The following is a 483,121-nucleotide window of genomic DNA, read 5'->3' as shown; positions in this document are numbered from 1 at the left end:
CTTGTCTGTTTAATTGAAAAGAATTATAAGAGTTACTGTTGCATTTTCTGGTATACTACCTTTAAAATTCCTGTTGAGTTTCTTTTATGTTTACAAGGAAAGGATTAAACTTTATCTCATCAAAACTAGCTTTTTCCACAAATAAATTATCAGGTTAAACTTGCACTAACATCTGCTCTGACTTTTTTTTGTACACTCGATGGGCAGACTTCAGATCAGTTTTTAAAATAAATATAATTCTAATATAGTCTCAGCATTCCCTTTATCTACTTGTCTTAACTTCCTACCTTTGTTTCTTACTCCTTTCCACGCATATGCACAGAATCCTTTACCTTTATAAAGGATCATAAAGATGGTTCGTGACATTAGGAACTTTTCCTTTTCTCACATATTCTGTCTTTTGCTGCAACAATGAAAAATCTTATTTTGACTATCAATGCCTATTAGTTCTTCTAATACATGGAGAAAATAGATTGAATAGCAGCAGTACTATAGACAGGAAATACAGTTCAACTGCAGAATTTCTACACCTCTGTGATTTACAGCTTGCTAATTAAAGTGCTATTATTAGTTTATTGTTTGATTTAAATAGACCTTAGAAAACAACTAACTGAGGTTTTTGGGGGGTTTTTTTTGCATGATGAGAGAATTGTGTGTAACCAGTGATATGATGATAGTTCCTGAATGTATAGACAGAAGTAAATCTGAACACTTTTTAAATTTGAAAACCTTAAATAGTTCCTGCTTTAAGGGAATATCATAATGTATACTATGACAAATGTACTTTATTCTTCTAACACAGTAAGATTTGGACTTCTTCCCTGAAATGAAGTGCAGTTCCTGTGTATCTTGGTTTAGTGATGGTTTCATTTCTAGTCAATTATTTGTATCTTAATTTTTGTTAGTACCAAAGGAATCCATTATGTGAACAGACTTAAAATTTCTGTATACTGTATGTATGAATTGGCTTTTTTTGAACAGCTTTTCTTCCACTTACAAGTTTATGGAGATATCGATATGTCAAAATAAATAAGCGGGAGAATTCTTTGCTGTTAGAAGAATGTTTTTATTAATTTGAATGTGTGTTTTTTTTAATGGAATCCAATCAGTACTTTTGAACTGCAGGTATGGTGTTCTAACTAAAACATATTAGCTAGTAATACTACTGATTTATAAACAATGTTTATCTCTACTTTCTGAATTTAGAATGTTGAGATATTCTTACCTGTTTAAACCTGTTTGGGGGTATTTTAGTTTATACATATGTGTGTACATATGTTCATGCACACAGACCTCTGTTTTTGGTTTTCTCATTTCGAGTTCTTAGAAAGTATCCACATGCTCTTTATTTGTAGAAATAGCTGCTATACAGTGAAGAAAAGGTAAGACCTTTAACAACTGATCCTTTTGGTGTTTTCTACAAACTATTTCTTGAAACTTAAATCACAGGCAAACTCGCATTTCTGGTTTCAGGAAGTAGATAGTTTCATGTCAGAGGAATAAGACATGGCAAGTAGCATGCTCAGTAGGATTTTAGGTAGTCAAATGTGACTGAGTAAAACTGTTCATTGTCATGAGTTCCTAATTGACACAGTATTGAACTTTACAAAAAAATGGACCTTCATGACTCAAGTTAGATTTTCCTTTGGAGAAAGTTATCTGTCAGTGTTCAGTTCTAGCCAAAGTAGATTTTACTTTCAATTTTTTAATCAATATCTCTACTCTGCTAACTCCTTTGATGTCATCTTTTCTTTTTATTTTTCAGTCTGAAATTCAGCAATGATGCTCTTTAAAATCTGAGACATATAATGGTATAAATGGATTGTTAAAAATAACTTTAAATTGAAGATTAAAGCAAAGTGCCATTTTTCTCTAGACTTCCGTTTTGTTTACATTTTTTCCTCTTAAATTAGTACACCGAACATATTGTAATAAAATACAGTAATATGACAGTTGATTGTGTGTGGATTTTATTTTCTTGTTACCCAGCTATCGTGTTCCATTGGCTAAATGTTCTGGATACCAGGAGAGGGTCTTGAACTACACTGTGGCAGAGTAGTTTGTTTAGTTGCCCTGCATTGTGCTAGGTGTCCAATATATAATCCTCAAAACAACCACACAGAACAGGTATCTTATCAGCACTTTGTAAATGAGGAAAATGCTCTTGGCCAAATTCTTCAGTCTCAATGTCTCATACATGCCAGTTGACAGGATTCAAATCCGGATGTAACTAAATTTCATACTCTTTATCCATGCCTTTTTAGATGTAGAAATTCCCTCATTTTTGCAGTTGTACCTTACAAGTAAACTTTATTTGGATTATTGATACACATCGTGTGTTTTAGGAGTAACATTTTTCAGGTGTTTAGTTTGAGTTTTTGTTTTTTACTTTAATCTGAAGAAATTTGGAATTTTTTTTGAGGTGTATATACCATTGAGAAAAAATCTCAAAAGTACAATCATACAGTGGCTGGAGATGTCTAAATGCATGTGATTTGGTTGCATTCCACAAGTTTGTTTCTAAACAGAATGTTTCAAACTCAAAAAATGATTTTTTTTCATAGACTCTGTGTTACAAAGTAAGTACCAAGCTAGCCTGTAAAAACTAACATATACCTAAGCCAGCATTTCCCAATGTGTTCCGTGAAACCCTCAATCCCACATGTTCCATGAAAAGGATTCCATGAGCAAATGTGCTTTTTGCACATGCTATATGCTTTATTCCCCTACCTCCCAGAGATTTACAATAATGCACATCATCATTTTAAAGAGTCTGAGACATCCTGCTTAAGGAACTGTTTAAAACTTGGTTTAACCTAGTATTTATCAAACGTTTCACACCCACTCCCAACTCCCTTTTCCCTCAAGTAGAATCCCAAATAGGAGTAGGGAAGTAGTCTGGGATCTCTAATATGAAAGTTGAACTTCCTCTTAAAAGAAGAGAACAGTTTACCATTGAAAGAGGGAAGACACAGTAGTAATAACTGCACATTACAGATTGTATATAATTTGCCAGATATAAGGCTTTAATTTTTGGTAACTTATGCAAGAAACTAAAATACACATCCGGGACAGATTAGGGTGTGGTTGATGTGTTTGGTTATAAGCTGCTGTGGTTTAGTATTGATATGACTATTGCTCAGAGACTTGCTGCTCTAAGCAAATTTCCAAAATGCCTTGTCCTCCCCATCAGCTCACATAACTGGTTGACAAGAGCACATCTGCTACTCATTGGGAAAATAAAAGAGCAGATAGCAAGTGTCTCTGGTCTGTGGCTTACACCCCCAAGCTTTGGTTAGCTGCCCCAGTGTTTTGGGGGGGATGTTGGGGGGTTTTTGGCTCCTACACTTTAAATTTGGGGGTGACTCATCTAGTCTTTTATTTGAGGAATTATTGGTGGGAGGTAATGCTGAGAGGAGGTAAGTGAGGGTGGATTTGGCAAGTGTTCAGTCATGATTTTATCTCAACTGCCCGACCTGAAATTTTTTTCGGTAAGTCTGCCAAGTGAGTGTTTAGCATTTCAGTTCTGTTACCAATGGGAATTATTGTAATTGGAAGAAAAGACACATTTTTGTTCTCCATTTAATTATTTTGGATTGTTGACTGTGTTGACTAGAAGTAGAAGAGGATTGTGCAGGCTGATCTTTGGCATCTTAATATCGTTTGACCTCACTTTTTAGGCAAAGGGATTATAAGCAGCTTTGCAGTGTGCCTTGGTCTAATAAATGATACAGCCTGAAAAAGTGTTAACCAGCAATAGACCTAACATGCATAGGAGGAAGAAAGTTTAATTATATTCTTGTTTAGTTACACTCCCTGGTATCTGCAGTATCACATAAGCAATTACTTAAAAGATAATATATATTTTTTCATCTTCATTTGTAAAAGATTCCCACGTGAAAAATAAGCACTTTATTGTAGGGCATCATGCCAAGCTAATTGGGAAATACGGACGTGAGACTCTTGTCCCGCCTTTAAATATTTTAAAAGTTACATGTACATACAGAGCAGAGAGCACACTTTGGGGGGGAACAAGGAAAGAGTAAGCTACACACAACCTTCGCTAGTCATTCTGAGGAGGGCTTTCTGGTAGGGAAGCCCGGGCTAATTATTAGCAAGACTTTGTTATTTAGCAGATTACTTATGCCACTTTCCTGAAGGTAAGATTTCTTTAGTGATCTAAGACAAAATGGTTACTAAGCAAGCTAGAAAGTTCCCACAGAAATCAAAAATGTTAAATGACCATTTTTTTAAACAAAACTTAATCCGAAATGTTGGATTTTAAAAGTTAAAGCAAATTTGTGGATTGTTGCCAGTTAACCTTCTGCTGCCATTTTTAGTTATCCCTAAGTCAGGTTATTGGGGGAAAAGGTGTAGGTTGAGAGGGTCTGGGTCAAGACCACAATTAACCACAATTATGGGAGTCCCACTGTAGTTTGAAGCTATCAGGAAATGTGCTCTGGTTCAGTGCTAACTTTGAAAAGCAGTCCCCGCTTGTCCAAGTAGGAGTATCTTGAGTTTTTTTATGGCAAATAACAAAGTTTAGAATTCAATCTAGGAATTTTAAAACCAGCCCGGGGGTGGGGGAATGGGGTGGGGAGTAGTGGGAAATTGGTCACACTGCAAAGTGAATTCGACCCAGAATAGTATTCTCTATTCTAAGCTTCAAGCACTGTTCGGAAGACGTGGACTAGAATCATCTGAAATTTTACAGTCTGGATGAGGACACACTGATAAATGTAGAGTTTAGGGGAAAAGATGTTTATTTTTGAGAAGATTATTAAATATGTATTAAGCATCAACTGTGACCCCAGGAATTTGCTGGGTAGTGTACATAAAAAGGTAAATAGAAGATGGTTCTTAGAAAAAAAGGTATGCAATTACTGTGACCAAAATCAAAAGATATAAGAACAGAGGGTTCAGATATCTATTGCTTACATAAGATGTCTCACATATATCGAACACCACATCTAAAACTGAGCTCTTTATTTTTCCTCTAATTATTCTTAGTTGCTCTATTCCCCACACAAAACATGCTCCCAAAATCAATAACTTAGCACCATATTATTTCTCAACTTTGTTTCCCTTCATTCTCTCAAATATGTGTAAACAATCCATTAGAAAACCCTTTTGATTCTACCTCCATGATATATTAAATCTCTCCCCTTCTGCAATCCCTACTGCAGTATCATAGTCAAACCACCATCATACTTTGCCTATACTCCTACCACAGCCTCCTAAGTACTTGATTTCCCCACTTCTATTCTATCCCTTACCAATCCATCTTTTATAACAGCAAGTGTTGCTGCCCTACTTAAAGCCCTTCAGTGATTTCTCTACCATCCTTAAGAATGAGTCCAGATTTCTTAGAATGGCTTAGCAAGACTGTGCGTACTGACCCCCAAATACCTCTGCAAATCTCGTGCCACTCTCCTGCTTAATTATAGTCATACTTTTTTTTTTTCATTTTCTCAAGTTTACTGAGCTTTCCCCCTTTTTTAGGCCTAGGCATTAAAGGTTACTCTTCCTGAAATGCTCTTCACTAATTTTTCATATGGCTTTTTTTTTCATTATTTAGTTTCAGACATGACCTCTCCAGAGGTGCCATTCCCTGACCATCTTATCTAAAAAAGATGTCTTTCCTGTTATTCTCAGACTCTTGTTTTCTTATCTGGTTGGTTTGCTTTGTTGTTGCCTGACTCCCTCTCTAAACAGAAAGCTCAAGGCAGGATCTCTTTTACTTACTACAGTATTCTCAGAGGTTGGTACAGGTCATCTCTATAGAAGCCTCAATAAATGTTTATTGAATGAATAAAAGGAACATAATTGTTTATAATGTGATTTAAGTTTTCCTTCCCGTTACTCTTTAGCATCTTCATATACTTAATGCTTGAATATTAGAACTGGAAAGGATTTTTAGAAATCAACTAGTCTAATGTCCTTGTTTTTCAGAGAAGTCAACCAAAGCAAAGAGAAGTCAAGATTACCCAGCTGGTTTTTGACAGAGTCTAGAATCTAGTTTCTCTATTTTCACAATAAATCTCTCCTTGCATTGAACAACTGTGGCCCTGTCTTGGCTTGCTGGTTATATTTTTTCATAGTGGAGGGAGGGAGTTAAGAATTATTAACTCATTATTCAGGATTATCTGAAAATGAGTTCTTCCCCCCAAGTAAAATTTCTCAAAACTGAGTTACCCAAACTCTGCCTTTTTTGTTGTTATAATGATACACTCAGTGATACACATCATACGTGTACAATTAACATACGATATTGTATTAGTTTCAGGTGTGCAGCATAGTGATTCAGTATTTTTATACATTATAAAGTGATCATAACAGTAAGACCAGTTCCCATCCATCACCGTACAAAGTTGTAATATTATTGACTCTATTCCCTATATATGCATTACATCCCTGTGACTTATTTATTTTATAGCTGGCAGTTTGTACCTATACGCGTTTTGGAAGTAAGTCTTGCTGAAGAATGGTGCATTGTCCAAGATTCACATACCAAGGATCCCAAAGATAATCTTTACTTACTGACTGGTTCTTATCAACATTGATTATTGTACTGTCTGAAATACAGTCTTGCCCTCAAGAGCACATTGAAGGGATTTTTCCCAAGCCTTAACATGCTGGTCTTTTAAAAAAAAGTAAGACATCTGAGGGTAGTTACCAGTTTCTGGATGTGGCCTTTGTGACTGTTTTCCTTGACGCTAAGAGGCTTGTTTCATTTCCAGCTTCCTGTCTTTGTTTCTGGCTGTAATTGCCAAAAAGCTCACATCAGGGTGAATGGGTTGTTACTGTAATGTAATAGTCCTTGAACTTCTCCCAGCCCTACCTATCTTAGGAAGGTCTTTAACACTTTTGAAAAGATATCAGTTGTCGGGCTCTGTGGTCCAGCCAGAACATGAATCAAAAAAGTTACAAATTTTGAGAACCAGACTGAATATTTAGCTTCTCTTCTGCCCAAATTCCAGAAAATTATATTACATATGTTGATGAGATTTTGCTGAAGAATTAAAATGGAAGGGTATACTTTACCTTATTCTTCTTTTAGCTATTTTTCTTGTTTAGTTATATAAATACAAGTGAGTGAAAATATGATGACTTTTCAATATTTTGAATGATGGAAAGATCATTTGCTGGATTTACATATAGTCAGAAGGTACCAAGAAAAGACAGAAGTTTGGAACATATCTTGAATATTTCAGATACTCTACTAAGTATATTAGATAAATTAACTCATTTCTTCATTTGATTTAGAGTCACCTAGATCAGGATGATCTTGGTAAGAATTGACCTCATTGGCCTTGTGAAAGTGGAAGCCACATTGCAGGGGGCTGAGGAATGAGTACAAGGCATGGAAATGGATATTCCATGTGTGGGCAGCTTGTTCAAGAACTTTAGTTGTGAAAGGGAATATGGAGATAGAACGATAGGCAAAGTGAAGCAGAGATTTGTATGTTTATAATTATATTTTAGAAAATGTTTAGACTTAGGAGATAGAGAAGGTTCATCTTTGTATATAGGTTAAAAATGCACACATGACAGGATAAAGTTAAAAAATTAATCATCAGCAGTAACATTTGAAAAGAGACCTATGAAAGTACCTAATAAATAACCCTGCCTTACTGTTCTTTGAAGTACCTACCTCCTTATCTGTACAAATTATAACGTACACATAATGTTCATTCATCATGGCATCATCTCAGCCTGTTTAATGCAATGCCTAAAGCATATCATTGTTTTCTGTGTAGGTTTATGATCTATATTAATATATTCTACAATTTTGATGTCATTTGCCTTCAAAAGATCATCTATTTTTAAACCATTAATTAGTCTCTAAACAGATGGCACAACAACTAAGAAATCTTTTTTAGAGTCAGAGGCTTTGGTATATATTAAGTTAGAACCCCAGACGTTATGCTTCTTTGTTCACACGTTTTATTAACAAAAGTTATTGCATCCAAAATTTAGTTATAATAAAAATTAAAATGCCTACTGACAGCAAGAAAAAAAAAGGCTACTGAGAAAAACATTTAAATTACCATCACCTATCTTTTGTTAAATGAAATTTTGGACAGTAAAAGTGGCAGATCTTAGAGAAAGGGGATATTCCAACGCCCCAAAACAAAACACTTGAGCACAGAGCTAGACAGCTCGGAGTTAATTTTGGAACTCAGCAGTCAAAGCAAAATTTTTCTAAAGCATATCTGAGAAAAAGCAGACTTTAAGTTTACATTCTTTTGTTTAAGCCCAATGTGTACAAAACTAAACTCATAAAATTTCCATACCAAACCATGCCATAATTGTGGAGCAGTGTCTTCCTGTCACCCATGCTATGCAAAGCCATCTTTGATGCCCTCCCTGCCCTTACCCTAACATCTTATAAATTACTAAGCTCTGTCAATATTACCTTTAAAATATCTCTTGAATCTGTCCTTTTCTAACTTCTCTGTAACTCTTCTCACTCTGATTCTTTATTATCTACCCTCCAACTAGTCTCATTCCTTCAGTCCTTCCTCTGTCACCCTTGCTAATCTACATCCATCCTATTCCTGGATGTTAATTTTCTTTTAAGACAAACCTAATCATGCATTAAAATACTCCTGGTTTGGAGGGCCCTGGCTCCCTACAGCCTACTGGATAAAATCAAAACTCAGTTCACCCTTAGGTCCTTTCTTTGTACCCTCTATATATTCCCTTGGTTTGCGTGAAGCTGGACTGCTCTTTGTTCACTAACATAGCTCGGGCTTTCTCACCTTTTTCTTTTCTCTTTCAGCCTCTGTCATTCTGATCTTTCCTGTCTTTTAGGTCAAGATTCACTTCTTTCGTTAAGCTTTTTCATATGTGGTGGTTTTTTTCCTTTGAATCCCTGTTACATTATACTTATTTCTCCCTTACGACATTCTGCTCTGTGTTATAATTATTTATGTACCTGTCTTCTATTCCCTTGGACTAAATACATCTTTCTTGTATTTCTTTTTTTTTTTAATTAATTAATTAATTAAATATTTATTTTTGGCTGTGTTGGGTCTTCGTTTCTGTGCAAGGGCTTTCTCCAGTTGCGGAGAGCGGGGGCCACTCTTAATCGCGGTGTGTGGGCCTCTCACTGTCGCAGCCTCTCCCGTTGCAGAGCACAGGCTCCAGATGCACAGGCTCAGTAGTTGTGGCTCACGGGCCTAGGCGCTCCATGGCATGTGGGATCTTCCCGGACCGGGGCACGAACCCTTGTCCCCTGCATTGGCAGGCGGATTCTTAACCACTGCGCCACCAGGGAAGCCCTCTTGTATTTCTAACACATAAGAAAGTGCATGACAAATGTTTAATTATTCTTGAGTCTTGGGGTATATTGACTAGTGAAACGTTAGATTGTGATTCCAATCTGTAATGATGGAGCCCTAGGGTCAATTAAAAGGAGATGTGGGTAGAGGGAACAAGAGGACATTTTGCATAGATTCCAGTGCCTTGGACCTGTTTCTGTATTGGATGTAAGGAAACATTACAGCTGCACTGCTCTTCCTTCCTCTCTAGATCTGGGCATCGAGCAAACTTTCTGGATTACCAAGGTATGATCTATATGCAGATCCCAACACATGGGATTTGGGGTACCACAGACACATCTATTTGATTTAGTTTGAGCTGAGTTTATTCACCCTGTGTAAGGCCTTACAATATTCAAAGGAGATATGGATTCGTGATAACAAGGCACCTCTCTCAGAGGACTGGAGTAGATTTGGCTTGAATAGCTGTCTGCTTCCAAATGCTGGTTAGCAGAAAAACGCAATGATATTTTATATTTCTCAGGGACACGTGGGTCCATGGAGATAAAAATGTTAATTTCAGCAGATGTGTCAATTTTACTCAGGGAGAAGGTGTCAGAACACTGTACCAGCACCAAAAATAGCTTATTGAAGGCATTGTGTGCCTGAATTTAGAAAGGTTAAACAAAAAACATTTTTACATACTTTTCAAATGGTGGTAAAATATGCTATGTGTTACACAAGGACTTTTTCAGTGTGCTCATTTATTATTAGGATAGTTTCTTGCATAACCTAAATGTTAAACATCTCTGCCGAGTTTTCATAAATTCCCAGGGATTTTTCATCTGCCTCTTTCCTCTCAAGTTATTTACTGATATGGGAAGGCTTGTTTAAGAGAATTTTGTTATCCACATGCATCTTAATCCAGTTTTGAAGAGAATTTGGTTTTGGCTGCTATTCAATTCCAAGAGAACATATTAAGTAGGGTGGGTGACTGAGTAGCTGGCTGGCAGCTGGGTTTTAGAATAGCTTGGTTCTTAATCTGGTTTGCTTCAATTACACATTACTCCAATTTCCTTACATTCAAACAAAAACAAGATTTTGCTAAACACTGTGAAAGTAAGGGAGAAGTTACTAAAATACGAAATAAGGTGAATTTGTGGATATGGAATCCCTTTAAACTGAAAACAGACGATGCCTTTTAAAAATATTTATTTATTTATTTATTTATTTTTGGCTGCGTTGGGTCTTTGTTGCTGTGCGTGGGCTTTCTCTGGTTATGGAGAGCAGGGGCTACTCTTCATCGTGGTGCACGGGCTTCTCGCTGTGGTGGCTTCTCTTGTTGCGGAGCACGGGCTTTAGGCGTGCAGGCTCAGTAGTTGTGGCTCGCAGGCTCTAGAGCACAGGCTCAGTAGTTGTGGCGCACGGGCTTAGATGCTCCGCGGCATGTGAGATCTTCCTGGACCCAGGGCTCAAACCTTTTTCCCCTGCATTGGCAGGCGGATTCTTAACCACTGCGCCACTAGGGAAGCCTGATGCCTTTTTATTATTACACAAAGATGGCAAAAATAGCACCACTGTGATACTACTACATGTATTAGGTTTTACTGAGGCTGAAATCACTTTCCCTGAAAAGTAACAAATACAATGAAAACTTAACATGACATTGTTCATTCCTAAGGTGACTCCAATAACTAGCATGAGGTCCACTGTAGATCTGAAAACATGGATTACCAAAAATATTGACGAAGTTTGTGCCCGCCTTGGGTTATCAGCTAACCTGACAACTGATTTCTACTTTCATCCTTACACATTGTATAACATCCGTAATGATTTTTTTTTTTTTTTGGTCAGGTTCTTGAAGCATCTTATAAAGAATGTTATATAGATGCAGACTATTGCAGATATCTTAGAAAATCAGAGAGCATCCTTCAGAGAAGGTATGTATATCAAGTCTTTAGGTGCAAAGAAACCAAATCCTTAAGCAAAATAGGAATTTATGTTTCACATAACTGTAAAGTCCAGAGGTACATAGAGCTGACTTTAGTTGTGGCTGAATTCTCAGCAGGGCTGTCTCTGCCTTTTGACTCTGTTTCTCTCTGTGCTGGCCTCATTCTCTCCACCTGGTGGTAGAGTTGGCTGCTACTTCCTGGTCTATGTCATCCTTAGAGGCTTGAGATGCCAGAAAGAGAGAGCATTCTCTGAAAAACTCCCAAAGAGGACTCTGATTTGGCCCAGTCTGAGTCTCGTGCTACTCCTTCTTCGAACAATCACTGTGTGTGTACGTTGGAGAAAGGCAGGAATGGAGAAGACAGAGTGCGGAATGGAGGACTCTGGGCAAAGCTGGATCTCATCTTCACTCCTCACCAGGACTACACAGACCAAGAAGAATCACTGCGGAAGAGGGAGGGCTGGTCCCCCAAAGGAAGGAACAACAAGCAGATAAAGCCCTTCAGTGTGCTTATTCAAACCTTTTATAAATAAGCACATTCAGAACCTTCAGGGAGGCTAATTTCATTTATTGTCTGAAAATATATATATTTTCTATTATATAGAAAAAATATGCATTTAGTTTTCCTGTTTAAAGATGTTTTTTCTTTTTTAAAAAAAGTTATTTATTTAATTTATTTATTTTTGGCTGTGTTGGGTCTCCGTTGCTGTGTGCAGGCCTCCTCTAGCTGTGGCAAGCAGGAGCCACTGCCTGCTACAGTGTGCAGGCCTCTCACTGCAGTGGCCTCTCCCATTGCAGAGCACAGGCTGCAGGCACACAGGCCTCAGCAGTTGTGGCTTGCGGGCTCCAGAGCGCAGTCTCAGCAGTTGTGGCACACAGGCCCAGCTGCTCCGCGGCATGCAGGATCCTCCCAGACCAGGGCTTGAACCTATGTCCCCCGCTTTGGCAGTCGGACTCCCAACCACTGCGCCACCGGAGAAGCCCTAAAAATGTTTTTTCTTTATATGTAAATTTTCTGTTTAAAAAATAACTTCCAGATTCTGAATTAGTGAAGTCTACCTTAGTGAACTCAATTAGTTGTACAACTTGGTAACTGATAGTAATAATGGCTAACATTTATTGAGCACTTAATTCTAGAAAGTATTCTGAGGGTTATATGCATAATATCTCATTTAATCTTCAAAACAACCCTAATATGGTAGGTACTATTACTACGCTATTTTACAAGTGAGGAAATTGAGGCACTAAGAAATTAAGTATCCTACCCAAGGCCACACACAGTAAGTGGTGCACCCAAGATTCCAACCAGGCAGCCTCTAGAGCCCATGCTCTTCTTAACAGATGTGCCATATTGCTGTCAAAGTCCATGTTACACCTCTGTTGTCTACTATTTGTGTTGCTCTTTGCATGTTTTTGCTTTCATTATCTTCGTACCACATGCACAATAAAACTCCAGCTCTCTGCCATAGCCTGCAAAGCTATGCATGACCTGGCCCCTGCCTATCTCTGTAGCATCATCTACCACTATGCCCCCGTGCTCACTCCTGGCTATTCCTCACATGTGAACCCCCAGTTCATTCTGACCTCAGGAACTTAACAAATTCTGTTCACCCTGCCTGGACTGCCCTTTCCCCAGATCACTGTCTAGCTTTCTTTCTTTATATTCAAGTCTCTGTCTGATGTTACCTCCTCCCTGATCACTCTATAACCCCTGTCCTCTTTTATTTTTCTTCAGGGTGCGTATTACTCTTGAAAATTTTGTCAATCCTCCTTTTCCACTAGAATGCAAACCCCAAGAGGGCAAGGATTTTGTCTGTCTTGTTCATGACGTGTTCCTGGTGTCTAGAGCAATGCCAGGCACACATAGCAGGTGCTCTGTATCTACTGAATGAATAAATTTAGTTTCTCCCAAGAGTCTACAGGGTAGTAAGGCAGAAAATACTATATCCTTTTTATTGTTGAGATGGTCTTAGAAAGATGAAATAAATACCTCAAGAGTATTGGCTAATGAGTGGATGGGACTAAAGTAAGACTAAAATTCCTCCCTCTTCACTCTCATGTCTGGACATTTTTTTACTGTGCCCCCATGGTCTGCCTGATGTCATCTGTTTTTCTGTTCTCTGCCTCCGGATTGGTTATAAAACATTTTTGAAATTACTGTCTGTATAAGTCATCACAGTAACCAAACCACAGCTAAGATGGACTATAGTTTGAGAACCCTTAAGTTAGTGACACTAACATTTGCTGTTTTTTTGACATGATTTTTCTACAGCTAAAACTTTGAAATATTTGTAAATCTATGTCCGTTTCTCCCTCTCCCATTTCATGTGGTTAGAATATTTAGCTAAACCCAAGTGTTTGCTTATCTTGAAAGAATTATTTTATTTCATTTATTCAATATGGATTTGTTTTATTTATTTTTAAAAATTTTTAATTTTTGGCTGCGTTGGGTCTCCATTGCTGCACGTGGGCCTTCTCCAGTTGCGGTGAGCAGGGTCTACCCTTTCGTTGCCGTGCGCGGGCTTCTCATTGCCTCATTGCGGTGGCTTCTCTTGTTGCGGAGCACGGGCTCTAGGTGCGAGGGCTTCAGCAGTTGTGGCTCGTGGGCTCTAGAGTGCAGGCTCAGCAGTTGTGTACACGGGCTTAGTAGCTCCATGGCATGTGGGATCTTCCCGGACCAGGGATCGAACCCATGTCCCCTGCATTGGCAGGCGGATTCTTAACCACGGTGCCACTAGGGAAGCCTCTCAATATGGATTTGAATTCTACCCTTGTATTCACTGGTGTATGTCATTTCATTTCTCTGGGCCTCAGTTTCCTCACTTAGTAAATGAGGATAATAATAGTACCTACCTCATAAGGCTGTTCTGATGATTAAATGAGATTATGTTAAGTGCCTGACACGTAGCAATGGCTCAATAAATAGCAGTTATGAGCTGTATCGCTGTGTTCTATGCACTCCTTGATGTGAGAATACAACAATGAACAAGCCAGATTTGAGCCCTTCTCCCTTAGAACTTTCACTCTTATCTTACAGGGAAGATAGTTAAACAAATCAACACAACATATGTCAAGTACTCTAAGGGGGTAGGTGGGGAGAGTGTCATCCTTGGAGTTATCCTTGACACCCTCCTCTCATACCCCACATCCAATCCATCAGCAAATCATGTCAGCTCTACCTGCACAAAACAACCAGAATTAGACTACATGTCACCACCTCTACTGCTGGCACTCAGGCCTTGATCAGCTCTCACCTGGATTATTCTAATAGCCTCCTACTTGGTCTCCCTGCTTCCACCCTTGTCCCCTACACTTTATTCCCCACAGAGCACTCAGGGTTATCCTGGTAAAACCTAAGTCAGATCAGGTCATTTGTTGTAGGCAGAATAATACCCTCCCCAAACATGTCCATTTTGTAATCCCTGGAACCTATGAATATACCACCTCATATGACCAAGGGACTTTGCAGATGCGATTAAGGACCTTGAGATGCAGAGATTATTCTGGATTATTCAAGTGGTCCCCACCTAATCACATGACTGCTTAAAGGTAGATAACCTTTCCTGGCTGTGGTCAGAGGGAGACATGGCTATAGAAGTACAGACACAGAACTGTACATTACTGGCTTTGAAGACAGAGGAAGAGGGCTGATACAGAGGGCTGACTATACTCTTATTTTCAGAAATTCTTACTATGTACCGAGTTAAAAATGAGTTAGATGGTTCAAAATGAAATAGCACAAGGAGTGTTTTGCTTATGTGTATGGGCCTCTTCAAATTGCAAGTTGTGACTCATTAGTGGGTCATAGACCAATTTAGTAGGTCAAAAAAGCTTTTTAAAAATAATAACAGAGGGAGCTCCCTGATGGTCCAGCAGTTACGACTCTGCACTCTCACTGCCAAGGGCCCGGATTCAATCCCTGGTTGGGGAACCAAGATCCTGCAAGTTGCATGGCGCTGCCAAAAAATAATGATAATAATAACAACAACAACAGAAAAGAAAACAGAGCATAGCATTTGGAAAGGGTAATACTGTGTCATGCCATGTCTGTTTCAATCACATGTATGTCTACATTTCACTCACTCATTGGTAATGAGGTTAAATGTATTTCTGACCATGGATCCTGGTTTCACAAGTTTGAGAAACACTGCTTCAGGAGACCTGTTTGAATTCTTGTTCTGCAAGCTGGCTGTGTCACCCTGGGTGAGTCCTTTATAGAATCCTGAAGGTTCTTATGTGTAAAATCATGACTCCTGATATAGGAGGTCCTCCCTGTTTGGTTGTGTGGCCAAATGTCTTGCTGTGACCAATAGTGAGCTAAAAGGCAAAACCCAACCACTCCTTGAGGGATGGCCCCAAGGAAGCAGTCGGCAAAGCACAAGCCAGAGCAGAGCAGCTGCGGGAGGCTGATTTCAGATCCCGAAGTACCTTGTGTTTCCAAGTTAGGGAGTGGGAGGAAGGATGGGGAAGTGTGAACTGCTTATCTCCATAGTACCACCCACCTTGGCTGCCTTCGAGTCATGTCGACAAGCTGCCGACAGCTCTGTGGCAGTGCCCTTGCCCACCCAGGCCCTTTTCAGCGGCCAATTATGGAATCAGCTGAGGAGAACAGTGAGGGCTGTTATGTCCATTGGAAGATTGGTGGTCTCTGCATGCCTGATGGCCATCTCTGTGGAACTTCTTCACCAGACGTTGCCTGGCAGGTCAGCTGTTCCATGGGTGGAGGGGAGGGTTGACGCTGGCTAATTATATGTATGTAGCAACGTAATCAATGCCAGCGGTAATACACAACCCTCTTGTCAGTGGCGGCACACCACTGGCACTAGCCCATCTATTAGTTCTGCTCTAACAAGTGTTCTGATTCTCTGAGAGAAGTAAGAAAGCTGGAGTCAGAACTGTGAGCAACTGGAGTCGTGGTGGCTGGGACAAGAGGAGTTGGACAATTTCTGTTCTTTGAATGTAGCTATGTTGTGACCAGTCATGTTGAAATCACAGTACATCGAACAGCATTACACTTGAGGCACTGAGGCCCTAGGTAGGGATGGGGCCATTAACCCCTTGTACTCCTGGACTCTGCCACTTCTCTAACAGTTTATGCCTTGTACTCGATATTTTACTCACTTGAAACATCATCCTTCCCCTTGCATTCCCAGAGCACACACATCTGGTGTCTGAATGTGTAGCTTTGGATCTATAGGATTTGGGCGAGCATTTGTGTTGGTGCAAAAGGCTATGAGTAATGTCAACATTACATTTTAAAAAAGAATACTTCCCTCGTAATGTAGATCTATACCCTGATATAGCACAGTGTGTTCAAAGGAACTAATAAATAGGTAAAATTCGTCAGCTCCTCCCCCCTCTTTTTCTTTTTTTAAGCAACAACAACAAGCCGCCTTGTCATTAGGAGAGATTAAGGAATGAGGTAGGCAGCTTCTTAGCTTTTCTAGTGAGGGACATATTTGGCTCTATTCCTACAGCTGATAAAAATTGAAAAAAAAGTTTTCAATTTCAGCCATGAAAATCAATAGCTTGGTTTTACCTAACAATACCAACTTTAGCACATGAAGGAAGACGAGGAGGAAGAAGACAAATTTTTTTCTATTGCCTTCTACTTCCCTAGCACCTCTGCCAAGAGGCAGTTAAAGGCAAAAGACAGATATTAGGAAGAAAAGCAGTAAATGTTCTGCTGAAGGTCATGGGTGGCCCTTGGTAGGTAAGGAAGGAAGCAGTGAAGCCCAAGACATGAGTGCTCCTAGCATCAACAGCAGCCGGAAGGAGACCTACTTTTCATTGCATACCCCTTTGTACATGTGCAAATGTTCAAAGTATTTAAATCATAAACAGCAGCAACAAAACTGAAGTCCCCTAGTAAAGCTTCATTTTCATATTTGGAAATACCAAACTTTCTTTAAAATAACAAAAGTAAAGAAAATAGGGTATGTGTTTTGAGGCTCACTAAAAGGAAGTACCAAAATGTCCTTGTGATAATACCACATCCTCATGAGTAAGCACTTTCAAAGCCATGAATTCAGCACTAAAGAGAGGGTTCAGTGGAAGTGCGCATTAGTTGCCTAACAGGTGATAGGAACAGAAATTAAGCTTGTATAAATTTCTCCTGGAAAATTGTTTGTCTTTCCTGAGTTAATGGTATGAATTCTTTTCTCAGTTAACTGGAACAACATAACAGTGTATTTTATTTTTAGCCTTGTCCAAAAAAAAAGAGCCTGGATTCTTAGCATAACTTTTTATTCTCTTCCCCATAGTTTTCATTTTTTTAAGAAAAACTTTCTTTTTAACTGCCTTATTATTTAATATTTTCTTAATTTAAGAGACATGCAGGATATAAGTGATTAAAATAGAGCAAATAGGTAAAATTTTAAACACTTTAGGGTCCACTTTTCTTGGAATAATAGGTCTGAAGACTTTTTTCCAATTATAAAAGTAATGTATATGTTTGCAAAGAAAGGAGGTACAACATAAAGGATTAAACCAAAACTAATAATCATTGCTCATACTGGATTTATTTTCTTCTCTCTCTCTTTTTTTTTCCCCCCAAGAATGACTTAGATTACATAGTATTCTACTGTATGGATATATTGTAATTTATTTAACCCATCTATTAGTAAAAATTTAGAATATATCTTTTTTTTTCTCCAGAAATAACACTGCAGCAAACATGTATATGTACATATCTCCTATCCTTTTCTTAAGATAAACATATTTAGCACTTTGATACACATTGCCAAATGGTCCTTCAGAAAAGTTCTGTGCTTCTCCAGTGTATGAGAACCTCTATCTACACAGTCTCACCAGTGTTTACTTAATTTTTCCTTCTTATACATGTTTCCTGTTTCCTTTTTTTTTTTTTAAGATGTTGGGGGTAGGGATTTATTTATTTATTTATTTATTTATTTATTTATTTATTTATTTATTTATTTATTTATTTTTGGCTGTGTTGGGTCTTCGTTTCTGTCTGAGGGCTTTCTCTAGTTGTGGCAAGCAGGGGCCACTCTTCATCACGGTGCGCAGGCCTCTCACTATCGCGGCCTCTCTTGTTGCGGAGCACAGGCTCCAGACGCGCAGGCTCAGTAGTTGTGGCCCATGGGCCTAGTTGCTCCGCGGCATGTAGGATCCTCCCAGACCAGGGCTCGAACCCGTGTCCCCTGCATTAGCAGGCAGATTCTCAACCACTGCACCACCATGGAAGCCCCCTGTTTCCTTTTTGAAGGTACTTTATCTTCTCATGCACCAGAGCTTTCAGAACTATGTGGTACAGCCAGTCATACTTCTTTAAAGAACAGGTATTTTCTTATGTGTTATGTGTGGCAGAGGGAAGCCTGCAGGGCTTGGATCTGACTGCCTTCCTGTGCAATAAGGAAAGCCAATCTCACACAGGTGTGCTAGTCACTTACTGAATATTAAATATTAAATTGCCCCAACTATCTGCCAGGCTCTGTGCCACATGATAGGGATACAGTGGCAAGCAAAACAGAAGTCTCTGCTCTCAGGATGTTTACACTCTAATGGGTTGTTTCCTAGGGCATTCTTTTCCATCTTTACCATCTGAGAGGGGAGGAAAAGGTATATCTTTCTAATTTGCATGTATTTGATTTCCAAATTTCATAATTTTTTGTCCATTTGTATTACTTCCATTTTTTAAGATATGAGCATTCTTGGTCTTTTCCTTCTTTTTCTTTTTGATTTGTCAGGATTAGTCACATTGATCCTTTGCCATTGTGGCCGACACCAGTGCCCTTCTGTCCTTGCTGACCAGGCCCTGACTGTGTTCAGGTGCTGGATGACCAGCACCAGTGGAGCTGGCCTTAGTTCCTGGGCTTTTAGGAGAAATAGGAAGCAGTGTGCTGAGCCTGGGCTCTGGCATGGAATCCCCATGAGGTCTGAGAAGTGCACAGATTACTCTTTGCTGCACCTCCATTTCTTCACCTATAAAGTAAAGGGACTGGACAAAACAATGTTTTTAGTTTCCTCTTCTGTCTATGACTTGAGACCAAGATTGGGGTGGCTGCTTCTCACTGGCCAAGGCTATGTCATAATCCCTCCTCCTCTGTGTGAGGAGGTCTGGGAAAGAGAATGACAGCCGTTCTGGCTTTGACCGTGGCAGGTTGACTCTGCTGAGTAAAGTGGAGGATTCCCTGGACACCCGAGGCATTCAAAGACAGAGTGACTCTGTTAGTTTGCTAGGGCTGCCATAACAAAATACCACAGGCTGGGTGGCTTAAACCACAGAAATTTATTTTCTCACAGCTCTGGAGGCTGGAAGTCCAAAATCAATGTGTTGGCAGGTATCTCCTGAGGCCTCCTTGCCTTGCAGGCAGCTGCCTTTTCTCTGTGTCCTCACTTGGCCTTCTCTCTGTGTGCCTGCATCCCTACGATCCCGTCCTCTTCTTACAAGGATATCACTCATACTATTAAATGAGGGCCCCACCATTATGACCTCACTTAACCTTAATACCTCCCTAAAGATCCCCATCTCCAAATAGAATCGCATTCTGAGGTACTGGGCACAAGGCTTCAACATATAAATTTGAGGGGAACATAGTTCAGCCTGTAACAAGCAAGGAGCCCAGTTAGGATGCTATTTAGAATAATTCTGGCAAGGGATATTGAAGGCCTTGAACCAAGGCAGTGACAATGAGGATTGGAAGGTGGGCACAAATTCAAGAGCTATTACACAAGAAAAAGTTAACAGGATCTGAGGATCAGTTAAATGTAGTGGTTATGAGAGAGGACTTCCAGGAAAGCACTCAGAGAGAGACCATAGCCAGATCAAGAAGTTACATTCTTGATTCTTTATGCTTAGAAACTTTGGTGTTTTGGATCTGTGGGGTTTGTAGTTGGGCAAAGAGTAAGTCTTCTTACTATGTAATAAAGGCAGGAAGGTGGAAAGGGAGCAGGAGGAAGGAAGAAGAGCAGCAGAGGGTACAGACTGTACTGAAGTATAGACCCAACAGGACCTATGCCAGTTACAAAGTGAACATTAGGTAGCATGTATTGAGTTTCAATGATGAAGGCTGTGCATCAGAATCATCGGTGGGACTTATGCCCTGGACCACCTCTGCAAAATCTGATTTAGTAAGTAGGGCCCACAAGTCTACATTAAAACAAACAAACACAGAACAACTCTAAAGGGGATTCTGTTATACAGCCAGGATGAAAAACTCCCAATGAATCAGGCATTGTTAGGCACTTTTATATATATCTTATTTAGTTCTCACCATCACCCTAACATATAAGTATTGTTATCTGAGCTCATAATCTGGTGGGGAAGTATATACACGTGTACAGGTAACCATGGGGATGCGAATAAGAAAAAGATCATTTGGGGAGAGAAATACATCTATTTACTCAACATTTATCAGACACTTAGTAAGTGCCAGGCACTAGGCTAGGTTCTAGAGCTAAAAAGATGAAAAGAACATAATGTCACCACCCAGCAGCTCCAGGTCTGAAGAGAACATGAGTATAAAAATCTCAAATTATAAAGCTCAACTGAACTCTGTTCTACTGGAGTTATGTGCTGACACGAAGGAGAAGTCACGTCCTGTGGGAAGCACCTGAGGAGATTCCATTGAAGCCAATTTGCAAATAATGAATTGGAGCTCACCAGGCACACAGAGGAAGGAGGCTCACTCAGGCAGAGGAAACATCATGTACCACGGTGGGGCTGAGAAAAAAGCACACCAAAGCCACTGAAAGAATCCCTTCGTGGATGGCTGAACCTGTCTGGAGTAGAGAGATTGGCAGCAAAGAAGGTAGGAAAGGTTGGCAGGTTGACGGGGCCTTATTTATGAAATTAAGGAATTTGGAGTTTATCCTACAGATCTGTGGTTTTCAAATTCTATTCGGTAGAGCTGTGAGATCTCTTTGGAGTCCACTGGTGGGTCATCTGGGAATGCGGAGTGGGCCCAGGTGGGCAGGGGTCTGGGTCTCCCACCCTTAGTTCAACCACACCAACTCTGCTTTTACCCATTTAATAGTGGGTACGGGTGAAAGACTTTTTCTTTCTTTCTTTCTTTCTTTTTTCTTTTTTTTTTTTTTTGTGGTATGCAGGCCTCTCACTGCTGTGGCCTCTCCCGTTGCGGAGCACAGGCTCCAGACGCCCAGGCTCAGTGGCCATGGCTCACGGGCCCAGCCGCTCCGCGGCATGTGGGAATCTTCCCAGACCGGGGGCACGAACCCGTGTCCCCTGCATCGGCAGGCGGATTCTCAACCACTGCGCCACCAGGGAAGCCCAAGACTTTTTCTTTTAAACAAAGGGTCCCATGATTAAGGAAAGCTTAAAAATCATAGCTTTAGGTGATGATAAACTATTGAAGAATTTTAAGCATGAGAGTGCTATGAGTTTCAGGTGAAAAGAGTTGCCAAGAGTGTCAAGTGCTGAAGAGATGTTAGGAAAAATAAGTACTGGAAAGTGTCCTTTGGCTTGGCAATCTGAAAGTGACCTTACTGAAAACAGTTGATGGGGGTGGGTAGGGAGTGGAGAACAGAATGCAGTAGATAGTGGAATGAACAGGAGGAGAAATTGTGGCGACTATGCTCTTAGGAATCTTAGGAAGCAATGGAGGGAGATTTGGCAATAGCCAAAGAGGGGTTTACTCAACTCACCTGTCTGCCTTCTTTGCTAACTGATCCCCTATCCACATGGTCACAGAGGGAGGCTTCTGAAGCTATGTTTGTATGTGGCTGTCCCCTTGATGTGGTCAATTGGCCCTTGATGGGGTACCTCATCCAAGCTGGGCTGATACTTCCCCCAAGAAATTTAGAATTTGGGTCAAGAGAGAAAACCCTTTCTTGCCGGTTGGTTGCTTAATCTCGGGAGCTGGGCCCAGACAGTCAGGTGAAGTGAGCTTCAGGTGTACAGAAGAATAAAGCAGATGTTTGGAAAGGACAGAGGGGAGGGAGCATCCAGGCTTTACAGGCCCTGGTTCCCACTACTTCTCAAGGTCCATGGAAAGCCTGTCTTCCCCATTCCAGGTGAAATCATCCTATTTTATCATGAACTCTTTATTTTTGCCTTACTCAAATAGTTTCTCTTACAACAAAAATGAACCTTATTGATACAGAGGATATATGCTTCTATTTCTTTCTCTTTTCTTCAAAGAGAAAAGAAAGGTCAGTGGAGAGAAAGGGTGAGGATACCGAGGAAGAACCTTTCTCAGAGGAGAATGGAAGGCGTGAGGTCTGGAGCACAAGGAAGAGATACACTTTCCTCTGAGATAGGTGGGTAAGAAGTGAGGAAGATGGGAATGTAGATGAGTATGTGGGGCAGGGCTGGCTAGAGTATTACTACCTAATGACTCCTGTCTTCTTTGTGAAGAGCAAAATTATCTACAGATCATGGAGGCATGGGCCACAGCTTGGCTGGCAAAGTTTGGGAATAGCCATTGTGTCAGTGTGCCAGGGATGTGGCAACAGATAAATAGTACAAAGACAGTTGAAACGCCTAAGTATGTAGTGTCCAAGTCTTGAACTGCTGAATGCAATGATACAGTCTCAGCCGTAAAAGCCTTCAACTTGCCTACCCAGCCCCCTTTAACATACAAATTGGATCACATCACACTCCTCTGCTTAAACTCTTCCAATGGCTCCCATTGCTTTAAGATACAAATTGTCTCCAGTATTGCTCAACAGCTAGAGGGGGAGGCATCATGAAGGAAATCTTTGGATTGATCCAGTGCTGGGTGTGTGACATAGCCAGGGAATGACCTAGGGAGAGGTAAGGGGGCATGGTAAAAAAAAAAAAAAAAAAAAAAAAGCTGTTGAAGTGGTGGAGGAAGACCAGACAGGTGGATACCAACAGCCTGAGAGTCCTGGGGTCGGGACTTGGGGTGTGAAGTGAATGTATGTGAGTGAGACAGCAGGGAACATTGAAGGTTGAGCTTGTGCATGGAAGGTTCTGGGTGAGACAAAGTTTAACATGAGAACATGTAAGGACTTTCTGGAGTGACATATTCTGAGCCAAAGAGGTAACCTTTCTTCTCTCTGTGTGAATGACACCACCTCCTACCAGTCACCACAACCTGTAACCTGGAGTCATCCTAGGAGTTCAGTCTTCATTGCCTCCCTCACATTCATTTGGCCATCAGAACCTTTTAACTGTATTTCCTAAACATCTCTTGACTGCAGTTGCCTTGATTGAAAACCTCGAAATTGCCCCCACCCCCTTGCCCCACTATCCTTTAAAATTCAAATCAGATCTCACTCCCAGGCTTAAATTCTCCCAGTGGCTTCCCACTGCTTTAAGATACAAATTCCTTAGTGTGGCAGACAAGGTCCTTGGTATATGGTCACCGCTTACCTCTGTGCTTTAGTCACATAGTTCTCTGTGATTAAAGGTCCTTGGAAAGACCTTCCACACCTTCTCTTGGATCTTACTTTTTCAACATCCCTCATATCTGTTGAGGTATGAGAAACCTTATTTCCTTCACTGGGAGAAATGACCATCAGAGTATGAGTAGCCCCCTGTGCATGCCCCTGGCCCAGAACTAATCACATATTTCCCCCTCTGGTCTGATAGCTGTAGATGGTAGACACTGTTTTTTTTTTTTTCTTTTTTAAAAATTAATTATTTAATTTATTTTTGGCTGCATTGGGTCTTCGTTGCTGCACGTGGGCTTTCTCTAGTTGCGGCAAGGGGGGGCTACCCTTCATTGTGGTGCACAGGTTTCTCATTACGGTGGCTTCTCCTGTTGCGAAGCATGGGCTCTAGGTGAGCGGGCTTCAGTAGCTGTGGCACGTGGGCTCAGTAGTTGTGGCTCACGGGCTCTAGAGCACAGGCTCAGTAGTTGTGGTGCACGGGCTTAGTTGCTCCGTGGCATGTGGGATCTTCCCAGACTAGGGCTTGAACCCGTGTCCCTTGCATTGGCAGGTGGATTCTTAACCACTGTGCCACCAGGGAAACCCTGGGAGACACTGTTTATTTCACCTGTAAACCTCAGAGCCTACCACAGGGTTTGGCCAGAGTACATGCTCAATGGATATTATTGAATGAAGAAGGGATGAGTGAATGTTGAAATCTCCTTAGCTGAGGGTAGGAATTGGGGTTGGAAGACTATGAGTGAGAGGCCAAAGTCTTGGATGAGAGTTTACTAGCTGTTTTATGGGACCTGGCCATCAACACCTTCTTTTAGGGAAATTGCCTTGTCTAGTAGTCAGCTGTCCTGAATCCTGCTTCCTGACACCATTCCTGTACAAATGATTAAGCTGAGTGATCCTGCCCTTCTATCGGCTCCCCAGGGACCTGTGTGACCTGTCATGAAAAGATGAGCTGGGTTAATCGGTTTTTCTCCTGGGATCTGTGAATTGGAAAACAGATTAAAATGATAAGCTCCAGGAGCATAGGTTGAAAGGATACATCAAGAATTGTCAAGAAATATTTAGCAGAATTTGCAGGGTGGTCCAGATATATTTTTATGACCTGTGCAATGTTTTATAATATTTTGAATGGGTTGCCAACGTTTGAGAATTGGAAGGTTTCACATTGAAATCTGGCTATTTGGTTTCTCTTGTAAAATTCAGAAGTCTGATATGGCAAAAACTGAAGCCAAGTAGAACACAGGGCACCTGCTTTCCCCTTCACCATGGCCTTCCCCATGCCATGTGCTCACACCTGGCCAGCTTCATTCATTTACATTATCTCCTTGGCCCCTATAGCCATCTGACAACCAACTTGTTGAAGGAACATGTAGCAATGAGGGCTTATATGCAAGCCAGGTTCACAGGGGAACAGAATCTCTAAGAGAGCAAGGAGGAAACTGGTGGGAGTTGGGGAGTAGGTGAGAAAGAGAGAGGATACAGCTGCTAAGAGAGGGAAACCAGTGCCCAGAGATGCCTGAGTTTCTGGGCTTCTCAGTTCTAGTAACTGCTCATGGTTACCTTCATCATAACTCGCTTTTCTTGAGATAATTTGCAATGCAATTAGTCAGGTTAAGGAAGGGGGCTACTAGAAAATTGGTAGATAACAGCAATGAGGCAAGTAAGACAGTGGTTTATTTAGATGATATTAGCCTCGAAGGAATTCTTACATGAAGGTGGAATATAAATTATAAGTTGATGTCAAGAGTTAGACTCTTGCTGACTATGTATCCTGGTTCAGAAGGATCAGAGAGAGGGCACTGAACAACCTCTGCTCGAGAGGATGTATAGTCAAAGGTATTCTCAGAGGAAATCAGAAGCATACTGGGAAGGGCTATGGGTATGCAGGGTTCCAGAGGGTTTGGAGGAAGGAACTAGGAAGTCTAGGGAGAAGAAATTTGGAAGAGATTTAAGTTTTGATCATTTTTATCATCTAAGAGTGTAGACTGGGCCTGGTAACTAACTTTCACTGTGTGTTGAAAAGAGAGGTCTGTATTTCAGCAAACAGAGAAGGCTTCCTGAAAGAGGTGGCATCTGAGCTGTGTTTTAAAGAGATGAAAAGGAAATGCTTCACAGGCAGACAGAGCCACAACTGTAAAGGCTGAATTCTAAAGGGAGAGTGGGCAGTTTGCAGTTAGAGTCTGGATCATGGGGCCTGAGTCACCTAGCAAGTTATTTTTGTATCTTGGGGCCTTGGTTTCCATAATAATAATAATAATAATATTGTAATTCTTCTAAGACTCAATGTTCCTACCCTATCTCACTTTTAATATTTCTCAATTTAGGATGTATCTTACAATTGACACCCCCAAATGCTTGCTTTATCACAGGGCAAAGAAAAATTGTGACAGTGTTATCACTAACTAGGTATATGTAAATTTAACCATCCACAGAAAGATGTTCATTTGATAATTAGCTTAGTTATTTACACTGATGGTGCCATGCACTTGAATTTTAATCTGAATCTCAAAGTGTCATGTTAGGTGTCTTCCAGAAGGTTACATTGTGTTGAGTCATTGAAACAATAAGATATTGTATATACAGATTAGTTGTCATGCATACGGAATACAATTAAATGTAGAAATGGCCAACTCTGTAAATGACACATAAGTTACAAATCTAGAAGAGGTTGTCTTGACTAACTGAAGTGTCTGAGGACACTGAATGTTTAACTGTCAATAGTTTCTAGTTATTAAGAGAAGCTGTGTAGATTCTAGGGATATGCAATTCAATTAAAAAAAGAAACCAAGTTTATAAACAAAGAAGAAACATATATAATGCTTGTATATTCTTTGAAATGTCTTAAAAGTATGTTGTTACTTTCTAAAGGTGATGAAGAGATCAAGATACAACCATACGTTATGAAAAACAGCATGCTATCATGCTATACTTAACCAGATGGTCAAAAGGGTTATTATATAAGACTTAGGCAGTGGAAATGAGAAGACTTAAACCTAACCTCTGCTTATGGTACTGAAGAAGAAAGTGGTACAATTATGATAATAACCAACATAAACTGAATGATTACTATGTGGCACTGTTGCCTTGAGTTCTTATCTATTCAGCCTCAGGACAACTCTATCAGATCAGTGGTGTTATCTTCATTTTGCAGTGAGAAAGCTAGCAGGCAAATCCAGGAAGTTTACCTCCAGAGCCACTATGCTGTACTAACACCCTCCCTGTGCATTTTTACGGGTATGGTTTTCAGGTTGAGTTTAGAAGTATATACTTAATTAAATACAATGTATCCATGGTACTTTTTACTTACATGCCATGAGTCCATGGCATCTAAGAGTCAGAAGTAAGGGATTGTGGGATTATTGCGGGGATCAGAAGATGAATATCTTACAGTGGCTCCTAGAAAAATCGTGTATCAGAGGGCAGGTGTTGCAAGTTGAGTAAATGAGCCTGCATTTTCAGAATCCCATCATCTTAGAACTGGCAAAGGCTACTGAGAGAAAGGCGTCAGTAAGGAGGAATGTTTTCTGTGGTTTTGAGGACGGTTCCTCCATACAAAACGCCCTGCCTCCCCTATCTGTCTAAATCCTTCTGATCTTTCCATGCCCACCCCAAATGCCAGCTCCTTCTGAAAGTAGTCTCTGGTTATATGAAAATATATATCAATACATGGGAGATACTTTCAAATTATTACGTGATGAAGCCAGTAAGTGAAAGACGGATTTTATCATCAAAGTTACCCTCGCTCCTCTCCTGGCCTCAGTTTCTCTAAACTGAAAGGAAGTGGTGGCTTAGACCATCTCTTCCTTTTATAATCTATACTCTTTTACCCTTTTCAGATTTCTGCCTTGAAAAGCAACTCTCCTTTATCAGACCTGCAGGCGGCGGCTCCTCCTTGTTGGCAGCTCAGCAGGGCGGGGCTGGAGAAGCAGGAGAAGAGGCGGGGGCTCCGGGGGAAGCGCGGCGCGCAGCCACGTGACTTCCTTCCCAAGGAGCCTCAGCTGCCGGCCTCCCAGCAACCGGTTCGTCCCGCCTAACGACGCCCGCGCATCCTGGTTGGCCCTCGGGACGCTTTTGGCAAGGAGGCTCCCACGGTCGCGCCGCTCACTGGCTTTGCTACCGTCGCTCAGGCGCGTTGCCCGAGCGCCCGCAGGCGGTGCTACCGGAAGCCCCTCCCATTGGCCGTCGTGTTTGTGGTTGGCTGACTGCGGCTGTCACTCCGGGTCGTTTCCCCGAGGTCTGTCCTCTGCTGGGGGCGGGAGGAAGAGGGGCAGGACTGGGGCCTGACGAGCCGTCGCTGCCGCCGCCGTCTTCGCGGCTGCTATGACCAGCGGGCGAGGCGCCCTCCGCAGCTCTGCGCAGCGCTAGTCGCGGCCGTGGGCCAGCCGTAGCCGTCTGGGTCCCCAGCGCAGCCGCTCCCGCGGCTCCCTCGGCTCTTCCAGCGCCGCCTGCGAGACGAGGCGGAGGCAGGATGAAGATGACGGTGGATTTCGAGGAGTGTCTGAAGGACTCGCCCCGCTTCAGGTAGCCGACGCGGCCGCCCGGCGCCGGGCCGGCTCACCCGGAGCTGCCTCCCGCGGCGGTGGGGGCGTGAAAGGCAGCCCGCGGAACGCGCGGGAGGCCCCGTAGTCCGCGCCCTCCGACGGGGCAGGCTGCCGATGTAGTCGCTCCCGATCCGGAGGGGGCACGACAGCCCCGACTAGCCCTTCGTGAGGAGCGAGGCTGGGCCAGAGGAGGATGTTGCCTCCTTATCCCCCTTCCTCGCTCTCTGCCCGGGGCGGAGCGCCCGAGAGGCGGGGCGCACCAGCTCCGGGGAACTGGGGTGCAGCCGCGTCCCCGAAGACTCGTGCCCTTTGCGGTGCGCGCTCTCGTCCCCTTCCTCTTTCCACTTGTCCTTTCCCCTTCCTTCCGCTGCTTCTTCGTTTCCACCCCCACCCCAGCCCCTTTTAGAGGGAGCTTGCAGGGCGCCCTCCTGCAGTTCACTTAGTTCCTCTTACCCCGAGGAGGGAGGAGTGGGGGGCGAACTGGGATGTCGATTTCTCCTGCTGGCGTGTTCCCTGCCGGGGGGGCTCCTCGGAAGGCGCTGACGGTTGATTTTGCACGGGAGTCAGGGGTGGGAGTGCTTTGACCAACAGCATTCTGTCCACCTTAGTCCGAGACTATATAAGCTTTTCTTTACACCTAAGCTCTTTGGAGGGGCACCGCTGTCGACATGTACCGGGCTGAGGGGTGAGGACTAGGAGAAACAGTGCATTTCTGTTTTGAGAACGGAAGTAGGATGGCCCTGAAGATGGCATTTCTGTTCCTCTTCCAGCAGCGTCGGCCCGGGAGGGCGCCGATCACCGTCGGATGCTCCCAGTGGATCTGTCACATAAACTGACGTGGTGGCACTCCGATTCACATGGGCTGGCCTCCCTGCCTTGAGAGAGGCGGCAGCCCTGAGGGTGTCCAGAGCACAGACTCTTTCGGTTTCTCGCATCGTAGGAAACTCTTGAATTGTTTTGGAGAATGGAGTTTTGCTAGGTTGTGTTTTACAGTGCATTTATAGGGCTGTCCTTAGGCCTTAAAAATAAGGCCTTTAGAACTTCCGTTAGATAGTGACATGTCTTGAAAGCCTCCCCTGATCATTGATGTGTGTGTGCCCGCTGATCTCTAGGCCAAGCCTGGGTTGTAAATTCCTGCATCCTCTGCCTGGGAACTAACTGTTCTCATCGTTATCACTGTTAATTTCATTTGCCATTTTCTTTTCAGTGAAAAGCAAAGAAAACTATTGTAAAACTAAGGAACTCCTACTTCTAAGAGAATGTCGTTTGATTTTTGTTTGTTTGTTTTTTGGTGTTAATTTTATTTGGAGCTTAGGGCTATTGCTTGTAAAAAACGTACACCTGGTTTGATTGCTGTTGCTGTTGTTGGTATTAGTTTTTAAAACGTATATTGTGCGTGATTTGATGGACCCAGGAGATACAAATGGATTGTTTAGGACAGCTTTGCAAGTTAGATTCCAGGACTGTGTGGCAAAGGAAGTAATTTTTAAAGTGTACCTTAAAAAGTTCTACTTTTTTGGTGAAATTGTTGTTAATATTACTGGGTAACGAGGTAATCACGGCACTTTTTACCTAGAGAATGTGGCTTTGTGCTCAGTTTGTTTCACAGTTTAAATTTCATTAAAAAAAAAAAAGTTGAGAGAAGTGATTTGAAAATGCTTCTAATCCCTGGTGTTGGTCAGAAACCATGTGCTGTCTTTGTTTTTAAAATAAAAGGGGCTTCCCTGGTGGCGCAGTGGTTGAGAATCCGCCTGCCGATGATAGAGGGGACACGGGTTCGTGCCCCGGTCCGGGAGGATCCCACATGCCGCGGAGCGGCTGGGCCCGTGAGCCTTGGCCGCCGAGCCTGTGCTCCGCAACGGGAGAGGCCACAACAGTGAGAGGCCCGCGTACCACAAAAAAAAAATTTTTTTAATTAAAAAAAAATAAAAGAATCATTGAATATAAAATAAGAGGAAAAGATACTGATTAAGTTGTATGGAATATTATAGTGAACGTTTGTTAGACTTGAATGTAATTTCTATTCTATATTAATTAGGATGTTAGGGATTTTCTAGAGTTGTTTCCAGTATTCCAGTTCCTGTTGGCTGCAAATTGGGAAGACAAACCAAGATTCAGAGAACTCAAATATCTTGTATACATTTGTGAGACTACATTAAATTTGTAATAGAGGCAGGAATGCCAGGAAATAAAAGTCTCATCATTCACACTCCTAATTTTTACAGTTTTCCTATAATCCCATTACTGTGTAGGTTTCTATAGCATTTGAAAATAATGTTTCAGTCTTTTTATTCACATGCCTTATGTATAAGCAAAACTTTTTAAAAGCATTGTGCACTTTATGAGTGATATATTGAAGTGTTTGTATCAAAAGAGAAGATTTGTGGCAGCTGGGCTTGTTTTTTTGATAGCAAGGAAGCTGTACTATTTATTCCTTGTAGTGTCCTGATCTACTGTGCTGCTTTAAATCTAATTCCTATTTTTATTATCCTTCACAACTGAATCTTGTGGCGCTTAAGTCTGGTATGTGGACATAACTGCCTTGAATGTTGTAGAATCAACGTAAATGGCAGCTCTTGCTGAAGAAAAATTTCATCACTGTTCAAGCTTCAGACATTAATTTTCCTATTAAATTGGTAAGGAAAACAGGAGGAAGACTGGTTGAAATAGGGAGAGAAGGATGTTGCAGTTGCAACATTGTTTTTAGTAATTTGAATAGTCTGGTTACTTTTACATTCCTGTGAACATTACGTTTTGTTTTTAGATTGTAAGGCACATTTCATTGTGTAATTTTGGATTTCCTTCTTAGTTTTTTTAAAAAACCAGCCTAGGGCTTCCCTAGTGGCACAGTGGTTGAGAGTCCGCCTGCCGATGGCAGGGGACACGGGTTCGTGCCCCGGTCTGGGAAGATCCCACATGCTGCAGAGTGGCTGGGACCGTGAGCCATGGCCGCTGAGCCTGCGCGTCCGGAGCTTGTGCTCCGCAACGGGAGAGGCCACAACAGTGAGAGGCCCGCGTACTGCAAAAAAAACCCAAAAAAGCAAAAAACCAGTCTAAAGGTCAAAATCTTGTTCATTTAAAATCTGCAGGAAAGTGAATGCATCTAAGTGTACTTTTTTACAGAGGGAATTATCCATTTTGACCAACATTTGTTGAAGAAGTTTGAACTTGTTTGGGCCCTAAACTGTAAATTTATAAACTTTTATAAAAATTATGCTTTTTCCTTTATATAAACATATCGTTCACTCAGGAAGTGAAATTTTGTTTGAAACAAAAAGTTGAATTAGTGCTTTTTTTTTTTTTTTTTTTTTTTACAGTCGAGGTCTTTTATTTTCTTTACAACCATCATGCCATGAATTCATGGGGAATGGGCTCCAACAGTTCAGGCTCCTTTCCATTAGTTCTCATGAAGTGTGCTTCTCTGGGTGGAGCAGGCTGGTGCTTCAGTTGAACCCAAGTACCTTTCTCTTTGGCTTCCTTCTTTTTCTGATTATTTTCCTTCACCCGTTTCAGGAAGCTATTTGGGCTCTTAGAGTGCTTAATATGCTCGATACTCACATTAATTCTCTTGACGAGAATCTTGCCCTTAACTTGTTTGTTTACAATGATGCCAACAACATGCCGGGTAACATTGTAGACTCTCCCAGTTTTGCCATGGTAACATTTGTGGGGCATTCCTTTTTGAACAGTGCCATTCCCTTGATATCTACAATATCACCTTTCTTGTAGATTCGGATGTATGTGGCCAAAGGAACAACTCCATGTTTTCTAAAAGGCCTAGAGCACATGTAGCGGGTGCCCCTCCTCTTTCCCTTTGTGTTGGTCATTTTGGCGAATTACTGGAAGATGGTGGTTCCAATAGTGCTTTTTTTTGTTTTTGGACGCATAAGCTCAGCGGCCATGGCTCACGGGCCTAGCCACTCCACGGCATGTGGGATCTGCCCGGACCGGGGCACGAACCCGTGTCCCCTGCATCGGCAGGCGGACTCTCAACTACTGCGCCACCAGGGAAGCCCAGTGGTTTTTTTTTTTTTTAACATCTTTATTGGAGTATAATTGCTTTACAATGGTGTGTCAGTTTCTGTCTTACAGCAAAGTGAATCAGTTATACATATACATATGTTCCCATATCTCTTCCCTCTTGCGTCTCCCTCCCTCCTACCCTCCCTATCCCACCCCTCTAGGTGGTCACAAACCACCTAGCTGATCTCCCTGTGCCATGCGGCTGCTTCCCACTAGCTATCCACCCGACGCTTGGTAGTTTATATATGTCCATGCCACTCTCTCACTTCGTCACAGCTTACCCTTCCCCCTCCCCATATCCTCAAGTCCATGCTCTAGTAGGTCTGTGTTTTATTCCCGTCCTACCCCTAGGCTCTTCATGACATTTTTTTTTCTTAGATTCCATGTATATGTGTTAGCATATGGTATTTGTTTTTCTCCTTTTGACTTACTTCACTCTGTATGACAGACTCCAGGTCCATCCACCTCACTACAAATAACTCAATTTCGTTTCTTTTTATGGCTGAGTAATATTCCATTGTATATATGTGCCACATCTTCTTTATCCATTCATCTGTCGATGGACACTTAGGTTGCTTCCATGTCCTGGCTATAGTAAATAGAGCTGCAATGAACATTTTGCTACATGACTCTTTTTGAATTATGGTTTTCTCAGGGTATGTGCCCAGTAGTGGGATTGCTGGGTCATCTGGTAGTTCTATTTGTAGTTTTTTAAGGAACCTCCAAACTGTTCTCCATAGTGGCTGTATCAATTTACATTCCCACCAGCAGTGCAAGAGGGTTCCCTTTTCTCCACACCCTCTCCAGCATTTATTGTTTGTAGATTTTTTGATGATGGCCATTCTGACTGGTGTGAGATGATATCTCATTGTAGTTTTGATTTGCATTTCTCTAATGATTAATGATGTTGAGCATTCTTTCATGTGTTTGTTGGCAATCTGTATATCTTCTTTGGAGAAATGTCTATTTAATTCTTCTGCCCATTTTTGGATTGGGTTGTTTGTTTTTTTGTTATTGAGCTGCCTGGGTTGCTTATAAATTTTGGAGATTAATCCTTTGTCAGTTACTTCATTTGCAACTATTTTCTCCCATTCTGAGGGTTGTCTTTTGGTCTTGTTTATGGTATCCTTTGCTGTGCAAAAGCTTTAAAGTTTCATAAGGTCCATTTGTTTACTTTTGTTTTTATTTCCATTTCTCTAGGAGGTGGGTCAAAAAGGATCTTGCTGTGATTGATGTCATAGAGTGTTCTGCCTATGTTTTCCTCTAAGAGTTTGATAGTGTCTGGTCTTACATGTAGGTCTTTAACCCATTTTGAGTTTATTTTTGTGTATGGTGTTAGGGAGTGTTCTAATTTCATACTTTTACATGTACCTGTCCAGTTTTCTCAGCACCACTTATTGAAGAGGCTGTCTTTTCTCCACTGTATATTCTTGCCTCCTTTATCATAGATAAGGTGAACATATGTGTGTGGGTTTTTCTCTGGGCTTGCGGCACGCGGGACCTTTTGTTGTGGCATGCAGGCTCTTCCTTGCGGTGCACGAGCTTCTGTCTAGTTGTGGCATTCAGGTTTTCTCTCTCTAGCTGTGGCACGTGGGCTCCAGGGCACGTGTGCTCTGTAGCTGTGGTGCGTGGATTCCTGAGCACGCGGGCTCTCTCGTTGAGGCACATGAGCTCAGTAGTTGGCGGGCTTAGTTGCCCCGTGGCGTGTGGGATCGAACCAGAGTTCCCTGCCTTGGAAGGCAGATTCTGTACCACGGGACCACCAGGGAAGTCCCAAGTGCTTTTTGACTTGTGGAAGATTTTTGCTCTAATTCATTCCTCAAATATAAAAATATTGAGTCTTTATCTGGTACATTTATTTTTTATCCTTAACAATGTTTATTTTGCACTGTTCTGAAGGTTTTTTGTTTGATTCTATTTCAGATATGTTCCTTGTTCAGCAACTTAGGATAAAAATCTAAAAAAGATGTTTTGGGGTGAAAGGTTTTAATGGTTGAAAGACATTGGAATAAATAAATAAATAAATGCACACATAAGTGTGTGTGTGCACGCACACATACATATAATGTTTTGCTCTTAAGCTGGTGCCAATCCTGGCTGGGTTTGCCTCTTTACCTTCCATATTTAGAACAGGTACACGCCTAACAATTGGTACTTTATATACATGGAAATACAGTGGGCAAGAGATGAAGCAAAATGTCTTTTTATTTCAGAAGTGGTAGAATGGAATTATAAAGTATCAATAGTTTCATCATGAACCAAAATACAGGAACCCAGCTACTCCTCATTGCAGCTTCTAATTCCTTATTTAATGTAGTACCAGCATAAGTTGAAATAAGGAAGAACAAGCTTTTATAACATACTAGACCTTATACTAGATGCTTTTATAGCTACCATCTCAATTAATACTAAAATATATTACAATGTAAGAGTTATTATCTTTGTTTTTAAAATGTTAAAAAAAATACCAAACTGGATATTTTGAGAAGTTAAACTGACTTCTTAATGGTGGACTTTCAAATGGTGGACTTGGAAGTGAATTCACTCTTTTACTCCATCTCTCGAGCCACAGGCTTTATTGCATTAATTAAATTTGCATTAAGTGTATGTATGGTGTCTTTTATAATACAGAAGTTTAAAAACTGGCTTTCTTGTATTCCCTAGAAAAGTGTTCCCATTCCCATTATTATAGGGTATTTTCTATTTTTAGCAATTTTAATTTCATGTAATGCAGCTGGATTTAGTTTTGAGTGTGGGAGATAATCCTATTTTATTTTCTTCCTAATGGAAACCCTTGTCCTAATACCTTTTATTTAATAATCCATCCTTTCCCATTGATTTAAAATTACACACATACGTGCATATACATATATGTATATGAACATGGGTCTTTTTCTGGATTCTAGTCTTTTCTACCAATGTAATTTTTTGTTCTCCTGCAAATATTGTTAATATATTAGTTGTAAAATTTTGTAGTCTGTTATGATATCCGGTAGGACAAATTTTCCTTTGTTACTGTTTTTTCCAAAAATGTAATGGCTCTTCTTGAATATTTTGTCTGTATAATAGCTTCTTCAATTTCAGAAGAGGTTATGTCTTTCTATGTATTTTGGCCTTATTTATTTAAAACTTTTTATTATGTAAAATTTCAATGATGATCCAAGTACATGCTGTTTATTAGAGAAATAGTTTAGATTCAAAGATACAAATAGATTGAAAGTAAAAGGATAAAAAAGATAAACAGTGCAAGCAGTACCCAAAAGAGAGCTGGAATGGCTATACTAATAACAGATAAAATAGACTTTATGACAGAAATTACTGAAGATAAAGGACGTTTTATAATGATAAAAGAATCAATCCATCAGGAAGACATATACTTATAAACATGTGTACTTAGTATAGCCTCAAAATACATGAGGCAAAAATTGACAGAATTGAAGGGAGAAATAGAAAATCCAACAGTAATAGAGACATAAATACTTTCAATAATGGGTAGAACAAGTAGCCAGATGGTCAACAAGGAAAGAGAAGATGTGAATAACACTATAAACCAAAAAAAGATTTAATAGATATCTATAGAACACTTCATGCAGCAATAGCAGAATTCATATTCTTCTCTAGTACACATGAATACATTTTCTAGCACAGACTGTATATTAAGGCATTAAACAAGCTTCAGTAAATTCAGAAGGATTGAAATCATGAAAAATATGTTCCTTGGCCACAATGGAATGAAATTAGAAGTCAGTAACAGAAGGAAATCTGAAATATTTATAAATACTTGAAAATTAAGCAACACATTCCTAAATAACAAGTGGATCAAAGAGGAAATCACAAGGAAATAAGGAAATACTTTCAGACAAATGGAAACAAAAATACAACAAACTAAACTTATGGGATGCAGCTAAAGCAGTGCACAGAGTGAAATGTATACCTACAAACACCTATATTAAAAAGAAGAAAGATCTCAAATCAGTGATCTAACCTTCCATCTTAAGAAACTACAAAAAGAATAGCAAACTAATGTCAAAGCAGGGAAAGGGAGGAAATAAAGTCTAGAGCAGAAATAAATGAAAATGGAGACTAGTACAACAACTAGAGAAAATCAGTGAAACCGTAAGTTGGTTATTCATAAGGATCAACGAAGCTGACAAGCCTTTAGCTAGACCAAGAAAAAAAAGGAGAAGACCCAAATTTGTAGATTCAGGACTGAAAGAGGGGACATCATTGCTGTCTCAACAAAAATAAGAGGGATTATGAGAGAATACTATGAAAAATTCTCAGACAATAAGTTAGTTAAGCTAGATGAAATGGATATATTCCTGGAAAGACACAAACTAATGAAAATGGCTCAAGAAGAAATAGAAAATTTGAATAGACATGAGATTGAATTAGTAATCAAAAAGCTTCCTCAAAAGAAAAGCCCAGGGACTTCCCTGGTGGCAGAGTGGTTAAGAATCTGCCTGTCAATGCACGGGACATGGTTTCGATCCCTAGTCTGGGAAGATCCCACTAAGCCCATGTGCCACAACTACTGAGCTGCGTTCTAGAGCGCACGTGCCGCAAATACTGAAGCCTGAGTGTCTAGAGCCTGTGCTCCGCAACAAGAGAAGCCACCACAGTGAGAAGCCCATGCACTGCAACCAAGAGTAGCTCCTGCTTGCCACAACTAGAGAAAGCCCACGTGCAGCAAGAAGACCCAATGCCGCCCAAAAGAAAAAAAAAGAAAACCCCAGGTCAAGATGGCTTCACTGATGAATTCTATCAAATGTTTAAAGATGGATTAACAACAGTCCTTCATAAACTCTTCCAAGAAACAGGAGGAAGGAAGTGTCGCTTCCCAACTGATTTATGAGGCCAGTATCACCCTGCTACCAAAGCCAAAGATATCACAAGAAAATTACATGCCAATATCTGTTATGAATACAGGTATTAAAATCCTCAACAAGATATTAGCGAACCAAACATAGCAATATATAGAAAGGATTGTACACCATGACCAAGTGGGATTTATCCCAGGAGTACAAAGATCAATCAATGTGTAAACCGTATTAATAGAACAAATGATGCAAACCACATAATCATCTTAGTAGATACAGAGAGAGCATTAGACTAAATCCAGCCCACTTTCATGATGAAAATACTCAGTAGTGATGAATTGGGTGATTGGGATTGACATGTATACACTGATGTGTATAAAATTGATGACTAATAAGAACCTGCTGTATAAAAAAATAAATAAAATAAAATTCAAACATTAAAAAAAAAGAAAATACTCAATAAACTAGGAATAGAAAACTTCCTCAACCTGATAAAGGACATGTATAAAACACTCAGCTAACATCATACTTAATGGTGAAAGACACAGTTTTTCTCTAAGATTAAGAGAAAGTCTGTTCTTCCCACTTCTATTTAGCAGTGTGGTGGAGGTTGAGCAATTAGGCAAGAAAGAAAAATAAAGGCATACATATAAGAAAAGAAGTAGTAAATCCATCTCTACTTTTAGATTATATACAGTTGTTTCTTGGTATCCATGGGGATTGGTTCCAGGACCCCGATGGACATCAAAATATGTGAATACTCAAGTTCCTTCCATAAAATGGTATAGTATAGTCAACCCTCTTTATCTGCAGGTTCTGCATCCAAGGATATGGAGGGCTGACTGTATTTAGTACATAGAAAATCTTAAGGAATGCACAAAAATCAGATAGAACTAATAAGTTCAACAAGGCTGCAGTATACAAGATAATTGTCAGAATATACCAGAGTTTATTTATGCATTCACCTACCAGAGGACATCTTGGTTGCTTCCAGGTTTTGGCAATTATGAATAAAGGTGCTATATACATTTGTATGCAAATTTTTGTGTGGACATAAGTTTTCCAGTCATTTGGGTAAGTACCAAGGAGCACAATTGCTGGGTTGTATGGTAAGTATTGCCAGAGTATATTTAGTTTTATAAGAAACCCCCAAAATGTCTTCCAAAGTGGCTGTGCCAGTTGCATTCTCAAGAGCAATGAATGAGAGTGCCTGTTGCTTCACCTTCTCACCAGCATTTGGTGTTGTCAGTATTTTGGAGTTTAGCCATTCTAGTAGGTGTGTGGTGGTATCTCATTGTTTTAATTTGCATTTCTCTGATCACATATGATGTGAGCTTATTTGCCATCATATGCTTATTTGCCATCTGTGTATCTTCTTTGTTAAGGTGTCTTTTAAGGTCTTTGGCCCATTTTTTAAATTGGGTTGTTTATTTTCTTATTGGGTTTTAAGAGTTCTTTGTATATTTTAAAGAACAGTCCTATATTAGACATGTATTTTGGAATTTTTTTTCCCAGTGTGTGGTTTGTCTTCATTTTCTTGATTCCCTTTATTTTTGATATGGAAATTCCATCTGTCTTTCATATATTGGGTTTATAGTTCTTGATTTTCATGTTGTTGCCTTTTCTATTTACTTATTTTTGCAGAGTGCAGTTGCCATTACCCTCCCTTGAAAAGGTGAATTTTTTTTTCTTTTTCCTTTTAGACTTTACCTGTTTGGAAATGTTTGTAGGTTTGTAGAGTGAAACCATTTTCTCTCAGAATTTGCAGGCATTGCTGTATTTTCTTCGGGTTTTCAGTGTTGTTGTTGACTTTTGGTGCTGTTTTTATTTCCTGATTCATTTTTTGTCCCTGAAGTTATTTTAGATTTTTTTCTTTACTACTGGTATTCTGAAATTTCATGATGATGTGCCTTTGTATGGGTCTTTTTAATTTATTGTCTTGGACACGTACTTTCAATCTGAAAACTCATGTGTTTTAGTTCTGGGGAATCATATTATTTCTTTGATAGTTTATTTTCCTTTTTTTTTTTTTTTTTTTTGTGGTACACGGGCCTCTCACTGTTGTGGCCTCTCCCATTGTGGAGCACAGGCTCCGGACGTACAGGCTCAGCGGCCATGGCTCACGGGCCCAGCCGCTCTGTGGTATGTGGGATCTTCCTGGACCAGGGCATGAACCCATGTCCCCAGCATCGGCAGGCGGATTCTCAACCACTGCACCATCAGGGAAGCCCTTTTCCTCTTTTTTTAACCTGTTATTTTTATATTCATATTTTGAATGAATCCTCTAATTTTCTTTTTTCTCCCCTTTTCTATATCTTTGTCTTTTTGTTCTACTTTCTGGATGATATATCCAAATTATTTACTAATCCTAGTTTTCAAGAATTCTTTCTTACTGTAAATATTCCTTTTTAATGTCAACCCATTCTTCAAGAGCTTTCCTTGTACATCTGAAGAAATTAGTCATAGTCAACAATTTTTTTTCCTCTCTGAATTACCTTTCCTCTAAGGTTTTTGTTTGTTTGTTTATTTGTTTTGGTCTCCTTTTAGAAGTTTTCCTTAATGTGTTTCTGCTGACCCTTGGGTTTCTGTTTACATCAAAGAATGAGGCATTTAAAAAGTTATTGGAGTATGGTATATTTTGGTCCAGCTTGTTGAGTTTCACTACAGGGCAGTATTTTCATTGGGATCACTCCCAAATGTCAGTATCTTTAGGTCTTTTCTTATTTATCTGTCATGTCCTTAAAGAGCCATCTTCTGCCTGGTAGATAGAGTGTAAGTGCTGAATTTCAGGGTACTGAGCTAGGGGAGGGGCTGGAGAAGGGCTGTGGGGTAGAGACTTCTTACTGGAGTTTCTCTCTCATAGGGAGTTTTTAACTGAGTTTTAATCAATACTTTTGATTTAATTATGTAAACCTTTACAGAAAATAAAGCTCCCATCTTTTGTCAGGGTCAGGGAGGGGTAGTCATATCAGGTTGGAGGAGTGGAATGAGGATCTGAAGAGTCTGGTTGCTCCTTATGAGTATAAGATTTCAACTAATCCTGTTTTCACCCTTCCACCTCCTCCCACCTCCATCCCGGTATTTTGAGACATATGACATCTTCATGCCTCTAACCATTTGGGGATTCTGTATTGTGAATCTTCTAGCTTGACATTGGCTTCACAAATGTACTTTGAAGACTTAGGTTTTGGCATTTTCTGGTCTGAGTTACTGTTCTTTTATTTGCCTCTCAGTTTCCAGAATTGTGTTGCTACTCTTATTGTTTCTGTTCTTTGTACTGTGTATTAACCCGCCTTCCTTTTCTGTCATTTTTAATAGGATTTTTTGAGAAAATGGAGATAAATGGATGTATTTGACCTGCTGTTGGTATGCAAAGCATAATTTCTACTGGAGAACACTCTTTTAGGGTAGTGAATGTGGACCAAGTATGTGGGCTCTGGAGGTTGATTACCTGTTTGACTTCTTTTTCACTTACTCCTTGTGAGACCTTGGATAGGTTTCTTACTTTAACCTAGGCTCAGTGAGAACAATACTGCATTTCTGAGAATTCAAAATGCTTTTCACCGAAGTAGGTGGGGAGTACCCACTTAATAATGCTAATTCCCCTTCTTCTTTCTCTTGTATCCTTGAAGAGAAGCTTGGATGATTTAGTTAAGGATGCAGGCATTCCCACGTGGAAATAATAAGCTATTGGTTGGAAGCATCTAGAACGCATGAAGGATTAGGCATGTTACTTGTAAATATGAAAATCATCTGTGTTGTGGATGATGAAGCAATAAAAGTAGATGGATAAACTTCACTTTGTAGGAGAGCAGTAAAGCTCTTTAAAAAGGGCCATATGTAGATTTTATGTGTACAGTATTTAAGAAGGAAGAGTGAGCAAAAGAAGAATAGAAGAAAAAACAACTGAGGACACAGTGCCTTAAGGATTTAAATCCTAAATGATGACACAGCAAAGGATAAGTGAAATGAGAGGTTGTAGAAGAAAACTACTATGAAGAAATGTACGTGTTTACTTGAGAGTACATGAAATCTGTTTCCATTGAATTGTATCTAGGATTTGGAGGTTAGACAGATGAGAGGCGATGCAAGTTAAACCTCTATAAAGATCTGGGTAAATGAGTACATGAAGAAATTCTCATAGAAGGAATTAACTTGATTGTAATCTTGTAGTAATTTGTATCTGAAATACATAAGGATTCTTTATTGAAGTATAATCAGTTTTTCTGTTTAAAGTTTTTATATTTTCTGTGATGCCACAGACATACTCAAATTTAAATATAAATTTTTTCACTGCTTAAAAAGTTATAGTTCAGTGTTGAAGTGTAAAAAAAATGGTAAAATAGTTTAACCAAAGGCAGGCAATGGAGAATGGGCATTACTGTTGCAGGAAGGGGGACCCCTTCCAGGGCACGAGAGTGGGCTCTTGTCTTACACTCGGAAATGAATTGTCCAAGGAGACACACATGCTGACAAAAAGCAAGAAACTTTATTGGGAAGGGGCACGTGGGTGGAGAGCAGGAGGGTAAGGGAACCCAGGAGGATTGCTCTGCCACGTGGCTTGCAGTCTCTGGTTTTACGGTGATGGGATTAGTTTTTGGGTTGTCTCTGGCCAATCATTCTGACTCAGGGTCCTTCCTAGTGGTGCATCCATTGCTCAGCCAAGATGGATTACAGCGAGGAGGATTCTGGGAGGCTGGTAGGACATATGGACTGGCATCGCCTTTTGACCTTTACTGAATTCTTCTGGTTGGTGGTGGCTTGTTAGTTCCATGTTCCTTACCAGGACCTCCTGTTGCAAGATAACTCATTGGTGCCTGGCCAGGGTGGGCGGTTTTAGTCAGTGGTTCCCCTAACACTAGGACAATTAATATCAAGGATTTAACTTTGTATGTATTCTAGAGTCACTTTTAGACAAAGATGTGAGCAAGTGTGTATACTTTCAAAGTTGACTCATAAAATTAAAGTTGATGGGACTAATGATTTTAATTTTTTAGTTCTAGCCAGAAATTTTTTTTTTTTTTTTTGGCTGCATCTTGGGGCTTATGGGATCTTAGTTCCCTGACCAGGGATTGAACCCAGGCCCTTGGCAGTGAAAGAGCAGAGTCCTAACCACGGAACCGCCAGGGAATTCCCCATGTTCATTTTTAAATAAACAAAACTTTTCCTTTTTTAAAAACTAGTTTTTAACTTGGAGATAATGTTGTTTTACTTTGATTTTCAATTTTCTGTTCAAAGGGAAGCTTTATAGTAAGTTAAACATCCATTTCTATGAATTTTCAAATTAAACTATTTAATATAATAATAGACTAGATTTTATTTGTTATGGTCAGGTAATAGTTTTATATGAATAAAATGAATTAAGATACTTCCTAGCACATTTATCATTTAATTTGAAAACCTCTTTTGGCATTTCTTTCAGGTTTTATGGGCTGGCTAAGAGCCATCTCTGTTTGTCTGAAAAAGCCTTTGTTTTTCTTTGATGTTTGAAGGCTATTTTCCCAAAGCATAGAATAGTAGGTTGGCTTTTTTCTTAAAGCACAATGTCATTTCATTGTCTTTTGTTTATGTTTTTTATGTTTTTATCATTTATGTTACAAGTTTGTTTGTCTTATTGTTGCTCTTTGGAGCATAATGTGTCTGTTTTCCTCTGGATGCTTTAAAATTTTTTTTCTTTGACTGGTTTTCAAGCAGTTTTACCATGATGTGTAGGTGTGGTTTGTGTCGTGTATTATCCTGTTTGGGGCTTGTAGGGTTTCTTCAATACACGGGGTTTGTAGAGACTTTTTCATCCATTTGTAAAATTCCTGGCTATTATCTCTCTAAATGTTGCCTCTGCTTCACTTCTTCTCTCCTTCTGGGACTCAGTTCCACATATGCTGGAATTTTTTTGCTGTGACTTACATGTCTCTTGTTCTATTTTGAAATATTATTCTTCATAGAGAAATAGGATATTTTTATTAATCTGTATTCCCTCATCTTCTGCTGTGTATAAACCACTGTTAAACCTGTCTGTGGAGTTTTCAGTCGTATCTTTTCACTTTTGGAAATTTCATTTGATTTTATTTTTTATAGATTCTTGTTGTTTGGTGAAAATCACTAACTTTTCATCTGTTTCTTGTAGGTTTTTCTCTAGTTTCATGAATATATTAATTATTGCCACTTTTAAGTCACTAATAAAACCAATATCTAGGTCATCTGTCGGTCTATTTTTATTTGTTTTGTGTTTTCTTGTTGTTATTTAGTTCTTTCTTCTGGTGGGCCCAGTTTTTAACTTCATGCTATACATTGTATTTGAAAAACTGTAGATGCTGTGGATGATACTATCTTTCTCCAGAGAGGGTGAATTCTTTCCTTTGTTAGGTACACAGTGTGGCAGATGATCATCCTAGTCCAGTCACTGAATAAGCTTTGTCAGTTTCCTATTGCTGCTATAACAAATTATCCCAAATTTAGTGGCTTAAAACAACACAAATTTATTATTTTACAGTTCTGAGGGTCAGAGTTTTGATACAGGTCTCATTTAGCTAAAATCAAGGTGTTGGCAGGACTGCATTTCTTTCTAGAAGGTCTAGGGAATAATCTTTATTTTATTTATTTATTTTTAAATATTTATTTATTTATTTTTGGCTGTGTTGGGTTTTCGTTGCTGCATGCGGGCTTTCTCTAGTTGCAGTGAGTGGGGGCCATTCTTCGTTGCGGTGCACTGGCTTCTCACTGTGGTGGCTTCTCTTGTTGCGGAGCATGGGCTCTAGGCGCGCGGGCTTCAATAGTTGTGGCACATGGGCTCAGTAGTTGTGGCTCGTGGCTCTAGAGCACAGGCTTAGTAGTTGTGGCTTGTGCACTTAGTTGCTCCGTGGCATGTGGGATCTTCCCGGACCAGGGCTAGAACCCGTGTCCCCTGCATTGGCAGGTGATTCTTAACCACTGTGCCACCAGGGAAGTCCCAGAATCTTTATCTTTTGACTTTTCTAGTTTCAAAGGGCTGCCCATATTTCTTGGTTCATGGCGCCCTTCTATCTTCAAAGCCAGCATTGACTGTGACACTCTCTGTCTCCCTCTTTCCCTTATAATGACTCTGTGGTAACATTGAACTTACCCAGATAATTCCAGGATAATTTCCTCATCTTAAGGTCAGATGATTATCAACCTTAATTCTATCTGCTGCTTTAATTCACCCAAACAGTGTAACCTAACATCACAGGTAACCTAACATCTTCACAGGTTCTGGGGATTAGGATGTTGGTATCATTGGGAGGCCATTATTCTGTCTACCACATTCTACCCTCTTGCTCCTAAAGTCTCACATCTGTCTCACATGCAAAGTTTACTAACCTCATTGCAACTTAAGTCTCATCTATGTTGCAATTTTGCCAGAAGTCTCATCTGTGTTAGTTAGTTTACACATTACCATCTTAAAATAACAGTGCAAAGCTTTGGTAGCTGTGCTATTTTTTATTTAGTAGTATGTTGTAAATTTTCACTGTTGCTAGGAAGGTTTTATGATTTAAAGAAAATGGTTGTATTATATGTTCTATCAAGATGTTATAGCATAACACTTATTGCTTATTCCTGTTTTCAAAGTGATGATTCCCCCACTTTTCTGGATTACAGATAATATGATAACTAATAATTTCATGTTACTTTTTTGAGGGTGGAAAATTATCTTGTACAGTTTCCCGCATTCTGAAATTATCTGGTTGTTCCCTCTGGATAGACTCAGTTTAAACAATTTTGGCAAGAATACTTGTAAGTGGTGATGTATCATTTCCATCAGGAGGCCCATGATAGTTGGTTGTTTTCCGGTTGATCTCTGGTACCATGGATTGGGAACTAGGGGGAAGAGAGGCTTGTGAATCAAAAGCCTTGAAATGGGAAGGAGCATGATCTTCAAGGAACTAAGAGAGACCAGCGTGGGCTGGAGCAAGTGAGCAAGAGGAACAATGGTAGGAGATGAGAGAGAGAGAAACAGGGATCAGATCATGTTAGGCCTTGTAAGTCATCCATAGTAAGAAGTTTGGATTTTATGATTAGTGCAATGGGAAGCCATTAGAAAGCAGTGGTGAGAGATGATAAGGATTATATTTTTAAAATATTTTGAGTACTGTTTGGAAAATGGGTTGTAGAGGGGCAAGGGTGAATGTGGAGAAAACAGTTAACTAGTTTCCTGCAATGTCTTTCTTATCAGCCTAGGCCAGGCTAGAGATGACTCGGGGAGATAGTAGAGATAATTTTTGTGGTAGAATCAAACAGAATTGTTGCTGAATTGCTTGTCAGGGACAAGAATAAAAAAATGACATTTTAACCTTTAGCCACTGGGTGAATAGAGGTATTGTTTGCTGATAAGGGGAAGGCAAGGGAAGAACAGGTTTTGGGTAAAAAATAAAGAGTTCTATTTTTGTACCTGTTAAATTTGAGATACCTAGTAGACACCCAGGTGGTGCTGTTAAGTAGGATCGGCACAGAAGTGGAGCCTTTTGTAATTTTACTTTGCAAACTGATATGATCTCATCTCATGCTCCCTTTTATATAAACTCTTTGGTACAGAGACCACCACTGTCTTCATTTCCTTTCACTCTCAGCATAATACTTTGTGCACAATAGTTAGGCTACAGACTTTTATTGCCAAAAATTACCTTCATAAGATAGTCATACATTGTCCATTTTCACATAACATACTAGTTTTATTTTAGAAATCTTTCTGTTATTGTACTATTGATGAACTTGCAAAATTATAAGTAATACATGACAGCTGCTAGGGCTTGTGTAACTTTTCCTTTGCTACATAGTAATTAAATCAAACCCAAATCTTTAGATCCTCTTGGGTAGTTGTTATAATTCTAGAGAGCCTAGTCTGTTTCTAGGCTACCAGAATATTTATACTTGGGGTTTATAAGGAAACAGTTAATTTCACAAACTGAACTATTCAGGGAATTAATGCTTATTGTAGTTGTATAGAAAAAATTTTAAATATCATACTCTTTTTTATTTTTTTCAGTTTTAAAAAAATTTTCCACTTCCCTCTTGAGAGACTTTGGGCTCTCGGCAGTGAAAGCACAGAGTCCTAACCACTGGACCACCAGCAAGTTCCCTAAAATAATGTTATTTTGTCACCTTGATAAACCCTTAATTTTTCAGTTGACTGTCTAGTTAGAATATCTATAACAGTCTTTTGGAAACTGTTGTTGCTTGACAACCTGATTCAGAATGAAGTAAATATTAAGGCTCCTTAAGTGATTATAAAATAGTTGTTCTTAAGGTGCTCTTAGTAATCATGAAATCATTGGAGTAAGTATGTTTCTTTAAGGTAACCTTTGAAGTGCATGTTGACTTGGGGATATATGATCTTAAAATTTTTATCAAACAGCAAAGGAAACCATAAACAAGACGAAAAGACAACCCTCAGAATGGGAGAAAATATTTGCAAACGAATCAACGGACAAAGGATTAATCTCCAAAATATATAAACAGCTCATGCAGGTCAATATTAAAAAAGCAAACAACCCAATACAAAAATGGGCAGAAGACCTAAGTAGACATTTCTCCAAGGAAGACATACAGATGGCCAAGAAGCACATGAAAAGCTGCTCAACATCATTAATTATTAGAGAAATGCAACTCAAAACTACAATGAGGTATCACCTCACACCAGTTAGAATGGGCATCATCAGAAAATCTACAAACAACAAATGCTGGAGAAGGTGTGGAGAAAAGGGAACCCTCTTGGTCTGTTGGTGGGAATGTAAATTGATACAGCCACTATTGAGAACAGTATGAAGGTTCCTTAAAAAACTAAAAATAGAATTACCATATGATCCAGCAGTCCCACAACTGGGCATATACCTAGAGAAAACCATAATACAGAAAGACACATGCACCCCAATGTTCACTGCAGCACTATTTACAATAGCCAGGTCATGGAAGCAACCTAAAAATCCATCGACAGACAAATGGATAAAGAAGATATGGTACATACATAGCAATGGAATATTACTCAGCCATAAAAAGGAACGAAATTGGATTATTTATAGAGATGTGGATGGATCTGGAGACTGCCATACAGGGTGAAGTAAGTCAGAAAGAGAAAAACAAATATCGTATATTAACACATATATGTGGAACCTAGAAAATTAGTACAGATGAACCAGTTTGCAGGGCAGAAAATGAGACACAGATGTAGAGAACAAATGTATGGACACCAAGCGGGGAAAGCGGCGGGTGGTGGTGGTGGTGGTGTGATGAACTGGGTGATTGGGATTGACCTGTATACACTGATGTGTATAAAATTGATAACTAATAAAAACCTGCTGTATAAAAAAAATAAAATTAAAAAATTTTTAAAAATGTTTTTACTTTAAATCATGTTCTGGTTATCTACTGCTCTGTGACAAACCAACCATGACTTAAAGCAACCATTTTATTTTGCTCATGATTTGTGGGTCAGGAGTTTGAAAAGGTCTTGGCTGGAAGGTTCATCTCTTTTTTTTTTAAAAGAAGATATTTTTAATTAATTAATTAATTAATTAATTATTTTTGGCTGTGTTGGGTTTTCGTTTCTGTGTGAGGGCTTTCTCCAGTTGCGGCAAGTGGGGGCCACTCTTCATTGCGGTGCACGGCCTCTCACTATCGTGGCCTCTCTTGTTGTGGAGCACAGGCTCCAGGCGCAGAGGCTCAGCAGTTGTGGCTCACGGGCACAGTTGCTCCGCGGCATGTGGGATCTTCCCAGACCAGGGCTCGAACCCATGTCCCCTGCATTGGCAGGCAGACTCTCAACCACTGCGCCACCAGGGAAGCCCTGGAAGGTTCATCTCTGATCCATGTTATGACAACTGGGTGGCTGAGGCTGGACCATCCACTTCCAACGTGGCTTCTTCATTCAAATGTCTGACGCCCCTGCACTTCATGGTCCTTTTGCTGTCTCTTCACATGTCATCTCATTCTTGAGGCCAATTAAGCTACCAGGCCGATTAAGGGCTAAGCCTGGAACAGGTTCAGCATCATTTCCACTGTATTCTGTTAGGGCGGTCACAAGAGTCACCCAGATCCAAGGGAGTGGAGAAATAGACTCTGCATCTTGATGGGGGAATGGCCAGGTCATGTTGCAGATGATCATGTGTGGCCATCTTTGGAAAATATAATCTGCTGCACATTGTATCCAAAAGTGCCCTTGGCAGTGATGATGAGGAAAGTTATAAAGATGCAATAAGATTGCATATTTAAAGCTAAAGTGAGCTATTTTTGTCTGTCAAATTGACAGTTTTAAGAGTTCTCATTGCTAGGAAAGGTATAGGGAAACAGTCCTCATACTGTTGGAAAGCGTGTGGTTTGGTAGAGCTTTTGTGAAGGACAAAGTAGTAAAATATCTCAGAATTTAAAAATACATATGGGGGGTTGGAGAGAAGATGGCAGAAGAGTAAGACGTGGAGATCACCTTTCTCCCCACAGATACATCAGAAATACATCTACACATGGAACTGCTCCTATAGAACACCCACTGAACGCTGGTAGAAGACCTCAGACCTTCCAAAAGGCAAGAAACACCCCACGTACCTGGGTAGGGCAAAAGAAAAAGAATAAACGGAGACAAAAGAATAGGGATGGAACCTGCACCAGTGGGAGGGAGCTGTGAAGGAGGAAAGGTTCGCACACACTAGAAGCCCCTTCACAGGCCGAGACTGTGGGTGGCAGAGGGGGGAAGCTTCAGAGCCACAGAGGAGAGCGCAGTAACAGGGTGTGGAGGGCAAAGTGGAGAGATTCCCGCAGAGGACCAGTGCCGACCAGCACTCACCAGCCTGAGAGGCTTGTCTGCTCACCCGCCGGGGTGGGCGGGGGCTGGGAGCTGAGGCTCAGGCTTCGGTTGGAAGCCCGGAGAGGACTGGGGTTGGCTGCGTGAACACAGCCTGAAAGGGTTAGTGCACCACGGCTAGCCGGGAGGGAATTCCGGGAGAAGTCTGGAGCTGCTGAAGAGGCAAGGGACCTTTTCTTTCCTCTTTGCTTCCTGGTGTGCGAGGAGAGGGGTTTAAGCGCACCGCTTAAAGGAGCTCCAGAGACGGGCGCGGAGCTGCCGAAGAGACAGGAGACTTTCTCTTGCCTCTTTGTTTCCTGGTGCGAGAGGAGAGCGGATTAAGCGCGCCGCATAAAGGAGCTCCAGAAATGGGCTCGAGCCGTGGCTGGAGAGACGGGCGTGGGACACTAGGGCTGCCGCTGCCGCCACCAAGAAGCCTGTGTGCAATCACAGGTCACTCTCCACACCTCGCCTCCGGGGAGGCTGTGCAGCCCGCCACTGCCAGGGTCCCGGCATCCAGGGACAACTTCTCCGGGAAAATGCATGGCGCGCCTCAGGCTGGTGCAACGTCATGCTGGCCTCTGCCGCCGCAGGCTCGCCCTGCATCCGTAGTCCTCCCTCCCGCCCTCCCCCGGCCTGAGTGAGCCAGAGCCCCCGAATCAGCTGCTCCTTTAACCCCGTCCTGTCTGAGCGAAGAGCAGACGCCCTCGGACGACCTACGCGCAGAGGCGGGACCAAGTCCAAAGCTGAACCCCAGGAGCTATGCGAACAAAGAGGAGAGGGGGAGGTCTCTCCCAGCAGCCTCAGAAGCAGCAGATTAAATCTCCACAATCAACTTGAAGCACCCTGCATCTGTGTAATACCTGAATAGACTGCTAATCATCCCAAGGTGAGGAGGTGGACTTCGGGAGCAAGATATATTATTATTTTCCCCTTTTTCTCTTTTTGTGAGTGTGTATGTGTGTGCTGCTGTGTGAGATTTTTTCTGTATAGCTTTGCTTTCACCATTTGTCCTAGGGTTCTGACCGAACTGTTTTTTTTTCCTTTTTAAAATTTTTCTTCCTAATATTTATTTTTTATTTTAATAACTTTATTTTATTTTCTTTGTTTCTTCCTGTCTTCCTTCCTCCCTTGCTCCCTTTCCTTTCCTTTCCTTTCTATTTTTTTCTCCCTTTTATTCTGAGCCGTGTGGATTAAAGGCTCTTGGTGCTCCAGCCAGGCATCAGGGCTGTGTCTCTGAGGTGGGAGAACCAACTTCAGGACACTGGTCCACAAGAGACCTCCCAGCTCCATGTAATATCAAATGGTGAAAATCTCCTGGAGATTTCCATCTCAACACCAAGACACAGATTCACTCAAGGACCAGCAACGAACAGTGCTGGACACCCTATGCCCAACAAATAGCAAGACAGGATTACAGCCCCATCCATTAGCAGAGAGGCTGCCTAAAATCATAATAAGGCTACCGACATCCCAAAACACACCACCAGTTGTGGACCTGCCCCCCAGAAAGACAAGATCCAGTCTCATCCACCAGAACAGAGACACTAGTCTCCCCAACCAGGAAACCTACTCAACCCACTGAACCAACCTTAGCCACTGGGGACAGACACCAAAAACAACGGGAACTATGAACCTGCAGCCTGCAAAAAGGAGACCCTAAACACAGTAAGCAAAATGAGAAGACAAAAAAACATACAGCAGATGAAGGAGCAAGGTAAAAACCCACCAGACCTAACAAATGAAGAGGAAATAGGCAGTCTACCTGAAAAAGAATTCAGAATAATGATAGTAAAGATGATCCAAAATCTTGGAAATAGAATAGACAAAATGCAAGAAACATTTAACAAGGACCTAGAAGAACTAAGGAGGAAACAAGCAATGAAGAAAAACACAATAAATGAAATTAAAAATACTCTAAAAGGGATCAATAGCAGTATAACTGAGGCAGAAGAACGGATAAGTGACCTGGAAGTTAAAATGGTGGAAATAACTACTGCAGAGCAGAATAAAGAAAAAAGAATGAAAAGAACTGAGGACAGTCTCAGAGACCTCTGGGACAACATTAAATGCACCAACATTCGAATTATAGGGGTCCCAGAAGAAGAGAAAAAGAAAGGGAATGAGAAAATATTTGAAGAGATTATAGTTGAAAACTTCCCTAATATAGGAAAGGAAATAGTCAATCAAGTCCAGGAAGCACAGAGAGTCCCATACAGGATAAGCCCAAGGAGAAACACACCAAGACACATAATAATCAAACTGTCAAAAATTAAATACAAAGAAAACATATTAAAAGCAGTAAGGGAAAAACAGCAAATAACACACAAGGGAATCCCCATAAGGTTAACAGCTGATCTTTCAGCAGAAACTCTGCAAGCCAGAAGGGAGTGGCAGGACATATTTAAAGTGATGAAGGAGAAAAACCTACAATCAAGATTACTCTACCCAGCAAGGATCTCATTCAGATTTGATGGAGCAATTAAAACCTTTACAGACAAGCAAAAGCTGAGAGAGTTCAGCACCACCAAACCAGCTTTACAACAAATGCTAAAGGAACTTCTCTAGGCAAGAAACACAAGAGAAAGAAAAGACCTACAAGAACAACCTGAAACAATTAAGTAAATGGTAATAGGAACATACATATCGATAATTACCTTAAATGTAAATGGATTAAATGCTCCCACCAAAAGACACAGACTGGCTGAATGGATACAAAAACAAGACCCATATATATGCTGTCTACAAGAGACCCACTTCAGACCTAGGGACACATACAGACTGAAAGTGAGGGGATGGAAAAAGTTATTCCATGCAAATTGAAATCAGAAGAAAGCTGGAGTAGCAATACTCATATCAGATAAAATAGACTTTAAAATAAAGACTATTACAAGAGACAAAGAAGGACACTACATAATGATCAAGGGATCAATCCATGAAGAAAATATAACAATTGTAAATATTTATGCATCCAACATAGGAGCACCTCAATATATAAGGCAAATACTAACAGCCATAAAAGGGGAAATCAACAGTAACACAGTCATAGTAGAGGACTTTAACACCCCACTTTCACTAATGGACAGATCATCCAAAATGAAAATAAATAAGGAAACACAAGCTTTAAATGATACATTACACAAGATGGACTTAATTGATATTTATAGGGCATTCCATCCAAAAACAACAGAATACAAATTTTTCTCAAGTGCCTATGGAACATTCTCCAGGATCAATCATATATTGAGTCACAAATCTAGCCTTGGCAAATTTAAGAAAATTGAAATTGTGTCAAGTATCTTTTCTGCGCACAACGCTATGAGACTAGATATTAATTACAGGAAAAGATCTGTAAAAATACAAACACATGGAGGCTAAAGAATACACTACTTAATAACGAAGTGATCACTGAAGACATCAAAGAGGAAATAAAAAAATACTTAGAAACAAATGACAATGGAGACACGACGACCCAAAACCTATGGGATGCAGCAAAAGCAGTTCTAAGAGGGAAGTTTATAGCAATACAATCCTACCTTAAGAAACAGGAAACATCTCGAATAAACAACCTAACTGCACCTAAAGCAATTAGACAAATTAGAACAAAAACCCCCCAAATTTAGCGGAAGGAAAGAAATCCAAAAGATCAGATCAGAAATAAATGAAAAAGAAATGAAGGAAACCATAGCAAAGATTAATAAAACTAAAAGCTAGTTGTTTGAGAAGATAAACAAAATTGATAAACCATTAGCCAGACTCCTCAAGAATAAAAGGGAGAAAACTCAAATCAATAGAATTAGAAATGAAAAAGGGGAAGTAACAACCGACACTGCAGAAATACAAAAGATTATGAGAGATTACTACAAGCAACTCTATGCCAATAAAATGGACAACCTGGAAGAAATGGACAAATTCTTAGAAATGCACAACCTGCCGAGACTGAACCAGGAAGAAATAGAAAATATGAAGAGACCAATCACAAGCACCGAAATTGAAACTGTGATTAAAAATGTTACAACAGGGCTTCCCTGGTGGCGCAGTGGTTGCGAGTCCGCCTGCCGATGCAGGGGACACGGGTTTGTGCCCCGTTCTAGGAAGATCCCACATGCCGCAGAGCCGCTGGGCCTGTGAGCCATGGCCGCTGAGCCTGCACGTCCAGAGCCTGTGCTCCGCAACGGAAGAGGCCACAACAGTGAGAAGCCCACGTACCGCAAAAAAGAAAAAAAAAATGTTACAACAAACAAAAGCCCAGGATCAGATGGCTTCACAGGCGAATTCTATCAAACATTTAGAGAAGAGCTAACACCCATCCTTCTCAAACTCTTCTAAAAGATATCAGAGGGAGGAACACTCCCAAACTCATTCTATGAAGCCACCATCACCCTGATACCAAAAACAGACAAAGATGCCACAAAATTGAAAACTACAGGCCAGTATCTCTGATGAACACAGATGCAAAAATTCTCAGCCAAATACTAGCAAACAGAATCCAACAGCACATTAAAAGGATCATACACCATGATCAAGTGGGATTTATCCCAGGAATGCAAGGATTCTTCAATATATGCAAATCAATCATGTGATATACCATATTAACAAACTGAAGGAAAAAAACCATACGATCATCTCAATAGATGCAGAAAATGCTTTCAACAAAATTCAACACCCATTTATGATAAAAACTCTCCAGAAAGTCGGCATAGAGGAAACTTACCTCAGCATAATAAAGGCCATATATGACAAACCCACAGCCAACAATGTGGGTTGTGAAAAAACTGAAAACTGAAAAAACTGAAACCATTTCCTCTTAGATCAGGAACAAGACAAGGTTACCCACTTTCACCACTTTCATTCAATGTAGTTTTGGAAGTTTTAACCACAGCCATCAGAGAAGAAAAAGAAATAAAAAGAGTCCAAATCAGAAAAGAAGTAAAACTGTCATTGTTTGCAGATGACAGGGTACTATACATAGAGAATCCTAAAGATGCTACCAGCAAACTACTAGAGCTAATCAATGAATTTGGTAGAGTAGCAGGATACAAAATTAATGCACAGAAATCTCTTTCATTCCTATACACTAACGATGAAAAAGCTGAAAGAGAAATTAAGGAAACACTCCCATTTACCATTACAACAAAAAGAATAAAATACCTAGGAATAAACCTACCTCAGAAGACAAAACACCTGTATGCAGAATACCATAACAGCTGATGAAAGAATTTAAAGATGATACAAACAGATGGAGAGATATACCATGTTCTTGGATTGGAAGAATCAACATTGTGAAAACGACTATACTACCCAAAGCAATCTACAGATTCAGTGCAATCCCTATCAAAATACCAATGGCATTTTTCACAGAACTAGAACAAAAAAATTCACAATTTGTATGGAAACACAAAAGACCCCAAATAGCCAAAGGTATCTTGAGAAAGAAAAATGGAGCTGGAGTAATCAGGCTCCCTGACTTCAGACTATACTACAAAGCCACAGGAATCAAGACAGTATGGTACTGGCACACAAACAGAAATATAGATCAATGGAACAGGATAGAAAGCCCAGAGATAACCATGCACACATGCTCACCTTACCTTTGATAAAGGAGGCAAGAGTATACAATGGAGGAAAGACAGCCTCTTCAATAAGTGGTGCTTGGAAAACTGGACAGGTACATGTAAAATATGAAATTAGAATACTCCTTAACACCATACACAAAAATAAACTCAAAATGGATTAAAGAGCTAAATGTAAGGCCAGACACTATCAAACTCTTAGAGGAAAACATAGGCAGAACACTCTGTGACATAAATCACAGCAAGATCCTTTTTGACCCACCTCCTAGAGAAATGGAAATAAAAACAAAAATAAACAAATGGGACCTAATGAAAGTTAAAAGCTTTTGCACAGCAAAAGATACCATAAACAAGACCAAAAGACAACCCTCAGAATGGGAGAAAATAGTTGCAAATGAAGCAACTGACAAAGGATTAATCTCCAAAATTTATAAGCAACTCATGCAGCTCAATAACAAAAAAACAAACAACCCAATCCAAAAATGGGCAGAAGAACTAAATAGACATTTCTCCAAAGAAGATATGCAGATTGCCAACAAACACATGAAAGAATGCTCAATATCATTAATCACTAGACAAATGCAAATCAAAACTACAATGAGATATCATCTCACACCAGTCAGAATGGCCATCATCAAAAAATCTACAAACAATAAATGCTGGAGAGGGTGTGGAGAAAAGGAAACACTCTTGCACTGTTGGTGGGAATGTAAATTGATACAGCCACTATGGAGAACAGTTTGGAGGTTCCTTTAAAAACTACAAATAGAACTACCATATGACCCAGGAATCCCACTACTGGGCATATACCCTGAGAAAACCATAATTCAAAAAGAGTCATGTAGCAAAATGTTCACTGTAGTTCTATTTACAATAGCCAGGACATGGAAGCAACCTAAGTGTCCATCGACAGATGAATGGATAAAGAAGATGTGGCACATATATACAATGGAATATTACTCAGCCATAAAAAGAAACGTAACTCAGTTATTTGTAATGAGGTGGATAGACCTGGAGTCTCTCATACAGAGTGAAGTAAGTCAGAAGAAGAAAAACAAATATCATATGCTAACACATATATATGGAATCTAAGAAAAAAAATGTCATGAAGAGACTAGGGATAGGATGGGAATAAAACACAGACCTACTAGAGCATGGACTTGAGGATATGGGGAGGGGGAAGAGTAAGCTGTGACGAAGTGAGAGAGTGGCATGGGCATATATAAACTACCAAGCGTCGGGTGGATAGCTAGTGGGAAGCAGCCGCATGGCACAGGGAGATCAGCTAGGTGGTTTGTGACCACCTAGAGGGGTGGGATAGGGATGGTGGGAGGGAGGGAGACACAAGAGGGAAGAGATATGGGAACATATGTATATGTATAACTGATTCACTTTGTTGTAAAGCAGAAACTGACACACCATTGTAAAGCAATTATACTCCAATAAAGATGTTACAAAAAATCAACATATGCTTTGATTTAGCATATTTCCATCTAGTAATTTCTCCTAAAGAGTAATAGGAAAAATGTGCAAAGTTATATGAACAAGGATATTTTTCAGGTAAATTTATCTCATTATTTATAAGAGAAATTGTGCAAGTAGAATATTGGTTAAGTCAAATAGTGTTTAGCTATTAAAATATAATGATAACTAACACTTAAAAAGTTCTTTATATTTACTAGGACCATTCTGTGTGCTTTATATAACTTGTGCAGTCATGTAGGCCCTCACTCTTAGAAGGTTCCTGTGCTTGGTTTAATGCTCTGTCACTATTTTGAAATTCTTCATTGTTAAATATGAGGCCTCATTTGTTTTTTTCTATTGGTCCCTGCAAATTATGTTGTCATTTCTACTTGTGAGCTATGTTTTTATATCTTTAAAAGTTGAAAAAAACCCAGAAGATAATTTTATGACACAATGAAAATTATACAAAATTTAAATTTGTGTTCATAAATAAAGTTTTATTGGAACACAGCCATGGGTATTTATTTACATATTATCAATGACATTTTTGCTACAGCAGCAGAATTGAGTAGTTGCAACAGGGACTGTATGGCTCTCAAAGCTTAATATTTACTATCTGGCTCTATATGGAAAATTTGCCAGTGCTTGCTCTATCTATCTAAACCACTGTTATATTCTGCCTTTCATAAAAGAATCAGAAATAGATCTCAATTTATGGGGATAATGTCCATGATACATTACGTGAAAGGAAAAAGTGGAATATAGAATATAATTTAGAATGTGCAACATGACACTGTGTATGTCAAAAGGGCTGTTAAAAAGTCTGGAAAAGTCTGGAAAACTATTACCGTATTTTATCTCTGGGAAATAGGAGTCTGGAAAACTATTAACATATTTTATCGCTGGGAAATAGGAGTATGCTTTCTGGCCATTATTTTTGAAGTTTTGTTTACAAAAATAAGTGAAAAAGATGCTGTGGGGAAAAGGAGGCAGTACATTCTTTCCCTTCCGCCTCTGCCCCCCACAACTTTTTATTTTAAAAATGTTCAAGCTTACTGAAATGTTGAAAGGATGTACAGTGACTACCTATCTAACCTTTATCTAGATCCTCTGGTTGTTAATATTTTGGCATATTTGCTCCCTCTGTCTTACACACACACACACACACACACACACACACACACACACACACCACACATAATACAGCATGTACATTTTTATTTATTTATTTTATTCATTTATTTTTTAATTTTTTTTTTGGCCGTGCTGCACGGCTTGTGGGATCTTAGTTCCCTGACCAGAGATTGAACCCAGGCCCTCGCAGTGAAAGCGTAGAGTCCTAACCACGGGACTGCCAGGAAATTCCCCAGCATGTACATTTTTTAAAAACCATTTGAAAGTTCAAAATGCATCATCTAAAAATAAGGACATTTTTCTTCATAACCACCTTTATAACACTAACAGTAATTACACGTTCTAATTTTCCCAATTGTGCCAGTAAGGTCTTTTGTAAGTAGTTTTTTTCCTTTGGTTCAGCATTCAATTAAGGTTCCACACCATTGTAAAGCAATTATACTCTAATAAAGATGTTTAAAAAAAAAGGTTCACGCAGTGGATTGCTTTTTCATTACCTTTAGCTGAGTGTACTTTTTTGATTCTTTTAGTCCATTATCTCTCACTGGGGCAATTTACCATTAAGAAAATACTAGATTATTATGGAGCTAGGAGAGGTCTCAGTCATACCTGAGGCCTTGATTTGGGTAAGCGCCAGAACATGCAAGACTTTGTATATCACGTTAAGGATTTTGGTGGATCGTCATAGAAACATAGTGGGAAACTCTTATAGAGCTATGACATGTTCAGATTTGGATAGTGTATAAAACATTAACTTTTGAGGCAAAATATTTTAGAGTATCACATTTGGTACAAAATGATATAGGCTTGAACAAAATTGTAAAAAATACATTTTTGAGACAATCTGGAAAGTCAAACATTAAATGGTTATTAGATACTGTTAAGAAATTACTGTTATTAGGTGTGATAATGATAAAGAGTTTCTATTAAAAATTCTTATCAATTAAAGGTTAATAAAAAAATATAACAGGGCTTCCCTGGTGGCACAGTGGTTAAGAATCTACCTGCCAATGCAGGGTGTACGGGTTCGAGCCCTGGTCCTGGAAGGTCCCACATGCCGTGGAGCAACTAAGCCTGTGCGCCACAACTACTGAGCCTGCGCTCTAGAGCCTGTGAGCCACAACTACTGAGCCTGAGTGCCACAACTACTGAAGCCCATGTGCTTAGAGCCCGTGCTCCACAACAAGAGAAGCCACCAAAATGAGAAGCCCATGCACCGAAATGAGAAGCCCACGCACCGCAATGAGAAGCCTGCGCACCGCAAGGAAGAGTAGCCCCTGCTTGCAGCAACTAGAGAATGCCCGCACACAGCAACGAAGACGCAACGCGGCTAAAAATAAATAAATAAAATTAAAAAAAAAAAAGAATATAACAGCTGGTGTTTTCTTTAAAGTACATCAGCAAAAAAGTAGGATAGGATTACATGAAACAAGAATGGCAAAGTTTTGATAATTGTTGAAACCAGGTGATGGGTATGTGTGAGTGCATCATATACTTCTGTCTATTTTTATGTGTTTGATTAATCTTATAAGAGGTAAAAAAGACATAACCACTGACACCTCATTTAAAAAAAAATTTTTTTTATTTTTTATTTTTTTGCGGTACGTGGGCCTCTCACTGCTGTGGCCTCTCCCGTTGCGGAGCACAGCCTCCAGACGTGCAGGCCCAGCGGCCATGGCTCACGGGCCCAGCCGCTCCGTGGCATGTGGGATCTTCCCGGACCAGGGCATGAACCCGTGACCCCTGCATTGGCAGGCGGACTCTCAGCCACTGCGCCACCAGGGAAGCCCCTGACACCTCATTTTTGACTTGAAAAAATGAATTAGAAGGTAAGTTGTATGTGAAAGTTGACTGGTATCTAAAACTTCTGTTACTTTCCATAGGAGTTCTTTAATAGTATCAAATAAATACACCAAAGAAACATTTTCAAACATTTGATTAGAAAAATAATTCTTAGCAAAAATAACTATATGTTTCTGAATCTCTTTAAGAGAATCCAATATTTGAAGATATTAAGAAGTAATCTTGCTCTTACAGTATTTAAAAACTGTGATCTTTTAAGTATGGCAGAAAGCTAGCTATGACAATAGAAAAAGTCTGTACAAATTACAAAACTGTTTAATTCAAACCACCACTCAGAGTTGTGGAACACTATTGTGGAGATTTCTTGCTTATCAATCAGCTCTTGTGTAAATTGTGTGTAATCTTTCCTATAATTACAGCACTAATACATTGCTAGTGCTGCTTTACTATGATTCCAAGAGATGTAAACAATGGCATCTCTTTTGATTTGAATCCAGCCAGCTGTATTCTGATCACAGGTGCTAGTTGCAGTCATTGAAGTAAAAATATGACAGTGTTGTGGAGGGAGAGTTTGATTCTAAGAAAGTTAACAGATGACTTAATGTCAAGGCCTTTGCCCTCTATATTAACAATGTGTTAGTTTTCATTTTATTTTAATGTTTGATTATTTGAGAAACCATCCATGTAGTCAAATAAGCAGTTTTAAATCAGAGGATCAGAGGTGCACATCAAAATCACCTAGGGAGCTTTATTCAAAATACCTTTGTTTGGATTCTGCTCCAGGCCTATTGAATCAGAACTTTGGGGGAGAATAGGACCGAGACATAGATACTTCGAAAATGTCTTTTAGGTGGTTCTGATGTGAACCTATATTCAAGGACTACTGTTGTAAGAGTATCGGAGTTCTTCTTTAATATATGTTAACAGATAATAAAGCACAGTGATTTCAGTCTTCTTGTCTTTTTAACCTAATGGTTCTAGGCCAGGCACAGTTACCCACTAGCTATAACTCCATTCCTTATTCTTGTTTACTTGTTCTCTAGAACAAGTAAAGCATTCAGGATTGCAGTTGATAGCCATTAAAGTGTTTTTTTAGCAGGCAAGTGATGTGATAACATTTGTATCCCAATTATTAGTAACAATTATTTTGTCACGCCTCAGACTGACCTCAGTAACTCCCCAGTGTAGAACCTGTTCCATGCCCAACCCAGCACTACCTATTATTATTGGATTGGCCAAAAAGTTCGTTCGGTTTTACCACAGCACCTTATGGGAAAACAAAACGAACTTTTTGGCCTACCCAATATTGTATTAAGTCCTAGTTAATCATTTTTACTTTTATACACAAAAATGCTCCGTGTCTTTACACTGCCTTTGAGGTAAACTCTGCTAAGGCCTTCTAATTTATACCCTCTTGTGTCTTCTAATTTTTTCTTTTGTTGCCACCTAAACATTGCTGTCGTGACCAGTTCAAACTTTTATATGCAGTGCCCTTTTCTTTGTTCTATCTTTAAAAACATTATGAAGCTTTATTTTTTCTTGTACAGGTTTTAAAAACAATTTATACAAATTGGAAAAATAATACATTTAAAGTAAATTCTAAGTGCTAACTACTTAGTGTATATGCTTTCAGACATTTTGCTCTATTTATGCTAACACAGTCATTTTTCTTGTATGAATGAGATCAGATCATCTTCTGTCTGCTTCACTTAGCTTTTTTCACTTAATATAATATTCATATTTCTTTGTCAGTACATAGAGATCTGCCTCTTTAAATGGCTGCATACTCTTTAAGTACTGTGTACTAATTAGTGAATGGTAATTTGAATAACTAGTCCCCTGATGGGTTTTTTATTTTTAGTTTATTTATTTTTCCTGTGAGTTTCCTTCTATACTCTTGGTATATTTGCCTTATTGTATCTGTAGCATAAGTACCTAAAAGGAACATAATTGGGGTAAGAGAGGATATAACACTTAAAATTTTAGAAGCTATTGCTAAATTTTGAATGAGGGAGGACTAGTCCAAGCAAATGTGCTTTCTTATCTCTCTCTCTCTCTCTGTGTGCATATCTTAAAGATGTAACTTCTTTTTTTTCTTGGATGCGCTGCGTGGCTTGTGGGATCTTAGTTCCCTGGCTGGGGACTGAACCTGGGGTGCAGAGTCCTAACCACTGGACTGCCAGGGAATTCCCAAGAAGTAACTGTTTTTGAATAAATAGGGTTATAAATCAGGAATGGGTGTTTAATTTTGTCAAATACCTTTTTGTCATCTGAGACTGTTTTAGTCAGTTTGGACTGCCATATCAGATTGCCATAGACTGAGTGGCCTAGATACCAAACATTTATTTCTCACAGTTCTGGAAGTTGGAAGTGCACGATCAGAGTGTTAGCATGGTTGAGTTCTTGATGAGGGCCTTCTTCCTGGTGTATAGAGAGAGCTCTGGTCTCTTAAACTCCTTTTAAGGGCACTAATCCCATCATCACCTTTGTGACCTAATCTAACCCTCATTACTTCCCAAAGTCCCTACCTCCAAATACCAACACATTAGAAATTAAGGTTTCAGCATATTAATTTTGGAGGGATACCAACATTCAGTCTTTTTTTTAAAATTTTTTCATTTTTTAACATCTTTATTGGAGTATAATTGTTTTACAATAGTGTGTTAGTTTTTCCGTTACAACAAACTGAATCAGTTATACATATACATATGTTCCCATATCTCTTCCCTCTTGCATCACCCTCTCTCCCACCCTCCATATCCCACCCCTCTAGGTGGTCACAAAGCACAGAGGTGATCTCCCTGTGCTATGCAGCAGCTTCCCACTAGCTATCTCATTTACATTTGATAGTGTGTATATGTCCCTGCCACTCTCTCACTTCGTCACAGCCCACCCTTCCCCCTCCCCATATCCTCAAGTCCATGCTCGAGTAAGTCTGTGTTTTATTCCCCTCCTACCACTAATCTCTTCATGACATTTTTTCCCCTTAGAGTCCATATATATGTGTTAGCATACGGTATTTGTTTTTCTCCTTCTGACTTACTTCACTCTGTATGACAGACTCCAGGTCCATCCACCTCATTATAAATAACTCAGTTTCATTTCTTTTTATGGCTGAGTAATATTCCATTGTATATATGTGCCACATCTTCTTTATCCATTCATCTGTTGATGGACACTTAGGTTGCTTCCATGTCCTGGCTATTGTAAATAGAGCTGCAATGAACATTTTGGTACATGAGTCTTTCTGAATTATGGTTTTCTCAGGGTATATGCCCAGTAGTGGGATTGCTGGGTCGTATGGTAGTTCTATTTGTAGTTTTTTTAAGGAGCCTCCATACTGTTCTCCATAGCGGCTGTATCAATTTACATTCCCACCAGCAGTGCAAGAGGGTTCCCTTTTCTCCACACCCTCTCCAGCATTTATTGTTTCTAGAGTTTTTGATGATGGCCAATCTGACTGATGTGAGATGATATCTCATTGTAGTTTTGATTTGCATTTCTCTAATGATTAATGAGGTTGAGCATTCTTTCATGTGTTTGTTAGCAATCTGTATATCTTCTTTGGAGAAATGTCTATTTAGTTCTTCTGCCCATTTTTGGATTGGGTTTTTTGTTTTTTTGTTATTGAGCTGCATGAGTTGCTTATAAATTTTGGAAATTAATCCTTTGTCAGTTGCTTCATTTGCAACTATTTTCTCCCATTCTGAGGGTTGTCTTTTGGTCTTGTTTATGGTATCCTTTGCTGTGCAAAAGCTTTTAAGTTTCATTAGGTCCCATTTGTTTATTTGTGTTTTTATTTCCATTTCTCTAGGAGATGGGTCAAAAAGGATCTTGCTGTGATTTATGTCATATAGTGCTCTGCCTATGTTTTCCTCTAAGAGTTTGATAGTGTCTGGCCTTACATTTAGGTCTTTAACCCATTTTGAGTTTATTTTTGTGTGTGGTGTTAGGGAGTGTTCTAATTTCATACTTTTACATGTAGCTGTCCAGTTTTCCCAGCACCACTTATTGAAGAGGCTGTCTTTTCTCCACTGTATATCCTTCCCTCCTTTATCAAAGATAAGGTGACCATATGTGTGTGGGTTTATCTCTGGGCTCTCTATCCTGTTCCATTGATCTATATTTCTGTTTTTGTGCCAGTACCATATTGTCTTGATTACTGTAGCCTTCTAGTAGAGTCTGAAGTCAGGGAGCCTAATTCCTCCAGCTCCATTTCTCGTTCTCAAGATTGCTTTGGCTATTCGGGGTCTTTTGTGTTTCCATACAAATTGTGAAATTTTTTGTTCTAGTTCTGTAAAAAATGCCAGTGGTAATTTGATAGGGATTGCATTGAATCGGTAGATTTCTTTGGGTAGTAGAGTCATTTTCACAATGTTGATTCTTCCAATCCAAGAACATGGTATATTTCTCCACCTATTTGTATCATCTTTAATTTCTTTCATCAGTGTCTTATAGTTTTCTGCATACAAGTCTTTTGTCTCCTTAGGTAGGTTTATTCCTAGATATTTTATTCTTTTTGTTGCAATGGTAAATGGGAGTATTTTCTTAATTTCACTCTCAGATTTTTCATCATTAGTGTATAAGAATGCCAGAGATTTCTGTGCATTAATTTTGTATCCTGCAACTTTACCAAATTCATTGATTAGCTCTAGTAGTTTTCTGGTAGCATCCTTAGGATTCTCTATGTATAGTATCATGTCATCTTCAAACAGTGACAGCTTTACTTCTTCTTTTCCTATTTGGATTCCTTTTATTTCTTTATTTTCTCTGATTGCTGTGGCTAGATCTTCCAAAACTAGGTTGAATAAGAGTGGTGAGATTGGGCAACCTTGTCTTGTTCCTGATCTTAGTGGAAATGGTTTCAGTTTTTCACCATTGAGAACGATGCTAGCTGTGGGTTTGTCATATATGGCCTTTATTATGTTGAGGAAAGTTCCCTGTATGCCTACTTTCTGCAAGGTTTTTATCATAAATGAGTGTTGAATTTTGTCAAAAGCTTTCTCTGCATCTATTGAGATGATCATATGGTTTCTCTCCTTCAGTTTGTTGATATGGTGTATCACGTTGATTGATTTGCGTATATTGAAGAATCCTTGCATTCCTGGGATAAACCCCACTTGATCATGGTGTATGATCCTTTTAATGTGCTGTTGGATTCTGTTTGCTAATATTTTGTTGAGGATTTTTGCATCTATGTTTATCAGTGATATTGGCCTGTAGTTTTCTTTCTTTGTGACGTCTTTGTCTGGTTTTGGTATCAGGGTGATGTTGGCCTCATAGAATGAGTTTGGGAGTGTTCCTCCCTCTGCTATCTGTTGGAAGAGTTTGAGAAGGATAGGTGTTAGCTCTTCTCTAAATGTTTGATAGAATTCGCCTGTGAAGCCATCTGGTCCTGGGCTTTTGTTTGCTGGAAGATTTTGAATCACAGTTTCAATTTCAGTGCTTGTGATTGGTCTGTTCAAATTTTCTATTTCTTCCTGGTTCAGTCTCGGCAGGTTGTGCATTTCTAAGAATTTGTCCATTTCTTCCAGGTTGTCCATTTTATTGGCATACAGTTGCTTGTAGTAATCTCTAATAATCTTTTGTATTTCTGCAGAGTCAGTTGTTACATCTCCTTTTTCATTTCTAATTCTATTGATTTGAGTCTTCTCCCTTTTATTCTTGATGAGTCTGGCTAATGGTTTATCAATTTTATTTATCTTCTCAAAGAACCAGCTTTTAGTTTTATTGATCTTTGCTATTGTTTCCTTCACTTCTTTTTCATTTATTTCTGATCTGATCTTTATGATTTCTTTCCTTCTGCTAAATTTGGGTTTTTTTTGTTCTTCTTTCTCTAATTGCTTTAAGTGCAAAGTTAGGTTGTTTATTCGAGATGTTTCCTGTTTCTTAAGGTATGATTGTATTGCTATAAACTTGCCTCTTAGAACTGCTTTTGCTGTATCCCATAGGTTTTGGGTCGTCGTGTCTCCATTGTCATTTGTTTCTAAGTATTTTTTGATTTCCTCTTTGATTTCTTCAGTGATCACTTCGTTATTAAGTAGTGTGTTGTTTAGCCTCCATGTGTTTGTATTTTTTACAGATCTTTTCCTATAATTGATATCTAGTCTCATAGCGTTGTGGTCGGAAAAGATACTTGATACGATTTCAATTTTCTTAAATTTGCCAAGGCTCGATTTGTGACCCAATATATGATCCATCCTGGAGAATGTTCCATGAGCACTTGAGAAAAATGTGTATTCTGTTGTTTTTGGATGGAATGTCCTATAAATATCAATTAAGTCCATCTTGTGTAATGTATCATTTAAAGCTTGTGTTTCCTTATTTATTTTCATTTTGGATGATCTGTCCATTGGTGAAAGTGGGGTGTTAAAGTCCCCCATTATAATTGTGTTACTGTCGATTTCCCCTTTTAAGGCTGTTAGTATCTGCCTTATGTGTTGAGGTGCTCCTATGTTGGGTGCATAAATATTTACAATTGTTATATCTTCTTCATGGATCGATCCCTTGATCATTATGTAGTGTCCTTCTTTGTCTCTTGTAATAGTCTTTATTTTAAAGTCTATTTTGTCTGATATGAGAATTGCTACTCCAGCTTTCTTCTGATTTCCATTTGCATGGAATATCTTTTTCCATCCCCTTACTTTCAGTCTGTTTGTGTCCCTAGGTCTGAAGTGGGTCTCTTGTAGACAGCATATATATGGGTCTTGTTTTTGTATCCATTCAGCCAGTCTGTGTCTTTTGGTGGGAGCATTTAATCCATTTACATTTAAGGTAATTATCGATATGTATGTTCCTATTACCATTTACTTAATTGTTTCGGGTTGTTCTTGTAGGTCTTTTCCTTCTCTTGTGTTTCTTGCCTAGAGAAGTTCCTTTAGGATTTGTTGTAGAGCTGGTTTGGTGGTGCTGAACTCTCTCAGCTTTTGCTTGTCTGTAAAGGTTTTAATTTCTCCATCCAATCTGAATGAGATCCTTGCTGGGTAGAGTAATCTTGGTTGTAGGTTTTTTTCCTTCATCACTTTAAATATGTCCTGCCACTCCCTTCTGGCTTGTAGAGTTTCTGCTGAAAGATCAGATGTTAATCTTATGGGGATTCCCTTGTGTGTTATTTGTTGTTTTTCCCTTGCTGCTTTTAATATGTTTTCTTTGTATTTAATTTTTGACAGTTTGATTATTATGTGTCTTGGCGTGTTTCTCTTTGGGTTTATCCTGTATGGAACTCTCTGTGCTTCCTGGACTTGATTGATTATTTCCTTTCCTATATTAGGGAAGTTTTCAACTATAATCTCTTCAAATGTTTTCTCAGTCCCTTTCTTTTTCTCTTCTTCTTCTGAGACCCCTATAATTCGAATGTTGGTGCGTTTAATGTTGTCCCAGAGGTCTCTGAGACTGTCCTCAGTTCTTTTCATTCTTTTTTCTTTATTCTGCTCTGCAGTAGTTATTTCCACTATTTTATCTTCCAGGTCACTTATCCGTCCTTCTGCCTCAGTTATTCTGCTATTGATCCCATCTAGAGTATTTTTAATTTCATTTATTGTGTTGCTCATCGTTTCTTGCTTCCTCTTTATTTCTTCTAGGTCCCTGTTAACTGTTTCTTGCAAATTGTCTATTCTATTTCCAAGATTTTGCATCATCTTCACCATCATTATTCTAAATTCTCTTTCAGGTAGATTGGCTATTACCTCTTCATCTGTTAGGTCTGGTGTGTTTTTATCTTGCTCCTTCATCTGTTGTGTGTTTTTCTGTCTTCTCATTTCGCTTATCTTACTGTGTTTGGGGTCTCCTTTTTGCACGCTGCAGGTTCGTAGTTCCCGTTGTTTTTGGTGTCTGTCCCCAGTGGCTAAGGTTGGTTCAGTGGGTTGAGTAGATTCCCTGGTGGGGGGACTAGTGCCTCTGTTCTGGTGGATGAGGCTGGATCTTGTCTTTCTGATGGGCAGGTCCTCGTCTGGTGGTGTGTTTGGGGATGTTGGTTACCTTTTTATGATTTTAGGCAGCCTCTCTACTAATGGATGGGGCTGTAGACCTGTCTTGCCCTTTGTTGGGGATAGGGTGTCCAGCACTGTTCTTTGCTGGTCCTTGATTGAAGCTGGGTCTTGGTGTTGAGATGGAGATCTCTGGGAGATTTTCGCCATCTGATATTACGTGGAGCTGGGAGGTCTCTTGTGGACTAGTGTCTTGAGGTTGGTTCTCCCACCTCAGGGACACCGCCCTGGTGCCTGGCTGGGGCGCCAAGAACCTTTAATCTACACGGCTCAAAATAAAAGGTAGAATAAATAGAAAGGAAAGAAAAGGAAGGAAGGAGGGAGGGAGGGAAGGAAGGAAGAAAGGAGGGAAGAAATGAAGGAAGTAAGCAAGAAAGGAAGGAAGGAAGGTGCAGAGGAAGAAAGGGAGGAAGGAAGAGAGGAAGGGAGGAAAGAAGGGGGGAAGGAAGGGAGAAAGGAGGGAAGGAGGGAAGAAAGGAAGGAAGAAAGGAAGAAAGAAAGGGAGAAGACAGAGTAGTATAAAGTATAGTTATTAAAATAAAAAATAATTATTAAGAAGAAAAATTTCCTTTAAAAAAAAAAAAAACAGAAAAATGGGTCGGTCTAACCCTAGGACAAATGGTGAAAGCAAAGCTATACAGACAAAATCTCACACAGCAGCACACACATACACACTCACAAAAAGAAAAAAAAAGGGAAAATAATAGTATATCTTGCTCCCAAAGTCCACCTCCTCAACTTGGGATGATTCGTTGTCTATTCAGGTTTTCAACAGATGTAGGGCACTTAAAGTTGATTGTGGAGCTTTAATCCGCCGCTTCTGAGGCTGCTGGGAGAGACCTCCCCCTCTTCTCTCTGTTCGCACAGCTCCTGGGGTTCAGCTTTGGACTTGGTCCCACCTCTGCGTGTACGTTGTCCGAGTGCGACTGCCCTTCACTCAGACAGGATGATGTTAAAGGAGCAGTTGATTCGGGGGCTCCAGCTCACTCAGGCTGGGGGGAGGGAGTGGCATGGGGGCGGGGCGAGTCCGCGGCGGCAGAGGCCGACGTGACGCCGCACAGGCCCAAGGTGCGCCGTGCGTTCTCCCAGGGAAGCTGTCCCTGGATCCCGGGACCCCGGCAGTGGCGGACTGCACGGGCTCCCGGGAGGGCCGGTGTGGAGAGTGACCTGCGCTCGCACACAGGCCTCTTGGTGGTGGCAGCAGCAACCTTAGCGTCCCACACCCGTCTCTACTGTCCGTGCCGACAGACGCGGCTCGCGCCCCTTTCTGGAGTTCCTCTACGCGGTGCTCTTAATCCCCTCACCTCACACCTGAGGAAGCAAAGAGGCAAGAAAAAGTCTCTTGTCTCTTCGGCAGCTCCGCGCCCGCTTCTGGGGCTCCTTTAAGCGGCGCACTTAATCCCCTCTCCTCGCGCCCAGGCAGCAAAGAGGGAGGAAAAGGTCTCTTGCCTCTTCGGCAGCTCCAGACTTCTCCCGAACTCCCTCCCGGCCAGCCGTGGCGCACTAGCCCCCTTCAAGCTGTCTTCACTCTGCCAACTCCAGACCTTTCCCTGGGATCCGACTGAAGCCCGAGCCTCAGCTCCCGGCCCCGCCCGCCCCGGTGGGCGAGCAGACAAGCCTCTCGGGCTGGTGAGTGCCGGTCGGCACCGATCCTCTGCGGGAATCTCTCCGCTTTGCCCTCCGCACCCCTGTGGCTGAGCTGTCCTCCGTGGCTCCGGAGCTTCCCCCTCTGCCACCCGCAGTCTCCGCCCGCGAAGGGGCCTCTAGTGTGTGGGAGTCTTTCCTCCTTCACGGCTCCCTCCCACTGGCGTAGGTCCCATCCCTATTCTTTTGTCCCTGTTTATTCTTTTTTCTTTTGCCTTACCCAGATATGTGGGGAGTTTCTTGCCTTTTTGGAGGTCTGAGGTCTTCTGCCAGCGTTCGGTGGGTGTTCTATAGGAGAAGTTCCACGTGTAGATGTATTTCTGATGTCTCTGTGAGGCGGAAGGAGATCTCCGCGTCTTACTCTTCCGCCATCTTAAAGCCGTCTCAACATTCAGTCTTTAGAGAGATAACCATGTTGCTTTTCTTCTTTGACATATTAACATAATAAATTAAATTAATGGATTTCCAAATAATATTTAAGTATTATTACAGTCCTGGAAGCTTCATTTGGTCATAATTTTAAAAAACACAGCTGGGTCTTATTACTATTTTATTTATGAATTTTTATTAGTATTCAGAAGTTATAATGAGCTGTTGTTCTATGTTTTGGTAATACAGTAGTCTCCCCTAATCAGCAGGAAATACATTCCAAGACCTCTTATGGATGCCTGAAACTGAGGATAGTACTGAATCATATATATGCCATTTTTTCCTATTCATACATACCTGTGATAAAGTTTGACTTATAAATTAGGCGTAGTAAGTGATTAACAATAATTTATAACAATAAAGTATAATAAAAATAATGTGAATATGGTCTCTCAAAGTATCTTATTGTAATATACTCACCCTCTTGTGATTATGTGAGATGATAAAATGAAGTTGGCATTGTGATGAGGCATTAGGCTACTGTTTTATTGTTTTTTCATTTTTGGCTGTGCTGCATGGCTTGTGGGATCTTAGTTCCCTGACCAAGGATTGAACCCAGGCCCCTGGCAGTGAAAGCGCTGAGTCCTAATCACTGGACCATCAGAGAATTCCCAAGGCTACTGTTGATGTTCTGATTATATGTGAGAAAGATGATCATCTACTTCAGGTAATCCTGGATCATCAAGCCAGGATGATGTCAGTGGTGGGCGGGCCAGAGCAAGGTGACACAAGATTTCATTGCACTATTCAGAATGGCATGCAATTTAAAATTTATGGGTTATTTGTGGAATTTTCCATTTAATATCTTTGGACTGTGGCTGACTGTGGGTAACTGAAGTGGGGACTACTATAGTGTTATATTGACTTTAAAAAAAATATGTAATTTATTTTTGGCTGCATTGGGTCTTCGTTGCTATGTACAGGCTTTCTCTAGTTGCAACGAGTGGGGACTGCTCTTTGTTGTGGTGAGCGGGCTTCTCATTGCGGTGGCTTCTCTTGTTGCAGAGCACAGGCTGTAGGTGTGTGGGTTTAAGTAGTTGTGACATGCGGGCTCAGTAGTTGTGGCTTGGCTGTAGAGCGCAGGCTCAGTAGTTGTGGCTCATGGGCTTAGTTGCTCCGCGGCATGTGGGATCTTCCCGGATTAGGGCTCGAACCCGTGTCCCCTGCATTGGCAGGCGGATTCTTAACCACTGCGCCACCAGGGAAGCCTTATATTGACTTTTTTAAGTGGAAAAAAAAAATCCAACCCAATAAGTACCCACTTCTACATGCTCTGGTATAATTTGCTCTTCAAATTATTTGTTCTTGAAATTGTTATATATTTCACCTAGATTGGACCTTTCTGTCACTCTTTGGCAATTTGTCTTACCCAGAAGTATCTGTTATGGGTTGAACTGTGTCCCCCAGAAGACATGTTGAAATCCTAACTCCAGTATCCCAGAATGTGACTTTATTTGGAAATAGGGTCATAGCAGATGTAATTAAGTTAAGATGAGGTCATACTGAAATAGGATGGAATCTTAATTCATTATAACTGGTATCCTTATAAGGAGACAGAAGGCAGTGTGAAGACAGACACACAGGGAGAAGACAACCGTGTAATGACAGAAGCAGAGACTGGGGTGATGCTGCTGTAAGCCAGGAATCAATGACCAGAATCTAGACAGAGGCAAGAAAGGATCCTGCTGTACAGATTTCAGAGGCAGCATGGCCCTCCTGGTGCCTTCAGACTCTAGAGCTGTGGGAGAAGAAATTTATAGTTTTAAGCTACCCAGTTTTTGGTAATTTCTTATGAGAACCCCAGAAAACTAATATGTATTTCACTTCAGGCTTCCAAATTTGTACAACATAGGGTCATGTAAAATATTGTAGATTTCTTGTCTTTTTCATTCACAATGTTTTAATTGATGCTTTCTCTTTTTATCCTGTTAATATGGTGCCCCATGATACTTATTTTTTATCCACCTCCCCATATTAGTTGTTGAGTTTGATCAACTTTCCCTTTTTTTTTTGGCCGTGCCCCGTGGCTTGTGGGCTCATAGTTCCTCAACCAGGCATCGAACCCAGGCCTCGGCAGTGAAAGCACTGAGTCCTAACCACTGGACTTCCAGGGAATTCCCAAGTTTGATCAATTCTGTTTTTTATTACTATCAGCCTTAGCCTTCATAATTCTGTTTTCTGCTTTTCTAAGAAAGAATAAAGTAAATCTGACATTTTGAGTACATTTACATTCTTTTTGTCTAATATTCAGTATAAAGTCTTCAAGAGTATAAGTTTTTCTCTGAGCTTGGCTTTTGCTGGATTTTACCAATTTTGGTGTGAAATGTTTTTATGATTATTTATCATATATTATTACTGTGTAGTATTTTTTTAAAATGAATTTATTTATTTAATTTATTTATTTTTGACTGTGTTGGATCTTTGTTGCTGTGTGCGGGGCTTTCTCTAGTTGCTGTGAGCGGGGGCTACTCTTCGTTGCGGTACGCGGGCTTCTCATTTGGTGGCTTCTCTCGTTGTGGAGCACGGGCTCTAGGAGCGCAGGCTTCAGTAGTTGCAGCACGTGGGCTCAGTAGTTGTGACTCGCGGGCTCTAGAACACAGGCTCAGTAGTTGTGGTGCACGGTCTTAGTTGCTCCGCGGCATGTGGGATCTTCCCGGACCAGGGATCAAACCCGTGTCCCCTGCATTGGCAGGCGGATTCTCAACCATTGCACCACCAGGGAGGCCCTACTGTGTAGTTTTGATTTTCTTTTTAACTCAACACTCTTTCAGAGAAAAATTGAAAATTCCTAAGATTGGGATATTTTTGTTTGTTTACTTCTGCTATTTCAATTTTCAATACTTAGTGGTTAATGAGTGTGATTAGTTTTATTTCTACTTTATGAAACTTATGAATTTTCTTTGTGGCTTAATTAATCAGTTTCTGAAAGTGGTCCATGAATGTTTAAATAGAAGATGCATACTCTGCAGAGTGTAAATCTTTGTTGATAGCTATATGTCTATGAGATTAATTGTTTTAATGATCTTACTTAGTTCCTCTGTATCGGAGATTACAAACTGACTAACATGGTCTTATTTGGCCCATAAGCATATAGTTTTCTTGCCATGCGTTGTGTTGACTTGCATAATGTTAAAAATTAACATTGATTAAAAGTGTGCCAATATTAAAAAATTTGGACATTTTATATACATATGTGGATTTCCAGTTTCCTCAGAAGGTCTTATATCAGCTCCTCAAGCAACTCATACTCCTTCCTGCCTCCTCCAGTCTTTGAACAGGCTTTGTTCCCTTTGCCTGGAAGGCTTTCTCTATTCCCTTTTACTAGCTTACTCCTATTCATCCTTTCTGTCTCAGTGTCAACATTACCACCTTCCAGAAGCCTTCTTTCACCTCTCAGGACTAGCTAAAGAAGATGTAGGATAGCAAATAAGCATTTGAAAAGATGCTCAACTTCTTCGGTCCTTAGGGTAATGCAAATTATTAATACTCTACTAAGATACCACTACATACCTAGAATAATGGCTAAAATGAAACGGATGGATCATACTGATCATGCCAAACATTTGCAGGTATGTGGAGTAACTAGAATTCTCTTACACACTGGTAGATATGTAAAATGGCAAAACTACTTTGAAAACCAGTATGGCAATTTCTTGAAAAGTTAACATACAGTTATCATACGATGCACACATTCCACTCTTAGGTATTTATCCATGAGAAAAGAAAGCAAATGGCCATAAAAAGACTTGTACCTGAATGTTTATAGAAGCTTTATTTGTAATAGCTGAAAACTGGAAACAACCCAAATGTCCATCAACAAGTGAGTGGATAAATAAACTGGTATATCCTTAAAACAGAATACTACTCAGTAACAAAAAGGAATGAACTGTTGGTACAACGTGGTTGCATCTCAAAATATGCATGCTGAGTAAAAGAACCCAGATCAAAGAGTTCATATTATATTAACCCATTTATATAAAATTCTTCAAAATTTAATCTGTGGCAACACAGAGTACCTGGAGAGGGGAGGGGCAGGAGGCAGAAGTTACAAAGGGGCATGGGGAAATTTTCGGGGTGATGGATGTGTTTATTATCTTGATTGTGGTGATGGCTTCGTGTATGTGTGTGTGTATCAAATTGTACACTTTAAATATATACACTGTCAATTGTACCTCAGTAAATCTGTTTAAAAACAAAAACAAAACCAGCCTAGAGAATGCTATTACTATTACTCCCTAATCCATCAATGTGGATCTCTAATCCATCAGTGTGGATCTCTAACTGCTTTTCTCTTATCATAGGCCAATGCTTCTTGTTAGGCTGATTGTTTACAGTATTTCTGTCCATTGGCATCTGGTGGTACAGTTCAGCCTCTGCAGAAATTTCCTTATTCCAGGATATAAAACAAGCCCAAGACAGCTCTCAAGTGGTTCATATTTTTTTACATGGGAAACACTCCTTGGCCTATTAGCAGTGACAGGGCAGCTACTTTGTAATTCTAGTCTTCTGCTCTGCTGCTGTGGATCACTGTAATCAACTGCTAGTCTTTAGATTTCTCAGGTAGAAGTCAGATAAAACCAGTCCACAGAGTCCCTAAGCTCCAAAAGACAGATACCAAATTTTCAGAGTGGTATCCATGAAGCTCTCCTTACTAGGTGAGAGGTGAGGGTAAAACACCAGTCCACTCGCATTGATTTGAAAGTGTTATTGACAACTCACTCTAAAGAAAATCTCTTCTCCCCAGTTTCCATCTTCTCTTTAGATCTCTCCAGGTCCTCCCCACCTCTACTCTTTTTAAAAATGGTTGGAGGTGGGTGATTAGCTAAGTATTGTAAAAGTGCCCTTTTTTTTGGCCACTTCCTTCGTGGTGTAGCCCTTCATTTTGGATAGTGGAAGTAAGTAGTTGGCAGGTAGTACCTTGGAGGCTCAGCTAAGAACTGACAGATGTTTATTTGGTATCATGTTATATGCTGTTAATAGGACGTTTCTGTACTTTGCTCAAGATTAGTGAAATTGTGGGAGCTCCACTTTTCATTTTGTCCTTATTTCATTGTATTGGACCTATATTCTTATCTGTGGTATGGAATTGTAGCCATTCCCTAGTTTCATAGTAGGTGGAGTTTTCTATAATAATAGTTTTCTTTTTATTAATGTTTGTAAACTTTAGGGAAGGAAAGAAACATGCTCTTACCACTCTCCCTTTTTTGACAAAACTGAAGTCAGGTCTCCTTGCTCAAAACAGTCATCTCATCATTCCCTCACTGACTTCCATCTTTTCTAAATTTCTATAGAATTTATTCTTTGTAATACTCATTCTCTATATTTATTTAGTGTTTTATTCTTTTGTATTTATTTCCTTTCAAATACTTCAGTGCAGTTGATTTGTTTACTGTATTTTTGAAATGGAACAATTAAAATGGGTTATCTTTGATAGATTCAGAGATTCAGAGATTTTAGTATTCTCAAAGCTCCTTTGGGAAAGTAGGGTAAGTGATAATATTTGGAGTTTTATAGATAACGAATAAGTCAGATTTGAAGTGATTGGCCAGTATAACATAGCAAATTAATGATGGTGAGGATTAGAACACAGTCTGTAGCAACTCCATTGTGTTGCCTGGGTACTACAGGTTTTCAGATTTTCTGCTGAGGAATGGGTACCCCCCACCCCTGCCTCCCGTAATTGGTTTATGTACTGAGCCCAGAACTGACAGATGGAATAACTGCTGCTAGAGTAATAGGTAATGTGGGAATGGGGATTACATTTATTAAAAGTCTCATTTATTAGACGTTTTTATTCTCTATGTTACGCAGTGTTATGTTATGCAGTGGGGAGTTATCAAAGTAATAGATCGATCAGAAATGACCATAGTACCAATAAATTTACTTAAACCTAATTGCTTAATTTTGTGTATGTTTTTCTCTGTTCTTTTTTTGTTTTAACTGTAATGGCTGCAAAGTCTAATTTGAATAATGAAGAAAGGAGTTTTTTGGTAAACTGCCTGTGTTAACAGGCAATCTGTCCTCATGAAAGTTCCTATTGACATAGACCTGATTCTGGAAATTAAGTGAAACATTTAAGACATACAAGAATGTTGTCAGAATAAATAGGAAGAAAAACAATAGGAAGAGATGCTGTCTTTTCGCCCTGCCTGCTTAAGTTAGCCTTTAAGTCTTAATCACAGGGAAACCATTAGTGTAGTAAGATTTATTGTGATCAACATAATTAAGAGGTCTTTTATTTTGATCCTGAGTCTCTGGAAGAGTAATCAAATGACTGAGAGAGGGAAAAGCAACATAGTCACCCTCTTCATCCCAAATTAAGTCTAATACAAAAATCTTTCAAGATGGCTCACCACTAAAAAGATTTTTATCATTTTTCTATCATAATTTACTCCAGACTTAGTGAGATTCCTCTTTTTTTAAAAAATGAATTTATTTATTTTTATTTATTTGTTTTTGGCTGCGTTGGGTCTTTGTTGCTGCACGCGGGCTTTCTCTAGTTGCAGTGAGTGGGGGCTACTCTTCATAGTGGTGCGCGGGCTTCTCATTGCGGTGGTTTCTCTTGTTGTGGAGCACAGGCTTTAGGCACGTGGGCTTCAGTAGTTGTGGCATGCGGGCTAAGTAGTTGTGGCTTGTGGGCTCTAGAGTGCAGGCTCAGAAGTTGTGGTGTACGGGCTTAGTTGCTCTGCGGCATGTGGGATCTTCCTGGACCAAGGCTCGAGCCTGTGTCCCCTGAATTAGCAGGCGGATTCTTAACCACTGCGCCACCAGGGAAGTCCCAGTGAGATTCCTCTTAAACAAGGATACATTTCTGTGGCATGACAATAAGTTTTTTTATCCCCACCCTGGGAAAACAAATATATGTTAGTTTGTGAGACACATCTAGTATTTCAAAGTTAAGTAGTAAATCACATTTTTAGATTGAAAGCCATGTCAGATGGATTCTGAGTAGAACAGGGTTCTTTTCCTTTTACTTCCATCCGTGGTCTCCCAAGTTCATGGCTGGTATAATTCTTTCTGCTGTTTATTTGGAAATGCCTCTGGTCTTCCTTGAGAAATTTAGCTTGTTGAATGTAGTCAGAATACCCCCTTGAAAAAAGTAATGTACAAAACAATGCACACTGCTCTCCTTTAAAGGAATGGATAGGTAATATACTTTATAAAACAGTCTCTGGAATCGTGTAAATGTTACTCTGAATCTCATTCATTTTCTGATCATATTCCCATAGTCCTTTTTCAGCTTATAATGTTTAGGTCTGATTAACTATAAGGCAGATAAAATGAAAATGAGTAAAACAATTCAAAAGGATTTTGAACATGTTTATACATAAAAGTTAGTAACTTTCCTGTATACCAAGTAAGCAGATAGAAATAAAGACATGTTCAGGGAAATTTCCTTTAAGTTAGTGAAAAAATACATAAAATGAATAGAAATGAAGTCAACAAAAATATGTGGGACTTTATACAAAACTAAAAACTTGATGACAAAAAGGGAAAATATGACTAAGGAATCATGTCTATTGCTTGAAGACTCACCATTGTAAAGTGTAAATTTTTCCTAAATTAATTTATAAATTTAAATCTCTAAATTTAAATGCAAGAACAAATGTGCGAGACTAGCCAAGAAAATTTTAGAAAATAAGAGCAATGATGTCCCCCATCAGATTTTAAAATGTATTATTGGAATACCAAGATTAAAATAGTGTTGTGTTGAGCTCAGATCTGACAGATGAAAGGAACAGAATTTTTAAAAGTTCTGAGACAGACTCAAATGTATATGAGTTTAGAGTATGATTAAGGTGATAGTTCAAATCAATCGAAGGTAGTTACTTCAGACTACTGGCTCACTACTTGGCAAAAAACAAGGTAGGATACTTAATACTTCTCCAGAATAAATTTTAGGTGGAGTAATGATTTGGATGTTAAAATTGAAGCCTTGAATATAGTAATGGAAAGTATAGATGAGATTATATATTAACTTGTGATCAGGACAGTCTTTCTAAGCATGACACAAAAGGCAAAAGCCTTAAAATAGATTTGACTATATAAAAATATTAACTTCCCCTCCATAGGTGGAAAAATATTTGGAATGTGTGAAAGAAGTTTCAAATCCTATATATTTAGAAAGTTCTTAGAAATGTCTTGCAGGAGCTACTGGGTTGGTGAACACGTGGAGTTTTGGCGGAGAGTGGCACACTCAGCATGGAAGCTCCGTGCCCATTCCCACATACCTTACCCTATGCATCTCTTCTATCTGGCTGTTCCTGAGTTGAGTATATTTCTATTGGATCATAGGAATGCCTCTACTGATCTGTATTCTATTTAGATAAGACTTGATACAAATGAATATCTAGATTCAAGAATGTGTTTGGTTGGAAATGCAAGAAGTCTCCATCTAAAAGTCAGAAACATAACACCTAACTTGGATATCTGAAAATGTCTATATCAACTTATCCATAAACATAGAGTCTAATGTAATAATTCTTTCCTGTCCTCTTATCAAGATCCATTTAAATAAATCCAAAGTATTGTACTGGGAAAAAATTTTTTTGCAGTTCCATTTATATGAAATGTCCAGAATAGGCCAACCTGTGGAGGTAGAAAGTAGATTAGTGGTTGCCTAGGGCTGGGAGCAGGGGAAGTGGGAATGGGAAGTGACTAGCTAATGGGCATTGGATTTCTTTTTGGTGTGATGAAAATGTTCTAAAATTAGTGGTGATGGGTGCACAACTCTGTGAATGTACTAAAAAAGATTGAATTGTATATTTTAAGTGATTATCGTATTTGAATTATATCTCAGTAAAGCTGTTTAAATATTTTTTAAAAATATATTTTATTTAATTAATCAATTTTTTTGTTTGCACCAGGTCTTATTTGCAGCCAGTGGGCTCCTTAGTTGTGGCATGCAAACTCTTAGTTGTGGCATGTGTGTGGGATCTAGTTCCCTGACCAGGGAACGAACCCGGGCCCCCTGCCTTGGGAGTGTGGAGTCTTTACCCACTGCACCACTAGGGAAGTCCCCCGGATCCTTTTTTCTGATCCATTTCTTCCAGGGTCATAAACTCCTTCAGGCTGATGCTGTATGAGGCCTATTCTTTGAGCTATCCTAATTTTTTCCTCTCAGCTGAGTTGCTCGGCGAGTCTGGCTAGGTGTTGGATGAAAGACCAAAACTGGAACTTGATCCAGATATGGCAGCAGTGGCTCCTGATCCAGCTCCATCCCCTTGCCAAAGCTAGCCCAGTCGGACTGAGATTTGTGGGGCAGGGAGATGTCATCCAAAGTGCGGGACTTAAGGCAGTTCCCCATCTTCCAGGGCTTGAGTGTGTGATCTGTGTGCTGTTAAGACAGTCTTCCAACCTCATTCTTCTTCTTCTTTTTTTTTTGATGAATTTATTTATTATTTTTATTTATTTATTTTGAATTTTAAAATTTACTTAATTTTTATACAGCAGATTCTTATTAGTTATCTATTTTATACATATTAGTATATATATGCCAATCCCAATCTCCCAACTCATCTCACCACCACCGACTCCCGCTCTGCCCTGCTTTCCCACCTTGGTGTCCATATGTTTGTTCTCTACGTCTGTGTCTCTGTTTCTGCCTTGCATACTGGTTCATCTGTACCATTTTTCTAGATGCCACATATATGCATTAATATACAATATTTATTTTTCTCTTTCTGACTTCACTCTGTATGACAGTCTCTAGGTCCATCCACGTCTCTACAAATGACCCAATTCCGTTCTTTTTTTTAATCACTGAGTAGTATTCCATTGTATATATGTACCACATCTTCCTTGTCCGTTCATCTGTCAATGGACATTTAGGTTGCTTCCATGACCTAGCTATTGTGAATAGTGCTGCAATGAACATTGGGGTGCATATGTCTTTTTGAATTATGGTTTTCTCTGGGTATATGCCCAGTAGTGGGATTGCTGGGTCGTATGGTAGTTCTATTTGTAGTTTTTTAAGGAACCTCCATACTGTTCTCCATAGTGGCTGTATCAATTTACATTCCCACCAGCAGTGCAAGAGGGTTCCCTTTTCTCCACACCCTCTCCAGCATTTATTGTTTCTAGAGTATTTGATGATGGCCAATCTGACCGGTGTGAGATGATATCTCATTGTAGTTTTGATTTGCATTTCTCTAATGATTAATGATTTTGAGCATTCTTTCATGTGTTTGTTGGCAATCTGTATATCTTCTTTGGATAAATGTCTATTTAGTTCTTCTGTCCATTTTTGGATTGGGTTGTTTGGTTTTTGGTATTGAGCTGCCTGAGTTGCTTATAAATTTTGGAGATTAATCCTTTGTCAGTTGCTTCATTTGCAACTATTTTCTCCCATTCTGAGGGTTGTCTTTTGGTCTTGTTTATGGTATCTTTTGCTGTGCAAAAGCTTTTAACGTTCATTAGGTCCCATTTGTTTATTTTTGTTTTTATTTCCATTTCTCTAGGAGGTGGGTCAAAAAGGATCTTGCTGTGATTTATGTCATAGAGTGTTCTGCCTATGTTTTCCTCTAAGAGTTTGATAGTGTCTGGTCTTACATGAAGGTCTTTAACCCATTTTGAGTTTATTTTTGTGTGTGGTGTTAGGGATTGTTCTAATTTCATACTTTTATATGTAGCTGTCCAGTTTTCCCAGCACCACTTATTGAAGAGGCTGTCTTTTCTCCACTGTATCTCCTTCCCTCCTTTATCAAAGATAAGGTGACCATATGTGTGTGGGTTTATCTCTGGGCTTTCTATCCTGTTCCATTGATCTATATTTCTGTTTTTGTGCCAGTACCATACTGTCTTGATTACTCTTGCCTTGTAGTAGAGTCTGAAGTCAGGGAGCCTGATTCCTTCAGCTCCATTTTTTGTTCTCAAGATTGCTTTGGCTATTCGGGGTCTTTTGTGTTTCCATACAAATTGTGAATTTTTTTATTCTAGTTCTGTAAAAAATGCCAGTGGTAATTTGATAGGGATAGCATTGAATCGGTAGATTGCTTTGGGTAGTAGAGTCATTTTCACAATGTTGATTCTTCCAATCCAAGAACATGGTATATTTCTCCACCTATTTGTAACATCTTTAATTTCTTTCATCAGTGTCTTATAGTTTTCTGCATACAAGTCTTTTGTCTCCTTAGGTAGGTTTATTCCTAGATATTTCATTCTTTTTGTTGCAATGGTAAATGGGAGTGTTTTCTTAATTTCACTCTCAGATTTTTCATCATTAGTGTATAAGAATGCCAGAGATTTCTGTGCATTAATTTTGTATCCTGCAACTTTACCAAATTCATTGATTAGCTCTAGTAATTTTCTGGTAGCATCCTTAGGATTCTCTATGTATAGTATCATGTCATCTGCAAACAGTGACAGCATTACTTCTTCTTTTCCTATTTGGATTCCTTTTATTTCTTTTTCTTCTCTGATTGCTGTGGCTAGAACTTCCAAAACTAGGTTGAATAAGAGTGGTGAGAGTGGGCAACCTTGTCTTGTTCCTGATCTTAGTGGAAATGGTTTCAGTTTTTCACCATTGAGAACGATGCTAGCTGTGGGTTTGTCACATATGGCCTTTATTATGTTGAGGAAAGTTCCCTGTATGCCTACTTTCTGCAGGGTTTTTATCATAAATGAGTGTTGAATTTTGTCAGAAGCTTTCTCTGCATCTATTGAGATGATAATATTGTTTTGCTCCTTCAGTTTGTTGATATGGTGTATCACGTTGATTGATTTGCGTATATTGAAGAATCCTTGCATTCCTGGAATAAACTGCACTTGATCATGGTGTATGATCCTTTTAATGTGCTGTTGGATTCTGTTTGTTAATATTTTGTTGAGGATTTTTGCATCTATGTTCATCAGTGATATTGGCCTGTAGTTTTCTTTCTTTGTGACGTCTTTGTCTGGTTTTGGTATCAGGGTGATGGTGGCCTCATAGAATGAGTTTGGGAGTGTTCCTCCCTCTGCTATCTTTTGGAAGAGTTTGAGAAGGATAGGTGTTAGCTCTTCTCTAAATGTTTGATAGAATTCGCCTGTGAAGCCATCTGGTCCTGGGCTTTTGTTTGTTGGACGATTTTGAATTACAGTTTCAATTTCACTGCTTGTGATTGGTCTGTTCATATTTTCTATTTCTTCCTGGTTCAGTCTTGGCAGGTTGTGCATTTCTAAGAATTTGTCCATTTCTTCCAGGTTGTCCATTTTATTGGCATAGAGTTGCTTGTAGTAATCTCTCATAATCTTTTGTATTTCTGCAGTGTCAGTAGTTAACATCTCCTTTTTCATTTCTAATTCTATTGATTTGAGTTTCCTCCCTTTTATTCTTGATGAGTCTGGCTAATGGTTTATCAATTTTATTTATCTTCTCAAAGAACCAGCTTTTAGTTTTATTAATCTTTGCTATTGTTTCCTTCACTCCTTTTTCATTTATTTCTGATCTGATCTTTATGATTTCTTTCCTTCTGCTAAATTTGGGTTTTTTTTGTTCTTCTTTCTCTAATTGCTTTAAGTGCAAAGTTAGGTTGTTTATTCGAGATGTTTCCTGTTTCTTAAGGTATGATTCTATTGCTATAAACTTGCCTCTTAGAACTGCTTTTGCTGTATCCCATAGGTTTTGGGTCGTCGTGTCTCTATTGTCATTTGTTTCTAAGTATTTTTTGATTTCCTCTTTGATTTCTTCAGTGATCACTTCGTTATTAAGTAGTGTATTGTTTAGCCTCCATGTGTTTGTATTTTTTACAGATCTTTTCCTGTAATTAATATCTAGTCTCATAGCGTTGTGGTCGGAAAAGATACTTGATACGATTTCAATTTTCTTAAATTTACCATGGCTTGATTTGTGACCCAATATATGATCGATCCTGGAGACTGTTCCATGAGCACTTGAGAAAAATGTGTATTCTGTTGTTTTTGGATGGAATGTCCTATAAATATCAATTAAGTCCATCTTGTTTAATGTATCATTTAAAGCTTGTGTTTCCTTATTTATTTTCATTTTGGATGATCTGTCCATTGGTGAAAGTGGGGTGTTAAAGTCCCCTACTATAATTGTGTTACTGTCGATTTCCCCTTTTAAGGCTGTTAGTATTTGCCTTCTGTATTGAGGTGCTCCTATGTTGGGTGCATAAATATTTACAATTGTTATATCTTCTTCATGGATCGATCCCTTGATCATTATGTAGTGTCCTTCTTTGTCTCTTGTAATAGTCTTTATTTTAAAGTCTATTTTATCTGATATGAGAATTGCTACTCCAGCTTTCTTCTGATTTCCATTTGCATGGAATATCTTTTTCCATCCCCTTACTTTCAGTCTGTATGTGTCCCTAGGTTTGAAGTGGGTCTCTTGTAGACAGCATATATATGGGTCTTGTTTTTCTATCCATTCAGCCAGTCTGTGTCTTTTGGTGGGAGCATTTAATCCATTTACATTTAAGGTAATTATCGATATGTATGTTCCTATTACAATTTACTTAATTGTTTCAGGTTGTTCTTGTAGGTGTTTTCTTTCTCTTGTGTTTCTTGCCTAGAGAAGTTCCTTTAGCATTTGTTGTAGAGCTGGTTTGGTGGTGCTGAACTCTCTCAGCTTTTGCTTGTCTGTAAAGGTTTTAATTTCTCCATCAAATCTGAATTAGATCCTTGCTGGGTAGAGTAATCTTGATTGTAGGTTTTTCTCCTTCATCACTTTAAATATGTCCTGCCACTGCCTTCTGGCTTGCAGAGTTTCTGCTGAAAGATCAGCTGTTAACCTTATGGGGATTCCCTTGTGTGTTATTTGTTGTTTTTCCCTTGCTGCTTTTAATATGTTTTCTTTGTATTTAATTTTTGACAGTTTGATTATTATGTGTCTTGGTGTGTTTCTCTTTGGGCTTATCCTGTATGGGGCTCTCTGTGCTACCTGGACTTGATTGACTATTTCCTTTCCTGTATTAGGGAAGTTTTCAACTATAATCTCTTCAAATATTTTCTCAGTCCCTTTCTTTTTCTCTTCTTCTTCTGAGACCCCTATAATTCGAATGTTGGTGCGTTTAATGTTGTCCCAGAGGTCTCTGAGACTGTCCTCAGTTCTTTTCATTCTTTTTTCTTTATTCTGCTCTGCAGTAGTTATTTCCACTATTTTATCTTCCAGGTCACTTATCCATCCTTCTGCCTCAGTTATTCTGCTATTGATCCCATCTAGAGTATTTTTCATTTCATTTATTGTGTTGCTCATCGTTGCTTGCTTCCTCTTTAGTTCTTCTAGGTCCTTGTTAACTGTTTCTTGCAATTTGTCTATTCTATTTCCAAGATTTTGAATCATCTTTACTGTCGTTATTCTGAATTCTTTTTCAGGTAGACTGCCTATTTCGTCTTCATTTGTTAGGTCTGGTGTGTTTTTATCTTGCTCCTTCATCTGCTGTGTGTTTTTCTGTCTTCTCATTTTGCTTATCTTACTGTGTTTGGGGTCTCCTTTTTGCACGCTGCAGGTTCGTTGTTCCCGTTGTTTTTGGTGTCTGTCCCCAGTGGCTAAGGTTGGTTCAGTGGGTTGAGTAGGTTCTCTGGTTGGGGGGACTAGTGCCTCTGTTCTGATGGATGAGGCTGGATCTTGTCTTTCTGGTGGGCAGGTCCACATCTGGTGGTGTGTTTGGGGATGTTGGTAGCCTTATTATGATTTTAGGCAGCCTCTCTGCTAATGGATGGGGCTGTAGACCTGTATGGCTCTTTGTTAGGGATAGGGTGTCCAGCACTGTTCGTTGCTGGTCCTTGATTGAAGCTGGGTCTTGGTGTTGAGATGGACATCTCTGGGAGATTTTCGCCATCTGATATTACGTGGAGCTGGGAGGTCTCTTGTGGACTAGTGTCTTGAGGTTGGTTCTCCCACCTCAGAGACACAGCCCTGGTGCCTGGCTGGGGTGCCAAGAGCCTTTAATCCACACGGCTCAAAATAAAAGCGAGAAAAAATAGAAAGGAAAGAAAAGGAAGGAAGGAGGGAGGGAGGGAAGGAAGGAAGAAAGGAAGGAAGAAATGAAGGAAGAAAGAAAGCAAGAAAGGAAGGAAGGAAGGTGCAGAGGAAGAAAGGGAGGAAGGAAGAGAGGAAGGGAGGAAGGAAGGGAGGAAAGAAGGGGGGAAAGAAGGAAGAATGGAGGGAAGGAGGGAAGAAAGGAAGAAAGAAAGGGAGAAGACAAAGTAGGATAAAGTATAGTTATTAAAATAAAAAATAATTATTAAGAAGAAAAATTTCGGGCTTCCCTGGTGGCGCAGTGGTTGAGAATCCGCCTGCCGATGCAGGGGACATGGGTTCGTGCCCTGGTCCGGGAAGATCCTACATGCCGCGGAGCAACTAAGCCCGTGAGCCATGGCTGCTAGGCCTGCGCGTCCAGAGCCTGTGCTCCGCCACGGGAGAGGCCACAGCAGTGAGAGGCCCGCATACCGCAAAAAAAAAAAAAAAAGAAGAAAGATTTCTATTAAAAAAAACCAGAAAAACGGGTCGGTCTAACCCTAGGACAAATGGTGAAAGCAAAGCTATACAGACAAAATCTCACACAGCAGCACACACAAAGACACTCACATAAAGAAAAAAAGGGGAAAATAATAGTATATCTTGCTCCCAAAGTCCACCTCCTCAACTTGGGATGATTCGTTGTCTATTCAGGCTTTCCACAGATGCAGGGCACTTAAAGTTGATTGTGGAGCTTTAATCTGCTGCTTCTGAGGCTGCTGGGAGAGACCTCCCCCTCTCCTCTCTGTTCGCACAGCTCTTGGGGTTCAGTTTTGGACTTGGTCCCGCCTCTGCTTGTAGGTCGTCCGAGGGCATCTGCCCTTCGCTCAGACAGGACAATGTTAAAGGAGCAGTTGATTCAGGGGCTCCGGCTCACTCAGGCTGGGGGGAGGGAGTGGCACGGGTGCGGGGCGAGTCTGTAGCGGCAGAGGCCGACGTGACGCTGCACAGGCCCATGGAGCGCCGCGTGCTCTCCCGGGGAAGCTGTCCCTGAATCCCGGGACCCCGGCAGTGGTAGGCTGCACGGGCTCCCGGGAGCTTCGGTGTGGAGAGTGACCTGTGCTCACACACAGGCCTCTTGGTGGTGGCAGCAGCAACCTTAGCATCCCACACCCGTCTCTACTGTCTGTGCCGACAGCCGCGGCTCGCACCCGTTTCTGGAGCTCCTCTACGCGGTGCTCTTAATCCCCTCACCGCACGCCCGAGGAAGCAAAGAGGCAAGAAAAAGTCTCTTGTCTCTTCGGCAGCTCCGCGCCCGTTTCTGGGGCTCCTTTAAGTGGCGCGCTTAATCCCCTCTCCTCGCGCCAGGAAGCAAAGAGGGAAGAAAAGGTCTCTTGCCTCTTCGGCAGCTCCAGACTTCAGCCGGACTCCCTCCTGGCCAGTCGTGGCGCACTTACTACACCTTCAGGCTGTTTTCACTCTGCCAACTCCAGACCTTTCCCTGGGATCCGTCTGAAGTCTGAGCCTCAGCTCCCGGCCCCGTCCGCCCCGGCGGGTGAGCAGACAAGCCTCTCGGGCTGGTGAGTGCCGGTTGGCACCGATCCTCTGCGGGAATCTCTCTGCTTTGCCCTCCGCACCCTGTGGCTGAGCTGTCCTCCGCGGCTCCGGAGCTTCCCCCTCTGCCACCTGCAGTCTCCGCCCGCGAAGGGGCTTCTAGTGTGTGGGAGTCTTTCCTCCTTCACGGCTCCCTCCCACTGGTGTAGGTCCCGTCCCTATTCTTTGTCTCTGTTTATTCTTTTTTCTTTTGCCCTACCCAGGTATGTGGGGAGTTTCTTGCCTTTTGGGAGGTCTGAGGTCTTCTGCCAGCGTTCAGTGGGTGTTCTATAGGAGAAGTTCCACGTGTAGATGTATTTCTGATGTCTCTGTGAGGAGGAAGGAGATCTCCGCGTCTTACTCTTCCTACATCTTTAAGCCGTCTCCATATCTTATTTTTTAAAAGAAAGTTATTTTTATCTTTTATACGTAGAGAATATATCAAATTAATGGTATTGAATAATTATACATTTGAAAATATTTTACAGTTATAAACTGATGATACAGACATATGCAAATGTATTTTTTTAATAGACTTTATTTTTTAGAGCAGTTTTAGGTTCACAGCAAACTTGAGCAGAAGGTAAAGAGAATTCCCATGTCCCTTCATCCCCACATACTTATAGCCTCCCCCCACTATCTACATCAGGCACCAGAGTACCTTTGTCACAATCAAGAAACCTACATCAACACATCATTATCACCCAAACCCTGTAGTTTACATTAGGGTTCACTCATAGTGTATATCCTGTGGGTTTTGACAAGTGAATAAAGACATGCACTCACCACTGTAGTGACATACAGAATAGTTTTACTGTCCTAAGTATCCTTTGTGCTCTGCTGATTCATCCCTCCATCCCCTTGACCCCTGTCAACCACTGATCTTAATGTCTCCATAGTTTTGCCTTTTCCAGAATGTCGTATAGTTGAAATCATACCGTATGTAGCCTTTTCATATTGGCTTCTTTCACTTAGTAATATGCATTTAAGTTTCTTCCATGTCTTTTCATGGCTTGATAGCTCATTCCTTTTTTTTAAAGTACTGAATAATATTCCACTATCTGGAGGTACTACAGGTTATTTATCCATTCACATACTGAAGGACTTCTTGGTTGCTTCCAAGTTTTGGCAGTCGTGGGTAAAGCTGCTATATAGATGTATGTGCAGGTTTTTGTGTGGGCAAAAAGGTTTCCACTCATTTGGGTAAATACCAAGGAGCACAATTGCTGGATTGTATGGTATGTATTATAAGAGTATGTTTAGTTTTATTAGAAACCCTGAAACTGTCTTCCAAAGTGGCTGTGCCATTTGCATTCCCAGGAGCAATGAATGAGAGTTCCTGTTGCTCCACCTTCTCACCAGCATTTGATGTTGTCAGTATTCTGGAGTTTGGCCATTCTAATAGGTGTGTAGTGGTATCTTGTTGTTTTTTAAAATTAATTAATAGAGGTATAATTGATTTACAACATTATATGTTTCAAGTGTACAGCATAGTGATTCACTATTTTTAAAGGTGATAGTCTATTTATAGTTATTATAAAATATTGGCTATATTCCCTGTGCTGTACAGTATATCCTTATAGCTTATTTATTTTACACATAGTAGTTTGTATCTCTTAATCCCCTACCCCCCTATTTTTTTTTAATTTGTATTTCTCTGATCACTTATGATGTGGAGCATCTTTTCATATGTTTATATGCCACCTGTATATCTTATTTAGTGAGGTGTCCAGATCTTAGTCCTATTTTTTTTAATTGGGTTGTTTGTTTGCTTATTGTTGAGTTTTAAGAGCTCTTTGTATATTTTGAATAGCAGTCTTTTATCAGATATGTATTTTGCAAATATTTTCTCCCAGCGTATGATTTGTCATTTTATTCTCTTAAGAAATATTTACTTTTAAATAAACATGAGGCACTTTTGTTTGTGGACTATAATTTTCTAATTAATTGATTAGTGTCCTAAGATAAGAAATCTTGGTTGTGATGTAGCCCACCAAATAAAATAAGGCAGAATCAATAAAATTTTAAATCAATAAATACTTCCAGCTAAAACTAGTTACAAAAAGAACAAAGCTTGAGTGCTTTAAAGTCTAAATTTATATAGAACTCCCCTCTATGGAATATAATAAAAATCACATTTATTCAACTATTTTTTTCACTACTTATATTGTTGAAACAATTTCTTTCCATTCCTTAGTATATTTCAGCCATGAATATTTTTTCTTAAATATTTAAAATTGAATCCCTTTCCATCACTCTGTATCCTCTTATCCTGCCTTTTTAAAAAGTGCTTATACTACCTGATACAATATGTGTACATATTTGTTGATAGTTTTAACCCCACTTAGATTTCTTTATTGATTGTCATAACCTGTTCCATGAGAACAGAGGTTTATTTTATTTTCTACTGTATACTAAGTCCCTTGTATAGTGTCTGGCATCCAATAAATACTAAAGAAATATTTGTTGAATGAATGAAAAACTTACTTATATTTTAATATGCAAAGCTTAAAAAAATTACTGCTGATTTCAAAGGCAGTTGTTATGGCCTTAATTTGTTACTATCCCCAAGATTGATTTTACAAAGACTTCTCACACCTCAAAAGGGCTTAAATCTCTGCTTAGTACTACTACTCAGAATTTCAAATTTCATATTCTGCGCAATAAGTTATGCTACCTTAATCGAGTATGCTAATTCTTATTTTTAAGCCAACTATAGATTTTTGAGTGGTTGGTCAGTGGGTCTGTGTAGTATGTGATGTAATCCTTTACCATCATCAAGACCCAGCTTTAAAACAAATTTTGCCATCCAATATGAGTTTAAATGCAACATAATTATGTTAATTATCTGTAAATTTCTTGATGGTTTGACCTAGAAATTTGAAATTGGTTAGTACTAGGAATATGCCAGTAATAGGCAAAAGACCACAGGTTAGAGATTATCAAGGAAAGAATTAAGTAAAATACCTATGTCTTTTGATGTGAAGAAATTCTTTTATTTTCCAATTTTTTATGGTGGTAAAATACATATAGCATAAAATGTACTATCTTAACCATTTTTAAGTGTACATGTCAGTGGTATTAAGTACATTTATATTATTGTGCGACTGTTATCACTATTCATCTCCAGAACTCTTTTCACCTCCCAAAAATGAGACTCTGTACCCATTATGTAATAACTCACCATTTCCTCCTACCCTTAGTCCCTGGAAACCACCATTTTACTGTCTGTCTCTATGATTTTGACTAAGAATTTCATGTAAGTGTAATCATATGATATTTATCTTTTTGTGACTAGCTTATTTCACTTACCATAATGTCCCCAAGTTTCATCCATGTTGTAGCATAGGTCAGAATTTCCTTCCTTTTTAAAGCTGGATAATATTCTATTGTAGGTACATACCACATTTTGCGTATCCATTCATTTGTTGATGGACACAGCAGTATTTTCTCCTAGTCTTTATCCAGATGATGGATGCTACCTTAACAATTGACGTGAAGGGAATGACTTTCTCCTTCAGGGGAGCCCTTGTCCCTTTTAGGAGTGTGGTTCTATTCCTGTAGGCTTCAATTATATATCTTCATCAGAATATAACGAAGCCACCTATCCATACAATAAATACAACTTTAGTGTTTTCCTAAGAAACACACTTTTTACTTTTCTTCAGCATTGTTGGAAACCATAATAATAGGTTTGGTGTTTTTTTTTAACATCTTTATTGGAGTATAATTGCTTTACAATGTTGTGTTAGTTTCTGCTGTAAAACAAAGTGAATCTGCTATACGTATATATATATCCCCATATCCCCTCCCTCTTGTGTCTCCCTCCCACCCTCCCTATCCCACCCCTCTAGGTGGTCACAAAGCACCAAGCTGATCTCCCTGTGCTATGTGGCTGCTTCCCACTAGCTATCTCTTTTACATTTTGTAGTGTATATATGTCCATGCCACTCCCTCACTTCATCCCAGCTTACCCTTCCCCCTCCCCATGTCCTCAGGTCCATTGTCTACATCTTCATCTTTATTCCTGTCCTGCCCCTAGGTTCTTCAGAACCTTTTTTTTTCTTTCAGATTCCATATATATGTGTTAGCATACGGTATTTGTTTTTCTCTTTCTGACTTACTTCACTCTGTATGACAGACTCTAGGTCCATCCACCTCACTACAAATAACTCAACTTCATTTCTTTTTATGGCTGAGTAATACTCCATTGTATATGTGTGCCACATCTTCTTTATCCATTCATCTGTCAGTGGACACTTAGGTTGCTTCCATGTCCTGGCTATTGTAAATAGTGCTGCAGTGAACATTGTGGTACATGAATCTTTTTGAATTATGGTTTTCTCAGGGTATATGCTCAGTAGTGGGATTGCTGGGTCATATGGTAGTTCTAATTTTAGTTTTTTAAGGACCCTCCATACTGTTCTCCATAGTGGCTGTATCAATTTACATTTCCACCAACAGAGCAAGAGTGTTCCCTTTTCTCCACACCCTCTCCAGCATTTATTGTTTGTAGATTTTTTGATGATGGCCATTCTGACCAGTGGGAGGTGATACCTTATTGTGGTTTTGATTTGCATTTCTCTAATGATTAGTGATATTGAGCATCCTTTCATGTGTTTGTTGGGAGTCTTCTTTGGGGAAACAGTAATGATAGTTTAAGGTAGTCACTAGAATGTTAAAGCCAAGGGTGATTTCTGTTCCCAATGCACTAATGTACATATGATTTCTTTTTATTTTAAAATATTATGTGTTTTACAAGAAAAAGTTTATGTGTTACAATGTATTTTTATTTTTGCCCTTGAAGGTAGTGACTTCCTGTGGCTGACTGCATCAGAGTCACCTGGGAGCTTATTAAAATTATACATACCTCAACTGTGCAGGTTAAGGTTATGTCAGAGTGAGTGGGATAGAGATCTAGGAGTCTGTATTTTGACATGCTTGTTATTTGGTCAGAGATAAGTGTGGTTCCCATTATTCCAGGAGACTTTCTTAACTGGCATCTTTATATTTCTAGCTTTTAGTGTATGTCATATACATGTGTATCCCACTCCTTATGGCATAAATGAAGACAAATTCAAAATAGACTTGTCAGCAGTTATTTTGAGACTCCAGTAGAATTCCTTTACAAGACAAGTTGTTAGACACAGATTTAGATAGGCTACAGGTCATAACCATAGAACAAGTAAGATTTATGTCAAGCCATTAAGTCTGTAAACGTTTAAGTAGTAGTTTGTATTTCTTTCCTCTTGAATTGTGTTAAACATGAAATGCAGTGAACTTTTATGGTGTCTTAGTTTATACTTACTTGGAAGTGTCACATTAGCAGTTTTATGAAAGTATGTACATTTTTAGTTCTCTGAGTTAAGTCATTTGATGTCTTAGAATGACTAGTTTCCTGTTATTTAGTTGGTAATATTAGGTATCACCAGGAATGTGCAAACAAGATGCAATAGATCAACCAAGTGTTTAATAAGCATCCATTGTATCTGTAGCCATTATAAATCAGTGGATTAGATAGAGCTAGTGGTGAACTACAGAATATGAATAAATGCTCAGCTTAAATACACATATTACCAAAACTGTACAGTCTCTTACTTAAGTTGCACCATCTCCTTTAGAGTATAGGATTGTTAAACAGGAGGATGAGGACTTGCTGATAGAAAATAAAATCTGAGGTATAAAAATTCCTGGCTCTTCAAGCAATATAGTTAATATGATTGCATTTAAGACTGCTGTTGCTAGATTATTTAAACAAAGATTACCTAGACTCCCAGTTTTGTTTGCTGCAGAAAGACAAGATTAGCAAGTTTGTGGGACAGATTTATAACCCATCCCTAAGCAGTTAATGAAATTAATTTAAAATTATTGATCTTGTGTATATGCGTTGCTTTTAATTTCGAGAATTTATTAGCAAAGGGTAACAGTAACTGTAGCTATACAAAAAGAACCGTAGAATTGGAATGCAAAATATCCCAACTTTATAGAAAGAAAGTACAGATCTTGATCCATAACTTGTCTCATGGAGAGTTAGAGCTAGGTTAGCAGTCCTTGTATTTGTAGGAGTTAGATTGTGTTTAATATTATGAGTGGCAATAGAACTTTTGCCCTGGACTTCCTGAGAAAGAATAAGAAGGTTTCTTTTTCATATAATTAATTAGCTTTAGCTTCTAGGAAGAGATTGAGGATGGAGAAGAGTAGAGGGGAACCTAGCTACTTGTCTTCCTTGTTTATCGTTAATACGCATTTTCAGAGTTTCTAGTTGGGAATTTTTTTTTCTTATTTTAATTTCAGGTGCATTATATTCCTAGAAAAATTTAAAAACGTCTGTTTTAAAATATTAAAGTAATTCCTTCCATAGGAGTACACCCTTGGTTCATCAAAATACCAGACTAGAGGTGTTTTTCAACTGTTTTGACTTGTCATAAAATTGGTGTTTATTCTCAGCCCTTATTTGATCTATTAGTGGCTTAAAAAATTTTTTTTGTGTGTGGTACGCAGGCCTCCCACTGTTGTGGCCTCTCCCGTTGCGGAGCACAGGCTCCGGACGCGCAGGCTCAGTGGCTATGGCTCACAGGCCCAGCTGCTCTGCTGCACGTGGGATCTTCCCACACCGGGGCACGAACCCACGTCCCCTGCATCAGCAGGCGGACTCTCAACCACTGCGCCACCAGGGAAGCCCCTATGTTTTTAATTTTAGTTAACTCTTTTATGAGTTGATCTGTGATGCGTGAATAGATAAGAGAATGAAGTTGTTATTATTAAAAATAAAGTGACCCTAACAAAAAGGTCCTACTGTCTAGCACAGGGAACTATATTCAGTATCCTGTGATAAACCATAATGGAAAAGAAGGAAAAAGAATATATATGTAACTGAATCACTGTGCTATACAGCAGAAATTAACACAGCATTGTATATCAACTATAGTTTAATAAAATTTTAAAAAATAAAGTGACTCTTTCCCTGAAATCTGGGCTTATTCAGTTTCTTAGGGTACAGCCAACGAGACCTGAGTCCTAAAAATTATTTTCTTGTATGTAGCTCATATATGAAAAAGCGTTTTCATCCATGTTCTTGTATTTGATATTCATAGTAAGGAGTCAGTAAACTTTTTCCATAAAGGACCAGATATTAGTAAATGTTCTAAGCTTTGTAGGCCATATAGTCTCTCTTCCAACTACTCAACTCTGCCACTAGGGCGTGCAGGCTGACATAGGCAATGTGTAAATGCATGAGCTTGACCGTGTTTCCATAAAACTTTATTTATGGACACTGGAATTTGAATTTAATATGGTTTTCATGTGTCATTAAATATTATTTTTCTTTTTTTTTTTCAACCATTTAAAAATGCAAGAACCAGTTTTAGCTCATGGGCTATGTGAAAACAGGTTACAGGTCAGATTGCCTGACAGGTTGTCATTTGCTGACCGACCCCTGCTTATAATAATCCTGTGAGACTTAGCTGACTGCTTTCTGTTTTTTTGCCCTTTATTTTACCATCTTTTAACATTTTTTTTTTTTTTTTTTTTTTTTTTTTTGTGGTACGCGGGCCTCTCACCGTTGTGGCCTCTCCCATTGCGGAGCGCCTCCGGACCGGGGCACGAACCCGTGTCCCCTGCATCGGCAGGCGGACTCTCAACCACTGCGCCACCAGGGAAGCCCTAACATTATTTTATATTATTCTTATTTTACTACTTAATCATGTGTTTTCTTTCATTGTTAATATGTGTGTAACTTTTAAAATTTAATAATTTTAATTACATTTTAAGCTATGGAGTGTAGGGTCTATAATATTGTCCTCTTTAATGCCTTGCACATTTATAAAAATTATATGCTCAATAAATATATATTTTAATAAATTTATTTATTTTATTTATTTATTTTCGGCTGCATTGGGTCTTTGTTGCTGCGCCGTGGTCTTTTCTCTAGTTGCGGTGAACGAGGGCAACTCTTCATTGCGGTGCGCAGGCTTCTCACTGGTGGAGCATGGGCTCTAGGTGTGTGGGCCTAGTTGTGGCTCACGGGCTCTAGAGCGCAGGCTCAGTAGTTGTGGCACACGGGCTTAGTTGCTCTGTGGCATGTGGGATCTTCCTGGACCAGGGCTCGAACCTGTGTCCCCTGCATTGGCAGGCAGATTCTTAACCACTGTGCCACCAGGGAAGCCCATATGCTCAATAAATATTTGAGAGAGTTGGAAAGGAATAATATCTGTCTTTCACTATTTGAAGGATTGTTGTGTAGATTGTTTTACTTATTGATTTATATATTAAAAATGTGTTCCAGAATGGTTGTCTTGCATAATGAGTAGAAGCAATAGGGAGGCAAAACTCACCTCAGAATGCAGGGACGAGAAAGAAGCTCCTATTGATTGTGTTCTTTGTGTTGTAGTACATATATACTGTGGTCAGTGACATGTACAGTCCCTCATTTAACCTTTACAACTCTTTTAAATAGGTATTTGTGTACTCAGTTTACAGATGAAAAAACTTAGATAAAATACCTTAGCCTTAGATAAGTGAGTGGTGGGACAGAATTTGAACTGAGATCATGTTCTGTCCATATACTTTTCTTTTTATACCAAGGGATATTCAACAATTAACTAGGCTGCTTTAGACACTAGCTACTTACTTATTGCTACAAGTTTTCACACACATCTTAGATGACCAAGGACAGAGTTTTTTTTAGAGAAGGTGAAATGTTGAATTGAAGAACCTCTGTGATAAACTTTCAGATTCTCAATATGTGATTACAGTGAGCTTTATTTTGAAATGATAGGCAAAACACATTTTACCTGTTATTTTATGCATAAACTCTTACCTCTCTCTTTTAAAGAAATATTTATTTATTTATTTGGCTTTGTCAGGTCTTTGTTGCGGTTCGCAGGCAGGCTCTAGAGTGTGCGGGCTCAGTAGTTGAGGCACGTGGGCTCTAGAGTGCATGGGCAGGTGCCCTACAACATGTGGGATCTTAGTTCCTCTACCAGGGATCGAACCCGCGTCCCCTGTATTGGAAGGTGGATTCTTAACCACTAAACCACCAGGGAAGTCCCTCTTACCTCTCTTTAAAGAAAGGTGTTTAAAAGTGTTTCACAAATAAATTCGTAGTATTGCACAGTGAAATAAGATTGAGGGATGTACATGAAGTTTCTATTAAACTATACGTTTAGTAGAAACCAATGATTAAGTCAAATCTCAAGCTGATCGTTTCAACTAATTTTTTTGAAGTTGAAGATTGAGTCAAGCTAAATTAAATGAAGGTTAAAAGTATAAATGGAGAGGTTTTAAATGGTTATAAATGGAGAGGGAATTCCCTCGTGGTCCGGTGGTTAGGACTGTGCGCTTCCACTGCTGGGGGCCCGGGTTCGATCCCTGGTTAGGGAACTAAGATCCCGCAAGACGTGCGGCGCGGTCAACAACAAAAAAAGTATAAATGAAGAAAGTTTCTGAAATTGTGGAATTTCTTTCTTAACTTGGCAAACATTTTGAGTCTCTATACTGCTACCAGGAGCTCGTACTAGTGAGAGAAGTGGACAGGGATAGAGCTTCTAAGAGGACCCACTTCCTAGGAAGGTGATGTTTGAACTTATTTCTTTTCCCCCTTTATTAGCTTTAAAAATTATTTAAAAACACATAGTCATTGAAAATATTAAAACAATCTAGAAGTATAAATCATAAGAAGTGTAAATCCTTATTTTCACTTTCTGCCCTCTGATCCCCATTCTTCAAAGTTATAGTTAGCAGATTGGTAAATATGCTTCCAGATTTTTTCTTATGCATATATGAATAGGCTCCCGCCCCCCAAAAAACTGGGCTCACACTATATGTAATTTTGTAACTTGCTTTTCCTCCCTTGTGATGGTCTATAATGTATACATTTCCATCTCAGTAGAGACAGATTAATCTCATTTAAAAACCTGCTGCCTCACATAATAGGATGGAGTACCATCATTTATTTACATTATTTCTCATTGCTGGACATGTAGGTTTTAAACCTATTTACAAAAAATAGATATCCTTGTACTAATATATTTGTTTTCTTTTGTGAATTAAGTTTTAAATGATGAGTAATATAGAGGCAGGTGAAGAGAATGAGGATTAATGTGAAGGGGAAATGTTTTCTAGGCTAAGGGAACAATGTGTACTTTGAAAACCCTGCTGAAGAAAATGACAAACTTTTAGTTAGGGGAGAAGCATTTCTCTTTCTATGCTGTGGAAATATAGCACCTCTTGTTTTCTTAACTGTGTGCTAGAGTATCTCATTTTATGGAATTGGCACTTCTTTACTGAATAATTTATGTTACATAATTTTCTTATTTTGGAGATTAAAATTTTTTTTCAATAAATGTTACCAGATAGAGAAGTAGAACCACAAGCTGATAAAAATGGTATTCAAGAGGTCACACAGAGGTTATGTGGGTAGTTTTGGGAATAGAGCTTATATCTTAGCTATTTTTCTCTTCTTAACAGTGTCTAACTGAGAATTCTTGCCCAGAGTTCAAAATAGCTTTTTGGGTGGCTAGTCCCCCACTGTTACCCAATTGAAACAAATTTCGGTTGATTCAAAAAACAGGTATTGCAAAGTTGCTAGTTTATCAAGTAGTTGTCTTAAAATGGATAGATAGATGGCTTAAAGTAGATGAATAACATTTTTTACTCTTAAGTATAAAATCCTTAAAAAGTTTTAGTTGCTGCTGTTTTGTTCCAAATTTCCGGTTTTGGAATGTTGTCCTATAGGGCATATCAAGTACTACTTAGTGTTAGAATTTTATCATTCTCCTGACAAGAAAGAGAATCTGCTGATTTCTTTAAAAATACGTTGGAAACAAAATGCTGTCTTAAACAAGGGTCATAACATTTTTCTGAACTATTTCTAAAAGTAAAAGCCTTTATTTTTGGTTGCCAAGGATAGTTTGCTGTTTGGTTACATGTGCTTTGTTGAATAGAAGTATGAGCTTTGTAAGGCTCAACTTTCAAAATTTCTTACTTGTTTTTAAAAACATATGCTTAATAGTTCTAATTAGTGTTATTAATTTGAATAACATGAATGCATTGAGTAAATTAGCCTAATGTGTTCTCTCATTACCTTAAACAATAATTGTATTATGTGTTATAATACATGGTTATGAAGTATTCATACTTTGTTCTAAGGGAGTTATTACTTTATGTGAAGTGTAATTTTTTTAGCATTCATATCTATTTTTTTACTTGGAATTATTTTTCAAGAGTATAGTATATGTTTAAACACAAAGTAACTATGTTTAATTTTTCTAGGGCTGCTTTGGAAGAAGTAGAAGGAGATGTGGCAGAATTGGAACTGAAACTTGATAAGGTAAATTTTACTTTAACTTTTTAAAACATTAATTCTTGTTTTGCATAATGATTTGTGCCTGTAACACTAGATGGTTCAAGTGACTTCTTTTATCTCTGTGAGGGTAAATGCTAATATTATCCCAATGTTATGAAGAAGTTGAGGCTAGAGACATTAAGTAGTTTGTTGAAAATTTAAGTGCCACAGCAAGAATTTCAACCATGTCTGACTAGACATCTTTTATATTGTTGGTCGGTTGTTTCCTTCTCCATCAAAAAGATGGCAATTTTTTTTTTTTTTTTTTTTTTTTTTTACGGTATGTGGGCCTCTCACTGTTGTGGCCTCTCCCATTGCAGAGCACAGGCTCTGGGCGCGCAGGCTCAGCGGCCATGGCTCACGGGCCCAGCCGCTCTGCGGCACGTGGGATCTTCCCGGACCGGGGCACGAACCCGTATACCCTGCATCGGCAGGCGGACTCTCAACCACTGTGCCACCAGGGAAGCCCTGCAATCATTTTTGATGCTTAATGAATATCATATGTAACCTAACCACTCTTGTTTATACATTTGGGTGTGGCCATGTTCAAATATAAAATTTCAAATACTCCTTCTATTTTTTAAAGCTAATGCCAGAAATGCTATATATGTATTTAGTAATTGATATTAAATGGTCATATTCTATGCAAGGGTAAATGTCCATTGATTCCTATCTTCTGTATTAATTATTGATAATCTTTTTTTTTTTTTTTTTGGCCTCTACCCAAGAAATGTTATCTGCTGTATAGCAGAGTGAAATATGAGAATGAGTAAGACATGGCTTCTGATCTTAAGTAACCATTGTTCATTGTTAAAATTTTTGGAGATAAATGTGTATATTTGAATACCTTTTCTGAAAATAATTTCCTATTTATGTAATTATTATAAATGGAATTGTATGTAAAGCAGTGCTTCTCAAACCTTACTGTGCATAGGAATATGTTGGGGTTCTGGTGAAATCAATACACATCTAGATTCAGTAAGTCTTGGTATCTGAGAGTCTGTGTTTCTAACCAGATTTTAGGTGATACCAATGCTGTTGTTCCATAGACTGCATTTTGAATAACAAGGATATAAGATATATTAACTAGACTGATGGTATTCAAATGTTTTGAAATCATGAAATATATGTATATAATGTAAATAGTATAGAAACTATATAAAGCAGTAGTTATTAGTTATATATGTGAAACAAAATAATTTTAGAAAATGTTTAATAATAAGTTATTTTTTTTCAGTACTCTGTAGTTTTCAAAGCACTTTGATATACAGTATGTTTTTGAATTTTTACAATAATCCTGTGAGGTTGGTAGGACAAGTGGATTATTTCCATTTTATAGATGAGGGTCCCACAGCCCAGAAAGTGAAGAGGACTTGCTTCAAATCACAGAGTTAGAAAAGGCAGAACGAGGGTTAGAATCCATCTGTTTTATTCTTAGTTCAGTGCTCTTCTTGTGCACCACTGTACTCCTGGATCCATGTTGAGGGAGCACATGCCACTTGGAAATTCTCTGAGGAACACTAGCAAGCTTCCAGGCAAGTGTTTTTAAAAACTAATGTTAGAAATTTTTGTAAGGATACTATTTTCAAGAACTTTATTTTCTATTTAAAATTATATATATGGGATCATTGCTGTTGTTATTATTATTATTTTCCCCCGAGGTATTACATTTATTTTTAAGGACTCTGTGAAACAAAGTTTTTAAACTCTTAAGGTAGGCAGCAGAAGATGTAGTTTTGATTTTCTGGTAGGTTTATGAGAGAGTAAATAGAAGGAGAAGGCTTTTTAAAGAATCACAGAGTAATACAATAAGGATATCTATTCTCTTTGGGCAGAACTGCATCTAAATCAAACAACACTTTGTGTCAGGGGGACCTCAAAATTTAAAGTACCTAAACAGAATCCTCTTACAGTATTTTTTGTTAATGATTTGCTTTTATGAGCAGCTATCTTTTTTCCCCCCTTTATATCATTTGGTTGCAGTTGAGAGACTGGTAGAATGTTAAAACCAAAAGATTCAAATCTAAACCAAGTTGTCACAGTATTGGCATTCAGTACTAAGAACTCTAAATCCTTTCTAGAGTCCATATTACCCGAAGGGCTACTCAGGGCATCATGGAAGCTTTGGCTTTTTTTTTTTTTTTTTTTTTTTGCAGTACGCGGGCCTCTCACTGTTGTGGCCTCTCCCGTTGCGGAGCACAGGCTCCGGACGCGCAGGCTCAGCGGCCATGGCTCACGGGCCCAGCCGCTCGGCGGCATGTGGGATCCTCCCGGACCGGGGCACGAACCCGCGTCCCCTGCATGGGCAGGCGGACTCGCAACCACTGCGCCACCAGGGAAGCCCTGGCATCTTTTAAAATGTCATCTTCCACCCAAATAGAATTTCCATAGTTACTTTTATATTTCTCTAGTTTAAGATCTTGATCCCTTATACAATGTCCCTTTCCAAAATTCTTAAGCTATTATTGATCATTTTTACTTTAGAATTATGAGGAGTTACAGTTAGAGAAGAGAGCCTGTGAGGAGCAAGAAATGGTTGTTATTGAAGGAGGTGGCATTGAAGGACTTGTGGAGGGGAGGGGTTGCCTAAAAGTAGTTCACTGATTTCATAACTTTGTGCAGGGCCAGTTGTACCTGTAATATTGCAAATCATGGCAGCAGCAGGTTTAACTAGCTTGATGACCTAGCTTATACTTATTTTGCTTATAATGTATGCCACCAGCAGTTAACACTCTTTCTGATGAGTAATGCTCCATGAATGGATGGCATTATTCGACTAGGTCCAATTATTTATCCATTCTGCCAGGTATTCTGGCACTGGCAATATCACAGAGCATCATAGTGGCCATCTAGATACAATTGCTTTATCTATTGCATCTTCTCACTGGAATGCTTGTTCCTTGTTTGTTAAGCAGATAACCCTTTAAATCACAGCTCAGGTAGTACCAAACTTAGGTTCTTTTTCAGGTATTGCATCATTTCTTGCATTTTCACATTTCTTACATTTTAAAATTATACTACCATTTAAATTATTATAATATTATTGTAATTTTTGGTTTGTAGCATAGTCTAGTAATAAAGAGCACAAAGCCTGGAGCAAGGCTTTACCACTTACTAAGCTGTATGGCCTTGGGCAAGTTCCTAAACCTTCCTATGTCTCAGCTTCTTCATCTCCAAAATGGGGAAAATAAGAGTATCAATATTATAGGGTTATTATGTGAATGAGATGTATTAATACATGTTAAGTGCTTTGACACATGATAAGTTCTAAATAAATGTTAATGATGGTGGTGTCTTTTCAACGAACTCTTAGAGCTCCTTGAAGACAGATTGTCTTCAGGAAGACAAACAGGGAAGAATCTCTCACTTTACTCTTAGGTAAAAATCTTCCCTCTTTGTAGGCTTATGTTATTTAGTATAGCTGTCATCACTGTCATCTAATAAGGACTTTGACAGCTGGCAAAGTATCTATCTATCTATCACCGAGTCAATCCTTCCCCCTGAATAGATGCAGTGTATATGTGCTTCAGCTATATGAGTTTCATTTTCCCTCCAATGCCTGTGATACTGACCTTTATTCTAATTCTGATACCTGTTTTCCTGGCCATATGCTGTGCCTTGTTGCTCAGAGTCATAATATCTGAAACTGTGGAATGCTCATTGATATCTTGCTTTCTGATGTGAGTCTCCAGTCTTTCCAGTTCTCATCTTGGACTCCTCCTGCTTCTGTTTTTCATGCTTATCTAAATCTCTAGTCTTTCAGTCTATCTGCTGCCAATATTTCAGATCCCTTTTTTATTCACTATATATTTTTAAAATAATTTTTTAAATTGAGATAAAATTCACCTAACATAAACCCCACCATTTTAAAGTGTACAACTCAGTGGTTTTTAGCATATTCACAATGTGAATATACTACTTAATTCCACTACCCTGATGAGAAACTCTATACCTGTTAGCAGTCACTTCCAATTTCCCTCTCCCTACATCCTCTGGCAACCACTAATTTACTTTCTGTCTCTGTGGATTTGCCTGTTCTGGACATTTCATATAAATGGAATCATACAGTATTTGACCTTTTGTGACTGGCTTCTTTCACTCAGCATAATGTTTTTAAAGGTCATCCGTCTGTGTTGTAACATAGCCAGTATTTCCTTTTTTATGGCTGAATAATATGCCGTTGTATGGATATACCATATGTTGTTTATCCATTCATCAGTTGATGGACATTTGGGTTGTTTCCACTTTTTGGCTATTATGTATAATACTGCTGTGAACCCTTCCAGTCTACTCTTAACTTATCACATCATTATTTCTCTTCTGGAGACCTTCGTTTCCTTTCCATAACACCTACTCTGCAGAATTCTGACTATATTTGTCTAACCATCTATATCCTCTGTCCCATATCTGGGCTATAAAGCCCTACAGGAGAAGTTACACAATTATTTGGTGAAACTAATTGGTGGAGCTACACATAACCTGGGATTCATGATGCAAAGCAATTTTTCTGAGACTCAATCAGGTTATCTTACTATCTTTAGCATCTTTTATATTTCACTGTTTTCTCAATATTTACCACCTTGCTCTTCATTTTTAGTAGAGGAACTTGTCTCTTACTTCCTTTTGGTGGGAACACCTTTATTTCTTGCTTTTAATCTAGAAACTTAACAGAATCTGTCCTTATTCCATTTTTTTTCCCATTTGAGTGATAAAAATATCCCTTTTCGTAAGTAATTCCAAACTCTAACTTCTCAGGACTTTGCTTTAACCATCTCTCTCCATTTCCTTCTCTACCACCTCATTATTTTAAGTAAACAAAAATGTTTGTTTCTCTTGAATCAAAACAAAACAAGAGAAAAATCTCACCTCTGACAAGGAGTTGCAAATCTTTATCAAGTAATTACCATGTGCCAGTAACAGTTTCTGCTAAGATCTTTAAGTGCATTATCTTAACTCTTATAGTAACCCTCTATGGTTTAATGCCATTGTCATTGTGTCATACAGAAGAACCTGAAGCTTCTTGAGGTTGAGGTCTCTCCGAATCACTTGGAGCATAAAGTTTGGTAGCAGAATTTGAACCTAAGCCAACTGAGCCTATAAACCTGTTTTTAACCATAATATTCTACTACCAACCTGTCTCTCTGTTTCTGTTTTTATGGAAACTTTCAATTTAATTATTTTTGAATTATTTAATTTGTTGAATAAGCAATATCACACATGTGGTACAAAATTCAAAGGTACAAAAGTGTACCTAGTGAAAAATTAGTCATCATCTAATCTGTATCCAGAGGAGTACACTGACCTAGTTTCTTGTGTGGTCTTCCAGAAATCTCTTAAGCATGTGAAAGATTATATGTATTTGTACTCTTCTCTCCCCACTCCAACAGAGATATTAGTGTTGTTCTACATTTTGCTTTCTTAAAATATATAATTTAGATTTTGTTCCTTATTATTAATTATAGAGCTGCCCCATTCTTTTTAATGGCTGATTGTATCTCATTTTATGGATATATCATAATTTATATATCCAGTTGCCTACAGTTGGATACTTAGATTGCTACCAGTGTTTTACTGAGGCTGCAATGAATGACTTTACATGTGTGTCATGTGCCTTATGTGCAAATATATCTGTATGATACATTTCTAAAAGTGAAATTACTACATTAGAGGGCATGTGTGTTTAAAATTTTTATAGCTCTTGCTAAGTTGCCTTTCATAGAAATTGTACCAGTTTACATTCCTACCAACAGTGTGCGAGAGTGCCTATTTCCCCATACCTACCTTCTCTAAAACAGCACATTGTCACATTTTTTGACCTTTGCTCTTCTATAAAAAATAGTAATTTACCTTTCTTTTATTATGAGTGAGGTTGAATTTCTTTTCATGGACATAGGTATATTTGAATTTTCTTTTCTGGGAATTACATGTACATGTCTGTCAGCCATTTTTTTTCTAGTGGCTGGTTGGATTTTCAAAAATGAGTTGTATACCCTTTCTTGTAGGGAAATTAGTCCCTTGTGATTTGTTGTTAATATTGTTTTCCAATATTGTCATTTGTCTTTTGACTAAGTTTTTTTTCCCTTATCTGAGTGTTTTATTGTTATGTATTTGAATTGATTAGTTTCTTCTATGGCTTTTGAGTTTTGCATCCTTCTCAGAAAGACTTTTCCTACCTTGAGATTATAAAAAATACCACCTCCTGTTTTCTCTTGGTTTTCTGATTTAATGTTTTATGTTTAAATATTTATTCCATCTGAAATTAATTTGGGGGTTTGGAATACAACTTAGTTTCTTTCTTTTTTTAGATGGCTATCCAGTGTCCTTGTGTCATTTATTGGATAATTTTTTACCACCCTGGCTGGAGTTGTGTATCTGCTTCTTCACTCTGTATTCTCTTCCATTAACCAATTTGTCTATTCACATCCATTACCAGACTTTTAATTACTGCATCTCTATATTTTAATATGGGGCTAATGTCCCCACCTCATTACTCTTTTTCAATTTTTTTGATGCTCTTCTTGCATGTTGGTTAGTCATATGAATTTTAGAATTAGTTTTTTTGGTTGTTAAGATACCTTTTTTTTTTTTTTTTTTTTAAATAGCAAACTATTTGAAGGACTAGTCTCTGCCAGCATTTCTCATAATGGGTTTTGTGGAACATTGGTCCTATGAGGATGCTTCCTCTAAAGAGAATTCAATGTCAGATAATTTTGAGAAATGCTACCTATTATATACTTCGTTTCTAGGATTCATAATACACATTAATATATCAAAAGCTCTTACAAATTTAGTAGTAAAGAAATCTGTTTAACTTGACAAAATGAGTTTCCCAGACTTATTTGATCACAGAATCCTTATTTTGGTATAGAATGTTCCCCTGCGATATGCTATAGAATATATATTGGCGAAGAATTGACCTCTCATTATGTCTTCTTCTTCTACAGTTTGTAACTTACTGTAATCTGGCTACAACCCCCCAGTTTCTCTTAAAACTATTCTTGGTAGGGATGCTGGTGACTATCACCAAACTCAACAAACTTTTTTAAAGTGTTTTTAAAACTTGACCTTTATGGATTTTCAACTTATTCATCATCCATCTTTTGATACTTTGTTCTTTCTTGACTTTGATGAAATTAATCTGTTGCTTTTCCTTCTACCTTTCCCTTTTCCTTTTTAGTCTCCTTTGTGGGGTCCTCACTGTACACACTGTGACCCCTGCTTTTTATCTAGGCTGTAGCATTGTAGCACTGATACTTTATTTGCTGCTGACTCCTGTGTGTGTATCTACAGTACACTTCTCTTTTTTGAGCTTTAAGTATCTATTTTCACTTGGGTTTGATAAACTTTCCACTTGGCTTATTTCACAGACCCATCTAGCTCAGGCCTACCTCACAGGCCCAATGCTGTTAAAACAAGTCTTTGCTAGACAGTATAGTGTCTTTGTGCAAATTATCATCTTGTAGCAGATATAGCCCTCAGCAAGCAGAGCTCAGGCTGGATTTCATCCCCTGTTTTTTTCCCTTTGGTAGGACATCATCTGCATAATTGTACTTTGGTGCTCAACTAATTTCTAAATTTGTCTCCTCTCTTCTCTCCCTGCTTACTGCCTTAATTCAGGCTCTCTTAGTTTTTGGTCTAATCGCCTTATCTTTATTCTTTCTACTTCCTTATCTTACTTTTTCTTCTTTTAGGTCATCATTCTAAAATGGAACTCTGGTCAACTCACTCATTTGATGTCTTTATTGTTTTCCATTTCCTTTCATATAAAATATGAACACCTTAGCTTTGCACACAAGGCTTTTCCTGATCTGGCCCTTGTATACATTTTCACACTTTGCTAAGCTACTTAGTGCCCCTGGTTTGCCCTGCCGTCTAAGCTTCAGGGCCTTAGAACATGTTTTTCCTAGAGAAGTGTCTTCTTATTACCCTTATCTGATTGGCTAATTCCTGTTGGTGTTCAGGGCTTTTCTCAAGTGTTACCTTTTCCAGGAACCCTTCCTTGATCCCCATAGCTCTCATTACACATTCCTCCTTTGTTCCCTCTTGCATGGTTTTGATGAGCATAGCAGTTGTACTTGTGCTAAATAGAATTTATCTGCTTTTTGAATGGTTAGAATTAGAACAGAGATTATGTTTTTCACTTCCGTTCCTCCAGGTCCCAGGGTAGCAGTTTAAAATTACACTCCTGAGATCCTTGAGCTGTCTTCTAAAGTTTTCCTGGGCTCTTTATCCTCTTCTTGGTGGCCCCTCTTCCCACCCTCTCATTACCCTTCCTTTATCTAGAGCAGCTCCACTTTTATCTTTTTTAATATTTGATTTTCACCCAAGATTTTGTTTGCTTAAAGAAAATGTTCTGTATCTGAGTGAACTAAAGAAAGAAACAAGGAAGGGATAGGAAAAAAAAAAGAGAAAAGGAATGAAAGGGAAAAAGAGAAAGATGAAAAAAGGGAAGAAGAAAGGAGGGGACAAGAGAAGAGAGAGAAGCTCTGTTCTAAGATTTAGCACAATGTCTAGATGGTAGGCATTAGAGAAATATGGTTGATTAAGCAATTCTGCTTTGATAGTCTGATATTAAAATGACCAGCATGACTAACCCACCATACCAGTTTACTTCCCTTTCCTCCACCATACCATAGTTGTGTTTTTTAAAATTCTTTTATCATACTGCTTGCTCTGCCTAAAGTTTCCTTTTCTTCCTTCCAAGGGGTGCTTAATACATTTTTATGGAGTTAATTTATGGGATTGAATTTAACTTGATAAAATGATTGGTTGTTGTTGTTATCAGACAGCCTCTGCATCCTGAAAGGTCAACTTTTTTGCTACAGTTCTCTTAATGAATTTACGTTTTAAGCCAAAGGAAAAAAAGAACAATTTTCATTTAGTCTATTTGGGGTTTATTGATGAACTAGAATTTGTCTTAACTAGGCTAACTCATGTGGTTAATGCTAACACTTGTCTGATTAAGTAATTTGTAAAATTATTTTCAATGATATGATGTTTTTCTTTTTCAGCTTGTGAAGCTATGTATTGCAATGATTGATACTGGAAAAGCCTTTTGTGTTGCAAATAAACAGTTCATGAATGGGATTCGAGACCTGGCACAGTATTCTAGCAATGATGCTGTAGTTGAGGTTAGTATTATTAAATTTAGTTAAAATGGTAAATGAAACAAGATGTTAGAGAATTACCTTATTAATAGTAGTAGTGGTCCTTAAAATTAGAAGTGAAAAAGCTATCACCTGTTGGTGCTATCTGATATAATCCTGTTTTCTAGGACAGTTAGAAGGTGATGGTTGATTTGCATTGTGGATATAAGTTTACTATACTTGCTGCTAGGTGAACTGAAGCATCTACAAGGGGACCTGAGCAGTGAGAGTAAGATCATGCTTATTAGTAGCTGTTTATCGGGGCAAGCAGAGAGCATTAACCCAAGACTAGTATCTAACTATACATTTTGGGGGCTGCATAGGAAAGTTCTGTTCAGCTAGCTATGCTGTGTTAGCTTAGACCCCTTGCTATACTATGTGGTATTATGACATTTCTTTTATGAAGAATAATAACTGGTACAGAAATGGTTGTAATTTGATGATTATGTGATCCATAGATGCCTAAATGGACACAGTCTTGCTATACTTAATTTTACCTTAGGTTTACATGGGCCATTTCCATTTGATAGTATAATAGTATTGATAGGGCAGGCTAATTCTTTGACTGTTCTAGGGTTTTATGTTACTACATGTAGACTTGACCTCTCTGCAAAGCATGCCTGAGAGGTAGTGAGATTGTCCTAGTGAGAAATAAATGTTACTGTTTACAGTGTAACTTGATCTTTCTGTCAGAAATGCTGAAGTAACATTTTTGTGGCCTATATTAGTAGCTCTTAAATGACTTGGTTTTCTTTTGTTTTCTTTCTCATAGACAAGTTTGACCAAATTTTCTGACAGTCTTCAAGAAATGATAAATTTTCACACAGTAAGTGTTTAGTAAATAGGTGTTATTATGACCATGTTCATGTTTTAGTACTTTCCTTTGGTGGCAGTATTTTATAAAATTACTTAAGTTGGAAAACGAATGACTTTGAGTTGTCAGCTTTGTAGTTGGGTGGATCTAAAATTATGTGTGTGTGAGAGAGAGACAGAGAGGGAGAAAGTATAGATGTGTATTATTTCCCATTCTATAATAGTGGACTTTAATTTCAGTGAAGTACGCACCCATAAAAGTTAATTTTTTTCCTTTAAGTTGTGCCTTTATAAGTTTTTAAGCAATTTCAAGAAGAAAGATGTACAAGTCATCATTCTAAAATTAGCTGTTTCTTTTAAGATACGAATATATCCCCTTTGAGGACAGATCTTCAAGAATGAGGGTTATATATTACTTTTGGAATGTCGTGAAATTCCTTTATAAGTTTTGTAAAAGTTTACTGAAAATATGTGGGATCTTTTAGCTGCAGTGTGTGGAATCTTTAGTTGCGGCATGTGGGATCTAGTTCCCTGACCAGGGATTGAACCCAGGCCCCCTGCACTGGGAGTGTGGAGTCTTAGCCACTGGACCACCAAGGAAATCCCTCATTGTGGTTTTGATTTGCAATCTAATGACCAATCTGGTTGAGCATCTTTTCATCTGCTTATTGGCCATTTGTGTATTTTCTTCTGCCATTGTTACCATTGTTGTCCACTTAAGTCCTTTGCCCATTAAAAATTTTTTTAAATTGAATTCTTTATATATTCTGGATATTACACCCTTATCAGATATATGATATATAAATAATTTTTCCCTATTCTGTAACTAGTCTTTTTATTTTCTTGATAATGTCATTTGATATGTAAAAGTTTTAATTTTTTTTATTGAAGTATAGTTAAGTTACAATGTTGTGTTTCAAGTGTACAGCAAAGTGATTCAGTTATACATATATATATTATTTTTCAGATTCCTTTCCATTATAGGTTATTACAAGATACTGAGTATAGTTTTCTGCACTATACAGTAGGTCCTTATTGTTTACTTATTTTATATATAGTGGAGTGTATTATGTTAATCACAAACTGCTATCCTCCCCCCCCACCCCCATTATCCCCTTTGGTAACCAGAAGTTTGTGTTCTGTGTCTGTGAGTCTATTTCTGTTTTGTTAATAAGTTCATTTGTATCATTTTTTTAGATTCCACATATAAGTGATATCCTATGATATTTGTCTTTTCTCTGTTTTACTTCACTTGATAATCTCTAGGTCCATCCATGTTGCTGCAAATGGCATTATTTCATTCTTTTTAGTGGCTGGGTAGTATTCTGGTGTGTGTGTGTGTGTGTGTGTGTGTGTGTGTGTGTGTGTGTGGTGTGTGTGTGCTCATACACACACACACACACACCCCACATCTTCTTTATTTATTTCTCTGTTAATGTATATTTAGGTTGCTTCCATGTCTTGGCTATTGTACATAGTGCTGCTATGAACATTGGGGTGCATGTATCTTTTCAAATCAGAGTTTTCTCCAGAAATATGCCTAGAAGGGGTATTGCTGGATCATATGGCAACTCTATTTTTAGTTTTTTAAGGAAACTCCATACTGTTCTCGATAATGACTGCGCCAATTTACATTCCCACCAACAGTGTAGGAGGGTTTCTTTTTCTCCACACCCTCTCCAGCATTTATTATTTGTAGACTTTTTGATGATGCGCATTCTGACCACAGTGAGGTGATACCTCATTTGTAGTTTTGATTTGTATTTCACAGTAATTAGCAGTGTTGAGCATCTTTTCATGTGCCTCTTGACCATCTGTATGTCTTCTTTGGAGAAATATCTACTTAGGTCTTCAGCCCATTTTTTTTTTTACTGGGTTTTTTGTTTTGTTTTTTAAAAATTATTTTATTTATTTATTTTATTTTTGGCTGCGTTGAGTCTTTGTTGCTATGCGTGGGCTTTCTCTAGTTGGCGGCGAGCTGGGGCTACTCTTCATTGCGGTGTGCTAGCTTCTCGTTGCGGTGGCTTCTCCTGTTGCAGAGCATGGGCTCTAGGCATGCAGGCTTCAGTAGCTGTGGCGCGTGGGCTTAGTTGCTCTGTGGCATGTGGAATCTTCCTGGACCAGGGCTCGAACTGTGTCCCCTGCATTGGCAAGCAGATACTCAACCACTGTGCCACCAGGGAAGCCCTCTTTGTTTTTTTGATACTGAGCTGTTTGTATATTTTGGAAATTAATCCCTTGTCAGTCACAACATTTGCAAATATTTTCTCCCATTCAGTAGGTTGTCTTTTTATTTTGCCTCCTTGGGTAGGTTTATTCCTAGGTATTTTATTCTTTTTTGATGCAATGGTAAATGGAAGTTTTCTTAATTTCTCTTTCTGATATTTGGTTGTTAGTGTATAGAAATGCAACAGATTTCTGTGTGTTAATTTTGTATCCTGCAACTTTACTGAATTCATTGATGAGCTCTATTAGTTTTCTGGTAGCATCTTTAGGATTTTCTATGTAGAAAATCAGGTCATCTGCAAACAGTGACAGTTTTACTTCTTTTACAACTTGGATTCCTTTTATTTCTTTTTCTTCTCTGATTGCTGTGGCTAGGACTTCCAAAATTATGTTGAATAAAAGTGGTGAGAGTGGGCATCCTTGTCTTGTTTGTGATCTTAGAGGAAATGCTTTCAGCTTTTCATCATTGAGTATGATGTTAGCTCTAGGTTTGTCATATATGAGCTTTATTATGTTGAGGTAGAGTTTTTATCATAAATGGATGCTGAATTTTATCAAAAGCTTTTTCTGCATCTATTGAGATGATCATATGGTTTTAATTCCTCAATTTGTTAATGTGGTGTATCACACTGATTGATTTGCAGATATTGAAAAGTTCTTTCATCCCTGGAATAAATCCCACTTGATCATGGTGTATGATCCTTTTAATGTATTGTTGGATTCAGTTTGCTGATATTTTGTTGAGGATTTTTACATTGTGTTTATCAGTGATATTGACTTATACTTTTCTTTTTTGATATCTTTGTCTGGTTTTGGTATCAGGATGACGGTGGCCTCATAGAATGAGTTTGGGAGTGTTCCTTCCTCTGCAATATTTTGGAATAGTTTCAGAAGGATAGGTGTTAACTCTTCTTTAAATGTTTGGTAGAATTTACCTGTGAAACCATTTTGTTCTGAACTTTTACTTCTTGGGAGTTTTTAAATTACTGATTCAATTTAAGTACTGGTAGTTGGTCTGTTCATATATTCTATTTCCTCCTGGTTCAGTCTTGGGAGAGTGTACCTTTCTAAGAATTTGTCCATTTCTTCTAGGTTGTCCATTTTATTGGTATATAATTGTATAGTATTCTCCCTATGATCCTTTGTGTTTCTGTGGCGTCGGTTGTAACTTCTCCTTTTTCATTTCTGATTTTATTTATTTATTTTTAAAAAGAAGATGGGGGTAAGAGTTTATTAATTAATTAATTTATTTTTGCTGTGTTGGGTCTTCGTTTCTGTGCAAGGGCTTTCTCTAGTTGTGGCAAGCAGGGGCCACTCTTCATCGCGGTGTGCGGGCCTCTCACTATCGTGACCTCTCGTTGCGGAGCACAGGTTCCAGATGTTCAGGCTCAGTAGTTGTGGCTCACAGGCCTAGTTGCTCCGCGGCATCTGGGATCCTCCCAGACCAGGGCTGAAACCCGTGTCCCCTGCATTAGCAGGCAGATTCTCAACCACTGCGCTACCAGGGAAGCCCTCTGATTTTACTGATTTGGGCCCTCCCTTTTTTTCTTGATGCTATTCCAGCTTTCTTTTGATTTCCATTTGCACGGAATACCTTTTTACATCCCCTTACTTTCAGTCTGTGTGTGTCTCCAGATCTGAAGTGAGTCTCTTGTAGGCAGCAAATACACGGGTCTTATTTTTGTATCCATTCAGCCAGTCTCTGTCTTTTGGTAGGAGCATTTAGTCCATTTACATTTAAGGTGACCATGACCAATATGTTTGTTTCTATTGCCGTTTTCTTAATTGTTTTGGATTTGTTTTTATAGGTCTTTTTTCCCCTTTCTTCTTTTGTCTTATGATTTGATGACTCTCTTCAGTGTTATGTTTGTATTCCTTTTTCTTCTTTGTGTGTATATCTATTATAGATTTTTGTTTTGCAGTTACCATGAGGTTTTTGTATAGGAGTCTATATTTATACATGCTTGTTTTAAGTTGCTGATCTCTTAATTTCAAACACATTTTAAATAAGCTTCATTTGTACCCTCCTCCCTTCATGATCACTGTTTTTGATATTATATCCTGCATCAAATTGTTTTGTGTATCCCTTAACTGCTTATTGTGTATACAAATGATTTTACTACTTTTGTCTTTTAACCTTACTACTAACTTTGTTCATGGATGATTTCCTACCTTTATTGTATGTTTGCCTTTACCAGTGAACTTTTCCGTTTTGTGATTTTCTTGTTTCTAGTTGTGGCCTTTTCTGCCTAGAGAAGTTCCTTTAGCATTTGTTGTAAAGCTGGTTTGGTGGTGCTGAATTCTTTTAGCTTTTGACCTCTCCATCAAATCTGAACGAGAGCCTTTCTGGGTAGATTATTCTTGATTGTAGGTTTTTCTCTTTCTTCACTTTAAATGTATCTTGCCACTCCCTTCTGGCCTGTAGGGCTTTTGCTGAAAAATTAGCTGATAACTTTATGAGAGTTCCCTTGTATGTTATTTGTTGCTTTTCCCTTGTTGCTTTTTTTTTTTTTGGTGGTACACGGGCCTTTCACTGTTGTGGCTTCTCCCGTTGCGGAGCACAGACTCCGGACACACAGGCTTAGTGGCCGTGGCTCATGGGCCCAGCCGCTCCATGACATGTGGGATCTTCCTGGACCGGGGCACGAACCCGTGTCCCCTGCATCAGCAGGTGAATTCTCAACCACTGTGCCACCAGGGAAGCCCTCCCTTGTTGCTTTTAATATTCTCTCTTATCTTTAATTTTTGTCATTTTGATTATAGTGTGTTGTGGTGTATGCCTCTATGGGTTAATCCTGTATGGAACTCTCTGCACTTTCTGGACTTGGGTGACTATTTCCTTCCCCAGATTAGGGAAGTTTTCAGCTATTGTCTCTTCAAATACGTTTTTAGGCCCTTCCTCTCTTCTCCTTTTGGGACCCCTATCATTGCGAATATTAGCACACTTGATGTCCCAGAGGTCTGCTAAACTGTCCTTATTTCTTGTCATTCTTTTTTCTTTTTTCTGTTCAGGGACAGTGATTTCCACTATTCTTTCTTCCAGCTCAGTGATCCATCCTTCTGCCTCAGTTAGCCTACTATTCATTCCTTCTAGTGTATTTTTCATTTCAGTTATTTTATTCTTTAATTCTGTTTGGCTGTTCTTTATATATTCTAATTCTTTGTTAAAAACTTCTAATTTCTCACTCTGTGCATCCCTTCTCCTGAGTTCTTTGATCATCTTTATGGTTGTTACTCTGAACAAGATCTTTCTTGGTTAGATTGCCTATCTTCACTTCACTTTGTTCTTCTGGAGTTATATCTGTTCCTTTGTCTGAAACATATTCCTCTGTCACCTAATTTTGTCTATATTGCTATTTGTATTTTTATGGATGTGGTAGGTTCGTTAAGTTTCTCAACTTTGGAAAAGTGGACCTCTGTAGGAGACGTCCTATGTATCCAGATCCCACGTGCCACGGAGCGGCTGGGCCCATGAGCCATGGCCGCTGAGCCTGTGCGTCCAGAGCCTGTGCTCCACAACGGGAGAGGCCACAGCAGTGAGAGGCCCGCGTACCGCAAAAAAAAAAAAAATCCTAACCAAGCCTTATATGATGAGGCTCCTGCTGATAGCTTCCTGATCTCATCTCTCTTCTCTGTCTGGTTGTAGCCTCTTGGGCTCTTTGTTGTTCTTTGAACAAGCCAAAGTAATTCTCATGTTAGGGCCTTTGTACTTGCAGTCTGTTTGGTGCGGCATGTTCTTCCTCCACGTTTATGTGTGACTGTTTCCTTACGATATTCCTTTTCTTTCTATAGGTCTCCCTCACTTTAATAGATCACTGCCTCTACGAGAAGCCTTCCTTGACCACCATATGGTTACTGTCTATCAATTTACCCTGCCTTTTGCATTCACACACCCGTACCGTGTATATGTATGTGGTCTCATTCTTAAATATATGTACTTATTTTATTGTCTGTTCTTCTCTAAGTTTTATGACTGTAGGCACTTTGTTGTATTCATCTCTGCTACTACCACCTAGAAGAGTCCTTTGTAGGAAGGAGTTACTCATGGCAGGGTTGAGGACACTGAGATTATGACAACCCTTGTAATATTTTTTTAGTCATTAAATGAATAAAGATTTGTTAAATCAGTGAAAATTCAGTGAACAAATAGACAATTAAAACTATTTAATATTCTTTAGAAATGCTTAATATGCTTTAGAAAGATAATTTGCAAACTAAGAGGAGATCACTATTTGTCTACCTGTCTGCCTAGAGGTCTAAATGCTATAGGTTGGTGAGCTTGTGCGTGTTTACATATATACTTATATATATGTATATAGGAGAGCTCTGATACTACACCCAGATGTCCAGTGCCTTTCTAATTTTATTCCCATATTCCTTTTTACAGCATCTCAGAAATTTTTCTACTAATAGCTATAGGTATGAAATTGTGAGACCTTAGTTTACTTTCTTTTAATTTTCTTTCCTTTTATAGTTGCTATGCTCTGTGCTTTACCTGGCCTTTTTGTTTCTTGTTAACAAATACTTTTCCCTTAGTTTTTTCAGTAGGAGTGACCTCTTTGTACTTGAATCAGAATACTTATATTTGTGGCAAAGGTTCTTCCCCCATCATAACACTGTATACTTCACTTCAACTAGATTAAAGATAGGGATGACACATCTCTTGTTTACTGTTATATCCTTAGTACTTGCATAATTCTTATCTTGGGGAAGTCATTTAATTTTTCTAAGCTTTGCATTCCACCTCAGTAAAATGAAGGAGCTTTTACTAGATGACTTTTAATTATAAAGTATTAATTATTATAAGATTTAATATGATCTCAGAGTCATTTGTTAAAAATGTGGGAAAGCCTAGTTGTATAAAATGCTTTATTTTAGTAGCATTCTGTTCAGTGAAATTTTAATTACATAGTATTATAGGATAAAGGAGACTTTATAGGATAAGACAAACTGCTTTCTAAAAGGTAATAAACACTGGAATGTGCTTTATATTCTATAGCAAAGCTCATAACACTTAATTCTTGGTGTATCACTTTGTATCAGGATAAAAGGCTAAATGTTACAGAGATGATATTTATGAATAACTTTGTGGGCTTAAATAACTGTTTGAAATAATATAACCATTTGGGTTTTTAGCCAAGTAAGATTAAACATAGATTGGGTTTAGATTATCCAGTCATTTAAAAAATAAATTATTTGGATTCTTTTGTGATTTATTTTCTCTGTAAAAATGGATAGTACTGTTCCTTATTCCTTATAGAATAGGAATTTCCTAGGGTTGCTCTTTAACTCATATGTTTTTTATAGGGTGCCAACTCATAACTTTTCCAGAGCAGGTCATATATGCTACATTCTACTATGTACTAGAGTTGATTTGACTACTTTGTTTTCCTGGAACTTGGAGCTCTGTTTCTATAATGTCGCTGATGACTCTTTTAGATTCTAATTTGCTGTTGGTATAAGGAACTTGGAATATTATTTTGATTATTTGCTGAATGAAGTTTTGAAGTTGAATTGCTGCATAAAATTCTACGAAAATGTATGACCCTTTTTGTTTTGTTTTTTTGTGAGTTTGGTTTTCCATATTACAGCTGTCTACTCATTCGCTCAACAAATGGTTTTAGGTACTGAGAATATAGTAGTTCAGTGCTTCCCAACTGTTCTCATCTCATGGCACAGGTAGAAACTGATGGTTGTATTTGTATGAGACAGTGGAGAAAACTTCTGGGGGAACATAAGGTGTCATGTCCTGTCTGGGTGTGGGGAAAAATGTTTAGATTTCTTTTTTATGGAATTATGTTGAATAATTAATAAATATTTAATAAATAATTTATTTTAATAGAATTATGTTAAAATAAAACAAAGTATTAGGAAAGATATTACATATTGAATGTGTATAACACTTCCATATATTTAAAAAATATTTTTTTTTTTTTTTTTTTTTTTTTTTTTTTTTTTTTTTCGGTATGCGGGCCTCTCACTGCTGCGGCCTCTCCCATTGCGGAGCACAGGCTCCGGACGCGCAGGCCCAGCGGCCATGGCTCACGGGCCCAGCCGCCCCGCGGTACGCGGGATCCCCCCGGACCAGGGCACGAACCCGTGCCCCCTGCATCGGCAGGCGGACTCCCAACCGCTGCGCCACCAGGGAAGCCCTAAAAAATATTTTAATGAGAAACTTGAACTGGCTTCCCTGAACATGACTTAAAAAACAAAAAAAAAAAGTCCTATGCATGAAATGGTTTCAAGCAATTCCTGATCAAGATTTAAAAATTGATGATCGGGCTTCCCTGGTGGCGCAGTGGTTGAGAGTCCGCCTGCCGATGCAGGGGACGAGGGTTCGTGCCCCGGTCCGGGAAGATTCCACATGCCGCGGAGCGGCTGGGCCCGTGAGCCATGGCCGCTGAGCCTGCGCGTCCGGAGCCTGTGCTCCACAACGGGAGAGGCCGCGACAGTGAGAGGCCCGCGTACCGCAAAAAAAAAATGAAATAAAAATATCAGGATTGTTTGAAATAAGATCATCAGATTTAGAACATCAGCTAACTAAGCCACCTTTTAAAGTCAATAACTAGCACTAAACAAATCAGCAAGTTGAAAGTTGTTCCTCCTAAACTTTTTGAATTCTACTTTTAAAATAAACTTAGGCAAAACTCTTCCTTTGGACAGCTAGTACACTGTTGTATGAAACAGCAGAGTGATATTCCTTTTTTAAAATTTTTTTGGCCGCGCTGTGCAGCATACAGGATCTTAGTTCCCCAAACAGGGATAGAACCCGTGCCCCCTGCATTGGAAGCGTGGAGTCTTAACCACTGGACAGCCAGGGAAGTCCCCAGAGGGTGATATACTTGTCTCATTTCTATACAAAAAGCAGAAAAAAAAAATGAAATGTTTTGAATATTTTGTTTAGATTCATGTATCATTTTCATAAAATTTAATTTGGAATTTATGTCTACATTGTAACCTTTTAAATATGAGATCCTTTGTGAAATAATGTACTACTAGATCTTCACAGCTTTCTAAATGAATTCTTAATGTAAATTTACATCTTGCTGTCTTTGTGGCTGCTCTATCAGTATGCAAAGTTACAATGTTTCCAAATTTATCCTCTTTGTTTTAAAGTTTTCTTTTGGCATTTGAGTATTTCATCCCTAGGAATTTGTTTTGGTGCTTAGGAAAACAGTCAATGTTCTTGCAAGATAAACTTCTATTCAGAAATTTTAAGTATTGCTGTTAATTTGAATACAGTTATTAACATGTAGAATCATCATGCAAATACAGTTATTAACATGTAGAATCGTTGCGCAGCAATGAAAACTTTGATACAGTTGTCTTCTGGGTTAGTAATTATTGCTGTGTTTATTTGGCATGCCATCAAACGCATCTGTTAATTCTGTTATTTGAATGCGGCACATTTTCTATTTCCTTTGCTTCTTTGGAAATTACAAAGTTCTGAAATTTTCTTTGTAGGCTGGTATATTATACAATTTTGCAATTGTATGAGGCATTCTGGCTCTAGCTGTTAATTGAGCAGTAACCTTTTAAGCAGCTTATTAATATGATATAGTTATAACTAATGTGATAAAAGAACTTTGTTTATTTTGTGTTTGTAGAAGTTTAAAGTGCAAATCTTTTTCTGTATTAAATGGATATTTTGTGTTGAAGTCTTGTATGATTTGCTTCTGCAATTGCTTTATTTAATAACTCTTTCATGTAAAAATACATTGTGGTTAAATCAGAGAATTTTGGAAATGTTGTGTTTGCCTTATGAATGTAATGCCTTTCTAGCACTGTTTGATGAAAAAGTTGTCCATTATGGTGGAAAACAACAACCGGTAAAAATCAGATCTATTTAAATATGAGATAAAATAGGATATGTTTTAAGGTTCGAAAGTTGATTATGTGTATAATTTTCTGCATTCTTAAAATGTTTTAAAATAAATTATATTGCAAGATTATAAAATTAGACATTTAGTAAAGATAGGAGATATTAATTCATTTTAGTTTATTCCACAAATGTTATGCTCATTTATGATCAAAAAGTCAAATTTTCAAAATGTTTTTGAATCTGCAAAGGTCTGCAATCCCATTTAAAATGATATAATTATGTGCATTTAATTCCATCTTCAGAAATAAATGTTTTTTAATAATTTAAAATAAAACATAATTAAATTTCATTAAGAGTCAGACTTTGGCTAATTAACATTAAAAGCCAATAATAAATAAATACCAAGAAGTAAGAGCCAAAAAATAACAAAATCAATTGCATTCTAATAGGAATACCTTATAACTAATGATGATGATGCTAAGGAAACAATCATACATACCTTGTTAGTAGGAAAAATGTGAAAAATAACAATAGGAGCAAGAATTGTAAAAAATAAGCAAAAGAAAGATGCAATATTTGACAAGGGGTACAAAACAAAGAAGTGATGACAAACAAACTGTGACTAAAATAGCTTTGGATGATTCAAATAGTAATGCCATGTAACTCTTCCCCTAAAATGTAATTATTTTAGTGTGCCATGACCCAAGCATTGAGAACCTTTAAAATAGTAAATTGGTTCCCATTCCCAGAGGTGTGATTTTTGTCATCTGGAGTGCGGCATTAGAGTTTTTAAATCTCCCCAGGTGATTCTGGCATGCAGTAAAATTTGAGGACCATTACTTTCGATCGGTGGTTCTCAAATTGTGGTCCCTGGACCAGCAGCATCAGCAGCACCTAGGGACTTGTTAGAATAGCAGCTTCTTAGAGCCCATCCAGATCTACTAAATCAGAAACTCTGAGGCTGGAAGCCAGCAATATGTGTTTGAACAAGGCTTGCAGGGGATTCTGTTGTATTCTAAAGTTTGTGAACCACTGTTCTAGAGCAGGGGTTGGCAAACTATGGCTTACAGGCCAAATCTAACCCATCGCCCCCTCTCCTTTTTTTCGTATAAATTTTTATTGGAACACAGCTATGCTCATGTGCTTCTGTATTGTCTATGGTTACTTTCGCACGATGGCAGAGATAAGTAGCTGTGACAGAGACAACATGGCCCACAAGCCTAAAATACCATCTAGCTCTTTACAGAAAAAATGTGCGGACTTCTGCTCTCAGGACTGTTTTTGCCCACTTTCAAGGACTGTATCTGTCATGACATCCACTGAAGGGAGGCCCCTTTTTGCTCTTAGTGAAGGTAATTTAGTGATTTAGATGCCTTGATGAATTCTTCTCAGTGGAGTGCTAGTGGGCTGCAACCCAGACTAGTTAAAATTAGTGTCTCTGGGAGTAAGAACCAGCAATCAGTCATTTTTAAAGCTCCACAGGTCATCCCATTGTGCAGCCCAGTTTGAGAAACAATTCATTGCCTCTTCTCCCAAACAAGCACTTGGAAATCATGGTATATGCAGATTTTGATTCTGTTAAGTCTGAGGTGGTTCTGGAGATTCTTCATTTCTAACAAGCATGCAAGTGATGTGGGTAATGTTGGTTCACATCTGGGGAACCTTAGAAATTCTGATTCTTGATACTTGCCAGTTTTTCTAATTATCTCAGCATCGGGGTATTTAAAAGTTCCCCAGTTATAACACTGTACAATTGAGAACCCCTGGTCGAGCGATTTGTCTCAATCTTGGAGTAACAGAATCACCTAGTGAACTTATTAAAAAATACAGAGGGATTCTGTCCTTCGATAAGCTTAGATCTTTGTATTTATATTTTCTGTTAGCTTTGCAGGTGACTTTGATTCACACCCAAGCCACTGAAGAACCACTGCCTTAGAGAAATGAAGAAAGGGAGAAAAAAGAAGTTAGATAAATGGATAGGTTAGGACAGGAAGGGGATGTAGAAAAATAGGAACACATAATAAATATTCATTTGCATATTGGGACCTGTTTCTGATAAAAGCAAAGAAGAGTCTTCTTGATTATTATAAGCCTGTAATAAACAGTCCTAATGAGATTAACTAAAAGATTCAATGAATCCACAGTGTCAACAGCCATAGCCCTGTGCCTATAAATTCTGGAAAGGACAGGAATGATTATGTCATGCAGAATCGTCAGAAGAGACTGCTATAGTAGCTCAGTAATATTTAAATGGATCACAAAGACTACAAAATTTTTAGTCTCGGCCAATGGGACGTAAATGGCAAGAACTGAAAATAGTTCAATGCTATCTATGGATGTGTAGCCTATTCTTCTACGAAAGTTCCTAGAGTGTCTGCCATCTGTGTAGTGTATCTCAGCTTTCATCCTTTCCTGAACACAGCTAGATAGTGTTGCTTTAACTGGATGCAGACATGAATGGGGAATAATCTGAGTGTAAGCCATTGGTTTTAAACAGCCATGATATTTATGCACTCTTACCTCTTAAAAGGTAAGATCCTTTCATAAGTAGCAGATAGGTCAAATGACATTGCTGATTATTTGTCATACATATGTTGCTAGGAATAATGCCATTCATTTCCAAAAATGGAACTGAACCTTTGCTTTTGTGCTGGTACCCCCTCCCCAGTCACCCCACCCAAGGAATCTGTCACTCTGGCTTTATTATACCATCTCAGGTTTTGTGGTATAGACATGGAAGAGAAGACCTGTATGCACTCAATTCTGAGGATGAAACAAATTTTGGTTTTGGTCTAAAGCCCAGATAAAGCTTTTGGGTAGTTGCTGAGCACTTTGGGTAAGATCTTGATCAGAAAGAAACCCCAACTAGTCAGGATAGTAGAACTCTACACAAGGAAAATAGGGAAATGAGGTAAAGGGCAAAAATTTAGGGAAGAGTCTTGCAAAATTCCTTCGTCACCTAATTTCTAGAGACATTGACAAGGCAGTTTTAAAGCTTAAGAAATGCTGCGAATTCTCTCTTAGTGGGGAATAGATTAGTGCCCTACTGAGGCAGCTCTTTGCAACAGTTCACCAGAGGAAAAGAAGAGTTAGCTGTTAGGTAGCTGGATAGCTTGAAACTGGCAAGTCGGAGACTTAGTTTTTACTCAGTTGCCTTTGCATTACAACATACTTTTCATTCTAATGGAGGTGTTAAAATAGGTAGGCTAGATTATTGACAATTGCCTGAAATATTTCTCATTCTATCCAAATGTATATAAACTTTAGGTAATGCTATATTTTGGAGAACTTAGTAATGTTTTTGTAATTTTAAAATAACAATAATAGGCAAAAACCATTCTGTTTCTTTCTCTGGAATATATTGATTTTTTTTTTTTACTGGGGAATGATTGACATAAACTGTATATTAAAGTGTACAATTTGATAAATGTTGACATATGTATACCTCCATAAAACTGTCACCTCAGTTAATTTAATGAACATAACAATTATGCCTCAAAAGTTTTCTTGTGCCGCTTTATAATTCCTTCTCCAATTTGCCACCTCCTCATTCCTAGTCAATCACTGATCTGCTGTCATTACTGATCAGTTTGCATTTTCCAGACCTATATGTAAATGGATTTTTTTTTTTTTTTGGTCTAATTTCGTTCAGTGTAATGATTTTGAGACTCAGTCATGGTGTGTGTAGCAATGGTTTAGTCCCTTTTTAAAAATTGCTTAATAGTATTGCATTGTGTAGATATATCACAATTTGTTTATCCATTCACCTGTTGATGGATGTGTTAGTTATCTATTGCTGTATAACTGATTATGCCAAAATATAGTGGCTTAAAACAACAAACATTTATTATCTCAGTTTCTGGGCCTGGAATTTTTAGAGAGACTTAGCTGGGTGGCTTTGGCTCAGTCTTTAATGAGATAGCTGATAAGATGTGGCCGGGGTTACTGTAATTTGAAGGCCTCACTGGGGTTGGAGGATCCAATTCCAAGATAGGGCCATGTATATGACTGTTTTGACTGCAGGCCTCAGTTCCTCACCAAGGAGCCTCTTTGCAGGGTTGCTTGAGTGGTTTTTACTGCATGGAATCTGGTTACTCCCCAAACAAATGATACAAGAGGGCAAAGAGAAAGATGCAATAGTATCCATGACTTAGTCTCAGAAGTTACTGTTTTTCACTTCCTCCATATTACTATTTGTTAGAAATAAGTCTCTATGATCAGCCCACTGTCAAGGGGAAAAGAATTAGGCTCCACTTTTGAAGGGAAGAATGTCAAACAATTTGTGGACGTATTTTAAAGCCAATACAATGAACATTTGAGTTGTTTCCCGGTTTGGGCTATTACAAATAAAGCTGTTTATAGAAAATATGTGTAAAAGTCTGTATAGATGTATGCTTTTATTTCTTTTGTGTAAGTAGCTAGAGGTAGAATGGGTAGTATGTTTAACTTTTTACAAAACTACTTATATAGTGAAATCTACAAAAAAATTGCTAAGAAAAATTATGGAAAGAAGAATTTCTTTTATTATTTATTAATGCCTATAATGATGTTAATATTCTTTTATACATTAAATTTCTAAAAGTTTTAAATTTCATTAAAGAAAACCTCCAAAATCTGGAAATTGTTTTCCAAATTTGATTGTATCCTTTTATACAAGTAGTGTATGAGAGTTCTAGTTGTTCCACATGATTGCCAACACTTGGTATGGATACTCTTCTTAATATTGTTATGGTTTTAATTTGCATTTCCTTAATAACTAATGATCCCAAGAATCTTTTCATGTGTTTATTTGCCACCCATGTTATTTTCTTCAATGAAATGTCAGATCTTTAGACCATCTAAAAAAGTTGGGCTGTTTATCTTATTATTTAGTTATAAGAGTTCTTTCTATATTCCAGATATGTCTTTTGTCAGATAAGTGTTTTGCAGATATGTATTTTCTCCCAGGCTTTGGCTTATCCTTGTTATTTTTATAGCAGTATCTTTCAAAGAGCAATAGTTTTAATTTATTTTTTATTTTTTTTGCGGTACCCGGGACTGTCACTGCTGTGGCCTCTCCCGTTGCGGAGCACAGGCTCCGGATGCACAGGCTCAGCGGCCGTGGCTCACGGGCCCAGCCGCTCCATGGCATGTGGGATCCTCTTGGACCAGGGCACGAACCTGTGTCCCCTGCATCGGCAGACAGACTCTCAACCACAGCGCCACCGGGGAAGCCCTAGTTTTTAATTTTGATGAAGTAAATTTATTGATCTTTTTTTCTTTTATAGTTCTCTTTTTGTGTTCTATTAAGAAATGTTTGCCTAACCCGTGTTCACTAACACTATTCTAGGTTTAGTTTAGCTCTGTAGATCCATCCCAAGTTAATTTTTGTGTATGTTGCATGGTAAGGGTCGAGTTTCATTTTTTGGTCATAAGGCTGTCCAGTAGTTTGTTCCAGCATCATTTGCTCAAAAAATTATCTTTTCCCTATTGACATCTTTCATTAAAAAAAAAGTTGACCATATGTATTGGTCATTTCTGGACTCTATTCTGTTGTATTGATCTTTTTTGCCTATCTTTAATACTACAAATGCCTTGTTTACTGTAGGTTTCATAATAAGTCTTGAAATCAAGTAGGTTAGGTATTTCAACTTTCTTCCTTCTTTTCAAAATTGGCTACTCTAGGTCCCTTACATTTCCATATATATTTTAGAATCAAGTTTTAAACTTCTACAAAATGCTTTCCTGGGATTTGGAGTGGGATTGCATCAAATCTATATAGATCAATTTGGTGAGAATTGACATCTTACTAATATTGAATCTTCTAATCCATAAACACAATATATCTCTACATTTATTTAGGTTTTCTTTAATTTCTCTTGGCAGTATTTTGTGGTGTTCATTACACAAGTCTTGCATATCTTTTGTCAAGTTTATCCCTAAGCATTTCCTATTTTTTGGTGCTATTGTAAGTGATATATTTTAAAGTTCAGTTTCTAATTGGTCATTGCTGTTGTATAGAAATACCACTGAATCTTGTATACTGACTTTATTTCTGCAGACTTGCTAAATTCACTTATTAGTTCTAGTAGGCTTTTCTGTAGTTTCTCTTTAGTTATGTTTGTTCATTTGTTTTTTTTTTAGATTCCATATATAAGTGAAATCATATAATATTTGTCTTTCTTTGTCTGACTATTTCACATAGCATAACACCCTCTAGGTCCATGCATGTTGTAGCAAATGGCAAATATTAGAAGTCCTAGCCACAGCAGTCAGACAAGAAAAATAAAAGGAATGCAGATTGGAAAGGAAGATATAAAACTGTCAATGTTTGCAGATGCCATATGGTACTACATATACAAAATCCTAAAGATGCCACCAAAAACTACTGGAACTCGTCAATGAATTCAGTGAAGTTGCAGGATACATAATTAATATGCAGAAATCTGTTACATTTCTGTACACTAACAATGAAGTAACAAACAGTCCCATTTACAGTCACATCAAAAAGAATAAAATACATGGGAATAAATCTAACTAAGGTAATAAAAGACTTATACTTGGAAAACTATAAGATACTGATCAAAGAAATTAAAGATGACACAAACAGTTGGAAATCCATGAGCACAATCCATGTGCTCATGGATTGAAAGAAATAATATTTTTAAATGACCATACTACCTCAGGCAGTCTGGGGATTCATTGTAATCCTTATCAAAATCCCAATTACATTTTTCACAGAACTGGAAAAAATAATTCTACAATATGTATGGAAACACGAAAGACCCGAAGTAGCCAAACAATCTTAAGAAAGAAGAACAAAGCTAGAGGTATCATGCACCCTCATCTCAAACTATACTACAAAGCTGCAGTAATCAAAACAGTATGGTACTGGCACAAAAACAGACACATAGATCAAGGGACAGAATAGAAAGCCCAGAAATGAACCCACATTTATATGGGCAATTAATATATGACAAAGGAGGCAAGAGTACACAGTGGGGGAAAGGCAGACTCTTCAATAAATGGTGTTAGGAAAACTGGACAGCTACATGCAAAAGAATCAGATGACTACATTCTCACACCATATACAAAAATAAACTCAAAATGGATTAAAGACTTAAATGTAAGATCTGAAACCATAAAACTTCTAGAAGGAAACATAAGCAGTATGCTCTTTGACATCTGTCTTAGCAATATTTTTTTGGCTATGTCTCCACAGTCAAGGGAAACAAGAGCAAAGATAAACAAATGGGACTACATGAAACTAAAAAAGCTTTTATACAGTGAAGGAAGCCATGAACAAAATGAAAACGTAGCCTACTGAATGGGAAAAGATGTTTGCAAATGTTGTATCCAACAAGGGGTCAATATCCCAAATATACAAGGAACTCATACAACTCAGCATCAAAAAACCCCCCAGATACCCCAATTAAAAAAAATGGGCAGAGCACCTGAATAGACATTTTTCCAAAGAAGACATACAGATGGTCAACAGGCACATGAAAAAATGCTTACCATCACTAGTCATCAGGGATATGCAAATCAAAGCCACAATGAGGTATCACCTCACATTTGTCAGAATGTTTGTTATCTAAACGTTAACAAGTAACAAGCATTGGTGAGGATGTGGAGACAGGTGAATCCTTGTGCGCTGTTGATGGGAATATAAATTGGTACAACCACTATGGAAAACAGTATGGAAATTCCTCAAAAAACTAAAAGTAAAACTACCATATGGTCCAGCAAGTTCACTCTTGGGTACTTAACCAAAGAAAACAAAAACACGAATTAGAAAAGATATATACACCCCTGTGTTCATTGCAGCATTATTCACGATAGGCAAGATATGGAAGCAATCTAAGTGCCTGTCAGTAGGTGAATGGATGAAGAAGATGTGGTATATATATTACATGTATAATATATATACAATGGAATATTATTCAACCATAAAAAAGAATGAAACCTTGCCATTTGTGACAAATGGGGTGGACCTAGAGGGTATTAAAGTTATTTTCAAATTTAAATTTATTTATTTATTTATTTTTGGTTGCATTGGGTCTTCGTTTCTGTGCAAGGGCTTTCTCCAGTTGCGGTGAGCAGGGGCCACTCTTCATCACAGTACATAGACTTCTCACTGTCGCGACCTCTCCCGTTGTGGAGCACAGGCTCCAGATGCGCAGGCTCAGTAGTTGTGGCTCACGGGCTTAGTTGCTCTGCGGCATGTGAGATCTTCCCAGACCAGGGCACGAACCCATGTCCTCTGCCTTGGCAGGCAGATTCTTAACCACTGCACCACCAGGGAAGCCCCAAATTTAAATGTAACAAAATTGATTCCTTGTGGTGTACAGTTTTATGAGTTTTGACAAATGCATACAGTTGGGTCTCCATATCTCAATCAAGATGCAGTTTCATTAACTCTAGAAATACTCTTATTAACCCATTGTTAGTCACCCTTTCCTTCCTCCCCCTACCATTGTAAATTGCTGATTTGATATCCATCCTATAGTTCTGCCTTTTCCTAAATGTCATATAACTAGACTTATTCAGTTTGTACCCTTTTGAATATGACTCATTTATCAAAATGCATTGAGATTCATTTATGTGGTTGCATGTATTAATAGTTCTTTTTTTATTGCTGAGTAGTATTCCACTGTATAGATATACTATAGTTTGTTTCTCCAAGGACATTTGGGTTGTGTCCAATTTTTGGCAATTAGAAATGAAACTGCTAAAAAACATTTGTATACAGATTTTTTTATGAACCTAAGTTTTCATTTCTCTTGGGCAAATACCTAGGATTGGGGTTGCTAGATTTTATGTAAAGTTAGCTTTAACTTTATAGGATAGGGGAGGTTTTTCACTATAGATTCTATTTCTTTAATTCTGTTTAGGTTTCTTTTTATTTTGGCCACACCATGTGGCTTGTGGGATTTCAGTTCTTCGACCAGGGGTTGAACCCAGGCCACAGCAGTAAAAGCCCGGAATCCTAACCATTAGGCCACTAGGGAACTCTGTTTCGGTTTCTGATATCTTCTTTTTTAAAAATTTTTTAATTGAAGTATAGTTGATTTACAAAGTTGTATTAGTTTCTGGTATACAGCAAAGTGATTCAGTTATGTGTGTGTGTGTATATATGTGTATATATATATATATATACATATATATGTGTGTGTGTGTGTGTGTGTGTGTGTGTGTGTGTTCTTTTCCACTGTGGTTTATTACAGAATATTCAGTATAGTTCCCTGTGCTATACAGTAGTACCTTGTTGTTATCCATCCTATATGTAATAGTTTGCATCTACTAATCCCGAACTTTCAATCCTTCTCTCCCCCACTTCCCCTCCTCCTTGGGAACCACAAGTCTATTCTCTATGTCTGTGAGTCTGTTTCTGTTTCGTAGATAAATTCATTTGTGTCATATTTTAGATTCCACATATAAGTGATATCACATAATATTTGTCTTTCTCTGGCTGACTTCACTTAGTATGATAATCTCTAAGTCCACCCATGTTGGTGCAAATGGCATTATTTCATTCCTTCTTATGGCTGAGTAATATTCCACGTATCCATTCATCTGTTGAAGGACATTTAGGTTGCTTCCATGTCTTGGCTATTGTAGATAGCGCTGCTTTGAACATTGGGGTGCATGTATCTTTTCAAATTAGAGTTTTCTCTGGAAGTATGCCCAGGAGGGGGATTGCTGGACCATATGGCAACTCTACTTTTAGCTTTTTAAGGAACCTCCATACTGTTTTCCCTAGTGGCTGCACCAGTTTATGTTCCTACCAACAATGTAGGAGGGTTCCCTTTTCTCTACACCCTCTCCAGCATTTATTATTTATAGACTTTTTAATGATGGCCATCTGACTGGTGTGAAGTTAGACCTCATTGTTGTTTTGATTTGCATTTAACTAATAATTAGAGAAGTTGAGCATCTTTTCATGTACCTATTGGCCATCTGTATCTTTTCTTTGGAGAAATGTCTATTTAGGTCTTCTGCCCATTTTTTGATTTGTTTGTTTGTTTGTTATTGAGTTATATGAGCTGTTTGTATATTTTGGAAATTAAGCCCTGATCAGTGTCAACATTTGCAAATTTTTTTCTCCCAGTCTGTAGGTTATCTTTTCATTTTGTTCATGGTTTCCTTTGCTGTTCAAAAGCTTCTAAGTTTGATTAGATCCCATTTGTTTATTTTTGCTTTAATTTCTATTGCCTTGGGAAACTGCCCTAAGAAAACATTGCTACAGTTGAGCTTTGTTAGTTTTTGTCCTTCAAAGTATTTCCCCATCTCATCTATTGAATTTATCAGCATAAAATTGTTCCACTGATTATCCTTTTTTAATATCTGTAGAATCTGTGGTGAAGTCATCTCTCTCCTTTTTATTGTATGAAATTTGTGTCTTCCTTCTTCCTGATCACTTTGGTTGTGGGTTTATCTATTTTAGATCTTCTTAAAGAACTAGCTTTAGGTTTCATTGGGTTTTGGCTATTGATTTTCTGTTTTCTATTTAGTTGCCTTCCAATCTGATCTTTATTATTTCCTTTCTTCTGCTTAATTTGGGTTTAATACTTTGGGATTAAAATAATACAAAACTGTTTTTCCTTTGGAAGTGAATTGACAGATTTTGAAACCCTGTACTCAGTCCCGGCTGTGTGTGTGTGTGTGTGTGTGTGTATTTGGCATTTAGGCAAGGACGTAAGACTTTGCTAATAGTAAGATTCCATAGAGGTTGAATTTTTTTGGTACTGCTTTTAGTTAGTTGAAGGACATAAGGTTTTCTTTCTGTTTTTTTGTTTTTTGTTTGTTTATTTGTGTTTTTTTGTGTGGTACATGGGCCTCTCACTGCTGCAGCCTCTCCCGCTGCGGAGCACAGGCTCTAGACGTGCAGGCCCAGCAGCCATGGCTCACGGGCCCAGCTGCTCCGCGGCATGTGGGATCCTACCGGACTGGGGAACGAACCCGTGTCCCCTACATCGGCAGGCAGACTCTCAACCACTGCGTCACCAGGGAAGCACTCTTTTTGTTTTTAATATTTATTTTTCTGTCTCTTCATCTGGCATGTGTTTCAAATTCTGAATGAAGTGTATCTGTAAATTATGAAAGTACTTGGAATTCCCATGCCAAGCCCTGTGAAATTTACCACACATAGAGTTAAATATGTGGCATCCGTTAAGTGGCGTAAAATATTGTCGTGAGAAATAAAATTTTATTCTTATATTTAGTTTTAGCAATAATTTAACCTGAAGGGCTATATAATATTTACTTGAATTCTGAATTTAAGACATTTAAATCCACAGGTTTTCCCAAATGAGAAACCTCTAACTAAGGTATAAGGCAGTTTTAGAGTTGTTTTCATTTGTTTTGTTTTAATATATTAGAGTAAGAAATTTCTGTGGTGGATAGAGTAGAATTTGTATTACTCTTTTAGGTTGTCTTCCAAAGCCTGAATTAGAATCAAGGAAATAAGTTGCTCTACTGATTGAACATTGTATTTAAATATTAATGCACATTTCATTCCTATGTAAATAGAAGTAATTTTATTTTTTCAACAGATGAAATTGGCTTGAAAATCAGTTTGTTTCTTTCTTATACTTATTTCTTATGCAATGTTCAGTAAGAAATGTAGGTGTTATTAGAATTGGAATATTGTTGGAAGGATGTAATATTTACAGAACTACATGAAAATTATTTTCTTTGTTTACTTTTCTAATTGTTTAATGTTCCTTCTTTTCTTTTAGATCCTATTTGACCAGACTCAGAGATCGATTAAGGCACAGCTTCAGAATTTTGTCAAAGAGTAAGTCAGTTGCAGTGAAAAGAAAAGAAAAGCAACCAGTTAATGATCGCACCTGGGAGTTGGTATCTTTTGAGAGAACTTAGAAACATGACTTAGTGAAAATATGGGGGGTTTTGTGTGTTTTTTGCTTTGTGCAATCTATATTGCATTTTTTCCTGAATTACTCTGTAAAGGAGTCAGACTTCATGCCTTTCAGTGAATCATTTATACTATGAAATTTGTGTTCAGGATACATAGTTCAAATTGTTACAGACTAAAAAAAAAATTTTAATGTAAATAAATATCCTAGTGATCTTTAAAAATCAAAACAGATCCCAAAAGTGGTTGAAATACTATCAGTTATACTAGTTGTCTCAATATGGTATTTTCTTTGTAGAGAAGATAATAGAATATATGAGAATGAGTACTGAAGGTGCATAATAAGTAATGAAAGCAAACCTTTTGTGTCATATTCATCACATTTTGTATGTGAAATAAAATGAAACTAGAAATAAAAATATTATCTGAACTTCCCAGGTAGGAACGTTTTCCTTTTCCACATTAATAATTTCACTTTATGTCTTTTAATTCCTGACTGAGAATATATTAAATTACAAATAAAATTGATTATGATATAGTATTCAGATGTTAAAAGCTATAAATAGTGGCAGATCTCATGAACATAATGCACTTCTGTTTTAGTAGGTTAGAATTTGTTGTCCTGGAGGTGATGTCTTGCAGATCATTTATAAATCACTTCAAAATAGAGTAATATTCAGAATGTCCTTATAGAGTGTATACATGAAAATTTATGGCTTCTTATTAAAGTCTTTGCTAGGTACACGTTATTATTATTGTTATTATTTTAAAGTCATTTGTCTTCAATTTACTTTGCCTAATTCCTTAGTAGAAAAAGTAAAAGGATGTTATATATTTACCTAAGATCATTAATGAATCAAGGTTTCAGATTTCAGACTACTGAAATGGATACTGTTATTCTTTACTGGTACATAATTCTTTTAGAAAGCATTATGTGTGTGTTTTAAGAATATATTCATGTCCTTTGGCCTCCTAATTTTCTTCAACAATAAATGAATGTTGTTTCTTAAAGTGTGGTCTGTAGACCACCATAACAGTGAAATCAAGGTTGTGTCTTAAGAAAATCCCTCAGATTTCTAGGGCTTATCCCGAAAACACAAAGAATTGTAATCTCTGGTAGAGGACCCTTGGAACTTGCATTTTGAACAAGTTCCCTATGGTATATACTACTGTTTAAAAATCATTTGGTCTTTCTTTTTTTTAAAATTTTTATTTATTGGGGTATAGTTGCTTTACAATGTTGTGCAAGTTTCTGCTGTATAGCGAAGTGAATCAGCTATATGTATACATATATCCCCTCTTTTTTGGATTTCCTTCCCATTTAGGTCACCACAGAGTATTAAGTAGAATTCCCTGTGCTATACAGCATGTGCTCATTAGTTACCTATTTTATACATAGTACTATATATATGTCAATCCCAGTCTCCCAATTCACCCCACACCCCCTTGTCCCCCGTTGGTGTCCATATGTTTTTTCTCTATGTCTGTGTCTCTATTTCTGCCTTGCAAACAGGTTCATCTGTACCATTTTTCTAGATTCCACATATATGTGTTAATACATGATATTTGTTTTTCTCTTTCTGACTTAGTTCACTCTGTATGACAGTCTCTAGGTCCATCCACATCACTACAAATGACCCAATTTCATTCCTTTTTACGGCTTGGTAATTTTCCATTGTATATATGTACCACATCTATCCATTCATCTGTCAGTGGACATTTAGGTTGCTTCCATGACCTGGCTATTGTAAATAGTGCTGCAGTGAACATTGGGGTGCATCTGTCTTTTTGAATTATGTTTTTCTCTGGGTATATGCCCAGTAGTGGAATTGCTGGGTCATATGCTAATTCTGTTTTTAGTTTTCTAGGAACCTTCATACTGTGCTCCATAGTGGGTGTATCAATTTACATTTCCACCAACAGTTGCAAGACAGTTTCCTTTTCTTCATGCCCTCTCCAGCATTTATTGTTCGTAGATTTTTTGATGATGGCCATTCTGACTGGTGTGAAGTGATACCTCATTGTAGTTTTGATTTGCATTTCTCTAATAATTAGTGATATTGAGCATCTTTTCATGTGCCTCTTGGCCATCTGTATGTCTTCTTTGGAGGAATGTCTATTTAGATCTTCTGCCCATTTTTTGATTGGGTTGTTTGTTTTTTTGATATTGAGGTGCATGAGCTATTTGTATTTTTTGGAGATTAATCCCTTGTCCGTTGCTTCATTTGTAAATATTTTCTCTCATTCTGTGGGTTGTCTTTTCATCTTGTTTATGGTTTCTTTTGCTGTGCAAAAGCTTTTAAGTTTCATTAGGTCCCATTTGTTTGTTTTTATTTTTATTACTGAAGGAGGTGGGTCAAAAAAGGTCTTGCTGTGATTTATGTCAAAAAGTGTTCTTCCTATGTTTTCCTCTAAGAGTTTTATAGTGTCCGGTCTTACATTTAGGTCTTTAATCCATTTTGAGTTTATTTTTGTGTATGGTGTTAGGGAGTGTTCTAATTTCATTCTTTTACATGTAGCTGTCCAGTTTTCCCAGCACCACTTATTGAAGAGACTGTCTTTTCTCCACTGTATATTCTTGCCTCCTTTGTCATAGATTAGGTAACCATAGGCACATGGGTTTATCTCTGGGCTTTCTGTCCTGTTTCATTGGTCTATATTTCTGTTTTTGTGCCAGTACCATACTCTCTCGATTACTGTAGCTTTGTAGTATGGTCTGAAGTCAGGGAGCCTGATTCCTCCAGCTTCATTTTTCTTTCTCAAGATTGCTTTGGCTATTTGGGGTCTTTTGTGTCTCCATACAAATTGTGCAATTTTTTGTTCTAGTTCTGTGAAAAATGCCATTGGTAATATGATAGGAATTGCATTGAATCTGTAGATGGCTTTGGGTAGTATAGTCATTTTCACAGTATTGATTCTTCCAATCCAAGAACATGGTATATCTACCTATCTGTTTGTGTCATCTTTGATTTCTTTCATCAGTGTCTTGTAGTTTTCTGCATACAGGTCTTTTACCTCCTTAGGTAGGTTTATCCCTAGGTATTTTATTCTTTTTGTTGCAATGGCGAATGGGATTATTTCCTTAATTTCTCTTTCTGATCTTTCGTTGTTAGTGCATAGGAATGCAAGAGATTTCTGTGCATTAATTTTGTATCCTGCAACTTTACCAAATTCATTGATTAGGTCTAGTAGTTTTCTGGTGGCATCTTTAGGATCTTCTACGTATAGTATCCTGTCATTTGAAAAGTGACAGTTTTACGTCTTCTTTTCCAATTTGTATTTCTTTTTCTTCTCTGATTGCTGTGGCTAGGACTTCCAAAACTATGTTGAATATTAGTGGTGAGAGTGGACATCCTCATCTTGTTCCTGATCTTAGAAGAAATGCTTTCAGTTTTTCACCATTGAGAATGATGTTTCCTGTGGGTTTGTCAGATATGTCCTTTATTATGTCGAGGTAGGTTCCCTCTATGCCCATTTTCTGGAGAGTTTTTATCATATATGGGTGTTGAATTTTGTCAAAAGCTTTTTCTGCATCTATTGAGATGATCATATGGTTTTTATTCTTCAGTTTGTTAATATGGTGTATCACATTTATTGGTTTGTGTATATTGAAGAATCCTTGCATCCCTGGGTTAAGTCGCACTTGATCATGGTGTATGATCCTTTTAATGCGTTGTTGGATTCTGTTTGCTAGTATTTTGTTGAGGATTTTTACATCTATATTCATCAGTGATATTGGTCTGTAATTGTCTGTTTTTGTGATATCTTTGTCTGGTTTTGGTATCAGGTTGATGGTGGCCTTGTAGAATGAGCTTGGGAATGTTCCTCTCTGCAATTTTTTGGAATAGTTTGAGAAGGATGGGTGTTAGCTGTTCTCTAAATGTTTGATAGAATTCGCCTGTGAAGCCATCTGATCCTGGACTTTTGTTTGTTGGAAACTTTAAAATCACAGTTTCAACTTCATTACATGTGATTGGTTTGTTTATATTTTCTATTTCTTCCCTGTTCAGTCTTGGAAGGTTATACCTTTTCTAAGAATTTGTCCATTTTTTCCAGGTTGTCCATTTTATTGGCATATAGTTGCTTGTCATAGTCTCTTATAATCACTTGTATTTCTTCGATGTCCATTATAACCTCTCGTTTTTCATTTCTAATTTATTAATTTGAGTCTTCTCCCTCTTTTTTTGATGAGTCTGGCTAAAAGTTTATCAATTTTGTTTATCTTCTCAAGGAACCAGCTGTTAGTTTTATTGATCTTTGCTCTTGTTTTCTTTGTTTCTGTTTCATTTATTTCTGCTCTGATCTTTATGATTTCTTTCCTTCTACTAACGTTGGTTTTTTTGGTTTTGTTTTTTGTTTTGTTTTGTTCTTCTTTCTCTAGTCCCTTTAGGTGTAAGGTTAGATTGTTTATTTGAGATTTTTCATGTTTCTTGAGGTAGGATTGTATTGCTATAAACTTCGCTCTTAGAATTGCTTTTGCTGCATACCATAGGTTTTGGTTGTTGTGCTTTTGTTGTTATTTGTCTCTAGGTATTTTTTGATTTCCTCTTGATTTCTTCAGTGATCTCTTGGTTATTTAGTAGCATATTGTTTAGCCTCCCTGTGTTTGTGTTTTTTTACAGTCTTTTTCCTGTGATTGATTTCTAGTCTCATAGCGTTGTGGTCTGAAAAGATGCTTGATACGATTTCAATTTTCTTAAATTTACTGAGGCTTGATTTGTGACCCAAAGTGTGATCTGTCCCAGAGAGTGTTCCGTGTACACTTGAGAAGAAAGTGTATTCTGCTCCTTTCGGGTGGAATGTCCTATAAATATCAATTAAGTCAATCTCGTTTAAAGCTTGTGTTTCCCTGTTAATTTTCTGTCTGGGTAATCTGTCTGTTGGTGTAAATGAAGTGTTAAAGTCCCCCACTATTATTGTGTTACCATCAATTTCCTCTTTTATGGCTGTTAACATTTGCCTTATGTATTAAGGTGCTCCTATGTTGGGTGCATGTATATTTGTAATTGTTATATCTTCTTCTTGGATTGATCCCTTTATCATTATGTAGTGTTCTTCCTTGTCTTTTGTAACATCTATATTTTAAAGTCAATCTTATCTGATATGAGTAAGTCTATCTCATCTGATAATAGTATTCCATGGAAATGGAAATCAAAATCTTTTGATTTCCATTTTCATGGAATATCTTTTTCCATCCCCTCACTTTCAGTCTGTATGTGTCCCTAGCTCTGAAGTGGGTCTCTTGTAGACAGCATATATATGGGTCTTATTTTTGTATCCATTCAGTGAGCTTGTGTCTTTTGGTTGGAGCATTTAATCCATTCACATGTAAGGTAATTATCGATATGTAAGTTCTGTTACCTTTTTCTTAGCTGTTTTGGGTTTTTTTTCTAGGTCTCTTTCTTCTCTTGTGTTTCCAGCTTAGATGAGTTCCTTTAGCATTTGTTGTAGAGTTGGTTTGGTGGTTCTGAAGTCTCTTAGCTTTTGCTTGTCAGTAAAGCTTTTGATTTCTCTGTTGAATCTAAGTGAGATCCTTGCTGCGTAGGTTAATCTTGGTTGTAGGTTTTTCCCTTTCATCACTTTAAATATTTCCTGCCACTCCATTGTGGCCTGCAGAATTTCTGTTGAAAAATCAGCTGATAACCTTTCGGGGATTCCCTTGTATGTTATTTTTTGCTTTTTCCTTGCTGCTTAATTTTTCCTTTGTATTTAATTTTTTTTAGTGTGACTAATATGTGTCTCGGTGTGTTTTTCCTTGGGTTTATACCGTATGGGACTCTCTGCACTTCCTGGACTTGATTGACTATTTCCTTTCCCATGTTAGGGATGTTTTCAAATATAGTCTCTTCTGATATTTTCTCAGACCCTTGCTTTTTCTCTTCTTCCTCTGGGACCTCTATAATTTGAATGTAGGTATATTTAATGTTGTCCCAGAGGTCTCTGAGACTGTCCTTAATTCTTTTCATTCTTTTTTCTTTATTCTGCTCTGCACAATTATTTCCACCATTCTGTCTTCCAGCTTACTTATCCATTCTTCTGCCTCAGTTATTCTGCTATTGATTCTTTCTAGAGTATTTTTAATTTCGGTTATTGTCTTGTGCATCACTGTTCTTTAGTTCTTCTAGGTCATTGTTAAATGTTTCTTGTATTTTCTCCATTCTATTTCCAATATTTTGGATTATCTTTACTATCAATACTCTGAATTCTTTTTCAAGTAGATTACCTATTTCCTCTTCATTTGTTTGGTCTTCTGGGTTTTTACCTTGCTCTTTTATCTGCAACATATTTCTCTGTCTTCTTATTTTGTTTTACTTATTGTGTTTGGGGTCTCCTTTCCACAGGCTGCGGAGTTGTAGTTCCTCTTGCTTCTGGTGTCTGCCCCCAGTGGGTGAGGTTGGTCCAGTGGCTTGTGTAGGTTTCCTGGTGTGGAGGACTGGTGCCTGTGTTCTGGTGGGTGGAGCTGTATCTTTTCCCTCTGATTGGCAGGGCTGTGTCAGGTGATGTGTTTTGGGTTGTCTGTGAGCTTCGTATGACTTTAGGCAGCCTGTCTGCTAATGGGTGGGGTTGTGTTCCTGTCTTGCTAGTTGTTTGGTGTGAGGCATCCAGCACTGGAGCTTGCTGGCCCTTGGGTGGAACCGGGTCTTGGTGTTGAGATGGAGACATCTAGAAGAGCTCTCATCTATTAATATTCCCTGGGGCTGGGAGTTCTCTGGCAGTCCAGTGTCCTGGACTTGGCTGTCCCACCTCAGGAGGTCAGGCCCGACCCCTGGCCAGAGAACCAAGACCCTGCAAGCTGCACCATGCGAAAGAAAAAAAAAAATAGAAAATGAACAAGCAAAACCCCCAAGACAAATGGTAAAACCAAACACACAAAAATACACAAAGAAACACACACACACACTCACACACACACACAAACAGGGAAAAAAAAAGAAAGGCAAGATGGACTTACCTGGTGGTCCAGAGGGTAAGACTCCATGCTTCCAATGCAGGGGGCCTGGGTTCAGTTCCTGGTTGGGGAACTAAATCCTACATGCATGCCACAACTAAGAGTTCACATGCCTCAAGTAACAGTCTGTAGGCCACAATGAAGATCCCATGTGCCATAACTGAGACTTGGCGCAGCCAAAATAAATAAATAAATATTAAAAAACAACAACAACTTTATAGACTCACAGACTCAGAGAACAAATTTATGGTTATCAGGAGGGAAGGGTGGGGGAGGGATAGTTAGGGAGTTTGGGATTGATCAAAAAAAAATTGAATATAACTATATTATACACCTGTAACATATAATATTTTACATCAACCATACATCAGTTAAAGAAAATAAAAATAAATGTAAAAAAATAAAATAAAAATTATTTGGTTAAATATTGGTACATGTCCCAGAATTTGTCTTTAGAAAAATTAACTTTGCCTTTTATGTTTCTGTAATGTTAATTTGATAATTTATTTTCACTTTAAAGTGTATAGATTTAAGTAATGAAATGCTAGCTGACTATATCAGGAATAGTGTGTACTCATAAACTAATATATATGTTAGTTGGAAGAGCTATTGAGTGTCATTTGCAAATAAATAAATAAGTAGAGGAACATAAGAATTAAATTCTAAATGTTATTTTGGTAAAGTTTTTGATCCAGATAGTTTTATGAAAGTTTCACTTTTAAAATTTTTTTAGAGATCTTAGAAAATTCAAAGATGCCAAGAAGCAGTTTGAAAAAGTTAGCGAAGAAAAAGAAAACGCATTAGTAAAAAATGCTCAAGTACAAAGAAACAAACAGCATGAAGTTGAAGAAGCCACAAACATTCTGACAGCAACAAGAAAATGTTTTCGACATATAGCCCTAGATTACGTACTTCAGGTATGTTTATTATATGTTTTCAAGAAATGTTTATTAAACGTGTTGCTACTTTTGAGTGATTGCACTCAAGGAAATAAATAGTACTATTTCTGTAGTTTAAAATTAAACCATGATCTTTTGTGAAAATTTTCCATGTGTTTGGGTGTTTGTGTATGCACTATATGTGTGTGCATGTGTATACCTTTAGTTCTGATTTCTTCCCCTGTTCACTTAACAGTATACTTCCCCCTTTCAGAATGTCATGAAAAGTGTTATTAATTGCTATATTTTATTCTATGGAGATGCTGTGTCAATTTAATTAATATCCAGTTATCAGATATAGTGTTGCCAGTTTTTGCTGGCAATAGTGGAAATATAATTTTCAATAATTGTAAATGATAATAAGATCTTTGTATACAAATCTTTTGCCACATTTCTGATAATTTGTTGAGAGTAGATTCTTAGAGGTACAAAGCTCACCATATTGCCAAATGAAGAATATTTCTGGAAATAATGTTCTCATATTTGCATTAGGTGCTGCTTTTTAAAAGTAGACATCGATATTTGGTAAGTTGCGAGGTGATCTGAGACAGGGACGTTCCCATAGATTGTTGACTTAACAGTGGTCACTGATTATTTCTTTAAAAAATACTTAAGTAAACATATTGCTAATTAGCAATTAAAAACTACTTGGGTAACTTTGCAAAAACAGTAGAAAATGACTTTAAGATTTTTTTCTATTAAGTTCCTGTTCAGTAAGTGGGAAGTTAAATTTTAAAGAATGAAGTACACTCCAGTTATTAATGAAAGGCCTCTAGCATGGAGTAGTCTGTATTTCTTATCTCCTCTTATCTACCTCACATTTATACCACTTCCTGCAGTAGTATGAGTACTGAGTCTTCCTACCTCACTCTACTGAAATAGCTCATGTTAAGGTTATTCATTAGATATATTGTACTTTTTAACCAACTTGACTATTGTGTTTCACTGAAATAGCAGACCACACTTTCTTGAAACATACTTTTGTCTTGATGTATCTTAAAACACTTGCAGGTCATCATCTTAATTTATGTTTCTTTACGGTTTCCACCTTGGGGTTTCTCTCCTTTGTCCACATTTTCAATCTCTCTTTTAGGGTTCCATCTTTGGTCTTCTTGTTTTCTGACTTTATGATAATCCCTTACAGTTTAATCATGCCCTTTGCTTGAATTATCACTATATATAGGTGACAAAATCTATTTTTCTCAGAAGTACCTCATTCCTTTTGTGTCTAAAACTAAAATCTTTCTTCTTCTCAAGTGACTTCGTATTGCCGTTACCATCCTGAGTAGTGTCACCCTCTTAATCATAGAAATCTGAATTGGAGAATCATATCAGATATTCTCCTCATTCTTAGCTACTATATATTCTCCTCATTCTTAGCTACTATATCTAACAGTCAAAATTGCCTTGAAAAGTTCTATGTACCTCTTAAACCTGTTCATTCTCACTCTGCTGCAGCCCACACTAGTTCTTACTGCTTCTTGTCTAGAATTAAGATGTTCTCATAAAAATTGATCTTTCTTGTGTTGCTTTTAACCTGCCCATTAGCAATTCATTCTCTGTTCTGTGGTCACAATTACTCAAGCTTTTCCAGGCAAAATGAATCATTCTTGTCTGTGTTTCCTTTGTGCTGCCATATTATTGTCATACACATTGCTATTAGAGCACTTATCTCATTTATTAAAATTATTTATTTATATGTCTTTCCTACTCCTAGATTATATCGCTTCCCTCTAGTCCAGTGGTTGGAAAGTAGATAGGTAATGTTGTTTGAAAGAGTGAACAGCTTAATTTTAAATTTTATTTGGGAAGGGGGGTAGTTAGCTAAAATATTCATTATTTTCAAACTTACACATTATAAGCTGTCCATTTCCTTTGATGTCCATCCAGTAGTTTTAAGTTAGGACCTCACCTCTCTTATAACTATTTGTTTGATTTTTCTAATGAGAACTGTTGTGTTATTTTATTATATGGCCAAAGTGTCTGTTTTAGAGAATAGTAAGTAAGAAATATTCAGATTTATAGAGTTTGTCATGCTTTAGTTTCTCTAAATATTTGAAGATACTTTTGTTTTTTCAAATGTGTGCTGTTTTTCATTGTCAAACAGGCATTTTTAACATTTTTCTAAGCTTTTACTTAGAGCATTTGAAAGTTAATATTTTAGTTCTCAAAACTGAATAGACCTTGAAACAGACATGCAGAAGAAACTAGTGCTTAGGTAAACAAAGTTATTAGATTTTTCTTGGTCTGTTTTTTTTTTTTTTTTTTTTTTCCTTTTTGCGGTACACGGGCCTCTCACTGTTGTGGCCTCTCTTGTTGTGGAGCACAGGCTCTGGACGCGCAAGCTCAGTGGCCATGGCTCACAGGCCCAGCCGCTCCACAGCATGTGGGATCTTCCTGGACCGGGGCATGAACCCGTGTCCCCGGAATTGGCAGGCGGACTCTCAACCACTGCACCACCAGGGAAGCCCTCTTGGTCTGTTTTTTATTTTTTTTATTATTATTTTAAAATTTATTTATTTTGTTTATTTATCCTTGGCTGCATTGGGTCTTCTTTGCTGTGCTTGGGCTTTCTCTAGTTGTGGCAAGTGGGGGCTACCCTTGGTTGTGGTGCGTGGGCTTCTCATTGCGGTGGCTTCTCTTGTTGCAGAGCACAGGCTCTAGGCACATGGGCTTCAGTAGTTGTGGCTCACGGGCTCTAGAGCACAGGCTCAGCAGTTGTGGCACATGGGCTTAGTTGCTCCGCGGTATGTGGGATCCTCCCAGACCAGGGCTCGAACCCATGTCCCCTGCATTGGCAGGCGGATTCCCAACCACTGTGCCACCAGGGAAGTCCCTCTTGGTCTGTTTTTACTTATTTATTTATTTATTTTTGGCTGCATTGGGTCTTTGTAGCAGCGTGCCGGCTTTCTCTAGTTGCGTCAAGTTGGGGTTACTCTTCATTGCGGTGCACGGGCTTCTCATTGCAGTAGCTTCTCTTGTTGCAGAGCACGGGCTCTAGGCATGTGGGCTTCAGTAGTTGTGGCATGCAGGCTTAGTAGTTGTGGCTTGTGGGCTCTAGAGCACAGGCTCAGTAGTGTGGCACACGGGCTTAGTTGCTCCGCGGCATGTGAGATCTTCCCAGAGCAGGGCTCGAACCTCTGTCCCCTGCATTGGCAGGCGGATTCTTAACCACTGCACCACCAGGGAATTCCCTCTTGGTTTGTTTTTGTTTTCTGATCAGTGCTTTAAAATTATCTTATGAAACAACAGGTGGAATATTCAGTGGGAAGGACATATTAAAAAGATATTCTGTAACCTTTTGGAAATTTTAGCAAAGAGTGAATGATTCTTGTGTAAACATTTTATTTCATTAAGCTGATATATAATAACAGACAAAAATAAAATGTTTGTTGTGAATTTCTAGAGTTGGGAGAGATACCACAGAAGGCAACTTTTATAATTACTGATCTTTCAATAGTTTAGTCTAATTAAAATATTTATTTAAGGTCCATTAATTTGTTCAACAAATATTTCTGAGTGCTTAATATATACAACTAGGAGAATACAACTCGGAATAAGGCACGACCTTGATCTCATAGAGCTTATGTTTTAGCTGGGGAAAAGAAATAAGTAAATAAAATATGAGGGAGTTATGAATACTATAAAGAAAATAAATAGGGTTGGTGTACTAAATACTGCTTAAAGGCCTACTTTAGACCTTTGTGAGGAGATACTATTTAAGCTGGGACCTGATGGATAAGAGCCTTGTGCCCATCTGAGCAGAAAATCATGACATGAGGACAGAACAAATAGTACAAAGGCATTGAGGTGAGAGTACTCTTGGGTTGTGGTTGGACCACAGAAAAGGGGAAAGTATTGTAGTAGAAAATTAGGTGGGAGAGGTAGCAGGAGCCTCTTCACAAAGGGCCTTGTAGGTTACAGTAGGGAGTTGGAAGGTTTTAATACAGACATACATGATCTTATTTATTGTTTGAAAAGATCAGTCTGGTTGCTGTGTGGAGAATGAAGTGTCAAGAGTCAAGAGTGGAAACAGAGTAGTTCAGAGACTATTGTAGCAGTAAGGAAAAGGTATGATGGTGGTTGGTGGTAGTGGTAAAAGTGATTAGAATTTGTATTAAGGATGTATGTTAAAAGAGCAATTAGGTGGACTTCCCTGGTGGTGCAGTGGTTGAGAATCCACCTGCCGATGCAGGGAACACTGGTTCGTGCCCCGGTCCGGGAAGATCCCACATGCTGCGGAGCAGCTGGGCCCGTGAGCCATGGCCGCTGAGCCTGTGCGTCTGGAGCCTGTGCTCCACAACGGGAGAGGCCACAACGGTGAGAGGCCCGTGTACCACAAAAAAAAAAAAAAAAAAAAAAGAGCAATTGGGTAAGGAGGGTGGAGAGAACACAGAATTCTAAGAAATTCAAAAGTTTATCAAGGTGATAGTTTTATCAATACAGTACAATTTTATGGTTTGAACATGACCAGTTTTTCTTTAAGTTGAAAAAATGGATGAGAGTTTCATTGGTATGTTTGTCTTAACTGTTTTTGCAAAAAGCAGGTCAAAAGGTGAGAAACTTGAACTTTGTTTTCATTTACTTTTCTGGAAAAGTATTAAACCATTAGAATAAGCAAATTTTACAATATTGCATTCTGGATTAGTTTTTAAAATATTGCATAGGTGATTAACAAAGTGCATTTTCCCTCAGATTAATGTCCTTCAATCAAAAAGGAGATCAGAAATCCTGAAATCAGTAAGATATTTATTGAAATGATGTTCTAAATATTTTAATATGAAGTTAAATGTATGTATTTAAGTGTTTAAAATAGCACCATATGTGTGTGTATATGTATATTTATTTATTGACTTGTTTATTCCAGGTTCATAATTAATCTTCTTAATTATATTTTTGTACTTCTTATATGTCACTTAGCCACTTTTTTTGGTCTCCTTTATGTTATAGTTATTTATGCGTGTCTCATCTATTATTACACTGTAATCTCCTTAAAGCAGACACTTAAATAATTTGAGATTGAGGGCATACATAGTGTTATTTTACAGAATTTTTCCCTTAGGGCTGTTGATGGTGTATCAGCTTTTTGGAGTGCAGGTAGAAAACAAACGAGATGAAATTTGAAGGATGGCATGGCAACAGTGATTTTTTATTTGCCCATTTTTCGTCTTAAAGCTAACAAGGAGGTGGGCAGATGATGATAGTCATATATACATTACACTCTTTTATATTCTGAGAACCTTAGAAATAATTTCTCCTCTCTGATTTTGTTCACTGAAGTTTTTTTGTGTTTTTTTTTCTCAAAGGATCTATAGAAATTGCTTTTGATCCTTGTCCACATGTAGGTTTTTCCTAAATTCTCTGTTAATATTTATGTTATTTCTTATCAGATGAGTACATTATATTTCCTGTTTACGTCCACCACCTTTTCCAGATTGAGAGTAATGTATGTTAATTGTAGAAAATTGGAAAATAAAATATATGAAGGAAGAATAAAAATACTTGTAAATGCTACTACCAAGAGAGAACCACTATTAATATCTTGGTGTAATCTTTGTCTTTTTTCTCTGTTTGTGTGTGTACATAAACATGTATATACACCTCTTAAAATTCCATTTAATTTTTAAAAACAAAATAGGAATCATTCCTATATACTGTTCTATAATTTTCTTTTTTCACTAATACACTCCAAAATCATCATGTGTCATTAAATATTTTTTTATTTAATGATGACTTTTGTGGCCAGGTAGAATTCTACTATATGAATACAGTAGGGGAGAGCAAACATTTTTTTTGAAGGGCCAGGTAGTAAATATATTAGGTTTCGGAGGCCGTATGGTCTGTGTTGCAGCTACCCAGCTGTGCTATTGTAATAGGAAAGCAGTCATAGACAATATGTAAATGAATGGCATGATTGTTCTAATAAAACTTTTTTTTATGAACACGGAAATTTGAATTTTATATAATTTTTACGTGTCATGAATTTCATGTCTTCATTTTCTTTAACCATTTAAAAATGCAAAAACTGTTGTTAGCCCGTAGGCCATCCAAAAACAGGTGGTAGGGCTGGATATAGTTTGTAGGTCAGTTTGCTGACCTTGAATATACCATAAATTAACTTTACCTGTTAATGGATTTTAAGTAATTTCCCTGTTTTTGACATAAAGCATAGCATTACAGTGATCATCCTAATGAATAATATTTCCTTTGGATAGATGAAGATAAGAGATTACTTAGTCAAAGGGTTTAAGCATTTATTGAAACTTTTAAGGAATATTGTCAAATTTTAAGGTTTACACAAAATTTCCACTAATAATATGTGAAAGTGAACATTTTTCCACATTTTACCAACATTGGGTATTAATTTCCCCCACTCTACCACAATTTGGTAGATTGAAAATGTCATCTCATTGTTTAATTTTGGATTTCTTTGAGGCAAATGAGTATGAATGTCCCCCCCCCCCTTTTTTTTTCTTGATCACTTATGTTCTCTATTTATGTCCTTTCCCTCTTTTTCTGTGGGGGTCTTCATGCTTTTCATATTGATTTGTAAACATCTCTTATCTATTAAGACTAGTAACCCTTTGTCAAATGTTTTTTCCTAGTTTATTACTTATTTTTTAATATGCTTATTCTGTGTTTTGATGTGCAGGCATATTTTACTTTTTATGTACTTGTAACTATTAATCTCTTTCTCTCTTTGTTTAAAAATATAGTGTTTTTTAAAATCATATTCACAAAGTTGTACAACCGGCATTATCTAATTCCAGAATCATCTTTTAGTGAGCTTCGTCCTTGTGGGGTTTTTTTGATTTTGTTTTTTCTAAGAAGATGTTGGGGGTAGGAGTTTATTAATTTTATTTATTTATTTTTGCTATGTTGGGTCTTCGTTTCTGTGTGAGGGCTTTCTCTGGTTGTGGCAAGCAGGGGCCATTCTTCATCGCAGTGCACGGGCCTCTCACTATTGCAGCCTCTCTTGTTGTGGAGCACAGGCTCCAGACGTGCAGGCTCAGTAATTGTGGGTCATGGACCTAGTTGCTCCGTGGCATGTGGGATCCTTCCAGACCAGGGCTCGAACCCGTGTCCCCTGCATTAGCAGGCAGATTCTCAACCACTGCGCCACCAGGGAAGCCCCTGTCATTGTGTTTTATTTTATTGGTTTTTCTTTTCCAAAAAAATTCCTTTTGAAGGATTCTTGAGTATTAAGGACCTTTTGACCTATTTTAGATTTTACAGAATTAAACAGATGTCTCTTTTTGCTAAAAATAACATGGATGTTTGGAGAATTCTTTCAGTATTGTGATTGAATTAATTCCTTCTCATGTAAAAATTTAACTAATAAAAATAAGAGTGTTTTTTCTCCCATGAATAGGTAAAATGTAGGAAAACTTAGAAAAAAATCTTAACACATTAATCATTTTTGAATTTTTGGAATGAATGTAACAAAGTCTCCATATTGGCAAAGTCTGTTGCCTCATTTTATTTCGCTATCTTGAGAAAAAAATGAGCATGCCCCTATTTCGTGTTGTACTTAGTGAACTACGGGTTGTAAAGTATATGTGATTGCTTTGTTTTGAGAGCTTCATATGTTCCCTCCTAATATTTTAATGTTTTATTTGTAATTTAAGGTTTTGCCAGTGAGTTTTGTTGAAAGACACATAGATATTTTATAATGTACCTGGGAATATGGTGAAGCTATTGAAAACTTGATTCTTTGAATTATTACAATATAAGTTTGAAAATATTTTTGTAATACTCTTAAGAAAAATGACTCAGTTTAATTTTAAATAGGTTTGATATTTTGGGCTCTGGTGGAATAATTTTTAAACAATAGATAGGATCAGAATTTTTTTTAAATTTCAGAATATTTATCTACGAATTGATTTTAAAATGCTAACCATTTTTTCCTCCTGTTAGATGTTATCCTTTATGTATGCCCATTTGGCCTTCTTTCATCAAGGATATGATCTATTTAGTGAACTTGGGCCCTACATGAAGGATCTTGGTGCACAGGTAATGTACTGTACTTCTTGATTCTGTGTTATGTACCAATATCTGTATTTTTAAAAATTGAGTTATAATTGACATATATATAACTGGAAGTTTTGTACCTTTTGACCCCACTCACCCATTTTCCCACCCCCAACACCCACCTCTAGCAACCTCCAGTCTGTTTTTTCTATGAGTTCTGTTTTTTGTTTTTGTCTTTTTTTTAATTCCACATATCACTGAGATCACACAGTAGTTGTCTTTCTGTGCCTGACTTATTTCACTTAGTGTAGTGCCCTCAGGATCCATCCATATTGTTGCAAAAGGCAGGATTTCCTTTTTTATGGCTGAATAATATTCCACTGTATATGTATACCACATTTTAAAATCCATCTATTGACGGACACTTAGTTAGGTTACTTCATATCTTGGCTAAATAATGCTGCAATGAACGTGGGGATGCAGGTATCTTTTTGAGTTAGTGTCTTCGATTCCTTCAGGTAAATACCCAGAAGTGGAATTGTTGTATCATATAGTAGTTCTATTTTTAATTTTTTGAGGAACCTCCATACTTTTTTTCATAGTGGCTGTGCCAATTTCATTCTCACCAACAGTGCGCAAGGGTTCCCTTTTCTCCACATCCTTGACAATCTTCTCTTGTCTTTGATGACAGCCATTCTAACAGGTGTGAGGCAATATCTCCCTGTGGTTTTGATCTACATGTCTTTAATCATTAGTGACATTGAGTACCTTTGACCCCTTATTGGCCATCTGTATGTCTTCTGTGGGAAAATGTCTGTTCAGATCCTCTGCCCATTTTTTAATTGGATTTTTTTTTTTTTGCTGTTGGGTTGTCTGAGTTCTTTATATATTTTAGATATTAACCCCTTGTCAGATATATGATTTGTAAATATTTTCTACCATTTGGTAGGTTGCCTTTTCATTTTGCTGATGGTTTCTTTTGCTGTGCAGAAACTTTTTAGTTTGATGTAGTTTGACTTGTTTATTTTTCCTTTTGTTGTCTTTGTTCTAGTATCTGTATTTTTAAAGAGATTTAGCATATTGGGAAATTTGACAGTTTATTTAATGATGAAGTTTGGTGCTATAGCAGATTTATGTATGGGTTAAATGTGTAACCAAAAATAAGATTAAAGTTAAAGAAAATGTTACAGATAGTATATGAGGGTGCCGAAAAGAAGAATTTTAAAACAAAGTGTTTGTTTTACAGTATACATAGCTGGATTTATTTTTTTGTTTCTTACATTTGAATTATTGAGTTATGTTCTAATTGGTATTTTATTTGAGTTATAGCTCTTTTTTTATTTTCAAAGAAATTGGCATTTTGCTATTTTGAATAATAAAATTTTAGAATCTTAAGATTATAGAACTCTTGGGAACTTTTTTATTTTATACACACACACACATGCACATGCATGAATTATATATAAGAATATTATATAGAAATTTTATTACGTCCAAATTATTTTTGATATCTAATCAAAACTTAATGTTAGATCTGTTCCCGGACATTCTTTTTTGTTGACTGGTGAGTTTTCTGGATTTCTGTCAATTTTCAGTTGATTTTCTTTCCCAAAATGGTTCAGGTTACTTTCTGAAGAGAGGGATTAAGGATGAAAAATAGAGTTTAGGGAAATGGGGAAAAGGTAAGAGCAGAATGAGAATTGCATTCATTGACCAAAAATAAACGTGGTGCATGCATGTATGCATGTGTGTCTGTGTGTGTGTGTTGGGACGGTGTTGGGGAAAGATGGTGTGCAGGGCATATGCTATGAATTACAGAAATGCTCTTCCCTGCCTCTACAGAACTTAATCTATTGGAAGAAAATAACAAGTCACCACACTATTAATCTCTGTGCTAAGTGCCCTGTCTGGGTATATACATGGAGATTAGATTTGTTTGCATGTGATAGAAAACCAGAAATAGTAGGAGCTTTAACAAGATAGAATTTTGTTTCTTCTATGTAAAATCAAAGGCCTAGTATGGTCTTAATCTGCAGGGACACAGGCTTATTATATCCTTGGATTCTACCTAATGGTTCAAAGTGGTTTATCAGGCTTTAGCCATCATATCCAAATTCTAGCCAACAGGAAGGAGGAAAGGGGAAAGAAAGATTCATTCCCTCTCTTTAAGGGTATTTCCTAGAAATTGTATATTCCACTTCTGTGTTATGTCCCAATGTCACACTAGCTGCAAGGAAAGCTGGGAAATTTAGTCTTAATGCATGTAACCATGTAAACCTACTAGAATTTGGGGATTCTGTTGTTAAGAAAGGAGGAGAGAATGGATGTTGGGAGGCAGCCAGCTATCCCTACCACATATTGGAGGATCAAAGTGTTACTGTAACATGTAGATAGTACATCCAACCCAGACTTGGGAAGAAGGCAAGACCTTCCTAGGCCCTAGGCACTCCCCACATCTTAATCAAACATTAGATTGTACCCATATCTTACATTAAGTATAATTTATCAAAAAAATGAATTGGGGCTTCCCTGGTGGTGCAGTGGTTGAGAGTCCGCCTGCCGATGCAGGGGACACGGGTTCGTGCCCCGGTCCGGGAAGATCCCACATGCCGTGGAGTGGCTGGCCCGTGAGCCATGGCCGCTGAGCCTGTGCGTCTGGAGCCTGTGCTCCACAACGGGAGCGGCCACAACAGTGAGAGGCCTGTGTACCGCAAAAAAAAAAAAAAAAAAAAAAAAAGCATTGGTTTGTAGTTGACTAGTTTCAATAATTGTGTATTTTGACATTTATTAATTTCAGCTTTTCAGTTTTTACCCTCCCAGGTCTCAGGTAATTTTGCAGGTCCTTGAAAAGCATCTAAAACTCTGGTGCCTGTAGTGCCTGGTGGATAATATGGCCTGGTTGGAGGTGGCCAGTTAGGATATTCTTTCAGTAATTCAGTTATGAGATTATGGCATCTGGAACTAGGGTCCTGGCAGTACGGGTGGAGATAAATAGGTAGACTGTAGGAATAGTTAAGATGTAGCCAATTTGAGGGCTTCCCTGGTGGCGCAGTGGTTGAGAGTCCGCCTGCCGATGCAGGCGGCACGGGTTCGTGCCCCGGTCTGGGAAGATCCCACATGCCGCGAAGCGGCTGGGCCCGTGAGCCATGGCCGCTGAGCCTGCGCGTCCGGAGCCTGTGCTCCACAACAGGAGAGGCCACAACAGTGAGAGGCCCGCGTACCGCAAAAAAAAAAGATGTAGCCAATTTGAGAGTGGAGGGACATGATGAGTTCAAGTTTAAATGCGTTGATTTTGAGAGTAGGACATCTAAGTGGGTATATCTGGAGTTCAAGAGAAAGAAACACTAAAGGAGTCAATAGCATATAATTGCTAACTGCAATCACAAGAGTGTGTGAATTGACTCAAGGAGAGTTAATAGGTATTTAAAAACCGTGAACCTATTTAAAAAAACATAAGTGACTGAACACCATGCCTAATAATTTTGATTTTGTAAGTTAAGATATAGGTCCACGAGTATGGAGTAAAAAGAGAATTTGGCTTGGGACAGAGCCCTAAGAATGATCTACTTTTAAGAGACGGCTAGGTAAGAGGGGCTCCGTGAGAACACTGATGGGAGAAGAGGTAGAAAACCAGAAAATCGTGGTAGCACAAGGCAAGGAAAGGGTGTCTCAGAAAGATGGGGGTGGTTGTCAGTGCAAATGCTGGAAAGAAGGTCGAGTAACCCTAGGACTGAGAACTACCTCTTGGGTTTAGCAGCAAGAAGGTTATGTGTTACTGATGTGAGAGTTGAGGGTCCAAGAGGTAAAAGCTAAATTACAGTGGGTAGATGAATATGAAATGGGCAAGTGGAGAACAGGGAAAAATTTTTTAAGAAGTTGTATTGTGAAGAAAAGAGAGCAGGTAGTAGCTAGAGGGGAGTATGAGTTGTAAGAAGGTTTTATTTAAGGTATTATTTTATTTATTAAATTTGCACAAATTTAAAAAGAAATGGGAATGGGAGAAGTTGAAAAGCAGAAAGAGAAGTGGTGAAATCTGAGGTGGTAGGAGTGTAGGAGATTCAAAACATAGGTAGAGATTTGGGGGCACCTGGTTAGATATAGGAGCCTATTAAAATACCTCATGATGTCCAACGCTAATAGAAACACGGGACACATGCTGCTGTGCTGCAAACTCTCTCTTCCTGATACAGTACCCAGCATCTAGGAGACAAGACTGCCAGCCTTCGCACCTCCCCAACTCATACGTCCTCCAGTACTCCACCATGTTGAAGGATATCTTTTTCTTTATACTTCTGCCCCAACAGAGAGAGGGGAATTTTTTCTCTTTCTGCTGCAATAGCAGTGGGGTGGGATGCAGCAGAGAAATTTACTACCAAGTTGACAATTTTACTACCATCACTGGCATTGTAGTACTGGTGTGGAAAGTACATGCATGCAAGTTTAGAAATATCAACTTGAATCTTGGGGGCTGCCTTCTGCTTACAATCTGAATGTATGAAAAACATTAACATGCCTTTCACTTAAAGGCTATAAAACAAGGATATAATGGTTATTCCACTCATTCAGTATAAGAAACTATTGAGGACAAACATTTTCCTAGTGCAGCATTACCCATTAAATCAATGCAGCATGTCACTAAGGTAAGTATGCATTAGATCTTAAAGTGGAGTAGTATAGTTGCCATCTAACTAAAATATTTTATAATAGTGATAGTTCTATTTCAGTATGTTTTCTTTTGGTTCTTTATTATTATTCAGTGATATTAAGATTCTGTGGTCAGAATTTGTCTCCTGTAGAAAAAAAACACCATTTGTGATAGTGAATAAAGGATCACACAGTCTTTTAAGAAGGCCTTTTTCAGTTTTGTTTTTAAAGGATATCAATGAGAACATTTCGACATTTAATACTTTGTCTTTCTCCGTAGTCTGTTGATATTTACAGTTTTATTTATTCATTTATCACACATTAGTCAGTTTGAGATGATGGGTGTTCAAAGATGAAATGACATACATCACAGTTTAGAAGAATAGACCCACATAATGGGGTATTTTATAACCTAATTTTTGTTATTCCAGCAAAGAGGAGTTCAAGAAGCCAGTGCTTTTGTCATAATACTGGAAGTCAGATATTTCTCTTCTGATGGAAAGGATCAAGAAAGAAATGGGATTTTATGATTTCATAAGTTTTAAAATTGTTTTTAAAAAAAGGACTTTAAAAATTGGTGATTTTATACCGTGATCTAATGAATGGTTTCTATTCTATTCTATTCTATTCTGTTCTATTCTAGTCTATCCTATTCTGTCCTCTCCTACTCTGTTCTATTCCCTCCCTCCCTCCTTTCTTGCTTTCTCTTTTATCTGTTGAATTATTTTTTCTACATTTTAGATTTTATTGTAATATTAGGAAGCCTACTTGAAAACATCATGCATCTTGAATGATTGGAAGTGTCTGTTACGTTGAACTTGTGAGGCTGGCACACACTAGTTTAGCTGCTACTTTTTGCTGTTTGGGAAGAAAAATCACCAGTATATCTTCTTTCTGTCTTTGATAGTGACTACCAGAATTGCTGAGTGCATCAGCAGACAACTTAATCTAGAGTCATTCTCCTTAATTCAAGGAGTGAACATGTTATCACTGTTGTGCCTTAGACAGGGCCACCTGTCACAATTGCTTGGAACCATGATTGCTCTTAGAAATGTTTTCCCTAGAGGAGTTAAAGACCTTCTCAAAGAGGATATGATACCAGAAAAAAAAGAATTTCCACTTTAAAGTTGTAGCCAAAATGCCTTTTTAGGTAAACCTCAATTTACTGACTGATTTGGAATATGATTTTTGAAAAATAATCATGTCTTTCTTTCTTTCTTTAACTTGTAAGTCTCTGTCATTTACTCCTTTTCTCCTTTTATAGTTGGATCGACTGGTTGTGGATGCAGCAAAGGAGAAAAGAGAAATGGAGCAAAAACATTCCACCATTCAACAAAAGGTACTTGAGGGGAGAAGTTAAAGGAGATTAATTCCCATTTTACACAATTTCTTGATTATTGGTTTCAGCAGGGTATCATTGTGTTGGAAAAAATCCTTTGAATTGCTTTAATAACTAAATTGTATAGATAAATTCCTCCTTTTTTGTAAAAAATAAAATATTTTTCTGATGTTCAGGTTTGTATTTTATTTTTCTTTTATATCAAAATATTTGAAAGCCATGCTCTTGAACTAGTTTATAAAAACATCAGTCTCTTAGGGCCATAACTGCTTTAAAAGTGGCCCTTAGAGTTTAAAACACTACTTATAGTTTCAGTTAGGATATTGCCAACCACCTGTAAAAATGTGTTTGGGGGGGTGGGGGGCGGTGGATGGGGAGTGGGTGGAGGTGGTCAGGGGTTGGAGAACACCGTAGCATCAATGTGTGTGTTTGGTACTAGGAATTTCCAGCTGCAGTCACTCTAAGGCAGCACTTACCCTCTCAAGTGATGCTGAAATTTCACTTGCATTTCTTATTAATTTGCCTAAGCCTAGCTAAACTAATGTTTGAAAAATATATATTTAAAAATGAAGATTTAAATGTGAAACCAGTTTTTGTTTCTGTGTGCTAAAAGCTTTGAATATGATATACCTGGAACTCGGTCTAGTAATATTTTATCTTATATAGTCATTGACATTTTTTTGTGTGTAGTAATCTGAAAATAAAAGGAGACAAGTGGAGGTTGAATGTATGTAAAAAGTATGAAAAAAGATGTGTTCTGTACTTACCAGGCAGGAGAGATACCATGATCACAAAGGTGGTTTTTCCAGGGTGAGGCTTATCCATCCCACACCTACAATTTCCCCAAACGTGGGAAACTTGACTGCATAATTTTTGGTAGTGGGGGACTGTGATCACACTTTCCCCTAAAAAGACAAAAAAAAAAAAGATACCTTCTAGCATTGCTTTAAGAAATCTATTCTCTTGGTATTGAGCAGTCAAATCAACTTTTGTTATGGTTTATTTAGAATTTAAAATACAAGTAAACTAGATCTGATATAGAAGATGTCAGAGGAAAAAAATGAAAGTGAAATCAGTAATAAAAGTAAGGAAAATTTTATTGGTGATGGGTTGTTAATACTCAAAGAGAAACATTATTTAAAAAGCGGAAGATTTTCTACCAGACCATGTTTAATTCATTACTTCTAGTTATAGTCAGGTAAGACTACCTCCATGTTTTATTTTGTTCAAAGTTAGAATCACTTTTGGTTGGATAACTTGTTTTAATGACGTTACTGTGGAAAGATTTTTAAGAATTGGGACTAATCATTTTTAATTAAAATGAGGTCATGAAATTTAGAAACATGTGACTATTTGTTTAAACTGAATTATTTAATGAATATTATGCATCTTTTTTAAAATAGATCTTTATTGGAGTATAATTGCTTCACAGTACTGTGTTAGTTTCTGTTGCACTATGCATCTTTTAATATCTTTCCCTATTTTATAAACAGCTCAACGTTGTACCGAATGTCCAAGAGTAGTAGATTATTAAATCTGATACATTTATTTGATTTTAAATAATTGTCAGTTATTGTTTTCCTTAAAGGGAATAATGCTGTTTTTGTTCATTATGAATACTTACCTTTTTTTTTTTTTTTGCCCTTAAATGCTGACACAAGGCTGCATTACAGGTAAAAAAAAAAAAAAAAAAAAAAAAAGGAAAAGAACAAGATCCAGTCAAACTCAAAATTAAGGAAAAGTATGTCTAATGTAATTATTTAGATTTTTTCAAGAATTGAAATTGATCAGTTGAAGAAACGATTCTATGCATATTCATGTACATGCCTTTTGGATATATGCACACTTTTCTGATGGATATATACCTAGGAATAAAACTGGGTCAGAGAGTGTGAATATATGTTCAGTGTTAGTAGATAATGCTAAATTATTTTTCAAAATGTTATACCACTCCTGGTAAGCAGCACTGTGTGAGAGTTCCCATTGCTGCTTGCCACCTCGTTGTATTGTGAAAGTTTTAAATTTTTTGCCTATTTTGGTGGTAGATATTGACATCTTGTTGTGGTTTTAATTTATGCTTTAGTCACTAATGACCTTCTCCTAAGTCTGTTGGTCATTTGGATATCCTCCTTGTTAAATGTCTGTTAGTCTTTCTCCCATTTTTCCATCATGTTGCCTAGCTAACTGTTGATCATATCTTCAGATATTCTAGATATTAGCCCCCCTTTGGGGTATATACGTTTTAAATTTTCACATAGTTTTTAAAATGTCCTTTCTGTGTGGTACTTTTTGTGTCCTTCCCAACCGAGGATCACAATGGTATATCTCCTAAGGGTTTATAGATTTGCCTAATCTTCTAAGTGTTCATAGATTTGCCTTTTGTCAATATATCTAGATTTTTAATCAATCTGTAATTGGTTTTTTGTATATAGTATGAGGTGGAGATCCAGTTTCCTTTTATTTTCACATTGGTAGCTAAATGATCTAGATTCAGTTATTAAAAATTTTGTTTCTCCCTACTACTCAGTGTTGCATACTCTGTTATACATCACATTTCCATACATGTGAGGTCTGTTTCGGACACTGTTCTGTTTTGTTGGTCTTTTTATCTTAATTATGCCAATACTATGCTATCTTAATTATTTTAGCTTTATAGCATATCTTGATATCTGACAAAGCAAAGCCTCCTACCTTGTCTTCTTCAAAAGTGAATTGCCAAAGTTCTGCATTTCCATATAAATTTCAAGAGTGGCTTTTTAGGTTACATAAAAATAGCTTTTGGGAGTTTGATTGGGATTGCATTGGATCTGTGAATCAATTTGGGGAAGAATTGATATCTTTATTTTAAATGTCTTCTAGTCCATGAGCTTGAAATATTTCTCCATTTATTTAAGTTTTCTTTAATGTCCTTCATAAAGTTTGATAATTTTCTTGTACATCTTTTGTTAAATTGTATTGCAAATGTTATTGTAAATTTTATCTTGTAAAAATTTCTTTTCTCACTGTTTACTTTTGTTATATATTAGAATAAAATTTGATTTTTATGTATTGATTTTGTAACCAGTAGTCTTTTTAAGCTCTCTTTAATACTGATTTATCGCTGGATTCTTTTGGATGTTATGTGTACAAAGTCACATCATCTGCAAATAATTGTTTCCTTTACTTTTTGTTTATCTTGCTGGCTAGGACTTTTAAAATAAGCTTAAATCAAAGAGATAATAGTGGTCCTTCTTGTCTTTCTTGCAGTTTCAAAAGAGAAAGCTTCTCTTAGAGTCCCCTCATTGGTCAGCCTTGGCCTTGCCTTCTATTCCTTGGGCCCCACACCAGAGCTTCAAGTTCTCCTGATGAGACAAATGCCCTTAAGGAGAGACTTGGCTTCCTTGCTCTGCTTACCCCTGTGGCTTCCAATTTTCACTTATTCTTTTGCCTTTGAGTATTCCTTCCTAATTTGTCAGCTCATCAGTGTATTTAAATTCTAATATTATATATTTTATTCAACATTATTGGTTGCTTTCATTATAAAATCATATCTATCACATTTTAAGTACTATAAAATATTAATTGATGTTAATAGGAATTATACTGAAGACTTAATTTATCTCAAGAAAAATAGTTGAAATTAGAAAAAGATACTTATAATGCATTGCACTTTGAAAGAAGTCTTTTTTTATGTTTTGAGTGGCTTCAGGATTATTTTTAAAAGATGCCAATGTTACAAATGAAATTTTTAGAATGTTGCCAAACTCAATTATATCTGTTGCTGACTTAATTCTGTCTACATAATTAAATAAATCATAGCTTCAAGTAAATTTTAAATGAAGGAATTAAAATTTCTCTGATTTTTTCCCCCAAAGTAAAAGCAGGAAGAAATGTAGCAATTTATTTACAGGTTATTTCATTTGATTATTTTGGATTATTATGTCTTTATGATTAAATTTTGAGACATGTCAGCAGTGTTCATTTTTAATTCTGAAGTTAGTCTGTTTCCTCTTTCCATAGTCATAGACTCTTAGATTTGGAAAGCCCTTAGGTGATTCTCACTCTGTTTCCCCTCCAGTACAGGACCCCCACATCCCAGCGTTCTGGCAGGTGGTCATCCAGCCTCTACCAAAATCTTCCGCAAGACAGAAAGTCTACTACTCTCTAATAGGATAGCATTCTAATTTTGATTATTGGTCCAGAAATAATTTTGAAAGTTTCAAGACTGATTTTTAGAGTTTTCAGTTTGGGGATCACAGCAATCTTGCAGTTTTGTTGAAATTACTTTGGAAATTCACCAGGAAATATTTTAAATATGGGAATTCTGATTTCAAAACTTGATGAATCCTTGGAGGAAAATTGAAAGTTTGAATTGCATTCAAGTGAAAACTAGAATGATTAGAATGATACAAAATGACTATGAGTGATTCTGTAGTCCTCATAAAAAAGTGAGCTCGGAATGCTCACTTCACACTGTGGTACTTCTCCTTTGCAAAACTAAATTTTATTTTAATCCTTTTTCTGAACCCCCAAATAGTGGAGTTATTGTTTCTACCAGATTTTAAAAACTGCCATAATAGTAATATATTTAGAAAATAATGGTAGATTTAAATAATCCCAATTAAATATACCCATATTCTTTAAAAAAAAATGTTAGCAGACACATCACCATAAAATATTGGGATTAAGTGAAAACATTTTAAACATAACACCTATAGAATATCGAGTTGTTCCCTTTGTCTATTTGTATACATATTGTGCTTTTTATCACAGTGTATATACAATTTATTTACCCAAGCTGTATAATTTATAAAATTTATATTGTTTTTTCTCTTTTAATGTATATTCTGTATACTCATCTATGTTATTGCATAATAGTCTACTGGATTGAAATACATCAATATGTTGAAGCATTCTTCTATTTTTGAACATTTAGGTCTCCCCTGCTTCCTTATGAATATTGTTGTTATAACTCTTAATACAAAGCTTTTTACTGTTTGAGCTGTTTCTCTAGGATAGATTTATTGTCTAGGGAAATCAGTAAAAATCATATGAACTTTTTAATGTGTTATTTTGTCTAGGATTTCTCCAGTGATGATTCTAAGCTAGAATATAATGTAGATGCTGCAAATGGCATTGTTATGGAAGGTTATCTGTTCAAACGAGCCAGCAATGCCTTCAAAACTTGGAACAGGTAATATATTTCAAATCTAGTCTTGCTCTTTCCATATTCTCAGTTCTTTGAATTTCCCTTTGGTTTGGCAACTCTTTCCTTCATAATTCTCTAAATTCACAGTCCTTAGTAACTTTCCTGAACCCAGTCCATTGAAGATAAAGATGCCCTTCTAGGAAAGGGGCCTTAAGAAGCAAGTGAAAAGTAACAGTAGTAATTCTAAATTTTAAAATTTAAGCGAAGTTTAAACCAGGAAGCAAGGAGACTTTTTATACTGCTTGGTCTGTAGTGACTAGATCATTACAGTGAATAAATTTTTAAATGTGAGCTTCCTCCCATATTTGTTACCAAATAGATCTGATTGCAAATTATATTTTGAATATAATGGATGAATATGACAAGTGAGCTTTTTTTTTTCCCTTTGGGTTCCTCCCCTATATGCTGTTATGTACATTTTTACTTAATTTTGGCTTATGAATCTTTAAGTGAGGTGATCCTGATCTTTGGATCTTTGCAATAACTTTAACCAGAAGTTTTAGGATATGGAATTGTTTTTATGTGTGAAGTGTGTATGGCAGCTGTTGCTCCTTTTTTCTAAACTTGATGCCTACCAAAAACTTAAAATTTTTTTTTCTAGACTGATTTTTGTATATATTGGTCCAGTAAATGTCTTTTGAATGAATGTGTAAAATATTTTATTATTCTTATGTATTAATAAAGTGGAATAATTTCAGACATTAAAGCAAAAAATAAAATAGATTGGATTGTCTCAGGATCATTCTTCTGAATAGCAGTGATTAGCCTTTTATTCAAGGATGCCTCCCTTCTTGCAAAAAAAAAGTAGTTAGAACAGTTTTGTAATAATTGAAAAAGAACAGTTTTGTAATAATTGAAAATAGTATTGGTTTCTGATTAATTGATATACTATTATATTATTGGTTGAATGTTTATATATTATTTGCTGCTTGAACAGATATGAGTTCACTTAATGATAGATTGTTTTCTTTTTAAAAAATGGACATTCGCAAAATAAATAGAATTTTCTTGGTAAGTTGAATTTAGTATACATTTTTGTTAATTTAACTGGAAACGATTATGCTTGGATATTCAGTACATTGAAATGGATTCCTTGTGCACTAATTTTGAGTCCTTGGTGATGAGGTTATAGAAAAAACATTTATTGATATTTTCAAATGTCAGTGGTACATTGAGTATTTCCATAGCATTCGATATTGTCAGATGTTTGAATGGTACATGGTGTGTTGTATTTGAAATAATTTTCCTTTACTTGAGAGTGAATATGAACTGGAAAGAATAATGATTATATTTGATATTAAGTCTCTTTGAGTTATGTAGAACTTTAAAAATAATACATGAATATAGATGGATCAACTAGATGGTCTGGTTAAGAAATAATGTTTTAACTATTATAAAGTAAAAATGAAAAATTAAAATTCTGTATTAAGCCAATAATCTTCTAAGCGTTTCCTGGCAAATTTCCATAGCCAGAGTAGGAAATTAAAATCGTGTGGTTGTCAAATTTTTATAATAAAGATTTTTCAACTAGTATGGTTTCGTGAGGTAATGTTAGAATTGAATTTTAACCTTCAGATTTCAAAACAACCTTCTTAAAGTTTAACACAGTGAAAATACAGTAAATCCATAGAAACTGTACCATTATGTTAAGAAGAAATGAAATGAACTTCCATGGACTACTCCAATCAGAAATGCTCTCAGACTTCAAAATGAAGCACAGTAAGTGTTAGTGGAAAATCGCATTCCCATTTAGGACAACGGAAGAACATTAATTGACTTAAGCATGGACCTTTTGGTTTTTTATTATATGTTTCATGAATTTTATTAATTGGCATAGACATTAAAACATAACTAAAATCAAGTAGGGAATAACTATTAAATTCTCAATTGTAGATGTGTTACCTATCATTTGCCAAGTAAGGAAGACAGTAACTTTGGAAATGAGGCCACTTTTTAAAGGATATGCCATTTCTGTGTGGTAGGATGACAGTTATTGATTAGAATCATAGATTGTAGTTAACACCCTAATTTTTAGTAAAGAAATGGAAGTGCAGGGAGATGGTTGCTCATTCAAGGTCACACAGCTGGTTTGTGAGAAAATTGAGGCTCAAAACCTGGCTCTTTAAAAAATTTGCTATGACAGATAGTCAAGAGACGACCAAGGTCAGAAGACAGTGGATCAACCCAGAATTAAGACTCTGTGCTTCCAGTGCAGGGGCAGGCGGGTTCAATCCCTGGTTGCGGAACTAAGATACCACATTACATGAGGCCAAAAATAAAATAAAATAAAACATAAAGGAAATATCAAAAAAAGAAATAAATAAAAAACTTGCTATGGAAATTCCAAACAGTCTGTATTTTGAAAAGACAAAATACAACTTCAATAGCAACAACAAAAAAATAGCTTTAAAAATATTTTTAAAAACCTTCCTGGGGCTTCCCTGGTGGCGCAGTGGTTGAGAGTCCGCCTGCCGATGCAGAGGATACGGGTTTGTGCCCTGGTCCGGGAAGATCCTACATGCCGCGGAGCGGCTGGGCACGTGAGCCATGGCCGCTGAGCCTGCGCGTCCGGAGCCTGTGCTCTGCTACGGGAGAGGCCACTGAGAGGCCCGCGTACCACAAAAAACAAACAAACAAACAAAACCTTCCTAATCCATTTGCATTATTAGGAATAAATTATGCATAGCAAATTAATTTCATTTTCATATACCTTTAAAGAATATTTTGATGACAACAGTAGTTAAAGGCAGACTTCTAAGGAATATAGCATATAAACATACAAATCTCTTTTCAGAAACAACAAAAGTCAAAACCTTGCAATAAAAGTCTTAAGTATTTTCTAGGTTATAGGTCAATAGCTATAAAAGGGAGAAGAAAGAAAGAGTTATCTATTAAATGTTATTTAGAATTCTCTTCTGCTTTTCAATTTTAAAAATTTGGAATGTATCTAAATTTTTTTATATGAGGTTACCAAAAATCTAATCTTAGGAAGTACGTGCAAATAATTTTCCTTTACCTATATATGACTTCCAGACTCTGCCCTACTTCTCTAGTTAGTTCTCTATCTAGCTTGATTTAATATATTCTACGAGCCTCTGAATAAAAGACTGTGTATTTGTGCCTTAACTTTAAAAATCCAGGAATTCAACTGTTCAAATGTACAGATTTTTTTTCTGCCCACTGTTTAAGTTTGTTCTTTTTTTTAAAATTGTTTGTGGATTAGTTTTAGGAAACATACTTTCTTGTAGTTACCATAAGGTGCCAATCATCTGATGACAAATTTGCCATTGTCTATAGTTTTATGGAGTAGAAGTATACAATATTTTCAAAATAAACTTTTTAAAAAGATCTTCCTGAGGGAAATGTGAATTGACTAGGAATTCCCAGGTTGTTTTAAACCTGACCCTGTGTTTCATAAAATCTTAAGTATATCTTGAAAGCATCATTCTATAATCTGAAATTTAACCAAAGAGATGGTATTTTGTGTGATATGATTGAAATAGCATAAGGAGTGAAACATTTTATGTCTTATGTGAATTGTTGAGCTTGTTTCTGGTTGGTTTCAGATTTCTGGTTTGTGGTGTCTCTTAAGATTTTTATATGTCTATAATATACATTTTTTGATGATGTGGTATCTACAAAATAGTCTTTGCATACCAGGCCATCTTCTCAGTGTGGCAGCTTTACTTCAAGCTCAAGTCAGTGCTAGATGGATTACTAATACCTGTATATCTCTTTTGCTTTTAATGATAAATTTAGAAAAGATGAAGGAACAAGGAAAATAATTAAATATTAACATTATTTAGTAGTGAGGTGTTAAAACGAATAAAGAAGTTGAATAATTACATGCTGTGCTCAGTCTTTGTTGAACTAGAAAATGTAGCTAAAAGCATAAAATGTATTATGTAGTATCTTAATCTAGTACAGATACAAATAAGAAGTGTATAGATAGATTAAAGATAAACTCTACTTATGTGTAGCCGTAGAGTCTCCACTATCATTTGACGAAAAGAGGGTGAGCAGATGGGAGGAACTTTTCCTTATGGAAAGTTCTCATTTGTTTCAGGTTTATATATATGTATAACTGTGGTGATTATTTCCTTTAAATTTTTAAGATGAGGAAAGGTACTATTTATATTTTACAGCTGTGACCATAGAGGCAGAAAATAATAGCTGAGTGTACTAAGTCCTACCAGAACCTTCTATACCATAATGCTTTGAAGAAAATTTTGAATATTTCTGAAATATAAGCATTTCAGATCCCTAAGAATTGGAATTAACTGTATAAATGCATGTATGTATAATATGTGAGCAAAATGCAACAGATACTTTTGACTCTTTTGTTAGGTTATGAGCTTAAGCTGGTTCCTTTAATTCTTGCTTTATTTTCATATCATGCTAGTCTTTTGCTTATTTTGCACATTTGCGTTTTCATTCTTTTACCACCTTTCCCTTATGTTTTAATCCTGCCCCATTTTTTCACATGACAGGAAAAAGCCCGATCATATCAGGTACCAAATGGCTTCCTTCCCCTCACCCCTACCTTACTCCAGTTTCCTCTTTGGCACGGGAAAGCTCATAATTAACCTGCATTTCAGTTGGATTACTTGCAATGGATATAAAGTCTCATGTTTTAAATTGGGAAGAAAATGTAAACATCTTACTTGAGGAATGGAATTATACCTTTTCATTGCTTATCTCCTTAATTTGTTCTAATCTGGAAAAGAACATTTGATATGTATATAGTTATCCAAAGAAGATATAGATTGAGTAATATGAATACCTTTATATATATATATATGTCTGTATTTTTTTAAGCGAAATAAGCTAGTAAATGCTTTTTAAATTTTTTTTTTTCTTTTTAAATTTTTTAAACAGTAATTAGGAATTAGCCCCTTTGGTAATCACCTTATTAATTATGTTTAAAGGAAACATTGTCAGTTCCTACCTTTTGTTTGTTTTACCATTTTGGTCTTTTTCCATGTCAAAAATTAAATCGAATTTTAGGTAAAGGAACATATACATGTTCAAGCTTTTAATTTTGTTAAATGTTCACCTTGTTGGCACCTGTGTGCCAAATGTGTGCATGAATCCATCATCTGTATAGTTTTAGTGATAAAGCTTCTACAGATTTAGAAGTCTGACTTTTACCCATGTTCTTGATTTTGAGTTCCAGAACTAGTGCTCAAAAATTGTAAAAGATACTTGATTTATTTTTTAATGTATTCCCCCCCCAAATTTTGTCATCCTATGGCTCTCATTGGTATTTAACAATTAATAATATTTGTTTATGAATATAATATTTTGGTCTAAAATCTTTATTATGTTGAGTTATCTCAGTTTGAGATAGATATAAAGTGGTGTCTTAGTTTTCTTAAAACCAAGAAATTTTCCTTTTTAAAAACTGTTTTATATTTTGGCTTTGTGGTCAGTTTGTGAATCTTGCAGAATATAGTGTAGTCGTCAGCACAATGCTTTCCAACATTTGTCTTTTTTATTATTTAATTACCTTTTAAAGAATCTTCAAATTGCAGGTAGCATGAACTTGAAATATTGAATATTTTTTCATATCTCATAGACTATGAACTGTCTCATTTTTCCTTTTATTAAAATTGTTAATAATAACTAGGATTATCCTACAGGAGCAATTTAAAATTATATTTTATTTTACTTACCTGATTAAGGTCTTCATCAATGTAAATGAGTAAAGTTAGCTCTTTTTTGTTTTTTTAATGGCAGAGGAGGGGAGATAGTATCATAAGACATACTGATCTTAGTAATTAAAATATTTTTCTACCTAGGATATTTTGTGGGTTTTTTTGTTTCCTTAGGAGATCTCAAATTAAGGTGAATTTATAGTGTCTTGAATTTATAGTGTATACAAAAACTGATGATGTGAGAAAGTTACCCAGAAGCAGATAGATGGTAGGGGAACTGAGTTTCAGAAATACAAATTATCTGTAAAGTTAATAATCAGAGGAAGTTGTCTCTAACAAAAAAAAAAAAATGTAAGTTTTTATCTAGTATTTTGTTATTTATGTTTAGAGGCTATTCTAAGATTCAGCAGGTCAAAAGAAATTTATTTTTTGAAGACCTCAGAAGCATGAAAAGTTTACATGGATGTTTTTCCATTGTGCAATAAAATTCGTTGTAGTTTTTCATCAAATTATATAATACGATTACTATATATAAAATATAAGAATTTTTATTAATATGGTTTACCCTACTTCAAATGAGTTTTTAAAAAACACTTTAATCAATATCAGAGATTGTTTCCATTGCATGTCATCCCATGTGGCAGGGCTGCACCATTTTGTTTGTTTGGAGGTATTTCCTTTAACATTTCTAACCAACCATGTGTTCCAAAGCAAAGAGACCCAGAATTTCTTCCTTTTCTAGCTCACATCTTGATGATTTGCATTTAGAGGCAACCCACTTGGTTTTATCTAGATGCTTATTTAACAGTCTCTATTTTAATGATAAAGGTGATACCTTTTTTAATAGCAAGAAAACCTAACAATCTGTCTAGCTTAAAAATAGAAAAGCATCTAATCATTTTCTCAGCTTTGGAGAATTAACTTAATTTTTTTTAATAGAAATTCTAAATATGTCTAAATACAATTTTTAGTGCTTTGTATTAGTATCAATGAAAAGGTAGAATCTCTATCTGCTAATAGATTAATAACTAATGTTTATGATAGAAATCATCTCACATGAAACTAATTTTAAAATAATGACTCAAATATTGTTTTACCTTTCATGCTTGATGAGAGTTTTTGCTTCCTTTTATGAATGGCTTTTGGCTGTGATTTTTTTTTTTTTGTAAGTCTTTAGGTCCTTTTACTGTTTTAATAAATTAGAATTAGTAAATATGCCATACGTAGCTTAGTTTTATTCTTCTAAAGAAGATTGCAAGTAAAATGTTTGCTAATTAATGCATATTAATGAGCAGAACAATAGTTGGGTGACTCATTTTTAGTCATAACTTTGATTATTCTGCTTAGAAGTATTTTACATGAAAGTAAGCCCAAGTGAATTGGCAACTATCTCCTGTGATGTCAGTTCTAAAAGGATGATACAATTTTCTGTTTTGCTTAACAAATCAAACGCTTGTTAAATTAGCTTCAGAAAGGTTGAAAACAAAGCACCATTTATTTCAGTCTTTTATTGTATACAAATGAAGTCTTATTTATAATATAATTTTATTTCTACTTTATAACAAAAGCAAATTATTTTGGGGGAAAGATTTAGTTATTTTTGAGGAAGCTCAAAAAGCTAAATTTTTATTTTAAAACAATTATTATGTGGTAATGACATAAAGGATGACAACTTTTGTTAGGATATAAATTTCTGACATAAAAATGAATCAAAATATAGTAATTTTATTTTCCTAATCTGTGGTTTTAAAATTGCCTGAAATTGTTTTTTTACTTTCAGTAGTTATCTCATTGACATCAGTTTATATAAAGCAAAACAAAACAATACACTTCTAAAAACATAATTACCATAAACTGATTTTCTAGTGCTTTCCCCAATATTTCTTTTCTAACAACAACTGAAATAAATTATGTTTGTGAAACATAATCTATTTTGTATTTATTTAGACGCTGGTTTTCAATACAGAATAATCAGTTGGTTTACCAGAAAAAGTTTAAGGTAGGTGTTTTGTTAATTAAGTGAAAACCCATTGAGTCCCCAGTTTAAGTTTTTTTAACTGTTCCTTTTGGTAAAGCATTGAAGTCCATAAATATGCATGTGTGCAAGATTACTGTTTATTAGTTTTATGTTTGGGTATGTATAAGAGGCCTCAGAAGTGGAAAGTGTCAACACTGTGTCCTGAATTGTTAGTTCCTAGCTTTGAGATGGATTTTTCTGTGTCCCAGAATTATTACTTTTATTCCTTCACATGTTTCTTTGTCCAGCTGTGAGACAGGAATTCCCTAGTACTATTTTGATGCTGAAGGAAAGGGTGCTTTTTAAGAAATATCACCTTAGGGCCAAAAGTGGTAATGGAGAAAGGTTAATAATTACATTAAAGTGTAAGCTTGAATTAATTTAAATAGAAACTTTTAAATTTGTTAATGTTGTTTTTACATATTTGTTTTCCTGAACCTGATTTTAAGAGTGAGGTATTTTTATTTAATGGAAAGGCATAATGAGATTATATGTGACTTGAGAATGTTAAAGATAATTAGAGAAAAAGAACTATTAGTTAATTGATGACTTGATTTTTATCTAGTTAGCCTTTATGAATGATATATTCAAATGTAAATTTCAAATATCCACGTTACTCTTGAGATGACACAATGTGAAATTTTACTTGCTATTCTGTGGTAGTAGGTTTATTCCATACAAGTTCTTTATTCTAACTGATTAGTTCATGGTTATTTCTACTCTGATAAGCTTGGTTTTGAGTTTATTTTTTTATTAAGCACTAAAAAATGATTAAAAATTTCTCATTTTCTTAGGTATTTTAAGAAGTACATATAGGCTTCTTATTTTTCTTTCAGTTATTTAAACTTGACTCATGAAAGGCTTCTATTTTTGGAGGAAAGTAGCTTTTATTATATGTGAGTAAGGATCAGGAGAGAAATTGATAGGAAAGAAAATAGATGCAAATGAACAGAAAACTAACATTTATTGAGCACTTGCTAATTAACTACCAAGTGTTGGAATAAGTTTATATAAACTATTTCATTTAATTCTTATACAAAAGTTTTATGAGGCAGATAAAATTATTAACAGGGAAGAATTACCTTTATTAGTTATATCTATGTTGATAACTCCTATTTCTAATCTAAAATAAGATAAAATATAAACCTTTAAAATTAGACCATTTATTCCAAGTACTGTTTTTAAGTATGTTTTATTGGTAGTTGGTATTTAAAACCTATGTTGATAAATATGGGAGTTTTGTTTCCTTATTGTAGGATAATCCCACTGTAGTGGTGGAAGATCTAAGGCTCTGCACAGTGAAACATTGTGAGGACATAGAACGACGATTCTGCTTTGAGGTGGTCTCTCCAACAAAGTGAGTGGTTCTAAAGAATTTGAGAGTTGCTTTTATGTTTCCATAGCTTGTCTTAAAGAATATTCCAGAATACAGAGAGATTTGTGTTGCAGTTGTGATTATATGAGCTAAAGAGGAAAAAAGTGCTCTAAAAGTAAATTTTAATAATTAATGATTTCACGTATTAAGTCAGATATTTATGTAACTTCTACCCAGTATCGTATTCTTTAAATTCTATAAAGATGATTGATGTGGCCATGTGAAAACTTATTAACTGTCATGGTAATGAACTGAAGTCATATATCAGATAAATTTCTTTGATAACTATCATTTCATATATCTACCCAATGGAAAAAATTAATGTTATTTTATGTGGCAAATTTAAAGTTTTTTGTTTTTTGGCTTTTTTTTTTAATATACAGGAATGGGTGATTTGTTTTCAGTAGGTAATTTATTTCATTGGTTCCTTGATTTCTTTATGAACATACCCTGTTGTAAAGATAGGTGAAATAAAACCTTTCAACAGAAATTAGTTTTTGTCAGAAAATTATTAAATAGCAAAGTGGACAAATAAGTAAACTTTCTAATTTTTTGGTTTAATTTAGTATCTGAGAAAACAATGTTATTTCCTTTTAGAAGTTGTATGCTTCAGGCAGATTCTGAAAAGCTGCGCCAGGCATGGATTAAGGCTGTTCAGACCAGTATTGCTACTGCTTATAGAGAGAAGGGTGATGAATCGGAGGTTAGTAAACAATATTGTAATACCAAGTGATACATTGACAAAGTTTCTAATTTTAGTTGCAACATTGCATGATTATTAAAACCTGCTTTTTTATGGAGGATAATTTTTTTTGTAATTGAAACGGTTTTTATTTTTTATTTTATTTTTTTTTAACATCTTTATTTGACTATAACTGTTTTACAATAGTGTGTTAGTTTCTCCTTTACAACAAAGTGAATCAGTTATACATATACATATGTTCCCATAACTCTTCCTTCTTTTGTCACCCTCCCTCCCACACTCCCTATCCCACCCCTATAGGTGGTCACAAAGCACAGAGGTGAACTCCCTGTGCTATGCTGTAGCTTCCCACTAGCTATCTAATTTACATTTGGTAGTGTGTATATGTCCCTGCCACTCTCTCACATCGTCACAGCTTACCCTTCCCCTTCCCCATATCCTCAAGTCCATGCTCTAGTAGGTCTGTGTTTTATTCCCATCCTACCACTAATCTCTTCATGACTTTTTTTTTTTTTTTTTAGATTCCATATATATGTGTTAGCATACGGTATTTGTTTTTATCCTTCTGACTTACTTCACTCTGTATGACAGATTCCAGGTCTATCCATCTCATTACAAATAACTCAGTTTCATTTCTTTTTATGGCTGAGTAATATTCCATTGTATATATGTGCCACATCTTCCTTATCCATTCATCTGTTGATGGACACTTAGGTTGCTTCCATGTCCTGGCTATCGTAAATAGAGCTGCAATAAACATTTTGGTACATGACTCTTTTTGAATTACGGTTTTCTCAGGGTATATGCCCAGTAGTGGGATTGCTGGGTCATATGGTAGTTCTATTTGTAGTTTTTTAAGGAACCTCCATACTGTTCTCCATAGTGGCTGTATCATTTTACATTCCCACCAACAGTGCAAGAGTGTTCCCTTTTCTCCACACCCTCTCCAGCATTTATTGTTTCTAGAGTTTTTGATGATGGCCAATCTGGCCGGTGTGAGATGATATCTCATTGTAGTTGATTTGCATTTCTCTACTGATTAATGATGTTGAGCATTCTTTCATGTGTTTGTTGGCAATCTGTATATCTTCTTTGGAGAAATGTCTATTTAGTTCTTCTGCCCATTTTTGGATTGGGTTGTTTGTTTTTTTGTTATTGAGCTGCCTGAGTTGCTTATAAATTTTGGATATTAATCCTTTGTCAGTTGCTTCATTTGCAACTATTTTCTCCCATTCTGAGGGTTGTCTTTTGGTCTTGTTTATGGTATCCTTTGCTGTGCAAAAGCTTTTAAGTTTCATTAGATCCCATTTGTTTATTTTTGTTTTTATTTCCATTTCTCTAGGAGGTGGGTCAAAAAGGATCTTGCTGTGATTGATGTCATAGAGTGTTCTGCCTATGTTTTCCTCTAAGAGTTTGATAGTGTCTGGCCTTACATTTAGGTCTTTAACCCATTTTGAGTTTATTTTTGTGTATGGTGTTAGGGAGTGTTCTAATTTCATACTTCTACAGGTAGCTGTCCAGTTTTCCCAGCACCACTTATTGAAGAGGCTGTCTTTTCTCCACTGTATATTCTTGCCTCCTTTATCAAAGATAAGGTGACCATATGTGTGTGGGTTTATCTCTGGGCTTTCTATCCTGTTCCATTGATCTATATTTCTGTTTTTGTGCCAGTATCATACTGTCTTGATTACTGTAGCCTTGTAGTATAGTCTGAAGTCAGGGAGCCTGATTCCTCCAGCTCCATTTTTCGTTCTCAAGATTGCTTTGGCTATTCGGGGTCTTTTGTGTTTCCATACAAATTGTGAAATTCTTTGTTCTAGTTCTGTAAAAAATGCCAGTGGTAGTTTGATAGGGATTGCATTGAATCTGTAGATTGCTTTGGGTAATACAGTCATTTTCACTATGTTGATTCTTCCAATCCAAGAACATGGTATATTTCTCCACCTATTTGTATCATCTTTAATTTCTTTCATCAGTGTCTTATAGTTTTCTGCATACAAGTCTTTTGTCTCCTTAGGTAGGTTTATTCCTAGATATTTTATTCTTTTTGTTGCAGTGGTAAATGGGAGTGTTTTCTTAATTTCACTCTCAGATTTTTCATCATTAGTGTATAAGAATGCCAGAGATTTCTGTGCATTAACTTTGTATCCTGCTACTTTACCAAATTCATTGATTAGTTCTAGTAGTTTTCTGGTAGCATCCTTAGTATTCTCTATGTATAGTATCATGTCATCTGCAAACAGTGACAGCTTTACTTCTTCTTTTCCTATTTGGATTCCTTTTATTTCTTTTTCTTCTCTGATTGCTGTGGCTAGAACTTCCAAAACTATGTTGAATAAGAGTGGTGAGAGTGGGCAACCTTGTCTTGTTCCTGATCTTAGTGGAAATGGTTTCAGTTTTTCACCATTGAGAACAATGCTGGCTGTGGGTTTGTCATATATGGCCTTTATTATGTTGAGGAAAGTTCCCTCTATGCCTACTTTCTGCAGGGTTTTTATCATAAATGGGTGTGGAATTTTGTCAAAAGCTTTCTCTGCATCTATTGAGATGATCATATGGTTTTTCTCCTTCAGTTTGTTGATATGGTGTATCACGTTGATTGATTTGCGTATATTGAAGAATCCTTGCATTCCTGGAATAAACCCCACTTGATCATGGTGTATGATCCTTTTGTGCTGTTGGATTCTGTTTGCTAGTATTTTGTTGAGGATTTTTGCATCTATGTTCATCAGGGATATTGGCCTATTGTTTTCTTTCTTTGTGATGTCTTTGTCTGGTTTTGGTATCAGGGTGCTGGTGGCCTCGTAGAATGAGTTTGGGAGTGTTCCTCCCTCTGCTATCTTTTGGAAGAGTTTGAGAAGGATAGGTGTTAGCTCTTCTCTAAATGTTTGATAGAATTCGCCTGTGAAGCCATCTGGTCCTGGGCTTTTGTTTGTTGGAAGATTTTGAATCACAGTTTCAATTTCAGTGCTTGTGATTGGTCTGTTCATATTTTCTATTTCTTCCTGGTTCAGTCTAGGCAGGTTTTGCATTTCTAAGAATTTGTCCATTTCTTCCAGGTTGTCCATTTTATTGGCATAGAGTTGCTTGTAGTAATCTCTAATAATCTTTTGTATTTCTGCAGAGTCAGTTGTTACATCTCCTTTTTCATTTCTAATTCTATTGATTTTTGAGTCTTCTCCCTTTTTTTCTTGATGAGTCTGGCTAATGGTTTATCAATTTTATTTATCTTCTCAAAGAACCAGCTTTTACTTTTATTGATCTTTGCTATTGTTTCCTTCATTTCTTTTTCATTTATTTCTGATCTGATCTTTATGATTTCTTTCCTTCTGCTAAATTTGGGGTTTTTTTTGTTCTTCCTTCTCTAATTGCTTTAGGTGCAAAGTTAGGTTGTTTATTCGAGATGCTTCCTGTTTCTTAAGGTGTGATTGTATTGCTATAAACTTCCCTCTTAGAACTGCTTTTGCTGTATCCCATAGGTTTTGGGTCGTCGTGTCTCCATGGTCATTTGTTTCTAACTACTTTTTGATTTCCTCTTTGATTTCTTCAGTGATCACTTCGTTATTGAGTAGTGTATTGTTTAGCCTCCATGTGTTTGTATTTTTTACAGATCTTTTCCTGTAATTGATATCTAGTCTCATACCGTTGTGGTCAGAAAAGATACTTGATATGATTTCAATTTTCTTAAATTTGCCAAGGCTAGATTTGTGACCCAAGATATGATCTATCCTGGAGAATGTTCCATGGGCACTTGAGAAAAATGTGTATTCTGTTGTTTTTGGATGGAATGTCCTATAAATATCAAGTAAATCCATCTTGTATAATGTATCATTTAAAGCTTGTGTTTCCTTATTTATTTTCATTTTGGATGATCTGTCCATTGGTGACAGTGGGGTATTAAAGTCCCCTACTATGATTGTGTTACTGTCGATTTCCCCTTTTATGGCTGTTAGTATTTGCCTTATGTATTGAGGTGCGCCTATGTTGGGTGCATAAATATTTACAATTGTTATATCTTCTTCATGGATCGATCCCTTGATCATTATGTAGTGTCCTTCTTTGTCTCTTGTAATAGTTTTTATTTTAAAGTCTATTTTGTCTGATATGAGAATTGCTACTCCAGCTTTCTTCTGATTTCCATTTGCATGGAATATCTTTTTCCATCCCCTCACTTTCAGCCTGTAAGTGTCCCTAGGTCTGAAGTGGGTCTCTTGTAGACAGCATATATATGGGTCCTGTTTTTGTATCCATTCAGCCAGTCTGTGTCTTTTGGTGGGAGCATTTAATCCATTTACATTTAAGGAAATTATTGATATGTGCGTTCCTATTACCATTTGCTTAATTGTTTCGGGTTGTTCTTGTAGGTCTTTTCCTTCTCTTATGTTTCTTGATTAGAGAAGTTCCTTTAGCATTTGTTGTAAAGCTGGTTTGGTGGTGCTGAACTCTTTCAGCTTTTGCTTGTCTGTAAAGGTTTTAATTTCTCCATCAAATCTGAATGAGATCCTTGTTGGGTAGAGTAATCTTGGTTGTAGGTTTTTTTCCTTCATCACTTTAAATATGTCCTGCCACTCCCTTCTGGCTTGTAGAGTTTCTGCTGAAAGATCAGATGTTAGCCTTATGGGGATTCCCTTGTGTGTTATTTGTTGTTTTTCCCTTGCTGCTTTTAATATGTTTTCTTTGTATTTAATTTTTGACAGTTTGATTATTATGTGTCTCGGCGTGTTTATCCTTGGGTTTATCCTGTATGGGACTCTCTGTGCTTCCTGGACTTCGTTGACTATTTCCTTTCCTATATTAGGGAAGTTTTCAACTATAATCTCTTCAAATATTTTCTCAGTCCCTTTCTTTTTCTCTTCTTCTTCTGGGACCCCTATGATTCGAATGTTGGTGCGTTTAATGTTGTCCCAGAGATCTCTGAGACTGTCCTCAGTTCTTTTCATTCTTTTTTCTTTCTTCTGCTCTGCAGTAGTTATTTCCACTATTTTATCTTCCAGGTCACTTATCCGTCCTTCTGCCTCAGTTATTCTGCTACTGATCCCGTCTAGAGTATTTTTCATTTCATTTATTGTGTTGCTCATCGTTCCTTGCTTCCTCTTTATTTCTTCTAGGTCCTTGTTAACTGTTTCTTGCAATTTGTCTATTCTATTTCCAAGATTTTGCATCATCTTCACCATCATTATTCTAAATTCTCTTTCAGGTAGATTGGCTATTACCTCTTCATCTGTTAGGTCTGGTGTGTTTTTATCTTGTTCTTTCATCTGCTATGTGTTTTTCTGTCTTCTCATTTTGCTTATCTTACTGTGTTTGGGGTCTCCCTTTTGCAGGCTGCAGGTTCGTATTTCTATCTATTTTTGGCGGCTGTCCCCAGTGGCTGAGGTTGGTTCAGTGGGTTGAGCAGGTTTCCTGGTTGGGGGGACCAGTGCCCCTGTTCTGGTGGATGAGGCTGGATCCCGTCTCCCTGGCGGGCAGGTTCATGTCTGGTGGCGTGTATGGGGATGTCGGTAGCCTTACTGTGATTCTAGGCAGCCTCTCTGCTAATGGATGGGGCTGTAGACCTGTCTCGCTCTTTGTTGGGTATAGGGTGTCCAGCACTGTTCGTTGCAGGTCCTTGAGTGAATCTGGGTCTTGGTGTTGAGATGGAGATCTCTGGGAGATTTTCGCCGTTTGATATTACGTGGAGCTGAGAGGTCTCTTGTGGACCAGTGTCCTGAGGTTAGTTCTCCCACCTCAGAGACACAGCCTTGACACCTGGCTGGAGTGCCAAGAGCCTTTAATCCACACGGCTCAAAACAAAAGGGAGAAAAAAATAGAAAGTCGAGAAAGGAAGGAAGAACGGAGGAAGGGAGGGAAGGAAGGAAGAAAGGAAGGGAGGGAGGAAGAAAGGAAGGGAGGGAGGAGGAAAGGAAGGGAGGAAGGAAGGAGGGAATAAGGAAAGGAAGGGAGGGAGGAAGAAAGGAAGGGAGGGAGGAAGAAAGGAAGGGAGGAAGGAGGGAATAAAGAAAGGAAGGGAGGGAGGAAGAAAGGAAGGGAGGAAGGAGGGAATAAAGAAAGGAAGGGAGGGAGGAAGAAAGGAAGGGAGGAAGGAAGGAGGGAATAAAGAAAGGAAGTGAGGGAGGAAGAAAGGAAGGGAGGAAGGAAGGAGGGAATAAAGAAAGGAAGGGAGAGAGGAAGAAAGGAAGGGAGGAAGGAAGGAGGGAATAAAGAAAGGAAGGGAGGGAGGAAGAAAGGAAGGGAGGAAGGAAGGAGGGAATAAAGAAAGGAAGGGAGGGAGGAAGAAAAGAAGGGAGGAAGGAAGGAGGGAATAAAGGAAGGAAGGGAGGAAGGAAGGAAGGAGGGAAATAGGAAAGAAAGGAGGGAAGAAAGGGGAGAAGACAAAATAAAGTAGGGTAAAATACAGTTATTAAAATAACAAAATAATTATTAAGAAGAAAAATTTCTATTAAAGAAAAAGAAAAAAAAAAAAGGTCGGTCTAACCCCAGGACAAATGGTGAAAACAAAGCTACACAAAATCTCACACAGCAGCACCCACATACACACTCACAAAAAGAAAAAAGGGGAAAATAATAGTATATCTTGCTCCCAAAGTCCACCTCCTCAACCTGGGATATTTCGCTGTCTATTCAGGTTTTCCACAGATGCAGGGCACTTCAAGCTGACTGTGGAGCTTTAACTCGCTGTTTCTGAGGCTGCTGGGAGGGGCTTCCCCCTCTCTTTGTTCGCACCGCTCCTGGGGCTCAGCCCTGGACCTGGCCCCGCCTCTGCGTGCAGGTCGTCCGAGGGCGTCTGCCCTTCGCTCAGAGAGGGCGGGGTCAAAGGAGCAGCGTTAACGGAGCAGCTGATTCGTGGTCTCTGGCTCACTCAGGCGGGGGGGGGGTGGGGCACGGATGTGGGGCGAGACCGCGGCGGCAGAGGCCGGCGTGACGCTGCACCGGCCCGAGGCGCACCGCGCGTTTTCCCGGGGAAGCAGTCCCAGGATCCCGGGACCCCGGCACTGGCGGGCTGCATAGGCTCCCGGGAGGGGCGGTGTGGAGAGTGACCTGTGCTCGCACACAGGCCTCTTGGTGGCGGCAGTAGCAACCCTAGCGTCCCACACCCAGCCGCAGCTCGCGCCCGTTTCTGGAGCTCCTTTATGTGGTGCCCTTAATTCCCTTTCCTCGCGCCCCAGGAAGCGAAGAGGCAAGAAAAAGTCTCTTGTCTCTTCGGCAGCTCCGCGCCCGTTTCTGGAGCTCCTTAAAGCGGCGCGCTTAAACCCCTCTCCTCGCGCAGCAGGAGATAAAGAGGGAAGAAAAGGTCTCTTGCCTCTTCGGCAGCTCCAGACTTCCCCCGAACTCCCTCCGGGCCAGCCGTGGTACGCTAACCCCTTCAGGCTGTTTTCACTCTGCGAACTCCAGACCTTTCCCTGGGATCCGCCCGAGGCTCAGTTCCCAGCCCCGCCCGCCGCAGCGGGTGAGCAGACAAGCCTCTCGGGCTGGTGAGTGCTGATCGGCACCGATCCTCTGCGGGAACCTCTCCGCTTTGCCCTCCGCACCCTGTTGCTGCGCTCTCCTCCGCGGCTCTGAAGCTTCCCCCTCCGCCACCCGCAGTCTCCGCCCTCGAAGGGGCTTCTAGTGTGTGGGAACCTTTCCTCCTTTACGGCTCCCTCCCACTGGTGCAGGTCCCGTCCCTATTCTTTTGTCTCTGTTTATTCTTTTTTCTTTTGCCCTACCCAGGTACGTGGGGGAGTTTCTTGCCTTTGGGGAGGTCTGAGGTCTTCTGCCAGCGTTCGGTGGGTGTTCTATAGGAGAAGTTCCACGTGTAGATGTATTTCTGATGTATCTGTGAGGAGGAAGAGTGATCCCCGCGTCTTACTCTTCCGCCATCTTCTCGCTCCCTCGGTTTTTATTTTTAAATTGTAGATTCAATTCTCTTATTTCTCTTTACTTATCATTTTATATATATGTTTAATATATATTTAATATATATATTTATGTTTAATCCAGTATTTCAATATGTGTCCCAGGTATTGTGATGTAAGTATTTTTCCCCAAATATTTCATTATTCTAATAAAACAGTGAAAGGTATTTAAAATTAAAACTGGGTGAAAAGCAAAAAAGGAAAGCTCATAAATTTAGTGGAAATCTCCCTGGAGAAGATAAGCTGAATATAGAGTCTTGGGTTGTAGTCTGGCTTTAGCTACCCAGTGAGTTTACAAACTCTTTTGAGCAAGGCCATGAGTGAGTCTTAAGAAATGGAACTCACCACTTCCTCCCACTAGCTTCCTGAAACTGTGACATTTGTGAGTCTGTACATGTCTGAAAATGCCTGTATTCTGTCCTCACATTTGTTTGATAGTTTGGTTGAGTGTGGAATTTTTAGGTGGGAAATGGTTATTCTTAAAAATTTTAATGGCAGTGTTTTTCTTGTTTCCAGAGTTGTTGTTGGAGTCTTTCTTGTTACCACTCTTTAGTATTCCTCCTCTCCAATTTCTTTGTTTTCTTTTTCTGGAATTTCTGGACTGGTCTTATGCTTTTCTTATTTTTCATGTTTTTTGTTCTGCATTCTGGGAGATTTTATCAGTCTTCCCAACCTTCTATTGAATATTTCAGTTCTGCTAGCACATATTTAATTTGCAAGAGTTCCTTTTTGTTTGCTGAATGTTTGTACATATAAACATGTTCTTTTTTCATACATGCAGTGTTAGAGTTGTGGTTCTTAATCTTGACTGCACATTATGATAACACAAGAAGCTTTAAAACATCCCAGGGCTTAGGTCCCACCCCAGAACAATTGAATGGAGTTGGGACCCAGGCATCAATATTTTTAAAACCTTTCTAAATGATTTCTGTGTATAGGCAATGTTGAGAACCATTTTATTAGGGGCTTTCCTTGGCTTTCTGGTAATCTGCTCATGGTTGCAAGTTAAGGACTAACCTCTTTGGAAGCTCTGAGAACACAGTTAGGACTTCGTTGACTGTGAGCTTCAGCAAAGTGTGGACCATTTGTTGAGGAACAACCAGAGTTAGGGTCTTTGGAGTCTTTTCAGCTAAGATTCCCCAGAGAAGACTCACCAATCTCCTTCATAGGGATAAGGGGCTGGCTTGGAGCTAATTGCTGGGGATTGCAGCACTCGGTGTGTATACATTAATTTAATCCTCTGCCTTCCACCTTTTAGGTAAACCCCATCCAGTCACTCTCTGTTTTACTTTCCCAGAGAATAAACCTCTAGTCATTTGTGTGTCTTTATAGAGAGCAGTCCACTAATGGCAGTGTTGGGGAGGGCACCTTCGATCTAACTGCTTCTTAAACAGTCAGTCCTCCTACTTTCATCCCCACTTCTAAGATAACTGGTATAAATCCTTGAGTCCTTTGAATATTGTGTGATATAAATTGATGGACTCTTAGATTTTTCTTATTATTTCCTTAGATTTTACCTTGGTCTACTCAGTTACCATTCATCCAGCCACTCTTCAGCTCCCCAAGTTTTGTTGCTCTTATTTTCTTTCCTGTTCTCCCTATTCTTGTGGATAAATGTCTTAATTTTTTTAATTAAAAAAGCTTAAGCTTTTTAAAGTAGATTACAGATATCATGTCATTCCACACTTAATAGTAATTTCTTAATATCGTCTGTAACCCAGTTTATATTCATATTCCTTCAGTTGTCCTAAAAATGTCTTTTACAACCTGTTTTACAAAGTAGGATCTCTTCTATGACTGGGCATTGCATCGGGTCATATGTTCCTTGTCTTTCCATCTAGAACAGTTCCTTTTTTTCATAACAATTACGTGCTGAAAAGGTTAGGCTGTGTGTTCCTATAGAATTCCTTCTCATAGATTGCAGCATAGATGATGTGTATACTTCATAATGCAACAGGAGACATACAATATTGTTATCCGGCCACTGTTAATGTAAAATCTTCTGTGTGAACTTGAAGCAGACACATTGGATTAGGGAGATGACAGTATGATCCCTCCATTGTCACGTTACATTTCCTTTCTTGTTCCCAGTCTACTTTGTTATTTTGTGTAACAAAATCTACTCTGTGTTACTTTGACCCTATAAGATCTATGCTCCATCAACCATTCATCTAATAGTTTTATAACTGAATTTGTAATTTCATTAGGAATTGCAAAATGATGATTTTCTAATTCTGTCATTCCTGTCTGTATTCCTGTGTGAAATACAGGTTTTCTTCATCAATGGAGCTATTTAGTTAGTTTAATAAAATGCTTTATTTTTGGCTTTTAATTACCACATTTGGTTGATTTATTAGCTACCTTAAGTGGGGACAGATATATGTTTTTTGGGATGTCATTATACACTCATGGATTTTTGGTAAATTAACTGCGATAATTACTCTTTTTTCATATTCAGATTATCACAACTTTGTCCATTAAGGGCTCTGGGTAATTGCCTTTAAAAAAAATATCTAGTTTTTAGCGGAGTTTTGAGAGGGAACAAATTTAGGTGTTTATCCAGATCATCTTGATGAAGGAGCTAGTGGTGTTGCTGAAATACCTATGTTAGCAAAATCATACACCAGAAATAGTAGGGATTACAGGAAAAATAGGGAGAGGGCCAACCTAAAAAACCATGTAAGTTTGTAACTTGAATAATTTTTTGAACTTTAAAATCTCCGTAAAAATATTGGCTTGGCCAAAAAGTTTGTTTGGTTTTAAGTAAAGATAAAAGACACATTTTTCATTTTCACGAAGAACTTTATGGAACAACTTATTCACTAACCGAATGAGCTTTTTGGTTAACCCAATATTAGCCTAGTTAAATTCCTAATAAATGAACACTATAGTATAGAATACAGATAGTACTTAACTTTAAAAATTGGTGAGGATAGCTTAAAGGAAGGGTCCAGATTGAGGCTTTGGTGACATAGGCAAAATACATAAAGATCAGAGAGAATGACACTTTCAAGTCATAGCACATGGCCAAAATGAGTCAAGAAGAATGGGGAGATGGGTGTCATTTTCAGTCCTGTGTTCCTTGAGGTGGCCAGCCCAAGTTCTGCTGTGTTACTGTACTTTGCTTTCGGCTTCTCTAATTTGGTGCAAAAGCATTAGCTAATAAAGGAAAAACTGGGACTGAACCAACATGATTTCTGCATTATGTTGACATCCTTTCTCTATATGATAATTGCTTATGAGCTAATTCACATTATCAAACATGTTTTAGTAAAGCAGATTGTATTTCTTTTTTTTAAATTTTAAAGTAATCTCAAATTTATAGAGAAGTTCCAAGTATAATACAAACAATTTTTTCCGCTGAACTATTTCAGAGTAAGCTGCTAACATATGCACCATCACCCATTATTAATTTAGTGAGTAATTCCCACAATTAGGACATTTCTCCTGTATAAGCATAGTACAGTCATCAAAATCAAGAAATGAGCATTGATGCATTACTTCCATTTAATTCTCAAATATCATTGTTTTAACAGTTGTCCCAGTAATGTTCTTTACAGCAAAAAGATGCAGTTCAGACGCACAGGTCTCTTTTAGTTGTCATGACTCTTCAGTTTCCTTCAGTCTTACTTTGACCTTCGTTGTATTGAAGATTACAGATTTCTGTAGAATGTCCCTCATTGTTGGTTTGTTTACTCACAAGGTTATGCATCTTTGGTAGGAATGTTGTATAAATGATGCTGTGTTCTTCTCCCTGCATCCTTTCAGGTGGCGCAAGATCTTGATTTTTCCCGTTATTGGTGATGTTAACTTTGATTACTTGAGTAAGGTGGTGTCTGCTAGACTTCTCTACTGTAATGTTATCTTTGTAATAGTATTTTGTGTGGGGGGGGTACTTTGAGACTATGTAGATATTCTGTTCCTCATCAGGCTTTAAATTTTAGTTATATAAATATAGGCCTCTATTTTATTCAATGTATTATAATTCATTACTATCATTATTTGTTTTGTTTCTCAAATTGACCCAAGTTTGGCCAATCCAGTAGAGCCCTGGATTCTGTATCCTTTTGACATGTTCCCAACAATCTTTGAGTTGTTCTCTACTTTCTAACACGATGAGATGTTCCAAGTTCATCTTCTTGTAGTGTCTCTGTACTAGCCTTGAAATCAGTAGTTTCTCCAAACTGCCCTAGTTCTTTTTGGTGGAGAATAGTTTGTAGAAACCAAGATAAGGGAATATACATGTGTATATACACATTTACATCTGTATTACTTTATGTATCTATTTGTATTGAAACCATTAGGGCACATGTTGGTATCTCCAGTCCTAATTTAATATAACAGGGTTTGTTCTAACTCTCTCCCTTTTTATATAAATAAGCCCTTTCTCTGCAGTGAGAAATCTGGCTCCCACTTATTTTTAGCAGGTTTAGTTACATGATCATTTCCCCTGTATGTGACCAGTATCCTTTCCCTGCTGCCATTTCCCACCTGTCAGGCTCTAACATCTCTCACTAGGTGGCACTCCCACTTCATAGTTCCTCTCTATCCTCAGGCTCTCATTTCCTTTGTTGGGCTGTCTCCCCATGCAAATGCCCTCCTTCTGCTGCTTGGGAACAACAGCCTGCACAGGGTCACTCTCATTTGAGGGTATGCTCCTCACCCAGCTCAGTCCTCTCTGGCATACTGTATCCCCACACTTTCTTTGCTTAGCCCCACCTAACAGCTATTGAATTGAGTTTTCAAGAAGGGCAAGACAAGGGCCAAATTATATTTCTGTTGATTTTATACTAAAATACTGGCTTGTTGAAATGTGTTTAAACCAGAAGACTTTTTAGGTCATATCTTTAATTGCTTAGGATCCCCAAACTACATGTTTGTATTTGGTCGTTATTGGTATAGACTTTGTCGTTCACTTAAAAAATTAGCTTTTTGCTTATCTACCACCTTTTGCTTTTCTCCTCGTTTCGCCTGAGATTTTAGACATTGTGCATTCTGTGTTGATTCACTCGTAATTATAATTATGCAGTTGATCTCCTCATTAGTAAAAGGCCATACCATTTTCAGTAATTCACTGCAGTAATTGAAACAACTTGCTTACAGTTCATTGAATACCTTGGAAAAACTTGGTATAAAATAGTATTTGTTTTATTCTTGAGTCTTAATTGTCTCACGTGTACTCTGTCTCTCATCCTGCGTGTTAATTTACTGTTCCCCTTTCTCTTTGCCATTTTATCTTGTACATACATTCATTGTGTCGGGTTATTTTTCAGTATTAATGTGTTTCTCCCCACAAGACTAGAGGCCAACTGATGGAGGAAACTATATCTTTTCATCCTTGAATCCCCGGTGCTTAGAACAGTGCCTGGCTTATTAGGCCCATAATAGGCCTTCAGTTTGTTGATTAGAAGCATTTGTTTGGAGCATGTAGTGTGTAACGTAGTATTACAATCCTTTTTTTTTTAAAAAATAATTCTTAATTCTTTTAGAAGCTGGATAAGAAATCATCTCCATCCACGGGAAGCCTGGATTCTGGAAATGAGTCAAAAGATAAATTATTGAAAGGAGAAAGTGCATTGCAGCGAGTCCAGTGTATTCCTGGCAATGCCAGCTGTTGTGACTGTGGTCTGGCAGACCCACGGTGGGCCAGCATCAACCTGGGCATCACCCTGTGTATCGAGTGTTCTGGGATTCACCGGTGGGTAGGCCTGCCCAGGGTGAGAGACATCTTTCCGTTAAACACACATTGTAAATTATTGTGTCTCATTGGTTAGAGGACCTTTCCCACTTGCCTAATTTGACTGCCTGTGTGTTTTTGTATCTTTTATGAAGTGGATAAAATTCTGGTTTGTGAAGTGCTTTTGAGGACTTTGATTCACCATTCATTATTAACTAGAAGATCTATCCCTATTTATGTATGTGTTGAGGCTTATATTAGAGACTGTGTCACGTTAAGAGAGAAAAATAACTTGCATAATGTGCAAATAGAGACTTGAAAGTTTGTTTTTTTTTTTTTTTGAAAGTTTTATATATTAATGCAGTCTTTTTTTTTTTCCCCACTTAGGAGTCTTGGAGTTCATTTTTCAAAAGTACGATCTTTAACTTTAGACACCTGGGAGCCTGAACTTTTAAAGGTAAAATGAATATTTGCTTTAAAATATTTTATATTTTCACATAAAAGTCAAGATTTTATTTTTTCGCCACACAGCTGTGCAGGATCTTAGTGCCCCTACCAGGGATTGAACCCGTGCCCCCTGCAGTGTAAAGGCAGAGTACTAACCACTGGACTGCCAGGGAATTCCCCAAAGTCAAGATTTTAGAATCTGGGTTTACAAATGTATGAGTTTCTCAGTCCTAACAGTGAATTAAATTGTATTGGAACATATCTGATGTTATTTTGGCAAATCTGGTGTTTTGTTATTGGTTTTTTAAATTGCTAAGCTTATGTAGCACTCTTAACTCCATGTCAGTTCACTTTTTAAAGAAACCAGCACCCCTGCATTTTCATGTTTTCTCACAAATTATCTTAGATTCTGTGCCTTAATTTTATAATTATATAAATTCTTGTTAAAAATATGAGATATTGCTGTAGTGAGCAGCGTGATGGATTGGTATAGCATGTCGTTATCATTGCATATTTTAGCATAGCACATTTGCAAGTTTACATTTTTAAGGGGTAGTAGTCATCAGACTAAGACATCCTTTTTCCTGTGTAAGGATTCGTATCTATGAAAATGTCATAAATGATTTTAGATCACAACTGGGTTTTTAATAAGACTTATAAAATTTATACTGGTGGGCTTCCCTGGTGGCGCAGTGGTTGAGAATCCGCCTGCCGATGCAGGAGACACGGGTTCGTGCCCTGGTCCGGGAAGATCCCACATGCCGCGGAGCAACTAAGCCCGTGAGCCATGGCCACTAGGCCTGTGCGTCCGGAGCCTGTGCTCCGCAACGGGAGAGGCCACAACAGTGAGAGGCCCGCATACCGCAAAAAAAAAAAAAAAAAAAAAGAAAAAAAAAATTTATACTGGTTAATAGTATACCCATTTTAATTCCCTCCATTTAGTTTACCATACTGTAAAAAATATATGTTTGTTTAAAGGTTGTAGTGTATTCTACATTTATTTCTGTCTGAAAATTGTGTTCTTAAAGTGCTTGTGTTTTTATTTCAATCCATAAATAAACCAATAATCCTGTCAATTAAGTAAAGTAAAAAGTTTTATTTGTGGAATCACTGTGGAAACATCTAAATGAAAGTGATTAAGTTGGCTCCTGTGGTAGAGCCCTATTTCGATAGATTCCATAAATTGTTATGAATTCAAAGGAGAAGAAAGTGGGGGGTGGGGGCTAGCAATCTAATTTCTGCATCAACTTTGCATGTAGATATGAACTCAGTGGATTCAGTTTAGAAGCTTTGGTTGAAACACAGCTGTCTGATACATTTAAAAAATATTGAGACTTTAAAAAGTATTTAGAAATACTTATAAATAAAGTGTAAGGAGAAAGTAGTTTGCTTCAGTTCTGAGTTGTTTAAACCTTACCGTGTCTGGACTTAGGCTTCTTTTTTCAGTTAACTTAGCAGATGTTGTGAATGTGTAGCCTTGTGCTAGCCACAGTAAGGGATAGAAATATGGTAGAAGATGGGTGAGGAGAAATGCTTTCTTGAGGAGCAGTAATATTCTAGGGGAGGTATTCTGGTGAAGAATGGCCAAGTGGTGATATTGCTCTCAGTCCTTGTCTCCTTTTGTTTTAACTTTAAGCATCTTTGTGAAATGAGCATTTGCAGAACATTCAGAAAGAACTAAATAGCTCTGTTTGCTTAAGGATTTATACAGTGTTTTTTAGGAACTTATTGCTTATTTTCTGTCTTTCTGCCAAACAGCTTATGTGTGAGTTGGGGAATGATGTTATAAATAGAGTTTATGAAGCTAATGTGGAAAAAATGGGAATAAAGAAACCGCAACCAGGACAAAGGTACTGTTGTGTTAATGTGTTACCTCATTCCCCCCCCCCGCCATCTTGAATCTAGCTATTATTTTATTTCACTTTAATTGATATGTATTATTGAAACAGACTGTTCAGAAGAGATCATTACTGCTTCTGTTAAAATGTGGCTGTGTCTTTCTTGGGTTTGTTAATTAGATAATTATATTTTACTGACTCAGATAATAAATTATAGTCTCCAGATGAGAGAGAATCTTAAAAATTAAGGCTCCGGGGCTTCCCTGGTGGCGCAGTGGTTAAGAATCCGCTTGCCAATGCAGGGGACATGGGTCCGAGCCCTGGCCTGGGAAGATCCCACATGCCGCAGAGCAACTAAACCCGTGGGCCACAACCACTGAGCCTGCACTCTAGAGCCTGTGAGCCACAACTACTGAGCCTGCATGCCACAACTACTGAAGCCTGCACGCCTAGAGCCCGTGCTCCATAAGAGAAGCCACCACAATGAGAAGCCCACACACCACATTGAAGAGTAGCCCCCACTTGCCACAACTAGAGAAAGCCCGTGCACAGCAACGAAGACCCAAAATAGCCAAAAATAAATAAATTCATTTTAAAAAAAAAAGCCTCCACACAGGAATATAAAAACTCTTAGTAGTTAAAGGAGACAAAGTTCTGTTAGTGACAGGCCTTTAAAAAGAGTTAATCTGTTCATTAATGTCTCCAAGGATCAAGCTTCTACTACCTACAATAAATAGTATCACATTGTTTGACTTCGTTCAGCAAATATTTGTTAATTATGTATTTCATACATGGCATTATTATATTGAAGAATTACAGATGAAAAGGGTAGCTTCTGGTAGGGGAGAGTACTTAATTGCTGTGTTTGAAATTTTACTTCCAAATCTATATATGGAGACTCTGAACGAAGTGGCCGCCTTGTAGGTAGATAATTAGTTTTGTTGTTCATGTTATTTTAAACTTTATAATTCTTTATATTAGGTATTAAAATTTTATTTGCCATAATCCTATGTTTGATTATATTTTTATGATAATTAATACTTTTAGAAAGTTATTGCCCTCTAAACCAATACCACTTAAATCAGATTCTTATTTTTTTGCTAAAGCATGTCTGTTTGAGTTATTTCAGACCTTGAGATATCCTATTTTAGCCAAAGACCTAGGCATTTTAGAAGGATGTAAGTAAGAAAAGGTATAGAGGGCTCCCCTGGTAGCACAGTGGTTGAGAATCCGCCTGCCGATGCAGGGGACACGGGTTCGTGCCCCGGTTTGGGAAGATCCCACATGCCGCGGAGCGGGCCATGGCCGCTGAGCCTGCGCGTCTGGAGCCTGTGCTCCACAATGGGAGAGGCCACAACAGTGAGAGGCCCGTGTACCGCAAAACAGAAACAAAAACAAAACAAAACAAAAAAAAGAAAAGGTATAGAACAAACTTGGTGTTTTATAGTTGTATCATAAATAAAAAATTTTAAATGTGATACCTTTTTTGGTCCCCCTTAAGTTAGAAATGCTACGTTGTTTTGAAGTAGTTGTCTTACGAAGAATTATGGTCATGACTAGTGATAGTTCAGTATGTGACATTATTTATCAGAGTAAAAATGGAATTAAAGTTAACTTCTGTAAATTTTAATATTTTCTTGGTAATGTTTTTCATTCTGTAAGAAGCAAAAGAGAATATGTATAGGAATGAATGAGCATTGAAATTAAGACAATAAGAGAGTGCCATGTTAATACTTGTGATTTTTCATTTTTTTTTCCATTTAAACATGAAATCATAGTTCATTAAATATTGGGAAGGAAAACAGGTTGTAGAATGTTGCAAATTCAGTTTTAACTAGTATGATATTTAGTGACTTTCTTTGAAAAATTCAATATGTAATGGCTTCTTTTCAGTATTAGCCATGCTAGGAGATTAAGCAGAACATCATGACATTTTTATGTATACCAACCAGACAGGAGAAAGAGGCGTATATCAGAGCAAAATATGTGGAGAGAAAATTTGTGGATAAATATTCTATATCATCATCACCTCCTGAGCAGGAAAAAAAGATTGTCTCCAAAAGTTGTGAAGAAAAGAGGCTGAGCATTTCTAAACTTGGGCCAAGTGAACAAGTTAGAGCATCTCCCCAAAGTTCAGGTATTATAGTTTACTTGTCTATATAAATATTTTCTTAAGCTGAAGTCACTTTCTTAATCTCTGACTTAGTAGCTGTTGTAGATTTTTAAAATGCTAAAAACTGTTTCCTTCTGTATATCCTACAGAAAATTGGATTTCTCTGTCTTTAAAACAGTTAAATTTAAGTAGTGTTCTGATAATTCACATTTCTAGGTACACTTGACCCTTGAACAACTCGGGGGTTGGGGCACTGACTCTCCGATCAGTTGAAAATTCTCATATAATTTGTAGTTGGCCCTCCATGTATGCGTTTCCTCCATGTCTGCTCTGCAGTTCCTCTGTATCATTGGTTCTGCATCCGTGGATGCCACCAATCCCAGATCATGTGATACTGTAGTATTTAGTATTGAAAAAAATCTGGGTATAGGTGGACCCACATAGTTTAAACCTGTGTTATTCAAGGTTCAACTGTAATGTGTATATTCTTAAGGAATAAAACTGCTTAAAATGGAAGGAGAGATGGGAATTGCAAATCTGTCATGCAAAAAACCCTAAATATCTGATTAACCACCTAATAGCCTTCCTGTTTTTTCCTCCTAAATTTTTCCCAGTAACGTTTTTTCCTGCCCTTTTCCCTTCTTATGGCCTGCTTTGTGCTTTGCTAACTTGCATGTCCCCAGTGATTGCTGTAAATAGCGACGAGGCCAGGCGGGAGTCTCTGTTCTGTCCTGATGAGCTAGATTCACTCTTCTCCTACTTTGATACTTCTTCAAAACTACGTAGTAGTAAGTACTACTCTTGTGGAGCATTCCAAGTTTGTGCCCGTGGTCATTGTGCGGTGTGGCCATTTCTCTAGATGTTACCCATTGTCTCAGAATTACACGTTACTTACAGTCATACGATAAATTAACTCTTTACTACCCCTGACACATTACGGGGTAATGAGATACGTTGCGACTCTGAAAATAAGTTTATTGCCAGGCTTCATGACTGATTCATATTTTGATAAGTGAAGTGTTCCAAAGGATTAAAATTGTCGTAAATTTATTCTACTGGTGGTGGCTGAGATTACGTTGATGTATCAGAGCTCATTTTAAAACCTCATTGATTGTGGGACTTTTTTTCTTAATGGTGCAAACTTTAATCACTAGCTGGTTTTTCTTTAAAACAGTCAAAAGTAATGACAGTGGAATCCAGCAGAGCTCTGATGATGGAAGAGAATCTTTACCTTCCACAGTGTCAGCCAATAGTTTATATGAGCCGGGTGAGTTTTGGTGAAATTCAATGTTAATTGGTATTGTTTGCTGAAGAATGCATGTGAAAAATGCAAAGTTTGATTAAATAGTTTCTGAAGGAAGTATTAGTCTTTTAGAAGGTACTAAGGGGCAGTTAATACTGCTGAATGAGAAAGCAGCTATTTTCATATTTGGAAGTTCTCTCTTAGCTGTACATTTTTCTAAGCCTCAAGATATGTGTCAATAGCTAAGCATAATTTTTAATCCACGTGAACGGCATTTCTTACTACCCGTTATCTTTTTTTTGTGGCTGTCTTTTCTTATCAGGAGAAAGAGATCAGCAAATCCTCCACATCCCCCCCCCCAAGTTAGGTTTTTTCTTCTGACCTGTGCTTTCCTCCTATATTCTCTCCTTTATGATTTCAGTGGCTATGATCTTGCAGAATACTCAGGATAGTAAGCATTCTTTAAATTATTTGAACTGCTTGTACTGTAAATTGTGATGATATTATTGGACCATTCTAGGAATAAAGTGAGGTTTGGTCTAGTAGTGAAATCCTTTAGGGATTCTTACTGCCTCTTCTGAGTCTCTAAGTCCAGGCTTATAGTCATATACCTAATTTTAATCTAATACAGAGTAATTTACCTATCCATTGGATACTGGCAAGACCATAAAGGCCTGGTGTACTAGTCGATGTATTTATAAGAGAAGAAGGTTGTGGAGAGTGATTAGTCTATAGGAAATAAGATTCCTTTGTGAACATCTCCCATTAGCTCATTTTGTTAAACTAGTGGTTTCTTATGTCACAATTTTCATACTGTGATACAGGTAAGAGTTCACTTTTTTAAAAAGCTGTGGTAAGATACACATAACGTAAAATTTACCATCTTAACAATTTTCACGTGAACAGTTCAGTGGCATGAAATCTATGCACACTGTTGTGCTGCCATCACCACCATCTATCCACAGAACTCTTTTCATCTTACAGAACTGAAATTCTGTACCTATGAAGCAATCACTCCCCATTCTTTCCCTCCCTCCCTCCTTGCCAAGAGCTCATTTTTATTGATGTATTTGTGTTTGCTTTTCAGAGGCAGAAAGGCAGGATTCTTCTGTGTTTCTTGACTCTAAACATCTTAATCCAGGACTCCAGCTTTATAGGGCTTCATATGAAAAAAATCTTCCTAAAATGGCTGAAGCTTTGGCTCATGGCGCAGATGTGAACTGGGCTAATTCTGAGGAAAACAAAGCAACACCACTTATTCAGGCTGTATTAGGGGTATGCATTTGTAAATTCAGGTCTTCAGTGGTAGTAGAGCATAAAAAAAAAATCATAATTTATTTTGAGCATAGCTTTAACATTATTGTTTGCTTTAAGAGATGGGATAGAAAATAGAAGCAGCAGCTAGTAGTAATTTCTGAATATCACTTTGTGTAAGCTCAATTTTTTTTCTTAATGAGGGAGTTCTAGTAATGAAAGTAGTGGGTTTTGCTAGATCACAAACTGTATTTTCTCTTTTGGGGAAAATACAATAGAAAGGCTATTAGAGTAAAGTAAATACTCTGTTAATAGAAATATATTGTTATTTGTTTGCTTTTTGTCCATTGTTATCTTCTTTTTTCCTCTAAGGGCTCTTTGGTGACATGCGAGTTTCTCCTTCAGAATGGTGCTAATGTGAACCAGAGAGATGTGCAAGGGCGGGGACCATTGCACCATGCCACTGTCTTAGGGCACACGGGGTAAACTAGTGCTTATGTATTTAAGTAGATTTTATTTGAAAAAATTATTTTGAAATAATGTTTTGCTCTTTCTCAGGTTAAGATTGTTAGCTAGAGCTTGTAAAGTGATACTTTCCTTGACTTATACTGTCATGCTAGAACTTAAAATTTTTAAAAATTTCATTCAGAAAAAAGATATGGTTACTTTTCAGATAAGAAATTTGCCAAGCTTACTTTGAACTTTACTAATTCTTTATATAGATCTGTTTTAATATTTAAAACTGTGGTGATTTCATCAGACAACTTGTCTGTATTTGTGTATATTTATGCATGTATATACATTATGTACATAGCACATACATTTTGGGAGAGTTTTGTAACTTTGTAAATTTTAGTTTTCCCACCAAGTAGTTAATTCTTATTTTGTGCTATTGATGTGTGGCTTCTGGAGCAATATTTAGATTCGCAGAACAATAAAGCCGTAAAAATGGGCTTTCTACTAGAGGGTACAAATAAAGTCAAAATATTGGCCTTATTTAAAGTTTGTGTCATAGGTCATTGTTTTTCAATAAAACATCTCAGGATCTCCAAGTCTTATTACTTGGACAAACAAGAAACTGTCCTTTTTTAATGTTTATTTATAGCATCTTCTATTTACATCATAGCTTGTTTTGTTTCACTCTATTAGGAAGAAGATTCAGTTCAATAACTTTATCATAAAAACTTTTCTCTACTTAAAAATGGTTGTATTTAAATCATCCTTTGTATTTTCTTCATAATCACAATTATTCCCATTTTACTTTATAGACTCCATTTATTCATTTTTTTCATTTTTGTCAGTTCTTCAAGTTATGAATATTTGTGGAATATAGCCGCAAGATTACTTCCCACTCGTTGCTGTTGTATTATCGTTAATATATTATGATGTTAACATTTCCTTGGCTTTCTTCTTTCCCAGATAATGACCTTGAGTGATTTTTGTTTTATTTATGTTTATGGTTATCTGTGTACATCTTTTTATGATATTCTTTGAGGGTAGGGACCATAATTTATACATCCCACTATGCTGTATATTATCAGGTTAAATGTGAAAATTCCTTGAGATTTATAAAATGTTGATCATGGTAGATTTTTATTATTAGAGTCAATATTCAATAAATCTTTGTAGAATGAATCAAGAATTTCCTAATGAAAATGTTATTTCTTTAAGTAGTGCTTTTTATTTCTTAAGGTGAATACTAATTTTTTTCTTATCGGCAATATCTCAAAAATGCTGTTTCCTTAAACAGGCAGGTATGTTTATTCCTAAAACGAGGTGCCAATCAACATGCCACTGATGAAGAAGGGAAGGACCCTTTGAGTATAGCTGTGGAAGCAGCCAATGCTGATATAGTGACCTTGTAAGTGTTTTCTTTTCACTTGATTATTTCCCATACACTGTATTACTTATACAGGGTTTAAACGTAGAGTTTCGTGTGTAGGCATGAAATTTAAACTTGGTTCTTTACTAGAAGCCATTTACTTTTCTAAGCACGTTAAATGTATGAAGCACTTTACGTACATGAACTTACTTGGTTCCCACCTCAACCCTGTGAGGAAGGTTTTATTATTATCAGCCTCATTTTATAAGGAAGCCAAGCCACAAATAATTTGAGAAACTAGTAAGTGGTAGAGCTGGGATTTGAAACCAAGAATTCTGGCTCTAAACTTACCATGTGCTTAGCCACTTCTGTTATACTGCCTGGCCAGTAGGAACAGAAAATCAGTAACTTTTCTGATTCTTTAACTCTCAGTACAGTACTGGGGTGGGAGTTGGATTGGTATAGTAACAGGCAATTTTTCTACTACCTCAGGAATCAGAGGATTATAAGCAGGGAAGCCAACTGCATTGATGTTAGTAACTTTTGCAGTTGCCTTTCCTTTGGGCAGTGATAATTAGGGGACCTGTTTGTGCTTATTTTTTTAAAGAATTATTCGTATGAGTACTCTATTTTGAGGTAAAAATATTTGTTTTGGAATGTTTGAATACAATTTAGCATGACCCACTAAAGAAAGAATTTTGAGGTCTTTATTTGATTTTCATCTTAGATCAGAGTTGTTCATTACACTTGGAATCTAGGAATGTGGTTGTCACCTACACTTTATTGTTATGTAGGAAGTCTCAAGCATATGTTGTATGAATCGCTTATTCATTCTATTCTGAATGAAGCCCAGGTTTGCTGATTCCCTGTTAAATAAGTAGAGAGAGTTCCATCTACACTACTGAATTTTAGTCACTTACAGATAGAAACTCCCTTGACTGTCTTGAACTCCTGAGCTCCCACTGAGAATTCTTGACTTGCCATATATCACTCCTCCCTGACCCCTGCCAGATTAAAACAAAATGAAAACACAAAAGAGCAAAACATATTTTCTCTGTACTTAGCTTCTTTTCCTCACTGGAGGGGTTATTGTTACTATGGAGATTGTTGTAGGAAAATATAGATCTATTAAATCATTATAGACTTAAAATTGGAGAAAGATAAGTTATTAAAGAAAAGATAGGAGTGATGTATAGAGAAATTAACCCTGGCTGCAGCTTCCCAGGCAATTCTTACAGTAATGGCCTTTCTTCCCCCAAAATATGGTCCCAAATTGTCTAAGTTTTCTCATTTTGCTTTGTATGAGGACGTCAGTTTCACTTACAGTTTTTTGAAACAGGCATCCACTGTGAAAAGTCCAAATACCAAAAAGGGAGACTTATCTTGCTGTTATTAATTCACACAATGGTTGGAAAGGAAATGGCAGGGAATTGTGGTACTTTGAAGATAAGAAAAGCCCATGTCAGATGCAGCAACTGCCAGAGAGAGCATGTTAGAAGAGGGTGACAGAAGTCTGGGAAGGTGATGAGGATTTGGCAGCTTGGAGGACAGGCAAGAAGTACTGAGTAGGAGAGGGGCACCACAGGTAACATCTGCCTGTTTCAAAATGTTGTTTAAAGTTAGTAAGAAAATGAGAGGAAATTCTTGTTTTCTTAATCCAGTGCTACAGGTCTTCCTGCTGCCAGTATAAATAACCCAAAAAAGAATGTATAATCAATATGGTAACCATGCAAAAATCTTGGTAACCTATGGTCACTTATTATAATATCTGTAGGTCAGAATATATCCCCAGTATTTATAGATAACACATGCTATTTATACATCTGGAACTAACGTACCTCAGGGTGAACCAGAATGAACTTGACAGGCTATTGCTTCCATTCTATAGAAGCAATAATTTCAGCAGTTGGTAGTTAAAGTTTGACAGGTTGCTTTAGGAGCCAGGAATTCTCTGTGTCTGGAGGAAGTAAGCTGCTAGAGGTGCTGCCAGTAACCTGCTTAAACAGAACTGAAATGCCCTTGTTAGAAGTCTTTTATTGTCTTCTCTCATGTGAATTGTATAAGATAAAATACAGTTATTTTTGTATCTCAGATTGCTGGGCCTGATAAACTAAAAGTACTTTTGTTTCAGTGGCAAATACTGGTAAAAGAAAAAATTACATGAATACGTCTTAGCTGCATATGTAATTCATTAGTTTATGAATATTTATATTGTATAACTTATTTAAAAAATTCTTTTATTTAATTTTAGGTTACGATTAGCAAGAATGAATGAAGAGATGCGGGAATCAGAAGGACTTTATGGACAGCCAGGTCAATATTCTACTAATAACCATACTGAAATGCAGTATAAGAAATGCATCCAGGAATTTATCAGTTTACAATTGGAAGATTCATAGTTCTTTAGCAAAGTAACTTAATGCTACAGAGTTTTTATAAATTACTTGTAAATTGTGAGTTGTTAGGTATATACTGTACTTACTGAATTCTTGGGAGTGGCTCACTCCCGAGCCCTTAAAAATCCGTAACTATTCCTATTACAGAACACATTTACTTGCTGTATCTAACTCTGGCTGCTGACTTCTTTATCTGCTATACAGATGTCTTCCATATACATTCCAGAGAGGCGAATGGAATGATAACGTGTCTTTATACACTTACAGCAGCACAGCAGTCATTTTCTTTTTGGCTGTCAAGTGAATATAACAAAATTGTTTTCTTTTTGTTATTCAGGGAATTTCTATAAATTGTGTTCAGGGAAAAAAACAAATCACTATGTGTTGACATATAAAAGTCAGTATGGAAAATGCCTAGAAGAAGTTTATTAAGATTTCCATATTTGATCTAAAAATGAGTGGAAGGTTTAGAATAAAATTTACCAGTAGGTTAAGTCCATAATGCGAATGGAGTTAGCTTAAAAGGTATAGGGAAAAGGTCAAATTTTATCTTGCACCTTTGCTCCAAGTAATTGTACAATATCTGTTGGATAAGTGGAAGTATTCAGAAGAATATTTCATGAGCTTGATGGCAAAGTAGACGTATTCTTATTAGAGAGAACTCAGGATCAGCTCAAGTCTCATTTTGAGTAATTTTTGAGTCGAGATGTCAAGAAAAGCAAGAAATGTTGCTGATCAGATGTCTTTCTTTGATGAACATATCCTGATTAGACATTCTTCACAAAGAAGAGAGTAATAATTAGATCTCCAGTTTCATGAATTTGAGTATATGAATTACTAATTTATCTGTTTTAAATTCATATACATGCTGGTTAAAAATTTTAGGAATTCATGACTAAAATAATTGAGAATGTTCAGCTTTAAGTGAGTATGTTTGATTTTTTTCAATGACTATTAATATATTATTTTAAAAGTGGCTTATGGTATCATCTATCTTTCCTGTTTAAGTATGTTTTGAAATTTCTGCACTTTATGCTAGCTTCAGCCATTTACTTTTATTTTAGCCAGATTAATATATAACTGAGATAAATATGGGGCCATTCCTTTCTCAGAGGACTGTATTTATTACTTATTTTTGGTCTAATTTAATAGGGAACAAATAAGAACTTTGAGAATAGAGGCACTTCAGCTAGATACTTCTAATCTAGGGTGTCCCACTTTAATCCTATGGATCAAACAGTACTACTGACTCATGATGTACCAAGATGTAAGAGTGCTGATTAAGGGTGAAGTCTCAGCGTTAATTCTGAATTTCACCCATTTGTTTTAAACTTGAATGTTAGACTTTAAATACATTATAATTTTGTAACAGATATACACTTAAGTGAGAGTATTACTAGGCCATTTTTGAGGCCTTTATGTTTAAGCACTTTAAAATGAAAATTATTCAAAGACTATGACCTGAATCGTGAGATAAGAGTGAACTTCAAGATTTTAAGTTAAACAGTTTTTTTTTCCCCTGATATTTTAAGTGTAAATGTTTGGTCAGTTGCTCTTTCCTTAAGGTGTTTGCCGATGAAGCTGCACCCAGCTGATTAGTCAGAAAGTCGGTGGGTCACTTTTCTCGGGACCTGGGAAGCTTGGAAGGACAGGTCTTCTTATGTTCTTGCAGCTTCTAGTTCCACCTAAACTGTTCGGGCTTCTGCCCCCATCTAGGAGCATTCAAATGTCTCTTTCACTGTCATTTTATGTATAAGTTTATGAGTATATACCTTCCGCTCAACAGTAGAAAAACAGATTTTTCCAATTTATTTGAATGAAAATTTGAAGAAAAGGCTTATTTAAAAAAGCAAGCTTTCCTACCACTCAAATTTTAGCGTAGAAAAGATTAAAAAATTAGATCAGAAGTCTGGAAATGGTATATCAGAAGAATAAAATGAGATTCTGATTTGGTAATAGATTTTAAATTCATTTGGGGGTCTCATAGTTAAAGCAGAACAACTTTATACTTATACAAGTGACATGGTATAAAATGGCTCAGCAATTGCTCTCTGGCTACTTTTCTTTTATGAGTCTTGGGAGAGCAGGTATTTTTGCTCAGGCAGCAGGTCTTTTTTCTTCTCTGCTTATCACTGTAAATTTCCCTCTCATAGATTTTGGTTGGTTGTTTTATCTAGATCCTTTTTTTGTTGCCTAGCAATAGAAGGAAAACTTCAGAATTCTGGGTAGTTTTAAAAGGCGGGTGTTTTCAATTTTTTCATTATGAAGAGCCCTACCATTAAAAGACTCAGATACAATCTTTGGGAATGATGGACCTATTTCTAGGAAACCCCACTTTTGAACTTTCTGTCTACAACTCTATGGACCTGAGACTCCCTGTTTTTTTGCAAGGCAACTTAAGAGCACACATTTCCTGAAGGGAAGATGTATCCTCCTTTGTCAGTTCCCACAACTCATAGGAGGACTGGGTGGGTGAGTGCAACATCACACCGTGCTCTCAATTGTTGGAAACCAGTTTGGTGGTTCCCACAGTCTGGCTCTGTGACTCCTCTTGATTGTTGGCAGAGTTTCTCAGCCAGTTGAAAATTACTGCTTTAGTGAACCACTACCAGTTACGTGAGTATGTTGCTGATGAAGATTGATCATTGATCTAATCAGTTACAAAAAGGAAGCTGTAATCAGCCCAGAAGGGGCAGGATCATACACTGATCACCTGGGAGTAGGGTCTCACATGCTGCCATATCTTTGAGGGGAGTACATTTTGAGAGCAAAATTAGCAAAATCTTGGATCATCACTGCTGTTGCAGTGCTTATTCTGAATACCAAAAATCAAGAACTGTTTTAAACTATCAGTGGAAATATAGCAGTCCACATTTCAAAAAACTCAGAACTGTCCAGGCACATGGAAAAGTTAACTTTCTGAAGAGAAATAAAATGTGATGAAGTAATTTAAAGAATATAACTTAGTATTACAAATATTGGGTGGTTAGTTGTTTACTGTTTATAATAGCCTGTTAAATGTACTCATATGAACTTTCCAGGGCAACATATTCTGGGTTATTGTTTATGTATTCTAGTGTAGACAAGTTATATTTGCTGTGGGAAACATTCTAAATAATTAAAATTGTATTTAAAGAATCACATTGAAGTTCAATTTGTGTTAACTATATTAAATATCTTAGTCACTATTGTTATTGTAACGTTTGCTTTCTGACAACACATTTTGAGGCCTAAGAAAGGTATTATATTGATGTCCCTTAGTGTGTGAAGGTGAGACTTCCTTTTGTATTGTATTAACTCTTTTAAAATGTATTCAGTAAGTGAAACCAATGAGTAGTGTAGCACCAACACTTTCCTTCAAGGAAGCATTTAATTCAGTGAATTTTTAAAAATCTTATAATTTGTTTCGCTTGGTACAATGGTTCTACTAAAATGTACTCGTGTAGTAGGTACTTTAAAAACAAAAACTGGGAAACCACAAAAAGAAAAAAGAACCCACAACCTGTTATACAAAATATGCATTGCTAATAGTAGAAGCCATATATTGCCATTGTACTGTTGTAATACTTAAGATTGCTCACCTGGTGCTATCTGTAAACTACTTGGCTTAGCATCTATTAGATACTTCTTCCTATTTCTTCTTGAATGTATAATGTGTGCCTTTTAAGTTATTTCTGGTGTTGAATGGTAAAATCAGTGTGGTATTTTTGTATTATAATCTGCACTTTACACTTTCTTGGAAAGTGAAACTCCAGACTCTCCAGTTTAAATAGTATTTTTAAAATATTTATAATGTTTACAATAAATATTTTAAATATTTGAATTCAACATCTAAGAATAAGAAAAAAGTTTAAATATTTTATATGGTTTGTTAAGTGATGTTTAATGTTTGTCTCTTCTCATTTATTTTATATCTTTTAGAGTGGCTAATAATGGGAATAGATTGTAGTTTGTCTTTTAATGTGGGGTAAACGTTTATGAAATGAAACATGGGTGTAATTGAATTGTCTTACCCGTTGTTCCACCATATCAACCTTTATTGTTTTAGTAACAATAATATAAGTTAGTTGTTACTCTTAGCCAACCTATTAAGATTCTCTTCTTACTGTATTTTTTCTTTTTAAAGTAGATTGATTGATTCAGGTCATGAGAAAATTTCCAGGGCTAAATGAAAAACTACGTAGAGATTTTAATAACTTGCTTTTTACATTGACTAAATATTAAAAGCATTAAAATTTTTTTATTGAAAATCTTGGGTTATGCTGTTAGACCTTTTACTAGATCTGTATCCCCCTCCCCCAGATTTTTCTAATTCTCTGGCTTTTGGTATGACATCTATTGCCTCAAAAACTCACTTTTTAAAAGCTGACAAAACTTACTGCTCTATTAACAACAACTGTAGCAATGAGTGTGTAATAAGATGGATGCAAGGTAGCTTATGGGGAATAATTATAAAACCATGTTCCAACAATAATCATCTAAAACAGTATTTGACAGTCTAAATTCTGTCTTCTAAATCAGAAAACAGAATTATGCCCAGCTTCTGCATAAAGCTATTATGTTTAACAGGAAGCATTCATGATGAATGATTCATCTTGAAAATAAGATTTCATTTTATACAAATCTTTTGTCTGAGGAGTTAGCCTGTATATGTGTTATATATTTAGTTTTTCATTGCAAGAGAAATAGTATTCAATCCACTATAATATCAGTATCTATAATCTTCTCTACAAGCATATTTGTACGTATAAACATTTGTATTACTCTAATTTAACAGATGTCTTTGATATTTATTCTCCTTTTGTCATAGCATCCTTGCTCATATGACCTACAGTAAATGAAAAACCGACTAAGTGTGAAATGATTTTAAAGTCATTTTCTAGGCTTTATTATTTTATAAGCCTAGTAAAAAGTGGATTAGGTGCATTAGTTTTAGTTAAGAATTAAAGTTTGAGTAAAGACTTACTTTTTCACATGCTATTTAAATTAAAATGCCTTTAATTAAAAGATTACATTAAAATATGAGGCTTTTTTCCCACATGGTTATTAGTTTTGTCTTGCTAATAACTTGCATCCAACAGAAACATTAGTGTTTGTTTTTGGTCTTTTCTTTTGGCCTTTATCAAGGGAAATATTTATTTAAAGAATGCCTTGTTTATTTAGAATGACGTGATTTACCTCATTTAGAATGACTTTTATTTCTCATGTGTTAATAAATGTATTTCTTTATATTGCTTTAAAACACTTGCATCTTTGCTCTTTTCTAACTCTGAACTTTCCTCTGTGGCTGCATCTGAGGTGCTTTTTTCAGGTATAGTTTTTTTGGTTTATATTCTTCCACTATATACTTTTCCAGCACTTATATTTAGTTGGTCTTTTTTCTTCCAATAATGCTCATCTGAACAAAATTTTAATGTAATGAATTATAAAATAGTTACTAGTTGTAAAAATGAATGTTGTTTATTAATACTTTCAATTGTGTAAATTTTAAAAGTCTCCTCATTTTACTTTCATGCAGGTGATGAAACTTACCAGGATATTTTTCGTGATTTCTCCCAAATGGCATCAAATAATCCAGAGAAACTAAATCGTTTCCAGCAAGATTCACAGAAATTTTGAATTTTTTTACGAAGGGGAAAATAGTAAATCTGGTGACTCCCTAATGTATACATCTGAAAACTCACAGATTTTTACCTCTTTAATTCTACTTACTTACTTTTAGTAGCTATTGAGTTGTTTGGGAAAAAGGTACCCATTCATTGATATTTTTATAAATCAAAACATAGATCTCTAGTAGTTGGGAGAGGAACCTACTTTAAGCCTTCTTTTATTAAACATTTTTTTTAAAAGCCTGTTTAAAGGGCTATTTTTTATAGATTAAAATTTAAATCTAGACTTAGGCCATCTCTAGGTTACAAGATGCTAAGAGTTTAGACAAAATAATCTTTTTTTCCCAGTGGGTGGTAGCATTGATTTTTTTTCTTTTGTGCACCGTGCCCAGGATCGTTCAATCAAGCATATCCGCATCGAGTGGGAGCCTGATGTCCTGCCTGACTTGAGAATATGTCTTTGCTTTAGCTTCCCTGATGTTGGTGATTCAGAAATAGTTTTTTTCTGTTTGTTTGTTTCTTTGTAGCCTAGCTGTCATATACACAATATGTAATTTAATTACTAGAACTAGAGAATATATGCCCCCCCATTTGCTCATAAATGCAGTTATATTCCTCAGTTATTGTCCAGTACTTTAACGTACATACAGTGGCTATACAGATTGACATAACTCAGTCCTTTAGATTTATTCCATTTTATGAAGGAAAAAAAAGCCCTTGACAATAGTTTTTTTTTAATTACCAAAAGAATCTCATAGAAGTTGTAGTTCTTCATTGTTTAGTTGATTTCCTAAAACCTTGACAAATTTATTGATGTAACAAAGCTGTGTTTCAAAGGTTTCTTGAATGTTGCAAAATTATGCTTTCATCAGATTGTAACTATCAAAGGAAAAGTTGACTTATAAAATAATGTAGAACATTTTTATATTTGAAATGTGTCCTTTTCCAGATACATTTTTGCTTTTGCTCCTAGTGAAAGGAAAAATCTCTATGTAAAAGGAGTAAAAAAGACTCGTTTTTTTATACTAAAATATACAGTAATAAATTGCTTTTCAATTCTTCTAACATCTCTCCTGTGTACTTGTTGTACACGGTATACATTCTTTTAAATTAGAGCATCTATATAGCTTTAGTATTTGGTTACATGAATCACAGACCCTTGAATTCCAAAATATTATGGGTATACTAATTTTCCAGGTATATGCTACAGATTAGTCTGATTCTATCTTTGATTGACGTGTCTTGTCAGGAGTATAAAATAAGTTATTTGCCTTATGGTTTCTTTCTAATATTGTCATAATTAAGTTTAACTTTCTTTTTCAAGTTACATGTAAGTAATATTATTGCTACTCAGTTTCTAAATGAGAGGTTTTTAAACTTGAGTTGCCAAATGAGTACAGAAATTATATTTCATTGGGTAGATAATAAATTTTCTAACATTTTCCCACCAGTAAGTAGAGTTTTCTAAGTTGACTGAACATCAAATCAGAATCTGTTTAAACAGGAATTATACTGACATAAATTCACATCACGGAAAAGGTTCCATATTTGTTTGGCCACATTGCATGCATATAATGCTTATTTAGTAATAATTGCTGTGTATTAGATAAGGATACAAATATATTTAGGGATTATTTCTAAGGAAATGCTGACTTCCAAAGCCTTGTATTTTAATTGCAACAATACCAGGAACCTTAAATCTTTCCTGTTTCACCTCAGAGTCACAGGTCACTGGGCTTTGCAAAAGTCTGATTTGTAACATTTTTATTAGTGTACTTTGAAATTAATTGTCCGAAAAGCTCAAGGAGAAGGAAATATGTTGAGAAAAGAAAGAAACAAAGAAAGGAAGAAAGAAAAAAAGGAAAGAGAATCTCACTTTTCCTTTGTAGTGCCTATTCCTGTTTTGCTCCTAGGAATTCATCTGACCTTTATCTGAGGTAGCCTAGGCAGTTTTCCTTTTGGATCCAGCCTTCAGTCTTCAGATTACCTCTGGGATCTCTGGTTGTAAAAGCATTTCTTGATCATACTCTTAACTCCTGTGGCTTCAGTCATGAGTTGTTAATGTGGCAGTAATTAGTGTCTATTTAAATTTAATTGTTAGAGATGTATTTGAAGTACACTAAAGATCATGGTTCTGAATATCTTCAGAGAAAGTGTAATCTTTAACAGTACAGGGAGGCTGTACGTACAAAAAATATACTTCTGTGGCTTGATTTCTTGAATATGCCGAGACCCAATTTGGATTAAATTTGGCAGAAATGATGCAGGAGTAACAGCAAGGTTTTAAAGTAAATTAATGGTTAAAGTAGTTACAGAGGAGGTTGGCTCTTAACCAAGGTGAATTAGCTGTGTCAACTAATAGCCTTTCTGTAGTATGTAACAAATCTTAGTTTCATTATGCTATGAATTATTCAGTATAATATGATAAATTATAGTTTAAACAATGTTAGTCATACTCTTGGGCTTCAGAAATCAATTTGACTGTCCTTTGTTTTCATTCCCTCACAGATCTCCTGGTATTAGTTTCTGATTCCTTATCATTATTCCATTAACTCATTAACTTAAAAGAGTAATCTCAAAATAAGAATAGCAGTACTATGAGGAATTCATAAAATACAGTTTCATGTTAGAACTAGACTAAAGGTAATTGCGTAGTTATTTGCAATTTTTTCATTGTAACACTTACATGTTTAAGATTTCTAAGGTTTTTAAAATTACCTTTGGTACAATCCTTAGAAATTCAGAAATTTCCAGGGATTCACTATATTACATTGTTTGCCTAATTTATACTGGTCTTTGTAGATTTTAATCCACTTTGGTGTTTACTTTGTAAAACATATGGATTTTATTTGGAATATTACTTTGGTTCTTCATGGGTGCATTTTGAAAAACCTTATACTTTCACAGTCTGGACAGCTTAAGTTTGTGATGTGTTAAGCAGTATTTTAAAAATATAATTTTACACATGTGAAGTGGGGTCGCAGTAAAAATAAACCAAATTGTATTTAAGATTAAATTTACTATCCATTTTGAATAGGACATTCCCATATCACTCTTATATTGTGGAATTACTTTTCTGTTCGATAGCACTTTCTACTGTGGACGTGAGCTGGAAAAATGCTATATTTTTATAGAATTGTCTGTTCAGAATGACTTCAGACCTGCATGATATAGTGGAAAGAGCACTGACTAGTTACTTACTACTCTTATTGGATTCAGAGCTCCTCACAAATAAAATGAGTGGGATGAAACAAGGTGAAACTGTAACAGCATCCCTTGGTGTACTGTTCCACTGCTCACGTCTGCTCACAGTGGGCTTTGCCATTACTCACAGTAGGATTTCTGAGATCTTAATCTAAGAGCACCAAGAGCACCAACAGTGTCTCTTCTTTGATCCTGAGCTGCTCCTCTTGTTTTACAGAGCAGGTCACTGGTTTGCTGGTTGGTGGCGTAGCTGACACCAGAACCCCTGTCTGACTAGTAGTCAGAGGCACTTTACTCATATCACGAAATGATTTGAAGTCATTGTAAAGCAGCAAACTTGGATAATGACTGCCAGCTTTCCTTGTGCTTTGATAACGAAGACTCCAAGTATTCTGGAGAACCTGGATGTAAAATTACTTTGAAGGAAGTAAGGGTTCGATTAGGGTTTAAAGACGTTAAATTGTAGGGAATTTTATATTTTTGCAATAACAAACATTGATGAAGGCAAAACGTTGTAAAGGTAATTTTAATTCACCATATGCTTATCAATTTCTTCATGCTTCTAAACGAAGACAACTAAAAGGGGCATGGATTCAGTTTGGCCAAATCCTGACATCTATAAATATGATTTTGGGGGCATCCTTTTCTATTTACATAAATTTATCTACTAAAATGAGATAATGGGGGGAGGGAAGTAAGATTTGATTAAGTAAACTTTTCTCTACATTGCTCTTTTCACTATCTTATGCACTAGATTTTCTTATTTTTCCTCAACACACATCCCACCTTTTGGGTGTTCATTTTAAACAGGGAAAGCTCGCTACATTATAAAGAATGTTGGCACCATTTATTTTACACAAAGGCTAAAGGTTAACTTTTGGAAGTGATGAGCTACTTTTCTATATGTGTTTACTCGTGCTTTGTGATATTTCTGGATCATTCCAGTCATAAAGACTTATTATATGTAATATTTCCTGCTACCTGTGAAAAGGTATATTTTAAAGAATGTATAACCAACAATCCATTTACTTTTTATTAGTATGTAGAGGTTTTATTTGTATCTAATTCATGAATGTAGTTTTACTGTAGGATGTCACTGTAAATGGAACAAAGTACATTATCTTTATAGTTATTCTAAAATGTATATTATGTAAGAATTGTAAATACTATACCTGATTAAACTCTTTGTATGCCAAGAAATTATGTCAAGTCAATAAAAATCTCACCTCTGAAATAGTTCTTTTATGCTCAGACTTCCACTTTATCGTGAACTACAATTGCAGACATACCTGTTAACAGCTGTCATGTTTAAGTTAAGGTCCTGTATTCCTTTCCAGCGCCGTCACACTGGTCCAGATTGATCCTATTTGCTGATTGCATCAACCATGAAATCCATTTTGATCTTTTAAATATTTTCTTCTGCCTGATCACAGAGCTGTATGGCTCCCAGTTCATTAGCTAAAAACCACAAAAGGCCTTTTTTGCTGTAGCTCTAATTTTTTTCTATTATGATTGAGATATCTGTTGAAGTTTCTAATCTAGGCAACACATTTACACTCAATCCTTTTAGTAAACAAACAAAAACATGTTTTTGCATGAAATGAGATTGAAGGAATAGAGGCTTGAAAGAACAGACCTGGAAGTGAATTGCCTGCTTTTGCCTTTCCTTTAAAAGTTAGTTGAAAGCAGACACTTAAAAGTTTTCTATGTAATTTGCTTATTCCACTTCATTTCATTTTCATAATAGTTCTTTGACAAAGAGAATCCAAACTGATAGTAAATGTTTTAAACGAAAACAGCCTACTTTTCGTTATTACAAAAGAGTGCTTTTTCATTGTAGAAAAATGTTTAAGTAATGATAAGTAAAAAGAATTCCATCCTAATTCCGTCATCTGCCTGTGATGTTCACGTGTGGCTAGTAGATGGTAGCTACTAGCTACATGTGGCTATTGAAATTTAATTGAAATTAGACAAAATTAAGAGTTCAGTTCATCTGTGGAATTGCCACATTTAAGAGATGACTAGCCATGTGCCCAGTGACTACTGTTTTGAACAGGGCAGATTATAGAGCATACTCATCCTAGGAAGTTCTATTTGACAGTTACCGAGTACAAGGCAAGCCGTTACTTCTTTGGTATATAACCTCTAGACCTTTGGGTGTGTGTATTATATTTATATACAATGGGATCATACTGTTTTGTCAACTGCTTCTTTCACTTAATAAACGAGGAACAGGTTTCTAAGTCCTTAAGTAATCTGCATCACTTTGGGAAGGATTTCTTTAAATGTTTTTATTATGGAAAATTTCAAACATACAGAAGTAGAGACAGTAACTTCAGTAGCTGTTAGCTCATGGCTAACGTTGTATCTATACTCCCACCCATTTTTCCTCTTCCCCATTTTTTTAAACCAAATGCCAGACATTTCAACAGATTTTTGAGTATGTCTCTAAATATCGTATGATAGCGCTTATTATGCAGAATCTAAAAAAAATGATACAAATGAACTTATTTACAAAACGGAAAACAGACTTAGAGAACAAACTTAGGGTTACCAGAGGGGAAGGGTGGTGGGGGTTGGTGTTAATTAGGGAGTTTGGGACTGACGTGTACATGCAGCTATATTTAAAACAGATCACCACCAGGGACCTACTGTGTTACTGCAGGGAACACTGCTCAATATTAGGTAACAACTTAAATGGGAAAAGTATCCGAAAAAGAATAGATACATGTATATGTATAGCTGAATCACTTTGCTGTACACCTGAAACTAACACAACATTGTTAATCAACTCTACTCCAATATAAAATAAAAAGTTAAAAACATAAAGGGGGAAAAAAAGGACTGTTTAAAAAAAATCATATCACCTTCCTTAAAATATGAAACTATATAGTCAATATTCAACTTTTCCCAATGTCTTAGGTGTGTTCTTTAAAAAAAGATTTTTCAAATCAGAATTCATGTAAGTTCCATTCATTGCAATTGGCTAATATATCTCTTGAGTCTCTATAGGTTCTTCTTCTATTTATCACTTTAAAAAATGTCCCTTATAGTTTGTTGAATACATCACTTTTAATGACAGCATCTTTATTCTAGTTTCACTTCGCTGATGAACATTTGATTTCAATATCTTGTCATCATAAACCTAGTTCTTCATTACCCTTATGGCTAAATATTTGAGTACATTCTTCCTTATTTCCTTAGGATGAATTCCTAGATGTGAAAATGCTGGTTCACAATGGGTGGGTATATTTTTGAGGCTCATTCAATGAGTCAGGCACTGTGTTAGGTACTGGGGATATTACGGTTAAAAAAAAAAAAAAAAAAAGACTACCTGTTCTCTTGAAGTCTTGCCTTCTTGCAGCAGAGAAAGATAGGACTGGGCAGTTCATAGGTGGCCCTCATGGGATCCCTGAGGATGGTGCCTCATCCGGACACTGGACGCGTTGGTGTTTATAGAGACCATTCCTCGAGGCAGTGACATCTAAGCCAAGGTCTGAAGCCAGAGAGGTTGGCTCGGTGAAGAGCTAGGGCAGTACTTTTCAAACTTTGGCTTGTAAAAGAATCACCGTGAAGGCCCAGGCTCATTGAAGATAATAGGGCCTGAGCCCTTGTGTTTTTACCAAGCTCCCCATTGTTTCAAATGCCAATCAAAATTTGAGACCCTTGTCTCAGGAAGAAACATTCATCTGGATAGGAGAGAGAACTGAAAGTTCTCTTAGAAAGATTTTAGTATTGCCAGAGTGCCCTCCAGGAAAGTTGTGTCAATATACACACCCCCATCTACTGTAGAGGAGTGTCTGTTTCTCTGTATCTTTGACAATATTGGGTAGTGGTCAATAAAGAAAAAAGCCCGGTAAACTATCAGATTTCTACGTTACATCACAGATGTAGAAATCATACAACAGGAAAAACCATCTCCCCTGGCTAGAAGTCAGAGAACTTGACCACAGTTAAAGTTAGAACTGAAGGGTCACTTGCCGACCAAGTTCTTGTCTATTTAGTCATATTGTTATACACCCAGATATATCTATTTTAAGCTGAGAAAATAGCGCATAACATCTGACACACTACATACTTTCTCTCTTTGTTTAAAAAGTCTTTATTTATTTATTTTTTTTTTGCGGTACGTGGGCCTCTCACTGTTGTAGCCTCTCCCGCTGCGGAGCACAGGCTCTGGATGCGCAGGCTCAGCGGCCATGGCTCACGGGCCCAGCCGCTCCACGGCATGTGGGATCTTCCCGGACCGGGGCACGAACCTGTGTCCCCTGCATCGGCAGGCGGATTCTCAACCACTGCGCCACCAGGGAAGCCCCTTTATTCATTTTTGATAAGGGAAAGGACAATCTCAATGTCAACTTGTCATCTAATCATAAATTTGAATTTACAGGATTCACTGCCCTAAAGACACTGCATCTACTGACTGACAACATAAAATGAAAATCTTTCCGTTCCCTAAGGTTGCATGTTGAGAGAATTAAACAGTCCCTTGCAATAGTCAACACTGGTACTTGGCCTAGGTGTAAGATCAAATAGCAAAACAGGAGCAAAAGAAGGCCAAAAGCGTAACTTGATTGCCCAGCAAGTACAAACATCATTGGAACAAAGAAAGTTGCAAGCACCAGATAAAAAAAGGCAGGTTCATTAGTATAAAAAAATTTACACTTGGTTGAAGGTGAGGTCAGCTATTACACACGTTAAAATGTATGCCAATCCTAATGGCTAACGTGGAACCACAGAAACAAAAACAGAGACCTTAAGTTCAGTAACTACACGATGTAAAATTCAAAACTGGAATCTACCCAGGTCATCCTCCAAAATCTATAGCTAAAACTGTTTTTCTTTTTAATGCACCAGGAAGATCTGTTGTAATGACATGAGTTGGTCACACTTAGATTTGCATTTATATAAGATTTAAGGGATACCTTTCCCCACTATTCCTTCTTATGTCTGAATATGGATATGCTTAACTACCCAGCTCATGCACTAACTGCACTAAAAATGATGAAACTTACTACCATGACTTTTTCTAAGAACTCACACTACATAACAGCTAACACCCAATATAGCTTCCTAAAAATGCCCCAACAGAAAACATTTTGTTCAGTTTGGTGCTTGCTGTGACATAATACCAACAGAATAGTATACAACTGATTTAGTTACTCAGCCACTACAAATATTTTAATCTAACTTTTGTTCAGACTTTAATAACTTCGTACCTATTTGCCAAAATCCTTGTGTTAAATGTAACTACATCTGATATTCTTAAACTGTAGCTCCTGTAACACAGTTCAAGTGTTTTTTTTCCCCTGGGTGTATCTAGACATTTTAATCAAGAAAACAAAGTTATGGTATTATGATTAGCCAAAGCTCTTTCCAGCAGACCACTGAATACAGCAAGTCATAACAAATGCCTTCCCAGAGACAAGAACAAAGCAAAATATTTTCTATTCATATAAGGAGCTACCAGCATGCTTTGTGCCATTAAAAAGCTACTTTTCAAAGTATAACCAGAAGACTTATGGTCTACTAGAAAGCTTCCACTAATTACAACACTATAACTAAGCCACAGAAACTTTCATGACAAAGGCTCCAGATATACAGAGAGAAAACATTACTTAAAGTTATGTGGAAGCTTTAGTTAATAGGGAAATGAAGCCTTAGAAGATAGACTACATCTAACAAAAAAGGGGAACAGAGTAGACACTGTAGTTGGCTATTAGTAAAGGACCACAGTTTCTCCCTAGGGATCAACACTCCCTACAAAATAAACTGTACCTTAATTATCACTTATTTAAAATTACACTTTTACAGAGCTATTTAGTACCTGATTCAGAAAAACAATCACATAAGGAAGCATTTATTTGAGGTTTAACATGAAATCATACAAATAAAATTTGTATAAACACAAATCCACATTGAGTCATAACAGATAGCAAAAGACAAAGTAAAAACAGAGAAAACAAATTGGCGGCTACATACAGTTGTGCACAGTTGTGTCTTGTACACTAGAAAGTCTTTTACAAAATAATCATCTTAGATCAACAGAAGACCAAACTTCAATGTTGTCCTTGCAAGATGGGTTGCTTTAGCAATCTCTTCCTGTCTTCTCCAACGTCCCTTTTTAATATGGCTGGTAATTATTTTGGTGATTGCCACCCCCTCGAGATGCCTTGCCATAAGTGCTCTGTTGGCCACTGTAGTCTGCATATCCGTCCATATCCATAGTTCCATTGTTACACCCAGTATAACCATAGCCGCCATATCCACTATAGTTTTGATCACCACCATAAGCACTATTGTAATTTCCATATCCTTGATCATAATAGTTATTAAGTCCTTGGTTCCAGTTTTGGCCCTGACCTTGGCCACGACCCCTAGTACCTCCTTGTCCACCAGCTGCAGCACCTCTTCCTCCTTTTTGTTGTTGCTGTTGCTGCCTATATACCTCTTTGGGTTGTGCAACTTTGATTTCACACTTCCCAGAACCAATTTGATGATATCTGCTTTCTACCAATTTATTTACTGGCTCTCTGTCTTTATATGTAATAAAACAAAATCCTCTTCTTTCATTTGTTTTTGTGTCCATGGGAAGTTCAATATTTTCAATCTCTCCAAAGGCTCCAAAATATTCTTTAATTTGTTCTTCCGAAGTATCTGGGCTCAATCCACCCACAAAAACCTTTTTGGGGGGTTCCTTCCCCAAGCTTTGGCCCTTTTAGGGTCTATCAATTTGCCATCCAGCTTGTGTTCTTTCAGTTCCAAAACCTTATCAACACTAGCAGCATCTTTGAAATGCACAAATCCAAATCCTCTTGATCTTCCAGTGACTGGATCTGTTTTAATTGTGCAGTCTACAACCTCCCCAAATTGAGACAAATATTCAGTCAGATCTTTCTTGCTTGTATCCCAGCTCAAGCCTCCAATGAACATTTTACCATTATCCTGCTGATTCACGTAACACATTAACATAACATTAATTTTTCTTTATGGTCAAAGAATTGAGGATGAAGAAGCTTGGAGAAAAGACCAGTCTCTTGAGTATTTTCCTGTGTCTACTGACTTCCTATGTAAAATTTAAATGATCTTGTTATTCATTTGTTATCCATAAATTCCAGGAGTAGTGATCTTATAAAGGTCTGAAAAAATATATTTATTGAATAAATTCCAGAATAAATGGCAGAGGAAAAATCCACCTTATTGATGGTGTAGGTGGGTGGACTAAAAGGTACAATTCCAGAACTATTTCCCCCTTACTAATGAACAATAATTAGAATGTAATAATACAATGGTAGCACACAGTGGTGGAGATTCTGTGGTACATGTAATAAAGTCTTAATGGATATTGGGGTTTAGAATTTGTCAATACTCTAGAAAAGCTATGGTTGCTAAACTGTATTTTGTACTTGTTGGATATTTAGACTTTGGTTTAGAGTTTGGTGTTTCTAGCATAGTTTATATTTATTGTTTACTAAGTGTCAGACACTATTCTAACTGCTTTTTATGTATTATCTCTCATAACCCTATGAGGCATAAGTACTAATATCATCCCCATGTTACATAGGGGTATGATTGCAGCTCAGAGAGATCAAGTACCTCCCCTGAAGTCTAACGACTCCTAGTTAGCTGTAAATCCAGCTCTCTGGTGCCTGTGGGAGCAGCTGTGCTTAAGGTCTTCCTACTCTGCCATCTTGCTCCGCCTGCCCCCCCACCACGCCCAAATCCAGCTCTCTTAACCACAATGTCATCTGCTGAAGCTTGTGTTAAAATACACACAACTCAGAGTCTGAGTTACCACTTTCAGTGCTAATCTTGGCTGGAAGTTTGGGCTCTGGAAGTGATATGGCTTGAGTGGGGATCCATTATTTACTAGCCAACTAGATTTGGGCAGTTCACTTCTCTAAATCTCAATTTCCTCAATTGTAAAGTGCAAATAAGCAAATAATACCTCTACCTCTTAGAGCTGTGTGGATTAAATGAACTAAAGTAATACCTGTTACGAAAGTGAGATAATTCTGCTATCGTTCCCCCCCCCCTCCCCCGCTCCTAAGGTGAGCTGCATGTATTGAACTTGTTGCTAAGCATTCTTTAGAGGTCCAAGGTTTTTCAGAGAAGTGTTGCTCCAACTGAAAAGAAGAGTTAAAAAGGAGATGAATTGTGGTTCTGGGGACCACACTTTGAGAAATAATGTCATGGCACAGTAAACGGGTGAGAGAATTTGTGATTGAACTTGTGCCTGCGTTTTCACCTGCACCTCTTTCAAGCATGCAGACCACTTGTACATGTTTACATAAACACTGTAGTGTGTCATTGGTCCTCAGAAGACTCAAGTTAATGGGTTTTTATGTAGTTGGCAGTGTCCAACTATATCGTCAAACCTGCCACTGTGTGACCCTGGGCAAGTGACCTCAGTTATGCCTCAGTTAAGAATTTGCAAAACTACCGGGTACATATTAAGCCTCTTTTAAAGTGTTAAAGTTAAAAATTTAAAAAAAGTATCCTTTAGATTGCCTCTGGTCCACCTCAGAGGTGCCAAGTGAGGTGAGCAGGCTATTTACACCTCGGGTGTCAATCCTACTTCACCGAGAATAGGGAGGGAGTTGCTAGTTTAAATTCTTTAGCCCCAGATAGTCTCCAAGGTGTGAAAGGAGTCGGGGAGAGGACTTAAAGCCTTCAAGAAATTAGGGTGGAAAAGGTATATAGAGAAAATTTTTCTATGTGAGTCCAGTTTAGTCTTTTTGCTACCGACGTCTTAGCTTCGGTTTCTAGCGTCTGGGGCTGGGCACTTAAGAGGGCCATTTTTCACGGACGGTACAGCCAGCTGGCCTGTATGTCTGAGTCCTCACAGGCTTCTCTGACCACTCTGGGGCGGCTCCTCCGGACCCGCGGCGCATCCCCCGATGTAATCCTTCTGAGCCTAGGACCCAGCGGCTGCCGGGCAGCCCTGGCCCCGCCTCTCGGCGCATCAGCGCCCGAGGATTGGCAGTGGGGCTCCGCCTTCGCCATGGCTGCCGCCCGCCGCCGGGGCTACTAAGTAGCTGCAGGGGTGCTGTTCTCCGCTGCAGCTCCCCGGCCGCCCTGTCCGCGGGCGGGTGGCGCATGGGTCACCTCCGAGGCGCGCCCCCGTGCGCTCGGGCCATGGCGCGTCTGGGTGCTGTGCGCTCCCACTACTGCGCGCTGCTGCTGGCCGCGGCGTTTGCCGTCTGTGCCTTCTACTACCTAGGCTCCGGCCGGGAGACCTTCTCCAGCGCCACCAAGAGGCTGAAGGAGGCCCGCGCCGGAGCCCCCGCCGCACCCTCGCCGCTGGTGCCGGAGCTGGCGCAGGGCTCCGTGGCGCCGGCCCCAGGTGCTAAGGCCAAGAGCCTGGAGGGCGGCGGGGCCGGGCCGGTGGACTACCACCTGCTGATGATGTTCACCAAGGCGGAACACAATGCCGCGCTACAGGCCAAGGCCCGCGTCGCGATCCGCTCCCTGTTGCGCCTCGCTAAGTTCGAGGCGCACGAGGTGCTTAACCTGCACTTCGTGAGCGAGGAGTCCAGCCGCGAGGTGGCCAAGGCCCTGCTGCGGGAGCTGCTACCGTCCGCCGCCGGCTTCAAGTGCAAGGTGAGCGGGGCCTCAGCCGGAGGTTCCGGGCGGGTGGCTCGGTCAGCGCGCGCGCCCGGCCAGGCTCCAGGGTTCTGGAGGGAGGTGTGTTCGTTGCGCTGCCCACTGCCGACGCCAGTAGAATCCTAACCTCTCAACCCGGTCCCCCTGGTTGAAGTGTGCATTCACAGCACGCTGGAGGCGTCGTCCGGGGGCGTGTCCGGGAGCCTCGGTGTTAACCGCGTCTCCCCCTTTAACTGCGGCCTCTTTGAGAATTGGCACTCCCCCTCTTTGCTAGCGTTACAGGATTCAGCAGTCAGTGCCTTCAGAGCCTGCCCCTGTTTTTGTTCTTCTCAGTCTTTGACTTTTAAAAAAAAAAAATTTATTTTATTTATTTTATTTTTGGCTGCGATGGGTCTTCGTTGCTGCGCGCGGGCTTTTCTCTGGTTGCGGCGAGCGGGGGCCACTCTTCGTTGTGGTGCGCAGGCTTCTCATTGTGGTGGCTTCTCTTGTTGGGAACACGGGCTCCAGGCGCGCGGGCTTCAGTAGTTGTGGCTCACGGGCTTAGTTGCTCCGCGGCATGTGGGATCTTCCCGGACCAGGGCTCGAACCTGTGTCTCCTGCATTGATTGGCAGGCGGATTCTTAACCACTGCGCTACCAGGGAAGCCCCTCAGTCTTTGACTTTTGAGGACGGAGCAGGTCATTTGAACGTACCAATATGCTTCTGGTGCAGAGTCTGCTGGACAGGGTCTTCGGCCGCTTGAATTGTTCAAGTTACAGTGACATTTCTCATAGCTCATTTCTCTAAGGTATTTCAGTCGGAACTAGTCAAACCCAAACCCAGCCAGTGTGAATCATCTCATCTCCTCTGTGTGCCCCCTTCTCCCCTACCCTTAAGGGTCCTGAACACATTTAGAGAAGCACCAGTTTCCTCCCAGGAGGTACAGATAAGATCTGGGGAGAGCAGAGCTAGTTACCTTGTCCCAGCCTGGACCCATCTGCATCTCCATCATCTCGCTTCACCTCCTGGCTCTGCTTGTCAGAGATTGGATTCCTAACTTAGAGTTAATGGTCTCAGTTAAATTGCTTGCCTCGTTTTGACCTAATAGTTGCACACAGGGGATCCAAGGTCTGATTTTGGGATAGAAATAGTAGGTGATCTTAAAGGATGGAGCCTGATGGTGGGGGGACGGGTGGTGAGGCAAGAGTAGTGTTCCATGTGTTTGTGCCCAGTGAGTGACTAAGGGGAGCGGATGCCAGGATCCTGTAGGGTTCAGGGGTCTGTTGTTTGTTGTCTTCAGAATCAAGTTCTCATTTCTTGTCTGTGTTGTGGCCCTGGCTCTCCCCTTCAGCCTACCTTCTTGTCCTTCCCCTACATGCACCTTAGATCTTAGCTGTACTGAATGTGCCTTTACATAAGCTACACTTTCCACCCAGAATGTCCTTCCTTCCTTCCTGGGCCCTTGGCTACTCTTTACGTAGTTTTCACCTTCCCCCAGGAATGTCCATAGACTTGGGGACAATCTGTGCCCAGCCCTCCACAGCTCTCCTTTCCAGCTTCCCCCCATAGCATCAAAAGTCTGTCCTCTGCCCAGAACAAATGAGCCCATCAGGAACACCCACCCACCATAGTCAGGGAGAGGTACCTGGGTCTGGATTCCATAGTACAGGAGGCCAAGAATCCAGGTCCTGGAGCTTGTGGCTGGCCAGGCCCTTGGCACCCACTGTCTGACCTGGGGTTTTTCAGCCTGGGGCCCGTCGCATTTGCCCTAATTGCAGTCTCTGGAAGTAGGGCCTGGAAACCTGTTCCAGGTGGTCCTTGGGACTTTAATGTTTGAGAAATTCTGTGCTAGTCCAAGGGAGAAAACCAAGGGCCCTTGATCATAGGGCCAGTCTGGGCAGAGCTGGGATTTGACCGGCCCTCCAGACACCACTTTGAAGACCAGCATGTCATCTCTTCACTTTCTGAGTCAGAGGTCACAACTCAGGCCCATCTCCTCCATTGCTAGGGCTCTACTATCCCCTTCTCGAGCTCCAGCCACAATATCTTGTTGCAAACTCAGTGCTTTCCAGCCTACATGCCTCTGCTTCTTTCATTCCACTGTCAGGATACCCTTTCTGTGTGTGTCGCCGATTCTTGCCCATCTTTGGATGCCATCCCCTCCTTGGAGCCGTCCAAGGAACCCCCATTCAAAAGGCATGTCTCCTCTTCCTCATGTACCTCCCTGGTGCTGTAGACTCTACGACGTCTTCTCTCCCATCCCTATGCCTGGCACATAGTGGGCACCAGAAATACTTGTCCAGGGCAGGTCCAGTCTCAGGGCCAGCTTCCCTTCTTGGAGTCTGTGTTTCATGTTTTGACTCCTTCCCTCTGCTGGGCCCAGTTCTGACAGCCATAGCCATCACCCGAGGCCTGAGGCAGCTGCAGATGACCTGAGGGAATTGACACCACCCCTACTGAGGCACGAGGAATGAGAGTCTGGGGGCTTTCAGCCAGATGGCTGTGTTCAGATAAGGGTTTATCAATTCTAGCTAAAATTGCTCCTATTCCTTTTGAATGATTTTTTGTGAATCTGTTTTCTGTTTGTGACAAAAGGTGCTCTTTTTGTTTTATTTTTTTCTTTAAATATGTAGTCCTAAAAGGTTTGCCTCATTTTAGTTGTCATTTAATTCTTCCTCAGGTTTGGAATGTGTCTTCTGGTACCACTTCACACATGCCTTTCCCTCTACCTGGAGTACCTCCCACCCCACCTCTCCTTCCTTAACTGGTACTCTGCTTTGAGGTCTCAGCATAAATGTTATTTCCTTGGTAAACCTTTCCTGAGCCCCCATTGTACATTCTCATCACACCAAGGACTTTTCCTTAGTAACATTTCTCACAGTTGTCATTACGTAATTATTGAATGAGTTATTTGTCTACCTTGCTAGACTGTAAACTCCTTAAGGGCTTGGACCTTGACCTCTCTTAAGTGTATCCCTAGCAGCGAGCATCATGTCTTAACATATGGGAGTGCATCTTATATGAGAATTATTTTTTCAGTATTAATTAGGAAGAATGACACTAGAAATTATCACCCCAGTTGCATCAGAGCTGGAAGGGATCTTCAAGAGCATATAGCAGCCCAGGTGAGGAAACTTGCCTAAGGCCACTTGGGGAGTTACTGACAAGGCTGGGGCTAGACTCAAGTCCTAGGCCAATGTTTTTCTCTTTGTACCATGTTCCCCCTTTAAGGAGCACTTCTCTCTTGTAAGATTCGTAAAAGAACAGTCCACTCCCAGGTAGAGTTGCCCTAAAGTGTGTAAGAACACTTTGGGAAGAGGAAGGCAGCTCCTGGCCCACGCGCTGTCTGGAGCCAGCCTGACAGCTCTTCCTCCCTCAGGGTGGGATCCAGGACTCCGCCAGGTGTGCAGGATGCAGGGCAGGGCTGCAGTGAGCCGGCCTAGGACTTGTGCTCACTCAGAGGTCTCTGCTCAGGCCATTTTCAAGTGACATAGAAATGGTTGAACCGAAATGGTTGCAGAAATTGATCATAGAATATTACTAGTGACTTTAGATTACATTTTGGTTAATTAAATACTAGCTAAAAAGCTCTTCACTTAACCAGAAAAATCTTGTTTCGAATTATTATTGAAAGTCTTTCAAAATCCACTGGTTTGTTATCTCCTAACGGTATGGAAATATATTATTTGTTCACTTATTTAATAAACATCCAAACCTTTTATGTTTGAGGTACCAGGGTAGGAGCTGCTTCTAGTTCCTTTAATAAGTCTATGGACTAACTGCATCAGAATCTCCTGGGCACAGTTATTCAAAATACAGACTCATGGACCCTGCCCCAGCCTGTGGGTCAGAATCTCCTGATGGGGCCTGGAAATCTGAATGTGTACGAGGCTGTGGCAGCAGACATGGAAGTCCCTGCTGTAAAAGGGATACAGGAGGGCCTGGTGCTTTCCTGCCCACCTTCAGGCCCAGCTCAGGCATCCTTGCCTCTGTGCAGCCTGCCCTGTGAGCACAATGCCTGACACACAGTAGACCTTCAGGGAGCATTTGCCTTTCATTCAGGCTACCCTGGCTCTGCTGGCTTGGGGAAGGCTCATTCATCTTGTTAAAATGGGGCTTTTATCATGCCACTCAGAACCCCCTGGCTCCCGGCTCACTGTCATCCAGGTCATTCCAACATTCTAGCCCCACAGCAGCTGGCTTCAGCTGCCTTGTCCAGCCTTTCCCCACTAAGCTGCAGGAGACGCTGTCCTTTCTCCTGGAGCTTTGCTCGCTTTGCTTCCGAGCCATCTGTTGTCTCATTCTGTCTGTCCAGTGGGATCTCACCCTTCTGAAACTTAGGTCCAGACTTGTGTTCCATAAGGCTTCCTTTTGCATTCAGTTTGATAGAATATGCCATGAGAATCCCACATAGTGGTAGCTTAAGCAAGATGGAGGTTTATTTCTCATCTAAGTGGAGTCCAGAGGTAGGAGGCGTTCCAGGCTGGCACAGGAGCTTCATGACGTCATCAGGGTCCTAGGCCCCTCCAGCTCTGTTTCACCATCCCCACAGAGTGGCCCTTGTCCTCATGGGCCAGAATGGCTGCTAGAGCTTTAGTCATCACATCTGTGTTACAGCCGCAGGATGGAGGAAGAACCAAAGCAGAGTTCCAGTTAAAAATAGTTAATAAGGGGCTTCCCTAGTGGTGCAGTGGTTGAGAATCTTCCTGCCAATGCAGGGGACATGGGTTCGAGCCCTGTTCTGGGAGGATCCCACGTGCCGCGGAGCAACTAGGCCCGTGAACCACAACTGCTGAGCCTGCGTGTCTGGAGCCTGTGCTCCGCAACAAGAGAGGCCGTGATAGTGAGAGGCCCGCGCACCGCGATGAAGAGTGGCCCCCGCTAGCCACAGCTAGAGAAAGCCCTCGCACAGAAAGGAAGACCCAACACAGCAAAATAAAATAAATAAATTAATAAACTCCTACCCCCAACATCTTAAAAAAAAAAAAAGTAGTTAATAAGGAGAGGAGGGGAAGCTTTGGGGTAGGCAACCAGTCATCTCCCTCAGGAGCCTACCGTGCATGTCGAAGCCCTATGAATGACTAAGCGCCTGTTGTGTGTTGGACCCTGAATGCACAAATACAGGGGACACAGGGGGGGACAGGCACAGCCCCCTGCCGCCCAGGTACCCGTGTTGCTCAGCATCACCTCCACGTACAGCCTGTCCTGTTGCTAAACCTGCTGGGTTGGGCACAACATGCTCCTGAGGGAAGGAGATAGCACTGAGTTTAAACCCCAGTGGCCAGTTACTAGCTGGTGACTGTGGGCAACCTCCCTCGCCTCTCAGGGCCTCCCGGGCCTCCTGTGAAATGAGGATTAAGCACCCACCCCCCACGGGGCGGTAAGGATTAAACGCAGCCTTGCTGTATTGTGCAGGGAGTCCAGTGCTGCTGCGTCCGGCCTCACAACACGGTTCTACTCTGCCAACTTCTGGGGACTCAGTCCTGATGGGACCCTGTAGCCATCTCCTCTCTCCTTTTCGGGGTGGCCAGCCCCTTGCAGAGGCCTGGGAGAGCTTACCCAGCACTGTGGGGACACCCTCAGGGGTACAGCAGGATTGCTTCTGGTGCTGTTTCTCTTGTGCCGTCACTGCGTTATCACTCAGATGGTAATGGCTCAGAAAGGCCTTTCCCGAACCCCTTTTCTAAAGCAGCAGCCACCCTAGCCCTCGTTATCTTTCCCATCACCTTGTTTGTAGCACGTACTCATGTGCTCATTCATTCAGCAGATGTTCTTGGGTGCTTCCCTGGCACCAGGCCCTGTTTCAGGTGCCTGTGCCAGTGGGAAGAGAACCAGTCCCTGCCCTCACGGAGCTTCCATTCTGGGGCTCTGGGGGTGTGTGGGAGACGACTTTAAACAAACCAACCTGTCCACGTAGAGTGAGTCAGATCGTGATCCATTGTATAGAGAAAAGTAAAGGTGGATAAGGACACAGGGAGTGTTCCTGTGTTGGGGTGCGGAGTTGTGGGCTGTTTTGTACAGCTGGTCAGGGAAGGCCCCATGGATTTGGTGACGTCTGAGCAGGGGCTGAAGGAAGTGAGAGTGAGAGCTCTTTGGCCATCAGGAAGCAAGTTTGGAAAGTCACTACCCTGTTTCCTAGTTTGCATTCTGCAGCTCCCTACTAGAGTATCATCTCCACGGTGGGCAGAGCATTACTTACCTCCTTCATCTGCTGAAGTGGACAGGCACCCCGTAAATGTCACCCCTGTTTCTGGTCTGAGTTGGGAGTGACAGACAGACACAGGCACAGGCGCCTCCCAACCCAGGGCACAGACCAGACAGACTTCTGAAAGGACAGGCAGCTCTGGACGGCCGCTGGCCACCTTGCAGGGAGGGCAGTCTCTTGGAGGCTAATTCTAGAGGAGAGGAGAGGAGGATGGGGCAGCCTGCCTCCCAAACTCACCCATCACAGCAGTTTCTCTTCCTTCCCTAAGGGAGGTGGTAGTGTGCACAGGTCGGGAAGGAGGGCTGAGGAGGGGGCAGGAGGTGGGGAGTGCTGGTCAAGTTAGGGGGGTCCTCCGTATGGATGGCATGAAACAATGGAAACAGAGGTGTTCCCTTTTCCTCCATCACCATTATATTTTTAGCACAGTTCCTGGCACTTTCTAGCCTCTCAGTAATATTTTATAGTCGACTGATTGATAGCTATATTAATTCAACCCAAGAAATCATAGAAGAGTCCTCGGGGATCTGCGCCTCGTACATCAAATTTCAGCCTCCTCAGAGCACGAGGCTGGGTTGCTTTGTCTCCAGGTGACACGTAGGAACAAGAAGGAGGCCTTGTGCTTTCCACACTTAAAAGAGACTGTTGGATTTCAGGAGGAGCATGTGCTGAGCCTGGGCTAACAAGAAAAGTGTTAAAGCTCTTTGCACACCTCTTCTGAATTTGCAGAATTTCTTTTACTGCAAGAGCAAAACTGTGAGTGGCTTTGAAAAGCCTCAGCTCATAGTTGGGGCTTGGAAGAAGCCTGAGGGTAAAGACCTCGATGCTGGCTGTCTCAATTAAGCTAATGACAAACAGGTGACATTGCTGTGCAGCTTCTTCGGCATGTCACAGTAGCAGGAACCTTGACCAGAAGGAACATTTTGACTAAGTTATGACCATCTGGGAAAGAGGTGATCAAAGAAATGTATCCTGAAGTGAGAGGCTCTTTGAAAAGATTGACTGACATTTTATACTATAGAATTTGGAGAATTTACCAAATGCAATGGAACTCTTTTAAATTATAATATGTTCATGATACAACTGTAGTAGTTCATGTACCAGTGCATGTTTCTCATGGAAAGCTTTAGTCATGGATCTGTAGGGAAGAACTTTGTATAGCATCATTGTATCATGTACACTATACTCTGGATAATTTCACAGGTATTTGTTGAAATTATAAGGCAAAGCCCATAACATAAGACCAGCGATCATCATGTAGACGAAATACACTGACACCTGGGTGATTTTGCTATGGGGCTTCAGTGCATGTATGAAGCGTTCCAGCTTTGGGTAACAGTCATTGTTTATGATTACTTGACTGTTCTCTGTTCTAGTAGGTCATTTTTTGAAAGACAGATGATTACATTTTCTCGCGGTTAAAAAAACCTGAGATGTAATTCACATCCCATGAAATTCACCCTTTAAAAATATACAGTTCAACAAAACTGGAAAAATTTGAGATTTCCCTTACTATAACATTGTCACAGATCATTGAAATGCAGTTCTTTCATGATGTCATTAGAATCAGAAATATATCTTATTATTGGCTTTGTAGACAGATTGCTTAATATCAAAAAATATATACAATTCAGTGGTTTTTAATATATTCACAAGGTTGTTCAGTTATGATCCTTATTCCAGAACATTTCATCACCCCAAAAAGAAACTCCATACGCATCAGCAGTCATTCCCATTCCCCCTTTTCTCTCAGCCCTGGCAACCACTAACCTGCTTTCTGTAAATTTGCCTCTTCTGAACATTTCATATAAATGGACCTTTTGTGTCTGGTTTCTTTCACTTAGCATAATGTTTTTAAGGTTCATGTTGCAGCATGTGTCAGTACTTCATGCCTTTATATGGTTGAATAATACTCCATTGTATGGCTATATCACATTTTGTTTATTCATTCATTAGTTGATGGATATTTGAGTTTCCACTTTTTGGCTATTGTGAATAATTTGCTGTGAACATTCATTTACAACTTTTTGTGAGGATATATGTTTTCAGATCTCTTGGGTATATATATACCTGGGCATGGAATAACTCGGTCATATAGTAAGTGTGAGGAACTGCCAGACTTCTCCAGAGTAGCTGTATTATTGTTTTACATTCTCATCAGCAATGTGAGAGGGTTCCGATTTCTCCACATCTTTGCCAGCACTTGTTGTCTGTCTTGATTCTAGCCATCCTAGTGGGTGTGAGGTAGCATCTCATTGTGTTTTTTTAAAATATAAATTTATTTATTTATTTTATTTTATTTTTGGCTGGGTAGGGTCTTTGTTGCTGCACCTGCACTTTCTCTAGTTGCGGTGTGCGGGCTTCTCATTGTGGTGGCTTCTCTTGTTGTGGAGCACGGGCTCTAGGCACACGAGCTTCAGTAGTTGTGGCATGTGGTCTCAGAAGTTGTGGCATGTGGTCTCAGTAGTTGTGGCACGCAGGCTCTAGAGCACAGGCTCAGTAGTTGTGGCACATGTGCTTAGTTGCTCCACGGTATGTGGGATCTTCCTGGACCAGGGATCAAACCCATGTCCCCTGCGTTGGCAGATGGATTCTTTTTTTTTTTTTTTTTTTAAACATCTTTATTTGAGTATAACTGTTTTACAATAGTGTGTTAGTTTCTCCTTTACAACAAAGTGAATCAGTTATACATATACATATGTTCCCATAACTCTTCCCTCTTGTGTCACCCTCCCTCCCACCCTCCTTATCCCACCCCTCTAGGTGGTCACAAAGCACAGAGGTGAACTCCCTGTGCTATGCTGCAGCTTCCCACTAGCTATCTAATTTTGGTAGTGTGTATATGTCCCTGCCACTCTCTCACTTCATCACAGCTTACCCTTCCCCCTGCCCATATCCTCAAGTCCATGCTCTAGTAGGTCTGTGTTTTATTCCCATCCTACCACTAATCTCTTCATGACATTTTTTTTTTTAGATTCCATATATATGTGTTAGCATACGGTATTTGTTTTTCTCCTTCTGACTTACTTCACTCTGTATGACAGACTCCAGGTCTATCCACCTCATTACAAATAACTCAGTTTCATTTCTTTTTATGGCTGAGTAATATTCCATTGTATATATGTGCCACATCTTCCTTATCCATTCATCTGTTGATGGACACTTAGGTTGCTTCCATGTCCTGGCTATCGTAAATAGAGCTGCAATAAACATTTTGGTACATGAGTCTTTCTGAATTATGGTTTTCTCAGGGTATATGCCCAGCAGTGGGATTGCTGGGTCGTATGGTAGTTCTATTTGTAGTTTTTTAAGGAACCTCCATACTGTTCTCCATAGCGGCTGTATCAATTTACATTCCCACCAGCAGTGCAAGAGGGTTCCCTTTTCTCCACACCCTCTCCAGCATTTATTGTTTCTAGAGTTTTTGATGATGGCCAATCTGACCGGTGTGAGATGATACCTCATTGTAGTTTTGATTTGCATTTCTCTAATGATTAATGAGGTTGAGCATTCTTTCATGTGTTTGTTGGCAATCTGTATATCTTCTTTGGAGAAATGTCTATTTAGTTCTTCTGCCCATTTTTGGATTGGGTTGTTTGTTTTTTTGTTATTGAGCTGCATGAGTTGCTTATAAATTTTGGAAATTAATCCTTTGTCAGTTGCTTCATTTGCAACTATTTTCTCCCATTCTGAGGGTTGTCTTTTGGTCTTGTTTATGGTATCCTTTGCTGTGCAAAAGCTTTTAAGTTTCATTAGGTCCCATTGGTTTATTTGTGTTTTTATTTCCATTTCTCTAGGAGATGGGTCAAAGAGGATCTTGCTGTGATTTATGTCGTATAGTGTTCTGCCTATGTTTTCCTCTAAGAGTTTGATAGTGTCTGGCCTTACATTTAGGTCTTTAACCCATTTTGAGTTTATTTTTGTGTGTGGTGTTAGGGATTGTTCTAATTTCATACTTTTACATGTAGCTGTCCAGTTTTCCCAGCACCACTTATTGAAGAGGCTGTCTTTTCTGCACTGTATATCCTTCCCTCCTTTATCAAAGATAAGGTGACCATATGTGTGTGGGTTTATCTCTGGGCTCTCTATCCTGTTCCATTGATCTATATTTCTGTTTTTGTGCCAGTACCATATTGTCTTGATTACTGTAGCCTTGTAGTAGAGTCTGAAGTCAGGGAGCCTAATTCCTCCAGCTCCATTTCTCGTTCTCAAGATTGCTTTGGCTATTCGGGGTCTTTTGTGTTTCCATACAAATTGTGAAATTTTTTGTTCTAGTTCTGTAAAAAATGCCAGTGGTAATTTGATAGGGATTGCATTGAATCGGTAGATTGCTTTGGGTAGTATAGTCATTTTCACAATGTTGATTCTTCCAATCCAAGAACATGGTATATTTCTCCACCTATTTGTATCATCTTTAATTTCTTTCATCAGTGTCTTATAGATTTCTGCATACAAGTCTTTTGTCTCCTTAGGTAGGTATATTCCTAGATATTTTATTCTTTTTGTTGCAATGGTAAATGGGAGTGTTTTCTTAATTTCACTCTCAGATTTTTCATCATTAGTGTATAAGAATGCCAGAGATTTCTGTGCATTAATTTTGTATCCTGCAACTTTACCAAATTCATTGATTAGCTCTAGTAGTTTTCTGGTAGCATCCTTAGGATTCTCTATGTATAGTGTCATGTCATCTGCAAACAGTGACAGCTTTACTTCTTCTTTTCCTATTTGGTTTCCTTTTATTTCTTTTTCTTCTCTGATTGCTGTGGCTAGAACTTCCAAAACTATGTTGAATAAGAGTGGTGAGAGTGGGCAACCTTGTCTTGTTCCTGATCTTAGTGGAAATGGTTTCAGTTTTTCACCATTGAGAATGATGCTAGCTGTGGGTTTGTCATATATGGCCTTTATTATGTTGAGGAAAGTTCCCTGTATGCCTACTTTCTGCAAGGTTTTTATCATAAATGAGTGTTGAATTTTGTCAAAAGCTTTCTCTGCATCTATTGAGATGATCATATGGTTTTTCTCCTTCAGTTTGTTGATATGGTGTATCACGTTGATTGATTTGCGTATATTGAAGAATTCTTGCATTCCTGGAATAAACCCCACTTGATTATGGTGTATGATCCTTTTAATGTGCTGTTGGATTCTGTTTGCTAATATTTTGTTGAGGATTTTTGCATCTATGTTCATCAGTGATATGGCCTGTAGTTTTCTTTCTTTGTGACGTCTTTGTCTGGTTTTGGTATCAGGGTGATGTTGGCCTCATAGAATGAGTTTGGGAGTGTTCCTCCCTCTGCTATCTTTTGGAAGAGTTTGAGAAGGATAGGTGTTAGCTCTTCTCTAAATGTTTGATAGAATTCGCCTGTGAAGCCATCTGGTCCTGGGCTTTTGTTTGCTGGAAGATTTGTAATCACAGTTTCAATTTCAGTGCTTGTGATTGGTCTGTTCATATTTTCTATTTCTTCCTGGTTCAGTCTCGGCAGGTTGTGCATTTCTAAGAATTTGTCCATTTCTTCCAGGTTGTCCATTTTATTGGCATACAGTTGCTTGTAGTAATCTCTAATAATCTTTTGTATTTCTGCAGAGTCAGTTGTTACATCTCCTTTTTCATTTCTAATTCTATTGATTTGAGTCTTCTCCCTTTTATTCTTGATGAGTCTGGCTAATGGTTTATCAATTTTATTTATCTTCTCAAAGAACCGGCTTTTACTTTTATTGATCTTTGCTATTGTTTCCTTCACTTCTTCTTTTTTTTTTTTTTTTTTTTTTTTGCGGTATGCGGGCCTCTCACTGTTGTGGCCTCTCCCATTGCGGAGCACAGGCTCCGGACGCGCAGGCCTAGCGGCCATGGCTCACGGGCTTAGTTGCTCCACGGCATGTGGGATCTTCCCGGACCAGGGCACGAACCCGCGTCTCCTGCATCTGCAGGCGGACTCTCAACCACTGCGCCACCAGGGAAGCCCTCCTTCACTTCTTTTTCATTTATTTCTGATCTGATCTTTATGATTTCGTTCCTTCTGCTAAATTTGGGGTTTTTTTGTTCTTCTTTCTCTAATTGCTTTAAGTGCAAAGTTAGGTTGTTTATTCGAGATGTTTCCTGTTTCTTAAGGTATGATTGTATTGCTATAAACTTCCCTCTTAGAACTGCTTTTGCTGTATCCCATAGGTTTTGGGTCGTTGTGTCTCCATTGTCATTTGTTTCTAAGTATTTTTTGATTTCCTCTTTGATTTCTTCAGTGAGCACTTCGTTATTAAGTAGTGTATTGTTTAGCCTCCATGTGTTTGTATTTTTTACAGATCTTTTCCTGTAATTGATATCTAGTCTCATAGCGTTGTGGTCGGAAAAGATACTTGATACGATTTCAATTTTCTTAAATTTACCAAGGCTAGATTTGTGACCCAATATATGATCAATCCTGGAGAATGTTCCATGAGCAGTTGAGAAAAATGTGTATTCTGTTGTTTTTGGATGGAATGTCCTATAAATACCAATTAAGTCCATCTTGTGTAATGTATCATTTAAAGCTTGTGTTTCCTTATTTATTTTCATTTTGGATGATCTGTCCATTGGTGAAAGTGGGGTGTTAAAGTCCCCCATTATAATTGTGTTACTGTCGATTTCCCCTTTTAAGGCTGTTAGTATTTGCCTTATGTATTGAGGTGCTCCTATGTTGGGTGCATAAATATTTACAATTGTTATATCTTCTTCATGGATCGATCCCTTGATCATTATGTAGTGTCCTTCTTTGTCTCTTGTAATAGTCTTTATTTTAAAGTCTATTTTGTCTGATATGAGAATTGCTACTCCAGCTTTCTTCTGATTTCCATTTGCATGGAATATCTTTTTCCATCCCCTTACTTTCAGTCTGTATGTGTCCCTAGGTCTGAAGTGGGTCTCTTGTAGACAGCATATATATGGGTCTTGTTTTTGTATCCATTCAGCCAGTCTGTGTCTTTTGGTGGGAGCATTTAATCCATTTACATTTAAGGTAATTATCGATATGTATGTTCCTATTACCATTTACTTAATTGTTTCGGGTTGTTCTTGTAGGTCTTTTCCTTCTCTTGTGTTTCTTGCCTAGAGAAGTTCCTTTAGGATTTGTTGTAGAGCTGGTTTGGTGGTGCTGAACTCTCTCAGCTTTTGCTTGTCTGTAAAGGTTTTAATTTCTCCATCCAATCTGAATGAGATCCTTGCTGGGTAGAGTAATCTTGGTTGTAGGTTTTTTTCCTTCATCACTTTAAATATGTCCTGCCACTCCCTTCTGGCTTGTAGAGTTTCTGCTGAAAGATCAGATGTTAATCTTATGGGGATTCCCTTGTGTGTTATTTGTTGTTTTTCCCTTGCTGCTTTTTAATATGTTTTCTTTGTATTTAATTTTTGACAGTTTGATTATTATGTGTCTTGGCGTGTTTCTCTTTGGGTTTATCCTGTATGGAACTCTCTGTGCTTCCTGGACTTGATTGACTATTTCCTTTCCTATATTAGGGAAGTTTTCAACTATAATCTCTTCAAATATTTTCTCAGTCCCTTTCTTTTTCTCTTCTTCTTCCTGGACCCCTATAATTCGAATGTTGGTGCATTTAATGTTGTCCCAGAGGTCTCTGAGACTGTCCTCAGTTCTTTTCATTCTTTTTTCTTTCTTCTGCTCTGCAGTAGTTATTTCCACTATTTTATCTTCCAGGTCACTTATCCGTCCTTCTGCCTCAGTTATTCTGCTATTGATCCCATCTAGAGTATTTTTCATTTCATTTATTGTGTTGCTCATCGTTTCTTGCTTCCTCTTTATTTCTTCTAGGTCCCTGTTAACTGTTTCTTGCAAATTGTCTATTCTATTTCCAAGATTTTGCATCATCTTCACCATCATTATTCTAAATTCTCTTTCAGGTAGATTGGCTATTACCTCTTCATCTGTTAGGTCTGGTGTGTTTTTATCTTGCTCCTTCATCTGTTGTGTGTTTTTCTGTCTTCTCATTTCGCTTATCTTACTGTGTTTGGGGTCTCCTTTTTGCACGCTGCAGGTTCGTAGTTCCTGTTGTTTTTGGTGTCTGTCCCCAGTGGCGAAGGTTGGTTCAGTGGGTTGAGTAGATTCCCTGGTTGGGGGGACTAGTGCCCCTGTTCTGGTGGATGAGGCTGGATCTTGTCTTTCTGGTGGGGAGGTCCTCGTCTGATGGTGTGTTTTGGGATGTTGGTAACCTTATTATGATTTTAGGCAGCCTCTCTGCTAATGGATGGGGCTGTAGACCTGTCTTGCTCTTTGTTGGGGATAGGGTGTCCAGCACTGTTCTTTGCTGGTCCTTGAGTGAAGCTGGGTCTTGGTGTTGAGATGGACATCTCTGGGAGATTTTCGCCGTCTGATATTACGTGGAGCTGGGAGGTCTCTTGTGGACTAGTGTCTTGAGGTTGGTTCTCCCACCTCAGGGACACCACCCTGGTGCCTGGCTGGGGCGCCAAGAACCTTTAATCCACACGGCTCAAAATAAAAGGTAGAATAAATAGAAAGGAAAGAAAAGGAAGGAAGGAGGGAGGGAGGGAAGGAAGAAAGAAAGGAAGGAAGGAAGCAAGAAAGGAAGGAAGGAAGGTGCAGAGGAAGAAAGGGAGGAAGGAAGAGAGGAAGGGAGGAAAGAAGGGGGAAGGAAAGAAGAAAGGAGGGAAGGAGGGAAGAAAGGAAGGAAGAAAGGAAGAAAGAAAGGGAGAAGACAGAGTAGTATAAAGTATAGTTATTAAAATAAAAAATAATTATTAAGAAGAAAAATTTCCTTTAAAAAAAAAAAAACAGAAAAAATGGGTCGGTCTAACCCTAGGACAAATGGTGAAAGCAAAGCTATACAGACAAAATCTCACACAGCAGCACACACATACACACTCACAAAAAGAAAAAAAAGGGGGAAATAATAGTATATCTTGCTCCCAAAGTCCACCTCCTCAACTTGGGATGATTCGTTGTCTATTCAGGTTTTCAACAGATGCAGGGCACTTAAAGTTGATTGTGGAGCTTTAATCCGCCGCTTCTGAGGCTGCTGGGAGGGACCTCCCCCTCTTCTCTCTGTTCGCACAGCTCCTGGGGTTCAGCTTTGGACTTGGTCCTGCCTCTGCGTGTAGGTTGTCCGAGGGCGACTGCCCTTCGCTCAGACAGGACGATGTTAAAGGAGCAGTTGATTCGGGGGCTCCAGCTCACTCAGGCTGGGGGGAGGGAGTGGCATGGGGGCGGGGTGAGTCCGCGGCGGCAGAGGCCGACGTGACGCTGCACAGGCCCGAGGCGCGCCGTGCGTTCTCCCGGGGAAGCTGTCCCTGGATCCCGGGTCCCCGGCAGTGGCGGACTGCACGGGCTCCCGGGAGGGCCGGTGTGGAGAGTGACCTGTGCTCACACACAGGCCTCTTGGTGGTGGCAGCAGCAACCTTAGCGTCCCACACCCGTCTCTACTGTCCGTGCCGACAGCCGCGGCTCGCGCCCGTTTCTGGAGTTCCTCTACGCGGTGCTCTTAATCCCCTCACCTCACACCCGAGGAAGCAAAGAGGCAAGAAAAAGTCTCTTGTCTCTTCGGCAGCTCCGCGCCCGCTTCTGGGGCTCCTTTAAGCGGCGCACTTAATCCCCTCTCCTCGCGCCCAGGCAGCAAAGAGGGAGGAAAAGGTCTCTTGCCTCTTCGGCAGCTCCAGACTTCTCCCGAACTCCCTCCCGGCCAGCCGTGGCGCACTAGCCCCCTTCAGGCTGTTTTCACTCTGCCAACTCCAGACCTTTCCCTGGGATCCGACTGAAGCCGGAGCCTCAGCTCCCGGCCCCGCCCGCCCCGGCGGGTGAGCAGACAAGCCTCTCGGGCTGGTGAGTGCCGATCGGCACCGATCCTCTGCGGGAATCTCTCCGCTTTGCCCTCCGCACCCCTGTGGCTGAGCTGTCCTCCGCGGCTCCGGAGCTTCCCCCTCCGGCGCCCGCAGTCTCCGCCCGCGAAGGGGCCTCTAGTGTGTGGGAGTCTTTCCTCCTTCACGGCTCCCTCCCACTGGCGTAGGTCCCGTCCCTATTCTTTTGTCCCTGTTTATTTTTTTTTCTTTTGCCCTACCCAGATATGTGGGGAGTTTCTTGCCTTTTTGGAGGTCTAAGGTCTTCTGCCGGCGTTCGGTGGGTGTTCTATAGGAGAAGTTCCACGTGTAGATGTATTTCTGATGTCTCTGTGAGGAGGAAGGAGATCTCCGCGTCTTACTCTTCCGCCATCTTTAAGCCGTCTCCCCATACTGTCTTGATTACTGTGGCCTTGTAGTATAGTCTGAAGTCAGGGAGCCTGATTCCTCCAGCTCCATTTTTTGTTCTCAAGATTGCTTTGGCTATTCGGGGTCTTTTGTGTTTCCATACAAATTGTGAAATTCTTTGTTCTAGTTCTGTTAAAAATGCCAGTGGTAATTTGATAGGGATTGCATTGAATCGGTAGATTGCTTTGGGTAATAGAGTCATTTTCACAATGTTGATTCTTCCAATCCAAGAACATGGTATATTTCTCCACCTATTTGTATCATCTTTAATTTCTTTCATCAGTGTCTTATAATTTTCTGCATACAAGTCTTTTGTCTCCTTAGGTAGGTTTATTCCTAGATATTTTATTCTTTTTGTTGCAATGGTAAATGGGAGTGTTTTCTTAATTTCACTCTCAGATTTTTCATCATTAGTGTATAAGAATGCCAGAGATTTCTGTGCATTAATTTTGTATCCTGCTACTTTACCAAATTCATTGATTAGCTCTAGTAGTTTTCTGGTAGCATCCTTAGTATTCTCTATGTATAGTATCATGTCATCTGCAAACAGTGACAGCGTTACTTCTTCTTTTCCTATTTGGTTTCCTTTTATTTCTTTTTTTTTCTCTGATTGCTGTGGCTAGAACTTCCAAAACTAGGTTGAATAAGAGTGGTGAGAGTGGGCAACCTTGTCTTGTTCCTGATCTTAGTGGAAATGGTTTCAGTTTTTCACCATTGAGAACAATGCTGGCTGTGGGTTTGTCATATATGGCCTTTATTATGTTGAGGAAAGTTCCCTCTATGCCTACTTTCTGCAGGGTTTTTATCATAAATGGGTGTTGAATTTTGTCAAAAGCTTTCTCTGCATCTATTGAGATGATCATATGGTTTTTCTCCTTCAGTTTGTTGATATGGTGTATCACGTTGATTGATTTGCGTATATTGAAGAATCCTTGCATTCCTGGAATAAACCCCACTTGATTATGGTGTATGATCCTTTTAATGTGCTGTTGGATTCTGTTTGCTAGTATTTTGTTTGAGGATTTTTGCATCTATGTTCATCAGTGATATTGGCCTATTGTTTTCTTTCTTTGTGATGTCTTTGTCTGGTTTTGGTATCAGGGTGATGGTGGCCTCGTAGAATGAGTTTGGGAGTGTTCCTACCTCTGCTATCTTTTGGAAGAGTTTGAGAAGGATAGGTGTTAGCTCTTCTCTAAATGTTTGATAGAATTCGCCTGTGAAGCCATCTGGTCCTGGGCTTTTGTTTGTTGGAAGATTTTTAATCACAGTTTCAATTTCAGTGCTAGTGATTGGTCTGTTCATATTTTCTATTTCTTCCTGGTTCAGTCTTGGCAGGTTTTGCATTTCTAAGAATTTGTCCATTTCTTCTAGGTTGTCCATTTTATTGGCATAGAGTTGCTTGTAGTAATCTCTAATAATCTTTTGTATTTCTGCAGAGTCAGTTGTTACATCTCCTTTTTCATTTCTATTTCTATTGATTTGAGTCTTCTCCCTTTTATTGTTGATGAGTCTGGCTAATGGTTTATCAATTTTATTTATCTTCTCAAAGAACCAGCTTTTACTTTTATTGATCTTTGCTATTGTTTCGTTCATTTCTTTTTCATTTATTTCTGAACTGATCTTTATGATTTCGTTCCTTCTGCTAAATTTGGGGTTTTTTTGTTCTTCCTTCTCTAATTGCTTTAGGTGCAAAGTTAGGTTGTTTATTCGAGATGCTTCCTGTTTCTTAAGGTATGATTGTATTGCTATAAACTTCCCTCTTAGAACTGCTTTTGCTGTATCCCATAGGTTTTGGGTCGTCGTGTCTCCATTGTCATTTGTTTCTAAGTACTTTTTGATTTCCTCTTTGATTTCTTCAGTGATCACTTCGTTATTAAGTAGTGTATTGTTTAGCCTCCATGTGTTTGTATTTTTTACAGATCTTTTCCTGTAATTGATATCTAGTCTCATAGCGTTGTGGTCAGAAAAGATACTTGATACGATTTCAATTTTCTTAAATTTGCCAAGGCTAGATTTGTGACCCAATATATGATCCATCCTGGAGAATGTTCCATGGGCACTTGAGAAAAATGTGTATTCTCTTGTTTTTGGATAGAATGTCCTATAAATATCAAGTAAATCCATCTTGTATAATGTATCATTTAAAGCTTGTGTTTCCTTATTTATTTTCATTTTGGATGATCTGTCCATTGGTGACAGTGGGGTGTTAAAGTCCCCTACTATGATTGTGTTACTGTCGATTTCCCCTTTTATGGCTGTTAGTATTTGCCTTATGTATTGAGGTGCGCCTATGTTGGGTGCATAAATATTTACAATTGTTATATCTTCTTCATGGATCGATCCCTTGATCATTATGTAGTGTCCTTCTTTGTCTCTTGTAGTAGATTTTATTTTAAAGTCTATTTTGTCTGATATGAGAATTGCTACTCCAGCTTTCTTCTGATTTCCATTTGCATGGAATATCTTTTTCCATCCCCTCACTTTCAGCCTGTAAGTGTCCCTAGGTCTGAAGTGGGTCTCTTGTAGACAGCATATATATGGGTCCTGTTTTTGTATCCATTCAGCCAGTCTGTGTCTTTTGGTGGGAGCATTTAATCCATTTACATTTAAGGAAATTATTGATATGTGCGTTCCTATTACCATTTGCTTAATTGTTTCAGGTTGTTCTTGTAGGTCTTTTCCTTCTCTTATGTTTCTTGATTAGAGAAGTTCCTTTAGCATTTGTTGTAAAGCTGGTTTGGTGGTGCTGAACTCTCTCAGCTTTTGCTTGTCTGTAAAGGTTTTAATTTCTCCATCCAATCTGAATGAGATCCTTGCTGGGTAGAGTAATCTTGGTTGTAGGTTTTTTTCCTTCATCACTTTAAATATGTCCTGCCACTCCCTTCTGGCTTGTAGAGTTTCTGCTGAAAGATCAGATGTTAGCCTTATGGGGATTCCCTTGTGTGTTATTTGTTGTTTTTCCCTTGCTGCTTTTAATATGTTTTCTTTGTATTTAATTTTTGACAGTTTGATTATTATGTGTCTCGGCGTGTTTATCCTTGGGTTTATCCTGTATGGGACTCTCTGTGCTTCCTGGACTTGGTTGACTATTTCCTTTCCTATATTAGGGAAGTTTTCAACTATAATCTCTTCAAATATTTTCTCAGTCCCTTTCTTTTTCTCTTCTTCTTCTGGGACCCCTATGATTCGAATGTTGGTGCGTTTAGTGTTGTCCCAGAGGTCTCTGAGACTGTCCTCAGTTCTTTTCATTCTTTTTTCTTTCTTCTGCTCTGCAGTAGTTATTTCCACTATTTTATCTTCCAGGTCACTTATCCGTCCTTCTGCCTCAGTTATTCTGCTACTGATCCCATCTAGAGTATTTTTCATTTCATTTATTGTGTTGCTCATCGTTCCTTGCTTCCTCTTTATTTCTTCTAGGTCCTTGTTAACTGTTTCTTGCAATTTGTCTATTCTATTTCCAAGATTTTGAATCATCTTCACAATCATTATTCTGAATTCTCTTTCCGGTAGACTGGCTATTACCTCTTCATTTGTTAGGTCTGGTGTGTTTTTATCTTGCTCCTTCATCTGCTGTGTGTTTTTCTGTCTTCTCATTTTGCTTATCTTACTGTGTTTGGGGTCTCCCTTTTGCAGGCTGCAGGTTCGTATTTCTATCTATTTTTGGTGGCTGTCCCCAGTGGCTGAGGTTGGTTCAGTGGGTTGAGCAGGTTTCCTGGTTGGGGGGACCAGTGCCCCTGTTCTGGTGGATGAGTCTGGATCCCGTCTCCCTGGCGGGCAGGTTCACGTCTGGTGGCGTGTATGGGGATGTCGGTAGCCTTACTATGATTCTAGGCAGCCTCTCTGCTAATGGATGGGGCTGTAGACCTGTCTCACTCTTTGTTGGGTTTAGGGTGTCCAGCACTGTTCGTTGCTGGTCCTTGAGTGAAGCTGGGTCTTGGTGTTGAGATGGAGATCTCTGGGAGATTTTCGCCGTTTGATATTACGTGGAGCTGAGAGGTCCCTTGTGGACCAGTCCTGAGGTTAGTTCTCCCACCTCAGAGACACAGCCTTGACACCTGGCTGGCGTGCCAAGAGCCTTTAATCCACACGGCTCAAAACAAAAGGGAGAAAAAAATAGGCAAGAAAGGAAGGAAGGAAGGAGGAAGGGAGGGAAGGAAGGAAGAAAGGAAGGGAGGGAGGAAGAAAGGAAGGGAGGAAGGAAGGAGGGAATAAAGAAAGGAAGGGAGGGAGGAAGAAAGGAAGGGAGGCAGGAAGGGAATAAAGAACGGAATGGAGGGAGGAAGAAAGGAAGGGAGGAAGGAAGGAGGGAAATAGGAAAGAAAGGAGGGAAGAAAGGAAGAAAGAAAGGGGAGAAGACAAAATAAAGTAGGGTAAAATACAGTTATTAAAATAAAAAAATTATTAAGAAGAAATATTTCTATTAAAGAAAAAAAAAAAGAAAAAGAACCCCCCCCCCAAAAAAAAGGGTCGGTCTAACCCCAGGACAAATGGTGAAAACAAAGCTACACAGACAAAATCTCACACAGCAGCACCCACATACACACTCACAAAAAGAAAAAAGGGGAAAATAATAGTATATCTTGCTCCCAAAGTCCACCTCCTCAACCTGGGATATTTCGCTGTCTATTCAGGTTTTCCACAGATGCAGGGCACTTCAAGCTGACTGTGGAGCTTTTAACCCGCTGTTTCTGAGGCTGCTGGGAGGGACCTCCCACTCTCTTTGTTCGCACAGCTCCTGGGGCTCAGTCCTGGACCTGGCCCCTCCTCTGCGCGCAGGACGTCCGAGGGCGTCTGCCCTTCGCTCAGACAGGGCGGGGTCAAAGGAGCAGCGTTAAAGGAGCAGCTGATTCGTGGTCTCTGGCTCACTCAGGCGGGGGCGGGGGCACTGATGTGGGGCGAGTCCGCGGCAGCAGAGGCCGGCGTGACGCTGCACCGGCCCGAGGCGCACTGCGCGTTTTCCCGGGGAAGCAGTCCCAGGATCCCGGGACTCTGGCGGTGGCGGGCTGCACAGGCTCCCGGGAGGGCCGGTGTGGAGAGTGACCTGTGCTCGCACACAGGCCTCTTGGTGGCGGCAGTAGCAACCCTAGCGTCCCACACCCGTCTCTGTTGTCCGTGCCGACAGCCGCAGCTCGCGCCCGTTTCTGGAGCTCCGTTATGTGGTGCCCTTAATTCCCTTTCCTCGCGCCCCAGGAAGCGAAGAGGCAAGAAAGTCTCTTGTCTCTTCGGCAGCTCTGCGCCCGTTTCTGGAGCTCCTTAAAGCGGCGCGCTTAAACCCCTCTCCTCGCGCAGCAGGAGATAAAGAGGGAAGAAAAGGTCTCTTGCCTCTTCGGCAGCTCCAGACTTCTCCCGAACTCCCTCCCGGCCAGCCGTGGTGCACTAACCCCTTCAGGCTGTTTTCACTCTGCCAACTCCAGACCTTTCCCTGGGATCCACCCGAGGCTCAGTTCCCAGCCCCGCCCGCCGCGGCGGGTGAGCAGACAAGCCTCTCGGGCTGGTGAGTGCTGATCGGCACCGATCCTCTGCGGGAACCTCTCCGCTTTGCCCTCTGCACCCTGTTGCTGCGCTCTCTTCCGCGGCTCTGAAGCTTCCCCCTCCGCCACCCATAGTCTCCGCCCTCGAAGGGGCTTCTAGTGTGTGGGAACCTTTCCTCCTTCACGGCTCCCTCCCACTGGTGCAGGTCCCGTCCCTATTCTTTTGTCTCTGTTTATTCTTTTTTCTTTTGCCCTACCCAGGTACGTCGGGAGTTTCTTGCCTTTTGGGAGGTCTGAGGTCTTCTGCCAGCGTTCGGTGGGTGTTCTATAGGAGAAGTTCCACGTGTAGATGTATTTCTGATGTATCTGTGAGGAGGAAGGTGATCCCCGTGTCTTACTCTTCCGCCATCTTCTCCAAATCCTCGAGGCATTGATTTGGAAGGTGGATTCTTAACCACTGCGTCACCAGGGAAGTCCTCATTGTGGTTTTGATTTGCATTTCCCTAATGAGTAAAGGTGAGATGATTAGGTACTGATAAGGACAGCCAACTAAATGTATTTGGTATATTTCTTACATATTTACCAATATACATTTTACAAGAAAAACCAGGTATCTTGACTCCCCTCCCCATCCTGAAAGATGTTGTAACATCTCTGGAAACACTTGTTTCTGAAGAACACGGTTTGGAGATTTCTGATGTGTACAATAATGTTATGCCTAAATTCAATGAGGATGTGTTATTAGTATGAAGACTGGATTAGGAGAATAGTAATAATATTTGTTCAGCACTTAGAGCTTATGAAAGTGCTTGCAGAAACGTCTCACTTGAGCATCACTGCGACCCGTGAAGGAGCCTTCAAGGCTGAGAGATCCGGTGACATACTTGAGCTCCCACACTAAGCCGTGGGGCTGGACTGTATCACATACTTTGGGGAGTAGGAGGGCAGGACAAGACAGGGAGCCATTGAGGTGTGCAATCTGTATCATCCTCCTGCCCGGATGCCCCCAATAAACATTCACTCTGAATAAAGACTGTGCTTGCTGCCAGAGCCTTGCAGAATCACCAAGCATTGGAGTGGGAAGGAAACTCTGAACCTCTGGGTGCAGCGTCCTCCCGGTGAGCTGATAGATCCTGGGCGGCAAGGCAAGTGATTTATGCAGTGCGTACAGCGCTGGGGTTAGATGCAGCCCAAGCCCTTCCCTCTTCTGTTTGTCAGTGTTTTCAGCAGCCTCTGGCCCTTTAGGGAGGGTGGATGAGAGCCAGCTCACCCTAACCCTAACCCCCACAGCATAGTGGACAGGATGCAGGGTCGCTTTCACCCATCCCAGCAGAGCCGCCTCCTGTGTCTCCAAGGATCCCTCTGGCTTGGGAGGGGGAGGGGAGACACCGCCCTGACCTCTAGCGGGCCAAGCCTCTGCTGTTCCCTCGGGGCCAGCTTTCCAGCTGTCCAGTGCCTGAGACGACCAGGGAGTTAGTATTGGGGGAGCTGTATTCCTCCGAGGGAAACCACGTGGTTTGTCCTCTGCTTGGGGCTGCGCGCTGGAGGGAGCTCCAGGGCTAGAATCCGCGCGCGGTCCTCCCAGGCTGATGGAGGAGGAGCTGCAGGAGTGCAGCCCACACTGGGCCTCCCTTCCTTGGTGGTCACCGCATCCTCGCTGACACCCAGTAGGGGGAGAGCTTGCCCTGCTGCTCCCAGGCGGGGTCACGTCCCCTGCGCATCGAGTCGTGTGCGGCGCTCCGCGCGGCCAGTGGAGGGCGCCGCTGCACCGCGTTTGCTCGGCTGGAGCCCGCTCTGCCTCTCCCTCCACGGAAGCCTTGGGGCGCAAGCAGAGCTGTTTTTGTTCATTCTCCACGAGCGTTCCCCTTTCTCACTGACCACCCCCTGCCCCGGGTTTTAGAAAGGAAGACTGAAATGAAAGGGAATCTGCCTGGCGATTATGGGCGGTCATTTCCTTCCTGCACCGTGGGGGGTAGGGTGTAAACCTGTTTTGATGAGGCCCTTAGAAAAAGGTATAGTATGGAAAACAAGCTGGGATGGTTGGATCCTGGATGGAGAAGCCTTCAGTGCTTCTCTGCAGCACAGCTGGAGAGAAGAGCGTGGATGGGGTGCAGGGTGGGTCTCTGCGCATCCGGATCCTCCTCGCCTCTCCTTGGTCCCTGCCCTATGACCCCAGCTGGACGCTGCCCACGGGCCTCGCAGCTCCCCAGGGCACATCCTTTCCTTTGGGGTCCCCATCACACCTAGCACGGGCCCTGCGGTAAAGGGAGGCATGCTTCCGCTTAACAAGGGGAACTGTGCCTCTTGGAGCAGCTTGAAGGTGGAGCCCCTCACCTATGGTGAGTTCGCCAGAGTCGCAGGGTTTGCGTTCTGTCAGCGGCCGGGGTATTCTGGCTCTTGGTGGGGACTTGGGTGAGAGGACAGCATGGTGGGGAGGGTGCTGTGACCTGGGTGCTGGGCCTGGAAGGCCCCTTGTTGCCTAACTGCCTGGAGCCTCTGAGTCCTCAGCAGTCAGATGGGCTCGGAGCCCCACCTCCAGCCATGTCCCCATGGTGAGTGGCAGCTTCCCCAGTCTGTCTCTGGCTGAGTGAGACCGCCAGCTGAGAGGAGGAGCCCAGCTGTGACTGGAGGGGCTGAAGGGAAGCCTCCCGTTCCCCCGGCAGCAGGCAGGCTCTCAGGGTGCCTGGCAGGGCAGGAGAACTCCCTGCTTCCCCTCCTCACACCCTTCCTGGTCCAGGCCACTTGCCTTTGGCCTTGGGGCTGCTCACACTGGCCTGTGGGTTGCTCAGGGCAGTCAGGATGGCTGGTCAGGATGGTCAGGCCTGGCCCCAAGAGGCAGCCCTGTGTGCTCCCATTCCTGTTTCAGGTGCCTGTTCTGAGCAGCTGAGCCAGGCCCTGTCGGCTGGCACAAAGCCTGCTGTTAACATAATGTCTTTTAAATTAAAGCCATTTGTTTTCTTTATTGGGGTAATTACTGTTAAGCAGCTGTGATTAAGTGATCCTCCTGCCGGTGGGACAGCGTGTCCGAGAGGCTGGCCTCTGTTGCCCTGTACTGGTCCCTGGCGGGCGCACACTGTTCTCCCTAGGCCTCCTCTTCTCTCCTCGATGGGGCTCACCACCCTTCCCGCACCAGAGGAGTCTGTCCTGTTCCTGCCACGGAGAGGCCCCAGGGCAGGAGTGCATAGCTTGGAGCCTGAGACCTGGGCCCAAATGCAGTCTGTGGCATTTGGGAACCGGGGAACCCTGGATGTAAGCCCTCTGAGCCCCTGACCCTTCACACAGGACCTTACCAGAGTGACTGTGAAGCAAAACTGAGGCACCACCAGGGCCCTGGAACATGGCGGGTGGCTAATTAGTGGTGACTGCTACAAATGGTACCTGAGTAGGTGTTGAGGGGAGGACCGTTTTCTCATCATTTTGGAAGGCACGACACCTTTGATTCAACTGGAGAGCAGTGGATTGAGCTCGAAAATCACTGTTATACCCAGGTTTATTTCAGGGTGTCTTAGTCTGTTCAGGTTGTTATGACAAAATGCCACAGACTGGGTGGCTTATAAACAATAGAAATTTATTTCTCACAAGTGCTGGAGGCTGCAAGCTCAAGATTGGGTGCCAGCATGGTTGGGCTCTGCCAAATGCCCTCTTCCTGTTTGCAGACTGCCAACTTCTCACTGTGTCCTCATGTGGTGGAAGGGGCTAGGATGCTCTCTGCAGCCTCATTTATAAGAGCATGAATCCCACTCATGAGGGTTCCACCCTCATGACCTAAGCACCTCCCAAAGGCCTCACCTCCTCGTACCATCCCATTGGGGGTTCGTATGTCAACATATGAATTTGGGGGGGGGGACACAAACAATCAGACCATAGCACACGGTGTTCTCATGTTCTTTCAAGTCTTCCTCAGTTCCCCAGACTACAGTGTTCTCTCCTTCTCTGACCCTCCCTCAGTCCCCCGTTTCCCTTAACAATGCACTGTTTGCCTCTCTCTGAAAGTACCCCAGGCTGTGGACTCTTTTGGTGCTCAGATGTGTCTGTGCTTTCTCTCTTCTGCTAGAAGGAAGAGAGCCTGATCACCAGCTCTCCCTTGCCCACTGTGCCTAACATGTGCCTTACTGTGGGTAGAGGCTCAGCAAATGCTAGCTTGCTTTGGCCTGTGGTCTGGAGCAGGTGCCACTGTTTCTTATCAGGATGGGGAAGCTGGACTGTGCTTTGCTGCATCTTCTTTGTGAATGTTCCTTTCTAGAAGTTCCAATTCTAGAAGTTTCTAGAAGGTTCCAGTTCAAACTTGTTTATAGCAAAGTGAGACTGTTTCCTGTTTTGCTTACCTCTTCTTTATGGTGTTTGTTTTCTCAGTCTCATTGCACACAGCAGTTGTTCATAATCTTTTTGGGAATTCAACGAAGTATAACCTGTAAGTGATTTTTAAAAGCCAGGCTGGGGCTTCCCTGGTGGCACAGTGGTTGGGAGTCCGCCTGCCGATGCAGAGAACATGGGTTCGTGCCCCGGTCCGGGAAGATCCCATGTGCCACGGAGCGGCTGGGCCCGTGAGCCATGGCCGCTGGGCCTGCGCGTCCGGAGCCTGCACTCTGCAACGGGAGAGGCCACAGCAGTGAGAGGCCTGTGTGCCGCAAAAAAAAAAATAAAATTCCCACCCATCCCTCTGAGTGGGGTCTTGGGCCTCACCCTCTGTGGCTCATACCCCACCAACTGCTGTGAGGGGGCCCGGTTCTTACAAGATCAGCATGGCAGTCCAGGACATGGGCTCCGTGAGACCTGCTCAGACGGTCGGGCTCCTTGAGTCCTGGTCACTGTAGGATTCTGGAGGGGCTTCACCAGCTCTGGCAGGTGGACAGGTGGATTAGTTGATATCAGTTTGATAACCCATACAGGATCAGGCAGAATGCAAGCTTTGCTCCGAGCGCCCCTGGCCGCCATTGTCTAGGGGGCAGGAAGACACGGGGGGGGGGGGGATTCCAGGTGGACTGGGGCTGGCTTTGTGAGCGTGGAGGAGGGACTGTAGGAGTCAGGGAGCTTTGGAGATGTGCATCCATTGTAAGTTGGGGTGGGACTCTCCCAGTCTTGCAGAGGAGGGAACGGAGGCAGCTTGGGCAACAGACCGGCTTTGTCTCCTGTACCTGGCAGGAGAGTCATGACCAGAAGATGGGGGAGGAGAGCGCGGGACGGAGGGGCCATCTGGCTGGTGGGCCGTCAGGGCTGCAGAACAAGGCGGAGGAAGCTGCAGCGCCTGTGAGGCTGGCCATCTCAGGGAGTGCCTGGCCTGTCGTGTGTCTCTGCTTACCGAGCTGCCCGTAATTGTGGGAGCCTCTCCATGCCTCTGGGACTTTGCTCAGGTGCTTCCTCTCCTGAACAGCCAGCCCTCTTTTATCTGGTTAATTCTTTTCGCCCTTCAAGATTAGGCTTTGGTGGGTGCTAATTACGTGAGGAGGCCGTCCTTGACCACCTCACCCTGCATTAGCTCTTCTCTTCTGAGTCCCGCTGTGCTGAAGTTGGCCCCTGTGCAAGCTCCTGGGGCAGGGCTGTCTTGTTTCCTTCTGTGTCTCAGGACACGGTGTGCTACAGGGCCTGGCATAGAGTCAGACCCAGCATGAGCTTGTGGAGCTGGCACAGGTGGGCTGCTGAGCACCCGGCTCCGTCAGACGTTCTGTGAGCGTGCTCTCACACCTTAGGATGTGGATGGCAACACTTGCCCTCTAGAGAGGCCTCTTGATTTAAATGAAGTCTTCCTTGCACCGCTTAATGCAGGTCCTCCAGACAGGAAGTTATCCAGTCTGAAACCAGCCGGGAAGATCCAGGTGTGTGTTTGGAGACTTATTCCTGGGTTTCAGAACTATCCCCCCCCACCCCCCGGTATTACTATGCAGAGATACTGATGGGGGTCTGGAGGAGGTAGGAGGGGCTTGGCTTTTCTCTCTCACCTTATGCAAATAGGGAGGATGGGGCTGCAGTGGCCACTGATCTGCCCAAAGCCCCCAGCTGGTGAGCAGTGCCTGGCGCTGCTTTTCAGCCTCTCCTGTAAGCAGCCCAGCCCCTGCCCATCGGCTCACTCTGAGTCCTGCCCAGGTATCGTGATCCTGGGTTCTAGGGCTCTCCCTGACCTCGGCTTCCACTGGCAAGGCTTTCAGTGTCTCTGAGCCTCAGTTTTTCATCTGTAAGATGGGCAGGGACATTCTAGCCTGAGTGATATTCCATAGCTCTCTTACTGGCATGTTGAAACTGAACTTGGCAAGGTGTAAAACACGTGTCCTTTCCAGACTTTTCCTGAGTGGGAGGGTAGGCGATTGGGGGGTCTTGAAGCCATTGTTCATCTCTTTCTGGGATAGCCTCCCAAGTCCTGCTTGCCGACTCTGCTTTGCCCCTCTGGGGGATATTGGTTCATTTTCCGGCCTCTGCCCCAAGCCAGGCTGCACCTCAGGATTAGGGGGCTGGGTGTGGAAGCACCCAGACTCTCTCAGGTGTCTCGCAGCATCAGTGTTGCTATCGCACAGTTGCCGCCATTTAAGTGGTGGGCCCCCTGCTGGATTCCACCTTTGTTCTCTTATTTAACCTCAGAGTGATCAGTCCTTTGAGGAGGGAGGGATTCTTCCCTAGGAAGAGGTTTCCCAGGTGAGGATCCTGAGCCCAAAGCAGGTTCAGAGCTTGGGCTCTGAAGTGGTGGAGCCTGGATGGGAGCCGATCTTTCGGACTCGTAAGCTCTGTGCCCTAATACCTGTGATGTCTGTTTGTTTTGGTGGTTCGTTCCAGGCCCTCCAAGCAGGGGGTGCTCTGGGAGAGCTGGGGTTCCCCCAGGAGGGCTCCCATAGTGCCCTGGTGCCTGCTGCTCCCTGGGGCCTCACACACGTGTCCTCTTTCCCTTGTCACCGGGTGGTGTGAGAAGAGCAGGGGAACTTCAGCCTGCTTAGAGTGGCTCTCTCATTTCTTCTCCAAGTTGTGCCCTGAGAACCAGCTGGGAGCCTCTGTCGAGGATGTGGGATCTTAGAGGACCGTGGTGTTTGGAGCCCCACTTCCCTCACGTGGCAGCAGGTACAAGAGGTCAGGGCAGGGGAAACTGGAAAGGCCATGTAGTCCTGTCCCCTCATGTTACCCGTGAGGAAACAGGCCCAGAGACGCCAAATGACTCGCTCAAGGCTACACAGCTAGTTAGAGGACAGGGGCCTGGGGCCAGGTCTCCTGCCCACACCGCCTCCCTGCCTGCTGTCCGTTTCGTTTGTTCTGAAGCCTGTTCTGGGCCGTGCTGGTCTCTGTGGGCTTGTTTGTCTTCTGGTTTTGTCCCGAGCCTGACACATTTTTCAGATCTCACCCACCTTTGACTGCCCTGCAGTCTCGTGTGTTTTGTGTACATCAAATGGCCTTGCTTGCTTCCTGCCCCACTGAGCAGCTGCTCCAGAATCCAGCTGATTGGGCACCTCAGGTGCAGGCCCCAGAGCCTTCTGAAAGGCTCAGCGCACGCGGGGCTGGAGGGGGGCTGAGCCTGTGTATGTGTGGGGTGGAGGTATAAGGACCCCGCTGCTGTCTCCTGCCTCCGTCTGCGCCCCATCAAACCCAGTCCTGCTGTATCACAAGGATCTCCGGGTGCCGGGGAGTGGGCTCCCCATTATGTGAGGTGACGCACATGACGCGGGAGGCTCTCTGGTACCTTTTTCTGATTTACCATCCCACTCGCCCTACCTGGAGAGTCCACTCTCTCTGGAGACCTGTTGCCTGAGTCCGTCTTCTGATGCCTCTTTTCTCCCCTGTGCTGTCTGCAGTGATGGTGAAGCTGCCAGATGGGAGGCCTTGAGGCCGGGCTCCGTGTTGGCTTTCTGTCCCTCTCGGTGTGGCCTGGCGCAGGGGTGGGCTGGAGCTTCTCTAATGAGTGTGGTGTTGGCTACAGATGGACCTGGGCAGATTCCAAGCCTACCTCATCCCTCTGAGAGGCGGTGGTTAGTTGTTTGCTTTCTCTGATCTCCTTCCTCATCTGTACAAGGGGCACAATACCATCACCCACCTCAAGATGTTGGCATGGGGATGAAATGAAGTGATGCAATGTGTCTAAAGGACCTGTTTGTGCCCAACACATATGAGGGGTCTGCTGTGGACCTGAGGTGCGGTGGCCCCATCCTCAGTGAAGGCCGTCCAGGTCTTCCTTCTGCCTCCCAGGGGCAGTACCCTGTCTGGGTCCACCCTGAGAATACCACCTCATGGCCCTGCCCTGCTGGTCTGCACCTGCTCATCCTGTGTCCCAGGTCAGATCCTGGTGCAGGTGGCCGCCCCCAGCCTGGGCTGTGCGAGCCGGCCGCTTGAATGCTCAGGTTTGTCTTATAAAAGAGCAAGTTTGGCACAGAGGTGGCCCGGTCTGCACAGTTTATTACAGTTGGTGTATGTGCTGAGTAAGAGTGAGAGGGTGACTGAGGCCTGGGGTCCGCTGAGCAGCATTACATCCTGTGATCCCCAGCTCTCTCACAGTGGGGAAGGAGCAAGCTTTCTGCTTGGGAGAACAGCTCCTGGGGAGGAGACGTCGATAGGGGAGTACCCCTGGAGGGAGATGGACCTGCGCACCTGCGGTTGGCAGGGCGAGATGCTTGCGATTTTGGCTGCTGACTGTCTGTTTTAAGGTGATTTTAACCTGTGGTCCGTGCAGGGTGAGGCTTCGGTCCTGGGTCCCCGGGGTTGGGCACTGCTGACGCCTGAGTCTTGGCCAAAGTCTCAGATCCCTGATCGCCCGCCCACTCGGGGTCTGGCCGTGCTGTGGCTCACTCAGCCAGGAGTAGGTGATGGGTGGGGCATGGGGTGCCCAGCTACATGCTGCCCAGCCTCAGGGGCACCAGTCACCTGCAGTCTCCAGTGGAAGGGCCTCCCTGGTGTGAGCTTGTCTGCGAGCCTCACTTCTTCCAGGTGTTCCCACCTAAGACCCAACCTGGCTAGTGACTTCTTTCAGCTGTGGAGAGTGGCCTGTTAGATAGCTCAGTGAGTGTGGAGAGCAGTGTTTGCAGGGGAAGTGGGGCGTTAGGGGGTCAGCTGCGGTTCCTTGTCTGTTCTTCTGGCTCCCCGAGCAGCTTTTGATCAGCTTTGATCAGAAACATGAGCAACTGAAGTTAGTCACCGGTGTGGCTCTCACAGAGCTGTAATGCTTTGAGGGCAAATGCAAACTGAAAGCATTTCTCTTTACTCAGGGGAAAGCTCTGTCTCAAGCCCCTGGCTCTGGGAGGTGAGGTAGGACCTTGCTGTCTCTGGAGCTGTTGACTTGGAGCGCTGTTCTGTGACGTGCACGGCATCTGGAATGGATTTCTGGAAATCTTTGGGGGATCTTTTAGGGCCTGGAAAAAATGCGAGGGAGTTCTTGCTGCCCCATGAGTCTTCAGCTCTGAGGAATCAGAGTCCTGGGCCTTGGGAGGGGTGTGAGGAGGAAGGGCTTAGAGAAAGATGGGCAGGCGGGAGCAGTGACAGCAGCCCCTTTGTGCCCGGCTTCTACCAAGAGTATAAATCTGTAGATCAGATGTACCGTCTTCATTTGTCCAGGTTCCCTTCGAGCCTTGTCCACTGGCTGAGTACCTTTTTTGTAGCCGGAGAAGGGGTTTTCTGCTCATTTCACTTAATACGGGCCCCACACGTGGTGGTGCATCTCGTAAACATCTTCCCATCTTTCTGTCTCATCTAGCCCTTTCTGTGTGTATGGGTATAGCGTAAGGTACTGTCCTGTTTCTTTTGTAAGCAGTTCTGTAAGTTCCTGATTTTTTCACACCATCAATAACACCACAGAGAACATCTCTGTATGTATTTTCTTTGTTTGTTGTTTTGTTTTGTTATTTTTTTGTGTGGTAGGCGGGCCTCTTACTGTTGTGGCCTCTCCCGTTGCGGAGCACAGGCTCCGGACGCGCAGGCCCAGCGGCCATGGCTCACGGGCCCAGCCCCTCCGCGGCATATGGGATCCTCCCGGACAGGGGCACGAACCCATGTCCCCTGCATCCGCAGGCAGACTCTCAACCACTGCGCCACCAGGGAAGCCCCTTTTTACTTCTTTTGAATTGTTCCCAGGAGCACTTTCTTGACTCCTTACAAGGAACACTTTACAATCTTAAGTGGTCCTGTGTCTACAAATTAATATTAGAAAGTCAGGACCCAGCAGTGATGCTGCTCAAGCTCCTTCTCTTGGCTTTTTCTATAGTAAAGGGTTTGCCACCTAATTTACATGGCACAGCCTTGCTTTCTCTCCTCTTATGTGGTATTTTATTTAAAAAATTTTTCTTAAGCAGCAAGGATTTACTGTATAACACAGGGAACTATGTTCAATATCTTGTAATAACCAACAATGGAAAATAATCTGAAAAAACATATATATAACTGAATCACTTTGCTGTCCACCTGAAACTAACACAATATTGTACATCAACTATACTTCAGTAAAATTTTTTTTTAACATTTTATCCTTATACATTAAATTATGAAGTATCAAAATATAGAAAAATTGAGAAAAAATATGATACCTATTTTCCTACTATATAAGTGAAATAAGGGCTAACAGTTTGCTCTGTTTGCTTAGATTCTTTTTTTAAAGAAATAAAATATTATAGATCTAGCTAAAGCCCACCCCTATTTCTCCCCGCTGCCTCAGCAGTGTTCACTCTCACACACAAGGAGGTGGTATGCTTTGTGGAATTTGTTTTTATACTTTTATCACATACGTATGTGTTCATGCAGACACACGTATATACACATATATTTAAAATATATATATTGCTTTGTATATCTTAAACAGTTATATAAATGCTCCCATTCTATATCCTCTTGCTATTTCTTTTTTCACTCAACATTATGGTTTTGAGATGTATTCATGTTGATACAGGCAGGTCTTGTTTGGCCATTTTAACTGCCATGTAGGATTTCATTATGGGGAGACGTCAGTTTATCCATTTTCCCTCTGGTTGCCCCTACTTTTTTGTCTTCACAATCATTGCTGCAGTGAACATCTGGGTGCACATCTGCATACACTTATGTGCTTGAGTTTCTCCAGACTCCACACCTGGAAGGGCTTTTCCTGGTCCAGGTGCATCTTTCCCAGATCCTGCCAAGCTCTTCTCCAGGGCAGCGGTCTCCCTGCCCACTCCGAGCACTTGGTATAGTCTCCCTTTTCCTGGTGTGAGTCCGGCTGCCTTTGTGACAGGAGGTGGAAACTTGAGGACAACTTTGGGAATAGGGAAGGAGGGAAGTTTTGAGGACAGACTCGAGTGTTCCTTAGCACCACTGCAAGCTCTCTGGTTGTGTGGAGACTTGACCCCGTCTTCCCCAGTGTTTCCTGAATCTCTGTAGAGGAGGGGTGCCTCCAGCTGCAGGTGGAGTACCTTTGTCTGGGAGGTGCAGGGCCTGGCTTTGGGGCTGGTTCTCCCAGTGACTGGCCATGTAACCTGGGGAGAGCCCTGCCTCCCTCACTTTCCCTCTCTGAGACATAAGGAGTCGAATCAGTGACTTGTACATATGGCCTCTTGGCTCTGCCCGTGTTGCTCACTTTGGCTTTTGCAGCTAGCAGAGGGGTCTCCACTCTCCTAGCCACAGCTGCTGGGCCTGAGCCGTGGGCAGCTGGCAGGTCAGGGTGGAGGCTGGGCGGCTGCTTTGCAGGGCAGCAGGGGCCTGGCGCTCACCAGTGACCTGGCTGTCCCCTCAGTAGAATGGTCTGTGCTCTCATACAGCTTGAGGGAAGGGCCTCAGATCCCAGGGCTGAAGGCCAAAGCAGATTAATGCTGACAGAGGGGAAGGCAGGGGTCGCTGCTGGCCCTCGGGGACCTCACGGAAGCCAGAGGCAGAGGAGTGCTGCTTTCTTTCTAAGGCCTTTGTGAGCCCCTGCAGCATTGCTGCTGTGTGAAACCTCCATGGAACCAGAATTCACTGTGTGCCTGAGAGGTGCCCACACTGTCCCAGGACACTGATACACACTGGGTGTATCAGTGAACAGAGGAATAGTCGAAATCCCTGCCCTTGTGGAGCTTACCTTCTGGCAGGAAGAGGAGTAAATGAGCCAATAATACTTTTCTGCTTTGCTGCCTGGGACGCGGTGTAGTAAGGGCTCACAAAGGGCTGGGGTTCATTTCATCTTTTTGTTGTTCCTTGAGAAGCAAATGAGTAAACTGTACCACGTCCTCCAAGGTGAGTTAGGATGTTAGCAGGATGAGGGGTGCAGGGCTGTCACGATCTTTAGTTGCATAGGCAGGGGCTCCGTCACTGAGAAGGTGGCCTTGGAGCAGAGGCCTGGAGGAGCGAGGGTGCTGGCCAGGCAGCTACTGAGGAAGAGCGTTCGGTGGGCAGGATGGGTGGCAGGTGCCTGGCATGTTTGAGGAGCAGCAGTGGGGCCGTGGGCCGCAGCCGTGGGAGTCACGAGAGGGCGTGGTAGGACAGGGGCAGGCTTAGCGGGAGGAGGGCAGGTCCAGGCCGGTCCCAGTGAGGGTTCTGGCTTTGCTGGCGTAATGGGAGTGGCCGCTTCTGGGTTTTGAGCAGAGAAGGGTCACCCTGGACAGAATGAAGTGGGGACCATTAGGAGGCCAGTGTCCTAGCCCAGGGGAGCAGGTGGAAGCTGGGGGGCTGGGGAGAGGTGGGGGGATGCTAGGCCCATCCAGGAGAAGAGTTTATTCGGACATGGGCTATGTGGCCTCGAGAGGGGTGTAAACGACGTGTACCTCTTTGGCAGAGCTGGGGTTGTAATGTGCACACTCAGCGGGGCTCTGCCCCTCGGCGAGGGCATAAAATAAGAAAAGTGGCGTGAGGGCAGGCCACGGAGGTTGTTGACATTCTGGAATCAGAAAGGCCTGGCCTCAAATCTGGGCCTCGGCCATCCACCAGGTCACCTGGGGCGAGTGGCTCCGCCTCTCCGAGGGCCATGGCTACTTTCTTCATGAAGGGGGTGGTATTGGTGAGGGTCGGAGGGGCTCCTGGCTGTCCACATTGCTGCCTGACCCTTGTTTCCTTTTGTTTCTTTGTGGCCCCTTGATGAGCAGGTGCCAGTACCTCGTGTGGCAGGGCTCAGAGTAGTGCTGGGAATGGGATGTGGCCGGGGGAGAGACAGTCTCAGCTTGAAGTTAAAGCGGGGGCTTAGTGGACAGGTTGCAGACAGGGCGTCAGGAGATCCAGTCCTGACGTCAGCATGTGTGACCTTGGGGAACGCAGGGACTCAGCCTGTGGACGCCTCCTGGCTGCCCGTGCTGCGCTCAGCATTTTAAACACATCATCTCACTCTCAAAAGGAAGCGATGGACATGAGCAGTGCCCCCAGAGTCGGGCCATTCATTGTTTCCTTCACTGTTTTTGCCAGTATCCTAGAACTGCCTGCAGCGTTAGCTGCTTAATATGTATTTTAAACTGACTCACTTTTTTATTTTCCTTAGCCTCTCCTTAGGTAATATCTGTGAAATCGTAGTTCTAAAGTGTGTTTTTAATTAATTTTTCTAGTGTTTTACATATCAAAATAAGTCTATGAGCATTAAAGTGGTTGGTCTCTTTGCCTCTTTAGAAGTCCCTTTTGTATCCCTCCAGAGGTGTGTAGCACACCTCTGGGAACATGGGACGAGGGGGTTTCAGGAAACCTAGGAGAGCAGGCAGCCTCAGAAAACGATGGACGCTGTCCTGGCTGGCTAGTCTGAGCTCAGCAGGGTGCTCTGCGGGCCACGGATCCCCTGCTTGGGCGCCCGCTGTGTCCCCATCCCAGAGAGCCAGGAAGGGAGGGGGGGTAGTGTGGACCGAGGAGGGGGTGTGGGAGGCCTGGCTGAGGCCACCTTCCCGCCTGCCCAGTGGAAGCAGGAAGCTGGCTAAGTGCATCCTTTTGGATGCCACTTGTGTACAATGGCAGTGTTCCTTGGGAGGTCATAGGTCATGGGAGATGACCACACAAAAAAGAACAAATCAAGGAATCTGGTGAAGAAGACCTGACAGCCCAACTCCTTGGTGGGTGAGTGGACTGGGACACTTACCCTAAGATTTCACAATAAAGTCCTTTTACTGCAGGGTCACTGCTCTCCTTCCATCTCTTCTCCCTTCCCTACTTTATTTCTCTTTCATACCTTTTCTTTTCTTCGGGGGTGGAAAACATTATTCTGTAGAAAACTGGCTCCAACTGTCAGGAAAATTCAGTATTAAATCTAAACAACCCAAACCTCATAATTTATAAAAGAAGTGAATTAAGGAATGTTTATACCCACTATGTACAGATTATTTGAGATCACTAAACAGATTCTTCAGTGAGTGCTGGAAACGGTTGGGGGCGACTGGGTGCATTTAAGAATGACTGCTCAGTGCTGAGAGACCGGCCCTGGGAGTGGGAGGCGAGACAGCGGGTGGTGGGGACGTCTGTTGGGGCTGTGGGAGTTGGAGCGACTGCGCTGTAGAAATTATAGATTTATGCTCATGGAACCCCACAGCTGTGTCACCAATCTCAGCAAGGGCTTGTGGCCCGTCCGATGGCACTGTTTGTCAGCTGGTCACGGACACGTGCAGACCCCAGAAAGATAGCACTCACCTTTTCTTTCTTTCTTTCTTTTTTTTTTCCCTACTTTTCCTTTGGAGTCACCTTATCATTCATTTGTAGTCAGCCCTGGAGGGGTGTCTGGGCCCATTCCTCTGTGTCTTCTACTCCTCTCGGCGCGTTTGTTTTTTCTAGGATCCTTGCTCACCCTCTGTCCCAGTGATTTGCCGTAGTTCCTGGTGGTCATCCTGGAAATCCACTGGGAAGGCCCAGGTGTTTCAAGGTCTAAGAGTGGAGCACCTGCAAGACAGACCAACCTTTTTCTTGCTTGTTTTCGTGTATATAACGTTTATACCTTGCTGTGCAAACAAGGTCTTCCTCTCTTTATCTGCTTGCCCAAGACCGTCCCACCACTGGAGGTGAGGTGGACGAGCTCTGGGTAAGGGGGAAGCAAAGTTGGTGCAGCCACCTGGACCCACAGAGGGCGCCGGGTCCAGTTCCTGAGCCTGGGGCCTCCTCTCCTCCAGACGTGATGTCCTGCTCTTCCTTGATTCCTTGTTAGGGCTCCGGAGTCAGCAGACAGTTGAGGTCTCAAAGGGGGATGGGGTTAATCGTTGCCATTTATCCTCACTCCATTACAGGCAAGAAAATGAAACATGGTGGAAACCTGAGCAGTGCTAGAGGGTGGGGCTGGAGAGAACGACTTGGCACGTGTGTGAGATTATGTAAGTCCCCCCCCCCTTCGCCCCTGGGCAGACACCACAGGTCCTTCAGCTGCTCCTCACCTTTTTGCCACCTTGGTCTTCTCCTTTGGACAGACTCTGGAGGTTGCCCAGGGCCAGGCTGCACTTGTATCCAGAGCTGAACCCATCCAGTTCCCTGAGGCAGGCCGATTGGCGCTGAGTCGAGTGGGGCCCTCTGTCACCCCCCTTCTCAAATCGTCTAGGGGCCGCCTGCAGTAGAATCACTTGGGGTGGCTTTTAAATGAGGAGTCCTGAGCCTCACCCCAGACCCTGACTCAATTTCTGGGGTCAGGACCCAGGAGTCTGCCTTTTTACCAGACTCCCCAGCGAGGGCCTGCACGCGCTGAAGATGCGGGACCTCGGGTCCAGACCACCCTCCTGGCAGTACGGCTGGAGCTCACAGGCTTGCTGGACACACCCGCCCTGCTGAGGTTGTTCTGCTATCAGTCACCCACCGTCCAGGGGGCCTTCTCTACAGGTGCCAGGCCTTCCTGTCTTATGTTCTGCTTCTTCCTCGTCCTATCCTACCTCGGTCATACCGAGATTTTGGAGAACTGGGACGCGGCCCATCTCTGCTGCAATGTTGGGAATCTTGTAGGGGTCCCAGAACATTAACTGTACACCTGGTTATCCAGACACTGCTGATGGCGCAGTAAGTGTGAGGTGGACATGGGGGTGGGGAAGGAACTGGACAAGGATGCCCTGTAGTGAGGGTAGCGGGAGGGGCGGTAGCTTTTGCGCTGTTAGTAAACTGGGTCATGAGAATGGTGTTAGAAATTACTTTGGAAATTAGGTGGGCTGGCTTCTGTTTTCCTCTTCATCTGCTTATGGTTCTGCCTGACACAATCGAATTATATCTAGGACATCTTGCAGAAGATGAACAACAGGACAGGTGGCATGGAAGGGGGGCAACCTGTGGATATACATTTTTCTTTTCTCATGAAAACTCATCAATGACAATTTTTAGTTTTTTCATTTAAAACTAACACATTTAACAGTGTTTTTCACTTATCCTGGGAGATCTTTGTTTTCAAAGGGAGCTAAAGTTATTGGAGGGGGACAACATGCAGCCACTGATAACTGATAGTGTTTTTAGGACTTGCTAGTGACTTGAAAAAAAGAAATCAGTATATCTCTCCGTTGCTCTACCCATCTTTCAGTCATCTTTCTATAGCGCCTTTGTCCAGGACGTTCATTCATTTAAGGAGATACCTTTGATATCATTTCTGATGTAAAATTTAAAGAGCTAGGGCATAGTTATTCTGAAGCAGCTTGCAGGTTGGGTACAAAATGTATTGGGCAACAGCTCTCCTTCTGACAAAGTGAGATATTGCAGCCCAGGCCTGCCTGACATTCTAACCAGCAGGCTAAAGGTGCAAAGAAGACCCATATTCCTGATGGTTTAGAGTAAGTGCCATGGGGAAGAAACTCCTCTCCTTTGGGAGAAGAGCCAGGAAGGAAGTGGGGAAGCACATGACAGGCCCGGGAGAGACCCTGGGGTTAGGAAGGGGCCTCCGAGTTCTCCAGGCCTGCAGGGCCACCGCTTTGCATCCTGGGGCAGGTTGTCATTGTCACCCCTCCTCTCTGGATGCCTTTATCTCTGCTCATCCATTTGCTCATTCCTTCCTACAACAAGCAGTTGCTCAACTTCTACCGGGCATGAAGCAATTTGCTAAGAGCTGGGTGCATAGCGATGAGCAGGAAAGACAAGGTCCCCCCTTCATGGTGCCTCATAGGCTGGTTGGGGCCTGGGGAGAGACAGCAAAAAATGACTAAATACTTAAAAATTAACGTGTCAGGTGGTGATACGTGCTCTGGAGAAAAGAAATCTGATAATATTGAATAGCCAGGACTGGTTGTGTGTTGGGAGGATGGGGGGGTGGGGAGAGTAGCTCCTTGTTTGGTCGGGGAAGCTCTCAGGGGGTGACATTTGAACCAGCACCAGAAGAGCTAGAAGGACCTAGGCATGCGATGATTCTGAGAGAGAGCATTCTGAATAGAGGGAACAGCTGGTGCAAAGGCCCTGAGGTGTAATAAATGTCTTCGGCATGTTTGTAGGATGGAAAGACTGCCAGTCTGTTAGCAGGTTTTTCTTTCCATTGTAAAAATATGCCTTCACATTCGTAGTGCACATCAATGAGAAAACAAATTTTTTTCCCCAGGAAGTCATTTTCCCTCCAGCTCTTGTTGAAATTGATTACTCAGATTACACAAATGAGGAATGTGCTTGTGGGAGCTGACCGGCCTGTGGTGGGGTCCACTCGGTAACCCCCCCCCCACCCCGACACCCCATGCCGGCGGAGTGCTGCAGAGCCAGGCAGCTCCGATTATTGCCATATTGTATCTTGGGCTGTTGATTACAGAGTGTATTCTTTAATCAAATCTAGGTATTCTTGCATGGGAAAGGCATTCTAGCTATAGTGGAAGGAAGGGGGTGATAGTGTCAATTCTCCTTTATTGAGCTCCTCCTACATTCCTCACCAAAGCCTGTGAGACCACCGCCATGTTTCTCTCGCATTTTGTAGACGAGGTAGTTTCGGTATTTTGACCAGAGTTGCTAGGTGATGAAGTGGTGGAGTTCGCATCTGAACCCAGAACTGCCCGCTCCAGCCCCGACTGGACTGCCCAGCACAGGCGTGATTCCACCCAGAACTGGTGCCCGCAGAGCAGGGTGATATCCCTGTGGGCGGTGACTTTGCCAAACCCCTGGAGGACGTTGCCGTCGGCACTTTCCTGCTGAGTCCAGATGTTGGCACCACAGCCCTCCTGCCCAGTGCCCCAGCAGCCCCTCGGGAGAAGCGGGCGCCTATTTGCTGTTCCTGCAGTGTGGACCCCCGCGATTTGAGCAGGCTTCCCAGAGCGCTGCGCTGGCACTCTGCCCTTCAGCAGCTCCTCCAGGGACAGCCGAGCGTGGGGAGGTGCTGTGGCCGCCCCGTGGCCCTGTGCCTGCCGCTGGAGGAGCTGCTGCTCTTCAGGCAGACCTTGGCGTTTCCTGGAAGCCTGGTGTGTCTCCCTTTGTGCAGGGCCGGCCCCACTGCCTCCCTCCTTGGCTCCAAGAGCTCAGTGTGTCCTGATTCCCAGTGGGCACGCCAAGTGCTACATGAGTTTTCTCCTCCATGCTCAGCTGCGGCTTGGCATGGCTTATGTCCCCAGTGGCTGTTCAGTGGAGCAGTGGTCTGGCTCTTTAGGCCTGTCTGTGCCAACGAGACCAGGGCCTAGACCTCTGCCCCTGCCTGGCACCGGGCTCTGCCATTCTGGGGGCTCTGGCCTCCCGTGTAGGAAGTGTTGAGAAGGTGCTGTGCCTGGTGGTTGTGAGGCAAGCTTCACCTCTCCGCCCATCCCCAGACTGTCCTTCGCAAGAGAGATGAGTCTTTCCAGTCTCTTATTTTACACGGCACTCTCTGAACTACATGCTTTTTTTAGAACAACAAAGTACAGCTTGAGACCACCTTAGCCTGAAGCAGCTTCAGTAATTCAATAATTGAATGCGGGCGCTTCTAGGATTTACTTGACAGCATTCATTAAAGGTAAAAGGAGGCAAAGCAACTTAACACAGATTTAGCCACTGTTTCTGGGATTTTGATCTCATAAATGTGGAATATTGATACGAGCAAGCCTTTTAAAGTGGTCACAAAAACATTTATAAGGGGCTGTATCCAAAACATCTTGAATGGATGCTGAGGATGATGTGTTCTGAAAAACTACTCTGAATGACTCAGCTTGACTCTGGGATTGATGAAGGCATTCATGTTGAGGAGGCACGTGAAGCGTTTGAAAAAAATCAGTTTGTAAGCTGGGTGGGGGGTGGAAATAATAATGCATAGGATTTTTAATTTAAAATATGTATACATTTATTAATAAAAGTTACAAGTAATGATTTGGCTTTTAAATCTACATCCCTACAAAAATATACTCAGTGGGTGTAAACCGTTGTCTTGGATCTTCTCTTTGGTCAGTTGCCTTCAATATGGGTGTCACCTTGTGGTCCTGGGTCTCTAGGTTATGTGGTTCTTCCTGCAGCCTCTGAAGTGGGGGATTTGAAAAGGAGGAGGAACAGAGGGAGGGGTGCCATGTTCTCTCCCCCCTCCCTCTTTTTTTCCTCTCTTTCCATCACTCTTGCTTTGCTTCCCCCTGCCAGGCACCAGCCCCTGGCTGGGCTGGGGGCTGCAGAGAGTGCCAGACTCCATCCCTGCCCTTAGGAGACCACAGTTTGCAAGCCTGTTTTAGACACTGGCAGGCCTGGGTGTTTTGATTCACACTTGCAGTGTCTGTGGTTTGCTTCTTGCTGCAGAAAGTGTATTCCATGGAACATTTTAATTTATCTTTAAGTATTATTATCTGAAATATTCATTGGAGTGGGCTCTACCGTACAGTGTTTGGAACAACGTACCTAGTACAGTTTGTCCTCATAAATCTATTAATGCTGATGGGATGTAATTGCCTCCTGTGAAGCTCTGGGGTGAGATGGGGGCCCAGGTAGGGGAGGAAGCTGGCCGCTTCTCTCTCTCCCTCGTAGCTTAGCTGTGGCAGGCCCTGCTCATTGTGTGTGTGTGTGTGTGTGTGTGTGTGTGTGTATACACGCGTGCATGCGTGTGTGTGTGTTTGTACGTATCCATTATTTCTCTTCCTTTTTAATGAATACAGAGACTTCCATTTCTGAAGGCCTTCTTGTCAGCTTCCAGCTTCTTGTCAAATTCCAGCTTCCAGCAGTGGTTGGAGGTGTAATGAGGCTCAGAGGGAAAAGCTGGCTCGTGAATGAAGACTGATCTGTGAACTGAGGGAATTCAGGGGACCGAGGAGGGGGTGAGGGTGGGCACAGGATGCTAACACTTAGGAATAAGTGCAGCGTGGCAAACCCTGGGCTAGGTTTTTTTTTTTTTTTTTTTAATGGTTATTTCCTTTTATTTTTTTTTAACGTCTTTGTCGGAGTATAATTGCTTTACAATGGTGTGTTAGTTTCTGCTTTATAACAAAGTGAATCAGCTATACATATACATATATCCCCATATCCCCTCCCTCTTGCGTCTCCCTCCCACCCCTCTAGGCGGTCATAAAGCACTGAGCTGATCTCCCTGTGCTATGCGGCTGCTTCCCACTAGCTATCTAGTCTCCATTTGGTAGTGTATATATGTTCATACCACTCTCTTCGTCCCAGCTTACCCTTCCACCTCCAAGTCCATCCTCTATGTCTGCGTCTTTATTGCTGTCCTGCCCCTAGGTTCTTCAGAAACTTTTTTTTTTTTTAAATTAGATTCTGTATATATGTGTTAGCATATGGTATTTATTTTTCTCTTTCTGACTTACTTCACTCTGTATGACAGACTCTAGGTCCATCCACCTCACTACAGATAACTCAAATCCGTTTCCTTTTATGGCTGAGTAATATTCCATTGTATATATGTGCCACATCTTCTTTATCCTTTCATCTGTCGATGGACACTTAGGTTGCTTCCATGTCCTGGCTATTGTAAATAGAACTACAGTGAACATTGTGGTACATGACTCTTTTTGAATTATGGTTTTCTCAGGGTATATGCCCAGTAGTGGGATTGCTGGGTTGTATGGTGGTTCTATTTTTAGTTTTTAAAGGAACCTCCATACTGTTCTCCATAGTGGCTGTATCAATTTACATTCCCACCAACAGTGCAGGAGGGTTGCCTTTTCTCCACACCTTCTCCAGCATTTATTGTTTGTAGAGTTTTTGATGATGGCCATTCTGACTGGTGTGAGGTGATACCTCATTGTAGTTTTGATTTGCATTTCTGTAATGATTAGTGATGTTGAGCATCCTTTCATGTGTTTGTTGGCTATCTGTATATCTTCTTTGGAGAAATGTCTATTTAGGTCTTCTGCCCATTTTTTGGATTGGGTTGTTTGTATTTTTGTTATTGAGCTGCATGAGCTGCTTAAGTTTCATTAGGTCCCATTTGTTTATTTTTGTTTTTATTTCCATTTCTCTAGGAGGTGGGTCAAAAGGATGTTGCTGTGATTTATGTCATAGAGTGTTCTGCCTATGTTTTCCTCTAAGAGTTTGATAGTGTCTGGCCTTACATTTAGGTCTTTAATCCATTCTGAGCTTATTTTTGTGTGTGGTGTTAGGGAGTATTCATTGATCCTTTTACATGTAGCAGTCCAGTTTTCCCAGCACCACTTTTTGAAAAGGCTCTGGGCTAGGTGTTTTATCTGCTTGTCCCACGTGGTCCTAACAGCTACCTGGGAGGGAGGTGTCATCATTACTGTGTTATCCATGAAGAAACTGAGTCTCCGAGAGGTCTAGTAACTTGTGCAAAATGCAGCTCATTTAGTTCAGCGAGCCTGTCCTGACGGCTTGGGGTTGGGCCCAGGGCAAAGAGCAGTCACAGCCCCTGGACTCCAGGAGTGCCCCATCCTGCCGATGCAGACACAGGACCTGCAGAGGAGACGGACAGGGACATGGCGCCTTCCTCCATATGACACAGGGCGTTCAGGGCAGTGTGACGAGTTGCGGGAGGCCATGGGGAGGCCGGAGTGGGTGACTGAGCAAGGCTGGAAGACTGGATGGGAGTTCACCCGGCAGATGGTGGCTGGGAGAATAAGTTCCAGACGGTGTGAAGAGCAGGTGCAAACACGTAAGGACAAAGGACACCAAGGTGTGGTGGGCAGGGTAAGGACTGCCTGGTTCAGTTCTGCTCAGTCCCCAGGGGAGGGAGAGCGAGGGGTAGCCAGAGCCACTAGTGCAGGGCCTTGCTGGGGCATTTGGACTGCAACCCAGGGCACTGAGGAGCCATATGAAGTTTTGAAGCCAAGGAGAGAGAGAAATGTATTTGTATGTTTGGAAAATTACTCAAGGGGCACAACAGAGTCTGGCTTGGAGTGGGGCAAGGCAGGAGGTGGGAAAGCTTGCAGGGTTTGTGATTCCCGTGCAGCCAGGATGTCAAGTGAGCGAAGCGTGTGGGGTGTACGAGGCCAAAGCCATAGTTTGGTACCTGTGTTGAGAAACAGCAGAGCTGGTCTGGAGTCCCCATCCCAGGCTGAAAGGTCACAAAAAAGGAAAAAGTCAAAGTAAAAGAAAAAAAGCAGTCAGTAAAAGGATAAAGGAAAATAGTGCATTAGAAGAGAAATGTCAAGAAGTTGTAAAAAGACTTTTATGAAGAGATAAAAAATTTAAAGAGTTCCAGCTAGGGAATGATAAGGACTAACAGAATATAAAAGATTTCTTTTTTAAGTTTTTTAAAACACTTTTCTAAAACACTTTTCTAAGTGTTTTAGAAATTTAAGTGGATCTGAGGATAAAAAGCAAACACTTAAGTGAGTTAAGACAAAAACAGATTTCTGGCCAAAAGCAGAACCTAAAGTAGGAAGAAGCAGACGGGGCAGCTGGCCGCTGCAAGGCCTTCAGAGGTGCTTATTCCAACCGTGTGACCACTGACGGCTCTGGAACTGTGGGCTGGGTGGGTGACACCGCGGGCTGGCCCAGGCAGAGTCGAGGGAAAGGGCAGAGGTAGGTGACAAAATGGAGCCTACCTGCTTGGGGAGTTCTCGGGCATCACCCACACCTGTCTTTTCTCCTGCGGGCAGGGCCACTGAGAGCGTAGGCTAGCCAGACGGGGCCTCGCACGGCCCCTCCTTTCACTGTCGGCGCCCTGTTCAGGCAGGTTCTTGGCCCTGGAGTCTGAGTGGTGGTGGCCCAGCAGCTCACGGCTGTTTCGCAGGCTCGTCCTGTCCTGTTAGCCACCAGGGAAGAGGGAGGTGGAAGGTCATCCGCAGATGTCTGTGAGCGTTGAAGAAGGAGGAGGAGGAGGAACACGTGGGCCGTGGCCTGGGTGCGTTTATTGAGCGCCTCTGGCGTGCAGTGGAGCGTGCTTTAACCTGGTTTCCAGGCACTGGGCACAGAGCTTCCTCCAGGGTGGCCCAGTTTGAAGTTCAGAAGCCGCTCCCCTTCCCCACCCTTGCTCCTAGTCCTCTTCTACTACACCCCACGTGCCTGCCCACATACGCTCACACTTGGCATCCCCGTCCCCGTAGCCAGCCTCTGCAGACTCCCCATCACTCCCCGTTTCGTTAGCTCTTAGAGATTCCAAGTCCTATGCTCATGGGCCCTGGAGAGGTCTGTCCCCTCCTCAGCTGGCGCGTGTGCCGGCTGCCCGGGTAGGCTACTCACTTCCGCCGTTTCCCATGCCCTCCTGCAGGTTGTCTTCCATGATGTCGGTGTGCTGACGGACAAGCTCTTCCCCGTCGTGGAGGCCATGCAGAAGCACTTCAGTGCCGGCTCTGGGACCTACTACAGCGACTCCATCTTCTTCCTTTCAGTGGCCATGCATCAGATCATGCCCAAAGGTAACCTGAGCTGCGGGGCAGTAGCCCCTGGCGTGTGATTTTGCATCAGTTTCCTGGCCCCAATACTGCTGGTGTCCCGTATCAGAGAGAAGGGCTCCACTCCAACACGAGGGAGTGGGCAAGGGGGCCCGCCAAGCCCTCTATGTGCAGAGTTTCCTGCACAGAGACTCCAGGGCAGGGCCCTGGGCTGCACAGCTCCTGGAGTCCATTCACAAGTTCACGGTGTGAGTTGTGCAGTGTGGAGTCCCTGGATCGGGGCATCTGGGCTCCAGCTCGGATTCTGCTCCTTACATGCAGCCCCCTCTGGGACTCAGTTTGCTTATCTGTAAAATGGCAGGTTGGACTAGATAACCCTCCATCCCAGTCTGTGATCCTGCGTTTTCTGGTTTGAACCTGTACTTGTCTGACTTAAAAATATCAAATCTATAGATGTTAGAGGTGCAAATTATGACTTAGTAGAACTTTTTCTGAAACCCTGATGAGCTATTAAAGTATTTTCTGGACTTTAGTCCCTCCAGGGCAGAAGAGATGTGATTGTCTGATCTGTGGTAGGTTGGCCTTGTGTGGAAGTGCTGGCAGGTTATCCTTGGACTCGAAGACTTGAAGGGGGTGGGGATCTTATTCACGGGGTGTTCCAGACTTCTGGGCTCATTTCCTCTGAATTGTCCGTGATTGATTCTGGAGTCCTAGGTATTTCCCCCAGCCCCCATTTCAGGCTGCAGTGAACCGTGAGCTGAGCATTTTAGGGGTGAGGAGGGGAGTTCTGGGGTCTTGGGGTAGCAGCTGTCCAAACTGTGACTAGTTGAGTTTTCTGCGGTTCCCAGACCAGGCGGGACCTGACAGCTGAGGGGAGAGTCCGGCTGCTTGGTGGAGGCCTGCTGCCCCAGCCCAGCAGCCCAGGGTGGGCGAGGAGTCAGGAGCACCACCGTTTGAATTCCTGGTGAAGCAGGAACTCAGGAGTCAGAGGATGAGGCCAGGCTCCTGGTGGCAGGTTGTCGTAGCACAGGAAGATCTAGCCCACCGTTTTGGCTGGGACTTTGTCTCCATAGGGCAAGTTCCTGCACCGCAGAGGCCTCTGAATGTTCTCTTAGCTGTAAGGCAAGAGCTCAGGGAACTTCAGTGAGCTCAGGTCTGAAGGAGAGAGGGGACAGACTCACCTAAAGGGCACGGGGAGGAGAGCTGGCATTTGTGATTCTGTGAGGAGACCAGGTGCAGCTCCGTCAGCTCCCCAAGCCCCGCCCCCCCGCCCCCACCATAGCCATGGAGGTTACACATGAGAGCTGACCGAGGAGTTGAGTGAGGAGCAGTTATTTCTCTCCCCTCCGGTGGGCAGGTGTGATCTCTCTGGGCAGGCCCTGTGCAGGTGTCGTGGGCATCTCAGACTGGAGGAAGGTGTGGCTCCTCCTCTCCTGGATTCCAGGGGAGAAGACAGACGTGGGTGCTGGTCCCAGCTCTCCCTCTAACCCCTGTGTGTCTTTGTTGAGGCCTCAGTTTCCCCGCCTAGAAATGAGGAGTCTGAACTAGTGAAGAGTCCAGGGTTACGGGCATGTCCCATGGGATTGTGTGGTTCTGGGGAGCAGAAGGGAGAGGGGTTCTACCCTTTCCCTGCCTCTCTCTCCCATCCCCCCTCACTCCTAGCAGTCCATCTTGATCGCTCTGTAGATCAGGCTTGGGAGCAGGGTTCTATTTGGGCAAAAGGTTTCGTGGTTAAACTTGCACTTTGAAATGTCTTGACTAGATGGGCCTTAGGGGCCTACCCCGTCCTGTTGTCTTGCATGCACGATTGGCCTTGAATGAAGCTCTGTGACAGAAGAGCTGGCAAAGGACTGGGAGATCTGGGAGGAGGCGTGCCTGACCTTCCTTTCCCTCTTTCTCCCTCCCTTCCTCATCAGCTGGTGAGTCTCTGCCCATCATGTGCTAAACTCTAGGCCAGGTTTTGCTTTGGGGCACCCAGAGGGAGAGGGTTGTCAGGACAGAGAAGATACTTCTGCCTCACAGCCCTGGCATGGACCAGGCTGTGAACTGTAAGTGCAGATGACAAAAGTTAGGGACCAAGCCATGAAGAGGCTTTGCCTGGAGCGTTGCTGTCCATGCAGTAGACCAGATCATAGGTGTCCCTCCAAGTGATCTGTGGGCTCTGAGGGGCCGATGTCAGGGGGTGGGGAAGGAGCTGTGTGAGGTGTGCCGACCCAAACACGGATTCTTTTCTTGGGTTCTTTAGGCAAATGATTCACTGCCAGAGGTTCATTTTTACATCCACTCAAAGTCCACTTCCTAAGAAGCACGTTATTAGGAGTTAACTAAAGTTTGATAATCATAAAATAAAATGCACAGTCCTGGAGTTCCCCTCGGAGTTTGGGTGTTTCCACCGAGCAGTCTGGCTACTGCACAACACTTGGCAGTGTTTCAAAGCTCCTACCAGGCAGATCTTTTGGAATTCCTGCAATTTTCGGAAGGATGCTTTGTTTTCCAGCACCATTAGTGTTGTCTTGAGTGTGTCATGGCTCTTTATTGCTGCCTTTTTTGTATTCATTGTTTTCAATGATGGAAATTGCTGTTGTTTTGTACTTTTTTTTCTAAATTAATTTGTTTTTATTTTTGGCTGTGTTGGGTCTTCGTTGCTGTGCGCGGGCTTTCTCTAGTTGTGGAGAGCAGGGACTGCTCTTTGTTGCGGTGCATGGGCTTCTCATTGCAGTGGCTGCTCTTGTTGTGGAGCATGGGCTCCAGGAGCATGGGCTTTAGCAGTTGCAGCATGCAGGCTCAGGAATTGTGGCTCGCAGGCTTAGAGCACAGGCTCAGTAGTTGTGGCTCGTGGGCTCTAGAGCACAGGCTCAGTAGTTGTGGCACATGGGCTTAATTGCCCCACGGCATGTGGGATCTTCCTGGATCAGGGCTCAAACCTGTGTCCCCTGAATTGGCAGGTGGATTCTTAACCACTGCGCCACCAGGGAAGCCCCTGTTTTGTGCTTTGTTGATCATTTTGTTCTCGTGTAATTGCTGCATTCTTGCTATTTTGGTTTATTTTGTTTCTTTCACAGTGTTCTTTTTTCTCTGGGAAAGTGAGAATGGGATGTGGGTGGATCATAAGCCCTTGGTCTTGCCCAGGAGAGCTGGGTCAGAAAAGCTTGTGTTCCCCTGAGTCATGTCTCAGGAGGTCCTGTCAGGTGTTTGCCCCCAAACTCCAGGTTGTTTCTTTCTGTGCATTGAAGTCTCTTTTCCCCTCCCATTTCTGAAGCATAAGTGTTACCCTTCTGTACTCAAACTGCCGTTACAGTACGTTTACTTATTTTTCTATTTTTAAAGTAACAGTCATTCATTAAAAAAAATCTGAAAACTACATTAAAATAGAAAAAAGTTACCCCTTTATTACTACATAAATATCATTACTGTTAATTCTCTGATTATCTTCTAATATCTTCCCAGCACATAGCTTTTTTAAAATTTAGGCGAAGTAGGAGTTATACTATATATTTAAAGCATTCTGAGTCTTTTTAATTTATCAGCCTATGAAATCGAACCTTCATTTCAGCTCAAGCTCAAAAATGCAAGAAGTAGTACAAGTAAATCTGTATTATGACTTTTTCAGTTAATGTCACTCATCACCGTTTTCTGTGTAATCACAGTGTTTGAAAATTTTTTGAATGATTCCATGGAGTAGATGAACCTTAGTTCATCTTATCATTTCTGTGTTCTCAGCTACCTAGACGCTTTCTGTTTTTTTCCTACAATCATAAATTACACTGTGATGAATATCCTCATGCATAAAGATTCTTTTCTTTACTTAGGGTTATTTCCTTAGGCTAGCTCCCCTCAGGTGGAATTCGTGGGCCAAAGGTGAGCCTTACAGAGCCAGCCTGTGTCAACTGCCCCAGCCCCACTGTCTCAGCCTGCACGTGCCAGGTTCTGTACAGTTTGTGAAGCCCATTGATGTCTGGCCTCTCAGGGGGGCCTGAGGCAGCCGTATTTGTGCTTCAGTTGCTGTCCCCACGTGACAGGAGAGGAAGCTAGGAGCTGAGGGCAGGCCACTTCTCGGAGTTCTAGGGTGAGCTGGGCCTCCCTGCAGGTTCCTGAGGCCTTGACCAACCGCGCTCGTTCTGACGGCGAGACCTGCGTGCCAGCCTCTCAGACCTGCGCAGCCCCTTGAGGCTTCCAAAGCGTGGCCTCCTCTCCTCTTCTGAGCCCCTCGCTGCAGCCCTGCGGAGGGGGCCTGGCTGGGCTGGGTGGGCGATGGTTAACCCCTTGTGTTTTGCCCCAACTGTCCCCTTCTGCTCAGACCACATCCTCAGAGACTAATGAAGGGGCCTTGCTGGTGGAACGCAGTGGCCCTGAGTTTAGTCAGACCTTGTTTTTCCTCCTATTGCTTGTTGGAGGAGCCACGTGTGGCTGGCTGGCCCTGCCGCTCACACTTGCCTGCCCATGTACCCTACACAGACACGCAGCCTCTCTCTGCTCCTCACTCACACCCACAGGGCTTTTAATCCTGTCGGTGGTGTTGGGTTTGTCGCCATTGGAAGCATTATGCAATGGAAAAGAAAATATTTTTTTTTCCCAACTGGAGCTGGAGAGTGCAAAGAGCAGCTTCCCTCTCCTTGTCACATGGCTCCAAGGAGCTGTTGGCCCCGGCTTAGAGACACGGACCATAAAAACAGCCCTTAGCCAGATTGAGCCACGATGCCTGGTCCATGGTTGAGGTGGGGATCCCCTGGGCAGGGAAGACAGGTGCCCAGACAGTCAGCAGTGGGTAGGGTTGGCCACAGGCCCCGGGAGACTTCCTTGGAAGGCTCTCCTGTCCTGTGGTCAACCCTTCACCAATAGGCATCCTTTGCCAAGGGTCTGATGTTTGCACGATGTGGTGCTGGGCACTCCGGGTGTCCCAGAGATGTTTGCTGGGTTGCTGCTTGGTGGGCTCCTGGTGGTGGGATGGGTGGCATGGTCCAACAATTAGGCAGGATGTCATGAAGACCACCAGGGAGATCCACACCGTGCTGAGCATTCAGGAGAGGATGAGTCCCAGGCATTTGGCAGGAAGTAGGAGGACTTCATAAGGGAGCTGGTACTTGAGGTAGGATTTGAAGGGTGGGTAAGATGTCATTGTGGAAACAGGTAGTGAGCAGTTCAGGCAGGTGGGAAGAGTGTGGTGAGTGTTTGGGAGACAGCACACCACCTCTTTTGACAAACACAGCAGGGCATGTGTTGGGAAGCAGTGATGGAAGAGGTGGGCGAAGGAGGTTTGTATGTGTATGGGGGCTTGGATGCCAGGCGGGGGGCTTGCTCCGAACACGGGACAGAGCCTTTGTGAGCATTCCGGCAGGGAGGAACTTGACCAGATCCATGCTTTACGATGGGTCTAAGGCTGGGAGTGGATTACCGGGGGAGCTGTTGGTGTCCAGCTGCATATCTTTACTGGATGTCCATTGGCTGGACAGGCTGTGAAAGACCCACAGGTGGACTCCCTGGCCTCAGGCAGCAGCTAATCTGGAGTGTGTGTGTATGTACATGTGCACGTATGTACCAAGCATGTCACGTCCAGAAGGTGAACTGCAGTGCCGGGTGAGACCTGACAGGCATCTCAGCTTTTGCACTGCCTCCCTTTTTCCATGAGAGGGGCTGCAGACATTGTTACACTGGCTGCTGTGGGAACAGTTACGAACTAACTTCAGCTTTTAGAAACTCTGTGGGTTAAGAACAAAAGGAAGTGAAGAGTTTATGAGAGTAGGCAGAGCAGACAGTCTTCCACTCTGAGCTCATAAACCCCTGTAAAACCAAGGCAGATATTCCTGCCATGGGACCTCTTGCCCGTCAGTCCTTTGCAAGTGCTGACTAAACTTGGTGTGAATTAGCCTCCAGTCTAATTGCTTTCCTCTGACACTGAATGGAGATAGATGACCCAAGGGAATGAGATGAATATGTTAAATAATGACAAATGAGGTTGAGGGAAAGGTGGAAGGAAGAAGGAAAAAGGATTTGGGAGCCTGGTGCACTCCTGGGGTCTTTTGGAGATAGGCTCAGGCATGTCTTGAGAAACCCCTGAGTCTAGGCAGGAGGTTGGGAGGAAGGAGGCCAACTGCCTGATTAGACCTTGATGAGGTCTCAGTCCTGGAAAGGTCGAGGAGACTCTCCTCTCCTCTTCTAGTACTTTCCTTCCTAGACCCCATGAGTCTGGCTCCTGGGCCCTGGAACCCAGGCCTGGGCCATAGAGCTCGGCTTTAGCTGTGTATCTACTTGGCTTCTGTAGGCTAGCCTGGGCACTTGACTGTTTTTACCCTGGTGTCTGTTGAGGTAGGGGTATAGAAACTTCCAAGCGAAAACTTCTGGCTTCTTGATGAGTCTTGGGCAAAACCGGCTCCGTGGGAGATTGGCGTTTATAGACCTTGGGCCCCAGTGGAGCCTGGGCAGCAGCCCGCTCTGGTTTGTGCACGTTACAGGGTCATGTTTCCAGGTGCCTTGCGTTTCTGTTGGTTTCCCAGCCTGCAGTTGAGGACTGAAGTTCTGTACAATCCCGTGTCTACGCAGAGGAGGGGTGGGTTCGAGTGTAGGCAGTCTCTCCTGACTTGGCCTGTGGTCAGGGCATTCCGAGAATTAACGAGATGATACCTCCGGTAGCCCTCAGTACTGTAGCCTGGCACATGGTGAGTGCCCAGTAATTGTGGCAGTATGAGATTTGCCTCCAAACACAGCACCGAAGGGTGTGGGGCTGGAGTTATTCTCAGACTTAGGCCACCCACTTTTGCCTTTTGGAAAGAGCCTCTGATATGGGAGAAGGAGATTTTCTGGATGATCCTGGGCAAGTCATGTGACCTCTTGTCTCCCAGGTGAGGATTGCCATCTCTGACCTGCCTTCTCCTCAGGGTTACTGTGAGCTGGAAATAGAGTAATGCAGCTTAAAATGCTTCTCCCCGCCACCTCCCAAGACCAGCTCCCAGAATCAGAGTACTTGAAATCTGTGCAATCATAGCACATTATTATTACCAACACGGTCAGCCCCATCCTGCTCATGCTTCCTAAGGAGATTTGTGAGTAAAACGATCAGGCAAATGCAAAATGTTGTAAACTCCCTGAAAATGTAGGACTTGGGCCCTGAGTGTTCTCTGCCCCAGAGTCACTTTTTTTTTTTTTTTTTTTTCTCACGGGCCTCTCACTGTTGTAGCCTCTCCCGTTGCGGAGCACAGGCTCCCGTTGCGCAGCGGCCATGACTCACGGGCCCAGCCGCTCCGCGGCATGTGGGATCTTCCCAGACCGGGGCATGAACCTGTGTCCCCTGCATCGGCAGGCGGATACTCAACCACTGCGCCACCAGGGAAGCCCAAGAGTCACATTCTTGAAGCCTCGTGTGATGTTTGCTGTTGTAGAACAGAATGAAAAGGCAACTGGTGATGAGTAGAGGGTGGCTCAGTCCTCCTCCCAGCACCCTTTCTCCTGGCATCATAGGTGCCATCACCCCTGAGCATCCTTCTTTCAGTGATCTGTCCCTGGGGCCTTGGTGTCCTGAGGCTAGAGGCAGACGATTGGACTCCTGTGAGGACATTCTTGGATCTGCTTTGGGTTGGTGGTGCTGGATGGAAAAAGCTGGTGTGAATCTCGGGTAATTCGTGCACGGGTGCATCTCAGCCCAGGTTTACAGGCCCACGTGAGAAAGAATGGAGTCAGGGCTAGGAAGCCAGCAGGCTGGAGATAAAACCAAAATGGGAAAATCCTCACGTGCAGCTGTCATTCATTCATTCCTACTTTGAAACACTGAATCAGTGTGCAGTCTTTTGCAGAACGCCTTTAAAGTTCCATCTTCTTTTTTTTTTAGGTGAAATTTGACAAATGTAGTAAAAGCTATATTCAGTGTGGACTTCTTTGTTCTGTGCTTTTGTGCTTTTACTCACTACCGTGGGGGGTCATTAATATTCTCCACTGTTGTCTCATAGCAGTTTTATAAAATAGAGAAGGCTTTTAAGGCTGGGTTTTGGAACTTTATAATTTCGCTCAGTTAGAACCCAAATCAGGAAGCTAGTCTATAACCAATGTTTAATCATCCCTCAGTGAGGCAGACACGTGTCTGGTTGGAGGGGTCCTGCAGCAGGATGTACATGCATTCTGGAACCTGGGGTGCAGTGGAGAAAGGGTGGGGATCCTGGGGGTGGCCTCTTCTCTGCCCCTACCCCATCAGGCTCAGTATCGGAAGAAAGTAGAAGCAAGGGGCCCCCTAAACTCATTGATGCTGTTTTAACTGGTTTGCCAGTTCCTGAAATCCTTAATGGGAAAGGCGGCAGCTGTACCCACAGTTAGTCCCACGGCCTCTACTAACTCCAGGGATGAAGGGACTTGAGGGGTGGTTTAGTGTGGATGTGGAACCTGCTGTGGTGAGGGGGGCTCTCCCTTCCCCGATGCCCCTCCAGAGGACAGTGATATAGACTGGCTCGAGGACCCTGTTTACTAGTGGGCACGGTCACTGCGTGAGAGGTCTCATGCATGAGTGTGGCTTCCCTTCTCTCTGGAGTTTTCTGCTGGCTCCTGAGACAAGGAGATGTGGTGGGAACAGGGCTGCCTCAGCAGGGCGGGGTGGGGAGCACCATTGCCCTCTCTCTCCTGAACCCCTCAGGCTTACCTGTGCAGGAGGAGAGTGAGGTCCTGCTGAGACTTTGGGCCTCAGCCACATTCTCCAGCCTGGTTTGCCAGGGAGTCCTGCATCGCAGCCCAGCTGATAACGAGGTGGTACTTGACTTTCCCACCCGCCATGACTGCCGGGGTGCCTAGATGTCTCAGAAGCCTCCTCAGGAGGGCTCACTGGGCTTCTCCGAGTTCTCTGGTCAAGATAACATCTCGGACTGCCTAACCCCCTCCTGACTCCTAACAGAGGCTCTGGGTGAACAGCCTCGCTTCTCCGTACCGCTGACTCTTTGTTTAGAAAACGGGGATAAATGACTGTACAGACGTCACAGGGTTGGACAGGGACTGAGATGGCATCTGCGGAGTCATAGTCCCTGGGACTAGTAACATATGGCACTAGTGCTTCTCCCCTCGGGGGGTCCGGTGCATAGCAGTACATCAAAAGCTCTGATAAGTGCTGAAGTTAAAAAAAAAAAAAAAAAGTTTAACTTAGTTTCACCCAGTATTTCTCAAATGTAACTTATCACAGAACCCCTTTCTGAGGAATCCTTATTCACATTCTGAGGCAGGGCTGTTTCACGGGACTCACTTTAAGAAATGCTGCCCTCGAACTAGAGTAGTAAACACACCACACTGGCGTAGCTCTCTCTGGGGGGTGGGCAAGCTGCGCAGGACGCCTCAGCCCGCCGAGAAAGACACTTCCTGTCAGACTTTCCTCTTCTCCCTGCAGCGCAGCCCGGTGAGCCCGCGGCTGGGCATGGCGCTTTAATTACTCGCTTCTTTGTTGCTTATACCACAACTGCTTCCTGAGCAGGTCTGAGGTAGCTTTGGGGCTGCCCAAAGTCTGCCTCAGACCTGGAAGCATGAGGAAAACTTTCTCTGGATCACGAAACGCGGTGGGGCCATGGGGAGCAGAGTCGTTTAGAAGGAGGGTGATGTATGTCTGGTGCCCCTCCGCAAGCAGGGCACCCTTTGTGGCAGTGACCAGCTGGAGTGGTTTCAGAGCAGGGTGACCCAGAGGGCGGCCGTGCCATCCCGAAACGGACCCTTGAGGGAACCGGACCTGTGCACCAGAGAAGACTTGCTGCCTTCTTTTTCTTTATTGAAGTAGAGTCGATTCACAATGCTGTGTTAGTTTCTGCTGTACAGCAAAGTGATTCACTTACACACATACATACATATTCTTTTTCATATTTTTTTTCCATTATGGTTTATCACAGGATATTGAATATAGTTCCCTGTGCTAGACAGTAGGTCCTTGTTTATCCCTTCTATGTGTAATACTCTGCTTCTGCTGACCCCAAACTCCCCCTCCATCCCTCCCCCTTGGCAACCATAAGTCTGTTCTCTAAGTCTGTGAAGACTCGAAGCCTTCTGAAGGGCCGTCCTGGGAAAGAGGAAGCCGGCCCGTTCTGTGTGGCCCTGAAGGCCACCCCAGGGACAGCTGACTGCAATTTCTAACTCTGTTGCCACCTTTCTGTGAGCCCCGTGGGCAAGGCCTTTCCCTGGCCAGGGGGCAGGTCCTCACCTACAGCCTGAGGGGTTGGATAAGATCCACAGTGTAGACTGGCCACTTACGGCTTTGGACCACAATCTGTTTGGCCATTTTAGCATCCTTGCAGGGGCTTTCAGTGGCATCGTAGCTGGAAACCAGCTGTTCTAGCCGCACCGCTCTTGGTTCCCTGTCTTTATGTTGCCTGTGACCCCTGTGGGTTGAAGTCCTGTTTAAAGGTCTGCCGGTCAGCTCCACTCCGCTCCTCTCCTCCTGAGATCTCCTTCGTTCGTTCATCCTCCTGCAGCTGCACCAGCTTCCCTGCCCCCTCTGCCTGGACCAGCCTCCCCAGGGATCCTCAGGGCTTGCTCCCTCACCTCCTTCAGATCTTTGTCCAGTTGTCACCTCCTTGGTGAGGCATCCCTGAGCCAGCACCCTGCTATGACCCCTACATGGCTTTACTTCTCTTCATAGTCCTTATCCCATCTGGCAGAGAATGTATTTTACTTTCTTCTTTGATCGTCTGTCTCCCATACCCAAATGTAGGTTCCACAAGGGCAGGGAGTCTTATGTGTTTTGTTCATTGCTCTACTCCCGGTGCCTAGAATAATACCACGCACATAGTGGGCATTCAGGAAATCTCTGTCAAGTGAATTAAATGAATACGTTTCTGTTAGCCTTGTTATCTTTTTTTAAAAAAATTAATTAATTAATTAATTAATATTTATTTTTGGCTGCGTTGGGTCTTCGTTGCTGTGCGCGGGCTTTCTCTAGTTGTGGCGAGCGAGGGCTGTTCTTTGTTGCGGTGCACAGGCTTCTTATTGTGGTGGCTTTTCTTGTGGAGCACGGGCTCTAGGTGCACAGGCTCAGTAGCTGTGGCTCACGGGCTTAGTTGCTCCACGGCATGTGGGATCTTCCCAGACCAGGGCTCGAACCCGTGTCCCCTGCACTGGCAGGCGTATTCTTAACCACTGAGCCACCAGGGAAGCCCCTAAGCGTGTATCTTGAAGTAGCCTATTTTGTGGGTCACCTTCGTATGCCAGAGCCGACTCACTGCCTCAGCACTTTTTCTTAAGCCCATTTGGAACTGCCTGGGATGAAGTCCAGCAGCTTCTGATAAATTGCAGAGAAACTGGATGTTCTTTGTGAGTTAGTCACAACCAGGAGCTTGGGTTTTCTGGACGACCACTTCTTGATGGGTCCCCCTCAAGCCTTGAGGAAGCACGGTGGGTCCTGATTTCCTGCTGCAGCGTATGATGCCCTGACTGCCAGTGTTCAGCGTGGCCTGAGAGGCAGGAGTTCTCCTGTGGAAGAAAGCAAAAGGAAAAACAGATACTCAGGAACTTGCCTGGGTGAAAACATCTGAGTAAATACTGAACAAAGGTTATAAACATGTGTCCAGTGGTTGCAGTGAAAGCCATTTTCTGGCAGCTCCTATGGAACAAATTTGAGGCATTTCAGTCTTCTTATTCTGAAAGGGGACGACTGAGCAGATTTCTCATAAAATGCTAAAAGTAATAAGGTGACACAGACCACTTTCTATTAACTTAATGCCAGGGGCTCTTTGTAAGCTGATGAAGACAGTTGCCAAATTGAACAGATACCTTGCATCTTGGTCCCCCCATTAGATTCTGTCTTTTGACTTTTCAAGATCCTCTTTTAAATTCTTGGCTACCAGTCAAAGGTATCAGCCAACATTTATTGACATCAAGAGGTTAAGCAGCGTTTGTTCTCGGCAACTTGTCACCTGTGAAGGGTCGGCTATCTCTTGCCATACACTGGGCGCCGAGTGGGTGCAGCTGCCCTCCCCTCCGGGTGCTCACCTTCTGGTTGGGAGAGAGCCCAAGCGAGTGGGTGCTTGCAGAGCCAGAGGTAGGAGGTCAGCAGCCCTGGGCCTGGTCTGGGGAGATGGTGTCAGATTATTTGCATGGAGAATGGACCAGATACCATCAGTTCTGCCAGCGTTCAGAGGGGATACTTCGTTGAGGACGATGAGGTGGGTTTCTGCCAGGCCTTGAAGGCTGCAGGGTTGAAGGTGAGGAAGGGAGAAGGGCAGGTATTCTGGGCGACGGTGGTGCTGGGCAGCCTGCCTCTCAGCCTGGGCGGAGGCCAGCATGCCCTAGGGATGCTGTCTCTTCAGGTGGCAGCAGATCCCAAATCCATCAGTCCAGCGTGTCCAGCAAGCACCTCTGGGGTTGACATTAAATACATTAACGAGCATCTTCTCCTTGTCCCTGTCTTTGTGCATCGTCCCCTGGCAGGAGAAGACTCTATTTCTCTACACAAGCCATGTGTGTAATTGCTGATGACCAGGTCCTCTTGGTTAAGCATCTTGGAATGAATCTCAGGCCTGCTCTTCCTTCTTTTTCCCCACCCACTTACTCTGGCTCCCGATGTCCTTTGGAATGTGCCTGGCCGTGCCTGGGCCTCCAGAGAGAGCGAGCGCTGCAGGGATTGAAGCCTCGCTGCCCCTGTTCGCCCCCTTACCCACACCCTTCAGCAGAGTTTCTGGCTGCTCCCCCATAGCCATGCTGTTTTCCAGCCCGAGTGTCTGCCTGAAATTGTTTGTGGTCAAACGTGCACTCGGCTTTCCTACTTCCTGGCCTTGCTCAGCTCTTCTTTTGGCACGTAATGCTTCCCCACATAACCCCCCAGTCACTGCGCTGCCTAGCAGAAGGGCTTCCAGAGGGCAGCAGGCTCTGCAAGCACGCAGGGTGTCCGCAGGGCAGCCTCTGGACCTGGACCTTTGGGGGGTGAAAACCTCTTGAGAGTCCTAAGTCAAGCGATGGGACGTGACGTGAACCTGAACTTTTTTGTAAAATCTGAAAGCCCTTGGTGGATGGGTGGGGATGATTCCCATCACATATGGATAAGAACTCAGCAGGCAAGGGATTCCACTAAGTGAATAGAATCAGCCACATGGGTGTGGAGTTCTGGTGATAAAATACTGTTTTAGAGCTGCTTGTCGCTCAGGGAGCTATCACAGGTAGCTCTAAAGGTGGCCTTAAACCTTGGCTTTGTGGCTTCTCTCCCTCACACCAGCTTCTTGCCTTAGTTCAGGACTGACTTCTTAACCAGGCTTGCTGGTTTCTGCCCTAATCTTACTCCCATCTTAGGCTCTGGGACATAACTTCTCTGAGAAGAGAAGGTGAGGGAGCGTGTGGGGTGCAGTGAGAGGTGAGTGGGTCCAGTGGGTGATGGTTTTCCCTCTGCATTGAACTGGGGTAGTCAGGTTCAACGTTGATATATTTTTTAAAAGCATCATCTATCACATAATAAGGTTTGTCCATTATAGTCATTAATCACAGAACTGTGGAATTTGGGGAACTAACAGTGTTTGGGATAGGAGTGAGCTTTTGACTGTGAGCCGATTTGGTGGCTGACCTCAAGTAAGCTCCCTCTTGCAAGCCTTCTGACAGGGTGTCGTGGCCCTCGTCTGATGGCCTTCCAGGAACCTTAGATGCTTTTCCTCCTCCTCCCTCTCTTCTTCCTCTCCTTCCTCTCTTCTAAGAAAGTGAGACTCATGCAAATTAGGGATTATTACAGGAGAGAGCTTGTAACATGAGGCAGCTCTGGGGACCCGTCTGTTCTGGTGATTCGTTCTCTTTCCCTCTCTCTAATGGTACCTCTGTTTCTGTCTATACTTCCCCATTTTCTTCTCTCTATACTGAGTTTAAAAACACGTTTTTAAAACGTGTTTTTTTCTGTTCCCACAGAACTGAAGCTTGCGTGGGGCTTTGGTTTGTTATAACTTCCCCATAACAGGCATCATCTCTTGGTACTTTCCATTTCAGAGCCTGAAAGAGAATCTTCTGGCCAGCCTGCAGGCTGTGAATTGTTGACGTTTTTTTGTCATTGATCCAGTCAGCTGGGACCAGCGCAGGTGGGCCCATGTGGTCCCAAACCCGGCTACCGGTGCCTCCCTCTTCAGCAAGAGCGTGGGAGGGGACAGGTGTGTGATTGCTGCTCTCAAGACACAGAGCAGCTCTCCGTGGTGGCCCTGGAGGGGAGGAGAAGGGAAAAGACGTGCATCAGATGTGGGTCTTGCCCTCATGACTTTTCTAGTGAAGGAATTTAAAATTCCTGTCATACAGATGCGTGGACTTTGGGGGGTGTCATAGGCAGCCTCCAAGCTGCCTCCCATCTTGTGTTCATGCCCTTCACTTGAGTGTGAGCTGGACTTACTGACTCCTAGTGTATAGAATATAGCAGAGATTCTGAGATTGTGTTACCACAGACTGTGGCCTCCATCTTGGAGATCTTTTTTCTTTCTGAGCCCTTGCCCTGGAGGAAGCCAGCTGCCAGGTGATGAGCTGCCCTGTGGAGTGGCCTGCATGATAAGGAATTGATGTCTCTGGCCAGCAGCCCAGAGGACCTGAGGCCCACCAACAGCCACATGAGTAAACTCTGAGACGGTTGCAGCCTGTGCATCTAGCTAAGCTGTGGCTAAAGTGTCTCAAGAGCTGTGGGATCATACATTTTTTTCAGCCGCAGAGTTTGGGATTAGCCTGTTACCCGGCAACAGGTAACTAACTGATCAGCCGGTATAAGCACAGAGCTGTAAGAGGATAAAGGAGGGCGCACCTTTGGCCAAGGAATTTGGGCAAGGCTTTGAGAAGAATGTGGCATTTGAGCGTGGCCTGCCTTTTCTCCCTGTACAAGTGGACTCTTGTACAGGGTGGCCATCTGTACATACAGAGGGCAAGGAGGGCCGATCTGGCCATTTTCCAAGGTGGATCGGATGAACACACGGTTTTTTCTGTTGCGTGGCCTCTGAGAACGTCTGTATCTTCTGTTGATGAAGGGCGGGATATGCTCGAGCGTCCCGCTCAGCCTGACACGTGGCATCTCTGATGAAGGTTGGGTCTCCTGGGCCCTTGGGGCCTCCATCATTGCGCTGCCGGGCTGCTTAGTGCCCGACACTGAGTAGAGAGCCACAGCTCTGAGCTCACAGCTTAGCTGGGTGCCTCTGGCATCTATTTCTCTTTCTTATTGATGGTGTGGCCCTGGGCAAGGCAGTGAGTGTCCTCTCTGGGACTTTTCCTGCACCTTTTATTATGAAAAATTCAAATATATACAAAAGTAGAATAACATAATGAACTCTCTCATACCCATCACCCAGCTTCAATAGTTATCAACTCATGGCCTATCTTATTTTATCTCTACTCCCCTACTGCCTTCTCCCTCAACCCTGGGTTATTTCAAAGCACACACCAGATATCATATTATTTTATTCTTAAATACTTTGATAAGTATCTCTGACAGATAAGTACCTTTTTTAAAACATAAACACAGTATCTTTATTACATTTAACAAAATTAACAATTCCTTATTATCGTCTAATATCCAAGCAGTGTTCACATTCTTCAATTGTCTTAGAAATGTGTGTTTATAGGTTTGTTCAAATCGGGATTCAGACAAGGGCTACATGTCTCTTAAGTCTTCCTCTCTCTCTTTTTGTAAATTAAACTTTTAAATTTGAGATATTTGTAGATGAATATGTAATTGTAAGAAAGAATATAGAGATCCTTTACCAGCTTTCACCCAGTGGTACCATCTTGCAAGACTACAGTACATGACAACTAGGATACTGACATTGATGTAGTCAAGATACAGAGCATTCCATCATCACAAGGCTCCTTCATGTTGCCCTTTTATAGCCACATCCACTCCTCACACTCCCCACCCAACCCCTGGCAACCACTAATCTGTTTTCCATTTTCTATACTTTTGTCATTTCAAGAATGCTATATAAATGGAATCATAAAGTATGTAACCTTTTAAGACTGACTTTTTTTTCACTCAACATAATTCTCTGGAGACTCTTTCAAGTTGTTGCATGTATCAAAATCCATTCCTTTTTATTGCTGAGTAGAATTCAATAGTATAGATATACCCCAGTGTGTTTCACCGTTCACACATTTAAGGACATCTGGGTTGTTTCCAGTTTGGGGTTATTATGAAAAAAGCTGCTAGGACATTTGCATACAAGTTTTTGTGTGAACATAAATTGTTATTTCTCTGGAATAAATGCCTGAAAGAACAGTAGCTTGGTCTTATAGTAGTTCCATGCTTAGTTTTATAAGAAATTGCCGGGCTTCCCTGGTGGCTCAGTGGTTGAGAGTCCGCCTGCCGATGCAGGGGACACGGGTTCATGCCCTGGTCTGGGAAGATCCCATATGCCGCGGAGCAGCTGGGCCCGTGAGCCATGGCCGCTGAGCCTGCGCGTCTGGAGTCTGTGCTCCGCAACGCAAGAGGCCACGGCAGTGAGAGGCCCGCGTACCACAAAAAAAAAAAAAAAAAAAAGATTGCCAAGCTTTTCCAGAGTGGCCGTACCATTTTACATGCCTACCAGCAATGTGTGAGTGTTGCTTGAGTCTCAAGTCTACAGGTCTTCTCTCCTTTCTCCTCTTTTCTGCCCTACCAACTTGGCATAAAAACCCATGTCCTGATTGTCTTGGATGATTTAGATGATACATATGAAACTGCTTTATAAACTCTCCCTAACTGAGATTATTGGTGTTTCTCTTTTGTGGGATATCTGAAAATGGCATCACAGCACCTTTGGGAAGTACGGTAGATGCTTCCTGACTATCTGCGCCTGTGTTTCCCAGCCTGGCTAGATTCTGCAGGGCAGCTGGATCACCAGGGTAGCCGCACATCAAGCATGTTTAGAACAGCTTGGTTTTTAAAGAACATGGGTGTGGTGGGGGTGGGAATGAGATACTCAGGTTGCCTGAGTGACCCATTAGACTAGTCCCCGCCCACCACCCTGCCTGCTAGGATGGGTCGTCCAGTCACCTTTCATCTTTCTTGCCCTGGCTGGCAGTTCTGCTGACCGGAAGGTGGAGATGCCAGCGTGTGAGTGTATATGTATGCACATGCTGCCCTTTTAGCCACAGGTTCGCACCAGATTTGCTTAAGACGATGACAGTTTTCTAGAACACTGTGTGCAGCAAATTCCAGGTTCTTTTAGAAATAAAAATGTGAGGCTTTTCAAAGCACTTTCCTTGTCTCCTCCCTTGTGCTGTGTCTGCCACACATGTAACTTCCTCAGGGTCGTAATCCTCCCCCATCACTTGCTGAGCTGTTGACCGATGTCCCTGATGTTAGTGGCAGCTTCTGTTCCAGGGGCTGACCTGACTAAATGTCCCAGGTTCCTGGGTGACTTCAGACAAGAGGCACAGCAGTTACCTGGCCTCCAGCCCCTTCAGCATCAAGAATGACAGTCCCAGCGTTCCGCAGCGGGGGGCTGTGAAGAGTCAGTAATAGATTTATGGAAAAACACTGCGCAGAGGAATTGTGTTGAAGAGACACTAATAGCAGAGAGGATGGTTTTGTCAGGCTGTTTGCACCTTACTTTAAATGCCAAGGGATTGCCAGATCTCTGTTCCTTGTGTTCTGGAAAATGAGATTTCAGTGTTGTTAGACTTGCTTCTTTGGTGGGTTTTCTCTAGTGACCGCATGCTCCCCTTTTGTATTGCTGTCTGTCCCAGGCCTGGGGTTGGAGTTGCATCTGCTGCTCTCTTGAAGGATATGTGGACCCAAAAAGGGTTTTCAGTGAGGTGCAGTGGTGGGTACAAGTCATTGAATTAACAAATAATGGTCGTGAAGGTCCGGCAGTAGAGGACCCTGGTGTGAACGTTCACATCCAAGCAGCACAGAGGTGTGAGCAGGAATTGCAGCCAGAGGGCAGTTAGAGTTTCTTTGGGGCTGCTCTGCACGGAACCTGCTGTCTGTTCCTGTCTGTTCCTGTCTCATTGTCCCTGACAGGTCGTCCCTCTTTGGGGGCAGGGGCTCTAGGAGCCAGGGTGTTGCCTTGGTGGCACTCTGCCCCTCTTCTTTGGGCCTCTTTGACTTCCAAGTGGCCTTTCTGTGGGCGATCACTCTCTGGGTAGCAAGCTTGGAGGACCTGAGGGCCCAGGGGGCACACTGTTTATCACACAGTCCCTTTCACACGCGTCTTACTTTCTATAACACTTTTGTTAACACCTGCTGTGGACTAGGTGGCCTGTGAGAAGTGCTGAGGTGCAGCCTGCATGGCTCTTGGTCCCGCAAAGCCTACAGGCTCCTTAGGGGGAGACGCCATTCCCAGTTGTTCCTTCCCAGCTGCCCTCCCTTTCTCCATATTCTTGCTGCCATCTCCTTAGGTCAGACCCTTGTTGTACAATGTTACCGTAATGATAGATGCCATGATTTAGAGAAGCCTCACCTTGTGCCAGGCATGTGCTGAGTGCCTTACTATATTGTATTATCTCCCATTAGCTCAGAGGGAGGTACAGTTCCCTACTTTACAGGTGAGAAAACTGGGCCCAGAGGGATCAGATAAATTGTCCCAAGACACCACACTGATGGGACAGCTGGACCGAATGTGGACTGCCTGACTCCAGGGGCTGCTTTTTACAACTAAAAGGGGGTTTGGATGATCCATAAACCTGACAGGACCTTAGTTGAATGTTGCCCTGGCCACCTACTTTCTCACAAATAACTTTCAAGGACGATGAACAGTGCACAGCTCAAAAGAACCAAACACAGAGAAAATAAGGTACAATGAGTGAGAACCAGCAAAAACAAGAAACAGCAGAAGTAGACCCTTTAGGACTTCAGATGTTGGAATGATCATAAAAAATGTATGCTAACCGTGTTTAAAGAAACAAAAGACAAGCCTGAAAATACCTGAAGGGAACTTTAAAAAAATGACCTAACATATTTGAAAAACAACCAAATAGAACTTTTAGAAGTAAAGAACACAGTAATCAAAACAAAAAGTTATGGGTGGTCAATTAGAAAAATCTTTAAAATGCAAATTTTTAAAGGTAACCAGGGCACGGATTCCTTGGTTCCCTTTTTCCTACCCCAATTCTACTCCTCTCCTCAAGGATGAGCACTGTAAATAGATTGTATGTTTCATTTTAAGCCTTTTTCTATGCGTTTATGAACACATATGTCAACACACAGCAAAAGAGGTTTTTGTTTTTTGTTTTTTTTTTGCAGTACGCGGGCCTCTCACTGTTGTGGCCTCTCCCGTTGCGGAGCACAGGCTCCGGACGCTCAGGCTCAGCGGCCATGGCTCACGGGCCCAGCTGCTCTGCGGCATGTGGGATCTTCCCGGACCGGGGCACGAACCCGTGTCCCCTGCATCGGCAGGCGGATTCTCAGCCACTGCGCCACCAGGGAAGCCCAAGAGGTTTTTTAAAATATAAACGAGATGTGCTTTTTTTCCCCATGTAATAATATGATAGACGTCTAGATATCGATGCGTATAGATTTACTACATTGATGAAACTCATTTTAAATTTCTGTTGTCTTATTTTCAAGCACTGCCACATGGTAGAAAGTTCAGAAAACACAAAAGGGTATACAGAGAAAATAAGTCTTCTTACCCTCATCCCTGCCACCAAGTTCTCAACTCCCTGGAAAGGTTCTGCACCTTGTTTTTTTTTCATTTAATGTCTTGTTGATATTTTCAAATCATTGTGTTTAGGGGTGCCTCATTCTTTTTATAGCTACAGAGTATTTTTAAAAATTTATTTTATTGAAGTAAAGTTGATATACAATTGTTGTTAATTTCTTCTATACGGCAAAGAGATTCAGTTATACATGTATATACATTCTTTTTCATATTTTTCCTCATTATGGTTTATCACAGGATATTGAATATAATTCCCTGTGCTATACAGTAGGACCTTGTTGTTTATCCATTCTATATATAACAGTTTGCATCTGCTAATCCCAAACTCCCAATCCATCCCTCCCCCACCCTACAGAGTATTTTATTGTATGGAATTTAATTTACTTAATTAGTTCCTTGTTGATGTACCTTTAGATCATTTCCAAACTTTATAATTAAAAACCATGCTGCAGTTACTACCTTGTTCACCAGTGATTTTACACATATGCAGGATTTTGTTAGATGAATCCTTAAAAGTGAAATTGCTGAGTCAAAGGTGTGTGCATTTAAGATTTTGATAGATGTTGCCAAATTGCCCTCCATCATGTTTATATCAATTTCTAAATCCACCGGCATAAATGACATTGTCTGTTTCCCCATACCCAGCTCAGAATGTAAGCAAACTATTTGATCTTTGCCAATTTTATAGGTGAAAAGTTGTATCTAATGGAATATTAATTTTTCTTGCTCTTATTTTGAGTGAAATTGGATCTCCTTTAATATGGTAAGAACCACTGCATTTACTTTTCTTGGAACTATTTATGTCCTTAGCCCATTTTTCTGTTGAGTTGTTGACTTTTTCTTACTGATTTCAAGGAGCTCTTTGTTTATTAAGGAAATAAGGGTTTTTTCTTTGTCCCTGATATACATTGAAAATATTTCTTTTATAGTTCATTACCTTTTGACTCTCTTTTCCCCCATGAAGTCTAAAAATAATTGTGTTCTCAGATGTGTCAGTCCTTTGTGACTTTTAGATTTTGTGTCCCACCTAAAAAAGTCTTCTTCACTTCAAGATTGTAAAAAACATTATTTCATGATTTCTGATGAAGCAGTCTGTAAATTGTAGTGTTAATAGAGAAATGAACTATTGTCATCCTTAAGAATTGTTCTGGCCTACTTTCTTCTCTGAATTCATCTAAAGCAACTCTTCTTTCGACGTGACTCAAGTGAGTGACTCTGGATACAGAAATTTAGAAGCTAGGGAGCTGATAGTCTGAGGATATCCTTCTAGCTTGGGCTTGTGGATGCCAAATTGACAGTGTTCTCAGGATTCCTAGGTTTTCATCTTTGGGAGTGCCTGTAGACATGTCAGGCTCGACATATGGGAGTGTGTATATAGAAATTTAAGGGAAGATGGATGGGATGGTGGGCAGTGAAACCATGTGCTCTAAAGCCCATGCCTGTGGTTTCCTCCTCCCAAAACAGGGCTTAGATGGGTGCTGTCACATTCGCTTCTGAGAGTCTCAGTCTTTTGACTGACAGTTTATATTTTAAGACTTATTAAGGTATTCTATCAGGTTACTGCCAATTTTCTTGGCCAGGGACCTGGTTGGTCTCCTTAAGGTTACATTGCATTCTCTGCTCTATTCCATTGTGTGTTGATTTTAGGATTAGTTCTAAACACTTACATTTATTTCTTTTGTTTTCACATTATTATGTCTGTCTATAGCCCTTTGTGCTGACAACTGGAACAGAGTGAGATTCAACACTCCAGAAACTGGTTCCAAGTATGAAATTGGCCTCATCCAATTCCTTTGTACTCTTGGCTCTTAGTCAGCACTCAGTTACCTTTGCGGATGGAGGAGAGGAGCAGAGAGGTGGCTAAGGCCCAAACTCAGAATTAAACAGAATGCCAAGGCTTTGGGTCCCTCTGGGCCTCAGGTTATGATGCCTTTATCCCTTGACCAGTCAGGTTCTGTGAGCTTTAGATGGTCCCTGGGATGTGTATGGGGCCAGCCAGGATAGGTGTTCTACCTGAGATAGCCCAAAGTTTGACAGGCCAGTGGAGTGAACCCAAGCAAGGGTCCTTGTGGAAGGGAAGCCTGAGACTCCAGTACAGATTCCGAGTCCAGAAGGGCAGAAATGGGATCATCAACAAGGAACAGCAACAAGACAAGACTTGGGATGAAGTGAGTATAGAATTGGGGAGGAGGATCTGGGATAGTGGGTGCTTACTTTTTTTGGCACATGGTTTGAGAGAGTGTTAGGATGGCTTAAAGGCAGAGGGTTGAGCTGGACTTGCAAAGATAGGTAGCTGTATGGAATGTCCCAGAAGCAGCTGGGTAAAAGTGTGTGCTGGGCTTCCCAGGATATACAGAGCACCTCTCTCTGCAGGAACTGAGAGCCCTTCCCAACAGTCCTGACCTCGTCCAGCCAATGATTTGAAAGGCAGTATGTTCGACACCTTCTTCATAGAGGAACCCAGAAGTCAGGTGGCCTTTTATAAGATGCTGGAAGGGATGCTTGTGATCATCCAGGCAAGTTTTTTGGATCGGAATCACCCAGGGAGTTTATTCAAAATACATTGCCTGGGTTCCAACACTCAGAGATTTTTTTTTTTAAATTGAGGTGATTTTTATATGCAGTGAAAATAGAAATTTTTGACTCAGTAGGTCTGGGGTTGGGTCTAAACAGGATTATTTCCAGAGAGTGCCCTGAATAAGTCTAATGTTCATCTCCAATTGAGAACCTATGTTCACTTCATCCCTAAATATTACTGATGGGGAGACTGAGGTCCAGAGAGGTGGCTAGTGGTGGAGCACAAGAGCACATTAGACCCTGGGGCTCATATTGGACCAGGGATGGGAACCCAGATTTCCTTCTTGTGGTCCAGGGCTCTTTTCACCAAGTGACTTTTATCCTTAAATGAGTGGCTAATGAAGTCAGAATAGGACAAGGTTGTTTGCCAGGAGGGGGTTCATATGAGTCAGTTGACTGTAGGTCAGTGAGCACTGCTCACCAAAGCTCTTACTTGGGAAACTTCACAGGCAAATTCTATCAAACATTTAGAGAAGAGCTAACACCTATCCTTCTCAAACTCTTCCAAAATATAACAGAGGGAGGAATACTCCCAAACTCATTCTACGAGGCCACCATCACCCTGATACCAAAACCAGACAAAGATGCCACAAAAAGAGAAAACTACAGGCCAATATCACTGATGAACATAGATGTAAAAATCCTCAACAACATACTAGCAAACAGAATCCAACAGCACATTGAAAGGATTGTATACTATGATCAAGTGGGGTTTATCCCAGGAATGCAAGGATTCTTCAATATATGCAAATCAATCAATGTGATATACCATATTAACAAACTGAAGGATAAACACCATATGATCATCTCAATAGATGCAGAAAATGCTTTCGACAAAATTCAACATCGATTTTTGATAAAAACCCTCCAGAAAGTAGGCATAGAGGGAACTTACCTCAACATAATATGACAAACCCACAGCCAACATCGTTCTCAGTGGTGAAAAACTGAAAGCATTTCCTCTAAAATCAGGAACAAGACAAGGTTGCCCACTCTCACCACTATTATTTAACATAGTTTTGGAAGTTTTAGCCACAGCAATCAGAGAAGAAAAAGAAATAAAAGGAATCTAAATAGGAAAAGAAGAAGTAAAACTGTCACTGTTTGCAGATGACAGGATACTATACCTGTACATAGAGAATCCTAAAGATGCTACCAGAAAACTACTAGAGCTAATCAATGAATTTGGTAGAGTAGCAGGATACAAAATTAATGCACAGAAATCTCTGGCATTCTTATACACTAATGATGAAAAATCTGAAAGAGAAATTAAGGAAACACCCCATTTACCATTGCAACAAAAAGAATAAAATACCTAGGAATAAACCTACCTCAGGAGACAAAACACCTGTATGCAGAAAACCATAAGATGCTGATGAAAGAATTTAAATATGATACCAACAGATGGAGAGATATACCATGTTCTTGGATTGGAAGAGTCAACATTGTGAAAATGACTATACTACCCAAAGCAATCTGCAGATTCAATCCAATCCCTATCAAACTACCAATGGCATTTTTCACAGAACTAGAACAAAAAGTTTCACAATTTGTATGGAAACACAAAAGACCCCAAATAGCCAAAGCAACCTTGAGAAAGAAAAATGGAACTGGAGGAATCAGGCTCCCTGACTTCAGACTATACTACAAAGCTACAGGAATCAAGACAGTATGATACTGGCACAAAAACAGAAATATAGATCAATGGAACAGGATAGAAAGCCCAGAGATAAACCCATGCACGTATGGTCACCTTATGTTTCATAAAGGAGGCAAGAATATACAATGGAGAAAAAACCAGCCTCCTCAATAAGTGGTGCTGGGAAAACTGGACAGCTACATGTAAAAGCATGAAATTAGAACATTTCCTAACACCATACACAAAAATAAACTCAAAATGGATTAAATATCTAAATGTAAGTCCAGACACTATAAAACTCTTAGAGGAAAACATACGAAGAACACTCATTGACATAAATCACAGCAAGATCCTTTTTGACCCACCTCCTAGTGAAATGGAAATAAAAATAAACAAATGGGACCTAATGAAACGTAAAAGCTTTTGCACAGCAAAGGAAACCATAAAGAAGACGAAAGGCCACCCTCAGAATGGGAGAAAATATTTGCAAACGAAGCAACTGATAAAGGCTTAATCTCCAAAATAGACAAGGAGCTCATGCAGCTCAGTATCAAAAAAACAAACAACCCAAACCAAAAAAGGGCAGAAGATCTAAATAGACATTTCTCCAAAGAAGATATATAGATTGCCAACAAACACATGAAAGAATGCTCAGCCTCACTAACCATTAGAGAAATACAAATCAAAGCTACAATGAGGTATCACCTCCCACTGGTCAGAATGGCCATCATCAAAAAATCTACAAACAATAAATGCTAGAGAGGGTGTGGAGAAAAGGGAACCCTCTTGCACTGTTGGTGGAAATGTAAATTGATACAACCACTATGGAGAACAGTATGGAGGTTCCTTAAAAAACTACAAATAGAACTACCATGTGACCCAGCAATCCCACTACTGGGCATATACCCTGAGAAAACCAAAATTCAAAAAGAGACATGTACCACAATGTTCATTGCAGCACTATTTACAATAGCCAGGACATGGAAGCAATCTAAGTGTCCATTGACAGATGATGGATAAAGAAGATATGGCACATATACAATGGAATATTACTCAGCCATAAAAAGAAACCAAATTGAGTTATTTGTAGTGAGGTGGATGGACCTAGAGTTTGTCATACAGAGTGAAGTAAGTCAGAAAGAGAAAAACAAATACCGTATGCTAACACATATATATGGAATCTAAAAAAAAATGGTTCTGATGAACCTGTGGGCAGGACAAGAATAAAGACACAGATGTAGAGAATCAACTTGAAGATGTGGGGAGGGGGAATGGTAAACTGGGACGAGGTGAGAGAGTAGCATTGACATATATACACTGCCAAATGTAAAACAGCTAGTGGGAAGCAGCTGCATCGCATGGGGAGATCAGCTCGGTGCTTTGTGACCACCTAGAGGGGTGGGATAGAGAGGTGGGAGGGAAAGGTGAGAGGGAGGGGTTATGGGGATATATGTATACATACAGATGATTCACTTTGTTATACAGCAGAAACTAACACAACATTGTAAAGCAATTATACTCCAATAAAGATGTTAAAAACAAAAAACCAAAAAACTTACTTGGCGGGAGCCAAGTTGTAAGGACAAAAGGCAAGTTCTGTGTCCTGGTGCACGTCTCTTGGTAAGCACTGGGAAAAGTATTTTCCAGGCTTGATTCCAAAGGAGTTAATGGAATTCCACTACCACTGTTTCCACTACTGCTTCCAGTGAACCGTGCTATGCACTTTGATGAATTATCTCACATGACCCACCCTTGGGAATGGGTCATTTATCCCATTTTACGGCTAAGGAAGCAGGTTAAGTAACATGGCCAGTGTTACCCAGCTGGCTGGGCTGGAGCTGGAGTTCAAGGCCAGGCATAATGACTCCATCCCTGGGCTGCTACCCTGGCTGCTCCATGGCCTTCCAGAGCACTGGATCTGAAAAACATCTTGTAGAGCAGCATTCCCTAAACTGCATGCTCCAGGGAAGACCGTTATAGGAAATGTGAAAAGCAGTGATGGAAAAATATGTGGAAACACAGCATTCAGTCCCTCCTTGGAGATTGATAGTGTGCTTCATTGTACTGGAGACTTGGAGAACAGCAACAAGGAAATCTATTTAACTTTGATTAAGCAGCAGTTCCCAGATTGATGCACTCATGGAACCCTTCTTTCCACATCATTCTAAATGGCTTTCAGGCTACTGTTCCTCACTAGTTTGGGAAACACCTTCATGGTCGATAAGTCCAATTCTCTCATTTTCAGTGAACATAGAAGGGCAAGGACTTATCTAACATCCAACATGAGTGTGTCACGGGGCTGGGGATGTCTGCAGCCTGAGCTTTGCCAGGATGTCCATCTTCAAGGGGACACCTGAGTCCTGATGGGAGACAGGTGGATGATAAACCCTAGAGAGGCCCTTTAGCTTGGACCTTTATGAAGGTGGCAACAAGATCTGTTGGAAATGATTAGTTCTATCCATAGGTATACAGAGACACAGAGGTTATATTTTGAGGGACTTTGGATAAAATCCCACTTCCTCTCTCCCAAGATCGTGATGGGACCCTTGAGCCAGTGGCTAAGGGAACAGACTGTGGATGTTTGATCTGGATTCCGCCTCTGTTCCCTCCAATGGGGCCACTTCGTGGGCCCTTGTTCCGCTGCCACACCAGTGCCTGGCCCCAAGGGTAGCATCCACGTATCCCAACTCTTCATTCACGTTGCAGATTAATTTCCATCCCTGGTAATGCAATTGATCAAAATTTATTTCCGGGACTTCCCTGGTGGCTCAGTGGTTAAGAATCCGCCTGCCAATGCAGGGGACACGGGTTCGAGCCCTGGTCTGGGAAGATCCCACCTGCCGCGGAGCAACTAAGCCTGTGCACCACAACTACTGAGCCTGCACTCTAGAGCCCGTGAGCCACAGCTACTGAGCCCATGTGCCACAACTACTGAAGCCTGCATGCCTAGAGCCCGTGCTCTGCAACAAAAGAAGCCACGGCAATGAGAAGCCCGTGCACTGCAATGAAGAGTAGTCCCCCCTCACTGCAACTAGAGAAAACCTGCGTGCATCAATGAAGACCCAATGCAACCATAAATAAATAAATAAACAAATCTATTTAAAAAAATTTATTTCCAAGCAGCAGCCTCTGTCAATTGATTTTTATAGAGATTTATTTTTTCCAGTGTGCTTGGCAAAATGCCTATCAATATTTACTTATTAACTCGAGAACTGGTGTTTGTGCTCCCATCTGAGGACTCTGCAGCTTTTATCTGAATTTTCTGTAGTGATCAATGTTCTCTGTGGGGAGTGGAGGGAGTGTTTTGCTCCCTGTGACAGAAGAGTCACTTCCCAAATTGGGTATCAAGAACTGTGAGTGCCCTGACCTTGCGAACACCATGGAACTTTTCTTTGATGACTGGGGTGTTTGTGTTAAAGGTTTTGTTATGTGTTACATGATGGTTAAGAGCACTGGAACAACACTGCTTGGATTTAAAGGCAGCTCTGCCACTTAGTTATGAAAATAACAGTATCTGCTTTGAAGATGATTGAGTTAATATATTTACCATGCTTGGATGATACGGGGCACACAACAAGTGTGATATGGGTGCTCACTCTTCCTGCTCTTGTTCGTATGGCTTCGGTTGGGACATCCCTACAGCCTGGCTCTCCTGACACCCAGGCCCTGGAGTCACTGTAGTTGATAACCTTTACTTACTATGGAGTAAGTAAAGGTTATCAAGGGGTCCTAGGACTCCTTCTTCAGGCATTTGGCCTGCCCCAGGATGAAACGCCTGGGCAGCTTGCTCCCGATTGGCCCTTTTCTAAAACTCTGAGGGGGGTGAGAGGAGATGTTCCACATTGCACGACTCCTCTCTAGGAGCCTATTTCCTACCTAGAGTTACTCATCCTTTATATGAATCAGCTGTGCCAATTATGACCTCCTTAGTGTGCATCCCTCCCTTGTGAAGCATACTTTGGGATGTTTTCCCCAATAATTACTCCACAGTCCGGAAATGCAACTTAGTTTTTATAATCCAAGTCAGACAGAATTGGGTGAACCTGACATACGCTTTCTATCTCCAAGCCCCAGTTGAACAGTTATTGGATTACCTGCCATTATGAATTCATCTCAGTTTGGCTAGTGTGATCTTATGGATAAGGGAGAGCTGAGGGGAAGCCTGTGATTAGCACTGGAGCCAGGTGCAGCCCAGGTTGGCTTCTGTCTCCAACTTGAATGGAAGGTAATGAGTGGGTGGGGCCAGTGTTAAGCTTCCCCCCAGTTTTGAGCTTGCAGGTCCTTGCAGGGAAGCCTCTGGGTTTGCTTTGCTATAAGCTCCTGGTCTGGGTTAGGGAAATGCGTGAGGCTAAATGAGCAGAGCATTTCTAGAGAGGGAGAGCGAGTGATCACTTGTGTCGAATACTGATGACTGGTTAGTATGATGAGGGCTGGATTTAGCAACGTGGATGTCATCTGTGACCTTGATGAGCAGTCTCACTGGATCACGGACAAGTGTGAGCCTGAGTGAAGTGGATATTTATAATCATTTCCCTTTTTATAGGACATTTAATTTATTTAGATTGTTTCCATTTTTGCCGTTTTAGATTATGATGCTTGTGAACATCTTCAGGTATATAGTTTTTCTTTTTGAATATTATTTCATAAATCATCACAGTAAGAGTACTGAACCAAAGGGTTAAAAACATTTTAATATTATACCACTAATATTTGACCTCTCAGTCTGTCTTTTCCCTAAAACAATTTGTAATAACATTCTATTTTTGCTGTAAATATCTCAGATAGAAATAGAGACTGGCTGCTATTGTTTTAAGCTAAAAACTAATTGAGCCATGAAAACTCATTGCCAGTTCAGCAGCAGGAGGTGCAGAAAATAATTGCCTCGATGCGTATTGATTTTTTTCAATCCGAGGTGGTTATGCTGTGAGATAATTGACCAACACTGGCTTTTTAAAAGGACATATCACTCGCAAAACAAAGGATTTTCTTCTGCTAGTTGCTCTGCCTGTCTTGAAACCTGCTACTTTTTAAAAAATTTGCATGAAAAGACAATTAAGGACTTGAAATTATAGTTGACTTAGTCTTATCTCATTCTAATATTATTCATTACATGGGTATTTTAGTTCCTGCAAAGCATTTTATAGTAATCTCTTTTTCCTGTCTGATGTGACTCTTAAATTTTGTTTTACATAATCTGGGCCCCAACTCTTAGTATAATAGTGAAATTATGACAAAATTCCAGGCACATTATTTATTCAGATTTCAAAAGAGAAAGCAGGGGCCTCATCCATCCTTCATGTTTGCATCACGGGTCTGACTCATTTGTGTGGTCTCTCCCTCTGTGTGTGTGTTTTTTCCCCTAAGATGTTTTGCTGAAATATTAAAGGAACAGTTCTCAGACCTCCGTGAACACACCTGTTGCCCTGGGGGAGTATCTGTATATGTCTGGGTTGCTGGTCCTGTGATAATGCTGGAAGGGATGCAGAGGAAGCCAGGGCCCGTGTGTGCTGTGGGGGAATGGGACAGAGTCAGTGGGTGAGGTTAGGGAGCACCCAAGGGGATTGCTAGGCCAGTGTTCAGTATCTAAAGCTGTGCTGCCTGAATCAGTAGCCACTGGACACATGTGGCTATTTAAATTTAAATTAATGAAAAGTAAATGAAGTTAAAAATTCATTTCCTTGTCACACTAGTCATATTTGATGTGCTTAATAGCCAAATGTGATTAGTAGGTACTGCATTGAACAGCACAGATATGGAACATTTCCATCACTGTAGAAATTTCTGTTAGACAGCACTGCTGTAGAGGGCATGGCAACCTACCGGGTGTTTTAAGAGGCCGACGTTTAGGGTACTTGTTGGCCAAGGCCCTTGTACAGGGGATGGGGTTCAGCTTTCTGAAGAAGGGAAGTTGTAGGTGATCTGGGGAAGCAGGCTGTGGCCTCGGACCGGGAGGAACAGCAGTGCTAGGCAAGGAAACTGAGACAGAATCCCAGACACACACTGGGTCACCTCCAGTGAGGAGGAAAAGGGACTGTGACTTGGAGGTCAGGGCAAGTCTCAGGTTCACTGAAGCACCCTGGATGGCTTACCGAGCAGAAAGCCCGCAGCTGCGGCTGGGATTGCTGAAATCCTGCCCCCGGAGGGGCTGGGCTTGCCAGGAGGGGCTCAGCTGGGGTGCATGGAGGGCAGGGCTAGCAGTATGGCACTGCCCTCCGCCTCAGAGCTGTTCCAGAGAGCTCTGTGAGCCGAGTTGGTGGGGTGGGCAGAAGGGGGTGCTTTAAGAGCTGAGCAAATGGGACACAAAGCCTTGTCATTCCTGAATCTTTTTCTTTTACAATACACTAGGAGTGGCCTTTCCTCAGGCATCTGAATGGTTCCAAGAACAAAGGAACAAATAAGAAACAGATGGCTTTTTTTTTTTTTTTTAAAGCTAAATGAGGCTCTATGCAATGGAAGAAATGTGGCCACTTTTCAGTGGGACTCCTTTTAGGAACAATTCTGGCTGCCCTAGAGCCTCTGGGGAAGGAGTCCACAATGGCCACCCCTGGAGGGCTCAGGATCACCTTCTCAGAGCACTTCAAGGCATGCCTGTCACATTAATAATAAGGACATTGAGGATGATAATAACAATAATAATATAATTGACCCTTGAATAATGCGGAGGTTAGGGGCGCCAACCCTCCAAGCAGTTGAAAATCTGCTATAACTTTATAGTCAGCCCGCCATATCTGTGGTTCCACTTCTGCAGATTCAACCAACCTCAGATCATGTAGTGCTGTAGTACGTATTTATTGAAAAACTGCATGTAAGTGCAATTGCACAGTTCAGACCTGTGTTGTTCAAGGGTAAACTGTAGTGAATATAGACCTAGCTTGTTTTATTGCACTTTGCTTTATTGTGCTTTGCAGATGCTGCATTTCTTTTTCTTCTTTTTTTTTTTTTTTTTTTTTTGCTGTTTTCTGTTTTTGGGGTTTTTTACAAATTGAAGGCCTGTGGCAATCCTACATCCTACAGGTCTGTTGGCACCATTTTTCCAACAGCATTTGCTCACTTCATGTCTCTGTGTCACATTTTGGTTTGGTGATCTGTGATCAGCGATCTTCCATGTTATTATTGTAGTTGTTTTGGGGCACCATGAACTGTACCTGTATAAGATGGTGAACTTGATAAATGTTGTATGCATTTTGACTGCTCCATCGACCGTTACCCTGTCTCTCTCCCTCTCCTTGGGCCTCTCTGTCCCTGAGACAGCAATATTGAATTTAGGCCAAATAATAACCCTACAGTGGCCTCTAAGTGTTCAGGTGAAAGGAAGAGTCACACATTTTACTTTCAATCAAAGCTAGAAATGATTAAATTTAGTGAAGAAGACATGGTGAAAGCCAGGATAGGATGAAAGCTAGGCCTCTTACACCAGTTAGCCAACTTGTGATTGCAAAGGAAAAGCTCTTGAAGGAAATTAAAAGTGCTGCTCCAGTGAACACAAGAATGATAAGAAAGTGAAACAGCCTTATTGCTGATATAGAGAAAGTTTTAGTAGTCTGGATAGAAGATCAAATCAGCCACATATTGTAAGCCAAAGCATAAACCAGGGCAAGGCTCGAGCTCTCTTCAGTTCTATAAAGGCTGAGAGAGGTGAGGAAGCTGCAGAAAAGAAGTTCGAAGCTAGCAGAGGTTGGTTCATTAGGTTTTTGGAAAGAAGACATCTCTGTAACATAAAAGTACAAGGTGAAACAGCAAGTGCTGAGGTAGAAGCTGCAGCAAATTATCCAGAAGATCTAGCTAAGATAACTAATGAAGGTGGCTGTACTAAACAACAGATTTTCCATATAGATGAAACAGCCTTATATTGGAAGTAGATGCCATCTAGCACTTTCATAGCTGGAGAGGAGAAATCAATGCCTGGCTTCAAAGCATCAGAAGACAGGCTGACTTCCTTGTTAGGGTCTCATGCAGCTGGTGACTTTAAATTGAAGACAATGCTTGTTTAATGTTGAAAATCCCAAGACCCTTAAGAATTATGCTAAATCTACTCTGCCTGTGTTCTAGAAATGGAACAACAAAGCCTCAGTGACAGCACATCTGTTTATAACATGGTTTACAGAACATTTAAGCACACCATTGAGACCAACTCCGCAGACAAAAGGATCCCTTTTAACATATTGCTGCTGGGCTTCCCTGGTGGCACAATGGTTGAATCTGCCTGCCAATGCAGGGGACACAGGTTCTAGCCCTGGTCCGGGAAGATCCCACATGATGCAGGGCAACTAAGCCCATGGACCACAACTACTGAGCCTGTGCTGTAGAACCCATGAGCCACAACTACTGAGCCGCATACCACAACTACTGAAGCCTGCACGCTTAGACCCCATGCTCAATAAGAAAAGCCCGCCATGAGAAGACCACACACCTCAACAAAGACCCAACACAGCCAAAAATAAATAAATCAATAAATCTATATATTAAAAAATATATATTACTGCTCCTTGAAAATGCACCTGTTCATCGAAGAACTTTGATGGAGATTTACAATGAGACTAATGTTTTCATGCCTGCTAACACAACATCTGCTCTGTAGCCCATGGGTCAGGAGTAATTTTGACCTTCAAGTCTTATTATTTAAGAAAGACTTAAGAGGTTTTGCACAGCAAAGAAACCATAAACAAGACGGAAAGACAACCCTCAGAATGGGAGAAAATATTTGCAAATCAAGCAACTAACAGAGGATTAACCTCTAAAATTTACAAGCAGCTCATGCAGCTCAATATCAAAAAAACAAACAACCCAATCAAAAAATGGGCAGAAGACCTAAATAGACATTTCTTCAAAGAAGATATACAGATTGCCAACAAACACATGAAAGAATGCTCAACACCGTTAATAATTAGATAAATACAAATCAAAACTACAATGAGATATCATCTCACACTGGTCAGAAGGCCATCATCAAAAAATCTACAAACAATAAATGCTAGAGAGGGTGTGGAGAAAAGGGAACCCTCTTGCACTGTTGGTGGAAAGGTAAATTGATACAACCACTATGGAGAACAGTATGGAGGTTCCTTAAAAAACTACAAATAGAACTACCATGTGACCCAGCAATCCCACTACTGGGCATATACCCTGAGAAAACCATAATTCAAAAAGAGTCATGTACCACAATGTTCATTGCTGCTCTATTTACAATAGCCAGGACATGGAAGCAACCTAAGTGTCCATCAACAGATGAATGGATAAAGAAGATGTGGCACATATACAATGGAATATTACTCAGCCATAAAAAGAAACCAAATTGAGTTATCTGTAGTGAGGTGGATGGACCTAGAGTCTGTCATACAGAGTGAAGTAAGTCAGAAAGAGAAAAACAAATACCGTATGCTAACACATATGTATGGAATCTAAAAAAAATGGTTCTGATGAACCTATGGGCAGGACAAGAATAAAGACACAGATGTAGAGAATTGACTTGAAGATGTGGGGAGGGGGAATGGTAAACTGGGACGAGGTGAGAGAGTAGCATTGACATATATACACTGCCAAATGTAAAACAGCTAGTGGGAAACAGCTGCATAGCACAGGGAGATCAGCTCGGTGCTTTGTGACCACCTAGAGGGGTGGGATAGGGAGGGTGGGAGGGAGGGAGATGCAAGAGGGAAGAGATATGGGGATATATGCATATGTATAATTGATTCACTTTGTTATAAAGCAGAAACTAACACACCATTGTAAATCAATTATACTCCAATAAAGTTGTTAAAAAAAAAAGACTTAAGATAGAGATTATCATACTAACTGAAGTAAGTCAGACAGAGAACAACAAGTATCATATGATATCACTTATATGTGGAATCTGAAACATGACACAAATGAACTTATCTATGAAATAGGAACAGACTCACACACATAGATAACAAACTTATGGTTACCAAAGGGTAAAGGGGGAGGGATAAATAAGGAGTTTGGGATTAACATATACACACTGCTATATATAAAATAGATAACCAACAAGGACCTATTATATAGCACAGGGAACTATATTCGATATTTTATAATAACCCATAAGGGAAAAGACTCTGAAAAAGTATATATATATGTATCACTTTGCCGTACACCTGCAACTAACACAACATTGTCAATCAACTATATTTCAATTTTTAAAAAAAGGAAAGACATTTTTTAAGGCTATAGCTGCCATAGATAGTGATTCCTTTGATGGATCAGGGAAAAGTCAACTGAAAACCTTCCGGAAAGGATTTACCATTCTAGATGTAATTAAGAACATTCATGAATCATGGAAGAGGTCAAAATATCAACATTAACAGGAGTTGGGAAGAAGTTGATTCTAACCCTCGTGGATGACTTTGAGCGCTTCAAGACTTCAGTGGAGGAAGTAACTGCACATGTGGTAGAAATAGCCAGAGAACTAGAATTAGAAGTGGAACCTAAAGATGTGAGTGAATTGCTGTAGTCTTATGATAAAACTTGAAGAGATGAGGAGTTGCTTCTTTTAGATGAGAAAGTTGTTTCTTGAGATGGAATCTACTCCTGGTAAAGAAGCTGTGAAGATTGTCGAAATAACAACAAAAGGTGTAGAATACCACATCAACTTAGTAGATGAAGCAGCAGTAGGGTTTGAGAAGATTGACTCCAATTTTGAAAGAAATACTACGGTGGGTAAAATGCTGTCAAATGGCATTGCGTGCTCCAGAGAAATTGTTCATGAAGGGAAGAGTCAGTCAGTGTGGGAAACTTCATTGTTGTCTTATTTTAAGAAATTGCCTCAGCCACCCTGATCAGTCAGCAGCTATCTAGACCCTCCACCAGCAAAAGGATTATGACTTGCAGAAGGCTCAGATTTTTTTAGCAATAAAGTATTTTTTAACTAAAGTATGTATACTTTTAAGACATAATGCTATTGCATACTTAATAGACTGTAGTATAGTGTAAACATAACTTTTATATGTGCTGGAAAACCAAAAATCGCATGTGGCTTGCTTTTCTGTGATACTTGCTGTATTGCACTGGCCTGGAACAGAACCCACAATATCGCTGAGATATGCCTGTATTTACATAATGCTTATTAAGACCCAGGCACTGTTCTAAGTGATTTATTTAAATTCATTTAATAGGACATTCATGAAACAGTAGCAAAGTTTATCACTGGAGGGCTTCCACTTGGAAAGGCCCAACACCACAACATTTAATAGCATCAGTAACTATTGTAATAGCAGCTGCTATATTTTAAGGTTAAAAAACTTTTTTAAACATACATTGTCTTTTTTCCTCCCAATTTTGTTGAGATACAATTTACATACCATAAATTTTACCCATTGTAAATGCACAGTTCAATGATTTCGGTAAATTTTTAGAGTTATGCAGCTATCACTGCAATTCAGTTTTAGAACCTATCTGTCACTCCAGAAAGTTACCCTATGCTTGTTTGTAGTTAATCCCTGCTCCCACCCTTAGCCATAGGCAATCACTGATCTTCTTTCTTTCTCTATAAATTTAACTTTAAAAAAATTTCATGTGAATGGAATCATACGATATGTTATCTTTTGCATCTGGGTTCTTTACTTTAGCATAATCTTTTTGAGGTTCATTCATGTTGTCATATGTATTGGTAGTTCATTCCTTTTAATTGTTGAGTAGTATTCCATTGTGTTGATATACTACATTTTGTTCATGTATTCACAAGTTGATAGACATTTGGATTGTTTCCATTTTGTGTTATTATGAGTAATGCTATTATGAACATTCATGTGTGTGTTTTGTGTGAACATATGTTTTCATTTTTGTTGGGTAGATTCTTAGGTGCAGTGGACTGAATATTTATGGCTGCCCACAATTCATATGTTGAAATTCTAATCCCCAAATGTGGTAGCATTTGGAGGTTGGACCTCTGGGAGGTGATAAATTATAGTAGTTTTGCTGTATGGATTCCTTGGGATTTTTAACATAAAGGATAATGGCATCTGTGAATAAAGACAGTTTTAATTGTTCCTTTCCAATCTGGATGCCTTTAATTAATTAGATGATGATGACGATTAGAATTTTTAATGTTATCTTCTTGCCTTATTGCACTAGCTAGAACCTCCTGTACAGCGTTGTATACAAGTGGCAAAAGCAGGCATCCTTGCCCTGTTCCCAATCCTAGGAGGAAAGCATTCAGTCTCTCACCATTTATGTATTATGGTTACCTATAGGTTTTCTTGTTTGTTTGTTTGTTTGTTTGTTGTGGTACGCGGGCCTCTCACTGTCGTGGCCTCTCCCGTTGCGGAGCACAGGCTCCGGATGCGCAGGCTCAGCGGCCAGGGCTCACGAGCCCAGCCGCTCCGTGGCATGTGGGATCCTCCCGGACTGGGGCACGAACCCACATCACCTGCATCGGCAGGCAGACTCTCAACCACTGCGCCACCAGGGAAGCCCTTTTTTTTTTTTTTAAACATCTTTATTGGAGTATAATTGCTTTACAATGGTGTGTCAGTTTCTGCTTTACAACAAAGTGAATCACTTGTACATATACATGTTCCCATATCTCTTCCCTCTTGCATCTCCCTCCCTCCTACCCTCCCTATACCACCCCGCTAGGTGGTCACAAAGCACCAAGCTGATCTCCCTGTGTCATGCGGCTGCTTACCACTAGCTATCCACCCTACGTTGGTAGTGTATATATGTCCATGCCACTCTCTCACTTCGTCACAGCTTACCCTTCCCCCTCCACATATCCTCAAGTCCATGGTCTAGTAGGTCTGTGTTTTATTCCCGTCCTACCCCTAGTCTATTCATGACATTTTTTTTTCTTAGATTCCATATATATGTGTTAGCATACGGTATTTGTCTTTCTCCTTCTGACTTCACTCTGTATGACAGACTCCAGGTCCATCCACCTCACTACAAATAACTCAAGTTTCGTTTCTTTTTATGGCTGAGTAATATTCCATTCTATATATGTGCCACATCTTCTTTATCCATTCATCTGTCGATGGACACTTAGGTTGCTTCAATATCCTGGCTATCGTAAACAGAGCTGCAATAAACATTTTGGTACATGACTCTTTTTGAATTATGGTTTTCTCAGGGTATATGCTCAGTAGTGGGATTGCTGGGTCGTATGGTAGTTCTATTTGTAGTTTTTTAAGGAACCTCCATACTGTTCTCCATAGTGGCTGTATCAATTTACATTCCCACCAGCAGTGCAAGAGGGTTCCCTTTTCTCCACACCCACTCCAGCATTTATTGTTTCTAGAGTTTTTGATGATGGCCAATCTGACCAGTGTGAGATGATATCTCATTGTAGTTTTGATTTGCATTTCTCTAATGATTAATGATGTTGAGCATTCTTTCATGTGTTTGTTGGCAATCTGTATATCTTCTTTGGAGAAATGTCTATTTAGGTCTTCTGCCCATTTTTGGATTGGGTTGTTTGTTTTTTTCTTATTGAGCTGCATGAGCTGCTTGTAAATTTTGGAGATTAATCCTTTGTCAGTTGCTTCATTTGCAAATATTTTCTCCCATTCTGAGGGTTGTCTTTTAGTCTTGTTTATGGTATCCTTTGCTGTGCAAAAGCTTTTAAGTTTCAGTAAGTCCCATTTGTTTATTTTTGTTTTTATTTCCATTTCTCTAGGAGATGGGTCAAAAAGGATCTTGCTGTGATTTATGTCATAGAGTGTTCTGCCTGTGTTTTCCTCGAAGAGTTTGATAGTGTCTGGCCTTACATTTAGGTCTTTAATCCATTGTGAGTTTATTTTTGTGTGTGGTGTTAGGGATTGTTCTAATTTCATACTTTTACATGTAGCTGTCCAGTTTTCCCAGCACCACTTATTGAAGAGGCTGTCTTTTCTCCACTGTATATTCTTGCCTCCTTTATCAAAGATAAGGTGACCATATTCGTGTGGGTTTATCTCTGGGCTTTCTATCCGGTTCCATTGATCTATATTTCTGTGTTTGTGCCAGTACCATACTGTCTTGATTACTGTAGCCTTGTAGTAGAGTCTGAAGTCAGGAAGCCTAATTCCTCCAGCTCCATTTTTCGTTCTCAAGATTGCTTTGGCTATTCGGGGTCTTTTGTGTTTCCATACAAATTGTGAAATTTTTTGTTCTAGTTCTGTAAAAAATGCCAATGGTAATTTGATAGGGATAGCGTTGAATCTATAGATTGCTTTGGGTAGTAGAGTCATTTTCACAATGTTGATTCTTCCAATCCAAGAACGTGGTATATTTCTCCACCTATTTGTATCATCTTTAATTTCTTTCATCAGTGTCTTATAGTTTTCTGCATACAAGTCTTTTGTCTCGTTAGGTAGGTTTATTCGTAGATATTTTATTCTTTTTGTTGCAGTGGTAAATGGGAGTGTTTTCTTAATTTCATTCTCAGATTTTTCATCATTTGTGTATAAGAATGCCAGAGATTTCTGGGCATTAATTTTGTATCCTGCTACTTTACCAAATTCATTGATTAGTTCTAGTAGTTTTCTGGTAGCATCCGTAGTATTCTCTATGTATAGTATCATGTCATCTGCAAACAGTGACAGCTTTACTTCTTCTTTTCCTATTTGATTTCCTTTCACTTCTTTATTTTCTCTGATTGCTGTGGCTAAAACTTCCTAAACTATGTTGAGTAAGAGTGGTGAGAGTGGGCAACCTTGTCTTGTTCCTGATCTTAGTGGAAATGGTTTCAGTTTTTCACCATTGAGAACAATGCTGGTGTGGGTTTGTCATATATGGCCTTTATTATGTTGAGGAAAGTTCCCTCTATGCCTACTTTCTGCAGGGTTTCTATCATAAATGGGTGTTGAATTTTGTCAAAAGCTTTCTCTGCATCTATTGAGATGATCATATGGTTTTTCTCCTTCAGTTTGTTGATATGGTGTATCATGTTGATTGATTTGCGTATATTGAAGAATCCTTGCATTCCTGGGATAAACCCCACTTGATCATGGTGTATGATCCTTTTAATGTGCTGTTGGATTCTGTTTGCTAGTATTTTGTTGAGGATTTTTGCATCTATGTTCATCAGTGATATTGGCCTGTAGTTTTCTTTCTTTGTGACGTCTTTGTCTGGTTTTGGTATCAGGGTGATGGTGGCTTCATAGAATGAGTTTGGGAGTGTTCCTCCCTCTGCTATCTTTTGGAAGAGTTTGAGAAGGATAGGTGTTAGCTCTTCTCTAAATGTTTGATAGAATTCACCTGTGAAGCCATCGGGTCCTGGGCTTTTATTTGTTGGAAGATTTTAATCACAGTTTCAATTTCAGTGCTTGTGATTGGTCTGTTCATATTTTCTGTTTCTTCCTTTTTTTCTTGAGGAGTCTGGCTAATGGTTTATCAATTTTATTTATCTTCTCAAAGAACCAGCTTTTAGTTTTATTAATCTTTGCTATTGTTTCCTTCACTTCTTTTTCATTTATTTCTGATCTGATCTTTATGATTTCTTTCCTTCTGCTCAATTTGGGGTTTTTTTGTTCTTCTTTCTCTAATTGCTTTAAGTGCAAAGTTAGGTTGTTTATTCGAGATGTTTCCTGTTTCTTAAGGTATGATTCTATTGCTATAAACTTGCCTCTTAGAACTGCTTTTGCTGTATCCCATAGGTTTTGGGTCGTCGTGTCTCTATTGTCATTTGTTTGTAAGTATTTTTGGATTTCCTCTTTGATTTCTTCAGTGATCACTTCGTTATTAAGTAGTGTATTGTTTAGCCTCCGTGTGTTTGTATTTTTTACAGATCTTTTCCTGTAATTGATATCTAGTCTCATAGTGTTGTGGTCGGAAAAGAAACTTGATATGATTTCAATTTTCTTAAATTTACCAAGGCTAGATTTGTGACCCAATATATGATCAATCCTGGAGAATGTTCCATGAGCACTTGAGAAAAATGTGTATTCTGTTGTTTTTGGATGGAATGTCCTATAAATATCAATTAAGTCCATCTTGTGTAATGTATCATTTAAAGCTTGTGTTTCCTTATTTATTTTCATTTTGGATGATCTGTCCATTGGTGAAAGTGGGGTGTTAAAGTCCCCTACTATGATTGTCTTACTGTCGATTTCCCCTTTTATGGCTGTTAGTATTTGCCTTATGTAGTGAGGTGCTCCTATGTTGGGTGCATAAATATTTACAATTGTTATATCTTTTTCATGAATCGATCCCTTGATCATTATGTAGTGTCCTTCTTTGTCTCTTGTAATAGTTCTTATCTTAAAGTCTATTTTGTCTGATATGAGAATTGCTACTCCAGCTTTCTTCTGATTTCCATTTGCATGGAATATCTTTTTCTATCCCCTCACTTTCAGTCTGTATGTGTCCCTAGGTCTGAAGTGGGTCTGTTGTAGACAGCATATATATGGGTCTTGTTTTTGTATCCATTCAGCCACTCTGTGTCTTTTGTTGGGAGCATTTAATCCATTTATATTTAATGTAATTATCGATATGTATGTTCCTGTTACCATTTACTTAATTGTTTCAGGTTGTTCTTGTAGGACTTTTCCTTCTCTTGTGTTTCTTGCCTAGAGGAGTTCCTTTCGCATTTGTTGTAGAGCTGGTTTGGTGGTGCTGAACTCTCAGCTTTTGCTTGTCTGTAAACGTTTTAATTTCTCCATCCAATCTGAATGAGATCCTTGCTGGGTAGAGTAATCTTGGTTGTAGGTTTTTCTCCTTCATCACTTTAAATATGTCCTGCCACTCCCTTCTGGCTTGTAGAGTTTCTGCTGAAAGATCAGCTGTTAACCTTATGGGGATTCCCTTGTGTGTTATTTGTTGTTTTTCCCTTGCTGCTTTTAATATGTTTTCTTTGTATTTAATTTTTGATAGTTTGATTAATACGTGTCTTGGCGTGTTTTTCCTTGGATTTATCCTGTATGCGACTCTCTGTGCTTCCTGGATTTGAATGACTATTTCCTTTTCCATGTTAGGAAAGTTTTCAAGTATAACCTCTTCAAATATTTTCTCATTCCCTTTCTTTTTCTCTTCTTCTTCTGGGACCCCTATAATTCGAATGTTGGTGCGTTTAATGTTGTCCCAGAGGTCTCTGAGACTGTCCTCAGTTCTTTTCATTCTTTTTTCTTTATTTTGCTCTGCAGTAGTTATTTCCACTATTTTATCTTCCAGGTCACTTATCCGTCCTTCTGCCTCAGTTATTCTGCTATTGATCCCATCTAGAGTATTTTTCATATCATTTATTGTGTTGTTCATCGTTGCTTGCTTCCTCTTTAGTTCTTCTAGGTGCTTGTTAAATGTTTCTTGCCTTTTGTCTATTCTATTTCCAAGATTTTAGATCATCTTTACTACCATTATTCTGAATTCTTTTACAGGTAGACTGCCTATTTCCTCTTAATTTGTTAGGTCTTGTGGGTTTTTACCTTGCTTCTTCATCTGCTGTGTGTTTTTCTGTCTTTTCATTTGGCTTATCTTATTGTGTTTGGGATCTCCTTTTTGCAGGTTGCAGGTTCGTAGTTCTCGTTATTTTTGGTGTCTGGTCCCAGTGGCTACGGTTGTTTCAGTGGGTTGAGTAGGTTTCCTGGTTGAGGGGACTAGTGCCTGTGTTCTGGTGGATGAGGCTGGATCTTGTCTTTCTGGTGGACTGGTCTACGTCTGGTGGTGTGTTTTGGGGTGTCTGTAGCCTTATTATGATTATAGGCTGCCTCTCTGCTAATAGATGGGGCTGTGGTCCTGTCTTGCTAGTTGTTGGTCATAGGGTATCCAACACTGTAGTTTGCTGGTCGTTGAGTGAAGCTGGGTCTTGGTGTTGAGAAGGAGATCTCTGGGAGATTTTCGCTGTTTGATATTATGTGGAGCTGGAAGGCCTCTTATGGACCAGTGTCCTGAAGTTGGTTCTCACACCTCAGAGATACAGCCCTGACGCCTGGCTGGAGCCCTAAGAGCCTTTAATCCACACAGCTCAGAATAAAAGGGAGAAAAAATAGAAAGGAAAGAGAGGAAGGAAGGAAGAAAGGAAGGAAGAAAGGGAGGAAGAGAGAGGAAGAGAGGAAGAAAGGAAGAAAGAAAGAAAGAAAAGATAAAATAAAGTAGGATAAAATAAAGTTATTAAAATAAAAAATAATTATTAAGAAGAAAAATTTTATAAAGAAAAAGAAAAAACAGGATGGTTAGAACCCTAGGACAAATGATGAAAGTAAAGTTATACAGACAAATTCTCACACAGAAGCACACACATACACACTCACAAAAAGAGAAAAGGGGGAAAAATAATATATCTTGCTCCCAAAGTCCACCTCCTCAACTTGGGATGATTCGCTGTCTATTCAGGTATTCTACAGATGCAGGGCACTTCAAGCTGATTGTGGAGCTTTAATCCACTGCTTCTGCGGCTGCTGGGAGAGACCTCCCCCTCTCCTCTTTGTTCGCACAGCTCCTGGTGTTCAGCTTTGGACTTGGCCCCGCCTCTGTGCGTAGGTCGCCCGAGGTTGTCTGCTCTTCGCTCAGACAGGATGGGGTTAAAGGAGCAGCTGATTCGGGGGCCTGGCTCACTCAGGCCGGGGGGTGGGTGTAAGGAGGGCTATGGATGCAGGGCCTGTCTGCGGTGGTAGAGGCCGGCGTGACGTTGCACCAGCCTGAGGCGCACTGTGCGTTCTCTTGGGGAAGCTGTCCCTGGATCCTGGGACCCTGGCAGTGGCGGGCTGCACAGGCTCCCAGGAGGGGAGTTGTGGAGAGTGACCTGTGCTCACACACAGGTTTCTTGGTGGTGGCAGCAGCAGCCTTAGCATCTCATGCCCGTCTCTGGTGGCCACGCTGATAGCTGTGGCTCGCGCCCGTTTCTGGAGCTGCTTTAAGTGTCGTGTTTAATCCCTTCTCCTCGTGCACCAGGAAGCAAAGAGGGAAGGAAAAGTCTCTTACCTCTTCGGCAGCTCCAGACTTCTCCCAGACTCCCTCCCGGCTAGCTGTGGTGCACTAACCCCTTCAGGCTGTGTTCACGCAGCCAACCCCAGTCCTCTCCCAGCTTCCGACTGAAGCCGGAGCCTAAGCTCCCAGCCCCCACCCGTCCCGGTGGGCGAACAGACAAGCCTCTCGGGCTGGTGAGTGCTGGTCGGCACCCATCCTCTGTGCGGTAATCTCTCCGCTTTGCCCTCCGCACCCTGTTACTGCGCTCTCCTCTGAGGCTCCGAAGCTTCCCCCTCTGCCACCCACATTGTCCGCCCGTGAAGGGGCTTCTAGTGTTTGGAAACCTTTCCTCCTTCACAGCTCCCTCCCACTGGTGCAGGTCCCGTCCATATTCTTTTGTCTCTGTTTATTCTTTTTCCTTTTGCCCTACCCAGGTACGTGGGGTGTTTCTTGCCTTTTGGGAGGTCTGAGGTCTTCTGCCAGCGTTCAATGGGTGTTCTGTAGGAGCAGTTCCATGTGTAGATGTATTTCTGATGTATCTGTGGGGAGGAAGGTGATCGCATCTTACTCTTCCACCATCTTCTCTCTGGACCCTATAAGTGATCTATAGGTTTTAAAAAAAACTGATAGATGCCCTTTATCAGGTTGAAAAAATTCCCTTATTTTCCCGGTTTATTGAGAGTTTTTATCTTATCTTTTGAGATGATCAGTTGTTTTGTCCTTTATTCTATCAATATGATGTATTGCCTTAATTAATTTTGGATGTTACACCAACCTTGCCTTCCTGGGGTAAATCCTCACTTGGTTATTGTATATAATCTTTTTTATATGTTGGTAGGTAGGGTTTACTAATATTTTGTTAAGAATTAAAATTTTCTTCCCTTGTGATGTTTTTGGTCTCATAGAATGATTTGGGAAAGGTCTCTTTTTCCTGTTTTCTGAAAGATTTTGCAACGGGTTCGTATTATTATTTTTTTTAATATTTAATAGGATTCACCTGTGAAATCATCTGGCTTGTACTTTTTTTTGTGGGAAGATTTAAAGTTATGAACTAAGTTTCTTATTATAGACCTATTCATATCATCTGTTTCTTCTTGAGTCAGTTTTGGTAATTTATGTCTTCTATAGATTTCCATTTTATCTAAGCTGTCTAATTTGTTGGCATAAAGTTGTTCTGTACGATTGATAATGGTGTCCCTTCTTTCATTCATCATTTTGTAATATTTATCTCCTTTCTCTCTCTTTCATTTTTTCTCTCTCCTTCATCAGTCTAGTTAAGGATTTGTCAATTTTTTTGATCTTTAGAAGGAGCCAAACTTTTTGTTTCTTGTTTTCTCTATTTTCTGTTTTCTCTTTAGTTGATTTCTGCTCTACTCTTTGATTTACTTTCCTCTGATTGCTTTGGTTTTTAGTTTGTTTTTCTGTTTCTTGTTTCTTAAGGTGAAGGTTAGATTATTTGTTTGAGATCGTTCTTTTCTGGTACAGGCATTTAAAGCTATACATTTTCCTCTAAGCATTGCTTTAGCTGTATCCCACATATTTTTTAAAAATTAATTAAGTTACTTAATTTTGGCTGCATTGGGTCTTCGTTGCTGCACGCAGGCTTTCTCTAGTTGCAGTGAGCAGGGGCTACTCTTCGTTGTGGTGCACGGGCTTCTCATTGAAGTGGCTTCTCTTGTTGCGGAGCATGGGCTCTAGGTGTGCGGGCTTCAGTAGTTGTGGCGCGAGGGCTCAGTAGTTGTGGCTAGCAGCCTCTAGAGTTCAGGCTCAGTAGTTGTGGCACACGGGCTTAGTTGCTCCGTGGCATGTGGGATCTTCCCGGACCAGGGCTTGAACCCATGTACCCTGCATTGGCAGGTGGATTCTCAACCACTGCGCCACCAGGGAAGTCCAGTATCTCACATATTTTGACATGCTGTGTTTTCTTTTTCACTGAGTTGAAAATGTTTTCTGACTTCTTTTGTCATTTCTTTTTTGACCAGTGGGTTATTTAGAAGTGTGTAATTTCTAAACATTTGGAGACTTCCCAGGTTCTTTCTGTTGTTGATTTCTACTCATAAACAGAGAACATACTTGATAGAATTTCAGACCTTTTAAATGTATTAAGAGTTGTTTTATGGACTAGCATATAATCTATCCCAGGGAATCTTCCATGTGTACTTCAGTGTGCTGAATCTGTGCATTGTATCTTCTGTAATCATTGGATGGAGTGTTCTATATATATCAATTAGGTGAAGTTGGTTGATAGTATTATTCAAGACTTGTATATCCTTGCTAATATTCTGTGTAGTTTTTCTATCATCAGTTAGCAAGAATGGAGTATTTAAATTTCCAACTGTAGTTGTTGAATCATCTATTTCTCCTTTCATTTCTGTTAGTTGTTGCTTCATGTATTTTGAGGATCTGTTTTTAGGTCCATATGCATGTATAATCATTACATCTTCCTGATATATTGACCCTTTTATCATTTTGGAATGTTCCTCCTTATCTCTGATAATAATGCTTGTGTTAAAGTCTATTTCGTCTCTTATTAACTTGGTCACTCCAGCTTTCTTATGGTTATTGTTTGCATGGTATAGCTCATCCCATTTTACTTTTAACCATTTTGTGTCTTTGAATCTAACGTGTGTCATTTATTGACAACACATAGTTTGGATCTTGCTTTTTACCCATTTGGCAATTCCTGCGTTTGTTTAGGATGTTTGTACTATTCATATTCAATGTAATTGATTGACATGGTTGGATTTACGTTTAACATTTTGCTCTTTGTTTTCTGTATGTCTTCTGTCTTTTTTTGTACCTGTGTTCTTCTGTGATTGCCTTCTTTTTATGTTAAATAAAAATATTTTAGTGTAGCATTTCAATTCTGTTGATATTTTTACTGTATTTTTTGAGTTATTTTCTTAGTGGTTGCTCTAGGGCTTACAATGTGCATTTTATCACTATCTACTTCAGATTAATAGGAACTTAATTCCTGTAAAAGCAAACTTTGCTCCAGTGAAGCTGCATTCTCTTTCCCTCCTTTTGTGCTACTATTGCCATATTAATTATATGTATATATGTTATAAATCCAACAATACAATGTTATCATTTTGCTTCATACAATTTTATACTTTTTAAGTTAAGAAAAGAAATGAGAAAAAATTTTATATATTTTATATTAACACATCTTTAATATGGTGCTCTTCATTTCTTCCTGTGGATTCAGATTACCATCTGACATAATTTCCTTTTAGCCTGAAGGACTTCTTTTAGTATTTCTTACTTACATGGCTAGTCTGAATGATGAGTTTCTGTGTTGTTATTTATCTGGCAATGCTTTATGTTGTTTTCACTTTTGCTAGATATTTTTCTTTTACTGCTTTCAAGATTTTCTCTTTCTCTTTGTCTTTGAAGAGTTTGATTATGCTTTGTCTAGTTATAGAATTCCTAGTGTTTATCCTTCTTGGTGTTTGTTGAGCTTCTTGCATGTGTAGATTGATGTTTTTCATCAAGTTTAGGAAATTTTCAGTCATTATTTCTACAAATAGTTTTTCTTCTTTCTCCCCTTGCCCACTCCTTCTGAGACTCTCATTACATGTATATGGTATATTTGATGTTGTCCCACAAGTCCCTGAGACTCTGGTTCATTTTGCTATAATATTTTCTGTCTATTCTTCAGATTGGATAATTTCAGTTTCTTTATATCCAAGTTCACTGATTCTATCTTTTGCCATCTTGAATCTTATGTTGAGCCCCTCTAGTACCTTTTCATTTCAATTTTTGAACTCTTTAACTCCAGAATTCTCATTTGGTTCTTAAAAATTTTTTAATCTTTATTAAAAATCTTTACTTGTTGATTCATTCTTATCATGTTTTTTTTTATAATTCTCTAAACATGTTTTTATTTAGTTCTTTGGACATATTTATAATATATGCTTTGAATTTTTTGTCTGCTAAATCCAGCATCTGAGTACATTAAAAAATAGTTTCTATTAACTGCTATATTTCCTTAGTATGGGTCACACTTTTCTGTTTCTTTGCATGTCTCATGATTTTTGTTGAAAACTTAACATTTTGATAATATATTGTAGCATCTCTGGTTTCTGATATTTTCCCCCAATGGTTGTTGTTTCTATTTATTTGTTCTTTTCTGTGTTTAGTGGTTGCCTGGAGTAAATCTGTGAAATCTGTCTCGTCTCCAGTGTGTGGCCTCTGATGTCTTTGCTCAGTATATATTCTTTTAGTTTAATTTTTTAATTTTTAAGCTTGGATCACTAGAGGTTGCCCCTCTGTGTAGCATAGTGGGCAAGTCACATATGTTTTAGATCTTGGTTTCTTACTTAGAATGGGAATAACATAGTACTCAACTCATAAGGTTCTCGGGTGGTTTGAATTACCTAGTCAGTGTAAAGTATTCAGCACAGTGACTAGTACATAGTAAGTGCTTAGTGGACGTGAACATAATTATTACTGACTGTTATTGTGTGAGGAAAGTGAGGCTCGGAGATGAAGTGACTCAAGATCACACATCTGGTGAGAGCTAGAGCAGAGCCTGAACTCAGGTCAGTCTGATGCTGTTCTTGCAGGCTGCACCTCCTGGCTCTGAGATGTCTCTGTCAAGTTAAGTCACAAAATGTTTGAGTAAGTGCTTGATGGAGTAAAAGAATTGGAAGAAATTTTGACCCTCCAACCCCAAGATTCTGTGGTTCTGAGATAGTGCACTATGGACAGAAATGGGAACAAGCAGGTTTGGATGTTGAACCTTGAGCTGGATAGGTCTCTGTGATCACCCAGTGCTGGCTGGTGATTGGGGCCTCAGACCCCTGAGGGTCTAAGGTTGGAAAGACCACATGCACCTGGGAGGCATCTTTGGCCCTTAGTCTGGAAAGTGCCTGGCAGAGCTCACCTCACTAGGGCCTTTGCAGGAATCTGGATTTCTGGAGAGTTCCCTGGGGCCAGCATACCTTACCTCACTGCCTGCCCAGCTTAGGAAATGAGAGGAAACTGCAGAAGAAAGTTTGCAAATCAAATATAGCAGTTGCTGGAATGTACGTCCCTGTTGCCGCCCCACAGTCTCCTCCAGCCAGTGCAGAGGATTGTTTCAGTCTCACTTCCTGGATTTCCTTCCCCAGACAGTAAAGGGCAAGTCCTACATTTGTGGCTAGCTAGCTAGAGACTATTCTATTAACTATACCTTTGGGAGGTACGCTAATTTAATTCTGTCCTTTAGACTTTTTTCCTGTCTAGAGGTGGTATCTCTGGAATCAAACCTTTCCTAAGAACAGGGGTTTATTCTTACATCTAAATTTAGAGCCAAGGAAACTAGTTGAGGCGTTAGTTGAACTCCCGTCCTTTGGATACATTTACTATCACGGTGAATTTCTTTAGTAGGGCCTTTGTCAGAGAGAAAGAATTTGCCCTTTCTTTTTTTAATTGGGGGTTAAAAGGTTGACAGTAAACAAGGATGTATCTTTGAAGTGTTTAGTAAGATAGGGAAGTTTTAAATATTTCCTGGCATTCTTCTAATTTACAAGTATACAACTTTGTTAATCATGTCCAGGCATGTCCTTAGCCTCAAGTCTTCCCATATTATTAAGAGTGTGTTCACTGGAATGCAGCCTGCATCATTCACTTCTGGCTACAAATGAAAAGTTCCAGGCAACTGGGATTCTACCTCAGTTTGTGTGCAATACAATTACAATCTCAGAAGCTTAGTGGAATAGTTTCCAGAGGCGGAATCCCATTTCTTTCTCCTTCTATATGCCACAGCTCTTGAGTTAAGTCACACCAGTAAGTATTAGGTCAAGATGTTGGGGAAGATTGCCTCTCTGATTTTTGTGTGTGTGTGTGTGTGGTACACGGGCCTCTCACTGTTGTGGCCTTTACTGTTGCAGAGCACAGGCTCCGGACGCGCAGGCTCAGTGGCCATGGATCACGGGCCTAGCTGCTCCGCGGCATGTGGGATTTTCCCAGACCGGGACACGAACCCATGTCCCCTGCATCGGCAGGCGGACTCTCAACCACTGCACCACCAGGAAAGCCCAATGCCTGTCTGATTGATTGACTGTCTTCTTATGGTTCCTCACAGTGCTACATAGATAATTTGAAATTTCCTAAAAATATTGGATTGGGTAATGCCTGTGGAGAAGATATCGAAAGAAGGAACACAGTAGAGGAATTTGGGGGACTCAGAAGTAAATCTTCAGCCAATATTGCCAGTAAGCGGACTCAGGTAGATGGAGGAGCTGTCACCAGACTTCATTCCCTCATTCATTCAGCAAAGATTTATTGAATTCCAGCTGTGAGCCAAATCCTGCCCTAAGTGCTAGGGATACAGGGTTTAGAAAAACAGATGTGACCTCTGTCCTCATGGAGCGCACAGTGCAGATAGACATTAATCAGATAATTGAGCAGATGGTTAATTAATTGCAGTTGTGAGAAGGACAGTGAGGGGAGCTGCAGGTGCTGTGTAAGTGGGGATTCGGGGTTTGTTTGTGTGGGGTGCTAGAAAGGCTTCCTTGAGAGGGTGACATTTAAGGTGAGACTGACGGATGGGTGGGATTTAGCTGGGCCGGAAAGCAGAGCTGGAGGGGTGCAGCCTGAGAGTATAGGGGAAATAGAGTCTTTGGGGATGGAAGGTGTTTGATGTGCCCTAAACACGGAGGGCTAACCAGTGTTGCTGGAGCCCTAGGCACTGCAGACCAGGGCTAGAGGGGTGGGTGGAGCTGGGCCATGCAGGATTGAGAGCTGGGGACTTTATCCTGGGGACAGTGGGATTTGTAAACATTGATGGAGTTTTCAGCAAGGGAGAAACATGGTTTGCATTTTTAACTGGTGACTTGAAGTGCTTTTTCATGTATTCTTCTGTGGGATGGACTGGAGAGTGGCCTGGATTTGAGGATCCCCATGGAGCACATCAAAACCCAAAGAAGAGTTCTGTTTGTGGCATGTGGTCAAGGAGCCAGCTTTGGAAGGTTTTGAAAAGGAGGATGAATTAGTCTGGGGAGCAGCTCTGCGGTGGCTTTCAAGTTCAGGCAAACAGTATGTACCAGAAGGCAGCTGAAGAAGCCAGTCCAGGCATTTAGGAGGGAAGTGGCTTGGAATTTTTAAGTAAGGGGGAAGTTTAGCCCTCAGGGCAGGTGTCAGAGGGATAGTGGAGCTGGAAAAGCTCTAGTCTGAAGTCTTCAGATGCTAAGGGAGAAGGCCTTCACAGGAAAATAGAGGTTACAGATCTGAGTGAAAGCGACTGAGGAGAGGAGGGAAGAGGGGCTGGAGGGGTTTCTGGGCTTGTTGTGAAAGGAGAGGTGGGTATCCAGGTGCAGAGTAGGGATATGAGCCCCCTGTGAGAGAAATAAGAGTCAGGGCTCATTTTCAACATTCAGGAGGGCCCTGAAAGAAGATAGTGAAGCCACTGTCCCCACTGTGTCCCTCAGCATCCAGCAGGCAGGTGGACCTGCCTCTCCGGTCAGTTCAGCCTATCCTGGTAACTCCACAACCTCAGAGCGTAGGGCTAGAGTCATTTGTGCCACAGCTCTAAAATCAGAAAGCTGCTTTTTATAAATTATCACAAGTTGACCTCATTACCCATGGTCATTAAGGGACTTCAGAGATCAAAGTGAAAAAACAAAAACAGATCAAAAACTCCTCCAGACTACAGCTTTCCTCCGGAAGCAGGAAATCTTTGGTAACAAAGATACCAGCAGCTGGCTTTCTGCTCAGGTGTGTCTCTCCTCCCAGTGCTGGTTCTGGGGAAGGTCCCTTCCAGGCTGTTATTCCTCCCCGTTCCCTGTAGGTGTGCTTAGAGTTTCATGTTCTACTAGTCACATTATCATGATGGAACATTGCCCAGCCAAGCTGCTTTTTCCATTCTTTAGTCTTCAAGTTCTGAAACCATGAGCCTTCCAAAACCCAGCTTATTCTATATTTCTCAGAACAGTCTTTCTTCTCAATACTCCAGGACTCCCCGTCCTTTGATTCCTTTCCCCACCTTTTTGTTCCTTTTCCCTTCTCTTTTCTTTTTGTTTAACTGCAGTGAGGTCATTTGCAGAGCTGTTGCTGCTTTGTGGAAGGGTAGCCAGAAGGGACACCAAGCCTTCCTTGCTACGACTTCTGATATGTACAGCCTGTAAAGTGAGCCAAATAAAATACCCGGCATTTGAGAAAATGAAACTGAAGGGATTGTTTAAGATACAGGAATATATAAAACTTTTCTTTTTAATGTAGTCCATTTTTGTGGTGAAGATAAGAGTGATTTGACATGAGGGGGGAACTTCAGATTTTTTTCCTTAACTGAATTATAGACACTTCCTTCAGGATTGGTAATTTCCCCAGAATATTTTCTCAGCCCACAGCATCTGTGCTAATTTGAATATTGGAAATTTTACAAGCTGTGTGGGAGTTGGAGGGGTTGTATTGATTGTCCAGTGAGACCTGAAGAGGGAGTGACCTTGTTTCTGGGTAAATAGACCTGAATCAGATAGACTCATCAGGTGTCTTGTGGGGAGGGGGGTTCTTATGAATCATTTTGAGGATTTTCTTTTTTTTTAACATCTTTATTAGAGTATAATTGCTTTACAATGTTTTGCCAGTCTCCGCTGCACAACAAAGTGAACCAACCTTATGCATACATATATCCTCATATCCCCTCCCTCTTGCGTCTCCCTTCCACCTTCTCTATCCCACCCCTCTAACTGATCTCCGTGTGCTGTGCAGCTGTTTCCCACTAGCTATCTATTTCACATTTGGTAGTGTATATATGCCAGTGTTACTCTCTCACTTCGTCCCAGTTTACCCTTCCCATCCCCATTTCCTCAAGTCCATTCTCTACATCTGTGTCGTTATTCCTGTCCTGCCCCTAGGTTCATCAGAACCATTTTTTTTTTTTAGATTCCATATATATGTGTTAGCATACGGTATTTGTTTTTCTCTTTCTGACTTACTTCACTCTGTATGACAAACTCTAGGTCCATCCACCTCACTACAAGTAACTCAATTTCATTTCGTTTTATGGCTGAGTAACATTCCATTGTATATATGTGCCACATCTTCTTTATCCATTCATCTGTCAATGGACACTTAGGTTGATTCCATGTCCTGGCTGTTGTAAATAGTGCTGCAATGAACATTGTGGTATATGTCTCTTTTTGAATTATTGTTTTCTCAGGGTATATGCCCAGTAGTGGGATTGCTGGGTCATATGGTAATTCTATTTTTACTTCTTTAAGCAACCTCCATACTGTTCTCCATAGTGGTTGTATCAATTTACATTCCCACCAACAGTGCAAGAGGGATCTCTTTGCTCCACACCCTCTCCAGCATTATTGTTTGCATATTTTTTGATGATGGCCATTCGACTGGTGTGAGGTGATACCTCATTGTAGTTTTGGCTTGCATTTCTCTAATGATTAGTGATGTTGAGCATCCTTTCATGTATTTGTTGGCAATCTGTATATCTTCTTTGGAGAAATGTCTATTTAGGTTTTCTGCCCATTTTTGGATTGGGTTGTTTGGCTTTTTCATATTGAGCTTCATGAGCTGCTTGTAAATTTTGGGGATTAATCCTTTGTCAGTTGCTTAGTTGGCAAATATCTTCTCCCATTCTGAGGGTTGTCATTTCGTCTTGTTTATGGTTTCCTTTGCTGTGCAAAAGCTTTTAAGTTTCATTAAGTTTCATTTTTAAGTTTCATTAGGTCCCATTTGTTTATTTTTGTTTTTATTTCCATTTCTCTAGGAGGTGGGTCAAAAAGGACGTTGCTGTGATTTATGTCATAGAGTGTTCTGCCGATGTTTTCCTCTAAGAGTTTGATAGTGTCTGGCCTTACATTTAGGTCTTTAATCCATTTTGAGTTTATTTTTGTGTATGGTGTTAGGGAGTGTTCTAATTTCATACTTTTACACGTACCTGTCCAGTTTTCCCAGCACCACTCACTGAAGAGGCTGTCTTTCCTCCATTGTATACTCTTGCCTCCTTTATCAAAGGTAAGGTGACCGTGTGTGCATGGGTTTATCTCTGGGCTTTCTATCCTGTTCCATTGATCTATATTTCTGTGCCAGTACCATAGTGTCTTGATTCCTGTAGCTTTGTAGTATAGTCTGAAGTCAGGGAACCTGATTCCTCCAGCTCCATTTTTTTTTCTTAAATTACATTATATGAGAAAGCAATTTACTTAATAAATTATTATTATTATTATTATTATTTTTTAAACAGCTCCATTTTTTGTTCTCAAGATTGCTTTGGCTATTCAGGTTCTTTTGTGTTTCCATACAAATTGTGAAATTTTTTGTTCTAGTTCTGTGAAAAATGCCAGTGGTAGTTTCATAGGGATTGCATTGAATCTGTAGATTGCTTTGGGTAGTAGAGCCATTTTCACAATGTTGATTCTTCCAATCCAAGAACATGGTGTATCTCTTCATCTGTTTGTATCATCTTTAAATTCTTTCATCAGCATCTTATGGTTTTCTGCATACAGGTGTTTTTGTCTCCTGAGGTAGGTTTATTCCTAGGTATTTTATTCTTTTTGTTGCAATGGTAAATGGGAGCGTTTCCTTAATTTCTCTTTCAGATTTTTCATCATTAATGTATAGGAATGCAAGAGATTTCTGTGCATTAATTTTGTATCCTGCTACTCTACCAAATTTGTTGATTAGCTCTAGTAGTTTTCTGGTAGCATCTTTAGGATTCTTTATGTATAGTATCCTGTCATCTGCAAACAATGACAGTTTTACTTCTTCTTTTCCGATTTGGATTCCTTTTATTTCTTTTTCTTCTCTGATTGCTTTGGTTAAAACTTCCAAAACTATGTTGAATAATAGTGGTGAGAGTGGGCAACCTTGTCTTGTTCCTGATTTTAGAGGAAATGCTTTCAGTTTTTTCAACAACCCACGATGTTGGCTATGGGTTTGTCATATATGGCCTTTATTATGTTGAGGTAAGTTCCCTCTGTGCCTACTTTCTGGAGCGTTTTTATCGTAAATGGGTGTTGAATTTTGTTGAAAGCATTTTCTGCATCTATTGAGATGATCATATGGTTTTTTTCCTTCAGTTTGTTAATATGGTGTATCACATTGATTGATTTGCATATATTGAAGAATCCTTGTATTCCTGGGATAAACCCCACTTGATCATGGTGTATGATCCTTTTAATGTGCTGTTGGATTCTGTTTGCTAGTATTTTGCTGAGAATTTTTGCATCTGTGTTCATCAGAGATATTGGCCTGTAGTTTTCTTTTTTTGTGACATCTCTGTCTGGTTTGGTATCAGGGTGATGGTGGCCTCATAGAATGAGTTTGGGAGTGTTTCTCCCTCTGCTATCTTTTGGAAGAGTTTCAGAAGGATAGGTGTTAGCTCTTCTCTAAATGTTTGATAGAATTCACCTGTGAAGCCATGTGGTCCTGGACTTTTGTTTGTTGGAAGGTTTTTAATCACAGTCTCAATTTCAGTGCTTGTGATTCTTCTGTTTATATATCTATTTCTTCCTGGTTCAGTCTGGGAAGGTTTTGCTTTTCTAAGAAGTTGTCCATTTCTTCTAGGTTGTCCATTTTATTGGCATAGTTTCTTGTAGTAATCTCTCATGAGCCTTTGTATTTCTGCAGTGTCAGTTGTTATTTCTCCTTTTTAATTTCTAATTCTGTTGATTTGAGTCTTGTCCCTTTTTTTCTTCATGAGTCTGGCTAATGGTTTATCAATTTTGTTTATCTTCTCAAAAAAACAGATTTTAGTTTTATTGATCTTTGCTATTGTTTCCTTCATTTCTTTTTCATTTATTTCTGATTTGATCTTTATGATTTCTTTACTTCTGCTAACTTTGGGTTTTTTCTGTTCTTCTTTCTCTAATTGGTTTAGGTGTAAGGTTAGGTGGTTTATTTGAGATTTTTTCTTGTTTTTTGAGGTATGATTGTATTGTTGTAAACTTCCCTCTTAGAACTGCTTTTGCTACATCCCATAGGTTTTGGGTCATCGTGTTTTCATTGTCATTTGTTTCTAGGTATTTTTTGATTTCCTCTTTGATTTCTTCAGTGATTTGGTTATTTAGTAGTGTATTGTTTAGCCTTCATGTGTTTGTATTTTTTACAGATCTTTTCCTGTAATTGATATCTAGTCTTCATAGCATTGTTGTCAGACAAGATACTTGATATGATTTCAATTTTCTTAAATTTACCAAGGCTAGATTTGTGACACGAGATATGGTCTGTCCTGGAGAATGTTCCATGAGCACTTGAGAAGAATGTGTATTCTGTTGTTTTTGGGTGGAATGTCCTATAAATATCAAGTAAATCCATCTTTTGCAATGTATCATTTAAAGCTTGTGTTTCCTTATTTATTTTCATTTTGGATGATCTGTCCATTGGTGAAAGTGGGGTGTTAAAGTCCCCTACTATTAGTGTGTTACTGTTTATTTCCTCTTTTACAGCTGTTAGCATTTGCCTTATGTATTGAGGTGCTCCTATGTTGGGTGCATAAATATTCACAATTGTTATATCTTCTTCTTGTATTGATCCCTTGATCATTATGTAATGTCCTTCTTTGTCTCTTGTAATAGTCTTTATTTTAAAGTCTGTTTTGTCTGATATGAGGATTGCTACTCCAGCTTTTTTTAAATTTCTATTTGCATGGAATATCTTTTTCCATCCCCTCACTTTCAGTCTGTATGTGTCCCTAGGTCTGAAGTGGGTCTCTTGTAGACAGCGTATAAATGGGTCTTGTTTGTGTATCCATTCAGCCAGTCTGTTTCTTTTGGTCGGAGCATTTAATCCATTTACATTTAAGATAATTATCGATATATATGTTCCTATTACGAGTTTCTTAATTGTTTTGGGTTTGTTTTTGTAGGTCTTTTCCTTCTCTTGTGTTTCCTGCCTAGAGAAGTTCCTTTAGCAGTTGTTGTAAAGCTGGTTTGGTGGTGCTGAATTCTCTTAACTTTTGCTTGTCTGTAAAGTTTTTAATTTCTCCATCGAATCTGAATGAGATCCTTTCTGGGTAGAGTAATCTTGATTGCAGGTTTTTCCCTTTCATCACTTAATATGTCCTGCCATTCCCTTCTGGCTTGCAGAGTTTTTGCTGAAAGGTCAGCTGTTAACCTTATGGGGAGTCCCTTGTATGTCATCTGTTGCTCTTCCCTTGCTGCTTTTAATATTTTTTCTTTGTGTTTAATTTTTGATAATTTGAAATATGTGTCTTGGAGTGTTTCTCTTTGGTTTTATCCTGTATGGTACTCTCTGCACTTCCTGGACTTGATTATTTCGTTTCCCATGTTAGGGAAGTTTTCAATGATAATCTCTTCAAATATTTTCTCAGACCCTTTCTTTTTCACATTTTCTTCTGAGACCCCTGTAACTTGAATGTTCATGCATCCCAGAGGTCTCTGAGACTGTCATTGATTCTTTCCATTCTTTTTTCTTTATTCTGCTCCCTGGCAGTTATCTCCACTATTTTATCTTCCAGCTCACTTATCCATTCTTCTGCCTCAGTTATTCTGCTATTGCTTCCTTCTAGAGTGTTTTTCGTTTCAGTTATTGTGTTGTTCATCACTGTTTGTTTGCTCTTTAGTTCCTCTAGATTCTTGTTAAATGTTTCTTGTATTTTCTCCTTCTGTTTCCGAGATTTTGGATCATCTTTACTATCATTACTGCAAATTTTTTTTCAGGTAGGTTGCCTATTTCATATTCATTTATTTGGTCTTGTAGCTTTTTACCTTGCTCCTTTGTCTATATCATATTTTTTTGTTGTTCTTTTTTTTTTTTGATGGGTGGTGCTGTATTCCTGTCTTACTGGTTGCTTGGCCTGAGACGTCCAGCACTGGAGTTTGCAGGCAGTTGGATAGAGCCAGGTCTTGGTGCTGAGAGGAGGACCTCCAGGAGTTCTCACTCCGATTAATATTATTGCCTGGGTTCCATGATTGTGTGTTAGTCCAGCAGTTTGTACTTGGAGCTCCTACCACAGGAGCTTGGGCCTGACCTCTGGCCTGGGAACCAAGATCCCGCAAGCTGTGATTGCTTCCCTTGAACCAGTGGTTCCTCAGCTCTTCCCAGCTTGGAGGCTCCAGAGGGAAAACACACATTCATTCAGGGTCCCCACCAATGGAGGGATGGGGATGGGTAGATGGGGTGCACTGGGATGGTGCAGAGATTCTGTGGAAGTCCCCTTGAGAGAAGTTTTCACCTTGAAAGACCTTATGCTAAATGGAAGAAGCTGCTCACAAAAGTCCACGTATTATATGATACAGCTTGTGAAAGTGCAGAGCAGGGAAATCTTTTTTCCCCTTCTCTTTTCCTTTGTGCTTAGTCTGGTGTCACTTGCTCAAAGGGTGCCTCAAGCAGGGGCCTCACACCCAGCACTTCAGGCAGAGTCCCCAGGGCCAGTGGCTGCACCTGACACTCCAGCTCGGTGGGCCGTGTGCACACGCTGCACACGACACTCAATCCAATATCGAGGATTTTGTTAAACTTCCAGAATTAGGAGGCCATTTCTTTTAAGCTGGTCTGGGAATATGGTGATAGCCACTTAGGGGAGCTGGGATTTCAGTAGTGTTTTCAGTTTAAAGGCAAAGACAGGGAAGATGGATGCTGTTCTCTTAGCCCCTTGTTACCATCAAATGGCATTTGACAGTTTGAAATACAGAAGGAAATCAGTTGAAGTGTGGAGGGCTCCACATGCTGGTTAACAACTAATCTGCATTCTACACCTAGCATTTTTTGGAAAGTGTTATCTGAAAAATTCGTGTAGTGTCATTGTAGGAATGAAGCAGTCACCAAGTTTGTCCTTTGTTCCTTTGCACTGAATTAACTCACTGTTAATAAAAGATGGGGTTCTCCATAGGTGGCCTCAGTGCAGGGCTCATCGGTGTATCTTGCTCTGGCTGTCTCTGGTGGACCTCCCAGGGCCATCATGAAGATTAAATGCATTTATATATGCCAGGAAGTGTTGCGCAAAGTAGGCCATTAATTTTTATCTTTGTTTTTATCCTTCTCCCCCTCTCTAGATGATAAACTCAGCCTGTCTTCTAACATAGGATTTTTATTCCAGAATGTAGGATGGTGCTTCTCTCTTAAAATGAGATGCCTCACAGATGACCTAGGTCCACCAAGTGGGTCACGGAACGCTTTGACTCTGGGAAGTCTCAGGCCTTCAACCTTTTTCTGGCTATTCAACCCTCACACTAGTTCCCTTCAACTCTTGGGGGTTTGAGGGCTGGAATCTGATTTGCTTCCCTTTCCTGTGGACTGAGGTAACAATTGGGTTCTGGGCAATTTCACTTCCTTCTTGTTCACAAACACAGCAGAGTCCTGATCCCCGTGTGGAGAGGCTTGAGTCCTCTGGATTCTTGGAAATGACTTGACCTTCTTCTGTGGCTACAACAGTTGAAACTGGTTTCTCAGAGAGCCGCAGAGCAGGCCAATCCCAGTCGGAATCCACTAGTTCAGTGGGAGGCACACAGTAGGGGGAACAGAGTGATGAGTTTAGAGTTCCCAAACCTGAACCTCAGCCTAGCTTTGCTGCCCTCTGGTTGTGTGAACGTCTTCATTTATTTATCATGCCTGAGCCTCGGTTTCTTTATTTGTAAATGAGGAGGAGCATATATACCTCACAGGGTTTTATAGAAAATAAAGGAGATGAAGTTAATGAAAACATGATGTAAGCTTTAGTAACATAGTTAATTTTTTCTACTTGTTCTCTAGGTTGGGAAGTTCTTTTATCCTCGGTACATGCTTTAGCACCAAGCACGCTAGAAATTCTCAGTAAAGCTTTTTTGTGTTTACGGAGCTGTTTTGTCAGCCCCGACTTAATGGTTTAAATTCTGACCTTCTATAGGGAGGTAGTTATTATTGTTAGGTTAAAAAAAAATAGGTTTCACATAAAGGGATGAAAAATGTAAAGTCTTTTGTTCTTTTTTAAAATTTCCTTCCTTCCACCAAGACTTTTCATATTATCTTCACCTCTTCATGGTGAAAGCAGACCTTGGCTTATTGCTAGGAGGAGGAAGGAGAATGAAACACCAGCAGGATGGTTTTCTCCTCTGCAGAGCTGTTTACAAGTTTTGGCCTTGGGAGTGACACACGCTGCTTATCTAGTGGATCTGGCTCTCTGGCCTGAGGCTTGACCACTTGCATATAGGGCTGACTGATTTATTTGGAGAGTGATTCGAGACTCAGAACTTTTAGCATGAATATGCTGCTTTCCAGTCCCTTGTAGAGTGAAAGCTACTATTATTGCTTTGATAGATAAACAGGTTGCTTTATGTAGTTGTCATCATCAGGTAATAGCGGCAGCAGCAGCAGCAAGAGCTGACATTAACTGAGCGATTACCAGATGCTAGCCACTGCTCTAAGTGCTTTATGGGTGCTAACCCCTAATCCACACAGCCACCATGTGAGATCAGAAAGTAGGTACTGTAGTTTTCCCATCCTAAACATGAAAAAGTCCCGCACGGAGAGATTAGGTGACTTGCCCATGAGCACATACCTGGTTTAGTGGCTGGCACAATATTTGGGAACATGATGACTAAGAATCAGGGGATTTGGATTAATTAATTAATGTACTCTTCACAGTGTCTGGCACAAGGCAGGACCTCAGCATATGGCAGTTTTTAGTCATACCGGTCTAGAATTGTCCTGGAGAAGTGGGGTGTCCCTTGAGATAGAAAGTGTAGTAGCTCATTTCACTGGAGATCTTGGGGGGACCAGGGCCATGAAGAAAAATACTGCAGCTCATTTGGAACTAACTTCAGAATTTAGCCTGAGAGCTTAACCATTGTCTGTGAGTTAATTATTACAATTCATTCACCTCCCCCTCATATTTCCAATGTATAGTAGTACATTGCACAGGGGTATGGCCCGTGGAGGAAAACTTCAGTGGTTCAAACCGTAGCTTTGCCAGATACCACCTGTGGGCACATAACCACTGCAGGCCCAGATTTCCTCCTTTGCGAAGGGAGGATAATAATAACATACCTATCTCCAGGGTTGTTGAGACAACCAAATGAGTGTATATAACAGGAAGACTTTAAAACAGTATCTGGCACATGGTAAGCATACAAACAATGATAATGTACTATTATCGTTGATATCTATTACCATCTTCTTACTTAATCCCTTGCCTTATTCCTCAGAGCATCTGAGGTGCTCACTAAAATAACAAAGTTAAAAAGATAAAAGCAAATAGAGATCCAGGGCCAGGGAGTAAATATATAGAAAATGAAAGCTCAGGTCTCATAGAAAAAGATGTAAAGACATTCATAGCTACAGAAGCAGCTCTTCAGCCTGGTGGCCAGTGTGAAGAGGGAAATTGTTTTCATTCATATAGGTGTCCTCATCAGAGAGGAGGAAGCAAAGCTTTACCAAGCATTGACTTCTGAAATAAATGAACACTTTTATGTCTTTTATTAGAGGAAATGGACTCTAAGTTCTAAATACCTGGCCCATTTCTGTTCACTGCCAATCGGACACATGGGAAACCTTCACCCCAAGTCTTTTTTTTTTTTTTTTTTTTTTTGCGGTACACGGGCCTCTCACTGTTGCGGCCTCTCCCGTTGCAGAGCACAGGCTCCGGACGCGCAGGCTCAGCGGCCATGGCTCACAGGCCCAGCTGCTCCGCGGCATGTGGGATCTTCCCGGACCGGGGCATGAACCTGCGTCCCCTGCATCGGCAGGCGGATTCTCAACCACTGCGCCACCAGGGAAGCCCCCAAGTCTTTTGTCTAAACTTAATTCTTTGGAATCAACTGGGCATTTTATATTTTGGTTTGTGGTCAACCCTCATTAGCCAAGCGGGGATGAACCATGTCACTTGGTTTTTCCTTACAGCTAAAGGTCTTACACCACTTTATCTTTGAAAACCTCTTATGAACAAAACCCTGTGATAGCAGTAGAGTTCTTCTGGTCTCTCCTAAGGAGTGGCGGTACAGCTGTTGCTCTTGGAGAGCAGATGTGCCATTGTGGAGTAGGGGAGCAGCGGGTGCGTTTCTAATCTGCCTTTGGTGTGCGTGGAGCGGCGTTGGTGGGGGCGGCGTGAGCTTGGTCGCATTTGCAGTGGCGCTGGCTGCTCCGGCCACCACTGCCGCCTGGTCCTCTTGGCCAGATGGGGCCACATCATGCTCTGGGGGGCCACTGGGACTGTCCCCAGAGGCTGACCCTTATCTGTTTGCTTGTTTCCAAGGGCTACCGAGCCAGGAAGAGGAATACAGCCCCCATAGAAAGAAAAAGGAACAGGAAATTGTTTAAAAGGGAATGATGAAATGAGAAAAGCAACAGGAAATGGCTTGGGAATCAGGGGAGGCATCAGCCAAAGGAAATAAGTTTTGAGGACCAGGCGGGCCAGAGGAATAAATCATCCCCAAACCTTTGAGACTCCTTCCTTGTTGACCCTGACCAGCCAGGTCTCCAGGATGGAAGAGACCTCTCTGATTACTGAGGGGCTGTCTGTGCCACCCCCTCCCCCAGCATCAGTGTAGATCTGGGGATCTGGAGTTATAGGAATGAATCCGCCCATCTGAATCAAACCCTCCCAGATGGGCTGCATGTCTGCCTCCCCTCTGTGCACCTCTTCTGCTCTCCTGAAAGGCCAAGAGTGCTTTCCCAGGGACCCCGGAGCCCCATCTCTCCTTGGTGCTGCTCACTAGCAGCTCTGTCTCTCCACTTCACCTCCGTCCTGTTCTGTCCTGGCCTGGGGCTGCCCACGTGTGAGGGAGACAAAGTGGGAGGGAGGGGAAACGAGATGCCACATGGGGAGCACAGCGTTCTCAGAGGTGCACACCAGTCACACAGCACGCACAGGGCTTCCTGGGACAGAAGCCACACTTATGAAATCATTTGGTAATCGTGGCTTGCTTTAAAATTTGTGCCACATCTTTATTACTTACTGAGTGAAATTTGGGAAATCACCTTTTAGTGTTTTACTCCCAGGAAGGATGAAATTGAGTTCCCCTTTAGAAACTGCTTTCCTCTGGGTGTATCAGGCTAGTTTGTTTCTGTTTCTTGGGATTGATTACCCATTTGTAACCTGATAGTGTCCACTCTGGAGTTTGTATCTCATCACCATTTCTCCCTACCCCCGACCTGTTTCCATGAGCACGTGGGCATGCACATACACATCTCTTTAGCTTACTGATTATTTGGCTGAGATTCAGGTTCGGTTTAAATAGGACGTGAGTACAAACCAGTCCTTGAACTTCCCTATCCTTTTTCTGGTCAGACTATTGAACATTGCAGTTTTTAATGGGGATACGGGCATAGCTACGTTGGGTCAGAGTATTTCAAGCTTGGACAAAACTGGAAGGTTCAACTCTTTCCTCAGTTCTTGAATTACCCCCATGGCATCCTGAAGCATGAGGTTGTACAGCACAACCTGCTTGGACTCCTAATGATAGGGAACTGCTGCTGCCAGAAGCAACCTCTTTCATCTTCAGACATGTTTTGGTTTTAGAAAGTTCTTATTTACATTGTCCAAAACCTGCTTTTATATGTTGACACTTATACCAACTCTTGACCTCGGTGAAGAAGCCTAGTTCCTTTCTTTTAGAAAATCAAAGGCAATTTTCAATCAGGGGAAACAGCCCCGGTTTCCTTGTGTGTTCCCCAAAGGAAGTATTTCTAGACTGCTCACAGCCCAGATGCCTGCTTCTGGGGATGCTTCAGTCGGTCTCTGCCCCCCTTCAAATATGGGGTCCAGATTGGAACACAGTACTTCAGAGGTGGGCACGGTGAGAGGGACAGATGCAAACTGGAGGACAGAGCAAGTCGGTATTCTCATATGCCTCTGTTGACGGGGCTGCACGGGAGTTCTTAGTTGATGGCTGCATCCTGTTGGAGATGCAGTGCTTGCAGACACAGCAAATCCCTGTGTATCCGCTTTTTGTGGCCACCCGCGTATACCAGAATAGAACCCACCCCAAATTTGAGAGCATGTAATGAGACTTCCTGGGGAGAGCAGGGCAGGCTTTCTAAATTGGTCTAAGACGACTTGCAAGAGTAGGGAAAGGAGACCAGCGTGGGGTTTTTATGGTGGTTGTGGGGTGCGGTTGGGGTGAAGGTGCCGCACAGGCCAGGGCTGGTGTGGTTTGAACATCCCACCAGCATCAAAGGAGGGAGCCCCCAGTCTTTCTTGTCAGCTTGCCCAGGTGTGGGGCAGAAGGGGAAGAGGAGGCATGAGGCTTGAAAGCTGTCAGCAGTGAAATATCAAAAACTGGAGTCACATGACCATTCTTTGTCTCTGCTTCCTGACCTGTCTGATGGGTCTGCTTCTCCACCTTCTAACAAGTCCTTGGTGGAAATATTTAACAGAGTAAGTCTGAAGAGAGTGTCCTGAATTCATGCACTTGAGGTCATTTTGCAGTCGAGGGTTTCCTTCAGATCCTGTTCCCTGGGCTGGGGATAAAAGGAGGGTGAGACACAGCACATACCATACAGACACACGAATGCCTAATTAATATCATGAGCAGACAGTAGAACTGTATAGACAAATACTGTCAGGGAGCAGGTATTTCTGCGCAGATACGAGGGTGAGGCGTTTGGCAGGAGGACACCTGCGCCAGCCTGAGGAAGGGGCAGAGCTGCCGCGAGCAGGGACTCCTGGCTGGTTGTGCTAGTGTGAAGGCCCAGGGAGAGGATGTGGTACATGGTCACTGATGTGCTGCAAGAGGGGACGTCAGCTGTGAGGGATTTGAGGGTTCCTTCCCATTGGTTCTAAGTGATTGACCATGTCCTATGTCTAAAATCACATTTTCAGCAGACACTGTAGGCATGTGTTCTGTGAGGTCAGGAGTGTTGCTATGGGAACAGTGACTTGCATCTTCTTACTGAGCTATTCACATTGCCAGTTCCAGCCTCAGACTTCTGCCTTTTGCATGTTGAGTCCCTAGGTGGGCAAAAGGGAGGTAGCGCACGCAGGCTGTACTGGGAGATACAAACGAATGTCACTCTCCTCCACTTCTCCAGCCTCCTCAACGTCAGTGCTTCTCCAATTGTGAGGGACTGGGGAAGCCGAGGGAGCTTAATAGACGTGATAAATTAATGAAGTTATACTGGCGTATCAGAGAGGTGGTGCACACTGATGGTTCACAAGCATGGATTGTTGTGTTGAGACTGAGACCCAGAACTGGGATTCATATTCCCAAGATCTGCTTCTCTCCTCATTTCATCCAGTTATTCTCAGATCACGGGGGTGGAGGATGAACACAAATATCAGAGTTGCCTGGAGGGGATTTAGACAGTCTGTATAGCCCCCTTCCACCCAAGATTATGATCTGTACCCCAGAGTGGGGCAGGGGTGCCTCTTCTCCCTTCAGGTGTGTGGGTAGATGAAAGGTTGTGCACGCTTACCTGGTCCGTGGCTTGACCTCAGCTGCTGCCTGTACACTGAACAGATGACTCTTGCAGTAGTAAGGCTTCGCTAGACTGGGCTGCAGTAACAAACACGCCCTGAAACCTCAGTGCCTTAATATATATTTGTTTTTTTCCCAAGAAAATTTCACTCTGGGTGTAGCCACTCTCTAGGGCAACTTCCTTTCAAGCAACAACCCAGGGATTCAGACTACTTCCATCCTGTAGCCACGCCCCCCTGGAACACAGGCTTGCAAAGGGAGAGTGGATAGGGCGGTGCAGTGGCTTGTACTGTTACTGGTTAGAAGTAACACCCATCACCTCTGCTCACAGTCCATCAGCCAGGTACTAGCCATACGGCCACCCAACTGCAAGGAGCCAGAACAGGGTGTGGGTGAGCACTGGGAATGTTCTTACCACCATGTCCACTGGATACCTGTTTTAAAAAGTCTCAGTTAGTACTGGCCCTGGAAATCCCCATCTGAATACCTATAGGTCCAGCAAAATCAACAGGTAACCCAGAACTGACTGTCTTCCTTTCCCCAGATTTGCCGTTTCATATCCTGGCAAATGATAGGTTGTCTGAGCCAGAAGCAAGGGACTCATCTTAGATTCCCTTCCTTCCTCCTCCCCGCTTAGATTGTCACAAAGCCTCACCAGTTCTCCGTTATACCCCGACCTCTACTTTTAGGCATTAAATGATTTTATTTGTTTGGCAGTAGGCAAAATTATATGTACAATTTTCTTTTTTTCTCTTCCAGTTTTATTGAGATATAATTGACACACAACCCTGTCTAAGTTTAAGGTGTGCAGCATGATGATTTAACTTACATGCATCATGAAATGCCTCATACATACGTCTTGATGGCTTCTGCCCCCTGTTCCTGTCCACAGGGCTGGGGCTCCGTCAGTGCGTACTGCATGACCATCGGCTTTAAAAAATCTGAAATGCTTACATTCTGGTTGGTGAATTGTTATCGCCCCCAGTGCCCAGCGACACTGGCCTGCGGGCCTCCAGGATCCTACTCCAGTGCTCCAGGCGGCTTCCTTTCCCGTCGGTCTGCTTTGCCTTGTGCTCTGTCAACCTGAGGCCCCTCCTGTTCCCTGTGAGGTCTTGCAACTTGTCCTCTAAGAAGACGGGTTGAGCCTTACCTCCTGGGTGTCTTTCTCTGACCTTCCTCCCCAGCAGAATTTGCTGTCCACCTCTGCGACCCTTAGGGCCCAGCCCTGCTGGCTCTGAGGAATGACTGTTCTATAGTCGCCTCCACCAGACACTAAGCTTCTTAAGTGGGTAGATCCCTCCCAAGTGAGTCTGGTTCTGGGAACATCTTGTATTTCCTCTTTCTCAAAACAGCAGTTGTTGAATGTGTCAAGTGCTATGCTCGGTGCTAACATTATAAATCCTCATGGAGCATACAGTCTCCCTGGAGGGGCCGACCCTAAATAAGTAAACAATTAAATGTATAATTGCAAATGGTGCAAGAGTCCTAAGAGGATGAAGAAGGGGGTGCCTAGAGCAAGAGAGTCCAGGCAAGTCCTTGGACTGGGTCCATGGGGGTCCTCAGTCCAGGTTCTTTCTTCTCAGCCCCTCATAGTTCGTGAAAGGCTTATCCTTTTTTGAAGGGCTGGGGACTTGAGACAGAAATGGGGTAGGGAGAATGAGCTTTTCCTGACTGCAAGTGGCAAGGCTGTTTCCTGGCTACTCTGAAACTTGGTTTTTAAAAAAATATTTATTTATTTTATTTTATTTATTTTTGGCTGTGTTGGGTCTTTGTTCCTGCGCCGCGGGCTTTCTCTAGTTGTGGTGAGTGGGGGCTACTCTTTGTTGCAGTGCACAGGCTTCTCTTGTTGTGGAGCATGGGCTCTAGGCGCACGGGCTTCAGTAGTTGTGGCATGTGGGCTCAGTAGTTGTGGCTCGTGGGCTTAGTTGCTCCGCGGCATGTGGGATCTTCCCAGACCAGGGATTGAACCTGTGTCCCCTGCATTGGCAGGCGGATTCTTAACAACTGCACCACCAGGGAAGCCCTGAGACTTGGTTTTTAAGAAGCTGATGGATGGGTTCATCCACAGTCTGCATTAAAAAAAAAAAAAAAAAAAAAAAAAAAGATCACCAGAGCAGCATCCATGTGACTTGGGTCCTCTTTGTGCCATGGGTTTCCTGTCTTTCTGCCAAGCTAGGTGACTCTTCCCCCTGCAAAGTGAGAAAGCCAAAGGCTGTGTCAACAGCATCCCTGCTGACACAGGTTCTGTGATCTACTTGCCACCTGTGGAAGACACCCAGATAGTGACACCTGGTCCCTTTACTTCAGGGAAGGGTGGTTGTGGCCTCTGATAGACAAGAAAAATGGCTCTGTGGCGGGAGCTGGTGCCCCCGCTGGATGGCAAGCAGGTGCTGAGTGGGGAGGGGCAGTTCCTGCATCCTTTAAAATATGATTCCCTTTAGCCTGAGTTGTTTGACTTCTGTAGCAGGGATGGTGGGGGAAGGTAATTGGGAGAAATAGGAAGCTCACTGGATATTTGAAAACCAGACAGGAAAATGAAAGAGCTTTGAAATGATGCTTTTAATCATTGAGAAGATAGGATCCAGTTAATACAGTACAGTTTCATGGCAGTTTTTAGGTGCATATTGAGGGCACCCTGGGAGATGTTCTTCTGCCAGGTCTCATGAAACTCAGAATGTTGTTTGGTGTCAGGAGCCGCCTAGGTCGGCTGCGTCTGTGGTGTGTGTGCTGTGACGGTGGTCATAGGGTTAGAACCCGCAGGGGTCTGAGGGACCACCTAGGCCTATAGCCCCTTGTTCTGCAGATGAGTAAGAGGACTCAGGGGCCACAGCGAGGCAGACCACGTGTGACTGGCACCTCGTGAGCGACGCCAGCTTCCTAGCCTCACCAGGAAACCACAGGGTCTTATCTGTGCTGTCAGGATTGCCACCTGTGGCTCACAGGGTATGTCTAGCTCCCGGGAACCTCTGGAGGCCCCTCTTCCTTCCTTCCACCAGTGGGCCCTGTGGAGGGCAGGGCAGTGGGTGGCTCGGGCAGCTCTGGCCCTGTTCCTGCAGTTTCCCTATCTCCAGAGTCAGCCCGGAAGGGCACAGGGGGGTTTGATCAGGTGAGAAGCAGTTGACTTCAGCCTACCTGGAGAGAGCCCCCACTTTTTACTTCCCTTTGGAATGCTCCCTTTGGAGCCCAGCCCTCTGTGGCCACAAGTAGCTGTGTGTGGCCCTGCCTTCTAGCTGGCCGTGCCATGCTGAGCTGTGCCAGGGCTCCCCACTGGGCAGCTTGAGAGAAGAGAAGTGTTTCTGTCAAGGGACTTGTGCGGTTTCTTGTTGCCCAGAGGGGAGTTTGGGGTACGCAACCCCGGGTATAGGGACCTCAGCTTTGCTCCCCACCACCCTGGGTGGGCTCCAGTTGGCCAGTCCCAGAAAAGCTCGAGCTCACATGTCCGCAGCAGCACACCATTCTGAGCCATGGCTTTAAAGTAGAGCCTCTGCTTCAAAGCAGAGACCTCTCGTCTTGCCTACTGCAGCTGCCTTTTAACAGTCCCCCTCCCCAGCCTGGGTTGGGAGAGCCATGTAGTCTGCAGGCCTGATCCTGTCAGTCTTATGATCAGTAACTTACCTGGTTCCCTACCAAGATGTGGCACTGGAATCCTCCATAACGTGCCCCGAGACTGTCTTTCTGGCCTCATCTCCCCCTGTGCCCCTCACATATCCTTTACTCCAGCCAAACTGGCTTGCTTTCTGCTCTCTCCAGAAGTCTTCCAGGCTCTCATGTCTCTGCCTTTGCTTTTCTGTAATGACATTTCCCATATAGACAGACTCTGGTTCATATGTGTCTTTCAAAGCCTATTATGGACTGGATTGTATCCCCCCAGATTCCTGTGTTGACGCTTAGCTTCCAGGGTGCTGGTATTTGGAGATGGGGCCTTTGTGATTTATTAGGGTTAAATGAGGTCATAAGGGTGGGGCTCTGGCCCAGCGGGATTGCTGTCCTTAGCAAAGAGGGAGCAACAGCACGGTACTGTCTCTGAGTGAGCACAGATGGAAGGCCGTGTGAGGACACAGCAGGAAGGTGGCATCTGCAAGTTGGGACGAGAGCTCGTCAGAAACCGAATTTGCCAGCACCTTGATCATGGACTCCAGCCTCCAGAACTGAGAGAAAATCAGTGAGGTTTAAGCCACCCAGATTGTGGCATTTTCTTAAGACGGACGAGGCCCCGCTGAATCCCATCTCTTCTCACCATCCCCTCGCTGTCCCTGCAGCACTGCCCCTCCCTTCCTGAGCACTTATCACAGGCTTCCTGAGATTATTATTTTTATTAGTTAATTTCCATCACTAGCCTATCAGCAGCTTGAGGGCAGGGACCTCGTTTTGCTTATTCTAATCAGAGTGCCAGGTATTATATGTTTATTCAACTAACAATTGAATGAATTAAGTACACAGATACTCACTCACCCCCTACTCCTTGCCAGTTGGCTGTTAGGCTGCGGAGAGTCCTTTTATGGCTGCTTTTCAGTTATTTCTGCTCTTGGTGATCACTTAACCTGATCTCTCCCAGGTATTAACATGTGGAAGGGGTAAAGGACCCATGGTGTTATTTTTCCACCCTCATTATGCCTTGGTTTGCCTGAATATTCGTGCAGCTTTCCCCAGCTCAGTTGGTGAGAGGAAAGGAATTGTTTTGGTAATAGCACAGAAGAGAACCAAGGCCGGGACCAGCCCCAGCCCATAATGACAAGGAAAGAGAGAGCACACGTGCCCCTAAGTCTTCCTGGTATTGTCTGCTTCTAGGAATAGCCTCCAAGCCTCCGTCTTTGGACCCCAGCCTCCCAAAGGTTCTGTGATGGAGAGAAGCAGCTCCCTAAGTGGGTGATGGTGGGGGGATTACATCTCTCAAGTTGAGCTGCTAGGAGCATAGCCCAGACAGCCAGGGTGCCAAGGGGCACGTCCAGTTAGGCACCAGTACAGCTGGGCGGGGACGGAGGCACAGAGAGGTGCCGAGTCTACGGAGCAGGGACGTTGCCAAATCAGGCTGCTCCCCTGCCCTGCAGGTCTGATGCCTGCCTTGCAGGTCTGATGCCTGCCTTGTTCTCTAGCCACGACTTTCATACCTCTCTCTCCTTTTTTCACTCAGATTCACTAAAGATGTTCCCTGACTTTTCACTAGTGGCTCCCTTTGCCTTTGCTTCCCCCAGGTCTTTACATTTCTGTTTCCCCATCTTGCAGGTCCCAGCTCAAGTGCTGCTTGTTCCAAAGACCCTGTCTGTTTCCCCAAGTTTTGTAGCCCTTCACAGTGCCATGTTGCCCCCGTCACTGTTTCTCTTCTCCACAGCACCTACTGCTGTCTGAAGTCATCCTGTGCAGACAGAGAGTGACACAGAAGCAGAGCCCTTGCCTGTCGCTTCCCTGATATATCCGCAGTGGAGAGAACAGTGCCTGGCCTACAGTTGGGGGGTAATAAATATTTGTTGAACGATCGAAAGAATGCAGAGTTGTGCGTCATGAACAGGGAGGCATCCAGTGTCTTAGAACTCTGTGCAGTGCGCGCCGGCTGCATGTGCTGCTGGTGGGATGGTCCCTCGGAGGGGCTGGTGTGGCGCTTCTCCTGGGCGGGAATGCAGGGCCGTGCTCATGCCCGGCAGTGCCTAGCAATCAGCTTCCTGGGGCAGCATTTTTCCTCCTGAGTGCTTGATTTATTTCTAGCAGTATCGAGTTTCCATTTTTATTACAGCATCTGAAGCCTCTCATTAGATGCAGAAGGAAAATTTGGTGTGGTTCCAGATTTTTCTTTCGAAAAGGAGAAAGCTCTATCCTTGAATAGAAACTCGTAGCTCTGCCTGAGCTAGAAGTGTTTTTGTCAGTCAGGAAGACCCTGAAGTTGTAGAAACCTTGTTTATATTCAAGGAATTAAAGTTACCAAGCACCACGACTGTACTTCAGATATAAGTGAAAGTGGAATTATTTTAAAAAGAAAATAAGACTCGTCCTGGTTTCCACAGAAGAGAAACATTCTTTTTTCTTTTGGTACGTGTTCATTTGTTTCTGTGACCACACAGTCATGCCTGGCTTTATAATTGAAATCGTTTGGGAATAGTTTTAAGATTGTTCTACTCTTCCATCACCGGCAGTTACCAAACTCTGTACCTGGATGTTTATCACCAAGGACTCTAATGATGTCACAATTAACTGTTATATGAATTGCACAGAGGCAACTTCATCTCCTAATGTTGGACTGGAATATTCGTAAGGCAGATTTGCCCTGACCTAGCATTCCAGGAGCCAGACCATAAACACTAACCTGTGGGACTCCACCTGCCTGGGTAGAGGAGAGAAGGGGCAGGCCATGGCCTTCCCGCTTAATCAGAGCAGTGTAGGTTTAGAGAGCAGGCAAGACACCAATCACCCGACACCCTCCTGCCAGGAAAAGGTTAAAACGTCATATGTTTCCTTAGGAATGCTGAAGTTTTTCCTTCATGCAGGCATTCAGGAAATGAAACCACAAGAAAGGCCAAGTTGAATTTCTTAATCCACCCCAAACAGTGAAATCTGAAGTGTGGGTTTATGGTTGGAAAGTGACTGGGTAAAAATAGCACTGACTGACTCAACAAATCAGCGTCCTCAGGCTCCCAGAGCCGCTGATGCATGCGGACTCTGCTCACAAATGCCCGTGCTTGGCTGGTCAGAGCCTGCCCTCCTTTGGGAAGGCGGGCCGGCAGGAGAATTCAGTCCCACTTTTTGTCATCTCCTGCCTGGGTTCCCTGCTCTCTCCATACTCAATTTCAGAAGTTTCCAGTCCAGGCTCAGCAGTGTCCTTTGGCAGAAGTGATTCTGAGGGAGTCCCCCTGGCTGCTTGGGTGTTGGGTTGTTGGGTTTAGAGGGTCTCTAAACCCTCTAGAGGGTCTCCCCCTGGGGCAGTGACAGCTTTATTGCCTTCAGCCATCATTGTCCATGTGAGGTTTACACAGTCACTCACCTGGAAGGAGGGGAATTGCTCTGCCTCAGGCTACCTTCCTTGCGCAGAGGGTTGACTGAACTTTCCCGTTTGTGATCTTGCTTCCTCATGTATCTCTAAGGCTGATCTTTCTTTGGGGGATTCCTCTAGGCCTGGAGCTCTGAGAATGCAACTTGGCCTCTGAGAGACTCATCCCAATAGACTTGAGGGTCTTTCTACGCTGCTCAGATACCCAAAGCACCTGCCATTTGCCTTGAACTTCCAAGATTTATTTGGCAGGAGGAGATGGGGAAAATGTAGCTCAAATACAATTAGATAAATAACAGGAAAAAGAAACCAGTTGAGAGTAACTCCCAGCTTATAGTTTGCTTTTTCTTTAAAAAATGCATTTGGAAACCCAGAAAACCACCTTGTGGTGAACTAGGAGGAAGGCGGAAGTTTCTAGATGGACTTGCCTTAGGAAAAAGATTAGAAAAATGGGTAACTGGCCACCTTGAGAAGAATCTTAAAGAAACTTGAGGTCATGGCAAAATGCCTTAAATCTGATCGACTTTGCCAGAAAATGGGTATTTTCTGTGAGGTAGTTAATCAATCCCTTTAGAAATGTTTTAAATTTAAAAGCAATACATGTCCTTTTTGAAAAGATGGACAAGTATTTAAAAAATACACATTTCCTTCTAGTTGCATATGTGTGTGTATATATATATACACTCACACATAAATATATAATACATTAGTGTATATTTGACATACTGATAACATTATAATTACAATATTATATGTTTTAATATATTTATTTTTGTCATTACAAAAATACATACATATATATGGTAGGATATTTCAAATAGCATAAAGAAGAAATTTAAAATAATCTGTAATTCCACTATGGGGTGAGGGAATGTGGTAGCTGGTCCCCAAAGACAACCTCCTAAGGAGCCACACCTCCCAGCATTCACACCTGTGTGCAGTCCCCTCTCCTGGAATTTGGGTAGGCTCTGTAGCTTGTTTTTGGTGGATAAGACCCAGTGGAAGTGATGCAGCCTGACTTCTAAGCTCTGTGCAGTTTCAGCCCGGGTCTCTTGGAACACATGTTCTTGGCAAGCTCCCTTTTGGAATCCAGCTGCCCTGCTGGGAGAAGCCAAGACCCCAGGGGGAGCCCACATGAAAGTGCTCTGGTTGACAGCCCCAGCTGGGCTCTTTGCCAACAGCCAGAATTAACTGCAAACAAAATGTGTGATGTGGCCATCCAGCCTGGCTGAGTCTTTGGAAGACTGTAGCCTCGGCCACCATCTTCCGGTGTCCATATGGGAGACCCCAGCTGAGGACAGCCCAGCTGAGCCTAGCTGACCCACAGAACTGTAGGGGATAATCGTACACTGTTTTAAACCACTAAGTTTTGGGGTGGTTTGTTACGCAGCTACAGGTAATTGGCACAGGGTGTGGGACAGTTTCAAAGTAAACACGTTTAAAGGGAGTATGATGTGGCCAAAGAGCTCAGACTCTAGGGCCAGAAAGGCCTGATGTCCATTCCTGCTCTGTCACTCTCTAGCTGTGTGACCTTAGGCAAGTTATTTCCATTTGTTAAATGGAAATTGAGAGATTTAAAAGTATTCCAGCATCTGGCACTTAGTAGGTACTAAGTAAGTGTTAGTTTCCATATGGTCATGTTGAATAGTCATGGAGAATGGTGATAAGGAAACATTGGAAACAGCAGTGGCAGCAGCAGAGAATATATAATGAAAATGCTACTATATTTGGATATTTTGCGGCTATGAACAATGTCATTCATTTCTGAACTTCCTCCACACTTAACATAGTACTGGGCACATGGTAGGGACTATGGCTTGCTTGGCTTGGCATGGCTAAGGTCAACACAGTGAGGAGTATCTTCTGTGCCTAATATATCTGTGCTATTCTGAGGACAAGCAGCTGGGCTATGAGTGAGGGGAAAAGGCCACCTCTATTCAGAGTCTCAAGGATGCAGGGCTGGGAGGGGTTGAGAGAGCATCTGCTCCAGTGCCCTTGTCTTTACAGTCTAGGAAAACTGATGTTCAGAGAAGAAGTGGCTCGTCCAAGGCCAGACACAGTGGCAGAGTCAGGCCTGTGAGCCAGGGCTGTAACCTAGTACCCTGCCTACTCACACGTGCCCAGAGTTCCTAAGTCCACATTTCATTAAATAAGGCAGAGCACATTTCATTACTTGTTTTAAAAAAACAGGGGATCAAAATTAACATCACCAGTAATGGGACAAATTGACATATTGTGCCTCCTGATAAGATGTAGTGAGAAGAACCCAGCATCACTTCTGTGCTGTTCCTGACAAAGATGCATAAACTGAATCTAATCAGAAGGAAACGTTAGCAAACCCCAATTTAGGGAGATTTTACTAAATCATTGGCCTGTGCTTCTCAAATTGTCCCATGTCCCAGAAGATAAGGAAAGACTGAGGAACTATTTCATATTGAAGATACATGACTACCATATGCTGTCCTGGACCATAAATTTTGGTTTTGTTTTTGGACAATTGACAAATTTTGAATGGGGCTGTAGATTAAGTGGTAGTGATGTATTAATGTTAATTTCCTGGGTTTGATGGTTGTACTGTTATGATGAGAGTGTCCTTGTTTGGTAGGAAGTACCTACTAGAGGTTAAATATTTTTTTTCTTTTTTTTGCTTTCATCTGCAATGATGTCAATTTGGCATTATCTTTTATGTCTTTAATTTAAAAATTAAAACAAATAATTTTATTTAATTAAAAACCAGAAACTAAATTAATTAAATGAAATTAAAACAAGTGAATGAATCAATCAGTGCATAAGTACAATTTGGTAGAATCTTTTCAGTTGTTGTGTCTGTGATGGGAACAAGTTATAAAAAGGATTTCAAATGAAAATTGGAATCTGGACTCCCAGCATAGGGGCCAGTCTTTTGACTACTCCACATTCTTGGGTAATTCTTCTTAAATTCATAGTAGGAAGGGCTCCTCTTAACGTTCGTAAACAGGGATGAAAACAATGAAACATAGACTGTATTTTGAATGGGAGAAAACTATAAAATGGGGACAATAAACCCTACTTGTAAGGATTAAATTAGGTAAAATATGTAAAAATGACCTAGCCCAGTACCTTGTTCCCAGGCATGTGGGAACCTCATCATTTTATAGATGATGATAGATAGTTCATTTTTTTTCTTATTGAAGTATGTATGGTTGATTTACAGTTTTATGTTAGTTTCTGGTGTATGGCAAAGTGATTGAGTTATATATATGTGTGTGTATATATATGTGTGTGTGTATTCTTTTTCATATTCCTTTCCGTTGTGGTTTATTATAGGATATTAAATATAGTTCCCTGTGCTATACAATAGGTCCTTATTGGTTATCTATTTTATATACAGTAGTGTGTATCTGTTAATCCCAAACATCTAATTTATCTCTCCCTCCCCCCTTACCCTTTGGTAGCCATAGGTGTGTTTTCTATGTCTGTGAGTCTCTTTCTGTTTTGGAAATAAGTTCATTTGTATCATATTTTAGATTCCACATGTAAGTGATATCATATAATATTTGTTTTTCTCTTTCTGATTTACTTCACTTAGTGTGATAATCTCTAGGTCTGTCCATGTTGCTGCAAATGGCATTATTTCATTCTTTTTTATGGTTGAGTAATATGCCATTGTGTATATATATACCACATCTTCTTTATCCATTCATCTGTTGATGGACATTTAGGTTGTTTCCATGTCTTGGCTATTGTAAATAGTGCTGCTATGAACATTGGGGTGCATGTATCTTTTCGAATTAGAGTTTTCTCCAGATATATGCTCAGGAGTGGGATTGCTGGATCATATGGCAACTCTGTTTTAGTTTTCTAAGGCACCTCCATACTGTTCTCCATAGTGGCTGCACAAATTTATATTCCCACCAACAGTGTAGGAATGTAAATTTTTCCTTTGCTTTTCTCCCTCTGCAGCATTTGTTATTTGTAGACTTTTTGATGATGGGCATTCTGACTGGTGTGAGGTGATACCTCACTGTAGTTTTGATTTGCATTTCTCTGATAATTAGTGATGTTGAGCATCGTTTCATGTACCTTTTGGCCATCTGTATGTCTTCTTTGGAGAAATGTCTATTTAGGTCTTCTGCCCATTTTTTTTTTTATTGGGTTGTGTTGTTTTTTTGTTATTGAGTTGTATGAGCTGTTTGCATATTTTGGAAATTAAACCCTTGTCGGTAGCATCATTTGCAAATATTTTCTCCCAGTCTGTAGGTTGTCTATTCATTTTGCTATGGTTTCCATTTTTCTTTTTGTAATGTAGCATAAAAGTCAAAATAATGTAACATTTTCTCAGGAGGACTGGCTCAGGAGGCAGGAAACCTGGAGAGCCATTTGACCATAGCCAAGTCAGTTTGCAAACCATCACAGGTTTTCCTCCTGAAAAGACTAAAACCTTTTAATGTTTTAGAAAGAAAAACAGATTTTTTTCTCCTGCTTCAAAAGGTAAGGGAGGTTCTTTAAAAAACTATAAATAGAACTACCATATGATATGACCCAGCAATGCCACTACTGGGCATATACCCTGAGAAAACCATAATTCAAAAAGAGTCATGTACCAAAATGTTCATTGCAGCTCTATTTACAATAGCCAGGAGATGGAAGCAACCTAAGTGTCCATCATCGGATGAATGGATTAGGAAGATGTGGCACATATATACAATGGAATATTACTCAGCCATAAAAAGAAATGAAATTGAGTTATTTTTAGTGAGGTGGATGGACCTAGAGTCTGTCATACAGAGTGAAGTAAGTCAGAAAGAGAAAGACAAATACCGTATGCTAACATATATATATGGAATCTAAGAAAAATGTCATGAAGAACCTAGGGGTAAGGCGGGAATAAAGACACAGACCTACTAGAGAATGGACTTGAGGATATGGGGAGGGGGAAGGGTAAGCTGTGACAAAGTGAGAGAGTGGCAGGGACATATATACACTACCAAATGTAAAATAGATAGCTAGTGGGAAGCAGCCACATAGCACAGGGAGATCAGCTCGGTGCTTTGTGACCACCTAGAGGCGGGGGATACGGAGGGCGGGAGGGAGGGAGAGAGACACGAGAGGGAAGAGATATGGGAACATGTGTGTATGTATGGCTGGTTCACTTTGTTATAAAGCAGAAACTAGCACACCATTGTAAAACAAGTATTCTCCAATAAAGATGTAAAAATTTTAAAAAATAAAAAGGTAAGGTGATGGGTAGATCTTCACCTGTCTCAGAGAGGTATTTCTGGGTTCATAAAATGGAGAAACTGGTTTTTCTCCTTGCAAGTTGCCATAATGTGGATTTCTGGGCACAAGGAATGATGTGGGGCCTCTCTTTCCTCAACTCTTCCATGGTGCCAGGGAGAAGTCAGGCGTGTGCCCGAGGGCAGGCTTTCTCCCCTTGGGGAGAAGTTGGCTGTTCTCTGCCTGATCCACTTATCCTCCTGGTGTAAGCATCTTGGTGGTGCCCATCCCTCTCTTGCAGGTCCTCCCGCTGTATCAGCTAGAGAGGATGCTGAAGGAGACCCACCACAGCCTTGAGTCTGAGGGTGGTGGTGAGCTGTAAGCCCCACTGGAGAAGGATGAGTCTGCTGGGTGAAAGGGACTCAGGCAGTTCAGCCCTGGGAAAGAGGGACGGATCCATTGTTCACACCAGGAAGAACTGCTGCCAAAATCAGAAGCCTTTGTTTTTTGTGAAGTGAAAGAAGTGGCCAGGGTGCTGGGACCTTGAAAGCAAAACTGCCTGTGCTTGCTTAGGTGTTGTTGTCAGAGACCTGAAGGTCAGCATCCTGCTCTAGCACACAGCCACGCAGCATGCAGGAAATGGGATTTCAGTGTCAGAATGGAGCAAGGTGCCGGCCACACAAGAGGTTCACCACCGGAAACAGTGTTAGGAGCTGTCAACCATCCTTGTGGGGCAGGGCCCAGGTGAGGCATCCTTCTCACAGAACTCCACGGGCATTACAGAGTTTTGGGGTGTGCTCCAGCTTGCTGGGGTCTGGGTTGGCACTGGCTTGGCTCACCTTACTAGTGACCATGCCCAGATTTGAAGAGACATGTTGGGGCACAGGGCAAGGAGCCAGGCAGGGAGGGAAGTGAGAGGCAGGCGATGAGGGACAGGCATCCTTCACGATGGCATACAGGACTGGCAGGCGCAGATCTCAATAGGTAGGTAGGTATGTGATGGTAGGCCATCAAGGAACAGGTGAGGGCTGAGCAACAGTCTGGAAGGTGAGCAGACAGGAGTCCAGGCAGGAACATGCTAGTGGCTCCACTGCAGCACAGGGACCTTGTGAACAAGGAAAAAGAGTCTGGACATGGGTCAGATGATGTGGACTTAGTTCCTGTGTTGCCATTATTGACCATGTGACCTTAGCAAAACCTAATCTCTTTGGGCCTCTACTTCTTCACCTGCAGAGTGGGTGGAATGAATACTTGCTCGCTGTGGAACTGCTAGTTGCTGCTCTATTCTCTCCTTTTTCATTTTTAACTGAATCCCATTTATTTGGGAGCAGCATTATGCCCAGTAAAAGAATATATTCCACAGCTTCCCTTGCAGCTAGGTGTGACCATGTGACTAAATTTTGTCTGGTGTGATATAAGAAGAATGGTTAAGGACTTCCAGGAAGGTTGCCTAAAAGGTCTGCCTTATTGCAGGGGGCAAAGAAGAGGGAGGGCCTTTCCTCCTTCCTCCTTTCTGTTGCCTGGAATGCAGCCAGGTTGGCTGGAGCATCAGTAGCTATCTTGAACCATGAGGTGACCTTGAGGATGGAAACCAGACCTAGGATAGCAGAATGAAAAGGTAGAAGGAGCCTGGGCCCTTGATAACTTCACAAAGCAGCCATCCCATCCCTGGATGGCTTAGCTGTGGTCTTGTGTGTGTTTAAACCATTGTTACTTTAGGTCTTCTGCTATGTGCAGTTGGACCCAACCCACAGAGATGCACCTGCCCCCTAGGGTTGTTGTAAAGATTAAATGAGCCAAAGCATGGGAATGAGTTTTGTGATCTGGGAATGCACTTTGAACATCGCTATGTGCTTTAAATTATAAGGAATCAGTCCTGTTATTGTCATTGTCATCTGAGTGAACCGAAGGGGGCGAGGTGGGGGTTGCTGGCCAGGCCCAGGGACAGGAGCGTGTGTCAGGGCAGAGCTTGGGGATGAGGAACTGCAAGGCAATGGGACAAAACCTTTGTTAGTTTCCCTAATTCTGAATGGAATCTGTGGGTCTGGGGTAGGTTCAAATGCCAGCGCAGAGGAAGAGAGTGGCTGGAAGATGGAAAGAGAGAGGGCAGATGGGATTAGAAGCAAGAGCCACATACTTCCAGTAAAAAACCTCAGAATGAGGAATTTGCAAAGTCCTGCTTTGACCGTTTGGGCAGACCCATGGTAACTGCTGTATCGCTATTTCCAGAAAATACCTATTAATTCTGCCCACAGAGGACTGCTTTCTACAGCTGCCATCCCTAGGGGTCCATGAAAAAAGACTGCTGGTGAAGAGCAGAGACCAGGCATAGACTCAGTGTTGGTGAACAAAGTCACACTGTGGTCCTGCCCCCAACAGGAAGGAGAGTTTACACGTTTGGAGACAAGAAATAAAGTCTACAGCAGACATCAGAGAGCTGTAAACTGTGGAGAGGCCAGCAGGGACCCTGGACATCCATACCATAGAAATGAAAGAAAGTGGGATATTCTGCTGTTCTGCTTTTCAAATCTAAAATTCAATTTCCCCTGCATATTGAACTTCATAAAGAAGTACATGAGCTGTAATTTCATATGGGCAATATAAGTGAGAGGAAAATTGAGGCTGGGTGTTTTATGTGTTGTCTTCTTATATATGTTCCTAAAGTTTTTCAGCCAAGTCCAAAATAAATTCTGTCCTATCCTAAAGGAAATGATTTATACCAAGTCACAGAAGGTGCTAAGGATGAGGGAGGAGACTCCCGTTGCACTGTTGCTGAATCGAAAACCGTGTCTTTTCATAATACTTTGTTTTGTCCACAAAACAGGAGCTGATAGTTGTAAAAAATGTTACGGCTGAGCCATAGCTAACACTCCATGCTTAATTTTGAGAGGGGTGAGTAGGGCCAGAAGAAAGAATTTGCTTTGTAGTTAATACATAAAACTGACTCTGGGGCTTCCCTGGCGGCGCAGTGGTTGGGAGTCCTCCTTCCGATGCAGGGGATGCGGGTTCGTGCCCCGGTCCGGGAAGATCCCACATGCCGTGGAGCGGCTGGGCTCGTGAGCCATGGCCGCTGAGCCTGCGCGTCCGTCCGGAGCCTGTGCTCCGCAGTGGGAGAGGCCACAACAGTGAGAGGCCCGCATAACACAAAACAAACAACTGACTCTGGTCCTTAATTTCAACCTCTTGGCCCCAAAGCCTTTCACCAGAGCTGCTAACAGGTTGTATTAATCACTCTTGTGAACTCCATTTCCTTTCCCTTCCCCTCCTCCCTCAGGGGAGGGGCCGGCTGCTGATGTGGAAAGCATAGATTAGCTTGGGGGACTTCCTGGCTGCGCTGAGCCTGCAGACCCCAGCACTGCTGTATCCTGGCCATCCAGGGTCCTGCAAGGTAGGGAAGCACGGGGCTTCAGAGCAAGTGTGGAGCTTCAGAACTTCCTTTCAACTTTCTTTTGTGGCATGAAACCTCTTTTTCCTGAAACTTCTCCATTGGCCCTTGCTCAATGAAAGGGTACCCCAATAGTCTTCAAGTTCCTTGAGGGTGGGGGCTTTGAGGGAAGTGGCTGTGGGATGTGGGAAACCCAGTCTCTGCCTGAGATGCTCTGCATCTGTCTGGTATTTTTGCTCTTGATGTGGCAGCATTTCTTGTTTTTAAAGATAATGGAATTTGAAAAGGGACTTCAGAGATGTCTGAAGGCTTTTCTCAGAAACCTGTATGAGGCAAATCTGTGCTTGCTCTCAACTCTGACGCTTCCTTGTCAGGTTGTCCTAGGTGAGTCGCCAAAACTTTCTGAGCCTCAACTTCCTCATTTGAAGATGGGGGATCCTGATACCCACCCAGCAGAGCAGAGTGGAGGTTCGTGCGCTGGGTCAGTAGTTGTAAAGCCCCAGCAAGGGCCCTGGCACAAACACACTCTCCCTGCTCCGAGGGAGGGAGCATTTAGCTGACCAGGCTGGAGGAGCCCATTGGACGCTTGGCATGTTCCACTGTGTTCCTTCGTGCCAGCTATTCCCACAGTTAGCCAGCTGTCCTGCAGCTGGGCCTTGCAGGGGGAAGGGAATGGAGAAGGAGTTCTGAAGGACAGGGAGAAGCCCAGCTGGGAGGTGACCCAAGTTCCTTCTTGGATGTGAGAACCGCCCCAGCGCATTCCACCCTCGGACCCCCTCGGGGGCACAGCTTGGGTCTGTGCAGTGCAATGGCGGGCCCTCTGTCACACACAGCCTGAAACCCTCTAGCAGGAAATGCCGGGCTGGTGTGGCTGGTGTGGGACGTCGGGACTGTCTCCTCCCCGGTCAAGAGCCTCTTACCCTTAGAGGAAGTCTCCACCCCTTTCAGGTGCCCTTTGGGTCCTGCAGGCCAGAGGTGCTGCTGAGCAGCAATTAACAAGCTCCACATGATTATAAAGCAGGTGGCAAATTGCTGCAATCTTGCCCAGCAGACAGTGAGAAAGTGAGCTCCCTTTCTAAGCAGCTGCTTCCAGGTCCTCAGCCTCATGATGCCCCGCATTGCTTGGAGCTGTCATAATTTCCCTTCCTCTCCAAGCCCCCTCCGGGTTAGTGGAAAGCTTGGGCTGATGTTCAGAGGTGAGGGCCCTCTAATGTGTTATAAATATTGATCTCTGGGAAGCTCTGATGCTCTTTCAAAACACAAAGGGAGAGAAGGTGCTTGCATGGTTCATCTGCCCCTGGAGAAGGCCCGTCTGCTGCCCAGGATGGGGGGCTCAGTGCTCACCTAAGTGAGTCTTCTCATCATTTCCTGACCTATTATGTTTTGTGTTGTTTTGTGTGTGTTAAGATGTGTCTGTTGTTTCTGGGGATAGGAGAAGGGAGGGGAGAGGAAAGGAGGTTTTTTTAAAATCCTTTTGTTTGCTTGGGGGTATCCTTAATTACTCACCCGGGGTTGTAATTCCATCCATGGTCAGATGACATGCCTTGTGGCTGATTTAATTGGAGGCTGATGATGAGCTGTCTCAAGCCTGTTTCCATCGGGGAATGTTGACCTGGGAACCTCCCAGCTGGTTTTAAGGCCATGGACATTGCCTTCTGCAGTGCACTTGTGCAGAGGCATCAGTCCTACAGCCCAGCCACGCTGGTGCTCAGGCCTCAGCCACAGCAGCGGGGGTGGGCTTTCTGAACCCCACGAGCAAGCACCCGGGCAGTGGAACCTCATCAGTGCCATCCAGGGTCAGGGTGGTGATTGGTAATGGGGATTTGAACGTCTTGAAAGCGCATTTTGAGCCAGCACTTGGGATCTTGTCTTTCCTTTTCCTACTTGTTAGAACCAAGTGGCACCATGTTGTTAGCCTGAAACTGGATCAGGAGAGGACGAGGCAAGCCAACCTCCTCTTGGGAAGACAGCACCACATTTTTTACTTTATCCCCTGGAGTTGAAGCTCAAGAGGAAGTATGTCTTAGACCAGAAAGCCCACCTAGGTCCTGAGCATCTTTTCCCGGTTTGAGTTGACATACTTCAGTGGATCCTATCTTGTGATCACACATTCACCAGTCCTGTGTGACCCCTGAACCACCTTCTATACCTTGTAGGCAGCAATTCGTCCATTTCCTGAAATAGCCCAGGTCAGCTTTTCTGAGCTCTTGCCAAACTATTGTTCTCCGTGGAAACCAGCATTTAAAGCTCCAGCTGCTGAGCCATGAGGTGGGAACGCCGGAAGCTCTTCCAGGTTCCATCATTTACCAAGAGGCCTGGGCAACCAGCATCAGGGAGTTGAACTCACCTGAGGAGGATGACCAGCCACAAGTGTGTTCCTCAGACACCAGGTGCACACACAGGTCTCTTCCTAACACGTGAGCCAAGCTTCCTTCTACCTGAGAACATGACCTAGGCACACACTGATACTTCAGTTCTTGTTTTTGTGATTTAAACACATATGTGAGAAGATTTTAAGTCTGAGGGGCTGGTCGGAATGCCCCTCACCCAACTGATTGAATGTAGCAGCAGACACATTCCCGGGAATACACAGGTCTGCCTAGAATAGAGGATGGTGGTCAAGGGGCGGGCAATGCTTGACTGCTGGTTGCTGTGGTTCTCACACGGGGCACCGAGCTTGAGTCTCCATGGGTGTCTCTGAGATGCTAAGTCAGGTTCCTGCCTCCCTTTGAATTTAGCACAGCTCAAGGTGTGTTCTTAGAGGAATGTAAAGATTTGTTTGTTTTTTTAACATCTCTGCCTGAGGTTAATGTGAGAATATGGAGAGCCATTTCCCCATTTCCAGAAGTTGACTACAAACTGTGTGGGTCATGGAAGTCTTTCTTTTCTTTGGCTACTACTTATTAATCTTCAGGTTTACATTTTCATGGGTAATTTGAGGATCCTCCATGAGCTAGTTGTGTTGGGTGCCTGGCAAGTCTTGTGCACAACCCTTTGGGCCATTACACAGTATCTTCTGCTCCCTAGGAGTTCATGGTCCATGCTGGGAGTGGGTGGTGGCAGGGGGGCTAGTTAACATGACACCATTGGCTAGGGAGTCAGAAGACCTGAGTTCTGGGATCAGCTTGGCCACTTAGCTGGACTGTGTAATCCCTGGCAAGTCCGTCTGCTTCTTTGGTCCTAGGTTTCCCCATCTGTAAAAGGGTATATTGGCCTCAGTTATTATCAGGTTCCCTTTTCAAATCCATTATCCTAGATTATTCTGTCCACTACCTTTTTTGCTTTCCTCTCATGGGATTCTGACATGGCGGACATTCAACCAGCCTGAGATGCAAGACATTTTTTTGCGTTTTGTAGACTACTACTCCTCCTTTTGCTCAAACATTCTCCCCTATGCTTTATAGATTTCATCTCCTCTTTGCTTTGGGGGCAGTTATCTCATTCACTTATTCCTTACATTTCAGTGGTCTTACTGCTGTCATTACAGCTGTCCTCCAACCAGCATCTTCTCTGGGCCATCACTGTGGCTGCTACTTCCACATATCAACCTTGTTTCATCCTCAAAACAGTCTTTCAGCATTATGTATAAAACGCTCTGGATGTAGTTCCCACAGAGATGACTATATCAAGGACCAGAGGAACAGGGCCCTTTAAAAAAATCTCATCCTAATGAATTCCAGCCTTCCTGGTAAGCATCTTCCTCTTTTCAGTAGTGACATTTACAACTTGGCATCTTATTTCACAATTACATAAAAGGATAACTGTCTGGACAGATGCCTGCATGTTAGTGCTGGCTGTGCTGGGAGCTGTCGGCCTCCCTGAATAGAAGGGAGTGTCCTCCTGCCTCAGCCTGAAAGTTGACAACTGGGTCAGTCCTTTCACATTGGTGTGAAGGGGTCACTTCATGCTGGAGCTGCTGCCTCTTTCTTTCCTAATCAGTTAACCTTGTGTGGTGAAGGCCCTCTTGAAAGAAGTCTTCCCAAGCTTAAGCAAATCCTTCCTGAAAGGTGCTTTACCAAGGAGGAGTTATAAAAAATATTAAAGCATCTCAAATTCCTGTGTCTTAGGGCTGCACATGACCTTCCTAAGTTCACTCCCAGCCAGTCCCTAAAGGTCTGGGAAAGTGCTCAGATTTACTGAGGGGCATATTAAGACAAGGCCAGGCTCTGCCCAAATGCAGGAATTGGGTCTTCTCAAGAGAATCTGATGTCCTTGAGCTCGGCCCTCTGCCCAGGTCCTGTTCAGGCAGGCCAGGGAAGGAGGTATTCGGGTTGCTTCAGGCAGATTAAGTAGGATTTAGATGATCTTGAAAGACCAGAGAGTACACATAGCACATGGTAAGCTTTCAAGGAAGAATGACTGACAGACCGAATGGCCCCTCGATCAGGAATTTCTCTAATTATAGTGAAATTACCGCTTTTATATAGAAGACTTCCTCATAATTCTCATTTGGCCAGGCTGTCGCTCTGCTTTTTGTCTGTCAAGGTCTTTGGCACTTCTGCGTGTTCCCAGGCCTCCTATGTGGGTAGCACTGGAGCTAAAACTTACCTCCCAGGAGGTCCTCTCCCATCACAAGCAGAATCAGGGTCTACTGGGAAGAGCATGCTGGGCTTTCAAGTCAAACAGACCTGGGTTCAGATCCCAGCTCTGAGACTTGTTGGTTGTGGGACCTTGGGCTATTGTTGTTAACCTTGCTAAGCCTCTGGTTCTTCACTTAAACATGGGAATAACTTCATTTAACATGTCGGGTGGTTATGAGAAATAAAACTGTTGCCTGTGTAATAATACCGGACACTTAAAAACCACTCGGAGAAAGGGTGCTTCTTATGTGGCGTTCGCTGATATTATTGGAAGTACTCGCAGGGCCGTGAGGATGAGAGTTCCCTTTCTTTCATAGCCCTGACGGTGCCACAAAACTGCCACCATACTTCCTTGAGGCCTCCTGTCTCCAGGTCAAACACCCTTTTGTCCTTTCAGCATCCCCACCCCTGGCGATGGTGTGATTTCTCTGTTTGGGATGATGGTGCCATCCTGTCCCTGTCTCATCAGGGTTCTGTTCTACCTTGTGTAAGAGCTGCCTGAAACCCTGGATTTGGGAGCTCGGGATGCAGGAGATGGACTGAAAGAAAGGAGAGAAATGGCCGGAGAGGTGTGTGTGCGGTGGGGCCTCTCCATCATGACTTCTTGATGGCTGCAACTCATGCCTGGATATTCTCTCCTGGGACACAGTGTCCTTCCCTAAGGTCACCATCAGGCTCCTTACCTCTGTTCCCCAGGGCCACCTCTGAGAGCAGCAGGTGCTCCGAGACTCCACCTTGTGGCCTGTTTCTCTTCTCCTTCCCGGTTTAGGGCAGCTTCTAGGAGGCAGTCACGTCACCACATGGGCTTGCTGACCTCCAGGCTCCTGGGTCCATCACCCTTCCTAGTTTCTAGGTAGTTGTGATTATTGTCTTTAGTGCAGGAGGGAAAGTGACAGTTTTGCTCACATTTACATGTGGGGTGGGTAGTGTGAAGGCAGGCAGGCCGCCGGGTCCGAACTGGCCTGGGGCCCATTCTCATCTACCCCCTTCCCACAGGGGCCCAAGAAGCAGCCTGCTCCCCTCTGGCCTGGGCAGCTGGATTCTCACCTACTGGCACTTATTTTTTTTCCAGAAAACTCATATGGGATGTCAATACTGATTTGTTTCTGCATCACAAAGGAAAGTAGAACAGAGACAAATGAATCAGTTTTCTTGAATCGTGAGCTGTGATTTCTTCATAAACTAATCTGGAGAATGACTGTTGAATTCCACAAGTGTTCCTGAGTATGTACTGAACGCCAAGCCCCGCACTATGAGTGGACGGAGGCCAAGATGCTGAAGATGGGGTCCCTGTCTTCAGGGGGGCCTCCATGGGCAGTGGGTCCTGACAGCGCCGTGCTCTGCAGCTGGGCCGCTGTGAAAGGGTGGTGGAGAGTTGAGGCGGGAGCCCAGCATTCTGGGTAGGTGGTGCTGTTACCTCACTGCTCCTCGCCTGCCCAAGTCCCCTTCTTCTGTTCAGTCTTCCTCCAACTGCCTCAAGCTCTAGTGAGTTCCCTACTCTCCAGACCCGGGGTTCCTGTGGCACCTCCAGCCTGGATGATGTTTCCCACGTGTTATCTCATCTTCTCGGCATCACAGCCTCACAAGGCACACTGTATCATCGGCAATAACAAATGAAAAAACTAAGGTTTAGGGAAGTGAAATAATTTCCCCAGGGTCACAGAATTAATCAGCAGCAGAACTGGAATCTGCCCCCTTGTGGTCTGATTCCCATGCCAGGCCTTCTCTTAGGCCAGACCTACTCTTTCTCCTTCATCACTTAACCCCGAGTGGCCCCTGTTCCATGTCACGTCAGCACTAGGTCCCCCCTTACTGTTTTCAGTCACCTGAGTGTCCCTCCCTGAGTGCAGGGCCCAGTCAGCTTGGTGTCTGGTCCCCTGCTGGCACCACCGGCCCAGGAGCTCAGACAGTCCTGTTGGATGAAGGATGGAGAATGAACTCAGCGCCTCTCTCCTCCCTTCTCGCCCCTGAGTCATCTGGGGGCAACGGAAGCAAACAGCTCTTAAGAGCCAGGTGATTGTGAGAGTCGGTCTAATTATAGCTCAGTTAGTCTTTCAGACAGTGGATTAAAAACATAACAGTAGGCCTGGCGTGGCCCGAAGGGCTGCAGTTTGGCCTGCCATGTTCCTCTCTGCGGTGCTCTGGGCCCGCGCGGCTGGCTTCGCTGCCCAGTGGGGAAGACATATAAGGAATTTGCATAAGACAGCTGTGCAGAATGGAGCTGGAGGAGCCTTATTTGTGCACAGATATATCCTGAGAATAACCCAGATACTCCATTTGATTTCATATCAGAAAACTATAAGAGGATAGAGGCAATTGTAAAAAACTACCCAGAAGGGCATAAAGCAGCAGATGTTCTTCCAGTCTTGGATTTAGCCCAAAGACAGAATGGATGGCTGCCCGTCTCTGCTAGGAACAAGGTTGCAGAAGTTTTTACAAGTACCTCCAATGAGAGTATATGAAGTAGCAACTTTTTATACAATGTATAACCGAAAACCAGTTGGAAAATATGTTCAAGTCTGCACTGCTACACCTTGCGTGCTTCCCTTGCATGCTTCATAACTCCGACAGCATACTGGAGGCCATTCAGAAAAAGCTTGGAATAAAGGTTGGAGAGACTACACCAGACAAACTTTTCACTCTTACAGAAGTGGAATGTTCAGGGGCCTGTGTAAACACACCAATGGTTCAAATGACAACTGCTTTGAGGATCTGACACCTAAGGATATTGAAAAAATTATTGATGAACTCAAGGCTGGCAGAATCCCAAAACCTGGGCCAAGGAGTGGACGTTTCTCATGTGAGCCAGCTGGAGGTCTTACCTCTTTGACTGAACCACCTAAAGGACCTGGCTTTGGTGTGTAAGCAGGCCTTTAATTTATATTCAACTGTAAATATGTCACTGGAGAAATAAAATATGAATCTCCTATCTCCATAGACTTTTTATATTATTTGTTCATTTCCATCTGTGTACACCTTGCTTGTAACCTAGCAACTTGCAGCTGTAAGTGCCATGTCAGAACTTCAGAGCACCATTTTAGTCGTCTGCTGTCTTTGGCTAACTATGAACACATTATTCCATAAGCTAGTTAACAGTTATTTCAATATTACCCATTTTCAACTGCCCCTTCACTTTTATCAGTAATATTAGGTTATTGTGAAGTAAAAATTCTGTCAAATTTCAAATACATTTTGCTCTCCCATCTTTAGCCATAGCCAAGTCTTAAGTTAATATGATATTTCTGTAAACCTTATTTGTCAGTATTCTCTTTAAACATTTTTATATTTACAGCACACAATTGTTACTGTAATTTCAACTGGTAAGTGACATATCAAGCAGACTGTATGTGTAATGAGGATAGGGTCGTTGTCTCTAGAAGTACTATTTATCATTTTTAAAGAAGGAAGGTACAAAACAAAACCTGACCCTGCAAGTATACAAAAACTAATTGGGGGAAGAAACTGGAAGTGTAACTTGAGTTGGAAAGTTCAGTGGATATGGGAAATATACTCCTCTGCTGAATGCATATTACTTAAAAGAAAGAATAAAACCCTTTATGTATAATATCCAGTTCAAGAAACTAGATATGAGTTTTGTAAGCTGGAATAAAAAATTAATAGCCAGATTTTAATTCAGGGATAGATCTAAACTAATCCAGTTGTTTCAGGATTTCTTTTTTTGTTTTTTCTTTTTTCTTTTTTTTTTTTTTTTTTTAACGGTACGCAGGCCTCTCACCATTGTGGCTTCTCCCGTTGCGGAGCACAGGCTCCGGACGCGCAGGCTCAGCTGCCATGGCTCACGGGCCCAGCCGCTCCGCGGCACATGGGATCTTCCCAGACCGGGGCATGAACCCATGTCCCCTGCATCGGCAGGCGGATTCTCAACCACTGTGCCACCAGGGAAGCCCTCAGGATTTTTAAAGTCACTGTTTGGCCTTGATCTTATGACAGACTAGTAACTACGATGCTTATAAATATGATTATTTTTAAGACTGTCTTTAAAAACTAGTTTTTGAGAAATGAAATTGAGTAATTTGTACTGAGGTGGATGGATCTAGAGTCTGTCATACAGAGTGAAGTAAGTCAGAAAGAGAAAAACAAATATCGTATGCTAACTCATATATATGGAATCTAAAAAAAAAAAAAAATGGTTCTTATGATCCTAGGGGCAGTACAGAAATAAAGACACAGACGTAGAGAATGGACTTGAAGACACGGGGAGTGGGAAGGGTAAGCTGGGATGAAGTGAAAGAGTGGCATGGACATATATACACTACCAGATGTAAAATAGCTAGGGGGAAGCAGCTGCCTGGCACAGGAAGATCAGCTCCCTGCTTTGTGACCACCTAGAGGGGTGGGAGGGAGACGCAAGAGGGGAGGGGATATGGGGATATATGTATACATACAGCTAATTCACTTTGTTATAAAGCAGAAACTAACACAACACTGTAAAGCAATTATACTCCAATAAAGATGTTAAAAAAAAACCCAAAAAACAATATCTGAGGTCTTTTAGCTGTTTCTCTCTGGGTCAGCATCCTAACTCCACACATACCTAGGTTTGCAGAAATATATAGGAATAAGAACCTGACGCAATAATGACTTCTGTGGGTCACTTACTACCTGTACCCCAAAGAGAAACACCTGTATGTTTTGAGTTTTCAGTAGGGTGTCCATGTACTGTATCATCTAAATCAGATACTTTTGAGAATGAAATGGTGCTCTGTTGACAATTACACCAGGACAGGGGCCTAAACTGGAGGATCTGGTTGCCTAGTTTTATAGAAACTGTATGTCTGCAATTGGAAGGAAATCTACAGGGCCACTGTTTTTTATGAAGGCTTCTAGTGAGTGGGGGCTTGATGGTAGACGAAGGGCCTTTGTTTCAAGCAGTGTCTTTGAGTTATTCAGTGACAGCAAGAATAATCCAGTACCCTTTTCTGCACCTTCCACTTCATTTTCTCTCAGTGGCTGAGCCTCCCAGGATGTGTGTCTGTCTCATTATTGTATTGTTCTTTCCTCCAGAGATCCTGCGGATAATTCAGCTGGACTTAGACCTAAAGTACAAGACCAACATCCGGGAATTGTTTGAGGAGTTCGATAACTTCCTGCCCGGCGCCGTCATTGGCATAGCAAGGGAGATGCAGCCAGTGTACAGGTATGTGGCAGCAGCTGGTGGGTGGCCTCCAGGACCCCTCCTCACTCCCACTCCACCCTCAGCAGATTGGGATTGATCGGTCTGCAGTCTTTCTGTGCTGAATATCTCAGGGACACGTTTGTACTTACTGCTTATATTTAGTAGTATGGGCAGGTGGGTCTGCACCGAATCCATAGATGTTACTTCATTCATTTGGCGGAGTTTGTGACATTTTTTCTTGTGGAAAGCCCAGCCATTTGGATTGTTGGTTCTGGCTCAGCTCAGAATTTTAAAATCTTGGGCTTTGTCTTACAGAGGAGGTATCAAGATACAGCTTTAACTTGCCAATCTGGTGATGAACTAGGTTTTCTTGGCCTCGAGTCACCGTGACCCCTCCTCTGTGTAAGTGGAGTAGTGGGTTTATCAGTGTCTTTCAGGGAGGGAGAGGCAGCATAATTCTAGAACACAGATTGGCATCTCCTAGTGAAACGCACATTCTCGTGCTGCAGTTTCCCTGTCAGGTGTGCAGCATAAAGAAACTCCAGCACCTGAGGACCAGGAGACACATTCAAGAGTGTTCGTCGCGGCATTATTTGTAGTACCCCAAACTGAAAACAACCTAAATGCTCATAGACAGCAGAATGGATAAATATAATATATTCATCTAACAGTATGATGTAAAGATAAAATGAGCAGACGGGGAGCTAGCTATGTGTGTTGATAGGCAAAATGGAAATGTAATCTTTAGGATATATACGCAAGTGGTGAACATCATAAGGAAAACCAAGGAAATGATGGTTCCCAAAGCCAGCATGACCGTTGCCTCTGGAGGGCGCGGAGTAGTGGTGGGGACGCAGACACGGGTGGGGATTGCCGCTGGAGGGCTGCATTGCTTTTGTGCTCCACTTGAGGGAGTGTGCCTGTGTTTGCATGTACTCCTTTGTACGTAATATATGTCTTACAATTTAAAAAAATTTAAAAAGGAAAGGAAAAGCAGAAACACATGTAGGTTTTTGCTAAAAACTAGGCCCACGGCCCTGGATACAGAGTTCCATGTTGCTGACTCTTCCTCCTCTGGCCAGAGCCATAGCTCACCCAGAGCCTGGAGCTGGGATTTCACTGCCCCCGTGGGCTGGTCTACCCTTCGTTCTCAGTTCACACCCTCCTGCTGGCTCCCTGTGGGCATTCTCAGAGCTAGGCCCAGTCTTTGGAGAGCTGCAGGGCACCAGCAACTGGTGACTCAAGAACACACATTTCCTCTAAGAGAGAGGAGAGTGACAGCCTCGGCTTGGTTGTAGTTATTTGCAAGACCCAGATCACACAACAGGAAATTCCTGCAAGGCCTCTGAATGAGTCGATAACTCCTGGGCCTGGTGGGCTGTTCTCCCTTACATAATCCTCTTGCAGGTTGCATATATATGTGTTAGCATACGGTATTTGTCTTTCTCTTTCTGACTTACTTCACTCTGTATGACAGACTCCAGGTCTATCCACCTCATTACAAATAACTCACTTTCATTTCTTTTTATGGCTGAGTAATATTCCATTGTATATATGTGCCACATCTTCTTTATCCATTCATCTGTTGATGGACACTTAGATTGCTTCCATGTCCTGGCTATTGTAAATAGAGCTGCAATGAACATTTTGGTACATGACTCTTTTTGAATTATGGTTTTCTCAGAGTATATGCCCAATCCCACTACCAGGCTAACTATTAAGTGCAGTTAGAGCCCTGAGGCCTCCAAGCCTCAGTTTGGAATCTTCTCATGTAATATAAATGGAAACTTGATCACACTTAATTTAAATGGTGTTGGCCAGAATTTATGTTTTCTGTACCTTGAGGATTTTACAAACAGTGAAACTTAAATCAATTCAATTGGCTTTTTCAAAAGAAATCTTGGAAAGATTTTAGATCCAAAATGAAGTTGAGTTTTTCTCACCTTCACAATCTTTAATTATCATTCTGTACGATGAGACAGAAGAGACCCCTGCGTCAGGACAGCTGGTAGAATCCAAAAAATGCCTTGTTTGTAGGGCTTGTGCCCTCAGAATCAACAGAAATTAAAAGTCCGTCCATGTTCTCCCCACCTTCCACCCCCCTCCAGCTGAAATGTTTCTAAAGACCTCTGATAATTAAGTCTGCAAATGACTGCCCTGAGCTAATCTGCACCGACAGGTTCTGGGTAATTGCCTTTGGGTATTTGTCGTCTGTTTCAGGCTGAGAATGTTTGGTGCTGGCTGGGGCGGAAACAGTGTGGTTTTTTGCCATCTTCCACAAGAAAACTGGAGGCTCCAGTGGCCGAAAAGATCAAGTGTTAGTTGTCTGCCACTTCGGAGTCTGCCTGTGTGTGTTTGTAGGGAGGGGCGGGAGAAGCAAGAGGGGGCATGAAGGCAGGGGAGTAAACAGGGCCTGAGCAAGGGCAGGCAGAGCCGAGCCCTTGTGAACAGGCTCAGCCCCATGTCCCATCTCCGTGGATTTGGCCAGCTTAGCTGGTGGGGAATCCCCGTGGCTGACCGCCCACCTCTCTGGGCACCGCCCCTCCCCCCAGGAACTGGCAGTGGGGCCTGACTGCCACGTGGGCTCCCTGAGTGTGGACTGTGAGATGGGCAAGATTTCATCATAAACAGAAGCCGCTAGCATCTGTGCAAAGAAGGGAAAATTTAGAAACCAAACAGCACAAAAGCAAAACTTAACTGATGAACAGAGCACATTCTGATCTGGAAATTCACTAAGCAGAAATAAATCTAGACCTTCTCAGCTGTGTTATTTTTATAGTCACTTGTCCGACAGTTACTGTACTTCAAAAAAGGCACATATTAAGTCATTTTTATGGCTGTTTCCCTTCGATTGTGTGCCACAAATATTAGAGGCTTGGGGGGATGGAGAAGAAAGTATTTCCTGCTGTCCTTTTGACAGATAGCTTTTTAAAAAACAATCCCCCCCCCGCCCCCCGAAAATAACACCAAATCAGCTGTGTTTTTGGGAAAATGATGGCTCGTGGGATGCTAGCATAGGGATAGAGGATCCTTTTCCTCTTGGGTCCCTGTAAGATTTTGTTGAGTCCTATACCTCATGACCTTCCTCATCTGAAAATCGGGGAGCAGTGGTCATCTTGGGTGGAACATGGTCCTTCGTGCCTTGACTCTTTCTCTGCCTCTTTGTCAGGGAACTATGGTTAGCTGGGCAATGTGGTTAGTTGGGATAAGTGGCCCAAAGGAGAGAAGTGTCTAGTGCTTTCTCTGTAAATAGACGGCTGTATTTTGCAAATATGTGTTAGTTCAGGATGCCATTTAGAATGTGCTTCCTTATGAATGTATTGGAAAAGTAAAGAAAACTGTTGGATCTGCTTTGTGTACAACCTATAAAAATTATAAGGGTGTATCAGCAGGCAAAGCAGCCATATGTAGAAGAAATAGTGCTCAGATTATACTCAGAAGCCGTGGATTATGGTCCTGCCTTTCACAAATTACCCATGTGACACTTTGCAAGTCAGCTGATTCTCTGAACTTCTCTATTTTCATCTGTAAGTGGGGATAAATATGTCTAATACACAGAATTACTGGAACACTCAAATGAAATAATGCACATGCAAGTTTCTGGTGTAAAAGAAACTCTCAGTAAAGGCGTTGTCTCCCTCCCTCCTTAATCATCACAACTGCATTTGTGTTTTCCTTTCCAGCTGATGTGTTTTTCTATATACCTCCTCTTCTACCCCACTCCCAACCACATAGAATTGCCAGTTAAAATGCAGGATACCCAGTTAAATCAAATTTCAGATAAACAATGAATACTTGTTTTATGTAAGTATATCCCAAATATTGTATAGGGATATATTTACACAAGTATTTGTTGTTTATCTGAAATTTAAATTTAACTGGGTATCCTGTTGGGTTCCCTTCCTCCCTTCTCTCCCTCTCTCCCTTCCCTTTCTTCCCTTCTTTTTTTGCTAAATCTGGCAGTTGTACCCCTACCAAAGTGTTAAACCCTCCCTTTTTAGCAGAGGACAGTGATCTGGGTTTTTTATAAGATCCTTGAGTGAGCAGGAATAAAGGGTATGGAACTGGAGCTTATGAGGGAAACAGGTAGGAAGGTGAGAGGGTGGGAGGCTGGGAGGGTGGGAGGCTGGGAAGGAGGGAGGGTGGGAGGCAGCCCTCAAAGTCTCTGTGAGGCACCAGGCCTGAAGTCCACCACCCACCCCCTACAGGAGCAGGGGCCCAGACTGTGGCCTGGGTGGTCAGGGGAGGTCCCTGGGGCTAGGCAGCCTGGCAGTGGCTTAGTCAGGTCACAGGGCTCCTGCTGAGCCTGGTATGAGTGAGTGTGTAAATGTGTGTGTGTGTGTCTGTCTGTGTTTTGAGGAGCTGGGGTCACAGCCATTGGTCATGGTCACTCTGTCTTGAAGCTGCCGCCTGAGGAGCTGCTGAATGGCAGCTTTGTTGGTGGGGGCCGTGGGCTTCCGGTTCATTCTCTCTTGGCTCCACAGGCTGGCTGTGTGCTGGTTTGAGCCCAAACCCGCCATGAGGTGGAAGCAGCAGGCTAATCCTGTCAGCTGCTGATAACCCCACCAGGCAGGAATTTGCTTTTGTGGTAAATATTTGAATAGTGTCCACTCTTTTACCTTTTTAGGTCATGTGGTTTTTATTGATAGCATTTGTGCCAGCCTAACCTCTTTCCAGATGCTTGAAATGAAAATGTCCAGCTTATTTGCAGGCTGCTTTATCTCACTCCTGGGACTGGAGAAGGGCTCTCAGGGACATTGGGAAGGAAGTGAGGACTAACACAGAAGTAGGAGGGGAGGAAGTGGACTGATATCACCTCTGCCACTCATGGCTGTGTGACCTTGGGGAAGTTTCTCGATCTCTCTGAGCTTCAGTTTCTTTAGCTGAGACCTGGAGATTATAGCACTGTACAGTACTGTATATGGTGGAGTTGATTGGAGGCTAAATGAAACACTGTGCCTGGCACAGAGTAGCACTTCCTACTGGTGGTAGCAATTTTATCCAGTCTCACTCAGCCACTTGGTTCTGTGACCTCTTAGGGAAGTCACTTAACCTCTGAGGTTCAGTTTCCTTATGGTATGTGAAACTGGAACAACTGATAATTTAGCATAATTAGTGCTGATATTTTGGCTTCTCAGCATCTGAACCCCCTTCCCATGTTTGAGGAATGTCCTGCCATAGAAGCGTGCCTCCCTTTATGGAAGACAAAAAGGCTGGAGACTCTTTCCTGGATTCCTTGCAGCTAGGGTGTTGTTGCCCTGTTCCCCTTTTTCCCTCCCTCCCCTGAGGAAAGCACCATCAGCAGGTTAGCATCTATGCAGGCTTGTTTTGTACTTTTACTGTATACCCTAAGCAATATAAGGTACTTGCAGAACAGAAACTGACAGTATTACAAGGAGAAAGCAATGAGTCCACAATGATGGAGTGACATTTTAACATGCCTCTATCAGAAACCAGGAGCTCAAAGAGGCGGAAGGTATGCGTACAGAAGATCACAGCAGAGGGAGAAGGAAAAGGGGTGGGTGGGGGGACGTGAGGAGGACAGACTGTGCCTGAGGCAGGCACTGGTCCCCTGTTTCACACCATGAGCCTGGCTGGGGTCCTGTGATATTTCAGTGCCCTCCAGAGCGTGACCTTCCGGTCACTACCTGCTTCTGGACTCCAGCCCTTGGCTCTAGTGGTTTCTGGTTCATGGAGATGTTCATCTCATTTTTCACCCCTACTATTTCCCTTCCCCTGCTACATTCCTTGAATTAAAAAAAATATTATATAAGAGTAATACATTTTCATTAAAAATTCAAACAGTATACGAGGATTATTATCTTTCCAGAAATTTCCTACAGATTTATCAGTTGTGTGTGTGTGTGTGTGTGTGCATGGTGTGTATAAGTGGACTCATACTTTATATACCCTGGTGCATCTTTTTTTATTCGCTAAACAGTGTGTCTTGGCCATCCTTATACCTAACTCAGTATTCCTTTATTAAACATAGCTAGTCTCCCAATATAATTTTTTTTTTTTTACATTTTATTTTGGAAAACTTCCAACATAGACAGAGGTAGACAGAATCATGTATTCTGTCCAGAATCTAGTATTCTGGGTGCTTCAGTATTATAATATTCATGGAGCTTCAGTAATTATTAACTCTGAGCCAACCTTGTTTCATCTTTACCCCCATCCACTTTTCCTCTTCCCTCCTCCCCAGCCACCCCCATTATTTTGAAGCAAACCCAGACAGCATACCATTTCATCAGTAAATGTCATTTAAAATCCATTATTTAAAAAAAAAACAATTCTCTGTGCTTGTTTCTGGGTTTGGAGCTGAGAGGTTGTGTGAACTCATGGTGTCATTTTGTCTTCGAGTTTCTCAGTCTGAAATCAGTTTGTGTGAGGGAGGAAAACAGACAGACACGGCTCTAACATCTAGCCAAGCAGCATCTTCCATCCCTCTCCAGATTGTCTTACGTCAGGATGTTAATGTAGCAGTAGAGTGTTGAAGATTCTACGGCCAATATAAATTCAGGTCCATTGTTCACTAGGCATGAAGCTCTGCTTTTAAGGGAACCTGTCCCTGCCTTCGTTTCAGGATGAGTAAGCTGGGGCTTGGAGGTGAAAGGTAGTAGATTTTCTTCTTCCCGCTGACACCTGAGGATCAAGTTCGTGGCTGTTGTTCTTGTGTTTTTTAAAAAAATTAACCAAGATTGAACCTGTCAGTTTCTATTAGAGTTAAATCTGAGTAAAGAGAAAAAAAGCTTGCCAGCTTTTAAACTGGGGACTGATAAAGAAGGCCTGTTTTCCTTCTTCCCTGGGATTTAGAAGACAGGGCTGACTGCTTTTGCAGAGCCTGTGTAACCTGCAGGCAGTGGTGTAGCCCCTCCAGGAATCACTAGTAAAAGGGAAGAGAAATACCTGCCCTGCGGTGGAGATAAAAATATCTATTAGAAGATTATTATTTTTTAATGACACCACTGGGAAAATGTATTTTAAAAGGAAAAAGCTGCATACAAGAAACCTGAGTGGAATTGTGTTACTGTTAATATAATTATTTCCTCTCTGATGGCTGTGCCCCCCAGGGAAGTTGTGAACATCTGCTGTCATCTGAAGGCCATGGGAGTCAGGGAGGCTCCCAAAGGCCGAGTGCTCAGGCTGAGATGAGGTCCTCGTGGGGACCATGTGAGGGGCTTTCCTCCTCTGAAAACACTACTCATTTCAGCTCTTCTGTCATCCTGTGCATTATGAGTCCTCTGGCACTACTGAATCAGTAAGTAAGATCCATGGCATGGTACCTGACTGACACAGATGTCATTGGAATAATGAGTGAGGAAATGAAGGAGCGGATGGGGTGAGGGCAGGTTGCATGCTAACTTTAGGGTATGCAGACCGAGTGCCAGGCACATAGTAGCTGTTGAGTGAACACATGAAGGAACCATTGTTTAATCAGAGGATGCTTTCTCAACAGTGTGTCAGCCAGCTGTTAAGTAAGGGTCCATAGTCCATCACTGGTGTTTTTATAGAAATTGCTTTCACATTTTTCTTTTTAAAGACAATCCATAGGAAACATCGTTATTCTTAATTTTTATTGGGTTCCTCGCGTGTGAACTGTAAGATTAGGTGCTTTGAGCAATTACGAGGTAGAACACATGGTTCCTGCTTTCAAGGAGATTATAATGTGAGGGCAGATGAAATTCAGTAAAGACACAAATGCCAAAGATGCAAACACCAAGTCAATGCTGCTGTTCAGAGGTTTCCCTTGGATGAGCCACAAATACGTGGGACTGAGAACTTCACTGTGTGGCCAACGTCATCCTCAGTTTAATATTCTGCCTTCAGAATTCTAAGGGGTGTGTGTGTGTGTGTGTGTGTGTGTGTGTGTGTGTGTGTGTGTGTGAGAGAGAGAGAGAGAGATGCTTCTTCTGAAAGGTCTCCTGGAAGGGCGCTTGGATTTGCTGTGTGGGTATAGCCTCCAGGAAGCGTGCTTAGGATGGACCTGGCCCTGTGCACAAATAGAATACTCACCCAGTGGGCTTTTACTGTGAGCCTGGCTGAGCAGGAGAGAGAAACTAGACCCTGTCCTCCAGGAGCTGGTAGCCTAGCTGGCGGGACTGCCCCCCTGGATGGCTCCACTGGGGGTTGGGCCTGGGCAGGCGCTCCAACAGAGGCCCAGCAAAGGATGACAGGCCCGGGAGGACTATCCTTTTTTTGCATTACAACTTGTTTCTTTTGCCAAATAAACATCTTGTTGAGAGAACCTCATTTGTAATCTAGGCAGCAAAAAAGACTTATCTGTAAGCATCTTCCTGGAGAAAAGAGGCAAAGTAGCAGAGTTGAATCACAGTGACATAGGTACAAGAGGGACTTTCTGTGACAAACAGTGTGTGAAAAGGGCTAAGTTAGGCATGACTGGCTCCACGTGAGGAGAATTTCAATATGGCTCCATGGCTACCTCGGGTACACATTTCAGCCACATGACTGCATTTCTGCAGGTGATTAAGTGTAATGGATATTCAGTCCCCAGGCCTCTGCCACTAGGTTAGCTGCAGAATTGATATTGCAGAAATATCAAGCTTTAAAACTGGACTTGAGTTTGAACCGAATGCCTTACTTCTGACTCCTGCGTTGAGTGACTTCTTTAAACAAGCCATTTGCTGTTGATCGTAGAGCGTTCCCATGATCTTCTGTTTGGAGGGGGCAGAATTGACCCCCACATCAAGGAGCTGCCCATAGGAGCACGTTGATCCAGGCACCTAGCCGTCCCTGGCGTGCTTATCTTCAAGACTTTTCTATCACTATTTGTAAAAGGAGATGCATATTTAGGAACCAGAATTGCTTCCTATATAATAATCTGCCTGTCCCCACCTCTGTAGATGAGCACTCATTATGAAGCTTGCTGCTCCTGATGGGTTTTCAGAAATGTGAGGTCATGGAGATGCTTGTGGGGCCTCATTACCGCCAGGCAGAGTGGAGTGTGTGCCAGTGCATTTGGATGCTTCTCTGGTTCTCCTTGACCCCTTGGCCCTGTAAGGAAACACTGTCTCCCTTAATACCATGAAACCCAGCATCTACACAGAGTATAAGCAAGGGCAACCCTTTCCCTAACTGCTAGGACCATCTTATCTTGTTGGACCCAATGATAATGAGCTTGGAACTGTAAAGAAGACAGTATGATTCTAGTGCTCTAACTTGGCTCAGCAATGAACAAGATTTTCATGTTCCTAATAATGTAACTGTAGTTCATTGGTATTCAGCTCTCAGCCTGGAAGTTGGTTTGTAAGCAAGGTAAAAGCATAAAGGTGAATCGTGTGTTTAGAAGGAATGACTAGAGTAGAGGAGAGGAATCCGCATTTCTTCTGCCTCCTCTTTCCTGCCAAGATGTCATCAGGGTTTGGGAAGAATACGGCATGACCTTGGTCCTTCAGGCCCCCTTTCCACTGACACCTCACATCCTTTCAGCTGCTATCAAAGGTTAAATGCATCAGATAGTTGATCAAGCAATACATTTTGTATAAAAGGAGTAGAGAGAGCCTTTGAGGCCTTGTTGGTGCAGAGGGGGCTGAAACAGCCAGCTGGAACGTAGGAGAGATGTGTGGGTAAATGGAATGTCTGTGAGGATAGATGCCCACCAGCCACCTGCACAGACCAGAGCAGAGGAGCCCCAGTCTCCAGTCCACGTGCCGTGTCACATTCAGGATCAGATACTGAGTGGCTTTTTGTTTTAAAAAGTGTAAAATGAGAGAACATCTGATTAGGCTCTCAAAAGAAAAGAGGATTATCCAGTGAATATAACATCTTGTAACAGGCACAAGAGTCATTTGTGATTCAGGAACTCAGGATCCAGCCTGTAGCAGTTTAGTTTCAGGTAAATGCCTCCAGGAAGTAATACAAGTTTTTGAAGGTTTAAAAATGGATTGTGACCCAGAAGGAAGGAGAGCCGTTGATTGAAAACCCATCTATGCCCTGGTTCTTAACTGGTGTTTTTGATTATCTTGTTTATTTTACATGAATGTGGGCCCAGTGTTGCCAGGTGTTTTGATATTTTTTTTCTAAGAGAAGCCAGAAATATGTGTTATTAATGTAAAAGCTCCTGATTTTAAAATAGTGGCAATTAAGCAAACCGTCTGCTGGCCAAACAAAACAAAATGGTGCACCAGATTCAGCCCAAGAACTGCCAGTTTGAGACTTCGGGTCTGAAAGTTCATTGAGGCAAAAAATTGACCAAATGCCTCCTCCAGGTGGCCTGGACCTTCCGAAGGCTTTGGTCGGTCGTTGGCTGGTCCTTGGAGGCTGATGGCAAAAGTTTTTGGGTGCTCAAACTTTTTCTCAAATGTTTTCTCCCTATACTTGAAATCGCTGATTTTTATTGGTAATTTAAAATTCCATCAAATGATTTTTCTAATTGACCTCACACTTACCTAATTGTAAAATGCCAAGGTCGGTCATAATTCTCGTCCAGAAGTGTAATTTGGGAAGAAAATAAAAAGATCCCCAGACTTACCATTTATCAGAGTGGGCAACTACTTTAATGTGTATGCAAACATCTTTGAACTATTGTCAGTGTCTGAAGGTGCTTTGAGGAGCTTGAAGGTCTAGACGGGGAGAAGAGGAGGAGAGAAACCCAAGGCAAGAGGGAAGGAGGAGAGGCCTGGAGTCATGCGGCAGTTGTACATTCACTGCTTCTCATCCACCATCCTGTCTGTTCGGTGCTGCCTCGTGAACAAGCCAGGGAAGTGATGGCCCACGGAGACTCCAGCCCCCGGGCCTTGCTGTCTGCACAGGCATGGAAGTGAGGATGTTGGGACATTGTCAATATACACAGAGTGGCCTCCTTGACGGCCCAGCTAGAGACTCTTCTCCCTGGTCTTAGAGTCACGAATAGTCTTATTTCTCCTGGATAATGAATTGGTTTCCCCTTCTGTACAACTGTTTAGATGTCCTTTGCTTTCAGTTGACTAACAGAAATCTTAGAGCCAAACTTGGGTACACCTGTAGTAAGCTTGTGGTTCTCTATAGGTTGCCTGCTGGCATCTTTGCTAGCTAAGGTAAATCCTTTTGGAACAAAATGGGGGGGGGGTAAATTTAAAGGAAAGGAGAGAAGGAGGGAAGGAAGCTGGTTGTAGTCTGGATTAGTCTCCACTTTCTAGATCTGGCCGACTGTTGTCATTAAAGATTAAACATTGTGAGAAATAGTCCTGGAGGAAGTGCAGCATGGGTGGGGTGACCATTTAATTTCAGCATTAATTTATTGTTTAAACTAGAATACTTTGAGAGTGAAAAGGGGATGCTGTTAATAAGCACCCCAGGACCTCAAGGGCAAAAACCAAGTCTGTCCTGGGCCACCTGAGGATGTGTTATCACTCTAAGCTCGAGGCAGCAGAGCAGGGAAGCATGGAAGGAAAAAGACTGGACCGGGAATGAGGCAGGGGGAGGAAGCTGTGAGAGGCTGAGGTAGTTAGGGCCAGAAGTACTGCTGAGGTTGGCAGTGTATCTGGATTCACCATCTATTAGAACCAGGAAGGGGATGTTGGGTCATTCTTGGGCTGGAGTTTGGCTATTGACTGGCCTTCCAAGGTGAAGAGTAAAAGCAGCCCATCTCTATGAATGCGTCTTACCGGGCCTGCCCCCCACTTCTCCTGGTTTTCCGTGTCAGTGCGGGAGTTGTGATTGGCCCTGGATTGAATGGGAAGATTGAGCTTCCCTTTTGGGTAGCGCTCAAACTATGCAGATACTAACTTGAGAACTAACCACTGGGATTTGGCCATAATTCCATGTGGAAGGAATCAGAGGAAAGAAGTGAAGGTGATTCGACTACCTCTCAAAAGTGTAAATGCTTTGTTTTCACTATTGATTCTTGGCTGGTCTCAAAAATTCCCAAGAGCTTTTAGTGTGCACTCGCCGCATGTCAGAATTTTGCCAGGGCTGTACTCTTTCAGCCCGTGACTGGGAAAGGCTGAGCCGGTGCTTCTGTGCACTCCCAGATGCGGGAGGAGGGCTCAGGAAATGTCGCCTCTGCCTCCTGCATGGGCTTGTATTACGTCTGGAGCAGAATCTCCAGAAACTGGGAGGGGTCTTCTTCTGGGAGCAACCAGCTGGGGCTGTAGGTGAGGGCAGCCCAGCCCAGCACATCCCAACTCCAGGAGGGGAATGTAGTGGAAACTCAGACTCTGTGATTTCACGGGGCTGGCCCTGGATTCACCCAAGATGAAGACCGTAGGCAATTAATGAGAGCTGGACATTTCGGTCTTGGGTGCATTTTTGGGAGGTGGCCCTTGTCCTCTCATCCCAGTACATCTGAGCTTATCTATGCTAACTTGGTGACTAGTAGCTTAGCTGTTAAAGATTCCACAGGTATCTGGTGAGGGCCTTCTCTACACCAGGCTCAGTGGACAAGCCACAGGCCCCACCCTCAAGAGTATACAGTCTGGACAGATGGCCCCGCCTGCAGCCGAGGGGCTGAGCACCCTGTAAAATTCTTAGTGGTCGCATTCCCGTAACTCAGAGGTACCTCCGGACCTTGCTTCCTTCCTGCTGCTCTTTCTGACGCTGAAGGCCCTGGTTCCCTCTGCATCACTTCACACCATTATCTGCTGCCTAGAAGCTCCTTAGCCAGAGTGTCCACTTGACTTTCAGTTTCATTTCACACTGGACACCGTCTCTTGGCTCACTGACAGCTGTGTGTTTTGCAGCCAAGGGGCAGCCTACCCCATCCCTGTCCTCCCTGGCCCCAAATTAACTGATGACTTAACTCTCGCACACTCTCTTGACCACCTACTGTATGCTAGGCATTGTGCTAATTCTAAAGTCCACACGGCTTACCCGAGCGTGTGTGTGTGTGTGTGTGTGTGTGTGTGTGTGTGTGTGTGTGTGTGTGTGTGTGTCTCCCCCGACAAAGGTATGATCTTTTTGCGGACGGGGCCCTTGGCTGAAAAAACATTACCATTCTCTCTCCCATTCTCACAAGTACAATTTGGAAGCCTTGAACTGAAACCATTCCTGTAGCCAATGTCCAACTCTGGTCCTCTAAGAACATCTTGGAGTTTTAAGGCTTGGTTATTATTTTCAAATAATGGCATGAAGGATCAAGGAAGTAGAGGGGACTGAACTTTAGCCATAGGGATAAAACCAAGTCACTTGGTTTTCTAGGATTATATCGTTACATGCTCTCATTGCATTGTGAAGACAGACTAGAATGTCAGGAAATTATCTGACCTTGAAGTCAGACAGAGCTGGGTAGATTCCTGGTTCCACCACTTACTAGTCATATTACTTTGCATAATATATTGAAACCTTTTAAAGCCTCAGTTTCCTCATCTGTGAAATGGGGATATGCCCAGCATATTGGTTATAAAGTGATTTCTGCTCCCTGCGCCATGGCATATTTGAGATATGTGACTCACGTGTTGCAGTGCAGGTGAAAGGAAGTGTTTGGAAAAGCCTTCTTGGCGATTCTGATGTTGGAGTTTCTCCTTCACTTTCCCCTGTTTGGGCATCACTGGCTTAGTCCTGTGGGTGCTCAATGAACAGTTGAGAATGAATTGATGTCATATACACATCACACAACACCAGGCACAGAGGTGCTCAGTGAGCAATGTGGCCCCCCCGCCATCCTACACAATCCACATCTTCCCTTGGTGCTGGTCAGTAGTGGACAATGTCCCCAGAGGGGCTACTGCAGAGCAGGAGGTGGGGCCTCCTTTTGAAGCCAGGAGGACTTTGTCCAGGCTTGGAAAGGCAGCGTGCTGTGCAGGAAGAGGCTGCATCCTGCATTACACGAAGCTGCCGCTGGCCCTTTTCTTTTCACAGTCTTTGGGGTTCCAGGCCAGTTGCATGCCCTTGGCCATGATCAAAAATATGACTTTGCTTTTCTATTCCGTGGTCCAGAGACCAGTGTGGAAAGCTCAATGGCAAAGGTGCAGAAATTGGCCAGATTGGAGCTGACCGTGAGTAGCCATCTGTGTTTTGGAAATTACAGACTGAAAACAGCTCATAGCATACGGTGTCAAGGGTTTTCGAAGTACCAGTATTAAAGCATTTCAAGCTTCTCCTTATAATGTGACCATCCCTGTGTGCTACTCCACCCCCATACCCCAGAGGAGTGTCACACTCCAGTCTCACTCCACTGTCTCAGGGCCCCTTCTCTGCCCTGGCTTCTCCAAGCTGGCTGATACGAGCACGGTCTGTGAGGCACATGGGCACCATGGCCTGGCATAACCGTGTGGGGTGACCAGGGCTGCCCACAGCTAAGCCTGAGCTTATGGACAGCCTCCTGGTACTTGACCAAGTTGAAGTCTGTCCACCTCCTTCTAGACGCTTGTTCCCTGGGGTCATGTCTCAGTTTGAGAACCTGTCCTCTGTATCTAGACCGGTGTGATGAAGGTTTTTGTTCCAGAGGCAAAGAATAAGCTATTTGCTTCCTCAGACCTCCGTTTGATGCTTTCTTGTCCAGGTCCTTGTACAGCCATGTAGTCTCCTTGCTGGCAGCTCAGGTGTGTGCTGTGAGCTGTGAGCTTCCCGCTGCAGCTTCTTGGCTCCTACCAGTGGTTGGAACAGCACTGCAGTCCCTTAGGCTTGAGCAGGGCTCAACTGTTTCCAGGTTGGTTTCACATCTGCTCCTCATACTAACTCAGCAAAGTGGGAAGGCAGATAGTTTTATCCCTGTTTTGCAGAAGAGACTGATTTGGGCGTGGGTTAGATTTGCCCAGGGTCACTCAGTCACATGGTCAGGACTAGAACTCGGGTCCCTGTCTTCTCTGTGCCTGAGGTCCCAGAGGGATCGTTCCTGGCCCCTGCCCTCTATTTCCTGAATTATGAGGCAGCAGATCTGGAGAGGTTTTGCAGCCTCACGCCCAGCCATCTCCCAGCCTGAGTCCCCTTTTTTTGGGATTTACAGCATATACAGTTGCACCCCTCCAACTACTATTCCCAGGTTCCACATCTGTGATTCAATCAAACACAGGTAAAAAAAAAATCCAGAAAATTCCAAAAAGCAAAACTTGAATTTGCCACACACTGGCAACTATTAACATAGAATTTTATTGTATTTACAACTATTTACATTGAGTTAGGTATGATAAGTAATCTAGAGATGATTTAAAGTATATGGGAGGATGTATGTAGTTTATACGCAAGTACTACTCCATTTTATATAAAGAACTTGAGCATCCACAGATTTTGGTATTCCTGGGGGGGTCCTGGCACCAATGCCCCACACATACCCAGGAAAGATTGTACTTACTTGCATGTTAAAGACACACAGTCTTTCCATTAAAGACTTAAAGAGCACTCAAGTTCCTCCTTAGTGTTTGAGCCCCATGCAAACTGCCCTCCTACCTCTGTTCACAGTTATATTTGGTAAAGGCAGGATTTCTGCTCTGACCTGTACAGGTCCCTCTGTCAAAAATAGTTTTATCACTTTTCCTCACAGCACAGTGATGTCCCTGGTGATGGATGCTGTGATGAGTGTGTAATTAAAGAGACCTGTGGATGGCTATTCTCAGTCTGTTTCTTGGGATTTGGGGTTTTGGGGGAATCTCAGTGATGTAGGTTTTAGTGTGAATTGTGTCCAGTCAGGCCACTCATAGCTTTTATACCAAAGAGGGAGTGTTTTTAGTTATTAGAGGGCATGGGCTTCATTTTTGTGTTAGTCTGCAGCTTGACTTGGATTAAATATCTCTTACTGTTAGGGAAGCATTAGAGCGTTTTCCTTTCTTCCTTCTTTCCTTCCCTCCCTCCATCCATCCATCCATCCATTCCTCATCCATGACCCATCTAAGATGATGGGAAAGATTTACTGTGGGTGTCTTTGAATCTGATGAGTTTCAGTACCTACCCCTTAATTTACAGAAATCCCATCCTGCTCTTTACTGCAAGAGCAGCCTGTTTCTACTATAGTATCTTCCCTGTGGTCTCAACCTCCTGGTGCTGAGGCCTGGGGACTGTGTGCAGAGCCAGAGCCTGGGGTCTCCAGGGTGGTGTGAAGGTGCTCAGAGTGTCACCAGCTCTGGGAAATTTAATCCACCTGTACTTTACCCCCTTCCCTTCCATCTCCTTGCTGCCTCTTTGCTCTCACTGACATGCTTAACAAGCCTGCCTCATCCTGCTGAATGATTGCTGGATGAGGGGATGGAGAGACAGCCTTGGGTGGTTTCAGTCAAGCCACTTCCTCTCTACCTGCCCTGGGTTCCTCTTTTATAACCTGAGAAGGATGAATTGAAATGTCTTTCCTAACTCAAAGAGACAATTATAGATTCTGTTAAAATAATTACAGAATGTCAAGAATAGGAGAAACAGCTGAGGGCATCTTTTCTTGTGTTTAAATTCTCCCTAAAGCGTCCCTGACTTATTAGGTCTCGGCTTGATTACCTCCCGTGATGGGGAACTTGCCACTTCCAAAGCAGCCCATTATTTTATTGTTGGTCAAGTTCATTGGAATGTTTCTCTGTATATAAAGTTCAATAAAAATTGCTTCCCTGTGGTTTCTACCCATTGTCCTCACTTCGGTACTCTGGGGCCACACAAAGATGTGTTGTGTGTGTGTGTGTGTGTGTGTGTATGTGTACTCTTCCCCACAAAAGTCCTTCAGATATTCAGATGTGCAGAGAAGCTCTCATTTCCTCTGAGTGATCTTTTGTGTGGCTAATAGCCCTTCCCTCACACAAACCCCTCTCCCTTCCCCAAGGAAGGTCATTCCACTTCTGACCATCAGCAAGTTGGAAATACAGACGGAAAAGCCTTCCATCTTGGCCCAGGCACCAAGCAGCAGGAAGGAGGCCGCGCTGGAGCAAGGCTCTGTGGGCACGCTTTTCTTACCTGGGAAACCAGGGCCCCAGCTTGTAGCTTTTCCTGAGTCCCACCCAGCCTCTAAGGGTTGACTGACTGCTGCAGGGATACAAATGTGTGTGCAGACTCCCTGCAGGACCCCGTTCCTGGGCCTTGCATGCAGCCCAGGGGCATAATGATTAGCAGGGGTCATGCTCATGTTCTGAGCACGGGGACCAGCAAGGTTTTCAGGATGTTTGGAGCTATTCAAAGCAGAAAGGGACAAAGAAGAAAGCTTTGGGACAGCCATGGTCTGGAAGAAATGTTTCAGTTTGTTGGGAGTCGCCTGGAAGGACTTCAGGGCCTGCAGGGACTTCCCCAGATGTGGCTGCGCAGCCCACCTTCTCTCGCTTTCCCCTCTTCACTTATAGTCTCCCGTCTCCATTTTAAGGAAAAAAATAGCTTCTCTGTGTTTGTGTCATTTCTCCTGATGGGTGGGCTGACTTGGCCGTCTCAGGCCAGAGAACCAGGGTGAGATGGATGTTAGCAGCTTCAAGCAGGGACGAGCACAGTCTGTCACTCTTTTCCAAACCATGCTGTCCTAAAGACCTGCTTTTTCTTCCTGCCGTCTGGGTGGGGCCCACACCTTCTGGTGTTCCCGTCAGGTGAGGACAGTACATTTTCACAGCTGTTAGCTCCAAGAGCCTCTGCTCCCTGGAGCTTCCTGACAGCTGGATTTCATGGCCATGGGGCGTTAGTCACAGCTTTGGGGGATTTCTCTAAGGCAGCTTTGAGACCGTACTGCTTCTATCATCACCTAAAAATTAGCTTAAATTTTATATGGGGATAAAAGTGCACTGAACCCCTAGATGTCTCTGGTATACATCTGGGCTGATCTCTAGGGGTTTTGAAAAGCTTAAGCTTCGCACGCAGGGGATTCTGGTGTGCAGCTGTTGTTCTGCCCTGGCATTCAGGGGTCTGACTGTCTGGCCGGCCAGGAGGTTCTGGGGAGCAGGGGGTCCCAGCATTTGCGGAGAGGAAGGGCCCAGTCTCTCAGGTTCAGGAAGCTGGGTCACTTCATTCCTCTCTCAGAACTGGGCTGAGGGTGATGCCCACGAGGCAGCATGGTGGGGAGGTTAAGGACAGGCGGGACTGGGTTTGAATTCTGGCTCTGCCACTCACTGCCTGAGTGACCTTGAACTGGCCCCTTGAGCTCACTGTGCCTGGAGGCATCATCTGTAAAACAGTACCTTCCTCGTGGGTAGGAATGGAACTGTGAGGATTGAACAAGTTAATGTTTGTCCAGTGCCTAGAACAACGCCTGGTACAAGTGCTGTGTGAATATTTGCAAAATAAGTAAAGCAGTCGTGTTAAATATGCCATGCAGCACATGGTGACTGTTCGCAAAGAAAACGCATCCGAGAGGTTTAAACAGCAGATTATCTCCTTGTGGTGGTTCTTCCAGCAGAGGTGATTAAAATATGGAACATTATCATTTGAGAGGCTGAAAATCTGGTTTTCTGGGTGCCAACACATTCTTTTAGGACCCGGTAGATGCTGTCTCTTATGGGACAATTTCTCTGGACGGTCTTTGGTCACGTGTTTGCCTGCAGTCCTTCGAGAACTGTTGGGCACCTATTGGATGCACCAACATTTTTTCTTCTTCCTACTTGGGGAGAAAGGCCCCTCCCTTCTTCTCCCTCCACAGAGCTGGCAAAGCTGTCTACTTGCAGATGTAGCTGCTGTGACTTCGATGTCATTCAGGAAACGTTAACTTTCCGCTCCTCGTCACAGCCTGGCAGCCACCTTCCCGTTTAGCAGCAGTTGCATTTCAAGCTTCAGCTGCCTCTCTCTCCCCATTTTATGCTCCTTGATCTGCCTGATTCCTTGCCTGCACTGTCCTCATTCCATGGCCCCTGAGACCATCACCACCTCCACCCCAGGAAAGGTCTTTCTGGATAAGATACTGTAAGATTCTATTTCCCTGGAACTCCATTAACCGGAAGATTCAGTTTACAGAATGTCACTACTTCTGCCTTTGTTAAACTAGAAAATCCAGTTCGTCAGAATATACAGTTTTGATAGAAGATTATGCGTGAAATTAAGCAAACTGAATTGTCTTTTGCTCTTTCTTCAGTGGTAAAATGAGAGTCATATTGTGTGTCTCACAGAGTTAGAAAATCTGCAGAAACCTTACAGTGCTACATACGTCTCTGAAAGATTAATTTATTATTAGACTTTAAGCATCCAGCTTCATTGGGGTCTCCTCCATGTAAATGAAGAATAAAAATGCGGCATCACTCCTTGGCTCTTCAGCTCTGACTTGGTGCATCAAGAAGGCTATACATCCTCTCCCCAGCGAGGTCGATGTCATTGGCGCCTCCGAAGCTTTTTTTTCCTTTGTTGCAGTTTAAATTAAGGGGGAACAGAAGTCGACTGTGTAATAACAATAATAATTCATAATTGGTGAACATGGGTCCTGTGTCAAGCACCGTTCAAAGTGCTTGGATGTTTAATTATCCCAGCTCTATGAGGTCCATACTGTTTCTATCCCCATTTTACAGGTGACGGAATAGAGACCCAGAAAGGCAAAACTCAACGCCTAGGGTGTTACAGCCTGTAAATGTGGAGACTGGGTTCAGACCTTGACGCCGCCCCTGATCCCTGTGCTGCCCTTGTTCCCTGGGTTGCGGGTGGGCACTGATGGGCCCCAGGGTTGCCCCTTGTGGATGTCCAGCCCCCAAAGAAGGAACGCTCTCCTGAGATGCCTCTCTATGCTTAGCTGCCTGCGAGAATCTCAGTCTGTTTCCTGCTGGTGGGGTGGGGGGGACGACGGTGGTGGTGGTCTGTGTTTCTGAGAGGATGCGAAGGAAGCATTGTGTCCCGTGCTGTTGGGTCTGTTTAGACAGGAATTGAGGGCAGGCACTGACAACGTGAGAATCGGCATCCGGGTTTTGCAGCTGCTTCCTCACTAACCTGTGGCGGAGGCCGTCCCCTTCCCTGGGGACCCAGTGTTGAGCCCTGGGCTTAGGCTGATGCTCTGACCGTGGAGTATGTGGTCACCTGGAGGTGCCAAGGACCCATGTGGTTCGTTTGGTACCTTTTCCTTAAAGTTGAAACAAGAATGAAGCTTATCGCTGGTGTTTGGGGCCTGCTCTGTCGAGGCAGCCACGGGCGCTGGGGACACAGAAAGGAGTCAGACGTGGGCCAGCTGCCCTCGTGGTACTGAGGTTGAGGACCCTGAAGGTGGGGGAGAGCTCCTGAGGCTGAATGTGTACGGTGCAGACACGGCCCAGCGATAGCACCAGGCAGGCCCTGGGCCTGCAGCCTCTGGCTCAACAGCCAGGCTCCAGCCTCGGCCCCCATGCCTGATTTCCTACTGCCTCAGCCCTGTTGGGTTCCTTAGTTCTTTAGGAGGGAGGCCCTGCTTGGCTCTCTGCAGTCTTGCTGGCTGGCTTCTGGCATCTTCCTGTTGGCCCTCCCAGATGCTGACCACCTGCCCAGACTTCTTTATTGCCACATCTAGTCGCTGAGCCCCTTACGGGAGAACCAGGAGAGTTAGTGTCCCCATTTTACAGAATTTACCCAAATTCATAAAACTAGAAAATGGAGGCACCATGCCTCAAGCGTAATCCAGTGTTCTTTTTACTGTATCGAAACATTGCATCCTGTGTGGTGAAAATAGCCTGCTGTGCCAGGCCACTGATAAACACTTACCATAGTATTTTGTCACATGCTGGCTGCTGTGCCAGCCCAGCCCTACCCAGCTCATGCTCAGAGAACAGTCTTCTCAGAGGAGATTCTCACCTCTCAGTTTGAAGCGTCACTGCGTCATTGACTTGTAACCACCGTGGAGGAAAGAGAGTAGAAAAAGTGTCTTACAAGTGGAGTGGGGCTTTCTGTAGATGCATTTTCCTGCTGCAGCAGATTCCAAGCCATTCTTCATGACTGCTGACATGTGCATTTTGCTGCAGTAGCAGAAATACCCATGTGATAGGAAGCCAAATGCTATATATCTAGCTTGCTCCAGGACAGGTGGCTGCAAAGCCAAGGCCTGCCCTTGCTTGCATGGTGCAGATGAGAATGTGGAGCTGGGACTGAAAAACCCACCTGCATTGTGGAAGATCAAGTCAGAGTACGTGTCGTGCTGGCAGTGGCCTGCATGTCTCTTTCATGGGTGATGACTGCGTGTGTTTAGGAATGAGTGGGGATGGGGAAGGGGGTGAGAAGAGAGACCTTCTCCAGCTGGTTCGGGTTCTGATTCTAGGGTGATTGAGCCACATGGGGGTCAGAGCTTTGGCAGTTAGGATGCTTGTGCCAGAGAGAGGCTGCTGCTCCCAGCAGTGGTGGAGGAACAGGCTGGAGGAACAGGTCAGCAAGAGGGAGAGCACTTTTGTGATTCATTTCTGAGGGTAGGCTGCAGGGGAGGGGGCCACATGGCATCATGGAGGAAGGTGCCTGAATGTTGCTGCTTGCAGGTCTTGGCCGTGGCATTGTATTTGCAGGTCCTAAGCTGCACAGACCCTTGGGGATCCTGCCACCATGGGGCCCTGTCGGCCTCCCTTCCTTGTGGCTTGCAGGACAAAGCCACATACAGTACGGTATGAAGGCCCCTTTTGATCTGGCTTCAACCTGATCTTTCAGACCCATTTCCATCCACTCCCGTCCCCCTGCCCTGAAGCTGTATGCACAGTGACCTGGGTGTGGGTCTGGGTACATCTGTTTAGATTCTCAAAGGTGCTGGCCTGAGTCCAGCCCTTCAAGATCACCTGTTGCCTCTGTTCTTCCTTCCCTCCAAGGCTTTGCACATGCCTGTCCTCGGCGTGGCATGCCTTTCCCCAACTCCAGCTGTTGAAATCCTACTTGTTTTGTAAGCTGAGCTCAAGCATAGCTACTTGCACAAAGCCTTCCGTGATCTACACATCACCCGTAAGGTGGAAGCACATCTTCCTTTCCCTTTGCTTCTGAAGCTCCTTGCTTATGGCTATGGTGTCACCACAACTCGACTATAAAGTTTTTGAAAGCAAAAACTTTTATCCTCACTCATCTCTGAACCTTTCACTCCCAGCCAAGCCCCTCCTAGTATTTTTCTAGAAGACATCAGGCTGCATGGTCCCCTGTCTATTGAGTTGAATCGTTGTCACTTCAAAGTCAGCTCCAGAGTCATCTCTAAAGGGCTAGTGAGTCCTTTCCACTGGGGAGCTGCAGGAGCTGTACCCAGTGTTCCTCAGAGAGGGACCCAGAGATCTACCAGGAAGTCCTGGGAAAACTGCATTATACTGAGTATTTGCTGAGCCTGGAAAGAAAGCAGGAGAGATATACAAATGGCCAAAAAGCACAAGAGAAGATGCTTGGCATCATTAGTCATCAGAGAAATGGAAATCGGAACCACAGTGAGATACCACTACACACCTACTGGGATGACTGTAATAAAAAAGACAGACAGTAGCAAGTGTTGGTGAGGATATGGAGAAATTGGAACCCTCACGCACTACTGATGGGAACATAAAATGGTTCAGTCACTTTGGAAAACAGCCTGGCTGTTCCTCAAAAAGTTAAACATAGTTAACCACATAACCCAGCCATTCTCCTCCTATGTATATATGCCCAAGAAATTGAAAATATATGTCCACTCAGAAACTTGTACATGAGTGCTCACAGTAGCATTATTCATGAGAGGCACAAGGTGGAAACATCCCAAATGTCCATCAGCTGATGATGTATAAATAAAATGTGGTAGATCCATATAAGGGAATATTATTTGGCCATAAAAGGAATGAAGTGTTGACACATGCTGCAACATGGATGAAATGAAAACATTATGCTTAATGAAAGAAGCCAGTCACAAAAGACCACATATTCTATGCTTTCATTTGTCTGAAATGTCCTGAATAGGCCAAAATAGTTACTTAGGGCTGGGCAGTTGGGTTTGGATAGTTCATGGTAGTGATAGCTAAAGGGTACTGGCTTTCTTTTTGAGGTGATGAAAATGGTCTAAAATTGATTGTGGTGATAGCTGCACAACTCTGTAAATATACTAAAGACCATTGAATTTTATACTTTAAATGGATGTTTTGTATGGTGTGTGAGTTATGTGTTGATAAAAGTGTTATCAAAAGAAATAAGGGTGGGAGTAGATATACTGCTGTAATTCAAGTGTAGACGTCAATGTATGTGCTAAACTTTGTTTTTCACAAAAGGAGACATCTTTTTTTTTCTTTTTTTGCGGTATGCGGGCCTCTCACTGTTGTGGCCTCTCCGGAGGCCACAGGCTCCGGACGCACAGGCTCAGCGGCCATGGCTCATGGGCCCAGCTGCTCCGCGGCATGTGGGATCTTCCTGGACCGGGGCAAGAACCTGTGTCCCCTGCATTGGCAGGCAGACTCTCAACCACTGTGCCACCAGGGAAGCCCCAGGAGACATCTTTTAATGCTCTCCCTGTCTATCTGTATCCTATCACCTTTCCCCCATGCAATATTTTTTCCAGAATGGAACACACATAAGTAACTGACAAATCTGTATAAAGTCATTTTTTTAAAGATGAAAAATTCTTTTCATTTTTATGATCGAGCTGCCCTTTTATTTTCCAAGAGAATTAAAATGACTCAGCTTGCATTTGGATTCCTTTCTTGGCCACTGAGACAAGACAGCTTGACTAATCTTTCGGTGTTGGTGGTTGCTTTCACTCATTCGTTCATTCATTCTTTCACTGTAAACATTTATTGTGTGCCAGTGTTTTAGTATCTGAAGAGACAGAAATAAAAGTTTCCCCCATCAAGGAGCTTACAGTACAATGGGGGAGACATTCACGTAAGCAAATAATGAATGGATATCAGTATTGTGATGGGGGCTCTGTAAACACATCGAGAGGCTCCTGAACTCAACTAGGGGTAATCAGGGCAGGAATTAGGAAAAGGTGACTTATTGGAAGACAAGTAGGAATTGGCCAAGAAGAAAGGACATTTTAGGTAAAGAGAGTTTTACTGCTGCACCAGCAGCGGCCAGGGGGCTTCAGGAAACTGTGAGAGTTCAGTCCCGGGTGCCAAGGTGGGCAGGGTAAGGGTCAGACATAGAGTGCCTCAGAAACCACGCAAAGGCATTTGTTCTTTGTCCCGTTGGGGGATAAGGAGGCCTGATTTCATTTCATTTTAGGAAGGTCAGGTTGGCTGCATGATGGAGATTAGTCTGGAGAGGATTGAGAGCATGAATGCCTGGGACAGGGGTGAGATTTAGGAAGGGAGAGTTGGGTAGGAGGGCGAGGGCACCATGGGGTCAAGGATGCTACTCAGAGTTCTGGCTTGGACATTCTGGTGGGTGATGGTGTCTGTTTGTGAGGTTGGAGGCACTGGGGGACATGCAGGCTTTGGCTGGTCATTTGCCTCCTGGGGGCCGCACTGGGTCTAAGCTATCCATGTTGGCATTAGCAGGCCTGGAACACACGTGTCCCTCTGTCAGCCAGCAGCCAGCAGTGTGGCCACGCGCAGTTACAGGTCGTGGTCCCCGTGGGGTCTGGGCTCCTGGAACTCCAGGCTCTTTCACTTCTCTGGACTCTGGGTTCACTAATGGTCTGTACAACGGGAGGTGGATTTACTGATCTTTACGCTCCCTTCCAGTTCTGATAGTGTATCATTCTCTGTGATGGGAGATTATACATTTGCACAATCACCTCTTTTGATGATTTACATAATCATTTCAGAGACACTTCAGATTCCTTTCTGATCATCTGTCCACTCGGAGAGAATTCCAAAAGCTTAGATTTCAGTTTTTCTGTCCCTGCCTTCCCAAGGCCTCTCTTTCAAGCACTAATCTCTAAACATTTGGATTTACTTGGGAGCTGAGTCTTTTCTCAAGGACTCTTCCAAAAGATGATTCCCCTCCCAGGTAGCTCAAGTTCTTCCCACCCTTACCCCTCAGACCCTCTTCTTTTAATTTCTTAGCCTAGTCCTGAAAATACACAAGGAAAACATTCTGTAAAATGGACCAGGTGTTGGTTGCTGTCCTCGAGTTGCAGAAGGGTACAGACGAAGATGAAAGGACTGTTTCTTTCTGTTTCCCTCTGAGAATGGTTTGGCCCCTCTGCTTTATAGCATTATAATTGCATCACAACCAGGCAAGAAAATCAAATCACCTCCCACCAGATTTCCAGTGTTTTTCCACTAGGCGACCAGGGCAGAATGAGGGCTTCTGAGAGGCAGAGCGTCCCGTCCCCCAACCCCCGCCCAGCTGACAGACACGTGGCCTTGTTGTTGACTGTTTTCTCTGGGTCTGGGCCTGGGGGGTGGGATCAGGTTGAGGGAAGGAGGAGGAGCCCTTCAGGGCTGTCTGTTTTCCTGTATCACCTGTTTCTCAAGAATGGACGTTCTGTTCCTGCATGTTCTTTCCCTGGAAGTCCCTTGTCCTCTGGGATCTTTGTCAAGACTCAGCAGGATTGAGGAATGTCAGAGTTGGAAGGTCCAGTCTAAATCTGTGAGCTCCTTCCTAGAGGACAGGACTTGTGTCTTCATTACCTCTGTGTCTCCAGTACTTGACTCAGTGCTCGGCACGCGGGGTCTCTGGGAACATTCGCTAAGTGAATGAAGGATCTGCAGAATGACAGATCTGGGTTACCATTGAGGGGGCAACTCTGACCTTCCTCCACCAGGGGGGATGTGATTCTGTTAGCGCCTATTGGACTGTGCGTTCTCAAGCACAGGCGGTGTCTCGGCCTCATCTGCACCCATGGGCCAGCCCAGCACCGGGAGGGTGGGTGGATGAGTAAATACCTACCCCCGCCCCCCATTGCTATGGTACTGGTGCAGCTTCTTCAGACGGGGTCTGATGGCCTTTGGGCGGGGCCTTACCCTGCCTCAGGCTGACAGTGGGAGTGGGTTTCCACCTCCGTGAATTAGGAGTGGAACTCAACTCATTAAAAAATAAAAGGAAAGAAAAAGAAGACTGCATCAGCTTGCTCAAGGAAGGTCTACAACAAAAGAGAAATTTAAAAATAACCTTACAGAGTGTGTATGTGATGTGGCCGTTTGTCAGTGTTGACATTTTTCATTTGCTGACTGCAGAGCAGTAATTCTTAGATGTCGTTTTATAGTCCTCCCTGCTATCTTGCTCTGTGATCTCAAGGGTTGTCATGAACTTGCCAAAAAGTTGCTTGAATCAAAACTTTAATTCACATATTTTTATTGATTTATTTATACCTCAGACCCCCATCTATTTGCAAAGATTTTTAAGGTGGCATCTAATAAAGGAGATATTATAGGTAATGTTAAAATAGAAAAATAAAAGATTTTTTTTTAATCTAGGAAGAGGAAGTAAAAAGTAAGCTATTTTAATTGCTTTGATTGAGGATTCAGTCAGCACTTAGCTTCTTGGAGACCAAGAAAAAAAATAGATATGGTGAAATTCGTGATACATTTTGCAGCAGAAGCCTGTGGAGTCACATGCCCTCGGCCAGCTCAGATTTCAGCTCCAGTTGAGGTGAGCGGTCTCATGAGAGCTCAGATACGCCCTGGGGCATCTGTAGGGCATGGGAACTGGGGGCCAAGGCGCCAACCTCCTGGCCATTTGGAGAGCAGATCTGGGAGGCCCCTGTACTTTCGTCTGGGTCCTGGCTAGACGGAGCATCCATGCCTCCAGCTGCAGTCTAGATAAGGCACCCTCATGTTGGTTTCACGGTGTCCCTTGTCTGCCTGGCCCCTCCCAGGCCCCACTACCTTGGTTCCTGGGCAGCACTGTTTTCCTCTGTGTCTCTCCCATTGAGGGAGGCTCAGTGGGCATGTGCATATCAAGGCCACCCTTAGTTGAGCTCAGGGGCCCCCTCAAGGAACAGCAGCCCCCATATTTCCATTTCCATCTCCAGACATCCTCTCTCCAGTTTTCACCGTCACTTTTCAGAGGAGACCGTTTCGTGACAAGGGCGAAGGAAAGGACTCACAGACAGGGCTCTCCTTTGTCTGTCTTGCCCAGAACTGCCCTCTGCCCACTTTCCCTGATAGTGGGCGCTGTCGTCTGATCGAGCTCTGCTGCTGTGAAAGATGGGTGTGTGTGGACTGAAAGCCCCTGACTCCTGGGGTTGTCCCCATGCAGGGCTCAGCCCCTGCTTCCAGACTGGAGCCATCAGGGCCTTGCGGTCTGACCCCACTCCTGGCCGCAGATCCTGATTGTGGACATTTCAACTTATTTCAGACAGGATTTCGGTTGAAAAGCAATGTGGTTTCTTGATGTTGTTGGGATGATTTGTATTTGGAAGCCTGGGGGCCACCCAGTACTACCAGGAAATTCACTGAGCTTAGATTCTCATTGGGAACCACTCCCCACCCCAAGAGGTTTGAAGCAGGTGGCCAGCCTGGAGGATGGCTGTCACAGCCCTCCTCTGCTCACCCTGGGCTCTGCTACTCCCTCACTCCTGGAAGCTCCCTCCCACACCCCTCCTGGTTAGGACCCTGCTGGCTAGGACCCTGCTATTTCATGGCACTTCCTAAGGAGGCCTGCCCTGGGCTGCGCCCTAACCCCTGAGGCCTCCAGAGGAAGGGGATGGGAATGAAAGGAATCCGGGCCCCAGACTTTTCCCACCTTCACCTCATCCCTTACATTTTTGGGACTGTTGTAGTCAAAGGGAGGAGTGGAGAGTGGAGGCTACAAGCATCGTTTTTCAGGCCCCAAATTTAATATCACCGCAGCTTTCTGTCAAAATCAGACTCTTTGTCCTATTCTTAGGGAAAGAGTTTCTCTGTGTTTCTCTGGTAACTATCGTCTTTATTCTGTGGTTACTTCTACACACATCTTTTCTCTCATTCTGGGCAATAAGCTTCTGGAGGGCAGAGACCAAGCCTTTCATTTCTTTCTTTTTCCTTGTGAGTAACTGGTCAGTACATACGTAATAAACGAATGGATCCTGGGTTGGCTTGAAAGAAGTTGGGATACCGTATATTCCTACTGCATCTGCTTTCTCCCACATATTTCAGATAACTCGTGGCTACCGTGTTCACCCTGCATCATTGTTAGGAAATACAGATGTGTCTTTTGCATCTGTGAAGATGGTTCCAGTGCTGACTCCAGCCTTTCCAGAGTCAAGCCCTTTCGGTACTCTGGTCTGCTTTAGTGGGAGCCTGGCTGACCACATCCCCAAGCAGCAGAGGCAGGCCCACGGTGCTGAGGAACAGTCTGCATTCATTTCTCCATGGGGCTCTTGCATCTGGAAGCAAGAGGGCTCATCGTCAAGGTGTCTTGAGTCCTTGCAAGTAGATATTAAGGCACGTGTTCATTAGTCCATCGGTCAGCAAATATTTACCGAGCTCTGTCTGCTTGCCAGGCCCTGTCCCGGGGGTAGGGGCTGCATTCATGAATAAAATAGGCATGGTCCCTACCCTTTGGAGCTCACAGTCTAGCAGGGCAGCCATAGAAACATTAAGCAAATTATTAACAGGGAAGAAAGTGTTCTTTTGTACCAAGCCAGAAGGTCTCAGCGCTCTCTCACACTGTTAATACAAACCATTTCCCTCCAGGTTGGTCCTAGGGCTTAGATTCACACCCATTGTTCTCCCAGAAGCATTTCGGCGCCCAGCTCTTTTGTCAGCTCATGGAGAAGGCCTTGGTATTTACCCTAAAGCAGCTGCCAAGCACCTGGAACATGACCGTTTAGCATGAAGGACTCTGCTTAGGCTCCGGCTCACTGTGACTACCCTGGTCCTCAGTCTCTTCATCTGTAAAATGGGGGCTGTGTAGTCTAGGGTTACATTTCTCAAGGTGAGCTCCATGGACAACCAATCTCAGAACATGTCCTGGAGAAAAGGATTTCATGATGAGATAAGTTTGGGAAATTCAATATTTTATGTAAATATATATACATACATACATACATACATACATATATATATATATACATACATACATATATATATATATATATTCCCCTTTTCTCAATTCACAAAGCACATTAAAGGCTCTGAGAAGTTCTAGAGTATGCAATCTGGCCTGGTTTTGTTGAGTGCAACCGTTTTTAAACTTTTGGACCCAGATTCCTTTTTTCACATGGCACCTATTTTCCCGAGGCTTTGGTACTCCACAGAGCCTGCTGATCCAGAGACCTCTGAAGGCCCCTTCTGCTCTAGCACTCTGTAACTAGGGCTCTGGTGATGCTCTGTGCTGTAGGACAGGAGCTGGTGTGGGGTGGTGGTCCCAGAGCCCGTAGCATCTGGCACCCCTTCCTCCTTTGTGATTATCATGTCTGTGTTCAAGGAGACAACTGACCAAATTCTCTGCAGCAGATTCTGGAGACATTTGAAGACACTCACTGTTGGTGGCACTGCCTCGGAATCCACAATCATTCTTAATTGGCCTCAGAACCATCAGCTTGCAAAACCATCTGTCATGGGAAACTTGAGCAGTGTTCAGTGTTTCATTAATAATTCAGTGGACAAGCTTCTTCAAACGCAGGCCTTCTAACCCTTGGGACTCACTTGTCTTCTGCCTCCAGAGATGTTCCAGGGAGAGTTCTCTGTTATGTTACAGATGTTAATGACTCAGACAGTAGTACTTCAATGCTGTCCCAGAGTCCCCAAAGCCTCATCAGTCGGAAGAGGGAAGATTGATACAGGTTAATCCCACTCTAATTATATCAGCCAGCTCAGAGGGTTGGGTGGGCTTGCGGACAGTGAGGCTCTAGGGAGTAGATGCCCAGAGCAGGCTTCAGGCAAGCCCCTTGTGCTGGGGTGGTGGGGGGCTTATATCCACTGCGATAGATTCCCTCTTCTGTCTGTAGCATCCCCAGCCATTCAGAAAAAAATTATGTAGAGATACCTAAAAATATTGGTTGAATTCGTTCTAGCTGATTAGATCTGATTCTCATTCCCATTTAGTAGACTTATAGAATGTCACAGCTGAATGGGAACATAGAAATCATCTCATCCAGCTCCTTCATTTTTCAGTGTAGGAAAATGAGACCAGAGGAAAGTGACAGTCAAGGTTGGCCAGATGGTTCGTGCAGAGCCTGCCCGGTACCCAGGCCTCCTGGCTTACAGCCCCATGTCCTTTCCAGCGTGTCACATGCCCTGCTCTGCTCAGTGAGCAGAGCATTCTTCTTGGAGTGCTGCAAGCAGTCCCAGGCACAGTGATGTTGGGACACCAGATGCTCTTTTCCTTCTCAGGCGCCGAGATGCCAAGGGTAGCACATCCATCCTGGCTGTCATGCTGATGGGGCTGTGAGGCAGGTTTATGTGCCATCAATAAGGTTAAAAAAGAAGCTGGGCTCTCCTCCCTCCTCCTCTCAGCTTCCCTGCTAATTTGTTGTCATTAGGTCTGGCTGTCACCTCTTCAAGTCCCCTCTCCCCTTGGAGAGACTTGCCTCCAGGGGAGTTGAGCCTGGCTGCTCAGGGAAAGCAGGGCTTGGGAGCCAGCCCTTCGCATCCTCTTGTGGAGACTGCTGGGCCTGGCGGCCGGTGCTCAGCCATGGGCTACTTCCTGGCTAGACACTGAGCTGGTTTTTCCACCTTCCCCTGGAGCCTGGAGAGAAGGGGCGGGAAGGGGGAGATCAGAGAGCCTACCTCCCCCGTCTGCATGGGAGGGAAGGATGACGAACAAGGGCCCTGGAGTCTTGAGTTTCTCATGGAATCTCAGTGCCAGAAGTACCTTTGGAGATGACTGGGTCCTGTACCCACTATTTATATTAAGGACCCCGAGGCCTGGAGAGGGGTCAGCCTCGTGTAAGTTTGCAGGGCCAGTTGATGGCAGAACTGGGGTGAACCTTAGATTTCTACCCTGTTTTTCCTGGAGTCCCAGCTACAGGCCTTCAGCCTTTCTAGTTTGGGGTGTCGTCTTCCAGCGTGTCTTAGCCCCAAACCCCAGTGGTTAGAAAGTACAGAGCAGGTTTAGGGAGGAGAGAGCGCTCTGCCGTGGTCCATGGGAGTTTGATAGTGAGGTGTAGAGACAGATAAAAGAGTTGGCTGGGCCGGGCAGCCAGGGGGCCTTCAGGGGCTGTTCAGTAGGGGAACGAATGACCAGGGAATCTGTGCTCTGAGGGCCCTCAGGAGGGTGTGAGGGCCAGTAGGAGGTAAAGGAGCAGAGCTGGGACAAGCCCCGGGGCTCCGGGTGCCTCTCTGCACCAGTTCTGACACAGGGACCCAGACTTCCTTCACTTCCTCTCTGCACTAGAGGGACCCCCTTCTCTCCTCACCTGTCTGTTTTGAATTTTAAGCTGGGGCAGTACTTGGATAAGTTTCTGCCTGGAAGTCATGGGGAGCTGCAGCCAGACAGGGCCCAGGCCAGCCTGAGTGGAGGGCTGACCACATCCTCAGCTGGAAAGACAGACACCTGGCTGGCCCGGCAGCCTCAGACCCGCTGGTGACTCCAAGGCCTCCACGTAGCTCAGTGAGACTTTCAGTAAGTGTAGTGTCTCCAAGGGCAGCGTGTCAGCTGAACTGAGGATGCCATGGGTGCAGGTATGTGGGTTCAGGTTTTGCGGCCGCAGGGGAGGGGCTCAAGGAGGAGGTGGCAGCGGCCAGACATAGCTGATGGGCCCCCCCTGCCCCCCGACTCCAACCTTGGCCACCCTCAACCCGTGACTTGCGCAGCCCTCCCTGTGACTATGGAGCAGGGAGCACTGCCCAGGCCCCATGGCAGGTGAGGGTTCCAGGAAACAAGTCCTGGAGCCCTGGCTCTGCGGAAGCTCAGATGCGGGGCAGGGCACGGGGTGCAGGAGCTGTATTGCCTAGGGCCTCACCCCCACGCCGTTCTTCCAGTAAGCACCCTGAGGGCCTGCATGGGGCTCACCTTGTCTTCCCCTCCAGTGACTGAGCCTCAGAGAAGGGACATCCTGAGTGAAATTAGAAACAGGTGCTGAGCTTTTGCTTTTTAGCAATTACTAAGCACTCTTCACGGACCCCAACTCCTCTGAGGAGAACACTGAAGAAGTAATACTAATGCTAGTGACGCTAATAGGAATACAGAGATGCTTGTACTTATACTGTTACTGCTGATGGGAATGATAAAGTTAACATTTATTGGTGCATAACCTATGCCAGGCACTGTGCTAAGCACTTTATATGGAATGTTATTTAATCCTTACAGCAATTCTGTAAAATCATTATTATTACCCCCATTTTCCAGATGAGACCACTGAGGCACAGATTGTTGACATGCTCATTCAAGGTCAGCCTCAGAGCCAAGAAATAGTGGAGCCATGATTCCACGCACAGTCTGAGGCTCTTTACTAACCTGTCCTTCTCCGTGGTCTGTGTGGGGGCATTTGGGCAGCGAGGGGCGACAGTGGTGTTTGAAGGGAGGACACCCCAAGAGGATGGGACAGCTACAGCAGCAGAGTGGTAGTGGGGGAGGCCCTCCGCTGGACGTCTAGGCTCTTTACTTCTTTGAGCAGATCATCCCCTTCCTGGGGCCTTGATGGAGGCCTTAGACAGAAAACAGGGTAGAAACCTAAGCTTTTCATTTTCAGAGAGCAGAGAGACCATGTGAGTTTTGACTGGAATCTGATCCTGGAGCAATGCAGCAAGTGCCCCAGTCATCCCACAGGAATCCTGCAGACCCAGTGAGAACTTCCCGTTCCAGGGGGAGCACAGGGACAAGGCTGCACCCCACTGGCCCAGCCTGGACCCTCTGCCAGCCTTCCCTTCTTCAGCCAGAAACCCTCAGCTTTGTTGTTTCAACTGCACAGAACAGGTTACTAGCTATTGCTCTTGGAAGCCTTTCTGTGATCTTAGGACCTTTGAGAAAAGAACAAACAGCTACAAAAACACAGGGTAGTTAAAAAATATTTGTGATTTTTGTGCTGCATGGAACAAAAGAGGCATTCAGGAGACTCAGCATTGTTCCGGGGGAGCTGGGATGAAACTGCCCCTTCTCCTCTCCCTTGGGAGCATCCATCCGATGGCTGCGGAATGTCCTTAGACCATCTCCCAGTGGCAGCCTCCTCCTCTGTGCGGGACCCGAGCTAGGGACACATTTACACTTGTAATCAGCTTTAATGCTCACTCAGTTTCTATCTAGTCCATTTTTTTCATTTTGTTGGGAAAAGCGGCTCAAAAGTTATCACCTGGTCACCATAGTTTCATACTAGTTACTAGCTACCTTATCTCTTCCTGGATACCTTTAACTGCCAGTCATTTAGCAATCCAGTGTACATAGTAATTTTCCTTATTGGATCTTTATTTCTGTTGCATTGCCTGGAAGTGATATCTATTTTATCAAAGGCAGGACTGAGGTTCGAAGCAGGGAAGCGACCTGCCCGATGTTGCTCAGCTAATAACACAGGTCCCTGATGAACACAGCGCTCTTAGAACCCTACTAAGATGCCTTCTTCAAGGAACTAAATTTTGAAAGCTTACTGCCTCCGCTTCTTGGGAAGTTCTAAAACACTGTGGACCCACTGTTGTCTTTATCCTTGAAAGCTCTTTCTAGGATTGAGGCTCTAAAATCCCAGGCCCAGGTCTCTCTAATTCTGAATTGGTTCATTTCTCCTGTGGTGGCCCAGGTGCCCACAGCCAGCCAGTGAGCCTGGTGTGTGCCCAGTGCCCTCGCTCCAGCCCACAGCCCTACAGCAGGCAGTTGTAAGGGAGCCAAGATGCTCATTGCCTTCTCGAGAACACACAGCTTAATCGCCTCTCTCCGTTCCTCCTGTCCATGCCTGGTTTAATCTGTGCAGCCTTCCCTGTGTAAGTCACGGCTAGACAAGCTCAGCGGGATGCACTCGGGACTGAGCGTGGAAGCTGGGTTGCAGTGATTTGTGTTGGAACACCAGTGGTAGGCTTCTTTCACGTTCTTCAGATGAGGACTCTTGGGGAATTAGAAGGGCCTTTGGAGCTGCCTTCCTCCCCAGCCTGCTCTGTATCTCCTTCAGATTTCTTCTGCTAGAGATGGTGCAGGGTTTTTCCTTTGGAGGGCTTAGACACATGGCGTCTTTGCTCATATCGTATCCTATCAAAATCCCTGGGCTTCACTGGAGGAGTAACAACTTGACCTGCCATCAGGAAATTCCTGAGATGTATGCTCAGCACCAGTCTGAGGAACTGGGGATGTTTAGTCAAGATAAGAGAGAGCCCATGGGTATATGATCCCTGTCTTCATGTGAGAGAGGAAATACGTTTGTTCCTTATGTCTCCGGGGGTGGGGGGAGGGGCAGGACTTAGACCAGAGAGTAGAAGCTTGGACGGGGTGACATTCAGCACAATGTAAAAAGGAACTCACTAAAAAGCAGAGTCTTCAGAAAATGGAATATGTTGTCCAGAGCAGAGTGAATTTCCTCTCCCTGGAAATTTGTGTTCCTCTGATGAGGAGGCCGTGACATGGTATTTAGGGGATGGCAACTCCAGCCCTGAGTGGAGAATGAGATGGCCATTTACCTCTACACCTATTGGCCTGTGATGGCGCCCTCCACGGTGTCCTTAGGGACAGCTGCCCACAAGGACTGAGCCAATCCAGGCTCGGGCTCCGGGAAGCACCCCCAAAGGATGAAGAGAATCAGGGAAAGAGGAGGCCGCTGGCCTCTCTCCCCATGTGCGGCCCATGCTTTTGGTTTTATCCTTCGTTTCTCTGGGTGAGCAGGATGGTGATGGTGGTAGTGGTAGCAGCAAGAGCCTATCAGTGAAAAGATGGGCCTTTTCGATAGAAAAAAGAGCTTAGTTTGCATACAGCTGGGCTGTCGTGACTGCTGGCACGACACTTTCCAGATTCACACCTTGCAGGCAATGGAAGAAATCTGCTGCAAACAGCAGTGTGGCAGAGTGGTAGGTCTGCCCTTCCAGCAGCCTTGTAAGTTGGCAGCGTGGATGGAGGAGAGCAAGGACTCCACAAATTGTGACCTTTTCATACTTCATCATTCTTCAGTGCAGGAACGTGTGTGTGTGTGTGTGTGTGTGTGAGAGAGAAAGACACACACACACACACAGAATGACATAGGGAGAGACACACTGGTTTTGTTTTTGTTGTTCCCCTTGTTTTCCCTGTGTGAGCTCCACATTAAATAACTCATTTAAATAACTTGGCATCTTTCCATACTTTTAACTATGCTTATAAAAATTATACAGTTAAACACACACATAAACATATACATATGTCTACAAGATTTTTTAAAGTAATTTTTTTACAAAATTAATCACATTGACTGCATACTGCTTTTCTTATTCATCATACTTCATAGAAAAATCCCTCCAAGCCAGCTGGTATACCTCTTATTTCATTCTTTTTATTCCTTGGAAGGGATGGTCTTTATTTTATTCAACCATTCTTATATTGATGAGTATTCACTTTGTCTCCAGTTTTTTTTTTTTAATTTACAAATAACTACCTCCATAGACATCCATAAACTGCTTCCACAAACATTCTTGTATGTGTGTGTGTGTATCCTTATGAACTACTGCTTTTATTTCCCAGGGATAGATTCCCAAGAGTAGGAGCACTGAGCTGAAGGGTATAGTATTTTTTTAAATTTTATTTATATCTATAAATTTATTTTATTTATTTAGTTTTGGCTGTGTTGGGTCTCCGTTACTGCACGCAGGCTTTCTCTAGTTGTGGCGAGCGGGGGCTACTCTTCGTTGTGGTGCACGGGCTTCTCATTGTGGTGGCCTCTCTTGTTGCGGAGCACGGACTCTAGGCGCGTGGGCTTCAGTAGTTGTGGCTCGCGGGCTCAGTAGTTGTGGCACAAGGGCTTAGTTACTCTGCAGCGTGTGGGATCTTCCTGGACCAGGGCTCGAACCTCTGTCCCCTGCATTGGCAGGCAGATTCTCAATCACTGCGCCACTAGGGAACCCAGTATTTTTATTTTTGATAGACGTTTCCAGATTGTGTTCCCAAAAAACTACAACAGTTCTCATTTCCATGAGCAGTTGGTGAGAGTACCTGTTTCCCCATCCCCACAGCATGGTTACCCTTGTTAGTGTTAGCCTTCTGATGGGTAAACAGTAATATCTCATTGTTACTTTGATTTTCATTTCTCTGACTCCTGTCGAGTCTCAGCATCCTTCATACGATTATTTGCCATTTGCATTGTTCTGCCATGAATTGCCTCCTAGGATCCCAGGGGAAGGGACCAACAAGACTCTGGGTCAACTGGCAAGAAACGGTGTGAACAGCCTTCACCTGGTCCTGGGTGACAGTTGGCTCTCAGTGCCCTTCCCTGTCCCTCCTCCATCTCTGTCTCCCTCCCCTCTCCCTCCCTTCTCTTCCCCACCTCTCTCCCCCTGGCACAGGTTTTAGAGTCCACAGAAATGAGAAATTAAATCACAGTCTCCCAAGGGTCCCAGCGTAGGGTAAGGGAAAGCAGAAAACAGAGCTGTAAGCAGGTGAGAGCTGGCAGGCTGGTGTGTGGGTTAGTTGCTCCGTATCCCTTGAGAGGCCCTGGGCTAGTTCCTTAACTTTTTGCTGATGTGAAATCTGCATCTGTGAAATAGGGAACAGACACTTGGCACTTGGTAATGCATCTGTAAGTAGTTCACATGTTGACTGATGCTTACCAAGCCTCAAGTCTGGCTACTCATAGTGTGGTCTGGACCAGAAATACAGAATCTTGGACTGCACCCAGACCCACTGAATAAGACCCTGCATTTTCAAAAGACCCCACCCCCACCCCCCACAAGTGATTCAGATGCACATTAAAGGTTGAGAAGCACTGGCTTAAAGCACATCGATTAAAGCTGTGAGAAAAAAAAATAGTAGAACTTGCCCAGAAATGTTGCTGCAGTTGCACACTTTTGAGATGTACCAATAGATCCAGTATAGTATGGATTAGATGGCCCACAGTAGCACAAGTTCTTGTCTCTTGACTTAGTAATGTCACCTAACAGAATGCAGCACCCCTTTCCCTTGGTGACAGGGATACCTCAGTTTAAGAAAACTCAACACACCCAAATCCAATTGGTTCTCCCTGTCGTTGAGCCTTATGGGAACCCCAGGCTCACACTAATCAACAGCCTGCTCCAGCACCCCAGCTCCCTGCCTGGCTGGCAGACACTGGATGCTTCAGCTGCCCTGACTCTCAGTCCCATGCAATCTTCTGTGTTCCCAGCAACTCACCACTGGCTCTGTTACCCAACTTCAGCCTTTCTCCTTTGAGCCTGGCTACTGGCTCCACTTCTCCAGTTTTCACACTGAGTTCAGACCTCATCAGCCTCTAGGTAACGGAGCCTCGGTCCTGGCACTGACACACTTGGCCTGCACTTGCTGCCATCTACCTCCACACAGACATGTCCCCCATTCCCCCTTGCCCTCCATCTCAGCTCCAAGGTTAGAATACCTAGGGCCTTCCTCCAGAGCTGCACGGGGGACTGACTGGTCCACCCCTTGGGTCTTACGGTGCTCCTTTAAATAGCGGTGCTCCCAGGAGCATTTCTACTATGGTTCCGTGGCATTCGAACTTGCTTGGTTTATCCAGATGGTTTATCCACCAAGGGTCAGCGCTGGCAACAGAATCCACTCCAGGTATTATAAGCAGGAGGGGTTTAGTATTGGGAATTCGGTGCTTATAGCATTGGTGAAGGGGCTGGTTCTAGACTGGGCCTTTTGAATGACTCCTAGATTGTACAGCTGCCAGCCCCACAGCTGTTTCTGGACTCTCCAGGAAGCTGGAGGATCTCAACCCTAAGGTGAGGTCCAGGGATTAGAGTTTGGACAAGAAGCTGCCTCCACTGCCCTGCTTCTTGGATACCTGGAAGCGGCAGCAGGACATCTGGTTTCGGGGTGACCAGCAGTGACAGTCAGGAGCTGCATTCCCTCCCTCCACACCTCATGGACTTTTGCTCGGCAGACCCTGACTTACATGTAGAGCTCCGGCTGCCTGGGAGTCTGCGAAATGTAGTTTCCCCAGGTCTGATCTCCTGAGAGGAGAGTGAGAAGGAGGTCTGGGGAGAACCAACTGCATGTCTACCTCAGACGGGTAGGATTTTGACCGGTGGGGATGGGTGGGGGCATTCTGCACTCTCACTCCAGAATTCAGCCTCCACCCAGCCCCAGGGAATGACGGCACAGAGACCAGACCCCGGGTTCTTGCCAGACTGAGCTGCAGTGCCTTCTGCAGGCGGTGGCCCCCTCTGTGGGTAGGTTCTTCCCTCCCCAGGGACGTGGTTCCACTGCGCCAACAGGGAGAGTTCCTTCACGTCTCTCTGCCGTCCTGCGCACATAAAGCATTGCTGCCTTCCTGAGTGCTCCAAAAGCTTTATATTTTTATTTTTACCTAGTTTTGCCTGATTCCAGAGTGACAGGCTCGATAGAGGTGCAGGAAATATGACTGAACTAAGTCATGCCAGCTTCAGCATGAGATGGTGTTTGTTGTGGGTCATTAGTATTTCATGTCCAATCCTGGTCCTCATTATTAAACATGTAAAGGGATGTTCTCCCAGCCCTGTAATTAGCAGGCACTTTTTCCTGCTCATGACATGGTTGTGTAACATGACTGCCTGTGGGCCTTGCGGGGGCGGGGGAGGGGGGATGTGTTTTAGGTGTCAGAGAAATGACAATGATTTGGGTCTCAAAGGGGCCTGTGGGAGAGTTCTGAGTTTGGGGGTGTGAAAGCTGAAAGCAACTTGTGGCTGCAGAACTGGCAGGGTGTTTAGTGCCTGGAGGCAAGGGGTGATTTGAAATAGGGGCGAAATGGAATTCAGGAGCTATCATGTGCCCTGGGCAGAAGCCTCTTGGCCTCCTCTCAGATCCTGACACAGCACCTTATGCAGAGGAGGTGCTCAAAAACGGTTTATTTATTACATGCAAAAAAATAAAAAGAGATTCAATGTGGGTAGGAGTTAGGAGGCTCATGATTCTCGGCTTCTCCCAGCTCTCCAGGCAGTAATCATCCCTCAGGCCCCCTGTTTTGGGGGGACGAATCAGGGCAGCTGTATTCAGGGCTCCAGGTTGAGGAGAGAGAAGGTGGCCCCCTGTGGCTTTCCTGGAGAGCGTTTGGAATGGGGCACAGTTTGTGTAGGAGGATGGATTACCAGCCTTATGGAGCGGAATCCAGAGGGAGTTCTACAGCAGATCCTCCCCCTGCTTCCATAACTGAGTGCTGGGATGTACTGTGAATTTTAGCCCCTGTGGGGCCTGGCATCCAAGGCCTTTGTGACTGGCCCGGTGTGCTCCAGCCAGATTGGACACTCATGCTCCCTTACTGCTGTGCCAGGCGCTCACCTTCTTATCTTTGCTTGAGCTCCCCCTGCCTCCTGGGGGGCTTCTCTTCACTTGTCTCCCCCTTGCGAAACCCTCTCTGTCTTTCACAGTCAGCTCGATCACACCTTCCCCGTAGCATCCTGTGGCCATCAGCCACAGGAGCCCACTCTCGCCCTATCTGAACACCCAGAGCATGTTTCTCTCCTCCTCTCCTGGCCCCGTGCCCATTTCTGCCCATTCATTAGGCCTGTGGATGCCCTACAGGCCTCCCTCCCAGCCCAGCTGTGTCTTCCCAGCTTCTGTCTCAGAGTCAGTGTCAACAATTGTTTGTGGAGTGAATGATTAAAAAGTAAAGGGAATGTATAACTGATTCCCTTTGTTCCAAAGCAGAAACTAACACACCATTGTAAAGCAATTATACTCCAATAAAGATGTTAAAAAAAAAAAAAGTGAAGGGAAAATTAATACAGCATTGTAAATCACCTATCCTGCAATAAAAAATTATATCTAGCTCCAACAGCAACTACAGCGAAAAGTGGAGCAAAACATCCATTAAACTGAGGGGGGAATCCCAAACCAGCTGCAGAGAAAGGATCCTGACAAGAAAGGGCAGCATAGTAGTATGGTTAAGCTCATGGGTGCTAGGTCCACACTGCCTGGGTTTGGTCCTGACTCCACCACTTATTCTGTGACCTTAGGCAAGCCACTTAACTTCTCTGTGCCTCAGTTTCCTCATCTGTTAAGTAAGGATAAGGATAAAACCTACCTCACAGGGCTGTTGTGAGAATTCAACTATTATAAAGTATATAAAGTTCTTAGAATAGTGCCTGGCACATAAGAAGTATTAATGTATGTTAGTACACCCCTCTTCCCCAAATACACTTTCAAAACTTTCTTATTTGCTTGTCAGAAGACAGTGCCAGATGTTGGGGGTTTTCTGAGCTCCTGCTGGATCTCCACCTCTGTTTAAATCTCATACTTGCAGTCCAGTCAGATGGAGATTATTCCCTGAGAGGGCTCCATCCTTCTCATGAAAGGGAAGAAGGGCAGAAAGTTCCACTGACCGAGGACCGGCTATGGCCAGGCTCTGTGCGACGGCTACTTGTACAAAATGTTGTTTAATCTTTATAACAGCCTCTAGACGTGTAATAATATTCCCATCTTATAGGAAGCTGAAGCTCAAAGAGCTCAGCTAGTGAGTGGCATGGCTTGCAGCTGCAAAGCAGATCAGGCTCCAAAACCTGTGTTCTCTTGGCTGCCTTGTGTGCTTCCCCCACCTCCTGGGGCTTGGCAATGAGTATGTGCATGGTCCCAACGGGGGCAGGGTGGGTGTACTGGCCCTGCCCTGGGTTGCCTCACAGGGGAGCAGTACAGCTGCCAGGAGTGGGAAGAGGGGATGGTGTGTGCAGATCTTCCCGGGCCTGGAAAACCCACAAGCATCCATTAAACCGGTGTTTGTCAGTTGCCCTGTGTTGAGCTGTAATAGTTCACAGAATCTGACCTGGATTCCTGTAGCCTTTTGCCAAAATGTCATTGAAGTGTCAGCAAGCCTTGTTTCGGGTCTGTGGATTCTCTTCTTTGTTAGAAAAGGTCCTGTTGGTTTTAAGAATAATTACAACCATTTTTTCTCACTTCAGCTGATGTGGTATACCAATTTGCTGATTGATATTAGCACCAACATCATTTGCACAACATTTATGCAGCAACAATAATGCCAAGTAAACCAGAAGAAATTAGTTCCTATGGCGTTTACAGCCCGTCTTAGTGTACACTTCGCATATATAGCACGCATGCTCTATTTGAAGCAAGCTTTCACCATTGGGGTGAGCAAATGATGTCTTATATTTACGTATTTTTTTCCCTGCAGGAGGCATGGGATAAGGACACTTTACCTCTATTTTAAATCTTTAAGTTGAGTTTGTATTTTTGAAAATTCGATTCTGTTTTGACAGGTAAGTTCGCCCCAAGGTTCTCTGAGGCAACATATATTCAAAGCCCATCTGTCAGCCTTACCGGCTTGAAGGCAGCAGAATTCTGTGGGACAATATATGATTCAAGAGTCACTACCAGTGGTGGACAGTGGGTGGGCCAGAGATGGCACAGTGGTATTCAAACTTGGTCACAATTAGCATGTTCCTTACCTACTGCTTACAGATGTTCACAATGACAGGGGCACCCCTTTCATAAGAAACACCGACACCATCCCACACCAGCCCTGGGGACGTGTCCTGGCCAGAGGGAGTGCACACAACCCAGCCCCAGTCAGCCCAGCCCCCTCCTCTCCTTTCCTGCTCTCCCTCCCTCTCCCTCCCCTCCTCCCTCTCTTACTCTCTCCCTTTGTCCCTCCCTTCCATCCTCTGCCTCCCTGCCCCATATATTTCTCTCTTTCTCACTCACTGTTATGGGTTGAATTGTGTCCCTCAACAAATTCATATGTTGGAGTCCTAACCCCCAGTGCCTCAGAATGTGACCTTATTTAGAAATAGGGTCATTACAGATATAGTTAGTTAAGGTGGGATCATGAGGGTGCGTCCTAATACGATATGATTGATGTCCTTATTAAAAGGGGAAATTGGGACACAGGCATACGTACACAGGGAGAGTACCATGTGGAGATGAAGGCAGAGATCGGGCTTTGCTTCTATAAGCAGAGGACACCAAAGATCACTAACAAACCACCAGAAGCTAGGGGCGAGGCCAGCAGCAGGTGGGTTCTCACAGCCCCTAGGAGGAACAACCCTGCTGACACCTTGATCTCAGACTTCTAGCCTCTAAAACTGTGGGACAATAAATTTCTGTTGTCTAGCTACCCAGTTTGTGGTACTTTGTTACAGGAAGCACCATGCATGTGCCTTCCTTTTTATTTTTATTTTATTTATTTAGTGGTACGTGGGCCTCTCACTGTTGTGGCCTCTCCTATTGCGGAGCACAGGCTCCGGACGCGCAGGCTCAGCGGCCATGGCCCACGGGCCCAGCCGCTGCGCGGCATGTGGGATCTTCCCGGACACGAACCCCTGTCTCCCGCATCGGCAGGCGGATTCGCAACCACTGCGCCACCAGGGAAGCCCGTGCCTTCATTTTTAAAACCAATCTTGTTCAAGAGTGGAGGTCTGTAAAAACAAAGAGAAAGCATCTTGTGTGATGCAGAGAGCGTGCGTTTTGAGGGTAGATGGATGGACTGCGGTGATTTAAAATCCCGACTGTGCCATTTTCTATTATTTCACTTCCCTGAGACTTTGCTACCTTGTTGATATATTGGAAATAATACTACTACCTTTGGGGTTGTTTTGAGAACTAAAGAAAATTCAGGTAAAACTCTGAGCGTGATGCTTGATTTACAAGATGATAGCTGCCTTACTTATTATTGATAAACACTTTGTGGGAAATGACTGTAACAGTAGCATGTGGTAGAGGGCAATCCTGGGCTTTGCTCTGCTGAAACACCCTGAATTCTAGCTTCGCGTCTCTGTGTGTGTGTATGAGAGAGATTGTTGTGTGTGTTACTCTTTCTTTATGGTTTATAGTTTTCCAGCTTTTTAAATTTTGAACACGTATTTTACAAACAAGAAATTGATTTTTTTAAAAGGAGAAAGATTTTACTAAGTCTCAAATGAGTAAAACAGGAGTTAAATTCAGCGATTCGATAACAGTTGAAGGTTTTTGAGAAAGGTTCCACTTATACCTAGTTCTTAGGCTTTTTTTATGTCTTGCTCAGATGGCATGTTTTTGTAAATGTAGTGACTTGCACTTCTAATTAATGTTTATGCCTGGTTGGTTGAATATGCAGTTATATTTAGTAAAAAAAAAAAAAAAAAAAAAAAAAAAAAAAAAAAAAACGAGTGGAGGGAGGGGCTGTAGGCTGTGGTTGACGCGGCCCAGAACTGGAAGTCCGAGCCGGTGACCCAGGGCGCCCCCTGCAGGCCGGTGAGATGAGAGGCTAGGCTCCCCCGTGCGGGCGGGGTGAGGACAGAGGGCTGCTGAAGCCGGGTCAGTGGAGGAGGGATGTTGTCACCATACTTCAAATGGGGCAGAGCTCGATTTTGTGAGAGCTGAATGGCGTTAGAGCTGTGTCACCGCGACAGGACTGTTTTTGTTTGTTGTGTCGTGTCAGGCAGCCGGCATGAAGAAGAGTCCTGCTGCCCAGGAGGCCGTGGCTGGAGGGCGACGTGCCCCTTTAAGGTGTGACGTGGCCGTCTCTACCGCGCCTGCCTCCTGAGGCCGGGAGGGTTAAAGCCCTGACTGAGCTTGATCATCAGATCCACTCCAAGTGGGAAACACTGGGAAGGGGTTAAAGGTGGGCAGAGTACAGATTGCTGTTGTCAATTTTGCCCCCTGGCAACTTGTGGCCCCCTTGCTTCTTTTTGAAAGGAGTTTGGAGGCAGCTTTTAGTCTTGTTGAAGGGACGCTGTCAACGGAAGGTGGAAGGTCGTTCTAGGCAAAACAGAACAAATGTTCAGTCTCCACAAGGCAGAGGAGGGGTGCCTCTGTGTGTTTGGGATTTATTTTTATTTTCTAATCCTGTTAGCAACAGAAGAAGACACCGAGGAGCCCCTGATTTTATTACCATCGGGAGCAGGCAGTTTGTCTGTCATGTGTGGGCACCCTGGCCAGATATCCAGGGCTCCAAATGTGTTCTCCCCTCCCCTCCCCCGTCCTTCTAGGGGGTGGTCTGGGAATTCAGCTGAGGCCCAGGAGGGGTAAGTGCTGACGGTCGGCTTCTGTCGCCTGTCTGGGGAGTGGGCTGTCCAGCGTGTCGGTATAGGAGGGGGAGTGGATTATATCCTGAGTCAGAGGAGACAGTGGTGAAAGAAAGGTGGAAAGAGGATGCGGCACCCTCAGAGCTTCTATGCTGGGAGGCCCCCCTCCCCTCGGTGTGGGTGCAGGTTCACGCCTCGCCAGCAGGGGTCTCACCTGTGCCACTCCCGGGACTGCATGCAGGTGGGAGAACCTTCTCGCGGCTCCTCCCTCACAACAGCTTAGAAGCACTGAGCTCTGGAACGTTCCAGCTGAGGAGACTTAGACACCATTTTGAGGCTCCCAGAGAGGAAGTAGCTGATCCCTTGAGAGAAGGTGGGTTTGGGTCCCAGCTGGGGCAGAACTTTCTTGGGGGTGGGGTGAGGGTGAGAATAAAGCCAGAGCTTCTCTCCATCGTGAACATTAGTGACTGAGGGAATGACGGTGTATATTTAGCTTACACAAAGAACTTTTATCACTTTCCTTAGTGTAATAATATGAAGTAACTTTATTGATTGTGTGATTATCACTTTATTCATGACAACAAGTTGGGCACCTTGACATAAAGAGCTCACATTTAATTTAAAGCATCTTTTCCATAGGAATCAACACCTGGGGCATACACATCAATAGTTAAATGCTACACAGCAGTGAAATGCTGCCTGAAATTAATCAGGAATTCTCACACTTACTAAAATGTAATATCTCCAGGGAACCTAGCTTTAAGCTTAGTAAGAAGTAATGATATTAGGGTAAGAGAAGGTAGGAAAACAGGAGGTGTGACTTTAAATGCTGGTGGCAGTTGGCGATGTCACCAAGAAAGGAAAAGTTAAGCCCAGCAGGAATACCTTGGTTTCCTTGCAGCCTCACAATGCAGACAATGGCAGAATGCCTGCAGGGGCTCTGCTGCCTGTAGATAGCACTCAGGTCCCTCTGACCCCAGTGGGTGGCTGAAACAGGTCTGTAGGCCATTGCTCTGGGGCCTGTGTGTAGACGGGAGGTATATACACGTGTCTGGAGCTTCCGGGATGGATTGTTATTTCTGAAGGAGTCTGAGTTGCCCACACCACAAAGCCGCACAGTGAGCAAATCCTCCAAAAGTGACCCTCGCTGCCCAGATAAGCAGGGCCTTTAGAGCAGTTTAAGTGCTTAATTTGCTTTGACTGCTTCTTTATATATATATATATATATATATATATATATATATATATATAATGACTCTTAAGTCATTAACCTTTGAAAGCTGTATGTTGTTGAAGGATGATTTCTTGTTATTATGTCATCATTTTCTCCCCCATCTAACACATTTCTAACACACACACACATGCCTTTTTTTGGAGCAGAAATTTAAAAGAAGTCTTAATAGAAGCCAAATAATTTTGCATGTAGCCTCCCACCTGTGGACTTCATGTGGCATTTTGCCAGTGGGCCTAGATTAAATGAAATAGTATGGATCTAGATATGTGTGTGCTTCTCAAACTTTGGTAAATATCTTGGGACACGTGTGCTGGGGGAATTCTTGGGGGCCCTCCAAATCACAGGATAAACGTACTGCATCTTCCTCCAGAGTCGGTTTTTCTCAAAGATTTGGTAGGGGGGAAATTGGTATATTAAAATATATATGGGTATATTATAGAGTAGAATATTAAAGTTTTGTAAATCTTTTAGAGAAGACACAATTTTACACACTCGGCAGTAGCTGTGTCCCAGGTCTCCCATACGCTGGCCTCTGTCCTTTCCCTGGAGAGAAGTTTTAGAAGCCTTGGTCAGTATTTTTTGTGGTGTTGTCATTTTATTATTCTTATAATATTATTTTCTCATTATGAACTAGAGGTATGAGACAAAAGTGAGGGTTTGGTTATACCTATGAAACCAAGGAAAGTAATACGAATGTGTCAGGGGTTCCTCAGAGTCAGTGCAGCCACAATCATAATCACAACCTCAAGATACAGGTTCCTAGGTTTCTCCCAGAGGGATTCAGATTCAGTTGGTCTAGGATGGGTCTCTAAATCTGCATTTTGGACCTACACCCTAAGTGATTCTGGTCTGTAACTAGCTTTGGGAACCAAAGAACCAGTTTATTCTGACTATAGGCACTGGGAAAGGGGCTGCAAACTAGTCTCCCACCAACCAGGCAGAAGAGTGTTGTTTTTTTTTTTTTCCTCTGTGGCATTTTTTTCTTAATATGTATTAGTTGCCGCCATTTAAAATCAGGATATTTTATACTTTTATTTAAAACTCAGAAGGCAGGGCAATCCTGTCTGCCTTCTCTCCAGGTCCCATGGCCAGGACAGAGGTGTGGCAGCTGTGTTGATGGCCCATACTCTCCAGCCCTCCCCAGCACCTCCGCCACACACGCTGCCCCAGCCTCACTCGCTCACATCACTGTCTGGCCCTATGGGCGCTGGAGGTCTTGACCCTGCTCGGTGAACACGTGGTTCTGCATAACGTTCCTTAATCATAGCGAACAGCTGAGTTATGGGCATCCTGGTCCAGCAAACAGTGGGAGTCTATTGCTGCCCGCACTCCCCCCTCCTGGCCTCAGTGAAACAGCTTACCTTTGTTCCCACCTGGGAAGTGAGTCCTTTTAGAGAAAAAGACTTCAACTGAGGCGTTACTGGGACTCAGAATCCTCACCTCTGCTTGGTACTTCTCCTTATCTTTCAGTTCCTTCCCTGAGCTTCTGTTTCTGTTTCTGGAGCCCCATGCTTCTCTCACAGACGTGCTCTCCCACAAAACACACACACGCGCACACACACGTTGATCCCTCCTGGCCATCATTATGGGAATGTGGTCCCAGAGTGCTCCTGCTGACCAGTCAGTTTCATGGCCATGAACGCCCCTTTTCCCTTCACCATTGGTCCTCCCATTCTAAACTCTAGGTCATTCTGTGTTTCATGTATAAAAAGGAGCCCAAACACCATGAGGAGATAGTTTTTATAGGAAGTCGTGTTCAGAATTCCAAACAACAGACTTGAAGCTATGTACTTTTAGAGCGTGGTATTTCTGTACCCTTGTTGGATGGCCGTGTCTGAACACACGGTTTGACAGAAACAGGAGGTACCGTCCGCCTGTGCTGGCCCTGCTCGGCAGTCAGAGGCATGACCCCTGCTCCTGTTTTCTTCTGAGATATTACAGGGGCTCGCTTTTATTCCATGAGGTCAAAGGATGCCATTCAGATTGGCTACTTAACAGGACTGCATCGTTTCTCTTAGTTTTTATTCTAGTGGCCCAAGCCCTGAATCACAGTTCTCTTGCCTAGCAACTTGCCCCTTGACGGATTCCAGAGGTGTCACAGAGCATCGCCTCTTCCCTCATTTATCTGAGTAGGTAAAAGCACAGAGATCGTGAATGTCAGGAACCCTTGAAAGGCTTTGAAAGACAAAGAACATTTTCCTTTTAAAATCTAACCCCTGGGGCTTCCCTGGTGGTGCAGTGGTTGAGAATCTGCCTGCTAATGCAGGGGACACGGGTTCGAGCTCTGGTCCGGGAAGATCCCACATGCTGTGGAGCAACTAGGCCCGTGAGCCACAACTACTGAGCCTGCGCGTCTGGAGCCTGTGCTCTGCAACAAGAGAGGCCGCGATAGCGAGAGGCCCGCACGCCGCGATGAAGAGTGGCCCCCGCTTGCCACAATTAGAGAAAGCCCTCGCACAGAAACGAAGACCCAACACAGCCAACAATAAATAAATAAATAAATAAGAAGATCCCAAGATCACTATTAAAAAAAAAAATCTAACCCCTCTCTTGCCTTACCTAGATTGATTCTCTCTGGGCTCTGAGAGCGTGTATGCCTTACTATTCCAGAAATGATGGATATAGGCTGCTGGGTGGAATTGCCTTTCTTGCAACCAAACCACCAGATGGCTGGCATTGAGAAACGAGGCCCACCCTCATGGCCCCAAATCCCAGTCTCTTGTCCTGAGCAAATCGTCATTTCCGTGTAAGATTCTAAGCCTCACCTTCCATCTGCTGCCTGGAGCACTGATGGTCACTAGCTTTAGCTCCCGTTGTCCCCATCAGGTACGGGCTTTTCATTCCTTAGAGATGTGAAAAGTAGCCAAATCAGAAAACATTCAGTCTAACTTCACTGTTAAAAAAATGTAGGATCAGAACCAGACCTGCAGGCATGTTTTCTGACACATCCCAATTTCATATATTTCATCTTAATTAAGGACCAGGTGCTCTCATTTTCATTCATAACATATGCTAATCAGAGATACATGTATGACCACCATATTTTGCCCAAATCTCACTGAAATGTATAGTGTACAAAGGGAGTATCCCTGGGGCTAATTAACGTTTGCAAACATTTACTTAAAGCAGATGAAAGTTGTATACATTTCTAGAAAAATTAATAAGAGGGAAGGGAGAGATTTTGCAAAAGGGGGTGTGTTTACCAGTTTCACCATGGTGATGCCCTGGGAGTGTTGGTGCTAACCTGCCAGGGAGACCCTGTGGATTTTTCCCAATGTGACTTGAGCAGCTTGAATGAGTGCAGCACTGGGGGTACAGTGTTTATTCTGTGCTGTAAATTAATTAAGTAGATTACGTTCAGTCTGGTGGTGCATGTCCAGGCTCTAAAAGGGTAGCACGGCCCTGGCAGGTGGCCCAGCAGGCTCTGAAGCTAATGAGGTATTTATTGGTTATGGCCTCACTATCTTATGCTGTGAGGTGCTCTGTGGCCACCCCACTGAGGCTGGGTGTGGCTTCATTTGCTCCCAAAGCCCTTCACAGACACTGGCCACGGCCTTGGCTGGGTGGTCACAATGTGGAGTCTAGCCATTTCAGAAAAGGCATGTTTTATCCTTACTATTTGGTGGTGAGAGTGTGCCTGTCTAGAAAAATTCACTTTAATAAATATAGACTGAGTCCCTACTTCCTGCCAGGCACTGGGCTAGGCAGCAGGGATTCAGATGTAAAGAGACACAGGCCCTGTTCTCCAAGAACTCACAAATAAATATAGACTGAGTCCCTACTTCCTGCCAGGCACTGGGCTAGGCAGCAGGGATTCAGATGTAAAGAGACACAGGCCCTGTCCTCCAAGAACTCACAGCTTGATAGGTCAGAGAGGCACACAGGATGATTATAGACACCATAACCACGGACGTGTCCAGGGCCCGGAGGAAGGAACCACACAGAGGATGTGACCTCTGAGCTGGGATTTAATGAAGAGGAGGGATAAGGACACTATGGCCAAGAGGAGCAGCAGCACAGAGGCCTTGGCAGGTGGCACGTGCAGGGACTCCAGCTGCTCCGGTCTGGATGAGCACAAAGGCAGGGCTGGGGGGCAGCAGAGGATGTGGTCAGACACAGGCAGGGGCTGGGTCCTGGGGGTCTCGTGTGTTGTGCTAAGGAGTTGCAGTTAATTGCAAAGGCAGTGAGGATCATGACATCACCCCAGGGTCAGCACAGAAGACTCTGTAGACATCTGCCTTCTGCGAGAGGGGTCGAACCCTGATGCCGTCCTAGCTAAATCATGCCATCTTGTTATTTTGGCAGTCAAAATGCTGAGTTGTAACTCCCTTCCATGTATGGGTATAGGCCACACTTTCTGAGCAAGATCCCAAGCTAGTTGCAGACCAGAGATTCAGAGATGAATAGGAAACTAGCCCTGTCCACCTGTCTGTCAGAGGTCCACAGGCCACGGGGGGAGGGGTGAATGGACATGGCTGGACCACTTGTTGTGAGCAGTCATATAGCAGTGATACGAAACAGTGGCAAAGATTCATTTCAAAGGCAGGCTCTCAGAAGATTTTATATAGGAGTTAGAAATTCCAGATTCCACCAAACTTTTCTTCTGGAGAATTATTTATGGTACTTTATTTAATCTGGCTTCTTTTTTTAAAGTATAGATAAGTGAGACTTTTTTTCTTCCCTCTCCTTTTTGTGCCCGGCAATAAACAGATCCTAAATATCACCAAAGCTACACTTGAAAAACAGAAATTTTTCTCAAGAACCTCTCTACTGAACAGGATTTCAAATACAATTAGTGCATTTATTTCTCTATTCAATAGTTCTGTCTTTGCTCACTTTCACAGGAAAAGGGGCTTGTGAACCAGTTTATTATTTTTTAAAAAGTGGACTTTCCTTCTAGTGACTTGACTGCATGCAGACTGACAGTGCAGGCCCCAGATGGCCTTGCTGGGTTGATGGGAGCTTTGATGGTGTATGTTTGCAGGTGTGTCTCTGTGGTCAGGAGGCCCAGGTGGTGAGCGAGGCAGAGCACCGTCTGTCCAACTGTTGCCCGAATGCGGATCCCCGCACCTGCAGCAGGGCCTGCTTTGTACGTGTGAAGCAGGACAGGTTTATTTCTTTGTCTCCTAGAGGTTTATTGTTTTGACATGCCGGGAAGGGAGGAGAGGAGAAACCAGTCCTCTTGCGGCAGAAAGCGTTGTTGTTTGAGAGCCTGACCTCTGTCCCACATGTCCTCGGTAGAACATTCCACGTTAATTACAGTCTGCCCCTGCCACGGCTTTTCCTCTGGCATCCACAGCTTTGGAAAACAGATTGTGATTGCAGAACTTGAAGCAGTGAGAAAAGGAAAGCCACAGCCCTGCGGGACCGAGGGCCCGGAGGCAGCTTGGAGACTGGCAGCCTGAGGGCAGAGAGGCCCTGGGTGGGGTCCAGTGAGCAGCTGGCCTTGGGGACGCAGGCAAAGAGCAAGGCTGTCAGGCCGTCGGATTCTATCGCCGGGCACCAGGGCTCCAGCTCTCAGATCCCGAAGGGAAGGAATGGCAGCCCTGGCACCTGGGCTCAGCAGCAGGGCAGCGCAGTGACAGGGTGGTTCCCGGGACCTTGACAGTCTGGGCCCACTGGCTGCTTCTTCTCAGCTCGTGTGTGTGTGTGTGTGTGTGTGTGTGTGTGTGTGTGTGTGTGTGTGTGTGTGTTAAAATATATATAACATAAAATTTGCCATTTTAACTGTTTTTAAGCATTCCATTCACAGTGTTGTGCAACCATCACCACTATTTCCGAAATATTTTCATAACCCCTAAACAGAAGCTCTGTACCTGTTAGGCAATAGCTCCACATCCCCCCACCCTCCGCCTCTAGTACCCTCTAGTCTCCTTTCTGTGCCTGTGAATTTACCTGTTCTGGGTGGTTCGTACGCGTGGACTCCCAATATTTGTCTCCTCCGCCACTCTGTCGCCTCCAGGCCCCTGGAGCACTCACCCCTCCACCCCCAACACCAGGCCTCTGTCAGTCCTCCTCCTCATTCACTGCTGAGGCTGTACTCTCCATGGGCCTTTCTTTCTTTTTGTTTTTAAATTAATTATAGTTGATTTACAAGATTATATTATTTAGTTTCAGGTGTACAGTATAGTGATTTAGTATTTTTGCTGATTATACTCCATTATAGGTTATTAGAAGATAGTGGCTATAATTCTGTGTATATATATTTACATATATATATGAATATATAATTATTAATCACCTCTGTCCTTGAGAAAGTCTTGAATGAATAGAGAATTTATTCCACTGCAATATTTGATTGTATAGACGCACACTGTTTCATCAACAGAAGAAGTGGAAAGGCCGTGTATGAGTTTTTGGTACTGTGTACCACCTCTGTTATTCTTCTAAAGCGAAGTATTCATGTACTTAAACCATATTCTATTTAATTGTGTTTGATTTTAGAATATATATATGAATTTAAAAAACAAAACAAAACAAGGATATACAGTATATCCTTGTTGCTTATTTCTTTTTCCATGGGACTTTCTTGATTCCCCTCCACTAGTCTGATCTTTCTCTGTCTGGAACATTGGGTTTGAAGAGGTCTTTCAGCCCAGCTGACTGCTCTGTGTGAGGCTCTCTGTGTAAAGGTCTTTTCTGCACCCACACTCCCTTGATGAACAAGGAGCCCCTGGAGGGATCAGCAGGACTGCACAGAGTAGATGCTCGGGGCTCTGCCTGTCTAGATGGAATGATCCCAGGGCTCTCCTGTCCACTGAGGGGCGGTGAGGATGGAATTGTTAGAGGGGCGCTGGGGCCCGGCTGCCTGTGTTTGAACCCAGGCTTCACCACTTATTAGGTGAGTGGCTTCAGCTAAATTTCTCAACCTCTGTAAGCCTCAGGTTCCTCACCTATAAAGTGAGGATAATAATAGCGCCTGCCTTACAAGCTTGTGAAGAGTAAATGAATGCGTCAAGTGTGTGAAGCACTTAGAACGTGCTTACATGTACTGACACATGCTGCTTTGTAAGTGTTTGCCATTATCATTGCCATTGTTGTAACCTACGTCACAAAGTTGTGAGGATGAAATAATTCATGTAAGTTGTTTTTAAAGTGGCATGTAATAAGCATTTAGTAAATGTCAGCTACCAGCGTATATGCATGTGTGTGTGTGTGTGTGTGTGTGTGTGTGTGTGTGTGTGAGCGTGTGCATGTGAGCATATGTATGTATGTATTTTTACATCAAAACCAGTGCAGCTCTGAAACTAGTCCCAGGGGCTGCCTCTAACTTGAAGTTGCCACTGTTCTGATTAAAGGGATGGGAGCACCCCGGGGGCAGAGAAAAACAAATCTGCTGGCATTTATGGTTCTTTTGAAGACAAGAACAGAGAAAGAGGAAGCTTCAGAAGATGGATGCCAAGGGAAGGTCTTCTTAGGAGAGTGGCAAGGTAAAAATCAGTACAGCCTGCACTTGGAGGTGTCATCTGAGTTCACAGCAGTCTTACTAGCATTTTCACCTTTTTAAAAACTTTGAAAACAAATCATATGAATTTGCATTCCTTTTAACCTCAGGGAAAAGATCCTCACATTCTGTGTCCATTTGGAAGACTGAGTGGGCTTTACTGTTTATGTGGCTGCCTACAGTTTCAATCAAGATTCTCATTTTTTTAAACCCACAGAAGAAAAGTTATCCTCTATGGAAACCAAGCTTTACAAAACTTGTCTCTGTGCTCTGATTTTAATAGCCAGTTAAAAGAAACCTTAACCCTGCTTGTTAAATAGCTGTGTGAAATGTTATCAGGGCATGGAGAAGGGCTGGGGCTGGAGAAGGTATGGCCTCCTGGAAAATTTGTACCTCTTTCTGAAGAAAGCAGAACTCAGAACTAGCTGGGAAGTTGAACCTCAGCTTCCCGAAGGCAGAGGAAATACATGTGTGTATGTGTGTGCATGTGCACGTGTGTGTATGTATATTAGGGATGCACCCTGGGAACAGAGCATGGTTTCTGGGGCTTACATGTCATCTCTCCTACTCAGAGCCCTTGACCTCTGTGTTTGCACCACCATCACTTTCAGTACTCCCTCTCTGGCCACATGTGTCCCTCTGCACTGGATGTGGGCCGGTACCATGCCAGAGCGTTCCCGCAGTCTCAGCAGGTACCCTCTACAAGTATGATGAAACAACATTATTTTTTTGAATTATAGTTGATACAATATCATGTTAGTTTCAGGTATACAGCAAAGTGATTTTTTTATATATATGTATTTTTCAGATTCTTTCCCATTATAGGTTATTGCAAGATATTGAATATAGCTCCCTGTGCTATACGGTAACTCCCTGTTGCCTATACATTTTATGCATAGTAGTTTGTATCTGTTAATCCCATACTCCTAATTTATCCCTGTTCCCCTCCCTTTACCTTTTGGTAAACATAAGTTTGTTTTCTATGTCTGTGAGTCTCTTTCTGTTTTGTATATAGATTCATTGGTATTATTTTTTAGATTCCACATATACGTGATATCATACAATATTTAGCTTTTTATGTCTGACTGACTTCACTTAATATGATATTATCTAGGTTCATCCATGTTGCTGCAAATGGCAGTTATTTCATTCTTTTTATGGCTGAGTGGTATTCCATTGTGCATATGTACCACATCTTCTTAAGCCAATCATCTGTTGATGGGCATTTGGGTTATTTCCATGTCTTGGCTGTTGTAAATAATGCTGTTATGAACATTGGGGTGCCATATATCTTTTCAAGTTAGACTTTTCATCTTTTCCACATATATGCCCAGGACTGGGATTGCAGGATTATATGGTAGCTTTATTTTTAGTTTTTTTTTGTTGGTTTTTTTGGGGGTTTTTGCGGTGCGTGGGCCTGTCACTGTTGTGGCCTCTCCCCGTTGCAGAGCACAGGCTTCGGACACGCAGGCTCAGTGGCCATGGCTCACGGGCCCAGCCGCTCCGCGGCATGTGGGATCTTCCCTGTCTGGGGCATGAACCCATGTCCCCTGCATCGGCAGGCAGACCCTTAACCACTGCGCCACCAGGGAAGCCCTATTTTTAGTTTTTTAAGGAACCTCCATACTATTCTCCATAGTAGTTGTACGAAATTACATTCCCACCAAGAGTGTAGGAGGATTCTCTTTTCTCTACATCCTCTCCAGCATTTATTATTTGTAGACTTTTGATGATAGCCATTCTGACTGGTGTGAGGTGATGCTTCATTGTGGTTTTGATTTGCATTTCTCTAATAATTAGCAATGTTGAGTATCTTTTCAAGTGCCTGTTGGCTATTTGCATGTCTTCTTTGGAGAAATGTCTGTTTAGGTCTTCTGCCCATTTTCGATTGGGTTGTTTGTTCTTTTGATATTGAGTTGTATGAGCTGAAACAGCAGAATTTTCGGATTAAGATCAAAGGGGTTTGCTTTTGATCTTAATCAGAAAAGACTAAGTATATGTGTGGGGAGCAGGGGAGGCTAGGATGAAGACTGGCTGTCAATAAATGCTTACTGAAGATGAATTGGCCATCAGTCTAATTTCTCCTCTTGCCTTTGCCTTAAACCTTAGAAGCAACACTGCTGTATATCATGTATTGAGCTTGGTTCCCTGAGCCCTTAGCCTTTCCCTGGAAACAAGCAAGATCTCTGAAGCAGCTTGAGTACCTATAGGCCAGGAAAAAGGAGGGGTTCTGATGAATGGTCCTTTCCCCAGCCAGACTGGTTAATGCAGATTCTAAAAGCACCTACCTTTCTTCTATTGAGCTGCTGACGTGCAGTGAGAATCAGACTAAGTTGGGATGCACGGTCCTCTCCAGTGGTCGCTGCCCCGACCAAGAGGCAGCAGGGCTTGGGGCCTTACCCAGGGCTCTCCAGGCTGACTTCCGTCTGTAGGTCCTTGCTCTGTATGACCCCTCCCATGTGTTAGCAGGCATCCTTGCTCATGCACATGTATCCAAGTAACAAAATCACTTGAGGAATCACCTTTCAGCCTGACCTGAACAGCCCACTTCTCCAGTACACGCACAGGCACTCAGAGCTGGATGTGGAGACCCTTAGTCTAAGAGACAGGCCTTCAGGCCCTCCCAGCCCCCTCCCTGATCATATGGGACACGGGTTATGTGCCAGACACAGGACTAACAGCAGAAGGAAAGGAGGGAGAACTCTCATCATCTGTCATGCTGTGCACCACGGTCTTCAGACATTATTTCATTTAATTCTCTGGCAATACCTTTCGCGAGGTCTCTCGTTCCTACTGTTACAGGGAGAAAACTGAAGCAAAAGGCAAAGAACTTGCATTTGTGGGCACCCGCGGCTTCAGGGGCTCTCGGCTCTGCATTACCTCATGTAATGCAGGAACACTGCATACATCCCAAGTCTCTTTCCTCTACTTTCTCACTCCCCAAAGTGTTGCCTGTGGACCACAGCAGCATCACCTGGGAGCTTGTCAGAAATGCAGGATCCCACTCCTCTCACCTGCTGAACCCCAGCTACATTTAACTGGATCTCCAGACAGACATTTTGTGTGCATGGTAAGGTTTGCACAGCCCTGCCATTCACCACACAGCTCTTAGGGAAGAGAAGCCTGAGCCGGGAAGAGGAAGAGCAGACTTAGCTGAGAAAAACTTTCCTAGGGGTAGACTTGAGCCGAGTCACACGGGAATGCCACGGAGGAGAGGCAGCGCTGTCTGCTCAGAATGGCATCAGCAAATGCCTGCCCAGCCCATGCAAGAGGGGTCCCTGACCGTGCAGCCTCGTGGTTCCTGCCCGTGTGGACGAGCAAACGGCGTGAAGAGGGAAGAATCGGCACCTTCACGGGCCTCGTGGCCCCATGCATCTGCATCCGGAGACTGGGGCTGCTGGGAGAGGCGGGCAACTCGGAGCCGGCTCCGTGAGACATCTGCACCTGGACGGCCCCTGAGGGGGAGGGCAGAGGCTAGAAGGGCTTCGTTTGGTAAAAGTTTCCTGAGATCCCACGAGGAGTCTGGCTCTGAGTGAGGAGGGGGAGCATCCTGTGTCAGCAGCCCTGCGCACGTGTGTCTGGGCGGAATGAATGGCAGGAGACCTGGTCGGGCCCCTGTGGGCTCCGTGCGTGTGGGCAGGTGTCTAGGTCTTGGGTGAAGAGCCAGGCAGCTCTGGGGAGGGGAAGGAAGAGGTCTGGCAAGGAAGGGGAGTGTTGAAGATGCAGGCCCACCCGTGGGCAGGGTGCTGGCGCTGGGCTCCGTGGGGCCTGGCCCGGCACTGCTGCGTGGGTTCATTCCTTTTCTTCCTTGCCTCCTTCGCAAGGTGTGCAGGTTTCTTCTTGCTTTTTCTCAGGCTGTGACCTAGTTGGGAACTTGGGGCTTCCCCAGCAAGACGGCCCTGCAGGTTCCATACAGGGTGGAGAGCAGAGCAGCTCAGCACCACCCCTGACCCTTGGCGATACCAGAATTTTCAGGATGAGGGCCCCTTGGCGTGCAGGGGTGAAAATAAGCACCTGATCTTTTGGCTGTGGTTCTAGTCAGGACGCTTCTTCCTCAGTCAGCAACTGGGCAGCCTGAATGGCTATGGGGAGAAAGGCAGGGAGAGGGTGACCAGGACCCCTGGAGGAGGAAGAGCTGCCCCCTGAACAGCCAGAGAATTCCAGAAGAACAGCTCCAGGAGTGGTGTCTGGCAGCCTGCTGCCGTTGCAGAGGATTCTAATCACTCTTCGCAGGTAGTGGCTTGGACTAGCGTCTAATTTTAAGGCCAATTTTGTTCTGTCTTTTTAAAATACCCCTCTTCATGTGCACTCAAATCCCAGCTGGTGGTTCTGGTTCAGGCTACGCCCCAGCCCTCCACCCCAGAGAGAGCTGAGAAATCATAGGCCCCGGGTACTGTGGGGCTGGAGTTCCTCTCCACGGTGCTCTTCCAGCTCCAGGAGTCCCAGGCGTGCCTGTGGGCACCTGAGTAGAGAGCTGGGTGGGGACAGAGGGCCAGGGTAGTTCCCATCCTTCTCTGCCTTTAGAGGGAGCCCCCCCAAGCTTGGCAGAGATTCTGGTGATCCATGTAGAAGGCATGGAGAAGAGACTTGAGCATATCAGATCCAAGGAGGCAGCTAAGGGGCACGCTTCCAGATTGGAGGGGAGAACGTCTCCCTAGGAAATTGGCCCCATGTAGCAGGGAAACAGGGGACGCTCACCAGCCCTGGACGAGGTGACTGTGATCCAGAAGGAGCAAGGGAAAGGCAGGTTTGCTCTGCGTCATCTGCAAAGAAGTCGGCATTAAATGGGCCACACCGTCCAGCGTCTCACAGCTGTCCCTGTCTGCGTCCTCCCGGTCTGGTCCTGTGTTTGGAGAAATGCACAAAGGTAGGAGGATTGAGCATGTGCCGGCACTCAGGCGGTTGTTGGAGGTGGCACAGGGACACACAGGTCTGAGCTGGGCACGTCTCCTTGCTGTACAGGCGGGAGAACGAGGCCCGGACAGGGCAGTGACCTGGCCCATGTCCCTGCGCGAGTCGGTGATCATGGTTACGTAGCTGTTGCCATTTATGCCACGCCCAGAGTGCTCAGGACAGAAACCCGGGCTCGGAGCTCCTGCCCTCCTTCAGTCCCTCTATCCACCCATCAGTCCTCAGGTCCTGTCCCGCGCCTGCTGACCATCTCCTGAATCTTCCGCTTCCCTCCTGCCCCGACACCACCGCCATGCTCCCCTGGGTCACTGCGGCAGCCCCCAGCTGTCTGGAAGCTTCCAGCCCTGCCTTCTCCAGGCCATCCCTTGCCCAGCCGGTGACCTTCCTCATACACAGGCTGCCTTGCTTTAACCCTTTGTTATCCTCGGCATCAAGGTCAGCCTCCCTGACCTTCCTCACAGGACCCTTTCTTGTCCGGCCCCTGCCCGCCGCCCATCTCATGTCCAGCCGGGCTGGACTCCGCTCAGTTCCCCAGGCCAGGTGCGCTGTGGCCCACCTCTGCTCTTCACCTGCCTGAGTCTTCACATCAGGGCTCACATACCAGTTACTCCAGGAAGTCTTCCTTGAACCCCTCAAGACTGGGTGAGGAGGCTCTCTTTTGGGGTCTTAAAACTCCCCATTGCTATGCCATCCTATCTCTTATCACCCAGAATTATTTGCCTGATGGCTGGTGTGCATCCTCCCCAGACACTAAGCTCCACGAGGGTAGGAGTCATAGTTGTCTTTCCTGTTTATTGTTGAATCCCAGGGCCTAGAATGGTGTCTAGCACATAGTAGGTTTTCAGTAAGTATTTCTTCAATTAATAGATGTGCCAGGCTCTCTCCTGGCACTTCAACTTAAGCCTCAAAGAGATCTCATTCTCTCAGGTTTACAGATGACCATACTCAGAGTTAAGTAACTGGCTGGAGGCCTTACCTCTGCGAAGGGGCAGCCCTGAGACTGCAGCCCAGGCCTGACTCCACAGCCCCTGCTCTGAATCCCTGTGCTTGTTGAATGGAACTGCAGGTCTGTGGCCTCTGCTGGACCCCCTGGCATGTTTAGAGACCGGGCGGGGCCTCAGTCCCAGCGACCCATGCACGGGGAGCTGCCGAGATTCCAGGCCATCTTTGAGGAGGAGTTTATTTTCTGAGCCAGACAGTTCTGATAACCCCCTGGTAATGTTGCTCTTTGATTCAGCCTAGCTCAACTGTGATCTGAGCTGGCCTGTCAGGAGGACAGCTTGTTTTGTAGAATTTCTTCTTCTTTCCTTCTTTAAAAGGAATAAAACAGGGAAGACAGCGCAGTGGAGCGCCAAGCCACAGGGCTTCGGGGCACAGAGGGCAGCCAGCTGTGTGGGGACGCTGGCAGGCCAGGAACAAGCTGGGTGTTTGGGTGGGCCGGAGGCCAGGCCTGTGTGGCTCAGGTGTGCTCTTTACAAACAACCTCTAATGCTGCCGCCCCCACCCTGCCCTGCACACGGCCCCCATGCAGCCCTTGGGTGAGGAGAGGCTTAAAGAGCCCCAGAGTCTTTCTGCATCTGGGCCACCAGGGAGTTGCAGGAGGCCCACACAGCACAGAAGGCAGAGGTGAAGGCATGGCTGCCTCCGGGCCAGCCCCAGGGTGAAGGAGGAGGCTGGCCCAGCCCACCATCCGGGGCCTCTTTCCTGTGCTGAGCACAGGGGTTGTGCCATCACCACCCCCAAAGGGCAAGGCTCTGAGCGGCCCAAGAGCATGGACTAAACCGGGCCAGCCTCTGGGGGAATGGTCAGAATGAGCCCAGGATGAGGGTGGTCTCCCGTCATCCGTCCTGGGCTCTGTCAGCTTGTCACCATACACAGATGGTGGCTCATAAACGCCCACCTCAGCCCACAGGCAGGGCAGGGCTCTTGGGGTGTGAGGAGTACAGGGACGTGAACGCCTGCTCCCTTTCTCTCTGACTTCAGTACAGGGCCTGGGCTGGGGATGGGACTCTCTGACACTGGCCCCAAGTCACTGTCCCTTGCAGAGAGGCTGGAAAGGGGTGGAGCCTTGCGGGCAAACCTAGATATTCTCTCTCCACAGCACACACCCCTTCTCTGAACCATCCTGCAGGGACCCCACTGAGCTTCCTTTTGTCCTCAACCTGAACTTCCAAATGACAGACAATAGTTTCTTTGCCTACTTGACCTCATGCAGGAGGATTTAGAATGCTTGAATAATTTAAGTCTCATGGGGATGGCCCTTTGTCCACATGAAGACATTGCGGCCACACAGATGAAGCATGGACTCTGGAGGGTTTCAGTGTTTTGAGAGAATTTGGGAGTGGCTGCCTCTGTGGCCTCCCTTTCTAACCCTGAGCTCCTTTGGCTGGCAGGATGCCCGTCTCCGGCATCGCCAGAGACTTCCCTGCCAAGAGCCAAGGTGAGCCGTCCCCAGTGTGGTGACTACTTGTCCTATCCTAAATGGTTCCTGCGGGACAGAGGTCTCTGTGTGCTTCACCTTTGTGTCCTCAGTGCCCTGCACACTCTAGGCCCCTGGGATGGGTCCCTGCGGTTGGGTTCCGAAGGCTGATGGGGTCCTGGGATTGTGTGCAGGGGTGGGGGGTTTGCAGAGAGCATCCTTGGGTGGTTAAACTTACTAGATGACGGCAAGTGAAGAACAGGCAGCAAGGGCTGACCTAAGTATTTTAGGGAAAGAACTGATGTACTATGACCCTGAAAAAGAGTGTGTTTTTCCTTGGTCAGAATCTGGAAAGCATGAGACAAAAGCTGAGGCTGCCATCTTGCTGGTGTGGGAGGGCCCTCAGGCAGCTTTGTGGTGCCCGGGCATGTGAGCTGTTATGTCTCAGCTGGGTGATCTTGTGCAAGTTGCTTCCGCTCTCTGTGTTCCTGGGTGATCTCTGTAGGTGTTTTCAGCTACGGGATTTTGGTTCCAGGGCCAGAGCCACAACTGGAACCAGGCTTCCTGCCTCTAAGTGCACCTGGGGCAGGGAGCACGCTGGCTCACTTCTGCTATCCTTCTACCCTTACATAGCCTGCTCCATGGTTGGAACTGGCCTGACGAAATTCAGACCCCACCCCCAGTCTTGGTGTGTGGAATCCCCTATCCTGTCTTCTGCTCCACCAACCAGACTCCCTCTGAGAATCCATTCTCTGAGTTCTTTCTCACTCCAGCTCTGAACTTGGTGTGAGCACAGGAGACTGAGAGCCCACCCACCCTGTAGGCTCCACACATTCATGGGCCCCTCTGGGAGCACAACACTAAGCAGAGAGGGTACTTCCTCCTGCTCCCGCAGCCTCACCTCTGGGCTTAGCCTCACAGGAGGGCTGTGTGACCACAAGCACATTGCTTAACCTCTCTGAGCCTTCACTTCCTCATCTGTACTGACCACAGATGTTGTCATGAGGGATTGAGAGAATGTATGTAAAGCTGAGTAAGGGCTGCATGAGTGATGGCAGCTCCTCTTCCTCCTCATTATTTCAGGTGCGGCGCTCGGTCTGTACCAGGCTTTGAACAGATATTTACTGAAGACTTAGGGATATGGGTGAGAAGGAGTTGATGAGGACAGAGGCCGCTGGTGCTGGGGAAACTGGAGGAGAGACCCCAGGGGTCATCTCAGTGGGGCAGGGGTGGGAACTGAGCCACAGAGAATCCACACTGCTTCTCACTGAAGGTGACGTGTGTCTTTGGCTTCCATCATCTCATCTGACAGGATTGTTTTACCTGCGTTACCTCATAAAATGCTCACGACAACCCTGTTTTCATACGGGAAGACTGAAGCACAAAGCACTTTAGCACCTTGTGCAGGGCAGTGAGCAGAGCACCAGGGTTTGAACGCGGACCGTCTGCCTCAGAACCTCTTAACCCCGTCATGCACCGGCACTGTTTTTCAAGTCAGTGGACAGCTAATACATACCTGCCTCCCCCTCCACCCCAGACTGACTGCTAATCCCTGGGGATGGAAGGCGGCAGACCTGGGCCCTCCTTCCTGGCACCATAAGCGCCCTGCTTCCAGGAAGCATATCCCCAGCAGCCCCCCAGGACTGTGCAACGTGAGAAGGCTCAGCAAATATTAGCATAAAAGTTTGCAAGTGGCCGTGCCATCTATTTCATGGCCATTTTCATGATAAAATATCACTGCTACTCATGTGGTTTTCATTTCTTTATAAAATTATTAAAAATCCTTTTTTTTGGTCCCCTCTGAGTATGATCGTCGGGTCAGCAGCATCAGCATTACCTGGGAGCTTGTCAGAAATGCAGCATCTGAATGAGAATCTGCATTTTTAACAAGATCCCAGGTGAGTCCCTGGCATGGTGACATCTGAGAAGTGCTGTTGCCCGTGACAGGCCGCCGTGGGGCAGGGCCTGTGCCTGGCCCGTCGCTGTCCCCCCACGGCGCCTTGCCGTGTGCCTGACAGGTGAAAGGAGATCCCCAGTGTCTGTGTCAATATGCCGATCACTTGTTTTATCCTTGACCAAGACCCATGCCACAATGTGTGGGACAGCGGGCAGGGGCAGGCAAAGGCAGAGGTCAGCTGAGATGAAGTGGGACAGCTCACAGACTGCTTCTGGGCTTGGGAAGTAGTAACACATTTTCCTGGAGCTCGGTTGCCTTTGTGCCCGGGTCAGCCACACCAGGGTGAAGGACGCTGGGCTGGATTGGTGTTGAGCTTAATTCGGACACAAGGTTAAATTCCACCCATGCTCCTCCCCGTCACCCTTACTGCACACGCCTACGTTCTGCTTACTGTCCCGGAAAACACCCGGCATGTGTCCTGGGCACTTCTCTCCTGTGTCCCCTAGTGCCATGGGGCTGTTGGGAGCAGTGAGCCAATTCTAAAGGTGACTCTCTCTGGCTTTGTCTTCACCCTGATGAAAGTCCCTCCCTCAGCCCGACTTCTGGGAAAGGGCAGGATTGTGGAGCTGAGCTGGGGGCCCCTGCACGTGGGTTGTGACCAGCCCAGCCTGCTGGCTGCAGGCCCTGCAGTCTCCTGGTTGGTCCCAGGGCTCACACCAGATTTGAGCTGCTCCCTAGCAGTGATGTACAAGCCCCGCTACTTGGATGCTAGGGGCTCTTCTAGAGCCAGCGCTGGGAAGGGCACTGTCCACAGGGCTGTGGGCACCACTGGGTCAGATTACCATCTGCGGCTCTTCATGGCTCACCTTTGTCACACCTGCATCTCATCACAGGTGTGGATTCTAGAGCTCATGGGACCAACTTTTCTCCCTTGCCTTCTCTATCCTCACCGTGGAGGAGACCTGGCTCCCCGGGGTGAAGACCCGCATGGCCCCAGCTCACAGGGTCCCGGGCGCACTGTCTCCCAACTGCCCTTCTGAACTGTTGTTCCACCACCTTCATCAACATTCTCCTCTTTTAAATTTCTACTATCTGATCTTACAGTCTCTTATTTTTTTTGTTCATCCATTCTTTAATCCATTCATCCATCCATTCATTGGAAACTTAGCAGTTCCAACAGGTGTGCTGAGAATCAAATGCCCATGCTAGGCTCTCAAGACATAAAGGTGAATAAGGCACATCCTGGTTATCAATCCAGAGCTTCCTCACACCCTCGCTACTCCAGCAAATGCTTTCATTCATCTTTTATTGATTCCTTATTGCATTTCCGAGGGGCCCTCATAGACGATTTCTCTTTCTCAGGCCCTTCTTGCACCCCAGCTCCTCTATCTCCAGAGATGACTTCATCTCTTACCTTCCCAAGATTTAGAGTTGACCAAAAATGAGCTTTTAAAATATCCCTTGCTCCCACCTCAGAGCCACTGCACCTTCTTACTTCTGTCCCTCCTTCAGGCTCAGGTGCGTCCCAGGATTTTCCTCTTCTTGGCAAACTCTTCTTCCTGGCTCCTCTGACCTTGGGCAAATGTTTTATATCTTCCTATCACACTTATCTATAAAATGGAGATAATAGTTCTTACCTCATGGGTTTGTTACAAACGTTAAATGAGAACTTAAAACGGCCTGGAACATAGTACTCACTAAATATTAGCCATTATCATGATTATCGTTCCTCAAAGTGTCACCCTGCCATTCATCCTGTTTCCTTTCTCTTCAGTCTGGCACACGCATCCCTTTCCCTTGGCGTGTGGCTTCGCTTCCCTCTCTGCACATACGCTTCCCTCTACCCTCTCTTTGCTGCCGGTGTATCTGCCTGCCCTGCCTCTGTTCCCCCTGCTCTTGTGTCCCCAGGGCCAAATGTCTGGCCTCTTAGGCCCCAATCACTCACCTCTCAAAGGTCTCGGGCACCTCCTGCAGCATTTCTGGGTCTTCATTCTCTAAGGCTTTCAACACTGTCACGTTCCAGGCATGTGGTGAGGTGCTGGGGGGGGGGCAGTTTAGACTCGGGGCGGGGGGAACCAGGGGAGCCAGGAAAGACTGACAATCTAGAAAATAAGGAGAGGTGGGGCCCAGAGACTCCCAAGGGGCTGACTGGCAGCTTCCATGGGGATGTGGTCAGAGGGGATCTATCTCAGCTCCCTGTCCCTGGAGGAGAGTGCCTTCTTTTTTATTTTTTAAATTTTATTAAGTATACTTGATATACAATAATGTGTTAATTTCTGCTGTACAGCAAAATGATTCAGTTATACATACATATACATTCTCTTTCGTATTCTTTTCCATTATGGTCTATCACCAGGTATTGAATAGTTCCCTGTACCATACAGTAGGACCTTATTGTTTTATCCATCCTATATATAATAGTTTCCATTTGCTAATCCCAAACTCCCAATCCATCTCTCCACACCTCCTCCTCCCCCTTGGCAACCACAAGTGTGTTCTCTATGTCTGTGAGTCTGTTTCTGTTTCATAGATAAATTCGTTTGTGTCATATTTTAGATCCCACACATAAATGATATCATATGGTATTTGTCTTTCTCTTTCTGACTTCACTTAGTATGATAATCTCTAGGTCCACCCATGTTTCTGCAAATGGCATTAGTTCATTCTTTTTTATGGCTAACTAGTATTCCATTGTCTATATGTACCACATCTTTATCCATTCATCTGTTGATGGACATTTAGGTTGTTTCCGTATCTTGGCTGTTGTGAATAGTACTGCTGTGAACATTGAGGGGCATGTATCTTTTGGAATTATAGTTTTGTCTGGATGTATACCCAGGAGTGGAATTGCTGGATCATATGGCAACTGTACTTTTAGTTTTTTGGGGAACCTCTATACTGTTTTCACTGCACCTACTTACATTCCCACCAGCAGTGTAGGAGGGTTCCCTTTTCTCCATACCCACTCTAGCATTTGTTATTTGTAGATTTTTTAATGATGGACATTCTGACTGGTGTGAGGTGATAACTCATTGTTATTTTTATTTGCATTTATCTAATAATCAGCCATGTTGAGCATCTTTTCATGTGCCTGTTGGCCATCTGTATGTCTTCTTTGGAGAAATGTCTCTCCGGGTCTTTTGCCCATTTTTTGATTGGGTTGTTTTTCTGTTATTAAGTTGTATGAGCTGTTTGTATATTTTGGAAATTAAGCCCTTGTTGGTCGCATTGTTTGCAAATATTTTCTCCCAGTCCATAGGTTCTCTTTTCATTTTGTATATGGTTTCCTTTGCTGCACAAAAGCTTGTAAGTTTGATTAGGTCCCATTTGTTTTTTGTTTCTTTTATTTCTTTTTTGAATTTTTTTTTTACATCTTTATTGGAGTATCACTGTTTTACAGTGGTGTGTTAGTTTCTGCTTTACAACAAAGTGAATCAGTTATACATATACATATGTTCCTATATATCTTCCCTCTCGCGTCTCCCTCCCTCCCACCCTCCCTATCCCACCCCTCTAGGTGGTCACAAAGCACCGAGCTGATCTCCCTGTGCTATGCAGCTGCTTCCCACTAGCTATCTATTTTACATTTGGTAGTGTACATATGTCCATGCCACTCTCTCACTTCGTCACAGCTTACCCTTCCCCCTCCACATATCCTCAAGTCCATGCTCTAGTAGGTCTGTGTTTTATTCCCGTCCTACCCCTAGTCACTTCATGACATTTTTTTTCTTAGATTCCATATATATGTATTAGCGTACGGTATTTGTTTTTCTCCTTCTGACTTCACTTTGTATGACAGACTCTAGGTCTATCCACCTCATTACAAATAACTCAGTTTCATTTCTTTTTATGGCTGAGGAATATTCCATTGTAAATATGTGCCACATCTTCTTTATTCATTCATCTGTTGATGGATACCTAGGTTGCTTCCATGTCCTGGCTATTGTAAATAGAGCTGCAATGGACATTTTGGTACATGACTCTTTTTGAATTATGGTTTTCTCAGGGTATTTGCCCAGTAGTGGGATTGCTGGGTCGTATGGTAGTTCTATTTGTAGTTTTTTAAGGAACCACCATACTGTTCTCCATAGTGGCTGTATCAATTTACATTCCCACCAGCAGTGCAAGAGGGTTCCCTTTTCTCTGCACCCTCTCCAGCATTTATTGTTTCTAGAGTTTTTGATGATGGCCATTCTAACCATTGTGAGATGATATCTTATTGTAGTTTTGATTTGCATTTCTCTAATGATTAATGATGTTGAGCATTCTTTCATGTGTTTGTTGGCAATCTGTATATCTGCATTGGAGAAATGTCTATTTAGGTCTTCTGCCCATTTTTGGATTGGGTTGTTTGTTTTCTTTGTTATTGAGCTGCATGAGCTGCTTATATATTTTGGAGATTAATCCTTTGTTAGTTGCTTCATTTGCAACTATTTTCTCCCATTCTGAGGGTTGTTTTTTGGTCTTGTTTATGGTATACTTTTCTGTGCAAAAGCTTTTAAGTTTCATTAGGTCCCATTTGTTTATTTTTGTTTTTATTTCCATTTCTCTAGGAGGTGGGTCAAAAAGGATCTTGCTGTGATTTGTGTCATAGAGTGTTCTGCCTATGTTTTCCTCTAAGAGTTTGATAGTGTCTGGCCTTACATGTAGGTCTTTAACCCATTTTGAGTTTATTTTTGTGTATGGTGTTAGGGAGTGTTCTAATTTCATACTTTTACATGTACCTGTCCAGTTTTCCCAGGACCACTTACTAAAGAGGCTCTCTTTTCTCCACTGTATATCCTTCCCTCCTTTATCAAAGATAAGGTGACCATATGTGTGTGGGTTTATCTCTGGGCTTTCTATCCTGTTCCATTGATCTATATGTCTGTTTTTGTGCCAGTACCATATTATCTTGATTACTATAGCTTTGTAGTATAGTCTGAAGTCAGGGAACCTGATTCCTCCAGCTCCATTTTTCATTCTCAGTATTGCTTTGGCTATTCGGGGTCTTTTGTGTTTCCATACAAATTGTGAAATTTTTTGTTCTAGTTCTGTAAAAAATGCCAGTGGTAGTTTGATAGGGATTGCATTGAATCTGTAGATTGCTTTGGGTGGTACAGTCATTTTCACAATGTTGATTCCTCCAATCCAAGAACATGGTATATTTCTCTATCTATTTGTATCATCTTTAATTTCTTTCATCAGTGTCTTACTATTTTCTGCATACAGATCTTTTGTCTCCTTAGGTAGGTTTATTCCTAGATATTTTATTCTTTTTGTTGCAGTGGTAAATGGGAGTGTTCTCTTAATTTCACTCTCAGATTTTTCATCATTAGTGTATAAGAATGCCAGAGATTTCTGTGCAATAATTTTATATCCTGCTACTTTACCAGATTCATTGATTAGCTCTAGCAGTTTTCTGTTAGCATCCTTAGGATTCTCTGTGTATAGTATCATGTCATCTACAAACAGTGACAGCTTTATTTCTTCTTTTCTGATTTGGATTCCTTTTATTTCTTTTTCTTCTCTGATGGATTGCTGTGGCTAGAACTTCCAAAACTATGTTGAAAAAGAGTGGTGAGAGTGGGCAACCTTGTCTTGTTCCTGATCTTAGTGAAAAAGGTTTCAGTTTCTCACCATGGAGAACGATGCTGGCTGTGATTTTGTCATATATGGCCTTTATTATATTGAGGAAAGTTCCCTCTATGCCTCCTTTCTGCAGGGTTTTTATCATAAATGGGTGTTGAATTTTGTCAAAAGCTTTCTCTGCATCTGTTGAGATGATAATATAGTTTTTCTTCTTCAGTTTGTTGATATGGTGTATCACATTGATTGATTTGCATATATTGAAGAATCCTTGCATTCCTGGGATAAACCCCATTTGATCATGGTGTACGATCCTTTTAATGTGCTGTTGGATTCCGTTTGCTAGTATTTTGTTGAGGATTTTTGCATCTATGTTCATCAGTGATACTGGCCTGTAGTTTTCTTTCTTTGTGATGTCTTTGTCTGGTTTTGGTATCAGGGTGATGGTAGCCTCATAGAATGAGTTTGGGAGTCTGCTATTTTTTGGAAGAGTTTGAGATGGATAGGTGTTAGCTCTTCTCTAAATGTTTGATAGAATTCGCCTGTGGAGCCATCTAGTCCTGGGCTTTTGTTTGTTGGAAGATTTTAAATCACAGTTTCAATTTCAGTGCTTGTGATTGGTCTGTTGATATTTTCTATTTCTTCCTGGTTCAGTCTCAGCAGGTTGTGCATTTCTAAGAATTTGTCCATTTCTTCCAGGTTGTCCATTTTATTGGCATACAGTTGCTTGTAGTAATCTCTCATAATCGTTTGTATTTCTGCTGTGTCAGTTGTTACTTCTTTTTTATTTCTAATTCTGTTGATTTGAGTCTTCTCACTTTTTTTCTTTATGAGTGTGGCTAATGGTTTATCAATTTTATTTATTTCTTAAAGAACCAGCTTTTAGTTTTATTGATCTTTGCTATCGTTTCCTTCATATCTTTTTCATTTATTTCTGATCTGATCTTTATGATTTCTTTCCCTCTGCTAAATTTGGGGGTTTTTTGTTCTTTCTCTAATTGCTTTAGGTGCAACGTTAGGTTGTTTATTTGAGATGTTTCAGATAGGATTGTATTGCTATAAACTTCCCTCTTAGAACTGCTTTTGCTGCATCCTATAGGTTTTGGGTCATCGTGTCTCCATTGTCATTTGTTTCTAAGTATTTTTTGATTTCCTCTTTGATTTCTTCAGTGATCACTTCGTTATTAAGTAGTGTATTGTTTAGCCTCCATGTGTTTGTATTTTTTACAGATCTTTTCCTGTAATTGATATCTAGTCTCATAGCATTGTGGTCAGAAAAGATACTTGATATGATTTCAATTTTCTTAAATTTGCCAAGGCTAGATTTGTGACCCAATATATGATCTATCCTGGAGAATGTTCCATGAGCACTTGAGAAAAATGTGTATTCTGTTGTTTTTGGATGGAATGTCCTATAAATATCAAGTAAGTCCATCTTGTGTAATGTATCATTTAAAGCTTGTGTTTCCTTATTTATTTTCATTTTGGATGATCTGTCCATTGGTGAAAGTGGGGTGTTAAAGTCCCCTACTATGATTGTGTTACTGTCAATTTCCCCTTTTATGGCTCTTAGTATTTGCCTTCTGTATTGAGGTGCTCCTACGTTGGGTGCATAAATATTTACAATTGTTATATCTTCTTCATGGATCGATCCCTTGATCATTATGTAGTGTCCTACTTTGTTTGTCTCTTATAATAGTCTTTATTTTAAAGTCTATTTTGTCTGATATGAGAATCGCTACTCCAGTTCTCTTCTGATTTCCATTTGCATGGAATATCTTTTTCCATCCCCTTACTTTCAGTCTGTATGTGTCCCTAGGTCTGAAGTGGGTCTCTTGTAGACAGCATATATATGGGTCTTGTTTTGGTATCCTTTCAGCCAGTCTGTGTCTTTTGGTGGGAGCATTTAATCCATTTATATTTAAGGTAATTATCGATATGTATGTTCCTATTACCATTTACTTAATTGTTTCAGGTTTGTTCTTGTAGGTCTTTTGCTTCTCTTATGTTTCTTACTTAGAGAAGTTCCTTTAGCATTTGTTGTAAAGCTGGTTTGGTGGTTCTGAACTCTCTCAGCTTTTGCTTGTCTGTAAAGATTTTAATTTCTCCATCCAATCTGAATGAGATCCTTGCTGGGTAGAGTAATCTTGGTTGTAGGTTTTTCTCCTTCATCACTTTAAATATGTCCTGCCACTCCCTTCTGGCTTGCAGAGTTTCTGCTGAAAGATCAGCTGTTAACCTTATGGGGATTCCCTTGTGTGTTATTTGTTGTTTTTCCCTTGCTGCTTTTAATATGTTTTCTTTGTATTTAATTTTTGATAGTTTGATTAATACGTGTCTTGGTGTGTTTTTCCTTGGATTTATCCTGTATGGGGCTCTCTGTGCTTCCTGGATTTGAATGACTATTTCCTTTTCCATGTTAGGGAAGTTTTCAAGTATAACCTCTTCAAATATTTTCTCAGTCCCTTTCTTTTTCTCTTCTTCTTCTGGGACCCCTATAATTCGAATGTTGGTGCATTTAATGTTGTTCCAGAGGTCTCTGAGACTGTCCTCAGTTCTTTTCATTCTTTTTTCTTTATTTTGCTCTGCAGTAGTTATTTCCACTATTTTATCTTCCAGGTCACTTATCTGTTCTTCTGCCTCAGTTATTCTGCTATTGATCCCATCTAGAGTATTTTTAATTTCATTTATTGTGTTGCTCCTCGTTGCTTGCTTCCTCTTTAGTTCTTCTAGGTCCTTGTTAAATGTTTCTTGCATTTTGTCTATTCTATTTCCAAGATTTTGGATCATCTTTATCATTATTCTGAATTCTTTTTCAGGTAGACTGCCTATTTCCTGTTCATTTGTTAGATCTGGTGGGTTTTTACCTTGCTCCTTCATCTGCTGTGTGTTTTTCTGTCTTTTCATTTTGCTTACACTGTTTGGGGTCTCCTTTTTGCAGGCTGCAGGTTCATAGTTCCTGTTGTTTTTGGTGACTGTCCTCAGTGGCTAAGGTTGGTTCAGTGGGTTGAGTAGGTTTCCTGGTTGGGGGGACTAGTGCCTATGTTCTGGTGGATGAGGCTGGATCTTGTCTTTCTGGTGGGTAGGTCCACATCTGGTGGTGTGTTTTGGGATGTCAGTGGCCTTATTATGATTTTAGGCAGCCTCTCTGCTAATGGATGGGGCTGTAGTCCTGTCTTGCTATTTGTTGGGCATAGGGTGTCCAGCACTGTATGTTGCTGGTCGTTGAGTGAAGCTGGGTCTTGGTGTTGAGATGGAGATCTCTGGGAGATTTTCGCCGTTTGATATTACGTGGAGCTGGGAGGTCTCTTGTGGATCAGTGTCCTGAAGTTGGTTCTCCCACCTCAGAGACACAGCCCTGACGCCTGGCTGGGACACCAAGAACCTTTAATCCACACAGCTCAGAATAAAAGGGAGAAAAAAATAGAAAAGAAAGAAGGAGGGAAGAAAGGAAGAAAGAAAGATAAAATAAAGTAGGATAAAATAAAGTTATTAAAATAAAAAGTAATTATTAAGAAAAAAATTTTATAAAAAAACCAAAAAAACGCTTAGGTCAGAACCTTAGGACAAATGGTGAAAGCAAAGCTATATAGACAAAAATCTTACACAGCAGCACACACACTCACAAAAAGAGAAAAAGGGGAAAATAATAATATATCTTGCTCCCAAAGTCCACCTCCTTAACTCGGGATGATTTGCTGTCTATTCAGGTATTCTACAAATGCAGGGCACTTCAAGCTGACTGTGGAGCTTTAATCTGCTGCTTCTGAGGCTGCTGGGAGAGACCTCCCCCTCTCCTCTTTGTTTGCACAGCTCCTGCGGTTCAGCTTTGGACTTGACCCCGCCTCTGCATGTAGGTTGTCCGAGGGCATCTGCTATTTGCTCAGACAGGACGGAGTCAAAGGAGCTGCTGATTCGGGGGCTCTGGCTCACTCAGGCTGGAGGAAGGGAGGGGTATGGATGCGGGGCGAGCCAGCGGTGGCAGAGGTCGGTGTGACGCTGCACCAGCCTGAGGTGCTCCGCGCGTTCTCCCGGGGAAGCTGTCCCTGGATCCTGGGACCCTGGCAGTGGCAGGCTGCACAGGCTCCCAGGAGGGGAGGTGTGGAGAGTGACCTGTGTTCGCACACAGGCTTCTTGGTGGCAGCAGCAGCAGCCCTAGCATCCCACGCCCACCCATCTCTGGTGTCCGCGCTGATAGCCATGGCTCACTCCCGTTTCTGGATCTCCTTTATGTGGCGCCCTTAATCCCCTCTCCTCTCGCACCAGGAAACAAAGAGGCAAGAAAAAGTCTCTTAGGCAGCTCCACACCCGTCTCTGGAGCTCCTTTATGCGGTGCCCTTAATTCCCTCTCCTTGTGCCCCAGGAAGCAAAGAGGGAAGAAAACATCTCTTTCCTCTTCGGCAGCTCCAGACTTCTCCTGGACTCCCTCCCGTCTAGCCGTGGTGCCCTAACCCCTTCAGTCTGTATTCACGCTGCCAACCACAGTCCTCTCCCAGTTTCTGACCAAAGCCAGAGCCTCAGCGCCCAGCCCCAGCCCGTCCCGCCGGGTGAGCAGACAAGCCTCTCAAGCTGGTGAGTGCTGGTCGGCACCAGTCCTCTGCGGGAATCTCTCCGCTTTGCCCTCTGCACCCCTGTTGCTGCGCTCCTTTCTGTGGCTCCGCAGCTCCCCCAGTCTGCCACCCACAGTCTCCACCCGTGAAGGGACTTCTAGTGTGTGGAAACCTTTCCTCCTTCACAGCTCCCTCCCACTGGTGCAGGTCCCATCCCTATTGTTTTGTCTCTTTATTCTTTTTTCTTTTGCCCTACCCAGGTACGTGGGGGTGTTTCTTGCCTTTTGGGAGGTCTGAGATCTTCTGCCAGCATTCAGTGGGTGTTCTATAGGAGCAGTTCCACATGTAGATGTATTTCTGATGTATTTGTGGGGAGGAAGGTTAGCTCTGCATCTTACTCTTCCGCCATCTCTCCCGGTTTTTTTTTTTTTTTTTTTTTGGTGTTTTTTGTTGTTGTTTTTTGCTGTACGCGGGCCTCTCCCGTTGTGGAGCACAGGCTCCGGACACGCAGGCTCAGCGGCCATGACTCACGGGCCCAGCTGCGCTGCGGTATGTAGTATCTTCCCGGACCGGGGCATGAACCCATATCCCCTGCATCGGCAGGCAGACTCTCAACCACTGCGCCACCAGGGAAGCCCTTGCTTTTATTTCTGTTGCCTTGGGAGAGTGACCTAAGAAAACATTGGTATGATTATGTCAGACAATGTTTTGCCTGTGTTCTCTTCCAGGAGTTTTATGGTGTCATGTCTTATAATTCTTTAAGCCATTTTATTTTTGTGTATGGTGTGAGGGTATGCTCTAACTTCATTGATTTACATGCGGCTGTCCAGCTATCCCAACACTACTTGTTGAAGAGACTCTATTTTTTTCCATTGTATATTCTTGCCACCCTTGTCGAAGATTAATTGACCATAGGCGTGTGAGTTTATTTCTGGGCTCTCTATTCTGTTCCATTGATCCATAAGTCTGTTTTTGTGCCAGTACGATGCTGTTTTTTTTTTTTTTTTTTTTTTTTTGGTGGTACGCGGGCCTCTCACTGCTGTGGCCTCTCCCTTTGCGGAGCACAGGCTCCGGACGCGCAGGCTCAGCGACCATGGTTCACGGGCCCAGCCACTCCATGGCATGTGGGATCTTCCCGGACCGGGGCACGAACCCGTGTCCCCTGCATCCGCAGGCGGATTCTCAACCACTGCGCCACCAGGGAAGCCCGTACGATGCTGTTTTGATTACTGTAGCTTTGTAGTATTTTTTGAAGTCTGGGAGGAATATCCCTCCAGCTTGTTTCTTTTTCCTCAGGATTGCTTTGGCAATTCTGGGTCTTTTATGGTTTCATATAAATTTTAGGATTGCTTGTTCTAGTTCTGTGAAAAAAAATGTCATGGGTAATTTGATAAGAATCACATTAAATCTGGAGCAGAGTGCCTTCTCTTGGCAAGGTGGACAGAAGGGGGAGCCAAATGGCTAGCTCATGTGGGGCTTGAAGAACCCTGAGGCCAAGGTGAAGCTCTCATCATGGCTGTTGAAATTATTGAGGGTGCCCTACAGATGGAGCAGAGAAGAAGAGGGTATGGATGGTGGGCAGAGGTGACAAGCAGGGAGGCAAAGAGGTAGTTAGGCTGATGGTGTGGCTGTGGTGCATGGTTGGGAGACAGCTCTGGAAGGGTGTGTCAGGGGAGGCAGTGTGCATCCCTGCAGTCTGGGGGAGTGGCAGCAGGATTGGTTTCTACTTGGGGAGGGAGGGCTGGAGATACTTAGTGCTGTCTGGGGTGTCATTCTGTCCTGATCAGTGTTTGTTCAAATGGGAGGCAGAGAATGGGCAGTCAGTGTCGGTAAGAGGGTTTGGAGGGCAGCACCTGGGGAGAGAAGGCCTGGAGGCCCACTGGATTGGATGGGGATGAAGGGGTGAAGGAGGAAGGCTGGGGGCACTTCAGGGACCTGGGACACAGGGCTGGGGTATGCGGGGTTAAAGTGCACACAGTGGGGGCTTCCCTGGTGGCGCAGTGGTTGGGAGTCTGCCTGCCAATGCAGGGGACGTGGGTTCGTGCCCCGGTCCGGGAGGATCCCACATGCCTTGGAGCGGCGGGGCCCGTAAGCCATGGCCGCTAAGCCTGCGCATCTGGAACTGCAACGGGAGGGGCCACAGCAGTGGGAGGCCCGCGTAATACACACACACACAGAAGTGCACACAGTGGGCCTATAGGTCCAGCTGGAGGTCGGTGCGGCTCCTCCAGGGGCCCCATGGCCTGTGTCAGTGTCGGGGACAGGCGGCTCAGCTACTCAGAGGTCCTACCTGTGTCCTCTCTCTCTGTCCTCCATTCCCTGTCAGCACTCTCCACAATTCTGTCCTGCCTGCTTTGCACTGTGCTTGTGACACACCTGTGTCCAGCTCCCTGCTGGGCATCTGTTCAAGACTGACCAGGGTCACTCCCCTCTGCATCCTCCCAGCCCCACCGTGCTGTTGGAGGCTCCACCACCCCTGTAGTAGCCTACGCCTGAAGCCCCTCTGAGCTCCGTCTGCCTGGCTGAACCCTGCAATGCCTCTTCCCCCATCATCTCTGTCCCTTGTGCCTCCCCCAGTTCCTTGCCATGCAGCCCTCCAGGGCCCAGCCCAGTGCCATCACCTCAGTGCTCTAGAGCCATTTGTCAGATTGAGTGGTAATGGGTTCCCCAGCCCCACCCACCTGTTCACAGCTCTAGGACAGCAGGTGTGGGAGGAAAGCGGAGATATCCGGCAGGCCGGGGAATGGCGGGAGGGCCAGGGACGGGTCGGATCTTTAGGGAGGGGCATCCCACCCCTTCTGTGGGCACAGGGGAGCGGCTGGCACCCTGGTGGTGCTGTGCCAGGGGAGGCCTCAGGCCCACTGAAGCCGCCCAGAGGGTTCCAGAGCAAAGGAGGACTGGGGGCGTTCGGAGGGCTGTCCTGCAGCAGGTCAGAACCTTGCCGGCAGGGGTGTTCACACTCCATGATTCCAATGCTCCGCCAGCTTTTAGAGTTCCGCAGAGGTGGACGGATCATAGCTGGTGCTGCTTTGGTAACGAGACAGTCATTCCAGACTCCCTGGAGCAGGAAGCCGTGTCGAGCAGATGCCTGGCTGGTGGATGAGGGCTGGTCCCTGAGATACCACCACACCCTGAGAAGAGCCTGGGCAGGGAGGGCATCTGCCTTCGGTGGCTGAGTACCCATGGTGACAGCCAGGACCACTCCTGGGGGCCTGGCATGTGTCTGCTCCTGGAGTCCAGGACGGCCCTTAGGGGTGTCTCATCCCCATCCCTATGTGATCGTTGTGCAAACCAAGGCCCTGAGAGGCCCAAGGGCTCACCCTGCTGGTCCCTAGCCCAGGCATCCAGGGTCCAGGCACGCAGCCCCCCAGCCCCACCACCGCTGGTGTCTTCACACTCAGGTCTCAGCTCCTTACTGCACTGCCTGTTTCCTGAGGGCAGTGATGTTCCACTCACCTCCGTATGGGTTGGGTCTGTTAAATATCTGAGTGATCGGCGATTGATCTTCTCAGTTCAGTGTGCTCTCTGTCGTTCCTGTTCATCTCATGAAGAACTAGGAGACACGGGAGAGTGGACTTTTGGGCGTCTCTCTGCTGACTGACCAGTGCCGATGAGGGGCCCCTGTCAGTCCTACCACTGATAACCTGTGTGACTTCGGGAACATTTCTTACCCTCTGTGACCAGCGGAGTCAGAGACCTCCCTGCTTCATGCCTTGCCAGCAGGAGATCCTAACAAGGGTCAGCTGTGACTCTCGGTGGTAAGAAATGCCCTAGGGAAACAGGCAGTTTAAAGCTTCGCGGGGCCCACAGCTCCACGCGGTCCACGCGCCCTCCAGTTTGATACCACAAGACAGTGATTCCCCTAGAGAATGAAGGGTCAGCTCCAGTCCCACAGAACCTCAGCCTCAGCCCAAGGCAGGATGGAGAGAGAGTGTCACTGCTGTGAAATCATCCCCGCGTCCCCTAGAACTGTCTCCTGTCACCTTGCAGGACCGGGGCTGGGTGGAACGCTGGGCTGCCTCTGAGCATGGCTCTTCACTCCTGGCCTTTCCTCTCGGATGACTGGAAAACGGGGTCCCTTCCAAGTCAAACAAGAGCTGATTGGGCCTGGTACACAAGCACGGGCATGAGGGAAGTAGTGTTTCCTGATTCCAGTCGTTGCTGATTAGACGGAGAGCTTTCCCCGGGTGGAGGCCGGCCTCCCTTGCTCCTTAGAGACTTTGCCCTCGACTCTGAGGCACACTCGAGGGGTGAGCCAGTGAGATGTGCCACGTGTGAGGCCGTCCTTGTGAATCCCAGGCCTACAACAGGGCCTTCTCAGCCTGAGAACCTACGGCTTGAACTCAGCCTGAGTTGGCACAGGCTTCCAGAACCTCCCTGAGGGGTGTTGTGCAGACTGCCCGGGCCCATCTTTGCTTCTCCCCTCTTGGAAGTGAAAGTAGAAAACTGAGCCTCAGGAGCTGAGAAAGGCCAACCCAGGAGAAAAAAATCATGAAGAAACAGGGAGGGCAAAGGAGTCTGTGATTTGGGGTGGTGTGCGGGGAGGAGGAAGGGACGATTCACGGCAACGTGGGTCCCTTTCTGGAGAATGTGAGCTTTAGGTTCTCAGCCAGGGCCTCTGGTTGAGAGACTTGTTGGAGTGACCTTAACAGTGGTCATCAGAGGAAAGACCTGAGGGAGGAGATGGCTCTGCTTTTTCAAAACTATAATACTTCAAACACCCCTTCCTGTAAGGATGGGTTTTCCTCACTAGAACTAGTCCACTAGCTTTTAATAGGCCTTTTTATGATTATTAATTAGGATGTATTCGATATAAAAAATTTAGAAAATGCATCACCCATAACCAGAAGAATGTGCTTGAAGGCTCCTCACTTGTGCTTTCCCAGCAAGCCTTGTCGACTTCTGGAAGGACTCGATATTTACAACGGACCATCTGCACGAGGCCTGGCCTCGTTTTACAGTTAAGTTTATTTCTAAGGGGGAAGAAACCTTATCCCCTCTAGTGTAGGTCTCCAGGTGACCATGGGGGTGGGAACAAGACTGCACACAGGCCCAAATGAAACAATTAGGCAGCACATGGCTGGGCTGTGGCCATGGAGGTTAATCTGAGAAACTTCGGGAAGCTCTCAGAACTGGATTCCTTCATTCATACAGAGGTTTCCTGCAGCCTCAGCACGTGCTACTGGCAGTGCCCTGTGAATATACATGGTCAGCCCAGGCCACGTGAGGAAGGCATGGGTCTGGGGTGCTCTCTGACCACCACCCTCCAAGCCAGCAGGGGCTGCATCACCTGGTCCCCAGCACCCGTGGCCTTGGGGTCTGCCAACCAAAGTTGGAAATAATATTGAAATCCAAGTGCCGTTCCTTGAAACATTAGCCTATGGTGGAATCTAGTTGTTCTATCAGTTACTGAGAACGGGGTAATAAAATTGCCAACTAGAATAGTAAAAAAAAAAAAAAAAAAAAGATAAAACAAACCTCACCTGGTTTGAGGGTCCCTCCTCTACCATGCCGTGGTAGCCCAGGTCTATTTGGTAGAATTTTAGCTGGTTTGCAATCTGTCCCTGAAATTAACCATTTGGAAGAAATATGGTAAAATGAACTAACAGTTGTCAAACTGCATTCTAACCCTGCTATGATCCCATCACTGCAGCTTTTAGTGGGTAGAAAGATCTAGCATCTCTGTTTGCTTTGGAAGCTTATTTTTGCCAAGGCTGTTATCACCAAGTAGGCACCAGAGCTCTGTTCCACTCACAGTCCAATTATGGTGAAATTCAGACAATGAACCTGTGTATTCCACTTGTAAGAATGTCCAAATGGAATGCTTTACCCTGGCCAGGAGCAAACTCTCGGCCCCCCTGTGATATGCGAGACCTCAAGGAAGCTTTCTCTATTCCCAGACCCGGAGAAATGTGTTGAACTGGAAAATGCATCGGGGTGGCCCACCCCGGGTCAGGCCTCTGGTTTTCTTTCCCCTGCACTGTCCACTTCACTGCACAGCTCCTCCCTGTCGTTGGTCGGGAAGCTGCTCTGTGGGAGGCCAGAGGGTGTCATTTCCAGGCCTGGGGCAGAGCTGGTTTTGCTGTGCTGCATCCTCCACCCTACGGACTCTAGGGAAGAGGCGAAGCTGGTAAAACACGTGGGATGGAGCCTGATGCAGGACACGCCCCAGCCCACTCCTGCCCTTGCCCACGACAAAGGGCCCTCCGTCTTTCCTCCTTCCTCCAAGTCGCAGGCCCCTCTGCTGTGACTGCATCTCTGCAGGTATGGAGCCTGGGTGTCTTTCTGCCCCTTTCTGTGCCCATTCTCTGCAGGAACTTGCTGTTAAAGTGGCTAGAGAACAGAGTGGCTCGTGCTCTATCCTTGTCACCCATGGGGAGGTTTCTGGATCTGACTTCCTGTCTCCAGATGGAAACATTTGGATAAAGGACCTAGGAGAGGGGCCCCTTGGCTCTAACATCCAGTGGACTTAGAGCAGATTTCTAAATCTGCCTAGAGAGAAATTGAAATTGAGTGGACCTGCTCTCTAAAATTGCTATAATTCTACTTGGCTGTCCCATAGCCACTTTCACTTGACCCATGGGTGGACCTGAGCTGTTTCAGAAATGCTAGGCATGGGGTTTTAATGAATGAGATTTGTTCTGAAGCAAAAAATGATTTTGATTTAGCCTGTGTTTAGCTCCCTATGTCTTTACCTGATCACAATTCAGAATTATTTCCCAACTTTTCTCTCTCCTCTCCTTTTCAAGATCACAAAGACAAGGGGGTGGAAAATTCCTCCTAGATTTTTACTAACCTCAGAAGTGGACGCTGGAGCCAGATGCCTGGGTTGAGTCCCTGCTTGTGCTATTTGCTGATTGTGTGACTTTGACTTTGGGGAAGTCTCTGAACCTCTCTGTGCAGCTTCCTCAGGTGTGAGGTGACATATTGCCTCGGAGAACACCCGTCTCATAGGATGCAGTGCCTGGTGCCCACGAAGTGTGTACAGATGTGATTGATGGAGATGATGATGTCATCCTGAGGGTGGTGGGAAGAATGTGAGGCTTGGACTTGGGAGACTCAGACCGGCTCTGCCTCTTGCTGGCGGTGTGATACAGATTTTGAACCTCAGAATGTCTCAGTTCTCGTAGCTGTAAAACGAGTGAAAGTGGAACCTCCCTCCTGGGTGGTTGTGAGGACCCGGGAGAACAGGACTGGCAGACTATTCCCTCCCCCAACACACATCAAGCTAAATCTGTTCTCTTTCCCCTTCCCAGGCACACATTCTGGCAGTTCCGTCATGAGAACCCCAAGACCCGGGTCGGGGGCCCTCCCCCTGAGGGGCTCCCCGGCTTCAACAGTGGGGTGATGCTGCTCAACCTGGAGGCCATGCGCCAGTCCCCACTGTACGGCCGCCTGCTGGAGCCGGCACAGGTGCAGCAGCTGGCCGACAAGTACCACTTCCGGGGTCACCTCGGGGACCAGGACTTCTTCACCATGATCGGCATGGAGCACCCCGAGCTCTTCCACGTGCTGGACTGTACCTGGAACCGGCAGCTTTGCACCTGGTGGAGGGACCATGGCTACAGAGACGTCTTCGATGCCTACTTCCGGTGTGAGGGCCACGTCAGGATCTACCACGGGAACTGCAACACCCCTATCCCAGAGGCCTAGGCGCCTCCTTGCCCGCCATGCCCTCGGGCTCGGGATCTGGGGAAGGAGAAGGGCGCCTCTCGGACAGGCCCGGGGCAGTGTCTAAGCTCCTAGAGAGAGACACTGCAGGGACGTCCTTGTGATCAGGTGCTGCAGCTCTCCCAGCACACGTTGCTGTCCTGAAGCCATCCAATGACGACTGGACCCTTTGCCCCCACTGGTGCTCTGGACTGTCTGCCTCCAGGGGCCAGGTGTCATGAAGGACAAACACATAGACCTCCTCCGGTGGGCTAGGAAGTGAGCATTTGAAAAGAAGGAAGAAAAACAAAACGGTGCCCCTTGCCTTCAGCCCCCAAAGAATGGAAATCCTTTTAAGAACTGGGCTTTCTTCGACCAAATATAAACTTATTTTAAATCAACAGGTGAGACAGAGCAAACAGTACTGCTGTAGCTCCCAGTGAGCTCTAAATGCATGAGCCAGGGTTTTTTGTTTTGTTTTTTTTTTTTTTGCGATACGCGGGCCTCTCACTGTTGTGGCCTCTCCCGTTGCGGAGCACAGGCTCCGGACGCGCAGGCCCAGCGGCCATGGCTCACGGGCCCAGCCGCTCCGCGGCATGCGGGATCCTCCCGGACCAGGGCACGAACCCGTATCCCCTGCATCGGCAGGCGGACTCCCAACCACTGCGCCACCAGGGAAGCCCTGAGCCAGGGTTTTAACAACCAGCCCAGAGTTTAAGCATCCAAAGGAATTCTGGCCTTCCACACACGCGTTGTAGGAGGCTGTGTGGTTAGTCTCACGATGCTCGTGGCGCCTGGTGGAGATGTAGAGATCCCACCTCTTTAGGGAGGGCCCTCAGCAGCACCTGTGGCCCACATAAGAAAACTGGTCTCATTATTTTAACCTTCACAGCATTTACCTCCCAACTGCATCACAGAACCTCATAATCCCTTATTCATCTGATCCAGCTCCAGGTGACCAGACTCTGCTCTGAAATCAAATCTGCCATCAAAGAAGAGAGTGGCCACCCACAAGGACAGGTGATGGAATTGTCTGGATTGGGAAGCCTCATTCCAAAGAGGAGCCCAGCAGTGCCCTAGTGTAACCATGCAGCTTGGAAGGGGTGTTGCTCTTAGACTTATAAGCATTCTAGTCTCTTTATGTGGAAGAATCATCCTTGTGACTTTATTGCACCAGGTCAGACCCTATACCTTACAAGAAATTAGGCTGTCATTACTTGATTTCTGCTTTAATGAGTTCTCCTGTAAGTGAGCTACAAACACGAAGCCTCTATTGGTCCATTTTGTATAATCCACCTGAGGTCCTTGGGAAAGAAGTGTTGTTGGATTTTCATCTTATTTTATTTCAATTTCATTTCATTTATTTTTTTCCACCATGAGTGAGAATAGCTAATAAATAATCTTTGAGAACACAATGATTTATGCTGTTTGCTCTCTGATCACAGTTTCCCGCTACCTGAAGGATCTGAATCAAGAGTGTGATCGATTCAGTCTCCCTCCCCACGTGATTAAGCTAATAAGTGTGCTCACAGTGGGTCTCTGGGGCCTAAGGGGGACCGCGTCTGAGAAGGTTATACTGGGCTCAAAATGGAGAATCATTTCATTTCAGGTATTGACAGGCCAGTCTGATTCTAGGAGCAAAACCCACCACCGCATCCTTTCTCTTCTGCTTACCCCTAACTGTCCACCTACATCATCCCCTGATGAAACAGAGCACATGTCTCTCCTAACTCTCAGCTCTGACAGAACGGGTCTGTCCTCTTAGGGACTTGATTTCCTATTTATTGCTACCAGTTATTATTTTTTTTTTTTTTAGTGGTTTTTGAGAGATGGCAATCTTATTTATTTATTTATTTATTTATTGGCTTTGTTGGGTCTTTGTTGCTGCATGCAGGCTTTCTCTGGTTGCAGCGAGTGAGGGGCTACTGTTTGTTGCAGTGCATGGGCTTCTCATTGCGGTGGCTTCTCCTGTTGCGGAGCATGGGCTCTGGGTGCACAGGCTTTAGTAGTTGTGGCTCGCGGGATCTAGAGCACAGGCTCAGTAGTTGTGGCACACGGGCTTAGTTGCTCCGTGGCATGTGGGACCTTCCCAGACCAGGGATTGAACCCGTGCCCCCTGCACTGGCAGGCGGATTCTTAACCACTGCGCCACCAGGGAAGTCCAACTGCTACCAATTATTGAATGTCTGCTGTCTGCCAAGCATTGTATTATGTGTGATAGTGACACTATCACTGATACTTGTGAAAATCTCATTAAGGTAATTCAGATTCTAAAATTTATTATAATAAAATAAGAGATGTGGACAGAGAGTCACTTTATCACAGCCTTTTTTATAATAGAAAATAATTGGGAGCAACTGAAAATGCTGAATAGCGGAGTGGATAAATAATGTGTGTTACAGCCATATAATGGAATACTTTAGGCATTAAAAATCATATTTTTGAAAAACGCCTTGGAAAATGCTTATAATATGCTATTAAGTAACAAATACAAAATACAAAATTATATGCATAGTATGATCCTAATTTTATTTTTTAAATTACATATATGTGTATGTAAATATATAAAGAGACAGAGAGCCTGCCTGTTCTGCTGTATTTCATTAGTTCAACTCCTAAAAAAAATTATGTGTTTCAAACACCACATTAAAAAAAAAAAAATTATTTTAATGGGGGAAAAAAGTGAGTGAAACACTGGAGCAGTTTACACTCACAATAGCAAAGGTATTTTTCCTGCAGTAATTTCAGTAGTTACAGTGTTTCTATAGTTATGAATGTATTTTGTCATTACAAGGAAAAAGCAATAAACTGATCAAAATGGGCAAAAGCCAAACAGAATCCTGTTTACCTTTGAGATCACCTTCTCAGGAGTTTCCCCCTTCTCTGTCACAAGTAACCTTGACCTTACAGCTCCATGGTGAACAGCAAAATAACTCAACAGGAAACCCAGCCAGACTAACAAAGCCATCATGTGCTCCTGTGCTTTTCCACAAGCAACTTTTTGACAAATACTGGAAGGCTGGTTCCTGATTGGGATCCTGTTATAATCAATGCAACGCAAACATAATTAATTGTGTTGTGTGAGTGGAACATATGCCTGTAGTATGAATTGAACAGAAGTCCAAAAAGAGAACCTTTCTGGGTCATAGGATTAAGTGCTTTTTAATTTTCATCTGTATTTACTTCTATATTTTCCATAGTGAAAACTACTTTTAAAGATAAACAATAAGGACTATAAAATTCTAGCCACACGCTTTCCCTCTGATTACAGGTAAGCATCATCCTAGCCACTTTACAGCTCACAGTTGGCCATGGTTACCATCATCCATATGACAACATAATCTTGGTTAAATAGGCTCTGGGTTTTCAACTTTCCCTATGGATACCCTAGTTCTCCAAATAAAAAGGACCTAATAATAGCATCTCTAGATTGCTTTCATTTCTGATACCGTCATCTTTTGTGTGTACACAAATGACAATGGCCTTTGGAAGGCTTGTGGCCTCGTTGAAGAGATGTATTCTTGTATATGTGTCAAAACCAAACTACAGCATCCCCCTTTCCATAACATCTCATCAACCTAAGGAGTGACGTGCTGGTTCAGTGGGCCCAACTTAGGATACCCTGGGGGCTCATGGGCCAAGGGGGCAAGTACAGCCGTGACTTAGCACGTTTTAACCAAAGGCCAAACCTCTACTTATCCTAAGACCTGATCTCAGCATGGATCCCCGAGGTTGGGCTGAACATGGAGTTTGGCAGGGCGAGCAGAGATTTCTGAGCAAGCAAGGTGGTATCACAGAGAGAACCTCTCACCTGAGACAGGCCTTGCTGTGGGTCCACGTTCTGCCCTCACTACCTGGGCAATCTTGGACAAGCAAGATCACCTCTTTCCTCATTTCTAGACACAAGTAATGAGAACTCCTTCAAAGCAGTGTTGCTGGAAGCAAAGAGTTGTGTAAGGGCTTGGTAGACTGAGAAATAATACACAGATACAAGGGAATTCTTAGAGTTACTACTGAAAACACTGTTTTAAAATAATAAATGAGCCATTTGGGGCACATTAAATGTCATCCCTAAACTCCTTGGATGACCAGACACTTGCCTGTAGGCTGTCTGATTTTTTGTTAGCCATGCCACTCTGCAGAGGCCTGGGTGTGCCCAGGAGGTTGGGGGTCCTTGGGTAAACCCTCTCCCTCCTCTGGGATCAGTTTCTTCATCTGTGAAAATCAGGGGATAAGTGGACTGGCCTAGATCTCCAAGCAGCCCCCGGCCCTGGCTCTGTTGGAAGTAACATGTTTTTCTGCATCCATTGGGGTGCACGTGGCAGGGAGTTGAAATCAAATGTAGAACCTTCAGACCTTCACTCACCAGTCAGCAACTTGGAATTTATGCCCATTCAAATGGAAACTCACTCAAAATGTACTGTTAGCACACTCCCTTCCCCTCAAACAGGATAGGCAAAGTGAGGAATACAGACAAACTGGGGGGACTGGGAGTGGTATTTAAAATCAAGAGAGAACCAAAAATCTTGTCTGAGCTTTCAGCTTATGTAACCAGCCCGAGTGCCTCCCAGGCAGAGCTGCTCGATAGATGGACCCACACCACCATGGGTCTCACCCTGAGGAGGCCTGAGCCTTGAGTCCCCCAGCCAGTAGAGATGCCCTGCAGGACACAATGAGCGGACTGGCCAGTCACTCCCTAAGGTGCTTATAAATATCAGAAACACTTCCGGAGTGAAGGCTTCTTTAACTGGGGCTGGCTCAGCTCCCAGGGTGTCTCCAGGTGTACCCACATTCTGGGGGAGACCTGTCTGCTCCATGCAGCCTCGTGAGCACCCCACATCCTCAGAGCCTTAGAAGCCAGCTGCTATCTCCAGCCCTCCTTCCCTGATGGGAGGACTGGGGCAAATCCTCTGAACCCCACTCCCTGTACACAGGCCTGAGCAGGACCATGCAACACAGAGCAGAACCTGGGGTGTTTCTGGCCCTGGTGTGGAGTCCCTCTGGGTGCCAAAACTGAGTCAAGAAGAAAGATAATATGAACAGACTGATCACTAGAAGGGAAATCGAATCTGTAATTTTAAAAAAACCAAAACATCGAACTCCCTGCAAACAGAAGTCCAGAACCAGATGGCTTCACTGGGGAATTATACCAGACATACAAAGAACTTATACTGATCCTTCTCAAACTCTTCCAAAAGACAGAGGAGGAGGGAACAGTCCTAAAGTTATTCTATGAAGCTACTATCGCCCTGATACAAAACCAGACAAAGACGCTACAAAAATACAAAATTAAAGGCCAATATCTTTGATGAATATAGATGCAAAAATCCTCAACACAATATGAGCAAACTGAAGCCAACAATACATAGAAAGGATCATACACCATGATCTAGTTGGATTCATTCCAGGGTTGCAAGGATGGTTCAATATGTTCAAATCAATCAATATGATAGACCACATCAACAAAAGGAAAGACAAGAACCACATCCAAGCTGCCCCAGGTAGAACCTGGTGTTCCCCCATTATGTCATCCTGCCCTCTCTCAGGAAGGCCTCTTCTGTCACATCCCAGGCAGCCAGGAAGCTGTAACGCTCTAACCCTCATCCAATCTGGGCCTGGCACTTCCCAAAGCACAGAATGCTTTTACCCGAAAAACGAAGCTGGGCTAAGAGCTCCTGCTAGATGTGTGTAGTTTCTGTGCTTGAAGGCGTGCTGTCAGAGATGTAAGTAACCCTCTTTTGTTAGCAACAATCTGAGCCATAAAGTGATAGGGATGTCAATAATCTTCCAAGACTAAGTGAACATATGCTTTGAAAAATGTAAGTCCTTGTTCACAGGTAGCTTCAATGTAAACTTGGGTCCATCTCATCCTGTCCCACCTTTCAGGGAAACCAACCTTCTCTCTAATCCAGGAAGCCATGACAACCCTCCTCCCCTGGGAGCAGCATCCCCCTGGGAGCCCTGTGGCCTCTCCTCTCCCGCCTGCCTTCCCTGGCCCAGCCTCCTTCCCCAGGGGTCCCCAGGATCCCCTACCACCACCCCACATGCTTTGAAACTTCCAGCTGGGGCTCCCACCATCTCACCCTGTGTCCAAACCACTGTGTGCTATGATCTCACACCACTCCCCACCTCTCCTTACAGGGCTTATGCTGCGCAACCCCCCCCAACCAGGAAGCTGAGCTGAGAGGTAGTCATGATGAAGGCCTCAACCAGTCTCATACAGAACTCCGGAGCTGGGGCAGCCTTGCAGAGGAGCCCTGGATGGAACCTGGCAGCAGGGCCTTCAACCCTCTCCTGTCCAGTCATGACACAGGCTGCTCCAGGGGGAATCTGGGTAGCACACCAGTGTCCACTCTGGAAGCCCTGGCCCCACAGCCTAGCTGCCCACAGCCCTCCTCCCACATCTTCCTCCTCAGCTTTCCTCTGAACTACTCTTTGCCCTTTCTATCAAAGTCCTTCAGCTGTGGGCATTTCCTGATTCAGCTCTGCCCTCTTCCAGGTTTCCTGGCCCCTTCTTGGAGCAGGAGTCCAGGCTCAGGCTCCCTGGTGACACTGTCCTGCTCTTACAGCCAGCATACTCCAACGTGCCAGGCCAGTCCTACTGGCAACACAAGGGAAGGTCATCTGATGTTTGTAGGGAGCAAGGCCTTATCTGCTGTCCCTTCCCTCCTGACTTGGATCCTACCTGCCTCTGCATTTTCCAAGATCTGTGTGTGGCCCAGGGCACACAGACAGGCTGTAGGGATTCCACTTAGCAGGAAGAGCAAGACCTTGGCCAACTTGACAGGTGGGGTGCTCTCCAAAGGTCAGGAACCCCACCAAACACAAGGGAGCATCTGCCGTTGCCAGGGCTGATGTAAAAGTTGTGAGTCTCTACTGGGGTTACCTCCTGTGTACTGTAGGGAAAAGGACAGAGGACTAATTCTGTGCAGAGAGCATGGGCTTTGGAGGAGGGGGACCCAAGCGGATGCCCCAGCTGTGACACTGTTCATCTGTGACACTGTGTCATAGATATTTACCAAGCCCCCACTACGGGTTAGATTCTGGGGTCACAGTGGTAAAGTGTGAGCCAGTCCCTACTCCAGTTCTCACAGAGTGAGGTAGTCTCACTACCACGGGTGCTCTGAGAGGGGGCTATGTGTGCATATAGAGGGGTACCCTAGGACCTGGACTAGGGGTGAGGGATGCGTCTTGGAGTATGCGACAGGAACCCCAACCCCTGGTGAGAGAGAGCACGGCTGTGTGGTCTTGAGGAACATACTTGGGGAACATACTTGACCTCTCTGAGTCTCCCAGTTATACCCACCTGCTGGCCATTGTGAGGACTAAGTGAAATAACATAAGTATCATAGTCTCTGGTCCCAACTCATGGACCAGAGTTCCAACACATGGTGGCTATTACTATGATAGATACAGGGAGCTACCATTTTCTGGGAATGAGGTAACCCCCTGAGCTCTGTGGATAAGTGTAAGCTAAGGACTTTGTTCTATCCAGGGTCTGGGTGGGACTTGGGCTGCTAGAGTTCTCAGGTTCTCAGTCTTGCCCTGCTACAGCCACCGACTTGCCATGTGACCCCAAGCACCTTACGTCCCATCTCTTACCTTACCTGCATTCTTTATAACAGAAAGGAGTTGGACCAGAGTCTGTACTTCAAGGCCTAGCTGGAAATAAACATTTAAAATCCACACTGTGGAGGAGGGATCAAGATGGTAAAGTAGGATGAAGTGGAGCTCACTCACCCCACAAACACATCCAAAAAAATGTACATGTGGAACATTTCTCAGAGAAAACAAACTGGAAACTGGCAGAAGAACTCTTATACAAACAAAGCTGCAAGAAAGATCTCCACATAACCAGGTAGGACCAAAAAAAAAAAAAAAAAAAAAGACAGGGTGGAGCCAGCACCCCTGGGAGGGATCTATAAAAGATGGAAGGTCCACAGGGGCAGGCCCTTGCCCTGGGGAGCCCCTTCATCTGCTGGGAGGTCCACTGGGACAGATCAAGGGGCTGGAGGGGCCTGGACTCTGTCCTCGAGGAGTGTGGTCCCGTCTGAACCTCAGAGCCCACTGTCAGCACGTGCACGGCAGGGCAGGTCCTCTGGGCAGACTTTGTTGGCATGCACAGTGGAGGCGGGTCAGGCCACATCCGACTTTGTCAGAGCGAACACCAGGTGGTGCCACAGAAACTCACGTCTCGGGTGGACAGCCCTTGGGGAGGAGTACACAGTGGTTCAGAGCACTCCAGCTCTGCCCACCCCACACCTCAGCTTGGAGCCAGATCTGGGGCTCACAAGTCCTGGGAGAAGCCTGCCAAAGAGGCAACCCAGGTCCCAGGCAGTAGCACAACAACTTCAATTCCTGTAGCCACAGTGCCCTGGCCCCCAGCGCTGATCCACACACACCACAGCCTAGCACTTGGTTTGGGACAAACACAACAGAGAAACGGACATGACCTTGGGCTGCTTCTGGGCAGAACCACATGTGCCACCTGTGCAAGCGTCTAGGTTCTCTGTGACCACACAAACCTCACTTGCTTCAGTGATCACCTCATGCACTCAAGGGCAATGGAGGCTTATGAAACCTGACCCTCAAGGCTTCTACTCCAACAACTGGGAAGCAGACCCCACTCCTGACAGCGCTATGACAGCCCCAAAGCACAGAGTAGGCCCTGCCCAACATCCAGTACAGGCTCTGGTCACAACACTAATCACACCCCCTATTAAGGGGATAATGGCCAACACACTCTGAGGAAAGATCTAGCTGGCATCCATACTGAAAACAGCCCTTGCACCAAAAATATTGGACTCACACCATCTACACAGGGATGCTCTCACATAAAGAGCCCTTCAAGACCACAGTAGATAACAGTTTCTCCTAAATGCACAGAGAGAAAGCTAAGTAAAATGAAAAAGTACAGGAACTACTCCCAATTAAAAGAGCAAGAGAATTCTTTTGAAAGAACAAAAACAGACCTCACCAGTCTACTAGACCCCAAGTTCAAAAAGGAGGCAGTAAAAATACTGACGGAATTAAGAAAAATTACTGATACAAATGCAGATCACTGCAACAAGGAACTAGAAACTATAAAGAAGAACCAATCAAAATTAGTTAAATCAATTGCCAAGATAAAAACCAATCTAAAAGCAATGAATAGCAGACTAAATAATGCAGAAGAACAAATAAGTGATCTGGAAGATAGAATATTGGAAATCACCCAATCAGAAGAGCAGACAGAAAGACAAATGGAAAAAAACAAATGAAAGCAACATACGAGATCTATGGGATAATATAAACAGTGCCAACCTACGTATAATAGGGGTTGCAGAAGGGGAAAAAAAGAGAAAGGGGGATCAAAAATGTATTTGAAGAAATTATGGCTGAAAATTTCCCAAAGCTAAAGAAGGAAACAGATATCAAGGAAGCACAGAGGGTCCCAAACAAGATGAAACCAAGCAGACCCACACCAGGACACTTAAAATGGCAAAAATTAAAGAGGGGATTCTAAAGGCAGCAAGAGAAAACCAAAGAGTCAGTTACAAGGGAACCTCCAAAAAACTATCAGCTGACTTCTCTACAGGAAACTTTGCAGGCCAGAAGGGAGTGGCACCGTATATCCAAAATCTTGAAAGGGGAAAAAGGCAACCTGGGATACTCTACCCAGCAAGATTATCATTTAGAATAGTCAGAGAGAGAAAGAATTTCTCAGACAAGCAAAAACTAAAAGAATATAGCAATACTAAACCTACCCTAGAAGAAATATTGAAAGGTCTTTTCTAAATAGAAAAGAAACAAGAATCTATAGGAAAGGGAAAACCACAATAGGAAAGGCAAATAAATAAAGGATTGAAGATCACTTAAATAAGCCAGTACATATGTTTAAAAAACAATGAAAAAACTGTAAAAGCTATGATAACTACTACAATAGTAGCAAAAGGATAAATGTGAAGATGTAAAATAGGACATCAAAAGCACAGAATGTGGGTGGGGTGGGGAAGTAAAAAAATGTAGACCTCTTATAATGTGTTTGAGCCTATATGACTACCAGTCTAAAGCAGGTAGATTTAGTTATGGGTTAACATACTTGAAAACCTAATTAATGGGACCTAATTAAACTTAAGTTTTTGCACAACAAAGGAAACCATAAACACGACAAAAAGACCACCTATGGGAGAAAATATTTGCAAATGATGCAGCCAACAAAGGATTAATCTCCCAAATATACAAACAGCTCATGCAGCTCAATATCAAAAAAGACAAACAACCCACTCAAAAAATGGGCAGAAGATTTAGATAGACATTTCTCCAAAGAAGACAAACAGATGGCCAAAAGGCACTTGAAAAAAATGCTTAATATCACTAATTATTAGAGAAATAAATGCAAATCAAAACTACAATGAGGTATCACCTCACACCAGTCAGAATGGCCATCATCAAAAAGTCTACAAATAATAAATACTGGAGAGGGTGTAGAGAAAAAGGAACCCTCCTACACTGTTGGTGGGAATGTAAATTGATACAGCTACTATGGAGAACAGTATGGAGGTTCCTTAAAAAACTAAAAATAGAACTACCATATGACCCAGCAATCCCACTACTGGGCATATATCTGGAGAACACCATAATTCGAAAAGATACATGCACCCTAATGTTCATAGCATCACTATTTACAATAGCCAAGACATAGAAGCAACTCAGATGTCCATCAGCAGATGAATGGATAAAGATGTAAAGATGTGGTATATATATACAATGGAATATTACTCAGCCATAAAAAAGAATGAAATACTGCCTTTTGCAGCAACATGGATGAACTTAGAGATTATCATACTAAGTGAAGTAATCCAGACAGAGAAAGACAAATATATGATATCACTTATACATGGAATCTAAAAAACAATGATAGAAATGAACTTATGTACAAAACAGAAATAGACACATAGACACAGAAAACAAACTAATGGTTACCAAAGGGGAAAGGAGGGGGGAGGAATCAATTAGGAGTTTGGGATTAACATATACACTATTATATATAAAGTACATCACCAACAAGGCCCTCCTGTATAGCGCAGGGAACTATACTCAATATTTTGTAATAACCTAGAAGGGAAAAGAATCTGAAAGAAATAGATTTATATGTGTGTGTATAATGGAATCACTTTGCTATACACCTGAAACTAACACAACATTGTGAATCAACTATAATTTTTTTAAATGGGAAAAATGATGTAAAATAGGACATCAAAATCACAGAATGTGGGGGAGGGGAGTAAAATAATGTAGACCTCTTAGAATGTGTTTGAACCTATATGACTACCAGTCTAAAGCAAGTAGATACAGTTATCGGTTAATGTACAAATCAAAAACTTACAACAGATTCACAGAAACTGGAAAAAAAAAAAAAGGGACTCTAGCATAATACAAAAAATACCCCCATCAAACCACAGAAGGAAAAACAAAAAGGAGAAAGGAACAAAGAAGAACTACAAAGTCAACTGGAAAAAAAAGGTTTAAAATGACAATAAATACATACTTATCAGTAATTACTTTAAATGTCAAAGGCCTACAGCCCCAATCAAAAGACACTGAGTGGCAGATTGGATAAAAAAAAAAAAAAATGGACCTTCAATATGCAGCCTATAAGAGACCCACTTTATGGTGAAAGACACACATAGATTGAAAGTGAGGGGATGGAAAAAGGTATTTCATGCAAACGGAAATGAAAAGAAACCGAGGGGAGGCAATACTCATATCAGACACAAGAGACTCTAAAACAAAGTCCATAAAGAAAGACAAAGGGAGGAGGGAGAGAAGATGGCGGAAGAGTAAGACGCGGAGATCACCTTCCTCCTCACAGATAAATCAGAAATACATCTACACGTGGAACTGTTCCTATAGAACACACACTGAATGCTGGCAGAAGACATCACCTCCCAAAAGGCAAGAAACACCCCACGTAACTGGGTAGGGCAAAAAAAAAAAAAGAATAAACAGAGACAAAAGAATAGGGATGGGACTTGCACCAGTGGGAGGGAGCTGTGCAGGAGGAAAGGTTTCCACACACTAGAAACCCCTTCGCGGGCGGAGACTGTGGGTGGCGGAGTGGCGGAAGATTCAGAGCCATGGAGGAGAGCGCAGTAACAGTGTGTGGAGGGCAAAGTGGAGAGATTCCCACAGAGGATCGGTGCCAACCAGCACTCACCAGTCCGAGAGGCTTGTCTGCTCACCCACTGGGAAGGGTGGGGGCTGGGAGCTAAGGCTCAGGCTTCGGCTTTGGTTGGATTACAGGGAGAGGTCTGGAGTTGGCAGCGTGAAAACAGCCTAAAGGTGTTAGTGCACCATGGCTAGCCGGGAGGGAGTCCGGGAGAAGTCTGGAGCTGCCGAAGATGCAAGAGACCTTTTCTTCCCTCTTTGCCTCCTGGGGCGCGAGGAGAGGGGATTAAGTGCACCATGTAAAGGAGCTCCAGAAACGGGCGCGGAGCTGCCGAAGACACAAGAGACTTTTTCTTGCCTCTTTGTTTCCTGGTGTGAGAGGAGAGGGGATTAAGGGCGCCGCATAAAGGAGCTCCAGAAACGGGCGCGAGGCGCAGCTGTTGGCGCAGACGCCAGAGACGGGCGTGGGATGCTGGGGCTGCTGCTGCTGCCACCAAGAAGCCTGTGTGCAAGCACAGAGCACTCTCCACACATCCCCTCCTGGGAGCCTGTGCAGCCCGCCACTGCCAGGGTCACGGGATCCAAGGACAGCTTCCCCAGGAGAACGCGCGGTGCGCCTCTGGCTGGTACAACGTCACACAGGCCTCTGCCGCTGCAGGCTTTCCACACATCCGTGCCCCTTCCTCCCCCCCGGCCTGAGCCAGAGCCCCCGAATCAGCTGCTCCTTTAACCCCGTCCTGTCTGAGCGAAGAGCAGATGCCCTCGGACGACCTACGCACAGAGGTGGAGCCAAAAGCTGCACCCCAGGAGCTGTGCGAACAAAGAGGAGAGGGGGAGGTCTCTCCCAGCAGCCTCAGAAGCAGTGGATTAAAGTTCCACAATCAACTTGAAGTGCCCTGCATCTGTGGAATACCTGAATAGACAACGAATCATCCTAAGTTGAGGAGGTGGACTTTGGGAGCAAGATATATTATTATTTTCCCCTTTTTCTCTTTTTGTGTGTATGCATGTGCTGCTGTGTGAGATTTTGTATTTGCTTTCACCATTTGTCCTAGGGTTCTGACGGACCCGTTTTTTTTTTGTTTGTTTTTACTTTTAAAATTTTTCTTAATAATTATATTTTATTTTAATAACGTTATTTTTTCCTACTTTATTTTATCTTCTTCCTTTCTTTCTTCCTTTTTTCTTCCCTCCTTTCTTCTCTCCTTCCTTCCTCCCTTCCTCCTTCCCTTCCTTGCTCCCTTCCTTGCTCCCTTTTTTCCTCTCTTCCTTCCTTCCTTTCTTGCTTTCTTCTTTCTTCCTTTCTCCCTCCCTTTCTTCCTTCCTTCTGTCCTTCCTTCCTGTCTTTCTTTCCTTTCTATTTTTTCTCCCTTTTATTTTGAGCCATGGGGATTAAAGGCTCTTGGTGCTCCAGCCAGGCACCAGGGCTGTGTCTCTGAGGAGGGCAACCAAATTCAGGACACTGGTCCACAAGAGACCTCCCAGCTCCACACAATATCAAACAGTGAAAATCTCCCAGAGATCTCCATCTCAACACCAAGACCCAGCTTCACTCAACGACCAGCAACATACAGTGCTGGACACCCTATGCCCAACAAATAGCAAGACAGGACTATAGCCCCGTCCATTAGCAGAGAGGCTGCCTAAAATCATAATAAGGCTACTGACATCCCAAAACACACCACCAGACGTGGAGCTGCCCACTAGAAAGACAAGATCCAGCCTCATCCACCAGAACAGAGGCACTAGTCTCCCCAACCAGGAAACATACTCAACCCACTGAACCAACTTTAGCCACTGAGGACAGTCACCAAAAAAAACAGGAACTATGAACCTGCAACCTGCAAAAAGGAGACCCCAAACACAGTAAGCAAAATGAAAAGACAGAAAAACACACAGCAGATGAAGGAGCAAGGTAAAAACCCACCAAACCTAACAAATGAAGAGGAAATAGGCAGTCTACCTGAAAAAGAATTCAGAATAATGATAGTAAAGATGATCCAAAATCTTGGAAATAGAATAGACAAATTGCAAGAGACATTGAACAAGGACCTAAAAGAAATAAAGAAGAAGCAAGCAACGATGAGCAACACAATAAATGAAATTTAAAATACTCTAGATGGGATCAATAGCAGAATAACTGAGGCAGAAGAACAGATAAGTAGGGGCTTCCCTGGTGGCACAGTGGTTGAGGGTCTGCCTGCCAATGCAGGGAACACGGGTTTGTGCCCTGCTCTGGGAGGATCCCACGTGCCATGGAGCGGCTGGGCCAGTGAGCCATGGCCGCTAAGCCTGTGCGTCCAGAGCCTGTGCTCTGAGAGAGGCCACAACAGTGAGAGGCCTGTGTACTGCAAACATAACAAAACAAAACAAAACAAAACAACGGATAAGTGACCTGGAAGATAAAATAGTGGAAATAACTACTGCAGAGCAGAATAAAGAAAAAAGAATTAAAAGAACTGAGGACAGTCTCAGAGACATCTGGGATAACATTAAATGCACCAACATTCGAATTATAGGGGTCCCAGAAGAAGAAGAGAAAAAGAAAGGGACTGAGAAAATATTAGAAGAGATTATAGTTGAGAACTCCCATAATATAGGAAAGGAAATAGTCAATCAAGTCCAGGAAGCACCAAGAGTCCCATACAGGATAAATCCAAGGAAAAACACGCCAAGACACATACGAATCAAACTATCAAAAATTAAATACAAAGAAAACATATTAAAAGCAGCAAAGGAAAAACAACAAATAACACACAAGGGAATCCCCATAAGGTTAACATCTGATCTTTCAGCAGAAACTCTGCAAGCCAGAAAGAAGTGGCAGGACATATGTAAAGTGACAAAGGAGGGCTTCCCTGGTGGCGCAGTAGTTGAGAGTCCGCCTGCCGATGCAGGGGACACGGCTTCGTAACCCGGTACGGGAGGATCCCACATGCCGCGAAGCGGCTGGGCCTGAGAGCCATGGACGCTGGGCCTGCGCGTCCGGAGCCTGTGCTCTGCAACAGGAGAGGCCACAACAGTGAGAGGCCTGCGTACTGCAAAAAAATAAAATAAAATAAATAAAATAAAAATAAAGTTACGAAAGAAAAAATCCTATAACTAAGATTACTCTACCCAGCGAGGATCTCATTCAGATTTGATGGAGAAATTAAAACCTTTACAGACAAACAAAAGCTGAGAGAATTCAGAACCACGAAACCAGTTTTAGAGCAAATGCTAACGGAATTTCTCTAGGCAAGAAACACAAGAGAAGGAAAAGACTTACAAGAACAAACCTGAAACAATTAAGTAAATGGTAATAGGAACATACATATCGATAATGACCTTAAATGTACATGGATTAAATGCTCCCACCAAAACACACAGACTGGCTGAATGGATACCAAAACAAGACCCATATATATGCTGTCTACAAGAGACCCACTTCAGACCTAGAGACACATACAGACTGAAAGTAAGGGGATGGATAAAGATATTCCATGCAAATGGAAATCAGAAGAGAACTGGAGTAGTGATTCTCATATCAGACAAAATAGACTTTAAAATAAAGACTATAAAAAAGATGGCAGAAGAGTAAGACGCGGAGATCTCCTTCCTCCTCACAGAGACATCAGAAATACATCTACACGTGGAACTTCTCCTATAGAACACCCACCGAACGCTGGCAGAAGACCTCAGACCTCCAAAAAGGCAAGAAACTCCCCACATATCTGGGTAGGGCAAAAGAAAAAAGAATAAACAGGGACAAAAGAATAGGGACGGGACCTACGCCAGTGGGAGGGAGCCGTGAAGGAGGAAAGACTCCCACACACTAGAGGCCCCTTCGCGGGCGGAGACTGCGGGTGCCGGAGGGGGAAGCTCCGGAGCCGCGGAGGACAGCTCAGCCACAGGGGTGCGGAGGGCAAAGCGGAGAGATTCCCACAGAGGATCGGTGCCGACCGGCACTCACCAGCCCGAGAGGCTTGTCTGCTCGCCCGCCGGGGCGGGCGGGGCCGGGAGCTGAGGCTCGGGCTTCAGTCGGATCCCAGGGAAAGGTCTGGAGTTGGCAGAGGGAAGACAGCTTGAAGGGGGCTAGTGCGCCACGGCTGGCCGGGAGGGAGTCTGGGAGAAGTCTGGAGCTGCCGAAGAGGCAAGAGACCTTTTCCTCCCTCTTTGCTGCCTGGGCACGAGGAGAGGGGATTAAGTGCGCCGCTTAAAGGAGCCCCAGAAGCGGGCGCGGAGCTGCCGAAGAGACAAGAGACTTTTTCTTGCCTCTTTGCTTCCTCGGGTGTGAGGTGAGGGGATTAAGAGCACAGCGTGGAGGAACTACAGAAACGGGCGCGAGCCGCGGCTGTCACGGCACGGACAGTAGAGACGGGTGTCGGACGCTAAGGTTGCTGCTGCCACCACCAAGAGGCCTGTGTGTGAGCACAGGTCACTCTCCACACCGGCCCTCCCGGGAGCCCGTGCAGTCTGCCACTGCCGGGGTCCCGGGATCCAGGGACAGCTTCCCCGGGAGAACGCATGGCGCGCCTTGAGCCTGTGCAGCGTCACGTCGACCTCTGCCGCCGCGGACTCGCCCCGCCCCCGTGCCACTCCCTCCCCCCAGCCTGAGTGAGCTGGAGCCCCCGAATCAACTGCTCCTTTAACATCGTCCTGTCTGAGCGAAGGGCAGTCGCCCTTGGACAACCTACACCCAGAGGAGGGACCAAGTCCAAAGCTGAACCCCAGGAGCTGTGCGAACAGAGAGGAGAGGGGGAGGTCTCTCCCAGCAGCCTCAGAAGCGGCGGATTAAAATTCCACAATCAACTTTAAGTGCCCTGCATCTGTTGAAAACCTGAATAGACAACGAATCATCCCAAGTTGAGGAGGTGGACTTTGGGAGCAAGATATACTATTATTTTTCCCCTTTTTTTCTTTTTGTGAGTGTGTATGTGTGTGCTGCTGTGTGAGATTTTGTCTGTATAGCTTTGCTTTCACCATTTGTCCTAGGGTTAGACCGACCCATTTTTCTGTTTTTTTTTTAAAGGAAATTTTTCTTCTTAATAATTATTTTTTATTTTAATAACTATACTTTATACTACTTACTCTGTCTTCTCCCTTTCTTTCTTCCTTTCTTCCTTCCTTTCTTCCCTCCTTCCCTCCTTTCTTCCTTCCTTCCCCCCTTCTTTCCTCCCTTCCTCTCTTCCTTCCTCCCTTTCTTCCTCTGCACCTTCCTTCCTTCCTTTCTTTCTTCCTTCCTTCCCTCCCTCCCTCCTTCCTTCCTTTTCTTTCCTTTCTATTTATTCTACCTTTTATTTTGAGCCGTGTGGATTAAAGGTTCTTGGCGCCCCAGCCAGGCACCAGGGCGGTGTCCCTGAGGTGGGAGAACCAACCTCAAGACACTAGTCCACAAGAGACCTCCCAGCTCCATGTAATATCAGACGGCGAAAATCTCCCAGAGATCTCCATCTCAACACCAAGACCCAGCTTCACTCAAGGACCAGCAAAGAACAGTGCTGGACACCCTATCCCCAACAAAGAGCAAGACAGGTCTACAGCCCCATCCATTAGCAGAGAGGCTGCCTAAAATCATAATAAGGTTACCAACATCCCCAAACACACCACCAGACGAGGACCTGCCCACCAGAAAGACAAGATCCAGCCTCATCCACCAGAACAGAGGCACTAGTCCCCCCAACCAGGAAACCTGCTCAACCCACTGAACCAACCTCAGCCACTGGGGACAGCCACCAAAAATAACGAGAACTACGAACCTGCAGCGTGCAAAAAGGAGACCCCAAACACAGTAAGATAAGCGAAATGAGAAGACAGAAAAACACACAGCAGATGAAGGAGCAAGATAAAAACACACCAGACCTAACAGATGAAGAGGTAATAGCCAATCTACCTGAAAGAGAATTTAGAATAATGATGGTGAAGATGATGCAAAATCTTGGAAATAGAATAGACAATTTGCAAGAAACAGTTAACAGGGACCTAGAAGAAATAAGGAGGAAGCAAGAAACGATGAGCAACACAATAAATGAAGTGAAAAATACTCTAGATGGGATCAATAGCAGAATAACTGAGGCAGAAGGACGGATAAGTGACCTGGAAGATAAAATAGTGGAAATAACTACTGCAGAGCAGAAGAAAGAAAAAAGAATGAAAAGAACTGAGGACAGTCTCAGAGACCTCTGGGACAACATTAAATGCACCAACATTCGAATTATAGGGGTCCCAGAAGAAGAAGAGAAAAAGAAAGGGACTGAGAAAATATTTGAAGAGATTATAGTTGAAAACTTCCCTAATATAGGAAAGGAAATAGTCAATCAAGTCCAGGAAGCACAGAGAGTTCCATACAGGATAAACCCAAAGAGAAACACGCCAAGACACATAATAATCAAACTGTCAAAAATTAAATACAAAGAAAACATATTAAAAGCAGCAAGGGAAAAACAACAAATAACACACAAGGGAATCCCCATAAGGCTAACATCTGATCTTTCAGCAGAAACTCTACAAGCCAGAAGGGAGTGGCAGGACATATTTAAAGTGATGAAGGAAAAAAACCTACAACCAAGATTACTCTACCCAGCAAGGATCTCATTCAGATTGGATGGAGAAATTAAAACCTTTACAGACAAGCAAAAGCTGAGAGAGTTCAGCACCACCAAACCAGCTCTACAACAAATCCTAAAGGAACTTCTCTAGGCAAGAAACACAAGAGAAGGAAAAGACCTACAAGAACAACCTGAAACAATTAAGTAAATGGTAATAGGAACATACATATCGATAATTACCTTAAATGTAAATGGATTAAATGCTTCCACCAAAAGACACAGACTGGCTGAATGGATACAAAAACAAGACCCATATATATGCTGTCTACAGGAGACCCACTTCAGACCTAGGGACACATACAGACTGAAAGTAAGGGGATGGAAAAAGATATTCCATGCAAATGGAAATCAGAAGAAAGCTGGAGTAGCAATTCTCATATCAGACAAAATAGACTTTAAAATAAAGACTATTCCAAGAGACAAAGAAGGACACTACATAATGATCAAGGGATCGATCCATGAAGAAGATATAACAATTGTAAATATTTATGCACCCAACATAGGAGCACCTCAATACAGAAGGCAAATACTAACAGCCTTAAAAGGGGAAATCGACAGTAACACAATTATAATGGGGGACTTTAACACCCCACTTTCACCAATGGACAGATCATCCAAAATGAAAATAAATACGGAAACACAAGCTTTAAATGATACATTACACAAGATGGACTTAATTGATATTTATAGAACATTCCATCCAAAAACAACAGAATACACATTTTTCTCAAGTGCTCATGGAACATTCTCCAGGATTGATCATATATTGGGTCACAAATCTAGCCTTGGCAAATTTAAGAAAATTGAAATCGTATCAAGTATCTTTTCCGACCACAACGCTATGAGACTAGATATCAATTACAGGAAAAGATCTGTAAAAAATACAAACACATGGAGGCTAAACAATACACTACTTAATAACGAAGTAATCACTGAAGAAATCAAAGAGGAAATCAAAAAATACTTAGAAACAAATGACAATGGAGACACAACAACCCAAAACCTATGGGATACAGCAAAAGCAGTTCTAAGAGGCAAGTTTATAGCAATACAATCATACCTTAAGAAACAGGAAACATCTCGAATAAACAACCTAACTTTGCACTTAAAGCAATTAGAGAAAGAAGAACAAAAAAACCCCAAATTTAGCAGAGGGAAAGAAATCATAAAGATCAGATCAGAAATAAATGAAAAAGAAGTGAAGGAAACAATAGCAAAGATCAATAAAACTAAAAGCTGGTTCTTTGAGAAGATAAATAAAATTGATAAACCATTAGCCAGACTCATCAAGAATAAAAGGGAGAAGACTCAAATCAATAGAATTAGAAATGAAAAAGGAGATGTAACAACTGACACTGCAGAAATACAAAAGATTATTAGAGATTACTACAAGCAACTCTATGCCAATAAAATGGACAACCTGGAAGAAATGGACAAATTCTGAGAAATGCACAACCTGCCGAGACTGAACCAGGAAGAAATAGAAAATATGAACAGACCAATCACAAGCACTGAAATTGAAACTGTGATTAAAAATCTACCAGCAAACAAAAGCCCAGGACCAGATGGCTTCACAGGCGAATTCTATCAAACATTTAGAGAAGAGCTAACACCTATCCTTCTCAAACTCTTCCAACAGATAGCAGAGGGAGGAACACTCCCAAACTCATTCTATGAGGCCACCATCACCCTGATACCAAAACCAGACAAAGATGTCACAAAGAAAGAAAACTACAGGCCAATATCACTGATGAACATAGATGCAAAAATCCTCAACAAAATATTAGCAAACAGAATCCAACAGCACATTAAAAGGATCATACACCATGATCAAGTGGGGATTATCCCAGGAATGCAAGGATTCTTCAATATACGCAAATCAATCAACATGATACACCATATCAACAAACTGAAGGAGAAAAACCATATGATCATCTCAATAGATGCAGAGAAAGCTTTTGACAAAATTAAACACTCATTTATGATAAAAACCTTGCAGAAAGTAGGCATACAGGGAACTTTCCTCAACATAATAAAGGCCATATATGACAAACCCACAGCTAGCATCATTCTCAATGGTGAAAAACTGAAACCATTTCCACTAAGATCAGGAACAAGACAAGGTTGCCCACTCTCACCACTCTTATTCAACATAGTTTTGGAAGTTCTAGCCACAGCAATCAGAGAAAATAAAGAAATAAAAGGAATCCAAATAGGAAAAGAAGAAGTAAAGCTGTCACTGTTTGCAGATGACATGATACTATACATAGAGAATCCTAAGGATGCTACCAGAAAACTACTAGAGCTAATCAATGAATTTGGTAAAGTTGCAGGATACAAAATTAATGCACAGAAATCTCTGGCATTCTTATACACTAATGATGAAAAATCTGAGAGTGAAATTAAGAAAACACTCCCATTTACGATTGCAACAAAAAGAATAAAATATCTAGGAATAAACCTACCTAAGGAGACAAAAGACTTGTATGCAGAAAACTATAAGACACTGATGAAAGAAATTAAAGATGATACAAATAGGTGGAGAAATATACCATGTTCTTGGATTGGAAGAGTCAACATTGTGAAAATGACTATACTACCCAAAGCAATCTACCGATTCAATGCAATCCCTATCAAATTACCACTGGCATTTTTTACAGAACTAGAACAAAAAATTTCACAATTTGTATGGAAACACAAAAGACCCCGAATAGCCAAAGCAATCTTGAGAACGAGAAATGGAGCTGGAGGAATTAGGCTCCCTGACTTCAGACTCTGCTACAAGGCTACAGTAATCAAGACAATATGGTACTGGCACAAGAACAGAAATATAGATCAATGGAACAGGATAGAGAGCCCAGAGATAAACCCACACACATATGGTCACCTTATCTTTGATAAAGGAGGAAAGGATATACAGTGGAGAAAAGACAGCCTCTTCAATAAGTGGTGCTGGGAAAACTGGACAGCTACATGTAAAAGTATGAAATTAGAACAATCCCTAACACCACACACAAAAATAAACTCAAAATGGGTTAAAGACCTAAATGTAAGGCCAGACACTATCAAACTCTTAGAGGAAAACATAGGCAGAACACTATACGACATAAATCACAGCAAGATCCTTTTTGACCCATCTCCTAGAGAAATGGAAATAAAAACACAAATAAACAAATGGGACCTAATGAAACTTAAAATCTTTTGCACAGCAAAGGATACCATAAACAAGACGAAAAGACAACCCTCAGAATGGGAGAAAATATTTGCAAATGAAGCAACTGACAAAGGATTAATTTCCAAAATTTATAAGCAACTCATGCAGCTCAATAACAAAAAAACAAACAACCCAATCCAAAAATGGGCAGAATAACTAAATAGACATTTCTCCAAAGAAGATATACAGATTGCTAACAAACACATGAAAGAATGCTCAACCTCATTAATCATTAGAGAAATGCAAATCAAAACTACAATGAGATATCATCTCACACCGGTCAGATTGGCCATCATCAAAAACTCTAGAAACAATAAATGCTGGAGAGGGTGTGGAGAAAAGGGAACACTCTTGCACTGATGGTGGGAATGTAAATTGATACAGCCGCTATGGAGAACAGTATGGAGGTTCCTTTAAAAACTACAAATAGACCTACCACACGACCCAGCAATCCCACTACTGGGCATATACCCTGAGAAAACCATAATTCAGAAAGACTCATGTACCAAAATGTTCATTGCAGCTCTATTTACAATAGCCAGGACATGGAAGCAACCTAAGTGTCCATCAACAGATGAATGGATAAAGAAGATGTGGCACATATATACAATGGAATATTACTCAGCCATAAAAAGAAATGAAACTGAGTTATTTATAATGAGGTGGATGGACCTGGAGTCTGTCATACAGAGTGAAGTAAGTCAGAAGGAGAAAAAAAAATACCGTATGCTAACACACATATATGGACTCTAAGGAAAAAAATGTCATGAAGAGATTAGTGGTAGGATGGGAATAAAACACAGACTTACTCGAGCATGGACTTGAGGATATGGGGAGGGGGAAGGGTGGGCTGTGACGAAGTGAGAGAGTGGCAGGGACATATATACACTATCAAATGTAAATTAGATAGCTAGTGGGAAGCTGCTGCATAGCACAGGGAGATCACCTCTGTGCTTTGTGACCACCTAGAGGGGTGGGATAGAGAGGGTGGGAGAGAGGGTGATGCAAGAAGGAAGAGATATGGGAACATATGTATATGTATAACTGATTCAGTTTGTTGTAGAGGAAAAACTAACACACTATTGTAAAACAATTATACTCCAATAAAGATGTTAAAAATAATAAAATAAAATAAAGACTATTATAAGAGACAAACAAAGAAGGACACTACATAATGATCAAGGGATCGATCCATGAAGAAGATGTAACAATTGTAAGTATTTATGCACCCAACATAGGAGCACCTCAATACATAAGGCGAATAGTAACAGCCATAAAAGGGGAAATCGACAGTAATACAATCATAGTAGGGGACTTTAACACCCCACTTTCACCAATGGACAGATCATCCAAGATGAAAATAAATAAGGAAACACAAGCTTTAAATGATACATTACACAAGATGGACTTAATTGATATTTATAGAACATTCCATCCAAAAACAACAGAATACACATTTTTCTCAAGTGCTCATGGCCCATTCGCCAGGACAGATCATATCTTGGGTCACAAATCTAGCCTTGGCAAATTTAAGAAAATTGAAATCGTATCAAGCATCTTTTCTGACCACAATGCTATGAGACTAGATATCAATTACAGGAAAAGATCTGTAAAAAATACAAATACATGGAGGCTAAATAATACACTACTTAATAACGAAGTGATCACTGAAGAAATCAAAGAGGAAATCAAAAAATACTTAGAAACAAATGACAATGAAGACACGATGACCCAAAACCTATGGGATGCAGCAAAAGCAGTTCTAAGAGGGAAGTCTATAGCAATGCAATCCTACCTTAAGAAACAGGAAACATCTCAAATAAACAACCTAACTTTGCACCTAAAGCAATTAGAGAAAGAAGAACAAAAAACGCCCAAATTTAGCAGAAGGAAATAAATCATAAAGATCAGATCAGAAATAAATGAAAAAGAAATAAAGGAAACAATAGCAAAGATCAATAAAACTAAAAGCTGGTTCTTTGAGAACATAAATAAAATTGATAAATCATTAGCCACACTCATCAAGAAAAAAAGGGAGAAGACTCAAATCAACAGAATTAGAAATGAAAAAGGAGACATAACAACTGACACTGCAGAAATACAAAAGATTATTAGAGATTACTACAAGCAACTCTATGCCAATAAAATGGACAACCTGGAAGAAATGGACAAATTCTTAGAAATGCACAACCTGCCAAGACTGAACCAGGAAGAAATAGAAAATATGAACAGACCAATCACAAGCACTGAAATTGAAACTGTGATTACAAATCTTCCAACAAACAAAAGCCCAGGACCAGATGGCTTCACAGGCGAATTCTATCAAACATTTAGAGAAGAGCTAACACCGTCCTTCTCAAACTCTTCCAAAAGATAGCAGAGGGAGGAACACTCCCAAACTCATTCTATGAGGCCACCATCACCCTGATTCCAAAACTAGACAAAGATGTCACAAAGAAAGAAAACTACAGGCCAATATCACTGATGAACATAGATGCAAAAATCCTCAACAAAATACTAGCAAACAGAATCCAACTGCACATTAAAAGGATCATACACCATGATCAAGTGGCATTTATCCCAGGAATGCAAGGATTCTTCAATATACGCAAATCAATCAATGTGATACACCATATCAACAAACTGAAGGAGAAAAACCATATGATCATCTCAATAAATGTAGAGAAAGCTTTTGACAAAATTCAACACCCATTTATGATAAAAACCCGCCAGACAGTAGGCACAGAAGGAACTTTCCTCAACATAATAAAGGCCGTATAGGACAAACCCACAGCCAACATCATCCTCAATGGTGAAAAACTGAAACCATTTCCACTAAGATCAGGAACAAGACAAGGTTGCCCACTCTCACCACTCTTATTCAACCTAGTTTTGGAAGTTCTAGCCACAGCAATCAGAGAAAATAAAGAAATAAAAGGAATTCAAATAGGAAAAGAAGAAGTAAAGCTGTCACTGTTTGCAGATGACATGATACTATACATAGAGAATCCTAAGAATGCTACCAGAAAACTGCTAGAGCTAATCAATGAATTTGGTAAAGTAGCAAGATACAAAATTAATGCACAGAAATCTCTGGCATTCTTATACACTAATGATGAAAAATCTGAGAGTGAAATTAAGAGAACACTCCCATTTACGATTGCAACAAAAAGAATAAAATATCTAGGAATAAACCTACCTAAGGAGACAAAAGACTTGTATGCAGAAAACTATAAGACACTGATGAAAGAAATTAAAGATGATACAAATAGGTGGAGAAATATACCATGTTCTTGGATTGGAAGAATCAACATTGTGAAAATGACTCTATTACCCAAAGCAATCTACTGATTCAATGCAATCCCTATCAAACTACCACTGGCATTTTTTACAGAACTAGAACAAAAAATTTCACAATTTGTATGGAAACACAAAAGACCCCGAATAAACAAAGCAATTTTGAGAACTAAAAATGGAGCTGGAGGAATCAGGCTCCCTGACTTCAGACTATACTACAAAGCTACAGTAATCAAGAAAATATGGTACTGGCACAAAAACAGAAATATAGATCAATGGAACAGGATAGAAAGCCCAGAGATAAACCCACACACATATGGTCACCTTACCTTTGATAAAAGAGGCAAGAGTATACAGTAGAGAAAAGACAGCCTCTTCAATAAGTGGTGTTGAGAAAACTGGACAGCTACATGTAAAAGTATGAAATTAGAACACTCCCTAACAGCATACACAAAAATAAACTCAAAATGGATTAAAGACCTAAATGTAAGGCCAGACAGTATCAAACTCTTAGAGGAAAACACAGGCAGAACACTCTATGACATAAATCACAGCAAGATCCTTTTTGACCCACCTCCTAGAGAAATGGAAATAAAAACAAAAATAAACAAATGGGACCTAATGAAGCTTAAAAGCTTTTGCACAGCAAACGATACCATAAAGAAGACCAAAAGACAAGCCTCAGAATGGTAGAAAATAGTTGCAAATGAAGCAACTGACAAAGGATTAATCTCCAAAAGTTATATGCAACTCAAGCAGCTCAATAACAAAGAAAACAAACAACCCAATCCAAAAATGGGTTTTTGAAACCCATTTTTGGAGAAATAGACATTTCTCCAAAGAAGATATACAGATTGCCATCAAACACATGAAAGAATGCTCAACATCATTAATCATTAGAGAAATGCAAATCAAAACTACAATGAGATATCATGTCACAACGGTTAGAATGGCCATCATCAAAAAATCTAGAAACAAAAATGCTGGAGAGGGTGTGGAGAAAAGGGAACACTCTTGCACTGATGGTGGGAATGTAAATTGATACAGCCACTATGGAGAACAGTATGGTGGTTCCTTAAAAAACTACAAATAGAACTACCATATGACCCAGCAATCCCACTACTGGGCAAATACCCTGAGAAAAACCATAATTCAAAAAGAGTCATGTACCAAAATGTTCATTGCAGCTCTATTTACAATAGCCAGGACATGGAAGAAATCTAAGTGTCCATCGACAGATGAATGGATAAAGAAGATGTGGCACATATATACAATGGAATATTACTCAGCCATAAAAAAAATGAAAATGAGTTATTTGTAATGAGGTGGATAGACCTGGAGTCTGTCATACAAAGTGAAGTCAGAAGGAGAAAAACAAATACTGTATGCTAACACATATATATGGAATCTAAGAAAAAAAATATCATGAACATGAAGAGACTAGGGGTAGGACGGGAATAAAACAGAGACCTACTAGAGCATTGACTTGAGGATATGGGGGGGGAAAGGGTAATCTGTGATGAAGTAAGAGAGTGGCATGGACATATATACACTACCAAATATAATCTAGATAGCTAGTGGGAAGCAGCCGCATAGCACAGGGAGATCAGCTCGGTGCTGTGTGAACACCTAGAGGGGTGGGATAGGGAGGGTGGGAGGGAGGGAGACGCAAGAGGGAAGAGATATGGGAACATATGTATACGTATAACTGATTCACTTTGTTGTAAAGCAGAAGCTAACACACCATTGTAAAATAGTTATACTCCAATAAAGATGTTAAAAAAAAAAGACAAAGAAGGACACTATATAATGATACAGGGATCAGTACAAGATGATATTACACTGGTTAACATATATGCATCCAATATAGGAACACTTAAATACATAGAACAAATACAAGCAGATATAAAGGGAGAAATTAACAGCAATACAATTATAACAGATTGTAATATCCCTTTGACATCAATGGACATATCTTCCAGACAGAAAAATCAATAAGACAACAGAGATCATAAATGACATAGTAGAACAGTTGGACTTAATTGTATCTACAGGACACTACATCCAAAAAACCCACAATACACATTCTGTTCAAGTGCACATGGAACATTCTCTAGGACTCACCACATACTCAGACACAAAACAATCCTCAACAGATTTAAGAGGACTGAAATCATTTCAAACATCTTTTCTGACCACAAAGGTATGATACTAGACATCAACCACAGAGAGAAAAATAGGAATAAAATGATCACATGGAGACTAAACAGCATGCTACTAAAAAAACAAGTGGGTCAACAATAAAATCAAAGGGGAAATCAGAAAATACCTCGAGACAAATAACAATGAACTTCATAGCATCTATGGGATGCAGCAAAAGCGGTTCTAAGAGGGAAGTTCATAGTGATACAGGCCTTCCTCAAAACATAAGAAAGGGCTTCCCTGGTGGTGAAGTGGTTGAGAGTCCGCCTGCCGATTCAGGGGATACAGGTTCATGCCCTGGTCCAGCAAGATCCCACATGCCGCAGAGCAGCTAGGCCCGTGAGCCATGGCTGCTGAGCCTGCACATCCAGAGCCTGTGCTCTGCAACGGGAGAGGCCACAACAGTGAGAGGCCCGCGTACCGGAAAAAAAAACAAAAACAAAAACAAACACACACACACACAAGAAAAATCTCAACCTAACCTACCACCTAAAATAATTATAAAAAGAAGAACAAATAAATCTCAAAGTCAGCAGAAAGAAAGAAATAAGATCAGAGAATACATAAAAGAGAGATCAAAAAAAAAATAGGAAAGATCAATAAAACCAAGAGCTGTCATTTTTGAAAATTTAAACAAAATTGATAAAACTCTAGCTACGCTCACCAAGAAGAAAAGAAAGAGAACACAAATAAACAAAATAAGAAATGAAAGAGGAGAAATAACAATCAGTACCACAGAAATACAAAAACCCATAAGAAAATACTACAAACAGTTATGTGCCAACAAATTGGACAACCTAGAAGAAACGGACAAGTTTCTAGAATTATACAGTCTTCCAAAACTGAGTCAGGAAGAAACAGGTAATTTGAACAGACCAATCACTAGAAGTGAATAGAATCTGTTTTTTTAAAAAAAAATTCCTGCAAACAAAAGTCTGGGACCAGATGACTTCACTGGGGAATTCTATCAAACATACAAAAAACTTATACTGATCCTTCTCAAATACTTCCAAAAGATTGAAGAGGAGGAAACACTCTGAGTCATTCTATGAAGCCACCATCACCCTGATACAAAATCAGAGACACTACAAAAAAAAAAATTACAGGCCAATATCTTTGATGAATATAGATGCAAAAATCCTCAACAAAATATGAGCAAACCCAATCTGACAATATATAAAAAGGGTCATACACAATGATAAAGTTGGATTCATTCTAGTGTTGCAAGGATTGTTCATCATATACAAGTCAATCAATTTGATACACCACAGCAACAAAAGGAAAGATGAAAACAATATGATCAATGCAGAAAAAGCATTTGATGAAATGTATTCATGATAAAAACTCTCAACAAAGTGGGTATAGATGGACCATATATCAACATAATAAAGGCCATTTATGATGAACCCATAGCCAACATAGTACTCAGTGGTGAAAAGCTAAAAGCCATTCTTCTAAATTCAGGATTCCAAGACAAGGATCCCACTCTCACCACTTCTATCCCACATAGTATTGGAAGTCCTAGCCACAGCAATCAGACAATAAAAATAAATTTAAAATTATTAAAATTGGAAGGGAAGAGGTAAAACAGTTACTATTTGCAGATGACATGATACTCCTCTATACATAGAAAACCCTAAAGGCGCCACACAAAAACTATTAGAAGAAATAAATGAATTCAGCAAGGTAGCAGGATACAAGATTAATATACAGAAATCTGTTGCATTTCTTTATGCTAACAATGAAATATCAGAAAGTAAAAAAACAATCCCATTCAAAATCATGTCAGAAAAAACAATAGAATACCTAGGAATAAATTTAACCAAGGAGGTGAAAGACCTATCTGCTGAAAACTATAAAACATCGATAAAGGAAACTGAAGATGATGAAAAGAAATGGAGAGATATCCTTTGGTCTTGGATTAGAAGAATTAATATTTTTAAAATGTCCATACTACCCAAAGTAATCTACAGATTTAATGTGATCCCTATCAAAATACACATGACATTTTCCACAGAACTAGAACAAATAATCCTAAAATTTATATGGAACCACAAAAAGACCTCGAATTGCTAAGGCAATCCTGAGGAAAAAGAAACAAGCTGGAGGGATATTCCTCCCAGACTTCAGACAATACTACAAAACTACAGTAATCAAAACAGCATGGTATTGGCACAAAAACAGACATACAGATCAATGAAATAGAATAGAGAGCCCAGAAATAAACCCACACACCCATGGTCAATTAATCTTTGACAAATAGGCAAGAATATACAATGGAGAAAAGAGTCTCTTTAGCAAGTGGTGTTGGGAAACCTGGACAACTACATGTAAATCAATGAAATTAGAACACACCCTCACGCCATATACAAAAATAAACTCAAAATTTTGGTTTAAATACCTAAATATAAGACATGACACCAGAAAACTCCCAGAAGAGAACATAGGCAAAATATTCTCAGACATAAATTGCAGCAATATTTTCATAGATCAGTGTCCCAAGACTAAAAGAGTTAAAAGCAAAAAAAACCACAAAATGGGACCTAATTAAACTTACAAGCTTTTGCACAGCCAAGGAAACCATCAACAAAACGAGAAGACCACCTATGGAATGGGAGAAAATATTTGTAAACGATATGACCAACAAGAGGTTAATATCCAAGATATACAGGGACTTTTCTGGTGTTCCAGTGGTTAAGACTCCACGCTTCCAATGCAGGGGGCTCAGGTTCTATCCCTAGTTGGGGAGCTAAGATTCCACATGCTGTGTGGCATGGCCAAAAAAAAAAGTATACACACACACACACACACACACACACACACACACAACTCAGTATCAAAAAAAACAGTCATAAAATGGGCAGAAGACTCAAATAGATATTTCTTCAAAGACATACAGGTGGCCAACAGGCACATGAAGAGATGTTTCACGTCATTAATTATTAGAGAAATGTAAATAAAAACCACAATGAAGCATCATCTCACACGAGTCAGAATGGCCATTGTCAAAAAGTCTACAAATAATAAATGCTGGAGAGGGTGTGGAGAAAAGGAAACCCTCCTACACTGTTGGTGGGAATGTAAATTGGTACAGCCACTATGGAAAACAGTACGGAGGTTCCTTTAAAAGCTAAAAATTGAACTACCACATGATCCAGCAATCCCACTTCTGGGCATATGTCTGGCAAAGACAAAAACTCTAATTTGAAAAGATACATACACCCCAATGTTCATAGCAGCACTATTTACAATAGCCACGACATGGAAGCAACTCAGATGTCCATCAGCAGATGAATGGATAAAGATGTAAAGATGTTAAGATGTGGTGTATATATATACACACACATATATATATGTGTGTGTATATATATACACACACACATATACAATGGAATATTACTCAGCCATAAAAAAGAATGAAATACTGCCATTTGCAGCAGCATGGATGAACCTAGAGATTATCATACTAAGTGAAGTAAGCCAGACAGAGAAAGACAAATATATGATATCACTTACACATGGAATCTAAAAAACAATGATAGAAATGAACTTATATACAAAATAGAAATAGACACACAGATACAGTAAACAAACTTATGGTTACCAAAGGGGAAAGGAGGCGGGGGAATAAATTAGGAGTATGGGATTAACAGATACAAAATACTATACATAAAATAGATATGCAACAAGGATTTAGTGTATAGCACAGGGAACTATATTCAGTCTTGCAATAACCTATAATAGAAAATAATCTGAAATATATATATCTGAATCACTTTGCTGTACACCTGAAACTAACACAATATTTTAAATCAACAATACTTTAATAACTAAATAAAAATAAAATCCAACCTAGCATCTTCATATTCTAGGGAGTCACCAAGGGGGTGGGGAAGCCGCCCCAGGCATAGTCTGGGTGAGGCAAGTGGAGTCTGGGTGACTGCCCTTGACCTACCTACTCAGTGGGGGAGTCTGAAACCTGTGCTTGCTGTCACTTGGTACCAAACGGCAAGAAAGTGGAAAATGTATGAAGTGCAGAGAGTGGCTGCTGCCCCACGTCTGTGGATCTGCCTTCAGGGGAAGAGCTCGCTTTGATCCACATCCAGTCTTTCTACTCAACAGCCTTTGAAGATGAAGGAACAAATGACCTGGTCCTGTGCTTCCCGCAATGAGCCCAAAGTCTGGTGTGGCTCTGTCTAGAGCTCCCTTCCTGCTCCTTGCTCTATTTCTTCTTTCCCACCTCCTGCTCCTCCATGACTGCTCAGCTCAGGGCCAGAGGAAGCCTTCTCTGAACTCCCACCTGAGGTTAGATATCCCTCCTCTGTCACCCACAACACTTGTGCATCCCTCTGTAACAGTGTGGAGAATTTCATGTGTCGAGGGTTTCTTGTAAGAGAAAGCAGTCACACTGAGCAGAGGGCTGCATCTCCTGTGCAGCAGGCATTTAGGAGGTCCGGGACCCTCTGACTCGTAGCATCCTATAGTCCCTGGCCTGGCCTGCAGAGGGAAGCAGGAACCCAGGGGCCCCTTGACAGGCAGCTGTGAGGCCTGGACTATGGGGGGAAAGGACAGAGAAGTGCTAGCTCCTGTTTTAAGAAAAGAGTCATGAGTGAGGGATCCAGAGTATGGGGGGCATGTGGAGACATGAGGAGTTTTCCAGAAAGTATAAGGGATGATGACACTGGTGGCAGGGCAATATGAATGGGATCACCTTTCCCCTTTTTCACAAAACATAAATAGAGACTGACCTTGCTGTTGCATTTAACTTTGGCTGCTGGACTCCATGATGTTGGATGCCATGAAAGGCTGGGACTGGGTCACGTGGGGCCCACGGGTTTGTTGCCTAGACACCACTGTAACCTTGCTGCCTTGCCAGTCTCCCAACTCTGCTGGTAATCTCTGCACAGCTCGAAGGCAGGAACCCCTGCATCCTTGTGCCCCCAGCACCCTGACACATGGGGGGGCACTCATTCAATCTTTGTCATTTGATTGCATGAATAAGTGAAAACCATGCTCACAACTTGAGTAGAGAAGAGAAATGGCACCGGTGGGTTTCGGAGCAAAGAGGGAAGAGTGGAGAGAGGCCCAGGGTTGCCCACATCATAGAATCCAGTAAGGGCCAAAGGAGGGGCAATGGAAGAGCACTGGGTAACTGGGAGGATGGAGCATTAGAGCCAAACTGGGGGAGATGGGTGGAGGCCCAGAAGTCAACACTCATGCCAGAAAAGCTCCCTCTGTGTCCCCATTTAATGAATATTCTGCACTCACATTGGTCCTTTCTTCAAGCTAAATTAATTCCTGGGACTTGACAGTCCCTGTGGCAATTGTTTTGCCCATAAAATTTCCAGTATCTGGTTAGAGGATGCCTGCAAATGTTCCCTTAGCCCTGCTCAGTGGGACCGAGGAGGATAATCCTGAGGTGCAGGTAGAGTGGGAAAGAGAGGCTTAGAGAGGTAGTGAGCGCCACGTCACTGAAGGTATGCCAGCAGAGGCTGCACAGCCTCTTGTGATAGAACATGAGATGAATGTTGAGCAACAGATGGGAGCTCGAATGGCCTGACCTTGGTGTTCCTAATGACCCTGAGATTCTCGATTTCCAAGTCTATTCCCTGCCCTTTTCTCCACAATTAACCTCATTAAGAAACATTTACCCTCTACACCTGAGCATTTTCAGGTTCCAGTTCTAGAGGCTCTGCCTAGTTCTAGAAAGGAGACTCCTCTCTAAAAACTACAGGACCAGGATCCTATGAAAATCCCTTCCATACTCTCATCACTCTCCCTTCCCCGCTTTCCATGTGGTAATCTTAACTTCTTGTAAGAAGTACTACAGAAAGTCACACTAGGCATCCCACAGGCAAACAGAGATCTGGAAGGGAGGGAGATGGTTTGGGGAAGGGGAATCAGGCTGGGTCTGGCTTGAAAGTTGGTGAAAAGGGGCTTGATGGAAACTCATGCTGCTGCAGGGATGTGATTTGTGGTTCTAGCCCATGTGCTGCTCAGCTCCCAATTCAAGCCACACACGTGGGCTGAAACCCTGAGAAGGGAGGGGGATTAATAAAAGCCTCATTAGAAAGCAAAAATATCCTTTAAAAAAATTACAGGCAACATTAAAAATAAGGTTAATGATCTCAACAAAATGGAGAAAGAACCATCCTGACCCAACCAAGATAACATTTACCAGTGCCAGACAGTGCTTGCTGGGATTTCTTTTTCTTAAAAAAAAAAAAAAAGAAAACAAAAGATGTCATCAACAAACACTATAGATGCTCTGGACTACAGCTGAGTGAGTGTAATCCAGGAAGTCTTTGGTCACAGATTGACACCAGGTTGGCTTAAGCCCTCTCTGGTTTCAGCTTGCAGGGAAGCGCAGGAGCCCCACTAGCCTCAGGTCTGGAGCGTGTAACAACTATAGACACACCATCCAGCTGCTTCCTGCTGTACAAATGGCAGTGGGGCCTTTCTCTCTGAAATAAGGGTATTAAACCCAGTTACCCTCTTCCCTTTCCAGACCTCCTTTCACTTCCACTCCCTCTTGGGATAAATGGAGTGGCAGGGGAAGTGTGCAAATGGGAGCCTTCCTGTACATGTTCAGGGGACTTCACAGTTCATAAACAAGCTCTTACAGAGGGTCTTCACTTTCACAACCTCATTTAGCCTTACAGCAGGGTACCAACCACCTCCCTCCACCATCAAAGATGAAAAGGAAAGGACCATTATTCCCATTGGTACGTATAAGATAAACTGAAGCTCACAGAGGTCAAGTTCTTTGCTTAAGCTTGCCTAGCCTGAAAGTTGTAGAACTGGTGTGATGGCAAAGGACTCCTGGCTTCCACCTTTTCTATCATTCAGCAAGTCTTTATTTGGTTCCTACTGTGTATCAAACACTATTCAAGGCACTAGAGATATAGCAGTGATCAGGAGAGACATGGTCCTTGCCCTCATGAAGCTTATCTTCTAATGGAAAGAGACAGGCAACAAAGAAATAAACCAATAAACAAGCAAGATCATCTTACACAGTGATGAGTGGTATAAAGGTGATTTCATAGTGAGTGGAGTGGGAGGGGCTGCTTTAGAACTAATGGTCAGGGAAGTAGGTGACATCTGAACCAAGAACTGAACAAGGAGGAGACAGCCCTGTGAAACCCTGGGGGAAGAGGCTGCCAGGCAGAGGGAACAGCAATAGCAAAGGCACCAAGGAAGGAAAAAGACTGTCGGAGGGCCAGGGTAGCTGAGGACAGAGAGGAGGGCCAGGGAGGGAGGTGGGGTCAGAAGGAGAGGTCATATCAGGAGGGCCTCATCTGCCACAGGAAGGAATGGGGTTTTATCCAAAGTGTGATGGGAAGACACTGGAGAATTTGAATTAGGGAAGTGACATGATCTGGTCATTGTATAGAAAGTAGAGTATAGGTGGGCAAGTGTGTTAGGAGGAAGACTAGTTAGGAGGTGACAAAACAGTTTAGGCAAAAGGTGATAGAAAGATGTAGCCTTGAACTGGTGACCAGTTAAGGTGGAATAAGAAATGAAAGAACAGGATATATTTTGAAGGGGTAGCAGCCAGGCCTTGCCAATGAAAAGGGCTGCAGGCAGGCTGGTATGAATAAAAGAGGGGGATTACAGCTTTCTCCTGTCTTTTCAGCTCGAGCAATTTGATGCATGCCTTTATTAAGATAGAGAAGGCTTAGAGAGAAGCAGCCCTTTTTTTTTTTTTTTTTTTTTTTTTTTTTTTTTTTTAATAGGGGAGAAGAAATTGTGTCTTGTTGAAAACAAATGTGAGATTTAAAAAAAAAAAAACAACAACAACCAAGTAGAAGTTTCAAACATACTGTCAGAGTTCAGGGGAGAGATTGGTTATGGGCTATCCATCTGAGAGTCAGATTTGTGGTTTCAGGATGGTTAAGTGAGGCCATATTGTACCCGCCTCCTTATCCTCTTGAAAATAACCTCCAAAACAAAATAAAACAAAAACCTAAAATAAAACTCCAAGTCTGATGAAGTGAGGAGAAGTCTGTAACTTCAAACCACAATATATGAAGTTGGGAAGTAGACAGAGGGACAAGAAATGATTTAGCAGAGAGGAGAAAGCCCAAATCTAAGCGCCTGAAGTCAGGGGGTACCAGCAGGAAGGAATCTGGTCCACCTTGCAGAACCCTGTGAAGAACAGGAGTAGGGGGCACTAGATAAGAAAGATGGGGGTGACGCCAGGGAAATGGGGGCTGAAAACAGGGAGAGGATTTTGAAAATCCATGTGAGGAAAAGTAGTCCTTGCCCAGATACTCACTAATGAGTACCCTTTCCCCAATCTGGCAGGAAACTGGAACTTTGTTTTCTGAATAATGAACCAGGAAGGCCTGAGAGTGGGAGCTCAGTGACGAAGCCCTAAGTACAACAGACTAAACAGGAATTTGTAAGCTGACAGATGAGCCTGCCCCAGCCTCTTCCCTAGAAGGTAGGCATCTATCCTTGGGCAGGCAGGAAGAGGAGGAGCTTTCTATTCTCTAGAGAAACTGAAGTGCCCAGTACCCACAGCTACTGACTTTGGGACCCCAAGTGAAAATACCATGGACCTCCTGCTCACCCCACAAGGCAGCTTGCCAGTCTCCTACATCCCACCTGTGCCTTAGTTTCCCATAACATTTGGACACAAAGGCACAGTCAAGTTCCATCAAATATTTGAGGAAAACCTCCAACACAAAACAGATCAAGACAATCGAAAAAAGGTGCCCAGAAGAAGTAGATAATACCAGAGATAAAGAAAATGTCAAAATAAATGATAAAATCCTCAGAAAGAGATGGTATTAAATTCATGAGACACAAATAGAAGCTATTAAAAAAAGGAACAGCCAGAGATCATAACGTATTCTCAGAAATTAGAAATGATACTAAAATAAAAATTTTAATAATAGGGTTGAATGATAAATTTGGGAAAGATCACCAGAAAATGGGGTGGGAGGATAAAGGTGGAAAGCAGTAAAGTTTTTTTAAATTAGAAGGTCTATGCAGATGACATGATACTATATATAGAAAACCCTAAAGACTCCACACAGGGCTTCCCTGGTGGTGCAGTGGTTGGGAGTCCGCCTGCTGATGCAGGGGATATGGGTTCGTGCCCCAGTCTGGGAAGATCCCACATGCCACAGAGTGGCTGGGCCCGTGAGCCATGGCCACTGAGCCTGCGTGTCCGGAGCCTGTGCTCTGCAACAGGACAGGCCACAACAGTGAGAGGCCCGCATACTGCAAAAAAAAAAAAAAAAAAAAAAAAAAAGACTCCACACAAAAACTATTAGAAGTAATAAATGAATTCAGTAATGTAACATGATACAAGATTAATATACAGAAAACTGTTGCATTTCTTTACATTAGCCATGAAATATCAGAAAGAGAAAGAAAACAATCTCATTTAAAATTGCATCAAAAGGGCTTCCCTGGTGGCGCAGTTGTTGAGAGTCCACCTGCCGATGCAGGGGACACGGGTTCGTGCCCCGGTCCGGGAGGATCCCACATGCCGCGGAGCGGCTGGGCCCGTGAGCCATGGCCGCTGGGCCTGCGCATCCGGAGCCTGTGCTCCGCAATGGGAGAGGCCACAACAGTGAGAGGCCCGTGTACCGCAAATAAAAAAAAAAAAATAAAAAAAAAAAATAAAAAAAAAATTGCATCAAAAAATAAAATACCTAGGAATAAACTTAACCAAGGCAGTGAAAGACCTATACAGTGAGAACTATAAAATATTTAGGAAATTGAAATTGAAGATGATTCACAAAAAAAGGAAAGATATCCCATGCTCTTGGATTGGAAGAATTAATATTGTTAAAATGGCCAAGCTACCCAGAGTAATCTACAGATTTAATGTGATTCCTATCAAATTACCTATGACAATTTTAACAGAACTAGAACCAATAATCCTAATATAGAACCACAAAAGATCCAGAATTGCCAAAGTAATCCTGAGAAAAAAAGAACAAAATTAGAGGCATAAGACTCCCAGACTTCAAACAACACTACAAGGCTACAGTTATCAAAACAACATGACATTGGCAAAAAACAGACATATTGACCCATGCAAGAGAACAGAGAGCCCAGAAATAAACCCACACACCTACAGTCAATTAATCCTTGACAATGGAGGCAGTATACAATGGAAAAAAGTCTCTTCAACAAGTAGTATTGGGATAGTTGGACAACTGCATGTAAATCAATGAAGTTAGAACGCACCCTCACATCATACATAAAAATAAACTCAAAATGGTTTAAAGACTTAAATATAAGACATGATACCATGAAACCCCTAGAAGAAAACCTCAGGCAAAACATTCTCTGATATAAATTGTACCAATGTTTTCTTAGGTCAGTCTCCCAAGGCAATAGAAACAAAAGCAAAAAAAAAAAAACAAATGGGACCTAATCAAACTTACAAGCTTCTGTACAGCAAGGGAAACCATAAATAAAATCAAAAGATAACCTACAGACTGGGAGAAAATATTTGCAAATGTTGTGACTGACAAGGGCTTAGTTTCCAAAATATAAAAACAGTTCATACAACTCAACAACAATGACAAAAAAACAACCTGATTAAAAAATGGGCAGAAGACCTAAATAGACATTTCTTCAAAGACATACAGATGACCAACAGGCACAGGAAAAGATGCTCAACATTGCTACTTATTAGAGAAATGCTGATGCTGAGTTAGCATCTCCCCACAACTAGGGCACCTACCAGATGCTGGTGGGGAACCTCGACACCCAAGGGGATGGGAGGAAACACCGAGTGACCAGGTAGGATGTGCGGGGAAGCAAGGGTGGAGGAGAAGTGGAGGTCAGATGGGACCAGGGCCCCTGAGGGATGGCTGTGGGAGGGGAGGGATTCCCGTGCCTGGAGGGACCCTCGGAGGTTTGGAGGATGGGGGAGGGGTGGAGGGGTGGGAACAAGGCTGGCCTTTCCCCTGCTCACTGAGGCCCCAGGAAGCCTGCTGGGGTCCTGGGTCAGGTCCTCCGCCCTCCGGGGCCCCCTCCTGGCACATGGGTCCTAGGGGTGTGGGAGGGAGAAGGGGTAAGAAGAGTAGAGATGAATGGGGAGGGAACCTTGGGGATCAGAGGATCGGGGAAGGAATGCAGCTTGTGTTTCCCCTGCCCACTTGGGCCCCGGGGAGCCTGCTGGTGTCCCGGACATGGTCCTCTGCCCTCTGCGGGCCCCTCTGCCATGTGGGTCCTAGGGGCGTGGCAGGCTAGTAAGAAGAGTAGAGGTGAACGGGGAGCCTGCTGAGGTCCCAGGCCTGATCATTTTCGCACTCCAAGGCCAGAGGCACTCCGGAAGCCCTCTGGCCATGCTGAGCCTAAGCCCAGCAACCCCGCCCCCCCACCCCCCTCCACCAAAGCCTTTTCTGGCACCTGAGTCCTAAGCCTAGGTCCTACCCCTGCCTAAGCCCCACCCCCACCGAAGCCCTGCCCCCCCCCACAGCCAAGGTCTTTTCTGGCTTTTTTTTTTTCTTCTTTTTTTTTTTGCTAAAGTGGTTCTGTTTTACCTTCTGGTTGTTGTTTATTTATATTTTATTTTTTCTAACATATCTGTTAGTTTTCTAATCTTATTTTATTTTTTACTCTTTGTTATCATTCTGCCATTCTTTTTTTGCCACCCTGCACAGCTTGCAGGATCTTGGTTCATGGGCTGGGGATTGGGCCTGAGCTACTGTGGTGGGAGCACTGAGTCTGAACCACTGGACTTACAGAGAACCTCAAACCCCAGGAAATATTAAGCAGAGTGAGGTCTCCCAGAGGTCCTCATCTTGGCACCAAGACCCAGCTCTACCCCAACAGCCTACAAACTCCAGTGCTGAAAGCCTCAGGTCAAACAACCAGTAAGACAGCAACACAGTCCCAACCATTAAAAAAAAAAAAAAAAAAAAAAAAGACAGCCAGCAAAAAATATGTTACAGATGAAGGAGCAAAGTAAAAATCAATAAGACCAAATAAATGAAGAGGAAATAGGCAACCTACCTGAAAAAGAATTCAGAGTAATGATAATAAAGATGATCCAAAATTTTGGAAATAGAATGGAAGCACGGATCAAGAAAATACAAGAAAATTTTAACAAAGACCTAGAAGAACTAAAGAACAAACAAACAGAGATGAACAACACAATAACTGAAATGAAAAATACACTAGAAGGAATCTATAGGAGAATAACTGAGGCAGAAGAACGAATAAGTGAGCTGGAAGATAGAATGGTGGAAATGACTGCCAAGGAGCAGAATAAAGTAAAAAGAATGAAAAGGATTGAGGACAGTCTCAGAGACCTCTGGGACAACACTAAACACACCAACATTCAAACTATAGGGGTCCCAGAAGAAGAAGAGAAAAAGAAAGGGTCTGAGAAAATATTCAAAGAGATTATAGTCAAAAACTTCCCTAACATGGGAAAGGAAATAGCCACCCAAACCCAGGAAGCGCAGAGAGTCCCATAAGGGATAAACCTTAGGAGAAACACACCAAGGAACATATTAATCAAACTAACAAACATTAAATTCAAGGAAAAAATATTAAAAGCAGCAAGGGAAAAGCAAAAGAATAACATACAAGGGAATCCCCATAAGGTTATCAGCTGATTTTTCAACAAACTCTGCAGGCCAGAAGGGAGTGGCAGGATATATTTAAAGTGATGAAAGAGAAGAACCTGCAACCAAGATTACTCTACCCAACAAAGATCTCTTTCAGATTCGATGGAGAAATCAAATGCTTTACAGACAAGCAAAAGCTAAGAGAATTCAGCATCCCCAAACCAGCTTTACAACAAATGCTAAAGGAACTTCTCTAGGTGGGAAACACAAGAGAAGAAAAGGACCCACAAAAACAAACCTAAAATAATTAAGAAAATGGTAATAGGAACATACATATTGATAATACCTTAAATATAAATGGATTAAATGCCCCCAACCAAAAGACTCAGACTGGCTGAATGGATACAAAAACAAGACCCATATATATGCTGTCTACAAGAGACCACTTCAGTCCTAGTGACACATACAGACTGAAAGTGAGAGGATGGAAAAAGATATTCCATGCAAATTGAAATCAAAAGAAAGCTGGAGTAGCAATACTCATATCAGATAAAATAGACATTAAAATAAAGACTGTTGCAAGAGATAAGGAAGGACACTACATAATTATCAAGGGATCAATCTGAGAAGATATAACAATTATAAATATTTATGCACCCAACATTGGAGCACCTCAATACATAAGGCAAATACTAACAACATAAAAGGGGAAATCGACAGTAACACAATAATAGTGGGGTACTTTAACACCCCACTTACACCAATGGACAAATCATCCAAACAAAATAAGGAAACACAAGCTTTAAATGACCCAATAGACCAGGCAGATTTGATTGACATTTATAGGACATTCCACCCAAAAGGGTCAGAATACACTTTCTTCTCAAGTGCACACGGAACATTGTGCAGAATAGATCACATTTTAGGTCACAAATCAAGCCTCAGAAAATTTAAGAAAATTGAAATCATATCAAGCACCTTTTCTGACCACAATGCTATGAGATTAGAAATCAATTACAGGAAAAAAAAAGTAAAAAACACAAATACATGGAGGCTAAATAGTGTGCTACTAAATAACCGAGAGATCACTGGAGAAATCCAAGAGGAAATTTTTAAAAATACATAGAAACAAATGACAATGGAAACACAATGACCCAAAACCTGCAAAAGCCATCCTAAGAGGGAAATTTATAGCAATTCAATCTCATCTTAAGAAACAAGAAAAATCTCAAATAAACAATCTAACCTTACACCTAAAGCAACTAGAGAAAGAAGAACAAAGAAAACCCAAAGTCAGTAGTAGGAAAGAAACCATAAAGATCAGAGCAGAAATAAATGAAATAGAATTGAAGAAGACAATAGCAAAGATCAATAAAACTAAAAGCTGGTTCTTTGAGATGATAAACAAATTTGATAAACCTTTACCCAGACTCATCAAGAAAAAAAGGAAGGGACTTAACTCAATAAAATTAGACATGAAAAAGGAGAAATTACAACTGACACTGCAGAAATACAAAGGATTATAAGAGAATACTACAAGGAACTATATCCCAATAAAATGAAGAAATGGAAAAATTCTTGGAAAGGTACAATTTTCCAAGACTGAACCAAGAAGAACTGGAAAATATAAACAGACCTATCACAGGTAATGAAATTGAAACTGTAATTAAAAGTCTTCCAACAAACAAAAGACCAGGACTAGATGGCTTCACAGGTGAATTCTATCAAACATTTAGAGAAGAGCTAACACCCATCCTTCTCAAACTCTTCCAAAAAACTGCAGAGGGAGGAATGCTCCCAAATTCGTTCTATGAGGCCACCATCACTGTTATACCAAAACCGGACAAAGATATCACACAAAAAAGAAACTTACAGACCAATATCACTGATGAATATAGACGCAAAGATCCTCAACAAAATACTAGCAAACAGAATCCAACAACATATTAAAAGGATCATACACCATGATCCAGTGGGATTTGTTCCAGAAATGCAAGGATTCTTCAATATATGCAAATCAATCAATGTGATACACCATATTAACAAATTAAGGAATAAAAACCATATGATCATCTCAATAGATGCAGAAAAAGCTTTTTACAAAATTCAACACCCATTTGTGATAAAAACTCTCCAGAAAGTGGGCATAGAGGGAACCTACCTCAACATAATAAAGGCCATATATGACAAACCCACAGCAAACATCATACTCAATGGTGAAAAATTGAAAGCATTTCCATTAAGATTAGGAACAAGAGAAGGATGTCCACTATCACCACTCTTATTCAACATAGTTATCGAAGTCCTAGCCACAACAATCAGAGAAGAAAAGGAAATAAAAGAAATACATATTGGAAAAGAGGAAATAAAACTGTCACTGTTTGCAAATAACATGATTCTATACATAGAAAATCCTAAAGATGCCACCAGAAAACTACTAGAGCTAATCAATGAGTTTGGTAAAGTTGCAGGATACAAAATTAATGCACAGAAACCTCTTGCATTCCTATACACTAACAACAAAAGATCAGAAGGAGAACTTAAGGAAACAATCCTGTTTACCATCACAACAAAAAGAGTAAAATACCCAGGAATAAACCTACCTAAGGAGTCAAAAGACCTGTACTCAGAAAACTATCAGACACTGATGAAGGAAATCAAAGATGAAAAACATGGAGAGACATACCATGTTCTTGGATTGGAAGAATCAATATTGTGAAAGTGAATATACTACTCAAAGTAGTTGGGTACTATACTACAGATTCAATGCAATCCCTATAAAATTACCAATGGCATTCTTCACAGAATTCGAAAATAAAATTTTACAATTTGTATGGAAACACAAAAGACCCTGAATAGCCAAAGCAATCTTGGGAAAGAAAACTGGAGCTGGAGGAATCAGGCTCCCTGACTTCAAATTATACTACACGTTTACAATAATAAAGACAGTATGGTACTGGCACAAAAACAGAAATATAGATCAATGGTACAGGATAGAAAGCCCAGAGATAAACCCACACACATATGGTCACCTAATTTACAACAAAGGAGGTAAGTACATGCAATGGAGAAAAGACAGCCTCTTCAATGAGTGGTGCTGGGAAAACTGGACAGCTACATGTAAAAGAATGAAATTAGAACACTCCCTAACACCATACAAAAAAATAAACTCAAAATGGATTGAAGACCTAAATGTAAGACTGGACACTATAAAACTATTAGAGGAAAACATAGGAAGAACACACTTTGACATAAATCACAGCAAGATCTTTTTTGATCCACCTCCTAGAGTAATGAAAATAAAAACAAAAATAAACAAATGGGACATAATGAAACTTAAAAGCTTTTGCATAGCAAAGGAAAATATAAACAAGATGAAAAGACAACCCTCAGAATGGGAGAAAATATGTGCAAATGAAGCAACAAAGGATTAATCTCCAAAATATACAAACAGCTCATGGAGCTCAATATCAAAAAAACAAACAAACAAATCAAAAAATGGGCAGAAGACCTAAACAGACATCTCTCCAAGGAGGATATACAGATGGTCAAGGGGCACATGAAAGGATGCTCAACATCATTAATTATTAGAGAAATGCAAATCAAAACCACAGTGAGTTACCACCTCACACCAGTCAGAATGGCCATCATTTAAAAATCTACAAATAACAAACAATGGAGAGGGTACAAAGAAAGGGGAACCCTCCTACACTGTTGGTGGGAATGTAAATTGGTGCAGCCACTATGGAAAGCAATATGGAGGTTCCTCAAAAAGCTAAAAATAGAGTTGTCATATGATCCAGCAATCCTACTTCTGAGCATCTGTCCAGACAAAACTATAACTCAAAAAGATACGTGTACCCCTATGTTCATAGCAGCACTATGCACAATAGCCAAGATATGGAAACAACCTGGATGTCCATCAACAGATTAATGGTTAATGATGTGGTACACATATACAATGGAATACTACTTAGCCATAAAAAAGAATGAAATAACGCCATTTGCAATAACATGGATAGACCTAGAGATTATCATACTAAATGAAGTCAGTCAGACAGAGAAAGAGAAATACCGTATGATATCACTTATATGTGGAATCTAAAATATGACACAAATGAATTTATTTATAAAACAGAAACAGACTCACAGACATAGCAAACAGACTTGTGGTTGCCAAGGGGGAGGAGGGGTGGGAGAGGGATGGATTGGGAGTTTGGGGTTAGCAGATGCCAACTATTATATATAGAATGGATGAACAACAAGGTCTGGCTGTATAGCACAGGGAACTATATTCAATATCCTGTGATAAACCATAATGGAAAAAATATTTAAAAGTGTGTACATATATATAACTGAATTACTTTACTGTACAGCAGAAACTAACACAACATTGTAAATCAACTATACATCAATAAAAAATAATAAATGAGAATGTAATTTCAGAAGGTCCAATAGGAGTTCTAGAAAGAGAAATCAGAGGAAGTAGTAGGGAGGACATTACCAAAGGAATAATATAAGATGTGTAAGAAAATAGAAGAAATAACATAAGAAAAGTTCCCAGAACTGGAGGACATAATGCCCAATCCAAAGAATGCCAGAAGGACTATATCAGTGCAATCAACATGAACTCAGACTCAGCTAAATCAGACTGGTCTTCTCCCTCCAGTATAGATTTAAAACTTTTGGCTGTCATGTCACTAGCGATCCCCTTTTAATGCCTGTCCCCAATAGAGAACAACTTTCTCCCCTGTGCCCTAAATCTACTTTGTGCTGGGGCTGGCTCATACCAGCTTGCAAGAGCTGATAATTTGTCAGGAATTTTGCAATGTGGTTGTATGATATTGTGATTTATAACAAGACTAGCTCAGAACTTCTAAATCCCTTAAGTGGCAGAGGGATAAAGGGGTCTTTTGTTATGTTAATGAGGTGACTTTTGGGATGTCCCTAGGTCACCTAAGGATGGAGACTGGTTGCCAGAGGAAACAACTCTGTGGCTGGGGTTGGAACTTTCAATGCCACCTGTCCCACCCTTCGACCCCTGGGGAGGGAAGAGGGGCTGAAGGTTGGATCAGTCACCAACGGCCAATGATTTAATGAACCATGCCTATGTATGAAGCCTCCACAAAACCCCAAAAGGATGGGATTTGGAGTTTCCTGGTTGAACACATGGAGACTCAGGTCGAATGGCACACCTGGAGAGGACATGGGAGTCCCTCCCACATACCTCACCCTATGCATCTCATCCATCTGTTGGTCCTGAGTTATATCTTTTAATATAACCTGGTAATCTAGTAAGTAAAATATTTCTCTGAATTCCCTGAACTGCTCTAGCAAATTAACTGAACCCAAGAAGGGGGTCATGGGAACCTCTGATCTATGGCTGGTCAGTCTGAAGCACAGGTGACAATCTAGACTTATGACTGGTATCTGAAGTTGGGGAGGGGGCAGTTTTGTAGTGCTGAGCCCTTAACCTGGGTGATCTGATGCTGTCTCTGGGTAGATGGTGTCAGAATTGAGTTAAATTGTAGAATGCTCAGGTTGTGTCTTAAGAATTTCTGGTTGGTGTCAGGACATCTGTCCCCCACCCCCATGCACATACACCCATACATTGGAATTAGTGATCAGAACTACCTTTTAGGTTGTTAAATACAACCATCACTATATAAACTTTCAATTAAATTATCTTAATAGCAAAAATAACAGATACCCAAAACATCACTTCCTAATGATTTTACACCATTTTATAATTATCTATGCTCTTGAGGTTATCTGTATCTGTATGGTGGAAATACCATCTAAAATCAGGCTACTGGGCATCTTTCTTGACTCTGCATTGATGACATCACGTTAGCTTGAATTCGACCACAGTGAGAATATTTACACTGCAGAAATTGGCAAACAGCACAAACCAGGGCTTTTTCCCCCCAGATTGCCAGTGGTTAAACGTATACCAGTATATCACTACTTATACAATTCTTTGCATATTCCTCTTGGATATACAGTTGGATGAATGGGCAGATTGCTGATTGGTTGGTTGGTTATGTGGCTGGTTGGCTAATTGACAGTGCAATTGGAAGGCCCCTCCCTTTCTGACAGTCCCTGGAGCCTAAAGACCACATTCCCAGTGTGTGAACAGCAGAGGAGGGCCTCACTCTAGCTGCCAAATGTCTTTTCTTAGCTAAAAGTATCATCAGTTGGCTCAGTCTTGCCTAAACATGGAGAAGGAACAGCTTGCTTGGAAAAGTGGGATATCGCCACCCATACTGCTACGAGAAGGAAAGCCTTCCACGCAGAGGGAAGAGGCTGCCTTTTAGTCTCTTCATGCCTGTAAGTGGCCCTGGTGTCAAGCTGTCCCCTGCCCATTTCGCTGCCCACCGCACAACCCAGTACTGGAGGCTGACAGCACCACAGCTCACTGACATACTCCTTATTTTCATGGAGCCTTGCTGGCAGCTAGGCAAGTGAAGAGCTAGGTACACAGCTCAGATTATACAGAAATTGCTGGTAAGAAACTCAGGCAGTCACTGGTGCAACAGAATATGAAGGGACCGGCATAATCAGGAACTCCCTAATAATGACAGGTGTGAATGGCAGTGGGCTGTTGTGTGACCTGATTCCACTGGAGAAGCCAAGCACAGCACCCTTAACCCACCAGTACCTGCCCCCACCCCCAACCCATCTTGCTCAAGAATGTCAGGAAACACCTCCTACCGTTTTCCGGGCTCCTGGAAATGGTGGAGGGCTGGGTTCTCATCCCAGCTCTGTTTCTCTGTGACCCTGCGTATGTTAATTCATCCCTCTGGGCCTCAATTTTCCATCTGTAAAGGAATGGAATGAGCTTAGATCAGCATCTCTCAGAACATGTTAATGGCTATTTAAAAGAAAAAAAAGAGTTTGTGGTCAGAAGGTTTCTTGGACAAATGTTTGGAAAACCCTAGCCCCATACTGGATCCCTTTCTCAGAGATTTGTAGTGTTCTTGTGTACATATTAAAGGCCCTGAGAAGTCCTGCAGGAGAGAACTATGTCTATTTTTATTCTAAGATGTGTCAAATTTATTTCATCACAGAATCCTTTTCAAAGAATTACTGCTTTGCGGGCTTCCCTGGTGGCGCAGTGGTTGAGAATCCGCCTGCCGATGCAGGGGACACGGGTTTGTGCCCCGGTCCGGGAGGATCCCACATGCCGCGGAGCGGCTGGGCCCGTGAGCCATGGCCGCTGAGCCTATGCGTCCGGAGCCTGTGCTCCGCAACAGGAGAGGCCACAGCTGTGAGAGGCTCGCGCACTGCAAAAAAAAAAAAAAAAAAAAAAAAAAAAAAAAAAAAAAAAAAAAAGAATTGCTGTATCTTCAAGGATGGGTAAGAACCTTTTGCAGGTAGGGACCATTCACTATGACCTGGCTGATTCCAGGGATAACTGTGGTCATTTCATGTTTATTTCCAAGTCACTGGCCACAGGGTAAAGTGAAACAGGATGGAACAAACATTGTGGGCCTCCTCTGTTCCAGGTGCTCTTTACATCTCTCATGTTATTTAAACCTAATGAAAAACTCTTGAGAGGAGGGCATATTGCACCAATTTAACAGATGAGGAATATGAGGCTTACTGATATTAAATCACTGACTCAAAGCTTCACAGTCAGCAAGTGGCAGAGCTGAGGTGTGGCCAGAGCATCTGATTCTGAGCCCCCTGCCTTTCCCTCCCCACCATGCATCTCCCAGGAGGGTAGAGAGGCCTGGGATCGGCTTGTGTTCTTTCTCCCTTTCTGGGCATGAGCTGCAGCTGTTCCCATCGCCTTCTGGGCCTGGGTAAGCCCTCCCCACGCATGGAGCTGCTCCATTCAGCCCCCCAGGGCAGCTGCCCCTGTCTCTGTGCCACGGCTGCTCTGTGGCCTGGCTGCTACCCCACACCCCAGGCTCACCAAGCATTCCGTCTTCCTGGGTTTCTGCCTGGTGTGCTGCACCTCGCCCGTCGCAGGCAGTCTCCCCCAGTTCTCCCGTTGCCCTCTCTGTGCCCCTCCCCATTCTCATTCCTGGCGCCCGTCAGTAGCTGGCCTTATATTAGAGACATACATGTGCTTGCTTCCCCTCAGGACTGTTTGTTTAAGTGGCTCAGGAGCCCTGGCTGCTGGCTCAGGGGTTACCGTGGAAAGCCTGGGGTCAAACCGGCACTTCCCCGAGTGTATCACGTTTCTGGGACCCTGTTCCAGGCCCCTCTACACCCCACCCTGACCCCACAGGCCCTCCTGAGTGTGGGCACCCCTGGGAGACAGGAGAGTGAGTAGATGGAAGCTTGGTAGATAGAAGAGTGATACTGGCGTCACAGAGACCAGCCCTGGCCCTCCACCTTCACCTCCCTGAACCTCACCTGTGAGACGGAGACCCAGGGTGGGCCTGAGAACTCAACGGAAAAATGCACTTAGCGTTCTCCGCCGCCCGCTCGGCACACAGTGAGCGAGTGATACTCGTGGTGAGGACGAAGCAGACGGCGCTGCCGAAGACGACTTGGGGCAGAGCCCTCCGGGGCTGCTGCAGGACGCCGACCTCTCTGGGAAATGGGCTCCAAGATGAAGAGTGGCCTCCGGGGGCGTGCAGGCGAGAGCTGTTAGGAGGCACACCTGTGCGGGGGCGGGGGGAAGGGAGGACGCAGGATTGCATAAGGGAAGAAGTGGAGTCTTCAGCTGACTCCAGGGGCTGGGAGCGGGAGCGGGGGCCGGGATGCTTCGGTATTGTCCTGTGCTGGGGGGCGGGGCCAGACATTTATACCCCTAAGTTGATCACTCACCCACCGTGGGATGCCCCAGAGGGAGGGGAGATCTTGCTCCAGGCAGGTTTCTTCAGCTCAGCCCATCCTCATGGGCTGCGTGCAGGCTGCTGTCTGGCCATGCTCTTAGCAGCAGGGATGATGAATCCTTCTTTCCGAAGGGGGTCTGAGCAGCTCCTGGTGGTGCCCGCCCCAGAGGTCCTTGAGCCAAGTGGTTCTCAAACTCACATCACCTGGATGCTGTGTTAAACCATCACTGGAGCCCCAAGTGCTAGAGTTTCTGATTCAGCGGGTCCCAGGTGGGCCCGAGAATTTGCTGCCAGGTGGTGATGCTGCTGCCACCCCAGGGGACCACATTCTGAGCACAGTGTTCCAGTCTCGTCTTTTTATACCCGACACACGGGGTATTATTTGGGGACTGTGTGAATATCCTGCTCCTCAAAGACCTTCGCCCAATGGTTTTAGCATCCATTGACTTGCAGGTGTCGATTATTCTATCCGTGGTTACAAATGTTGCTTTGCTAATTCTCTAATTCCTTCTGGATTAGAGGAGATTTCTCTCTCTTTACTTTACCCTTTAGACCAGTGGCTCTGTATTTGAATTACCTGGGAGCTTTTAAAAATGATTAGTGCCTGCATATATACACTGGAATATTACTGAGCCATAAAAAGAAATGAAATTGAGTTATTTGTAGTGAGGTGGATGGACCTAGAGTCTGTCATACAGAGTGAAGTAAGTCAGAAAGAGAAAGACAAATACCATATGCTAACACATATATATGGAATCTAAAAAAATAAAAAAATGGTTCTGATGAACCTAGGGGCAGGACAGGAATAAAGATGCAGACGTAGAGAATGGACTTGAGGACACAGGGAGGGGGAAGGGTAAGCTGGGCTGAAGTGAGAGAGTGGCATGGACATATATACACTGCCAAATGTAAAAGAGATAGCTAGTGGGAAGCAGCCACATAGCACAGGGAGATCAGCTCGGTGCTTTGTGACCACCTAGAGGGGTGGGATAGGGAGGGTGGGAGGGAGACGCAAGAGGGAGGGGATATGGGGATGGATGTATATGTATAGCTGATTCACTGTTATACAGCAGAAACTAACACACCATTGTAAAGCAATTATACTCCAATAAAGATGTTAAAAAATAAGAAATGATCAGTGCCTGCCCTCCAAATTCTGATTTAATTGGTCTGGTTGGGGCTTAAGCATCCATTTTTTTTTAAAGCTCCCAGGTGATTCTGCTGTGTAGTCAGGGCTGAGAGCCTGCTCTGGGTATTAGAGAGCCATGGAAGAATTTGACGCAAGGGAGCGAAGACCCCGTTGGAGTTTTAGAAGGGGACCTCCAAGGAGGGCTGGGGGGCAGGGAGCCGAGCAGAGTGAGAATGCTGTTGCGAAATCCTGCTGAAACACCATGAAGGGGAAATCAAAGGAATAAAGTTCATGTGCAGAAGCATTTAGATGCTGCAGTCCTGGGAGATGTCTTTGAGGAAGTTGTGGGCTGAAGTTAATAAGAAATGAAGAGACAATCTCTTTCATATATGTGACTGGGCCCGCATGTCTAGCGTTTTTGCATTTCTCAAAACTCACACTTAGAAATGTCTGGGAAGACAGAGAAGGACCAAGGGTGAGTGTGAGGTGTGCACCCTCACCACGTTTGCTCTCCAGCCCCTGAGAGCTGAGCAGCCAGCCATCTTCCCCCACCACCCACCTCGGAAAGCGGCTTTAAGACACAAGAGGGAAAACGATCCTTTTGGCTTAAGGTTCTCATTAGTTTTAAGATTACTCGTTGTGGCTGGCTTTATGCTGCTATTTATTTAAATTACACTTACAGCTATCAACCATGGTGTGGAGGTGGGAGCCCAGGATTTGGGGGAGGGCGTTACACTGCTCAGCGCTCCGGCAGAGTGTGACAGGACTGTGGCTGCCGGGGCTGAGCCCATCGCCCCCAGACAGACAGACTCCAGGGCAGCTCAGGAAGGCCCATCTGGGTGATGGGGTCTGGCTTGGCACCTCTCCTTTGCAGAAGGGGCCCTTCCTGAGCATCTGAAACAGTCTCCACTAGCAGGTTTCTTAAAGAACTGCAGCTACAATCACTGGAAGACTGACTCTGGTTTGTTTCATGGATCCTTCTCCTTAGCTCTGCAAACCTCTCAGGGAAATGCCTGGCCTAGAGCACTGCTGAGAGGCTGCCATTCCTTCACATGCTCCCAGCCTTCAAGACTGCCCTCCCAGGGCCCAGTGTATACCACAGGCACTTAGCAGCGTCCTCTAGCCCAGCGTCTCACAGCCAGAGCTGACTTCATTCCATCAGGAGGTCACTCCAACTTCTCTCTCATACCCAAGGAGCATGAGGGGTACCCAGGCATGGTGGTCATGCCCTGGGAGCACCCAGTAGTCAGAGAGCCAAGACCTGGGTCAAGGATTATATGTGACACAAGTGACAGGGCACAGACAGTGCGTCACAAGTATTGGAGGACCGTGGGGGAAGGAAGATGAATGACAACTCCTTGAAGAAAGTAGCATCCGAGGGGCTTCCCTCGTGGCACAGTGGTTAAGAATCTGCCTGCCAGTGCAGGGGACACGGGTTTGAGCCCTGGTCTGGGAAGATCCCATGTGCTACAGAGCAACTAAGCCTGTGCACCACAACTACTGAGCCGCATGCCACAACTACTGAAGGCTGCACACCTAGAGCCCGTGCTCCACAAGAGAAGCCACTGCAATGAGAAGCTCGTGTACCGCAACGAAGAGCAGCCCCCGCTCGCTGCAACTAGAGAAAGCCCATGAGCAGCAACGAAGACCCAATGCAACCATAAATGAATGAATGAATGAATGAAGAAAGTAGCATCCAAGTAGGGTCTTGGGATGCTTAGAACTTCTTGGGGTTGGACAGGGCACACCAGTAGCCAAAAGCAGTACAGTCTCTCCAGTCTCCTACGTGAGCCCTTGTCAACAGAAGGTGCCAGAAGAAGAAGTCTGAAGTCCCAGGTTACATCTGTGTGTGGTTATGGGAACCTGTGGCACAAAAGGCCCCTTCTCACATTGCTAAGACCAAGAAGTGACTGCAGTCCTGGTTTTGCCACTGCCCTTGCTGTGTGACCTTGGGCAAGTCCCCCCCCCCCCCACCATGGACCTCAGTGTCCTCACTTTCTGCTCGGCCCTTCAGGCTGTAGCACTCTGTGGCCCTGAAGTTATTCTTGCGGCCCAGGTTCCCATTCAAAGGGGCAGAACTGGCTCGGGTCCAGTCCATCACCACTCTCCCCTCCTGTGGCCTGCGTTTTTGGTACAGCAGCAGGGAACACCAGAGGTTTGCAGGCTTGTGAGCAGATGAGGCCGACCACTCTCTCCAGGTTTATCTACTACAAGCTGCAAGCAGTGGGGGGAGGGACATTGGGACTCTAGCTTTGGTGCTGTGTGACCTTGGGCAAGTCACTTTCCCTTTCTGGGTTTCAGGTTCCTCATCTGTTGAAAGGGGCAATGCCTGCCTCTGTCCTCCAAGAATTGTTGGGAAGATCAAAGTTGCTGGCCTTTGAACCCAGTAAGGAGTCATTGGTTGAATGTGGGGGGAGAACAGTTATTTTCATCATGAGGTAGAATCCTCGGGTCCCTCCCTCCCTGAAGGAGATTTGCAGATCTGGGGCAGTATTTTTCCCTCATAGCTGGGTCATCGGATTTCGTTTTCTTTCTCCTCCTTCAGCTCTCCATCCCCTTCAAAAGATGAAATTGCCTGCCACCCAACTCCAGAGGAGTTCTGTGAGGTTCAATGAAGTAATACTTGCAAAAACCATCTGGCTATGAAACCAGCTCCTTTCGTTGCTTTCCCTGGGCTCTGCATGCCCACCTCCCTGCCCCCAGAGAGGGAGCTGGGTGGGATCCTTGCCAGGCCCCCAGCTTCAGAGGCCCCTCCTCCCCACACTTTCCTCTTGCAGCCCCAGCTCCGGGTCCCTGGTACTTTGTCCTGGGTCCTCTGACACCCCAGAGCAGGTCCCTTCATACACTACCAAGCCTTGGCCACCTGGCCCTCTACAGGCCAAAGATTCACCCAAAAGGACCAAACTCTTTTCTCTCCTTGGAGTTTTTCTCCCTTTCTTGGAGAATGTCAAAGAGAAGAATGGAGTTTAGAAGAAATCAATGTCTTTGGATGGAGGAGAACTTGCTGCATACACAATAAATCAATTTGGCACAAATTTACAGAGCACCTGCTGTGGGTGGAGCCCTCAGCCCTGGAGGGAATCAGAGTTGAATCAGCCCCCTCTGGGCCACGGAGATCACGGGCAGGAGGGGAGATCGACACAGGCATTAGGAATTCATATTTAAGCTGAAGAGTGTTGCCAAACCAGAAAACTGTTTACCCCTCTGAGCCGCCTCTTCCTTACCTGTGGTATGTTGGCAATAATACCTACCTAGAGGTGATTGTGCAGAAAACAGGAAATGAATTTTTTTTAATGCATGTGAAAGGACTTTGCAAGTAGCAACACACCATCTGGCAGCGTTTCTTGGAGGAGGCTGGATTTGCACCTTGAAAATGGTGTAATATTAAGTTTGACTGTTAGTACCAGAGAAATCCAAAATAGCAAATAACTTAAGCAAAATACAAGGCTCTTTCTTTTCACAGAACTAGTCAGAAGTAGGTGGCCTAGTGCTAGTATAGCAGCTCCATGGGGTCAAGAACCCACAGTATCCTTCTGCCTTGTTGCTTTTCTATATATTGCTTCAGTCCCAAGATTACCTCATGGTCCAAAATGGCTGCTCCAGTTCTAGCCATTAAATCCACATTCCAGACACCAAGGAGGAAAAGGAGAAAGGTCTATCTCTTCCCTTTAAATAAAAGTCCCTGAAGTAGCACTTACCTGTTGATTACATCTTAGTCACATGGCCATATCCACTGTAAGAAACGCTGGGAAATGTAGTCTTCCTTCTGAGTGGCCACATTCTCAGCTAAATATCCCATGGAACAGTGGAGAACAGATTTTGGGACCAGCAAGCCTCGGCTGCTACAGGTGGGCGGACCTCTGGCTGCTTGCAGACTTTGTCTTCTGCTCTCATTTCTTTTTGCTTTAAGGAGCCCTCTTTCTGCCCCTCCCATCTGGTATCCAGATGAATGAACCCACAAGAGCTTGGCTGGCTGTCTCTGACTTCTGACTTCCCTGGGAAAGCACAGAAAGTTACCTATACCGTTTTATCTGCTCCAGAAAGAGCTCCTCCAGGAGCAGAGGGGTGTAGTGGGGGGTTGTCTGCACAACCTCAGTGGGGTGAACCCATTGATCTGAAGATTTGGCCCTGGACAGGAGGGGCCTGTCTCTGAGGCTTCTCTGAGGCCCCAGGCGGGAAGGCTGACCCAGGAGCTGAAGGAGACACACACCTCTCCTCTCCCCATGGTGAGGAAGGAGATTCTTTCTCTTGGACCTACCTCCACTTTTCCCATGTGGACAGGGGTGGCCCCGCCAGGCCCCGGGCCCCTCCACCTGAAGAGGAGAAAGCCTGGAGAGGAGCTGGATGAGTTGCAGAGAGCGGTTGTCTGGAGGATTCCATCTCTGCCTGCCTTGGGGCATCCAGGCCTCAGGAACATGGGAGGTCCTGAGAGGCTCTTGGCATTCATTTCCCCTGCCCACTGCTGCCTGGCTTCTTACACAGACCTCCTCACATAGCTCAGCGCCTTGTCCTGGCCCCGTGCCTGCCTTACCCCTGTCCTCCCACAGCCTTGTGAAAAAGCGTGTCCCTCCTTTGTTTATACTGATCCCTGGTCTGGAATGTACCAACCCCCTGGCTTTCAGGCCAGCCCCTGCCTCCAAGTTCCCCTGTGCCCTCTTCCCATAGTTCCCTGCTTCTACCCCACCTCGCTGTGACCCCCCCACCGCAACCTTGGAATCCCCTTTGCACTCAACACACACCTCTCTGAATGGGACCACTTTTGGTGTCTGGTGTAGGTATTTGGAGCCTGTCCTGAGTTCTGCCCTAGACTGAGACCCTTCATATAGAGGGGCCATCTCTCTGTTTGTCCCCAGTAAGGACCTGGCCCAGAGTAGGTGCTCAGTGATGTGTACTGAAGAAACACTGATGGACACAGCCCATCTCCCCACTGCCCACTGGATGGTAAGTGTTTGCTCATAGCAACAAGGTGGTGGGTCCCTAGAGCTATGAGGACTTCAAGGGTATATGGGTGGATTTAGTACACTAAACTGCATGCAGCGCAGTTTAGGACGCTGCATTGGGACACGAACTCTGAGATCCAAACAGCCCGGTTTCAAATAAGCTCATGGGAACAAGTTGTCTTTAGTGAACTTGAGGACCCACTGCATCTCCCCGTACCAGGTCCGGCAGCCCTGTCTGAAGACCAGCCAAGATGGGAAGAACATAAAAACTCCTGAAGCGGGAAGAAGCAGATGTGAAACAAAAAGTCCTCCAGCCCCTTGTCCTTGTCCTTTGAAACTATAAAAGCCTGAAACCATCTCCCCACCCCATCCTTCTTGCACAAATTAAACCCTAGAAATTCCACTGTGGCTGGGATTGCAGCTGTCTGTTTCACTGTGTCTTAAACACACTTCTCTGAACCTTAAGGGTCAACATTGCAGCACTTTCTGGATCAGAAATGAAATGATCAATTGTTAGCTCCAATTAGCCAAGGCCCACCTCTTGGTGTGTGGTGAGGACTGCATCATTCTCCGGCCCCCCCCCGCCTTTTTTTGAGGTACGCTGGCCTCTCACTGCTGGGGCCTCTCCCGTTGCGGAGCACAGACTCCGGACGCGCAGGCTCAGCAGCCATGGCTCACGGGCCCAGCCGCTCCGCGGCATGTGGGATCTTCCCGGACCGGGGCACGAACCTGTGTCCCCTGAATCGGCAGACGGACTCTCAACCACTGTGCCACCAGGGAAGCCCTCCCCTTCCCTTTTAACCTGCATCATCTACGCGATTAACGCCATCTGACTCGTCGTTTACTCTGTCAGGTGTGTCTACTGAACAACCCTCTGGCTCACCCGATCCTTGTCTCTGCTGATCCTCACTCAGACTTATTTATTCACCTCTGCTGTTGCTAAAATGCACAAGTTAAACTCAGTTTCAGGGAGAAAAATGTATCCAGGATGGTTTTTATACCCTCCCCTCCCTGTGCTGAAAGAGGTAATTCACGATTGAAAATGACTTATCTGAGGAATTTTCTCTAGGACTAAAATCCTACCTTTTTTCTCAGCTCTTTGTTTTAGCATCTCAACTTTTTTTTTTTCAACTTCTTTACTGATAATATTTTCGATGCCTGAGAACATGTTTGGTGTTTTAGCTTTTTACTGTATCTACTTTGCATACAGAAGGGCACACATAAGTGTACAGCTTGATGCATCTTTGCAAACAAGACATACCTGTGTAACCACTCTGTCATTTTTCAAGTCCTGATTTATCCAAATAAGATTCCATCTAGAGGAGAAGCCCCAACTGTGGGCCCAGATCAGAGCCTTTATTAGACTCACCAGGCCTCACAACAAGCTAAAAGTAGGTTTAACTCTGTCCCTTGTGCAGAAGAGGAAATACAGGCTCCGGGAGTCTGGCCTCCAGGCTGGTCAGAGGGCTGGGGCTCAGACCAGCGACCCCTTCCCCGACCCCCAGCAGCAAGTCTGACCTCTTCCTACTCTCCCTGCCTGCCTGGCCCAGCTCACTGTACTGCATGGCCTGTTCTCTGGTCTTCCTGGAGCTGATGTGCCCAAAGTGTGGGCCCCAAATAGTGGATGGGTGGACAGATGGACAGATGGATTGACAGGGATGGGAGTGGCAAGGACAGCAAGTCTATACTTTCCTTCCCATGCGGGTGTCCTTGGAGGGCCTTATGTTGTCCAGCCAGGGACCCTGTAAACTTGTCTTCAGGCATCAGGCAGCACACTGCCCACTTCCTTGCTGAGAACTCCGTCAGTCCACTGGGAGACCAGAGCCCACATATATCGATTCTCAGGTAACAAGTAGCACTTACCAGGCATCTGCTGCATCCCCATCATCTGCATCGGGCTGGTCCATCACTCGGACATTTAACAATAGCATGGCAATACACTGACCAGTGAGAAGGATGCAGCCATAGAGCTGGAGCAGAGTCCTGGAGGCCCTGCCAGGCCAGACATCACATTCTTTAGCATGATGGAATGCTTACAGAATCACTTTTTCTAATTCCCTGTGTTTCAGATGGGGAGCCTGGGGTGCATGGCAGAGAAGTTACACACTCCAGGGTGGAGGACAAGGGCAGAACCACACTTCCTCGCCGCCCCCTGCCCCCTTGGCCCCTCCCCATGCACCACATTTTGGCTCCAATCCTGGAAGCAGTAACTTCAAGGAGGTAGAGAAGCTGCTGAGGGTCACATGCTGACAGCTTGACAAAGGGGCAGGTCACAAAATTAGAATAAGCCAACCACAGCAAGAACTCAAAAGCAGGACTCTCGGGGGCCACCTGTGTAGGGGCACTTGCTCCACCCTCCCCAGTGGGCCTGAGCTATCAAATTATGCTCAATTTAAAAAATTGAAGTAGAGTTGATTTATAATATTGTGTTAGTTTCAGGTAGACAGCAAAGTGCTTCAGTTATATATATATATATATATTTTCCAGATTATTTTCCATTACAGGTTATTATAAGATATTGAATATAGTTCCCTGTGTTGCCATATTACAGCAAGTCCTTGTTGCTTATCTACTTTATGTTTAGTAGTGTGTATCTGTCAGTCCCATACTCCTAATTTATCCCTGCCCCGCCCTCTTTCCCCTTTGGTAACCATAAGTTTGTTTTCTGTCCATGAGTCTGTTATTGTTTTGTACATAGATTCATTTGTATTATTTTTTAGATTCCACACACAAGTGGTATCATACAATATTTGTCTTTGTCTGACTTCACTGTTTTGTTCAATTTATTTGCTTAAGAGTGTAAGGGGAGTACAGTGTTCTTTGGACGTTTTATATCTAAATTATAAAAAATACGTTTATGTTTACACTTTAGAATTGTCTTTACTTGTCCACCACAGTGACCTCTGTGGAACCCCTGTTTCCTGGCAGGGTCTGATAGGGGATTTTCCAGGAACTCTGTAGCGCTCTCCTGTGAGAATCACATAGGGAAGCTCACTGTCAGTTCTAAAGGCCCAGTTACAGTATAGACCAATCACTGATTTACCAAAGTGTACAAGATCACTTTTACTTACTCTGACCTGGGCACTCTTTTGAAGGAAAATGGATTTTGGATGTAGATGCTCTGTGATGACTCCTGGGACATAAGCCGCTCAAGGCCCTTGAAAGCAGAGATTCAGGAACCAGTGGCCAGGTTCACCAAACAGGTAGGGGCCCCTTCCCACCCTGAGGGGTGCCCCACTTGCCAAGGGATCGTAGGGTGCTGGCAACCCCTGGGACTGCCTCTTTCTGCCACACTTGTGTCACAGGGAAATTCCAGGTGTCTCTAGAGATCATCTCAGCTGCTTGGAATCCTGCCCTTTGACCTGTCTGGGCTGGTGCAGGCCTGGAAGGAAAGGAAAATAAATAAATATAAATCCATTTGGTCATGGGCAAAACATTTATCTTTCAACAGGAAGCTTCCTGAGGAAGAGCAGTGGAGGGGTTTGGAGCAAGAGCACTGTGTGAGACTTGGCCTGTCCAGGCCTTTGCTTGTCAGGGTTCGTGCCTGGCATGCCCCACGGAGCCTCACCAGCAGTGGCATCGTGGCTGCGCTGAGCGCTAGCGCTGCATGGGTACCCTGGAGCCCCTGCCCTTCCCACCTAGGTCCCTCCAGGGGTGCACCTCCCTCTGAGCCAGCGAGGGCAGCTGATGGGCCCAGTCTGGCTCCCTGCAGCTTCCCAAGCAGAGGAGGAAATGAGTCTTTGCCACTGAAGCCAGTGAGCCAGCCTCCCTCCAGGAGCTGGGTCTTCCTCGGGGCTGTGGAGGAAACGCTGGGGTGAGGGGTAGGGTTGGGAAGCCAAACTCACATGTTCCCTGTGGGGGTGTCATTGGACCTTCCAGGATCCTAAAAGAGAGAGGATGCTTGTGTCCTTCTGGTAATGGCCTTGGGAATCACTTGCCTGTGACACTTGTCACTTCCCCTTTATATCTATACATCTCTGTCCTTGTCTGGCTCTGGCCAGAAACCTTGTGTGTCCTTTACATGCTAAAGAATAGTTGAGGGCTTCCCTGGTGGCGCAGTGGTTGAGAGTCTGCCTGCCGATGCAGGGGACACGGGTTCGTGCCCCGGTCTGGGAAGATCCCACGTGCCGCGGAGCGGCTGGGCCCGTGAGCCATGCCCGCTGAGCCTGCGCGTCCGGAGCCTGTGCTCCACAACGGGAGAGGCCACGACAGTAAGAGGCCTGCGTACCGCAAAAAAAAAAATAAATAAATAAAATAAAAATAAAAATAAAAATAAATAAAAAGAAATAAAGAACAGTTGGGGTCCCAGAAATCCTTTCCTGAAGCTCAAGGAAATCCAGTGACCTATGGTCAAAAGTCCCTTTGCTTATCAGCTGGTGAAAAGTCATGGTGTCTCTCTCAAGCTCCACCCAGTAGATGACGTCAATTCTGTAAGTCCCAAGAGCACCTTAAAATGACCACACAGAAACTAGCTCCCCACTTGCCCCTCTTCCATCTTTTTGTCCTACCCTACCCTATCCTTCCTTCTGCTGGACATCTGAGAACTCAAAGTTATTCCACATCCCCCAAACCTCTTAACATCTTAAATCAGAATCCAAGTGATTATCTGATGTCCCAAAGATGTCCATTATGACAACCCCTATTTCACTTGATTTGGCTAAATTGATCTCTTTTCATTCATTCAATTATTCATTCATTCATTCATTCCAGACACTTCTAAGGTGCTGGGGCCCTCTGCTGGAGCTAGAGTCGCAGAGGTGAGGAGGATTCAGGTTAGGCCTGACGGGAGAGTAGCACAGACAATTACCACCCACACCTGGGCCAGCAAGAGCACTTTGTGCTGAGATGGAGGGGCAGCCCTCAGTGGGCTCCACGCTTACTGCACACCCATTCACCAAATATCCGGATCGCTTGCAACAGGAAACACAGGCCACAATACAGTGGTCAGTGTAAACAGCAGAGAATCAGAAGATGCGAAAAGTGTATAAACTAGGCTCTGTCTGCATGATTTATTGTTAGAAAATTGTAGTTCATTCATTCAGGAAGCTTGATGCATAGCTAAAGTGGGTCCACCAGGAAGAGTACAGAGAATAGCAGCCCCATAGTGCTCCTCCACGGAGCAGGCCAGCCCCTGAGCTGGCGCATCACATATATCAGCACGAGTAATCCTCAGCACGACCCTGTGCAGTAGGTACTCTGCACATTCCCATTCTATAGTTGAAGAAACAGGATCGGAGGAATTATGTGGCTGGCTCACAGTCACAGAGCTAGACCTGGAATTCAAATACAGGTCTCTCTGACTCCAGTGTTTCTGTTGATTATGGCACAGAAAGGATTCCTCGTTTCCACCAGCTTCTTTTTAATCAAGGCAGACCAGGGATTCACGCATTGGCTAAGCTAGCCCTTGAGGGCGGTGACGTATATTTAGCACCTACAAAGCAACATTCGCCGTTACATGTTTGCTGGTATTCTGGGAACTGACTGTTGACAATTACCCGCGAGGCTTTATCTCAGGTTATGTTTTGAAATCTCAGCCCATATTTACTTTGCCCACAGAAAGCCTCTGGAAATGGAATCGACTGAAAGTCAGGTGACTGAAATTGTAATCCTGGACTAGCAGGGGATTAGCAGTATAACCTTGGAGAAGTCACTTTTCTCTAGTTTCTATTTCCCTATTTGAAAATGAAAAAGAACACAATTCTACTTTAAGACTTGGAGAGAAGTACAGGTGCATCAAGAAGCATGCACAAGTATGTTCATGGCAGCGCTGCATGTGATTGTGAAAACCTGAAAACCACCACAGTAACCTCATGTGGTAGCCAACCTCCAAGTTGGCCCTCAATGACCCCGCCTCCTGGTATTGCCCCAGGTGTAGTCCTCTCCCATTGAACCAGGGTTGTTATGCATGACCAATAGCCAATAGCACATGGCAGAGTGATGGCATGTCATTCTTGAACTTAGGCTATAAAAACACATCAGCTTCCATCTTGGGTTCTCTCCCTCTTTCTCATCACTAAGAAAGCTGCCTTGTTGTGAGCAGCCTTATAGAAAGCCCCATGCAGAGAAAGACTGAGTCTTCTTGCCAATACCCATGTAAGTGATGACTTATACCTTATACGCCAATGTTTTACTCCCGGCCAAGTCTTCAGTTGACTGAAGCCCTGGCCCACAGTTCAACTGCAATCTCATGAGAGACCCTGATC

General features: G+C 42.5%; 2 protein-coding genes and 4 pseudogenes across 11 annotated transcripts; 4 read left to right on the top strand and 2 right to left on the bottom strand.

Moving 5' to 3' along the window:
- Positions 1-27,727: 27,727 nt before the first annotated feature.
- ACAP2 (ArfGAP with coiled-coil, ankyrin repeat and PH domains 2) lies at positions 27,728-199,975 on the top strand. Of its 10 annotated transcripts, none has more exons than XM_067034258.1 (25): positions 27,728-28,074; positions 96,521-96,578; positions 105,605-105,724; positions 106,512-106,565; positions 128,321-128,379; positions 136,140-136,323; positions 141,040-141,084; positions 144,262-144,357; positions 150,224-150,298; positions 155,359-155,471; positions 159,977-159,997; positions 163,091-163,142; positions 164,417-164,517; positions 165,133-165,238; positions 178,623-178,831; positions 179,198-179,267; positions 181,016-181,107; positions 183,048-183,232; positions 183,892-183,996; positions 184,383-184,475; positions 185,539-185,726; positions 186,078-186,187; positions 187,456-187,566; positions 189,779-189,840; positions 195,442-199,965. In XM_067034258.1, the coding sequence occupies exons 1-25, from the start codon at positions 28,022-28,024 to the stop codon at positions 195,540-195,542; spliced, it is 2,463 nt and encodes an 820-aa protein (XP_066890359.1). In that variant the 5' UTR covers positions 27,728-28,021; the 3' UTR covers positions 195,543-199,965. The 10 variants fall into 10 exon arrangements, with proteins under 10 accessions (XP_066890359.1, XP_066890361.1, XP_058920874.1 ...); XM_067034260.1 differs by having other exon boundaries at positions 195,925-199,961; XM_059064891.2 differs by lacking the exon at positions 183,892-183,996 and having other exon boundaries at positions 195,442-199,967.
- Positions 31,440-31,945, bottom strand: LOC131757435 (large ribosomal subunit protein eL21-like; annotated as a pseudogene).
- Positions 151,058-151,206, top strand: LOC131757921 (U1 spliceosomal RNA; annotated as a pseudogene).
- A 4,839-nt stretch (positions 199,976-204,814) lies between the features above and the next one.
- On the bottom strand, positions 204,815-205,670 carry LOC131757431 (heterogeneous nuclear ribonucleoprotein D-like pseudogene; annotated as a pseudogene).
- Positions 205,671-207,602: 1,932 nt separating this feature from the next.
- XXYLT1 (xyloside xylosyltransferase 1) lies at positions 207,603-423,474 on the top strand. The gene is made up of 5 exons (XM_059064896.2): positions 207,603-208,339; positions 253,582-253,729; positions 342,734-342,866; positions 421,666-422,523; positions 422,751-423,474. Exons 1-4 carry the CDS (start codon positions 207,836-207,838, stop codon positions 422,060-422,062), a joined length of 1,182 nt encoding a protein of 393 aa, XP_058920879.1. The 5' UTR covers positions 207,603-207,835; the 3' UTR covers positions 422,063-422,523; positions 422,751-423,474.
- Positions 339,812-340,585, top strand: LOC131757432 (NADH dehydrogenase [ubiquinone] flavoprotein 2, mitochondrial pseudogene; annotated as a pseudogene).
- Positions 423,475-483,121: the final 59,647 nt, after the last annotated feature.

The sequence above is a fragment of the Kogia breviceps genome, chromosome 5 (genome assembly GCF_026419965.1).
Source record: "Kogia breviceps isolate mKogBre1 chromosome 5, mKogBre1 haplotype 1, whole genome shotgun sequence".
Lineage (NCBI taxonomy): Eukaryota > Metazoa > Chordata > Mammalia > Artiodactyla > Physeteridae > Kogia > Kogia breviceps.
This window is presented reverse-complemented; position numbering and strand designations above follow the sequence as displayed.

Coding starts and splice junctions, on each gene's coding strand:
- ACAP2 (XM_067034258.1), top strand. CDS start 28,022: ATGAAGATGACGGTGGATTTCGAGGAGTGTCTGAAGGACTCGCCCCGC. Junction 106,566..128,320: donor AAATGATAAATTTTCACACA/GTAAGTGTTTAG, acceptor CTTTTCTTTTAG/ATCCTATTTGACCAGACTCA. Junction 144,358..150,223: donor TGAAGGATCTTGGTGCACAG/GTAATGTACTGT, acceptor CTCCTTTTATAG/TTGGATCGACTGGTTGTGGA.
- XXYLT1 (XM_059064896.2), top strand. CDS start 207,836: ATGGGTCACCTCCGAGGCGCGCCCCCGTGCGCTCGGGCCATGGCGCGT. Junction 208,340..253,581: donor CCGCCGGCTTCAAGTGCAAG/GTGAGCGGGGCC, acceptor GCCCTCCTGCAG/GTTGTCTTCCATGATGTCGG. Junction 342,867..421,665: donor GAGATGCAGCCAGTGTACAG/GTATGTGGCAGC, acceptor TCCCCTTCCCAG/GCACACATTCTGGCAGTTCC.